The following is a 567,798-nucleotide window of genomic DNA, read 5'->3' as shown; positions in this document are numbered from 1 at the left end:
GGCATTTAACTAGATCCGCGGTCTATGAAAAAATAAAACAGCCATTTAAGTGGAGTGTCTGGAAAGGCAGCCGAGACGGGCTGAGAAAGGTCTTGGGCCTGTGGGCTCCAAGAAAAACAGGATGGGGGTTGCCATGGTGACTGTGTATTGCATTCCACCCCTAAGGACAACCAAAAGTCCCTGCAGGACCCCCAGCATCAGCATCAGCTGGGGTATGGGGTCAATGCTGGTCCCCTGGCCCCATAACAAACCAGCTGAACCCAGTCTCTGGAGGTTGTCCCCAGGAATCTGCATTTTAACAAATTGCTCAGGTGATTCTTAGAACATCACAGTGGGGCTCCTGACTCATTCTCTGCTGGAGGCCAAAGTCGAATGATGCCAGCAGCGACTCTACAGTCTGCAGCAGGTGCACCTGCACGTGCATGGCCCCCGTGTGCCAGCCCTCAGCCTCACCCACCTCGAGGGCTGAAGAAGCCAAGAGGGCAGCTGGAGATTGTCAAGCTGGTTTCTTCTTTAGAAAGAGGCTGTGAGGCCCCTGTATTCCTCCCCTCTAGGGAATGGGTGGAGGCCCTTACTCTCACCTCATGGAAGGGAGAGGAGCTTGAAGGAGCTCCCTGTGGGGGTGGGCAGAGGGACTGTTGTCTGTCCCCAGGAGTGCACAGGACACAGCCTGCAGGGACTCGCTCCCAAAGGCCAGTCTGCACCCAGGCTGTGGCTGGCCCTGGCTCCCAGCGGAAGAAGGAGGAGAGGGCTGAAGGGAGATGCCTCCCCATCAACCACAGGGGCCAATCTGTGGGTCTCCTGGTAAGGATAATGGCCTGGGGTCCCTTTAAAGAGGACCCTCCTGGGAGGAGTAGATGGATCAGAGCCCTCAGCACCTGTGGGAAGCGCATGGCCAGGTGCCCTGGGGCCAGCCAGGAAGCCCCAGCAGTGCAAGGAGAGGGCTGGCCTCCGTCGAGACAGCAGCATTCCAGGGACTGGATAGGAATCATTCTCCAAGAAGCCCCCCAAATTCTTGGTGCCAAATTCCCCTCCCTGTCCCCTTCCTCATACCCTCCCCCTCCAACCTGGAAAGGACCATGTGCCTTGGGACCCAGCAGGAAGTAGAGGTCCAGACCTGTGGGAATAAAGACAGCAGAAGGCCCTCACCCCACTCCCCACTGCAGGCTGCCAGCCTTGACTGGGCCGGGCTGGAGGGCCAGACACACAGGCATTGAACAAAGATCTGGGTTTTGATGATTTTGCTCAACCAGACACGTTAAAGAAAAGGAAGATGACGGTGTAACTAAAAACAATAATAGGACTTTTCCTTTCCTAAGAAGGACCAGAGCTATGACAGGGCCTGGGGGAGACTTTATCCCAGGGTGATCCAGTGACCGCACAGAAGACAGATTGTCCCGCGTGCCTTCTTCATTCACCCAAAGTGCTAAGCAGCCTTGAGGTGAAGAACCATGGACTGTTGGAGTGCGGGGGTCAGAAACTGCTCTCCTGACCCCTGGAAACCTCTTGAAAGCTGAGTTGACCATTTGGGGAACTCAAGTCCCTCACATAACTAAAATAAATCCTTTAAGACAGCCCACTCCAAGGACAGCAATGTGGAACATGGTGCTGTGGTTCCGTGCCTTTTCCTGCCTGTCCCCAACACTGTGCTCCCTGAATCCACTCGGCCTGCCACCTGGAGAGGTGGTCAGACAAGACTGTTGGCAAATGTGGAGACTCCCAATTGCCTGACCAACATCCATTCTTGCTATCTTCCTTAGAACCCAATTTCTAGCTGGACAACAATGTGCTCAATTATTACCACAATTACTTTTGCACCAACCTAATACGAAACTATGTATCCCAGCCTCCTTTACACTAGATGTGATCATGTGATTCCGTTCTAACCAATGAGATATCAGCAAAGTGTTGGATGGTACTTCCAGGAAGTCTCCCTAAGAGGGGACACCTGCTTGGGACATGGATGAGATGGCTGGAGTTCCAGCACCCATCTTGGACCATGAGGATGAGGACAGACTGGAGTATTGATCCCTAACAGCTTCCTACAGCCACCCACCTCCAAACTACTGTTACACAAAAAGAGACATGAAGGACCCATCCTGTTTTGACACTGTCACTGGGAAGAGTTCTGTTAAATGCTGCTGAACCTACACTTGGCTGGTGGATGTATGCAATGATCCTCTCACACTCTTCATCCCACTAAATGTGCTGCCAGCTCAGGGTATGGTGGGCACTGCAGCAAAGGTTAGCTCTCCTTGCTGTATGCTTCAGGTGGGAAAAGCATGCTTGGGAGTTTTGACCTTGACTGTCTATACCAAGCCAAGGTGATCCATTGGGTTGACTGGAACCTCCTCCTAATGGGTCTTGGAGGCAGGTGACAGCTGGCATTTGCTGGCTGAAGTGATCAGGTTCCAGGCCAGGCATGAAGCTGGAGCTGTGACTGGACCTGACTCTCCCGGTTGCAAGTTGCTCTTCAGCACAGGCCTGGGAATGGTCCAACGTGCTCTCTGGGGGAGATGAAACACACCTGGTATTACAGGTCGAAACATATCCCCCGAGCTCCACATGCTGCAGTCTAACCCCCAGGACCTCAGAATGTGATCTTACTTGGAAATGGTGGCATTGTAGATGTAATTAGTTAAGAAGAGTGAGCCCCTAATCCAAAATGACTAGCATCCTTATCAAAAGGGGAAATGTGAATCAGAGACACACACACAGAGGGGACACTGTGGCCATGTAATGATTGGAGTGATGCCACCACAAACCAAGAACTACCAGCAGCAGGAGAGGGGCCTGGCACAGACACTTCCCTATCACCTTTGGAGGGAGCACAGCCCTGCCTGCACCTCAATCTCAGACTCCTGGCCTCCAGAACTGTGAGGTGATCAATTTTGGTTGTGTGACTCACTCAGTTTGCAGTCCTTTGTCACGGCAGCCCGAGCAGGCTAATACAAGCTCCACCCACACCGCCCCACCCTCCAGGAGCGTACATTCTAAGCACCACAGGGAACCAGCTGCCTGGTACTCAGCAAATGGTCCTGAGGAAGAAGGACAGGTGGGTGGGTGGATGGATGGACCAATGTTAATATGAGTGCATAGACGGGTGTGTGGGTAGGCAGATGAATACATGAATGCGGGAATGAATGAATCTGGTGACACACACAGGAACCACCAGATGCCAGAAGGGTTCTGCAAAATGCATCACTCGCCACAAGGACACACATCAATCCAGCATCTGCAACCAGAAGAATGAATGTGTCACGCCCCATGGAGTCCACAGAGATCAATGCAACCTCAATACCAGGAAAAAAACAGGTCATAATTTTCTATAAAACTGGCACACACTGCCCCGATCGATGAATACAGCCATCTGTTTTACTTTTCACACTGTCTATTTTTAATCCTCATGAATAACAAAGGGGTTCCAAAGGAGCCAGAAGTAGCGGTTTGCCGCAGTGGGCAGGGGTGCCTATCTACCAGGGAGATGACGGATGGGCCCTTCCATCAAGGATGACCTCCCGCAGAATCTCTTTGCCAGCTGGGCCAGATGAACAAAGAGGTGGCAGTAACAAGAAGAGAGGCCTGCGCCTAGGTATCGGCCGCCTCCAGAGTTTCAATATGGACCTCGGAAGGAGGCACCTCCACCTCCATGCCAGTGCTGGTCTCCTGACAAGAGAGGGTTCGCCTACTAACTGGCATTAGGTGGAACTGTGGCACAGAGGACACGGCCTTCTGACAAGGTTCAAAGCTGGACGTGAGAGAGAGAGTGGCAGATACACCCTCACTGACGTGAGCCCCTGGCAGGCAAACGTTTTCCAAAGGCTCGGCTTGGGGAAGCTCCCTTCCTATTGGCCTTGGCCCTGAGTCTGAGAGAATGGATGCCCAGTGGCTCAAGAAGGGGCATGCAGAGGCAAGGCCTAGGAGGAGAGCAGCCTGCCCTCCCATTTCAGAGCGAGGCCCCTGCATCTCGCCAGCCCTCCTGAGCCCTGGGTGTGGTGGGATTGAGTGCGAGAGCTGCCAGATGAAACACGTCAGCCCGGCCGGTGTCAGGTACCTCCGAGGCACCAAAAACTTAACTGTACCCGTCCCTAGTGCAGAGACCACTGGGTTTCTCCCCTCCAAAAATAATAACTACTGGAGAGAACCCTATGGGCGATGAGAAATCTCTGGAAGCGGCTGCCAGAAGAAGCCGTCAGTTAATCTTCTCTCTGAAGCTCTGGACTCATCTGGCTGTGCTTCTGGGGCGCTGGTTGCCAGCGCAGCCTCGGCTAATAAGTAATTAGAAGATAATTAACATTCATAACATACATTGGGAAACATCTGGACCTACTGACTTATTAAAACCTAAAAACCTCATTCATCAATTGTGTAGTGAGAGAGAGAACAGGCTCAGGTTGGGGCAGGTGGGCTTGGTTCAAAGTCAGTCCCCACTCAAATGTGGATTCTGTCCACCCTGGGCAGCCACCCCACCACACCTCTCCGTGCTTCCTGCCTGCCCCACCATCTCCAAAGAGGAGAGGAAAGCAAAGGGCCCAGCCCTCTCGCACCAGCCAATTTCTCCTGGAAGAAATAGAACAGCCAAGGATATGGATGTGGTGGCAGCTGGGTCCTCGCCCCCACCCCCTTCTCTTGCTGCTTCTTGCCCTTCCCAGGTGAGAAACCTGGAGCTCAGAGAGGGAAGGGGCACTGGATATGTCCCCCAGCTGAGATTCACTGCAGCTCAACCTGGAAGGGCCCGTGACTCCCAGCACCTCACCCATCCCACACTCACAGAGAGGGAAGGACCATAAACAAGAGCAAGATCCCTGCAGCCGCTGTCAGCTCCAGAGCTGAAGTTGTGCCTGGATGTAGCAGTGCCCAGGCTGCGTGGTCAGCCCTGGGCTTCTGTCTCTCTGCTGTTTCCCCTCCCACCTCCCATCTTCCCTGTCATCAGTGGGCACAGGATGGGTGGGAGCATGTGTTCTGCAGGAGCTGGACGCGCTCCCCAAGTGCCTTGGTTTCCAGCCAAAACATTAGGATGTGGCTCTACCAGCTAATCATCCTCCCTCAGACAGGAGGACACTGAAATAGAAAACCCAGTGCTCCTGGGAGTGTGGGAAAGCCAGTTAAGGCTGCGGCCATTCTCTCCAGGGAAGCTGGGAAGAGTGAAAATTCTGAGGTGGCCACTTGTGCAGCCATTTCCTGGGGGATGCTTTTGGAGAAATCCAGGACCAAGGCCCCCTCTGTGTCCCCTTTTCAGCCAGAAGGAGAAATACTTCAGAAGATGCAAATAGAGAGGTTCCTGGCCTCTCTGGGTTCCCCCCACTCCTCCCACTTCCTTCCTCTTTCCTTTGGGGCACCTGCTCTGCACAGGGTCCAATTACACAAGGCAGTGGTGCTGTCAGTCATGGCATCTGAACCCTCGGGCCACAATGATTGGTTCTAAGGGTGGGAAAATGATGTGAGCAGAGCCAATGAGAGGCCTGCCCTGGGATTTTTCTTCCTCGAGCCAAGGGAGGAGGTCTTTCTCGTCTCTGGCTGAGAGACTGGAAAGAAGGAGGCCAGTGGCCATTTGCAGCCCTGGAAAGGCAGCCTGCATAAAGGACAAAGCCAATGGGCAGGGAGGTGGGACTGGGAGTGGTGGACGGGGCTGCAGGAGCTGGCAGACAGCAGTCAGGCCCCTGTTCCCTGGGCCAAGCTCCACGTGGATCCTTCTCCAGGTTCAATTTAGGAAGCCAATGGATTTTTTGGTTTTTATGTAAGGCATTTTGAGCTGTGTTCCTACTATTTTGAACCACAGTATTGACTAATGCAAATATACTTGGTTGTTTCTGGGGAAGGGCAGTCACTCAGCTGGAGAGATGGAAAGAAAAGAAAAGAAAAAAGAAAAGAAGAAGGCAGGCAGGCAGGAAGGAAGGAGAAGGAAGGGGAAGGTTGGAAGGAAAGGAAGGGAAGAAAAGGGAAGGAAGGGAAGGAAGGGAAGGAGGGAAGAGGGAAGGAAGGAGGGAAGGAGAAGGAAGTGGAAGGGAGGAAGGAAGGGAGGAAGGAAGAAGGGAGGGAGGGAGGGAAAAAGATAGAAAGAGAAAGGAAAGAAAGAAAAGGAAGCAGACCTGAAAAAGCCTGAAAGTTCATATGACCAACAAATTAGTAGGGAAAGTTTAGTCTATTTCTCAAAACAAGCCATTATAAGTACTTTTTAAACGCCTATGGCTGCCCTCCTTAGCATAGAGCCCATGAGTATTTTAAGCAGAAACCCTCTGGCTTGGTTGGAGTGTGTAAAGCAGAGGAAATAGACACGTCTCCAGAAGAGATGGAGACTTCAGTGGAGGAGAGAGAAGGTGCTCAGTGCAGAACCTCCAATAACACAAACGTCGGCCCCAGGACTTAGGGAGAAGGGAGAGCTCCTCCACTTTGAGGGCTGACACTGCCTCCACCCCAGGCCTAGAGTCCAGAGACCCTGGGCATGATGAGTCGTCAGACAAGGGACCCACGGTGTCCAAGCCCTGTGGCCCGCCCTTCCCCTTGTAGTTTCCACAACTGCCTGTAAGCGTGGGAATCACCAACCCTACCACAGATGGAGTCTGAAATCACTGCTGGGGAGTGGTGGACCTGGATTCGAACCCAAGCCCACCTGGCTCTCAAACCTGTGATCTTTCTGTGACCTGCTCTGGGTCACAACCCCCAGCCCTGACCTCCCTCATCAGAGTCCCATCCCCTTATTTTCAATCAAAACAGAGTAGGCTGTAGGTCCCTCTCCCAGGGCCCTCACACCATGGCAGTTCATTCAGACTGACAAGAACAATCTTGGAGGGTCTCAGCCAACCCTTTGAGGGAAACTGGCCAGGAGAGAAAACTCAGTCACTTAGGGCCACGAAACTACTAGGCAACCAATTTGCAAAGAACTTGTCCTTAACTTGTGCCACCGGCAAGGTCTGCGTGGGCAATTTGGGTCTATCAGCCTTTAAATTATAGATGGCCGCATCACTCGTCAGGCCTGCCGCAGAGCCGAGATGGAGAAGCCAGGGGTGACTGACAGCTTCAATAAATGCATTCCTGCCAGGAAAATAGCATTACCACACGGAGGTGCTTTAGAAAGTATTGAACTTCAGGAAGAAATAAAATAAAAGTAAAATGGCTCCGGCACTCCTGGGCGCTCCATCATTATTGCCGGACACAGTGGGGAGAAAAGGAACCCATCATCAGATAAATACCGCACTGTCCCCCACCGGGGAAGGCACCGTCACAGCTCCCGCACAGCCGGTCACTACACCGTCCCCCGCCGGGGAAGGCACCGTGTCACAGCTCCCGCACAGCCGGTCACCACACCGTCCCCCGCCGGGGAAGGGACTGTCACAGCTCCCGCACAGCCGGTCACCGCACTGTCCTCTGCCGGGGAAGGCACCGTCACAGCTCCCGCACAGCCGGTCACCGCACTGTCCTCCGCCAGGAAAGGCACCATCACAGCTCCCGCACAGCCGGTCACCGCACTGTCCTCCGCTGGGGAAGGCACCGTGTCACAGCTCCCGCACAGCCGGTCACCGCACTGTCCTCCACTGGGGAAGGCACCGTCACAGCTTCCGCACAGCCGGTCATAAAGCGGGTGTCTGGCACGAGTGGGGAATCATTGTCCAGCAAGGAGAGCCCTCGGGGGGCATGTAGGGCAGCCTTCTCCTTCACAGATGGGGAAACCAAGGCCAAAGTCATGCTGTAGATCAAGGTGATGGACCAGAAGGTGTTCAAATGGGCAAGCAGGCAGCAGCATCCCAGGCAAGTCAGGCACAAGACGGCCCCCTAGGTTCACTCTGAGTGGCGGCACTCAGCGGTGAGAACCCTCCAAGCTGCCAGGCAGCCTGTGTAGGACACTGTCTATGCCCTCAAGGAGTCATAAAGGGCAGGTTAAAACCAGAGCAGTCCCTCATATCCCCAGCCTGCTTCTTACTTCCTGCTGTGGCTGATGTCCAGAAGCCTCCAGTGATGGGCTTTGACTCTGAAGGCAGTGGTCTGTCCTTCTGGTCTACCTGCTGTCCTCCCCACAGTGTGCCCTTGCCCTTCCTGGCAACTGAGAACTGTCCAGGCCCTCACCCTGCTCCTTGTCTCTGAACCAGGCTGCTGGGAAGACCACAGGGTGAGCTCAGCAAGGGCAGGAGATGGTCTCACCCACAGCTCCTTCCCCAGCCCCTACAACAGCACCTGTGATGTAGCAGGTGCAGACTGGGCCAGGGATCCAAGAATAGACCAGACTCAGACACGAATAAAGGCTGCTTCCCAAATCCTTACCTTTGTGCGGGCTGTACCTTCCCCAGGGACATCCTTGTTGCCCCCTACAAGGAAGACCTAAGATCAGGCAACCGGCCCTCCATGTGATCACCAGGCCAGCACCTGGGGGTCTGGTTCTGTCCCAGATACTGCCATCCTTCACACTCTCATCCTACCGCACTCCCAGAGGACATGGGCCGCCTGGGAACCCCTCCTATCTGTGTATTTCCTTCTTTGAAAATCAGAATGGAACCAGAGAAGGGCTAAGGCTCAGGAGGGCTGGGGTGACTCCATGCATGTCCCCAGAGTCACATGGGGTGTGACTGGGCAAGTCGCTTTGCTCCTTGAGTCCTGGCTGCAGCTGCACAGTGGAGGTTACAGCCCGACCTTGAAGGAGTCAAGTGTGGGAGGAGGAAGGAAATGTGCTTCTGCGGGGACCCGGAAATCACACGCGGGGGGCTTAGTGCTCCGTTACCGCTGAGGGTTGGATTCTGCGGGGACCCGGAAATCGCCTGCATGGGGCTTAGCGCTCCATTATCACTGAGGGCTGGAGCTCCTCCCGGATGGTCTGACACCCCATCCAGACTCCCGGGGATGCCAATCCGAAGCTGCGAGCGTCTGTCTGGTTTAGATTTCCGAAAATGTGCTTTTTGCACTTGGCGTCTCATAACGCTCCCTCCCTTGATTTATCTCCCCACGCTTAACATGCAAGACTCCTCTCCGGCGATGTTTTACAGCTCCCTTTTAGAGTTAAACAACTGAAAGTGATACTTGAGGCCTCAAGAGTGTGGGCCCAGATCAATGCAACAAAGAATTTCTAAGATGAACTGTAGACTTCTTGGGTAGGGCATGTTTCTGAAAAAGCATTTTTAACTCACTTCCCTGACTCTGGGTAGGCCACGGTTCACACCAATCCAACTCATGGTAGCAATATCATGGCTCAATGTCACGGGAAAGCCATGTTAATTTGAGGAACAGACTTGCTCATCTGTCTTAGGTGGGAGGGTGCTGGCCAGCCAGGGGCAGGAGGTGACACAGCGGAGGTGAGAAGTAGGAGCTGGGCTCTAACAGACAAGCATCTCAGGCCTCCGAGAGCCATGTCACTAACCCCGCAGCTGCCTGAAGATGGCTGTCCCCCTTCAGTCACATGCACAGTAGCATCTAGAGGCAGCCTAGTGTCTCCAGACACCACCGCCCTGGGACTTGGCAGTGGAGCTGACTGACTTTAACCTGCTGGGCTATCCTGGAAGCTCCAGCTCTGGCCTTGGCTCCCCAACTGTCACCTGAGGACTATGGACTAGATCTGCCACCTCCCTCCATCCTCCAATAAGAATTTATCCACAACATTTTCATGGAGACCCTGTGTCCCGAGCAGGGAAAAGACCAGGCCTTTGGTTCTAGGTCTCTATCTAAATGTAGATAATAGTAATATTTATATACAGACACATTTCCAAAGAAGACACACATGCAGCCAATAATTATACGGGAAAAAAAGCTCAACATCACTAATCATTAGAGAAATGCAAATCAAAACACAATGAGATACCATCTCACTCAATGAGATACCAATCAGAATGGCCATTATTTAAAAAGTTAGAAAGCAACAGATGCTGGCAAGGTTGTGGAAAAAAAGGAACACTTTTACACTGTTAGTGGGAGTGTAAATTCGTTCAACAATTGTGAACGACAGTGTGGCGATTCCTCAAAGATCTAGAACCAGAAATACCATTTGACACAGCAATCCCATTACTGGATATATACCCAAAGGAATATAAATCATTCTGTTGTAAAGATATGTGCACACATATGTTCACTGCAGCACTATTGACAACAGCAAAGTCATGGAATCAACCTAAATGCTCATCAATGATAGACTGGATAAAGAAAATGTGGCACATATACACCATGAAATACTATGCAGCCATAAAAAGGAACAAGATCATGTCCTTTGCAGGGACATGAATGGAGTTGGAAGCCGTTATCCTCAGCAAACTAATGCAGGAACAGAAAACCAAACACCACATATTCTCACTTATAAGTGGGAGCTGATGGATGAGAACACACGGACACATGGAGGGGAACAACACACACTGTTGCCTGTTGGGTTGTGGGCAGGGAAGGCATCAGGAAGAATAGCTAATAGATGTTGGGCTTAATATCTGTGTGATGGGATGATTTGTGCAATAAACCACCATGGCACACATTTACCTATGTAACAAATCAGCACATCCTGCACATGTACCCCTGAACTTAAAAGCTGAAAGAAAAGCATTCTAAACTAAGACATTCAACAAGTTCTCCACACGTGTCAGACATAACATTAACAATGACATGAGCTGGGATGTATTCTCATCCCCACCTTACAGATGGGAAAACCAAGGCACGGATTGGTTAGGTAATATCCCCAAGGTCACACAGACCAAGACTCTCACCCAAGGCTATTGGTCCTCAGAATTAGAGCTTGTACCAGCTATTCTGCACTCAGAACAACAACCAATAGCCTGAATTAGTTTTCTGTTTCTGCTGCAACGAGTTATCATAAACCTAGTGGCTTGAGACAACACATATTTATTCTCTTACATTTCTAGAGATCAGAAGTCTGAAATCAGTGGTATGGAGCTAAAATCAAGACATCAGCAGAGTTAGAGATTCTGGGGGCTCTAGGAGTGGGGAGAATCTGTTCCTGTCTCTTCCAGCTTCTGGAGACCGCCTGCATTCCTTGGCTTGTGGCCACATCACTCCAATCTCTGCTTCCATGATCACTTAGGCAAAGGAGGTGTCTCCTCTATCTGTCCTTTCTTCATCTCTGTCACATAGATCATTGTGATGACATCAGTCCCACCTGGATAGTCCAGGATAATCCCCCATCATGGGATCACATCTGCAAATTCCCTTTTGCCTGATAACATAGCTCTCATAGGTACTAGGGATTAGGATATGGACAGTTTTGGGGGTCATCCCAATAGAAGCATGCCTTGTGCATTCATGGATTACTCCCCATGGGTCTATGGAGGAGAGTTTGTCCCCAGTTTTCCAGCTGGAAAACCAAGGGTCAGCAAGCTTCCTCGGCTGGCCCAACATCTCCCACCTGCTGAGTGCAGCCAGGATTAAAGTCCAGGTCTGGCTGAGTCCTGGGGATCCCAGGAGCCCCGTTCGTCCTCCTCTCACTTATCCCCACCCCACTCTTCTCCGGAAGCACACGGCCCCCTGCCTCCTGTGGGATACACTTCGGCCCAGAATTGACTCATCCTCAGAACGCCCTGGCAGAGCCTGCCTTGGGCTGGCCCTGAACTGGAGGGTGGATTTGCAGAAGGTAATATCTCGGGTGCTCTTCCCCACACAGCCTCTCTGGCCACATGTTTTAAAGGTCCCCAGGATGTGTTTTCCCCAGGTATGGTAAGACATATGTGTAAATGAGCTATTATGTTACCAGTTCCCTAGATACAGAAGGCAGGGCACCCTACACAGGGCCACACGGGGAAGCACCAGGGCTGGTCAGGAGGCAAGTGGGGAGGAAGGGTGGGCAAACCACATTGATTGTGGTTTCTGCAAGAAGGAACGGATTGGCTAGCTTGAATCATTACAGCACTCTGGCATGTCTGTCCCATGCCTGGCCCTGGGATGATTAAGGCAGATAGCCGGTAGCTCAGAGTGTCAGAGCCTAGTAAAGGAGATGCTTGGGGGCTCTGGATTGGTTGGTTTGCACTTGAAAGGCTCTCTCCAGAGCTGTTTGCGATCTCTAGAAGTTGGCTCACCCTGGGAAGGGCAGCTTTTCCAGGGTCAGCATAGTGTCTGAGATATGAAAGCATCAGAATACAGAAACAAAAGACACAGTTAATACACATTTCCTTTGAAATCAGCCCAGGCAGGTCCCAGGACCACCGCTGAACTATACAGACGCTTTTGTGCAAAGAAGAAAGTGCCCCTTCCTCAAGGCAGGCACAGGCCTGAGCCAGGCATGAGTCTGGGAGAGTAGATGCAGGCTGGATTTCAGTACCTGCTCAGCTGTTAGGCCAGGTGCCCTTGAGCAGTGCACAACCCACACAACCTTTCTGAGACCCTAGGGGGCCCTGCCTTCCCTCTATGCCAGGGGCCTGATCCAAGCCAGGGCCAGCCCAACCATGTCCCTTGGGGACAAATGGCTCCACAGCTCTGAGGGTGCCCACTGGACCAGAACATCCCGGACTGGCCGGTGTCTTATTGGCTCATACTCTGTACACAAATCTGAAGCCCCCAAGCGAGGCTAAGCTCTGCTCTAAAACCCCATGGGGGTAAACATCCTGCTCACAAAATAGCAGCAGGATGGAAACCTCCAGAGAGGAGCAAACCGTCTCTCAAGAGAAGTGCGTTCCTGGCTCTGCTCAAAGCCCGGGTCTGCCCCTCCCCAGCACTGCAGGGCCAGGGCTCCCATGGGGGACCCCGCTTTGAGCCTTCTTTCCCGAGTCAAGGGGGAGACTTCCTTGGAGAAACAGCAGCCCTCCTTGGACAGTAGAGAATAAACCTTCCTCCCTTCTGGAAAGAGGAGAATAAACCTTTTTCCCTTGGATTTTCCTCTGGAAAGATCAGGATGAATATTCTGTGAGCATGGCCGCTGGGTTGTGGCCGAGTCGTCAGGGTGCAGGCCCTGCTATTGAGGAAGTTTGGGTTTGGTTTATTTCCCCAGCAAAGAATGAAGTGAAGCAGTGTCCTAACCTCGGGGTGTGACGTGCTCTGTGGTCGGCAATTTCAAAGCAGAAAGGTCAGCTAAAAGGAGAATCACAGAAAAGCAACGCCAGGAGGCGGCTCGGGCAGCATTCCCTGAATTCCAAGGAGGCCAGGAGCAGGAGCAGGTCATCTTCGATGGGGATGTGGAAATGTGCCTCCAGCCGTATTTTAGTTCTGGAAGTCATATTCATCAGTGCCAACCTCTTAGGGTCCAGTCAAGGGGGCCTCTCTCTACCCACCCAACGCCAGCCTTCGGAAGACCCAGGCGCAATGGCCCTGACTCCGAACCTTCTCACTTCCTGCAGCCACGATGATTCCCAATGCTGGCCCCGGGTGCCACATCTGGAGACAGGATCACAGCTGACAAAGAGGACAGGCCCAGCCCCGGGAGGACCTGGGACCTCACCTTTCAATGTAGGAGACACTGCCGGCAGCTCTCCTTCCAGAAGGGGCGAGCACGCCCTGGCCAGAGTCCCAGCCCAGGTCCAGTGTGAATGTCTTAAAAACAGTCCCCACGCCTGTAGTCCCAGCACTTTGGGAGGCCGAGGCAGGTGGATCACAAGGTCAGGAGTTCGCGACCAGCCTGGCCAATATGGTGAAACCCTGTCTCTAATAAAAATACAAAAATTAGCTGGGTGTGGTGGCGCTCTCCTGTGCTCTCAGCTACTCGGGAGGCTGAAGCAGGAGAATCACTTGAACCCAGAAGGTGGAGGTTGCAGTGAGCCAAGATCCTGCCACTGAACTCCAGCCTGGGTGACAAAGTGAGACTCCGACTCAAAAAAAAAACAAAAAAAAAACCAGTCCCCACACCAAAGCCCAGCAGTGTCTGTAATAAACTATGGTTTCAAATGCACATTCAGAAGAAGTAAAGAGGTAGCGGCAGAAGCTGATTAGAAAACTCAGCTTTGAACAGAACCAGAGAAGTCCCCTAGTCCCACAACCCGTTTCTGTGATGGGGAGAGGCACAGACAAGAAACAGTTCTCTCCATGGTCACCATGGTGACAGGGGGACGCAGGGCTGGGACCGCCGCCCTGTCCTGCCCCTAGTCCTGACGTGTGACTCCCAGAAGGACCCGCCACCACTGCGCGAACACACATCCATCTCCTAAACTGCTGGGTTCCCAGAGCGGGCAGAGCGGCCGGCCTTTCAAACCTTGTGTTTTAAATTGCTCAATTAGCCAACCAGAATTGCCCTGGTGACACACTCTGTCCCCAGCCTCCTTGGCCAAGAAATAATTCTGCGATCGTTAATACTGACTCTGCATCTGCCGCCCGCCTCGCCCAGAGACTGACCAATCGCTCCCAGGAGCCTGACCGGCCCCTCAAGTGGAAGGAAAACTAAGGGCAGAGTCAGAGGTCGCCTCTGTGCCGCAGCGGTCCCTGAGGAGCCGGGTGCACGGGTGGGAGTGAGCGTGTGGAGAAGCCAGGCCATTGGGAAGACAAAGGGGCCATTGGAGCCCCCGCTGCTGCCACAAGACACCGCCTCCGCATCCATGGAATCTTTCACTGGGCGCCGCTGCCGCTCCTGCCACAGTGGCTACTGCCACCACCAGGGCACAAACCAAAGCCAATACAGGTTCAAAAAAGAACAACACATAAGCACATCAGCCTCGGAGCCCCAGCTCTAGAAGGAGACAGGCACAATCGGACCCCACCTGTGGCTTCATGGTCCCCAAAGCCTGGGCTATGCTCAGGGCTGGAGGAGGAGCAAGACCTAGACCCCAAAGACAGCTCAATGCTCCGGGGATGCTGTGAACTAAGAGAGGCAGAAACATGCCTGGAAAAGCAGCTGTTTCATTTGGGGCATTAAAAACGCCTTTGGTTGGTAGGTGGAAGGCCGACTTCTTGGTCAGGGGTTTCAGGAGACTGAGAGGTAAATAGGAGACACTGAAAGAGCTTCAGGGGAAGTGTCGGCTAGGCAGTGGGCAGGAGGAAGCCCCCCTAAAAATCCACCAGGTGCTGGTCCCCGGAAAGGCATCTTTCTTGGATTATCTCACAAGGATCCTAAGAAATAGGTGCAACTCTTCCCACTTTAAAGAGATCAAACGGAGGTCCACAAAGGCTAGCAGCAGTGCCCAGGGTTGGCCAAGATGCAATCCCAGATCTGTCTCCCTCAGAAACCCAAAAAGAGGCAGCAGTGGTGTTGCTTCTGGCAATGACCTCAAGTGGTCTCACAACCTTCTCTACACTTGGCCTGGGGTCAGAGCCCAGCCCCCCGACTTGTTTGTTCCCAGACTCCCCCAGCACATCCTCTCTCTCCGTTCCCTGAGGCAGGAGCCCTCCTTCCCCTGATGCCATGGAGGTGTAGGCCCCACATCTCTGTCAGTTCACGGGCCAAACCCCTGCTCCCCAGGGACCCTACGTGACCGAGTTCCCACTGCAGGGGGACCACAAAGTCAGTAGGAGGCATGGCTGCTCCGGGAGATGGGGCCACAGCTGGAGGGTGTCCCACGCTCCTGAACCCATGATGATTTCACACAACCCGGAGATGAAACAGGCTCAGTCTGCAGCCTAAAGAGCTCCAGCCCCCGATCCCAATGGGAACAGGGGAGAGGTGGCTTCTCATGGCAGAAGAGACATTCATCAGCACCTCCTCCAGGAAGCCTCCCCTGACTTCCCTCCACCAAGAGATTCGGCCCGTCTCAGTGCTCTCACAGCACCTGGGCTCATCACAGTCCAAGCCCTTGACACAGCGGAAGGTATGTCAAGATAAAATGGACCACCTTAATCCCATTTGAAGCAAGACAGCTGCAAAAGCTAACATCACCCTGAATCGTAATTGTCTATTCACTTGTCTCCCCACAGGCAGAGACAGTGTGTTTGTCTTTGCATGCACAGAACTTGGCAAGGTGCCTGCCCGTCGTTAGTACTGAAATAATAAATGTTGCAGATCTAATAATAACAATAATAATATCTAACATGGATGTGGGCACTGGGCCAGCTCTGTGCAGACAACACTTCTCCTGCCCTAGCCCAGTCCTCCCAAAGGGCCCCTGTGACTGCCAGTTCATACCCACACTGTATGTGATGATGCACCATTTAGAGGGGTGAAAACTCTTGTCCAAAGTCACCTAGCTACTCAGGGTCAGAGGCTGTTGGATCCCAACACCCAACACCACAACACTTCAGTGACAGCGCAGCCCAGGATAGGAGCATTGGAAGAAAAGGGGATTTCAGTGGTACAACATTGAAAGATGGTGGACAGAGCCTGGGGTCAGGAGGCCTGAAAACCGGCCTGACTAGAGAGAAGTCACATCCTCACTCCGCCCCAGGATCTGAGCTCACCATCCATCAAAGGGTAGAACATGAGCAGACATGATGAGAATCACAAGATTCTCTTTGGAAGCCCCGGAAACTCTCCCGAGCTTGGGAAGGAGGAGGTAGGGGCCAAGGGCTCAGCTCAGTGGCCAGAGGACATAGTGAAAATGTGGCAATGTTCCTTTCAAATCTAGGAACCCCAGAGGTGGGAGGAGGTAGAGGGTCATGAAAAATCACACACAGGGGTTCTCTGAAGGTGAGAACAAGCCCATCAGCCTTTCCCCACCCGTCCCCTCCCAATCTGCATCTGTGCCTTGCCCCGGCAGGCACCCAGAGTTGTCTGACTGCGGTGTCAACAAATTGCTCCTGGCCTGTGGCTTGTTTAGATGAACTAATTAAGTCTCATTAAGTGTTTTTAAACAATTAATACCTGCAAGACCACTGGAAATCATGATAATTAAGTCTAAATTAAATGCCGCTTTGAAATTTCACTTCCAGGACTAAATTAGCTATAGTCAATTCTACCAGATTGGACTGAACAGGTATTTAAATCTGAATTGTACCCAGGGATGGGGTCTGAAAACTCAGGTGGGTGGGGTGTGGAGAATGACCCACAGGTTCAGAAGCACAGTGGTGTGTGTCTGTCTGGGGGACTTGGGTCTTTCTTGGTTGGTGGTACTGCCTTGGGTGCTCACTGCATCTTCTGGCTGCTTTGTCCTCGCCCCTGCCTTTTGATAAGTGTTCTCTGATTTCTCCTGGGAATGCCCCTCGCCACCGCTAGACATTTAGTTTGGGTGGTGTCCTCTCCCACCGTGATCCCAGGAAGGGACATGTGATTCAAAACTGACCAATCAGAGCACTGCATTTCTCTGGCCATAGTGATTGGTCCAGCAATGGGCATGTGATCCAAGCTGAGCAAATAAATGCCATGGGACTTTTGCAGGGGCTGCTGGGAGAGAGGCTTGGAGGAAAGTGTTGCGGGAACTGAGGCAGCATATTGCCACCATGAAGGCACAGCCAATAAGAAAACCAGGCCAACACAAAGGAGCAGAGATGAAGCAGGAAAAAGAGAAAGTGGGCCTGGAGGACACTGTCTGAACCCCCGGATGAAGGGACTAGCGGCAAAGATGTGTCTCATGTATACATGTTTTTTAAATAGAGATGAGGTCTCACTATGTTGCCCAGGCTGGTCACACACTCCTGAGCTGAAGTGATCCTCCCGCCCCAGCCTCCCAGAGTGCTGTGATTTACTGATGTGAGCCACTGTGCCTAGCCTGTATATATTTCTTTTTTTTTTTTAAAGACAGAGTCTCGTTCTGTTGCCCAGGCTGGAGTGCAGTGGTCCGAGGCTAATTTTTGTAATTTTTCAATAGAGATGGAGTTTCGCCATGTTGGCCAGGCTGGTTTTGAACTCCTGTCCTTAGGTGATCCGCCCGCCTCAGCCTCCCAAAGTGCTGAGATTACAGGTGTGAGCCACCGCTCCTGGCCGTTCTCGCGTATTTTTAAAGGAGATTTACAGTGAGTTGCGTTGAGATTCATTTTGATGTATTTCATGATATGCGTAGACTCTAGGCAGTGCCAGCACCCCAGGCCAAGTCCTGTTTCACCAAGGGGGAATTTGGAGTGCCTGGAGGCTGACTGAGCAACCCCCAGCTTGCATCTTCCTTCACTTGCACGGACCAGAGTCGGGAATAGAGTGGGGCGAGGCAGGCCCTTGCAGGGCCCTGAGAGTAATTCCTCTTTAAATGTTACCCCCTCGGTGCCCCATCTACCTCACTGTGGTGCCAGCCCTGGTGTGGACTGTAGCCCGCCAGCTTAGAGCTGGGCAGCCAGCCATAAGCACACACTGGAAACTGTGACTCCTGAGTTGTCGTTGTTTTGACCAAAAAGATTGTATATATTTATCCTGTACAACATGTTGTTTTAAAATATGCAGACACTGTGAAATGGCTAAATCGAGCTAATTAACACATGTATCACCTCACATACTTATCATTATTTTCTGGTGAAAACACTTAACATCTGCTCTCAGCACATCTTCAAGACTGCAATACATTGTTGTTAACTATAATCACCATGTTATGTCATAGATCTCTTGAACTCATTCCTCTCTTCTAACTGAAATTCTATGTCCTTTGACCAAATTCTCCCCAAACATCTCTCCTCCTCCCAGGCCCTGGTAACCACCATTCTACTCTGCTTCTGTGAGTTCAACTGTTTTAGATTCCACATATAAGTAAGGTCATAAGGTATTTGTCTCTCTGTGGTATTTGTCTCCTGCTTCACTTCACATAATGTCCTCCAGGTCCATCCGTGTTGTTGAAAATGACAGGATTTCCCTCTTTCTTGTTGTTTGTTTGTTTGTTTTGAGACAGGGTCTCTCACTCCCATAGCCCAGGATGGAGTGCAGTGGCATAAACTTGGCTCAACTTCTGTGATGGTTAATACTGAGTGTCAACTTGATTGGATTGAAGGTTGCAAAGCATTGTTCCTGGTTTGGCTGTGTCCCCACCCAAATCTCACCTTGAATTGTAATAATCCCACGTCAAGGGCAGAGCCAGGTGGAGATAATTGAATCATGGGTGCAGTTCCCCCATACTGTTCTCGTGGTAGTGAATAAGTCTCATGAGATCTGATGTTTTATAAAGGGCAGTTCCCCCGCACACACTCTCTTGCCTGTTGCCATGTAAGATGTGCCTTTGCTTCTCCCTTGCCTTCTGCCATCGTTGCAAGGCCTCCTCAGCTCTGTGGAACTGTGAGTCCATTAAAACTCTTTCCTTTATAAATGACCCAGTCTCAGGTATGTCTTTATTAGCAGCATGAGAACCAACTAATACAACTTCCCAGGCTCAGGTAATCCTTCCCACCTCAGCCTCCCAAGTAGCTGGGACTACAGGAATGCACCACCACACCTGGCTAATTTTTGTATTTTTAGTAGAGAGGGGGTTTCACTGTGTTGCTTAGGCTGGTCTTGAACTTCTGGGCTCAAGTGATCCACCTGACTTGGCCTCCCTCTTTTTTATGGCTGAATAATACTCCATTGTGTATCTCTACCCCATTTTCTTTATCCACTCATCTGTTGATGACACTTAGGTTGCTTCCATATCTTGTCTATTGTGAACAGTGTGGCAACGAACATGAGAGTGCACCTGTCTCTTGGACATACTGGCTTCATTTCCCTTGGATTTACATCCAGAAGCGGGGTTGCTGGATCCTGTGAATCCTGATCTCTAATCTCAAGTTTCCCACCTACTGTTGGCCCTGGGCAGCCCTTCTGCCTTCTTGGGACCTTGCTTTTCTCATCTGTGCAATGGGAGAGTTGGATCACTTTCCTTGGGCCTGATCAGCCCTAAATTGTACGATTCTTCTAGCGCTTTTGCACAAAGAAGACCCAAAGGCCCTCGCACGCCTGTGCCTGGTCAGCCCACATTAGCCCAAACCTTCCTGGCTAAGTAAAGCTGTGAGCTGTAGAAGGAGAGTGGGCCAGAAGCTGATGCTGGCTCACCTGTGACCCCAGCAAGATGGAACATGCTGTTACTCTGTGGCTCCTCGTGTTGGCTGTGCTGGGAAGAACATCCCAAATAGAGGGGAAAATCATTTCTGGCACTGAACAAAAGGAAGATCCTGTACTGAGGCACCTGGGGACACAGCAGCCCCTTAGGTCTGTGGCTCCCAGTCTGAGAGAGAGCACTGTTCTTGTCCAGCCTGTTCAGATAGAGACATTTCTTCCCATCCCAACCTCTGGGTCACGTAGCTGTCCTCCTTTGTCCTCCTTTGCCCCTGGGGCTGGGCGCCACAGTTCCCAGGCCACATTAGCATGGAATCGAGCCCATCTCCCAGCCTAAGTGCTCACTGAGCAGCAGCCAATTAATCCCTGAGCAGTGCGTCCGACACACGCTGTACAACAGAGACGACTCAAAGCCCAGAATATGAGCCACGGTCAGTACATTTTGAGTTGCTCAGCCATGAGCAGCACAGATGGTGGCACAGTGGCTCAGCCCCCAGCAGGCAAGGGAGGCGTCCACCTCTGGGAGACAGAGAAACACGTGCACTCTCTGTCCCCTCCACCCTGCTGCCAACTTTGCAACGTAGAAAGTGTCCCAACATGAAGAGGAGAAAGAACAGAGACCCTTGAGAAATTCGAGCAACATTTTCCTGGACCTCGCACGATTGCCACCTGCCTGGGTCACGGGGTACCCCCTTAGCTCTGGTCATATCAGCATCATCTCACATGGCCAACTCTTCTTTGAGTGCCCACCGCATGCCCACAGCTGTTCCCGGGATGCACGCCAGACGAGGTACCCCTTTGTACTGCACGATCGGTAGCAGTGTCTTCTCCTCACCAAGCCTCTGCTTCTCATATGGAAATCAGTCAAGATGACAGCATCGTCACTCATGAGACTGTTGTGACCACACAGGCAGAGCACTTGGCAGGGGACCTGGCGTGCAGAGCGTCCTCAACACATTATACTCACTGCACGTGTGAGTCTCTGGGAGGGGCACGTGGCTCTGCCATCCTGCAGCTTGCAGCTGGTTAAGGAGGCGGTACTTCCAGAGAGAGGTCATCTGAAGACCGAACCTTGCAATGTGCCCCATTAGTGCCACAGGATGGCAAGGGAGATTGAGCATGGGCTGGGGGTGGGAGGGCTCTGGAGGGAGCTTGAAGCACAGATAGGACTTGGGGTGGCGTTATCTGGGAGAGGGGGGCAGAGAAGTCCAGCGGTGGAGACAGTATGTGTGGTGCATCCAGGCAGTGGCTGGAGCATCCAGCGGCAGGATGGGGGGTGTTCCACCCTCCCTCCCTTCCCTGGTTCCTGCTCCACAAGGCCGTGTGGTCCTCAGAGCTGAGGGAGAGCAAGGCCTGAGACTTGGGGAGACTTAGGGAATGCACAAACCCTGCCCTGAGTGTGGCCACCCTGGACTTGATCATCTGTGCTGGGCAACAACCAAAAGAGTGTAAGCAGAGTGGGACTTGAACGCTTTGCCCTGCAGATTACCCTGTCCTCCCCTACTCCTAGGGCCTCAGGCCAGGCTGCATCCTGGAAATGTGAGAGAAAAAGGAGCAGACTGCTTTCTGAGGCCAAGCGCTGAATTCTCAGCGCCCAGGATGGGGTCCCTAGCCAGCCAGGCATGGCGGGGCCTCCCTGCAGTCTGTCAGCATCTGGGGTGTCAGGGCTATCAGGAAAAAACCCAGCAGAGGCAGCTGCAGGAGCAAGGGGCAGGGGAACACGGAGACTGTCTGCGGGGGCTCCTGAGCCAGGCCGTGGCTGCGTGCCGGCCTCCTGGCCTGCAGCAAGGCTCCAGGTGAGCAGAAAATTGAGATTGACTGCCACTGGGCAGCTGCCCACCACAGGTCCAGCCCAAAGCCTTTGACACCCCAAGCAGCATTGGTGCAGCTTCCTCAGCCTCGTCGCTATTGATATCTTGGGCGGGACAAATCTCTTTCGTGTCAGGTGGCCGGGGTGGGCCACCTGTGCATGGTAGAATGTTTAACAACATCTCTCACCCCTAACCCCGAAGCCTACCCCTTGTAACAACCAAAATGTCTCCAAGTATTGCCAGATGTCCCCTGGGGTGATGGGGCAAAATATGGTGCTTAGGGTGTGAGAGGCTTTGGGCTGGACCTGCGGTGGGCAGCTACGCAGTGGCAGTCAATCTCACTTTTCTGCTCACCTGCAGCCTTGCTGCAGGCAAGGAGGCCGGCACGCAGCCATGGCCAGGCTCAGGAGCCCCCAGCAGACAGTCTCCGTGTTCCCCTGCCCCTTGCTCCTGCAGCTGCCTCTGCTGAGTTTTTTCCTGGTAGCTATGACACCCCAGATGCTGACACCGCATATTCTCACTCATAGGTGGAATTGAACAATGCGAACACATGGACACAGGAAGGGGAACATCACACTCTGGGGACTGTTGTGGGGTGGGGGGAGGGGGGAGGGATAGCTTTAGGAGATATACCTAATGCTAAATGACGAGTTAATGGGTGCAGCACACCAGCATGGCACATGTATACATATGTAACTAACCTGCACATTGTGCACATGTACCCTAAAACTTAAAGTATAATAATAATAAAAAAAAAGAACCACTGGATTCAGGAGAGGAGAGTTAAAGTCTTCTTTTCAAAGTAGAAAATAATTAATGGTCTTTCACTCATTCCACAAATATTTATTAGGCAATTGTGTTTTGCTAGGCACTGAGGACACAGTGTTCACAGTCTGGTGTTCATGTACAGCAGACAAGGTACTCACGTGTACCTAGATGTTTACTTCCTTTCATTCTTGCTCCAAATATATTCATTATCTTCCTAAATAGGAAGTATGGCCCTTAGGAAGCAGCATGCCATCTCCTCCTGGAAGTCTTCCCAAGCCCCAAGGTGGGGGGCCAAATGCCTCTCTGTGTACCCCAGAAGCTGTTTCTAGCTGCCCTCTCTCTGCAAGACCCTGAATCTTCATTCTAACTCCCCCTCCCAAACTGTCTCCTCCTGCAGGGCACTTAAACCTATGCTAACTCTCCCCGCTCTCTCCTTAACTTTGCTGCCTGGATAAGCCATTAGCCTTATATGGAAATGTAACTTCTAAGAACTCAACTGCATAGGATCGGGGCTGCAGGGTGGGGAAAATAATAGCAATCTCTGTATTAGCTTCCCTCACAGCCGTGACTCCTGTCCAAACTAGACGTTGTCCAGTGTGAAGGACCCTTCAGCAGGGAAGCCACAGCTGGAATACACAGAGGAATGAAAGAGGAGATCCTCAGGCCCTGCACTTCCAAGGGCCCACATCGAGATCTGGCAGCAAGTTCAGAGTGATTTTTAGTATGCAATTTTTTTTTAACCTATGTAGACCTTAGAAGCTAAACCCACCCACGTCTTGCCACGAGGCTCTTCAGATCCCAGGCACTCGGCAAGGTGCCCAGCACATCATAGGTGCTCTGCAAAGGTTCATGGAGCTGAAATGAACTGAAGCTGATACTATTGCTTTGTTACTTCTATGTTCATTCTAATTTCATAGAGAAAGCGCAGGCACCATGATCTGCACTGAATGGCTCCCTGCCTAAGGGAAGCTATTGTTTGCACAATGTCCTCAGCCAGGAAGCACAGCTCAGGTGGCAGCAGCTTCCCAGACTGCAAGTGTGGCACCAGAAGACTGACAAAATGCTCCTGGCATTGCCGGCCTGCAACCCCAGCCCCTAAGGACACGGACCCGATCACCAAGAACGCACAAACTCTGATGAGGACAAGTGTCTCTCCGAGTCCCTACCTGGCAGCAGCGCCTGCAAAGCAACCCCTGTCACCCTCCAGAGGAGGCTCGTGGGAGCCCATCAGCCGTGTCGGGACCTTGGGACCCTCCACTCAGACACCTGTTCTAAGAGCTTCCCCCGAGAGGGGCCGAGGGAGGGTACTACACGCAAGGCCAATATGCCAATGAAGTACCCTGTGCTGTTCATTAAAACCTGAAAACAAAGCTTGGGAATTTAATTAACAATCCAAGTGCAAAGAAGAGAGGTTTTTGGGGATATTTTTAACACATCTATAATCTTTCATTAACAGCTAGAAATTTAGATTGCTGTACATAAGTGATAGACGATGAAACAGAAAAGGCATTTCTGAGAGTCTCTCGGCTGTCAGCTCTGTGAGCAGCTGGGAGGGTCACTCCGTAGTCATCTGTCACACCTCCCTGGAGAAGGCCTTGTGAGCCAGGGGCACCTCAGGAGGCCAGGGTGCAGCACCAGAAGCAGGGGCCCTGGCTCACCAGGGCTAGAAGGAGCATCCAGCCCCAAACAAGCAGCAGGGTTTACAAAAGGACAATAAATTGACGGAATCGCCCAAGTCTGCAAAGCCCTGCTCCTCCCCCCGCCTCCCCATCCCCACCCCTGGATGGGCAAGGGGGTGGGGCAGGGACTAGAGGGGGTAATGGAGGAGGTAATGGAGTGGCCTTCTGGGGTGGACACCACTATTGTGTCCCCTCCTACAGACAAAGGAAGAAGCTCAGCAGGGCTGAGTCACTTGCTCCTGAGACACAGTCTTCTGGATCCCTGGTGGTTCTGCTCATCTTGGATATAGCCATCTATAGTGTTTGCTCCGGACTATCTTTCCAGGAATGTTTGAATAGTGAACAACCTTGGAAGATAGAGGCTCTCTCCCTCCAGGGCAGAGGCAGGCTTGTTTGGACTCCAGTGTAATAAAGATAATGTCCCCCTCAAGGGCAAAGGCCAGGCAGGTGTGCTTGTAGTCCACTCAGCAAGACAGGGTTCCCTCAGATGGGGTCCTTGGCTGGGACACAGACCCCCTACATATGCAGCATCCACCTGGGCCTCTCAGTATCACAGCCATGGGGTTTAGAGGCAGAGGGGACCCATGAGGACCATGAAACTTGGGCTGCCTGCTGGGTGGCAAGTAACAACAACAGCTGTCTCTGCCCCAGGAATTTCATGTCTTCTGCCAGCATCAAGGGAAGGGTGGCAGGCTCACCTGTTAGCTTGAAAATAGGGTGAAATCACAGACAGTCCACAATTATTGGTGCTTGCCCAAGCCCACACAGTCACAATGGCAGGCTAGGATTCAATCTCAATGGACTCCAGCACCACATGTTTCCCAGGCTGTGATCAGGGGACCATCTGCATCAGAAGGAACTGCTGGGCTCCTCCACTGACCTACAGAGTCACATCTTCAGAGAGAGACATGGGGTCTATGCTCCCATCAAGTCCCCATCTCAGCCCAGAAGCATCCCCAAGTCTGAAAGGCTCACCCTCCATGGCAATGCCCCATTCTCTAGTGTGCACAAGTCACAGACATCTGGGCTTGAAGAGCTCCTGGCCAGCCTGGGGGTTGGTGAAGCATGCAGGACAGACAAAGAGAGCCAAGAAAAGATGGCAGATCAAGGCAGGCCCACACTGCTTAAAGTGTGGAGTTCCCTGGGCCCAGACTCTAGGAACTGCTACGTGGGGCCCTGGGCCGCCCAATCCCGGACCCCTCCTGGTAGCAGGGACAGTGGGGACTTGACTGTTTTGTTTGCTGCTAAGCCACCCCTCGCCCCCGTGCCTAGAATAGCACCTGGCACATAGGAGGGATTCAAAAGTTACTGAAGAAAGGGACAGGAGAAGAAGGGAGATATGGGGGCAGGGAGAGAGGGAGCAAGGAGAAGAAAGGGGGTCGAGGCAAGGTGCCCTTGAGGGCTGAAACTGGGATGCTGCTTCCAAGTCCCAGAGTCCGGAAAGCTCAGCAACAAGTGTGCCGCCTGCAGCCTGCCGGCCAGAGACTCACTCAGAAGCCCCAATGCCAGATCGGGCCTGTACCACACACCTACCCAGCAAAAACATGTTGAAGGAATGAGTGAGTGAGTGAGTGAGTGAGTGAGTGAGTGAGTGAGTCAGTCAGTCAGTCAGTCAGTCAGTCAGTCAGTCAGTCAGTCAGTCAGTGAACACCTCACAGTGACATCCCGTACCTGGACTTGCAGGTGCGGGTGCCAGACAGTGCGGAGGCTGGAGACGGCTGCTGTCCCCAGGACTGTGGGTGTCACTGTGCAGAAAGGACACGCATATAAAAAGTGCGTAGCTCTTAACTACACCCGATGAGCGAGGAAACAGGCTCAGGACCCCAAGGAATCTCACCCCAGAGCAAACTGCTGGAAAGTAGGGGAGGCAGGAAGCTGCCAGGAGCTCTCCAGACTCCAAATCCAGTGTTCTTTTTCCCTGAGGCTGACGGCAAGGGCACAACCCACCCCACAGTGCCCCTCAAAGAGCCAGGGCCCCCAGATGCCTGCAATCTACGGCATCCCAGTGGCCCACCCCGACCAGAAGAGGCTCCAGACGGTTGGCCTGCCTGCTGCCAAACAAATGGGGTCTCCAGCAGCCACCTCGAGGTGCACAATTAAGCTACAGAGGCTGCAGCTCAGGCTGAACGTCACTTTATTAAGCTTTTCTGCTGGCATTAAAGGTTAGCCACATCCAATCTCACTGATGCCACCTGCATCCCACTCAGCACGCGTGCTGAATCATTAAAGGGAGAACAAGGTTTCTGAGAAGAACCGCTGTGGCCTTCTCCAGGAAAACAGCTTCTCAGAAGCCGGGGCTGGGGGCAAAGCCTCTGACAGAGAGGCCAATGGGACCCAAGGGTCCAGGTCCCCACCTCTCCTTGCCCAGTGGCCTTTTCTGAGCAGCCTGGGGCTGGCCGTGGGTGTGGAAGGCCACCAGCTCTGTGTCTCCCAGGCTGGCATCTGCTCTGCTGAAAACATAGCTGTTTGTCTAGGGATTGTGTTTTCCTTGGAAAGTTTTTTGACGGGTTTGCTTTGGGGTTTTGGAAAGAGAAAGACTGGGTTTTTGTTTGGATTCAGGGGGTACACATGCAGGTTTGTTACGTGAGTATATTGCATGATGCTGAGGTTTGGCCTTCTAATGATTCCACCCCCCTAGGTGGCGAACATAGAACCTGATAGGTAGTTTTTCAGCCCTTGCCCCCTTCCCTCCCCTGTCTAGAAACCCCCAGTGTCTGTACTTCCCATTTTTGTGTCTGTGCATACCCAGTGTTTAGCTCTCCCTTACGGTTGGGAACATGTGATGTTTGGTTTTCTGTTTCTGCATTAATTAGCTTAGGATAATGGATTCCAGCTGCATTCACATTGCTGCAAAGGCCACAATTTCATTTTTTATGGCAGTGTAGTATTCCATGGTGTATATGTACCCCATTTTCTTTATCCAATACACCCTGATGGGCACCTGGATTGATTCCATGTCTTTGCTATTATGAATAGTGCTTCAATAAACATTTCAGTGCAGGTGTCTTTTTGGTAGGACCATTTATTTTCTTTTGGGTATATACCCAGTGATGAGATTGCTGGGTCGAATGATAATTCTGTTTTTTGTTCTTTGAGAAATCTCCAAACTGCTTTCCACAGGGGCTGATCTCATTTGCATTCCCACTAACAATGGATAAGCATTCTCTTTTCTCCAAAGCCTCACCAACATGTGTTATTTTTTTACTTTTTAATAATTGCCATTCTGACTGGCGTGAGATGCTGTCTCATTGTGGTTTTGATTTGCACGTCTCTAATGATTAGTGATGTTGAGCATTTTCTCGTGTTTGTTGGCAAACTTTATGTCTCCTTTTGAGAAGTGTCTGTTCATGTCCTTTGCCCACTTTTCAATGGGATTATTTGGTGTTTTTGCTTGCTGATTTGTTTAAGTTCCTTATAGATTCTGGAAATCAGACCTTTGTCAGATGCACAGTTTGCAAATACTTTCTCCCCTTCTGTAGGCTGTCTGTTTACTCTGTTGATATTTTAATAGTTTCTTTTGCTGTGCGGAGGTCCCATTTGTCTATTTTTTATTTTGTTGCATTTGCTTTTGGGTTCTTCATCACGAATTCTGAAAGACATTCTTTTAAAAACAAACTCTCAGGCATGCCAGTGGCAACTGTGCCCCTGAAGGGGTGGTGGCCCACGCACAGCTTCCGTCCCCCATCAGTCCACGCACAGCTTCCGTCCCCCATCAGTCCACGCACAGCTTCCGTCCCCCGTCAGTCCACGCACAGCTTCCGTCCCCCGTCAGTCCACGCACAGCTTCCGTCCCCCGTCAGTCCACGCACAGCTTCCGTCCCCCGTCAGTCCACGCACAGCTTCCGTCCCCCGTCAGTCCACGCACAGCTTCTGTCTCCCGTCAGTCCGGTACTCCAGCAGCGGTGAAAATCTCCTCAGTTCTTGTCTGTTCCATCAGGCCAGCCCACCATCTGAGCCCCAAACTCGAGTGCTCACCCTGCAGCCCGGGTTGGGATGTCTGTGCTCCAGGCTGGAGACCACAGTGAACCTCCGCACAGATGTGCCTCCACCACCAGCTGTGTGCCTGCTGCTCTGTAGCCCCTGGGATTCACAGGTAAGCCAGGTGTAAGGTTTGGTAAAAATGAATTCCAGCACCCTCGCTTGTGCCTGTGGGGTGCCCTGTGGCTTCCCCACGATTTCTGCAAGCGTGGGGCCTCTGCCATCCTACTTCCATCTGCTCCCGGTTTGGCATCCGCTGAGCTCTCTTGACTCACTGTCTCTCACTCAGCTGTCTCTTCTCTTGTCTCTGCGATGAAGCTTCTAGCATTCTCAACCCCGACTCCCAACACCTCCCCACATACTCTGCCTGCATCAGACCTGACAAAGGTTTCTTCAGGGGGATTTTATAGTCAGAATGGCAGAGTAGAGGAAGGCAGGTGGGAATATTGGCAGCCCTTTGGCCATCCAGCCACTTCTCAAAGGCTGTGCTTTCTGGAAGGTTCTCCAATTAGAAGCACCCACCAATCGGAAAAATTAAATCAAGGAAGTTCCTGGAACAAAGAAGGACTCAGTGCTTTAGTTCTGGATGCCCGAGTAGCAGGCATTGTGGAAGGATCTTCACACCAGCTCCTGAGCCTGCATTCCTGTGTCAGCAAAACACCATCATAGTGTCAGCATCAAATCCTGTAACCGGCTGTGAGAGGCTCTGGGCCGGGCTCTGTACACACAGGACCCCTGAGACGTCACTCCACCTTTGGATGTGAAATGTCCAGGGTTCAGCCCTCTGCGAACTGGAGGGGGACCCCAGGCACCCACCCCACCTTCTCTAATGAGTCCATGGCCCCCTATCTCCTGCACCTTAAGGGACCTGGAACCTTAACGGTCCCCACGCACCCTCCCCTGTCTCTGTGAACCTGCCACTGAAGGCCTCTGCCGGAGCTGCTTCCTCTCACAGGCCAGAGCAATTTACCTGAATCATTTATGGTGGCATAAAGGTGGGGGAACATTTGGAATCCTGAGTGGCCCCTTGGGAACCACTGCCACTCTGCAGCATTCCCAGGGAGCCCCCAGCCCTTACCCAGGCTCAGGGGGCGGGGGGAACCATCTCCCTGCAGCCAAATCCCACTTCCCATGGCTCTCCAATGGATTTTATTCTAAAGCACATTTACTGCTGGAAACTAATTCAACGTGCCTCAGAATGGTTGAAATCATCACATAAGCAGCTGACCTTTAAAGACGGGGCCAGAGGTGGCAAGACACAGTTGCATCGGCTCAGGGTAAGGAGCTGCTGCAGGGGACAGGTCTGTGCCCGCTGCAGGGGCTTTGAGTAGAAACGTCAGGAGGCAGAGCCTCCAACTCACAGCACAGGCAAAGCCGGAGTGGGGCACACAGGGATCCCACCTGGCCCCCGCCACCCACCTGCAACATGGGAGACCAGCAATAGAGGTGTCAGTGAACTGAGATGCAGGATAGGACGCACACATTGATAAATCAGACTTGGCCCTATGCCTGCCAGCCCGGCAGAAGCTGCTGACCAGGCTCTGGGCATCCTGAGCTCCCTTTACTCTGAGCTGCCCTTCCCTGCCTTCACTGGCCCAATCCCCTCCACCATTTGTAAATCTGCTTTTCACCCAGCAGTGAACCTCCACCCCAGCACCTTTCCATCCCATATGGGAATTTCCTTCCCAGCACTTTGCACACCTGAAACTTGAGCAGAACGCTGATTTCTTCCGGGTAGGGCTAAACTGAAGAGACTGCATCTTACTCACTGTTCGGTGTTTCCAGCACATAGTAGGCACACAGCAAAATGATAAAAATGAAGAGCAAATGTCTATCACACATACGTTCAACCTCCCTACTAATCAAAGAAATGGAAATTAAAATGAGATTCCCTTTCACCTTCAAACTGATTTTTTTTTAAATTCATAAATGAAAAGATACAATTCCAGGCAGGTAAGGTTAGAGGAAGACAGACTTTCCCAAACACTGAGGACAGGGGATATAAATGGGCATAGGCATCTAGAAAACAACCTGTCACTTTATGTCTATCAGCTAGACTAGGCCAAGTTATGCTATAGAAATAACAATGGAAAATCTACCAGGGCACAGCAAAGCTCTGACCCTTCCTCACACCACATGTCGGGAGCAGTGGGTGTTAGGCTGCAGGGAGTGCTCTGGGCGTCATAGTGTTCCTCACTCTTGGACCCAAGCTGATGAAGCAGAAAACATCTAGAATGTTGTTGCAGAATATGGAGGAGGAAAAGAAATGTGCCATAACAAGAATTGGCTCTTAAACTTTTGCCCAGTGATGGCACACATCACTTCTGCTCATATTTCATTGGCCAAAACAGTCACATGGTCATGTGCTTTGACTTCAAGCACAACTATGTGATGAAGGAAGGAAGGAAGGAAAGAGGGAAGGAAGGAAGGAAAGAAGGAAGGAAGGAAGAAAAAGAAAGAAAAGAGAGAAAGAAAGAGAAAGAGAGAGAGAGATGGGTGGGTGGATGGATGGGATGGATGGATGGATGATGGATGGACAGATGATAGACAGATAGATAGATAGATAGATAGATAGATAGATAGATAGATAGATACATACATACATACATACATACATACATACATACATAGATGAATAGGTGGATAGATGAATGGATAGATAGATAGACAAAGGCATAGCTAGGTGCATAGATAGATGGACAGGTGGATGGATCAATGGATAGGTAAATAAACAGATGATAGGTAGATGCATAGAGAGATAAATAGATAGGTAGATGAATGGATGGATAGGCGGATGGATGGATGAATTAGATAGACAGAGTAGGGGGGAAAGAATGGATAAACAAATGTATGCTCCATGAGAGCATAAATTTTTTTTTTTTTTTTGAGACAGAGTCTCGCACTGTGGCCCGGGCTGGGGTGCTGAGGTGCAATGGCACAATTTCAGCTCACTGCAACCTCCCCAGCTGGGATTACAGGCTCACACTAACACACCCGGCTATTTCTATGTATTTTTAATAGAGACAGGGTTTCGCTATGTTAGTCAGATGGGTCTCAAACTCCTGACCTCATGATCCGCCTGCCTTGGCCTCCGAAAGTGCTGGGATTACAGGCGTGAGCCACTGCACCCGGCCGACTTTTGTTGTTTTTAATGGCAATGATTTTTATCTGTTTTGAACAGCACTTCACACATACTACCTTTTTGTTAGCTGGATGGAGGATGGATAGATGGATGGATGGATGGATGGATGGGTGATGGGTGGATGATGAATGGATGATGGATGGATGGTGGATAGAATGATGGGTGGATGATAGTTGGAAGGATAATGGATGGTTGGATGATGGATGAATGATGGATGGATGGTGGATGGATAATAGATAGATGGATGAGGGATGAATGATGGATGAATGGATGATAGAGGGATGAATGATGAATGGATGGTGGATGGATAATGAATGGATAATGGATAATGGATGATGGATGAAGGATGGATGAATGGTTGACAGATGGATGATGGATGGATGAATGATGGATGGATGAATGGATGATGGGTAGATAATGGATGAATGGATGGTGGATGATGAACAGATGGACAGATGGATGGATGATGAATGGATGATAGTTGGATGGATGGATGATGAATGGATGATGGGTGGATGGATGAATGAATTAAATAGATAGAGTCGGGGAAAAGAATGGATAAATAAACATGTGCTCGATGAGGGGATAGACTTTTGTTGTTTTTAATGGCAATGATTTTTATCTGTTTTGAACAGCACTTCACACATAGTACCTCTTTGTTAGCTGGATGGAGGATGGATGGATGGATGGATGGATGGATGGATGGATGGATGGATGATGGGTGGCTGATTGTTGGATGATATATGAATGGATGGTGGATGGGTGATGGATAGATGGATGGATAATGGATAATGGTTACATGGGTGATGGATGGATAATGGATGAATGGATGATGGATGAATGGATAATGGATGATGAATGGATGGACAGATAGATGGATGAGATTGGATGATAGTTGGATGGATGGATGATGGGTGGATTGATGAATGAATTAGATAGATAAGAGTCAGGGGGAAGAGTGGATAAACATATGCTCCATGAAGGCATACACTTTTGTTGTTTTTAATGGCAATGATTTTTATCTGTTTTGAACAGCACTTCACACGTAGCACCTTTTTGTTAGCTGGATGGATGATGGATGATGGATGGATGGATGGATGGATGGATGGATGGACAGACGGTGGATGGGTGGCTGATAGATGGATGATGGATGGATCATGAGTGGATGATGAATGGATGATGGATAGACAGATGGATAAAGGATGGATGGATGAGAAGTGAAAGAGCACTAGCAAGAGCAAGAGTGAAGGCGGAACTAAGAGCAAGCCCATACATGGAAAAAATCAACCTACATGGCCCATAAGGAAAGGATCTAATCTCTCCATGGCTGAATGGTGTTGGAAGAGAAGTCTTATTTTTAATATAAATTCAGTTGTGTCCCAAAAATATACATTTGGGGCATTTGGGGTGTTATGATCTTTGTTTTGTTACTGTAATTTCAGAGAAATGCTCAAAGACTCTAAGGAGTTTTCTCTCTTCTCTCTCTGTCTCTTTCTCCCTCTAGCTCTCTCTCCCTCCCTTCCTCCCTCCCCCACCCTTCTCCACAGCCTTCCTTCCTCCCCTCCCGCTTCACAAGAGCACATTGAACACCACCTCTGTCATGTCCCAAGCCAGGCACCAAGGTCACAAGCATATTCCACTCCTCCCACCCTTCAAGTGCTCACAGGTTACTGGAAGAGAAACAAGTAAACAGGTCTTCAGGACACAAGAGACACAGCACAATGACAGAGGTAAATCCAGGGAATGGGGAACCAAGATAACTGGCATCTGATGATTCAGGAGGATCAGGGAAAGTAACCCAGAAAATGTGGCACCTGAACTATCTCCTGAAAGATGAGGAAGAGTTGGTCAGGTCAACGCTGGGTAGCAGCTTACAGGACAGGAACAGTGCAGACACAAATGAGACTTAGAAAGTGTATTCATCAGCTCAGACCAACTGCCATAACAAACAATCCCAACACCTTAGTGACTTCATAAAATCCAAGTTACATCTCACCACCAGGCAGCCATCCAAAACTTGTGTTCCTGGACAGATGGTGCTCCTGGCTGGCTCCCTCCCAAGCAGACCAAGGTCCTTCCATCCTCTAGGTCCTTGGAGTCACTCTCCCTCCATCCAGAGTCACACTGTGAGGGCGTCATGGGCCAGAACCAGAAGGGGTGCACTTTGCCTGTTCCTCCCACTATCCGTGGCCAGAAAGTAGTCGCCTGGCTGCCCCTAACTGCAAGGAGGTCCAGGAAATGTCATCTGGCTGAGTACCAGGAGGATAAAGGAAATGTCTATCCAGTTTGGAAATAATCGTACTGACTCCCTCCCCATTACCCCCACCCAGGCCTGTGCATTCTGGGCGATTCCCGTGGCCATCCGCACAGATCTGCAGCCACCGGTGCCCACTGCACTGTCCTCACAGGGGTACCGTGGCTCCCTCCTGAGAGCCAAGGCACAGATTCTGGAAAGGACTTTACTCCCTGCTCCTGGCTTCTAAGCAACAATAATGCAAATGAACAATCCAGAAGACTTCATTCTGGGTGTTTTCATATCAACTCGCTAGCCCACATCACAGAAGTAAAAGACATGAGGCAGAGTGAAAGGGACAGAAGATGAAACAGGAAGATGAGATGTTCTGAGGTTCCATCCTCAGCTTTCCTGGAAGTTTATCCATTTGTCCGTTCAACACACAGACAGTGTGCGCGTCCTCTGTGCCCAGCTCTGCCAGCAGCTGGGGATGTTTCGTGAAGATGGGAGGATTCAGTCCTGTTGGGGAAACAGCAGTGAAAACCCAGTGTGATGGGCAACAGTGGTGGAGCTGAGGGTGGGGAGTCCAGGGAGGCTGCTGCCTCGAGTGGGATGGGGTCTGGGATGGGAAAGGCCAGGGCCATTCGCCAGCTAATAGGAGAGGGAGAGCATCCCTGCCAGAGCCTACAGCCTGAGCCAGACCCCAGGGCAGACAGAAGCCAGGCCTGAGAGTGGCCTCCATGCAGCAAAGCAGGGGGATAAGGACAGAGAGGAGGGAGAGAGATGGCTTGGGACCAGGAGCCCCTGAGGACTAGGAGGCCCCATAGGTAGGAGCAGCTTTGAGGGGCAGGAGGCTGAGCTTCCAGTGTCTCTGAAGGAGGGGGAGAAGCATCATGAGTCTTGCACAGTGGAATGACTAGCGTTTCTTGCCCTACCAGTTAAATAGGAGGGCAAGAGAATAATTCTGTCCAAGCATAGGAATGGATGTGGTATCCTGGTGAGGAAAAGACCTGAGACAAAAAACCAAAATGATTACAGAAGCCAAGCTAAAGCAGTTAAGTCTCCCTAAATCTTTGTGTCCAGAGACAAAAGGTGTGTGGCCAAAGAATGGAAATTTAACTAGACAGAAAGCAGTTACCCTTCAAAGGCACACCAGTGACCACAAGACTTCCTTGAGGCTCAGAGGAGATGGTTTTAAAACAAACCACAGAATACTTGATGTTCCGCCCATGAGAAAGGGAATACCAATGGGAACCCAAAAAGATTCCAGAGATGCTAAGATTTCTGGATGGGGGGAAGGGAAGTCCGTGATACAGACATTTGGGTAAATCCCTAATTTTCCAGGGTCAACATCTTGGAAGACAATTTCCACAGGCTTCTCAACCAGGTTTCTCATCTGGACTGCTGACACAAAAATGATGTAAGTGACTATTTTCTCAATTGTCCCAAATAGCTAGAACCATTCTGGATGCAAAGGAGAGAAGTTGATTCATCGCAACAACAGATGCTGTCGGCCCTTCGGGCTGAATTCCCGGGACCCACATCTCATCCTGCTTGTCAAACCTCTTGATTCAGTGAATCCCTGGTTCATTCAGAAAACAAAACTCATCACTTTCAAAGCCAAAGAATCATCATGAGGAAGCTTCATGTACATTTCCAAAATGTAAAAGAAAATATTCCAAGAGCACTGGTCTTCGAAACAGACCGCGGAGGGTTAAAAGCCAAGGCCTCCTCCCACAAATAAAAGAAACCCAAAATGTTCTACCTGTTTTATCTAAACAACGACGCAATAAACAGCTTGAAAACTTATCAGGTATTGAGAAATACGTGGTTTATCAAGGAAACCCAAGATAAGAGGAAGGCAGAGAAACAACCGCGGTCAACAAGCGGGGGCTGTGGCGCCCTGGGGGCTCCGCAGTGGGTTCCTCGGGCTGAGCACTGAACATCAGCACTGCCTGGGGGAAGCTCGTTGACTACAGCATCTTAGGCCCCACCGAAGAGAGGTTGGAGATGCAGCCAAGGATGGCATAATTGTAACCAGTTCCCCAGCTGATCCTTATAAAGAGGCAGATTTGGGAACCGCCACTGCCACCCAGCACAAATTCAGTCCTGACTCCCTTCCTGGGGCTTCAGAAGGCAGGAGCTCTTCCCAAGGACGCTGCCCAGCTCCACCTGGAGCCAGGTGAGGGTCCAGAGGCACAGCGCCCAGCCCTTGTCTCACAAATGTACTACATACACATGTGCACACACACAATTAATGTACATATGCATACATGTGTATTCATGTGTATGCACACATGTGCACACATACACGTATGTACACACGTGTGCGCACATGCATGTTCAAATGTACTTCCACACACGTGCATGTCAGCACACCTGTACACATACAAATGCACAAGCACACATGCCAGCACACACCATGCATGCCCAGGCACAATCCTCCATTCCTGAGGTGAGAAGGAAGTTGGAGTTCTGGCAAAACCATCCGCCTCCTCACCGGCTTCCTGCCAGGCCAGGGGAAGGGCTCTCTGGTTCTGCGCTCCTTTGGTGATGAGCAACCAGCCCCTTCCCCAGATGAGCCCATGCCTCACATAAGCCTGGGAGCTCAGGTGGGCTTGCACAGGTGCCCAGGATCAACTTCAACTGCTGCTCTGAGCTGTGCAGGGCCTGATGAGGTCATAGGAGGATTGACTGGGGACTGGGGGAAGTGGGCAGCAGGGGCAGTGGGGTCAATGCCCCTCAGAATATCTCTGGCTCTGTCCACAGCAGTGCAGGCCCCACTGATGTGCCCACCTCTTGCCTGGGCAGGGGGGTGCTTCCGGCTCATGGACACCTTGGAGAACCTCAAGAGTCACCCCGTCTCTGTCCCTTTGGTTTCCTGGATGAGGCAGACAGCACGCCCCTGCACATACCTGTCTGCCCTGAGCCCACTCCTCACCTTCCCACCTGGCCCTGATGGAGGAACAAGCTGAGCTGGAAGCTGCACCTCAGGCTTTGGAGTCCCTCAAGAGACCTCACCCCTGCTGCAGGTCCCTAGTCCAGGGAAGAGGGATGAGCCCATGGGGCCAGCCCAGGCCCCCGCCCCACCCCACCACCCACTTCCTGATGTGCCCGGTGCTGTTTGGGCCCCAGGGAGGAGGAGGAGCTCCTTGAAAACAGTGGTTACGGCTCCCGTCACCCGCGACGTGGGACTTTGGACAAGTTATGTATGCCTGGAGCCTCACCTGTCTGCTGGGCACCTCACACCTGCCCACGGGGCCTCCATGAGGATAATGTGAGGAGCTCCATGCGCTGCCTGGCACAGGGGGAGCCTCATAATGGGTGAGGTCATTGTAAGAATTAAAGAATGGAAACACACACACAACTCTCCCTCTCAAATAAGCACAGCAAAAAAACACAGAAGCAGTCCAAGCTTCTAATAAACTCTCCCACCCTAAATCCTTAAAAACTCTTAGTCCATAAAAGAGTGCGCTCTGACCTAACTCAGCCAGCCGCCCCTCTCAGGTTTGTTTAAAATAAACCTGTCCCTGTTGACTGTACAGCCACCCTTCGTGTTTCTCTCCTCTTTCTTTAATTATTACAGTCATAGTCTCTTGCCGGGCAAGACAGGCACGTGTCTTCAGGAAACAACATGTGTGCTGGGTAGTGTGACTTCCCCGAGTGCAGGAGCAGTGACCCAGTCCCCTTCTCCCCACAGCGCCACCTCAGTCCCTCAGTCACATCTAGGTGGCTTATCTTCAGCAAGGTGTAAACTGGCCACAACCACCAGCCGCTGAGGACCTCTCTCCCCTCTTGAGAGATGTCAGGGTCCCTTTCCCAGCGCCCCTGGCTGTGCAGCCCTGACGTCCCCACTCACAGCAGGATGCCCACCACAGCCCCATCAGCCAGGCTCCTGGCCTTCACCAACCACCCAGCCGGGCTGGCTCTGTGACGTCAGCAGCGAAGAAGACACAGTCCCTGAACGTGGAATCACAACTGAGAGGGAGGGACCGCTGGCCACGTGGGCTGCCTGTGGCCCCTCAGAGCCCTCAGCACCCACGGCATTTCCAAGCAAGTCTGGCTATAGCAGTTGGAAGCTATGCTCTGCCTAGCCCATCGCATGACCCCTGGAGGGGCTGCCCCCTCCTCGGCCAACTCAAGGCAGGCTGGCACCTCCCTCCAAGGCTCCTGCCCTCCAAATCCAAGGACGCTGCTTCCTGGGAAGGACAGGACCTGCTCATCCCCTCCCCATGGAGGGGGCTTGAGGAGCCAGGTGTCTAGAAGGGGCTGAGGCTTCTCAAAGCTGGCACTGACTCCTCCAGATGAGCTCCCCTCTCTTGCTGCCTCCCCTCAGTGCAGAGGTGCAGGGGTGGTGAGGAGATCACAGGCTCACAGAGAGCCCAGCCGACAACCCCTTCGTCAGCCCCTGCACACTGCGGATCACATCACGGGCGCAGAACATGAAGCTCTGTTCAGGGGGGCATTCCTCGCCTAGCAGCAAAGGCAAGCCCGTCCCCCAGGTGTGGATGCAGGGTCCTGGGGCAGCCTCCCCGTCTCCCTGCCCATGTGGTCCTAGGCACTGTACATCCATTTTTGCTACCCACCCTAGCCCTGGGGAAAGGAGACCTGGACCCAGCCAACGACCACCGTCCCCAAGCCCTGGGGTGGCCCAGGCCTGGGCGCTGGACCCCAGCAAGGCTGGTCCCACCCTTCCATGAGATCTGCTGTGTCCACACTACCAGCAAGAAGCTCTGCCCCTTTACAGAAGACATCCAGCTCCAGCCCAGCAACAGGGCTCCAAACGCTTTTCTGGAGAAAGTCGGGCCTGCCACGCTCACAGAGCCCAGATCCAGCTCTGCGTGAAGCTGGCTGGGCCTCGACCCTGGGTAACTGGGCCCCAGCGCAGAGTCTCCATGTGCACCTGGGGGGGTGTTCTTTTTTTCTTTCTTTTTCTTTCTTTATTCTTCCCTCCCTCCCTCCCTTCCTCCCTCCCTCCCTTCCTCCCTCCCTTCCTCCCTCCCTTCCTTCCTCCCTCCCTCCCTTCCTTCCTCCCTCCCTTCCTTCCTTTCTCTCTTTCTTTCTTCCATGTATTTATTTAATTTTACTCACGCTACTTTGACCCTTTCAACTGAAAAAAGTCCCAGCCAATCCCCACATCCAAGAGCCAGCCCTCCTTCCAGGAGCTCCCAGTGCTGACACGGGGTAGGCCTGATGCTGACTGCATCTGGAATTCAGAGAAGCCAGAGGTCAGAGTGAGCCCCCAGCTCTGCTTCCAGCTCAGCCCCTCCCTGGACCTCAATTAACCCCAGGCCTGAGCTGAGTTTAGAATCCTGTAGCCTGTCTGAGATTCAGCTTTGATGACCAACTCAAGCCCCCAACACACACACACACACTCACAGATGCAGAGTCACCGGCACAGAGACACACACGTACACACAAAGAGACACACAGACACACACAGGAAAAGACACACACACTGAGAAAGCGACACAGATACCACAAACACACAGACACACACAGAAATACACACAGACACACACAAGCACAGACACACACACATACAAAAAGACATACAGACACACAGACACACAGGAACACAGAGAGACACATACACGGATACACACAGAGACAACACACAGGCACACACACATCTGTGATGCTCTGAAGACTCAGGCAGGGCTGTCCGTCACCCAGCACAGCCTCATCCTGCCAACCAGGCTGGACAGGGCCCCTGAGGCCACTGCGGGGGCAGAGCAAGTTTGCACGGGGAAACCCACGTTCGTTCCCTCATAACGTTGGCTGCAGCATCCCAGGCAAAGGCTTCCCAGGCTGAAGGGGGCTCCGTGCAGGAGGAGGGGCCCCCACACGCCACCCCATGCCCCACTTTCCTCCCTCTCTCTTCCCACCTGCCACCTCCTGCTCCGCGGCAGGGAGTTCTGGTAACAGCTAGACACACGGGCAGAAACCCACAAAAAGACTCACACACGTGTGTGTGTATTCCAAGGAAGAAGTGAAATCCCTGCTCCCGTTACCATGGCAACCCCACCCGGAGCTACAGCAAGAGCTTTAATTGGCAGTACTTATTTGGCTGAAACCCCAAGAATAATCAACAGGAGATTAGAAACATTAAAAACCAGCAGGAGCATCCTGGAGAAGATGATGACAGACAGGATGATCCCCCTGAAAACTCTATTGATGACAGTAATGACAATTGTACGGTTTATTGCGTGACCGCGTCACGCCAGCCTGTGCTAAGTTCTTTGCATGTGTTATTTCGTTGGATCCTTCCAACAGCCCTTTGATCATTTCTCCCATTTTGCAGATGGAAAGTTCTCTGAGGCTCAGAGAGGTAAAGGAAGTGGCCCAAGGCCACACAGGATTTAAAGACTGCTTGGAATGACTCCGAACGCCACCTTGGTCATGACGGTCATGAGCACTGAGCTTCACCTGGGGTCCCCCAGAAGGCACCAGCGTCAGCAACCGGGACCCCTGTAGCTCTTCCAAGGCAGCTGACACCCCCTATGCCCCCAGTGGCTAAAGACCACAGCTCAGCCAGCCAGAGGGCCTGGCCAGGGTTGACCTCCAAGACACCAGCCAATGCCTGCGTCCAGGTTGCTGCCAGCTTTACCCCTCAGACCGCCCGTCCCTGCCGCTCCTCCGGCCACAGCGTCCACCCTGCAACCCGCCGTGGGCCTGCTGACCCCTGGTGGCAGCCGTGGGGCATGGCACCAAGACGTGGACTTAATTCCCAGACCCTAAGGAGGAGGGCACTGGTCCAGGAGCTCCCCATGCTTGGGAGAGCCCCTGCGAAGGGTTCTGGTGGGGGCCAGAGCCAGGCAGGCAGGGCAGCGTGGCCAGCACCCAGCACCTTTTGCAGGCGCTCAGAAGGGAAGAGGGGGCTCCGGGAAAGGCTGCCCTGTAGTTGCTCCCTTTTCTGCTCAGGCAGCAGCTGACAGGGGAGGCCAGTTAGCACCAGGGATCCTCTGGCCATGACAGTCCTGCCACCATCGACAAGCAAGTGAATGAGGACTGTCCTGCCCAGAGCCCAGCCAATCGGCACTGCAGACAAGGGACGCTGACCTGGACTGGGTCCCTGGCCAGGTCCTAGACCTGGAAGGGCTCTGCCATCCCATTCACAGCCCCCAGGCCACTGATGGCAGCACCTGGACCCTGGACCCTGGACCCTGAGCCCTGGTCTCAATCATGACGTCTGTGCTGGTGCTGTCTGAGCGTGGCTCCCCGGGGAGCCAACATCGCACCAAGTGCCAGGACCTCCGGCTTTGTCTGTTGCATGATTTCTAGGAGCAAACAGCCTGCAGCCGCTGATCAGCAGCCATCGGACAGGCACGGAGCAGAGCCCACCACGACGGCAGCAGCAAGTGGGCTTCCCAGGCTTCCCAGGCTTCCCAAACGTGTATCCACTAAACAATTTAAATTGCTTTTTTTTTAAGCAACTGGCATTTACTCTGTTGGCATCTTATTAAACTTCCCCCTCTTGAGCTCCTCAAATATGCAAGTCACTGTCATTCCAAATAAGGGGACTAACAGTTGAAATGGCAAGGCAGCGGTGTGCACTGTGACCTGCCTTCCCGGGAAAGTCAGAGCACAGAGGTGGGATGAGGGCCACACCTGCCAAGCTGCCGGTCAGGAGCACACCAGGTGCAGCAGCCGGCTTGCTCCTCTGCCTCCCTGAGCGGCAGCCCAGACCTGAGCCAGCAGAGGAGCTCGGGGTGGATCTGTGCAGGGCTCAGCAGGACCACGCTGCCCACCTGGTGCTGGGGCTGAGTAGTTCCAGTGTGGGGCCGAGGCCCCTGCTGGAGGAAGCCATGGGCCATGATCTTCCACAGGGTTCTAAGACCACGTGGGGTAACATCAGCAGGGAACTCTGAGGAGACCAGAGACATCTGAGGAGGCCGCTCCCTTACCCAGATGTGAGGAGCCAGGGCCACCTCTGCCATGGGCCTGCCTTTAGGAAGCAGCACTCAGTGACCCAGGGAATTGGATGGGGACCAAGGGCTCCCTCTGCCCCTTCTCACATCCCTAACAGAGAAGTCAGGTAACCTGACACAGCCTGTCCCCTCTCACTGGCCTGTGTGCAATCCAGGGGGCACAGAGAAAGAAGAACCAAAGGCTCTGGGGCTCAGAAAGCTTCAAGCCCCTATGCAGGCCTGGAAGTGCCAAGGCAGAGCCTCTTCTCAAAGCAAGTGCAGAGAAGGCTGTGCAATAAACTGACAGCAGGAAGGGAGGAAGGAGGGGGAGGAGGGAGGAGGGGAGAAAGGGAGGGAGGAAGAACGGTAGGAGGGAAAGAGGATGAAAGGGAGGGAGGGAGGAGGAAAGGGAGGGAGGAGGAGAGGAAGGGAGGAGCAGAGGGAGGGAGGAAGAGAGGGAGGGAGGAGAGGGAGGGAGGAGAGGGAGGGAGGAGCAGAGGGAGGGAGGAGGAGAGGGAGGGAGGAGCAGAGGGAGGGAGGAAGAGAGGGAGGGAGGAGAGGGAGGGAGGAGGAGAGGGAGAAAGGAGAGGGAGAGAGAGGGAGGAAGGGAGATGGAGAAAGAGAGGAGGAAGAAGGAGATGGAGGAGGGAGAAAGGAAGGGAGAAAGGGAGGAGGGAGGGAGGAGGGAGGGAGGGAAGGAAGGAGGGAGGGAGAGAGAAAGAAGAAAGAGGGAGGTAGGAATGGAGGGAGGGAGGAGGGAGGGAGGGAAGGAAGGAGGGAGGGAGAGAGAAAGGAGAAGAAAGAGGGAGGAAGGGAGGGAGGAATGGAGGGAGGGAAGAGGGAGGGAAGAGGGAGGGAGGAGGGAGGGGGGAGGGAGGAGGGAGGGAGGAGGGAGGGAGGAGGGAGAAGGGAAAGGGGAGGGAGGCAGGAGGGAGAAAGGAAGGGAGGAAGAAAGGGAGAGGGAGGAGGGAAGCAAATGGGCGTTGGAGTCAGAAGAGCCTGGAGTAAACCTAGCCCTGCTGTCTACAAGTCGTACCACTTTGGGCAGGTTCCTTACCTCTGGCCTCCCTTTCCCCACCTGTAAAATGGGCTCGGTAGCAGCTCTTCCCTGGCAGGGCTGTTGGGGAACGAAGCGGGGCTGTGTGACGTCAAGTGCTCAGCACAGCGCCTAGCACAGCGCTCAACAGTTACTCCCTTCCTGCTCAGTGTCCATTCAGGGCCCCCCTTTCCCCTCCAGGTGATGCGTGCTCAGCGGGTGAGGCCAGCGAACCCCTGGGGACCTAGAGAGGCCAGACAGTGTTCACAGGACCCCGGAATACTGAGCGAGAGGCTACAGTGTCCTGGAGAGCCAAGGGCCAGGGCCAGAATCACTCGCGCTGGGGAGAGCTCCCTGTGCACGCTGAAGATAAGGGAGCGTGCAGATGGCCCAGGGCTCACATGCTAGTCCCCAAGTGGCAAGCCTTCCAAATGCAGCAAAGTCCCCTATGTGGCCAGAAAGTCCCCAACAGCACAGCACTAAGGAGCTCAGAACCTGAACCCCAGGACCGTTCACCCTTCGAGGTGGATGAATGACTCCCATGGGCAGAAGACCAAGTGGGAGCCTCTGGGAGTCTGTCCATGGAGTGCTGGGCTGATCCGCAGGGCCGTCGATTCTGTCTGATGCCTGCAGAGAGGGGCCTGGGCAAGATCCACGTTCTTGAGCAATGGACATTGTCCTCTCTGGCTCCAGCAGTGCCCTCGCCCAGCCCCAGCAAGACTCACAACTGCAGTGCGGACAGAGATAATAGCTGCGGTTCATGGAGGGCTGCAGCCACCTCGCTTCATCCTCCATGAAGCCCACGTGAGCCGGCAGCACTGGGGTTCATATTGGCCCTTTCTTACAGATGAGAACATGAACGCCACTGGGAATTCAAACAACTGCCCAGCCCTGCACCCTCAGGAGCAACTGCCCCATGGTGCAAACTCAGACCCACCTCAGCCCAGCGTCTCTGGCCTTTGCCTGGGAGAAGGGCCTCGGGTACTCCCAGTCCTGCAGGCTGGGGCTGTCCTCCAGCAAAACCAATTACTGGGAGACATCTCTGGACCTGGGATGGGCACTGCCAGGAGGGAAGGCGGGGGCCGCCAGCAGGAACATGGAGCTGCCAATGCACCAGGATTGGGACAGGGTGCCAGGGGCCAGTCCCTCCCTCCCATGGTGTCCTGGGCCCCTGCCACAGCAACCAGTGTCCATCAAGCCGAGCACAAACACCACGTGGGTGGGGACGTCACAGGCCCAAAAGCTCCCGAATCCACGGGAGGAAGGAGTGGACCCCACAGGGCCCATCAATGTGCCGGCCCCTCAGGGCACAGCCTCATGGCTCAGTCACTCAGCCCAAGGTACGGCAGCTGGGCATCTAACAACACTCCATGGGCATTTATTGAGCACCTGTGGTATGCCAGGTGCATGCGTCAGAGGGAGCCATGAATAGCACAGACTAGATCCCTGCCTTCCAGGGGCTCCTGGCCCTGGAGGAGATGCACAGTGAAGAGAAGAGGAAGAGATGAGGAGAGCAACGACCCACAGAAAGGGTAGGGCAACAACCCCAGAGAGAGGGCAGTGCCACTCTCAGTATGTGGACAGACAAAGAGATGGGAGACAGAGAGACAGACAGACAGAGAGAGATGGAGAGACACAAAGAGACAGAGACAGACAGAGACACAAGGAGACACAGAGAGACAGACGCAGAAACAGAAAGACAGAGATGGGGAGACACAGAGAGACAGAGACAGAGAGACAAAAAGGCAGACAGACAGAGAGACAGACAGAGACAGAAACAGACAGAGACACAGGGAGACACAGAGACAGAGAGAGATACACAGAGAGACAGAGAGATACAGAGAGACACAGAGAAACACAGAGATGGAGAGACTGTATCTCTCCCGCTGTGTGTATGTCTCTGGAGAGATAGATACAGAGAAAAACAGACACAGAGAAACAGAGACAGAGAGATATGAGATAAACACAGAGGGAGAGACAGAGATGCAGAGACAGACAGAGGAAGAGACAGAGACAGGCAGAGATGAAGAGACACAGAGACAGAGACACAGAGAAAGAGAGAGAGATGGAAAAAGAGATAGAGACAAACAGACATAGAGACTGTAAGGTAGAGACAGAGACATAGACAGAGAGAAACAGATAGAGACAGACAGATACAGATACAGAAACACAGGGAGACAGAGCTAGAGATAGAAACAGCGAGAAAGAGAGAAAGAGACATAGAGAGAGACAGAGACACACAGGAGAGGGCCCAGTTTGGGATGGGCAGTAGGGGTCAGATGGGGCCAGCACTGGCGGCATCTCTGCACCCACCCGCAGCCTGCGGCTGACCGCTGCTCAGTCCTGGCCTCTGGAGACAGCCCTTCACTGTCTGGGGTGTGGCTACCCCCAGGTCCAGGTTAAAATTTTCCTCCAGCAGCGCATCCCAGCTATCGTGGCCTCTGCGTTCCAGGATCTCCCTCCAGTCCCCGCTCTGTGCCTACAGGACCCCAGCTCTTGTTCACCAGCTGGCCCCAGAGAGGCTCATGTGTTGAGACCTGGGCCTGGCCTGCCTGGAACTCCATCTTCTGTCTGTCTGTCTGTCTCTCTGCCTGTCTGTCTCTCTGCATTGCAGACTTCCTTGCCTCCCCCTCCCCAGAGTCTCCCCTCGTCCCCATGGAGCCCTGTCCTGTGGCTAAGGCGGCACTTCTTTCCTTCCTGTGGAGGGAGGGAGCTGTGGCGGAATCCCATGCCCCCACCTGCCCCTGGAGACTGGGACTCTTCTCCTTTATGTCTTGAAGCAAACAAGAGAAACCCCCCACCCCACCAGGGCCCAACAGTGGTTGTGGCAGTCCCTGCCCCTGGTTTCTGACGTGACCCTCGCGGCTCTGCCCCCACTCTGGGCTCTGTCTCCCAGTTGGGCCTGTGACAGCTGAGGCCCCCTCAGAAAAAGGGCAGCCCAGACTGAGATCCCAAACCCCTCACTAAAGGAGTCTTGCTCCCATGGGAGCCCAGGGTGCCATGGGGTGCAATTATCTGGGACAGCATGGGCCGCAGGGACACTGAGGATAACGCTGAACACAACAGCCCCAGGGACCCAGTGTCTGGAGCCTGGGGAGGGTCAGGCACATGCTGGGAATTGCCTGCATCTTCCCCTGTAACCTCAGAAAGCCCTTCTTTCACAGATTGAGGGAGGGAGGGGCTCAGAGAGGTTAAGTCACTTTTCCAGAGTTACACAGCAAGTAGGCGGCAGAGCTAGGGTTTGAACCCAGGCCCTCTGGCTTTGCAACCTGAGCTCACGGCAGTGTTCTGACACCTGCTTCTGCACTCTGCGTTCTGCCTCCCAACCCTCTTCCCTCTGAGAAGGGCCCCTCCTCTGTCTGTAGGAAAGCAACAGCAGTCCATGAGAAAGCGCAGCTGGCAGAACGCCCCGCACAAGCACCACTGGGAAACAGTTCAGCCCGGAAATGCTTGCCGTCATTTTCCTGCTGGGGACAAGCGCTCCTTCTAGAAAGATGTTATGGGTGAATTGTGTCCCCCAAAAGATGTTGAAGTCCTCACCCCCAGCACCCAAATGTGACCTTATTTGGAAATAGAGTCTTTGTAGATGAACAAGTTAAGATGAGTTCATTAGCACAGGCCTTAATCCAGTAAGACTGTGTCCTTATAAAAGGGGGAATTTGGACAGAGACATGCACAGGGAGAGGCCTCGGACAGTCTTCGCCACACCTTCATCTTGGATTTCTCCAGAATGATGAGAAAATCAATTTCTGCTGTTCAAGTCTCCCAGACTGGGGCACTCGGTGATAGCAGTCCTAGCAAACCAATAGCCGACCAGACCAGGGTTTCTAGAACCAACAGAGTCCAGTAGAATAACCAGCGGCCAACCCAGATGTTCTCTGAAAACCCTGCCAGCTCCTGGCAATGCAAACCCAGTCCAGAGATGCCAACTCTGACCCCTGATCTCAACTAAAAGAGTCGCTGTCCCCAGCCTGCATCCTGGGGGGGAGGAGCCCAGAAAGCATGAAAGGGCTGAAGGGGAGAATTCTGAAAATCAGCTCCGCCCTGGACCCGTAACCCTGAGACCTTCAGGCAGGAATGTCATCTCATCTCCTGCCCCCGGGGGACCGTCCCAGGGCAGCAGGGGCTGAGGGCAGGGACAGTGGGAGGCAGACATCCACCTCAACCCAAGCTGGGAAACAATTTTTCCAAAACAGAGTGAGGTTGAGATGTTTCAAGCACAGGCACTTACCGGGTCACAGAGCTGTTTATCTGGAATTATTCTAAATAAAGGCTCACGTCGGCCACGCGGATTCCGTTTGTGCCACTCCTAGAGTGAGAACAAATTTCCGTTATTAAGAGAGAAAGCTCTCAGAGCTGAAGGAGCATGAATATTTGCAAATTCCATGCAGATTCCACCTCTTTCTCCCCACAAGCCAGCTACTTAAAGAGCCACTTGGGTAGAAGGAACATTCCAATTAGAAATGCTTATTCACTTATCTCCATTCTAGGGACAAGAGCTCCCTCCTTTGTCAATGGCAGGCCACGTGCACAGAAGTGCCTGCTGTCACCTTGCAGGCCTGACCTGCAGGAGCACCCTGAGCCCAGACTCACCACTGGCCCTGGTAGGAGGCCATAAATGGGGTGGGGGCCCTTGGTTCCCCCTAGGCCCTCCAAGCACCCTCCCTGAGACAGTGTAGGTGGGACTGGGTACAGAGACAAGAAGGCACAACCCCTGCTCACAGCATGACAGGAGACTACATGGCTCAGGAGTGCCAAAGTACTGAAGACAGAGCAAACGTCCCCGGGACCCCAGAAATCAGGGTCAACACACCCAGGGGGCCCACGAACACAGGCAGAGATACCCAAAGCTGTGGGCTGAATTAAAGGGACCCGCTGAGCCCAAGAGGTTAAGTAAGGGAGGAAAATCCTGCACAGCAAAGCTCGCCCACCGGACAGTTAACTCAGAGGCAGTTGCTGATGGATCCCTGAGTCCCTCACCCAGCATCAAACATTAGCTAAATCCTGAGCCGTTCGTGTCTTGGAGCCTCTGGGTCTGAATAGGGCCCCTGCAAAATGACATCCGCCTTCTAACTTGAAAGCAGTCACTGGCTGATTACAAATTGCTGTGTCCTTTGTGCCTGGAGTTGACATTTCCCATCTGCTGCCAGGACACCCTAGGCTTGGGGCCCTGAAAGACAGGCAGACAGGATGAAGAGATGCCAGGGAGGGTTTGATTAAAACTAAACATCAGACACATGGAAAAGAAAAACTAACACTTCCTGAAAAGTTTCCATTTAGATTAAATATGCTGTGGGACCACACCACACCCTAGAGCTAGGAATGATCACTAGCCCTATTTTATAGTCAAGAAAACCAAAGGGAAAGGAATTGTGTCATTTCTCCCAAGTGTGTAGCGGTCTGGCCGGGAGACAAACCCAGCACCCCCGGCTCAGAGGCTGCCCACATTCTCCTGAGTCCTGAGCCTGCTCTGATCACACCCCCAGGTCCCCCGCTGGAGCCCCTGCCCCGCAACCCCAGCTATGGCTGGGAAGTGGTTTGGTGTAGCCAGAGAACCAAGGGCACTTAGAACTCTTGTAGACAGAGACAGCCTCTGGCTCAATCCCCATTTCACAGAGGAGGAAACTGAGGCCGGTGAGGAGAAAGCATCGCTCAAACCCGCAAATGTGGACTCCTGGAAGATTCTCCACCCTTGCGTGTCTACACAGGACCAAGCAGATAATCCAAAAGGAAATCCCGCTGCTGCCCCAAATTTTAGGGGATGGGTGAGCCAATAGAACTGGCAAGCCCAGATTGCCTGGGGTCCTGGGATCTGGGCGAAATGCTGGTGGGTCACAGGCCCTTAGGCACAACCCCGGTAAGGGGACTGAGCCCTGTCCCAGAACTCAACCACAGCCCCGAGCACCCTTGCCGCTGGAGGGTGAGCCAGGGCCCCGACAGCCTGATTTCTTGGTTTCTTGAACAGGCCACTGGAACTGGGGCTGGGTGGCCGTGCAGTGACCGTCTACCTGTGACCACACAGCCCACTCCTCAAAGAAAGATCTGGGGCTACTGGAGAGTTGATTTACGGAACATAACCGTCCTCCCGGCAGGGATTCTGTTCACTGAGTTTCAGACTCGAAAAGAATCTTCCTGTGCTCACGGAGGAAATCTCTCTTCTCTCCGACACTGAATCCCCATGTGGAAACCGCCCCCGAAAGACCATGGGGCCAGGCCTAACAGACACAGAGGAGCAGGCAGGCAGGGAGAAGGGACAGGAATACCGGGAAGGCCGCCTGCCCCCGCCGAGAACTCCACTTTCCCAGGGGCTTCTGTGCCAATTCAGGGTTTGGTGTGGCCTCCAGAGAAACTCCAATCAGAGGTAAATGGCAGGACCTTAGACACTCGAGGTGCCCTCTCCCAGGCGGTCTCCGAAAATTCAGCTTGTCTTTTTTTTTTTTTTTTTTTGAGATGGAGTATCGCTCTGCCACCCAGGCTGGAGTGCAGTGGCACAATCTTGGCTCACTGCAACCTCTGCCTCCTGGGTTCAAGTAATTCTCCTGCCTCAGCCTCCCGAGTAGCTGGGATTACAAGCGCGAGCCACCATGCCTGGCTAATTTTTGTATTTTTAATAGAGACAAGGTTTTGCCATGTTGGCCAGGCTGGTCTCAAATGCCTGACCTCAGGTGATCCACCCGCCTCAGCCTCCCAAAGTGCTGGGATTACAGGCATGAGCCACCGTGCCCGGCCCACCTTGTCTTTAATGCTCCTGTTTGACGTTTAAAAACGTCAGGCTGATTTTACATTTCGCTCCTTATATGTGTACACTTTTTAACATAAAAACAATTCCATGCCCCTAAATCCTGGAGAAACATGAAAGCTGCACGAAGATGCCTCTTATTCAGCCTGGTGTCACCATAGAGCAAAACTCACCCTTCCAGCCCCGGCACGTGGCCCTGGCCAGTGTGTACAGAGGCGGTGGGCGTACCGGTGCCAGAGTCCGTCTGCCGGAGCTCAAACCTTGGCTCTGCTGCCTTCTTGCCTGAGTGACTGTTAGAAATTAAGTTGACTCTCTGTGCCTCAGTTTGCTCATCTATAAAATGGGAACAATAGCAGTGCCTACTTCACTGAAAGCTGGGATCATTGCCTTGTTTAAAGCAGGAAAGGTACTCAGAATAGTGCTGGGCCTGCTAAGAACTCAATGGTCAGTATAGGAAGGGTCAGCTTGGGACACCCAGGGAAGTGGGGATGGCTGGGAAGGGGGCCTCAGGTGGCTTCTCCACAGAGCTCACAAAGCCATCAGGGTCCTGGCAGGCCACCACGAGGATGCCCCTTGGCCTGGCTGACCCACCACATGGAGCTGGAGCAGATGGGGTGGCAGGCAGGGGAGAGGCTATGATCCCCACACTGGCTCCTTCACTGTCCTGGCTCCCAGAGGGAGCTTTCTGTCCCTGCCACTTCCCGGCAGCACTTCTGAAGCTGGGATTTCACACCAAAACAGGAGCTTTTAATGACAATGGCTGCAAACATCTTCCCGTTCACGGCAAGAGAGCCCGCACTCATAGGAGATGTGCATCTGAGCAAGCCGTCCCTGCCGAAGGCTCTCCACCACCGGGGCTTAAGATTTCCCAGCATTCCGGAGACGGAGACTCAGCCTCCCATCAAGGGTGTAGCCTGCTCTGCACTTGGAGAAAGTGGGAGACGGGCTTCCACCCTTTACACATTCAGGAACCCCTGGGCACTGGTGGCAGCTGGGAGAAGGCAGGGGCAACAGGGTCGGGCCCCAGAAATCAGATCCATTAGGGAAACCAGGCGGGCCCTGCCCTGACAGCAGGAGCTCCAGGGACCCCTCCTCAAAGTGTCAGATCCCACCCCCAGAACCCCATCCCAGCTGGCAGGAGAGGAGCCTGCATCTCAGGTGGGTAAGGGAGACCCACAGCTCCAACAGATTCCAGACACAGCTGCCGGAGGGGCACCGGAAGCTGCCAGCCCCCCGACCCTCAGCCCTTCTTCCACGAGAGGAGCTGAGAGCACCCCTGGATTGGCTTCCCATCGCTGCCATACAAATTATCAAAAACCTGGTAAAAACGACACACATGTTATTATCCCACAGTCCTGTGGTTCAGAAGGCCGCAGCAGTCTCACTGGGCTAAAATCAGGAGGTGAGCAGAGCCACGCTTCTTCCAGAGGCTCCAGGGGAGAAGCCATCCCGGGGCCCATTCCAGCTTCTGGGGCCGCCTGCATCCCTTAGCTTAGGGGCCCTTCCTCCGCCTGCAGAACCCACAGCACAGCACCCAGATGGCTCCATGCCTTCCTCTGATTCTCTGCCTCCTTCTTCCACTCTTCAGGCCTCTGGTGATCACACTGGGGACACCCAGAGAGTCCGTGCTCACATCCCTATGTTAAGGCCGGCTGATCAGCAACCTGAATTCCTTCTGCGCCCTTAATCCCCCCTACTCATGCCTTCGTCCGCTTGTGCCTCTCTAACAGAATGCCGCAGACCAGGTAATGTGTAAAGCACAGACATGTATTCCTCACAGCCCTAGAGGCTGGAAGTCCAAGTTCAAGGCATTTGGTGTCTGGTGAGGGTTGCATCCTGGGGAGGGAAGGAACATGGTGTTTTCACATGGCAGGAGGCAGAAGGACACAAGGGTCACGCCCTTTATCCGGGCGCCTGACCCCACTCACAAGGGAGGAGCCCCCACAGCCTGATCACCTGCTAAGGCCCCACCTACTCATACATCACATTGGCAGCACCTGAATTTGAGAAGAGACACATTCAAACCACAGCACATGTAACCTGACACAGTCACAGGTCCTGGGGGTTAAGACATGGGTATCTTTGGAGACCGTCATCTTGCCTGCCGACATGCCTGTGCACAGATCATGACAATAGTAAACACTCATTTAGCGCCTGCTTCTCGCCGGGAACTATTCCACGTGCTTTAGATGTGTCTTGCCTCGCTCGATCTCTCACCAGCCCTGTGTGGTAGACAATATTATTATCCCCTTCATGTATATATGAGGGAGCTGAAGCTCTGAAAGGCTAAGGGATCTGTCCAAGGTCTCTGGCACTCACACACATGGCCCAGGAGCCCCGTGTCATAACTGCTCCTAACCCCAGGCCCTGAGAAACAAGGGATGCACCTGAGCGCCCAGAGGCTGCAGAGCCGGAGCCGGGACCCCAAGACCACATGAGCCCCGGGTGGAAACCAGCCCGAGTTCATGCTGTAGGGCCTTGGGGAGAGTAAATGGGTTCCGTGACGAGTGCTACCGTGAAGGGCCAGCAAAACCCACGCACCCCAAAAAGACAGACACTCCGATGCCACGGCAGTGCGAAGGTGGGAGCAAGAAGCCTTCAGGGAAGCTGCTTATTATCTCCGCTGAGCATCCCCCACCATCTCTGGGCACCCACAGAAGTGAGAACATAGCACGCCCGGGCGGCCGCTCAGAAGGCGGCTCATCTGAACGCTTGTCACAGCTCCAGGCCAACTGTTAAAATAACTTTTTGGTTGTTATTACAAAGTAATAGATGTTTATTGTAGAAATGTTAGAAAATGCAGACAAGCCAAAAGAAGGGAATAAAAATTACCCAAAATCCCATAACTGCAAATGCACCACTTGACATGTTTTTGTATATCCTTCCAGTAATTTTCCTAAGCATTCATTGCTATGTTTTTCTAAAATGAGCTCTCTAAAAATGGGCTCATACTTTTCTTCCTGTTTGGCAAAATGCCTTTTCTCCTGAATATATCTTGAATATGTGGGGAAGAAAGCGCTCTCCTCCTCATCCCTCCTCCACCTCAGTTCCTCCACAAGAAAGGGAAGCTGACGGGGGCCAGAATCCAGATCCCAATAGGGCCACATTTCCTAATGGGCAAGGTAGCTGTGTGTTAGAGGATCTCTCTCACACACACACACAAACACACATGCACACATATACACACATGCATGTACATGCACACATATAGACACATAAACACACACATGTGCACAGTCACATACACACAGAAGCACTCATGCACACACACACACATACACACACACAGCACAGTGTGGCTGTGTCCTCTCCTGCCCGGGGCTGCCCCTGGGACCGGTCTTGTTCTGCCTGCCCTCGTGCCCCTCACACGGGATGTGTCTCTCACACCTGGTGCTCTCATCCATGGCCTCTGCAGTCTGGCTGTGGGTGGACCTGACCCTGAGAGCGGGAACGAGCCCTGCTGCAGCCTGGAGTCCCAGCCCTGCCTTCTGGTTGCTCTTCAGAGCACCTGCCGTGGCTAGCTCAGCCCAGACCCAGCCAAGAAGACTCCGTGCACACTGCCTGGGCCTTCCTGTTCACTGGCACGCACCCTCCTGGGGCCCTGAGTGCCCGGCCCAAGCCACCTGAGAAACCTCAACCACCGTGTCTCACAGGGTTCCCCGCACACAATGTCCCTGTGGGAAACTGCACGGCACCCTGTGACGATGCAGCCACCCTCACTCATAGACAAGGGACGGCTCCCAGCTGTCCCCATTTAGTACAAACAATACTGTGAGCAACACGTGCATATCCATGGTTGTTTCCAGAAGACAAAGCCCATTCCAGCAGAAGAAGGGCCAGGCTGAGGCCTCAGAGCCAGTGTAGACTAGCAGGGCCAGGGCAGCCAGAGCCCGGGATGAGGAGAGTTGAGGAGACTGGTGCAGAGAGGCCGGGTGATGCAGTCCCCATGGCCTGGGGAAGACTAGCACGCTTCTGGAATCTTCTTCACGTGCAGGAAGAGCCTCTGAAAGTTTCTAAAATGATGAGTATGGCCATGTGGGGAGAGATTTTAGGAGGCCTTCCTGGCCTCACTCGTCCCTCCAGTTACTCCCAGTCTCCTCCTGAGACAGGCAGCTGTGCAATGCCAGCCTTGCTGGGTCAGAACCACAAACTACCCTTCCATTCTTCCCTGGGAGTTCCTGCCTCAGAGAAGCGTGCAGGCTCCCTGTGGGCAGGGCCAGATCTCCTGTGTCCACCCATGCCCAGCACAGGGCAGGGTGCAACCCTCGTAGCACCGAGCAGGTCAGGGGGTCCTTGGCTACATCTGTGTACCCAGGCCTAAGCCTCCCCCCTTCCTCCCGCCAGCCGCTCTTGGGGGGGCTTCCCAGGCTCTAAAAGGAGGAGGAGACACAGAACAGCCGGAAGCCCAACAGAGGAAATGCTGTGAGAAGAAGGGGGATGAGGCGCCAGTGCTGGAGTCTGGCAGCTGAGCGGCATCATCACCAAGAACACAGGGACAGGAAGGGGCGCCACAGCCGGGCCTCACCCCAGAACCTGAAGGGATGGTGCAGGGATGGCCCTCCCCTAGAGGACACAGAGCATGACACAACCTGCTGAGGGGCAGAAGGCAAAACGGGGAGACGAGATGGGTCCCCAGCAGGACCACTGTGCTGAGGGTCTGACTCCACTTGGTGATGTTTGCGGACAGCTTTGATTGCTCCCCGCACCTGGGCAAGCTGTAGCAGAAACCTGGCACTGGTGGGAGACTCGAACCACAGCAGCCCCTGCCCACGTGGGAACTCTCACCCCTCGTGGGGTCTGTGTCAGGCAGAGGGCGAGGCCATCACCAACCCTGACATCAGAATCACATCAGGTGAGGATCCCTCGTGCTTCTGCAGGTGACCATAGCAGCCACCCACTGACCTAGGCAAGCTGGACTCTGCCCTGCATGCCCACCTGGCAGGGAGCCCATGCTTCGGAGTCTCCTTCCTCGAAATTGTCAAAGTCCCCTATCAGTGCCCAGGACTAGGCAGGGTACCCCGAGAACAGACCAGGGTCCCAGTCCCCATTTCTCTCCTTTTGGGCATTCTCTCCCTTGATCTTCCACCTGGAGCTCAGGACCAACTTGATGCTCCAAGAAGCCCTGAGACTTGCTGTAGTGGGGTCATCCAGGGACCCCATGGCTGGGCCCTGCCCTGCTGACTCTTCCCTCTGGCCAGCATGGGACATCGGTCATGGGAGGTGCCTCCCAAGAGCTTTTTGAAGAGTCAACACATCCTTATTTAGCACTTACTATATATAAGCACTAATGCTGCACACGAAGTTATTATGTAATTACGTAAATTGCCTTCGAAACGTAACTTTCATTAAACTTTTTATTTTAAGATAATTATAGATTCAAGTGCAGTTGTAAGAAATAATATAGAGAGATCCATGGACCCTTTACTCAGTTTCCCCCAGTGGTAGCATCTTGCAGAACTGTAGTGCAATATAACAAACAGGATATTGACATGGGTACAGCCAGGATACAGAACATTCTGCCTCCACAGAGTCCCTCCCGCAACCCTTTCATAGCCACACCCACTTCTCGCCCCTGCCCACCCCTCTTTAACACCTGGCAGTCACTGATTTGTTCTCCATTTCTAGAATTTTGTTACTGATACAGTTTGGCTCTGTGTCCCCACCCAAATCTCATCTCAAATTGTAATCCTGATAATCCCCACGTGTCGAGGGAGGGACCTGGTAGGAGGTAATTGGATCATGGAGGTGGTTTCCCCCATGCTGCTCTAGTGATACTGAGTGAGTGCTCATGAGATCTGATGGTTTTGTAAGTGTTTGACAGTTCCTCCTTCACGTGTTCTCTTCTCTCTCCTGCCGACTTGTGAAGAAGGTGCTTGCTTCCCGTTCACTTTCCGCCATGATTGTAAGTTTCCTGAGGCTTCCCCAGCCAGATGGAACTGCAAGTCAATTAAACCTCTTTCCTTTACAAATTACCCAGTCTCCAGTATTTCTTTACAACAGTGTGAAAACAGACTAATACAATTACATAAATGGAATCATACAGCATGTTTCTTTTGTACAGATGTTTTGTACAGATGTTTCTTTTGTGTCCTTCAACCTTGCTGAACTCATTTACTAGTTCTAGGAGACTTTTTTTAGATTCCTTGGAATATTCTACATAGATGATATCATCTGGAAACAGGAATAGCTACATTTCTTTCTTTCCAATCTGTATGTCTTTTCATTCCTTTTCTTACCTTATAGCCCTGGCTAGAATTTCCAGCACTAAGCTGAATAAAAGGGGTGAGAGTGGCCATCCTTGCTTTGTTTCTTTCGGGGCTGGCTTTCTTCATTCCATGATATTCTCTGGAAATTCATGCGGGTTGCCACGCACATCAATAGTTTTATTGCTGAGTAGTATTCCATGGTTTGGGTGTGCTACAGTTTGCTAAACCATAGACTGTTCAAGGATGTCTAGGTGTTTTCAGTTTCTATTACAAATAAAGCTGCTATAAACTTTCGTATGCAGGTTTCTGTGTGAACACAAGTATTCATTTCTCTGGGATAAATGCTCAGGAGTGCAATTGCCAGGTCCTATGGTAATTGAAAGTTTCTTTTTTTTTTTTAAGAAACTACTAACATATTTTCTACAATGGCTATAATATTTTATATTCCCTCCAGCAGTGTATGAGGAATTCTGTTTGGACACCTTCTCACCAGCTTTTGTTATAGTCAATTTTTCCCTATTTTAGCCATCCTGACAGATATTTAAGAATATCTTATTATGATTTTAATTTGCATTCCCCTGATGGATAGCCAAATTGAACATCTTTTCATGTGTTTATTTGCCATCTGTATATCTTCCTTGGGGAAATGTCTGTTCATGCCTTTTCACTCATTCATGCCATGTTCTAGTTGAATGACTTGCTTTTTTACTATTGAATTTTGAGCATTCTTTATATATTCTAGATACTACTCCTTTGCCAAATATGTGGTTTGCAAATATTCTTTCCCACTCTGTAATTTGTATTTTCAGCTTCTTAACTGGGTCTTTTGCTGAGCAAAAGTTTTTATTTTGATGAAGCCCAACTAGTCCATTTTTCCTTTTATGGATTATGCTTCTTCTTGAAACAAAGTCTAAGAGCTCTTTGCCTGGCCCTATATCTCAAAGCTTTTGTCCTAGGTTTTTTCCTAAGTTTCATAGTTTACATCTAGGTTCATGATCCATTTTTAGCTAATTTTTGCATAAGGTGTGAGATTTTGTTCAAGGTTCAACTTGTTTGCCTTATAAATGGCTAATTGCCCTGGCACCATTTGCTGAAAGGCTATCTTTTCTCCACTGAATTGCTTTTGTACCTTTGCCAAATCCATTGGGCATATTTGTGCAAGTCTGTGTCTGGGTTATCGATCTGTATGTCTTTCCTTCACCACTGCAACACAATGTTGATCATGACAGCGATATAATAAGTCTTGAAATCATATAGATTGACTCCTTCCACTTTATTCTTCTTTTTCAAATTTGTTTTAGCTATTCAAGTTCTCTTGTCTTTCCAAATAAATTTTAGAATAGTCTTGTTCATATTTCCAAAAAAAAAATCTTGCTGAGATTTTGATAGGAATTGGGTTAAACTAGTGCATCAATTTAGGGGAAAATGACATCTTTACTATGTTGAGCCTTCCAGTAAATGAACAAAATATATTTCTCCATGTATTTAGATCTTCTTTTATTTCTTTGTTCAGAATTATGTACTAGTAAACATGCAATGCTGGCAGGGCTTGGTGGCTTATGCCTGTAATCCCAGCACTTTGGGAGGCTGAGGCAGAAGGATCACTTGGGGCCAAAAGTTCAAGACCAGCCTAGGCAACATAGCAAGACCCTGCCTCTATAAAAAAATTAAAAATTAGCCAGGTATAGTGTAATGGAGCTGTAGTCCCAGTTACTAGGGAAGATGAGGTACGAGGATCCCTTGAGCCCAAGTGGTCAAAGTTGCAGTGAGCCATGATCACAGCACTGCACTCCAGCCTAGGTGACAGAGAGAGACCCTGTCTCAAAAAAATAAATAAATAAAATAAATAAACATACAATCCTATACACATTTTGTTACACTTAAAATATTTCATTTTTAAGCAGTTGTAAATAGCATAGTGTTTTTAATTTTGGTGTCCATGTATTCATTGCTAGTATATTGAAGTACAATTGGTTTTTTGATGTTTCTTTTGTATCCTGCAAACTTGATGAACCCATTTACTAGTTCTAGGATATTTTTTGTAGATTCCTTGCAAGAGTCTACATAGATGATATCATTTGCAGTCATAGCTTCATTTCTTCCTTTGCAATCTCTGTGTCTTTTAATTGTGTCTGTATATCTTTTAATTATGTCTTTTAATTACTTTTCTTACCTTATAGCCCTGGCTAGAATTTCCAGTGCTCAGTTGAGTAAGTGGTGAGTGGACATCCTTGCCTTCTTCCTGATCTCACAGGGACAGCACTGTCTTTCACCATTAGGTGTAAGGTTAGCTACAGGTTTTTTGCAGATGACCTTTGTCAAATTGGGAAAATTCCACACCATTCTTATTTTTCAGAGTTTTTCTCATTAATGGGTGCAAAATTTCCTGCTCAATGTCACCGCATCAGAGGAGCTTCTCCCGCCTACCCTCTCTAAGTTAGCCCACACCGTCCCTCCCTGATACGGTTCAGCTGTGTCCCCACCCAAATCTCATCTTGAATTGTAGTTCCCATAATTCCCACGTGTTGTGGGAGGGATATGGTGGGAGGCAATTTAATCATGGGGGCAGTTATCTCCATGCTGTTCTTGTGATAGTGAGTGAGCTCTCATGAGATCCGATGGTTTTGCACGTGGCTTTTCCCCCTTTTGCCTGGCACTTCTCCTTCCTGCTGGCATGTAAAGAAGGACGTGTTTGCTTCCCCTTCCACCATGATTGTGAGTTTCCTGAGGCCTCCCCAACCATGCAGAACTGTAAGTCAATTAAACCTCTTTTCTTTGTAAATTATCCAGTCTCAGATATTTCTTCATAGCGTGAGAATGGACTAATATGCTCCCTGACTCTGCCTGATGTTTCTCACTCTGTCCAGGGACAACAGAAAGCAGCACAGGCATTCCACACTTGCAGCTGGGGCAGAAATGGACCTCACCCAGCCAAGGGGAAATGAGGCCAGCTGCATACGCACACCCTCCATCCCAGGCAAAGACTAACATACAAAACACAGGGAAGGCCAAGCCAGAAGACACGGCTCAGACTCAGACCAATCTACACTTCTTCCTCCTTCCCCCTGCTCTGAATCGTGGCCTCAGCCCCCTCACAGGAGGACTGGGCCAATGGGTAGCCAATGCCCAGCCCAAGGAGGGAAACTGGAGGCCCACTGAGCAGGAGGAGGGCCCAGATGGGGCAGCCACACTCCAGGTTATGGTGGCTGCTGGGCCACTTCTGTAGAAGAGGCTTGGAGGAGGGATAGAAAAGGTGCTTCCCCCAAGAAGAGGAGGGCAGGAGGGTCAATGTCCTTTGCTCTGTCCCCACCAGCCCCTGCAGCCCACCCTCCAGCTGCTTAAGCCCGGTGCTTGGGGAGTGGGGAGTCAAGTATTATTCTCCTGTGTTTTGCTGTGCTTTGTCTGTTTGCAGGGGAGAGAGGGTTGGGATTTACTTTTTATTAGATCCCCACTTTGCGTTATAAACGTGCATATTATAAAAATCAGAAAACGCAGAAAAAGGGAAAAAACCACTGATCATTCTAAAGCCCTCATAAAAATATAAAGTAAACTGAGTAATAGAAAGTGCAGAACACAGAAGAAGGGAGAAAACTCAGAAGCTGACCTGGGCTGAAACAGACGCTTCCTGCGTTCCAGCTTGACGCATTTCCTCGCCCGAGCAGCCACTGCAAGGCAGGGACTGGAGTTCAGCCCATTTCCTGATGCCTTTGCTGTTGACCCCTAACCCCCTCACGCCCTTACACCCACCCTCACCCCTGGGCGGCTACTAATCTCCTCCCTGTCTCTGCAGATTTGTCTCTGCTGGACATTTCCTATAGACGGACTCAGCCCATACGAGGTGCCCTGTGACTGCACGGCATCATTTCTGTGCCTCCGTGCAGGCAGATGGCACATTCTGCTCGCAACAAAAGCTGCCTCTTCAGGTCCCTCTTGCATATAAAATCTACCATCCTTCCACAGATAAACCCAATACTAGGCCGTACTCAGACTTCCGAAATTAATAAATCCAGAGACTCCTAGAGACCACAAGTGGGACTGTTGGCGCGCAGACAGGCCATCTGAGGTCAGGGCTGGTCCCACTAGGACAGGGTTCCTCCACTGTGCACCCTGGGGGTGAGAGCCCTTCGTGGTGGGGCCATCTCATGTGTTGTGGGATGGTTCCCAGCACCCTGGGCTCCACCCTCGGAGGTAGAAGCGAGAGTGCTCTGTATAGAGGAAGCAGAGCACCCTATGGGCTCAGACCGCCTGGGTGCGAATCTGGGCTCTGCCTCTGAGCTGCTGAGTCCCCTGTGCATGGTGCACAGACTCAGTTTTCCCATCTCTAAAATGGGGCTTCTGCTTCCCAGGAGTGTCGTGTGGGTCAGATGTGAAAATGAATAGGAAGCACTTGCCAATTTATATGTTTGGCGAAGGATCCAGCATGCGCTCGCTCCTCCCCAGAAGTCAGCTCTGTCATCATTCTCAGTCTTGCCTGAGGGGCTCACATTTCTAACCATGCTCCTGCCTAGGACCAGAGCAAAGTGGGCTCACTACTGGCTCAGATGCTCATTGAGACCTCTGCCAGCCCTGAGAACCCAAGACCCCTGACCATCCCCCACCCTGGAAACAGCCGTCTGCAGGCTAAACTCTGCCCCACCTCTGGCAACGGGACCTGACCCTTTCAGCACAAGTACATTCAATTAGAGGAAGAAGCTCCCACGGTGGCATGGTGGAGCAGCTGTGCCATTTAACAAGCCACACCACCCCCTGGCAGCAGCCCTCCAGGATGACTTCCAGCCAAATGTGTGCTTGTTTTTTCAAATGGCAAATAAATGGGTCAGAAGCCAATGAAGGGAGCCAGGAGCTGCCTCTGGAGGTAAGTTCCAAAGCATAAAGTTAGAGGCTCCATTAAAGAAGATTTAATGAGTTTGAAAGAGATCAGAAACAGGACAGACTCAGGGTGTAAATCAAATATTAATCATTGTAAAGGCGAGCCTCACTAAGACATAAATCAATAGCACAGGCAGACTGGCAAACATCTGCCTCTCAAAAGCACTTCCAGAAATCTGGGGCTGAAATGTCAGGGGAACAGGAAGCTGGAGGAAGCAGAGTCTACCTGGGCCAGGAGGTGACAGAGGCGTCCCTGTGGACTGCCAGGCTATCCCTGGGAGCTTATCTTCCCCAGCGTGCTGGGCTGGGAACTCAGGATGAGGCTCTGCCCTACTGCCAGCTCCCAGGAGGTTCTTCCACTTCATCTTTCATTCTGCGGATGAGCCCTCTCCCCCAGGCCGGGCCCAGTCCTAGGCAAAGACGGGCACCATCCCTGGCCCTCAGTCCCACAGCCTGTGTCACTGCAGTCGTGTGCTGCCAGGAAACTGAGGCTCAGAGATGCAAGTTACCAGGGGAGGCAGGAGTCCAGCCAGGGCCCTTGGGTTCAAACCTCCCCTCCTCCCGGGTCCCCGGCTGCCCCAACCCTCCCCAGGGCAGCCCTCCCACAAGCCAGGGAGGTGTGGGCAGCATGTATGCACAGGGCAGTGGGTGGGGCACCTCCTCCCAACCAGTCAGCCCTGTCCTGGCCCCAGCTGTCAGCACCCCCCTCCTTGCCCTGTCCACTGCCCTGACCAGGACACCAAGCCCATTACCCCCTAGGAGAGGGCCTGGCCCACCTTGAGCAGGATGGGAGCAGGGGTCACAGGGCCCACTCACCTCCCCTCAGTGCTGACTGCTTCTGGGCAACCACCCAAAGGTTCTCATCTGCCCATACCTGGCCCCTCTACCCACTTGTGCCCCCCTGCCAGCACCTGCCCCCCTGCCAACACCTGCCCCCTCTGCCCATACCTGCCGCCTCTTTCCGCACCTGCCGCCTCTTCCCGCACCTGCCACCTCTGCCCAAACTTGCTATCTCTGCCCGTACCTGCCCCCTGCCAGCACCTGCCTATCGGGGGAAATTCACCCCCAATATTTCACATAGTTCCTTTTCTATTTTCCCTAAGTGTCGGCCAGTCTGAGAAATAAAGGGACAGAGTACAAAAGAGAGAAATTTTAAAGCTGGGCATCCGGGGGAGACATCACATGTCGGCAGGTTCCGTGAGCCCCACAAGCCACAAAACCAGCAAGTTTTTATTAGTGATTTTCAAAAGGGGAGGGAGTGCACGGATAGGGTGTGGGTCACAGAGATCACATGCTTCAAGGGCGACAAAAGATCACAAGGCAGAAGGTCAGGGCGAAACTAGAATCCACTAATGAACTTCCATGTCCCGCTGTGCACGCATTGTCAGGGTTCAAGAGCAGAGAACAGGTCTGACTAGAATTTGCCAGACTGGAATTTCCTAATCCTAGCAATCCCGGGGGCACTGCAGGAGACTAGGGCATGTTTCATCCCTATCTACATCTGCATAAGGCAGACACCCCCAGAGCGGCCATTTCAGAGGCCCCGCCCTGGGAATACATTCTTTTCCCAGGGCTGTTAATTATTAATATTCCTTACTGGGGAAAGAATTCAGCGATATTTCTCTTACCCACTTTCAGTAATAAGAGAAATATGGCTCTGTCCCACCCAGCCCAAAGGCAGCCAGACTTTAAGGTTATCTCCCTTGTTCCCTGAACATCGCTCTTACCCTGTTCTTTCTTCAAGATGCCCAGATTTCATATTGTTTAAACAATTTGTGCAGTTAACGCAATCATCACAGGGTCCTAAGGTGACATACGTCCTCAGCTTATGAAAATGACGGGATTAAGAGATTAAAGCAAAGACAGGCATAGGAAATCACAAGAGCATTGACTGGGGAAGTGATAAGTGTCCATGAAATCTTCACAATTTATATTCAGAGATTGCAGTAAAGACAGGTGTAAGAAATTATAAAAGTATTAATTTAGGGAACTAATAAATGTCCATGAAATCTTCACAATTTATGTTCTTCTGCCACGGCTTCAGCCGATCCCTCCGTTCGGGGTCCCTGACTTCCCGCAACACCTGCCACCTCTGCCAGCACCTGCCACCTCTGCCCACACCTGCCACCTCTGCCCACACCTCTGCCCAGGGCTTTCTCTGGCCACTCCAGGGTCAAGCGGGATGTGCCAGCGCATTGACACCCCCAGGACCAGCACCCTCGTCCCTGGGCTGGTGTCCTGGTCTGTGGGGGCTACTGCAGCAAGTCACCACAACTGGATGGCTGAAAACAACAGAAACTGAGTATCTCGCAGCTCTGGAGGCCAGAAGTCAGAAATCAAGGTGTCGGCTGGCCAGGCTCCCTCTGCAGGCACTAGGGAAGGATGCTTCCCGGCTTCCTCTGGGCTCCTGCAGCTCCAGACATTCCTCAGCTTGTGGCAACAACACTCCAATCTCTGCCTTCTTCACACGGCCATCTTCCCTCCCTGACTGTATCTCCTCTCCTGTTCTTGAAAAGACACCAGTCATTGGACTAGGGCCCACCCTAACCCAGTATGCCCTTGTCTTAACTCGATCACATCTGCAAAGACTCTATTTCCAAATGAGGTCCCATTCCCAGGCACCGAGTGTGAGGACTTCAGCATATGTTTCGGGGGACACATTTCAACCCCAACAACGCAGTACCTCTGAGGTGCGTTCCAGTCGGAGTGGACCTCGGACCAACAGCACCTGCATTGCTCCAGGGGTTGTTAGAAATGCAGGACTCAGGCCACCCCAGACCTGCAGAGCCAGAATCTTCACTGGTCCCGGGGGCTTCAGGACACTGCTCTACACCATGCCGCTGTCGTCCCCAGAGGGACTGAGCCCTGATGGCCTCAACTCATCACACCCCTCATCATCTCCTTCCAGGCCCTGTCTCATGCCCCTGTTCCCATAGATGAATGCTGGAATCAGCTGCTGCATCAGTGTTCCTATTCACAGCATTGTCTCAATGTCAGCTCTTGGGAAACCCAACCTGACATGGGGTGTAGGCCCAGGGCTGCCTGTTCAGAGCACCTGGTCCTCTCCAGAAACAATGACCCATGGTTGCCGGCTCACCCGGGACAGCAAACACTAGGGTCGTTCATTGATTTACTGCATCCAAGCAGGCTCAATGGATGGAAGAGAAGGCCAAGAGACAGGGTTTCATCTTGGGGGGGAAGCTCCCTTCAAGCCCCAGCACTGAGACTGCCTTCAGGGACAGACACACGGGGCTTGGTGCAGAAGAGACCAGGCAAAGGAACAAGCGTTTGGCATCAGCTACAAGAGAGCCATTTACCCCCCAGCCCACCGCCCTGGGCCACTGTCCAAACCAGCTCCACCTCCCCGGCCCTCCCCACAGCCTGGTTAAGAGGAGGAGGGGACCCCAGGCTAGATGGAAGCAGAGGTGAGTGGGCCCCCCAACAAAGTGGTCACCAGCCCCTCATCTGCCTCCCGCTGCCTGACGCAGCTCCATCCTGATTCTGAAGGACATTTTTGGAGATGAGATCACTTTTGCCAACCTTGGCTTTGAGCCTTTCCAGGCCAAGGAACAAATGCAGCGGCCTCTGATCTTTTCCAAGTGGCTCAGAGTTCACCACACGGAGACGAGATTTGCAACTTGGTTGCTTTCTTCAGAACATGCCTCTGGCCTTTTGTAAAACTTCCCAAAGAACAGGCTGACCTGGATGTTCCAAGCCTCTCTCTGTTTCCCTCAAACAAGAAAATCACTTCTAAAGGGGAAGGAGAAGTCTGAGGCTCTCTACAAAATATTTTCTATCTGAACTAATTTTATGGTGGCCCAGCCCATTTCCAACTTTCAAAAGCTTCATAGAAATTGTTCTGGGAATGAGTTTAAATGCCCAGAGAGGCAACATCACGGAAGCATCAGGGCTTGGCTGTGAAATGTCCAGTCCCACTACGTCATGCCACACTGAGGTGCCCAGTGCCCGCAGCCACAGGAGAACCCCACACCTCCCAGGAACCAGAGGCAAAGGCTTCAGGCACAGCCAGTGAGAGACAAAAGCTCCAAAGGGAGAGGAGTGGAGTGAGCTCCCAACAGCCAGGAGAAGTTTAACTCAACAGACACTGATTTAATGCCTGGGACACGCAGCCAGGCTGGCTGGGCCTGGCAGGCAGGGTTCCGTGGTGTTCGCAGCTGTGGGCTCTGAGGGGTATTGCTAGGGCCACCTCCCAGCTCTGAGCCTTCCCAGCCACAGGAATCACCCTGAGCAGATTCTGTACCCTCTCAGTCTCCATCTTCTCATCTGAAAGCAGGAATAATAAGAATATTTCCCCCTTAAGGCTGTTATGAGAATCAGAATTCATGGAGCATAGGATGTGTTTGAACAAGAATCGAAACCTTGCCGAAAAGGGGAAGCTCTGGATCCCGGGACTGGGACACTCGACAGGTGGGACTGAGGGTGTCGGGATGTCTCCCTGGGCACCCAAAAGATCTCCAGGGTGGGCGCAGTGGCTTACACCGGTAATCCCAGCACTTTGGGAGGCTGAGGTGGGTGGATCACTTGAGGCTGAAAGTTCGAGAACAGCCTGGCCAACATGGTGAAACCCCATCTTTACTAAAAATACGAAAATTAGCCAGGCATGGTGGCATGCGCTTGTAGTCCCAGCACTTTGAGAGGCTGAGGCAGGTGGATCACTTGAACCCGGGAGGTGGAGGTTGCAGTGAGCCTAGATCGCCCCACTGCACACAGCACCTGGGTGACAGAATGAGACTCCATCTCAAAAAAAAAAAAAAAAAAAAAAGGAAGGATCTCCAGCGTATTCTGGGGACTCTTAGGCTGCAAAAGGCTCACACCCCCTGGACATTTAGTTAGAATTTCATGTCTCTGTTGAGTGTCCCTTTCTAACAGCCCCCATGGACCCCCACTCCTCCAAGTTAAGAGCCAGTCTTGTCTGGGATGATGAACTAGACACCTCTTCTACTCCCCCACTTTTCTACCTGCACACCCCGAGCCTTCATGCTTTTGCTGGGGGACACCTGACACTCCAGACCTCCTCACCTCCCCAGGAGATCGGCACAACTACCATCCCATTCAACAGATGAAGAAACCGAGGCCAGCAAGGCAAGGCCCTGGCCCAAAGCCACAGAGAAGGCTCTGGTCCAGCTCAGTTCAGCCCCTACTGCCTGTCTAACCACCGGGCCACACCTCCCCAGGCACTCAGGGACCTGGCCCAGACTCCGCTTCTTTCCAGCTGGCCTCAGGCGGAGTGACAAGAATGTGCAGGGCTATCTCTGTGCTGGCTTGGGAGGAAGGGGCCGCAGCTGAGAGGCGAGGGGCAACTTCTCCCTTTCATGTGCTGTCTCTTTGCTGCACTTCAGTGGGGAAAGCAGAAGTGCTTGCTCGCAGTGAGCAGGAATCCGGCCAGTGAAGTTGCACGCAAGCTCTGCCATCTGCCCGGCTCTCTCACCAGCCCCTCAGCCCTGGGGGGGCGGCGAGCCTCTGAAAGTAACGCGAGACTCGCACTCGACTTGCAGTACGTACCCTCAGGTTTCAAAAAGCGTGTCCGGCGTCAGATCTGTGAATTGTTTAACAGGATTAGCCCAGCTCACCAGCAGACGGCTGTCGCTTTGTTCCTGGCAAGAGGAGCTCTGATAGGAAATTGCAACAGCAGGTTGGAAATCCAAAGGATCATGCTCAGTGCATCCTGCTGGAAGTTCCCATAGACAAGACAAATCACCTAATTGTGTTATCACTGAGGATGCTGTCAGGGGCTGGGGGGCCTGGCTGGAACAGAGGCCAGATGGCCCTGCATGGGGGCCAGTGGGAACCAGAGGCAGGGCTTCTGCAGAAGATCACAGCTACTCAGGGTCTCAGCAGGCTTCTCCAAGCATCCCCAAGCTTCTGCTGCTTTACCAGCCCCCGCACTCCACCCAGTCCCAGCTCATTCAAGATGGTCCAGAAAGACCAACATCCAAGACTCACTAAAGCTGCAAGAAGACTGGGCTTGGCTTCTCCCTGGGGACAGCATCAAGCTTTAGATCTGCAGCAAAGGTTGGCCTGGTGGCGTATTGAAGGCACACAGCTGAGTGCCAGACAGCCTGCATTCCAATCCAGCTCTGCCACTTTCTAGTGGATGACGGTCAGGCATCTCAACCTCTCTGGGCCTCAGTTTCATCATCTGCAAAATGGGGAGATGATGCCAATAATAGGCTCTGCATCAAGGGTATGTTATAAGGATTCAATGCATTGCCATGTGCCAACACTTAGAACAGTACCTGCATAGGAAATACACTACCCATGCTGGCTGTTGTTGTTGTATTATAATTATTATATGATATGCTATATTGTTATTGTGTATATAACGTTGTTATCTTTCTAATATATAGCTATATTACTATTACCATGTGACAGGCAATAGACTAACCCTGCTTCTTCACATGAATTATTATCTTGCTAATGCTCCCCATAACTCTCTAGGGTTGAAAGCATTGTAGGCATTGCACACTTGAAGACCTAGTGGCCGGCCCACAGTGCCCTGGCTGGCTGTCAGTAGAACTAGAGTCTAGACTCAGGTCACTGGACTCCAGGGTGACCAACCTTAGCCACACTCCACCACACGGGATTGAAAACTCAAATGCCCAAGGAGCCAGACAAACAGCCCAGGGCTAGTGAAAAACAGCAACAGACGTGGGCTCACTGTTGGGGGTGCTATAGGGAGCACTGGTGATTGTGGCAAACCTGAGCGAATGTCCTGTTTAAAGGGATCAGCTAGGTTGGGTGGCTCATGCCTGTAACTTCAGCACTCTGGGAGGCTAAGGCAGGAGAATGGCTTGAGACCAGAAGTTCTTGACCAGCCAGGGCAACATAGTGAGACCCTGTCTCTACAAAAAAAACAAAAATTTAATTAAAACATTAGCCAGGCGTGGTGTGCATACCTATAGTCCTAGCTACTCAAGAGGCTGAGGTGGGAGGGTGGCTTAAGCCCAGGAGTTTGAAGCTACAGTGAGCTATGATCATGCCACTGCAGTCCAACCTGGGTGACAGAGCAAGATCCTGTCCTTTAAAAAAAAAAAAAAAGCAAGAGGTCAGCCACTTCTCAGATCCAGGTGACTGGAAACACGGAGGAATACAGGTCTAGTGTAGCCACACCAGCCTGTTTTTCAAAAGAAAGATAGACTTTGACTTAATTTTTTAAAGTTAGAAAGTTACTTTTAAATTTGAACACGGGCTGGGCGCGGTGGCTCACACCTTTAATCCCAGCACTTTGGGAGGCCAAGGCAGGTGGATCACCTGATGTCAGGAGTTCAAGACCAGCCCAGCCAATATGTGAAACCCCGTCTCTACTAAAAATACAAAAATTAGCTGGGCATGGTGGCAGGCACCTATAATCCCTACACAGGAGGCTGAGGCAGGAGAATCACTTGAACCTGGGAGGCAGAAGTTTCAGAGAGCCGAGATCGCACCACTGCAGTCTACCCTGGGCAACAGGGTGAGACTCGCATCTCAAATAAATAAATAAATAAATACATTTAAACACACAATGACTCAAAACATGTTTGTTTGAAAACCCTCTAGGAGCCAGACCCAGCACACAGCCCCAGGCCCAGGACCCTTGCAGTGGGAGAGGCACTCAGAGAACCCCAGTCCCTCCACGGGCCCATGCACCTCCCTAAAGGCCTCCTCCAGGACCAAGTCTCCAATAGGAAGCCCAGTTTTTCCTGCAGAAAGAAGCAGTCTTGGAATAAAGATCCAGACTGGAGAGCAGAGGTCACAGAGCCACCTGTACCTCACCAGACCTGGGAGCCTCACCAGGAAACAGAGAAGTCTAGAGTCTGCCGGATTCCAGCACTCATGAAACCCAGGCCTCCCATTTCACAGATGTGGACTGAGGCCTAGAAAGGAAGGGCATTTGCCCAAAGTCAGGCAGAGGCACAGCCACAGAGCAGGTCTGCAGCCCAGCCGCTCTCTGTCCTGGGCCACCCCCTCATCACAATTGGCTCTGACTTGTCAAAGCAGGCCTGCTTTTTCCCTACCCCATGGTCTGTACCCGTGGTGGCTCTCACCCTCCCCAGGGAAGCAGCCTGGACTGCACAGAGGCCCGTCTGCATGCCAGCCCCCATCACCCGATGCCAAGCCGCCCGTCGGATCGGATGAATGCACCGCCTCTCATCAAAGACCATGAAAACACTTTGAACTTGGTACACTTTGAAGCTCCATTTGACTTTCAATCCAGGCCTGCAAAATATCTTTGCAGAAAAATAACCTAGATTTGTCATGGCACATTTTGACACATTTGTATGGTCCCTTGATCTATCCCTCGGCTAACAATAGCTCCCCGGTTTCACTTTAAATAAGAACATTCACAACACAGACAAGAAGAATGGGGGTAAAACGGGCAATTACTTTAAAAAAAAAATAACTTGCACAAATGCGGAGACAAATGCAGTCTGCTGAAAATGAAGCCGCGTTTCCAGCCAAGTGACAGATTCATAACCAAGCAGCTCTAATGGCTGTTGACAGGGCCCAACCTTAAAGGGAGAGAAGACAGAGAGGTTGAGATGGCTATGGAGCGGATAATGGGATTTGGGGCCCTTCATTTGCAGGCCGCTGGTTTTAATTTAGCCCAAACGCCCTGTCACTAAGACTTGCCACTGTCTGGCCACCGATGAGAAACAGGCAGGCCCGGGACATTCATGGGAGACGGAGGGGGGTCCACAGGAGCTGATCCCGACAGCGCTGTGGGTAGCACAGAGCTGGAGAAGGACAGACACCAGGGGCTCTAGTTGGAGCTGGAAGTCCACCTGCAGCTGGAAATGCAACGGCGGGTCCCACTTCAGGGACCTTCCATTCTCTGCTGCCGCCACTTCCAATCAACAAAGTCCAAAATGGCCAATCCCAGCTTTCCCTCCTTTCGTGGCAAAAATAGCTCCCTTTAGTCTGCTATGCAGCCATTGTTGGATCTTCACAGTGGCCCCAGGAGGTGTACCAGCCTCTGCTCCCATTTCTCAGGTCTCAGAGAGCACCATGATTTGCCGAAAAAAAAGGAAGAGCAGAATTTGAACCTGGCAAGCTCGGTGCAAAGCCCCACCTGCTCAGAACACCCCTGAGCTCAGCGACGCCCCCACCTTCTCATCCCATTCAGACAGCTCAAACAGTGCATTTCAACCCATGACCGAATACTCCTCGGCCTCAGAGAGGAAGGGAATTCCAATACATGCTTTAGCGTGGATGAACCTTGAAGACATCCTGCTAAATGAAACAAGCCAGACACAAAAGGACAAAAGACTGTATGATTCCACTTCTACGAGGTCCCTAGCATCACCAAGTTCACAGAGACAGAAAGTAGATTCAAAGTTGCTGGGGTTGGGGGAGGGGGAAAATGGGGAGTGAGTATTTAAGGGGGACAGAGTTTCCATTTAGGAAGTTAAGAAAAGTTCTGGAGTTGGATGGTGGATTAGGCCATGCTTGCATTGCTGTCAAGAAATACCTGAGACTGGGTAATTTATAAGAGGCTTAACTGGGTCATGGTTCTGCAGGCTGAACAGGAAGTGTAGCGGCATCTGCTTCTGGGGAAGCCTCAGGAAGCTTTGACTCATGGCGGAAGGCGAAGCAGGAGCTTGCACATCACGTGGCCAGAGCAGGAGCGAGGCAGGGAATGAGGGGGTGCCCCACACGTAATTGGGATGCCCCAGATCTCCCGAGCGCTCACTCCCTATTGCAGGGACAGCACCAAGCCATGAGGGATTGGTGTGGTGCCCCATGACCAACACACCTCCCACCAGGCCCCACCTCCACCAGAGATTACATTTACACGTGAGATTTGGGCGGGGACACATATCCAAAATTTAGCAGGTGGTGGTGATGGCTGCACACCCATGCGAGTGTCCTGAACTGTACACTGTAATGTGGCTGAAATGGTCAATTTTGCTATGTATGCTGCACCCCACACACACGTGCATTTCAGGGCCTGAATGGACAACCCCCACTGTCCCTCCTGCAGTCACCTCCTTTGTCAAACAATCATTTATTAAGAACTTACTATGTGCCAGGGTCTCTGCTGGGCACTAGGGCTGGAGATGAAATAAGTTTACTGCCCTGGAGACTTGAAGCCCAGTGGGGCTAAATGGGCCAGAAAACAGGCAGCTACTCAGGGTGCACAGGGCCGGGGATGCTCTAGAGGGAAGAGGAGCAGCTGTCAGGAGGCACCACAGTGGGCGAAGACAGCTCCAATGCACCACTGCTATGAAATTAAAGTCCATCACACAGGCCCAGAACTTGTTCTTGCCATTTCTCCCAGAAACCTCTGGGGCCCCATAGAGGAGCTAAGGGTGTGGGCAGCTCCTCTGCCTCTCCCTCGCCAGGTAACCTGTCTTCATCTGGGTCTGTGTCAGAGCGAGCCAGAGCCCTGCGCTCTTGGGAAGTGAAGGATGTGATGTTTACTCATTCCCTCCCTGGCCATTTCTCATGCTCTGTCTTCAGGAACTGGGAAAGAGAGATGGATGGGCCCAAGGCCGCCTCGCGTGCTGCGCCGGGGACACGCACCCAAATTTCGCTGCGACATCATCCATCTCAGCTTTATTATATCCTGACAATGACTGTTTGAGGCCTTTGTCATTTCCCAGACCGAGGCTTATTTTTTATTTTCAGCAACTTGTCAAATGTGGTTTTCGTGGAGTTGTTTCCTTCAGGCCCTTGGTCTGGCTGTGATGGGGCAGTTCAGAGAGTTTGCTCATGTTGGGGGAAGATTTTGTGTCTGATCATGGATAGCTCTGATCTTAAAAGAATCCATTCTTGAGGCCGGTTGCACCTCGCTGGGCCGTTGCCATGTAATAGACTGGGCCACACCTCTGATCCTTTTCCAGGCAGACAAGGATTTACCCGCTAGGTGAGGTGAGTCCTCTCTCACCGACCAGCTGGGGAAAAGGGACCAGACTAGGGGATGACTAGCCCCTGGGCTAACAGCCAGGCTTCAGTGAGGAAAGTCTTAACTTTACCTTTAAAAACTGCACAATTATTATTTGTCAGGGCCAGGCGTGATGGCTCACACCTGTCATCCCAGCACTTTGGGAGGCCAAGGCAGGCAGATCACCTGAGCTCAGGAGTTCGAGACCAGCCTGGCTAACATGGCAAAACTTCATCTCTACTAAAAATACAAAAATTAGCCAGGCATGGTGGGACATGCCTGTGATCCCAGCACTAGGAAGACTGAGACAGGAGAATTGCTTGAACCCGGGAGGTGGAGGTTGCAGTGAGCCAAGATCACACCAACGCAGTCCATCCAGCCTGGGTGACAGAGCAAGCCTGTATCAGAAAAAAAAAAAAAAAAGCCTGCACAATTTCTCAATTTAAAATTTTTTTATATAAGAAGTGGTTAACTTTGCAGCCTTCTGAAAGTCAAACAGAACCTAAATCTGAATCTGCTGAAGAGCCTTCTGGAAGGGGCATGAGCGGAAGTCAATCGTGGGCTGCCCCAGAACCTGCCAAAGGTCTTTGAAGCCACAAGATCCGCACATGGGAAGAGGAGGCCCTGAGGAGCCCAGAGCGCCCAGAGCTAGGACTCAGGAACACAGGTTCAACCCTTTCCGAATAAGACTTTAAAGTTTAAAAAGCAGAGAGAAGAAATTATTTAAAACCTAAACTGACTATAGCTACATACATCTAACTTCTAAATGAGACAGCATAATTTATATCACTATATTCCTTTGCTCTTGCTGCATAACAAATTAATACAAATTTAGCGGCTTCAAACAACAGAGTTTCATCCTCTCAGAGCATCCACGGGTTGGGAGTCTGGGCACGGCAAAGTTGGGTCCTCTGCTTGGGATCCCACAGGCTGAAACCAAGACAGCAGCCACTGCCTTCTCATGCAAAACTCAGAGCCCTCTTCTGACCCCGTTAAGCTTGTTGGCAGGATGTACCTGTAGGACTGAGCTCTTTAGCTCCCACAGGCCCCCACTCAGCTCCTGGGCACCTGGCTTCCTCACAATATGGAAGTTGGCTTCTTCTCAGCAGGAGAATCTCTCTCGTGCTTTGAACCTCTGACTTCAAGGAGACCCTTGTCCCTTTTTTAGGGTTGACATGGTTTGACTGTGTCCCTACCCAAATCTCATCTTGAATTGTAGCTTCCATATGTGTCGAGAGAGGACCGAGTGGGAGGCAATTGAATCATGGGGGTGGTTACCCTCATGCTGTTCTTGTGATAGTGAGTTCTCATGAAATCTGATGGTTTTATAGGGAGCTTTTCCTCCTTTTGCTCAGCCCTTTTCCTTGCTGCCGCCATGTGAAGAAGGACATGTCTGCTTCCCCTTCTGCCATGATTGTAAGCTTCCTGAGGCTTCCTCAGCCATGCTGAACTGTGAGTCAATTAAACCTCTTTCCTTTATAAATTACCCAGTCTTGGGTATGTCTGTATTAGAAGCATGAGAATGGACTAATACAAGAGTTCAGCTGATTAGGTCAGCCCCACCCAGGATGATCTCCCTTGTGGTTGACTAGAGGTCAACTGATTTGGGACTTTCATTGCATCTTTAAGATCCCTTCACCTTTGTCCTATAAGTGACATAAAATCTATCACAGGAGTGAAATTTACTTTATTCCTAGTTCTGCACATGCTCAGGCTGAGGGATGATACACCAGGGACGGGAATACTGTGGGCTCTGGAAGGTAGAACAATGGCCCCCAAAGAAATCCACATTCTAATCTCATGTGACCTTACAGAGCAAAAGGGACTTTGCAGACATAATTAGAGTCAAGAAACTCCAGGTGGAAGATGATCTCAGATTATCCACGAGGGCCCAAAGTAATCCTATGAATTCTTAAAAGCAGAGACTCTTTCCTGGCCGCGGTCTGAGGCACATGTGTCTATGGAAACAGGGTCAAAGAGATGCTGCATGGCTGGCTTTGAAGATGGAGGAAGGGGCCAGGAGCCAAGGGATGAACGTGGCCTCTTGAAGCTGCAAAGAAAAGTCAGGGAACAGATTCTCTCCTGGAGCCTCCAGAAGGAACCAGCCTGCAACACCTTGATTTTAACCCAGTGAGGCCCCTCTGAGACTTCTGACCTCCAGAACTGTAAGATAACAAATCTGTGTGGTTTTAAGCCAGTAAGGTTGTGGTGATTTGTTACAGAAGCTGTAGCAAATTAATATGGGGCTATATCAATTGCTCAGAAAATTATAATACCACTAACTTGGAAACATGTTTGAAAGCTTAAAACAGCAGAAATTTATTGTCTCACAGTTCCAAAAGCCAGAAGACTGAGATGAAGGTATCAGCAGGGTCCCACTTGCTCCGGAGTTCCTGGCCTCTCCCAGCTTCTTGTGGCCCCAGGCACTCCTTGGCTTGTGACCGCATCACTCCAGTCTCTGCCCCCATCTTCACGTGGCCTCCCCCTCTTCTCCACCTGTCTCTCCTCTGTGTGCCTCTTATGAGGACACTTGGCACCGGGTTTACAGCCCACCTGGATAATCCAGGCTCATGCTAGCTCAAGACCCTTCACCTAATTACATCTGCAAAGACTCTTTTCCCGGTTAAGATCACACTCACAGCACGTGGATATATCTTTGGAGAGGCCACCATTCAGCCTCCTACAGGGACTTCTCATAATTCTTCCTGCCACAGTTAGTAAGAAAAAAAAAAATCCTACATGGATATTGGTAGGAAAGAGAGAAAGGAAGTGGCCAGTGTCCCGTGGCCTCTTCCACCTTCTGGATTGTTGAAGCTGGGGCCTGGAGGGGATGGTCCTGCCACTCAGCAGGGGGCATTAATGGGACCAAGCTAACCTGTCCAGTGAGAATCCTGCCGGGAGACCTGAGGGTACCAGGAAAGTGCAGGGAAAGGCCCGGGAAATGGAGAGAGCTGGTCTGAAGGGGAGGAGCAAGCCGCGTGGGGCAGGTCATGTGCCTTTTGCCTGGGGGAGTATTACTCATTTGGAGCTGTGCGTCTGGAACGCCTGCCTCACACACAAAGGACTGGGGCAGATATATGTTCTCTGCAGCAACGAAGTGCAGCAGCGGAGAGTAACTTAGCACCCAGCTAATGCTGGCATCCCAGATCGACCCCCTCCTCGCTGAATGTTAGCATCTCTGTGCCTCAGTTTCCTCATCTGTAAATGGGGGTGATAAGAAATGTGTACACACCTCCCGGGCAGTGGGGAGGATTCAACTGTGCTCTGACACGATCCGGGCATGTTCAGGGTGGTATCTGCAGTAAACCGCGCTCCGAAAACGGCGGCGCATCAGGGCCAGCGGTGGGAGCTCTCCGTGCTTGGGTTGATGCCAGCGTGGAGGTGAAGGAGGGGCTGCAAGACTCTGAGCAGAAAGACCCTACAAAGCAGGAAAGCAGAGCCAGAGCTGGGGGCCAGCCGCAGAAACGAGAGCCCCCGTGACTTTGAGGCACCCTTTGGAGGGGGCAGGAAGCAGGAGGGGTAAATTTTCTCCAAAACCCAAGAGGCAGAGTGACCCCACATGATAACTGAGTTTCTCAAGCAATTATACTGGCCTGTTTATCTAGCACTTACCACTCCCAGGAACTATGATAGCAAATTTACTTAGATATGCCTTTGCTCCCCAGAGCCCTATGGTATATTACTATCCCCATCATACAGAAAACGACACTGACGGTCATAGTGGAGCAGTAGCTTGCTCAACACCATAGTGGGGCAGTAGCTTGCTCAGCATGAGAATACCCTGGACTCCAAAGCCCAGGCTCTTAACCAGTGGCAACTCCCTCCTTGGGGCAACAGCAAGGACTGGAGCCTCAGGGGAGGCATGAAATTCCCATGACTTAGGGTGGAACTCTTCCCTCCACTCCTTCCAAGGAAAATGCAAATAGAAGTTCCTGTCCTTGGCCACCCAGGGATCTTAGAGGACTCAGGTGAGAGGGCCCAGTGGGCAAGTGAAGCCACATCCCCTCGTAAAAGGCACCCTCAGTTCTGCAGAGGGGGCTGCCCCCTTGGTGAGGGCAGGGTGGGGAGCAGCACAGCTCAGGAAGGGGCCCTGTTCCATCCCCACTGCAAGCAGAGCTCTGCCTTTGATGTCCTCTCTGGGCACCTGAGTCCTATGTGTCACCAGTCCAGACCTGTGTGTGTGACAACTGTAACCTGGGCCTTTTGCAGACATCGACACGTGAGCAGGAGCAACCCATAGGAGGCGTGGTTTGTAACATGGTCAATCCCATTCTGCGCAGGTTCCCTGCTGCAGGTCTCAATTCACAGTCATTCCTGTGAATGGAGGAAGTGAGAATGGCTTCCTGGAGGAGGAGGCATGAGCAGGGCCTGGGGTCAGGAGGGTCCAGGGCACTGCTCCCAGGCAGTGCAGACCTCAAGGCATGGACCGTGTGGCCTGGGCTCTCTGGGCCCCTGGCATCCCCAAGTGCGGAGAAACAGTGACCTCCACTCTCCATTAACAAGTTTCCTGCCCATGTCCCCTCCGTCCCACCCACGCTCAAGTCCTTGAATCTCAAGAGCAGAATTGGGTGAACTTTACAGAGACTTCTCATCAATCACAACTTCAGGCACCAGCAGAAATGAATTGAACTACTTGGAATTATCTGCTCCTTGCATCCTTGCCTTTGAGGTGGGGGGCTGTGATCGGGACCCGCTGCAGCTTAAGAGTGGACCCAGTGGCTTGGCCTCCAGCCAGGAGGAAGCAGCTGAGTGACCACTCTAGCAGCCATCCCCCATCTCACCCCCCAAGGCTCGCCTTGTTTTTTTAATACATGTTTTGGTTTCATGAAGATGAGATTGAGACCAAGCTTAAAAAACTTCAAATCCTGATCAGCACCTCTGGTTTGCAACTTCCAAAGCAATCAGCAGCATCTCTCAGGAAAGTTATTTATCTCGATCTCTGCTTTTATGTAGTTAAAATATGCCTAGGTGTATGGTCTTTTGTTGTTTGTTTGTTTGTTTTTGAGGCAGAGTTTCACTCTCCCACCCAGGCTGGAGGGCAGTGGCATGATCTTGGCTCACTGCAACCTCCACAAAGGAAATAATGTATACAGTAGTCCGTTTCCAAGACAAAGTGCCTTGAATTGGTTTAGGTCAGCAAACTACAGAATTAAAGTATACTAGGCCCCTGCTTGGATAGCCAATGCCTACTTGTTGGGCTCCCCCGTCCACACCCCCCTTAGTTGCCCCCATCCAAGCCAAAGAACTTTAGTCTAAGATTAAATTTACTAGCCTGCAAAATAGCTTGTTTTGTCTGTTCTTATCACCCTGCCCAGCTACTTAGGTCATAAGTCAAATACTTGAAGAGCCCCTGAGCTGACCAGGATTGCAATGCATTGTGGGCTGCAACAAAATGGAGCAGGACAACCCTAAAAACAAAATACCTAAAGCCCCAACCCAACAATCAATAGGTGACGTCCAGGAAGATTGTGACCCCACAGTATTCACCCTATGAGGAACTAAGGGAGGGGCCTGTGCACTAGGGGATAAATTGCTTATTGTGGCCATTGGGTGTGCCTGCCCATCAGACACCCGATCTTGCAAAACTGTCATCGAAAGTCTCACTTTCGCTGTTCGCCGGGTCTCTGAGTCCATTCTTTGGGTTTGGATGGGTGAGTTTGTTTCTCACACTCCGCCTCTCATGCCTCAGCCTCCCAAGTAACTGGGATTACAGGTGTGTACCACCACACTCGGCTACTTTTTGTATTGTTAGTGGCAATGGAGTTTTGCCATGTTGGCCAGGCTTGTCTCGAACTCCTGACCTCAGGTGATCCTCTGGCCTTGGCCTCCCAAAATGCTAGGATTACAGGCATGAGCCACCACATCAGACTGTTTGTTTGGTTTTTGTACCAGATGATGCTGGAAATCAGGAAGCTGGAGCAGCCCCTACAGCCAGAATCCACACCCCAGCTATAACCCACAGCTGAGGGCAGGGTCCGGGGGGAGGAAGGAGGGAACATCATCAGGGAAGGGGCATTTTGAGGGACCCAGCCTGATGCCAGACATTTCACAGTAGAAATTCATTCCTTGAAACAACCTAAGACTTATGAATGGATAGACAAAGTATGGCCCATCCATATAATGGAATATTACTCAGCCATGGCCCATCCATATAATGGAATATTACTCAGCCATCACGGAAGGAAATTCTGATGTGTGCTATGGCTTGGATGAGCCTTGAAGACATTATGCTGAATGAAAGAAGCCAGTCACGAAAGGTCGCATATTTTATGATTCCATTCATGTGAAACATCTAGAATAGGCAAATCCATAGAAACAGAAATCGGATTAGTGGTTGCTAGGGGCTGGGGGAGGGGAGAAATAGAGAAGGACTGCTTAATGGTTATAAGGTTTCTTTGTAAGGTCTCTGTTACCTCTTCATCCCAAAACTGGAAGACAAATGAGGAGAGTTTGCTTGGGATGGTGGAGCCTCATACTTGAGTGCCGTCTCCAGGCAATATGGTACCAGGCTCCGGTACTGTCCTTCCCCTGGTGTCTGTGGACTCAGGGAAGCTTACAGAAACCTTACCCCTCTGTCTCTTCATCTACAAAGTGGTGTAAATAATAGTACCTGCCTGCTGAAGAGGATGTGGAGAAATAGGAACACTTTTACACTGTTGGTGGGACTGTAAACTAGTTCAACCATTGTGGAAGTCAGTGTGGCGATTCCTCAAGGATCTAGAACTAGAAATACCATTTGACCCAGCCATCCCTTTACTGGGTATATACCCAAAGGATTATAAATCATGCTGCTATAAAGACACATGCACACATATGTTTATTGCGGCACTATTCACAATAGCAAAGACTTGGAACCAACCCAAATGTCCATCAATGATAGACTGGATTAAGAAAATATGGCACATATACACCATGGAATACTATGCAGCCATAAAAAATGATGAGTTCGTGTCCTTTGTAGGGACATGGATGAAGCTGGAAACCATCATTCTGAGCAAACTATCACAAGGACAGAAAACCAAACACCGCATGTTCTCACTCATAGGTGGGAATTGAACAATGAGAACACATGGACACAGGAAGGGGAACATCACACACCGGGGCCTGTTGTGGGGTGGGGGAGGGGGGAGGGATAGCATTAGGAGATATACCTAATGTAAATGATGAGTTAATGGGTGCAGCACACCAACATGGCACATGTATACATATAGAACAAAGCTGCACTTTGTGCACATGTACCCTAGAACTTAACGTATAATAATAATAATAATAAATAAATAAATATAAATAAAAAAATAAATAATAGTATGTGCCTGGTAGGTGGAATGGAGGATTAAGTGAACTAACATGTACCTAGGACGCTTGGGGCAGTGCCTGCCACATGACTAGTTGTTTTTATTTTTATTCATGACTTTTAATTGAGAGGACCTGGGAAGTACCACAAGGAGACAGGCCAGTAAACTGAGTCATGAGGCCTTAAAAACCCAAATCCCAGACAAGCCTACATGTCAGACAAGTTTGCTTGTTTGTTCCCCAAAAAGAATCCCAGCCTGGCCAATACGGTGAAACCCCCTCTCTACTAAAAATACAAAAATTAGCCAGGCATGGTGGTGCACGCCTGTAGTCCCAGCTACTCAGGAGGTTGAGGCAGAAAAATCACTTGAACCCGGGAGGCGGAGGTTGAAGTGAGCCGAGATCTCACCATTGCACTCCAGCCTGGGCAACAAGAACAAAACTCCCTCTCAAAACAAAACAAAACAAAAACTAGCTGGGTGTGGTATCAGGTGCCTATAATCCCAGCTACCCAGGAGGCTGAAGCAGGGGAATCACTTGAACCTGGGAGGCAGAGGTTGCAGAGAGCTAAGATTGTGCCACTGAACTCCAGCCTGGGTGACAGAGCAAGACTCCATCTCAAAAATAAATAAATAAACATAAAAATAAAATAAAATCCCAACCTCTGAGTTCTCTTGTACAAGCTAGAGATGTGGTGCCACCAGCCCACCCTCCCACAGGGCCATCAGCAAGAGAGACCCAACAGTTGCCCTGGTCCCCCTGGCCCCACAGTGCCACACGGGCACTCTCACCTGGCCACATCATCACCCACTTCACTGGCACAGGCACTGGCTTTGTGACCCCTGGCCGGCTTTCCAGTCCCGGGAACCCAGAAGTGTGTCTCTGTGTGTATGTGTGTGTGTGTGTGTGTGTGTGTGTGTGTGTGTGTGTTTGTGGGGGCAGCGTGGTCCTCAGGAGAGCCCCAGCCACTTTCAGGGGCAGAACATGCCTGGCCAGTGTTCACCACATCCCCCTGAAATGCCTGCAGGGCCAGGAGCTCACTGTATTATTAGACAACTGTCCTTACCAGGCCAATTGTCCCATCTAAAATAAACATATGTCTGTCTAGGTCAGACCAGGCCACTCCTTTGGCTTAACCCCCAGAGGCTTCCCTTTGCACCTGCAAAAAAAAAAAAAAAAATCCCATGGCACTTACTGTGATGTTCAAGGCCTGGCCCAGTCTGGCCTCACCTAATCCCACAGCCACACTGCATCCCACCCAAGTGCCTCATGCCCTCTCTCAGCTTCCTGAACACACTTCTCTGTCTCTTCCACCAATATGTCCTTCCCCAGATGCTCATGGGGGTGGATCCTTCTCACACTCCGGTCTCAGGCTGAAAGCCATCTGCTTGGATAAGATTCTCCAGCCATCCAGTCCAAAGTCAACCCACCACCCACCATTCTCTCTCCTTCGTAGCTCTTAGCACAAAGCGCAACTATGGCTCTCGGTGACTTGCCTGGCTGCCCTCCTCCCCAACCAGGATGTCAGGACCAAGAGGGCAGGAACTGGTGTGCTTTGTCCACTGTTACGTCCTCAGCCCTTAGAACGGTGCCTGGACCATAATAGATATAACAGGTGCTTAATAAATGCTTAAATAATAGATGCTTAAATAAATGACAGAGGAACAAATGGATAAATGAACAGATAGATGATGGATGGGTGGATGGATGGACGGAGGGACGAAACATTCATTATTTATTAATTCACACTCACATTAAGTACACATTATTCATTAATTCACATTTTCATCCTATGAATATTTCTAAGTGTCTTCTGGGGACAAAATTCTAACTACACACAGAATTGGTCAGCCCTTCCCAAGACAGCCTTTCAGACATTGGAAGATTTGAAGTCACCCCAGGTGTTAACGGACCAGCTGCTACAGCAGCTGCTCATGGCCTGTCCCCAAATCATCCCTTTCACCCCCATTCCCTTGGCATCCTGTTTTAGCCACCATCTAGGGCCACAAACATGCCCTAAATGTTGTCCAGTGTAAATGATATAGTTCTTGAAAGCACCACTTATCAAGTTATCTGTGATGAAGGACACTTTTTTTTATTTTCAATTTGTCACAAACCAGTACTTTTGTAAAATACGACAAAAATGAATGACTGGAAAAATAAAAAGAAAAGAGACACAAAACACAAGCCCAAATTTTTCTATTAGATTCAACAGACATAAAATTACCCAGAAAATTGCTACAAAGATTTCTAAATGCTTCTTCTCAATTTCTGTGCTTATCTTGTCTCAAACCCGTAACCATTCAGGAACCACCCTTGGCACAGCCGCACCAGAGAAGCACCGTGTGCCCGTGGGAATTTCGGAGGGGTGAGGTGGTGTTCGCACCTGTGAGCAGGTGAATCAGAGGTCCCCGGCTACAGGCAGGCTATGAGCAGCACCCCACTTCCCACGACCCCAGTAATGGCCCAGTTCCTTCCACCTGTCCAGGGTCAGAACCCAGGCGGCCCATGATGAAAGCAGTCAAAACACCTGCCTTCAGAAAGCTTATGATCTAGTTGGTAGGGGGCAGAAAATCATTAGTATTAAATATATGTGGATGTGAGCTGGTATATGTGAGCAGGGATGGGCTAGAGGGAAGACAGTTTTCCCTGTGGTGGTTAGGGAGGCAGGAGGGAGCCACACAAATCCCCAGGTGAAAAATGTCCCAGGCAGCAAGAGCAGCAGGTGCAAAGGCCCTGAGGTGGGAGGGCGAATGGAGCGTTCCAGGAACCCTCGTCCAGGAAGCCTCCTGGATGCTCTCACCTGGGGCTGAGCTCAGGGCTCCTGCTCTGTGCTTCTAGGACACCAAAGCACACATGCATGACAGTGTGGGTAGGATCTGTCTCCTGCCTTCCTCTGCACACCAGCAGCCCCTGGAGGACAGGGAAAAGTGGGGACAGGGGGGTTACTGCTAAATCCCCAACACATGGAGTGTTCGGCAAATGGAAGGAAGGAGGGTGAGAGGGAGCAGGCAGGTAGAGAAGGAAAGAGGGAAGGAGGGAGGGAGGGTTGAGTGCCGCCAGTTCACCCTGGCCAAAAGTCCTTGGCCTAGAAACTGAGGGCGAGAAGCAGCCACACCTCGCTCTACAGTCCCAGGCAGGGCTGGTGCGGAATTCAGGCGGGCAGTTTCTCCCTGGTGGGACAAATTCAGAAGAAATCACTGACCTCCCTGATCTTCGCCTGCCTGGCCTGTGAGAGTGATAGGGACACACACACATCCCCCAAGGAGGCTGTAAAAATTTAATCAGACAAGTCACAAAAGGAATCTGACATTGAGGCTGGCTCATGGAAGGACTCGGCAGACATTAAAAAGCAAGAAAAATGGAGCCTTGGAGGAGACACACAGCCTAATCATTCATTTCCACTTTAGTGAAAAGCAGTATCCTAGTCTTTCCCTGGGACCTCAGGTGGGGACTGGAGTGCTGAGGGGGCTGGGGGTGCCATGGCTAACTCTGCCAGGTACCCTCCTCCCAGGATTTTGACAGTATCTGAGGAAGCCATGCCTCCTCAGAGCAGGAAGGAATCTTAGAGGTCAGCCTGTCCGAACTACCTAGGGGGCTCCTCTGGACTGGAATGCCCCCAAGGATTGGGGACACACTCTCAGATGGAAGGAATGGCAGGTTCACATTACTGACAATCTGTTCTTTACTCCCAGAGACATTACATTAAAAATGTCTGTGCCTATTTTTGGCACACGCTACACAGAAAGAATTTGTTTCTTTTTTAACCCTAATAAATCACTGCTCTTGCAGATGGGTGAAAAGCACCCCAGCACTGAAGAGCTCTCCACAGCAGCCTGGATGCGACTCCTCTTGCCAATGATCAGCTAGTCCTTCACATAGCCTCTTACATGGACATTCATGTGTGCATGCATGCACACTCGTGCATACACACAGGCACACATGCCTATGCACTCATGTGCATATATGTACACACATGCGCCCATGCACATATGCATGTGTGTACATGCACATACATGTGCATATATAATATGCATGCAGCCACACATATATGCCATACACATATGTACACACACAGACACATAAATGCTGACTGAAAAGGAACCCAAAGGATTAACCAATGTCTGCTTAGCATCTGTGGGCAGGAGACTCTGCAGGGATATCCAGAGCCTACAGAAAACCTAACAAGAATCTCTGCCCTTGGAGCAAGAGAGAAGACAGGGAGGGAACCATTGTTCAGCCCCTGCCATGCTGGCTACACTTTGCAGGCATCGATTTGAAAAGCGCGGTGGCTTACGCGTGTAATCCCAGCAATTTGGTAGGCCAAGGCGGGTGGATCACCTGAGGTCAAGAGTTCAAGACCAGCCTGGACAAAATGGCGAAACCCTATCTCTACTAAAAGTACAAAAATTAGCCAGGCATGGTGGTGCATGCCTGTGATCCAAGCTACTTGGAAGGCTAAGGCAGGAGAATCTCTTGAATCTGGGAGGCGGAGGTTGTAGTGAGCCGAGATCGCACCACTGCACTTCAGCCTGGGCAACAAGAGTGAGACTCCATCTCAAAAAAAGAAAAAAAGAAAAGCTGCTTCTTCTGTGAAGAAGGATTAAGTCAAACATGGATGCACTGTGGCCAAGTGTTTACCCAACTTAACGGTTTCAAGGCAGCTTCATCAGAGTAGAGTTGGTGTTTAACCCCACCATGCTCCAAACCTGAAGACAGAAAATATAGATCCTATATATCCTACATACACACACAAACACACACCTCCAAAAGACAAAATTGCCAATCTCCACCAACATGGGCTATTAGAGAGACATCCATCTCAGCCCATGAAGATCCTGCAGTGAGGTCCCAGGTCCCTGAACTGTGATCAGTATCTGAGGACCCAGAAAAGTCTCATCAGCACTTCCAGGGGAAAGCAGGGTGTGGGACAAGGCTGGAAGAAGGCAGCACTCACAGGGGGTGCTAAGCTGTCAGAAGGGGTCAGGGCCAGCTGGAAGGGGCTCTCCAGAGCCACATCTATAACAATTGGAGCAGAAAAATAAATAACATGGATTATAGTCCATCAAAAAAAGAAAACTGTAAGTCCATACATATATAATATGAATGATAAATAAATTTAATAAATGAACATATTAGCAATGTTGTTGCAGGAAGTCAGGGACCCCAAACAGAAGGACCGGCTGAAGCCATGGCAGAAGAACGTGGATTGTGAAGATTTTATGGACATTTATTAGTTCCCCAAATTAATACTTTCATAATTTCTTATGCCTGTCTTTACTGCAATCTCTAAATATAAATTGTAAAGATTTCATGGACACTTATCACTTCCCCAATCAATACCCTTGTGATTTCCTATGCCTGTCTTTAATTTAATCTCTTAATCCTGTCAGTTGAGGAGGAGGTATATCGTCTCAGGACCCTGTAATAATTGCATTAACTGCACAAATTGTACAGCATGTATGTTTGTGCAATATGAAATGTGGGCACCCTGAAAAAAGAACAGGATAACAGCAATTGTTCAGGGAATAAGAGAGATAACCTTAAACTCTGACTGCCAGTGAGCCAGGCAGAACAGAGCCATATTTCTCTTCTTTCAAAAGCAAATGGGAGAAATACTGCTGAATTCTTTTTCTCAGCATGGAACGTCCCTGAGAAAGAGAATGTGCACCTATGGGAAGGTCTCTGAACTGCCCCCCACCCCACCCTGGGGCATACCTGTCTCTTATGGTCGAGATTGCAGAGGTGAAATAAACTCCAGTCTCCCACAGCACTCCCAGGCTTATTAGGAAGAGGAAATTCCTGCCTAATAAATTTTGGTCAGACCAGTTGATCTCAAAACCATGTCTCCCGATAAGATGTTATCAATGACAATGGTGCCCGAAACTTCATTAGCAATTTTAATTTCACCTTGGTCCTGTGGTCCTGTGATCTCGCCCTGCCTCCACTTGCCTTGTGATATTCTATTACCCTGTAAAGTACTTGATGTCTGTCACCCACACCTATTCGCACACTCCCTCCCCTTTTGAAAATCCCTAATAAAAACTTGCTGGTTTTTGTGGCTTGTGGGGTATCACGGATCCTACCAATGTGTGATGTCTCCCCCAGATGCCCAGCTTTAAAATTTCTCTCTTTTGTACTCTGTCCCTTTATTTCTCAAGCCAGCCAACGCTTAGGAAAATAGAAAAGAACCTACATGATTATCGGGGCAGGTCCCCCGATAAAATGTTAGTAATATTATTATTATTTATAAATAAATTTAATAAATATGATTTAATTGGTGGAATAAGCAAAAGTAATAAATACTAATATGATAAGTTTAATAAAGGAAAGTCCTTCCTTGGGATGGAATGCCTGCTAACTAATGCAGAAAGAATGCCAGAATCAGGAAACCAGATGTCCAGGCACAAGTTTGCTGCAGGGGTAGAGCCCTCATGGAAAACCTCTGCTAGGGCAGTGCAGAAGGGGAGCCCCTGCACAGAGTCCCCACTGGGGCACTGCCTAGTGGAGCTGTGAGAAGAGGGCCACCATCCTCCAGACCCCAGAATGGTAGATCCACTGACAGCTTGCACCATGTGCCTGGAAAAGCCACAGACACCCATCACCAGCCATGAAAACGGCTGGAAAGGGGGCTGTACCCAGCAAAGCCACAGGAGTGGAGCTGCCCAAGGCTGTGGGAGCCCACCTCTTGCATCAGCATGACCTGGATGTGAGACATGAAGTCAAAGGAGATCATTTTGGAACTTTAAGTTTTAATGATTGTCTTATTGGATTTCAGACTTACATGAGGCCTGTAGTCCCTTTGTTTTAGCCAATTTCTCCCGTTTGGAACAGGTGTATTTGCCCAAGGCCTGCATCCGCATTGTATCAAGGAAGTAACTAACTTGCTTTTGATTTTTACAGGCTCATAGGTGGAAAGGACTTGCCTTGTCTCAGTTGAGACTTTGAACTTGGACTTTTGGGTTAATGCTAGAATGAGTTAAGACTCTGGGGAACCATTGGAAGGGCATGATTGTGTTTTGAAATGTGAGGACATGAGATTTGGGAGGGGTCAGGAGTGGAATGATATGGTTTGGCTGTATCCCCTCACAAATCTCATCTTGAATTGTAGCTCCCATAATCTCCACATGTCATGGGAGGGACCTGGTGGGAAGTAATTTAATCACGGAGCAGTTACCCTCATGTTGTTCTCATGACAGTGAGTGAGTTCTCACGAGATCTAACGGTTTTATATGGGGCTTTTCCCCTACTTCGCTTGGCACTTCTCCTTCCTGCCACCATGTGAAGATAAATGGGCAAGACGTGTTCGCTTCCCCTTCCTCCATGATTATAAGTTTCCTGAGGCCTCCCCAGTCCTGCAGAACTGTGAGTCAGTTAAGTCTCTTTCCTTCATAAATTACCCAGTCTCAAGCACTTCTTTATAGCAGCATGAGAATGGACTAATACAGGCAGGGAGCTGGAAGGGGTATGCACAGGGCACTTTGGCCAGGCCTGGCAAGGGGCAATGGGATCACTGAGAATGCCCAGGAGTGGTGAGATCAGCAAACCTCAAAAGAGGGGGGTCTCTGACTTTTCCTCAAAATCTAAGCATGTCCTCCCATCCAACCTTCCAGTCAATAGTTACTGAGCCTTGGGATGCACCGAGTCTAGGCACAGTGGAGCTTATGGTCTAAGGGAGAGGCAGGCAATCCATGTGGAATCAAACCAGACAAAATAACTGCACCTGGCTGTATTCTGGCTTTTCCATGTGGAAGGAGCCACTCTCCACATCTTGCAGCCTCCCCCAACCAGTTCTCAGACAGAGGAAGATTCAGGAGGGCTCCATGCCCTCCCTGCCTCACACCATCACTGTGTCTTCCAGACAATACCACAAGAACTGAGTCCACTTGTCAATTCAAAACCAAGCTTTGATAGCCAGACATGAGCTAACTGCAGGGTTGGGAGGGGCTGGAGGAGGAGAGCTCTGTGCCCCCATTGGTCCACCTGACTTTGCCATCCTCTGGGGTTCACTAGTTCATCCCATCTGTGGTCTTTGTTTCCCCCGCAGGACCCTATGAACACCAGTAGAATTCCCTTCCTGTGGTGGGATTAGAAAGCACCAAGCTGGGGGTTCAGGGGACTGTCAAACTGTTCCAGAATGTTCCAACTGTAGGACGCCCACTACAGCCACTACCCCTCCTGAGCAGCTTTAATAAACAGATGCCACTGTAGGGTCTTCCTGCTCATCCTAACCTCCATGGGGTAGAAAGAAGATACCTATTTAGCCAGGGCATCTCTAATCTTTGTACCTAATACTTGGAAACCACATATTTGTGGTATCAGCTACTGCAAATACCATGGAATGGTTTCAAAGAATCACAGCAGTCTCTGTCACCTACTGAAAATCCCCATGGATTAATTACCCAATTATTAGGATCCCCATTTTAGTGGAAGCCAACTGAAGCCCAATGATGGTGACCAGGGTGGGGTCAATGACCATGTCACCCCTTCCCCTCACAGCCGCCTTCATGCAGCTCTTTTGGAGCAGGTGTGCAACTCCTGTGAGCGCTGTTTGCAGGCCTGTCCCCTCCCCTGGACTATGAGCTTCCTGGCGGCTTGGACACCCACCAAGTGCTGCACCTGCAAGGTGCTACAGGCACTGAGGGGTAAAAGAGAGGCACTGTCCTGTCCTGTCCTGTCCTTGTTTTCAGAGGGCATTATGGTCCAGTCAGGGAGATGGTTGTCCAACAAAACACGCGAATATGTTTATCATTTCAAGTTGCAATTGCAGTTCAAGTAGCCTTGGTGTTGAGAAGGAAATAACGCAGGGTCTAGAATTCAGACTGTGGCCAGGGAGGGTTGTGCCTGGAGAAGCATCTGAGCAGGGAAGCCACACACACTGAGGACTCTGTTGGGGCTCAAGAGGGGACCAAGACACGGTATTTCCTCTCCTTGGCCAAGTCTGGACCAACTGAAAACAAGATGAAGGAGCAGGCAGGAAGGCAGAACTCTCATTGGCGTTCCTAGAAAGCCCGGGCCAAAGGAAATGGCCAAAGCAGACACTGGTGACCTCCCCATCAAAGGCGAAGGTGGTCCCTGGGAGAACATGAGCAGGGTCTCCCCACAGGAGGCAGGGAGAAGGAAGGCTGCTCCCTCTCTGCTTCCAAACCCCAGGGTAAGTGTCGCCCCACTCTTGGGCAGGGGCCCTGTGTGAACTGCCTCCCTCCCCTGGAGAGGCCACATCCAAGCAAAAGCCGTATGCCCCAACTTCCATCTCCAACAGCCTGAGGCTGGCATCCAGGGCAGAAGGGTGAGCATGGCATCCAGGGCAGAAGGAAGGAACACCACCTCCCTCCAGGTAGCGCAGGGAAGGGGTGAGGGTAGGCTGGCAAGGAACAGAGGCCAGACCCGGCGGGACCAGGCAGCCCTGGGAAGGAGCTGGACTGTCATCCCCAGAGCAATGGGAGCCCCCTGCCCCCTTTAAGGCAGAGCTGTCAGGGTCCCAGGTACATCTCGCTGATGTGTAGGGAATGGGTTGGGGGGGGGTGCAAACAGAAGCAGAGAGAGCGTTTGGAGACCGTTCTGTGGCCCAGGACAGTGGTGGTGGTGGCCAGATGGCAGGAGGGAAGCAGGCTGGGCGTGGACCAGCCTGGCCACTTCATTCCAAGGAGGGAAGCTGTGCATCTTCCCACTGCTATCAGCAGCAGCCCAACACAGTATTTAGAGTGGGGATTAAAGGCAAGAAAGGAAATCTTCTTAATGATGTGGAGAGCATGAGCACCCCACACCCCAGGCTGGCAGGTGCACAGTGGAAGATTCCAGCAGCTCATCTCACAGGGCTTTATGCCGCTGGCCACCTTGGGAACAGACCACAAGATTTCTGTCTCACACACAGAGGCCAGAGCCCCATGCAAATCCGAACTGACACTGGAGAGAGAAATAAAAGGAAAACTGGTCTTTCTCAGTAAGTATGGCAACACCTCTCAGAGTTGCTTTGGGGAAGACTAAGGAATCTGGAGGGCATTTAGCCCTTACAGTGTAAAATATCTATTAAATTACTAAAAGGAAAGATTCAGGTTTCTTTGAACCTGAAAGATATAGTAATTACTGAACCAGAACTCACAGCAGGAGATGTTTTATGGAACCTAATTAGAGCTAAATGGAAGGAGCAAGTCATCACAACTGTGGAGAAGGATACATCACCAAGAACCAAGTGGGCAGAGCAGAAGGGGACAAGAGGTGGCCATCCAGATGCCCAACACATCCCACACAAGAGGGGCTCTGAGCAGGGCAAGACGAGGGGACAGTGCTGTTCTGGAGCCCCACGTGAGGCCAAGGCTCCCAAAACATGCAGGGCTTATGAGTACTCTCCCCTTTGCAGCGTGTCCTCTGAGGGCAGGTCATATGCACCTGCACACGTGCACACACACACACACACCTGCACATGTGGGTCACAAACACACATACATACATATATGCATATGCATGTGTGTGCATGCACACATGTACATACATGGGTGCAAATATGCATGCAAATACATATGCATATATGCACCTGCGCCCATACATGCATGCACGTGTATGCATGCATACACATGCACATGTACCTGTACATGTGTATACACAATATACATGCCATACACGCATGCATGCTCACCTACAAGGGCATGCACACACACAAATAGCTCCTCTCTTTTTCAAGTGGTTACAGGGAACACAGCTCTCTGTCTTTCTGAGGCAGCAACCAGAACTCTTGGGGTCCTGCTCACCACCAGCAGAAACACAGAAATGAACAGATGGTTGCCTCTGTTCCGTGGTGCCTTGAGCCCTCTGCTGTGAGCTAGACTAGGGTTTTGTATCAGCAGATCCCAGAAGAAACCAGAACAAAGCAAAACCCCCTTCACCCCAAGCCAGACAAAAATAATAGGCCTTCACCTGCATTTTCTAGCAAACCAAGCCTGAGGCAAGGATTCAAGGGCTGAGATTTTATTCATAAGGTACAAACCACAAACCCAGGCTAGCCAGGGTGAGGGAGGGAGAGGAGGGGCAAAGGTGTGTGCTGCCCCACAGGGTGCTGCACCACAACCTGCCACCAGCCCTGCAGGTGCCCAGCACATAGCACTGCTCTGACCAAGCTACAAGGAGAAACTCAGCTCCCAGGGATTCAGTGCTAAGGAGCGAGGAGGAGGAACTTGTCAGCCCTCAGGGCTCTGAACCCCAACATCTTGTAAAGAATGTCACATCCTGCGCCCTGAGGTGGTGGGTTTTGTCTCAGGTCAGAGTGGTAGAAGGATCCAGAACTCTCCCGCAAATATCTGGTCAGCCTGGTTGGTGACAGCAGCCAAAGGGGAGCCCCACTTCCAAGGCCAGTGACCAGCTGTCCCCAAAGATGGCAGCACCATCCAGAGCTGGTAAATATCACTGAGGGAATCCAAGATTTGTGTGCAATACAAATAGTCAACCCAAAACATGTATGAGCCCTCTATGCACAGCATATCACCAGGGCTCAGTCACTACCAGGGTTTAATCACCATCGGGGCTCAGTCACCACCAGGGCTCAGTCACTACCAGGGTTCAGCCAGCACCAGGGCTCAATCACTACCAGGGTTCAGCCAGCACCAGGGCTCAGTCACTACCAGGGCTCAGTCAGCACCAAGGCTCAGTCACTACCAGGGCTCAGTCACCATGAGGGCTCAGATGCCACCAGGGCTCAGTCACCATGAAAGCTCAGTTGCCACAAGGGCTCAGTCACCATGAGGCCTCAGTTACCACTAGGATTCAGTCAGCATCAGGTTTCAGTCAGCACCAGGGCTCAGTCACCACTAGGGTTCAGTCAGCACCAGGGCTCAGTCAACATGAAGGCTCAGTCACCACAATGGCTCAGTCACCACAAGTGCTCAGTCACCACCAGGGCTCAGTCACCACCAGTACTCAGTCACCGCTAGGGTTCAGTCAGCACCAGGGCTCAGTCACCATAAGGGCTCAGTCACCACTAGGGTTCAGTCAGCACCAGGGCCCAGTAACCACCAGGGCTCAGTTCCACAAAGGCTCAGTCACCACAAGAGCTCAGCTGCCACCAGGGCTTAGTCACAACCAGGACTCAGCCACCACCAGGGCTCAGTCATTATTAGGGCTCAGTCACCATCAGGGCTCAGTCACCACCAGGGCTTAATCACTACCAGGACCCAGTCATCACCAGGGCTGAATCACTATGACAGCTCAGTTACCACCAGAGTTCAGTCACCACCAGGCCTCAGTTGCTACCAGGGCTCAGTCACCACGAGGGCTCAGTCACCACCAGGGCTCAGTCACCACCAGGGGTTAATCACTACCAGGACCCAGTCATCACCAGGGCTGAATCACTATGACAGCTCAGTTACCACAAGAGTTCAGTCACCACCAGGCCTCAGTTGCTACCAGGGCTCAGTCACCACGAGGGCTCAGTCACCACCAGGGCTCAGTCACCACGAGGGCTCAGTCACCACCAGGGCTCAGTTATTACCAGGGCTTAGTCACTATCAGAACTCAGTCACAACGAGGACTTAGTCACCAACAGGGCTCAGTTACCACCAGAGCTCAGTCGCCACCAGGGCTCAGTTGCCACCAGGGCTCCCAATCCACACTCAGGCACTCAGGAAGGTGGTCCATGCTCTCAGGGAGCCACTGCCAGGCTGGAAGCTCCCGACTCCATGCAGAGACAACAAGGTACACTCAGCCACATGTCACCACTATGGGACCTTTTCTGATGCCCCTCCTCTGTGGCCCCTCTGCAAGTCTCACTTAGGCCACCTGGCCCCTATCCTGGCTGCCCCTCCCCGACAGAGACTGTCTTCAAGCATCTGCCTATTCCTGGAGACCAGCACTTTGTAGACGCTCAGGAAAATAAGTGAGAGGAAGTGAGCAGAGGAATGACAGGTGGAGGAAGGAAGATTATTGGAGTGTAAATGATCACAGGTTTTCTAGAAGACACAAGGCAGGGAGCGGGAGACATAGCACAATGACAGCCCTGTTCCTGGCTGAGCCTCGGAGGTTTGCCTTGTGCTGAGGTTTCAGCTAAACTGAAGCCTTTCCTCCACTAGGGCCCCGTGAACCAAAAAAATCACTTGCATTAGAAACTGCTGGGTCAATTTGCTAAATATGCAGATTCCCAGGCCCTGCAGATTCTAAATTTACTTGGAGTGGCCCAGGAAGCTGTCTCTCCCAGGGGATCTTGAACTCGAAATTCTGAAAGCTCAGCCCCAGCCCCTTGCTCCCTACTCAGAGACCACAGAAAAAGAATCTAGAGTCCCGTTTCTTCCTTCAAGAGAAAAGGTTCATTAAGAGTCACAAAAGTGAAATCCATAAAGACTGGGATTGTTTTCAATAGAGAAATTAAATTAAACAAGAAAAGTCATAAGCTTGAAGCTCAGCCAGGGGTGAGGAGGAAATTGCCAGAACTTGCCTGTGGTTCATGGGGTCAGCTCGTTTGGTGAACTTGCCCCTGCTGACCGAGGCGTGGACAGGGAGGACGCTTGCCTTGCACGCAGAACACTGTGCAGGTGTGCAGGGCCGACCCTCAGACTTCACACCTGGCACTAGTTAAGGTGGGCTCCATCCAGCGAAGTCTAGAAAGTGAGGTGCTGGGGACAGCGTCTATTATTTCCATAAAATAGAAACTGCCGCCTGGAAATGCAGGGAGGGGACCTGGGGACTAACCCAGGTGAGATCTGCAACACGGCGCCAGGACCAGGACAGCAAAGGAGAGCAGCCGTGAGAACCAGGAATATGGCCTGCTTGAACCACATTTCAAGCCCAGGAAGGTGCAACTACAGCTGGCTTCAAGAGTCGGCTTGATGTGCTTCCCTTTCCTAACAGCTGCCTCTAATGGGTATCTGACTTGGAGAGAGAGTTTCCTCCAGGCTTTCCTGCTGAACACACGTCCTCCTAGCCCACCTGAGCTGCCAGCATCAGGCAGGGGCTTCACTTTTATTGAAAAGCTCAGTTTCCACCAGCGGTGGATTTTCAAGCCACAATTAGCAGGAAATAATCCAGTGAAAGCAGAAAGGTTCCTCTCTCTGTCAGAAAATGGTAAAACTCAAACGAAAGGTTTAGGAGGTCCACTGGGAGCACAGCTGATGGGGAGAGAGGAGGTGGAGGGCTGGAGATCCTGCTGAGTCTTGGACAGGCCTCCCAGGGCTCACTTTCCCCTGCAGGGCCAGCAGTGGCCTAGGAGAGCCCGATGAGGTCAGAAGGGGCCTGATCCCTTTGCAGCTGCAGAACAAACAGTGCCTGTGTTGGGTGGCTGCCAGTGAACCAAGGGCACGGGCATCCCGAGGGGCTCCGCCGAGTCCAGCTCTACACTCCTTTCCCAGCTGCCCAGAGCCAGGACTGACCTTCACATATAGAGGCCACGCCAGGCTCCCTTCCCAGGGAACTATGCGTAAGCCCTTTGTTCTCTGGGGCTTGAGGAATGCAGCCCTCTGCAGACACTGAGTGTCAGGCAGGGCCCTGCCAGGCAACATGGTAGGGAGGCCTCTTCTCTCCCTGCAGCCAGCCGTGGCCCTGGGTGGCCGTGGCCAGTTGTCCACGGACCAGGCAGCAGTTGGAAGTCCATGGAAACAAGCACCTTCGGGCCGTGTCACCTCATAGAATATTCAAATCCTGTGTCTCCAGAGCCCAGGACCACAGATCCTCAACCTCCAGCAGGTCCCAACAATCCTCAGGCCGGCTCCCCCGGAGCCTCAGAATTCAGGGAGAAGAGCCAGGCAGCGGATGCGGGCGCCTGCCACAGGGTGAGCAGTCTCTCTGCACTTGCTACCACCGCTGATGGCAACATCCCAGGGTCTGGGTTTGCCCCACACAGCTTCTCAACAAAAAGACACAACTCGGCAAGCATGGGAAAATGGGAGTCCAGGGCTTAGGGAGGCCCCCTAAGGGTAGGGTGACCACACAATGTATCACCCAATCAGGGACCATTAAAAATCAAAGGGAAGGAAAACAGGTATTCAAATAAAACCTTGTACATGGATGCTTATAGTAGCATAAGTCACAGTAGCCAAAAGAAGGAAACGACCCGACTATCCGTCAGCGGATAAGTGGATAAGGACATGTGGCAGAGCTGTGCAAGGGAATATTACTCAGCCATGAAAAGGGAAGGGAGTTCTGACATGTGCTACCACATGGTCAACCTCGAAAACCTTATGTAAGTGAAAGCAGCCAGATGCAAAAGACCGCATATTTATATTATATATTCAGAAAAGGTAAATCCAGCTGGGCGCAGTGGCTGACACCTGTAATCCCAACACTTTGGGAGGCCAAGGTGGGTGGATTATGAGGTTAGGAGATCGAGACCATCTTGGCCAACACGGTGAAACCCCGTCTCTACTAAAAATACAAAAAATTAGCCAGGCGTGGTGGCGGGCGCCTGTAGTCCCAGCTACTCGGGAGGCTGAGGCAGGAGAAGGGCATGAACCCCAGAGGCAGAGCTGGCAGTGAGCTGAGATCGTGCCACTGCACTCCAGCCTGGGCGACAGAGCGAGGCTCTGTCTCAAAAAAATAAAAAATAAAAAAGAATAGGTAAATCCATAGGGTCAGAAAGCAGACGAGTGGTTCCCAGGAGCTGGGGGTGGGAGGGCATGACAAGGAGAGACTGCCTCATAGGTCCAGGGTTTCCTTTGGAGAGGATGAAAATGTTCTGGAACTAAAGAGAATCGATGGCTGCATGGCATAGTGAATGTACTCAATACCACTGAATTGTACACTAAAATGGTTCATTGTACATTAAAATGGTTAATTTTATGTTATGTGGATTCACTTCAATTAAAAAAAAAAAGGAATCGAAGTGGATATGCCAAAGTATGGCAGATGCTGACTAGGAGAGAACAGCAGGACAGCAGGTGTAACCCAGACCGTCCCAGCAGACACGGTGCGTGGTCACCTGACTATGAGGAGGGGTGGCCCAGGGACCCAAGTTTGTCTAGAAGCTGCATGCATCCTTGTCATGGCCCCAGGCCCCAGCCCAGCAGGTGAGGTGGGGAAGGCACCCGGGGCTGCCCAGAGGCTCCACCAGACAGAGAGCAACGGACCCAGACCCCCAAGATGCTGGGAGCAGCCATTTCCAGGTGGATCCACACAGCCCCCAGGAAGAAGGGGGTGGGCCCAGTGGGATCACTAGCAGGCCTGAGGCACAAGAGCCTTTGGGAGGAAGCACAGTTGGATGGAAACACGCCTATGAAATAACAAGTAGGAGAAGAATGGAAGGCTGCTGGCCAAGGTGCCTCTTCCTGGAGCTGGTGAGAACACCCAGCCACCAGCCCTCAGCCTTCCACGTTCAGCCAAAGCCAGCTCGGCTGACAGTGGTCAACTCTGACTTAGCAAATGAGGCTTTTTAAATGCACCTGTGTGAGAAGCCCCAATATCCCCAGCATCCACGGGTTAGGTGAAAGGAGGTCTTGCCTGTGAGAACAAAGCCCAACTCTCCTTCCTGCCCCTCTCCTACCAGGAATCCTATCTTTGGAAAGACCCTTCTCTCCACAAAAAAAAAAAAAAAAAAAAAAAGAAAGCAGCAATGTATCTGAGGGTACTTGGAATCTCCATTCACTCCCCCTCCCAGGGCTGCAACTCAAAAACATTTCCAAGAGACGCCAGGGCAGGAGGGACACTCTCTCCCTCTTAGGCCATCTGAGGCATGCTAATTGATGCTGAAATCAAGTTCCTAGAAGTAATTACAGCATGTGCTGGACAGAGACAACATGGGAACATTTTTAAATAGGAGACGTTCAATGCATCGGGGGAATTACAAGTCAGCACAGAGACGGGCCAGGGACAGACTTCAAAGGAATGATCCCGAGAGGCCACAGGAGTGGCATGGACTAGATGGGCAAGGTCCATGTGCCAGCAACACCCATTACTTAAAAAGCAAATGTCCCCCCCACCCCCCACCACAAGGGAAGAGGGAAAAAAATCCAACACTTCTCTCTTCTGTTCTGTATCTGCTTTCCTTGTACATTCAAGAAAACCCTAGGGGAAAAAAAATTGTATTCCTTGTATTCGCCCCATGCGAGTCAATGGGAGGCTGAACGATGACACAAAAAGATATGTTCATGTCGTAACCCCAGAACCTGTGAATGTTTAGGAAACATTCACACGTTGTTTGGGGAAACCTTATTTGGGAAAAGGTCTTTGCAGATGAAGTTCGAAATGAAGGATCTCGAGGTAAGATCATCCTGGACTCTCCGAATGAACCCTAAATCCAATGGCAAGTGTCTGTGTAAGAGACACACACATAGAGACATGGGGAGAAGAGGAAACACCACATGAAGATGGAGGCAGAGATCGGGTGATGTGGCCACAAGCCAAGAACACCTGGGGCCATCAGAAGCCAAAAGAGACAAGGAGGGGTCCTCCCCAGAGCCTCTGGAGGGAGCATAGCCCTGGTGGTTTCTCAATTTCCTACTTCTACTCTCCAGAAGCGTGAGAGAATAAGCTTCTGTTGTTTTAAGTCATGCAGATTGTGGTCATTTGTGATGACAGCCCTGGGGAACTAGTGCCCAGGGAGCCTGACTTTTCCAGATCCAACCCCGGCCCTCACCTGCTTGGGCACCTACAGACCAGATTTCTCAGGAGGTCTCCAGGGCTTCTGTGGCCTGGCCCCTGTGTGGCTGCAGTGAAGTTAGCTCTCCCCAGCCTCACTGCCCTCACCACCCTCCACAAGCCGGGGTGCCCGTAGAGGGGGCAGAGTCTGGGCCCCTTCAGGGAGGCTCCTGGATCTTGAGACTGTGAGGCAGGTCCCTCGTGCAAAAGGTGGATGCTGAGTTTGCAGGTGACTCCATACTGGATGAGCTGTGGTTTCGGCCCCCCACCCTCAAGGCGTGGTCTGGCCCCATGTCTGAATAATCTGGGGTTAGGGGAGGGAGGTGGTAGCTGACAACAGCTCTGTGGCCAGTCTCAGTGGATCACAGAGTCATCCCCCTGGAACAAAGCCACCAGGGCTATAGGGACACTACCTACCCTTGGCTGACCCCATGGGCTGCTCTACTGAGCCTGTGAGAGTTGGGTCTAGCCAGCAGCTTCCTGCCCACAGCAGCTTCCTGATGAGCCCAGCTCCCCACGAGCTCAGCCCATGCTGCTTTTCTGCAATGGCAGAGGCCCGGCCACAGTGCTGATGCATATGAGGGGCAGCCCCTCCTGAGACCCTCTCTGCCCACAGCTAGCCTCCAAGTACCAGTGGCCAGAAGATTTGGGCCTCAGCTAGGTGAGGCCATGGCCGTGGGCTGCCCCTTGTGTGCTGCCCTGGGGAACTCTCTTGTCTTGCCCAAGAAGTGGGCAGAGGGGAGAACATGGGAGGCAGCAGTCAGCAGTCGCTACTCATATGACTCTGAGCCCCACACAGCCCCAAAATGTAGCCTGCCCCCATCACTGCAGCAGAACAGCGTGACGTAGCTGTAAGCAGCTCACACACCAGGTCTGAATCCTGGCTCAGCCACTTACTAGCTGTGTGACCTTGGGTAAGTTACCTGCCCTCTTTGTGCCCCAGTTTCCTCATCTATAACTTGAGAATGAAAGTGATAATAATACCTATCTCACAGGGTTGTTGTGGCGATGAGTTAATATTTATAAAGTACATGAGTCAGTGCCAAGCACCTAGTAAGCCACATAAATGTTTGTGAAGTTAGAAATAAATAAATAAGCTCACTGTGAGCTCAGCTTCTCCATCTATAAAATCAGATAATTATCCTGGGGAGCACATGAAATGAGGTATGTCAGCTATTAAGCACAATCCCTAGAACACAACCCTCAGTAAAGAGTAGCTACAATCCATCATCATCACCATCATCATCACTGTCATCATCACCATCATCATCACTGTCATCATTACCATCATCATCACTATCACCATCATCATCACCATCATCACCATAATCACCACTGTCATCATCACCATCATCATCACCATCACCATCATCATCACCATCATCATCACTGTCATCATCATCATCATCACCATCACCATCATCATCACCATCATCACCGTCATCATCATCATCACTGTCATCATCATCATCATCACCATCACCATCATCATCACCATCATCACCGTCATCATCATCATCATCACCATCACCATCATCATCACCATCATCACCGTCATCATCATCATCATCACTGTCATCATCATCATCATCACCATCACCATCATCATCACCATCATCATCGTCATCATCACCATCATCATCATCAATGTCATTACCATCACCATCATCATCACCATCATTACCATCATCACATCATCACTATCACTATCGTCATCATCACCATCACCATCATCATGACTATTGCCATCATCGCCGCCACCATCATCATTAACACCATCACCATCATCATCATTATCATCACCATCATCACCATCATCATATCATCACTATCACCATCATCACCATCACCATCATCATCATCACCATCATCATCATCAATGTCATTACCATCACCATCATCACCATTATCATCATCAGCATCATCACCATCATAGTCATCTCATTATTTATATGCAATGGGGACAGGATGTCTTTCCTTCACCGGACTGGAGGAAGGCAACTGAAATTAAAGATGCCTCAAAAATGCATTATTATTATTGTTTCTGATCCCAAAGAAAACTGAGTTAGGCTTCTTTCAACCCAAACACATTCTATTAAAAACATATTCCAAGTTTCTGAATCATAGTTATTAGGGTATTTGCTCTTCAGATATCACTTTAAATCCAGAAATATCATACTTCCTCAATCCAATGGTTACTAATCTCTTAAGGCTTGGGGGCCTATCTTTTCCCCAGGAACCATGCAGACAGCCTCAGACCCCACCTGGCCAGAACCACGCTCCGCCAAAAGAAAACATTCATTATATGAAGTGAGCCCAACTTCTACCCTAGTCCTTAGACTTCCTTAGCCTCCAACCAACCACTGTGAATACACAAACACACAAACACACACACACACACCATTTCTTTGCCAAGGAACCCAGGAATGATCCCATGAATAATTAGGGAAATGACCTAAAACCTGCTCTTTCCCAAAACATCTTAATATCTTACCCTCTCTCTTGCCTGTCTCAACCAAATGCCACTCAGGCCTCTGGCCACTCCCTGGCAAACCTCTCATGGGTGACATGCATTTAGACATCAACTGACATCACATAATACTCCTAAAAATGCTAAACCCACTGGGTCAGACATGAACAATTTAAGAGAAGCCCAGTGAGTCTCATTCAGAAGTCTCCATTCTCTGCTGGAGCCTCCAATAAGCAGAGAGAAAAGACGTCCCTCCTGGGACAAAGGCCAGTGCTTGTCAAGGTACCAGCTGTACCTCCCCCACTCCAGCAAGCTCTTGCCATGAGCAAAAGAGAAACGAAGAATGGGGCAAAATGCAGGGGCCTAGAGTTCTTTGCTGGAGCCTGGGGATGTAATATTGTTACTATAGTCTACCAAAAAAGTCATTTCTTCTTTCCATCCACCAACCTACCAACATACCCCCCTACTCACCCATCCACCTATCCATCCATGCATCCTTTCTCTTTTATCTATCCTTCCTTCCATCCATTCATTAATCCATCCAACCATCCATCTACCCATGCATCCTTTCCCTTCTCTCCACCATCCTTCCATTCATCCACTCATCCATTCATCCATCCATCCACCCATCTATCCATGCATCCTTTCCCTTCTACCCACCCATCCTTTCATTCAACCAACCATTCATCCAACCATCTACCCATTTGTTCATCCTTCCATCCATCTATCCATGCATTCCTTCTCTTCTATCCACCTTTCCTTCCTTCCATTCATTTATCCATCCAACCATCCATCTATCATTATCATTCATTCATCCATCCACCCACCCAACCATTCACTCATCCATTCATGCATTCTTTCCATTCTATCCACCTATCCTTTCATTCATTCATCCGTCCATCAATCCACCCATTTACATCCATCTATCCAGTCATTCATCCACCTATTCATCCACGTATCCATCTACCCGTACATCATTTCCCTTCTATTCACCCATCCTTGCATCCATTCATTCATCCATTCATCCATCCAACCATCCATGCATCCATTCATCTATCGATGCATTCTTTCCCTTCTATCCACTCAATATTCCATCCACCTGCCCATCCATCCATCCGTCCATCCATCCACGCATTCATTCACCCTTCCATCCATCCATCCATCCATGTATTCTTTCCCTTCTATCCACCTATCCTTCCATCCATTCATTCATCTATTCACCTATCAATCCAACCATTCACTCATGCATCCCTTCCCTTCTATCCATCTATCCATCCAGTTCTTTGGTTCACTCAGAAGTGATTCCTTCCCAAATGGTTTTGACAGCAGACTGGAAGCTCCCACAGCACCCCAGTCCTTGTAAAATAATCACCCCAAATGTAGACATATCAACCTGTTCTATGTACTTGGGAGGTCAAGCTACAAATGATTCCAGAGGGCATTTTTAAACAATGATAAAAATGTAAGACTAGGCCCTGTGGCCTAGTCTTTTTTTTTTTCTTTATTTCAGAAAATCACGAAGTGTTTTTACATATCTCAGCAATAAAATGGTTGTTTGGAGTCTATGCATTTTGCTTCTATTCAGCCCAGCTCTTACAAGGTTATCACAGTATCTGGAAAAGCCAGGTCTTCCTGAGGGCAGATTATTAGGAAAATGCTAAGATCTGCTCACAAACCTCATCTTCTTTGACCTCATCTTCACTGGGATCCCACCAAGGCCTGAGCCTCAGAGGGTAACATTCCATTCCTTCAGATGGAGCCACCTCACCAGCATCCACGTGGCCTCCTCACCACTCCCAGCATAGCAGCAGACTGAATAATTCTAGGGAGTGAAGATGTTGGAGTCACAATTTTCCCCCAGGAACATAACAATAATTCAAGCAAATTAGGGAGGCAGACATCAGATGTTGCTGTGTATAGACTTTTTTTTTTATTATTCTGAGGTCAGGTAACCAAACTTTGCACATCTTTTAACAAAACATCAGCATAAGTATCTGTCAGGTTGCCACTTTAGTTTGGCCAGGCTAGACTTCGCAAGAGAATGTTAAAATAAGGTGGCCTCTGTGACACCCCGTTCCTGACATCACCCCAGAAAAAAGAGTAGTCCATTTTGAGAGATGATAATTAGTCAAACAAACCCACAACAAACCTCATTTTTCATGAGTACACTCTCTCCCAAATGTAGCAAAATCGACAGGCCCAAATATTTTGACTATCTTCATCTCTCTTTCTGCAACTTGGATTGACTTCAAGAGTCTTTCAGAATTGATTTGATATAATGCTGCTATTTCATTATCGATTTCAGTTCCAGTGTAAAACAAGAAGTTTATGTCCACATTTAGAACATAAATGCTACCAAGCTGTCTAAATATTGTGCCTCACTGTCATGGTGAGACAATGAAGCATAAACACACTTTGAATTGACCTCCAGTCACTTACAGTAAATGAAATTCACAGTTAGGTGAGGACTGGGCCCTCCTTTCATTACTAATACCATGTCCTCCAGCCAGGCAAACACCGGCAAACAACCTCTCTGCATTAAAAACCAAAGACGCCACACCAGGCATGGTGGTGCTAGCCTGTAATCCCAGCACTTTGGGAGGCTGAAGCAAGGGGATTGCTTGGGCCCAGTTCAAGGCTGCAGTGAACTATGATCACAACACTGAACTCCAGCCTGGGAGACAGAGTGAGACTCCATCTCTTAAATAAACAAACATATATATACACATATGTGTGTATACACTAAAAAAGTATATATATGTGTGTGTATTTATATGTGTATAATGCTATTATACACATGCATGTATATGTGTACCCATACACACACACACACACACACACACACACACATATATATACTTTTTTTAAGCAAAGACATATGGGATCCTCCTTCAACAGGAGCCACCTCTGCCACTTCACTCTGAGGACAGTGGAGGGACAGAGAACACAGTAGTGTCCCCTCCCACACAAAGGCCCTGCGGGTTGGTCTTCCTACACCTTGGAATCTGGGATATTTCTCTCTGGTAACAAACATGCTTTCAACGAGAGCCAGTCAAGGTTGTCTAGGCCCATGAAGAGCCCTGGCCTCACCATCCATCAAGTTTCCTACAGGGAGAAAAGTTTTAACTGTGTATCCATCCATTTTCTTCCAGAAAAAGAAAATTATAAGGAGTAAGTTAAGTCTGAATAAGACATTTTTCTCACATTCAATGTGAAACCATTCAGCTCCACCATGGTAACACAAAAGCAGCCACAGACAGTATGTAAGGAAGTGGGTGTGGCTGCGTCACGATAAAACTTAATTTTGAAAAGCAGGCCGATTTGGTCTATGGGCTGTAGTTTGCTAACCCCTGTGTTCAGGTAGTAGCAAAAGTGCTGAGAAATGGGCATTGTCAAAGAGACTCGAGTTCTAGAATATCCCTGATTTTAGAAAGACAGCGACTGGGCATCCAGGCCGTGACTGGACAGAGAACTTCTCTTCTGGCTTAAAAAGGGATAAGTTCATGTCCTTTTCAGGGACATGGATGAAGCTGGAAACCATCATCCTCAGCAAACTAACACCGGAACAGAAAACCAAACCCCGCTTGTTCTCACTCATCAGTGGGAGTTGAACGATGAGAATACATGGACACAGGGAGGGGAACATCACACACCGGGGCCTGTCAGGGGGTGGGGGAAAAGCGGAGGGAGAGCATTAGGACAAATACCTAATGCACGTGGCTCCTAAAACCTAGATGACAGGTTGACAGGTGCAGCAAACCGCCATGGCACATGTATACCTATATGACAAACCCGCATGTTCAGCACATGTATCCCAGAACTTAAAGTAAAATTAAAATTTTAAAAAGAGAGAGAGATCGGCCTTGCATATCCTGATACACAATCAGGACATATCAACAAACATGTTTTAGTTTCTCCTGCAATTTGACCTCCTAACATTTTGCCTCACAATCTCGACAGTTAGAATCAAGCACTGAAACAAGGAAGATTCCACGAAAGGTCATTCCAGGAGGCCTTCTTGGGGCCAGAGATATTTTATAAATAGTTATAAATATTAACTCATCGCCCTTTCCAAGGTGAGTGGGGCAGGTTGGTGCTGCACCATCACCAGGGACACTAGTAAAGGAATCAGGGGGCTGAATATCAACTCACCTTCTTCCCAGTGGGGAAGGAATCACTTCTGAGTGAAGCAAAGAAATAGATGGGTAGGAGGAAAAGGATGCATGGATGGATGGTTGGATGGGTAGATGAATGGACTAATGAATGGATGGAAGGATAGGTGGCCATTCTCTGAAATGGCACAGATCTAAACCCGGGCGTGAGGAAGGCAGGCTCTTTGGAGAAGACAACTGGGGTAACTAAGGGAAGAGCAGACACCTGGGCTGAGACACTTCCCCAGGAAGTCTCTCCTTGCTGGTAGATCTGAGTTTTTCCCCCATAATTAAACACCTCAGCAGCTAATTGACTTCAGCAATTTTTAAGAAAAGCCTGGATTCAATTTCCACTCCCTTAAAATGCAATCTAGACAATTTATGAAAAGAAACCGAATATACTGCAGCAGTAAATATATTTCCTCTTGCCATCACCTTCCTTAAAAGCACTTGGAGTAGTAAAAATATTCCTAAATCAAAGGGAATGCCATACTTAATAAAATGGAAGTTGGCATAATTAATTTAGCGGCTCCTTTAGTTATCATAAAGGACAGATAAAGAGACCTGTTCTAGCTGTCAGGGCTCTTGCTAGATGAATCCACAGACAATGCTCCCTTCAAAAACGAGGAGGGTCAAGTGTCCAGAGAGACCTTCAGCCCCTGTGCAGAGCCTCCTGCTAGGGAGAAAATGTACAGGGCCCGAGCAGGGAGCACAGATATGGAAAACAGGGAGGCTCAGAGCGACGACCCCTGCCAGGACTGAGAGACAGCAAGAATGACCAGCGTTTATGGAATTAAGTGTGAGGCTGGGGCGGAAGTTTCTAGAAGAGAAATAAAGAGTGTGAGAGAAGATCTGTAAACTGAAGAGGCTGAAGGCACTGGGGGGAGGCAGTTTGGGGTGAGGGTCCCTCCTTGGGAATCCCCACATATATGAAGCCTTTCTTATGAATGCAAATGAGCATGCACACACACAGCACACATGCAGATACACAGACACGCATACACAGAGACACAAATACGGACACACACCCCACACAAACATACAACTACATACATATGTACACACACAGAGGCACAAACACACAGGCAAGAATAGACAGGCACAACACATACAAACACACACACAGACGCACAGGCGGAGACACAGACACAAATAGATGCACCTCAAAAACCACATGTACACACAGAAGCACACACAGACATGGAACAGGCAGAAATACATGCATTCAAAATACACACGTGTACACACCCTTTCATGCCAACATAACACATACATGCCACTCACATGCCATCAAAACACACACCACTCACTTGCCACTCACACTCATACCACTCAACACACACATGCCACTCACATGCCACTCAACACACATGCCACTTACATGCCATCAACACACATGCCACTCGCTTGCCACTCAACACACATACGCCACTCACACACATGCCACTCAAACACACATGCCACTTACATACACATATGCCACTCACTTGCCACTCCACATGTGCCACTCAGAAATACATGCCACTCAAACACACACACGCCATGCAAACACACACACACCACTCACTTGCCACTCACACTCATACCACTCAACACACACATGCCACTCACATGCCACTCAACATACATGCCACTTACATGCCATCAACACACATGCCACTCACTTGCCACTCAACACACATACGCCACTCACACACACACCACTCAAACACACATACCACTTACATACACATATGCCACTCACTTGCCACTCCACATGTGCCACTCACACACACATGCCACTCAAACACACACACACCATGCAAACACACACGCCACTCACTTGCCACTCAACACACATGTGCCACTCACACACACATGCCACTCACATGCCATCAACACACACATGCCACTCACTTGCCACTCAACACACATACGCCACTCAACACACACATGCCATTCACATGCCACTCAACACACATATGCCACTCACATGGCAATCAACACACACGCCACTCAACACACACATGCCACTCAACATACACATGCCACTCAACACACACATGCCACTCACATGGCACTCAACACACACATGCCACTCACACACATGCCACTCAACACATACACACACTCAACATACACATGCCACTCAACACATATGTGCCACTCAACACACACTCAACATACACATGCCACTCAACACACATGCCACTTACATGGCAATCAACACACACGCCACTCAATACACACATTCCAGTCAACACACACACCATGTAACACACGTCATTCACATGCCACTCCACACATGCCACTCACGTCATTCAACACACACATGCCACTCACGTCATTCAACACACACATGCCACTCAACACACACATTCCAGTCAACACACACATGCCACTCAACACACATATGCCACTTAACACACACATGCCACTCACATGCCACTCAACACACACATGCCACTCACACACATGCCACTAACATGTCAACACACACATGCCATTCAACATACACATCACTCGGCTGAAGACAAATACATATTTGCTTCCAGGCCCACATCCCTTTCATGCACTGGCTCAAAGATCTCACAGAGTCTAGCATCACCATCCTATTTTTTATAACCACTTGCCACTAATATCCCAGACTCAGCTTTTTTCCCATAGTAATAACACCTTCTGATCTATTATGTAATTCACTAATGTATTGTAAAAATCTTTGTCTTTAATGTTCGCGAATGGATTCCAAGGCCTGAGAACAATGCCTGACAGATGGGAAGCAATGAGGAGCACTTGAACAGATGAATGAAGAGCAGGTGGATCGGATGCCCACTGTGTGCTGAGTGCTGTCCCACGCCTGGGAGATCAAAAGAGCCAGAACGGGTCAGGTGCCCACCACCTCCCTTCAACCCCTCTTTCTCTGTTTCCACAACAACCTTGTGTGGTAAGAGACTCAGATACTTGATTCACCCATTCTACTGGCTGGCCCAAGACTACTCAGCTCAGTAACTGGCCGAACGAGGAGTCATAGCCAGGACTCTGACTTCGGGGCGGGGGGCTTCACACTTTAAGCCACTTTAGAAATATCGAGGGGAGGCGATCCCGCCCTGGAAACGCCCGGGCGCCGCACACACATTGCTGCAGTACTGAACACTTGTGATTCTCCATCTCCACACGGTGGGCCTGACAAGCAGGAGCTGTTTCGGATGGAAGCAAAATCAAAGGCGAGGAGCCGAAATGAGTTTAAAAGCCTAAGTAGAAACATTTAGATGAATTATTCACCTGCTCATTCTCCTCTATTTTTCATATTCACCAGAGCAAGGTACATTGTTTAAAAATTTATTATGAGCGCAGAGAAGAATAAAATCCTAAATCTAGGAAACAGAAGACACTTGTGTTTTAGTCTAAGTATGGAGAGAGTCCTAGCCTCCAAGGGGCCACTGGGAGCCTGGGAGCGTGGGAACCCCCTCCCTGCAGCACAAGGTGGGCGCTAGGAGGTGGGCTGGTGGCTCCTCCCTCCACCAAGATGGGCTGAGCTTCCCCTCTTCTTAAAGCTCTGGAGGAAATCCGCTCTATGCCCAGGAGTCTTTTACTGGAGTCTCTCCTACCTTAATGTAACCTGATGTTACCTGCATTGCTTTTGACCCACAGAGAAGCTACCCATCCCCCATCATAACATCCCTTTCCACTGTCACCTCCATTTAAAAGCCCTGTGGCTCTGGGCAGGTCACCTAACTTCTCTGAGCCCCAGTGTATTTCCCCCGCTTTGTCCTGGGCTTCTGAAACAATCAAATGGGAACAGGTCCAGGGGGCCCTCCTCAGTCATCGCTCAACTTTCCCGGCAGGCGACCGACGCCTGTGCCCTTGGCCTCTCCGTGGAGAGCCCTGGTCCAGACCTTAGGCTGCTTTTCTGGGATGGCTACTTGCTGTGGTTTCCCCTGCTGTGCACACACACGCATGCACACACTCACACTCCCATGCACACCTATGCCCACATCCAAAACTATACACGCTCACACAGGCTCACACGTTTACACACACCCGTATGCACAATCTCTCTGACAGTATCTTGTGTGCTCTAAGGTTCAGGAGTTGCTGCAGACTACCCCTCCAGAATTTGTAACATCTGCCAGCACAGCCAGCTGTGAAGGTTTGCTGCATCACCCCCCGCCCCCATGCCCTCCCCCCAACCCCCCTGCCCATCAGCACCAGCATGCCTACCAGACGTTTCTGCCTAACAGGTCTTAAAACCACGACACCTGCTTTCTGATTGTACCACATTTGCAAAGGCTTTCCTCCCTCTGGAGGGTAGACTGACCCTAAGACTAATCAGCTGGATTCTTGCCCAGCAGGGACAGGGGCTGGCTAGCAATCCAGAGAATCGCAGCTGCTTCATGGCCAGGCACAGGAAGGAAGGAAGGAACCCAACTCCCTCTCGGCCGCTGACTCCAGAAGTACTCCTAACAGGTGTTGGGGAGCAGGTGGCCAACCCGCGTCACAGCATCCAGCAGGATCAGTGGACAGCGGCACAGCTGGCCCAGAGGCTCCAGACCTGTGCCATTGGCCACTTCAGAACTATTGCACTTCCCAAAATGCAAGCCCTCCTTCCGTGGGAGGCAAGTACACTCTGGAATCCTCCCTGAGTTGGAAATCTCTCATAAGCAGCAGACGGGAGGCATCTGCTACAGCGGTGATGCTCCTAGACATTTTCCACATGTATTTGCCTTCGCCCAGCCGTGCAGAACTACTCAACACCCACCTCAATAAAGAAGGATCCCCAGGGCTAGGCATGGTGGCTCACGCCTGTAATCCCAGCACTTTGGGAGGCTGAAGTAGGCAGATCATGAGGTCAGGAGATGGAGACCATCCTGGCTAACACAGTGAAACCCCATCTCTACTAAAAATACAAAAAAATTAGTGGGGTGTGGTGACACACACCTGTAGTCCCAGCTACTCGGGAGGCTGAGGTGGGAGAATCGCCTGAACCCAGGAGGCAGAGCTTGCAGTGAGCCGAGATTGCACCACTTTTCTCCAGCCTGGGCGACAGAGCGAGACTCCATCTCAAAAAAAAAAAAAAGGAAAAAGAAGGAGCCCCAGGAGTCCTGGCAGGATCACCATGACCAGAACCAGCCCCCCTGAGGGAATTCCAATTCCACTAGCCTCCACTGGGTCAAAGAGGGTGGGGACACCTTTTCGTAGGTTTGAGTTGGGGAAGTTATAGTCTTTAAGTCAAAGCAGCCCAAAAAGAGGTCAATCATTGCACAACTCTAAGCAGACACATCACACAACTGTGAGTCTAGCCTGCCTCCCCAATACACAACCCCCATGCCATAAAATGAGCTCATTCAGCTGGACATGCCCTCCGGAGCCATTTTCAGATTGAGGTGGTATGGTGCATCAATCAGATCCACTAAAGACCTGAAACTCTGCTTCATCAACTCTGAATGTGAAATAAGATGAAAAGGAAGCAAGGAAAGAAACCAGCTCTAAAAATGAGCTAAAATCTTCCCTGGGAAAAATTACATGTGAGATTGGCCGAGAGCAAACTCAGACTTCAGAATGGTTTTGCCCACAGGGGATTGTACGTTCTTCGTCAATTGTACTTCAGATCACCAGAGCAGATGCCAAATTGAGGAACTGTTTACCCTGAATTCTGCAGAGCCCTCTGCTCTGATGCTTTTCTCACGCCCTGGCGTAGGCACCTAGCAGATAGACCAATGGTACACATTTACTCTTTCCACCAAAATTCCTCCCTGACATGCCCATATTAAAAGGATCAATATATCTAGCGTGGTGAAGAGAAGATACGCCGTGGGGTCAGACGGAGCTGGGTTCAAAGTCCAGCCCAGCTCTCCCTACCTGTGTAAATCTTATTGAGCCCTAGTTTCCTCATCTGTAAAACAGATACTAATGCCCACACCTAGTCCGGTTGTGATGGAAATTGAACAAAGCAATGTGAGAAAGCATGTATCACAGTGCCTGACCACCTAAGTGCCAAGTAAATATTAATTACTTGAATGAAGACAGCACCCCCCACAGTTCCTCCATCTTCATTAACAATGATTATTGGAGAGGGGTGTTTTCTGGCTAATGGGACCCTCTGGCTAAGTGGACATACGTGGGTAATGAACACTGGCTGCCACAAGAAACAATGCCAGGATCTCAGTGGCTGAGCATGATCACAGTTTACACTCCTCTCATGCTATAGTCAATGTGGGCCAGGGGACCTTGTGGTTCTCCTCCAGTCAGTGACTCAGAACTCCAGGCTAGTACTATTCAGCCATAAGAAAGTATGAAATCCTGTCATTTGCAACAACATGGATGGAACTGGAGGTTATTGTGTTAAGTGAAATACACCAGGCACAGAAAGAGACGAGGAGGAGGAGGACGAGGAGGAGGAGGAGGAGGACGAGGAGGAGGAGGACGAGGAGGAGGACGAGGATGAGGAGGAGGAGGAGGAGGAGGAGGACGAGGATGAGGAGGAGGACGAGGAGGAGGACGAGGAGGAGGACGAGGATGAGGAGGACGAGGAGGAGGAGGAGGACGAGGAGGAGGAGGACGAGGAGGAGGAGGATGAGGAGGAGGACGAGGAGGAGGAGGACGAGGAGGAGGAGGATGAGGAGGAGGAGGACGAGGAGGAGGAGGAGGACGAGGAGGAGGACGAGGAGGAGGAGGACGAGGAGGAGGAGGGAGGAGGGAGGGAGGAGGACGAGGAGGAGGAGGACGAGGATGAGGAGGAGGACGAGGAGGAGGAGGAGGACGAGGAGGAGGACGAGGAGGAGGGGGAGGAGGGAGGGAGGAGGAAGGAGAACAGAGAAGGAAGGAGGAGGAAGAGAAAAGGAAAAACAAACCAAAATAAAGACTGCTGTCAGGTAAGAGCCAGCATTTGCTACAGTTAAAAAAAAGTCTGTTTTATCGTCATTAAGTTGTTTTGTTTTTTTTTTTACAAGTTACCTTCTATTTTTGGAAAAGAAATATTTCTGGTAGCTCATTTAGGACAATAATACATGTTCCTTTTGAAATAAATGTACTTAGCTAAAAAGCTGGGTCCCTTTAAATAATGATAAGAATCACATGATACAAGCAGTAAGAGGGTGAGGCTGAAACCTCGGGAGGATGAGGAAGGACTAGGGTTTGGGCACAGTTGCCCTGAGGCGGGGGCTCCCTTTCCCCTCTCCTTCACCCTCAGGTGGGGGGGCGGGACCCCGGGGAGCCTCGTTCATTCACATACTTTATGCCTCTGGCCATAAACATCCCTCCGAGGAAGCCCCCGCGCTCACTCCCACTCCCAGCGACACTGGCCGGCGTGGCTTTTGTCACACTCAAGTGCTAGGATCTGAGACTCAGGGTTGGGGTTTGGGGAGAAGAGGGAGCTGTCAGCCCTGCTGACCACAGGAGCGGCTTGCAATGAAGCCTGGTTCCACTTGTCTCTGCCTCCTCCAAGCCTCTCCCCGATGGCTTTGCAGGGGGCGGGTGGCAGGCTGGGCCAAGGCAGAAGGCAGGGCCTCTGGGCTCCCTGAGCAACACGGAGTCCTAAGAGCTCCCCATCCCCCGAACCTTCCCACTGTGTGACCCGCCCGGTGTTAGACGCCTTCATGCACATCTCCATTAAACATGGCCAGATTCTCCAGAATGCGTTCAGGCAGCCTAGGCGTGCTGGGAAAGGGGCCGGTTTGGTTGGCAAGTTGACCAGGAAAGAAGAAAGTTGAATCACATACCTCCTTCCTCTGCCAAGACCTTCACTCCCCCAAGAGGTAGCCAGCACCAGCCACTCTAACCTATCAGAACCAGGGGAGTTGTTAACTCTGCCCAGGGGTGACCGATGCAGGGTACCCACCTACACAGAAGCCACCCTTTATATTCAGTTGATGCAAAAGTCATTGCAGTTGTTGCCATTACTTCTAATGGGAAAAAAACACAATTACTTTTTTTTTTTTTTTTTTTTTTTTTTTGAGACGGAGTCTCGCTCTGTCGCCCAGGCTGGAGTGCAGCGGTGCGATCTCAACTCACTGCAAACTCCACCTCCTGGGTTCCCGCCATTCTCCTGCCTCAGCCTCCTAAGTAGATGGGACTACAGGCGCCTGCCACCACGCCCAGCTAATTTTTTGTATTTTTAGTAGAGACAGGGTTTCACTGTGTTAGCCAGGATGGTCTCGATCTCCTGACCTCGTGATCTGCCTGCCTTGGCCTCCCAAAGTGCAGGGATTATAGACGTGAGCCACTGCGCCCGGCCACACAATTACTTCTGCACTAACCTAATAGTACCTTCTCCCTTCTCTCCTGGGTAAGAGCAAATCCAGAAGCCCCAGGGCATGGGTTCCATGTGAAGGCAGCAAAATCAGCCGTCATCTCATAGGGTGTTTCCCCTATATCTTTAAGAGGAGTAGGAACTTCCTATATACACATCAGTAATAACAAATGTATCCCAAGCCTGGGAAAGGGGAACAAGCTGATCTCTTGCTTCCCTGATGCCCTTGCTGCTGGAGCATTTCCTAATAAGCCTGCCTCAGCAGCTGACCATCGTGGGGAGTGTAGTTTGTTTCCCTTGCCAGGGAAATGCCCAGTGGCTGAGAGCCTGGCTGTGCTGCTGCCTGGAAGGTTGAGGGTTTTAACCCACAGAAACTGGTAATGGCTAATGTTTTCATAGCCCAGTGGAAAAGATGTCCCCAAAGGTTACAGTCATATTGCCCTCTGGGCCATTAACCAGTTTTGAGTCTAACTTAGCAAGTTCGATTCCAGCATGCCTTTCCCAACTGACTTATAAACCCATGGACTTGCTCATCAAACCAGCTATTTTTAACTTCCTGCTGGTTCATTAATTCGCTGGTTAGTGAATTAAACTTTAACGTGCTCTCGCTATTTATTTGCAGGAGACTTTTGTTTTAAGCAACATATTGATGTAAACCATTACTCCCAGGACAGTTCCCTTAACATTAGCTATAGGTTGGTGCAAAAGTAATTGCGGTTTTTGCCATTGAAAGTAATGGCAAAAACCGCAATTACTTTTGCACCAATATAATACAAATGATAATTAATAATAAACAAAAATCAACATTTCTTAAATGCTTATTCTGCGCCAGATAATGTGCTAGAGGCTTTATAAGCATTACCTACTTTAATCCTCATAATAGTCCTGTAAAGTGTGTAATATAATTACAACCATTTTACAGAAGAAAAATTAGGCATAGAAATGAAGTATCTTCCCCAAGGCCATACCTTCAGGAGTGACAGACTAGGACTGAAAATCAGGCAACATGCTATCCTCTGCCCCCAAAAAGACTCAGATGTACTCAACCCAATGCAAGTAGCAGAATCTCATATCCCATTGTCAAACCACAGAAGGATGCAACAGATCAGAGAAACTCCAAGAGGCAGGGGACAAATCGAGCTCCAAGCAGTAGTCACAGAGGTTGATGCCAGCCACCACTTAACCAACTCTCTCAGGATCAGGTGCAAGTTATAGAGGCCAGCATTCCCCTTCTCCAACAAGGGGGAGACTAGGGGAACATGTGGGGAGTTCATGCTGCCCTTAGGACAGTGGCAGTGTCCAGAGAATTACTGGGTGTGTGGATATGGGGGATTACTGGTGTGTGGACACAGGGCATTACTGGTGCGTGGACAGAGGGGATTCCTGGTGTGTGGATACGGGGGATTACTGGCATGTGGAGATGGGATTACTGGTGTGTGGACACAGGGGATTACTGGTGTGTGGATATGGGGGATTACTCATGTGTGGATACAGGGGATTACTGGTGTGTGGATATGGGGGATTACTGGTGTGTGGACACAGGAGATTACTGGTGTGTGGACACGGGGGATTACTGGTGTGTGGATACGGGGGATTACTGGTGTGTGGATACGGGGGATTACTGGTGTGTGGATACAGGGGATTACTGGTGTGTGGATACGGGGGATTACTGGTGTGTGGATACAGGGGATTACTGGTGTGTAGACACAGGTTACTGGCGCGTGGATACAGGGGATTACTGGTGTGTGGACACGGGATTACTGGTGGGTGTGGAAACAGGGTGTTACTGGTGTGTGGATACAGGGGACTCCTGGTGTGTGGGCATGGGGGATTACTTGTGTGTGGACACAGGGGATTACTGGTGTGTGGACACGGGATTACTGGTGGGTGTGGACACAGGGTGTTACTGGTGTGTGGACATGGGGGATTACTGGTGTGTGGATGTGGGGGATTCCTGGTGTGTGGACATGGGGTATTACTGGTGTGGATACAGGAGATTACTGGTGTGTGGACACAGGAGATTACTGGTGTGTGGATAGAGGGGATTAGTGGGTATGTGAATACAGGGGATTCCTGATGTGTGGGCTAGGGGGATTACTGGTGTGTGGATACAGGAGATTACTGGTGTGTGGACACAGGGGATTACTGGTGTGTGGATACAGGAGATTACTGGTGTGTGGACACGGGGGATTACTGGTGTGTGGATACAGGAGATTACTGGTGTGTAGACACAGAGGATTAGTGGGTGTGTGGATACCAGGGATTACTGGGTATGTGGATACAGGGGATTACTGGTGTGTGGACACAGGATTACTGGTGTGTGGATACAGGGGATTACTGGCCCTCTCCATCTGCTCCACCATCTTCATTTGAGTGTCTTCCTGGACCAGGTAAGCTGGAAATCCTAAAAGCTACATTTCCCAGAACTCCTCGCACTGCAGTTCCGCATGGCATGGGGTGTCTGTCCTCCAGCCAAGTGAACCTATGTGGGAACTAGCCTGGGTGGCAGGTGGTGGCACTCCTGGCTCCGGGTAGCTTCCTGACCTTCACAGGTAGCAGCTCCCTCATCTGTCCAGCTCCACAGAGCTGCTTTGAAAATCTTTCCAGGAAACTCAACCTCAAGTTTGTTTCTTTGGGCCTCACAAAGACTCCTTAGGCCATGCAATACCCTATAATGAGTCCCTGTGGACTTCACTGAGAATAAATTCATTTCTAGTCCACTGAAATGTGCAGTTTCATAGAAACTGGCACCAGGACTGCTCGTGGGCAACACACTGAGGCGGTGGAGGCTGGGACCGGTTATCTGCTTGACCAGACCTGAAGGGACTACGGGCATCCAAGGATGGAACTGGGGGTTCGCTCATACACAGAGGTGAAGCAGTCACCTGGGCTTTTGTTATGGTAGGTAGCTAGCCAGACATAAGCAGGGCAGGAGATGGCTCCCCCCACCCCCCAACACCCCAGGAATATCAGGTGACCATCAGGTGATGGTCAGGCAGTTGTTAACTGTCCCTTCTAAAATAATCATTGGTCTCAGCCAACATCAGGGAAACGCAATCTCCCAGTAGACAGGAAAAACCTGAAACAGGTAGCTTCCTGATAAGATCTCAGGAGTTGGGCAAGTGGGCTCAAGCATACGCACTGATACGGTTTGGCTGTGTCCTCACTCAAATCTCATCTTGAATTGTAACTCCCACAATTCCCACGTGTGGTGGGAGGGACCCAGTGGGAGTTAATTGAATCATAGGGGCAGGTCTTTCTCATGCTGTTCTCTGAAGAGTGAATAAGTCTCATGATATCTGATGGTTTAAAAAAAAAGGAGTTCCCCTGCACAAACTCTCTCTCTGCCTGCTGCCAGCCATGTAAGAGGTGACTTGCTCCTCCTTGCCTTCCGCCATGATCGTGAGGCCTCCCCAGCCATGTGGAACTGTAAGTCCAAAACTCTTTCTTTTGTACATTGCCCAGTCTCAGGTATCTCTTTTTCAACAGCGTGAAAACAGACTAATACATGCACTAAGGGGCAAAATGGTGGAGTTTAACTGGTATATGACCTTCCTCTAGGAACACTCGAGTGTAAGGAAAGAACACCTCAAGCGAGCATGCGCACAACTCCAGTAAACACACTGTGCGTGCTCCCCTCCCGAGCACTGGCAGCCACTGCACATGTGCACAGCCCACTCCAAGGAAAGAGTCAGGGGAGAAGGGACACAAGACCCTGAACGCCTGCTGACATATAAAACCCCAAGTCAAAACGTCAAACCACGCACTTGATCTTTCAAGTCACCCACTTGGCCTTCTTCTAAGTGTACTTTCCTTCCTTTCATTCCTGCTCTAAAGCTTTTTAATGAACTCTCACTCCTGCTCTAAAACTTCCTCATTCTCTCCTTCTGCCTTATCCCCCTTCAGCTGAATTCTTTCTGCTGAGGAGGCCAGAACTGTGGTTGCTGCAGACCTATACGGATTCACCACCAGGAACAATTTCAGAGCAGCAGCACCTGCCGGAGGCCAGGGGGACGGTGGCCTGGTGAGCAGCCCAGTCCAAACGCTCATCAGAATGACCAAGCTCAGGGAAATTTAGCAGCCATCAATCAGTCATGGAGCCCCTGGGCCTGAAATAGGTGGGCAGCCCTCTATGGTCCTGCTCAATGTGTACAACTTAAAAAAAAAAATCCTCCAGGCCTGGAGAGCAGAGGCCTGGTGTGAGACACCACCGTGAAGTCCCAGCTCCTCAGGCAATTCCGAGATGCGACTCAGTGCATGAAGCCTGGGCCCTCAGAATAAACAGGCGCCGGGTTCCCTGGGTTCCCTTGGGATCCACCCTAGGATGCCACCTGTATCTGCTTGCTACTGCATGCACGCCCACATTTAGCAGCTGGAAACAACAGTCATTTATTACTGCTCACACATCTGTAGGTCAGCAGGTAGTTCTGCTCACCGGGCCAGCTCAGCCAATCCTGGCTGGCCTCTCTCACATGCTCTGGAGCCACCGCCAGGCTGTGTCTGCCCCACATGGTCCCGTCCTCCAGCAGGGATGGCCTGGCTTGTTCTTATGGAGCAAGTGGGGATCCAGGAGAAAGAACGGGTGCAGGCAAGGCTGTTGAGATGCAGGCTCAGAACTGGCATGATGTCACTTACACTGCATTCCTTGGATCAGATGAGTCCCCAGGCAGCCCCAGATTCAAGGGAAAACAGACTCCACCTCTTGAGGGCAGAAGCTACAAGGTCACCTTACACAAAGTGTGTGGAGACAGGGAGAAGCAGTCGCCTTTTTTGCAAACAGCCTCCTGCAGCACCGCAGGTGTGGCAGTCAGCCTTGCTCCTCGCTGTCCTCCGAGGGACCCATGGCCCCTGCTAGTGAGCTGCCCCCTGCTAGTGAGCTGCCCCCAGGGGAGGGAATGCCCAGACCTTTGGAGATTGTTAGACCCTGGCTGTGCGCTGACGCTGATCCCTGAGACTCCGGATCCACCATGGGCTTGTCAGATGGAGACTGTAGAGGCCAGATGATGTTGGAATGTGAGCCTGAGTTTTTCACAGCGAAGCCCGAACTCACGTGGGGTCATCGCTGCGGTTCCTAAGCCCATGGTTGTAAGACACAGGCTCCGAGACTGACAGAATCCTACACCAGCCCAACCCATGCAAGCATCATTATGATAGAAAGGAACAAGTAGAAGTCTCTGGAACTATCCATTCCTACCACATTGGTAAATAAAAGCAACCCAGCCTCCCCCGGGGAGATCAAGGTCTCAGTGTCACTTCAGATTTGGGAGACTAGAACTTTTCTGCCACACGAATGCAAGAGGAAGATGGGTCTTGGGGAGTGTCTGGGATCGTTACAAATGGACTCAGGTGGTGGCTCCAATGGAAGCCCCTGCTGCATGTGCGGGTCTCTTGCTGGAGCACCCGGCACTCGGCGATGGAGCTGGCAGGTGCTTTTCCCCTGTCACATTTAGAGACACTTTGCTTAACCCTGACAAAGGCAGCCAGGCAATCCCATACTCGCACTCTATAGCTGTGTCAGCTCTGTCTAGGAGTCCTAATTCCACCTATAGGGACCTTCATCACCCCAGCAAACCATGTGGCAGTGTGCTGCTCCACCACATGGAAGACCCCAAAGCGAGAGGATCTCAGAGCACGAAGTCTCAGGCAGACATATGGAAACCTTGGCAAGACCCAAGTGCGCCAGAGGGTGGGAGGCAAACTTGAAAATTCAGGGGCCTGCCAGGACACGCCTGTAATCCCAGCACTTTAGGAGGCCAAGGCGGGCGGATCACTTGAGGCCAGCCTGGCCAACATGGTGAAACCCCATCTCTACTAAAAATACAAAAATTAGCTGAGCATGGTGGCATGCGCCTGTAGTCCCAGCTCCTCCGGAGGCTGAGACAGGAGAATCGCTGGGACCTGGGAAGCAGAGGCTGCAGTGAGCCGAGATGGTGCCACTGCACTCTAGCCTGGGTGACAGAGTGAAACCGTGAGAAAGAAAGAAAGGAAAGAAAGAAAGAGAGAGAGAGGGAGGGAGGGAGGGAGGGAGGGAGGGAGGGAGGGAAGGAAGGAAGGAAGGAAGGAAGGAAGGAAGGAAGGAAGGAAGGAAGGAGGGAAGGGAGAGAAAGAAAGAAAAGAAAGAAAGGGAGAGGGAAGGAAGGAAGGAAAGCAGGAAAGAAAATTCAGCAGCCTGATCTGGGATATGGTAGGATGTAGGATATACTCTCCAGAAAACAAAAATAAAAGTTGCTACATCTTGCAACTCGTCACTAAAAGAGAGGCACAGGCTCCCACCCCTTCATCAAGGAACCCCTAAGCCTGCCTACTCTGTAGGCACCCGAGCAGGAGGCTCACTGGCCAACCTGGGCTGCAGCAGATGCCACTTGGCTTCTGGGCACTTATCCCTGACACCCCGCAGGGCTCACAGCATCTGGACAGATGGGGAAACTGCAGACAGCCTGTGATGAGTTGCAATGGAAGAATCACCGTGCAGTTCCCTTGGGTTTTGAAGCAAAGCCACAGCCTCTTCAGCAAACAACTATTTCCTTTAAAGACACAGTTCAGGAGTTGCTTCTGGACCTGATGGAGAATGTGCTACTAGTCATAGATCCCTAAGGGATACCAAGGGGCCAGGCATAAGTGGACAGGAAATGCTCTGCCAGGCCAAGCCCGGAGCTACGCCAAGCAGCAGCGCTTCCCTCCCCCAACTCCCATCTAAGATGCACGCAAGAAACCGGGTCCAAGCAGGCCCTGAAAACATAGGTAATCGCACCAGCAGGGGACTTGCACCCCAGGCACCTACTGCAGTGGCCCAGCCACCCCTCTGTCCACCCCCCGATCGTCCATCTCTTGGGGTTCCCTCTGACCCACTCACTGGGGAAGAAGGAAGTTGAGCCTGGTTTGTGGGCTGTGTACAATATGCTGGCCCCAGCCATAAGCAGCTGCTGCTGTATCACAGCCCCCACCCTGGGGAGGCCTTGATTTAGACTGGAAAAGGCAAATTCTCCCAGTAGGCAGAACTTCAAATGGCACAGCTGATTTTCCACTGGGGTCTGGAAGGAGAGATGGGGACACATATGCAAATGGGAGGCTTGTCTAAAGGTCTGGCCCAGCGGTACCGCTCGGGAAGAACAGGACTGGAGGCTGGGGATGGGCCTCCCAGGATGGGCCAAGCATGTGAGGACATCTGATACCCCCAACAGAGGAGGCTCTTGGTAGCTGGTGGACAAGCTGACCCACTCTGAGGATGCTGGGGAGCCTCTTTCCTTAGCCACTCCACTGAGTACTCAATGAGTTCATGGACACAGTGGCATGAGGCTGAGACGGAGATCATGGTGTGAGCTCAGCAACCACTCTCCCCTCCCCAGAGCAGGTCTGGCCACCACCCTGGCCACACACAGGAGAAACAGAAGCAGATCCCCCACAAGGGTGCCTGCCTGCCCTGAGAGCTGGCCTCTTTCGATCCAGGGGAGTGAGCCGACTGGCCTCATTGGAACGCACGTTGACTTTGAGTGGGGCTCTGCCCTCCGTCCTCACCACGCCTCTGCCCGTCTGCGGAACTGCTGACTGTTTTCTTCCATGGCACCTCAAACAACATTGCTCCCGGCAAAGAAATTCACTTTCCAGACAAAGAAGGGTGGCCACAGGGTGAGGCATGGAATTCACTGGTCTTGCCATGCACTCATCACCCAGAATGGGAGAAGGACCATGAAGACTCCACTGTGGTACTGGATGGGAGCCAGTCACACGTGGAGTGGACAACTGTGTTATTCACGTGGTAGACCCTCTGAGCCACACACGCCACGCCATGCTCTTTCTCCCACAGGCAGAAACGCGGGTCAGGGGAACAAGGGATGCTGTCCCTAAGGACTGATTGCAAAATTTCTAATTCTTGCTTCCCATCCCCACAACTTTAGAGAGAAGACACAACCATAGTACTGTAAATCAAAAATAAAATTCTAGGCTGGGCGTGGTGGCTCACACCTGTAATCCCAGCACTTTGGGAGGCCGAGGTGGGTGAGTCACCTGAGGTCAGGAGTTTGAGACCCTGTCTCTACTAAAAATACAAAAATTAGCCAGGTGTTGTAGCAGGCGCCTGTGGTCCCAGCTACTTGGGAGGCTGAGACAGCAGAATCACTTGAACCCAGGAGGCAGAGGTTGCAGTGAGCCAAGATTGTGTCATTACACTCCAATCTTGGCAACAAGAGCAAAACTCCATCTCAAAAATTAACATAAAATAAAATAATTCTAAGGTCCCCAACCATCTGAATGGACCCCTCCTCTCGGCCAAGGGCACTCCAAAGTCAACTGAAAAACCAGTTTCAGGCCATGAATGGGAAGGGGAGCTGGACATGCCTCATTATCACCTTCTCACTCTTGGAATTACTGAAAGAAAAGACTCTTTAAGTCTGATAAGAAACACTTACAATCTATTCTCTGTGAAGCCTGCTACCCGGAGCTTTCATCTGCATGATAAAACCTTGGCGTTGGCCGGACGCAGTGGCTCATATCTGTAATCCTAGCACTTTGGGAGGCCGAGGTGGGTGGATCACCTAAGATCAGGAGTTCAAGACCAGCCTGACCAACATGGTAAAACCCTGTCTCACTAAAATACAAAAATTAGCCAGGCATGATGGTGGGTGCCTATAATCCCAGCTACTCGGGAGGCTGAGATGTGAGAACCACTTGAACCCAGGAGACAGTGGCTGCAGTGAGCCAAGATCATGCCACTGCACTCCAGCCTGGGCAGCTGAGCAAGACTCTGTCTCAAAAAAAAAAAAAAAAAATCCTTGGTGTCCAAAACCCCTTATTGTAACCCAGGACATTCATTTCTATTGATAATATAATAACTCTGTCAACCAATTGCCAATCAGAAAATCTTTGAATCTGCCTACTTGGAAGCTCCTGCCCCATTCCAGTTGCCCCGTCTTTCTGGACTGAACCGATGTACATCTTACATGTATTGATTGATGTCTCATGTCTCCCGAAAACGTATAAAAGCAAGCAATGACTTTCTTCACAGAATTGGAAAAAAACTACTTTAAAGTTCATATGGAACCAAAAAAGAGCCCACATCACCAAGTCAATCCTAAGCCAAAAGAACAAAGCTGAAGGCATCATGCTACCTGACTTCAAACTATACTACAAAGCTACAGTAACCAAAACAGCATGGTACTGGTACCAAAACAGAGATATAGATCAATGGAACAGAACAGAGCCCTCAGAAATAACGTCGCATATCTACAACTATCTGATCTTTGACAAACCTGAGAAAAACAAGCAATGGGGAAAGGATTCCCTATTTAATAAATGGTGCTGGGAAAACTGGCTAGCCATATGTAGAAAGCTGAAACTGGATCCCTTCCTTACACCTTATAAAAAATTAATTCAAGATGGATTAAAGACTTAAATGTTAGACCTAAAACCATAAAAACCCTAGAAGAAAACCTAGGCATCACCATTCAGGACATAGGCATGAGCAAGGACTTCATGTCTAAAACACCAAAAGCAATGGCAACAAAAGCCAAAATTGACAAATGGGATCTAATTAAACTAAAGAGTTTCTGCACAGCAAAAGAAACTACCATCAGAGTGAACAGGCCACCTACAAAATGGGAGAAAATTTTCGCAACCTACGCATCTGACAAAGGGCTAATATCCAGAATCTACAATGAACTCAAACAAATTTACAAGAAAAAAACAAACAACCCCATCAAAAAGTGGGCGAAGGACATGAACAGACACTTCTCAAAAGAAGGCATTTATGCAGCCAAAAAACACACGAAAAAATGCTCACCATCACTGGCCATCAGAAAAATGCAAATCAAAACCACAATGAGATACCATCTCACACCAGTTAGAATGGCAATCATTAAAAAGTCAGGAAACAACAGGTGCTGGAGAGGATGTGGAGAAATAGGAACACTTTTACACTGTTGGTGGGACTGTAAACTAGTTCAACCATTGTGGAAGTCAGTGTGGCAATTCCTCAGGGATCTAGAACTAGAAATACCATTTGACCCAGCCATCCCATTACGGGGTATATACCCAAAGGACTATAAATCATGCTGCTATAAAGACACATGCACATGTATGTTTATTGCGGCACTATTCACAATAGCAAAGACTTGGAACCAACCCAAATGTCCAACAATGATAGACTGGATTAAGAAAATGTGGCATATATACACCATGGAATACTATGCAGCCATAAAAAATGATGAGTTCATGTCCTTTGCAGGGACATGGATGAAATTGGAAATCATCATTCTCAGTAAACTATCGCAAGAGCAAAAAAACACCGCATATTCTCACTCATAGGTGGGAATTGAACAATGAGAACACATGGACACAGGAAGGGGAACATCACATTCTGGGGACTGTTGTGGGGTGGGGGGAGGGGGGAGGGATAGCTTTAGGAGATATACCTAATGGTAAATGACGAGTTAATGGGTGCAGCACACCAGCATGGCACATGTATACATATGTAACTAACCTGCACATTGTGCACATGTACCCTAAAACTTAAAGTATAATAATAATAAAATAAAATAAAATAAAAATAAAAATAAATAAAAGCAAGCAATCCATGCCCCGAACACCTTGGGCACATGTCAGGCCTTCCTGAGGATGTGTCATGGGCGTGTCCTCAGCCTTGGCAAAATAAACTTTCTAAATTGATCGAGACCTGTCTCAGATACTTCTGGGTTCACAGTACCATGCTGGCTGGGTAATAGATGGTGAATATCAAGGGGAAATGGGGCTGCTGCCACTCAATGGACATGGAGGGGGTGTTCTGGGGCCCACGCAATTTTGGAGGCTGCTTCCTTTCATTGTAGTATTTTATGTCAGTTTTGATGAAAGTCTGCAGTAACCCCCCACAAGCAGGATCATGAAGAGCTCATACCCAGCAGGGGTAAAAGTGTGAGTCAATCATCTGCCAGGTTACAAACTCGGACCAGCTGAAGTGTTAACTTGAGGACAAAGACGACGGAATAATCAGTGGAAGAGAGAAAGTTCCAAACACCAGTGGATGGCCCGCTGCCAGGTAAATACATAAGGAATCTATATTGGATTTCCTTCCCGCCCCCACCTTTCCCTCCTACTTTAAATCGGGTGTGCAGTAGGTGGTTGGTTTTAGAATCTGGGTCATAGTGATTGATGATATTTCGGGCCCTTCCTTTCAGGGAAGGATGAGGACAATTGTGCCTCTCTGAGGGATGGTTGTACTATATTAGGCAGGAGAGCTTGTTGCTAATGTGATTGTTTACAAGTTGAAGTCTGGGGAGGAGGGGGTGTGGGGGAAATTGACCGGCAAAGGGTGGCCTGTGAAGGGCACCCTGCCTCGGTAGGCCTGGTAACGACTTCAGCCTCCTGGGACACCATCTTACTCTGTCGAGGTTGGTGGTAAAACCGCATCTCCCAGGCGCCCCTGCAGCTCAGGCTCCAGCTGTGCTTGAGGCTTCACCGTCAACAGAATGCACCCCTGCGAGGCCTGAGGAAAGCGGGAGGAGAAGAGGGAAATCCACTTTGCTCAGAGCAGAGGCATCTGTGGTTCCAGAGCCTGCGGCTGTAGCGGGGCCTTCCCCTGTTTAACAGAAACGACTTTCTGACCATTCCTAGAAGCTCAGACTGGAGTTTGTTTCACCCTCCCAATAGTTTACAAGCCATTTAATGTCCTATCATAAACTCCTTTCTGCAAAATGTCTAGAATGAAATCTGTTCTCTGCAAGCGACCCCGACCAATCTACCGAGAACTTTCTGCAGGAACTTACAGCTTGAAAATCGAAGGGTTGAGTTCCATTCAGTGATCATAGATTTAGGGATCGTGAAAGAGGAAGCAATAAAAACGGATTTAGATAATTTAACTCCCATTTCCCTACTTAGGATTCCTTTCTTTGGGTTCTCTACACATATTTCGATCGTAAATCATGGGTTTAAACGAAAAAAGTAATCTTCAGACTAAAAAAACTTAAAAACAAAATTAAGCTTGAGCTCTTGAGCTACAAGGTTCCTGGATATGGGATTCACAAGCCAAACCAACTTGAAATTGGGAACAACATGCTTTCCCTGCCCTCCTCCCAACCACCCAAACTCCCCAGCACCAACTGCAGGTGCCATGGAACCTACCTGCCCTGAACCAGGCCTCACTGACACCCTGATCTCTAGGCTCCCCCTCTAACCCTGCCTAGACGGTCACCAGGCTGGGCAGGAACGCCAGCCCCAGAGCAACAACAGAAGCTGTGGAGGCCGCTTTGGAACACGAAGGGTAATTCTCTCAACGTCCCAAGGCTCTTTCCTCCAAATGACAGTGATTTTATCCAGGCTGGCTTAAGGACTCTTCTTAGTTGGCTAGAAACACAACCCAAACTTGCTCAAGCGTGCCAGGGGACATTTTTGGCTCGTGTAACTGACAATTCCAGGACAGGCCTAAGACAGCTGGTCCCTGGCACTCAAACGATGTCACTGGGACTCAGTTTCTCCATTGTTCCACTCTGCCCTCCCCCCCACTGCTGGCTTTCTTCCCAGTCAGGCTCACTGCTCTAGACCGCCCCTGATGCTGGAGGTTGTGTTCTAACAGCTTTAGGGCCAGAACAAAGAGATTTTCTCTTCCACACAGTTCTAAGCAAAACTCCAAGGACAAGACACTCCTTGGATCAACCTGGGTCACACATTTACCTCTGATTGGCCAGGCCCAGGTGCTGGAGCGGTCATGAGGCAGGGAGGGGCTGTCCAGGCCATAAGACCCACGTGAACTGAGAGTGGAGGAGGGGTTCTCCCCACCTAAAGGAGATGAGAAAACAGAGTCGTTATTACCAGAAGGGGTATCAGACACCCGACAAGCAAAACAACAGAGGAGCCCTCACTGGCTGTGGCGAGCAAGCCCTGCTTCCGAAGGGGCTGCCAGAAACCAGAGCTCCGTGAAGTCCAGGCAGAGCGACAAGGGGACGGCAGGAACCCTAAAAAACAAACGGGGCTGGGAGGCTGCTGGGAGCGGGGCTGCGCCGTCCACAGCCAAGCACTCCTTGGTGCGTAGTCCCAGCTCTTTAAGCAGCTGTAGAGAAATCACTCCACCATTTACAAGAACAAAGAACTCTACAGCGTTCAGCTGCTCAAAATCAGCACCACAGAGCCCGCTCAGCTGTTAAAAATCTACAGATGGGCACCATGTTCCCCCAGCAGGGAGAAGAAGAAATTGCCTCGTCCTTCTCAGGCAGAGATGATCTTCCTGACCTGCGGGGAGGAGGGCCGCCTTTTCGGCTTCTTTTGCCAGGAGTGGGGATGGCTGAGTGCTCAGTCATCCACATACACCCATCTATTCCATCCTGGTCATGCAGCTTAAGTGTGAGAGCCCAGAAGAAGCACCCAGCACAGGGCAGCCCACACCTCTGGGGGTCTTCTCCATGCTTGGTGTTGGAAGGTGGTGTCACCCGCTTCTCAGGAGTCCCTTGAGGGGTATCTCAGAAGTTCCCACAAGTCAGTCCCTGGGGTAAGAGAAATTGCAATGGAAATGCCTAGGTCAGGCTGCTTGCAGAAATCCTTTAGCAAGTTATCTTGTCCTGTGAGAAATCATCTTTTTGTTTTTTTGTTTTGTTTTGTTTTGAGATGGAGTCTCACTCTGTCGCCCAGGCTAGAGTGCAGTGGCATGATCCTGGCTCACTGCAACCTCCACCTCCCAGGTTCAAGCAGTTCTCCTACTTCAGCCTCCTGAGGAGCTGGGATTACAGGCACTCGCAACCATGCCCAGCTAATTTTGTATTTTTGGTAGAGACGGGGTTTCACCATGTTGGCCAGGCTGGTCACGAACTCCTGACCTCAGGTGATCTGCCCACTTCGGCCCCCCCAAAGTATTGGGATTACAGGCATGAGCGACCGTGCCCAGCCACACCTTATTTGTCTTTGTGGTTAGCATTTATTTTCCCAAGTGGAACCTCAGTTTATTATAAAAAACGCCATTACCAAAAAACATTGCCTTTTGTCTACTACAAAAGACTTTTATGCCATTTGAAGCTCAGAAATCCTATCAGATAGAAGGTGGCAGTGGTAGTCGTGGTGACTGATGTGTAATACGTAGGGTTGGGAGACCAGGGAGTGACTGTGCCGAGGGTGTGGTGGTGGTAATGACTGGGGAGGTAGTGATGAGGAATGGGAATTATGGTGGTGGCAACATGGTGTCAGTGGTGGATAGTCATGGCAGTGGGAGGTGATGATGGTGCTGGTAGTGATGGGTGATGATGATGGTGGTGGCTGATGTCAGAAGTGTGGTGATGGTGGTAATTATGGTGATTGTGGTGACGGTGATAGTGGTGATGGTGGTGATAGTGATGACGGTGGTGGTGGTGATGGTAGTGGTGATGATGGTAGTGATGGTGGTGGTGATGATAGTGATGGTGGTGGTGATGGTGATAGTGATGATGGTGGTCATGATGGTGATGATTATGTTGGTGGTGGTGGTGGTGATGGTGATGTTGATGGTGGTAGTGATGATGGTGATGGTGATGGTGGTAATGGTGATGATAGTGATGATGGTGGTGATGGTGATAGTGATGGTAGTGGTGATGGTGATGATTATGTTGGTGATGGTGGTGGTGATAGTGATGATGATGGTGATGGTGATAGTGGTGATGATGGTGTTGGTGGTGATGGTGATGGTGCTGGTGATGGTGATAGTGATGGTGGTGGTGGTGATGGTGGTGATGATTATGTTAGTGATGGTGATGATGATGGTGGTGTTGACAGTGATGATGGTGGTAGTGATGGTGGTGGTGATGGTGGTGATGGTGATGGTGGTGATGGTGATGGTGGTGGTGATGCTGATGGTGATGGTGATGGTGGTGATGGTGGTGATGATGGTGATAGCGGTGATGATGGTGATGATGGTGACAGGGATGGGCTCTTAGGCCAGGAGGAATTAGGGGGATGTAAGCCATGTAGCCTGTGAGACAAAATCAGGGAATTCAACATGGAAAACATAAAGCCAAACCCAAGGCTGAAAGGAACATCTCCCAATACCAGGATGGAAAGGAATCAAAGCTTGCTCAACTATCCCATTTCCCAGATGACAAGACCAGGTCTGAAAAGAAAAGGCCACTGTTCCAAGGTCACCAGCCTGCAGCAGAGCACAGGCCCAAAGCCTCCCAGATCCTAGTGAGGAGTAAATCACCAGTCTCAGAATCCAGGGCTGGGAGAGAACTCTCCATGAGGAGCCTGGTACCAGTCCCATGCCAGACCAGAGGAGGGCTTCCATTCCTGTGTGCCAATGCCTGTCGACTCACAGAAAACCTTCTGTGGGCATCCTAGCAGAGATCAGAAGTCTGGGAGGACAGCAAGCGTGCAGCCAGCAGAGCACCTGGCTCAGCTCTTCCTCCAGGGAAGGCTGAAGGGTCCCCAAGGCCCCGGGAAAGTTACCCTGCAGGAGGCAAGGCAACTGGAGGATTGAGCCTTCCCAGCCAACTGCAGGTACCATTTCAGGGTAGAGCAACGGAGAGGGTCGGACTCAGACTACCCAGGCCTGGGCCAGGCCAACAGCTGGACCACAGCTATGAACCCCATGCGCTGGCCTGCCCACCCATCATGACTCCCACCCCAGCCACAGAAAGGTCCTGGGCTCTCCCCCAGTGTCCGCAAAAGCAGGGCTCCAAGTGAGAAGAGAAGCCGGAGGCTGGAAGAAAAGCCAAAGCTGCTGGGTCCCCAGCCAGGCCTGCCCACTCCCTCCCCGTCCCCCAGACCTCTCCCCTGAGGGTCTCCAGGCCTCTCTAGTCCTCTTGTCATTGAGGAAGGCCAAGGCCAGGGACCTCTAGGAGACTCTGCGGCAGACTTGCCTGGCCAGCGGAGCATCTGGACAAGAGAGGTCTGCTCCCCCTCCCCTCCCTCCACCCCTCCCTCGCTGGCCCAGGAGGCGGCAGAGCCTGTGCTTGCCTGGGCCCTGGCGTGAGCCAACAGCGCCACCATCAGCTGCCAGCCGGGAAGTCCTCCCACTGCACCAAGAGCCATGCGCTGAACAGAGACTGAGACGGGACAGGTGGCCCCTGCCTCTGGGAACCACGGGCCTAACAAAAGGTACCTTCTGGCGCATGCCACAGGGCTCGGCAGGAGCCTAGAAGCTTCCATCAGGCTTCTTCCTCCACAGGAGCGCTCAGGCTGAAAAGGGGGTCTGAGGCTGATGGTGCCCAGAGCAATAATTCATTCATCTAAAATCACCAGGAACCTTCAACGTGCCAGGACGCGTCCAAGCCCTGCGGATGCGCTGATGGTGAAAATAAGAAGCAGTGTCGCCAGGACTCGATGGGCTCAAAGCAGGCTCGTATGCAGTCCTCTCTGCCAGCGTCCGAGGTGGCCACTCTCTCTGTCCTTGGGTCACAGAGGAGGAAGCCAAGGCTCAGAGGTGTTCAGGATACCTGACTCCTGGAGCTGGTAAGGCCAGACCCGGGCAGAGGGGGAGCCTGTGGGCAGCCACCGAGGGCATCACTCCCCACCATCACTGCCACATCTGGGCGGTCACCGAGGGCGTCTGGGTTGACACCATCCCTCGGAGAGAGGGAAGATTTTGGCCTTTGGATTGCCCCCTTGCCATCCTCAAAGCTGATCAGGGCTCTGCACACCTGTCATGACTGAACTGATCTCCTGCCGGCCCTTTTGGGTGATAACAGCGAATGAGTCAGCTTCCAGATGGCACAGCTCTCAGCTCTACCCATGCTGGCAAGAGCCCCAGGCCCTTGCAGAGGTGCTGGTACCAGGAGAATGGCACCTGGTACGGGGCCTAACACATAGAGACACCCAATACAACACAGAGAACACGGGGCCTCTCCACCCCAAGGAGGGCTGCCTGGGAGACCCAGGGAGCCACATCCAGGTCTGCCCACTGGAAGCCCAGACAGGAATGTGAATGGAAGCTCACAAGGCCACGCAGGGATGACTGCCCCAAAGTAAGCACCACAAGGATTTCACAGCCCGGGTCCAGACCTTGGGCCTGGGGGACCTGGCCACTGAAGAGCAGAGGGGCCACCCTAACACGTGCTATAATGAAAACTGCACCTGGTCTTGTGTCTGGTTCCAGGCACAGAGCTCCTAAAACCGTGGGCACGTCCAAGTTCAGGAGTGGCTTTTGTTATTCACAGGAGCCCCTTTCCCCCTTACCTGAGCTTATGCGAATGAGGCAATTCAGTAGCTCCCTAGATAGCTGTGGGCTGGGGGCTGGGGGCTGGGGGCTGGAGGCTGGAGGCTGGGGGCTGGGAACTGAGGGCTGGGGGCTGGAGGCTGGAGGCTGGGGGCTGGGAACTGAGGGCTGGGGGCTGGGGGGCTAGGGGGCTGGGGGCTGGGGGATGGAGGCTGGGGGCTGGGAACTGAGGGCTGTGGGCTGTGGGCTGGGGGCTATAGGCTGGGGGCTGGGGGCTGGGAACTGAGGGCTGTGGGCTGGGGGCTATGGGCTGGGAGCTGGGGGCTGGGAACTGAGGGCTGGGGCTGGGGGCTGGAAACTGGGGGCTGGGAGCTGGGGGCTGGCTGCCAGAAGCCCAACCATGTGGTTACAGGGTGGGAACTTTCAGTCCTCTCCAAACCCCTCTGCCCCCAACCCCCTTCTCCAGGGAAGGGAGAAGGACTGGAGATTGAGTCAATCACAATAGTCAATGACATAATCAATCAGGCCAACGTGATGCGACCTCCATAAAAACCCCTAAATGGCAGGGCTCAAAGAGTTTCTCTCTGGTGAACTCATGGAGGTGTGGGAGGGGGCGCGTCTGGAGGAGGCATGGGCACTCCCAGACAGCCCCATGCCTCACCCTGTGCGTCTCTTCCAATCAGCCGAGTTGCTGCCTTTATAAGAGACTGCTTGCTGTGAGTAAAGCACTTGCCCGGTTCTGTGAGTTGTTCTAGCGAATTATCAAGCCCAGACAGGGCGTTATGGGAACCCCAGATTTATATCTGGTTGGACAGAAGAGGGAATGGCCCAGGACTTGCAACTGACATCCAAAGTGGGGACTCTCCTATGGGACTGAGCCCCAGGCCTCATCGGATCTGACACTACCCCCAGGTAGATCAGTTTAGAATTGAATTGCATTGCTGGACAACCAGCGGTGTCAGCAAATCCCACAGGTAATAACGAGTGCTTGATGCCAGGGTAGAGAAAGCTGTGCATGCCCCGACCTTCATTCCTGACCTGCAGATGGCTCCCTCTGGGTGGCCGGCCGAGAGCTCCTGAATTGGGGTGCATCTCCATGAAAGAAGAGGGGCTGGGGAGCAGCCAGCCGCCCACCTGCAGCCTCGTTTTGGGTGACACTCTCGCCACGGCCCGTGGGCTGCTCCAGGAGCCTGCCGAAGTGGAGCAAGGTCCACCCGGGTCCAATCCCCACCTTTCCACCCGGGTTCAATCCCTACCTCTCCACCCGGGTCCAATCCCCACCTCTCCACCCAGGAGCCCAAAACAGGCTTCAGGGCCCCCCAGGCTCAACTGCACACAGCAAATCAGCGAGGCACACAGGAGGCGCGACTCAAATTGGGGATGGGGGATGTCTGGGCTCCCTTCCCCTACACCCTCGCTTCTCACGTTGACCATCCCCGTGACTCTGAGTTCTCAGTTGGAACCCCAGGGGCACAGTCTGAACACGGACCCTGGACCGGCTGCTCCTGCAGGACGTCTGCTGAGTCCAGAAGGAATCACAGTGCACGAAGCCCGCAGAGCCCCAAATGCCCGGGGAGATCAGCAGGACTTCAAAGACAAGCAGGGGCCTTGGTGTCCACCTGACTTCTCCCTAGGCAGCCTCCACTGACCTTCATCCCAGCTCCCAGCACACGCTTTCCCATGACGAGGAGGAACCACGGTGCCTGCAGCCCAGCTGGGTAAAGGCCCCAACCTGGCTAGCCTGAACACCACACTCGGGAGGTGGCAGAGCCTACTGCCACCTGCGGAGAACATCGCTCAGTCCCCTAAATTTCAGGTAATGGCGTCCCGGGCAGGCACTCCTGTCACTGCAGATTCAGAGTCGGGGTGACAGCGCTCAAAATTTAGTTTCAAATGCCTTCTGCCAACGTCACTCAGGAGCGTTCCCATGGGAGTGGGACTCGAGGTTTGAGAATTTTCCTCCTGGGCCTTCCCAACATGTCCCTGCTCCGCCACTGACCACAGCAGAGGGGACGCTGGGCAGAAGGAGGACCACATTCCTGAGCAAGAGGAGGCTGGCATCACACTCTGGGTCCACTCCGTGCAGCTCAACACAGGGCCTCGTCCAGCCTTATGGCCCAGTGCCCCCACCTAGTGCCCCCAACATCCGGCCCGTCCATGCCGAGGGAGTGAAGGCAGAGCCTGTGGGCGCCGCCCTCCAGCTTTGTGGCTCTGGAATAGAGGCACTGGGGGAGAAGCGCCTCCCGCACAGGGCAGTCAGGAGAGGCAGGCCACACACCCCAGCCTGGGCCCCCTGCCCCTCCCCAGTTCTACCCTGGGTATCATAAGTTCTGGGGTCACGTCAGAGTGAGCCACAAACCTGCCCTTTGTCCCAAGTCTCACATTCTACCCAGAATCCCAGCAGACCCCTTAGAAACAACTGGGAGGGGTGGAGAAAGGAGGGGTGCCCCCAAGTCCACATCCAGTCAGCAACAGGGGAGCAGCTCCAGCCACCTCCGGGTACAAAGGACAGCAAGGTTTGAACACCCCTGGATGCAACCTGCAGGGAGGAGGACTCTCAGAAGGCCCACAGCCTCAACTCCTGCCTGCAAAGCCGGAGTGCAGAGCCCGGCCTGCTCCTGCCCCTGCCCCTGCCGAACAGCCGGGCCACCGTCTCAGCCCCCGAGCCCGCTGTGGGCACCATCAAAGCTGCACGGCCGGCCGTGATCCACCTCGAGGGATGGGTGCTGAGGAGGGGGTCGCAGGCGCCCACCTGGTGGGGTGGCATGGAACCCCCCAGTGACCACCCATTCTCAAACTCCCTGGGGACAGCAACCTGCCTGGTGTGTTCCTCATTAGCAGCGCCAAGGAAGCCTTCGGCCGTTCACTTGGTCAATGAACGCAAGGCACAGGCAGTCACTCTGGGGAATGCGGCTTCCAAAACATTGAGGAGTGAAGTGGTCCAAGAAAAAACAGGACCCGGGCCCAGATGATGAGTGCACGTGGGTGTGATGCTGCTGCGGGAGCAGTGAGGGTCTGGAGCCGCCCAGGGTGACTCACCGCTAGGACAGGGCAGCTCGGCTTCACATCTTCCCAGAGGCCAAAAAGCCGCTCCATGCAGGGCTGCGATGGGACGGGTGGCCATGTGAGGGAAGGAGAAGGTAGAGGGAGAGGCCCAGGGGAGTCTCATCCAGCCAGGAACCACCAGAACTTCTAGAAAATGCCACTCCAAGAGACAGATGCAGGAACCTTCCTAAAGAGAAACCCAGGGGTTTCTGCAGGTGACAGGATTCCCCAGAGAGGCAGGCAGGATCTTAGGCATTGGAGGGCGGCTGGCACTTGCTCTGCCCTAGGACTGCTCCCATGCCGTGCCCGACAGGCAGATCCCAGCCTGATGCCCTGACCCTGACTCCAGGCTGCCGGGGAGGGAGACGCTAAGGATGTCAGCCTCTCTTCCCTCGGCATCCTGAGCACGACGTCTGTCAGGCTCTCTGGATAGTCACCGTCAGACTTAGGCGCCAGAGCCTCAGGAACCTCTGGGACCTGACCCAGGCCTGTGCCCAGCCTGGGGTCAAATTCTACCCTAGGCATAGTCACTCACTCCTGTTTTTTTGTGGGGCTTTTTTGTTTTCATTTTTGTTTTAGAGTCTCACTCTGTCCCCAGGCTGGAGTGCAGTGGCGCAATCACAGCTCACTGCAGCCTTGACTTCCTAGGCTCAAGCCATCCTCCTGCCTCAACCACTGGAATAGCTGGGACCACAGGCGAGTGCCACCACGTCCAGTTAAATTGTTTTCTTGTCTTATGGAGAGACAGGATCTCATTATGTTGCCCACTCCCATTCTGTTTTTTCTTTCAGGGTCTCACTCTGGAGACACACAGTGAGCTATGATTGCAACATTGTAATACTAGAGTGCAGTATTGCCGTCATAGCTCACTGTAACTTCAAACTCCTGAGTCCAAGCTATCCTCCCACCTCAGCTGGGACCACAGGTGCACACCACCATGCCCAGATATTTTTTTTCATTTTTGGTAGAGACGGGGGTCTCACCATGTTGCCCAGGCTAGTCTTGAACTTCTGGGCTCAAGCAATCCTCCCACTTCGGCCTCCCAAAAGGCTGGGATTATAGACATGAGCCACCGCACCCAGCCCACTCCTGTTTTTTCACAACACAGTTCATCTCCTCTACTCCCAAGAGTTTGATCAAGGCTTTGGCTGAGACTGGAGAAATGAGACATGGAACGAGGGAATGGAGTCATGTGGCTGACACTGCACTGAGCTCGGGGTCCCTGTGTCTCAATCACTGTAAATACCGGCTCCAGTTGGCTTCAGTATCCCCAAGTGCCTGCTTGTTCCAGCTCCCACACCTCTGACTCTTCCCGAGTGTTTTTAAGCAAAGTCTCTGCAGACTTTTTGAGACCAAGGAATCTTCCCACATGTAGCCCCAAATCCCTTTTCTGGGTTTGTACAAAGCGTCTAAGGTGTCGAAGCCCCCATGGCAGCTGCAAGGCGTGTTTTGAAGTCTCCTCCCAGGAAGCCCCTGTCCTGAAGGACGGGTTCAATTCCCTGCCTCCACCTGCTTAAGAGAGAATCTCTAAGCACCCTCTTCTCCTTCCTCCTAGGCAGCGAGAGCCCAGGAGAGTTCCTGAGACGATGCAATATTGATAAAGCCCATTGTGCTGTGAAGTTCAGACTGAGACCCCCAGCCGGCACATTTGGGGTGCTGTTCTTAGTGAAAACAGAGCTTTCAGCGCCCCACACACCCTGGCTGAGAGCGTGGCCCAAGGGTGGCAAGACTCCTCTTTGAGCTGGGCTTGATCTGACTGGTTTTTTTCCAGGGGTTGCAGCCTGCCCGGGGCCCGGAAAGCTAAGTCTAGCCCCACACCTTCCCAGCTCCAGGGCAGAAAGCCAGCTCAAACCACACAGGAAATCAATTTGCTTTCTGAACTAGAGGTGGGCGGCTCTCTGATCTTACTCCCTCCTGCAGAAGTCCTGGAAGAAACAGGGCCTCGCAGCCCCTCCCCCTCCTCCTGCCCGCCAGCAGCAGAACCGGGGCTTATCCAGGTTTTGTCTACACAGGTGCCAACCGGGCAAGGGTGTGAAGGGCTGAGGGCAGTGCCAGGGCAGTGGCAGTCTCAGAGGCCAGTGCACCTGAGGCTTTGCCACACCAGGAGCAGGAAGAGGAACCCTGATCCAGCCTCACCTCGGCCTCCATGGCTCCTACTTCTTTCCAGAGCCTTCCAGGAACTGCGTGCCCAAACCACCAGGCTGAGGCTTAGCCCAGGGGTCCCCCTACCTGGGGGGAGCACGGGGGGCCATCATGAGCGAGGTCTCCACCAGACCCCTAGAAACGGGGTAGGAACGCTATAGAGAGCCGTTTTTCATTCAAGCAAATGTATTCCGTGAAAGCACTGTCTCGCATCCTTCCTAGGCTGGAGGGCTCAAATGTTCCTTCTATTATGAAATGATGATGCAGATGGAGTAGTTTGGGTTTGGAAGGAATTCTTTTAATGCCCTTACTTGGCCAATAAAAAGCTGGCAATTCAGGCCGGGAGCGGTGGCTCATGCCTGTAATCCCAACACTTTGGGAGGCCGAGGCGGGGGGATCACGAGGTCAGGAGATCAAGACCATCCTGGCTAACACAGTGAAACCCCGTCTCTACTAAAAAAATACAAAAAAATTAGCCGGGCATGGTGGTGGGCGCCTGTAGTCCCAGCTATTCGGGAGGCTGAGGCAGGAGAATGGCGTGAACCCAGGAGGTGGAGCTTGTAGTGAGCCGAGATCACGCCACTGCACTCCAGCCTGGGCGACAGAGCAAGACTCTGTCTCAAAAAAAAAAAAAAAACGCTGGCAATTCCACATTATCTGATTTTTTTTCTTTCTTTTTTTTTTTAAAATTGACCCATGAAATCCAAAAGTTACCAATGATGGTGAAATGCATCACCCCGAGAATCATCCACCAAGGAGCCCCTGAGTCGCTGAGCCCGGGTTTGCCTTGCTAACATGCTTAATCATTGGCTAACAAAATGCAAATTAGGCAAACAGCAACCAGGATCATGCAAGTCCCAAGTGGTGACACAAGAAGGTGGCTGGGAAGCCGAGGGGGACACTGATTTCCAGGAGCCGAGCCCCTCTCAGATCAATAAAACTAAACTTAGAAGAATGATCTTCAGATGCAAACAAGAGTCAAACACACGGTTATATTGTACTTTATTAGGTCTGGGCAGCTAAAGTGCCCCGTCCATGCTCCAGCTCTCCAAGAGAGGCCAGGTCCTGCCAGGGGACATTTATCAGGGGCTCCGAGCGCTACTCCCTGGCGAGGCACCGGAGGAAATTCAGCCCCCGGCCCAAGTGCTCAGCTCCATGCTTGTGTGAGCCCCGCAGACGCTCCCCTCCCACCTGTCCTGGGAGGAGGGGGCTGGATATCCCATCTGTGAATTCATTTGATCATTACCAAAACATCCTTTTCCTAGTGATATGGAGAAAATGTTAGGAGAATAAAGAGACAGGCAAGCGGGAGGCTGGGGGCAATATGAGGGTGGTGTCTTATTGGGGACAAGCTCACCAGCCCACCTGAGCAGAATAGAGATCTTGCAGCCTCCTTCCAGGGCTAGGGGGAGACTGGGTCTTTCCCAGGGAGCTGCTGACCCCCGGATTCCATAGCTGGTGCATCTTCATTATCCAGCATTAACACCAGGGAGGTGGGATGCTCCAAGACCCCAGAGCCACTGCCCTGGAGTCTCCCTTGCAGTTTACTCTGAGGCCACAGCCAGAGGGGGCCCAGTCAGGACCCTGTTTGGCATCTTAGACCCCGAAGCTCCGAGGGTAGATGTTACAGGGCATCTACCCACACAGCTGCCCCTCGACTGAGAGCCAGAGATGACCTCACTCCAAGCCTCCAGTAACAGATCAGAAGACACAGCCTGCAGAGTGGGGGTGAGGCAGGAGAACAGGGAATGAGGGTAACCCAGGGTTAAGGCAGAAGCAGAAGAACAGCAGGTGCAGCCAGTTCCAGGCAGGATTGGGCAGCACACAGGCCACATCCTCACCCCTGCAATCACAAGACACAAGTCTCCACTCCAGCCTCTGATTGACCTCAGGCCGAGTCTCCACACTCCAGCCTCTGACTGGCCACGGGTCAAGTCTCCACTCCAGCCTCTGATTGACCTCAGGCCGAGTCTCCACACTCCAGCCTCTGATTGGCCACGGGTCAAGTCTCCACTCCAGCCTCTGATTGACCTCAGGCCGAGTCTCCACACTCCAGCCTCTGACTGGCCACGGGTCAAGTCTCCACTCCAGCCTCTGATTGACCTCAGGCCGAGTCTCCACACTCCAGCCTCTGATTGGCCACGGGTCAAGTCTCCACTCCAGCCTCTGATTGACCTCAGGCCGAGTCTCCACACTCCAGCCTCTGATTGGCCACGGGTCAAGTCTCCACTCCAGCCTCTGACTGACCTCAGGCCGAGTCTCCACACTCCAGCCTCTGATTGGCCACGGGTCAAGTCTCCACTCCAGCCTCTGATTGACCTCGGGCCGAGTCTCCACACTCCAGCCTCTGATTGGCCACGGGTCAAGTCTCCACTCCAGCCTCTGATTGACCTCGGGCCGAGTCTCCACACTCCAGCCTCTGATTGGCCACGGGTCAAGTCTCCACTCCAGCCTCTGATTGACCTCGGGCCGAGTCTCCACACTCCAGCCTCTGATTGGCCACGGGTCAAGTCTCCACTCCAGCCTCTGATTGACCTCGGGCCGAGTCTCCACACTCCAGCCTCTGATTGGCCACGGGTCAAGTCTCCACTCCAGCCTCTGATTGACCTTGGGCCAATCCTTCATAGGGAGTAACCAACTGGAGGCCTCTAAAGGGCACCTAGAGTGCCACCAAATTCTTTTGGCTTAATAAAAACCCTAAAGAACAATGGGGCTCCTGAGCCACTTGCTTGAGCCTGCTCCCCCTCTGTGGAGTATACTTTTGCTTCAATAAATCTAAGCTTTCACTGCTCTGTTCTTTTGTTGCTTTTTTATTGCTTCATCCTTTTGTTGCTTTGTTTGTGCATTTTGTTCAATTCTTTGTTCAACGCACCAAGAACATGGACAACTTGCCATCAAGACCTTCCACGTGGTAACAGAGGGTCTCCCAGATATCCTAGGAGCCCCCTGAAGCGAAGGACTGACTTAGCACTGGATTCCCTCCTTCCTGATACATGCCCTCACTCCACACCCACCTGACTTGAATTCTGCCATTCAAGGTCACAGTGGAAATCCAGGAGAGGGCCCAGCTGAGCCTGAGCCGTCTCAGTGCATCCATCTTCCCAGCCCAGCACTCCTGCCCTGCCTGATGCGAAGCTTTAATGATTGTTACAATATTGCAAAACCAACTTCCTCAGCTTCCAGCATTCTAAGATTAAAGTATTTGATATAAAGCATGCATGCACACACACATTCACACAGGCACACACGCACACACATGCACATACATGCATACAGGCACATGCCGGCCAGACACCTCCCGGCTGCCTCACAGTCCATGCAATTATATACATAGAGAAAGAGAGAGAGAGAGACCCTGCTGGTTGGTTCTGTTTCTCTGGAGAACACTGACTAACACACTAGTTAACCACCACTCTATTTTCTGTCCCTGTGGATTTGCCTATTCTGGACATTTCATATGGCTGAAATCACACAATATGCAGTCTTTTGGTCTGGTCAGACACAGAGCTGTGCTGGGCCTGGCAGGGGGCAGAGCTGCCCAGGAGGGAGGGAGACTTGCTGGCTGGACAGTGTTCTCCTGGCCCCAGCATCAGTGAATTCCACCAGACCAGATTTTACAGCCCACCAGCTGGGGCAGGACTGTGAGGACCTCAGAGGCAAGGCTGCCCCCACTCCCCGGCTCCCCCCGGCTGCTGTGGCGTAGGCAGCCCCCGACGCCTACCTGGGAAGGGGACTGCACAGGGCAGATGAGGTGAAGCTGGTGCTTCCCAATACACACACGTTAATACACTTTGTATATTCAGTCAGGGCCTGTTGGGTCTCAGGCACGGGTCCCTGTCCTGGAGGAACCCAGGACTGACAGCAGACACTGATGGTGAGCATGCAGAATCAACCTTGGGGGAACTGACCCCAAGGCCAGGGCGCCATGCATCATTGACAGAATTTCCGCAGTGGTTCCAGCCCCTCCATCCCCTCCTGCGTGAGGGACAGCCGAGGGGAGAGCTGCCGCCTCTCTTGTACACAGGGACTCACGGCCTGCAGCGGCTGTGAATCCAGCCTCCATCCTTTCTGTTCATAGCTGCCATGTGTGTTGATGAGAACAGATCTCTCTAATTAAAGCTGTCACATCGTTGCCTTAGGATCTCGCCCAAGCTCTGCACAACAGCAAGGGCCTTAACTGCCTGTTATGCCGGCCTAGACTTTCCCGGAAAGCCAGAGCACCCAGCCCCACCCAGCCCCCTCGGGTAACAACCCCTGCACCACCGGGATTCAGGGGACCCAGTCCCCGGGGCAACTGCCCTCCCTGCTCAAGGACAGCCCCCCGCCCATGGGCCCTGGGTCTCCAACCCCTTCTCTGGGCCTGGACATGGCTGGCTTGGCTGTGCTGGGCAATGGGCACCCTGTGGGTGACAGGGCCTGCCGTTTCCTTCCCATGGGACCCCTGGAGCCCCACACGGTGTCCCCAGGAAGCTTGGCTGAATGAATTTGCTGGCCTGGGCTGGCTCCTTGCCTGGAATGCACTTTCCCACCCCCAACCCATTCTCACCCCGTAAAGCTCAGCACCAGCTTCTCCTCCAGGGAGACCCCAAGAGGCCAGGCCAGCAGCCCCTGCCCCCACATGTTCATCCTGGGCACCTTGGTCTGATGCCAAGGGTGCGTGTCTGTGTGTGCGTATCTCCCACCTGCTAGTCAAAAGCAAGTTGGAGGCTGGGCACGGTGGCTCACGACTGTGATCCCAGCACTTTGGGAGGCCAAGGTAGGCAGTTCACCTGAGGTCAGGAGGTCGAGACCAGCCTGGCCAACATGGTGAAACCCCATCTCTATTAAAAACACAAAAATTAACCAGGCATGGTGGCAGGTGCCTGTAATCCCAGCTACTCAGGAGGCTGAGGCAGGAGAATCGCTTGAGCCCGGGAGGTGGAGGTTGCAGTGAGCCGAGATCGCACCACTGCACTCCAGCCTGGGCAACAGAGCGAGAATCTGTCTGGAAAAAAAAAAAAAAAAAAAAAGCAAGTTGGAGCAGGGGCCTGTCTCAGTCTGTCCCCTATGCCCTAAGCACAGAGCATCCCTCAAGGACATCAGAAGATTTCCGGGAATGGCCCTGGCCAAAACCAATGTTGACCAAACCAAAGACCCTGTGGTGGAGTCCTCAGCAGCCGGCAGCGGCAGCACCACACAGCCCAGAGTGCGTTCACTCACTCCCTGACCTCAGGTGCCGAGACCTTTCTAAAACATTCCAGAAACCCAAGCTTGACTCTCGTGTCGGGCTTGAAGGGGTCCACACCAAAGACCCCCTGTGACAGCTGCCCTGTCACTCCCACTCCTTCCTCCGTCTTTGTGACAGGGCTCTGCCTGCATGCCCTGCGCCCTGCGGCCTTGTAGAGCCTACATGAGGGTCCGTCTACCCCAGCAACTTCCAACTTGGCCCGAGGAGTGTGAGTGGGTGTGGTGTGAGCTGAAGGGTTCCTGTGCCTGGCAGTTTGACTTGCCTCTTGGCGCTCCGGCCATCCTTAGGAAGAGGCCCTGGGAGGCTGTGGGTCCAGGGTGAGACTCTTGCAGAGCCAGATGGACCCTGACCTGCAGCTGGAAGCCGAGCCTCCATAGCCAGCCTCAGGATCGTGGGCAAAACCCAAATGCTTGTTGTAAGCCACTGAGTTTGGGGGAATGCGTATTTTGGAACATGATTGCAGCACGGAGCTGCCTAATCTGCCCCTCTTTTACCCAGCAAGCTCTGAACCAATTGAGACAAAGTGGTTCTAATCCCATCCCATCTCCACACACCCTTGGAGCCATCAGTCCCACCCCGACCTGGATTTAAGGTCTGTATTCTCACTGGAAACATCATTTGCTCTGCAGCCTAAACAAGAAAGCGGACCCACCTTTGGACATTTTTGGCTAACAGTAGCTAAGGAAAGACCAGGGCCCATCCATAATCCTTAAGAAACATTATTATTCTATGGAAATTATTCAGTTAATCTACTTTAATAACCCTGCACAGGACCCTTAATAGACTGTGGCCTTCACAGCATCAATTTCAGAAATATGAGCTGTGACTTCCATCGGTGGCAGCAGCACCTAGCATGTGCCCTGATGGATGCTCATTCGTCAGCTTAATGTGCCGTAAGGAGCAGTGGCACTGCCCCCCTTGGGGCGTAAATCTCTCCACTCCCAGCGCAGGCTTTGGGGGTGCGGGAGGAGCCGTGCGCAGCTTCTACCCGCTCCCAGGGTAGGAAGAGACACGTGCCACCCTGTCCATGATCATGGCCTCATCAGGCCCCTCCACCTGATTCGCAGGGAAGCTGGGGCTCTCCTCCATCAGCACACTCACCCCAGGGACCGCAACTGAGGGGTGGCACAGCTGTGCTCAAGGGCCACAGAGATGGTAGCGTGTATCTGGGACAGACAGACGTTGCCCCGCACATCAGAGATGCTGCTGATGAGTGGACGATTGAACAAAGAAATAAATGAACCAACTGACACAGCCTCCTAGTAGGGCCACAGATCCCCATGTGCTGGTCTGCAGGGCCAAATGCCAGGGGTGACTTGTTGAGTGCTGGGAGAGTTGCCCCCTCCCAAAAGCCCCTTTCACCATCCCCAGGGGCTCCCAACCTTGGGCGGCCCTCACTGTAGCACCTACCGCCATGGCCACCCAGCCGAGGACCTGGTCCTATGGAGCAGGAGGGGTCAGGGAGAGGTCCTGGGGAGGCAACTCCCCCTATGGCCTCAGGGCACCTCCCTTCAGTCTGGCCTGGCTCTTGCTCAGGGCCCCGGCTCCAGATCTTGTTCAGGCCACGCTGCTTTTACAAATAAATTGTTTCCAGCAGCCTGTTTCCAAATCTTCATTGATTTTTGTCTCTGTTTTCCCAGCTTCCTGTCACAAGGGATTATTGTGGGTGACGGATTGCACTCGCCCTGTACTAACCCGCTTCTTGAAAGCTGTCCACGGCAGAACTGTGGCTGGGTGGGCCACTGAGGGTGTTGGGAGGGCCAGGGGGTGCAGGGGGCCTCTCCCTTTGTTCCTCGAGGCAAAGCGAAGGTGCCGTGCGTGGAGCTCCACAGGTTGAGAAGTGGATCTGCCTGGCTCAGGTCCCACCACCTCCTCCCCCTTGCTCTGTGACTATGAGTAAGTCACCCAAACCTCTGGCCTCAGTCACCTCCCCTGCCCAGCTCCAGGGCACTGGAGGACTAATCAGGCTCGAGGTGTCATCTAGGGTGGCCGGGCAGCCCCTGGTGTCAGGACAGCTTCCCTGCGCCACCCTCCCCAGTGTGGCCCTCAACCTCGGGCTCCCAGATATCCTCTGCATTCATTCCAGGCTTCCAGAGGAGGAAATGGAGCATCTGGGAAATGGAGCTTATATTCTGGGTGACTAGTGACTGGCAGACCCCTCTCTCCTGCCCCCGTTCCCCCAGCAACCTGTAGCAGGGACATGCGCCCCTCACCTCCTGCCTGGCAGCCCAAGCACCTGCCATCTGCTGGCCTGAGCCCCACACCAGCACCTGCCAGGGTGCCTCAGCCCATCCCAACGGCCCCAGTGTGATGCTAACGAAATGCCAACCTCTCAGCTCTCAGCCTTTCTAGAGGTTCCCCTGTGTGCAGTGCGGTTCTCCGTAGGAGGCAGAGGGAGGGGGCCCTTCTCTTCCAAACGCCTCCAGCCTCCAACTCATCAAGGGCTGCCTCCCCTCCATCCCATGACACTGCAGTGCTGTGGTAGTCAGGGGTCTCTGGAGAAACAGAACCCGAGGATGAGGCGAGGGAGAGAGGGGAGGGGGGCAGAGAGAGAGAGAGGCGGAGCTGGTGTGTCTGAATTCTGCAGCACAGGCGAGCAGGCTGGGACCCACAGGACTGATGCTGCAGTCTCAAGCCTGGAGGCAGAATCCTCTCCTCCTCTGGGACCTCAGCCGTTCTGCTTCAGCCCATCAACTGATTGGGTGAGGCCCACCCACACCGCAGAGGCCACCTGCTTCATTCCAAGTCTCTGATTCACACGTTAACCATATAAAGAACACACCTTCACAGCAACATCCAGACATGCTTGACCAAATACCTGAGCATCACGACCCAGCTAAGGTGATACGTGAGATCAGCCGCCAAAGTGGTGGGGCTGGAGTTCCGCCTCCCCCTGGTCTCGCTTTGGGTTAAGCGTGGCCTCCTCTTGGGTCTCTTTAAAAGCCACTATCCCACGGGTCACAGAGTGAGGGCACCCTGCCCCTTGCCATGGGCACTGCTCAGAGGCTAGGTTTCCACAAGCAGAGAGCTGGCAAGATATGGAGTTGGGACCTGCGGCAAGGTCACCAAACTCGAGAAAGGGGACCTGGGTCAGATGTGGCTTTCTGTGCCTGGTTCCAACCCAGGGGCCCAGATCCCAGGGGCCACTAGAGGGATGCGTTAAGGGGAAGCTGAGCTCAGGACCCCAGGAAGGAGACCCCACGGTCTCAGGAACTGTGGAAAATTCCCATCTCCACCCCCCTGTTCCCAGCGGGCAGCCGGATCTCAAAATGAACCTGGTGGCCAGGCCGCCAATGGTTGAGCTATGTGCCTGCAGGAGCGGGGAGGTAACTGGTGGCCACCTTTCACCGGGCACTTCCCCGTGTCCACTCGGCAGCAAACACTTGACAGGCAACCTCATGAATCCTCCCAGCGCCCCATGATATGCAGTGCTCTTATACCCATCACACAGATGAAAAAGTCAAGGCTTCAAGAGGAGCAGAACATGCAGAGGTCACCCAGCGGCTGGGCAGCAGACCCTGAGGCAGTTGAGGCCACTTGGTGTGATGATGATGCTGTCTGGGGAGGCACCAGCATCATGTGAGCTTCCTCCCATGGCCTGTGATGTTGCTGAGCTCACCCGTGGTTACTGATGAGAAAACTAAGGCTTGGAGAAGTTGGTGAGTCACTTGGGTGGGACGTCAGTCCATTTGACAACAGCACCCAGGGCCTCCCTCCCTGCACCATGCTGGAGATGCCTGTCTCCACAGAACCTGCTGCATACAGCAGCTCTGTGGCCAGCAGGGGCAGTGGGGCCAGGTGCCCGCTGAGCTGTCACTTGCTGCCACCCAAACCATGAGCTTATGTCACCAGGCCAAAGAAGAACGGGAGATGTGCCTCTGGGAAGAGCCCAGGGGAGCCCCTCTCCTGAGATCTGATTCACAGATCCTTGTTGACTAGAGAGGTCAGAGCCCTCCCCTGGCCATCAAGGGGCTCCTGGGTCACAGGTCCCAGGAAGTAGCAGTTACATTGCTCAGAGCCATCGAGCAGGGCAGAAGGGGGCTTCAAGCTGCCCCCAGCTAGAGCCTGACCACCTGCATCCGGGCCCCCAGTGAGTGTCAAATAAGGTCCTGGACCGCACGGCACCTGCCTCATGCCTGGGAAGTGACCAAACGTGATGGTAGGAGATAAAGCCAGAGACATGGGGTGACAGGTTTGAACAGGCCTGAGCTGGCGGCTGGGGGGCTGTGCTCATCTGCTGGTGAAAGAGGGGGACAAACCTGCCCTCCTCATTCAGCGCCCCACTCTTCCCAGGTCCCTGGCACCACACTCTCCAGCACACCCCGCTGACAGGGAAGGGCCTAGGATACGCAGATGACCTGTCTAGGCTTCCAGCTGTGTGGCTAGGAGCCAGTCACTGAGGCTCTTTGGCCTCAGTTTCCCAACTCATCGAGCAGGGTATTAGCGGGGCTTGCCTAGTCCCAGGCTGGGTGGGAGTCCCAAAGAGAGGGTGCGGCCGGAAGCAGGGCACTGGAACCCCACCAGCTGTTCTGAGTAGAGGAGGCCTGGAGCTTGAAGAAGTGTGCTTTTGCCTACTCAGAAGGTGGCCACGAGTGGAAAGGGGATTTCTAGCCAAGCCAGATGCGGGTGGAATTCGCATGCAGGCCTTGCAGTGCCAACAGGAGGCCCACCTGCAGAACAGCCTATCATGACCATGTCATCATGGCTGGCCTAAAGGGGTCCAAGGCCAGGCAGACCTTGGCTTACCCCTTCAAATGCTGAATTCCTGAGACTTTCCCTTAACTTGGGCAAAGAAAAGACACTTCCTGCATCTGCATAGATTCCTGGGACTAGAGGCTAGGAAGTCAGGACTGCCAGGTACAGTTGTCCAGGTTGCGCACCTGCTGTAAACAGCACCCCTGGAGTAGTGTGGGTGGGGAAGGTGCTAAGACCAAACTAATCCCGAGGTGGCCTGACATCATGGAGAGCTCCTGGGCTCCCAGCTCAGCACCTCTTAGCTGTGCCACCCCAATGCTACTTAACCTTAACAAGCTTCTGTCCTTCGCCTGAAAAATGAGCACCGAGGCACCTCCCCTGCACAGCCGCTGAAGAAAGTAGATCCACTAATATCTGAAAAGTGCCTGGGACCACGCCTAGCACAGAGCAGGAGCTTAGCAAACAACAGATCTCATCGCTGTGGTCCCGGAATCTCCAGGCGTCATTTACACACAGAGCTGCCTCAGCCCCTGCCAGAGACCTGCAGCACGCTGGGCTTCTCTGCCAGCCTCACCCTCCACTGCTAAGCCCCAGAGTCTGGTCGAGCTGCTCCACGCCCAGCGCTGCCCACAGCACAGCCGCCACTGCCTGCATCGCCCCCTTTCCTCGTGACCCAGAATCAGCCTTGTTTAATCCAGAAACCATCTCTCCAACTCTCCGAGAACCCAGACTAGGGACAGACATGAGGACAAAGGCGACTCTCGCCTCTCACCCCCGAGCTGGTTTGCGGAGAAAGTCCTTGAGAAACAGTGCTGGGCAAGGAGCGGAGCTTCGGTGAACCGCAGAGCTCCTGATCAGCACCATGGAGAGCGTCGTCGCCTGCAGCCCAGCAGCCTCAGCGCGCCCAGGAAGTGGGTGTTTGTGTCGCCTGATGCTGCTCCTTGGGGGTCACTGGGAAATGAACTCCAAGGCCTCTCAGCCAGGTGGGGATTGCAGGGCAGAAGGGGCCTGAGGAGGCACTGGGGAGGAAACGGGTCCTCCTGTTTGGGTCCCCCCAAGATTCCTATGCTGAGACCTCATCTCCGGGGTGATGGTAGAAGGGGGAGCCTTCAGAGGTGAACAGGTCACAAGGGCTCTGCCCTCGCGAATGGGATGAGTGCCCTCATAAAAGAGGCCCCAGGCCAGGCGCGGTGGCTCAGGCCTATAATCCCAGCACCTGGGGAGGCCAAGGCGGACAGCTCGCTTGAGCTCAGGAGTTCGAGATCAGCCTGGGCAACATGGTGAAACCCCGTTTTGTAAATTTTTTTTTTTTTTTTTTTGAGATGGAGGCTCGCTCTGTCGCCCAGGCTGGAGTGCAGTGGCGTGATCTCCGCTCACTGAAAGCTCCACCTCCCAGGTTCACGCCATTCTCCTGCCTCAGCCTCCCGAGTAGCTGGGACTACAGACACCTGCCACCACGCCCGGCTAATTTTTTGTATTTTTAGTAGAGACAGGGTTTCACCGTGTTAGCCAGGATGATCTCAATCTCCTGACCTCATGATCCGCCTGCCTGGGCCTCCCAAAGTGCTGGGATTACAGGCGTGAGCCACCACGCCCGGCCTGTAAATCTTATATCTCTAAAAAATACAAAAATTAGCCAGGCATGGTGGTACATGCCTGTGGTCCCAGCTACTCAGGAGGCTGAGACAGAAGGATTGCTTGAGTCCAGGAGGCAGAAGCTGCAGTGACTTATGATTGCATCCATTGCACTCCAGCCTGGGCAACAGAGCAAGACTCTGTCTCTAAAGAAAAATAATAATTAAAAAATAAAGAGGCCCCAGAGAGTGCCTTGCCTATTCTGCCACATGAGAACATGGCGAGAAGCCACCAGCTGTGAGCCCTCTGCTGACACCAAGTCTGCTGGCACCTTGGTTTTTGACTTCCCAGCTTCCAAACTGTGAGCAATAAATGGATGTTGTTTATAAATTACCCAGTCTAAGATATTCTGTCACAGCAGCCCAACAGACTAAGACATTGAATGAAACAACAGCCATAGAAGATGGAAGGATTTGTTCCGGCAACAGTCCTTTGACAAATATCAATTGAGCATCTACCATGATCCAGGCCCTGGGTGCTCGGCCAGTAGCACTTTTGAGATTACTGAGAATTGCAGAGCTGCGTGGAGTTCTGATTCACCAACCTCGTCCAAAGGCTCAGTCTCTGCTTTAATTACTCAATGTGTTTGGGAAGGAATTGGCGTGTCTGGGAAACAGCCAAGCTCAATGACGGGGGCCCCAGACTTGCCCATCAAGCCTGCCTGGCACTGCTTCCAGTCGCACACTGCATGTCAGTGGCTTGGAGGAGCTTTTGTCACTGTCACTTGTGTGAGAGAGCCGTAGCTGAGGGTGGTCTGAGTGCCGCCTCTGCAGCCCCAGAGATGGAGCCCACTAGCACGGTGGCTTGCAGGCCATGAGACGCGCTGGAAGTTTCCTCCCTGGCATGGCTATCCAGGCCCCTGGCTCTCCTGCTGTAGTTGTAAGTTAAAAGGAAACAGAAAGATCACAGCACACTCCATCAGTCCCCTTTCCAAACCCCCGCGGCACCCACTGTTTCGGTCCAGGCCAGCATCCCGCCGGAGAAGCCTCCCCTCACCATCCAGGGTTCTCCAGCCTGCACGAAGGCCAGCAGCATCCAGGGAGCAGGAAGGCAGAGGACACCTCCAGGAGCAGCCAGTTATGGAGCGAGCTGGAGGATAAGACCCAGCCTCCCCGTACTCAGGGGCCCACTGCAGTGTCCACACTGCCCAGAGCTCCCATGGATGAGACAGACCCACTGCCCAGAGCAGCAGCAGCCTGAAGACGTGCCCTCCACGCACTCCCTTCCCTCCACCCCTGGTCTCTACTTGTGCTTCCAACCCATCTTCCAAATAATCTGCTTCTGGGAAACCCAACCTGAAACAGATGGTTTCCTAACAGGGCAATCTTGCTTACAGCAAACTTCTAGAAGAGGCTGAGCTGCAGACACACAGGAATGGATCCAAGGAGAACTAGGGGGACTGAAACCCACCGAGAAAAGTGTGATGTCAACACACACACTCACACACATAAATGCACACTCATGCATTCTCACACACACACTGACACACACACAATACTCACACACTCTGACACACTGACACACTAACATACACACACGTACACATTGACACACTAACACTGTCACAAGCTCACACACTGACACACATTCACACACACACAGGCATCACATGGCAAGGGCTGAATGACGCTGAGGACAATCGTGCATGCTCACTTTCTTCACTATTTAAAAAAAATCATTCTTTAAAAATAATCTCATTTCTTCCTTTTAAAAACAAAGTTGATCTAAAATAACTGATCCTCAGGCTAACTGGTGTGATGCTCACTGACAGATGACCAACTAACTGAATTAATCAGCCAGGGTAGAGGCAAGCCTAAATATTTGTTTAAATTGTTGACCTGAACTAATCCCTCCTTGGCGTGTCTGAATAAAGCAGCAACATGCTCAGAGAGGAGGGTGTGCAGTGGCGTCCCCAGTGGGTCACGCTGCCGTCACCAACAGCGGATAACGAGGCCGGGGTGGCGGCGCAGCGCTGTCGACTCCATGGCTCTCTGAGATCATCCACTGGTTAAAAGTAAAAGACAGCTGAACCCTCGTGGGGCCGTTCATACAAGTCCCTATTTAAGGAACAAGTGATTATGCTACCTTTGCACGGTCAGGGTACCGCGGACGTTAAACACATGTCACTGGGCAGGCAGGGCCTCTAATACTGACAGTGCTAGAGGTGATGTTTTCGGTAAACAGGCGGGGTAAAAATTTGCCAAGTTCCTTTTTCCGTGTCTGTGGATGGCCTCGCCTCAGGAGATGAGCACCCAGGAGAGAAGTGAGCTCTGTCCCCAGCCCTGCCACAGAAGCCTGGGCTGCACAGGTCCCACCCCTTCCCGTGCATTTACTTCTGGGCCTCCCTCTTCCCAAGGCCCCCAGGTCTCTGGGCCACCAGAGGCAGGAAGCCTAGGGCCTGGAGCCAGTCATGGGCTCTGGAATCCAGCTGTGGGTATCTGGCCCTGTGTTGACCTGCACCGATGCCACACGCCCCTCCAGAAGCCGCAAAAAAAGCACCAGCATTCCACTTCAGAGTCAGAGCCATGTACTGACTGGGGGATGATGAAAAGATCAAAACAAACGCTTAGTTTAGCAAGGAACGAACATGTAAGAATCCATATTTCTAAAATTACACGTGAGCACAACGTGGCCAGCAGGAGATGACGCTCTATGGCTGGCTTGAATGAATCTCCCTGAGGGACGCCCTTGTCGCAGGAGCAGAGCTGGCCCGGCCTGGAGCGAGGCCCTGCAGGGTTGGACTCTACCTGGCCTCAGCACCTCAGGATGACGGCAGCAGCTTCCCGGGGCTCAGCAACCCCAGGCCATCCCCACGGTCACTGCCATTCCAAAGAGGCACTCAGCTAATTACGTTTTTATCTCCATAAAAAAAAATCTGATGACCTCAGAACAGAAACATTCTAATTGTGAGAACACTTTGTATTCCACATCTAATTAGGAGAACTGCAGGAGTGCCCCCCAACCAAGGTTACTGGAAGATTCTGGGATAGAACTGAGAGTAATTTTGAATGACCCCTGCTCCTGGCCCCCTTCCGCCCTACAGGGAACTTCTGTGGGCTTCCTTGCTAGGGAGACAGTGAACATTTCTGCTCGGCTTAGAGGTTCAGGCCAGACGCCTCAGTGGGGGTCCCCGATTTCAGTTCTCCTGGCCAATGTCAAATGGCTCGAGCTGTTCGCTAGTTGAAGTTGCTGAAAGTCCAGTTTTGCTGTGGGAAGAGCACCCTAGAGAAAAGACCAAGTGTAAGCCTCAGGCCCTTCTGCTCCAGATGGCCTGAAGATGGGAGCCTGGGGACAGAGCCCCTGCCACTCCCAAAGGGCAGCGGAACCTTCAGGAACGCATCAGTCTGGCCAGGGAGAGGCACATTCATTCATTCATGCATGCATGCATCCATTCAACTTCACACCTAGTAAGTGCTGATATAGTTTGGATCTGTGTCCCCGCCTAACTCTCGTGTGAAATTGTAATCCCCAGTGTTGGAGGAGGGACCTGGTGGGAGGTGATGGCATCATGGGGCGGATTTTCCCCCTTGCTGTCCTTGTGATAGTGAGTTCTCAGGAGATCCGGCTGTTTCAAAGTGTGTAGCACCTCTCCCTTCACCCTCTTCCTCCTGCTGCAGCCATGTAAGACGTGCCAGCGGCTTCCCCCCATCTTCCAGCATGATTGTAAGTTTCCTGAGGCCTTCCAGCCATGCTTCCTGTACAGCCTGTGGAACCGTGAGGCAATTAAACCTTTTCTTTATAAGTTACCAGTCTCCGGTAGTTCTTAATAGCAATGTGAGAACAAATGAATACAAGTACCTACTTAATAAACAGGTTGACCCATTTATTGCCACTAGAGATTAAAATATTAAATCACAAACAGAGCAAAGCCTGGTGTATTGTAAATCTTTAATAAATGTGAACTCTTATTATTTGTTTAGACGCTAGTATTGTTGAGATGCAGTGGTGACAAAGATCAAGTCCTCTTGAATCTGATATTCTAACGGGGAAGACAGATAGTAAGCAGGTAAGTGAATCAATGTAAATTGAGTTTAGAGCAATGGAAGGTAGCGTGAGCCACCTGAGGCTGGGGCAGCAGTAGCTCTTGCTGTGTCATTAACTACCCCAAACCCCAGCGGCTCACAACACTGAGACATTCATTTAGCTCATGGCTCTGTGGGTTGGCATCTGGGCTGGGCTCAGCAGGGCAGTTCTTTTGGCCCAAGACAGGATGTGGCAATGGTGGCTGGACCCCTCACGCATGTGTAATCTGCAGGGGCGCTGATACAGGCTGAGGGGATGGCCAGGTCACCTGGGACTCCAACCACATGGTCTCTCATCCCCTGGTAGGTTCTTGTGGGCTTATCCCCATGGTGCCCTCAGGGTCCTGAGAGCTCAAGAGCAGAGCAGCAGGCAGAGTTGGCCGAGCCCAGGCAGGGCACCATGCCACCCCCGCCGCATCCTAGTCATCCTAGCCCCAGGGGTAACACAGACCCCACCATGATGGGAGACGCCATAGTACACCACGCCCACATTCAGGACTTATCCCAGGAAATGTCTCCCCTAGCCAGGTGCCCGGCAGCCCTCTCTAGGAGGCACCACCACAGAAGGAAGAGCCGGCCATGCGGGCGATTCCAGGCAGAGTGCAGAGAAGGCCCTCGCTCTGGCTAGGAGTGGCCTGCATGGGCTGGTGGGGGAGGCTGGTGGCAGCCAAGGCCGACAGGAGGGGATTCGTGGACTGTCAGGCAGCAGAGGACTCCAGGCAGGGGGGCAGCTGAATTGGCAACATTCAATTCTTCCAGGAATATTCTTGGAGAGCCTCTGGCAGGGAACAAAGACAAACTCCATGTGTGGCAGGCGGACAGACATGAAGGAGCTGAGAGGTGCTGTGGAGAACGGGAGTCCCAGGGAGGGTGATGTGGGGAGTGGGATGCAGGGGAGGCCTCTCAGATGAATGGGCAATCAAAGCTCCTTCCCCACTGAGGCCGGGGAGTGAGCCACGTGGCTACCTAGGAGAAGAGCATTCCAGGCAGAGGGAAAGGCATGTGAATGCCCCGAGGTGCAGCCTGCTGGACACATTTGACAAGCAAGGAAATGCGTGGCCAGAGCCACAGACCAGGGGAGGAGTCAGCAGAGGGGAGGTGGGAGCAGTGGCTGGGGCTTGGGGCCATCCCATGGACTCCAGCTGAACGATGTGGGAGCCACTGGAGGTCCTGCCTGGACTGGTGTGTTCACAGGGTGCTGTGTCTGCCATGGGGTGGGGGGATGGCAGGAGACAGTCAGGAGCCATGGCAAAACCTCCAAAGACAGCAGCAGGTGCAGACCACCAGGAGGCTGATCACCAAGGTGCATTTTTGCTGAGCATGGTGTGCAAATCTCCAGCAGGATCAAGAATGACCCAGATGAGCCCACATGGCCAGCTCTCCAGCCTGTCCAGCAACCGGGAGCATCTTCCTGAAACTGCACTTGCTTAGGCTGCACAAGGGCCCAGCTCTGAGCAGAGATGTCTCCTCTCGAAATCTCACCCTTTTGCAGGCCCTAAACCTTGAGAGTCTGGGGAAAGCTACGGATCCTCCCTCCATGAAAATTCCTCTGCACACAGAATTCTGCACATCATTTCACGGGTTTCAGAGACTCCTGACTGAAAGGGGAAAGGATGGGAGATACCCCTGTATTAGTCCATTTTCACACTACTGATAAAGACATACCCAAGACTGGGCAATTTACAAAAGGAAGAGATTTAATGGATTTACAGTTCCATGTGGCTGGGGAGGACTCACAAGTAGAATGGAAGGCAAGGAGGAGCAAGTCACGTCTTACATGGATGGCAGCAGGCAAAGAGAGAAAGCTTGTGCAGGGAAACTCCCATTTTTAAACCATAAGATCTCGTGAGACTCATTCCTTATCACGAGAACAGTGCAGGAAAGACCCACCCCCATAATTTAATCACCTCCCACCAGGTTCCTCCCACGACACGCAGGAATTGTGGGAGTTACAATTCAAGATGAGATTTGGGTGGGGACACAGCCAGACCATATCACCCCCTTTCCCCACAGAGGAGAGCACAGGGGAGTCTGGTGCTTCCTCAGGGCCCATGTGCACAGGGCCCCGCATCACCCAGCTCCTGACATGGCCAGCAGCATCCGGCCAGTGTGAAGGCGATGGCTGTGTGGCGAGGCTGGGATCTCCAAGCCTGTAAGTGTCCACAGGCTGTCTTTGTTCTGCCTGCATCTCACTCCATGACAGCAGTGGCCCCTCAGGGGCAGGGATAGTAAAGGAACCAATGACAGACATGGCATCTGCTCTTCTTCTGGGGGTGGAGGCAGAGAGGTGAGTCCATGAGGAGACCTCAGCCACCCTGTAGCACACACCACCCCTTCCAAGCTCACTTCAGACCTCGGTGGGTGTGGTCTGCCCAGCATTCCCCCATTCCCCCAACCCCCTTCTTCCCTAACAGCCCCCAGGGAGCAGCCTCCCCCAGGCTCTCTAACCACTCCAACCAACCCTCCTGCTCCGGGGCTGGAAAGCCAGAGCCACAGGTTCAGGGCTGGACATATAACTTAGCCAGAGAGAGGCACAGAGAGTAAAGCCTGGGCCCTTCACTCCAGAAAAACATAACTAGGAGTTTGAAGCTGGCACTGTCCTTGCACTGAGGGGAGAGCCTGTCTGAGAGCAGAGCTGACACCGAAAAGGCAGAGCAAAACCATGGAGGGGCATGGGCTCCTGGCAACAGAATCTGAGCAAGTGGATCCAGCCATGCCTGAAGACGGAGTTTCCCCAGAAGGTATGAGAAACCATCACAGCTGCCTTCTGGCTTATGCTGGTTTGAGCTGGGTGTCTGTCCCTTGCAAACAAAAGGCCCCTAATAGCATTGGTCCAGTGAAAGTCCAACAAATCCAGTGTGAAAACAGAGGACCAGTTCATGTGAGCTCCCAGCAAGCAGAATTAAGGTGGACATTTTAAATGATGAATCATTTAGGGGACCACTGTGGGGGGTCAGCAATGTGAACAGAAGCCTGACAGCTACCCTCGAAAATCCCAAACTTCATAGCACACTGCACAAGGCTGACCCCTCCCCTGTCCCGAACTCCCCACAGACACGGGCCAGGACTCGCTGCACGGGGAGCTGCCCACGCGGCACCCTGACCCTGGCACTTGCTCTTGTTCCAGAGGCAGAGGGAGAGCACTGAGAGAGGACGCCACCCACCCCGGAGCCCAGAGGATCGGGGCACCTCCATGCAGGGCCCAGCCACATGGAGCCTCCCGCAGGCTGATGGCCCAACAGAGGGAGGACAGGGTCCCCCCAGGAAGGAAGGCTGGCTTGGCTGGAGAAGAGAATGCTAATTAAAGATCCCCCATTCTCAGTTCCCTGCAGAGACAGGACCCTACGGGCAGAGGGAAAAGGCCTGCTGAGGCAAGACCGGGTCACTTCTGTCCACATCCCATCGGTCACACCCGCAAGCCGCAAGTGGACACCCCTCCCATAGCGACACTGCCATTTAGATGGCGTTGGGCAGGAGGGGCAGCAGATGACCAGGGACAGTCCTGCAGCGCACCACAGGGGACCTGCTGCACCCAGCTCTTACCTGGTCAGCTCAATGCACCTTCATGGAGGAGACCAAGGCACAGAGAGGCTTCAGAAGCAGGAAACAGCCCAGCCCTGCGCCCTGAGCAGGGCGTGAGTGGTTAGAGAGGGTGGGATGGAGCCAGGAGAGGATGGGCCTGCAGGCCCCAGAGAGGATCCTTGCCTGCGTCCTACCCTCTGAAAGGTTTACGCAAAAGAGGCGACAGGATCAGGTCTGTGTTTCCTGACAGTCGCAGCAGCTGCCATGAGCACTGGATGAGAGGGTGGCGTGAGGGCAAGTGAAGCCCGGGGTGGCCCAGGAGGGTAGTGTGGACAGCACTGACCCTGGTACCAGGGCCCCACATGCCTTGGAGACCACACTCCTTCTCTCAAGCCCCTACAAGCTGTCTCAGAACCTGGGTCCGTGTGAGTCACACACACAGGGGCTGTTGCTTCTTTCCCTTAAATGTGGGTACAGCCCCCACCTAGAGGTTCTGCCTCCAGGAGAAACTCACACTGGCGCGTGGCTATTTCAAGGTTGAATTCTTGTGATAAAGTTTACCTTGAGAACCTGGAGTCCCTACTCAACTCAGGACGGCTGACCAGCCAGGATGACGCGGCTCCTTCGTGGCCAAGGACGGCCACCCAAGGGGCTTCTCTACACGCACCAAGGGCCACCCTGTCGATGGGGTCACTCCTTAGACTTACACCAGACCTTCTCTCCCCAGCACTAGGGACCTTCATTAGCTAATTATGTGACTATTTAGGACCTCCAGGGAGCTGCAGGTCCCACGACTCCTATGTTCGCTTCCTGAGGCTGCCGTAAACAACTGCTGCAAAGTTGGTGACTCACAGCAGCAGGAAGTTATTCTCCCACAGCCCTGGGAGCCAGAAGGCTGAGATCAAGGTGAGGGCAGGGCAGGTTCCCTCTGGAGGGTCGGAGGGAGAATCTGTCCCAGGTGTCTCCAGCTTCGGTGGCTCTGGTAATCCCTGGTTTGTGGCTCTCTCTAGCCTCTGCCTCTGTCACCACGGAACCATCTCTACGTGTCCCTTTCTGTCCCATACGGACACTCTCCCTGGGCTTAGGGTCACCCCAATCAACATGACTTCATCTCAAGCCCTTGTTTCATCTGCAAAGACCCTCTTCCCAAACAGCCGGATTCTGAGGTTCTGAGTGTATGTGAGTTTTGCAGGGACAGTATTCAACCCCTGAAGTTGGGGTGACTGTTCCTCAGTCATCCATTCTCCCACCAGCAAGGGGTTTCCCAGGCCCCCCTCGGAGAGGTGAGGGGCAGTGTTGAAACCCAGAGGCCTGGCCCGAGGTGGATCTGCCCGACCTGCAGAGAAGCTCCCGGGCGCTGCACAGCCTCCTGTGGACCCGCTCAGGCGTGGTTTTGGCTTGGGGTCAGGAGAGCCAGTGGGGCCCACGTGGCATCACCAGCGGAGTGCGGCAGGTGGAGCGCCAGCGTCCTCCAGGCAGGAAGGGTCTACATTCTTCATTTCCCATCTGTAGGGTGGCATCCTGCACAGGGCCAGAGAGACCCACTGTGCTTGGGCCGTGCGAGACAGCGACCCACCTGAATACCTCCCATGGGCACGCCACTGGCTGCTCCTGAGCCCTCTGTCTCTTTCTCTGTCAAGGCCTCAGCGCACCTCCCGGTAAGTGCTACCCGAGGTTGCTGGGGTGAGAGCGGCAGCGCCTCCGTCCACAGGAGAAAAAGCGGTCATCAGGGAAGCAATAATGGCTGTTTCCCCACCCTCTTAGAACCTGAGGCAACAATTTTAAAAAGTGTCTTATTTCTAAATACAGACAAACATAGCATTAAATCATTATCAGACATGAGAAATGCAAAGCAGCTCATCTGGCTTGCATTTGATTCCATTTAGTGAAAAGTAGCTTTCAACAGGGGCAGGAGGAGGGAGGAGCAGGCGGGAGAAATGAAATCACAGCTGAGAAATGCCCGTGATGGGAATGATAACGGCCCCTTTGAAAGGCATGCGGCTTTGCACGGACAGAGCAGCAGCTCAGCATGGTGCCCTCATCGGGGGGGTCCCAGGTACCCCTGTCCCCATAGGCAAGAGCTGCAGGGCCCAGCTTCCACGTGGGCATCCCGGCTCTGCCCAGCCGGACCTGCGACTGGCAAGAGGGGAGTGGGGAGTGAGTGAACACGCCAGCCCACGCCTCAGGTTTCGGCACAGGACATTGTGGGCTCATAAAGGAAGAGACAAGGCCGGTGTTTTGCAACCCAGAGCATGCAGCAGGCTTGACCTGGGGTTTGTGGCCAGCAGAAGAGACCCCTCCCCGAGATGCCTCTTCTCGTGGAAGGCCAGGGTACACCCAGGAACACACCCAGCTGGAGGCCAGCAGCAGAAGGCATGGGGTCCTGACCGGCTGGCCGAAGCCCTCAGGCCACCCCACCCTGGGCGGAAGGAGCCCTTTGGGGTGGGCAGCTGTGGAGGGGTCCCAGGCCTCAACCCAGCCCCACAGAGCCAGCAAGAGGCACACGCGCCACAAGCACTGAGAGTGGGGTCTGCGGGATGGGGGTGAGGCAGCCACGGCATCGCCGCCCCCCGACGAGGACTGGGCTCCATGCTGACGGAGGGCCGGGATCAGGGCCGGAGAACTCACGGGACATGGCACCTGTCCACTCCAGCCCACCAGCTCCGCCCCTGGCCCACTCGACCCCCTGCCCTGGCACAGCCCTGCAGGCCCCTCGCCAGCCTCCCCTGCCCCGCTGCCCCTTTGCAGGGCCCCTGCCACTCCATTCTCTCTCAGCTGCCTCCTATGCAGAGAGGCCCGATCTCCAAACTAAAGTCCCTCTTCACACCGTCCCCCTGCTCCCCTCAGACCCTCAGCGCCGCCCGACAGACCGTGACGGGTCCCCATGTGATCATCTGGGCCCCCAAGAAAGCCAGGTACTGGGCGGGCAGCATCCATCTCCCCCGGCCAGGGGGGCCCTCTGTCTACACTCGGGTTGAATGAGGGCGTGAAGAGCACGTGGCAAATAGAGCTTCGCTGGCTGATGGCATCTCTCTTGCCAAAGGCCAGGCCGCTTTCTCCTCGTGGGCTTGAGGGATGCCCCTGTGTCCTCCAGCCCACAGGCTAGCCTGGTCCCGTCCAGGAGGGCACACGCTGCCTGCTCCTCGAGCCTGGGCGGCACCTCCTGCATCTGATGCTGTGGTTCCCTCCTGTGCCGTGGGGGTGACAACGCAGACGTGAGACCCCGGTAGGCTGGGGTGGTGGCCATGTTACCAAAGCACCTCGAACAGGTGGGAGCCCTGGAGGCTTGGCCAGCTCTCTGCTGTCGCCTTGTGGGGCATCGGAGCAGCTGAAGGGCCTTAGTCCTTGCTTTACAGACCAGACACAGGCAGGGAGCGCCGCGGGCCCCTCTGCTGTGCAAGGACCGAATGGACTCGGGGGATCCACCTCTCCAGGAAAAGCAGCTGCTTCCTGGTCTTCCAGGGGGAAAACCCACGTGACGAAGAGCAGGCCCCTCAGAGCAGGCAGCATCTCTCCGCAGGGGCCGGGGAGGCAGCCAGCTCTTGGGCGCATCTGGAAATGGAGGGGGCGGAGATGAAAGCGTCCCACACCCCTCCCCAAGGCATCTGATGAGGCCTCCAGAACCCCCGCACCATTAGGAGGCACCCAGGGCTGCATGAGTGCCTTCTCAGAGCTCTGCCCGTCCAGCAGGATGTTCCTGTCTAGGGTTCGCCAGCACCTCAGGTGCGGGAGCTGGGGCAAAGTCCAGGAGGCATCCTCAGCTTGGCCACAGTGGAGGAGATGAAGGCAGCCTGGGAAAGCAGAGGCGACGGCACCCTCCCTGACAGACTGAAAATCCCAAACTCCTCCTGCAGCTTCGCAGCAGACACGCAGGAGCTGAGGGATGTGGCCCGCGCCGAAAATGGCAGACAACAAGGTGTTGCTACCTTTAGGGAGGGGCCTCCTTTATCCCACGCATGCCCACATCTGTGGGGTGTGGAGACCTTTTAGGAACACAGAAGGACCCGTTTCCTTATCCACGATCTCGAGAAGTCACCATGGTCACCTACGGCATCGACTGTCCCCACAGAGGTCTCCCTTCACTCCCACCCTACTGTCTGCCCACAGATGTGGCCGTGGGACCAATGGCTCTAAGCATATCCCTGCCTGAGGCACGTGGGGTCCCGCAATCAGAGCGCTGGGGCGGCTTCTGTAGCATGATGGGGTGCCCGGCCCAGGCCCTCGCACTGACCTGCAGCCCAATAGCCCAGAGGCCTGGGAAAGGGACCCAGCCCCAGACCCTCCTGCCTCGCCCACCTAATTCTCCAGCACCGGAGTCCTCCCTGGCTCATCTCAGGCTTGGGCCTCATGTCTGAGCAATTGAGACCCTGCCTCCCCTGCAGTACAATGCATCTGACCGAGACTTTCTGCAAGGGAAGGATAAAATGGTCCCGGTCACCCTCCCCAGCAAGACTGTAGGAACAAATGGGACATAATAGCTTCATAATCACATCCATCAACATTACTTTAAAGGCACCTATTAGGAGAAAGTCTGAGCCTCCTGCCCGCACGACTCAGCACCCATCACAGTGGCTCATTCCCCAGACCCTTAATGAGAATGCAGTGGCGCTGCGGAAGCGGCAGGCTAACGGGGCAGGCCTTGCCCTCGCGTGGTACGACGGAGAACAGCAGGAGCAGGGCGAGAGCCAGACGGAGTGGACAGGGATGGGTGGGCTGCCCAGGTGGTGCCTGCAGTGACAAGACCCAGCAAATCACAGCTGCACCTTCTCCACACAGAGCTGCCAGGGAAGTGACCAGGCACCTGGGTTACTCGGAGGCTCTGGCCAGGTGACGCTGTGACCAGAGGCCTGGACATCCGACTCGAAGAGACGGCTCCGTATCATGACTGCACACGTTTGAGCCAGCATAGGGTGTGGACAAGCTGGGATTCCCGGCTGTTCAGCGTTTGCCCTGAGGCAGGCGTGCAAATTCAGAGGCCGCCTTCAAGAAAAAGCAACATGGAGAATCCCAACCCAGATGACAACAGGGACAAGCCAGAGAGATATCATTACTCCGCACAGGTACATGTTGAAAAGACACAGAAACACCTTAAGTGACTCCTTCCCCCCTGGAGTCCAGCCTCCACCTCACTCCTTCAGTCTTTCCAAGCCAGCTCTGGCGTGGACAGAGGCCAACCTAGGCAACCACAGGAAACGAACACAAGGATGCAAGCAGAGAAACGGGTCCAGCTTCCGGACAGTAACTTTTCAGAAGGAGCTATGTGCCTCACCCCAGCTTCCAGCTGACTGGAATGGAGCAGTGATGGCAGCGGCTGCAGCAGCCATCTCAGGATACAAGGTGGAAGCAACGTGGTAAGAACAGCACAATGGTAAGACAGAAAAAGATGGGAGCACAGTGATGGTGGAGCTCCACGCCAGCCCTACACCAGCTACCTGGATTTTTAAATGTGAGAGAAATTAATGGCCATCTTGTTTAAGACAGTGTTATTTTGGATTTTCAATCACTCACAGCTAAACAAAATATAGCCTCTTCTGTCCATTCTCCCATCTTCTCCCTCCCAACTACTGCAGCAGCCTCTCATTTGCCTACATCTGGGCCCACTCCAATTAATTCTCCACATTACTGCCCCCATCTTACCCAAATACACCCACCCTTGCATAAAACCTTTCAAAGGCTTCCTGACGCTTTTTGATACAGATAAAAGTCCTCCTCATGGCCTGAAAGGACCTTGTTTTGCATCAGGGATGGCTTCTCAGCCTGGTGGCCTTCCTTAGGGCTCTGGACACACCATGCCGCTGGCCCCGGGCCTCAGCTCCCATGGCCCTCTGCCCAGGTCTCCCCTCCCCTATTCACCCACTCAGATTGACTCGTGGGAAGCCCCCGCCAACCTCCATCCTCCTGTGGTAGGCTGCACCTCTTCCTTCCCACTCCGGGCTGGCAACAGCTGAGTGTCCCAGGTACCATGGGCCTTCCCTATGTTTCTGAGCCTCTGAGAGGGTGGAGACCACAGCAGGCATGTGGTACCAGATGAAGGAGTGAGGGAGTAAACCAACGACCGCCATGGCCTCCAATGGATGTCTCCAGCAGCCCCTAGAAGGCAGACACTCTAAAGCAGGGAGACTGCAGCTTTACAAACACTGAAGGGACACATCCACAGGAGGTTTTCTAGCCCATGGATGGATCTCCTTTGCTGCTCTGGTTTCCGCTTCTGCATGGACGTCCTGCAAGTACAGGCCAGGCACTGTCTTGCAGTCTGTAGGCCCACCCAGCCTGCAGGGCCCACGAGGACTCTCCACCCCACAGGGCAGGGCTGGATGGAACCTGCACGTGGCTTCCTGGACTCCCCGGAGCCTCTTCCATGAGGACTGAAGGACTGGACATCTTACAATTGTTCCCTTGCCTAGGACTCAGCCTTGGGGCCTGTGAGAAAATCCAGCTCCCTCAAAAGAAAACTGTGTCGGCCAGTCCTGTCCGGCTGGAGAGTCCGTGGGAAGGGAGGGCAGACTGTCTCGTGAGAAGCAGCACCAGGATACAAACACACTGCCCGAGGAGGCATCTCCACTCTCTCTCTGCCCCTGGCACAGACGCAGGAAAAAGCCACAGCTCTGACCTTCAGGGTCCAACTACAGTGCCAGTGAAATTTCTCTCTGAAGGATGGGGACTGCGTCAGGATCAGAGCATGCAGACGCAGCAGAGACCACCCACCGAGACTGATCTCCGCAAACGAGGACCGCACCTCACTGCAAGGACCAATGGGGCCACGTGCTCTCTGCAACCACCGCTGGGTGCAGCCCACCCTCCGCTCAGGGGCACAGGACCCTCCGCCCCTCGCACTTCTACCCGACTGCTGCCGTCTCAGAGCCGGGGTCTCAGCCCCCACCCAGGGCAGGCTTGAGCGGCCTCTCCACGAGGACACATGGCATGGGCTGCCTGACTGGCCCCCACCATGTCTCCTCAAGGAGAAACCGGGCTTGTGCTGTAGACAGGAAGCCTCTGACACTGCACCAGCAGACACTCAAGAAAACTGCCAAGGGAAGACGTGTAAAAGTTTAGTATTTTGTTCAACAATTTAAAAAACAGATATAATACCAGCATAAAATACTGCATAGCAAATAATAGATTATGTTTGTACAAAATCCAGTAAGAAAAACATAATTTTCTCATTTAGGATGATTCATAAAATACATTTTGAGCAACAGCGATAACAAGGGTCCCACATGCGTAGATGGCAGCACCAGAGCCAGACCCACCGCCACGGAGTTCGCGCTCACGGAACCCAGGCCTGCTGGGTGTCAGCAGCAGCTAAGCTGGACGCAGGTACTACAAAATGACCAGCGCTCGGTCTCTGCTTCCTCAGCCAAGTGCACAGGTCAGCCAGGTGGGCACTGAAGTGAGAGGCTGCAGAGAGGCGGGGAGGACGGCCTGCAGGGCAGGAGGGGCACAGACAGGCCCCAGCCGGGTGCCGCAGGAAGGACGTCACCCTCAAGCCCTCACTGGTAGATGACCTTCACGCAAAATGCCTCTTCGTTTTTGTCCTCATGGTCATTGATGTAGATCAGGATCTCCTCCTCACCCACTCTCTGACTAGGCGCAAACTGCAAGCCGATGGTGTAGGTCTCTCCACCCCCGACCTGGAAATAAGCATCCAAATCCCAGCATCCACCCCCGGGCTGTCCCACGCTCTCACCAGCAACCTCTCTGCATGGTCGTGTTTATTTCCAAGGGGAGCTGACAAGGCAAGGGAGCCCTGCGGGTGCATCCAAGGCCTGCCTTTGACTTCAGCGCCCGGTACAAGGATGGGAACCGGTGCTCAGCCAGTGTGACGCATTACTTGGACTCGGAGGCACACTTATTTCCGAGACTGAGCTGTCTAACATTACCATGAAAAGCCCTGGGCACATCACCCTTTCCCACACTCAGGAGAAACTTTGCTAAATCTCCAGCTACTAAAGAGACAACGGGCCCACCCAACTATGGGATGGTACCTGTCACCGCCCTGGGGCTTTTGGAAGACTGCTGGTGATTTGAGGAACTCGCTCCTAAATGCAGGCTAACTGCCCTCCATTCAGGGCCCCGGGTCTTCCCCTGGGAGTCCCAGGCACAGCCGCACCACACCTGGAAGGAGTCCTCCCTGAACCGCAGCAGCTCCGGGTGGTTGCTGTGCAGGTGGAACGTCCTCCGGGAGGGGTAGGGGTTGGTGTAGGTGATCCTCTTGTTGACACCCTTCCCTTCGCCCGCAGCCAACGTGATCTCAAAGGCCTGTGGAGGGAGGGGACAGGGAGACGCTGCGGCCACTCACGGGAACAGCCACTGGCCCTTCCTCCAAGTATTCCCTGAGTCTCCTGTGCACTGTGCACGGGGACCCCCACAGAGATAAGACAGACGCTCTCTGGAGCTTCCATCTGGGAGACACACAGCACAGGAGCAAACACTCGTGCACCCAGCCCTGCTGGGTCAGAACACTGTATCCAGTGGCCCGAGTCACAGGGCCGAGGTGGGGGTCCTGCAGTGCCCTGGTATTGAGCCCCCATCCCCTCAGCCTGTGCCTGCCACACATACAGACCTTGGAGATGAGCGGCTGGCGGCAGGAGAGGCACACGAGCCAGGAGGCCACCAGCTGGTGGCAATCCACGTCCACCAGGTTGAGATGGACAAAGCGGCTGCCGGCCCTAAGGGGCCTCACGCCAACATGCAGGTCCTGCACCCCACGAGGCGGCAGCACGAAGACACCTTTGGGGTCTGTCTTCAAGAGCAAGAGAGGCGGGTCAGAGCACAGCCTCTCAGGGTGTGCAAGCAAGGGGCTCCCGGGCGCCTGCAGCCCAATCAGCCAGGGGAGCCCAAGGTCATGGTTGGTTCCGGGGCGGCCAAATCTGAGGCCACAACCAACCCTGACATGACTGTGGCCGCGGCTCGGGTGCGCACCAGGCGAGTCCCTCCTCTCACACGGCGACTATTCCCTAAGCGCTGCCTCCGCAGACAGAACTGAAGCCATCTTGGGCTTAAAACCCCGGCCAGCTGGTGGCACCAGGGGCCGCCCTCCCACCCCGTCTAACTGTGGCTTCACTAACACCAGAGCTCCTGTCACTGTTTACCTTGCCAGGAATTCTGAACACCGGCCTTTGGGGTTGGTGTGTACGTCACTCACCCCACAATGGCACATCTAACGAAAGGCAACTGCCGAGAGGCCTCTGATAACAGCGTCTGCGCGCTGGAGGCGCTGGAAAAGCTGCTGTCAGGGCCACCCACTGTGCTCCAGCTGAATGCCCACTGCCCGTCTCCAGGCTGGGGTTGGGGAGAGGCTCAGAACAGCCCCCAGAGAGGCCGTACCTTCAGCTCCTGGGGATGAGAGGTGAAAGCTCTCACTTTCCTCACTGTCTGTGTCCCCCGAAGGACAAGGGACAGGCGGGTCAGCTGGCCTGCGACGCAGGAGACATCCACGCGCTGCAGGGAGTGGAGGTAGACCTGCCATGTCTGTGTGGGTGTCGCCAGCCAGCGATCCCTGCAGTGGGATGGGAGCCATCTGCACTTGTCCCGGAGGACTCAGCACCAGCCCGCGAGAGGCCAACAAGGGCTGCCAGGAGCGTGGGCAGACAGGAGGCTGCGCAGGGAAAGCCCCGGAGGACCAGGCCCCAGGAGGCAGAGCTGGGGCCGCGCAGGGAAAGCCCCGGAGGACCAGGCCCCAGGAGGCAGAGCTGGGGCCGCGCAGGGAAAGCCCCGGAGGACCAGGCCCCAGGAGGCAGAGCTGGGGCCGCGCAGGGAAAGCCCCGGAGGACCAGGCCGCAGGAGGCAGAGCTGGGGCCGCGCAGGGAAAGCCCCGAAGGACCAGGCCGCAGGAGGCAGAGCTGGGGCCGCGCAGGGAAAGCCCCGAAGGACCAGGCCCCAGGAGGCAGAGCTAGGGCCTGGTGGCTCCACCCCTGGCTGCCCATCTCCCACCCACAGCAGAGGCTCTCAGGGCGCAGCAGGGCTGCTTAGGAACCACATGTCAAACAAATGACAAGGCACGCTTTGGCCAAACACACATCCTGGACAAGTGTCCACCCCCAATAGGGGTTCTGAGGCAAAGCCAAGGGCAGCGCCACGCAGGAGACAGGGTGGGGCTGGAGGTCATGCCGGCCTGAGCACGGAAGCCCCTGTTAGCATTTTAGGGCCAAGAGCCTGCTGCTTCATAGTCAAATGGGGCTGGGTGAGGCATCTTCATGGGCTCACGAGGAAGCCACTCTGAGACGTGGTCACGTGGCCCCTCACTCTGTGGTGGGCACTGAGTGCAGGTTAGCCCCTGCCCCATCCTCAGAAGCACTGCAGGAAATCTCCGAGCTCACACCAGTTTGAAAGGATTCTCACAGGGCTTGGGCATCCGACTTAGGAGGGGAGGGGAAAGGGGCCGGGTCATTTAGCCTGGAGGAGAGAGGGACGGGCATTTCCACCACAGTCCTGCCTCTCCGCAGGAGGGACCACAGCTTCATTCATGCTGTTCAGCCTAGGGACTCAGCAAGAAAAAGGTAATGAGGGGCTTCTGGGTGGCCCTTGCCACTATCTGGGGACAGAGGCTGACTGGTGTCTCTCCTTGGTGGCACGAGCTGCATCCCAAGTCCCTCAGGCTGCACGTGCCCCTCCAGGGTGCCTTCCCTAGACCCCTGCGGGCCCTGAACTCGCAGCAGAATCCCGCCTCACAAAGTGAAGGCCCGACAGCTCCCCCAAGTTTAGGAAGGGGCCAAGCCCACTTTCAATCCACCAGCAGCCCCAGGCCTGCCTCCTCCTCTCCTCCGCCACCGCCTCCAGGTCCCCAAAGCCTGTGCACTTACGAGTAAATGATGACAAAGAAGTCTTTGATCTCCGGGCTTGGACCACTGGCCACCTTCAGAAATATGTCCCGTGGCTCCCCGGGGCCCTGCCAACCAGATGTGCAGCACATCAGGGCACACAGTGCTCTGCCGACCCCAGCCTGGCCCCTAAATCTGTGACTAATACACGCAGCGAGTGACGGCCAGTCCCTCCCAGAACACATCTGTTCATGTTCTATACCAATCGGAATTCACTATTCTGTTCACTGCCAAAGAGAAGATCATTAGCTTCCTGATTTTACATGGATCTCAATAATTAGATTCTACAGGAGATTTTATCCGGTTTCCTAACTGGTCATAACACAATTATTGCCTTATCCTTTACATAATGGTAATTAACAAGTGCCTTAATTACCATCCACTTTATTCACTTTGCTTCGTGCCTTTTTCAAATTTAAATTCAGATGATCAAGGAGCTGATCTGCTAGTAGAAAAAATAAAAACACACTCATAAAGCTCTCATAAGGATGTCAAAATAGCCCTTTAGTACCTTGGGAAAGAAACCACTTAGCAGAAAACCTAAAATGAAGAGGATCCCAGGATACCCGTGGGGAAGCCGACAGGGGCGCAGACTCACTGGGAAGGATCTGCCTGAGCTGGGGCCACAACACAACCTACCACATTCTGGGTCTCACAGATGACGTTCGGGTCGCTGCAGCGAACGTGGACTGGGGGGTCCTCACCAAGCATTCCCACCGGAGCACCTGGAGCAGGGGAAATGTCAAAAAGAGTCTTCTCCACAGCCCCGGCCTGTGTGGAGAAGGCCCCACACATTACACACTATAGGACAGGACAGGCTCGTCACAGGTGCTCAGCAAGACACCTGCTGGGGAAACGGACGCCGCCACCTTTCCCAGGACAGCATCCAAGCACTGTGTTCCCTGCATGGACACCGCCCATCCAGCCCACTGCGGCTCGGCTGCAGCCATCTCCACAGGGAATAATCGAGGGGGCCACAAAAAAGAAAGCACAGCTCCCTGGAGCAGGGAAGCCTGCACTCTGCTGTAAGGGGCACCTACCAGAAACACGCGGGCCATCAGGTGAGGAGGTAGGTGTTCCTCCAGGCACACCTGGACCTGGGCTGCGGGAGCTGGGATTTTTTAGAAGGGCAGACTCAGCCGGCAAATGCGCACCTAGTCATCTCAGAGGTGGCAAGAGGGACACCATTTCAAACCATAAAGGCAGGAGAGAGAATTCCCCAGGCCCCACGTGCTGCTCTGACAGCACCAGGGCATGAAGCCATGAGGCCATCTGTCACCCTCAAGAGGTATCTACTTCCAACAGGTGAACCTGCAACATGTGGGCTGCAGGGTCAGTGCAGGACCTGCCTGGAAATGTGTGCCAGGGCGGCAGGCGGATGGCCTTCTTCAGGAAGGAGAGCTCCGGGTGATAGAAGCGGAAGACCTGGTCCACCACGTGGGGCTGCAGCTCCACAGTCAGGCAGAGCACGGCGATGGGCTTGCCACCACTCGCTCGGAACAAGACCTGTGAGGAGGCCATGCTGAGTGTTGGGATGGGCACGAGGCTTTTGAGCAGCTTCTTGTCCCTCCTTAGACAGCACACGTATCTCCACTGTTGCCAAGACCCCCTCACCCTCCACTGCCATGAGTGGGGAAGGTCGGGCATCGTCAAAGGCAGGGACTGAGTCTGCAGCAGCAGGTCTCCACCCGGAGGGGACCGCTAAGCAAGGTCTGGGCCGGCACCCACACAGGGCACCCAAGCAGCCACACTGCCGTTATTCCTCGTGAGTACGGTACACTTCTTAAATGCCAGTGGAGAAGGTCTGCAGTCCCAAGTCAAAACTACTCCTGCCATGATCCCACCTCCCGATACCCTGTGTGCATGTGCGCAAGTCAGGCCAGGAGGTCCTGGAGTGGGTGGTGGCAGGGCCAAGTTCGCGGTCAAGCACGTCAGCACAAGCTCTTTGATTCCAGATGGCAAAAAGAGGCTGTGCCTAAACCAAAGGGGTTAGAAATAGAAACTTTCCTGGTTTCAAAAGAGCTACTCATTAAAAACCATATTGTCTGAAGAGGTATTAATTGGGACAACTGATAAAAAGGCTATATTTGTTTCAAGATACACACAACCACAGAGACATGCATACTCACACACACGCACCCACACACACGCATGCACTCACATGCACCCACACATGCACCCATGCACCCACACACATACACACACGCACACCCACATGCATGCACGCACACATGCACACACATGCAAACATGCACCCATGCATGCACACACGCATCCACCCACAAATGCATACATGCATGTACACATATACATGCACACATGCCCCACACACACACATGCACACCCACATGCATGCACTCACGCATGTACACACATGCATGCACCCACATGCACACACGCACACAATGCACACATACATGCACACACATCCACCCACACATGCACACACGCACCCACACACATGCACACACATACATGCACACATGCCCCCACACGCACACATGCACGCCCACATGCATGCACCCACACATGTACACACATGCATGCACCCACATGCACACACGCACACAATGCACACATATCCACCCACACATGCACACACACGCACCCACATGCACACACGCACACAATGCACACATACATGCACACATATCCACCCACATGCATACACATCCACCCACATGCACACACGCACCCACATGCACACACATGCATGCACACCCACATGCATGCATCCATACATGTACACACAGATGCACAAATACAAACACATGGATGCACATACACACACCACCCACACATGCGCGCACACACACACATGCATGCACACACACATGCACACACTTCACACCTGCGCACACTGAGAAGGAGAGAGTGGGGCAGGGCAAGAATGGAAACAAGATCCTTCCAAATATATCTTGCTTTATAGTTTGATTTTTGACTTACTTGTTTTTAATTTTGAAAACTAAAATAAATAGAAGTGTCAATGTATTAAAAATAAACAAATCTAAGCTTCTATCAAGTTGGTGCTGTAATTACCCAGAGAAGAATTCTTTAAGTAAATGTAAATCACAGGACACAAAGGACCTAAGGACAAATGCACCTTCAGAAATCTTGCACTGACAGATAGTGTCTAGCCCTGGTTGGTACTGATGTTTTGAAATATACACATACACAAAGATGGCCAGTGGTATTGTAGCCAAAGGGATTTGGCCAGTGTGGTCAGCAGATTGGTTATATACAGAGGAAATTAGGCAAATAAGTAAGCCAAATGCGAGCTAGGTTTCTCATGAGCAGAAATGAGAATTACAAACATGGAAAAAAACAGGAAGAAACCCGTGATGTTAAATTGGTGTTGGAAGAACTGCTGCAAATTCATGGTCTTCAGCACACTAGAAACAGTAGTCTGTGCACATACACGCACATATCTACACATCATATATGCATGATATGCACATATGTGTATGTACGTATCTGCACCCACAGGCATACACCTCTTAGGTCTCTGCTGAGAGGGACTTAGCAGGAGTGACATCCCAGTAGTACTGAGTACATCTAACGCTCAAATCTTGGTTTCTAAATATCATTCTCCAACCAAAGGAACCCGAGCTAAATAGTTGACACTCCTGAAATGCAAGCTGAGCCTGGGGCGTCTTGCTGTGCTGGGCAGTAAGGAAGGACTCAAAGGAGGACGGGGTGAATCAACAGGACGCAGGAGCTGGCCTGAAGAGGCTGCCCTGGTTAGTCAGGGCACGAATATGAGCAACAAAATAAATAATGATAGTAACAAAATGAATAAAATAGAAATTCATTGTTCATAAGGCTATAAAAAGTAAATAGGTGAATGGGGTGAAGGCACAGCTCTACCTTACTTAAAATACCAGTAATCAACAGAGAAGGAATGATGGAATTGGAAAATCCGCGGCAGGCAAGCATCCCACTACCAACCAACTCAGGCCAGGTCATCAGTGCACACTGACACCTAGTGCGTCAAAGTCTGATGAGGAATAGGGTATTTGAACGGCCTCAGTATCTCCCAACAAGATACTTACTCATGACTTTCTAATTACTAGACATTTCCTGATATTACAGGAAAAAAGCATGGCAGATGTCATCTTAACTGAATGAAAACAGTAACATCGCCAGTAACAGGACAAAGCAACACGGCGTCCCTCACAGTATGATGTTCGTAGAGGACACGGCAAATGTCTGTGGAGGTCCTGCCCCAACTGCATAACCTGGGTCTAACTGAAACGAACACCAGACCAGCCCCACTGGGCACGCCCTGCAGGATAACCGCCTGTGCACTTCACAACAGCCGCAGCCACACCGGAAGGACTCCATGGGCAGCGGGCTGGTGGGGGCCACTGGACTGCCCATCTATCAAGTGCTGGGACATTTGTGAATGGGGCCTGTGATGACAGAAGAGGAGCGTCAGTTCCCTAATTTTCATGGCTCTCCTTTGACCACAGAGGACAGTGGCCTTATTTTCAAGATAACCCAGCTCGAAGTGTCATGGAGTAAAGGGCATTACCTGATAATTTATTCTCAAATTGTTCAAGAAAAATGCACAAACAGAGAGTGGCGAGGCAAACATGGCAAAGGTTAGTGACTGGGAAGTCTGGGAAAACCCTATGTGGGGACTCTGCACTCTTCCTGTAACTCTTCCCTAAGTTCTAAATTATTTCAAAATAACTATTTGTTATTTTAAAAAGGCACAGGAGTTAACTTGAAAAGGATGGCGGTGGCCTGAGAGAGGGCAGTTCCAGCATCTAAGAGCGGTGCCTCCATGGGATGAGAAATACAAATATAACGCCTCGGTGTCCATCATGAGAGGCCGCAAACATGGACTGTCTCTGGAGGCTGCTAGGACGCAGCTCATTTATTTGAAAATTGATAAATAAAGGGAATGATTCTAACATTCATCCTCACTTTCAAGTACAAAGTATATTTTAGGGTAACCAAACTGCTGATCGGGAAAGTCCTTGTTTGTAGAAAGATCACAGGAAGAATGACAGGACTGCAATTTCACCATTTTCCACCCTGGATGGAACACGCAGTGGGCCAGGAGCCTCAGCTGGATGCGAGTGAGGGAGACACGGGTGATGGCATCAGGCCATCAGCACCTGAGCACGGTGACAGCCAGCATGGCCTCTGTGGGTGGCCTTCATGGACAACGTGGTCTGCCCACTGAGCAACTCCAGAGGCGGAGCACCCCAGGACAGCGGGTCCTGATCCAAACGCACCAGTGATAGAAAGGCCCGTGGTTACAGCCCCAGCAGACGATGCCGAGGTCTGCGTTGACTGGGGGCAGCGACGACAGCATGCAGTCATGATAAAAAGAAAAGTCCTTATCAGTCAGAGATACACACTGCAGTAATTATGGGTAAACTAACACAGTGTCTAGGATTTCCCTTCAAACTCCAAATTCATGTGAAGAGATCATATTTCTGACGTAAAGATTATTTTAAGGTGAAAACACCTGAAATCTTATCTGAACTTCCCTTATCTGACTAGTGCACAGCCTCCTGAAAATACAGCTGCCATTAACCCCCTATGTGAAAGTGTAAGTGAAAGCATCCTGCAAATTCCAGGAAGGTCACAGACTGGCCATGCTCACAGCATAAAGAGACAACAGAATGTCCCTGCCTTCCCACGGAGGCCCTGGCCCTCGCCCCCTTTGTGCTACATTGGCACAGAAACCTCGACCTCTGGGCATTTGGCAAGCTACTCACTTCCCAATGCTGCCACGGGCTCACAACGGTAAGGCCCGTCTTTGCTCCTGTCCCTCTGTCTATGGTCATCCACCTGCAGCCCTTGCCATTCAGACCTAAGCTAGCAGACGAAAACCTTCCTCCCAACGGTTTTGGCAACAGGACGTGATGGCTGGGACTTCCCACTCATGTAAGGAAAAAGCGTTAACCTAGAGCACTCAATAAAGATCAGATACATTCCTTAGATCAAGGCAAAGCTGTGGCTGCACACTTAAATAAAATAAAGCAAGTTTTCACTGGTGATGGGGCCCAGTGGACACAGAGGGCCAGGCTGCAACCACAGTGAGACCCGGGCCACAGGAACGCCACAGCCTCACAGGACTGCGCTGAACTCTGAATTCTGTCCTCCAGGCAATGTGTAAGAAAGACCAAAGCTTTTTAATTTTGTTTTTCACTTTCCAACTACTACAAAAGGCATGTTTCTACCGAATAAAAAACAACCTTCAGAAACTGCCATAAAGCAGCAGTGTCTCAAGCTCCTCCTGAGAATGTCTCAGCCAGCTGTTGCGAAGCAGGTGCCTTACCATACGGCCTTCGCTTAGCAAGGGATGTAACCAAGGACTACGTCTTATTTCCAGGAAGAACCACACCACACACTCACACACCAGGGAATGCTCTGCGTGAGGCTCAAGGAGTGGCCGCAGGCTGTGGCAGCCACCACGGGAACTGCGGCTTCACACCCGGAGAGCCCTGGGCTGTGAGAAGGCGGCCACCAAGGAGGCATTTCCGACCAGATACCATGCAGGCTGTGCCAGCACCCAGACGGAGCTGCCCTGCCCAGCGAGGACACGGAAAAGGCCATTCCCAGGCCCACGCCACCCCTGCCCTGACCTGGCCCCAGCCCTCCCCTCCAGGAGGGGAGAGAAGGACACAAGGGTCAGGCCCTGGGAATACCCAGGAAGCCCCGAGATCAGTTTGTCCTCCATTGCCCCTTTACCTTGGCGTGTTTAGTGGGCACTGCGCTGGACTTCCAAGGTGACACAGCGTCCATGCCCTTCTCGTTGCTCAACGCAGGAGAGGCCTGCAGGAACCGAACAGCACAAGCAGGTCAGGAAGCAACACCATTAGGCGACCAGCACCTGTGCTTAGAGACACCACTGCCACCCAGCTGGGAGCCACCAGCCTCCTCTCACACTGACTCTCCAGGCAGCAACCATCACCAACCGGCCTCACTGTGCCAGAGAAGGCTGAGGCTGCCAGGAACAAAGGGAACAGCAGATCCCAGGTGGAAACCCGGCTCTGCCTGAAGCCAAAGGCCTGAGGTCCCACCTGCAGTCCTCACAGCCCATCCCAAGAGCCAGCATGGCATCCTGTGAGTGAGCCTCTAGGGACATCTCAAGTCCACCTTAAGCGATGACCACCACCCTAGAGAGCTGACCCCAAAAGGTCAAAAGCTGAAACACACACTCCACACCCCATGCCAGCCTCACGCACCCGGGCATGACACACCCCCTGCAGGCACACCTCACACACCACCCCCTGCACACAAGTGCACACCTGCACACACACCTCACATACTCCCTGCACACACACAACTGCACGCCTGCACACACCTCACACACTCCCTGCACATCTCACAGACCCCTACACACACAACTCCTGCACGCGTGCCTCACACACACCCTGCATACATGCCTCCTGCACACACACCTCACATATCCCCCCTGCACACACACCTCACATACACCCTGCACACATACCTCTTGCACATATACCCGCTGCACGCACGCTCCCTGCACACATGCTCCCTGCACGCATGCTCCCCACACACATGCCTGCAAAGCTGCATCTTGCATAGAGCAGACAGTGCTGCAGTCGGAAGGGACCAAACAACATTAACTGGAAAGAAGATGCTAGAAAATGTCAATCCATTAGATTCACTGGGCTTTAAGAAGCCCTTCCAACCAACTTAGTAAAGAAAACTAGGAGGAGATGGTCCAGCTCGACACCCATCAGGCTGGAAAAGAGAAGGGGCTGGTTGCCACTTGCAGTGTACATGCCAGGGCTCTTGTTGAGCACCAAGGGGAGTGGGCGGCAGCCCCAAGGCTAGTCTGTCTGCACAGGTAAGGGAGGGACACTGGTGGAGACTGGAAGCATTCTCAATTTCCCACCGTCGTCGGCCAAATGCAACTTCCCTGTGTGCCTGACACCCGCACCTGCACCATGGCCAGCTGCCCTGCAGAGAAGCTCTGGAACTTGAAGGGGACGTGGGCGGTCTCGTGGGGGCGCAGGTAGAGCTGGGGGGCCAGGCTGCCACGCAGGTGGAACATGTCCTCCTCCACCGGTGTGTGCAGGCCAGCAGCACCCTTGAAGTCCCTCCACTCCTGACTGTCCACGATGACGCTGGGGGAGGCAGTGTCCAGGCGTCAGGGCAGTTCTTCCCAGGAAGACCCACAGGAGGCTGCGGTCCCACCCACCGAGAGCGGTGCTCAGAGGAGTGGGAGAGAAGTCAAATCGCCCTGGCTCTCGGGCAGAATTCGAGCCAGCTCAGCAGGGGTGCCGGCTGCACCCGACACAGATCTGGGCTGGGGCAGGACGGGCACCACTGAGACCTCACCTGAGCTCGGGGTTGTCGATCTCCACAGTCACCGTGTGCTGTGTGTTGTGGGGGTTCTTAAGCACAAACTCAAAGAACTCGGCGACCCCCAGCGTGGCGTGGAGCGTGTGCTCCGTGGTGATGGCCAGGCTCAGCAGGCTGGCGATGCTCTCGGCCTTCGTGCGTTCCCGGTAGGCGGCGATGACCTGTAGGTCCCGCAAGTGCTGTGTGCGGACGCTCTGCTGCGCCTGCAGACAAGAGGACATGGGTGGACAGGGTCCCAGGCACACTCTCCTCCACAAGGGGCTATTGCTGGCTGCCCACCACCCGCGATCTCAGAAGAGGACATTTCTCCACAAGCATCGCCACCACCACCCCCTTCCTTGACCATGTGGTCTGGGTGGAACTGGCCGGCCCCACCCAGGCATGGATCTCAGGCAGTGCTAGACAGAGATCTGCTGGCTGTGTCCCTGACACGGAGGTCCACATAGCACCCCTGCCTATTCCTGAGAGACTCTTCACAGACACGAGTCTGGCCCCCCGCACGGTGGAGAATTAGAAGTTTCAAACAAGAGAAAAGAATGGCCTCAAAACTATGGTGACAGGCCTCACCAGCCAGGTCCCCAACACAACTTTGGGAGCCCTGCCTGGGCCCAGCGTCCACAGGAGAGGACATGCCCCCGGCCTGCTGAGTCTCGGTCACACCGGGTCAGAGTCCAGGCAAGCAGCACGCTGCCTCAGCAAGGCTCAGCCACCCCCTTGCTCTGATGCCGCAGGGACTCAAGGGGCTTGGCCAGCACACATGGGTTCTACAGGTTGGAGACTGGCCTGTTTTTCTTGTGGGCCTTACAAGAAAAAGTGAGGCCCACTAGAGGCTGCCTTGCAAGATCTCAGGCCTGGAAGGGGCCACCCCCATGCCGGGGAGTCAGCCAGCCTGCAGCTACTCCAAGAAGCCGCTGCGGCCGGGCGCTGGGAACCTTCTGTCTAACACAGAGGAGGCTGAGGAGTCAGAGAGATGGGCTGACTTCAGTGCTTTCAGGATTTAACTCAAAAGGTGAGGACAAAATTTGATTTCTGGCTTAAATGACTTTGGACATTCACTTTCCAACATCCAAGGCTCTGGCTGTTCCTTTGCAGGGGGATTGGAGCTGGCCTTTCACACTTGGGGCCTCCATCAGAATTTCATCCTCAGAGCTTTTCAGGAGTGGAACCTCTGACAGGCTGTGCTGGACGATGGGACCAGACATGAGTTAGGATGAGAAACAGGGCTAGGGCTGAGAGTGGCTCCTCAATTCCAAGCTTATGCTGACAGAGCTAAGGTTATCCAGGCTAGGGGCCTCCAGAGGCCACAGCTTCAAGCCCTGCCAGCTGGGAGGGAGGGAGGAAGGGAGGGAGGAGGTGGGGTGGGTGTCCTGAGGCCTGGGAGGAGGCCCCAGTCATGCCCTGGCCCTGCCCTGGCCTCCCTCTAGTCCCTCCCTCCTCCCTGACCACTGAGCCCACCAGTCCTGTGGGGTCAGGCCAGGCCTCCTCACCCCGTGTCTTCTCACCATGCCTCTTCCTCGCCCCATCAGACTGAACTGAGCCTAGGCAGGGACCGAGGCGTCTGCATCCACCTTTGAGCACCAACGCCTTGCTGGCAGGGAGGCTGAGTGGCAGCCCTGCTGAGTTTACTGTCAGGAAAAGGGCCACCTCTGTTCAGACCCCGGCCTACCTACATGCAAGGGGGAATCTCAGGAGATCTTTCTCAAGGCCCCTGTGGTTCCCGACTTCTATGAACCCAGGAGGTACAACCATTCTCACCTCCCATTTCTCAGTAGCAAAATATTAAAAGTTCTATTTAGATTTTCAGCCAAAAAGGGGAATTTTTCTAGCCAGAATGATTACATTGACAACCCAGGATATGTCAGTTGTTCACAGCTCTGGTCCCCAGACCTGGGAGAGCCTCAGAATCACCTGCAAAGCTTTCTTCAAACCCAGGCTCCGGGGGTCCTGCCCACACCAATCAGTATCAGAATCTCCAAGGGTGACGCCCAAGAACTGGCTTTTATTAAAAGCTCTCCAGATAATTCTCACTTAAAGATTTCCCCCGGTGGCTGAAAAAGTCCGATTTTCTTACATTCTGTCCCCAGGATTTGGGAGGAAGGTAAGCGAGAATCATGTGGGAGGCAGGGAAAGACGTGCACAGTGACTCAGTCTGCATGGAGATCCCAGGACAGTGACAGCTGAACAAACCCTTACCAACACGCTCGTCCCGCGCCGGCCCAAGTCTCCCCCGGCCTCCTGCAGGCGCACAGACCTCATCCGCTCCAGCTTACGCCTGCGGGTGGCATCCGACTCACGGCTGACGTCCTGGGGCCCCTTGCCCTGCCGGGCATGGGTCAGTAGCATGGCAGCCAGCTCACTGTCCACGTCCGCCAGCTTCTGTGCTTGCACCACGTGTTTTCCTGCGAAAGGGTCAGAGCGCGAGTCAGGTAGATGTGCAGTGTCTGCCTTCCAGGAGCAGACACCAGGGCAGGCCTCCCAGGACCACCTATATATGGAGGGAGCTCAAGAGTGCGGCTCATGCTTTTTGCAGCTCCAATCTGCAGAGTTCTGAGATCCAGATAAAGATGATAACTTTATACCCTGGTTTCCACAGCATCCCCTCCTTTCCTCAGCCTTCAAATTAAAAGCAATTCTGACTCTGGCCCTTAGATCCAACGCTGTCAACACACCACCAGGGGGTTTTCTAGGGAAGAAGGCCACGTTCTAGAAGCCCACGCTCTCGGGATCTTAAAGGGCCCACTAATGCCTTCACCCAGGGCTGCCGGCCTCAGCCCCTCGGATCAGGAATGGGGGTAAGGGGTTGTCCCCTTGGCAGGAGGCCTTCAGCGAGTGGGGGGCAGGCGATGAAGCTCAGAGCAGGCCTGGCCCCCAAGCTCCTGCTCTCAACTCCATCCCAGCTGCCCCTGGACTGCCTGGCCCCCAGGACAGCCCGCCTCCTCTGGGGTGGCCCTACTCAAACCAGGGACACACAATGACTCATTTAGCAAACCAACAGAAGCTGAACAGGGTCAAGCACTGGCAGGCAAAGGCTCAGCCACTACTGGATGGGCCAGGCCCTTCCTTCCAACACAGAGCAGGGGCTTGGGGTGTCGGGTGGGGCTGTGCTGGGTGACCAGGCCACGCCAAAGGCTGACACATGAGGCTCCCAGAAAATCGCTCAGCCCGGCACAGGCAGGGCAGCTGAGAGGCGCCCCAGCTTAGGGCCTGGGTCCTTCCTCACTCTCTGGCACCAGCAGAAACTTCCCACAGGAAACCAACGCCAGCCCGAGCTCTCCCAGCCTGGTTCCACTTGTATGGGGCATGGGCACCCCCTGCAGAAGCCTCCACACAGTGGACAGCAAAGTGACCCCCGACTCCTTCTCACAAGGAAACAGTGCCACTGTCAGGTCCCTCACCACCATCCAATTTTAACACCGGCAAACTGCTCTGCAGATGCCCCGCGTGGCTCTTACAAGTCTGCGGCACAGGCCTGGTCTGAGCTACCTGCAGCCACAGCTGTGAGTGGAGGGACCTGGGGCCTGCGCAGGTGGGGGTTTATCATGAGCTCAAGTTTTCAGATTGCATCACCCCAACAAATACCTCTCGTGGTCCCAATGAAACCAGAAAGAAAGTTACTGAGTGACCGTGAAACTGCACTTGGGGTGAGGCACGAAGCACTGAGAACCTTCTTAAAATTTCATGCAACTTGCTAATTGCAGAGCCTTGCCTCATGGGTGAGACATGTGCTTTTAAGGGACACCTCCTGTCCTGAGCAAAACAGGGTCTGGAGGATCACTGACCTCAGGGCCTCTGATTGTCTCAGCAAGGCCTTCTGGGTTCCTGCTCCCTGACAGCTGAGCTCCTGACCTGCTGCGCCTGGAGGCAGGGTTTTATCAATAACCTCAGCCTGGCTCCTGGAGCTCAGGGACTTCTCTCTCGGAGCTGGCTCTCCACCGTACTCTAGGTGGTCTGTGGGACCAGCTGAGGATGAAGGGCACTGACCCCAGGGCAGGGAATCCAGATTCTAAGCCAAGTTCACCCCTTAGCCACGGCACTGGCCAAGTCACCTGACCTCTCTTCGTCTCAGTTTCTTCAAAATTACAATGAGGAAGCTGGCCCAGAACAACAGACTCTATCTGCCTGGATCATGAATCCCTTTGAGCCCCTCATGTCTGCTCCCAGGGAGAACATACAAGTTCACCCAGAGTTTCAGGGGCCTTGTGGGATCCTGGAAGCCTTGCAGGAGGGAACCCAATGGCCCCTCCCACCTCTAACGGCCCCTCCCACCTCTAACAAGCCACAGCTCCAAGGCCCAGCAACACACGAAAGCGCACGGCAGCTGTGAATTCACACAGATGATCTGCAACCTCTGGGGAAAATGCTCCTTAAAGAGCACTTCCCACTTGTAATTCAAATGACAAGTACTTTATACTCAGGTCTGTGAGGCCTTACATTTTAAGGGGATAGAAAAACTTCAGAGCCTCCCTGCTGTGAAACACATTTTCACCAAACCCAGGTCTTCCTCTCAAAACCAGGTCTTTCTTTCCCAAGCTCCATAATTGGCTTCTTTCTTCTGTTCACAACATAGGGGACTTCAACTTGTTTTGAAAATCAGTCTATGTTCCTCCTGACCTTCTCTCCATTTCTCCTTCCCTTGCAGATGAGCAGCCAACCAGACACAAATGCCACTGGCAGGGTTCCCACTTCTCCAAACAGCACAGTCGCCTGCAGAGCCCAGCCTAGAGCACCAGGGTGTGATCAATGTGGTGGCTCGGTGGGGCCTGTGGGTCCACAGGGGCACCTAGCCAGGGCACCGAGCTGCATATGGACAGCACAGTCCTGCCCTAGATGCAGATGGGCATTAACAGCACCATGAATGGTGCACACGCACACACACACACGCACACACAGACACGTACACACAGACACACACACACACATGCACACACAGACACGCACACACGCACACATGCAGCCTTCCACCTCTCACACGCCATTCATGACCCACCCGCACATGGACAGCACAGTCCCGTCCTAGACGCAGAGGGGCACTGACAGCACCATGAATGGTGCACACACACACACATGCACACACGCATGCACACACACACACGCAGTCTTCCACCTCTCACCCACCACTCACGACCCACCCACGCATGGGCCCAACAGTGTAAACTCACGCCTTGAGCTTCCAGTCGTGAGGAGGCTGCCTCCAGAGAAGCGGCTGGCTCCATCGTTTGAGATGACCCGAGATCTGGACGGTGGCAATGTGCTACAACCTCTCACTTTCTGTTCACACGGGTGACCTACATGAAAAACATCCCAACATAAGACATGAACCCCAAATGAGAATCTGATGAAACAGATCAACCCACCACATAAACGGTTGTGGCTTTCAAATGGCCCATCTACACCCTGACACGCTAAGGCCCCACCGCCTCTGTTTTGAATGTTTTGCAATTGAGAGACAGGTGGGAGCTCGTTCTGCTGCGAACTTTCAGCTAGGTCTTCATTCTCCTGCCGTGTCAGCGGCAGCCTCTGTTTCCTGGTGATGAATGAAAGCGTGTGGCACTCACAGTTAGCTGCACATGGATTCTTACTTCTGGATCTCTGGGTCGCAAGGTGGGCTGCCTCACAAACTCTAACCTCGGCCTCTCGATGGCCACATTGATCAAGGATAGGCCTGTGTGCATTTACACGTGCAAATGTCTGACTCCACACACACCCAGGGTGAAAGAGCCCCCATAAACTGGAGCCTTCACCAGAGTTGTGTTCATAACAGAAGGCTTTGGCAAGCAAGTGGTGTGGCCTCGGGACAAGCGTGTCTCACGGCCGGTGGGTGTGGCACCCTGCAAACTCCCAACTTGCAAACCTGAGTGTCCTGGGGGAAGCCGTGCTTGCCCACGGCACACTCTCCTGCAAGGATGGGACCCACAACCTCGGTGTGGCCTTTACTTCCCCAAGGGGCGAGGCAGAGCACCGCCAACGAAGCTGTGTCCCAAAATGAACCACCCAGGGTGCGCACAAAATGCTTGTGCCATCAATTTCCTTAATTCCGATGAAGCAGTGTTGAGTGCCCTCGGGCCTGGGATGTCCTCACCATTTTCCCGGGAGCTGTTAAAAACGGGAACCCCTTCCCCTGGGCTTCCTGCCTCTCTGCATCCCTTCGCTCCTGCCTACCCTCAGCCCCAGGGGAGGGAGGGACTTCCACACTGGCCAGGTCCCTCCTTGGCTGCAGCAGATCCACCTGCTGCGCCAGGTTCCTTCCCCTCTTGCCCGTCAGAAGCTGCTGTTTTCAAGGACGAGCCCAGTGCTGGGAGCACGCCCACGTGCAGGCACCTGTGGAGGTGAGCCATATCCTCCGTCCAACCCAGGTTCTCCTGGTGACAAAACCAGAGCTGGCTGACGGAGGTGTCTTTCTAGAATGGTTCTGAGCTGAGGCTGGAAAGGGAGTGCCCGTCCTACCAAGGGAGCCAGGCAGGTCTCCGAGCTGCTCTACCTGAGTTCAGCCCCTCTACATCCCAGGGAACAGCGCCTGGATTTTGGAAAGGACCTGAAAGCCAGATACTGAATCGCAGCTGGCGACACTAAAGACATTGGCGGGACAGCAGACCAGCCCCCAAAAAGGGCTGTTGAGGGCAAAGGCCCCGATGTGGTGGTAGAGAGAGGCTAGATTTAGAAATCACAGACTGCCTGGAATCAATCTCTAGAAAACTTCTAGAAGAGCTTCACTTCACAGACAGATGGAAAGCTGGTGACGCAGCAGCGAACAGTCCCTGCTGCCCTCAAAGAACTCACATTCTCCTAATTCTTAAGTTCCTTTGGTCATCTTGAGTGCTCTCTCCGGATCTCAGTCCAAGCCAGGCTGGCCTTCCTGCCACCTCCTGCAGACAAGCTGTTCTTGGTCATCTGTCCCTGCTTCAGTCTTTGTAAGCTCTTTCAAAACTGAAGCTCCAAAAGCATCTATGGCAAAGGCACTGGCACGTTGGCCGCCTCCTACTGTCTGCGCACGAGCACAAATGCAGAATTCCCTGGCTCAGCGCCATCCCTGGAGGCAGCTTGAAAGCTCACTCTGGGCAGCTGTGGGGTCAAGCCGCCTGCTCACCTGTGCTGAGAATTCGGCCCTCAAGGCCAGGTTCTGACGGCCACGCTCACAGCCGTCACTGCGAAGGATGGGAAGGCTGGCTGCCTCCTCCCACGCCCTAGGTGGCAACCAGAAAGGCCAGTGGCGCACTTACCCAGCCATCTCTCAGTGGCGCGCTTACCCAGCCATCTCTCAGTGGCGCGCTTACCCAGCCATCTCTCAGTGGCGCGCTTACCCAGCCATCTCTCAGTGACGCGCTTACCCAGCCATCTCTCAGTGACGCGCTTACCCAGCCATCTCTTTCCAGGGGAATTAATTTCGTTCTTGCCAATGTCCCAGTAGCTGACACCCCCCGCCTCTTGTTCTTTCTCCTTGACCTCGACGTCAGCACCATGCTGTGCAGCAGGACAGCCGTGCTGACTTCCCCCTCGGCCCAGGTCCCTGCTACATCCCCACAAAAACGCAGCCTCCATGTCGCCCACATGCCCTACACTGTGCTTCTGCCTTCGGGCTACCAACCGCCTCCTGGCACCTGCAGCGTCCACTCAGTCCTCACTCCAAGCCAGCTTCCTGGGAACGAGCACCTAGAACAAGGGCTATTTCGGTCCTCTCCCTGTTGCTCTCAGACCCTCCCTCCTGTCCTGCCCGCCATGGCCACCTCTGCTCCCACATGCTTCGCAGGGGTCTCCAGCTTCCCCTCAAGTTAAAGCCCGCACCCTCCCAGTGGAGGCTGCAGAGCCTCTGCCCAAACACCCTCCTCTCGCCTGCCAGGAATCCGTTTTTGGCCCTGACAACTCATGGTCACAGGATCAAGATCCTCATCCCTAAGAAAGGAACCCAGATCAGCGCTCCTTCACACGAACAGATGTTCATGCCCCATGATGGGCTGTATCTTCTGAAGCCCAAGAAGAACAGGGCTCCGGGTGAGAAGGGCACTCAGGCTTCTTATCAACGCTTTCATCACTCTCTCCACCACGGCGCCAGGTTCAAGGGCAAACACCACTACAAAGAAGCCACGGTCAGGGTCCTCAAAGACTTCCCAGATTCATGTGGGAAAATGGCAGACAAACAAGCAGGCTGGGGCGAGGAAGGGACGGCAGCCTGAACCAGCCCAGCCTGCCTGCGCCAGGGCCAGACCTGCGGGCACCAGCACTGATGTTCACACTCCGGGCCATGCTGCCCTCCACATGACGAGGAGAAAATGCCACCGATGTTCACGCTCCAGGCCACGCTGCCCTCCACATGACGAGGAGAAAGTGCCACCGATGTTCACGCTCCGGGCCACGCTGCCCTCCACATGATGGGGAGAAAGTGCCACCAGCCCCAAAGCCTCAGTTTCCCACTCACAAGCTCAGAGTTGTCCCAGCTTCTTGCTGTGTGTTTCTTCCCACGGGAATTCGCGGCAGGGGCAGCAGCTCACGGGCTGGCAGTCCTGGCAAGCTCTCTGTCACGTCCCGAGGACCTGCTCCAAGAAGGAGGGGCCTCCCAGGCACCCAGCACCTCCATTCACTGTGGGCTGCAGTGGGTTCATCCTCCACCCGGCACCTCCATTCACTGTGGGCTGCAATGGGTTCATCCTACACCCGGGGCAGCCCAGAATGCTCCATAGCTTTCTCGACCACCTTCATCTGATAGCGAATGGTTCCCTGAATCGCAGACGAGGCCTCTGGTCCACCCACATCTGACTGAAGTGGGCACTGGTCTATTTTAAGCCTGTACTATGCACCACCCTAAGAAGTACTAAGAGACCAAGGAGAGTGTGGCAAGGCCAACTGGGTCCAGATAGCTCCTGGGGCAGGCGACCAGCATTCTTGGAGCTCAGCCTCGAAGGACACCTAATGATGACAATGGCTGCAGCAGGTGCGACCAGCAGGACACGGAACCCTGCTGGGCTTCATGACCGTTTCCTCTTACTATATTTATACTTAGAGCACATGGGAAAATAAACCAGGTAAGCTGAATTTACACTTGCATGCTCACTCAAGAAGGGGACAAGCGGCAAAGGCACTGCATTTCATCAGGGCACAACTTGGATGTTAAATTAGTGCAGGCTTTCTTCCCCTTCCATGAAACAGGTTACACCCGCACCAACACGTTTGCTGCAGGGGCAGGAATTCCCTCCAAACACACAGGGCTCCCGATGCAGCCCTGCAGCTGGACCAAAGCCCGCCACCGCCAACCGTGTGACCCCACAGCCTGGCCATCTGTCAGAACCCATCACCACCCAGTTCTCCTAGGATGTCCCGTGAGAACACAGACGCTTGGCCTGTGGGGCCATCTGTCCTGACGCCTGCCTCCCCCAGGAAAGGTCACAGAACACAAGTAACACACAAGCTCCCAGCCGAACCCCCGTCCTACTCCACAACCAAGATCACTGCCCAAGCTCCCAGCCGAGCCCCCGTCCTACTCCACAACCAAGATCACTGCCCAAGCTCCCAGCCGAGCCCCCGTCCTACTCCACAACCAAGATCACTGCCCAAGCTCCCAGCCGAGCCCCCGTCCTACTCCACAACCAAGATCACTGCCCAAGCTCCCAGCCGAGCCCCCGTCCTACTCCACCACCAAGATCACTGCCCAAGCTCCCAGCCGTCCTACTCCACAACCAAGATCACTGCCCAAGCTCCCAGCCAAACCCCCATCCTACTCCACAACCAAGATCACTGCCCAAGCTCCCAGCCAAACCCCCATCCTACTCCACAACCAAGATCACTGCCCAAGCTCCCAGCTGAGCCCCCATCCTACTTGACAACCAAGATCACTGCCCAAGCTCCCAGCCGAGCCCCCGTCCTACTCGACAGCCAAGATCACTGCCCAAGCTCCCAGCCAAACCCCCATCCTACTCCACAACCAAAATCACTGCCCAAGCTCCCAGCCGAACCCGTCCTACTCCACAACCAAGATAACTGCCCAAGCTCCCAGCCAAGCCCCTGTCCTACTCCATGACCAAGATAACTGCCCAAGCTCCCAGCCAAACCCGTCCTACTCGACAACCAAGATCACTGCCCAAGCTCCCAGCCAAACCCGTCCTACTCCGCAACCAAGATAACTGCCCAAACTCCCAGAAAAACCCCCGTCCTACTCTACAACCAAGATCACTGCCCAAGCTCCCAGCCGAGCCCATCCTACGCCGCAACCAAGATCACTGCCCAAGCTCCCAGCCGAACCCGTCCTACTCCACAACCAAGATCACTGGGATCAAAGAAAGCAATCTGGTGCTTGCTGTCCCTGGACGACAAAAGCTGACCGAAAGACAGTGCAAAAGAGGCTGCCAAGGAAATCAGCTGTGTGAAGCAGCCACCAAGCATGAGGGCAGTCCTCTCCCCATCATCAGAGTCCCAGGGCCCTGGGCCCAGCTGGCAGACACCCATGTCCCCAGCCATGGCACAGGTTTCCTTGTGTGGCCTCAGACAGGAACATGCACTGTGAATGCAGCTGGCCCAGAGCAGAATCCAGGCCGAGGCCGAGGCTCAGGCTCTGTCCCGCTTGGTAACCCTGCAGGCTTCCATGGCCAGCACCCACGCTGCTAGCAGAGAGACGCCTACTGTACCACAGAATAGCCAGTTTTATGAAGAAAGAAAAGCCATAACACCTTTTTTTCCAAAAAACGCAGAATTGACGGAGGAGAGCCAGGCTCACTGCACTGATGCACAGAGTGCTGCGGGTGGCATTCGACCTTTGTGAAAACCTCTCCCTCTCCCGTCAGCGCCGGAGTCTCCCAGGCTGGCTATCTCAGCCTCCCCTTCCTATGAGCTTCTCTCTCTCTTGCAGGCAAAGTATGAAAATGACAATTGGAGATAACATATAATGGAGGCAATCTTTCTTCTGAAGATAAGATTTTAAAACCTGGAGTCACTGCACATTTGGTGGCTGGAGAATTAAATATAAAAACAACCAACCCGGTCTCAGAGCAGAACGCTTCTTGCAACTCCCTTAGTTGCATGAGCCTTTGAATAATGCCTGCTCCTCACATGTGGCTCATTTATTTCTCCAGAACCTAATTGAGTTTTGCTGTGTCCATATTGTCTATTTACCAGGCCGCCTCGGATGTACATTCGTAAACAGGCAGGCAGAGCCTCCAAGTCGACTTAACGAGCTGTGCACTTGAGCCCCTCCGCCAGGCCCCCCACCAACCTCTGCGCTGCCAGCGCCGGATGGATGTGGCCCATGGGGCTCTGGGGTTTACAATCAGGCTGGGTTCTAAGGAGTGGAAAATTCCCTAATAAAATAGCAGACAAGTCTGAATCTCACGCAGACAGACACAGCTTCAGAAACATCACACGGCTTAGTTTTATTGTGTTGTCAATTCTGCCCTGAAAAATTCCAAACGTTCCAGACGACCCTCGGGAGGTTCAGTGAGCTTGTCACTGGCCCTACAGGGTCCCATGTCGGTCCTCTGCCCTGAGGTGCGCACAGGCAGGCACCCAGCCTTGTGTCCCTTGACACCCCATCAGCAGCCCCTATCCCAGCAGAGGCCTCAGTCGAAGCCCCTGGAACGTCCCAGGTGGGACCCTCCTGAGCCACCCAACCCACCTGTCCCACCCACCACAGTGCTGGACGTGGAGTGAAGTCCAGGGCTTTGCTCAGGCCCTCTAACGAGCAATCCCGGGGCACCATTTTCTACAAAGTCACGGTGCTGGGCCGAGAAGAAATGCGCCTGTCCACTCTCCTCCTCCCGGGCTGCAGGGAAGTTACGAACACTTCCCTTGTCTGTCCTCCATCATGAGGCACAGGGAAGTCTCTCCTGGAACCCAGTCACTGTATTTGAAGACTGTCCCGGAGATCCTCCAGGGATAGCAACAAACAACAACATGCAGGAGAGCCCGAGATGACTGATGACCTCTAACCCCAATCAGAAATTCAGAATGCAAACAACTGGGTCCAGGACAGACTCAGCGGCCAAGGACACAGGCTCCATGGCCAAGCTGGTGAGAATTCTCCCGGTTTCCTCCTGGGCCCGTGAAGCCCATGATGTGGCCCCTGCCCGAGGGAGCCCACACTCTACCAGAGGGGTTGGGCGGCCGCTGGAGAAATGGCACAAGGCTGGGGACTCTTACCCACGTTGGCCAAAGTCAGGTGCAGCCGGCCCTTCACCACCGAGTGGACGCCGATGGGCTTGACGCGGCCAAACCCCAGCATGTCTCCACTCACCACCATGTTGTCCTGCTCGTATTCAGTTGCCATGACCTCAAGCTCGTGGGAGGCCTGCACAGCCGGCCGGCCTTGGCGGAGGAGATGCTGCAGAAGAGAAAAGCGAGTTCAGAGGCTGAAGCCGGCCCTGGGCTGCTTCCACCAGCCCTGCAGGTGGAGGCTGCTCCCCAGCCCACCAGGAAAGCCACTGTGGGCGAGAGGGGGTGTGCACAGGATAAGACCCTGCACCACGCTGGGGGGTGAGGGGGCGGCGAGCCAGGCGCCAACGTCTTAAAGCAGGACCCCTTATTACTGGGGTCTTTTTCACAAAGTCTTAAGTAAAGTATGACTGGATTTACCCACTGAATAAATACCACTGGGCCCTGGGAAGGCATAAGTGGGTCTGGCAGCTGCCCTGGAGGATCCTCCCCTCCACAGGAACCAAGAGCAGGAAAGAGGGCAGCCAAGCAACGCAAAGGACTCTTAGCCAAGCGTGTCTGGGACAGCGAGGAATCCAGGACGGAAACCCCAATGGGACTCCAGGAGGAAGACAGGCCATGCACAGAGAGGGCAGGGGAGGCAGAGAAGGCCAGGGAGGCAGGCCAGGCCAAGGGCACAGGGTACAGGGTACAATGCCTCCCCTGTTTCCCTGGGCCAGGAAGCATGGCTGGGGTAGGGGCCTGTGGGGCCCAGGGAGGGGCCATGGGGCACGAGGGGCCCGCCGGGAGCCCTGGGCTGGGGTTTGGCCCAGTTCTGCATGCCAGGCCGAGGCTGCTCGGGGCAGGGTGGGAGCAGGAAGCCTCAGACCCAGCAGGGCCTCAGCAGGACTTTCCTGACCACGGGCTCTTCTGCTGATCAGACTCCACGGCTCAGCACTCTGCCCGAACGCCAACGCTGTGAGGCATGTGGGGGATGACAACGGCCTCACGGCTGTGCCCCAGGCATGGCTGGGACACTCTTCCCCATGTGCCCTCTCTGCTCTGGTGCTTCCTCTCACATAAGAAGCAGTGTGGGAGCAGATGAGGTTCCGGATTTTGTAATTCTCCAGTTTCTACAGCAACAAAAGTGCCTGTCTCTGGGAGTGAGACGCCAGACCTGACCCTTCCCTTGTGGGTCTGGGGGCTTCCGGTCGCCGCAGACCCTGCTCGCTTTGCCACACTCGTCTACACTGCATACAATCACTGCATAGACATCGACGATTCCGGAACCTCAGTCCTGGGAGACTGAGAAGATATGAGAAGTCTCCTTTAGAGAACAGCCAACAAATACAAGAAACCATGTCAGCTTCTCCAAGAGGCAAGGAAATGCGAATGAAAACAAGGCACCATTTTCCTCCCAAATCATTATCAAAATGGCCAATGGCGACTGGTTTAAAGGCTGACGCACTGTGAAGCCAAGGGCATGGGACACAGTGCCCTCTGTCTTCAGGAAGTGCAGGCCTGGCTGAGCCTTCGGGCCAAACCCCCATCTGGCTCTGCACGCCTGCGGCCCTCACGGTGGCACCATCAGAATTCTACTTCCGGGAACATGTCATTAGGGAGAAGAGGATGGTAAATAGCACAAGCCCCGGAGACAGAATTAGGCTAAGACTCTGCCCTGATTATCATCAGTGTGACCCTGGGCCTCTGTTTTCTCCACCAGAAACGAGGATAAAAACAGAACTGCCCCAGGGCTGGGCTAGGGGTCACACTGAAGGCAGCACAGGAGCCGTCCGTCCCTAGAGGAAACTCTTCTCATCATCGTAGCAACGTGTTACGGCCAGCACCCCCAGGAAATCAACTAGAAGACGGGGGTAAAATTGAACTTCAAGAAGTCCACAGCAGTGATTAGCAGAAGGAAAAGCCACTGTAGTGACCCGCAACAGCAAGAGCTCAAACAAGATGAAAGCTGGCCCCGCCTGCAGAAAGTAAGTCCACCAAAGGCTAACCGGAGCAACCTAACTCTCCCAGGATCTGGAGTCCAGAGGATTCTCTCTGATCATCTCAGTTTTTCATGTTTTCTACCTAAGTTTTAAAGTTACAAGATTTTATTTTAGAAAAGTGAAGCTTTAAATTTAATTTATTCAAGTCTATGTCAACAAGCGTAACGGCACTTGTGTAAGGGGCTCTTCGTGTAGGGGGAGATCAAATGGCTTCCGTCTCCAGATGGGACAGCAAAGAGGGGGCACAAGGCTCGGCTGGGCACGACAGGGGAGCCACTGCCACCCCACACGTGCCCAGCGGGACCCAGCTCTGCCTCCCACACCGCCTGCCTCCTTTACGCCTCCCCACCATGCAGAGCCTGCTGGGGCTGAGGCCTGTGCTAGAGAGGCTGTGGGGTCGACACACAGTCCTGCCCTGGGGACATCAAAGCCAGCATGGGAGACGGACAAGCAAGGGCCACGATGACCCTGTGGGGCCCATGCCATGACCCCAACAGGAACAGAGGCCCAGGGTGAGGCATGAGAAGAGCAGCCAAGCCCTGCGGGGTCCCTGCCACCTGCAGACCCCACCCTGAACGTTCTGTGCACAGCCCACCACCCTGGGGGGCATCCCCCTCCTCTAGAAGTCACAGGGAGCGGGGATGGAGCCTGGATCAGTCGGTCACACAGGGAGCCAAGAGCAGACCATGCCTCAGAGGAAGAGCAGCTGGAAAAACTCCCACACCCCATCCCCCCACCCCGAGAGCACAGCGCAGCTGAAGGAGCAGAGGAGCCGTGCTTCTCAGGGGTCAGCAGCTGCTGGAGAGGACAGGAAGCCCCGGGGGTTCAGCCGTGTCAGGAATCCAGGAGGAAAGCAGCTATGCGGCACTCAAGAAAAGTGGGGAAATCTCAGAGACTCAGGGGCTGCAATAATGACGCCACATCCTCTCCCAGCTCCGTCCCGCGGCCTGAGAGAAGTCTCAGGACACCATGGTAGCGTGTGAAACTGGCCCCAGTCCTTGGCCCAAGAGTTGTCATGGGGTCCCCTTCATACAATGGAGAAGGCTTGGGAAGAATTCCAGGGAAGACGAGTGAAAGAATCCATGGATTTAGGTTTTAGTATACAAGGAGAATGGAAAAGGACAATTAGTAAAAGAGATTCTAATTTTCATCAGAATGAGAAAAGAACAACACGTCACTGACCTTAGGAATCAGGTCACACTGCACACCCCAGTCATTCGCGTATCCATTCATTCATCCTCAACCCATCTCGGATGCACCTGCCCTCACCACATTCACCACATGGGAGGAGATGAAGTGACACTGCCTGGTAGGTCAGTTTGCAGGAGAAATAGATAACTGAGTTTGATCTTCAGAGTTTCTTGAGCAAACAACTAGCATTATAGAATTCAGACAGTGAAAAATCTTTTCCTTTCAAGAAACAGAGAATGCAGCACTATTTTTAACGAGTGAACAAAGAAGGTCAAACAAGTCCTGTGCGGGACAGCGCCCGCTCCTTCCAAGCAGACAGACGCTGGAAGCATGACTCGTCCCATGAGGGACGCAGCACCCACTGTGCCTGTCCTTCCAGAGAGCCGCTACCTTCATCTGGACGGCAGCAGATCCGATGAGCAGCAGGGAGTCTCCGTCCCAGACGTCAATCTGCAGGGTCTGCACGGCCAGGTAGCGGGCGAAGCAGCGCCGCTCACCTGGCTTCAGGAACCCAGGGCCCACCATGTACCTCAGCTGGAAGCCAGGAGACCCTGTCAAAGAGGCACCAAAGGAGGCCAAAAGTAATTGGAGTCATTCATCATCTTTACACTTGGAAGAGATTTCAGCTCTGGTCATGATTACTAATTTCTGCTTCTGTCATAGCTACAGTTAATAAACACATTAATCAAAAACATCATAAAATATTCAAATTAACAGAATGAAGAGTCATGTTCAGAAGACTACATTTCTTTCACATAGAAACAATAAACTCCTCCCAAAATAAGATTTATGGTTTCACCAAGTCCTTGTAACAGCCTAAGATGGATGGGAACAAATGTCCTTATGAGGCTGGCTGGGGAGTTTATCATTCTGGGCGTGTAGAATTTAAGAAAAAATGTAGTCTACATCTGCTGTCAAAACTGGCATGTTCACACACACAGGCAGAGCTCAAACCGAGATCAGGCTTAGAAATGATGTGTGGGACACCCAGCAGCCTCTCTCCTGGCCCTAAAGCAGGACGGCACCTGCCCCGTGGGTATCCCGGGCTCCTCCCGTGCGGTCTGCCCTGGTCATCAGGCTAAGAGATGGGAACTGGACTGCGGCCCCTGCCTTCATCTTCTTGAAGTGACATTATCATTAATTCTAAATTGACAAAAATGCCAAACCATCCTTAGTTAAAATTCGAGGAACAGCAATGGTGAGAAGCATTTCAAAACAACATTATTTCTCTTTCTATCAATAATGGTGACAACATTCCCACAGCCCCCAACGAGCAGAGGAAGGAGCGAAGGTTTACTCAGCACCTCCAGCGCCAGGCCCCAAGCCAGGCTGAAATTTGGCCACAGGTCCTCTCCACCCAGGCTCCAGCCCCACAGGATGACCACAGACCACATTCCATCTGCGTTTCTCAAGACCAGAGGACAAGGAGTAAGCACAATGTGTCCGGACAGGGGACCTAGGGGGAGTGAAGAGTGCAGGGCCCAGGGTGGGCCCCAAGGGGGTGGAGCAAGGACCCACTGCTCAGGCCCAGCACTGGCCACAGCAGGAGCTCACGGGGGCATCTTGGGGCAGAAAGGCAAATAGGGAATCTGGAGGAAGACCAAGGAGGAGCTGGTGATTAACATCACGCAAGGGCAGGCATGTCCCCAGTGTGGCACCTCAGAGGTGACCAGCCACACAGCCCCCACCCCTGCCTGGACTGTGGCATCTAGTGAGAGCTCCCAGCATGAGCGACGCAGAAGATGGGTGATTTCTGCATTTCCAACTGAGGTACCGGGATCATCCCACTGGGGCTTGTCGGACAGTGGGTGAGAGTTGGGAGGCTGGTCAGAGGAGCCTAGACCAGGATGGCCCTGTGCCTAGCATGCTCTCGTCCCCACTCCAGGAGCTCTCAGCATGCTGTCAGCTCTGGGATCAGTGTCTCCCTGTTTTGAAACCCAGAGCTCCTTAAGGGTGGGGCCCTGCTTGTCCAGTTCTCCCAGCACTACCCTGTGCAGGGCCTCCCACATGGTGGGGGCGCGGTTATTTGTTTGCTGAGTAAGTGAATTAATGGTAGCATTGAAAGGCCCTGGCAGTGCTGGGGTATAGTGGTGACAGAATGGGGGCCGGTCCAGCAGGGCACTGGAAGGAGCTCCCCAGGAGACAAGAACAGAGGGTCCCACTGGGTCGAGCTGTGTTTGGGACGCGCGTACTCTCCCCACTGCAGCCTCAGACCTCTCCCTTCCCTGTCCAGCTGAGACAAGTGGCTCCTCCGTGGCCACACCTGAGGTCCAAGCTCCCCACAGTCCACCCTGTGTCATTTCCATCCCACTCAGAAGTCCAGGAAGCTGGCCTCCAACTGAACTAAGAAGACTCCCGGGGCAGTGGCCCTGTCCTCCCCAAGCCCACCTCCTGCACCCCCTTCACAAACACCGTGCCCCAGCCCGGATGGAATCCTCACTGCTTCTGGGGTTGAGGAAACAGAAAACACAGTAATGGTAGAAACTAACCACTCTCCATTCAAAGGCAGATCCAGGCAACGATGAATGAGTAACAATCTAGAAGAGCAGAGTGGCCGACTCCCACGGTGGCAGGGGTGCGGGGTGCAGGGATCGATCTTAAGGCAGCACCCCAGTGACAGGAAAAAACAACTTTTCAAGTGTATTTGGAACATTAATAAAAACGAACCATGTATTAGGCCACTGTGGGGACCAGCCCCACAGGGTCAGTGGGTCTCTCCCCGTGTGCGGCAATGAGAGAGTGTAGAAATAAAGACACAAGACAAAGAGATAAAAGAAAAGACAGCTGGGCCCGGGGGACCACTACCACCAATGCGCAGAGACCGGTAGTGGCCCCAAATGTCTGGCTGCGCTGTTATTTATTGGATACAAAGCAAAAGGGGCAGGGTAAAGAGTGTGAGTCATCTCCAATGATAGGTAAGGTCATGTGGGTCACGTGTCCACTGGACAGGGGGCCCTTCCCTGCCTGGCAGCCCAGGCAGAGAGAGAGAGGAGACAAAGAGAAAGACAGCTTACGCCATTATTTCTGCATATCAGAGACTATTAGTGCTTTCACTAATTTACTACTGCTATCTAGAAGGCAGAGCCAGGTGTACAGGATGGAACATGAAGGCGGACTAGGAGCGTGACCACTGAAGCACAGCATCACAGGGAGACGGTTAGGCCTCCAGATAACTGTGGGCAAGCCTGACTGATGTCAGGCCCTCCACAAGAGGTGGAGGAGCAGAGTCTTCTCTAAACTCCCCCGGGGAAAGGGAGACTCTCTTTCCTGGTTTGCTAAGTAGCGGGTGTTGTTCCTTGACACTTTTTGCTACCGCTAGACCATGGTCCGCCTGGCAATGGGCGCCTTCCCAGACGCTGGCATTACCTCTAGATCAAGGAGCCCTCTGGTGGCCCTGTCTGGGCATAACAGAAGCCTCGCACTCTTGTCTTCTGGTCACTTCTCACTGTGTCCCCTCAGCTCCTATCTCTGTATGGCCTGGTTTTTCCTAGGTTATGACTGTAGAGCGAGGATTATTATAATATTGGAATAAAGAGTAATTGCTACAAACTAATGATTAATGATATTCATATATAAACACATCTAAAATCTATATCTGGTATAACTATTCTTGTTTTATATTTTATTATACTGGAACAGCTCATGTCCTCGTTCTCTTGCCTCGGCACCTGGGTGGCTTGCCACGCACAGGCCACAAAAAACTGCACTCCATAAAGTAGAAATACTACAAATAATATTGTCTTAACATAATGCAATAAACTAGAAATTAATATGCCAGCCTGAGCAACATGGTGAAACCCTATCTCTACAAAAAACACAAAAACTGCCCAGGCATAGTGGTGCATGCCTGTAGCCCCAGCTACTCATGAGACTGAGGCCCATCACTTGAACCCAGGAGGTGGAGGTTGCAGTAAGCTGAGATCACGCCACCGCATTCCAGCCTGGGCTACAGAGCAAGACCAAGTCTCAAAAAAAAAAAAAAAAAGGTAAAATTTTTTAAGAAACAAATTTGCAACTTACTCATAAATAACTTTCTGTCAAAGGGAAAACACAATCAAAAAAGATTTTCTGGAAACAATAGTAATAATGAAAACACTACTTATCAGTATCAACAATCATAAGGCAGTAATCACAGGAAAATTCATAGCCTTGAATCCTGGTATATCCACACAAACAAAAGAATTAAGATAAATGAATTAAGCAGCTTAAAAAAAAAATAGGAAAATAGTAAAGAATACCAAAAATCAAGGAGAAATGAGGGGACAGTAAAGATAAACACAAAATTTAATCAATTAGAAAACAAAACAATAGCAAAACCCATATGACATAAACTTTAAAATTCTTCAGAAAGACACACAGTAGAAATGAATGGATGGAAAGGCAGCCCTGTCTTGGACCGTCATCTCCTCGCTCTTGTGGCACTATTCACAATAGAAAAGACTTGGAACCAACCCAAATGTCCATCAATGATAGACTGGATTAAGAAGATGCGGCACATACACCCCATGGATTACTATGCAGCCATAAAAAAGGATGAGTTCATGTCCTTTGTAGGGACATGGATGAAGCTGGAAACCATCATTCTCAGCAAACTCGCAAGGACAGAAACCAAACACCGCATGTTCTCACTCATAGGTGGGAATTGAACAAAGAGAACACATGGACACAGGAAGGGGAACATCACACACTGGGGCCTGTCGTGGGGTGGGGGAAGGGGGGAGGGATAGCATTAGGAGATATATCTAATGTAAATAAGGAGTTAATGGGTGCAGCACACCAACATGGCACATGTATACAAATGTAACAAACCTGCACATTGTGCACGTGTACCCTAGAATTTAAAGTATAATTTAAAAAAATACAAAAATTAGCTGGGCATGGTGGCAGGTGCCTGTAGTCCCAGCTACTCAGGAGGCTGAGGCAGGAGAATCACTTGAACCTGGGAGGTGGAGGCTGCAGTTTGCCAAGATCGCGCCACTGCACTCCAGCTTGGGCAACAGAGTAAGACTTCGTTTCAAACAGAAACAAAACAAAACACAACAAAAAAACTGCATTAAGATGGACTTCACATCTATGGGACTATAAAAATACCACCCGTTAACGCCCCATTTTGACGGTGAGCAGGAGGAAACCAGCAGCCCCACGGATTGCCAGTGGCCCCGGGCGGCAGCACCCGACAGAGGGTGTGGGGCAGTGTCTGTCAACACCACTGAAGCCTGTGATTCCATAATCCCCTTTCCAGAACCAGAAAGAACCAAGGTTACTAATTGCTGAGATAGCGAAATACTAGAAATGACGCAAACGTCTATTAGGAGACCGGCTGAATAAAGAGCAGCACAACCACCCCACAGAGCATGATGCGGCTACCGGAGAAACGGGCACAGGCGACATCTATGCAGCCCACAGAGCATGACGCAGCTACCGTAGAGACGGGCACAGGCGACGTCTGTGCAGCCCACAGAGCATGACGCAGCTACTGTAGAGACGGGCACAGGTGACGTCTGCGCAGCCCACAGAGCATGACGCAGCTACCGTAGAGACGGGCACAGGCGACGTCTGCGCAGCCCACAGAGCATGACGCAGCTACCGTAGAGACGGGCACAGGCGACGTCTGCGCAGCCAAACTTGGGCTATGACGTTAACTGAAAAAAGCAGGGAGCAGAAGAGTGTATTTGGTACGTTACCACTGAATTAGAAAACAGGGAAAATAAAATGTAAATGTTTGCTTATTTTTGAAAAAACAAATCAGTAAAAACACTGGAAGGGTCAGCCAGAAATGAAAAGTCTGGTTACTGTTAGGAGGCTGGGCAGGGGGAGGAGCCCGCAGGGATGAGGGGAGCAGGGAGGCCCGAGCACACACTGGGCTACGGTGTTCAACTTTCAACCATGTAAATAGTCCAAAAATATTAAAAAGGAAAGCAAACATAAAAGTGAAAACAAATTAAAATGAATCAATCATACTGAATATCAAACTGGAGCTAAGAGTTATTCTGAGGGCTTTTGGTCACACTAAACCAATTCTGAACCCTCGGTGGGACAGAGGCCAGAAGGAGCTGCGAAGAATCTGACTTCAGCAGGACACGCACTGTTGACGTTAAGTCAACAATTAACATCAGCAGTGTCATTGTGAAAATGCATTCTATACGTTGTTAGGCAAGATAAATAAGTAAATACATGATGAGAAACCATGATTTTCTGTGTAAGACACATACAAATAATAGAAGGAAATTTATGAGAAAAATTCTAAATCTGACTTAGGAAGATCAACATGAACTCACGTTTTACATTTTCCCAGCTCTTCCCGGTGAAAGGTTTTGAAGCAAGAAGACCCAGAATCAAAGCACCCCACATCCTGATCTCTGAAATGTCATCCCTATTCAGGCAGACCAGGCTCCTCAGAGAAACGGGCCCTGGCTGGCGGCAGGGAGAGCACAAGATGAGCCTGGAACCAGCACTGCTCCAGAAAGCAGGACGCACTCAAAGTCCAATCAGAGCCGGTGAAAGGCCGGAAGGGCTCCCGGAATAATAATGAGTGCAACCCCGTGCATCGATGAAGATGCAGGAGACCACAGCCACGCTCCAAAGACAAAGCAAAACAGCCGGACACCTAACACTGGGATCCCACTACTGGGCTAACTATTCCACTGACTTCTCACTCTGAAAACTGGCAATTAAAGGGAAAGAATTAAACCTTTGTCCTGTCTTTGTGGAGCACGTATATGTAGTTCATCGCTTGTCAGTAGGGAAAGTTCTTTTTTAACAAAGAATGTGAGCTAATAAAGGCAGAGCAGACCAAATGATAGAATTAGACAAATTACCATTTCAAAAACACCAATTAAATAACTGACGCAAGCAAAGCTCAGCCCAGGGTGTTAAAACAAGAGGTGGAAGGTTGCTGGGGACCAGATATTTGCATGAAGCCAAAAAATGTCGCCAAGAATTCTTCAGTCAGTTCAAAGGGAAAAACTCTCTTTCTACAGGAGAAACCTGGGGGTGGGCACCTTAACCAAGCAACCGAATCAGCGTCGTAACAATGAGATAGTCTGACATTCGCGCCTCCTGAGGTGGTGGGCTGTGAAGCACACAGCACTGACAATGAAGTGTTCATGCTGAGATCCAGAATCAAACAGCTTTCAGCCCTCACTCCCGGCGTTCAAGAACTACGGGGGATAAAGCAACAAGTTCAACAACATGAAGAAGCAACCAGGTAAGCCCGGAACACGGGACGTTCTGCAAGACAGCTCACTTGGTCTCTCCTGAAAGCCAGTGTCACTGGAAAAGAATGCAGGCGACTACGAGATTAAAGTGATAATTACAAATACAATACAGGAAACCGGGCTGGATCCCAGATCAAAAAAATACACATGGGGGACAAATGGGGAAATGGTACTATGAAATTTGTGTTATCTTAAATGTGATACTAGAATTGCACATATATAAAAGGGTACCTTATTTTTAAGAGATGCACATTGCTTATTTAGAGGTAGAGTGTTACCATGCATGTCTACAACTTACTTTCAAATAATTCAAGATAAACAGTTAAGCAACGTTCCAAAACATGGCACGGTTTCTGCAGGTGGGGACATATGGCATTAGGGCTCTCGCAGAAGGCCCGGGAAAGAGGAGATCCACTAAGGAAGAGACGGCGAGGCTGTGCTAGGTGGCCCGGAGCAGGACTGGAGGCTGGTCTGATGGAGATGCCTCTCGGCTGGGACAGCCCAGGGAGAGGAAATGGACCGCGTTCTTCGGAAGAACAGATGCTCTTGGCTGATCCAAAATTCAATTACTTCAGCTCTCACACTGAGGAGGGCCCCCACAAGACAAAAACACCAGGAGGAACATGTTAGGAAGCAAAAGGCCAGGACAGGAGCAAAGAAAACAAAAAGGGTTGAAGGCACCAAGCCCAGGGCCAAGGAGGGAACCAACACACGCAGGGGAGACCACGCCCTCGGCAGAGCCCCCCGAAAAGTGCAGGAAGAAGAGGTGATGAGAAGAAAGGCCACTCACAGCTCCAAACACCCAAACACAGAGAAAACCACTCTCGGGAGCCCTGGGCTCCTTGGCTCCTCCAGGCTCACGGGCGTGGCTGCGGGAAGCTTCAGTTCAGTAGGACCAGCGTGCAGGGCCTTGGCACGAGCCCCCCAGCGGCTCTGCCGGGCAGACAGCCACGCCTCAGATGCCACTCTCTGAGTGGATCTTCCTCCTGATCGGGACATGGCAAAGGCCTGGGAAGCTGGAACCAAGGCGTTCTCCCATCTACCTGCATTCACTCAGACACCTGAGTCTCTGGCAATGTCAAATTTTGGATTCTGAGAACATAATTTTCCTTAGGACAACTATTCAGGGCTGGGAATTGGCTTGTCTAAATTTGGTGGGTATGGGGCCAGTGCTTCAAAATCTTACATGTCCTATTAACTCTGGTGACGGGATACGGAAAGAATGCCTATCAATTCAAAACCCACACATGCATACACACACACAAACACACACACACACACACACACACACAGATAACACACTAGAAAATGGGCAGGGGACCTGAACACATGCCTCATGAACGACGACACCCCTAAGGCCAGCAGGCCTGTGAAAGGCACTCGGTATCATCAAGGAAGCTCCAACCACGAGATGCCTCTACATCAGGATGGTTCGAAGAAACAAAGAAAACCAGCGATCACCATGTGACTGGCGAGGACATGGCGCTGTCTGGGCTGCCGGTCTCCTGCTGATGGATGTGGAAGCTGGCGCAGCACGAGGGAAACCTGCTTGGCAGATCCACTAAACCTAACAACAGGTGCTGCTCCACAACCCAGCCGTTCACTCCCAGGCATATCTCTAACACAACGGCCATGCGCAGCAAAAGCACACTCGCAGCAGCATTATGCAGAAGAGCCAAAAACTAGAACCCATTCCAATGCCTGTTTGAATGGAGAAGCATCACAGAATCACCAGACACTGGGCTTCTCTACAGCCAGGGAAACGGAAACGCTACTGCTATAGACAGAACAGGGACCCCACAGATAAGAGGCCAGCAAAAGAAGTGGGATTCAAAACAGAACATAAAACATGATCCCACCGAAGTCCAAAAAGGGGCAAAACTGATCTACGGTGGCAGAATTCAGAAGGGTGGTTCCCTTGGGGGAGGTGAAGGACTGCGGTGAGGGAGGCCTCTGCATCCTGTTCCAGAGCCCCTTCCGGGCTGGGAGGTGGTTACGCAGGTGTGTTCACTTGGCAAAATTTATACCTTTTATAAAAATTAGCTCAAAATGGATCACAGACCTAAATGTAAACCACAAAATTATACAACTCCTAGGAGACGACACAGAACAAAATCTAGGTGACCTCAGAGATGGCTTTTCAGATACAACCCATGCACAATCCATGAGAGGAATAACTAATGACCTGGACTTCACTAAAATGAAAAACTTCACTCTGCCAAACATACTGGTAAGAGAATAAAAAGACAAGCCATACATAGGGAAAAAACATTTGCAAAATACGTATCTGATAAAGGACTTGCATCCAAAATATAAAAAGACATCTGTTCAGGTATCTGAGCAGAAATCTCATGGAAGAAGATACACAGACGGCAAATAAGCACATGAGAAGACGCTCCACATCATAGGTCACTAGAGAACTGCAAATTACAACAACAAGACACCACTGCACTGCCTGCTAGAGCGGCTAAAATCCAAACCACTGACAACACCAAATGCTGGTGAGGATATGGAGCAACCAGAATCCTCATTCACTGCTGGTGGGAATGCAAAATGCCCAGCCACTTTGGAAGACAGTATGGTGACTCCTAACAAAACTAAACATACTCTTACCACGTGATCCAGCAATCACACTCCTTGGTATTTACCTGTGAGTTGAAAGATTATGTACACACAACACCCTGTACACAAATGTTTCTGACAGCTTCATTCAAAATTGCCAAAAACTGTAAACAACCAAGATGCCCTTCAAGAGGTGAATGGAAAAACAGGCTGTGGCACATACGTGCAATGAAGTATCATTCAGCAATCCAATACGTGAGTGAGCGAGACACAAAAAGCCATGGAGGAACTAAATGCACAGTGCTGGGGGGAAGAAACCAGTTTTGAAAAGCTACATACTACATAATTCCAGCTGTATGACGTTCTGGAAGAGGCAACATGGAAACAGTCAAAAGAACAGTAGTGCCAGGGGAGGAGGGGAGGCTAAATAGGTGGAGCGCAGGGGAGGTGTAGGGCCATGAAGCTATTCTGTATGATCCATCATGGTGGATCCATGATGTCATGTATTTGTCAAAAATCACAGACTGTATAATGCAGAATGAACTTTAAACTATGAGTTTAGTTCATAATTTTTTAATACTGGTTCATCAATTGTAACAAATGTGTCACACCAGCAGGCATGGTGGCTCACGCCTGTCATCTCAGCACTTTGGGAGGCTGAGGCAGGAGGATCACTTGAGCCAAGGAGTTCAACACCAGCCTGGGCAACAAGGCAAAACCCCATCTCTACAAAAACTACAAAAAAAATATTAGTTGGGCATGGTGGTGCATGCCTGCGGTCCCAGCTATGTGGGGGCTAAGGTGGGAGGATTGTTTGGGCCCAGGAGGTCGAGGCTGCCATGAGCCGTAATTGTGCCACTGCACTCCAGCCTGGGTGACAGAGTAAGATCCTGTCTCAAATAAAACCCAAAAAAAAAACAAAAAAGAACATGTCACACCAACGCAAAATGTTAGTAACAGGGGAAACTGTTGGGGTGGGGGAGGGCCTACGGGAACTCTCTGTACCAGCTACTCAATTTTTCTGTAAACCTAAAACTGATCTAAAAAAATAAAATTATTAATTTTTAAAAATAATGGAACCATGCACTGGCAATCTGTCTTTACCGTACGCATGTTACAGTTCAACAACAACAACAAATATCTTTTAAGTGAGGCTTATGAGAGGCTCAGTCCTGAACTGATGCAACTACCAAGGCCCTAGGGAACCGTGCCCGTCCAGGGAGAACCCTCCCGCAAGCTGCGGCTGCTGAGGGAAGCCCAGACCTGCCCAGGCAGAGACTCAGATATGTAAGAAATTGAAATCAGTCGGGTGGGGTTTTTTTGGACTTCAACTTAAGAATTTTGGACTGTGAATTTTAATTCATAATGACAAGAAAAATTTGATTTTGGAGTTTCATTTCTTTGGACTTCAACTTGCAAGGAAATTTAATTTGGGGACTTTAATTCCTCTCTGGGAAATTCATCATGGAAAGGGGTTTATATTCAAGTCAGGAGCATCTCTAAGTGGTTGGCCTTTTTTATTGAATGGTCTCAACGCTATCATTTAACTTCGTTGCAGAGCCTCTGATGAGCTGTGCTGGATAAAATGACTGGATGGAATTTGGAATGGGAAACAGAGTGGGGAATGAGTCTTCAGCAGTGGGTACAGAGGAGCCTTGAGACAAATGCATTAATCTGATCCATTTTACAGCCTTCTGGGGACATCAGTTGGACTGTCTACCAAAGGCCTCAGGAGGACTGAAAAAGGAAAGGTGGTTGGCTTAGTTGAAGTGATTCAGGAAGGTTGGAACCGCCCTGGTGGTGACCAGCCCCCTCCCCCAAAGACAAAGGCCACACCCCTGGTTGGCCATAAATGTAATGATGAAGGCCAGTGAGTTGAGAAAACCAAACCCTGGAAATGCTGTAGGAGCACAGCCTTCCCTGGCTTCCCACCTCCATGCAAAGGAACCTCCTGTGGCCTCTCTCTGCCCAGCCCCCGTGCCTCTCAGGGCAAGAGCAGCTCAACTGACTGGGGATGGGAATAGCCTAACTGAGCTAACTAACTAACTAGGCTGCTCACTCCTCCTCCCCACTCTCTCCTTTTCAGATCTGCCCACAGGAGAGAATGCAACAGTCCGAGATGTGCTTCCAGGCATGCAGAGAGGCGAGGGCTCACCCCAGGTGCAAAGCCTGCTGCTGTCTGGCCAACCTCCACCTGCATCAAAGGCCATCCACATCAGGGGCTGGTGCCAGTGGGCACAGCTGGCTCTCAGACCAACCAAGTCCTACACCCTCTTTATCATGAATAAATGCATGATAAAGAAAGTGATATTTTCATCTCCGCCATCTGCCTCTCTTGACCGACTGTGCCCATGGACAAGAAACAAGAAGCATGCCCTGTTGTACCTGGTGACCCTGATGCCCAACTGTTTGGTTGACCCGTTCTATTGTTTTGTCTTCTAAGCATTTACACTTATCAAATTTTTTTCCTTCTACTTTTACTGGGTTTGTTCTGTCTTTCTCCCCAAAACTTCTTAAGTTGAACAATTAAAACAATATCTTAAAGGGTACCTTTCTTCTTCACCAACATAGGCATTTAAAACAGTAAATTCCCCTGTAATTACAATTTTACTTGTATCTCCTAAGTTTTGATATGCAATATTATTTTGTCATTCAGTTTTAAATAATTAGGCGTTTCTATTTTGAGGTCTTCATTGACTCATGGAATAATTAGAAGCACATTTTAAAATTAAAAAAATAAAAGCAGTTCAGAGTGGTTGTAGGGGAGGGAGTGACTGACTTCTGATCTTGTGGCATTATGGCCAGAGAAAGTTATAAAATTAGATTTGATACCGATTCTCTCAGTATAGGGTGATGCCTGCTTGGTGAGCTAAAAAATATATATGAATGATGATCAGTTTTTCTAAGTTTCAAAGTATGCTTTAAAATAATGCATATTCTCTAAATGGGATGTACAGGTTTTCTCAGATCACCTTTTTAAACTGTATTTTATAATATCCTTATTAACTTGTTTCTGTTTGATCAATCTACTGAGAAGTATGTCTAGAACTCCCATGATTGTGGAGGTTTGCCAATTTCTCCTTATAAGTCCATCAAGTTCTCCTCTCTATCTTGAGGCTACGTATGTTAGAAGATCGCGGATTCGGAACTGTTTCTTTTCCTAGTGAATTACTTTCTTGGTTATTGTTTAGCAGCCTCCTCGATCCCTAGCGCTGCATTTGCTTTGTGTCTCTGCTGTCAGGTGCCACTGTTAGGCTACTTCATTTGAGGTCAGCATTTTAACATCACTTTTCCCACCTGCCACTTTCTACCTCGAGAGGCGGCAGTGTTTCAGACCCCAGCTGGGTCCCTTATGAGCTGAGTCACTGACCAAGATGGGGAAACTGACCATCAATAAAAATATCAACATGTCAGGTGTGTTTCTATTCAATGTAGCTTCAATCTATTTGTTTACAATGATACCCGAAGAAAAAAAAAGTCATTAGTCCCCATCCTTGAAGGATGCCAGGGAATCATGTAATTACTTCAGAAATTGGCAAATAAAGGGAAGAATCAAGTATTATCCAGCCTTTCCTATACAAACTGCACCTCAAGGTAAGCAAAAAGTTGATGCCAGGAAGTTTCTGGTTTTGGAAGCATCCCAGCTAACAAACAAGGGAGGTGTTCTAGAAGCAGAACGTCACCTCTGCACAAATGACACAGCGGTGGGCACAATGGCTGCTGACGCAACATAAAGAGAAGCAAGCAGACGCCAAGGGCGCAGCGGAGGTGCAGGAGGTGGCGCAAACGTCACCTGCTACAAAGAATTCTTGCCAAAAACAAAAAAAACATCTAATCATGCATCTAGATCTAACTCCCAATTTACAGCTAAAGAGGAGACAGAACAACACCTTTATGTTACCACCAGGATACAAAAACAGAATCCAGACTGTGGGATGGACGCTCTACAGTACAATGTGGCTTCTTCAATAAATACATAAAAAAGAAACAACAGAGACAGGTACGGTGGCAGCAACTGCAGACAGAGACTGAAGAGTCACACTGCTCCATGACCAGTATGGACCTTATTTCTGGACAAACTTAAAAAAATGTTATGAGGTTACTAGCAAAATTTTAACATCGGCTAGATATTTGATGATATTAGGAGTTATTATTTTAGATGGGCTATACCCCTTAAGTTTATGTTTTTCAAATGAGAATTCCTAATTTTTTAGATATACATAAGGAAATATTCATACATGAAATTATATAATGTCTGGGATTTGCTTCAAAATAACCCTGGCTTGGGGGAGGACGCTGGGTTGGGAGGCAGCTGAGAGCTGCTGGGGCTAAGTGTTTGCTGCACTGGTCACCGTATGATTCTAATGTTGTGTATGTTTTAAACTTTTCATAGTACCACTTACTTAATAACACTGACAATTTACACACACAACTCAGTACAGAATGTCTTGCCTTTGCCACGCACATGAGTACTCACCAGCATCAAAGGTGCCATCTCTGCTCACAGGCACGAGGATGTGGGTCAGGGCGCCAGAGCTGGGCTGGCCGGCCTCATCCAGCTGGACCAGCTGCAGTCGTGGCGTCGTTGCGGGTGGGAAGCGGTAGAACTGGAAGGTGAAATATACAGTCTTTGGCCATGATGTTCCTCGGCAGTCCTGGGCCACTCTGAATCCAACAACAGCTCTGGGTTAACTGAGTATCCATGGCACAGAACCTGAGGGGTCTAATGTGTGTTTGCATAGGGGATGGTCCAGGCACCTTAGTCGCTGGGGAATAGTAAAGAGGCTGCCGCGGTCACCAATGCAACCGCTTTGCTGTGCTCTCAGCAAGCCGGCCAGACAGCAGCATTCTCGAGTGTAAGGACACTCCCGGCTAGAGAAGCTGCCTTTGGAGCTACACTAAGATCTAAGACCTGGACAACCCACCGTCCACATTTTAATGAAGGACCACAAAAGATGGGGTAAAGCAGCTTTCACAGCATTTAGCATGCTGTGGGTGGGTCCTAGCCAAGAGAAGATAAAAACAGATGGCACTCCCGAATCTACTAAGACCTGAGCACAGACAGTTCTGACAGTGAGTCAGAACCTCAGCGAAGTTTCTCTTCAACACAGGAAATGTGAAAGCCAGATGAGTAACAGAATATTCAAGGATTTACCTGCTAAAGGCAAGAAACTGTAGCACCATCTCGTTGCTTTGCAGACAATCTGATTCTTCCTTCTGAGGGTTAAACGTCACAGGGTCTATAGGGTTGACGGCCTCGGCTGGCTGTTTATTGGCATCCAGAATCTCGGGAAAGCCGGAGGACTGCAGGAGCACCATGGAGGCTCTCGAGGGCTGCCCTGCAGAGCTGAGACACAGAGACTCCTCAGGTAGCCTCCCGGGAAAGGGGGGACCCATTGATGCACCTCCCTGTGGAAACCCTGGTGTTCACAAGGTCCAACAGTCTGACGGCACAGCACGTGACAGGTTCCATCCCACCCAGACCCACACCTCACCTCCTGGTCTGGGTTCCCACAACAATAGGGGCATGCAAAGGCGTGAACGGCAGCTCCTGTAACTGTTCGGCAATGGATGTTTCCAGGACCAGGGAGGTCTGGCTCAGGTCGGCTTCCAGGTGGGAGATACCGCCCTCCAACAGGAACTCCTGCTGAACAAAACGAGGGCTTCCAAGTGAGGCCACCAAGGACCCCAACCCATAACAACCAACGGTGCTCAGATCTAAGGGGATTCATCGATTAATTGCCTCTGGAGGGTTGCCAGCTCTAGCAAATACAAAAGGTTCAATTACACTTGAATTTCAGGTAAACAACAAATGATTTTAGTGTAAGTATGGTCCCTACGATATTTGGGATATACTTACACTAAAAAATTATTTGTTGTGTACCTGAGGTTCAAATTTAACTGGGCATCCTATATTTCACGCGGCAATCCAATGTGTGAGTTGAGAAGCGGTGAGGAAGGAATCCCAATTTTATGAGCAGGTCAGGACTGTGGGAGATATCTGACACCTGAGATGGTAAATTCATATCAAAACATGTTTATAGAACAGAAAGATGAAGCTTCCTCAATACTCCAAGATAAACCGTGGCACCGAGCCCCTGGCTGGCGTGTTTGGACAGTCTCTTGTCCCCACAGCCCCTGAACCTTCTTGTCATTCACTCGTATTCCACCTCCACTCCCCTCCAAGGCCGAGGCAGGCCTCTCAGAGAGGAGCTGGCTTGGGAGTTGGGAATGTGCTCTCTCAAGCTTCATTCCCAAGCTTTCTGTTTCAGCCCAGAGGAAACCAGGTCACCCTCACACCATGTCTCAGGCGCCAATAATAAAAAGCTAGGCAAGCTCTTCACAAACACATGAGCCCCAGAGATGCTTTAGATAAAGCAGCAGAGACTCATGGTGCTAGGAGTGTTTTCAAACAAGGAATTAAAAGAAACTATTTTTCCTCAACATAATTCCAGTTAAGACCAGAGATGCAGTTTGCAGGTGAACCAGCCGACTTTGGAAACCAAACTCCATAGGAATTCCCCAAGGCCAGTGGCAATGCCAGTCTTAGCCAGGAGCGCACCCTGAAGCCAGGATGGCAGGCTCCACTCACCTCCTTTAGCTGCTGATAGCAAGGAGGGTCCTGGGGTGCTGGGTGCCTGTCTCAGCCTGTCTATAGATATAGCCACACCTTCCTTTTACTTTCACGTAGAGACCCAGGGGTAGCTTAACTTTGTTTTCATGGGTAGAGCACAATCTGAGTCAAGCGCTGTGGTATGAAGAACTCATGGGCCACATTCTTCTTTGGTCTCCAAGACAGAATGGTGGCAACTGTCTGAGGCCTCAGAGTAAGCAATGCCCCACTCCCACCCACATCCCAGGTAACCCGCCAAGGTCTCTGCCACCTAACTAAGGACAGGCACAGTGCAAAAACCCAAAGTGAGGAGCTGTGGAGCCATTCCTTGGTGGAAGGCAAGGCGGCAGGTGGGCGGCACTTACTGCCTGGGCCGGGGAGGCCTGAGAGCCATGGGGTAGCTGTGAAGTAGGCCTGGCCAAGCAGTGCTGAGTCGGGGACCGCGGGGAGGCCGCCAGCTGGGAAATTGACAACTGGAAGGAAAGAGAGCACAGGTGAGGGGCTCAGAAGCTTGCCAGTCCATCCACAAAGCTCCCAACATGCACTGGCCACACCGGGGAACGGGGTAGCCCTGGATCCAGCCACAGAAGGGAGTGATGCCTGCAGCCTCCTGGCCAGGGCAGCTCTGGAACCTGGGACCGCTTCTCAAGTTCCTTTATTTAATGACAGAGAGGTGATTCCATGATCTCCCCCAGATCATAATATCTGAATAAGAATATTATTAACAAGGAAAACAAGCAAGAAAGGAGAAAGCATCTCAAGCTACAGGGGCGGCCTGGCCTCTGCCTCTCTGTCCCTTGCCAGCACTGGACTGAGCACCTCCAAGGCCCTGCCAGTTCTAGCCGCCTGCGTTCCTATCGAACAAACCTCCCTGTTAAGGCAATGACCATCTTGATGGCCAGCGCGGGCTCTGGAGACAGCTGTGGATAGAGTGCCCGTGCCAACGTGGCATTACTGTGATGGAGTGCCCGCACCAATGTGGCATTACTGTGTAGCCTCAGGCAAGTCAGCTAACCTCTTTTTGCCTCAGTCTCCTCACCTGTAAAATGGGGGTAATAATAGTACCTAAACTGCAGGACTGTTAGGAGAATTAAATGACAATCCTGGCTAGGGTTTGGCATAGTACCTGGCACACGGTGAGCCTTCTATAAATACTGCAGATATTTGGAAATGAGTGCGGCTTAAAACACTGATGCGGAGGGCTGGGGGCCCATGCACTACTGAAGACACAGATCTCAAACCCGGACTCTAACTCCAGTACACACAGCCAGCACCTGAGACATTCACTGTCAGCAATGATGGCTGGCCCACACCAGGTGCTGGCAGAGAGGCCCCAATGTATGAAGAGGCATTGAGGAATGAATGGGGGGGGCGGGGTGCATGAAGCATCCCCAGGGGACCCTGGCAGCATCTTCAGGGAGCAGAGGAGATCTTTGGGGCCTACCCAGCTTCCCTCAACCCCATAAGGTATCGTGACCACTCGGGGTCACGTGGAAACTGCTCCAGGGAAAATGCCAGGTTGGGCCAGCAGGGAAGCCTGGGAGGCCGTCCACAGACTTGCGCCTTTAGGTGAATTCAGTATTCTTCACTCCTGATCCAGTTTCCCACTGCAGATGACACACTAAAGCTGCTTCCCTGGAGACAGCCATGGATACTGAATTAGTCAACTTTTCTAGAAAGTCAATTTCCAGGGTGATGCTGGCAGACAAAGTCATCAGCAGGAACAAGCCACATCTGACCTCACTGCATATCACACAGCTAAGGCCAGCCTGGAGCCACAGGTGAGCGCCACGGGTGTCTCAGGACTCCAGAACGGCAGCCAAGCAGGAGCTCAGCTCAGACCGCTGGCGGGCAACGGCCCAGCGGGAAGGAGCCTCTCCTCCCACCCAGGAAGTTCCAGTGCCACGGGGATCTGTGTGGTCGGACGTGCAACTGCCAGCAGCTTGTGGTTCTCAGCAGTGCCACTGTCTCCACCAGCATCGGCTGCTTGGCCGACAGGGCCAGGGGACACCAATAGCTCCCAGGCACTGCTACTGGTGGAGTTAGTCTGAGAGAGCAAAGAGGGTGAGGACCACACCTCGATGTCTCTCAGAAAAAGCAAAGGCCATCCAGTCCTGAGAGTTGCCACCATGAGATGCAGCTGCCAGGGAGATGTGGAGACGCCCCATACAGCAGCATAGGGGTTACAAGCAGCAGCCCCACTAAAAGCCCGCACTGGGAGTCAGAACATCAGGGACAGGCTGCACAGACAGGGCAGGAGGGGACAGCCCCGCCGCCGCCAGCAGGCCCTCCCCAGCCACACAGAAGCACGCAGGGAGCCACTGTGCTTAAGGTGGGACAGAGGGTTTTCTTGCAGGTAACTGACTCTGGAATTCTGAAGGAGGCCGTGGGGGGCCTGGACTTACCCCTGGTCCCACAGGTGAGTCCTGCGGGGCAGCGAGACCTCGAGGTACTGGCGCTGGCGGGCCTGGGAGGAAGCACAGTGGGGTAGGAGAGGGAATGTGTCAGCCTGTGTGGGGGGCAGTGGGTCCCTGAACCCCCACGCAGTCAGGTCTCCACAGGCCTCACCACCTTGTCTGTAACAGGGGCGGCCGCTGGTTACTGCTCAGGGGTAACAGCAGCAAGGGTGCCACCCAAAAGTGTCGCTGTCTATCTAGAGCCTTGGCATGCACCAGCAGCCAGGAGAGGGGGTACAGCTGGCCTTGTCCTCACTGTTCTTCCTGGGCCAGCAGGTCTCACAGCTTGGGATGCTTGGAGCTCCCTAACACGCTTCTCCTCACTAGTCATCTTTGCATCTTCCCTGCCCGGAAGAGCTGGGGTCTGAGGTTGCCCCAGTCTCGCAGCTCCCTGACTCCGGCTGTTTTGTTAACCGAGAAGCTCCTGAGCAGACACTGCCAACCTGGCTCGCGGCCTCACGAACACCCACTAAGCACAAGCTGTCCGCCAGGTCCTGCTGAGGATTCTCCATGCAGGCCCGGTAACATTGGGAGGCCCACCTGGGGGAGGCAAGGCCAGCCCTTCATGGGGTCCCCCTGGAGCCAGGGACTGAGAACAGCCTTGGCCCTTTATAAGGTCACAGCTGCCTCCCAAGCATCCAGGGGCTGCCTACAGAGCCAGCAGCCTCCTCCCAGGGCCACCTGTACCTGCCCAGCCCCGCCTCAGCCCAGCTGGCATTTGTGCTGCTTCTGCAACCCCTCCCCAGGCCACATGGACACCTCATGGCCCAGCAGCCCCAGGGCTCTCAGCCCCTGCACCTCAGCAGGAGGAAGCCCCAGCATCGCTGGAGTCTCTGAAACCTACCAGGCTCCTGCCACAGCGGCGCTGGAGCGTCCACAGCCACTCGTCTCTTACGGTCATTTCACATACACTGCCATCTGCCTTTGCCCGCCATGAAACCACCAAGCCAGACCCCAAGCCCATCCTGACAGGGCCACCTCTGCCCACTCAGAGGCCAGGGTGGGAGCCCCGCACACTGAGTCATCTGCCTGGCTTCCCTGAGGCCCACAGCCCGGTCTCCAGCCCATGTCCTGTCCCCACCTGGCTCATGACAGCCTCCTTCACGGTGACAGAACTCTCCACTGCAGCAGACACCACCACTCCCCATCAGACTTCCAGGATAACCCAGACCTCCGGAGAAATCAGGCTTCCCCCATGGCCCTGTCCCAACTCCCGTCACCCCCATGTGGCCCACATCTTGGGCCCAGCAGCTCACCTTCCCTCCCTCTCCTGTGGCCTCTGCTGCCATGAAGGTTGGGCAAACGAATCTCGTATATGTCCTGGAATCCTGATTTCCTACAGCACAGAGCACAGGCCGGCACTTACGGGACCTACGGACCAAGCACACAGCACAGAGGCCTGTGACGTCAAACGCTGGGCACTCTCGATAGAGACTGCTCAGCCACTTCGTGTTCCGCTCTGAATCCCAAAAAAACAAAAACAACAAGGAAAATGCTGTCCACCAAGGAGAAACCAAATCCAGAAAGCGCCGCCCTAACACCAGAGCCGCACGACCATCGGAGCCAATCCCCGCCGCGCCTCTCCCAGCAGCTTCCAGAACCCATCCAAGGAGGTGCTTCCCCAGCTGCAGGATCTGGTGGAAACCCTGCTAAGGGCCTGTGGATGGGTGGAAGGCATTGGGGCAAGGCCAGAGGGAGCCCCCAACCCTCAGAGGATCCAACTGCCCAGCCTGGCGGGCACAGCTCCCAGTCCAACTACCTCCTGGGCAGCGCCCATTTGGCCCACGCAGCTCCTCTGTAACCAGCCACAGTAACGTGGCTCCAAGGAGCACAAAGACTCTGGTCAGAGGAACCTGCCCTTCTATAAATGAGCTCACATGCTCGGAGGGAGTTAGCAAATGATCTAGCAAGCTCTGCTTCCCCAGGAAAATATCATCTCACTAAAAGCAAAATGCAGATGAGGATTCTGCAGGGGCCCAGCTGTCCTCAAAGCCGATGCCTCTCCCCAGATTCCCTGAGTGCCTCTTACAGTCCATTTCAGAGCTCCGTACAGCAACCCCCTGCCCACCTCCTCCCAGAAAAAGCCTGAAAGATGACACAGCAGAGTGGCAAGTGCAGCTCCACTCCATTCCATCGTAAATGGGAACTCGGAAAACTCCGCAGGCTGATTCTGATAATGAGGACAAATTGCCAGAAATGGCTCCATTATCTTCGGCAGAGACAGCGGGCACTCGGGGGCCAGCCCTCCGTGCCTGTGTGCGTCCTCTTGGGGAGGAAAAGCTGGATGAAAAGTTAAACCTTCCAAGCACATCTGAACTTCTCGCATGCATTTTATTTCCACATCGTCTCAAATTTGCATACAGTGTGGAAAGTTTTTTCAAGTAACTCTTTATATCATGACTTATGCAATTTTTTCTTCCAAGAGAGTAAACCTACCTACAAGGCCATTTAAAAAGGCCATTAAAGGTGGCCATTTAAAAAGATACCTGGTGGGAAGCCCAGACCCCCAGGGCCCAAAACTCAGATCCAACCGGTGAAGCAGAGCAGGAAGAGACACACCAAGGCCACGAAATAACTCAGTTTCGAATCTCTTTGTTTTAATGTTCGATGTGGTTATGGGTTAAGGTGCTTCCCAAACTATACTCATAGTCCTGCCCAGAGGACAGCGCGGCCGCCAGGGAGCACCCGCTGTACTCCAGGCCCCAGGAGTCTTCCAAAAACCACGGTGGAGTCTGGGAAGCCTGACTTCCGCCACATAACAGGACTTGGCTGACAAGCACCTGGGCCAGCAACTGAACCGGGAGCAGCATGCGTGTGCACAGGACACAGGTAGGAGCAGCTGCGGTGAGCAGACAGACGAGCACAAGGCTGTCTGGGGCAGCGCTGCGACAACAGCAAAACATTAGACACAATCCTGGTGCTCCTGCAAATGGAAGCTACCTCAGCAGAACCCGGCAGATCCTGCGTGGGGCAGGGGAGCAATGGGATGGGAGGAGACCAGCCGGTGTGTGCAGAACTGGGAAGGCAGCCGCAGCAAGTTAAAAAGTGATGATAGGCCAGGCGCGGTGGCTCACGCCTGTAATCCCAGCACTTTGGGAGGCTGAGGCGGGCGGATCACAAGGTCAGGAGATCGAGACCATCCTGGCTAACACGGTGAAACCCCATCTCTACTAAAAATACAAAAAATTAGCTGGGCATGGTGGTGGGCACCTGTAGTCCCAGCTACTCGGGAGGCTGAGGCAGAAGAATGGCGTGAACCCGGGAGGCGGAGCTTGCAGTGAGCCGAGATCGCGCCACTGCACTCCAGCCTGGGCGACAGAGCGAGACTCCGTCTCAAAAAAAAAAAAAAGAAAAAAGAAAAATGAAAGAAACCCACAGTGTATACGGGTGTGCTGGCAAATTCGTGGTAACCACACCCATTAGACATGCTAGGAAACGCGTATTCGTACATTGCCCATAAAACTTAAAGTAAATTAAATTTTAGTTTAACAGTCATTATAAGACACACCTGTAGGTCCCTGATGGAGCCTGAAGTAGTAACACAGTCAGCACAGAATGGAAAGCTGAGACCTCCACGGCAAGCAGCATGATCAGGTGCCTCTCCCAACACGGAGCCCCTCCGTTCTCACCCCTGCGGCAGAGGCCTGGGCTCCCTCACTGGGAGGGGGAATCAGCGTCTGGCTGAGCCACCACAGGACCCTGGTTTCAGGGAAATAACCTGGCGTTACGAAGAAGAGCACAGAGCCTGGCCAACATGGTGAAGCCCCGTCTCTACTAAAAATACAAAAATTAGCCAGACATGGTGGCACGCGCCTGTAATCCTAGCTACTCGGGAGGCTGAGGCAGAAGAATTGCTTGAACCCAGGAGGCGGAGGTTACAATGAGCAGAGATCGCGCCACTGCACTCCAACCTGGGCAAAAAGAGTGAGACTCCATCTCAAAAAAAAAAAAAAAAAAAAAGCACAGAGACTCAGCTCTTCCATGGCTGCTCCAAGAAGCTCGTGGCCAGCGGGGCCCTGAGATGGGGTTGCCAGCACACACCTCTGGCCCAGAGCCAGATCTGAGAAGAGCAGGAAGGGACTAAGTCACTGGTTTCCCAGGACACCAGAACCAACTGTGATCCAGAAATGGTCCACATGGATTGCTAGAGACAAAGAAAAACTTAGACTTCCCACCACGGCAGGTTTCTCTACCTCTCTGAAGATTCCTTTTCCCTGAGGCTCTATCACTCTCCAATCAGTCTCCACTTGCTGAAAACCACAGTCAACAAAATCTCAAATGTCTACTTTTCTGTCAATTTAGCTTCAAGAAACTCAAAAGCCCTGCACTCAACTACAGCACAGGACTCAGGAGGCAAGGCAGGGCCTGCACTCTGATCCCAACCCCGGGAGGCCACGCATCCCACCTGGTCACTGCCAATGTCTTCACACTGCCTCTGCACTCGCCTGGAGGGGGCCCTGCAAGAGGATGCAACCCACACACATTCCACACGCAAGAGAGACAGGCACGCCCTCAAGCCCATGGCTCTCAGCACTGTGGGTGAGTTGAACAGCAGAAGTTGTACAGTGAACAAATAATGCTCAAATATACTCACAGGGACAATATTCCCCAGAATTCCTCCTTCCTCCACCCCGAGGGAGATCATTCTATACATAACGCAGAGAACAGAAAAGAACATTGTTACCCAGAGTAATAATACCACTAACATCACAGCCCAGAACAGAGGAAGGAGCTCTCCAGCCAACCCCATGGCCGCCAGGCACGCAGCTCCCCGCAAAGTAAGTACACTGGGCTTTTCTTCATCACGCACGCGGGCCAGGACATGAACAGGGATAGGGCTGGGGCAGGAGGCGGCCTCCCCACCAACAACCCTCTCTCACTTCCAGTGTCACCTCACCAGACAGATTAAAAGTACTGACTACCAGCTGGACATGGTAGCTCATGCCTATAATCCCAGCACTTTGGGAGGCCAAGGCAGGAGTACTGTTTTGAGTCCAGAAGTTCGAGATTAGCCTGGGCAACATGGCAAAATCTTATCTATACAAAAAAAAGAAAAAAAAGCCTGGTGTGGCGGCATGCACCTGTGGTCCCAGCTACATGGGAGGCAGAAGTGGGAAGATCACTTGGGCCTGGAAGGTGGAAGCCACAGTGAGCCGTGACTATGCCATTGCACTCCAGCCTGGACAACAGAGTGAGATCTTCTCTCAAAAAAATAAAAAGTACTGACTACACAAGGGAGTCCCGGCACTGCCGGGCTGCGGTGTCCATGTCCTGACCTAGGGTTTCACTGAGCAGCTATCTGTCGCCTCGAGCCACATAACTTTTCAATATGCATGCGCATTGCCAATTAAAAAGTGAAAATAGAAGGGGAAAGGAAGGACATGTTTTCACCACCTTTACTTTCCCACGTCCATAGATTCATTTTCCAACAAACATTTTATCAGATGCCTGCGCTATGACAGGACCACAGAAAGAAATGAAGATAAGGAAACAGCTCAGTGGAGGACGGGGCTGTGGTCTTCATTGAGATGTCTTCCTAGGCTGAAGGGAGCAGGGGCCTCTCGACATCAGGACACATGCATGGAGGCCAACGTGTCCTTTCTGGAAATGTGAACGGGGTCGTGAATGGGGTCCCCACAGCACCAGTCCCCTGTGGCCCGACTGCCCCAGCAGGTGCCAGGTAGACCTCCCCCCCACACCCTGAAACGCACCTGTCTTCCTGGGCCTGGCTGTGCTGCCAGCCTGCCACTGAGCAAACAGGGGTCAGCAAAGGGCTGGATGAGGGGCCCTAACAGAGGAAAATGCTCATTTCGCTGAGCAACTGCCCAGCTGAGCAAAGCTGCCTGCATTTACCTATGGGGTCAGCAATTCCGTGGGAGAGAGAAGTCCTGAGGGAGGAGGGAGAGGGGGCAGCATGCAGAGGCTGTTGCTTAGCAACTCATGGCAGCTGGTGGAAGGCAGGGACGGGCCAGGCCTTGGGCCTTGGGCCTTGGGGGTAGACTGTGGCCCTGTTACGAACAGGGGTAAACAGATGGCCCCAAAAGGCAGGGGAAAGGAAGGACCATCGCTAGTAAAGATGCAGTCTCTGGGGTTTGAAGAAGGGTTGCAAAAAGTAGCTTCCTTTCATCAGGCCGTGAAAATAAAGGATGAGTCAGTATCTAGTGGTACTCTAGACACTAAGAATTCACACGGCAAACCCACTTGAAAGGCCTTTATTCCCAACTATTTGTAGGTAAAAAGTCATTCTTCCTAAGAGTTTGAAAACAGGAATGGGAAAATGAACAAAACCTAAGCAGAGATCAAGGGGCAACTGGATGATGAGTGGGCACAGGACTCTGCTGCAGGAGTCCAGATCCCAGGCAGCCCAGGACTGCGGGAGTCCAGATCGCAGGCAGCCCAGAACAGGAGCTGGTTCAGCAGGCCCAAGCCGAGTGGGGAGTTCCGTGACTTGCCAGAGCCCTGAGCTGGGGTCACCTCCAGGGTCAGTTTCAGAAGTGTCACCTCCCTTGTCAAAGCCTTGCTCTGACCCACTGTCCCACTAATTCTCCAGCAAAATGCACCCTTACCACCTGCACACGAACTTCCATTCCATGGCTGGAGGGTGGCCAAAAAGCTGCTCCATGGCCTTAGACTCTCCCCCACCAGCATGTGATTGACTGAACCACCCTCACCCAGGACAAGGGAGCTGCTGTCTGTCGGAGAGGATGTTCCAGACCAGCTGGCAGCACAGCAGGCACCATCGGGGCAGGAATCTAACTCCACGTGTCCTGGGAAACACCACAATTCCATGTTTGCAATGACCCCTTCTACATGGCTGTTTTCAAATCTATTAAGCAAACAAACCAAAATTCTGACACCACCAGAGGAACATTCAAAAGCAAAATATAGGTCAGGGAAATTCCAAGTTACAAAAAAATAAAGACTGAGTGCCCTCTAGCGGCTCAATGCACACTCTTCTGTGGTAAGTGATGAATGAACCTTTGCTCCCTTGCAATGTTACAGAGAAAATAAAAAGGATTATTCATAACCGAGAGCCAAAGTACCTCACTTAAAGTGACAGCCGCATATCGTTAAGATCTCCAAAGGAACCATATAAGTTGGTGAAATACTGAAGTATGAAAAGTTTCCATCATAAGTTAAACACTAGTGGATATTTAAAAGTCTCTTACATTGGGTTTTGAGAGACAATGTCTTCCGATGCTTGGAACCTGGGCTGAAGGTAATCATTTAATGTGACATGAATGCAGCCATAAATCCAAATTAAATAAACTCAGTGAAATCAGGGTCCATCCATGTAGATTTGCTGGTCCCCAAACAGTGACTGAGAAGTAGATTATGCTGCTACAGCTCATTTGCACCACCGTTCAACTCCTGGTCCTTCCAGTAACCAAGGCACACTCCTCTCCGCCAAGGATATGACAGTAAATCTTCTGGTGAGGAACTCAAAGCATGGTTCCCCACAGCTCTGCATCTTAAGAAGTCAAGCTAGGCTGGGTGCGGTGGCTCATGCCTGTAATCCCAGCATTCTGGGGCCAAGGTGGGCGGATCACCTGAGGTCAGGAGTTCAAGAGCAGCCTGGCCAACATGGCGAAACCCCATCTCTACTAAAAGCACAGCAGGCTTCTAGAAGGAGGACAGGCTGCTTCTTACCTGTCTTCGTCCTTCTCAAACAAAAGAAAGAGTCACAGGAACTACTCAAGTCTATGCATTCACTGACGGCAAAATGCAAGAATAGCTGGGCAAAGCTGGAATGCAAGAGTGCAGCCAAAGCGGCAGTGGCAGGGAAAGACCCTGGACTGGGATCGGGAGACCAGGAGCCCCAACCCAGAGGCAGCCACTATCTGTCAACTTCACCGACCCTGAATCCGTACTCTCTTCTGGTGGTTTTCCTTTAGGGAATCACCCTCCCAGCCCTTAACCATACAGTCAGGGGTGGCCCCAACCCCCACATCAAGAAGGGTGTGTGACCAAGGCCAACTGTCCCCACCCCCATCCCCATCAGGTGTTACACGGTAAAGACAGGAGGACTCCCACTGGAACAACTGAGTCAATCAGGGCCTTTCTGTTGGGATTCCTAAGCCCAGGATTACCTGGGAGCTCCTGGGCTCACCATGTGGAGAAACTCTACCCGGAAAGAAGCCAACACTGAAGAAAGGAGAGCTTAAAGGGGAGGGGAGGGGGTAGGGGCATGAGGGAGAGAGACGAACAGATGGAGTCTTAATGGCATCCTTTGAGTGCCGGGATCCAGCCATGCCTAACATCAGCTCTACCTCTAGGCTTTTCTGACACATGAGCCAATACATTCTCTTTTGTTGAAGCTATTTTGAGTCAGGTTTCTATCCCTTGTATACAAAAGGGTTTTGATTAATTCATTCACTCTACAAATATGTACTGAATGTTTTACTGTGGGCCAGGACTCATCAGGCAATGTACAGATGAATGAAACAGTCCCCACCGTGAGCTGCTTCAATGATAAGACTCTTCAGTGTGGAGCAAATAAATGCACCAAGTATCTGCACCTCTTTACCTTCCAGGCATAGGATGAGTCAGTCCCCAGTCCCCTTGTGACTTGGGAGGCCACGTGGCTACTTCTAACCCGGGAGGGAGAGAAGTGACGTGTGCCATTTCTGGGCCAGAGCCGTAACTGATGGTACAAGATCCTCCCCAAGGCCTCCCCTTCCTGCTGGCGTAACCCAGCAATATTCAAGATGGCGGACACCCTCTGGGACCAGGATGAGCAGAGCCACCACCAACTGCAATGCGCACGCAGCAAGAGTGAGAAATAAACCTTTTTATTTTAAGCTACCGAGATCTGGAGATTATTTGTTACCATAGCAAATTCGACTAATACCCTCTAAGAACAGTAGCAGGGAAGGAAGGAATCAGACAACACTCAAGGATATAAAATAAAAGGTGGTGTCTGCAAAGGGCTGTGGGATGCTGAAAACAAAGCTCTGCCATGGACAAGACCCTTAGGCAGGGCTTTACAGATAAGTACAGGTTTCCATAAGAGAGGGCAAGGAAAGTTTAATATATGCCTTTTTAAATGTGGGAATATTTAAAGACATTATCAAGTTGTAGGTAAAAAGGAAATAAAAATGGAACTCAACAATGTAGGAAATAACACTCCAAATCAAAACCTATGAAATGGGGTAAAAGATGTACTTGGAAGAAAATTGCAGAATCTTAAATGATTTTATTATTAAACACGATGAGCAAATAAGCTAAGAATTCTGCTTTTCAAAGAGGATGAATAAAGATAAAATATAGAATTAAATTAAGATTAAAGAAAAAATTAATAACTTAAAAACAAGAGAACCAGTAAGTAAAAGTAACAGCTGATTCTTTGAAGAGACTAATGAAATATACAAACCTCTCATAAGCCTGACCGAAAAAGGAAGAGTCCTCCCAAGATAGAAAGCGAAGGAAGGAATCTAATCACAGGCGCATATTGAATGTTTAAATTAGTTACAAACTTTATCACAGCATCCTTGTAAACTAGAGGAAATTGGCCATTTTTTTTAGAGGATGTGTATCCCAAAAGTTAACACAAGATGAAGTGGAAAACATAAATAGACCAATAACCATGAAAAGAAATGTAATTGGTTGTCAAAAATCCCTTCAGTGGTTTCACAGAGAAGTTTTATCAGACCTTCAAGAAACAGGTCTTGCCTTTTGTTTAAACTATTTTAAAGCCCAGAAAAAGATGGACAGCTTCCTCTGGATTATGACATAAGAGAAAGCTGCAGATCAGGGGTCTGCAAACTATGGTCCACAGGTCGATTCAGCTAACAATCTGTGTGTATCAACAAAGTTTCATTAGAACACAGCCACGTTCATTCATTAACATATCACCTATATATACCAGCAGAGATGAGTAGCTGTGACAGAGACCATCTTGCCCACAAATCCTAAAATACTTACTATTTGGCCTTTACAGAAAAAGTTTGCTGACCTCTTCTATAATTGGGCCTCGATTATAGAAACAGAAATCCCAAATACAAGTTAATCACATCAAGATGGACATAACTGTAAAACTCCCCACAAGTCATTCTCTCTTTTTTAATACTTTTTTTGAACAGTTTTTTAGGTTCTCAGCAGTACTGAGCAGAAGGTACAGGGTGTTCCCACAGTGCCCTGTCCCCACATGCAGCTACCCTCACTAACATCCCAGAGCAGATGGCACGTGATTCTTCTTGCTACCTCACATATTTGGTAGTTTGTTTATTGTCTGTTTTTACAGCTCCACTGGGACAGGAGCCTAACCAAGTACCTGGCACATCACAGACTCTCCGCAAGTCTTTGCTGAATGGAGGGTGGGTAGGAGAAAAGGAGGACCACCTGAACAAGCCCTATCTGAGTCAGCATGCCCTAAAGTGTTTGCAGAATGGCTAACATAAAATGGTAGAGGCATAGCCAACACTGAGCTTTCTGGGCCCACCCAGAACCTACTTTCGTGGATGCAGTCAGGGCCAACTGTGTTTGTTTGTTTGTGGGTTTTTTTGTTTTTTTTTTTAGAGGCAAAGTCTGGCTCTGATGCCCAGGCTAGAGTACAGTGACGTGATCATAGTTCACTGCAGCCTCGAATTCCTGGGTTCAAGCAATTCTCCTGCCTCAGCCTCCCAAGTAGCTGAGACTACAGGCACATGCTACCACACCCAGCTACTGCATGCATTTATTTACTTATCTATCTATCTACCTATCTATCTATCTAGAGACAGAGTCTCACTCTATCGTCCAGGCTGGAGTGCAGTGGTGCAATCTCGGCTCACTGCAACCTCTGCCTCCCAGGTTCAAGAGATCTCTTGCCCCAGCCTCCCGAGTAGCTGGGACTACAGGCGCGTGCCACCACGCCAGCTGATTTTTTGTATTTTTAGTAGAGATAGGGTTTCACCATGTTAGCCAGGATGGTCTCAATCTCCTGACCTCATGATATGCCCACCTGAACCTCCCAAAGTGCTGGGATTACAGGCATGAGCCACCGCGCCTGGCCTTAAGTTTTTTGTAGAGTCAGGGCCTTGCTATGTTACCCAGGCTGATCTCGAACTCTTGGCTTCAAGCCATCCTCCCACCTCAGCCTCCCAACATGCTGGGATTATAGGCATGAGCCACTGCGCCCGGCCGGGGTTAGCTGTTTTCACCCATCAAAGACTCTGGGGTCCAGAGGAGCTCCGTAGAGATGTGCTCCAGCTGCTCCTGCCCTGGCGGCCCCGTGTTAATTGAACCAGTAGTTGAAGGGGTACGTACATGTGGTCGCTTCCCTCAATGCTGCCAACCAGAAGAACCACAATGGCAGTGGCATGGGGACAACGCTAATGATCGCCCAACAATCGCTGGGCATCTGCTCCACGCCAGGCAGCCCCGAGCACCTGGACATATCTTTACTCATTTCATCCTCCCCCCAGTCCTTGGCTCTCCTTTGCCCATTTTTCTTTTCTGTGGTTTATCTGCTTCGTATTGATTTGGAGAAGGTCTTTCTGTAATCCTTCTTTCTAATCTTCTCATCTGACTTCCTTCATTCATTTCTAATGGTCATATGTATTGCAAATATCTTTCAGCCTGAGGTCTGTCTTCTAACTTTGTTTACAGAGTCTTTTCTCACACAGAAGTTTTATATTTTAATATAATCTTATTTCTCAATCGTCTCTTTGGTTTATGCTTTGTCTATCTTGCTTAAGAAGGCCTTCCTAACCCAAAGGCCATAAAAATATTCTCCAATGTCTTTTTCTAAGATTTCTCAAGTTTGTTTTTCATACTTTAAGTATTTAATCCATCCCATTTTACAGCTGAGGAAACAGGGACACAGACATTAAGTAACTGCTCTAATATTCAATAAGTATGCATTCATAAGCAATACATGCAATTGTTTTGAAAGTTACTTAAATGCTACCACATTGTTCATTTCCTTTCAGAACTTGTGTTCATTCAACATGCCTTTGTGAAGGTTTATCCACCTGATACGCATAGATCTATTTCATTCATTTAACCGACACACAGCATTTCACTGTCCAAGTAAGTCAGTTTATCCATTCCCTGACTGGGAAACCAGCAGCTGCTGTGATGCTGAGCCCGCCCATGTCTCCTTATACACATGAACCGGTTGTTCTCTCTAACAGGCGTCTGGAAATGGCACTTCTGAGTTGTAGGATATTAACTAAATATTACAAAATCACTCTTCAAAGCGGCTGCACACATCCCATTCTTCCCACGGTGGTAAGAGTTCTGCTTTATCCACATCCTCAGGAACTTTTGCACTATTAGACATCTGGATTTCTCCAATATGAGGGGAATAAAACGGTTTGTCATTTTATTTTCATTTCTCTGATTACCAGTAATACTGAGCACGTTTTCATTTGTTTATGGTTATTGGTTATTCTGGTTTCTTCTCTATAAATTCCTTCTTCATATGACGACAGCGTTAGCGATCGCCCAGCAACTGCTGAGCACTGTCCATTTTTCTTTCCTGCTGTCTATTTCTTATTGATTTGGAGGGCTTCTTTCTATAATCTTTCTTCTTTCTGATCTTCTAATTCTAACATTTCTGAAGTTTTGGTTTTTAGGCCATCTGGAATTTATTATTGTACATGACATGAAGCTAGGACTGAATTTTATATTTTCCATGTGGGCAAGGGATCACGCCACACCATTTACTGACTGCTACTCCTTGCGGTAAGCGGAGTAACTGCTGCCACCCCAGAGATACCCACGTCCTAACCCCAGAACCTATACATATGTTCAATGCCAAGGGACTAAGGTGTTCATCAGCTGACCCTGAGATGGGGGATGACCCTGGATTATCCAGGTGGGCCCAATGTACTCACAATAGTCTTTGTAAGTGAAAGGCAGGGAGGCAGGAGGGTCAGAGTTTAGTGACGACTGGAAAGTGCTACATGGCTGCCTTTGAAGATGGAAGAAGGAGCCAAGGGACGCAGGTGGCCTCTAGCAGCTGGAAAAGGAGAGGAAATGGATTTTCCCCTGGAGCCTCCAGAAGGAGCACAGCCCCGCTGAGCCCTCGATTTAAGACTGTAGGACCCACTTTGGACTTCTGACCTCCAGAATTTTAGGATAATAAGCTCCTGTTGCAACGTCACTAATTTGTTGTAACAGCAACCAGAAACTAATATATTCCTTCTCTTCAAGTTGTCACATATCACACTTTATATTTTGTCCCATTATCTATTTATCTCTCTCTGTATCAATGCTATACTTGTTCTAGAAATTAGAACATTACAGTAAGTCTGAAAACTAAGAAAGGTGAAGCCTCCCTCCTTCTTCAAAATTGCCTTGGCTATTCTTGACTATGTTTTTTTTTTTTAATTAAAAAATAACCCCAGCATTTTGGGAGGCCAAGGTGGGAGGACCACTTGAGGCCAGGAGTTCAAGAGCAGCCTGTACAACATAGCAAGACCATATCTCTACAAAACAAAAAACTTAGCCAGGCACGGTGACGCTGTCTGCAGTCCTGGCTTAGCCGGGCACGGTGGCACTGCCTGCAGTCCTGGCTTAGCCGGGCACGGTGGCACTGCCTGCAGTCCTGGCTTAGCCGGGCACGGTGGCACTGCCTGCAGTCCTGGCTTAGCCGGGCACGGTGGCACTGCCTGCAGTCCTGGCTTAGCCGGGCACGGTGGCACTCCCTGTAGTCCTGGCTACTCAGGAGGCTGAGGCAGGTGGATTGCTTGAGCTCAGGAGTTCAAGGCTACAGTGAGCTGTGATTATGGCATGCACTCCAGCCAGAGCAACGAAGTGAGAATTTATCTCTAAAAGCAAAACAAAACAAAAACCCTGGAATATATCCTAAAAGAAAATAAATGCAGCGTATGGGAGAAAGACACACCAGGCGGAGAGCATGAGCCAAGACTCAAAAGTCCGGAAAACACGCAGCATGGTGAGTGAATCACAAGTAGCACACACAGCTAGAAAACGCTTTCAAACCCCGGGATGATCGGCCCCGGTGGGGATGATTTCAGCAGCCAAGAGACCATTAACAGGACTTCTACTTCTGGCCAAGAAGAGTAACAGTGATCAGATTGACCCTCCCATCTAAAATACATTTTCTTTTAAACACAAAATACGTAGAACAGTGGTTTTCAAGACAGTGGACTTCAGGCAACAAAGGAGAGTGATCCCAAGGGCTGGGAAACAGAAGAGGGAAGGCCTACCCTGACCCCAGCTTACTGTGTTCAGTGAGTTTGCACCAGACAGGATGAGCAGCACAGAGAGAGAATGCCAGCCATTTACAAAGGGTCCCACCCTAGCATTCAGTAGAGTGCGGATCAGGAAACTTCCTAAGGCCAAAAGAGAAAGAACCACCAGAGAGGATTACAGGGAACAGGGCCTGGTCTTCACAGGGCAGGCAGACATAGCGCTGTTCCCTCCAGCCACCTGGTAATCCTCATTCTTCATGGGACACCGGGCAGAGCCCTCGGAGGGCACCTGTCATCTCAGTGAGGAATAATCAGCCCTAGATGAAATGCTGATCTGATCTCACCTAACCAATCTTAATAGCAAGACCCAAAAGGATCTAACAATTTTCAAAGCTTAAGAATATTTATCAGATACAAAAACATTCAGTATCCAATAAGAGAAAATTCTCAGTATCTGGAGCCCATCAAAAGTTATCAGACATCCAAAGAGGCAGGAAAACAGAACCCAATCAGGACAAAAATCTATCAATCAAAACTGATCCTGAACTGACAAAGATATTAGAATTAGCAAGCCAGGATATTAAAGTAGTTATAACTGTATTTCTTAAGTTCAAAAAGCCAGAGGAAACACTGAACATGTTAAGTCAAGACACGGAAGAATAAAACAAGCCCAGACGAACTTCTAGAGATGAAAACTATAATATCTGAGATGAAAAGTATACTGAAAAGGATAAATGGCAGATCAGACACTCCAGAAGAAAAGAACTTGAAGTGAACTTGAAGACAGAAACTATCTAAAATGAAACACACAGCAAAAGAAGGTTATGAATAAAAGTGAACAGAGTATCAGCGAGCTGTGAGGCAATTTCTGGCAGCCTGATAAACACGAGAGGATGAGAGAGAAAGACAGAAGAAATATGTGAAGAAATAATGACCCAATTTTTCCAAATGTGATGAAAACTATAAATCTAGAGATCTAAGAAGCTCAAGGAACCCTGGCAAAAAAATCAGTTAAAGAATCATTCTGGGCAAGCAGAGGCAGTGGCAGACTGGTTTTAAAATCTCCTCCAAACGCCTCATGAAAACAGGGCAACCAGGGAAGTAAAACCAAAGCCCACAGACGGCATCCACAAATTGATCCAGCCCAAAAGCCCGACAGCAGGATCAGCCCATCAGAGTTTATAGTTAATTTGATTAGAAGGTCTTCAAAACATAACTAGCTGCTCTTTTCCAGTGCCATAACTATATCTTTATTTACTTATTTATTTTTGAGACAAGGCCTCACTCTTTTGCCCAGGCTGGAGTGCACTGGCGTAATCACGGCTCACTGCAGCCTCAATCTCCCGGGCTCAACCAATCCTCTTGCCTTGGCCTCCTGAGTAGCAGGGACTAAAGGTGCACACCACCGCGCATAGCTAATTTGTTTTATTTTTAGTAGAAATGGGGTCTTGCTATGTTGCCCAGGCTGGTCTTGAACTCCTGAGCTCAAGTGATCCTCCTGCCTCAGCCTTCTAAAGTGCTAGGATTACATGCATGAGCCACCATGCCTGGCCTGTATCATAATTTAAACACATGAAAATTTCTTTCCAGAGAAGGTAGTCATATTTTTCCTGAAAGCTACCTATACAGGTTCATTCTCTGTTCAGGCATTTCTACAGACATGGGCAAACTATGTTTATTATGTATTACTACTGTACTTCTAAGTAACTTAATCAAAAATCACAGTACAGAGTGGATCCATGGGTTCTGCATCCATGAATTCAACCAGCCTTGGATTGAAAATATTTTTTAAAAAATGGATGGTTGTATCTGCACTGAACACGTACAGACTCTTTTTTTCTTGTCATTATTCCCTAAACAGTACAATGATTTACATAGCATTTGCACTGTATTAGGTATTGTAAGTAGCCTAAAGATGATTTAAAGTACAGAGGAGGATGTGTGTAGATTACAGGCAAATACCACACCATTTTATATAAGGGACTTGAGCATGTGGAACCAGTCCCCCACGGATACCGAGGGATAACTCTAATCATGTTTGTATTTAATTACAAAATATACCCAATTTATAATCTAAGGTCCTCCGTTTTTCATAATTATGTTTCTCAAAGGTTGATAGGTATTTTATTTTTAAAATATATGTCAAAGAGTGTATGTCAAAGAAGGAAAGATACCAGATGTAAGCAGGGAATGGGTTTTTTTTGTTTGTTTTGTTTTGTTTTTTGAGACAGAGTCTTGCTCTGTCGCCCAGGCTGGAGTGCAGTGGCACAATCTCGGCTCACTGCAAGCTCTGCCTCCCGGGTTCACGCCGTTCTCCTGCCTCAGCCTCCCAAGTAACTGGGACTACAGGAGCCCGCCACCACATCCAGCTAATTTTTTGTATTTTTAGTAGAGACGGGGTTTCACCGTGTTAGCCAGAACGGTCTCGATCTCCTGACCTTGTGATCCACCTGCCTCGGCCTCCCAGAGTGCTGGGATTACAGGCGTGAGCCACCGTGCCTGGCCAGGAATGGGTTGTTTTAAATGATCCTTTATTATGACCCTTTGTTTAGTTTTTTGAAATTATGTGTCCTATGCCTTGAATGCATTCAATTTTATCAAATGAAATTGGAAATTCATTCTAAACCGACTCTGACAGGAAATGCATGCATGCCTACCACCCACCACCACAAGGGATTCTAGTACAAGGGGGACTGTACATTTCAGTGCCGTTTATAAAGATGGGATTATTAATGTACACACTGGTGGTAAACAGAAATCTTGAGAACAAGCTGTTAGGCACAAAATTCAAACACTGAAAAAACAAAACAATTAAAACCATCAAATGCATCACCTCTATGAAAAGAAGGAAAATACTTAATGATGTAGTTTGTCCCAAAGAAATCAACTATTAAGTTTTGGTACCGGAATATTCTTAGATAGCTCAGAGAATCCTGAAAGACCATGTTTATTATGTATTACTATTGTACTTTTAAGTAACTTAATCAAAAATCAGAGTACAGAGTAGGCCCATGGTTTCTGCATCCATGAATTCAACCAGACTTGGGCTGAAAATATTTTTTTTTAAATATGTCTGCACTGAACACGTACAGACTCTTTTTTTCTTGTCATTATTCCCTAAACAGTACAATTTACATAGCATTTGCACTGTATTAGGTATCTCAGAAAATCGTCAACTTCATCAAATTCATCAACTTAGAAATGCATGTGCTGCTTCCACCAACTGTAAAATCAAATTCAACAAGACCAGTTCCCATAAATTAGAATCTCAATCCATGAAGAAAACCCCTCCTGAGTGATGGAAGCACCAGCAGCTTTGTAGCAGGACTTGGGGCCATAGCCGAGCACAGAAAGCAACTCCTCCCTCGACACCCGGGCATCACCAGCTGGAGCCCAGAGGAACACAAAGCTCCCTCCTGGGCTTGCACGTTTGCTCATTCCCTATCTTGCCATCTGGAACAGGCAGAAAGAAGGAAGTCATCACCTGCGACTAGGGATCCTAGAACCTTCAGTGGTGAGAGCTCCAGACGCCTAGAGCCAAGGCCCCATACTCATTCAGGTGGACTACTCCAACACTCCCTCGTACCTTCCGCCCCTCACTTCAGTATAGGTGGAATTCTCAACCAGGACATGGGTCTAAACCAAGAGGCTCTGAGCACAGGGTACTGCCTCAGCAGAAGCAGCTAGCCTGACAGCCAATAAGAACTCTTTAACCTCCTAACCATGTGGACTCGCTGCCACCCACAGGGCCAGGACTCTACCTCTGCTGGCAGCCCTTGCTGCTTGCAGCCAATTGTGACTCCTTTTCTTAAAGCCACAGACTCAGATCACACACTCCTAACTTTCGGGCAGGGCTTCAAGGTGAGTAGACAGACGGCTACTTTAACAGTGCAAACTCAAGGTGGCGGTCCTCGGCTCTCGACCACCCTCTAACTCTCGGGTGTGCTGCTTCCACCAACTGTAAAATGGTAAACTGTAAACTGTAAACTGTAAAATGTAAACTGTAAACTGTAAAATGTGGCACATGGGTGCCACATTTGCAGGGCACCCATGTGACGTGTCCTTTTAAATGCTTAGTTGGGGAGCTGTCAAGTAACTGAGCTGACTCTGGGCTGAAGCACAAGCTTCTGGGCCACACTTCATCACTGTCCAATTCTACACCTTGGTATTAAGCAAAAACCCAACTAACAGATACCATTAATGCAATCTACGACGATTATCTTACAAATGTGGTGATTACCGTACTAGACTAAGTACCTTTCCCCGGGAAGAGATGGAAGTGCTGCCTGCCATGTGCCTGGCCAGTCAGCTCTCTGGAAACACTTACTCGAAGGGGACGTGGGTGGTTTCCTGGAAGGCCGCCGCTCCACTTTGGGGCCACTGACAGCCTCCGTGGGTGCATCCAGGTGTTCTTCTGAGCCCAGCGAGAACTGGAACCGGAGTGTACCCGACTCCACCTGCTTCACCTGCAATGGACCAGAAGAGCAGTGATGGCCACTCCCTTCATCAGCACGCCTATCAGAATGATCCAACCAGGAACAGCAGGCTCTGCCCTAAAACAAAGTCTACGTGAAATCAGAGGCTTCTGATGCCACATGTTCTCAGATTATAATCAAGTAGTTTGAGCAAAAAGCAATTGGTGTGGCACTAAAAGCCCTGCAGATCATATGATCATGGAATGACCCTTACCCAAGCAGAAATCGCAATCTCTCTCGAGTTGTGAATGTTGTCATTGACCTATGTGAAACTGACATCTTTATTCTGGGTATGGCTCTGTGGGTTTTGGCACATGCACAGATTCACATAACCAGCACCACACTCAGGGTGCAGGCCAGCCCCATCCCCCCAGGGTGCTCCCTTGCCCTGCCCTGCCCCTCTGCAGCCACACCCAGCCCATGCCTAACCCGGGCAATCTATGACTGCTTCCCCAGCACTGTCATTTTGTCTTTTTGAGAATGTCAAAAAAAGGTCCAACACATGGAATCACATAATGTATAACTTTTGAGACCAGCTTCTTTCATTTAGCATAAGACTGAGGAGATTCATCCAAGTTGTTACATACACATCAAACTGTTTCTTTTTTTATTACTGAGTGATATTCTATTGTACGGATGTACCAGTTTATTTATCCATTCACTCACAAACATTTGGGTAGTTTCTGGTTTGGGTGATTATAAACAGACCTGCTACAAACACATATGTTTGTGTGAATACAGGTTTCATTTCTCCAAAAGTAGGACTGCTGGGTCATATGGCATATTTAATTTCATAAGGCACTTCCAAACTTTATTTCTGGACTCTCTAGTCTGTTCCATTCACCGAATTCCTTGATACTAATTATATTAATCAGTGTAGCTGTACAGTAAGTGTTTAAACTGTGTAGTATGATTCCTCCAACTTTACTGTTCTTTTTTCAAAACTATTTTGACTCTTCTAATTCCTTTAGCTTTCCATATAAATTTCAGAATCAGCTTGTCTATATCGCCAAAAAAATCCTGCTGAGATTTTGACTGAAACTGCATAAAATCTCTAGATCTATCTTGGGCAGAACTGACAGCTTTACTATGTTGAGTTTCCCAAGACATAAACATGTTACGTCTCTCCAATTATTTAGGTCTTCTTTGATTTCACCTAAGAATAACCACAATGACAACTAGCAAAAGGACAGTTTTATTGTTTTCAGCATACAGATCCCGTAACTATTTTGTTAGATTTAGTTCATGGAGGGCAGGCTTTGTAAACAATACTGTTTCTGTATTTTGCTTTCAATTTTTCCGTGCTAGTATACAGAAATAGGATTGATTTTTCATGTTGACTTCCTGTGTTATCCTGCAACCTCACTAAACCCACTTACTCATTCTAAAAGGACTTTTTTGTAGACTCCTCAGAATCTTTGGCATAGACAATCACGTTTTCTGCAAATAAGGACAGTTTTGTTTCTTCCTTCTAATGTGTAGGTCTTTTGTTTTCCTGACTTACAGCACTGACTACAACTTCCAGTGCAATACTGAACATGACGTTGACTGCTAACAGTGGACATCCTTTACTTGTTCCTAATCTTAGGGGGAAAGCAATCAGTCTTTCACCATTAAGTATGATGTTAACTAAAGAGTTTTTGTAGACGTCACTGATTATGCTAAGGAAGTTTTCTTTTATTGCTAGTTTGCTCAGTTTTTAATCATAAACTGATGCTGAATATCGTCAAATGTTTTTTCAGTATCAATTGCCAGGATCATATGGTTTTCCTTCTTTAGGCTGTTACTATAATGAATTACGTTTATTGATTTCCAAATAGAAAACAGACTTGCATTCTCTGGATAAAGCTCCACTTGGCTATAGTGTATTATTCTTTTTGCGTATTGCTGGACTCAATCTGCTAATATTTTGTTGAGTATTTTGCACCTATGTTTATGAAGGATACGGGTCCACAGTTCTGTTTTCTTGTTATTATTAATATTATTTTTCTGGTTTTGATATCAGGGTGATGCTGGCTTCATTTCATGAGTTGGGAATTGCTCCCATCTTTTCTGTTTTCTGAAATAGATTGTATAAAAGTGGCATTATTTCTTCTTTACATGTCTAATAGAATTCATAGTGAATAGGCCTGAATATTTCTTTTTCAAAAGTTTTTAAACTATGAATTCAACTTACATATTAGTTATAGGACTACTCAGGTCATCTACTTCATTTTGGCTGAGTTTTGGCAATGTGGAGTTTCATATTCATTCATCCATTTCACCTAAATTGTCAAATTTATGTGCAGAGAATTGTTTGTAGTATTCCCTTATTATCCTTTTAATACCCGTGAGGTCTGTACTGATATTCCTTCTTTCATTCCTAATATTAGTCATTTGTGTCCTCCCTTCTTTTTCAGTCTTGCTAGAAGTTCATCAGTTTTACTGATATTTTCAAACAGGTTTTTGTTTCACTGGGTTTTTGCTATTTTTTAATTTTTAATCTATTATTTTTGTTTTCAATTTCATTGGTTTCTGCTGCTATTGACTTCTGAATAGCTTTGGGTTTATTTTACTCTTCTTTTTCTAGTTTCTGAAGACAAAGATCAGATCACTGAATTAAGATCTTTTTTCTGTTCTAATATAAGCACCTAACGCTAAGCATATTTGAGCTGCATCCTACGAACTTTGACATGTTCTATTTCCATATCTGTTAAGTTCACAATATCTTCTATTTTCCCGTGAGGCTTACTCTTTAATTTATGGATTTTTACATATTGTTTAATTTCCAAGTGGTTGAAAATTTTTATTATCTTTGTTATTGATTTCTAGTTCAATTCCATTATAATCTGAGAATACATCCTGTATAATCTCAACTCTCTTAAAACTGAAGTTTGTTTTATGACCAAGGATATTGTCTATCTTGATGAATGTTCCATGTGCACTTGTAAACAACGTGTATCCTGCTGTTGTTGGGGAGAGTGCTCTATAAATATCATTCCGATCCAGTTGGTCGATGGCGATGTTCAGTCCTTCTGTATCATTGCTGATGGAATAGCTAGTTGTTCTTTGTTTACTTAGAGAGGATGCTGAGGTCTCCAACTCTAATTGTGGATTTGTCCATTTCTCCTTTCAGTTCAATCAGTTTTTGCTTCATGTATTTTGAAGCTCTATGTTAGATGCAAGCAATTTTAGGATTGTTATGTCTTGGCAACTGACCCTTTTATCATGTGTACTATCTCTCTTAATTCCTGGAAATTTCCTGTATTCTGAAGTCTAGTTTGTCTGATAGTGTCAATAGTAATATACCCACTCCAGTTTTCTTTTAGTGTTTGAAAATAATATTTTCCATTCTTTTAATTTACATTATATTTATTTAAAGTATACTTCTTATAGACAGTATATAGTTGGGCTTTGTCTTTCATTAAGCCTGACAATATCTTTTAAACTGGTGTGTTTACACTATTTACACATAATATAATTATAGGCATACCTCAAAGATACTACAGGTTCAGTTCCAAACCACTACAATAAAGCAAGTCACTGAATTTTTTGGTTTCCCAGTGCATTTAAAAGTTGTATTTATACTATACTGTAGTCAATAGGTGTGTAATAGCATATGTCTAAAAAAAAAAAAAAGTACTGTACCTACCTTAATATAAAAATACTTTATTGCTGGCCGGGTGCAGTGACTCACATCTGCAATCCCAGCACTTTGAGAGGCACACAGATCACCTAAGGTCAGGAGTTCAAGAGCAGCCTGGCCAACATGATGAAACCCCATCTCTACTAAAAATATAAAAATTAGCCAGGCATGGTGGTGGGCACCTATAATCCCAGCTACTTGGGAGGCTGAGCCAGAAGAATCGCTTGAACCTGGGAGATGGAGGTTGCAGTGAGCTGAGACTGCACCACTGCACTCCAGCCTGGGTTACAGAGCAGGACTTCATCTCAAAAAAAAAAAAAAACTTTCTTGCTAAAAAAATGCTAACCATTGTGCCATTATAGGTATGGTGACTCACGCCTATAATCCCAACACTCTGGGAGGCCAAGGTAGGAGGATCCCTTGAACCCAGGAGCTCAAGATGATCCCAGGAAACACAGCAAGACCTCAACTCTACAAAAATTAAAAAATTACCCAGGCATGGTGGCACATGCCTGTAGTCCTAGCTACTCAGGACACTGAGGTGTGAGGATTGCTGGAGCATAGGAGTTCAAGGCTGCAGTGAACTATGATCGTGCCACTGCACTCCAGCCAGGGCAACAGAGTAAGACCCTGTCTCAAAAAAAAAAAAATGCTAAGGATCATCTAAGCCTTCCAGAACATTGTAATCTTTTTGCTAGTGGAGGGTTGTGCCTTGATATTGATGGCTGCTGCCTAATCAGAGTAGTGGTTGCTGAAGGTTGGGATGCCTGCAGAGCTTTCATAAAACAAGACCACAATGCAAGTTTGCTCCATCAATTGACTTTTCATGTCATAAAAGAGTACCATGCAATGCTATTTGACAGTATTTTACCATAGGCAGAACTTTCAAAATCATAGTCAATCTTCTCAAACCTTGCCATTGCTTTATCAACTAAGTTTAGGTAATATTCTAAATATTACATCTATATACCTTTAAAATGTCACCAAACACTGTGTTTAGTTTAGTTTAGCTTTGTTTTGTTTTGTTTTGTTTTGTTTTGTTTTTGAGACAAGAGTCTTGCTCTGTTGCCCAGGCTGGAGTGCAATGACGCAATCTCAGCTCACTGCAACCTCTGCCTCCCAGGTTCAGGTGATTCTCCTGCCTCAGCCTCCTGAGTAGCTGGGATTACAGGCATGCGCCACCACACCCGGCTAATTTTAGTATTTTTAGTAATAACAGGGTTTCACTATGTTGGCCAGGCTGGTCTTGAACTCCTGACCTCAGGTGATTCGCCCACCTCAGCCTCCCAAAGTGCTGGGATTACAAGCGTGAGCCACCGCACCCAGCCACACTGTTATAATTTCTGCTTCAACCATCCATCATATTTTAAAGAAGAAGAGAAGAATATTATATTTACCATTTCTGTTGTTCCTTCTTCATTCTTGATGTCCCAAATTTCTATCTGGTATCATTTCCCCTCTGTCTGAAGAAATTCTTTTAGCAATTCTTTAAGCAAATTATCTGCTACCAATGAATGCTCTTACTTTCAGTTCATCTGAGAATGTCCTCATTTCACATCTTTGTTCTGTTTTTTTAAATTTTTTTTTAACTGGACATAGAATTCTGAGTTCCAAGGTCTTTCTGTTAGCACTTTTAAAATGTCCCACTTTTCTTCTGGTCGGCATGGTTTCTGATGAGGAATCCACAGTCACTCAAATTATTATTTCTTTGTAAGTAATGCGTCATTTTTCTATAGCTGTTTTTAAGAATCTTCTTCGTCTTTAGTTTTCAACAGTTTGCGTATGATTTATCTGGGTGTAGATTTCGTCACATTTATCCCTGGGGTTCACTGAACTTGGATCTGCAGATTTATGTCTTTTGCCAAATTGGGGAAGTTTTCAGCCAATATTTTTTCAAGTACTTTTTTCTACACCATAGTCTCCTCTACCAGGACTGGGTGCTAGCCTTTTTGGTAGGGACCTACAGGTCAATGCTGAGGCTTTGCCCCTTGTCTTCCAATCATCTTCTCTGTTGCTCAGGGTGAATAAATTTCTATTGGTTTATTGTCAAGTTCACTAACTCTTTTGTCATCTCCATTCTGCTGTTAGGCCATGTAGTATTTTTTTATTTTGGTTATTTTGTTTTTCAGATCTAAAATTTTCATTTGATTGTTCTTTATATCTTCCATCTCTTTACTGAGACAGCCTACCTTCCCATTTATTTCCAGAATGTTTGCTCTTATTTACTAGAGCATCTTTATTACGGCTGCTTTAAATTTTCTGTCTGATAATTCTAACATTTGTGCCATCTCAATGTTGGTGTCTGTTAAATGTCTTTTCTCTACAAGCTGTATTTTCCAGGTTCTTTGTATGACAATTAATTTTAGAGCATATCATAGACACTTTGAACATTAAATTATAGAGTCTCATTTAAATCCTGTGAAGAATGCTGGTATTTTTATTTAGGTAGGAATTGACCCAGTTGAGTTCAGGACACAGTTTCTGACCAGCACCCTGTGGGCTGTGGTTTCAATGTCAGTTTCATTTTCAAAACCCGTGCAGTGTTCTTTGGATCCCTCCTGCATGTGGCTCCACCCAGCGGGCAGCTCTGGGACTGGGAAGTAGTCAACCCCACAGTCTCAAAGTCTTTGGTATGCCATTCAGGGTCAGACCCACACATGTGCAGCTTCAGGGTGAACCCAGGGTTTTGTAAACGACCTTATAGGGCCGCTTCCCCAGCTCCTCTCTTAGTGATCTCTCTAGTATTTTCCAGTAGAGCCCCATTTCAATCCTCCAACCAGCTCTGCTGCCCCCTGCAACAGTGCCTGAATCCAAGGCCAAGCAGTAGCAAGACAGAGTGCTTTAAAGATGGGCAGGAATGTATAAAAGAGCTAAAATTTTCATCTGTCATTATGAGAATTCAATATATAATGTCTAAAATTGTAAATTAAGAAATAGCAGTAGAAGCCTATTATTTAGAAAACAAAGGTAAAGACTATAAGTCACAGCTAAGAGTTGAAAGTGGCTGCCTTTGGAGATATCAATTTAAAAAAAAAAAAGAGGGAGACAATTATTTGCTCAAGGGAAAACGGCAGGAGTTGTTTAAGAAAGTAAACACTCATGATCACACATGACTTCATTTCATAGTAAATAATGGTGAAATAATCAAAACAACATAAACTCTAAAATCTGACTACCCCAAAGTTATGGGCTTTGAATTCTATTTCTACTTTTCTTTGATTAACATCTGCCACTCCTACTCAACAGTCATGAGATCAGGGATGTTTTTTCTCAGAGTATATGTAGGTGCTCAATAAAAGTTCACTGAGTGATGAATGACTGAATGAGATAAAGAAGAGGCTGGTGCAGTGGCAGAGACAGGCACACCTAGGTTTCCAACTGACCTGACTTGAGAGGGGCTGGCACCACTATGCAGGAAATACAGGCAGAAGCACAAGAGTGCCTTCGCAGTGCAGGAAAGTGAGTCAAGTTTGTGACCAGGGTTAGTTCACTGCTTTGGTTAATTAAATCACTTTAGAGTAGTGGCCCTCAACTGGGGGCAATTTTACCCCCCCGGAAACATCTGGCACTGTCTGTGGACATTCAGGGCTCTCACAACTGGGGGGATCCTGCTGGCACCCAGTGAACAGAGGCCGGGAATGCTGCTCAACATCCTCTAGTGCACAGGATGGCCTCACACCAAGAATTCTCTGGTCCAAATGTCAACAGAGCTGAGGTCAAAAACTCCTGATTTGGAAGTGGTACTCCTTGTGGAAAATGGCAGAACTTGATACATTTGTGTCCTTAAGATAGTAAACCTTCAGAACATTTATGCCCCAATATAGTTTATGCACTTAAAAATTAAAGGCAATACAGTGGCACGATAGACCTAAAAGTAAACAGAAGAAATATTTATGTATATACCTATCCAAAGGGGAGGAGAGGGGAAGGAAGAGGAGAGAGAAGAGAAGAGACAAGGAGAGAGGGGAGGACGCAGGAGTGGCAGGCAGGGGAAGACGGTAATGGCTTCAGGATTTCTAACAGCAATTTTATAATAAGGGCTCAAACTAGACCATGTGGGAGTGCAGCAAAATACGGTCCCATCAGGAGAGACATTCCTTATAGGAAGAAAAGCTGCCCAATCAGCTGTTCTCTTATTCAGGTCCCCCAAGCATTATCCCAATCATCAATAACAACACTGAACACATTATCTGTCACTGGAGTCAGCACAGAGGTGACAAACTGAAATAACATGCACAGTCCTTTTACCTTAGAAAAATGAGGCACCTGAGTACTAAAAAGCTCCTGCTTGGACTGCTGAAACGGACGTGTTTTAGGAACGTGAGAGAAGACCAAACAGTGCAGCCGAGCAGAAACTCTGCCACACCTCAGAGAGCCCAACGGACTCTAGCCATCTGCCAGAGCAGGGTTTCGCACTGTCTGTGGTGCCCTGGGTCACCGCTAACCATCCTCCAACACCACCAATGGGGCCAAGGAGGCTGGGGATGAGACCCTCATACACACTTCAACCCACTTCGCTCTACTTGTTTTTGCTGTCTTAATTGGGGTGCAGAGAACATTTCATTTCAGAATTTAAAAAAAACCTGAGAATCTCTGCTGTGGTCCTACCCCTTGGTACACACCCAAGGTCCAACAAGCAATAGTGATAAGTCACAAAGATAAGCCAGGGCTAGAAACCAGAACCGGCTCCCACCTCAGCACTCATCCACCAAAAAACCTACTGGCAAAGGCCACATGAGGCCCAAGCTCCAATGCTCCAAACGTGCACACCACAGAGGTGAATCTTGCTGCAAAGTGTGTACACATCAGCTGGAGGTTCACCAAGTCATCCCAGGAAATCGGTATGTGAACAGCAATAAAACCCATGATAAAACTGGTCTTATCAGGTTTACATAAAAACATCATACTAATCTTTCTAAAGGCATACCCATGACATGAAAAAAATTCTGTAAATGAAACATCTGCAAACATATTTGTGAACTTTTGCTTTTGAAAATGAATGAACTTGGTAGAAGCTCACCAGAGATGCATAAGAAATACCTAATAATTTACCTCTTCAGAGCTCATGCTGGCTGAGGGTACCTTGTAGACCAGACAGTGCGAGGGGTTGGGCTGGATCCCACCCTGCAGAGGCAGGGTCACCCTTCCAGAATCAGCTTCCAGCAAGGGGTTCCAAACAGCCCAGCGGACCATGTGCATGCATGCCAGGTTGGACAGAGAGGTGACCGAAGCTGCCTAGAATTAAAACAAAGCACATCGGTGTATGAGTTATCACAGAAGTCACCTGGAGAGGGGAAATCAACAGTGCTTTCACGTGTAAAATTCAACGAGAGCTCAGTGTAGCAAGGGGCAGGGATCATCAGTTGCATTTTATAAAAGGAACTAGGGCAGGAGGAGGACATGGCATCCACAGTGCAGACAGTAGGGCACAGATAGTCTTCAGTTACATGACCCCACCGACCCAGTCAGGACCCCTGCCCACCCATGAGTCTCCTTTTCTGGCCCAAGGTAGTGATGGCTTCCCCCTTAGAGACCAGCACTGTTTTATGAAACCCTGTTCCCATAAGGATCTTTCCATAGGTTTGTAAACACTCTGCACCTTGCCAACACCAACTCAAATCCGTCAGGAAAATACTAGGAACAGCACTTTGAATTCCTAATCAGAAATTTGGTAAAATAACGAAGAATGCACATGTATATTCAATTCAGCATTATTAGCACACATTTTCTCCACAAAGCTCCAGCTTACAATAGCACATTTCGTATCTGTAGCTTTCATGAAATTGGGAAATCGATCGGGTCAAATTCCAGGCATTGTTCCTTCTTTCTCCTTCTCTCTGGCTGGCCAAATGGAAGGAATGAGGACACTGTGAAAACCAATCCCTTGGGTTACAACCACATTAAAGTCACTGTCACAAACACGGTTTCACGGCTTGACTGAGTAAAGAGTTTTAAAATTACCAACTTTCATCCATTTACTTAAAAAGAAGTAGGACTAAAGCTAAACCCCGGTCTTTTTTGGACCCCAAAGTCCAGCAGAGCCACCTTGTTGAGGAGGACTCCAGAGGTGATCAGCTCTGAACCAAGGCCCTGCCTGCAGATCCTGCAGGCTCCCCGGTGGGTGGAGCACACTTAAGTCACCAGGAAGCCGATTAGCCAGAGGCCCATGGGGTACAGGCAACAGCGGGTCCGACCAGGAGCTCCAGTTAGAGCTCTTTCCACTCCTAAGATCACAGCTGCACTGATCAGTAAGTGCTGCGGAGCGCTGCCTAGACCAGAGCCACCGGAACAGCCCAGAGGAAGGAGGAGCAGCTGTCCACTTCCACCTGGGACTTCCAGCCTCTGTGTCCCATGCGCAGGAGAAACAACCCCCAAGCAGGAGGTGGTGACTGGACCATGAGCACAGTGCTCCACTTCCTACAGTGCTCCACTTGCTACGGCTTCCCCCCAGCCCTGGCTAACAGAGACAGCTGCACCCTTCAGGGGTGACAAAAGTAAAATGGGGTGGCTCCCCACTGCTCCCAGTCCCGGGCTTGGCTAAGGCAGCCAAGGGCATCCCTCTTAACACTGCTGCCTGAGGGCATGAACCCAGGCAGCGTCAGAAACGCAGCCATGGTCACAGCGAGGAGGTGGCCCGGAAGGAGGACGCGTCCCACTCTTGGTGACGAATGGACGCCCATGCCCTGCCTAGGATGGGTGGAGCACAGCATCCACCAGGAACAGAGACGCCCACAGGATCCAGGAATTTGCGCTGCCTGGGAGCGAAGGAGGAGGCAAGACTCCAGTGGTGGTGGCCAGGGGTCCTAAGGGACTTTGCTTATTTGGCTGGACATGCCAGTGGGGAACAGCCACACCAGTGTCACTGCCCAGACTGCACTCAGGTCCCACACAGATCCCCGCATGTATGCGTGCACTCAAGGCCTCTAAAATCCGGACACAGATGGCCCCATGGTCTCTACTGGGCTAAACCACAGCCAACTTCATACACAAGCAGATGTGAATACAGAAAAGAAAACAGTTCTTGTTTCTTCCAAGTTAGCCTCTTCCAGACTGTTCCTGCCAGATGATATCCCATCCTGTTATATCCTAATAAAAATTTAGAATCGGCATCTTGTTTCACATTAATCTCTTTTCCCATCACAATCGGACTTCAAACCATCCACTTCTGCAGAGCCCTTTGCTGCAGCTAAATTCCAGATCATGGGCCAGGTTACTGCCACATTCACGCCCCCATCACAGGGTGAGCGGGGATTTGGGTGGTCCCTGGCAATTCAGTGAGAAAACACCCACACCATGGAAGGACATAGAATCAGAAAAGTAAGAAATGGAAGCATATGACTCTAAGCCACACTTTCAACATTTGCCAAATACAAAAACAATGTCTTCCTGTTCCCCGTCCAGTTAGCTGACAACAGATTATAAAACAGTGCTGAGCAACTATAGCATACCAACGACATGGTGATTATAACTCCACTGCTTTTTAAAAATCAAATTACAGCCAGGCACAGTGGCTCACGCCTGTAATCCCAGCACTTTGGGAGGTCGAGGCGGGTGGATCACCTGAGGTCAGGAGTTCAAGACCACCCTGGCTGACATGGTGAAACCCCATCTTTAGTAAAAATACAAAAATCAGCTGGGCATGGTTGCAGGCACCTGTAATCCCAGCTACTCGGGAGGCTGAGGCAGGAGAATCGCTTGAACCTAGAAGGTGGAGGTTGCAGGGAGCCAAGATCACACCACTGCACTCCAGCCTGGGCGACAGAGTGAGACTCCATCTCAACAACAAAAAAATCAAATTACTATAAATGTATTAGGAAAACTTGTCACTATAAGGATTCAACAATGTCTAGACTACTTTTGTAAACAGTTATCATCATAAAATACAGAAGTGTATTATTACAGGATCAAAAACAAAATAAAGTAAAATATGTATCTACGTTTTCATGCTATCTATACAACTTCTAATTTTCCACTTAGGGGATTCCAATATCTAATTTTCCAATTTCACAGTTCTTTTTGGTTCTCCATCAGTAGATGATCTCCTCTGTGCAAAGTATCTGTCAGTTACATAAACATGCATTTTTCCTCACTTTTCTGTTTAACAGCTTTAATAACAACAACAAAAAATCTGTGTAGCCAATTATTGATCATTCTTTCTGAGACCTCAACAGGCGAATGGGGGCCTGGTGGGAAGCCAGTCGCCATGTATTTGCCCACACTTGCTCACTGCCAGCCCACAGAGGGACCGGCAGACAGGAACTGCCCGAAAACCGCCTGGCTCTGCAGAGAAGGCCAAGCACAAGCAGAGTCACAGTGAGTCTAACACGCTCCTACAGCCAGTGGATCCTAGTGCTTGAGATGACATACACTACTTCATCATTCCTTTTCCTGCCCAACTTGGGTTTGAATTCACACAAACTGAAAAGAAAAAAAAAAGCCCCAAATACACCGAATTGCTCCCATTTAGACTTTTTAAGTATAACAGCACCAAATACACAAGTACAAATACACAAAAGACAAAATACACAATACACAAAAGACAAATGAGGAATACACTTGGATTATGAGTCAGGTTTTGTTGTGGAACAGAAGTGCCACACTTGCATTTACCACGCAAAGCCGCTCACAGAAAACAGGCCCTTGGCCTTTGGAAATGCTACAAACCAGAGTCCCTGTGGCGGGCTCAATGTGTCCTCCAAAAAGATGCTCTCAGCCTAATCCCCGGAACCTGTGGCTGTGGCTTTGTTGGAAACAAGGGTCTCTGTGGATGTGATTAGTTACAGTGTTGTGGGATGAGATAATCCTTCATTATCTAGACTGGCCCTAACTCCAATGGCAAGCATCCCTGTAGGAGCAGGGGAGAGAGAGACAGACACAGAGGGAGACACAGAGAAGAGGCCACATGACGAGGGGGCGGAGAACGGAGTGATATGGCCACAAGCCAAGGACAGCTAGGAGCCCCAAAACCCACAAGAGGCAGGGAGGCCCCATCCCACAGAACCTCCGGAGGAACTCAGTCCTGCCACACCTGGGGTTTCCTCGGAAGGAGCTCGGCCCGCCACACCTGAGCTTTGCCTGAGGAGGATCTCGGCTCTGTCACACCAGGGGTTTCCTGGGGAGGGGCTGGGCCCCACCACACCTGGGGTTTCCTGGGGAGAAACTTAGCCCTACCATACCTGGGGTTTGCCAGCAGAGCAGATTGTGGACCTGTGGCCTCAGAGCTGTGAGAGCACACATTTCCGCTGCTTTGAGCTGTGGAGGGTGTGACACTTTGTTACAGAAGCCACTGGAAAGTCATACAGGCCCTTGATGGCTTCTGTCCTCAGATCAACCTGAACTTACTTAGACGAAGGTGAAAACATCACATTACTTCACGAGCTTCATTTTCTTTAGATTTTCAGTAAGACCTTTTCACTCTTGCCTAGGCACCCAGCCTCTGGCCCTGGGCCCAGTTCTGCTGGGACCTCCAGCCCCAGGAACTGGGAATGCACAGTGAAGGGGATGGCGGCCGTTCTCTGGGTAATGACAGGGTGGGGTCCCCGCCAAGCAGCGCACTCACGCTCCACTGTCTCAAGGCCTTATCCAGATAGAGAGCTGGGCCCAGGGGAACTGCCACCTCGATGGAGGTGACATGTGGCACTTGGCTGAGGACAAATTTTAAAAAGACAAACTACTACGTCAAAACATCTCTGAATGTTCCTAGTATCACAGAAATCACAGAGGACATAAAGAAAAAAGAGAGAGAAATGTAGGTCTATAATTATGCAGACGAAGGAGACAGGGAGGCCTAAGATAAGTGTGAGGAAAGCAGCTCAGGCCCTGGGCTGGGAACACGCGCAGTCACACTCACGTGGTGTGAGAGCCACAGCAGGGACAGGGCTGACCCCTCGCAGGCACCATCCACCCTGTGCACCAGCTCCCACCCTGTGAAATGACCACCATACAGGCGCAGGAAACAGAGCAACCAGCCGCACACGGCGGGTGGCACAGACCCAGGAGCATCCTTGGAGGTGGAGCCTGGTGTCCCCCAGGTGTCCCCCAGCAGCATGACAGGTGGGGCACACAAGCGGCGGGTGGCTCCGGAACTCAGAGCTCAGGCCACGGGCTGAGGGCAAGTCCTTCCCGATGGCTCGCTCCCTGGCCGGCATTCTCCCTGAAGGACACGGAGCTCTTGGCCCTTGAGGCGAACTTCACAAGGCCAGAGAGACTGAGCCCCACCAGGTGAAGAGCTGGGGGTGGCAGGCAGCCAGGCTGGCGTTGGTGCCTCTACCTCCTGGCTGAGCAGCAGGAAGAACCAGGAGCCCAGAGGTCACAACAGCGGCACAGCCACTGCCAGCAACAGCGGAGGTTCACAAGCCAGATGCCATCAACCAGAAGTTACTCAGTCCTCAAATCGGATCCAGTACATGCAGAACTGAGTCCAAACGAGACGGACAGCAAACCCGGCAGTGGCTCCCAGACATTCCTGGGGGAAAGGAACCCTAACCACAGGCAGTTAAAGTCATCTCCTCCAACCCTCTATGACACAGGCTGTGCGCTGTCATTTAAAAGCAGAGTGAAATTTAACCCTTTTCCCATTTAGAAAAACAAAGCGCAGCTGGCTGCCAGCACTCATTTAATTTTACATAAACGTGCTCTTTGAGACTGAAGCAAATCTGACTGATTTTCAATGTGAAAATAAAATGTAAAAACTGTTCTTGGAATTATTTCTAAACAGAACATCAGAATCATCTGAATCATCAGAATCGGCTATTTTGGAAAAATCGGATTCATCAAACGAATCTTCGGCCAACAACTGTTAGAGAACGATGTTAACACCACGCATAGGAATGTTACATTTTCTAGAATTTGACATTTTCATTGACGGAAAATTACTGTATCTTGTATATGGAAATACCACTACTAAAAACATAATGCTATAAATAGAATGATGTCTTTTGTTTCCAAAGTCAATATACTCGAGCAATGCGAAAATAATAATAAAAGTGAGATACTTCATGGCAAAGCTGCCGCAGGATAAACACTGCAGCCACAAGTGCCCCCAGTATTCTCGGGGCAAACTGGAAAAGGGCTAACAGGCAACATTTTCATGTTATTCTACTGAGTGCAGTAATTATTTTTAAAAATATACATGAATAATGAAAAAACTGTGGTATGGTTTTAAAGAAATTTCCATAACCTGGTGAAACTCTTCACACAGGGTAATAGGTTCATAAAGCCTTGGTCCTCTGCAAAACAAGCATCAACTTGACAATGACTAAAAGAAGCAACAGCAAAACTGTCACGCATTTGGAGCCATGGCCTGGGTTGGGCCGGTGTGAAGCTCTCCGCCCTCTGGAGCAAGTCTGGGCCCCAGCGGCTGGCACGTGGGCACTGCAGGGCCTGGGTTGGGCAGGTGTGCAGCTCTCCGTCATCTGAGCCTAGTCTGAGGCCTGGTGGCTGGCACGTGGGCCCTGCAGGGCCTCTACTTCTCACCCCAGCTCCACTTCCCTCCCTGCCCTCACTGGGTCTCACAGAGCCAATGAACACTGGGGTCAGATTCAGGGCCCAGCATCCACTGCAGTGGGCACTGCCCTTCCACAAGGCCTGGCTCCAGGAAGCAACCCCCACCTCAGCCACACAGTAGGGCAACAGGAAATCCCATTCCCCCATGCCAGTGACTACACCAGGGAAGGGGCTCACGTGAGGCTGGCCCCAGGCCTGCTGTGAGACCGCGCTGTCTATGAGCTCGGATTTAGGGAACTTGGGAGCAAGAAGCTTTCTTTCATTACGGGCCACCAGCAGGGAAAAAAGTTAGCCCAACGCTGTCGACAGTCACACCCCCACCAGGACCCCAGGGCACAGAAGGAGGGAAGAGGACAACAGAGGATGAGGTGGGGCCAGCAGAGGGACAGAGAAGAGCTGCCTGCCCTGGAACAGGCAGAAAGCATCCCACATGCAAGAAAAAGTAGGCCAGCTAGACTTAAAATCAGAACTACCACTCATCAAAAGATAGTGTAACATTTGGGGTGCTATAATTTTAAAATGTCCCCCAAAAGGCACGTGTTGGAAATTTAATCCCCAACAAACCAGGGCTGGGAGGTGGGGCCTCATGAGAGGTGGTGAGGCCATGAGGGTGGAGTGAATGGATGAATGCCATTGTCTCGGGAATGGGCCTCTTCTACAAGGACGAGTTCAGCCCCCCTTTCTCTTGCTCACCCTCTCTTTGCCCTTTCGCTAGGGAGTGACGTAACAAGAAGGCCCTCACAAGATGCTGGCACCTTGATCTTGGACTCCCCATCCTCCAGAACCATGCATGAGCCAATAAATTCTATTCACTATAAATGACCCAGTCTGTGGTATTCAGTTACAGCAGCAGAAAACAGACTCAGACAGGAGCAACCAGGGAAAGGGGACACAAATCTCCCCGCTTTACTCTTCATAACTGCAATATGAATCTACAATTACCTCAAAATACAAAGCTTAATTTTAAAGACAGCATGCGGTATATAATAAGAGCTACATAAAATGCTAGTAAAATTGCTTAAATAATAATGACTGTCTACAAAAACAAAATAAAAACACAGTGCTAATTCAGACAATATAATGAAAGAAAACATCCCATTTACAACAGCAGCACAAAAAATTCAATACCCATGAAAAAATTTAATAAGAATTGTTAAAAATCTACATTTTAAAACCATTTTTAAAATCATTCCTGAAAGACACAAAAATAGACTTGAACAAATGGAAAGACATCCTGTTCTTGGTTAGGGCAACTAAACATCCTTGAGATGTAAAATTCTCTCTAAATTCAATCATAAATTTACTGCAATCCCAATTTTTAAAATGCCAATCAGCATTTTTTGGAGCTAGACCTCTTGATACAAAAGTTAATCCAGAAAATAAACATGCAAGAAAAGCTAGAAAAGCAAGGAAAAGAAGAACCATAAAGCTGAACTTGCCTTACCAAATGCTAAAACACACAACAGAGCCTCCAAAATTAAAACAGTATGGCCATGGTACATTAACAGACAGGGCAGCCCATGAGAGTAAAAGTCCAAAAACAGATGCACTATCCATAAAGACAGAGTATGTGATAAAGACAGCACATTAAGTCACCATGGCAAAGGGGGACTTCTGAGTAAGTGGTAGTGGGACCAGATGGCCACTGGGAAAAGATAAAATCAGATCCATCCCTCACACCACAAACAAGAGATCTAGACAAAAAAAAAAAAAAAAAAAAAGGCAGGAGAAACATTGCACGAGGAGAAAATACGGGTGAATTCCTCTATGACTGGGGAACGAAGAAAGGCTTTTTCCCTGACTCAAAATCCAGATACAATAAAAGAAAGAACTTATATATCTGACTACATTAAAAGATGTTTTAATGTTTACACAGCCAGAAAAAAAATAAAAAGATAAATGACAAAATGAGGAGAAAATATCTGCACTATTTATCACAGATAAAGAGCAAATATCCTTAACATACAAAGAACTTTTAATATTTGATGAAAAATGCAAAAACTCTACAGAAAAATGGGCAAAATAAGTAGAGATGAAGATGAGTCTGAAGCATCTTCTGAAGCCAGAAAGTACTCAAACACAAAACAGGACGAAGGATGCCATAGGACACAGGGGCCAGCCTCAAGGACTCCATCCGGCCAAATCTGGGACAATTTGTACCAAAATAATCAGAAGCAGTGACTTTGAAAACAGGGATCCCTGAGTCCAGACCCATGTGCGCTTGATGGACAAGTCAACCATCTACCCACCAGTGAGGAGACAGGGGGCCCTGGGGACAGGAGGTGCCATGCCAGCTGCAGGTCTGTGGGAAAGCTGGGCTGGGGCTCCTCCTCCTGCAGGAAGCATAAACGACGCCAACCCAAGGGGGACAATCGGATGAGGAGCAGATACCCACGTGGTCTCAGAGTTTCCCCACAGATCAATTATTAGCTGCATGGAGGAAAAAAGGTAACTCTACAGTGGAGATATCAGCAAAGATCACCACAACCAACCTCGCCCAGGATGAACACATGCACGTCTGGATGTGGGACCCAAGGACTGCCCCTTGGTCACACGGACCACTACCAGGAAGGCACAACCTGACTCCAACTATGAGGAAGCATCAGATGAACCCAAGCAACATACGCATTAAAAATTTTTTAAAGAAGGGAGACTAGGCCATGCACAGTGGCTCATGCCTGTAATCCCAGCACTTTGGAAGGCCAAGGCGGGTGGATCACAAGGTCAGGATATCGAGACCATCCTGGCTAACATGGTAAAACCCCATCTCTACTAAAAATACAAAAAATTAGCCGGGCGTGGTGGCAGGCACCTGTAGTCCCAGCTACTCAGGAGGCTGAGGCAGGAGAATCGCTTGAACTCAGGAGGCGGAGGTTGCAGTGAGCCGAGGTCGCGCCACTGCACTCCAGCCTGGGCGACAGAGCGAGACTCCATCTCAAAAAAAAAAAAAAAAGGGAGACTAAAATATTAAAAATAAAATCATAAATGACAAAAAAAAAAAAAAAAAGCTGAGGAACTGTTCCAGAATTAAGGAGGTCAAAGAGACACAGAAACCAGACACAAGACATGATCCTGAACTGGAGACGGTACTGGAGGAAAGGCCATCAGGGACACACACGGATCAGTTCAACAGACCCTGGAACATGGGCCATTGATTTTGTTCCAAGAATATGAGTTAATACATAAACAATAAATCAGGCAAATCTTCACCCCTTAGAGATTTGGGGAGAGGGTTATTTTGTCATGTGACCCACAGAAAAGGACTGTATTCACCCCCAGAGGCCCAGGAGGATGCCCGCTTATTCAGACATGAAACACAGCCAAGACACTGGATCTGGTGATTTTTGCAGGTTTGCCCCTGTTGCATTTCATGCTCATGTTACAGGGAATTTGCTCCATCACTCATTCAGTCAGCAAACATTTCTGGAGCCCACACTTGCATGCATAAGACATTTCAAAAGAGGCAGTGCTGTGGCAGTCAAATGAGGTTGCACTGTCCCCAGGATCCTGGGAAGAAAGTGGTCTGGACAGGAGGGACTACTTCTTTAGTAGTTTCTTTCGCTTCTTCACAGCTAACCCAAACATAAATTACAGGAAAAAGGTTTTAGATGCTTTGGTTAACTAAAAAATGCAAAAAAATTAACAGCAGATTAAAGTCAGTGAGTGTGTCTTCGCAAAACTTTTGTTCCTAGTTTGTTTCCAATGACTACAAAATACTCAGGACCCAAAGAATACGTGCAGACTCCAGTGCCTGGGTGTGCCCTGAACACAGTATTTGTTCCATGTTCTCATCAGCCCAGGTAGCCTCCTCATCTGTGCATACCATTTACAGATGAATCCTTCCACAAAGGGCCCCTAGACACCATAGCTTTTGCCTCCTGATCTGATGCATAAGGCCAAGTGAAGCAGCTGCCAAAAGCCTGGTGCATTTTGGCTCTCCCAGCATTAGGAATGTGTGATGAAGGCAGCAGGGCCACAGGGAGAGCAGATCCTCCAGTCAAAGGCAACATGAGGAAGCCACTGCCAGGGAACAACAGACAGGCCGCCCAGCTCATGCAGGAAGACGGCTGTCACAAGTCACTTTCCAGGGAAAAGCACATTGCTGGGGTTTGTCCGTTTCTGATGAAGTAAAATACTTAAAAAATGTACACCCAGGCTGACTGGATGTTTGATGATACTAAGAAATGCAGTCAAGGTTAGGTGTGATGATGGTGTACACAGTGACACTCCAGAGCCCTGTCTTTTGGAGAGATATGGTGAGCCATCTGTAGATGAAAGGATGCAATGTCTAGGATGCGGTCTCCAATAGCCCGGGTGGAACGGGACGGGAGAAAGAGATGAGACACGAGCGATAAATCGGGGGTTGGAGGTGGGTGCAGGGAGCGCACCACATGCTTCTCCACTGTTAGCTTTGAAATTTCCCAAAATAAAAAAGTTTTTTAAAAAAAAGAAATGTTCATGCCAAAAGGTTTACAGATGAAATAAAATGATGCCTGGAATTTGTTTCAGAATAATTCAAAACGGGTTGTGGGAGAGGATATAGAAGAAGCAGATTGTCCAGGAAGCTGGCAGCCGGGGAAGCTCCGTGGGGCCCATCGCACCAGCCAGCCTGTTTTCAGCTGTGCTTACAGCTTCCACCACGCAGGGTCCTCACCAAAGACAAGGAGGAGGACGCTGCAGCCGGAAGGCACGACCACACCCAGCTGAAAAAATCCCCACCCAGCTGAAGAAGGCTGCTCTGGGAGACGCTGCTGCAGACGGGGTGGCTGAGGTGGGAGGGCCCTGCCACGGCCCGCCCTGGGCCTTCCAAGGAGCGCGCTGGGCTCCTCTACCATAGCCACCGTCACAGACGGCCCCGCCATTGTGCCTTTCTCCTCTCATGTCCCACTCAATTCCAGTTTCACCCGGTGGATGCTTAACCCACTTCCAATGGTTCCGCACAGGAAGCAATTTTTGTGTGGAAGGTCATTTCACACACTGCAACATTTCCATTCCAGATTTCACCCAGGAAAGCGCACTTGATGACAGTAAAGTGGAATCCAGTATTCCCAGTTACAATCGACCAGCACATCAGAAAGTACCAATGACTGGCTGGGCGCGGTGGCTCACGTCTGGAACCTGAGCACTTTGGGAGGCCAAGGAGGGCAGATCACTTGAGGTCAGAAGTCTGAGACCTGCCTGGCCAACGTGGGAAAACCCCGTCTCTATTAAAAATACAAAAATTAGCTGGGCATGGTGGCCCGTGCCTGTAGTCCCAGCTACTCAGGAGACTTGAGGCAGGAGAGTCACTTGAACCCAGGAGGCGGAGGTTGCAGTGAGCTGAGATCGCGCCACTGAGGGGCGAGAGAGTGAGACTCTGTCTCGAAAAGAGAAGAGAAGAGAAATCAGTGACTCCATAGCCTCACCCGCACCCGCACCCCAGACGCTCGTGAAGCGGCCACCATCGAAACCACCTGTTGTCAGGAATTTCAGATGAGGGTTAAAAAAGAATAAAGTATTGCTAAGACATCTTGGTTTCAGCATACAGATGTCATAATCACAAGTAAATTACAATTAATATTCTCTAGAAGACACTGAGAGTGAGGCGCCAGCCCCCCTGCTCCTCCCCACCTCCCCCCACAGCCCCTGGGAACCACACATCAGCCATCAGGCGCTGCCAGGACACCCTGAGGCCATTTCTCCTCCGCTCACTCCCCAGCCTGGGCAGCCCCATCCCTCCCCATGAGCCACACCCACCCCAGAAGACCCCTCCCACCCAAGGGTATTCACAAACAGCTGTATTTTAGCTGAAATTTCTGGTCATAAGTAAAGAAAAGCAGAACTGGAACAGTTTCATTAAATGACTGTGACTGCGTCAGTCCACAGAACGCTTGGCACCTCTGGATTTTTGCACCTAATTAGGACTCGGAATCATAGGGACCGGAGGCATGGACACTGGCAAGGTCAACTCGCCACTACCAGAAGAGATTAGAAACACCAAATGGCAGCTACACCCCGACACCCTGCTCTCCAGCCTGAGGCACACCCTAAGACCGTCCTCAGCACCTCATGCTCCTTCACAGGCTGTTCCTGAGAGAGCGGCCCAGTCACGATGGCAGGCCAGATCGCCATGGAAGATGTCTTGTCAACCGTTTTTTGGTTTCTGATTTACTTGTTAAAATGATACAGAAGTACCCCGATCTGCAGTTTCAGTGACCCTCAGTCAACCTTGGTCTGAAAATATTAAACAGAAAACTCCAGAAGAAAACAATCCCTAAGTGCTAAATTGCGTGCCACTCTGAGCAGTGTGATTAGATCTGGCATTGTCCCCCCACAGGGCGTGAATCATCCCTCCGTCCCGCATATCCACACTGTAGACACCACCCACCCATTGCAGTTGAGAGGTAGAGAGAGAGAGACTACGTTCACTTTTATTACTGTATATTATAATTGTTCTATTTTATTGTTATTGTTGTTAAATATCTTACCGTACCTAATTTATAAACTGTGTCATAGGTATGTATATGCAGGACAAAACTTAGTATGTACCGTGTAGGGGTCAGTACTACAGAGGTTTCAGGCCCCCACTGGGGTCTTGGAACAAACGCCCCGTGGAAAAGGCGGAACTGCATTATTGACTTTTTCAAACAGAAAACTAAATCTTAAGAACAGCAGGATTTGGGTTTTTCAAAGAATCTACATTAATATAAATGATGTCCACATATTTTATTTCTTTCAACTGAACCTATAAATTCTTACTCTTAGTGTTCTATAGGTATATATAAAGTTCCCTATGAGAAACCATCTCTCATTTGTGCAAATTCAAGCTTTACCACACTACTGTCATATAAAAATACATTAAAATGGCCTCTTTTTTCAAAATAATTAGCGATTCAATAATCATGAATTAACGCTATTATGATACATGAAACTTACTGACCTATGCATTACTCCCAGCCAGCAGAATGCACCTGTGATTTATGAAATATGTATTTGACCTTCGTCCGGTTTCCTGGTATACAACTCCTGAAACCCCCGGAATCTCCGAAGTGTTATCTTTTGTGTGCTAATGAGATGACCGTGGCTGGTAGCCCCTAGGTGGCTTCAGGATGGGGCTGCTCACAGAAAGACCAAGGCAGGGGGAGGAGAGTGACTGAAGGTTACATTGATCATCAATGGCCAATGTTTAATCAATTATGTCTACGTAATGAAGTTTTCATCAAAACCCAAAAGGACTGACTTCAGAGAGCTCTGGACAGCTGAACCCATGGAAGTGCCCAGAGGGCGGTGCCCAGGAGGGCATGGGAGCTCCAAGTCCTTCCCACATTCTTTGCCCTCTCCATCTCATCTGTATCCTTTGTAACATTCCTTACAATCAGCTGGTAAATGTCAGTAAAGTGATTTTTACTTATTATTTATAATAATCATGCCTGTTTTTAATGGAAAAAGCATTCATGCCCACTACATTTATCCTCACACACAGAGTTCATCACCAGAGGAAACCGAGTACAAAAGGGCTGTTCTTACATTGCCGTCCACTCCTGCAGGGCTGCTGAACACGTACTCCAGCTGGAAGATGACCGCAAATGCAGGGTGGCCGACCATCTCTGGGAGGCGGAGGCGGCTTCTCAAAACCAGAGCTTGGCTCCCAGAGCTGGGTCAGAAACACAAACCAGGGACGCATTAGAGCTCGGGCTCCCATCCTTCCCGCATCCACGTCGACCGCTGTCAGAACAGTCAAGGGGACACCCTGGGGGACACAGGGGTGCTGCTGCAACAGCAAGTCCACCATGTAACACTGCACACTCTTCCAAATGATTCAGAAATTCCCCAAAACATTGCTTTTTAAGAGATGGGGGTCTCACTAGGCTGCCATGACTGCTCTCAAACTCCTGAGCTCAAGCAATGCTCCCGCCTCAGCCTCTCATTGCTCTTTCAACGCATTTCCAAATTACCAAAGCTTGCCTGCAGGCCTGATACGGCCAAGTTACCAGGAAATGCCACTGAGGATGGAGGCTCCTTCCTCAAGGCTGGCCTACAGCAGAGGACACCTGGCCTCTGCCTGGCACCATGAGAGAGGAAAGGCATGACGCCCTGCAGTGATGTCTGTGACACCTGATTTGGGAAGCAATGGATTAAACAGAGCAGCAGGTCTTGCTGCCCCCCGACTCTCCGTCCTATGAGAAACTAATCACAGGGCACGCCTAGAAGGCAGCATCCAAGGCCTCCGTAGACCCTCAGCAGCCGCAGCTGGAAGCATCCATAATGCTAACCCCCAAATTGTCAGAGCACAAAAGGAAAAAAAAAGGGGGGGGCTTTTTCCAAACTTCCAACTCCAAAGTTTGTTCCTAATGGGCACAACTTCCAAGAGGAAAGAAACACAAGGAAGAACTCCCACGTGGGTGAGTCAACACCTGACATGCACAAATGACCTCATTTCATCGTGATCCCTTGCACATCCCCACCCATCCCTGGGGACCCAAGAGACAATACCTGGTCTTGGAAGAGGAGACCACTTTCCTGCTGAAGCTAGCTGAGCGCGTCAAGGCCACATCCATCTCAGGCACCAGTACAACGACCTGCGGCCTCTGCACGAAGCCCAGACCGTTGTGCACGCCCACACGCAGGCGCCGCTCCAGGATCTCCAGGGCACCACCGTCCAGTGGGCCACATCCCTGGAAGAGGCACAGAAGGAATGAGCCCCGGCACAGACGGAAAGAGGGAGCTCGCCAGAAGTCCCTGGGGGAGGCGAGCAGAGAGAAGAAACTGGAGCAGAAGTTGCAGATAACTGCAGATCAGATGATGCTTAGTAAAGATGAGTGCAAGCAAATGACAGATACAGCACCCAATCCCAGCCACTGGCCTTGGGGCACTGCCCGGGCAGTTCTGGCATTTCCAACACAGCATGATCCTCTCAGCAACGCACACCCTCAGATGCCTCGATCCCCAAAACCCGACACTAGCTTTCCAAGGCTGGGCTGACCATTCTCAAGATGCAGCAAACTCGTACTTGGCTCCTTCAAGACTCCTCCAAGGTCCCATAGCCCACTCCCCCAGAGCCCCCCTTTCCCAGAGGCTGCTTCCCCAGAGTCCCCTTCCCTGGGGCCCAATTCCCTGGACAACGATGGAGAGGTGCTCAGAGGCAGAGCTCATCACATTTCAACTCTGTCTACCCAGAGACCTGAGACTGGGTGTACAAAGGGAAACATGTTTAGGCACTAAGTCATAAACCAATAAAAACAGAATCGGCCCCAAAGTGGTCACTCGATATTAAAGTGTTTCATCTTAACAAAAATGTACAGGCGCTATAACAAATGAACAAGGATATTCCCCTGGCTATTAGTGTTTATTAAATTATGTGATCTTTGCAAAATGATCCTCAAATTTTCAAGTTTTCTTTACTGTCCATTAAGCAAGCTGAACAGACCTAAATTCAGCCTATTAGTCTTTGGATAACGAAAATAAAACTATGCAGATAACTGAGTATCTGCCAGTTGGATTGGAACAAAAATACAAAGATAGTAAAAATACACAATAAAGTGATTTTTATGGGACTGTATAAAATTCAACAATGATATTCCTAAAACAACTCTACCCTCACACAATCCGCCCTGACAAACAAGAAAACAGCAGGAACTACACCAAGGAAACGGATGTTGCTGTTTCAATCCTATTCTCTGCTTTGTGTTTACATAAGACCATATTATGTAGAACTGCATTTTCAAGAACGGGTAGGGAGCAAACAAGTCCAGCTCATTCACACACACATACACACACACACACACACACACACACACAAATAACTTGCTAACTTCATAGACTACTAGGATGAGCACCTGAATCATTCATTCTCACAACTAAATAGTACAGCCCTCCTATGTGCCAAACACCGTTCATGCACATCACGTGTCATGGTAAACAAAACAAAGTCCCTGTCCTGGTGACACTCACCACAGGAGACCGACAATAACAGATAAGAAGGCCAGCTGCTCCCAGGAAGGGCTGAGCACCCGGGAGGAACGCGGGGTGACAGCTGGAGACACGGTGGCAAGGGCGGGGAACAGCACCCCCGCAGGACAGTCAGGGGACCCCGTCCAGACCTGAAGCCTGAGGGAAAACATGCAGAGATGTGCAGGAAGAACATTCAGGAAAGTCAGCTACATGCTGCAGGACCCATGCAGGGACAAGCATGAGTCCGAGGCCACCCAGGCAGAGGCATGCCTGAATCCGGGACCACAAAACAGGCCCAGGAAGCAGCACACAGCGAAGTAGGAAACCAGCAAAGACCAAACCATGCCCAGGAGGCAGTACACAGTGAGGCAGGGGAAACCGGCAAAGACCAAACCACGTGCATCTTGGAGGACCAGGAGCCTAGGTGTCAGTCCAAGGGCAATGAGAAGCCAGCAGCAGGTTTTAAACACAGAAGAAAAATGGCTGAATTTATGTGGCCTCTCCTGTGGCAGCCAGTCTGGGCTTGCTCTCATGGAGGCAGATGTTTAAGAGAGGAGTTTAAGAGAGGGTCCCTAAAAGTCCAATTACACTTCATCTTACCCAAAAGGCCAAGAAGCAATGAATTTATGTTTTTAAAAGACCTCTTTGACTACTGAGTGAAAAAAATGTTCTCTGGGACTTTCAAGTGAACATGAGGGACACTTCCTCAGAGAATTTCCTTCCCCCAATACCTAAGGAGCAAAATATGCCACCAATCAAGGACGGCAGCATAACAGACCACACCAGCCTTCAGGACCTGGCACCAAGGCAGGACCCAAGCCTTGAAGCTCAAAGGGAGGAGGGCAGGCACCATGCCCAACTCTGCCTCCACCCCCAGGAGCTATGGCCGAGTTGGCAAAATCCTGGGAATTCCACCAAACCCTCATGGTAAAGGATTCATCTGCAGCTCCAGGCAAGGGATCTTTAAAGCCATACCCTTTGTCCTGTAACCTGGAGTCCCCTACCTCTCTGACTCTGGACTTGGCCAGTGACCTGCTTTGGCCAGTGGGAGAGTAACAAATTTAATCCAAAAAGAGGTTTGAAAATGTCTGCACATTTCCAACTCCTCTCTTAAACATCTGCCTCCACGAGAGCAAGCCCAGACTGGCTGCCACAGGAGAGGCCACAGGAGCCACGCCACCCCAACCAAAGTCATCCTAGACCAGCAGCCCCCAGCGGACCAGCCAGCTCATTGCAGGCCCATGAAGATTTTCCAAAAAAGTCCCTTTTACTTCCTGCTCGAGATTCTACTAAAAGTCAGGATATATACATGGAAGAATGCTCAGCCCCAACCTGAAAATAGCCCAAAAGTCCATCAACAGTAGAATGGATTTATAAATCCTGGTGCCCCACACGGACGACCATCCAGCAAAAAAAGTGAGCAAATGGAGCCACAGCCACTGCAGACAGCCTCCCACGGGAGCATGGTCTTGAGCAAAAGCAGCAAAACAAAACAGAAGAAAAAAGTACGACTTCATTTAAAGATAGGTCAAAAGCAGGCAAGCCTATATTGTTTAGAGATGCATCGATAGGCGGTAGAACCAGAACAGAAAGCCAAGATGTGATTAGCACAAAGGCCCGAGGGAATGGGCGGGGAGGAAGGTGCAGCCGGAGGAGACCCGCGAGGCTCTGAGGGTGCCTCTGTGGGTGCCGGGCCCAAGGCCTCCCTCTGCCGTCCTTCCTCGTGTCGCGCAGTCACACAATTGCATTCTGTGCGCTTCTGCGGGACTCATCACGAAAAGGGTGTGACATGAAGAGGACTCGACGCAATAGCAAGATGTTACCCACACCAGTTTCTTGGCTCTCTGCAATTAAAGTTTCTTTCTCTTTGTTTCTGAAGTTGAAAGTGAAGACTCTCTCTCATTCTAGGAGGGGGAACAAGGAGTGGTTTGCCCACAACCCAGGTCTGAGGGCCCCTCCTTCCAGAGCTGAGAGCAGCCAGGGCTGACCCCTCTTCTCCCCACTCCATCTGGTGATCATCAGCGAAAGCGCAGGCAAGGGGGCTGAGCCCAGGGCTCCAGCAGAACCAGGCAATCTCCGTCCCACATGCCTGTTCCCCCTGCTGCTGGCGACAGAAGAGCCAGGGCGGACAGACCTCATTCCAACACTATTTGTGACAGTTCATCAGGCCCAATTTTTCCAGACCAAGGACAGATTATTGCCTAGAAAACATAAGCAGTCCCCAAACCTGCAAAGGCTTTTCCAAGTCTTGTCTGGCATACAAACAAGCTTCTACACAGAAAATCCAAGACAACTTTTGCTGTCAGAGGTGACAGGAGCTCTAGAAACAACCTCCCTGGCCCTGGTGTTTTACAGCTTGCAAGCCAGAGCATCGCTGGGACAGAGCCGGAGAGGAAACCCCAGCGCATGCTGCGTACTAGGCAGGCTGAGCTCCACGCACCTGCACGACGCAGACATCCCTCCCGGGGGCCACAGGCAAACAGGCTCAAAAGCCTCTGCCTAACAGACGGACAAGCCCTCCAGACGCCCTGCCTGGGCACCTGGACAAACCCATACACTGAAAAGCAACAGACAGGAACAGCAGGGAGTGTGAACAGGCTCTCAGTGACCAGAACACAATGACCTGTGACACGGGCAGGCCGAGGGGACGGTGAGTCTGGGGGCGCCTTCCCAGGGGCCCAAGGTGGGTGAGATGACCGAGGCTTCCAGCCACCTCCGGAAATGAGCCCCATGTCCCCGCCGACGTCCTCTGAACATGGGAAGGGTTCTATGGGTTTCCCTATGCTCATCTGGTGACTTAGTTTACTTTAAATGAGGACTATTTCATGATCTACCAGAATTAACTTTAATTAACATCTCAGGCCAACAGCACCTTCATCACTGTTGAAGTTAAAACAACTGGAGGCTCTGTGGGGGCCTTGGCTGTGGAGGAAAGGGGTCCCTAAAGATCCAATTCAGCTCCAGAAAGAGGGGAAAAGACAGAACTACATCCTTAGGGCCACAGGGCCCTCCTCAGCAGCATCAGATGCGGGGTCTCCCCTGCCCCACCCACCCCTACCCTGCCCCACCCACCCCTACCCTGCCCCACCCACCCCTACCCTGCCCCACCCACCCCTACCCTGCCCCACCTCCTCCCTGCCCTACCCAGGTCCCACCCCTGCCTGGCCCCACCCTGCCCCCCATCACGCTTCTGACTCCACACCTCCTGGAAGTGGTCCTGGACGTGGAGCTCCAGCAGCTCTTCCTCAAACTTCTCCAGGGAGGGGTACAGGGTGAAGAATAAGTCATCCAGGTGCCCCGTGATGGGCTTCTGGAGGCGAGGCTTTCGGAGAGCGTCGCCTGAAACAGTGAGGGTGCGAAAAGGGTCATCCTTGGGAATAAAACACCCACTGGCAGCCACCGAGGGTCCCTACCCACCCCAGCCTCAGCCGGGGCCTGCAGCAACGAGGGGTGCTCGGGACTCCCAGACAGAGCACAAGGCCCAAGCCAAGCCTCCACAACAATTAAGCAAATACAGATTTCATTGGCAGTCCAAAATCTACCCCAAACCTCCTCCAGGAACAGTTTTTCGTGTTGTTTTGTTTTTCATTTTTTTGTTTTTCTGCTTGTTTGTTTGTTTGTTTGCTTTGAGACGGAGTCTCGTTTTGTCGCCCAGGCTGGAGTGCAGTGGTGTGATCTCGGCTCACTGCAACCTCCGCCTCCAGGTTCAAGCCATTCTTCTGCCTCAGCCTCCCAAGTAGCTGCAATTACAGGTGACCACCACGACGCCCAGCTAATTTTTGTATTTTTAGTAGAGGCGGGGTTTCACCATATTGGCCGGGCTGGTCTCGAACTCCTAACCTTGTGATCCGCCTACCTCGGCCTCCCAAAGTGCTGAGATTACAGGCGTGAGCCACCACACCTGGCCCAGGAACAGTTTTTATAATTCGACAACTCAAAGAACACAGATTGGAGAAGGCAAAGTGACACGTGCAGCCCTGCAGCCTGCTGCCCGGCATGGCTTCCTTCCTCTCTCCAGCAGGAACACGGCCAGCCACGCCGCTCCTTACTTTACTGTGTTACCTTGAACCATCTGCAAACACACTGAGCAGGCATGAGCCTGTCAAGGCAACCAGCAAAATACAGCCTGAACGGCACCACGAGAAAAGGGTCCCATCCAGAGGACAGTGGCCCCAGGGACCCAGCTCACGGTCTCGTGCAAAGCAGGCCCATGAAAAACCTTGGCTGAGAGAGGGAAGGACCCTGGGCTGCCTGGGGAGCCTTCTCCACTTGCTCTAGAGCAAAGGCTCATCCAGGAGGAGGAAGGATGAGCCAACCGTTTCCCAACCTACACACACCCGTGGACTCTGCCCCTTCTTTCTCCACCATCGTCATCTTCTTCTGGTCCTAGCTCCATCTCTTCCTATATTTTAATGATCTTTTACTTATGTAGATATGTAGATTTTTAAAAGCTAATTTCAAAGTTGAAAAAAAAGAAAACACTGAGGTAACACTCCATGCTGATGAAACTGCCGTCAAAATAACACTCTACTATCCTGCTGAAGATTATGAGTCAGTATCGCCTTTGCCTTTGAGTATGTCAAAAGCTTTAAAATATCACTTTCTGCCCCAGTAATTCCACTTTTTGAACCTATTCAGTGAAAATAATCAAAGACAGAAGCAAAGATTTATGTGCAAGAATATTCATTGAAACTTTATTATAATAGAGAAAAATCGAAGCAACCAAATGTTCAATAGGGGAATGTTCACTAAACTATTATTCATCCCTGCTGAATAAGAACAAAAAAAATCATACTGTCAAAGATTTAATAAATTGAGAAATAATCGTAATATTGTAAGTGAAAAGAATAGTAACATATGAAACTATTATGATTCCTTCTGATAGCGACGGTATTTAAAAGCATGTGCACTTACATGTATACATGTGGATCTGCAGGCAGGAACTGTAGATTATTTTCTTCTTTATAGTTTTCTATATTGTCCCCATCACAAACTCACATTAGGTTTGCCCAATGGAACAGAATAGAGATTCCAGAAATAAATTCATGCCACCTACAGCTGACTGATTTTTAAAGAGGTGCCAAGAACACGCACTGGGGAAAAGACAGTCTCTTCAATAAATGGTGCTGGACAAACTGGACACCCACACGCAGAAGAATGAGATGAGACGCCCTACCTCTCTCCATATATAAAAGTCAACTCAAAATAGATTGAAGACTTAAATGTAAAACCTGAAACTATGAAACTACTAGAAGAAAACGGAAGAAGTGCTTCGTAACACTGGGCTGAGTAAGGATTTTTTAAAGTAACATTGGGCCGTGAAAGGATTTTTTTAAACAAAACCGTAAAAGCACAGGCAACAAAAGCAAAAAGAAACAAATGGATTATATCAAAATAAAAAGGTCTTACACAATAAAGGAAACAATTAACCAAGTGAAGAGATAACCTGCACAATGGGAGAAAATATTTGTAAACTATATATCTAACAAGCGGTTAATATCCAGAATACATAAGGAATTTAAGCAACTCAACAGAAAAAAAAAAAAAACTAGTAGCTTGATTTTAAAATGGGCAAAAGGCCTTAACAGACATTTCTCAAAAGAAGACGTTCGAATAGCTGTAGGCACAGGAAACGATGCTCAGCCTCACTAGTCATCAGGGAAGTGACAATTAAAACCACAATGAGATACCACCTCACTTCACTGAGAATGGCCACCATCAAAAAGATAAAAGAAAATAAGCATTGGTGAGGACGTGGAGAAAGGGGAACACCTATACAATACGGGTGGGACTGCAAATTAGAACAGCCACTATGGAAAACTAGACAGAGGTTCCTCAAAAAGTTGAAAACAGAATTCCCAGATAATTCAGCAATCCTACTACCGAGTATATAATATCCAAAGGAAATGAAATCAGTATGTCAAAGAGATATCGCCACTCCCATGTTTATTGCAGCACTATTCACAACAGTGGAGACACAGAATCAACCTAGGTGTTCATCAATGGATGAATGCATAAAGAAAAGTAGTGTATCTACACAATGGAGTACTTACGCAACCACGATCAAAGAATGAAGTCCTGTCGCTTGCGACAACACAACATGAATGGACCTAGCAGACATCAAGGTTAAGTGGAATAAGCCAAGCACAGAAAGACAAATACCACATGATCTCACTCATATGTGGGACCTCAAAAAGAAGAGTTGGTACCATAGAAGCGGAGCACAGAACAGTGGTTATCAGAGACTGAGGAGGGGAGGGAGAGGTTGTCAAGGGGTCATGGTACAAGTTACAGTCTAAATTCTGCTGTTCCTGCACAGCAGGGTAATGACGGTTACCAGTAAGTTCCCGTAAAATACAAAAGAGCTAGAAGAGCAGCTAGAAGAGCGGCTTCTGAATGTCCTGACCACACAGAAATGATGAGTGTGGGAGATTACAGTCACGCTAGTGCTCTCATTTGATCTACTCTACAACACATACGTGTACTGAAACATCACACTGTTCCCCATAAATATATACAATTACAGTAAGCCAAGAAACATTTTAACAGAATGTTTCAAAAAGCTGGGGGGGGCGGGGCGGGGAGGGATGACATAAACTAAAATAACGGAGGACAAAGGCCATTTCCCAGACCGACTTCCTTTAGGAAAGATCACTTGTGTGCCATGGGTGCCCCATCTCAAGAGGCAGCAACTCAGTGGAGGGATCAGGGTCACCAGGCATCTGGGAGGGGGCAGAAGTCAGTGCTCCTGGAAGTGGCCCAGGCTGGGAAGGAAGGAGGTTCTGTGTGGCCACCCCATGACCAGGGTGCACACGCACCCCCAGGAGCAAAAGCCATTCCAATAGTTGTGACCCTGGTCTGCACAGAGAGCTGAAGATGCAAGTCCCACGCACAGGAAGTCATCAAGGGAGGAAAGATGGGTTCCCACCAGGACAGCCAGACTGAGGAGCTACATCTGCAGTGAGTAGAAACTTCCAGATCCTGGAGGGCCCAGGGAAGCCAGAGAAGCCTGGGTATCCTCAATCAGCCGGCTTGGCAGGCCACATCTTGCAAGCATCATGGGCTCTGGAGTAAAGCACCTGAGCCCAAGCCTGGCTCAGCCACCAAGTTACTCTGTGAACTTCGAGAGGCCAGGCCTGGACAAAAACACAGCTGGGCCCAGTGCTGAGTGTTGCCTTCGCACATCTGAAGGGCTAGCTAGCAAAGGGCAAACTGATCAGACCTCCCAGGACGCTCTACTGTAGGAGGCTTGGATCTGGGCTGAATTTAAGACACAACTTTCATGATGAAGACGCTAGTGCTTTACCAATCCATCTCATTTTCTCCCCAAATACATCTTTATGAGCAGGCCCTATTATTGTCCCCATTTTATAAAGGAAAAACAAAAGCAAAGACTTGGAGAGGCTGGGAAACCTGCCCCCAGCTCACATCGTGGCTAGACGTGGAGCAGACAACCGCCACAGGTCTGTCAGCCTCCAGCATAACCCAACAAGCATCCTTTTACTACCTGAAATCATTCACTCTTTCACTCACTCATTCAACTAACCAACCAACAGCAGCAACCACGACAGACATGAACCCCACCGTGGCAGAAGTGACCCCCACTGCAGCGGAGGCGTTCTGCCCTTCATGCTCTGTAGCTTGGCCTACCTTTAATTTATCTGTTGCCAAGTCTCTGGCTAGGAAAGGAATTCCCAATAACAGCATTGCTCCTATGGAAAAACACACCCCACTCTACAACAATCCATTTTATTCTGGGACCCCCATAAGCACACTACAGAGAAAACAGGGATTGCCAGCAAACCCTTCACAAGCAAGAACCCCCTTCCCACTGACGTACAGTGGAGAGCCCCTGAGATTCCCCTAGGCCCTAACGGGCTCCCACAGCCCACAGCCTCCTGGGGACACAGCTCTTCTGCTAGGGATATTTAATTCAGCAGAATGCACCTCAGAAACAAGACCGCTGCAACAGTGGGATATTTAATTCAGCAGAATGCACCTCAGAAACAAGACCGCTGCAACAGTGGGATATTTAATTCAGCAGAATGCACCTCAGAAACAAGACCGCTGCAACAGTGGGATATTTAATTCAGCAGAATGCACCTCAGAAACAAGACCGCTGCAACAGTGGGATATTTAATTCAGCAGAATGCACCTCAGAAACAAGACCGCTGCAACAGTGGGATATTTAATTCAGCAGAATGCACCTCAGAAACAAGACCGCTGCAACAGTGGGATATTTAATTCACCAGAATGCACCTCAAAAACAAGAACGCTGCAACAGTGGCAGCAGAATGAAAACTACATTTAGGAATCATCTAAGCAGGAATGAAAATGACTTTGAGCTAGTCCAGGTTTATTCTAAAACACCTATTGCCTTTGGTGACTGTGGTTAGATTTGAGGTCTGCCCTTACCAAAATCCATTCAAGAGAGACCTATGACCTACCTCCTAAGACTGCAATGTGACATCCTCAGCACCCAGCCCAGGGCCTGCTTCACAGTGTCTACTCAATAAATATTTGTTGAATAAATCAATGAATAAATGAATGAATTAGTGAATACGTAAAAAGTATACACCAAACTATGATCAGTGGTTTTCTCCACAGAGTTAGACTAGAAGGGAAGACTTTCAGTTTTCACTAAATGTATTGAACACACATGAACTTCGTGGTTTTAAAACGCTCTTTAGCATATTGTATAAAAGGGGCAAACAACTGACAAGCTGCATTGGCACTGGCCAGGAACAGCCGTCAGAAAGCAGCCTCAAGGCCAGGCACAGTGGCGCATGTCTGTAATCCCAGCACTTTGGGAGGCCAAGGCAGGTGCATTCCTTGATGCTGGAGCTCAGGAGTTTGAGACCAGCCTGGGCAACATGGAGAAACCCTATCTCTACAAAACATACAAAAATTAGCTGGAGGCCAGGCGCCATGGCTCACACCTGTAATCCCAGCATTTTGGGAGGCCGAGGTAGGTGGATCACCTAAGGTCAGGAGTTCGAGACCTGCCTGGCCAACGTGGTGAAACCCCGTCTCTACTGAAAATACAAAAATTAGCTGGGCATGGTCGTGAACACTTGTAATCCCAGCTACTCGGGAGGCTGAGGGAGGAGGATCACTTGAACCCAGAAGGCGGAGGTTGTAGTGAGCCAAGATTGTGCCACTTCACTCTTGCCTGGGTGACAGAGCAAGACTGTCTCAAAAAAAAAAAAAAAAAATTAGCCAAGCATGGTGGCACATGCCTATAGTCCTTACTACTCAGGAGGCTGAGGTGGGAGATTGACTTGAGCATGGGAGGCAGAGTTTGCAGTGAGCCAAGATTGTGCCACTACACTCCAGCCTGAAGAAGAGCCAGACCCTGTCTCAAAAAAAAAAAAAAAAAAAAAAAGAATGAGAGAAGAATCTGGCTGTCATTACATACATAATTTAAAAAGTTAAAAAGTAAAATAAAAAGAAAGTAACCTCAGGGCCCACACGGCACTGGCACCCCAAACACAACAGAAAGGCTGGGCAAATTGTGTTTCTCTCCTAAAACAACTCTGAGAGTGGTGGCGGGGGGGCGGCAGGTGTTGCTGAGATACCTATCCTTTCTCTCCAAAAGGTGCATACGGCCCTTACCTGGTGGAGTCAGTCAGTCCCCCTCCCTCCCTCCAGACACCATGGCGTGTGCTCGCCCTGCCCTCAGATCCCCTGCTCACTCGATTTTCAACACCAGCAGCATAAAACGTCATTAATTTTGCAATGTTCTAGGCACTGCCAGCATTCGTTTGGCACCTTGGTGACGGGCCGGCTGCTCCACACCTGGAAGGCCGACTTGAGGCCAACGGGCCAGACCTCTTCCGAAGCATGGCTTTTAAGAATGAGGAGCAGGAATCATGCACCCCAGGCTCAAGCTCTTTAATCCAAAACTCTGTCTCCCATCTTGTGGTCCCCTTGGCCCCAGCTTGACACAAGACACTAGGAACAAAACCAGGCCTGTCCTCTTGGGGCACCACGGCTTCTCATTTGCAGTCCTAGTCATGAGGCTGAGCCAGTCCAGTGACCTGCAGGTAATTCTGTTGGTCTGCAGTTCTACTGACACCCACGGGCAAGTCACAAAGTGATGACTACCCCTCCGGCTCCAAGACTCCCAGGTAGTAAGACTGACACAGCTGACTTGAAAGCAGCACACAGCTAGTCCTGAAGATCAGTATCAACCAGGCAGCAGCACACAGCTAGTCCCAAGATCAGTATCCACCAGGCGACATCTCACAGCTAGTCCCAAGATCAGTATCTAATAGGCAACATCTCACAGCTAGTCCCAAGATTAGTATCAACCGGGTGACATCTGAAAGCTAGTCCTGAAGATCAGTATCAACTAGGCAGCAGCACACAGCTAGTTCCAAGATCAATATCAACCAGGTGGCAACTCACAGTTAGTCCTGATGATCAGTATCAAGCAGGCGACATCTCACAGCGGCGCCTACAGGGCCCTCCCTGGCCAGCAGAACAGGGGCCAGAAGGACAAGCCACGGACCAGGTCTCAGAGCCAGACACAGGTTTTCATGTTCTCTTTGCTCAACTCAACAGCAGTGACAATGAGGCCTTCCCTCTGTCTCCTTCTTCCTTTCAGAGGATTGCAGGCAGATTACAGGGTAAGACACCCTGAAGTGGGCGTGGAGAGCACTTATAGCTCAGTGAGCAGGACAGACCCAGACTGCGACCCCACGCTTGCTCTTGTTCAGAGTTCATTCCTCCCTTCTCATTTCTCACCCTCTCCTCCCTGGAATGCTGGAAAAACAGTGACTTCACAATGATGATGTCCACCATAGACCTATCCAAGAAATTAATTAACTCAGATAATAACATCTACACCCCAGCACCAACCAGAATGCCTGTGCGACGCACAGGGCTGTCATTGCCAACAACCAGGGACCTGTGCCGGAGCCGAGCTGCATCCTTTTCTTCAGGGCCCAGAATGAGCCAAACTCTCAGCACAGCACTGCTCTCGGTCCCCGCCCCTCACACACAAGGTCAAATCCTGCTCTTCCTGGAACCCAGCAGGGAGTCAGTCACCCAAGACACTCGAGGTTCTGGTGGTGCCAGGACATCTCCAGCACATGACAGGTAGAAGGAGGCTGGTGTGTCCCTTCTCCTGGAGTCCTCAAGAAAGCCACACAAAAGTCTCCAGAAGTGCCTGGAAGAAGCATGCAGCCCAGGCCATGAGGACCACCCAGAAGATTCCTACAGCAGAGCACACCCCCAACACTCCCATGGCTGCTGGGGTCGACCCAATTCCACCACCAGAGAATCAACTTCTGAAAACCACACCAAGACAGAGCCCTTGTCCTTTAACACGAATTTCAGTTTCCAAAAATCCTCAGGTCACTGCACACCCATGTTCACAGCAGTCAGAAGGTGGAAGGCTCAAGTGTTAACTGATGAAACAATCGGCAGAACATGGTCCATCCATAGACCGGAATATCATCCAGCCTTAAGATGAAAAGGAAGGAAACTGGGACACACACTATAACATGGATGAACCTCGAAAACACTCCACTCAGAACTTTGAAGACATTTCACTCTTAGGATGAACTAACAGAGCAATTCCCCTCTCTTCCTAAAGAATGCCGGCCACTGAAGGACAAGGACTGCATGATCCCAGTCCTATGAGGTCCCTAGAGTCACTGAAACCATGAAGACAGAAAGTGGAAGGGTGGCTGCCAGGGGCTGGGGGAGTAGGGAATAGGGAGTCAGTGTGGAAGGGGACGGAGCTTCAGCCGGGGAAGAGGAAAGAGCTCAGGGATGGATGGTGCTGGTGGCTGCACTACAATGTGAATGTACTTATTGCCACTGAACTGTACATTTTAAAAGAGCTAAGACGGTCAATTTTATGTTATCCTTATTTTACCTTAATTTAAAAATCATCATCATGATCATCAGGTCACTGATATGATGCCACATGGTTGAGATCCAACCAGTGGTCTTCCTAGCTATGGTCACAGAGACTTGAACTCTGTCTCTCACGAAAGCATTTTCCCAACCAAAGCAGCCAGAAATGACTCGATGGATGTGAGACACTATTTAGGACGGAAACGGAAACTAGACTGCCATTCCATCCTCCTCCACTGCCCCCCACAACCCCCGCCAGGCCGTGCTGCTGAGATGCAGAGGGGCGCTCGGCCCACGCTGCCCCCAGAAGAGCCCAGTGCCTTCAAGGTTTCACTGTGAACTAGGACAGACTCACCTCACCAAGTGGAGAGAATCAAAGACGCCCTTACCGGATTCTCCATGAGCTGGAAGCAGGCCAGGTATCTGCTGCAGACCAGACACCAGAAGGTTCTCAGGAAGAAGGTGGAACGCAGGCTCCAGGGCCGGGTGTGGCTTCAGCGTGTACTGCAGGCTGCAGTTCTCAATGAGGGTCATGTGTCTGTTTTCTGGTGAAGAAAACACCAATGTGATCAACTGATAGCTGAAAGCAAAGGTGCTTCCAGTCAAACCAGCCAATTAACAGAGAATGTTAGAAACACCACAAACAGGAAAGGGACTTTTCTAGGGAGAGTGAAGTGGTGCTGTGTTCTGCCTCAAGTGAAAGGCATTGATCTTTAATAACCTTCTCTGGTAAAGTTACAATTTAAAAATTTTTTTAATTTTTCTTTTTTGTTTGTTTGTTTTTAGAGACAGGGTGCCACTCTGTTTGCCCAGGCTGGAGAGCAGTGGTGTAATCATAGCTTCCTGAAGCCTCAAACTCCGGGGCTCAAGTGATCCTCCCACCTTGGCCTCCCAAAGTGCTGGGATTACAGGCATGAGACACCATGCCCGGCCTGGAGGTGCAGTTTTTAATCCAACATAAAATCTCTCCCACCCACTACTTCCCTCAGTCTCCTGAGAGCACAGACAGGCACAGACTGTGCAGTTTCCCCAGGTCTCGCTGGTCCCTGCCATCAGACGGGCCTGGAGGACACCCTGGCCCGAGGCCTGCCTGCCTGCCTTTGTGTGTCAGCACTTGTATCCACCAAGCCCCAAAAGGAGGACGGCAGCACTGGAGGGAGGCCAGCAGCATCAGAGACAGAGCCCTGTCCTCAGGGAGGAGCCACTTTCCTGGAGTGATGGCTAAGACCAAACACGTGGATACCCATAACGCACGGGAGAACTGGATCCGAACCACGGGACAGATGTGGGTAAAGCACGAGGGGAAACGTGAGGAGGAAAAAGGGCATGAAGGAAAGACTCTGAAGAAATGACACCCGGGAGGAGTGCGGCTACACCGCAGGGCGGGCAGGCCCTGAAGGTGGAAGGAACAGCATTCCCAGAAACAGGAGTGCGGGGAGAGGCACACCCCCGAAACACAGGGCCTGGGCTGCCCTCTTCACATTCCCACCGAACAGCCAATCTTGCTCGGGCCTGATTTTCTCCAGTGACAGGAAGTCCACCAAATCCCGAGGCACAGGGCATGCACGTGGTCTCAGGCGGCTCAAGTCCCAGCTGTGGCCGGGCCAGGGACAGCTGCTGAGAGTCACAAGTTCAGCTCATTCATGTTCTGATTTCATAAAGAAAGAGCTAAATATGAACTACTGTATTATCAGAAAAAGAAATTTGTGAAGAACTAGGTCCGCCATGGGGGCTCACGCCCATAATTCCAGCACAGGTGGATCACCTGAGGTCAGGAGTTTGAGACCAGCCTGATCAACATGGTGAGACCCCATCTCTACTAAAAATACAAAAATTACCCAGGCGTGGTGGTGCATGCCTGTAATCCCAGTGACTTGGGACACTGAGGCAGGAGAATCGCTTGAACCCGGGAGGCAGAGGTTGCAGTGAGCCGAGATTGCACCACTGCAATCCAGCCTGGGTGACGGAGATTCCATCTCAAAATAAAAAAAAAAGAAATTGGTGAAACACTGTATTTTTTTAGTACCTAACCACTTCAAACATGGAATCTGCTTACTTTAAAATTTAAAATACTGCTAAAGGCATTTGACCTGAGTGGCTAGTCAGGAGTCACAACCTCTCTGCGGTGGGGGGCACACAGGAGAAATAGGAAAAGACTCCAAATGCTCAGACCTCAGACCCAGCCACCAGCTTCAGGATTTTGCCCTACGAATTCACGCACACGCTCAGGGGAAGGGCGGACGCCCACTGCAACGGGGTTTCCAACCTTTTCTTTTCTTTTTTTTTTTTTTTTTTTTTTTTTTGAGACAGAATCTTGCTGTCACCCAGGCTGCAGTGCAGTGGCATGATCTCGGCTCACTGCAACCTCCGCCTCCCGAGTTCAAGCAATTCTCCTGCCTCAGCCTCCCCAGTTGCTAGGATTACAGGCACCTGCCCTCACACCTGGCTAATTTTTGTGTTTTTAGTAGAGACAGGGTTTCACCATGTTGACCAGGCTGGTCTCGAACTCCTGATCTCAGGTGATCTGCCTGCCTTGGCCTCCCAAAGTGCTGGGATTACAGGCGTGAGCCACCGCTCCTGGCCCAACCTCTTCTTACAGAAACCCCTAAGGGTCGGTATGCAGGTCTATTCAATCAATCATGAAACATCAATTCCACGAAACACCACAGAGCTGTAAAAAGAGTGAGTGCTTTCTGTGTACTGATAGGAAACATTCTTCTAGACAAATTGTAAGGGAAGAAAGCAAGGTGTGGAACAGTGAGTAAGAAGAGGTCAAGAATCAGATGCAATACTGGACAAGCGCATTAGCTTCTGTGTCCGTAAAACGACCCCGGAAGGGTCTGTTACCAGGGCAGCCCTGATGAAATAACAGCAAAAGTTCCTTTTTCTCACTGTTTTCCTTCAGTCCCTTTATCTATGGGTACAGCTGCTTTAAAGGAACCAGATGGCAGGGATGCCACCAGAGCTTCTTGACCCCTGACCAAATACCAGAGAGAGATAGAGCCCCACGAAACTGCTGCAAACTAGAACAGGTGAGCCCCAGTTGCCTTTAGCCCATTAGCATATCATTATAATGCTAAAGACCATTCTCCAAGAGAAGACCACCGGGTGTTCTGTACAAGCCATGCCTGGAGAAGCACGTTATGATCTGCGTCAATGTGCCTGGAGTCCCACCCTCCCGGCCCGTACCCAGTTCTTCATCTCCATGCCTCCCACTGTCCAGGGAGAAGGTGCCTTTAAAGTGAGGGCTCCCTTCTCCACTCCCCGGCCAGTGAGTAAAACCTGACTACCTTTTCCAATTGGATATTCTTTCTTTGCAGCCGACACAAAGTGGGAAAAGAACTCGGTTCTTCAGTGACAGATCCACAAGAACCCAAAGAGAGAGGTTACCTGGTAGCAGGTGAGGGGATGGGGAAAGGAGACCTCACTCTCAACTTTTTATATGTATATATTTTATATATATATAACACACATATAAATATACTATATATAAAATATAGAATACATATATATATTATATATATATATATATTTTTTTTTTTTGAGGCAGGGTCTCACCATCGCCCAGGCTGGAGTGCAGTGGTGCAATCATGGCTCACTGCAGCCTAAAACTCCTGGGCTCAAGCAATCCTCCCACCTCAGCCTCCCAAGTAGCTATGACCACAGGGGCGCACCGCCATACCCAGTTAATGTTTGTATTTTTTGTAGAGATGGGGTCTCACTATGTTGCCCACGATGGTCTCAAACTCCTGGCCTTAAGCAATCTGCCCACCTCAGCCTCTCTAAGTGTTGGGATTACAGGTGTGAGCCACTGCACCCGGCACTTTTTTATACTTTTGGATTCTGAATCATGTGAGTGTATTGCCATTACCAGCAAATTTTGGGAAATGCCCGCTGCAAGGATGAGTGAAGGGCCCTGCAGCAGGTTCCTCCTCACAGCCTCCACTCAGGGCCAACAGCTTCCACACAGACGCATGGACATGTGGACTGTGGACGTGGAGCGAATGTGGTGGCTGTCTACTTTGTTCTCAGGATACTTCTGGACAGAAAATCCCAGCATATGACTAATTAGATTCAGTTGAAAAATAACCTAAAAGCCAATCTTCAGCAACGAAATGAAGTTCCTGACTGGTTGTTCTCAGCAAACTAAAAATAAAATCCTGAGCCCCCAGTGGACTGAAGGGACCTCCTCTTGGCCTAGAGGACTCCAGAGCAGCCTTGAAAACTGAGTTCCGGGAGTGACAGGAGGGGACCAGACAGGCCCCCACATGCCCCGGCCCATGCTAACCACCGTTAGCCTTTCTTCCCTCAGGACTGGAACCAGCCCTTCTAGAGACTCCATCGCTGCTGCTGCCCAGCGATCACCCACCGCTCTCCCTCTTCTGGATAGTCTACGGAGGGCATGCAGGGAGGGCTTTCGTGTCCCCTGCTTCACCTTTTGACATCAGAGGCCGAGAACTTCCCCTCGGGTCCTGCTAGTGCCACCACGTTTTGAACACTGTGTCCCATAAAGCGGCATGGGACTCAGCTGCGCACGTGCACGCTTCTCTCATAAACACGCAGGACTCCTCCTGGGCTTATTAAAATAAGCAGGCTCAGCCCCCACTCGGCAGAAATTCCTCTTCCCTCTGCCCCTCTCTCAAAGGGTCTGTTTCTGGCTTCTGGCTGGAGGCTACACTTCCCAGCCTGTCAGAAAGGCCACCTGCAGGCTGCAGCCCTTTATGAGAAATGAAGCTCTCCTTTCCAGTCTCAGGAACCTCATCACTCTTCAGCTGACATCTCCTATCACGAGATTGTCACCAAGACCAGTGAGGGGCAAAGGGAGTGGGTTTGACGTTTTGTTTTGTTTTGTTTGAGACAGGGTCTCACTGTGTCACCCAGGCTGGAGTGCAGTGGTGCAATCTCACCACACTGTAATCTCTGCCTCCTGGGGTGAAGTGATTCTCCCACCTCAGCCTCCTGAGTAGCTGGAACTACAGGCACACACCACTACACCTTGCTAAATTTTTGTATTTTTTATAGAGACAGGTCTTACTATGTTGCCCAGGCTGGTTTCAAACTCCTGAGAGCTCAACTGATCCACCTGCCTCAGCCACCAAAGTGCTGAGATTACAAGCCTGAGCCACCGTGTCTGGCCAGGTTTGACTTTTAACACAAGCCACGAGGCACACATGACATCCCCTTCGAGGAATCTGGGCAGCATCTCACCTCAAAGAGACAGAAAAGTCACCCTCCCCAACAGATCCACCTCCAGCCACTCTTCCCCACCCACACTCCCCCAATTGCTAGGCAAGCACAGCCTCTGTGCTCTGAGCCTCCCTGATGTCCTTCTAGCCCACTCCCACCCCTCCCACCACACGCCCTTCCTGTCATCCTCCAGGCAGGCAGCAGCAGAGCAGACCGTCATCCCCATCCTTCCCAAATGGCTCCCTCTGGCTGCCTGGGAATGGCTGGTCACTGAGGAACAGCAGGAAGCTCCCCGCCGACCCCTGCTCTGCTCTAAGGCAGCCTCTCAGCCATGGGGCCTCGCCATGCTGGAGATAACCGACGGCTGTGCGGTCAGAGGTTTGAGATAGCCGGTGGCTGGTGACAGAGAGCTACTACTTCATCTGGTGAGCAGAGCTGTTCCCCTCCCTCAGGTGGCTCTCACAGGCGCTCCCGTGCTCATCCCCACAAACCAATGCCCTCCCTCAGGGCTGGTGTGTTTCAGTTCTTTACTTTCTGCCAAAAGTCCAAGGCCACGAAACATCTGCCAAAACCTCTTAGATAAATTAGCTAAGCGGATAGCAGTTTACACTGAGAAAGATCCCATTCAGAGCTAAAGGTGGGGAACACTCAGGGAAGGCACGAGAGCAGTGAGTGCTGCCAAGGCCAGGTCTGGCTCTTACGCTCTGCAGGGTCCTGGAGAAGCGGGTGCAGGAGGGCTCTGGGGGTGCCATGGTACAGCCGCAACCTGGAAGACAGGACCCAGAGAACAGTCGTCAGCCACGTGCGCACTTCTCAGAAGGAAAGCACATGGAGGCCTCAGCCACCACCATGCCCACTAGAGCTTTCTAAACTCCACCAGTCCCACCCTCTGCGGAAGGCAGAGGCAGCTGAGGCCAGCAGCAGCTCCCCAAGCCGTTGGTGCTTGTGGCCAAGCATGTCTGGCACACACGCAGCCCCAACCAAGGCAGCCTGAGAATTGAGGAGCTTTCCTGGAAAACACCATGGAAATTTACAAAACTCTGAAATGTCTCAAGAAAGACAACATCTGAGGAATGTCCACAGCTGTATATCTGGAGCAGTGGTTCTCAACCAGCGATGATTCTGCTCCTTAAGGCACATTTGGCAATGTCTGGAGACATTTTTTTTCGTTTGTCACAACAGGGCCAGGGTGCAGGGAGGCAGTGCCCTGGCATCTAGTGGGTTGCCAGGGATGCTGCTAAACATCCTACAGCGCAGACGACAGCCCCGCGACAGCAAACAATTATCCATTCGCAAGTCAGTGGTGTCAAGCTTGAGAAACCCTGATTTGGAGTAAACATGTAGGCTTTAACCCTGGCTGAAAGGATGATGCGCCAGCCTATCCACCCGTATGCCCGGCTCCTACACAGAGCCTGGCACGCGACAGACACTCAGCCAGCATGTGCTGAATGAACACCTACTGCCTGCCAGGCACCTGTGAAAAACACATCGCTCAATATTCAAGCAGAACTTACGAGATATGCATTATCATTACTCCTCATATACAGATGAATAAATTCAGGGTCCAAGAGCTCAAATCACTTACCTGAAGTCCCACAGAGAATCAGTGCTAGAGTACAACTTTGGCCCATATCCATACTACCTCAAATCCATCGCTGGTGGTCAAAGCCAGCCCTTACTCTGGCCTAAAGAACAATTCCTTAAGTCACTTAGAAATGGCAAACCCAGCCGGACACAGCGGCTCACGTCTGTAATCCCAACACTTTGGGTGGCTGAGGCGAGCAGATCTCTTGAGCCCAGGAGTTCAAGACCAGCCTGGGCAACACAGGGAGATCCCGTCTCTACTAAAAACACAAAAATTAGCCAGGCATGGTGGCACACACCTGTAATCCCAGCTACGTGGGAGGATGACACACAGGAATCACTTGAGGCTAGAGGCGGAGGTGGCAGTGAGCCAACGTTGCACCACTGCACTACAGCCTGGGTGACAGACCAAGACCCTGTCTCGAAGAAAAAAAAAAGGCAAACCCCCAAGCAAGACACATCCCACACTATGCTATTATGGACACACAACTTTAGATGACAAATGTACAGCCTTCTACTGCCACCATAAGACGAGCAGTTAAACCACCATAGAAAGATGCTGGAATCTGGCCAGGCGCAAAACCCCATCTCTACTAAAAATACAAAAATTAGCCAGACATGGTAGCAGGTGCATCACTTGAGGTCAGGAGTTCGAGACTAGCCTGGCCAACATGGCAAAACCCCGTCTCTACTAAAAATACAAAAATCAGCTGGGCGTGGCACCTGTAATCCCACCTACTTGGGAGGCTGAGGCACGAGAATCGCTCGAACCCAGGAAGCGGAGGTTGCAGTGAGCCGACATTACACCACTGCACTCTAGCCTGGTTGACAGAGTGAGAATCTGTCTCAAAAAAAAAAAAAAAGACAGACGCTGGAAAACCCCAGGGTTGCAGAAACAAGGCAGGTACCTTTTGTCCTGGGAAGCAGAGATAGGAGAGTCCGGCTGGTTGCTGAAGATCCGAAGAATTCCAAACCCACAGGACAATGTCTGGAGGCTCCCATCCCGTTTCTTGCCCTCAGCGACCACTTCCACCACAGCCACGATATGAGGGTGGTTTAGGGATGTGTGAAAATACAAGGGCTGCAGAACAGAAGCCAGAGGGTGGTCTGAGTGTTCAGGACACACACAAAGAGGACATGGGCGCTGTCCCCACCCCCGAGACCGCCTTCCTACACGTGCCACAGCATCCGGAACCCTCTACCATGCCCTCATGTGGTGTACCACATCTCTGCAGGATGCCAGGGAAGCAGGCACACTGAGGTAACTCCCTCAGACTGAAATGTTGGTGTCGGAGCTCTTTACTCCAGAGCACCCAACATCCAGGGCATCAGACGTCTGCTTCCGCTCCAGGAACTTTCCATTCCCTAGGAATTCCACCACAAGAAACACCAACAGATCCCAGGCCCACTAGAGCAGAATGGGGCTAGAGCAGCTATGCACCCAACCCTGCAGGGGGACACACCAGGTAGGACTACGGTTAGATCAGCCCAAGACATAACACATCCACCACTAAAAAGACACGCACGTGCTGATCAATTCATGCTCCTAGTATCGCCTGACACTCAACACGGACAACTTCGATCACACCTTCCCAGTGCTGCTTCGTGCGTAACCATTTTGAGTTCCATCTGAACTGTATTTAAACTATTAACAAGAAGAATCCTTGAATTTCTTTAGGTGCTAAGTAATTATCCCCAGCTCAGAGCCCAAAAGACGAAAGTCTTTTTATGCCGAAAATCACCTTGAGATCATTTTATTAAAAGATTTCTCAAGATCTAAGCCAAGTAGATGATATTCAAATTGATCTTAAAAGGTTTTCCACTCACACCTTCCCGTTCCCAACATGCAAATGGCCAGCCTCTGCCTCCGCCTTCCTGCCAGGCCCAGGGAGAGGAGGCCTGGGAAGACAGCACAGGAGACTCAAACCCCTCTCTGCATCTCATACGGGCGCTCCCACTTGGGAATGAAAGCACCTTCACTCTGCTGCTGCTTTTCTATTGCGTTAAATTCAATGCAGTTGTTTTTATTTAAAATTAAGGGGCCTGGGGTGGTGGCTCGCACCTGTAATCCCAGCACTTTTGGGAGGTCGAGGCAGGAGGATCACTTGAGCTCAGGAGTTCAAGATCACCTGGCAACATAGCAAAACACCATCCCTATGAAAAATACAAAAATTAGCCAGGCATGGTGGTGCACACCTGTGGTCCCAGCTACTTAGGAGGCTGAGACAGGAGGATCACTTGAGCCTGGGAAGCAGAGGTTGCAGTAAGCCGAGATCATGCCACCGCACTCCAGCCTGGGCAGTAGAGTGCAACTTTGTCTAAAAAAAAGAAAGAAAGAAGGAATGCCGTAGCACAGCAGACAGAGATGAAGACACTGACTGAGTTTGCTAATCAACAGGGAATGCGCATCCCCAGGCATCAGGAGTGGTGCTGAGCCCATACCCCAACACCCCAGCTGGGGGGCAAAGCACAGGTCACCAGCTGAGCACAGAGACCGCCCCCATAAGGCACAAAGAGGTAAGGAGAGCCGAGGCTGGTCTTCCGCTCTATGACTTAAACTTGGAATAATCCTCCTATTAACGAGTCATTACCATGGTGTCACCGAGAAAACGTTTACTGTAATCACAGACTGTCAGCCCAGGATAACAGAGAGATGCATTAAAACATCAGCCATGAGATATAAATCGTTATTCTATTATCTTTTATTGCAATATGATGAAATAATGACCACTTACAGCTGACAGGTGGTTGGACTAAGAGAGAATTATGTTTGTTTCCAAGACTCCAGAACCGCTTTTAAAAAGCCCCACTGCAAAGTCGAGTTGGTCATTATCTCACCTTTTCTATTTATACCTGTGCTTATCAGTCTTACAAACACTACCCACTTTTTCTATTGGCAATAAACATTTTCAACTCTGATACCCAGCAACAACAATCTGCCAGCCTAGAGGTCACCCTGAAATTACTCTACCTGAACCGGGTGGAACCTGCCGCTACGGGCATGTCCCAAATACAAGTTTATGGCTATGCCTCTCCCTTCTGTTTACCACTAAAAATAATCACTCTGAGGCCAAAAACAACAACAACAGCAACAGAGCCCCAGAGCTGCTTGTCTCAGCTGATCCAACCTTAGAATCTAAAGAATCCATCTTTAATCAGAAGAGTCAGCCGCTCCAAGTGCAGCATGTTTGAAAAGTTCAGATGGTTGTACCAGTACAATTACTGATTGATAAGGACATATGTTCTTTTCCAAAAATCATTTATTGACCCTCCAGTGTGGGAACAGCCCCAAGCTAAAGAATTTATAACGAACCTGGAAAACACAAGTCAGCTTTCAAGAAGCTCGAGCCTCAAAGGCTTCATAAACGACAGATGAGGCAGGCACAAAACTGCGAGCAACAGAGCCACATGGCTGCACCCCTCGGGTCACCCCGGCAAAGTCATATTCGACCAGGTCGCCAGTGCCTGACCACCCAATTCCCGCCTTACTCAGCCAGGCAGCACCCAGCTGAGGAATACCTGTACACACATCCTTCAGTCTAGGGAAACTTAACGAACGCCACTGCCATGCATTTGGAAAGGAACATTCTCTACACCAACTGAAATTGCACGATTAAAAGGTTAAGTCAAGCCCATCAAATCGCCTACAGGGCAAGGCCACTTGAGACAGAGGGAGACGGGCTCTCTGTCACCCCTGCATCGCAGCTCACTTATCTGCACTGGTCAAGTTTCCTCCTTGACAGCATAAACAGATTAATAAATCATTTAAATGCTCCTGTCTTAATGCCTTCATCTTCAAAAACAGGGACACCATTTTGCCTCGGGGCCCAGTTTCCATTTTTCACCCGCGGTGATGGAAGTGGAATTGGGCCTCTGCCGATGTGCCTGGATGAAGAGGCTGCAGCCGGGCACCCCCCATGGCACGGCCACGTGACCTGGCACCTGCATGACATGGGCTCCTCAGACAACGCTGGGCAGCAAGGCCAGAGAGGAGCTGAGCAGGAACAGAATGAGTCCCTTCCAAAGAACTGTTTTAATAAGCCTTTAACAGGATATCTTTAGCCAGGCAAACAATGCAGAGACTTCATGCAGTTCCTACCCTCTGGCTCAGATGCACACTGCGGGTTCGGAGGGCTTCCCAGACACTACCCCTCAAGGACAGCAGGGATCGGGGGAGCCCATTGATTTCCACAGCAAAGCATCATGACAGGGACAGGGACAGCCCCCTGCCCCACGAATTATCCAGCCCACAATGTCAGCAGTGCCAAGGTTGAGAAACTCTCATTTGGAGTAAAAATGTAAACTTTAATCCTGGCTGAAAGGATAATACACCATCTTATCCATCTCTGCACTTCCAGCTCCTAAACACAGCCTGGCACGCAGAAGACCCTTAACCAACGTTTCTTGAATAAAAACTACTGCCCACTGGGTCCCTGCTTATGGAAAAGCACATGACTAAATACTCCAGCAGCACTTGGGGATGCACACTCTTATCTCTCATGAGCAAATGAATGAAGTCAGGAGGAGTTAATTTTTTTCTTGCAAATTAATTTCTTTCTTTCTTTTTTTTTCATAGGTTTTTGGGGAACAGGTGGTATTTGGTTACATGAGGAAGCTCTTTAGTGGTGATCTGTGAGATTACGGTGCACCCATCACCCGAGCAGTATCCACTGAACCTAATTTGTAGGGGGTTTTTTTGTTTGGTTTTTCTTTTTTGAGACAGAGTCTTGCTCTATCACCCAGGCTGGAGTGCAGTGGCGTGAATCTCAGCTCACTGCAACCTCCACCCGCCGAGCTCAGGTGATTCTCTAGCCTCAGCCTCCCAAGTAGCTGGGATTACGCGTGTGTGCCACCATGCCCAGCTAATCTTTATATTTTTAGTAGAGACAGGGTTTCACCATGTTGGCCAGGCTGGTCTCAAATTCCTGATCTCAAGTGATCCATCCACCTCGGCCTCCCAAAGTGCTGGGATTACAGGCATGAGCCACTGCACCCGGCCTCAATTTGTAGTCTTTTATCCCCCACCCTCTAGGACCAAGGAGTTTAAATCACTTGTCTGAAGTCCCACTGGGATCAGTGATGGAGTAGGACGCTAGCCCATCCTACCTCAACTCCGATGTCCATGGCGAAAGCCAGTTCTCCCTCTGGCCTAAAGAGCAACTCCTTGGCTTACTTAGAAAAGTAAGCGAGCAGACATGATTACAACCCAAAGCAAGAAATATCTAACCCCAGCTCTACCAAAATAAAAACATTTAGCTGGGTCTGGTGATGCATGCCTGTAGTCCCAGCTACTTGGGAGGCTGAGGAGGGAGGATCACTTGAGCCCAGGAGTCCAAGGCTGCAATGAGCTATGATCGCACCATTGCACTCCAGCCTGGGCAACATAGTGAGACCCCATCTCTTAGAAAAGAAAGATCCCACACTATGCTGCTGTGAACACACAACAACAAAATGGACAAACTTACAGCTTTCCATTGTCCCCAGATGACTGACAGTTCAATCACTGTACAATTAAACACTGGAAACGTCACAGAGACCAATCATTTCTCCTTCTGAAAACCATTTTCTTTCATCCTCTCATTTCAGGTTCCAAGACCACGGCAGTGGTTTCCATTGTGCCAGAGAGGAAATCAGCCCTCCCCAGCTGCAAACAGACAGGCACACAGGGCCCGAGTTGGCCTCCTAGAGCCATAGAGCCTCCCTCTGTGGAAGCAGCTCGCTGGGACACGAAGCCAGCTTCTTGCTTTTGTTGTGACGACGTTCAGGACATGCCTGCCCTCTGCCGAGCAACAGCAAGAGCACAGGAGCAGCCGTCGGGCTCTGCAGCCAGGGCTTCCTGCAAGCTCCAGAGCCAGGCCCAAGAATCCAGGCCCTGGAAGGGCTCGCAGGAGTTTCACGTGGGTTATGCTGATACTCCTTGACAGCATCCACTTTTCAATGGGAAATTATAGCACGCTCATTGCTCTGACGAGTAAGAGCCGCTCAAGAGGGGCTTTCTCATGGCTGTGATGACGGGAAGAGGCACAACCCAATCACCTGCATCCCTCTACCAGGGCAGGTGACTGCCCCGCTGCTTTGGCGACACTGGGGCTGGTGCGCTCTGGGAGGAAAGATTCCCCTGATGGGGGTTTAAGCTGTTGCTGGAGAATCACGAGGATTCCTGCCCAGTAACTCCCCCCAAATAAATAAAGGAGGGAAAAGAAGCCAGTCACACTACACCGGCCACACACAGTCATTAAGGAAAGAATCCAAGGGAAAAGTATGTCCACCTCAAAAAGAAAACTGAGAAACTGCACAGGACCGTGGCCTCCAGCATTATTTTTTAAAAGACACTTTTTTAGAAGTTGAATGAATGATTCGCTGGCTCAGAGGAAGTGGAGGCAATTCCTCCCCACCAGGAAAGGTCTCAGAGAACACAGAATTCTGAGCTCAGAGCTGAGACGTGTCTGGGGACTGCTCTCCTGCATATGGGCCCAGTGCAAATAATTCATCATTTGCAGAAAAAAAAAAAAAAAACACCCAGCTCTGGATCAAGACAAGCCTTCTGTGTTCCAAGTCTCTTTCAGGACATCGTTGTTTGCAAAATCATGCCACAGCCCCCTCTCTCGGGGTCATGTGTGACATGGGCACTCCACAAAACCTGAGCATGCAGGGTCCATGCGCTACCACGTGGGGGCTGGACAGCCACGGGCGCTCCAAAGGCGGTCCCCTGATACCGGCAGCTCACCAACCCCAAAGCAGATCCCCCCAAACCAATGATGATAGGCAAAGACCAGAAAAACACAGGCAATTAGTAAAGCCAGAGAAAGATCTTTGCCAAGTCTCAGAATCACCCCTAAAAAGGGCAAAGGGTGTTTTATGAACCTCTATTTCCACAGGGGTGTAGACAGAGCAATTAGCAGACAGGGTGCGAACATGCTGCCACACCCTCACGCCTAAGAATGCCCACTCCTGGGAGCACTCTGCGCTTCATCCACACTTGGGAGCACATACATGTGTACATGGATGTGCACACGTTTGCACACACAGTTAAATAACTAGTTAACTAAGCTGGAACAAAACCTTTGCTCTGTATGAGAATGCCAAGGACATGGAGGAAACTGCCTGGTACAGAACACGCTGCTCAACAGCTTGGCAGGAGGGATTCATTCCTGGGGCACCACTGGCCTCTGCTGCCCACACGGGGCATAGCAGCTGCAGACAGCAGGCTCCATGAATAGCACGGGGGCTTCAGCATCACCCTCACAGCTGAAAGTGCCCTGGCCACACCACACTGTCCTTGCTGCATTCCCTTCTTCAGCGATTCCAAGTCCAAGGGTGCAGATTTTTCCAGAGGTTTTAAGGACTATGTTCCACTAGTCCCCCGGGCCCATCCCCAGCCTCAACAGGAGACGCACCCAGATGAGCCACCAGCACAGGTATTCCAGACTCCGAAAAGCCACCAGCTCCTAGTCTCCCTAACACATCTGAATCGTGAACTGCACAGGCAGCATGACACGCAGCTGCCAGGATGTGGTGAAATGCAAGTGCTGCCCAACTTCCGCCGCAACGGAAGCCCTCGGGGTGCATGAACATGATCCCGAGAAGGGCAGAGAGAGGCATCCATTCCGAAGATCGTCCTACCATGTGACTGGAATTCTACAGGGATCAGGATTCTACAGCCCAGAGAGTAGGGAGATGGAAGCCCCCGCTTCTGGCCTGCGCAGCACGGATCCTTAGGAAGGTCCGAAGCCTCTCTAAACGGAGAGCTGAAGTCAGAGGGGGTGAGGGAGGAGGAGGGAACTGGCCCCAGCACCTCGGTGACTGCAAGGCATCCCTGGTTTCAGAGCATACTCCATCCCTCAGCATTCTACAGAACACTTCAGAACAAAATGCAGGGCTCCTCAGAAGCAGGAGGTCACGGAGGCCACAGCAGGTGGAGCCGTCAGATGCACAGGGCCGTCGCTCCCGCCCCCACCCGCCACATGGGAATAAGCTGGTGGAGTTATTCCATCTCCATGCACCTCAGTGTCCTCCTCTTTAAAATGGGTACACAGGATACTGACCTCCACAGGAGGATGACAGGCATGAAATGACGGCATGCTTCTGAGCCGATGCCTGGCCACGGGAAGCGCCTCCTGGTGAAGGATGGCTACCTTCACCACCCGCCACACGGCTGTCACAACACCAGGTTTCGGGGGGCTCACTGTGCACATCTGAGGAAGCTTGCTAAACAGCTCTATCCCCAGCAGTTGGTCTGGCATTGCCAGCACCAGGAACTCATGGCGAGCCTCCTGCCACAGCGCAGGCCCGAGGGGACCCCCTGCCCGCGCTGAAACAGCACTCTAAGGGTTCATCCGCAGTCACACTCGTGATTTACAACATGAAACCTTTCCTGACACGGCTGGCCAGAGACACCTCTGAGAGGTATTTGCATTAGCTGTTTGACAACCTTAATGTCAGACACATCCTTAGCTGTCCAGACATACACTCTAGCAAGGCTTTTTATTGAAGCTTCATGACCTCTGGGGTCATTCTCTCCCTCTACTACCCATGCGAGGAAGGGCAAGAGTCAGGACCCATCCATGTCAAGACACACATAATCCAAGCGCTGGGTGATGGTGGGGTACGGAGAGCAACGAGCTCGTGGCCCCAGGTGGGGGTGCTGACTGGCCAGAGCAGGCCCCCACGGGAAAGGCACACCTGGGCAGTGGTTACCTAGAGTAACGTCTCAAAGGACGGCCACTGTCACCGCCACTGTTACTCATCATACAAACTGTCCCAATACCAGGCCTCTTGGGGCCTCCTTCTATATACCTAAGATCAAACCAAGACAGCTGAGACCCTCTCATCACCTCTGTTGCCTCCACACTGTCCCTGCTGCACACCCGTCGTGCTCAGACACCATCCCTCTCAAACTCCCCCCACTCGAGTTCAGCTGTGAAGCAGCAGCCAGGCATGGGAAAGGCCTCCATGACATCGCCGGCTGTTAAGAGTGAAACGTCAGCGTCCCTAAGAAGACCCTGTAGAACCCAGCCAGAAGGCACGACGGGGCCACCCTGCCAACCCCACCCGTCAGCGAACCTGGGCTCTCCTCTCGTCCTAACACCCCCGGGTCTCCCTGCTCTGCTTGAAGCAGCCTCGTCCCTGCTTGTCACGGAGCCAGTTTCTTTCTCATCCTGTAAGTCCCAGCTTAATCAGCAGCTTCGCAGAGAGGCCTCCCTCGTCACCCACCTAAAGCAGGTCTCCACGTTCTCCTATTGGTCTCCACGTTCTCCTATCCGTCTCCTCCTGAGAATTTAACACAACTTGCAATTACTCTGTTACCTGCTCAGTGCGTCTCCCAAACAGTCTGCAGTTCTGTTAGGTGAGCGCCATCATCACCCTGAGCCTAGCATGACGCCCTGCAGAGAGCAGGTGCTGAATGGAATGCATGCTGTGCAGTGAACCACAGAGACAGAGCACGCCGGCCCACAGGGTGGCCAGCCGCAAGACCACCTGAGCGAAAACACGCTGCTCAACCAGTGCCCATCCACCTGCTGGTCTCAAGACAGAAGGCACAGGTGTGAGTCTAGGCTCTGATACCTGCTACCTGGGCAAGTCACTTTACTAAATCTTAGTTTGTCTATACAGGAGGGAGGGAAGAAAGGAAGGAAGGGGACAGTGAAAGGGAAAGGGAGGGGGAGGGGAGGGGGAAGGAGAAGAGAGGGGAGGGGGGAGAAGGGAAGGGAGGGGAGGGGAGGGGAAGGGGAAGGGGAGGGGGAGGGGGGGAGGGGAGGAGGGGAAGGGGAGGGGGAGGAGGGGAGGGGGAGGAGGGGAGGGGGAGGGGAGGAGGGGAGGGGGAGGGGGGGAGGGGAGGGGAGGGGAGGAGGGGGAGGGGAGGAGGGGGGAAGGAAGAGGGGAGGAGGGGGAGGGAGGAGGGGAGGAAGGCGGAGGGAGGAGGGAAGGAGGGGGAGGGGAGGAGGGGGAGGGGGGGAGGGGGGGAGGGGAGGAGGGGAGGAGGGGAGGAGGGGAGGAGGGGAGGGGAGGGGGGGAGGGGAGGAGGGGAGGGGAGGGGGGAGGGGAGGAGGGGAGGGGGGAGGGGAGGAGGGGAGGCGGAGGGAAGGAGGGGGAGGGAGGAGGGGAGGAGGGGGAGGGGGGGAGGGGAGGAGGGGGAGGGGGGGAGGGGAGGAGGGGAGGAGGGGAGGAGGGGAGGAGGGGAGGGGAGGGGGGGAGGGGAGGAGGGGAGGAGGGGAGGAGGGGAGGGGGGGAGGGGAGGAGGGGAGGGGGGAGGGGAGGGGAGGAGGGGGGGAGGGGAGGAGGGGAGGAGGGGAGGAGGGGGAGGGGAGGAGGGTGAGGGGAGGAGGGGAGGAGGGGAGGAGGGGACGGGGAGGAGGGGGCGGGGAGGAGGGGAGAGGAGGAGGGGGTGGGGAGGAGTGGGAGGGGGAGGGGAGGAGGGGAGGGGAAGAGTGGGAGGGGGAGGGGAGGAGGGGGAGGGGAGGGGAGGAGAGAGGACTGGAGAGGAGAGGAAGGGAAGGGAGGGAAGGGGAGGGGAGGAGTGGAGGGGAGGATGAGGGGAGGGGAGGGGAGGAGTGGAGAGGAGGGTAAGGGAAGGAAGCAGAGGAGGGAGGAGTGGAGAGAAGGGGAAGGGAGGGGAGGGGAGGGGTGCGGGAGGGGAGGGTAAGGGAAGGGAGGGGAGGGTGGGGGAGGGGAGGGAAGAGGAGTGGAGAGGAGGAGAAGGGAGGGGAGGGGAGGGGAGAGGAGGGGAGGGAGCAGTAGTGGCAGCAGCCATAGATGAGGTCAATCATTTCCCAACTTATTCCCAAGAACTCCAAGATTCCTTGAAGGTGACAAGACCCCCATGCCCCTGACCCTTCAACCAGAGCAGCGCAGAGCTCTCTCATCTGTTTAAGACAACTGGCTTCCACATAAGATTTTGTTTGGTAACAAAGCGCTTGCCGCTAGACTGAGCTCTGTGCTGCCTGGACCCACAAGTCTGAGACGCGCTGTGAGGTCTCGGCAAGGCCCCACTCTCTGGGCTGCCACCCAGGACCACCCGCACACCCACCCTCCGCCTTGGAGCAGCCCCTGCCACCATCACCAGGGCCCACCTCATTAAAGACGATCCTGGACGGCGGTCTCTTCGTCGGCTTCACTGTGGTTTTCCACGTCCTCCCAAAGAAGTGCCGGTAGGTGACATCAAAGAAAGACACTCGCAGATGGCATTCAACCTCTGACAGTACCTCCAGCACGCCCTAGGAGACAACGGGGAATTGACCCTCAAGAGTCTGAGCACCATGAGCCAGGAGGTCACTGGCAGGCCATGTGGGTGCATATGGGGCCACCTCGCTCAGATATCAGCACCCTGGTTTCCTTATTGGGAGGCTACCTCTCTCCCACAGCTACTGGTCTTGGTGGGGTTATAAACCAAAGCATTTGGCCCTCCCCTGGCCAACGAAAGACTGCAGTCCCTTGGAACAGACACAGGCTTCTGCCTCAGCCAGAGCCCAGGACGCACAAGAGGACATGACCACAGGAGACACATGCGCCTGCCAGGATGAGGCCCAGGGCTCCCAGCAGCCAACAGGTGAGAGAGAACAAGTCCAGGGGACATCACCTGAGACCTGGCTCAAGCCACACCTGAAGCTTATGCTGGCTGTGGATTTGTTGTGAGTCAACAAATCGCCTCTCACTTAAATCATTTTGGATGGGTTTGTTAATCATTTCCAACCAAATGAGCCCTTCCTGATATAACCAGAAACTAAATCCTCAACTTCCCAGATTTTGGGGTGATATTGGCAAAGCAAAAAGCAGATCTTTGAGAATTGAGAAATCATGGCTACAAATACAGAACAAAGCAGCCAGAGTGTAGACAGGCAGGACCCTGCCCAGAGCGGCAGCCAGAGTGTAGACAGGCAGGACCCTGCCCCGGAGCTTTACCACTTACAGCAAGTATTGCTTTAGCCTTTTCTCTTCTGTGACAGGTTCTTACCTGAGACAAGAGTCCTCCACCTTTTTCACCTATTCACTTAGCAAACATTACTTACACATCTATTCTGCGCATTGACTCTCTGCCAGGCACATTTCCAGGCACTAGGGAAACAACAAGGAACAGACAAAATCTCTGCCCTTACAGGGCTTACATGGTGAAGAACGGGGAGAGAGGTGGGTGGGGCGGGGCAGCGCAGGGCAGGGCAGGCTCTCTGAGATGATCCTTGAGCTGAGAACAAGGGGGGCATGAGAAGAACCACAGGGAGTTTGGGGAGAGGGAGCCAGGCAGGAGGAGCAGCAAACTCAAAGGTCCTGAGAGGAAGAGAGCACACGTGCTCCAGGAGCCAGCGAGAAGTGCAGGAACTATATTTAGCTATAGTACCTGTGTTTTGTTTTTGTTTTTAAGAAAAGGGTCTCGTCTGTCACCCAGGCTGGAGGTCTGGCCACTGCAGCCTCCACCTCCCAGGCTCAAGCAATCCTCCTGCCTCATCCTGTCAAGTAGCTGGGACCACAGGTGCACTCCACCACACCCGGCTAATTTTTGTACTTTTTGTAGAGAGTGGGTTTTGCCAGGCTGGTCTTGATCTCCTGTCCTCAAGTGACCCGCCCGTCTCGGCCTCCCAAAGTGCTGGGGTTACAGGGGTAAGCCACCATGCCCGGCCTGTATTTTCTAATTTTCTGTATTACTGATGCTCTGGCATCTGGGGCCTCAGTGACGAGATAAGACTGTCCCCCAGAGCCGGTTAATTCCTAGGGTGGCAAATGGCAGGCCTATCAGAATGTGTCTGACATGAAAACCAACCCGTCCAGAGACCACATGCCCCACTCCCTCTGTCTGGCTCACACACCCCAGGAGTCCCACCCTCTGCCCTGATCTCTCAGGGTCAGTGACCAGATACCTCGGGCCATCCCTGCACCTCAGAGACCACGACATGACTCTCCTTGGCCAACGCAAGCCCGTCCAGCTGCCCACCCCTTCCTGGCCCAGTCCTCCCACAAAACCATAATCAAGTCTCTGCCCATGCCTCCCTTCCACCCTCCTGCCTCCTGACCAACCCTGTGCTTCCCCAGGTGGCCCGTGGGACATGGCCTACCCCTCGTCTTGGGAGCCCTGAGTAACAGACAGGGTCTCAGCTGAGTTGTCTCCTGATCCGCTGGCCTCACCACCCCTAAATGGAAACCAGTCCCAGGTACATTCTAAGCAGAAAGCCCACCGGACTGCAGCAGGCTGGGCCAGGGAGGAGAGAAGGAATGAGCGCCAGGCGCAAGAGCGTTCAGGCAGGCCTCACGGTGCGAGGAGAAGCGGGTTCTCACTCCAATCATGCAGGGAGGCCAGGGAGAGATTCTAAGCAGAAATGACACAATCTGGTTCGGGATTTAAGAAAATTCCCGCAGCTGCCATGTGGGGGCGGGAGTGGAAGCAGGGGCCAATTAGGAGGCGAGACAGGGAGGGGCAGGGAGGGTGACAGGAAGCAGGCACCGCTGGGCTCTGCTGCTTTGCAGGAGTGGCTGCGTGGTCATGAAGGGAGAAAAGTGGGAAGGGCCAGCTGCCTAGGCGGCCCAGCCCTCCCAGGCCCAGTACTGAGTCTCGCATCTCAAGTGAAGCAACCTGGAGGGAGGTGGTGTTACCCATGAGGACAGGGAAGGTGGGCAGAGCAGGTCTGAAGACTCCAAGCCCAGCTCCCATCACCACGCGCCGGGGCCTGGCCCCCAGCTCCCATTACCACGCTACCTCCCTGTCCTCCTCCCTCTTCCCCTCAGTCTCTCTTCCTCCTCAGCTCCTCCCGCATCCAGACCTGCCCTCTGAGCCTGCCTCATCTCTCCCCAGAGCAACCCCCTGGCTTTTCCATGTTGACTGTCTGCTGCCCCCATCTACAACGTGAGCTCTCTGAGGACACAAGCCTGGAATAGTCTGTTCCCTGCTCTGTCCCTGGGGCCTAGGCAAAGCTTCTGCACGTGCCCCTCCTCACCCGGGACTGCCTGGGTTCCCCCAGCACCGCCACCTCCTCCTCCTCCTCTCCTGCACTCTCAGGAGGCCATTCTCAGGCAGGATCCCGTGGCTCCCAGAACCGTCGCTGGCTTGGGCTTCTTTCCAGAATGCCAGATCCTAACCACCCTCCTACCACCTCTATGCTACTTCACATCCAGTCTATTCAAATAAGAATCCACTGAGAGCTTCCTGAAGACACAGTATAGGGCAGAGTCAACTCTGTGTCATCTGCACGGTTCCTAACATATCGTGGTGCCCAATACATATCAAGCTGAATTGAAATACTCATCCCAAAATAAAGAAATATAAGCAATGATCATGGTAAAATTAAACAAAAAAAGTAAATGGGACAGTAAAAGAAATATACTAAAATCATTAATAAAGTGCCCTGAATTCAAAACAAGCATGTAATATTCTTCAGCCAACACCTTTCACAGGGAAGCAAGCTTTGGCCATTATCTAAAGCTATCAACTCTCAAAACAACTAAAATTATACAAACTTATAAGACTATCTATACCAAACCATCATCTATTTCCAAACTCTATTTATAGAATTTATATGAATTCTATTTATCTTCTTTTAAATACTGTATTTTGATTGATCTTTGTAAATAAAACAACATTGCATTCCTGCAGTAAGCCCCACTTGATCCTAATACCCCATCTTTTATACATATTGCTGGCTTTGCTGTCCTAATATTTTCAGGGCTGCTGTGTTAATATTCATGAGGGATACAAGTCTGTACTTTTTTTTGTAGTGCCCTTGACTGGGTATCAGAATTATGGTGGCCTCAAAAAATGAGCCGGGAAGTGTTCCCTCCTCCTCTATTTTCTGAGTTTGTCTAGAATTCGTCTTATTTCTTCCTTTAGTATCTGATAAAATTCAACATTGTATTTTTAACCTCTGTAGCGTACGTTATCATGATGCTTCTTTCATTTTAATACTGGTAGTCTGTGTTTTCTTTTTTTTTTTTTTTTGTCTTGATCAATTTTATCAATCTTTTCAGAGAATCAACTTCTAGCTTTGCTGATTTTCTCTATTATTTGTCCTTTATTGATTTCTGCTCATATACAGTCATGTGTAACATAATGACATTTCGATCAGCAACAGACTGTATATATGACTGGCCCCTTAAGATTGTAATACTATATTTTTACTGTTTTTTCTATGTTTGATATACCGTTGTTACAATTGCCAATGGTATTCAGTACAGTAATGTGTCATACAGGTTTGTAGCCTAGAAGCAACAGGCTATACCATGGAGCCTAGGTGTGAGGCAGGCTCTACCCTCTAGGTTTATGTAAGTACATCCTATGATGTTTGCACAATGACAAAATCACCTAACACCATTTCTCAGAATGTGTCGGCACTGTCAAGGAACCATGCATAACTGTATTTACCATTTCCTTCCTTCTAGTTACTTTGTATCTAATTTGTTCCTTTATTTAGGTTTGTATCTAATTTGTTCCTTTATTTAGGTTGTTAAGCAGGAAACAGACATCACTGATTTTATACCTTCTTCTTTTCTAATATAGTCATGTAAAGCTATACATTTCCCTCAAAGAACTGTATTAGTTATATCCTATAAATCTGTATATTTTCTTCCATTACTCAGTTCAAATTATTTTCTAATTTCCCTATTAATTCTTCTTTGATCCAGTATGTTAATTTCCTATTTGAGGATTTTCTAGATCTCATATTATTTATTTCTAACTTAAAAGCACAGTAGTCGATAAACATACTCTATAATTTGGGTCCTTTGAAGCTTATTGGGACATTTTAATGGCCCAGCATACGGTCTATCTTGGTGACTGTTCCATATGAACTTGAGAAGAACGTGTTCTCTAGCTTTCTTGGGAGTGGTGTTTAAGAGATGACAGGGTGATTGATGGTACACTTGGGAAGAATGTGTACTCTAGCTTTCTTGGGAGTAGCGTTAAGAGATGACAAGGTGATTGACGGTATTCTTCAGAGCTTCCAAATCCCTATGAGTGTTCTGATCTATCTGTTTTTTCAATAATTGAGAGAAGAAGAGTTAAAAGTCTCCAACCATGATTATGAATCTGAATATAGTTCCCTTTAGTTCTGTCCAATTTTGCTCTTTTGTACAAAAGAGTTATCAGAACAGACCTTACTGTTATGCTTTGAAAGACCAGCTTAGAAGTCTGCCCTTTTGCTGGAGTCTGGGAACTTAGATTTCAAGAGAGTTCCTACCACCTAACTGGTAAGAGGAGCTCACTGTGCCTAAACTGTTTATGTACTGTGGCTTATGCTAAACACGTGTTTCCCTTCTGAGAGTCTGGAATTTTGGACATGCTACACAACATTTCACGTGTGTTGTTACAATTCATTGCTGGAGGAATCAAACGCATCCTGTGTGACTCAACTGAGAGAGGACTCTTGGAAGCTTGTACCCTCTTCCCTCAGACATCCCCCATATGCCTCCTCCCTTTGCTGATCTTGCTCTGTATCCTTCTGCCGCCATCAACCTTAGCTGAGAGTAGGACTACATGCTGAGTCATGTGAGTCCTCTTAGAGACTCTTCAAACCTGGGAGGTGGTCTTGGAGGCCCCTAACACAAGTGCATACACATTTAGGGATTGTTACGTTTCCTTGATGATCACTGTCTTTATGAGGTGCCCCTTTATTTCTGGGAATACTCTTCACCTTGAAATCTACTTTTTCTGATACTAGTATAGATGCAAAGCTTTCTTTGCTTAGTATGTACATGGTTTATATTTTTCCACCCTTCTACCTGCAACCTGTTTACGTCTTTATGCTTAGAGTGCACTTTTTTGTAAACAACATGTAATTGGGTTTTAAATAACTTTTAACATACGACTTTGGATCAGGAATTCCACTTCTAGGAATTATTCTACAGACATATCTGTACATGAAAAAAATGAGGTTATTCACTGTAGCAGTGTCTGTAATAGCAAATGACTGGGAAAAGTCTAAATGTTCATCAATCACGGCCTCACTCAATAAATGATGGCTCATTCATATAAAGAAACACCTTGCGGTCTTAAGAACAATAAAATTTTCTTCATGTAATAACATGAATGATCGATAAGACATACTGCCTGAATTTTTTTGAAAAGCAAGGTACAGTGCCGGGCATGGTGGCTACACCTGTAATCCCAGCACTTTGGGAGGTTGAGGCGGGCAGATCACCTGAGCTCAGGAGTTTGAAACCAGCCTGGCCAACATGGTGAAACCCCGACTCTACCAAAAATACAAAAACTTAGCCGGGCATGGTGGCGCACATCTGTGGTCCCAGCTACTTGGGAGGCTGAGGAAGGAGGATCACTTGAGCTCAGGGGGAGGAGGTTTACAGTGAGCTGAGATCACACCACTGCACTACAGCCTGGGTGACAGAGTGAGACTTCATCTCAAAAAAAAAGAAAGAAAGGTACAGAACGGAATACAGGAAGCACCATTTGCATTTTAAAAAGGAAAAATAAATGTAGGTATATTTACTTGTATTTGCTTAGAATTTAAGAAAGTTGTACGAAAACACACTGTATCTAGGGTGATACACCAGGTGCCTGGGGATGCCATGGGATGATTCACTTTTCCTCTGCATCCTTGTCAACTTTGAACTACGTGCATCACCTTTTCACAAATAAAAATAAAATGAAATGGGGAAATAAAATTTCCTTTGCAAAACTCCTAGGAAAGAGGGAAGGGCTATCAACTATCCTGTGAGCTTCTGGAAGGCGGCTGAGCCAGACCAGGAGGGTGGCATCCCAGCTAAAGCCGTCGCCCTGGGCAGCTGGCTTCACTCTTAATTAGCAGGTGCTGCTGCTCGTCTATAAAACGGGAGTAAGGTGGTGGCAGCCTCACAGAGCTGCTCTGAGGATTAAGTGAATGAACACAGTGAAGTGCTGGAAGTAAAGCTACAAAAGCAGCAGCCACCACAGTACCTACCACAGTGGCAAAGACACAGCAGGTGCTCAATCCAAGGGCTTGGAATTGAACGATATAGAACATCAGTGATTTAATAATAGTAAATTAGTCACAGACCCGGGGCTCCAACAACTGAATATATGTGAATATCACTCTCCCAGCTGCAGAGGAAAACGGCCTTGCCAAGCCAAATCCTGTAAAAAGGGTTGACAATGGCAAGACTGATCCTTCTCACGCATTCCCACCGGCCACTGGGCCTCACGAGGACAATCCAATCGTGTGGGTGTCCTGTGGGCAGCAGCACAGAAGCACCAGCTTGTCCAGCAGGTTCCCCGCCAGCTGAAGGGCACAGATGGACGTGCCGCCATCAGGGCCTGGGCCTGAGTGTGCCCAAGGCCGTGGTACATCCAGCCACGCACAGAGCTGCCAGAATGCCCGTAGCTCAGCCCCTGCAGTCCTCACTGCCAGGCTGAAAGCGGGCCATGCTGAGCCATGCACAAGGCCACCTGGCTCACAAATAACCCAGGAAATCAGAGTACTTGGGTTTTTAAATTGCTCCACTGTGGGCAGAAAGAAACCCTACCCAGAGTCAAAAGTGCTGACCACGTCACTGAATCATAGATTCTCTTTGCTGATGGGCCACTTTACCTCCGAATACTGCCAAGGCCCAAGGTAATGGGTATGGTGGTATAAGACTCAAACGAGTAAGTGAAAATCAATACAGATGCTCTTTGACCTATGATGGGACTCTATCCTGTTTAAGTTGAAAATGTCATAAGTTCAAATGCATTTAATACCCTTAACCTACTGTACATCAGAGCTTAGCGTGGCCCAGCCTCAACATGGTCAGAACACTTGCATGTTCCTACAACTGGGCAAAGTCATCTAACACAAATCCTATTTTTAAATAAAATGTTGGGTATCTCCTGTAATATACTGAAAACGGCACTGAAAGTGAAAAACAGAATGGCTGTATGGGTACCACCATAAAGTAGCAAAATCAAAAATCAAAGCATCGTAAGCCAGGGGCCATCCATCTGTTAACTGGAAGCCTCAGGTCAGCGAAGAGCAATAACACGCATTTGCTAACAGCGCATTTTGTTACCTGCCTAATTACCGGTCCGTCCAGCCACTTGAGGACACACTGGAATGCCGTGGATTCCTTCCAAGGCTGGCGCACTCTCTGTGGGTGGGGAGGGACAAGCACGTTTTGGGTGAAGATCCTGTGCCAGTCGTTCATCCTGCCCGCCTGAGGGTCCCGTGGGCTTCCCGGATGACCTGTGCCAGCCGTATTCAAATAAAGAGAAGAGCTGTGAGGGCTACAGGGTCACAGCAATCCTGAAGGCTTCTGCCTCCCGCTAAATCCCAGAGGAACCTCCATCCCCCAAACCCACACTCTGCAAACCCCAGAAGAGTGGACTTTGTTGCTGGCTGGCACCCATGCTGCCTCCTCTAGGAAGTACCATTTGCATTTCAAACAGGAAAAATAAACGTAGATATATTTATTTGTTGTATTTGCTTAGAATTTATGAAAGCTGTACAATAACACACTGTATCTAGGGTGATACACCAGGTACCTGGGGTCGACATGGGATGATTCACTTTTCCTGTGTATCCTTGTCAACTTTGAACTATGCGAATTACCTTTTCAGAAATAAAAATAAAATGGAGAAATAAAATCTACCTCCAGAGAACCCTCCGCCCCACCCCTACCCCCGTGGGCCAGACTCAGGGCACGACTCTCCTGACCTCTGTGGCTGGTTCCGGATGGGGACATGAAGGGATGTTTTATTCAGCTGTGTAAGTTGGATACCACACAAGGACACCAGGGGTGGGTGGCTGCTGAAATACAGTCCTAGCGTTAAGACCGTCTTGTAGGGGACCCAGGGAGCATGAGAGAGGGAATACAGCCCTTGGGCCAAGAGGTGGTCAGCCTGAAACTGCCTGGGGCCACCTTAGGACACACATAAAAACAAGCAGAGAGGAAAAGGTAGGAGTGAGGGCCACTGGGTCCCCATGTCATTATTAGAGACCTCGGTCGGTCACCCCACGACACTTCAGCTACATGGACAAAGTCTCTTGTTGCTAAAGCCATTTGGGGACAGGTTTCAGGTGTTACCAGCTTCTTGGTGGGTCTTGGCCCATTTTGAGTGTTATCTGATCCTGTCCAACCAGACCGGGATCTAAATCTTCTCTAGCCAACACAGAATCCAAAGATCTGAAGCTCAAGAAGAGGTTGAATTCCGTAAACTAAAATGGCGAGTACGGAGAAAAAGCAGTGGGTTTGGCCTTCTAAGACAGCAGCTCTCTAAGTACATTCCCCAAACCCAAGGTTCAACAGGATCCTGTCAGGGGCTCTACAAGGTCAAAACTATTTTCATGACACCCAGCTGTTATCTCTTTCACCATGGTGGCGTGGTGGGGCAGAGGCAGCAGCAGGGAAAGCCACTGGGGCCTCACTCAACCCAAGGCTGGTTGGGTTGAGTGAGGTCCTCCCAACCTCTCACAGAAAAGAACAAGGCAGCTTCAAGTAAGAACATCCTTGGTGAAGCCGGAAAAACTATTAATCTTATTACTTCTTGACCTTTGAGTACACACGTTCTTAATTTTGTGAGACGAAATGGAAAATACACAACAAGCATTTCTGCTGCAAACTGAAAGGCAACAGTCATCCCCGGGGAAGCCTGGCTGTGACTGGGCTGCATGCTGAACACACCGCTTTTTTTATTCAACACCATTTTCACTAAGAAGAATGACTGAGAGACATACATGGGTACTTGGCAGACATCTTCTCAAACGTGAACAAAGTTAGCATGTCACTTCCGGGAAAACAACTGCAACAAAAATGGAGTTTCCAAGCAAAAATGAGAATTAAGAACATTTGTATCCTCTACCATGAGCCTACTAGCTTCACACTTCTTCAAGACTTTCCTGATGAGAGGGGCAGTGATATAACGTGATCTTCTAAGGTTACACCATTAAATGTGTCAATAGTTGGAAGGTCTGCATGACTCCGTGAACCAATATTTTCTGAACAATGCGTAATGGTACAAAATCCTGCAAGAAGAAAACATCCACCCAAAGTGCAAGACAGACCAAAGGAGTTTAATGTCAGAGCACGAAGAGTTCATTCACATGGTGGAGACTCTGCTTTAGAACAAATCCTTAAGAAACTTCTGTTCGTGGGGTTTCAATGCAGCAGCAAAGAATATCCACAATGACCCAAGAGACTCCTCCCTAACTAGATCGGGATGGATTTCCTTCACATACTTCAACCAAGGCAACACAAGGCAACAGACTGAGTACAGAAGCAAACAGGAGCCTTCAGCTGTCCTCTCTTAAGGAGACTGTAAAGATATTTGCAAGAATGCAAAAGAATCCCACTCTTCTAAATTTTTTTTTGTTTTGGATAATATAGTTGGTTTTTGTAAAAAATGTTTTTATGTTAATATGTCACAGCCTTATTTTTAAATAAATTAATATTTTTAACATTTCTCAGTTTTAACTTCTATGGCAGTAAACATTGGTAGATATAACTCACATAAACAAAAGTTCTTTGGGGTCCTCAATAATCTTTTAAAGGGTAAAGGGATCTGAGACCAAAAAGTTTGAGAAGGGTTGTGCTAATGGTTCACCCCCTGCATGCTCCCGGCATGTGTGGGAACCGAGAGGACATGACCAGGCAGCCTGAGAGGGGCCTTGGCCCAGGGTCCCGCCTCCACCCACAGTGCACCCAGACGCTGCATCCTTGGCCCAGGGTCCCGCCTCCACCCACAGTGCACCCAGATGCTGCATGTGGGCCAGGTATTCCTGAGGACCAGACTCAGTCTGGTCCTGTGTGAATCCAGCAGGCACACATGCTGGTTTGTTCCTTTTTGTTCTCTGTGGGCTATTTTTGTCGCTCAACTTCCCTTGTTTTGTGGAGGACCCTGACCCAATTCCATGTATGGGGAGAGCTGCTCCCCAATTCCAGCCAGAGGCTGCAGTGATTGCTTCAAGGAGGAACACATGGCCCACACTGAGCCATCAGTCTTCCCCGGGAGACTTGAGCCCAGGATGTCTCTCCTCCAATGCCCACAACTGCCCACACCATGCCAGCCCAGAGCCCCAGGAGCCACCACAGGGAGAGCCGACTTTGGACTTCTGACCGGCCTAACTGGAAAAGAACAAATTTGTGCTACTTTTAAGCAACCAAGTCTGTGGGACTTTCTTACAGGAGCCACAGGAAATCATACAGCTGCCCACGACTTATAAGCAGAAGACACCTGACCAATACCAGCTCAAGGGCCATCTCCCCCAGGAGGGCTTCCCAGGTGCTCCCAGGGTCCAGGCCCCAGGCTCACATGGCCCCTGTGCTTCCCTTGGTCACAGCATTCGTCACCTGTCTTGTGTTGAATTGCTCGCTGGCCAAGTCATTGAAGAAAGAAGCCTCATTCCTCCTGTGTTCTTGGTACCATCACAACCCAGTAAATGGTCACAGAACCAAACAGAAGCTTTAGCAAAGCTACCCTCAAGCTTTTCTTTCCCACTGATGTTTTATAACATTCAGAAGTGTATTCACACACAATGCAGGCCGTGATGGCCCCAGGTGGGGATTTCAGAGAGGAAGTCTCTCCTGACGCGGATGCCCATGCTCCTCACCTGCCCCAGATTTCTGACCCGGTGCCTCCTGCCCTCTCCCTGGGTGTCTGCAGGACTCAGTGCCACACTTGGCCCAAGGACACTGCTGAAGGACGTGCACACGCCAGTCCACCCTCACAGGGAGCATGAAGCATGCCGGCCCCCTGCTGTACTAGGAGGGCAGACACTAGGCGGAAGGGCATCCATTCCGAAAGCACCTGCCACCCACACGGAAGTCCTGAGGCTCGGGATGTGGAGGCAGGGCAGTCCTAGTCTGAGGGGCCACGGAGGCCGAGGTGACACCTGAGACTCTGCAGGTGGGAGCCCAAGCGCCCGCAGCAGCTCTCACTGCCATCCCAGCACCTCACAAACCTCTCCAGGTGCCCTTCCACCTGCTCCTTGCTCCTTTCCACCTCTGCTCTGGCCTCTAGGAGTCAAACCAAATGCTCCCTCCTCAGAGCGAGAGCCCCATCCCCCACCTCCGGCTGCTCCCACACAGGGCAGGTGACAGAAGAGCCACCACGCTTCACCAGGGCTGTGCTGTAGTCCTGCGAGACTGTGAGCTCCGTGACACCAGGCTGGGTCCTCAGCAAACGTCTTTTAAGGATGAAATACAAATGCCCTGGAGGAAGTGCAGAGGGGCCTTTGGGGCCAAATCAACAATAAAAGAGAAAATCGAGAAGGCTCCAGGTCTTGAACCCAAGAAAAGGGTACAGTGGGCTCTCCAGGGGAAAAAAAAAAAGAAGAAAATACACCCGCTTTTAATGAGCCCCTGATGCAAGACAGGAACTCACATTCTATGGTTACTATTCCAACAACTCTGCAAAATAAGAATCATCATTATCGCCATCTTACAGATGAGAACACTGAGACTCAGGATAAACAGCCAATCCGAGGTCACACAGCTAGCTATTATAACTAGCTATTATAATAGTATTATAGATATAATACTGTAAGCTATTATAACTACCTCCCACTACCTCAATCAAGGAGGCCAGGAGAGGCCAAGGGAGAAGAGAGGCCCAGAGGGAAAAAGTAAGAGCACCAAAGGAACCCAGGGCTAATGCTCTCTCCTCTTTAACTTCAGGACAGATTCGCAGCCTCCCCACCTGTTTCCAACCTCCAAAATGAGAGCTGTGAAATCTCCTTGAGATCTCTGCTTCTGCTGATCTATTCAGCAACTATTTCCCGAGCACTTGTGTTCCAGTGCATAAGAAGGCTGTCAAATGTGCTGTCTTCAAGCATCTAGAAAGCCAGTGGGGGAGAAAGACAAGAAAGTGACTGTGTGCAGCAACAGGCCCCCGGGAGGGTGCAGAGGTGAGCAGGGCTGAAGGAAGATGCAGGGGGTGGGAGGCGCTGTCAGGGTCCGGGAAGCCTCCTTCCCGGAATGGAAAATGTGTAATGCCTGAGACCCAGATGCCTTGGGGAGCTTTTGGGGAAGCAGAGGTCTGATTAAGCACTGCCTAGAATTCCCTCATTCATGAGCATTCTTCCAGCACCTACCCTGCGCCCGGGAGAAACGGTCTTGAACACAGCAGACAAGCTCGCTATCCCCATAGAATGTAAAGAAACGGGGCACAAATTAGCATACAAAAAGACACAAGTGTGACCTATGGAAACTGCACAGAGGAGGTGCAACGAACAGAGCCCCGGGTTAGGACCGGGAGGCGCTGCCCACCATCAACAGAAATACTCCTCCTTTTGCCAACTACACACGCGAAAGGCTGGGTTTCCTTCACAGACGTCCACCAAAGCCACACATCGCGACACACGGAGGCAGAAAGCAGCGGTCTCCTAAGAAGTTAGACACGAGGAATCTCGGGCAGCGAGGTGCCTGCAAGCCCGGGGGCGGGCGGGAGCAGCCTGCACGCGTGGGGAAGGGCACGCGGGAGCGGGTGGCGCCTTCCGGGCCGGGTCGGCCGGGAGGTTCCAAGGCAGGAAAGGGGCGCAGAAGGCCGGGACGGCGCCGGGTACAAAGCCTCGCAGGGACGCCCGAAGGCCGCAGAGCCACCGCGGGGAACTGACAGCCGGAGCCGGAGCTGGAGCCGGGGGGCGGGGAGGAGGGGCGGAGGGGCGCGGCCAGGCGGGGTCCGCGGACTCCGGCCTGGGAAAGATGCGCGCGGACTAGGGCGCGGGGAGCCAAGGCCCAGGACATCGGTACCGCGCTCCCTTCAGCCGAGGGGCTGCAGAGAGGCCAGGGGGCAGGGGGCAAAGGGCAAGGGCAGAAAGAAACCCACGTATCCAAACGGCACCCAGCGGCCGCGACCCCACCAAGTGTTCCGACGAGGGGGGACGCCTGCGACTAACGCGGGGACAGCCCCCGCCGCGCGCCACCGCCGCACCCCAGGCACCGGGCCCCCACGCAGGGACGGCGTGGACCACCCTACCCCCGAACCCCGAGGCTCTGGCCAACACTGAGGCCCCCTGTGCCTCGAGGCCGCGTCCAACCTCCCCCGCGGCGCCGGCCCACATGGTTCCGCCCGCCGCGGGCCGCGTTACCTAGGAGACCGACCCGCCGCGGCCGCGCCGGAGGCCACGGAGCCCACGCTTTTCAGGGAGTCCCCACTCGACAGACCCAGAGGCCCGGCGGCCGGTGCTCAACGGAGCCACAAGCCTGAGGACCGAGGACTGGCCGAGGGGCGCGCCCCGTCCGCTGCCACCCGCGGGAAGAGCCTCGGAAGGCGGCGCACCGCGCCGCACTCTCAGTCCAAGAACCCGCCTCGCGTCACTGTCGCCGTCAGGGCCGCGGAGCCAATCAGAGCCCAAGTCGAGGGCTACGCTTTGCGAGCGCCAGCCAATCGGTGCGGCGGCGGGCCCATCCTGATTTGCATGTCCGACGACCCCTCAACCAATGGTAGTGTGACTGGCGTGAAGAATAGCCAATCAGAAGCTGGAAGAGGCGTGGCCCCGGGCGTCCCACGAGGTGAAGATGCTGCTGGCGGAACCTGCAGGAGCTAGCGGGATTCGGGGGCGCTAAAGTCGCAGGGACAGGGCGGGAAGGAAGATCCGGCGCGGGGCACAGGATCCGGAGCTGGAGCCCCCAGGTGAGTACCGGGGAGACCCCGGCGGGGCGCGCTTTCCACCAAGCTGCTCCGGGACGGCGGCGGCGGGTATCCGCGAGGCCCGCGCTGCGGCAGGTGCCGCGGTCCCGTCTCCATCTCTTCTTCCCCGGCCCTGCGTCCCTGCCTCCGCCGCTGTCTCACCTCCTCTCCAGCCTCCTCACCTCCTTCTCCATCGTCTCCCTTCCCCCATCCCTTTCTGTCTTTCCTTCCCTGTCCTCCTGCCCGCCCGACCCTTCAGCTCGCATCCCTGACCCCTGCCCCTGCCGCCGTCCCTCTTCCCGGTGCACCTCTTCCCCATCTCTGCCCGCTCCGGTCCTAGCAGCCTCGCCCTCCCCTTTCCTCCATCCTCCTCTCATCCCCTCTCCCGGCCTCTGCGCAGCCCCACCGGGGCGCTGCTGTTCCCGGTCCTCCCCATCTCTCCTCCTGATCGCTTCTCAAGGCTCATCCGTCGTTCTCGCTGCCTGTCCCTGTGTCGCTCCGGTCCCTTTCCCCACCCTCCCATTCTGCCCCCAGCCCCTCCGACCTCTCCCCGCGGGCACGCTCTCACCACCTTACCCTGCTCCCCAAGACTGTGACCCTGCTTCCTGCACCAGTTCCTCGGGCTGTTTACAGCACACACACCGCCACTTCTGACCCTGAGCCCGTACTCCTATCTTAAGCTTCTCCCTCCTGCCAGGCCTTGGCACAAAGCACTTCCGCACCTCCCTACCTGCTGCTGCTCCCAGGATGCAAAGACCCCACTGCTGCACCGCGTCCTGCGGCAGTAGCAGCAGCCGGGGTACCTGCCCACCTTCCCACCCCGCCAACCAGCCGCATCCTGGTGTCCCTCCTCCTGGCATTTGTCCTGGGGGCTCTTACAGGGGCTGTGCTTTGCCCGCAGCATCCCGGGGTGCTCCAGGTGGAAAGCCCCTTAGCACCTTTCCTCCCTGGCCACCGTCTCCTTCCCTCCCCACCCCCACTTTCCTGCTCAGCCTCACTTTGTGATTCAGCATTTTTGGGGTTGGTAACTTTCTTGCTTCCTGTCGTGATAGGGACCTGGCTACGGAGCTGAAGGCAGGGGTCTTGACCCTGCGGTTAGCAGGGCCACCTTAGGAACCAGACCTGAGCTGCCTGGTTGGGAGGGGGCTGAGGAGCTGGGGACCGCCGCTGGGGGTTGTCTTTTCCTCCCTTTCATTTGTCTGCCCTGTGTTGAACTGTGTCCAAGGGGAGATGACATAAGTAATAGCTCTTGGGGAAGTGGGCTATTAGCATTTATGGAAATTAATACATCCACATCCGAGGAGCAAGAACACCAAGTTCAGGCCACAGCTGTCCCACTGTCTGTCGTTTCAGGATTTTTTCTTTCTCTGCAACTTCTCCTCCCCCTCAAAAACGCCAGCCTCACCCCTCCCCTTTCCCCCAGTGCCAAGAGTAAGCTCCTGCTCTGCTAAGGAAGCCGCATTCAGGCCCCGCGTTGCAGGTTGCAGGGTTTGGGGACCTACGTGTGGAGAGTCACATCTGCCCACCTGATTCTCGCCTGGTGGCCGTGTCTGCTGCAGAGCCCTGTGCAGCTCCTGGCCCTGTGCTCTCGCAGTGTGGGGCCCTAAGAGTGCACTTGGTCCTCCAGGTCCTGTCATTCTCTCTGGGGACATCTCTCCACTGCCACACTCGGCCTCAGTGGCACTGACAGTGTTCGGGCTGCAGCACATCCCTCGAGAGCAGCATGGTAGGGGCTTCCCTGTTGACACCCAGGGCCATTTTTTTTTTTCCCTGCGCCAGTCAGCAAGTGCTTTGTAGGTGCTAATCAACACCTGGGGGCTGAGCCAGGCACTGGAGTTGGGGGGTGTCGTGAAAAAGTGTGAAACCCTTTTCGTGTGTTTCTTGGTTGAGAACCGTCTTGGGTCTGGATTTGGAGCCTGGATGGGAAGCAGTGTGCACAGAAGCCATTGCACCCGGGAGGTGGGACGTGGGCCATGGCGCCAGAGAGCTGGAAAGGCCGAGGGTGCCATGGGCTGGCCAGCTAGAGAAGGCTTGCTCGCTTTCATTTTTCAGTCATCTTCTGAGACCCAAATGGTTCAGGAGGAAGCGAGTGCCACACAGTTTTGATTTGGCAGTTTCCGGCCTGGGCTTGGAGGGAGGGGCCTCCCCTAGACCTTCCTGTGTGTTGGTGCTCTGCCGTGGTAACTGGGAACACATCGTCTGTGTGGAAGGAGAGCCTGCTCCCTCGCGAGAACCGGGGGACCGTGCTTCTGTTTCCAGGGACTCTGGCCAGGTGCGGCATGTGTGTGGTCCTCGGCTAAGTTCTCAGTGATATTCACGTCGCCGGAGGTCCCAGAGTGAATGTTTTCCTGGCGTCCCTGAATAAGGAGGCAGGACAGTGGGCAGCTGGGGGCGGCAATTCGAGAAGGATTGATGCCAGAGGTGTCTAGGGCCATAGACCCCATGTTCCCGCCAGTCCCCCTCCCACCACCAGGAGGACTTGGGTCTTGGCACCCAGCAGCCGGTCATCCTTGCTCTCAGAGGACTAAACGGAAGGACAGGCTTCTCCAGGGTCAACAGAGGCAGTGACGGAGCTGGGTTGGACCCCCTACTTCCTACTTATTTGAGCCCAGTTCATACCTTGGCTGTCCGAGCTGGGGGAAGCCAGCACCCCGAGGACATGACCGGCTGTCCCTTCAGAAGGCCACTTGGAGGCATTGCTGACATTCATGGGCGCAGCCAGTGCCCTTGGGTGTGTCCAAGTCACTGGAGGGGCTTTTGGGACTGGGAGGTGCCACTACCATGGAGATTTCTCTGCGACTCAGTCCTGCCTGGCGTGCAGGCCCTGGTGCAAGGGTACTGTTGTTCGTGGCCTTCAAAGAGATGGCCCCATAGTTAGAGAAGAGTGAGGGCATCAGGTCCGTGGTGGGATGAAGGAAAGGAGGGACCCTCCCCACACTGGAACTACACTCATGACCTCAGTTCGCCTCCGGCACTTGTAAACAACCCTGCGAGGGAGGCTGGATAGGGAAACTGAGGCACAGAGCAGCAGTGAAACTGATCCTGGCCTCCCAGCTAGTGAGGAAACCTTGATTCTCTTCCTGCCCTGCCAGAACTCTGTGAGAGGTGCCCCCTCCGCCATCACCTGAGCTCCATCGAATGCCTGAAATCCTCACCTCTGCAGGAGTGAGTCTCCCAAGAGGCCCTGGAGGCCCAGGCCCAGACCCAGACCCTGGGGGATATGGAAGCACTCCTTTGTCGTGGCGTGGGAAGCCCCACACTGCTCTTTCCTTGGTGACGGGTGACCCGCCATGTTCAGGCCCCTCCTGGCCTATCTTCGGGTGAGTCTATTAAGGGATACACCGTCTCCGCTCAGCCAGTCCCGAGGAGGCAAAGGGAACAGGACCCTTGTTCCCCAGGAGAGAGCACACTGGGGGAGATGGGGTGGCACACCTGGGCTTCGTCCTGTCACTGCCCACTGGCTCGAGGCTTTCCTGCCTGCCTGGGCTTGGCAGATGCGTGAGACTCCCTGTCTCATGGGCCTGAGCAGATGCTGGGCCCTCTTGTCCTTTGCCACATCCTGGGGAACTCAGATGAAGGCCAGCCTCCCTCTTCCTGCACACCCACCATGGGATGAGCCCTGGGCTCAGGCCCCTCCCTGCCTGAGGGTGCCCTGCCACTGCCACACCCAGGTTTCCACTCAGAGCCCTGCTGGCCAGCGTCTCAGGAGGCTACTCCCTGCTCTGCGCAGTGACCACATGGTTAGCCCCAGAGACCCAGGTTCTGCGTGTCTTCAGTGACAGAGCAGCCCCATGCCCACCCTGCCGGCTTCCCCGGCACCTGTCTCCTTGCAGGCAGCCTCCTCCACTTCTCCAGCACACAGGTACCCACAGAGCTAACTGCTTTGATGCCATGCTGGTTGTAGATAAAATAGGATTGGGAAAAGGGGAAAAGTGGAGAAATGGTGGGGACCACCTTCCTGGCCGTCCGCCTTTACCTGGACCCAGTGAGAAGGCTTTCCTGGCTGTGATCTTGAGCTCTGACTGCCGAGCAGCCGAGATCTATCATCCAACTCCATGGCTGGGAGCTGGGCACAGGTTTCTTCTCAGACCCCGCACCAGATTCAACCCGTTCCACGTGGGCCAGTTTTCTGGAGCAACTTCCTGGGTCCTGTGGACCCCTGAGGTCTGGTCCGCAGGGGTCCTGAGTCACCAGCCTGGGCTGTTTCCCTGCCAGAGACTTAGCTCTCTGAGTCTCTGGCTCTCTGGCCTGCTAAGCCACACGGATCATTCGTGTCTCCCTCTATCTGAATGGGTGAACTGGTGCCTCAATGGTAGGAGCCTGGGGCTTCCCTGGCACACAGTGGGTGCTGGATAACTGTCAGTTCCCCCTCTTCCAGTCGGACGAGGCGCCCCAGCCACCATCCTGCCTGGAGCTCAGGTGGTTCCTGGGCAGCCCAACAGAGCCCCCAGGAAAACCGGAGCAGAGGAACCTGGCTTTCCTTCTGCGTGGTTTCCTGGGACCTCTTGGCAGTCTCTCAGCTGGAGAGCCCTGCTGAGTGATTTCACAGTGGAGAAGGATGGAGGGAAGGAAGGGGAAGAGAGGGCAGGAGGGGAGAGCCCGTTGCCCTGGTCTGCAGGGAATAGCCTCCCTCTGAGGGAGGGACACTCCTTGCCCTGTTCTCCCTGACCTTGGGCCTCGTGGAGGGCCTGCAAGCCTGCCAGACCCCCACTGCACACCTGCCCACCTGTCTGTCTGATTCCAGCAGCCCCTGGGCACCGAGTGGGTTGCAGAGCCATGCTCTGAGCATGCTCGCCCTCCTTCACCATGAATGTGTTCTCATTTTCCACCCCCTGGCAGCTTCATGATCTTTCATTGCAATCTCAGGCCCTGGTATCCACAGGCTGTCAATGCAGCCTAGGACAGAAGACTCTAGAATTCTGCCTCGGAGCCCTGTGATCCCAAACACTCAGCCGTGGCAGGGGCTCTCTGAAAGTGATATTCTTGCCACCCCTCCTAGATGCAGGAGAGTAAGGAATAACTAGAATGCATGGGCAAGGAGATTCAACTCGATCTATTCATTAGAAAACAAATTTAAATTTAAAACATTGCTTAAAACCTATACATGCCAGTGAAGGGCGAAGGTCTTAGCAGCAGACATTTGAAGGACCAAGAATGAGCAAGACCCACCTCCCTCCTCTAGGGCCGAGACCCAGGAAAGGGATGCAGTGACCACATGCCTGGAATGGTCAGAGAAAACCCTGCTGATAGGGAAGGAGAGACGGGGGCAGTGGGGACATTTGACCTGGACCTTGAAAGACAGGCAGGTTGTGATAGGCAGAGCTAGGAAAGGATGGTCTGGAAAAGGGCTCTGCATGGGCAAGGTCACAGAGGGAGGACCAGGCAGGCTGGATGATGGCCAGAGGCCCAGTGCGGTCACAGGCTAGGGCATGAATATGGGTGAATAGGATAACTAGGGGAGGGCATCAGGGCCAAGGCCACCATGGGCTGGACAGTGATGGGGAGGGAGGGAAGAGGAGAGCCCTGGAGCCCCCCAAGCTTTTCTGGCTGGGTCCACCTGGGCTGCACAGACCGAAAGAGGCAGAGCCAGAATCGGGGCCTCTGGATGGGGAGGACTGGGCTCGGTTGACCTTGAGTTTCGAGGTCTGTGTCTTGGACAGCAGTGCCCACTGGCATTGAGAAGGTAGGGCTGGGGTTCACAGGAGAGGTGGGACCTGGAGGTGACTGCCACCTACCTACTGGTCACAGCCCTGACAGTGTCACCTGGGGTTAGTGCCAAGGGTGGCCAAGGGTACGGGTTTGAGAGGGAAGATGAAGGTCAAGACAGACAGTAGGGAACCCTGGATTCTTCCAGAGCCCGGGGAGGAGAGGAAAATAGAGGATGAGGCAGGTATCTGCTGCATCCGGTGGGCCGGCTGCTGCGAAGGAGGCAGCCTCTGTTGAGAGGGGAAGCAGAGCTGGGCTCCCAGGAGCAGCGAGGGGGCGCAGGACCCCAGATTCAGCACCACCAGCTTCCAAGCACTCGCCAACCAACTTATACCCATCTGACTGAGGCAGAAACACTGAAAGTCAAAGTGGCTTCCCTAAGGCCTCCAAGCTACTAGGCGCAGGAGCCAGGACCCCAAGCCAAAGTCCCACCCTGGTGACCTTTGGACTTTGCCGCCAATGGCTCTGGAGAGATTTGACCGTGAAAGGAGGAAAAGGAAGGTGAGGGCACAGGGTGGCTCCGGGGCTGGCGGGCATAGACGAAGCCGCTTTGCTGCTTAACCGCAACTGCCAGCAGCACCCTCTTGCATCCGCCCCTTTAGAGACGATTTCAACGGCGCATTCTTCCATTTCCTGCCTTAATGGGGGGCATTTCTGGGGATACCCGTGAACTGCGGGCTGAGGCTTAGCCTTGTTGGTGGCCCTGCATAGGTTGGCTGCGTAGTGCTTTACGTTCTGTGTAAGAATTGTGGAGTCTTGGGGCCTGGGTGGGCCGAGGGTCCTGAGATATCGGTGTGCCCAGCAGGCTTGTAGGGTGTGGCACCTGCCCAGCCCTCAGGGGTCCTGGTGCAGCTTAGCAAGCTCCTTGGCCACCAGTCCCTGGTGACTCAGATCAGGGGTTCTAAGAACATGCTTTGAGAAACACTCCCTAGCCGTTTCAGTCTGTCAGTGAACCTGCCCACCTCTACTTCTTAAGGAAGCACACGAGGAAGCTGTTTGTGATGGTTGAAAGCTCCGGCGAGAAGGGCTTTGCGGGGGTTTCTGTAATTCTTGGGAACATGTGAAGCCCACGTTCTACTGGAATGACCTGCTGCGCTTTTGTGAGCTTCAAATCTGAGATTGTGCTGTCATCCTCCCGTGTGTGGCAGGGCGCCTTGTTAGTGTCCAGGCCTCTTGGAATGTGGTTTGGTTCACGGGTACTGATGGCCCGAGCGCTTGCCCACGGCAGAGGAGGCCAGGGGTCAGTACAGGAGCCAGTCCTCGCCACCCTGTTCCTGACCATACAGAGTCTGTCACCTGCCTGTGCCCTGATTGTGCCCCATCTGCACCGTGTCTGCACCCTGCCTGCGCCCTGTCTGTACCCCGTGTGCGCCCCATCCGCACCCTGCCTGCGCCATCTGCGCCCTCTCCACACCCTGTCTGTGTCGTCTGTGCCCTGTCTGTGCCCCGTCCGCACCCTGCCTGCACCCCATCCGTATCCTGCTCTGCTGTCTGCACCCTCTCTGCACCCTGTCTGTGCCGTCCATGCCCCGTCTGCACCTTGTCTGTGCCCCATCTGTGCCCCGTCCGCACCCTGCCTGCACTCTGTCTGTGCCCCATCTGGGCCCTCTGCACGCCCTACCTGTGCCCTGTCTGTCTAGATAGATCCTGCAGCGCCTCCCGCCTCTGCTCAGCCAGCCCCCCGCACCCCGTAGAGGGTATTGCCTTTCCATGGAAATGAGTAGCAGGTATTTTTAGTCACCCAGACCAGGAGGTATTCAGGTGTCACAGACACAAGGCCCGGAGCCATGTTGTCCCTTTGCTCCTACAAAGGAAACAGGATGCCCAAAACAGGAATTGCAAATCCCAACTCAAAACCTCCCCGTTCCGCAGGGACACAGGGTGCTTTGCTCCTTGAAGGAGTAGTGGATGCCTCCTTATTTACATCCTTCGTGCTTACAAGGCAGTGGGGGTGTCCAGGGGACATCAGCCACCCTGTGCTGGGGCACTTCAGAGGCTCCGGGGAGCTGCCATGCTCTCTCTCCATCCCAAAAGATGGGTCTGGGGAGGCCACTGGGGCAGGCGAGCCCGCTCCTGTGAGGAGTGAACCCCACCCCCCACCGCTCTGCTGGTGTGAGTGACAGTTATCAACAGACCCTGAATGGGGGCTTCCCAGAAAAGAAAAAAAAAAAAAGAAAACAGTGATATCCCTGGGAGAAAGGGGCCTGTTTACATGAAGCCTGTAGGCCGTTGGAATCTGAAGTAGCACCTGGGGGTCCTGGTGACGCCAGCACAGACAGCCCTCTCCAGGGCAGTGCTACAGTGAGGCCAGGGCCTGGGGAATGTCACTTGCTCCTCATTAACTCATGAATCGGGAGCCAGGATAAGGTCGCTGCCCTCAGGGCCAACATCAGAGCGGGAGGAGGTGTATGGTCCAGGGCACCAAGGCGTCACTCAGGCCACCACCAAAGCATCACACCAAAGCATTGACAGCGTCCATCTCACATCGTCAGGAAAGGGGGAAGCACTGGATGGCTGTGGCCTCACAGGCAGGGAGAGTGGGGTCCAAAGGCGCAGAGACAGCATGGGGTGTCAGGGCACGGCAGGGAGAGGGACAAGGGCAGGTAAGGAGGGACCTTGGAGGCCGGAACATCTTTCACGGAGGCCTCCTGCTTCCTCTGTGCTGCTGAGCTGGGCCATTCATCTGGCCTGGGTGGAGGGAAGCTGAACAGGGTCCCTCTGCGACCTGGAGGCCCCAGGGCCTACCCTGAGCCCTTGGTGCTCTCGGAGCCCTGAGCTGCTCCAGCTGCATGTGATCACCACACACACACACACACACACACACACACACACACACACACTCTCCCAACACACACACAGACACACAGAGCCTGTGCCACCAGCCCTCATTCTCTGCCTCACCCAGGGCCGGAAGGTTCTGGCTAAGCCTCCGGGGGTGCCACTGGGAGGGATGCCTAGGAGAGGGTCTCCCCAACCCTCTGGCAACCTGATAATCATGATCACCGGTTGTTGGAGTGGCCTAGCCACCTGCTGGGCTGTATGGGTGCTGAGGGCCTGGCTGAGCCCCGTGATACACCCGTGGGGGTGGGTCTCTGAGGAGCAGTCTGTGTGAGCAGCAGGGGAGGTGGCACCTCAGGTCAGGGGACGCTTCCCCCCAGGCTCTGGAGGGGACAGGATAACACCTGTCCCCAGGCTTGGCGGAATCCCTGGTCTCTAACGCAGCCCGGAACACACAGAAATGAGCCAGTGTGGGGCAGTGTTGCTCACGTGGTGGTAGGACTGGGTCCTAGGCTCCTGGAGCCAGCGGCCTCAGAAAGCCCCTCTAGGTTCTCTGAGTCTTTGACACTGTGCAGCCCAGACTCCTCATTTTATAGACAGGGAAACTGAGGCCAGAGGACTCATCCTTGACAGAGCCGGGATCATGGTGCAGCTCTCTGACTGAGCCCCCTCGATGTCCTGTAGTCTCTCCAAGCATGCCCTGCAGTGGTCATGACTGCTGACATCTGTCCCTGCCTAGACTGTGGGCCTCGTGAGGACAGAACATGCCTGCTGTCCCCATCACCTCTGTCCCCCAGCTCAGCCTGACTGGTAATGCCCCGGCCATGTCATGAGGCCTTGGAACCAAGCCTAAGCTTCCTACAGGCCAGCAAACATCGTCCCCAGCACTGGCTCCCTGATTTCATCTCCCCTGGCTGTGGCAGGCAGAGAGAAGCCTTCAGAACCAGGGAGGACCAGAGGGCTCCTGGCCCAACGGAGGCCAACTGTGACACCAAGGGATCCTCCCCAAGGGGTCTTCCCCACCAGATACAATCCTGCTCTGAGCACCCTGAACAACAGGCAGTGCCCAGGGGAGGCCAGAGATAGCCGTGGCCTCTGGGGCCTGGCACTCAGCCAGAGCTGGCAGGAGGCGGGGATGCACCTCCTGCAGCTGAGGTTGAGACAAAGCCAGGTGCCTGCCACGGCAGCTGTGGCCTGAGCTGGCATCGGTGGCTGATGGCCACAGACTCCCTGATGCCTGTCATCTGTACTGAGGGCTCTGTCCCAGCCCCTGAACCGTACGTGATGCCCACACCGCCGATGAGGACACAGCTTGTGTTTTTACAAACGAGGCACTTAATTATGTGGAGGTAAATCCTTTGAACTGCAGAAACCATCCCAGCACGTCCCCATCAGGTGTTCCCAGGTGGCAGGCAGAGAAGGCCAAGGTCCCTTGAGTGGATTTCCAGGGGAGCTGAAGGGCTACAGCCCTGCCAGGACTGGGAGGTACTGGGAGGGGCTGGACAGCTGAGAGCGGCTGCCCCCCTGCAGGAAGAGGAGGCAGGCGCGTCACCCGACTCTGGACGACGCTGACAGCAGTGTCAAGGACTCTGCCGTCACTGTTGTCCTTTGAGTTGGCAGCTGCCCTGTGTTGCAGATTTGCTCTGGCTCTGGCCCCCTGCTTCGTCCCCTCCACACATTTGTTCTTAGTCCTCAGCTCCTCCCGTCTCTGTGTCCCGGGTGAGAACAGGTCCTAGACCTTATCTCAGGTCACACAGCTACCAGAGGACAGAGCTAGAACATGACCGCAGCAGAGGCCTGATCCTGCGCCCCAGGCGACCCGTTCACGGGGCGGGCGCTCGCCCTTGGCCTCGCTCCTGAGCCACAGTCACCAGGGTGCCAGGTAAAGGGAAACCACATGGGGGCGAGGCCAGCCCACAGCCCCAGCAGCCTGGCCCCCGCTGGCTGCAGGGGCTCCAGAGCCTGTGCTAGAAGCCCGGGTGGCCGGAGCCTCCTGCGGGATTCCCCATCCCACCCCGGGAACTTGCTTTCCCTGCTTCCCACACACAGATCCCCCCCACCAGAGCAGGGTCATGGGGTCAGAGGCAGGGTCCGTGTGGTGTGGAGCAGGGGTTCCTCCCCACTCGCTCGCTCGGCTGCCTTCAGCCCCTGCAGACACGTGGGCACCGTCCACCTTCTCCACTGTTAGCGTGAGCCCTTCCCCAGCCAGGAGCACTCACTGAGTGGCCACATTATACCCTCCCGTTTGTCTATAGTTCACTTAAACATTATTTCCTGGGAGATCCGGCAGCTCTTCACTCTTCCGAATCAGGCTGTGGGAAACATTTGTGTGCATCTCGCTTTATTTCCTCTCTTGAACTATTAGGATAAAGTCACAGAGGTAGGATTCCTGGACCCCAAGCTCTGGACCTCTACTACCCAATTTCAAAAAGGTCGTAGTATATAGCTCATGTCCCAGAACCAGCCACGTCTCCTCGTCGTCGTTTCACCGCAATCTCGCCAGCAATGAGTATTTTCATTTAAAAATGTTTTTGTCTGCTGGCTATGTGATTGCAGAGGCATGGCTGGCCCCAGCTTGCAGCGGTCGCTTCTGCATCTCTTTTTATTCAGCGGGGCCTTTAATGGATGTGGTGGAGTAAAGCTGCCTTTCAAATTGCTGCTGCAGCGCTGCCTGGCAAGATATTAATCTTTCATGCCCTGTCACGTGGTCATGGGACGGTAATCCTCTTTGAAGCCATTTGTTATTTATTCTTACAGTCCCCCAGAGAGCAGGGAGGAGCCCCCAGTGCCTGGATCACAAACGCAAATACAGAGAGGGCTGCAGACATTTCAGGCTCAAGGTTGGAGCAGAAGCAGGGCTGGGGCCCACCAGGGTCCAGACCCCTAGTAAAGAGGTCACTTCCCACAAAAGAAGGTGGTTTGTCTGCTTCTCATAGAACCTGCTCTGGTTAGAGGGTTTTTTTTTTTTTAAGAGACACGATGTTACTGTGTTACCAAGTCTGGTCTGAAACTCCTGGGCTCAAGTGATCCTCCCGCCTTGGCCTCCCAAGTAGCTGGGACTGCAGATGGGCATTGCTGCACCCAGCTTGGTTAGAGGATTTTAAGCCTAGGGGGTGTATTCGTTTCCTAGTACCACAAGCAGGGTGGCTTGAAACAGCATTATTTATTCTCTCATGGATCAGGAAGCCAGAAGGCAAGCTGTGGGCAGGGTTGGTTCCCTCTGGAGACTGAGGTAGCATGTGTTCCAGGCCTCGCTCCTGGTTCCTGGTGGCTGCCCGTAGTGTTCCTTGGCTTGTAGAAACACCCCCCGAGATTCTGCCCCCATCGCCACATGGCCTTTTCTGTGTCTGTCTCCTCTTTTTATATGGACACTTGTGGTCATTGGATTTAGGGCCCATCCTAATTCAGGATGGCCTCATTGCAGGATTTCCACCTTAATTACATCTGCAAAAACCCTTTTGCCAAATAATTCCACATCGACAGGTAACTGGGATTATGACTTGGGTGGATCTTTCAGGGAACACAGTTCACCCCACACAATAGGTTTCTACCCCCGAGTCCCACCTCCAGCCCCATCTCCCTCCAGAGTCTGGCTGCTTCTTCCTCATCAGACAGTTCCTTCCCTCTGTAGGGATTGCATACAAGTGTTGCTGGCTGAGGGGTGAGGGTGGAGTGGGGGCATGTGGGAGCTGAGCTGAGGGGTGAGGGTGGAGTGGGGGGATGTGGGAGCTGAGCTGAGGGATGAGGGTGCAGGCAGAGATGTGGGAGCTGAGCTAAGGGGTGAGGGTGGAGTAGGGGGATGCGGGAGCTGAGCTGAGGGGTGAGGGTAGAGTGGGGGGATGTGGGAGCTGAGCTGAGGGGAGAGGGTAGAGTGGGGGGACGTGGGAGCTAAGCTGAGGGGTGATGGTAGAGTGGGGGGACGTGGAAGCTGAGCTGAGGGGTGAGGGTGAAGTGGGGGATGTGGGAGCTGAGCTGAGGGGTGAGGGTAGAGTGGGGGGACGTGGAAGCTGAGCTGAGGGGTGAGGGTAGAGTGGGGGGACGTGGAAGCTGAGCTGAGGGGTGAGTGTGGAGTAGGGGATGTGGGAGCTGAGCTGAGGGGTGAGGGTAGAGTGGGGGGATGTGGGAGCTGAGCTGAGGGGTGAGGGTGGAGTAGGGGGACGTGTGAGCTGAGCTGAGGGGTGGGGGTGGAGTTGGGGGACGTGGGAGCTGAGCTGAGGGGTGAGGGTAGAGTTGGGGGATGTGGGAGCTGAGGTGAGGGTGGAGTAGGGGGACGTGGGAACTGAGCTGAGGGGTGAGGGTGGAGTGGGGGATGTGGAAGCTGAGCTGAGGGGTGAGGGTGGAGTGGGGGGATTTGGGAGCTGAGCTGAGGGGTGAGGGTGGAGTGGGGGGATGTGGGAGCTGAGCTGAGGGGTGAGGGTGGAGTGGGGGGATTTGGGAGCTGAGCTGAGGGGTGAGGGTGGAGTGGGGGGATGTGGGAGCTGAGCTGAGGGGTGAGGGTGGAGTGGGGGGATGTGGGAGCTGAGCTGAGGGGTGAGGGTGGAGTGGGGGGATGTGGGAGCTGAGCTGAGGAGTGAGGGTGGAGTGCGGGATGTGGGAGCTGAGCTGAGGGGTGAGGGTAGAGTGGGGGGATTTGAGAGCTGAGCTGAGGGGTGAGGGTGGAGTGGGGGGATGTGGAAGCTGAGCTGAGGGGTGAGGGTGAAGTGGGGGGTCGTGGGATCTGAGCTGAGGGGTGAGGGTAGAGTGGGCAATGTGGGAGCTGAGCTGAGGGGTGAGGGTGGAGTGGGGGATGTGGGAGCTGGGCTGAGGGGTGAGGGTAGAGTGGGGGATGTGGGAGCTGAGCTGAGTAGTGAGGGTGGAGTGGGGGTTTGTGGGAGCTGAGCTGAGGGGTGAGGGTGGCGTGGGGGGTTGTGGGAGCTGAGCTCAGGGGTGGGAGTGGAGTGGGGCGTTGTGGGAGCTGAGCTGAGGGGTGAGGGTGGAGTGGGGGGTTGTGGGAGCTGAGCTGAGGGGTGAGGGTGGAGTGGGGGGTTGTGGGAGCTGAGCTGAGGGGTGGGGGTGGAGTGGGGGGACGTGGAAGCTGAGCTGAGGGGTGAGGGTGGAGTGGGGTGATGTGGAAGCTGAGCTGAGGGGTGAGGGTAGACTTGGGGGATGTGGAAGCTGAGCTGAGGGGTGAGGGTGAAGTGGGGGATGTGGGAGCTGAGATGAGGGGTGAGCGTAGAGTGGGGGGATATGGGAGCTGAGCTGAAGGGTGGGGGTGGAGTGGGGGGTTGTGGGAGCTGAGCTGAGGGGTGAGGGTGGAGTGGGGGGACGTGGAAGCTGAGCTGAGGTGTGAGGGTGGAGTGGGGGGACGTTGAAGCTGAGCTGAGGGGTGAGGGTGGAGTGGGGGGACGTGGAAGCTGAGCTGAGGGGTGAGGGTGGAGTGAGGGGATGTGGAAGCTGAGCTGAGGAGTGAGGGTGAAGTGGGGGATGTGGGAGCCGAGATGAGGCGTGAGGGTAGAGTGGGGGGTTGTGGAAGCTGAGCTCAGGAGTAAGGGTAGAGTGGGGGGACGTGGAAGCTGAGCTGAGGGGTGAGGGTGGAGTGGGGGGACGTGGAAGCTGAGCTGAGGGGTGAGGGTGGAGTGAGGGGATGTGGAAGCTGAGCTGAGGAGTGAGGGTGAAGTGGGGGATGTGGGAGCCGAGATGAGGCGTGAGGGTAGAGTGGGGGGTTGTGGAAGCTGAGCTCAGGAGTAAGGGTAGAGTGGGGGGACGTGGAAGCTGAGCTGAGGGGTGAGGGTAGCGTGGGGGGATGTGGGAGCTGAGCTGAGGGGTGGGGGTGGAGTGGGGGGACGTGGGAGCTGAGCTGAGGGGTGGGGGTGAAGGCAGAGATGTGGGAGCTGACCTAAGGGGTGAGGGTGGAGTGGGGGATGTGGGAGCTGAGCTGAGGGATGATGGTGGAATGGGGGGATGTGGGAGCTGAGCTGAGGGGTGAGGGTAGAGTGCGGGGACGTGGGAGCTGAGCTGAGGGGTGAGGGTAGAGTAGGGGGATGTGGAAGCTGAGCTGAGGGGTGGGGGGAGGAATAGTGGGACATGAGAGCTGAGCTGAGGGGTGAGGGTGGAGGCGGGGACGTGGCAGCCCAGCTGAGGGCCTTGGAGCACACCTGGTAGGAAGCCAGCCTGTGGACCTGGAGCTGACTGAGGATCCTCCCTACCCCCCATGAGTAGGAGTGGGATCCAACCTGGGTCTCCTCTCTCCCCTCCTGCTGGTGTATTTATAGTTGGAAGGCAGCACACCCTCCTGGCTCAGAGAGATGGGTTTAGTGGCCCGGGGAGGCATGGAAGCCCAGGTCTGTCTTTTCCCAGCGGTCACTGTGAGGATGCAGGGCCCCCACGTGGGGAGACAGGGCACAGCCTCCCATTGGGGCAGGTGGGGGTCTCCCTGCCCAGGATGCCGGCCGAAGTTTCCCCTGGCAGGGACCACAGGTGCTGTGACTGGAGGGAGGTCCCAGGGCTGGCACCCTGGGGCTCTGTTGTGATGTTCTGATCCATTCCACCCTCATCCCTCAGCTCAGCTTCCACATTCCCCCACTCCACCCTCATCCCTCAGCTCAGCTCCTACATCTCCCACTCCACCCTCACCCCTCAGCTCAGCTCCCACATCCCCCCACTCCACCCTCATCCCTCAGCTCAGCTCCCACGTCCCCCCACTCCACCCCCACCCCTCAGCTCAGCTCCCACGTCCCCCCACTCCACCCCCACCCCTTGGCCCAGCTTCCACATTCCCCCACTCCACCCTCACCCCTCAGCTCAGCTCCCACATCACCCACTCCACCCTCACCCCTCAGCTCAGCTCCCACATCCCCCCACTCCACCCTCACCCCTCAGCTCAGGTCCCACATCCCCCACTTCACCCCCCACCCCTCAGCTCAGCTCCCACGTCCCCCCACTCCACCCTCACCCCTCAGCTCAGCTTCCATATTCCCCCACTTCACCCTCACCCCTCAGCTCAGCTCCCACGTCCCCCCACTCCACCCTCACCCCTCAGCTCAGCTTCCACATTCCCCCACTCCACCCTCACCCCTCAGCTCAGCTTCCATATTCCCCCACTTCACCCTCACCCCTCAGCTCAGCTCCCACGTCCCCCCACTCCACCCTCACCCCTCAGCTCAGCTTCCACATTCCCCCACTCCACCCTCACCCCTCAGCTCAGCTTCCACATTCCCCCACTCCACCCCCACCCCTCAGCTCAGCTCCCACATCCCCCAACTCCACCCTCACCCCTCAATTCAGCTCCTACATCTCCCACTCCACCCCCACCCCTCAGCTCAGCTCCCACATCACCCACTCCACCCTCACCCCTCAGCTCAGCTCCCACATCACCCACTCCACCCTCACCCCTCAGCTCAGCTCCCACATCACCCACTCCACCCTCACCCCTCAGCTCAGCTTCCACATTCCCCCACTCCACCCTCACCCCTCAGCTCAGGTCCCACATCCCCCACTTCACCCCCCACCCCTCAGCTCAGCTCCCACGTCCCCCCACTCCACCCTCACCCCTCAGCTCAGCTTCCACATTCCCCCACTTCACCCTCACCCCTCAGCTCAGCTCCCACGTCCCCCCACTCCACCCTCACCCCTCAGCTCAGCTTCCACATTCCCCCACTCCACCCTCACCCCTCAGCTCAGGTCCCACATCCCCCACTTCACCCCCCACCCCTCAGCTCAGCTCCCACATCCCCCACTTCACCCTCACTCCTCAGCTCAGCTCCCACATTCCCCTACTCCACCCTCACTCCTCAGTGCTCTGTCAGAAGCGCTACCTGGCCACATCCCTCCTCTGGGCTCTGAGTTCCCCTGTGCAAGTGGAACCAATCTTTCCCCTCAACTTCTTCCAAGGGCCGTGATTGAAACCCACCTGTTGTCGAGGGATCAGACAGCAGCCTGTGTAAGATGAGCACTGGGTTCTGGGGAAGGACAGTGAACAGTTCGCCTTATTCTGTGCTGGGCACTGTGCTTAAGCCCAGCAGCGGGCCCTGGCTGGACTCAGTGTCCAGAGTGTCTCTGCTCAGGGCTGGCCGAGAATCAGCGCTTTCTGTCCCTGTGGCGGACAGTCCGACCTCTCCGAGGCTGCCATAGAGACTCATATCAGCCAGGCGAGCTGGGAGCGCCACCACTCCCCAGATAGTTACTGCCCTGGCCTCCCTGCCCAGTCACTGCATGGGGGGGCTCAGCTCCTGGGTGTGAGTTTGTGCCAGGCTCCAGAGAGGTGGGGACCCCAGCCACACCCAGGGACAGGGCCAAGTGGCCAAGAGACCACTTAAATGCCAGCGTGGCCACCCCATGTAAAGCAATGATCTCTCTGAAATTGCCCATCTGTTATACACCAGGACACTGGCCTCTTCTTCCTTCTCCCATCCTGGGATTTAAGAAGTTAAAACCCACCCCCTCTGCCCAGGAAGCCGAGGCAGCAGCTTGGAGCCGGAGCCGGAGGCAGAGCCGCTCCATCCGTGGGGAGCCGCGCCGCCTCTGCGCCTTCTCTGCGCCTCCTCCGCGCCGCCTCCGCGCCGCCTCTGCGCCCCCCGCCGTGCTGAGTCAGGCTCTGAAACGCAGTCATCATCGGGAAGTGGTTCTTGCTGTGGCCCCATCCCCCTGTGTGATTTTCCTACCTTGGCTCACTTAAAATTTCAATCTGGCTCTGAGAGGAGACTCAGCATTTCCTTTATCTCCTTTTACTGTGGATGCTTGGAAAGGAGTGGGAGAAGCTGGGCGCCGCAGTGTGTGCGCGTCACTGTTGCCCTTACCCCCGAAGGAGGGGATGGCCAAGAGAACCTGGAACCTCCCCTCCCGTCCCTGCGCCCGCCGCTTCCCTTGGCCCTCACTGATGAGCCCACCAGATGCAGAGGCTCCTTCTCTCCCTGGCACTACAGCCAGGTAGAGGCAGCTGCAGCCGCAGCCCTGAGAGGGGCTGGAGACGCTGAGGCAGGGGCAGTGGTGGGGTCTGGCTCCCCTCAGTTCAAAGTGGCCTGCAGATGCTGCCTGGAGCTGTCTGGTTTGACATGGCTCCCTCTGAGGGAGCTGATGAGTGAGGGCCAGGAGCACTACTTCATCAGGCATCCCCTCACCTGCACCAATGGGGAGGCGAACCTGGAGCTGGGCCATTAAGACCCACAGATTGTTTTCTCCATGTTGCGAAGGGCAGGGCTTGGATTTCACGAGGCAGATGGTGAGCCAAGTCCGGTTCCACTGCGCTGGGTCCCCCATGGCAGAAAGGACCCGCCCCCCCATCACCCTGACAGTGGCTTGCATGCCCAAGAGCAGCCAGCACCCAGGACAGGCTTCCCTTGTTCCTCTGTTCATCCTCTTTAAGAATCACTCAGAGCCAGGCACGGTGGTTCACGCCTGTAATCCCAGCACTTTGGTAGGCCAAGGTGGGCGGATCACCTGAGGTCAGGAGTTCGAGACCAGCCTGGCCAACACGGTGAAACCCCGTCTCTACTAAAAATACAAAAATTACCCAGGCATGATGGCGTGCACCTGTAATCCCAGCTACTCGGGAGGCTGAAGCAAGAGAATTGCTTGAACCCGGGTGGCGTGGTGGAAGTTGCAATGAGCCAAGATCGCACCGCTGCACTCCAGCCTGGAGACGGAGCGAGACTGTCTCAAAAAAAAAAAAAAAAAGGATCACTCGGGACACCAACATGGGCTGAGAAATGCTCCTGGTATCAACAGAACTGCAGCAGATGATGAAAACAAAGCTGTGATCAGGGAAGTGGCCGAGGGAGTGAGGCCCCCGAACCACCACCCCAGAGCTCTGTCCCAGGCCCCTGGGGTCTCATGCTGTGACCTCCTGCGCCACATGGGGAGGGGTCACCTGGGGGACTTGTTTCCATGGGAACCTCAGGCCTTGGGCCTGAGTAAGGAGATGTCTGAAGCCTCTGGCCTGGGCCGAGAGTGAGACCCCAGAGCAGCCCTGCCCATTCCTCTGGGAGCAGCCTCAGTGAAAGCTGTAAAGCAGGGAAATTGGACACGTCCAGGCCAGAAAGAGCAAAGCAAAAGTGCCCCTGGGTGCACTGCACCCCACAGTCCAACCCCTCTCCCCCAGGAGCTGCAGGCCACGCTCTGAGCCTCTGTTTGAAGTGGTCCCTGACTGGACATTCTCATCTCGGGACATGAGCCAGGGTCACCCAGCACCACTATGCAGCTCTCCAAGTCCCCCTGGCCACCCCGCCCTCTGTAGGGGTGCTGGGCCTTGCTCTGCACCTATCCCTTGGAGTATCTGCTTTCCAGAGCGGCAGGAGGCCCGCCTGGTATGCCCATGGGGGCATCCACCTGTGCAGAGTGTGGCCTCTCCCCAGCAGATCGCTGGGTACATGAGCAGGCAGCAGACCATAAACAGGCTGGCTAACGGGTGAAGGGGGCCCGGTGGTGTCCGTGTGCGTGTATGTGTGCACACGTGTGCATATGTGTATGCACACACCTGCACACACACCTTCAGATGCATGTCCCCTGTCTAGACCCCATCAAAGCCTCTTGCCAGGACTGGCCTGGAACACACTGTCCAGCCTGATTCTGTTCTCTCCCTGGCTTCTCTTGATCAACTTCCTGTAATGGGAGGAACTCTGACACACTTCACAAAAGGGTGTCAAATTAGTTTTAAAGGGAAAAAGAACTGCAGCATGATCTGGAATTCGCTTTCTGCCCTGCGGTTCCACTGTGAAGGCAACACGCCCTCGAGGAGTTGGGGGATGAGGCAGTGGGGCCCTGTGAGGCCCTGCAGTTTCTATCGGAGTGCTCTCTGACCCCCGGTGTTCCCTCTCTGTCTCTCTATGTCTTTAGCAGGTGTTTCCCACACTTTAGTCATTGGCCTTTCATCTCATGATTTGGGTCATCTGTGCTATTTCTTTTCTTTTTTTTCTTTTTTTTTTTTTTTCCGACAGGGTCTCACTCTGCCGCCCAGGCTGGAATGCAGTGGCGCAATCTTATCTCACTGCAACCTCCAACTCCCAGGCTCAGGCGATTCTCCTGCCTCGGCCTCTGGTGTAGCTGGGATTACAGGCACACATCACCACACCCAGCTAATTTTTGTATTTTTAGTAGAGAAGGGGTTTCGGTTTCACCACGTTGGCCAGGCTGGTCTCAAACTCCTGGCCTCAAGTGATCCACCCGCCTCAGCCTCCCAAAGTGCTGGCATTACAGGTGTGAGCCACCGTGTCCAGTCATATGTGCCATTTCTTAGCTTGCATTTTCTTTTTAGTTAGTTAAACTTATTTCTTAAATAAGCTTATTTTAAACTGAAACTTGATGTCCCTGCAATAAAGAACCAGCATTACTTGTCATCAATAAAAGGTAACTGGAGGCAGGCATGGTGGCTCACACCTGTAGTCCCATCTGCTTTCGAGACTGAGGCAGGAGGATCTCTTGAACCCGAGAGTTCAAGTTCAACCTGGGCAACATAGCAAGACCTCCGGCCCTTAAAAAAATAAAAAGTAACTGGAAAAATAAGTGGATCAATATTAACGTCAAGGCCTGTCTCAAGTGTGGCCAGGGATGCACAGCACAGGCCTTGCTCTGAACAGCCCTGGATGAGCCGCAGCTGTGTCTGGGGATTGAAGAGCGTGCCCCTGGCCCCTCCCTGCTCCAGTCACCCCCAGTTCCTTTAGTTCACAGCCCTCCATGTTGTCAAGGGCTGAGGAGCCCCTCCTCGTCCCTGCTCAGGTGAACACAGGAAATGGGGAAGCCCAGGGTGGGGTGGGCCGCCCCATCTTCCCCTTAGCTGATGGGCAGGCTGGATGGGCAGGGAGGGTCTTTCCTAGGAAGGTAGTGGCCCGGGAGCTGGGCTGGCCCTCGAGTGTTGAAGATTTAACTTGAAAGCCATGAGGGCGCTCTTCCCCAGAAATCATCGTGGAAGTGGCGAATGAGTGGCAGGAGGTGCATGGAGAGTCCTGGCTCTGCAGGCGAGCGGCCTGCCCCAGCTCTTTCCTCCTTAGAATTGTGTGACTTTAGCCACATCATTTAGAAGACACAGATGATAGAGGTGGTAGAAATGGAAAGTGCAACTCTCTACCTGCTGTTGCCCACCACCAGGACGACCACTGCAAATAGTGTGGGTGACCCGTTCAGACCTGGGACTCAGCCACACATTGGCCCCTGAGGCAGGTGAAGTCCCCAGCAGATGGGGAGATGCAGCATTGCTCTGAGGGAGCAGCAGGAGTGAGGACAGGAGCTGCCACGTGCACAGGAGCAGGAGGGAAACAGGCAGGCAGCTGTGCCCAGGGCCAAGTGTGCAGGAGGCGAGGCAGGCAGCTGTGCCCAGGGCCAGGTGTGCGGGAGAGAGGCAGGCAGGTGTGCCCAGGGCCAGGTGTGCGGGAGGCGAGGCAGGCAGCTGTGCCCAGGGCCAGGTGTGCGGGAGGCGAGGCAGGCAGCTGTGCCCAGGGCCACGTGTGCGGGAGGCGAGGCAGGCAGCTGTGCCCAGGGCCAGGTGTGCGGGAGACAGGCAGGCGGCTGTGCCCAGGGCCAGGTGTGCGGGAGGCGAGGCAGGCAGCTGTGCCCAGGGCCAGGTGTGCGGGAGGCGAGGCAGGCAGGTGTGCCCAGGGCCAGGTGTGTGGGAGAGAGGCAGGCACGTGTGCCCAGGGCCAGGTGTGCAGGAGGAGAGGCAGGCAGATGTGCAGGGGCAGAGAGGGGGTTGAAGAATGGAAAGGTAGACAGGAGAGGCTGTGAATGGCTCTGGATGCCGAGCTGAGGCACTTGGACGTCATGCTGACAGCCCTGGACCTCCACGAAGGGCTTTTGAGAAAAGCATGGCATGAAAAGATCTGCTGCTGAGAAATAGAAACGGGGCTCTGGTGGCAGGTTGACAACCATGGTCCAGGCAGGAGCTTCCAAGGCAAGTGGTGGAGGTGGGCGAGAGGGAGAGTTCCAGGGATATCCGCGTGGATGGAGCCAACACCTGGAGCCCAGGGAAGGGGGGTGGGCTGAAGGGGCACCTGTGGGGCCCTTGCCTGTGGAGGTGAGAACTGCAGCTTGAAGAGCAGCAGAATTGCCCCCGGAAGGTTGCTAGGGGAAGATTCCCAGAGAAGCTGAAAGCAGTAGTGCTCAGAGGACAATGAGCTGGCCTAGGATGGTGGAGGTGGAGGTGATGAAGGCAGAGGGGGCAGAGGCCATGGTGGTGGTAGAGGTGGAGGTGATGGAGGTGAAGGTGGAGGTGGTGGGTGGAGGTGATGAAGGTGGAGGTGATGAAGGTGGAGGTGATGAAGGTAGAGATGATGGCTGGAGGTGATGAAGGTGGAGGTGACGGGTGGAGGTGATGAAGGTGGAGGTGGTGGGTGGAGGTGGAGATGGAGGTAATGGTGGAGGTGATGAAGGCGGAGGTGATGGGTGGAGGTGGAGGTGATGAAGGCGGAGGTGGTGGGTGGAGGTGGAGATGGAGGCAGTGGTGGAGGTGATGAAGGCGGAGGTGGTGGGTGGAGGTGGAGATGGAGGTAGTGGTGGAGGTGATGAAGGCGGAGGTGGAGGTGATGAAGGCGGAGGTGGTGGGTGGAGGTGGAGATGGAGGTAGTGGTGGAGGTGATGAAGGCGGAGGTGGAGGTGATGAAGGCGGAGGTGGTGGATGGGGGTGGAGATGGAGGTAGTGGTGGAGGTGATGAAGGCGGAGGTGGAGGTGATGAAGGCGGAGGTGGTGGGTGGAGGTGGAGATGGAGGTAGTGGTGGAGGTGATGAAGGCGGAGGTGGTGGGTGGAGGTGGAGATGGAGGTAGTGGTGGAGGTGATGAAGGCGGAGGGGGTAGAGGTTATGGTGGAGGTGATGGGGGAGGAGGAGGTGATGGTGACAGAGATAGAGATGATTGAGATGGAGGGGCAGAGATCATGGTAGAGGTGGAGGTGACAGCAGTGGTGGTCGTGAGCCGTGTGTGTGTTTCTGTGCAGGTGCTCACCCATGCACGCATGCCCATGAGATGCCTGGCTCTGCACACACGCCCTGTGAGCCAGGCATCCTCTCGGTCAGGGATATAAGCCTGGGCCTGTGCAGGCTGCCCTCTCCCACTGTGGATCCCCTTGGAGGAGACTGCTGCAGCTGCAGGGCACCCTCTGTCGCCCTAAGAGGAGCAGCAGAACATGACCTCCCATCGCTCCACTTCCCACTGCTCTGCTTGGCTTCAGCCTCATGCTGGCATCTGTGTTATCTATAAGCAGAAAGCTGCTTGTTCAGAGCGGGCTGGGACACCTTCGTGCGTTCATCAAAAGCGTGCTGGGCACCAATGAGGTGTCAGTTCCTGTTCCGGGCATGAGGGATTCAGCAGGAAACGAGACAGACCCACCCCCTGCCCTCAGTGTCCCGCTGGGGCCAGTCAGGTGAACAGTCACACAGGCTGGGGTAGGCGCTTGGCAGAAGACACACTTGTGACGCTCAGAGCTCTCTGGAGCAGCCTCTCCGAAGAGATAAAATTTGAGCAGGAACCCCAAGGAACAGCATCCCAGGTAGAGGGATCTGAGTCTGCAAAGGCCCTGGGCACGAAAGAAACAACCACCCAATCCACGGCTGGGGAGGAGCCCTGTCAGGGGACAGCACCAGCCTCCCCACGTGGATGCCCGACCAGCATCTGAGGCCAGACACAGCCGCCACTGGCTCCAGGGCTCCCCCACACCACTGCACCCGCAACTCCCCTGTTTCAGAAACTGACCACTCACCTCTGGAAACCCAGGAGCCACCTGCACCCCTGTCTTCCCCCTACACCCCGCATCTGCCCGAAGACCCTGCGGTCTCAGCCTCTTGGATTGCCAGCCACTGGTCACCTCTGTCTCCCCGCCCTTGCCCAGGTGGCCCCAGCTCACACCTGCATTGCCTCGGAGACTCCTGACGACACCCACCCCCTGCTGCTGCCCGGGCCCCCCCAGCAGTCGGTTCTCAGTGATCTTGAGAAGCACCACTCAGCTCACCCTACGAGGAGGCCTTTGGCTGTTCCCGTGTTTGTCTCTGGACTTCTCTGCTGGCCATAGAACAAGACTGTGCTTTAGAGGGTGGACTCCCAGAACTGCCACTCACCAGGTGACCAAGGCAGGCCAGCTTTATCTCTCCAAGCCTCAGTTTTCTCAGCTGTCATTTGTGCCTAAAACATAGTACTAACCTCATAGGATTATGGGGCAAAAATTACGCTGAATGAACGCATGGGAAATCCCTTATCCCGAGGCCTCATTCAGACTGCACTGGGTCGCCAGCAGCTCTGACATCGCTGCCCACACATTAATACAGCTCAGGGCTGCTGCTCAGATGGGTGTCCTTCTCCTGCACCCACTGTACTCGGAGGGCACTTCCTGGATGTCCCTGGACCCCCACCATCCAATGTCCAGCTTCAGCGTAGGGCTTGGTGTCCGGAAGAATGAGGCCCACATCCAGGAGCAGGCCAGTTTCACGTGAAGCCCAGGGCTGAAGCCAGAGGCCACGCAGCACCACGTCGGACAGTGCTTATCTGTGCTAATCATGAAGTAACACAAGTGAGGTTTAAAAATACTACGCTTATTTCATTTCAGTGCAGGAGGGAGAAAGAACACACAGTCTGTATGAGCAACTCAAATCAAAAATAAATGAGGCAAAAGAGTCACCAAAAATAGTGTGGCATTAGAGACAGCAGCCTGCGTGGCTCGGCCAGCTGTCCTCGGCTCTCTGCCGGCAAGCAGCACCACAGAGAGGGCTGCGAGGATGCCTTGATGGTGTTTACTCCAGAGAAGATGAACCTGATGCCTGCGATCTGATGAGAAGTCACAGTTACCAGCAGGGAAGGTAGCACTGAGGGGACACACAGGGCACCCAAAAGTCTCTGGCATCCTCTCCTCCTCCCGTCACCCTCACCAGGCAGTGAGGTCAGAGGCTAGGCTCGCAGGCAGCATGGGAACCACTTGGCCAGAAAGTTTCCTCTTTGACCTGAAGGAGTTCCCCCTTCCAGACTCAGAGTGTCCCCACAGAAGGGCAGGGCTGTGGCTTGGGCCCATGTGGGGCTCCAGCCCCCAGAGGAGCAGAACAGCATGTGCTGTACACAGCAAGAGGATTTGCACTTTTGCCTTAATTGTATTGCAGACGGGGTCACCTTCCTTTTTTTTTTTTTGTTTTTTGTTTTTTGTTTTTTGAGATGGAGTCTCACTCTGTCACCCAGGCTGGAGTGCAGTGGCGGGATCTCAGCTCACCACAACTTCCACCTCCCAGGTTCAAGTGATTCTCCTGCCTCAGCCTACCAAGTAGCCAGGACTACAGGTGCCCGCCACCATGCCCAGCTACTTTTTGTATTTTTAGTAGAGACGGTTTCATCATGTTGGCCAGGCTGATTTCGAACTCTTGACCTCCGGTGATCCACCCACCTCGGCCTCCCAAAGTGCTGAGATTACAGGCGTGAGCCCCTGTGCCTGGCTTCACCTTCCTTTTTTAATGTGTCAGAGGTCTGCAAATTATGGCCCAGGGGCCAGATCAGGCCCACCGTTTGTTTTTGTAAATAAGGTTTTATTGGAACACAGCCACGCCCTTCATTTACATATTTGCTGCTTTTGCACCCAGAGTTGAGTAATCGTAATCGAGATGGACTGGCCCGAAATGCCTAAAATATTTACTGTCTGTCCCATTGCTGCAAAAGTTTGCCCTTCCCTGCCATAGCTGCGTAAGCACCCTGGGGAAGCGTCCTGTCCGCTGAAGACAGCTCCAGTGTCTATGGGGCTTGGGTCAGTGTTGGGTTTGCTATGCTAATATTGATTTGGAGCTTTAGAGATTTTTGGTTGATTGGTTGGTTGGTTGGTTGGTTTTGGGGGGGTTTTTTGAGACAGGATCTCGATCTGTCACCCAGGCTGGAGTGCAGTGTCGCAGTCATGGCCCAGTGCAGCCTCCACCTCCACGGGCTCAAGTGATCCTCCCACTCAGCCTCCCAAGTAGCTGGGACCACAGGCATGCGCCACCACACCTGGCTAATTTTTGTATTTTTTTGTAGAGACGGGGTTTTACCATGTTGCCCAGACTGGTCTGGAACTCCTGGGCTCAATCTGCCCACCTCGGCCTCCCAAAGTGTTAGGATTACAGGTGTGAGCCATCACACCCAGCCCCTAGAGATGTTTTTATTTAAAAAAGAAAGGAGATTCTGCAATAATGAGGTTTCTCTGATGCAAGGAACATCTTTTGTCCAGAGACATTTAGTCACTCGATGGGCCTCAAACCCCACCGTAAAGGAAGCACTACATTCCAGCCACCAGCACCCACCTGCTGCCTGCTGCCTGCTGACAGCTTCAGCTTTCAGAGCGAAGGAGGCTTCCCACGGACTCCCAGGGGCCAAGCAGGGTCCCCCAGACCACCCTGCTGGGCCACCCTCCAACATCTCCGAGTGAGGGGTGGGTGGGACTCCACAGGCCAGGGCTCAGGGAGGACCTCGCTCCTGGTGGGTCCTTTCCTGGGATGCACTGACGTCCCTTGGCTCTTCCCCAGCTTCCATGAGTCACAGTGGAGCTATTTAAACCTGGGGCTGTGAGAACATGTCAATGTGTCCACCCCCTTGAGACCACAGGGCTTTCAAGACAGAGCATCCTTTCAATAGACTGTGGAGCCAAGTACTGAATTTGATGAGGCGTTTTCACGAGGCCTGTGTGAAACACTTAAAAATTGTGCATAACATGTGACTGGACAGGCGTCTACCAGAAAACAGTGCAAGGAGCTTTTAAGCCATGAGGTTTGCATCTATAGGAAGGCTTTGGGGTGCTGCTCACACGCGGTGTGACTCGGGCGGGGCAGACAGTAGACAGCAGCAGTGACACTGCAGTGACGCTATGGAGCATGGACACTAATACGTCCCACTGGACTTCTGCGTGAGCCCCAGACAGGAGCTTGACCAGCGTCAACTGGACCTGCTGCATCTGATCCTCTCCCAGAGTGAGGTTTTGAACAGAGATGGGCAGAACGCCACTAATCACACCGCTGCTGAAATATGTCTGCCTTCTGGGTACCGGTTATGAAAGCGGATTTGTGTGTCACATCCCCAGGAGAGGAGGTTATGGTCTCACAAGAGGAAAACCCAGCAGAATCCCAGAGTTGGCTGGAAAGTCAACAAACCGCCTAAAACTCACCCACAAAATACCGTGACCAGGAGTATGCATGGAGACAGTGCCGAGCTCCGTACAGGCCGTCTGACTTCAGTGAGACCCCCTCCCCACCAAGAGAGAGGAAAAGTCCTAGACTCAGGCCCACAAGGATGGGCAAATAGGGCTGGGGACGCGGGGTGCGTAGAGCAGAGGTGTGGATTCTGCAAGGGTGTGTGCAAACCAGATAGGGGAGCACAGGTGTCTGCAGGGGAAGCATGGCCTTCTTATTGAGCTTTTTTTGAGATGAGGTCTCACACTGTCACCCAGGATGGAGTGCAGTGGCACGATCTTAGCTCACTGCAACCTGAGGCTCAGGCCATCCTCCCATCTCAGCCTCCCAGGTTGCTGGGACCACAGGTGCACATCACCATACCTGGCTTTGTGTGTGTGTGTGTGTATTTTTAGTAGAGATGGGTTTTCAGTATGTTGCTGGGCTGGTCTAGAATTCCAGGGCTCAAGAGATTTACCCACCAGGCATGGGTGGCTCACACCTGTAATCCCAGCACTTTGGGAGGCCGAGGCAGGCAGATCACTTGAGGTCAGGAGTTCGAGACCATCTTGGCCAACATAGTGAAACCCCATTGTAAAAAATACAAAAATTAGCCGGGCATGGTGGCAGGTGCCTGCAATCCCAGCTACTCGAGAGGCTGAGGCAGGAGAATTGCTTGAACCTGGGAGGCGGAGGTTGCAGTGAGCCAAGATAGCGCCTCTGCACTGCAGCCTGGGCGTCAGAGCAAGACTGTCTCAAAAAAAAAAAAATCTTGGCCTCCCAAAGTGCTGGGATTACAGGCATGAGCCACCACACCCAGCCAGGCGTGGCCTAAAAGGCTGTGTTCCTGGAGGAGATGTTGTCCTGGAACAGGGTTCAGCAAAAAAAAATTTTTTTTTAGACAAGATCTCACTCAGTTGCCTAGGCGGGAATGCAATAGTGTGATCATAGGCGACTGCAGCCTTGACCTGCCAGGCTCAAGCAGTCTTCCCACCTGAGCCTTGCAAGTAGTTGGTACTACAGGCACCCACCTGTAATCCCATAGCTGTAAACCACACCCAACTAATTTTTTTTGTAATTTTGTAGAAAAGGTGTCTCACTGTGTTGCCCAGGCTGGTTTTGAACTCAGCTCAAGCAATCCTCCCACCACAGCCTCCCAATCCCAAAGTGCTGGGATTACAAGCATGAGCCACTGCGCCCAGCCAGGCAAATGTTTTCATAGAGGACCAGATAGTCGATGTTTTCAGCTTGCAGGAAATTCAGTCTCTATTGCAACTACTCAGGTCTGCCATAGTAGCGTGAAAGCAGCCCCGGGCAATATGTAAATAGGTGCTGTGTACTGAATGTTTCTGTCCCCCAAGATGGATAGCCCTAATCCTCAATGTGATGGTATTAAGAGGTGGGGCTCTGGGGGTGACAAGGTTTAGATAAGCTCAGGTCTCGCTCTGTTGCCCAGGCTGGAGTGCAGCGGAGTGATCGTGGCTCACTGCAGCCTGGGCCTCCTGGGATCGCTCAAGCGATCCTCCAACCTCAGCATCCCAAGTAGCTGGGACCACAGGTATGCACCACAACGCCCAGCTAATTTTTTTTATTTTGGGATAGAGGCCTCACGACAGGACTAGTGCCTTGGTAAGAAGAGGAAAAGGCCAGAGCTCCCTCCCTACCCCGTGTGGACCCAGCAGGAAGGAATTCTGTCTGCAAGAGAGAGCCCTCACCGGGAACCAAATCAGCCAGGACCCTGATGTTGGATTTACCAGCCTCCAGCACCGTGAGACAGAAATGTCTGTTGTTTAAGCCACCCAGGTTGTGGTATTTCATTATGGCAGCCCCAAGCTCACTAAGATAACAAGATAGCTTGGCTACCTGCCAATAAAACTTTATTTATGGATGCTGAGATTGGAACTTTATATAAATTTTGTGTGTTATGAAATGTTATTCTTCTTTTGGTTTTCTTTCGTTTAAAACTGTAAAAATTGGACTGGGCACAGTGGTTCACACCTGTAATCCCAGCACTATGGGAGGCTGAGGCAAGAGGACAGTGTAAGGCCAAGAGTCTGAGACCAGCCTGGGCAACATAACAAGATTCTGTCTCTACAAAAAATTATAAAATTAGCCGGGGGGGGGGGGGGTGGCACACACATGTAGTTCCAGCTACTTGGGAGGCTGAGGCAGACGGATCACTTGAGCCCAGGAGTTCAAGGCTGCAGTGAGCTGTGATCATGCCACTGTACTCCAGCCTGGGCAACAGAGTAAGTTCCCTTCTCCTAAAAAAAATTAAATGAAATAAATAAAACTGTAAAAACTATTCTTAGCTCGAGGGCTGCACAAACACAGGTGACAGGCTGGCGCAGCAGTTTTCCAACCCCTGTCCTACAGCAAGGAGGGAAGCCGTCACACTGCACTCTCTGCTGGCCAGCCGGTGTGCAGTGTTGCTCAGGTTCTGGGTGCCTCTGTCATTTTAGGAAGGTGTCAGAAACACCATTAAAAGAGAGTGGCAGGGTGCTGATGTCCCAGAGAGAAACTGTGCCGAATGGTGGCTAATTAAGGCTCTGGAGTCGGGCACTGGAGCACCGGACTCCCTGCTCTCCAAAGCCCAGCTTGCCAACCTCGACCTGAGCGTCTTCACTGATACAGCACCACCCCGAGGCTGGCCTGTAAGGTTTGGCGAGGGTCCGGTGTCACAGCCCACGTGCGGCACGTGCTGCACAGCGTCGGCCAAAATTATATTCATGGCTTAAGTCAGAAACCTTGTGTGGAAGGAGGGAAAGAAGCAAGGTTTGCTCTCAAGAACAAAGGGCCCGGTTGTAGATGGGGTGAGCTATGGCGGGTGTCCTCAGATGCTCCAGGGATTGTCCTAGACAGAGGGACTCACTTCGTTGTCAATCTCCGGAGGGCGGAGCAGGCCCAGCAGATGAAAGTTATGAGGAATCTGGTTTCCAATCAGCATGCAAAGGACCATGTTGTCATTTCAGTTGTCCCCAGTGGGATGATCTGCCTAGAGTTTCCCACAGGTGGAGGTCTTGCAGAGGGGGTCATGCATCCCCCGGAGCCCTGCACCTGGGGTCCCGTCTCTGCATGCTCGGAGGTTTCACGACATGTAAACCTAGTTATCTTGGTAACACTTGGGGGATGTGCCCCCTCCCCACAGTCCTGGCCCAGAGGAATGAAGTTACATCAAAGCAAATTGATTCAGTCGTTGATCCTTACGTTGTAGAAATAACTAGAAGCTATAAGGAGAACCACTGTGAGGTCCCCATTAAAGGAGAAGAATTTTGGTGGTCCCCAGACAGGGCTGGCTCGGGATCTCGTTCTGTGGTCAGGACCATCTGCTGCAGTACAGCCTCCCACCTCAGCCTCTCAGACTGCCACCTCCTGCCCCCAATCCAGCCTGAGAAGCCCCCAGCACCACCCCTGCTGAAAACAGAAGCAGAACCTGATACTCAGCCTCTTCCATGACAAGAACACACCAGGATCGCGTCCCTTTCCAAGCAGAATTTTCCCGAAGCCCCACCCTCCTGGACTCGGGTTATGGACCGCCACAGGCCACCCCAGCTGGAAGAAAATTCAGGAAATATAGGGGTCATGGGTGACAGGTGGGCCAGCCAGCAACCGTATCTACCACATTTTTAAAATTTCTATTTTTATTATTTATTTATTTTTGAGACGGAGTCTCGCTCTGTCACCCAGGCTGGAGTGCAATAGTGCGATCTCGGCTCGCTGCAACCTCTGCCTCCTGGATTCAAGTGATTCTCTTGCTTCAGCCTCCTGAGTAGCTGGGATTACAAGTGCCCACCACCATGCCTGGCTAATTTTTGTGTAGAGATGGGGTTTCACCATGTTGGCCAGGCTGGTCTCGAACTCCTGACCTCAGGTGATCTGCCCGCCTCGGCCTCCCAAAGTGTTGGGATTACAGGCATGTAATCCCACCTGTAAACCTGTAAGGCCACCACACCCAGCCTAAAATTTTTATTTTCATATATATTTTTTGAGACAAAGTTTTGTTCTGTCACCCAGCTGAAGTACAGTGGCACAATCACAGCTCACTGCAGCCTCGACCTTCCAGGCTCAAGCCATCCTCCTGCCTCAGCCTCCCAAGTAGCCTGGACTGCAGGTGCACATCACCATGCCCAGCTAATTATTTTATTTTATTTTTTGTAGAGACAGGGTTTCTCCATGTTGCCCAGGCTGGTCTTAAATTCCTGGGCTCAAGCGATCCACCCACCACGGGCTCCCAAAGTGCTGAGATTACAGAGATTACAGGCGCGAGCCGCCATGTGCCATGTTTATTGAGCCAGCTTAAATATTTGGCTTAAACACATACACCCAAATGTGGAGCTGCTGTTGACTCCATGATGCAGAAGTTTCTTTTTCTTTTTCTTTTTTCCCAGTTTTTTCTATTGTGGTAAAGGTACATATAAAATGTGCCATCTTAACCACTTTTAAGTGTACAGTTTAGTGGTATTAAGTATACAATTCAATAGTATTAAGTGTATAGTTCAGTGGTATTAAGTGTACAGTTCAGTGGTATTGAGTATACAGTTCAGTGGTATTGAGGGTAAAGTGCAGTGGTATTGAGGGTAAAGTGCAGTGGTATTGAGGGTATGGTTCAGTGGTACTGAGTGTGTAGTTCAGTGGTATGAGTGTGTAGTTCGGTGGTATTGAGTGTACAGTTCAATGGTATTGAGTGTACAGTTCAGTGGTATTGAGTGTACAGTTCAGTGGTATTGAGGGTAAAGTGCAGTGGTATTGAGGGTAAAGTGCAGTGGTATTGAGGGTATGGTTCAGTGGTATTGAGTGTACAGTTCAGTGGTATTGAGTATACAGTTCAGTGGTATTGAGGGTAAAGTGCAGTGGCATTGAGGGTATGGTTCAGTGGTACTGAGTGTGTAGTTCAGTGGTACGAGTGTATAGTTCGGTGGTATTGAGTGTACAGTTCAGTGGTATTGAGGGCACAGTTCAGTGGTATTGAGTGTGTCATTCAGTGGCATTGAGTGTACAGTTCAGTGGTATTAGGTGTATAGTTCAGTGGTATCGAGTGTGTAGTGTAGTGGTATTGAGTGTACAGTTCAGTGGTATTGAGTGTCTAGTTCAGTGGTATTGAGTGCGTAAATTCAGTGGTATTGAGTGTACAGTTCAGTGGTATCCAGTGGATAGTTCAGTGGAATTGAGTGTATAGTTCAGTGGTATTGAGTGTACAGTTCAGTGGTACTGAGTGTATGGCTCAGTGGTATTGAGTGTACAGTTCATTGGTATTGAGTGTACAGTTCGGTGGTATTAAGGATACAGCTAGTTGGTATAGAGGGTACAGCTCAGTGGTATTGAGTGTATAATTCAGTGGTATCGAGTGTGTAATTCAGTGGCATTGAGTGTACAGTTCAGTGGTATTGAGTGTGTAGTTCAGTGGTATTGAGTGTGTAGTTCAGTGGTATTGAGTGTACAGTTCAGTGGTATTGAGTGTACAGTTCAGTGGTATTAAGTACATTCGTAATATATGCACTACCATCACCACCATCCATCTCCAGAACCTTTTTATTCTCCCAAACTGAAATTCTGTCCCCATTAAACTGGAACTCCCCATTCCCCCTCCCCTGCCCCTGAGGGCCACCATTCTGCTTTCTGTCTCTATGCACGTGACTACTCTAGGGACCTCAGATCATTGGAATTGTACAGTATTTGTCATTTTGTGACTGGCTTATTTCACCTAGCAGAATGTTCTCGAGACTCATCCGTGTTGTACCATATGTCAGCATTTCCTTCCTTTGTATGACTGAGGGATGTTCCCTTGCATGTGTGTGCCACATTTTGCTTATCTTTTTTTTTTTTTTTTTTTTTTTTTTGAGACAGGGTCTCGCTGTCACCCAGGCTGGAGTGCAGTGGCGCGATCTTGGCTCACTGCAACCCCTGCCTCCTGGGTTCAAGTGATTCTCATGCCTCAGCCTCCTGAGCAGCTGGGATTACAGGTGCCTGCCATGACACCCAGCTAATTTTGTATTTTTAGTAGAGACAGGGTTTCGCCATGTTGGCCAGGCTGGTCTTGAACTCCTGACCTCAAGTGATCTGCCTGCCTTGGCCTCCCAAAGTGCTGGGATTACAGACATGAGCCACCATGTTCAGCCTTTGCGTATCTTTTTATCCATCAGTGAACCTGGGTTGTTTCCATGTTTTAGCTATTGCAAATCATGCTACTGTGAACACACGGGTACAAATATCCCTTTGAGACCCTGTTTGCAATTATTTAGGGTATATCCCCAGAAGTGGAATTGCTAGATCATATAGTAATTCGACTTTTAGTTTTCAAAGAACCACCATACTGTTTTCCATAGTGGCTGTACCATTTTACATTCCCACCAACAGTGCACAGGGTCCCCATTTCTCCACATCTTGCCAACCCTTATTATTCTGGGCTTTTTTATAGCGGCCATCCTAATGGCTGCGAGGTAGTGTCTCATTGTGGTTTTGATTTGCATTTCCCTAATGGTTACTGACGTTGAGCACCTTTTAATGTGTTTATTAGCCATTTGTGTCTTGTCTTTGGAGAAGTATCTATTCAAGTCCTTTGCCATTTTTGTAATTGGGCTGTTTGGTTTTCTGCTGAATTTTAGTTCTCTATGTATTCTGGATATTAATTTCTTATCAGATATGGGATTTGCAAGTATTTTCACTCACTCTGGGTTGCCTTATTACTGTTGATAGTGCCTTCTGTTTTTCTTTACCTATTTATTTATAGAGGTGGGTCTTCTTATGTTGCCCAGGCTGGAGTCCAGTGGCATGATCATAACTCACTGTAGCCTCAAACTCCTGGGCTCAAGGGATCCTCCCACCTCAGCCTCCTAAATAGCTGGGACCACTGGCATGCACCACCATGAATGACTAATTTTTTTTTTTTTTCGAGATGGAAAGTTTCACTCTTGTCTCCCAGGCTGGAGTGCAATGGCACAATCTAGGCTCACTGCGACCTCCGCCTCCTGGGTTCAAGCAATTCTCCTGCCTCAGCCTTCCGAGTAGCTGGGATTACAGGCGCCCACCACCATGTCCAGCTAATTTTTGTATTTTTAGTAGAGACGGGGTTTCACCATGTTGGTCAGGCTGGTCTCGAACTCCTGACCTCAGGTGATCCACCCATCTCGGCCTCCCAAAGTTCTGGGATTACAGGCGTGAGACACCATGCCCAGCCGCCAGGCTAATTTTTAAATTTTTTGTTAGAGATTGGGTCTCACTATGTTGCCCAGACTGGTCTCGAACTCCTGGCCTCAAGCAATCCTCCCACCCTGGCCTCCAAAGTGCTGGGTTACAGGTGTGAGCCACCGCACCCAGCCAGTAGTGTCTTTTAAATGAAGTATCTCTAATTTTGCCACTCAGCATTTACCAGTCACCTGCCTTCCTGGTCCAAAGAAACTTTTTAAAAAAAGAGTTGGCAAATATCTGAAAATACAATTTATTTTTAAGAGCCAGGAATGAAGCTGAGGTTTGAGGGCTGGTTCAGTGTGTCTGAAACTGCGAAGCAGCCAGTGAGGTTACTTTCGCATCCCCCAGCTTTTACCTCTGCTCATGAGATTCAGCATCTGCAGCTGTGGTCTGTGATCGCCGTGAATACAGTCTGTGTTTGGAGACCCACAGAGTCAGGGCAACATCTCCGTGCTGGGGGCCAAGAGGATAACGGCTGTTCTCTGGCTCTGGGAGGCAGCAGAGGTCACCTGTCCAGAGCCAGAGTTCCGTGGGGGGCTCCAGGGCAGGAGGTCAAGGTATGTGTGAGGAAAGAACCCCAATTTCGAGCTGGACACACCCAGGCTCTGGTTCCAGCTTTGCCACTAATTTCACCAAGCGACCTTGGATGTTATTTAATATTCTTGGGCCTCAATTTCCCCATCTGTAAAAAGCATGTCACAGTCAGGGTTGGGAGCAAGGCCCAGAGCTGGCTCAACATGGGTTGCTGTCCCCCAGCTCTCCGTCATGGCGCCTCGCTCTTTCTTTTTCATTTTCCCATTCGTTCGCCTCCCTCCTTCTCCCTTCTCCCTCCTGTTTGTCTCTCGACACCTCTACTTTCCTACTGAGCCCCCAAACTATTTTATTTTCCCTTCCTTTTCCTCTTTCTACCTCCCCTAACCACTGTCTTTATCTTTATCCTGCCGGGAACACACAGCAGCACCCCTGGTGTAGGCTTCAGAGCTGTGTACCTATGCCAGGAGAGGGGGTGCCAGCCTCCCTCCTGGAATCACACACACGGGGGTGGCCTGGGACCAGGGACTCAACACGGTGCAGGTGGCCAGCACCGCGGGAGATGGAATGTTCCACCCGAGTCCTCCCTTTGCCTGGTACCCCAAAGAGCTTGGGCTGTGCCCAGAGTGAGTCACCAGAGAGCCTGGCCCCAGGTTCAGCAGCTGGCGTAGGAGGGAGGAGGGGCCTCCCCAAGAAGGAATGAGGGGCCTCCCCAAGAAGGAATGGCAGAGCAGGGAGAGGCCGCGGGGAGGGAGAAAAACCCCGCAGAGGGTGCTCTTACCTCTGGCCCGTCCTCCCCAGGGCCACCTGTCCCCTCAAGGCGGCTGCCCCCTCTGTGTCCTGGCACAGAGTTGGGAGATGGAGTGGCAGAGCCTGCCCTGGGCTTCTCAGCAGTGCACAGCTCAGAGCACACTTTAGAGTCAGCCAGCCCTGAGTCCAGGGCTCTCTGACCCTTCGTGTTGTCACCTGTAGCATGGGGGGGCAGCAGTACCCCTTCCCAGGGCAGCAGGGAAGATCAGATGAGGGAGCGCAGGTAAAAGGTGGGCGGCACACCCCGGCACACAGCCGATCCCGGCACACAGCCGATCCCGGCCGGCAGCAGTGAGGGGAGCTCTTCAACATCACCAGAACCCTCTGCCCTGAGAAAGGGGCTCCTGGGCCAACAGGGAAGGTCTGCCTCCTACTCTGGAGGGGCCGCTTGGGGACAGGCCCGGGCTGTCTCCTCACAGCCACCTGCTTCCTGTCCTCTGCCTGTCTCCTGCCCCATCTGGCCGCTGCTCATCCAGGAAGGTCGGAGATGTCGGGCCCTCCCACCTGGGTCACGCGCTAGGCATGCCTGAGAGCAAAGGCCACGCCCCGACACCCCACGGGGCCCTGGCGCGCCAGGCTTCTCAGCCCTGCGGCGGCAGTGCATAGCTCTGGCACGCGCTGCACCAACTTCCTGTTGGGTGCTGTGGTCCCAAGGCGCGTGCTTTGCAGCAGATGTGTGACCTGGCGTTCCCCTGAGTGCTCGGAAAATGGCCTTGTCTCCGGTCGTTCCCGTTCAGGAGCAGGTACCTGGGGTGCTCCGGGGATCCCGTTGTCTAGGATGGGTTTTCTGTCTGACGGGTGGGCAGCCTCAGCTCCCTGAGCAGGGCTTAGGTCCCCCGTAATGTCCAGGGTTAATTGTGCCAGCCTGAACCCCTGAGCCCCGCATGCCCGCCTAGGGATTGGCCTCAGCCTGGGGTGAGCTGACCCCAAAGACACCCTGCCCAACGCAGCCCGGCCCTTCACTGCTTCCTGTTGCTGCTGCTGGACAGAGTGGGCCTGGCACCCAGCAGAGATGTCTGACGGCCGCACATTCTCCCCTGGCTTCTGCCTTCATCCCTGGGACGATGTTGAGGGAGACGCCGGGAGATGGAGAGCCATGTGGGGCCACCTCTGTCCCTCTGCAGGGGGCAGGGCTGGCAGCTCCTGGGGAGAGCCCTGCCCATCTTGTCTGCTGTCTCTCGGGAGGCCCTGGCCTGGGGATTCCCATCTCTGAGTGGAAGGCGCGAAGGCCCCTGCCTTGAACATGGATGACGTGGGTCCCCAGTCCCTCCTCTCTCCCCTCATCCTTGGGGCTGAGCACAGGGCAGTGGTGGGGGATAAAGACCCCTCAGAACCCTTCCCCACCCTGCAACCCCTTGCACAGCCCTGAGTCACTGTCCCAGAGGGGAGGGCAAGGGGCTCCCTGGTGATGGCTTCCTGCGTCCCCTCTCACTTGCCTCCTCCATTTCCCCTGGGCAGGATATGGGTGCAGGGTGTGGTCTTGGAGGGAGGAGGCTGTAAGCCTCCTGGGGGACACTGTGTGTGTGTGTGTGTGTGTGTGTGTGTGTGTGTGTGTGTGTGTGTATGGCTGAAGGGAGGAGGCCGGGGGCCTGGGTGTGCGGCTATGGGGACTGAACTGTCGAGGGCTCCTGCTGCCTCCTCAGGGGACAGGCCCTGCCAGCTACTGAGTGAGCAGCCTGCGGCAGCCCTGACTCACTGCGGGTCGTGCCGTCTGCGCAGCGCTGGGGTACCCACCACCCAGTGCCAGGTGAGCGGCCCTGCACGGCACCGTAGTTTCCACCTGTGGTCACTGAGAGGCAGGATGGAGCTAGGGCAGGCATGGGAATTTTTTGGCTGTGGTCTATTTTTTGTTCATTGCAGCATTGATTACATGTGAATGTGGACTGTTCTTGCAAAAGTCTAGACCTGTCGTATTTGGAATCAGGGAACAGGCATTGAACGTTGCTTTGAAGAGATTGAAATTTCTAGCTTGTGATCTTCTTGAAAATTGTTAATGAGGCGTTGATGTGATGTACCATCAAATGCTCCGTTTGGCAGTCATGACCTTGGGCACCGTGGTTAGGTCCCAATGCTTCTGCTGTTGCCTGAACCATGTGACATCTGTCGCCGTGCCACTGGTCCCCTCGGCTCAGGCCTCAGGAGATTGGAGGAGAGACCGAGGTTTCTCTGTGACAAACACAGGGAACCCTGACTGGGATCTCCAATCTCTAGTAAGGTTTGCACAGTTCTTCTCCTCGCATTTCTTTGGCTGCATCTGAGCCAAAGTCTGGATGGAGCTGTCGGGGAACTGGGTTATGTTGACCTCCCGACCCCTGCCCACCCTCTGGGGTGTCCTTCTGACAAATGGGCCTTTCTTCCAGATCCCCATCATGACCCCCCAGGCCAACGGCCCCCTAGGGTCTTGAACCCAGTGCACTCAGAGTCAGCACCTGCCTTCGTTGTAGCATTGACCCTCTGCCATCAGATCCCACCCAGGGAAGGAATGGGCTCCTGTGTGGGCGCCTGGCTTCTGGGTGAGAGGGGAAGTGTGTGTTGTGTAAGTGCCCTTCTGTGTCATGCGGTTTTGAGCAGTTATACCTCTTCCTGTCTCCGCTGGAAGCACAGTCACTGCCATGGCTCCTCTAGGCTCTGGCACGCAGAACAAGCAGACCATGGTTTTGTGTTATACAGTAGTCACGGCAGATACTTCGGGGGCTTGGCAGGGGGGACCTCCGGGGTTCCAGAAGCAACATGCAAAATAACATCAGTTCAACAAGCAGGTGCTGGAGTCCTCGCCCCGAGGCCTTCCGGAAGACACCCAGGACGTCACACCTAGCCCAGAACAGCCCCCCTCTCTCCATCCCTTCTGCGATGTTCACTAGGCATTACCACATGCTGGTGGCCACTCTGGGTGCGGAGGTACATCCGTGAAGGAAAGGGATGAAGCTCCCTGCCCAGAGGAGCTGACCTCCCAGCAGTCTTACAGGATATGGGTACAGAGGTGAATCTGGGGGAGAGTCCATCGTTGGTGTTGCTCCACTGACCTCCAGGATGGCCTCCAGGGACCCCGCCTCCTGGTGGCCACTGTCCCCATCGTATTAGAGTTGGCCTTTTGAAAGCTGTGAGTCCAAGTTGCCTGGCAAATAGATAAGGAATACAAGGTGATCATTCTTAAGACCTCGGGGATCTGCAAACCAGTCTTCTGGAACCTTTGAGCTTCCAGGATGATTCGGAATTTGGATGCAGCCACAGAAAGCCTAAGCGCCACAAGTCCCGCCATGACGCCCTGAGGCGTGGGTTCACACTTGGGTGTGGCTGGTCACGTCTATAAAAATGAGCCTTCACTTTGGGAGGCCCAGGCGAGTGGATCACAAGGTCAGGAGATCAAGACCATCCTGGCCAACATGGTGAAACCCTGTCTCTACTAAAAAATACAAAAAAATTAGCCAGGCATGGCAGCATGTGCCTGTAGTCCCAGCTACTCAGAAGGCTGAGGCAGGAGACTTGCTTGAACCCAGGAGGCAGAGGCTGCAGTGAGCCGAGATCGCGCCATTGCACTCCAGCCCAGGCGACTGAAGAGACTCCATCTCAAAAAAAAAAAAAAAAAGATGAGCCTTTTCTGGGAAAGTGGAAAAGACAGAGAAGCCTCCTGACAGCCAAGGAGACCAGCAGCCAGTAGAGCAGGTGTTGTAACAAGGCCGAGGACCCTCAAACACCAATTTTGCTGGTAAGACTGCTGCCCAGGATGCACCGTACAAGAGCAGCTTCACCTGCCTTCATGCAGATGGCACAGATGTCCAGGAAGCAGCTGTGGTCAGTGACTCCCCAGGAGTCACACCCAGACCTGGGGCCAGAGCCTTCCCTGCACCTCTGCCTGATGTGACACCAGGGCGGGGCACAGGCTAGTCCCAGCTCCTGCAGCCCCCACTGCACACCCCTACCTGTTAGCACACTGAGTCCTCCCTCATTATCATCCCATTTTACAGATGGAGAAACTGACACAGGGAAGGCTGAGAGAATTGCCCAAGGTCATAGACCAGCACATGGCAGAGCCAGCGCCAACTCCAAAGCCCAGATCCGAACCACTGACTGGGCCTAACCTCCTTCCCAGGAACCCAGACTGATCGCCTCAGGTCACCCAAAGGGGATGGAATAGTGTCATCAACCAGCTCCCAAAGAAGATCAGAGCATGTGCAGTCAGCACTGGCAAGATTTCAGCTTAGAGAGAGATCCTCTCCAGCCTCAAAGTACTGACTTTGGATCAAGACTTCTCACTAAAGGAAGGTTCCAGCCAGCTCAAATTTTTTGTACTCCAGAATCTGCAATAAAGAGACAGATAATGTCTTTTGCAGAAACTGGAAGTAGGTTTCCAGGTACCCACTGGACTTACAATTCAATGTTTATAAGTATGACCCTGGAGATTAAATCAAAGCAGAACTTGCTCCCTGGAGCCCTGGGGTTAAGCGCTAAGATGAATTCTGTATAATGATGCTGCTGGTGGCTACAGCGAGCATTTATTTATCATGCACTCATGGAGCAGCTGGTTCCATGTCACAGAGAAGCTGGGGTTGCCTGGTCCAGGTGGGGTGGCTCTTGCATATGTAGCAGGGTGGACTGGGGCGTGCATGTCCCATGATGATGGCAGAGGTTCAGGGGCAAGTCTCCTGTGACTGAGACATCTGATCACCTTCCGGTGGCCAAAGCAAGTCACATGGTTGCACAGGAGCGCAAGGCTAGGAATTCACCCCTCCAACGTGTGTGTGTGTGTGTGTATGTGCATATGTACGTGTGTCTGTGCATTGTGTATATGTGTTATGTATGTGTATGTGTGTACATATGTGTGTATGTGTGTATGTGTATGTGTGTAGGTATGTTTGTATGTGTATGTATCTGTGTATGTGTGTAGGTATGTGTGTATGTGTGTGTAGGTATGTGTATATGTATGTACGTGTATAGGGGTGTGTGTATGTGTGTGTGTATGTGTGTGTATGTGTGTAGGTATGTGTATGTTTATGTGTGTATATGTGTGTATGTGTACGTGTGTGTAGATATGTGTGTGTGTAGGTGTGTAGGTGTGTAGGTGTGTGTGTATATGTGTGTATGTGTAAGTATATGTGTGTAGGTATGTGTATGTATGTGTAGGTGTGTGTATGTATGTGTAGGTGTGTGTATGTATGTGTAGGTGTGTGTATGTGAATAGGTATGTTTGTATGTGTAGGGGTGTGTGTGTGTGTGTGTGTGTTGGGAGAGGCAGCAAAGTCACACAGCAAAGGACATGGATGCTGGGAGAAGTGAGGCATTGGGTGTCAGTAACTCCACCTCCCATACCCTTATGCCCTCCCTATGCAAATCAGGTGCCAGCTCCGTCAACCAGAACATGTGGGTAACCATAACAGTTTGTCCCCACACCAGGTCAAATCAGAAAGTGTCTTCTATTATTTTGTGTCTCTGTCCTTGACTCCTGGGCTCAGTCCTGACCTTTCCTTGTGGTTTCTTGGCTTAAGCCATTCATTTATTTCCTTCTCTCACCTGGGTGCATTGACTTCTTCCCATCTCATGCAAGCAGCTCAGGTGGCTCCGACAGGGTACAGATTCCCTTTGACGCTGAGGTTGAAGGAATCAGAGACAGTGCCCCCAAAGCTCCTACTCAGACCTCCCAGGGCACATTTGCACTCAATATAATAGTCATTTACCATTAACTCCAACAGAGAAATTGTGGTCCCAGGCCCCCCATTCTGCAGATGAGAAAACTGAGGCTCCAAGAGAGGCCCTCGCCTTGGTTGGCTGTGCCCCCGGGAGTTTTGCTCCATTTATCCATTTAGTCTGGGGCTGCTGTTCCTTGTGTGTCCTTGCCTAGAATTATGTATGGGTCCACCTTTTCCAAAAATCTGCCAGCCCTGGCCGGGTGCAGTGGCTCACGCCTGTAATCCCAACCCTTTGGGAGACTGAGGCAGGAGGATGGCTTGAGCCCAGGAGTTTGAGACCAGCCTGGGCTGCAGAGTAAGGCCTCATCTCTATTAAAAAAAAAAAAAAATAGCCAGGCTGGGTGGCACACATCTCTGATCCCAGCTAATTGGGAGGCTGAGGTGGAAGGATCCCTTGAGCCCCATAGGTCAGGGCTGCAGTGAGCCGTGATCATGCCACTGCACTCCAGCCTGGGGAACAAAGCAAGACCCTGTCTCAAAAAAAGAAAGAAAGAGAGAGGGGCATGGGGCAGCGTGGAGAGGAAACTGCCAGCCCTAAATCTCATGACTCAGGCTTGCCCCAGGAGCCAGAGTCCCATAAAGGGGCACTATGGGCCTTCCATCAGTCCCTGAAAGAGTCTCACCAGCAATGCCTTCCTGGGGCTATGGCTTTGATGACAGTTCAAGACCCCCAGGATCCCTTTCTGTGTTTAAACAAACTCGGCTTCCTGTCCTCTCACCAACTCTTGCATTCAGAGCTCAAACTGGCAACAAACTTGGCCTTTCTAGAAAAACTGCAGTTGAGAAAACACCTCCACTGAGGGGTCATAGGGGAACCGAATATTCACACAGCCTTCGAGAACCTTCCCTGTGATTCCTGGTTAATCATGAAAAAAAGAAAGAGCAGTGGCCGGTTGCGGTGGCTCACACCTGTAATCCCAGCACTTTGGGAGGCCAAGGCAGGCAGATCACAAGGTCAAGAGATTGAGACCATCCTGGCCAACATGGTGAAACCATGTCTACTAAAAATACAAGAATTAGCTGGGCATGGTGGCACGCGCCTGTAGTCCCAGCTACTTGGGAGGCTGAGGCAGGAGAATCACTTGAACCCAGGAGGCAGAGGTTGCAGTGAGCCAAGATCATGCCACTGCAGTCCAGCCTGGCAACAGACCGAGACTCTGTCAAAAAAAAAAGAGAGAGAGAGAGAAAGCAAGCAAGAAAGAAAGAGAAAGAAAGAAAAGGAAGGAAAGAAGGAAGGAAAAAGAAAAGAAAAGAAAGAGCTATGCCCTGGCAGACACCACCTTAACCAAATGGCCAGACCTGGTCTTGCCCTCGATGGGCAAACTTGCTTGTTCGCCCCTGCCTGGACGCATGAAAAGGAAAAGACCTCCCCAAAAAGGTTCAGCTAAATTGAATCCTGAAGCTACAATCAGACAAATCCAAAGCGAGGGACTGTCAGCAGGACAGATGACCTAAACGTTTCAAAAAAGGTCAATGTCATAAAAAACAAAAATGAAAAATATGGGGGGTTGCTTCTAGATTGAGAGAGATGAGAGAGAAATAACCAATGCCATTTGTGAGCCTTGAATGGATCCCAGATTTTTGTAAAGCTGTAGGAGTTATTTTTGGAATAATTGGGAACACCTAATAGAGGATCAGGTGATACTGAACTAAGTATCTTAGGTACAATGCTGGTGCTGTGGTTAAGACAGAATTCTCAGGTGAGTGCTGAGGTATTGAGGGGTGGAGCTCAGGGGATTGCTACGCACTTTCAAACAGTTCAGAGAAAAGTGTGTGTGTGCATGTGCGTGTGTGTGCATGTGGGTGTGTGCGCATGTGTGCATGTGGGTGTGCGTGTATGTGTGTGCGCGCCTGTGTGCATGTGCGTGTGTGGGCATGTGGGTGTGTGTGCGTGTGTGCATATGTGTGTGCATTGCATGTGTGCCTGTATTGTGCATGTGTGTGTGCATGTGGGTGTGTGTGCATATGTGTGTGTGTATGTGTGCATTGCATGTGTGCCTGTATGTGTGCATGTCTGTGCATGTGGGTGTGTGTGCGTGTGTGTGCCTGTGCATATGTAGGTGTGTGCCTGTGCATGTATGCATGTGTATGTGTGTACATATGTGTGTGGAGAGAGGAAAAGGGGAAGAGAGGAGCGGGAATGCATACAAGTGAGACAAGAGGTAAACAATTGGTGTATGATTGCGATGAAGAGTATATGGGTATTTATTGCTATTCTAATTATTTCCACTTTTATGAGGTTTGAAAGTTTTCAAAGTAGTGAGTTGGTAGGAAGAAAGAAAATGCCCAAAGAGGGAGCCTACCGACCTTCCTGGGTCCCCTGTCCTTGTCAGCCAACCACGTAAAGGGAAAGAGCTAGGATTTAATGACCGGATTCCTTCCTGGTCTCCAAGCATTTTCACATCTTGCTTCTCATTGCTCCGTGAGAAGTTGGGCAGGCCTTTCTAAATGCTCCATGCTTCAGTTTCTCCAAATCTAAATCCGGAAGATTTGCTCCAGGTCACACTCAGACCAAGTGGAAGTGGAGCTGATGGGAGGGACCTAGCCTGTGGGCTCCCTGCTTGGACCCTGGGCCCTGCACCCCGTCAGCTGCTAGGCTCCCCTCTTGGGTCTGGTGTGTTGGTTTCTGAAGCCTGTTCTCCCAAGTCCCGGAGGTGTCAGGGATCCCGGGGCCACGCAGCTTAGCTGTGCCTGCCTCCCTCTGCGCTAAAGGAGCCACTGTGCCAGCCTGGAACTCACGGCATCCCCTTTAGGATGTTGGCTCCACAGGGATTGGCTCCTTGGCAGATGCAGTCGCTCCTGATTGGACAGTGGTGTCTGCAGCTCGACAAGGTGGACTCTGGGCCAGTCGGCTCTGCCTGTGTGTCTTGCGTCCTGAAATGCAAAGCAGGGGCTGTGGGGAAATCTCACCAACCCCTCCTCCCCTGGGAGGTGGCAAAGGTGGTGGACTGGGCTGCTGGGACCCTGGGGAGGAATGAAACAGAGGCTGTGTTGATGGCCTGCAGTTCCTTGTAATGTGTACAGTTCCCGTCTGTGGCTGCAGGCTGGAGAGCTGACTGCTGGCACAGATACAGCCTGACCTCGGGTCAACACTTCTCGGAGTCCAGAGGGGTGGGGAGTGGGACAGGTGGCCTCCCAGGGACGCCTCCCTGAGTGGCCAGTGGTGCCGCTTGTCCCTGCACCTGTAGCTGCCCTGAGCACCCCCACTGGACACAGCGGGCATTGCACCCTCTGGAGAAAGCTGCCCTTGTTCCACGTGCGAGCCCTGTCCCCAGCGCCATGGGCTGTGCTACCTGCAGTAACGCAGACTGCGAGCCCCGGCTGCCTCTCCAGTGCTCTCTCTCCTCTGGCCTTCAGCAGGCTGGGTCACAGAGGCATCCATCCACTCATTCATTCACTCAACAAATATCTGTTCCATGTCTACTAGGTGCCAGGCACAGCTGGGAACCAGCAGACAAAACTCCCTGCTTTCCCGGAGCCGGCATCTTGGTGGGCAGACAGCATAAGCGAGACGAGTAGGTGGAGGAGAAGGCATGTGAGCAGGTGACAGGCGCTGGGGAGAAACAGCCCAGGGGAGGGACCAGGGAGTGTGGGGGAGACGGGGACTGCGATGTAAGGGAGGCGTCCAGGGAAGACCTCCATGAGAAGGTGACCTTGGCATAAAGAGGCAAACGTGGGAGCATGCTCAGGCAGACCATGGTGGTCAGAAGTTGAATTCGGGCCGGAGCAGGAGGAGTGCATGAAGCCCTGAGGTGGGAGCGAGTCTGTCTGCTGGGTTCACAGACCCCCAGGGAGCCAGTGTGGCAGGGGCCAGTGTGTGAGGGGCTCAGCGGGGGATGTGGCTAGAAAGGTTGTGGACCCACTGTTGAGATTGGACTTTGGCTCTGAATGGAATGGAAGCCATTGGAAGGTTTGGAGTGAAGCAATGACATAATCTGACTTATGTTCTGGGAGGATCACCCTGGCCACGTAGAGTCTGCCGGCGGGGGTGGAGGTGGGCGCAGGGAATGCTGTGAGGAGCAGCATGAGAGCCGGTGGCAGCTGGGCAGGCGAGGAGACAGGGAGAGGCACGGGGCCCCTGGCCCAGGGATGGATTGGATGTGGGAGGCGGGATGTGGGAGGAAGGGAGGAGTCGGGGTGACTCCCGGGAGTGGGACTGACACCTGGGAGGGTGGGGAGCTCGTTACTCATCTGGGGCCACCCTGGGAAGAACTGGGCTGGGGGTGAGGGCAGTCGGGAGCTCAGTGTCTGACCCAGGAATCCGAGGCACACGTTCCCCACCCTCATAGCTGAGCCACACAGGCAGGAAATAAACAGATCTGGGGTTCAGGGGAGTGGTAGAGGGGGTGGGGTCTGCAGCATGGGGACGGGGTTCAGAGCCACGAGATGGGTGGAAATCTGAGGGGCTTTGTGGGGATGGAAAAGAATATATTCAAGGGCTGAGCAAGGGCAGCCACTGGAGGACAGCGATGAGCAGGAAGAAGCCCAGGAGACTGAGAAGGAGTGGCTGGAGGGATGAGAGGGGAGCGTGGAGTCCTGGGAGCTGGGGAAGCCGCAGGCAGCACCTCTGTCACCCCGATACGATGGGCACCGCTGGACCTAGCAACGAAGAGGTCACCGCAACCTTGGCAAGTGCAGTTTCCACGGAGTGGTGAGGGCAGAGGCTGATTGGAGTTGGTTTATGAGCCGGAAGAAGAAGAGGAATCCCAGATAAGTGAAGGAAAACTTTTTGAGGAATTTTCTTGTGAATGGAAGGCGAGAAACAGTGGAGAAGAAAGTGGGTCTAAGAAACTGCTTTTTTAGGCCGAGTGAGGTGGCTCACATCTGTAATCCCAGCATTTAGGGAGGCCGAGGCGGGCGGATCACTTGAGGCTGGGAGTTGGAGACCAGCCTGGCCAACATGGTGAAACTCCGTCTCTACTAAAAATACAAAACTTAGCCAGGCATGGTGGTGCACATCTGTAATCCCAGCTATTTGGGAGGCTGAGGCATGAGAATCGCTTGAACCCAGGAGGCGGAGGTTGCAGTGAGCTGAGATTGTGCCACTGTACTCCAGCCTGGGTGACAGAGTGAGACTCTGTCTCAAAAAAAGAAAAAAGAAACTGTGTTTTTTGTTTTCTTTGGAGATGAGAGAAATAATAACTCATTGGGTGCAGCTGGCAGTGCGTCCTGAAGAAGGAGGAATGGGCTTGGGATGCCCTTGAGTGGGTGTGGGGCTGGGGACGGCCACGTGGCCGTGGACACTGTGGGGCCAGTTCACTGGGTAGCCACAGGAGGGAAGGCAGGTGGCTTTGAGCACAGATCGTGTCGCTGTGTGTGGAAGGTGGCTTCTGATTGCTTGTGTTTTCTCAGGGGTCTGGGAAGCAGTAGTGGCAGCTGAGGGTGGGGTGGGAAGGGAGGAGCAGCGAGGTATCCCCTGAACCTGGGAGAGAGGATGGCATAGAGCAGGTGCCCATAGACTCTTTCTGTAAAGGACCAGATAGTAAATAATTTAGGCTTTGCCAGCCAGCCAGTCTCTGTTGCAGCTCCTCAGCCCTGCCCTTGGAGCCCAGAAGCAGCCTGAGAGGATTCGTAAACAAACAGGCATGGAGGTGTTCTAATGAAACTTTATTTACAAAAATAGGCAGCAGGCTGGCTCTGGCCTGCTTAGACTCCTGGCCCTCAACCTCGCCTCTAGGCCAGGGGTCTTCAAAGCATGGTCCCTGGGCCTGCAGCATCAGCGTTACCTGGAACTTGTGGGAAATGCAGATTCTTGGACCCCCACCCTATGTTCATGGAACCAGTGACTCAGTCCCTGCACTGTTTTCCAACCCAAGTTGAGTTTGTGATTCCGGAATTCTGGAAGTTAGCTCAGCACCTAGACCCAAGAGAGAGTGAAGTGTGGGGTGGGCTACACGCCCTGTTAAAGGCACAGGCATCCCAGCCCCCATCCCCTTCTGCAAGGCTGTGTGAGGACATCCTGCCTCCCGTGGGCCATGTTTGCTTATGCAGCATCCATGGGAGGGCTCCCTGGGGACGGGCTGTGGTGACGACTCTGCTCTCAGCAGAACCCTCCACTCTGCAGCCCTGGTTTCCTGTCCACGTCCCTCAGCTACTCAGGGGAGCCTGGGGGCAGGAACTCCATTGCTTGTAGGGGAGCCTCCCACAGCAGCAGGGCTCAGCCAGTGTTCCATGCAAGAAGAAATGCACTGTCCTCCGATCGAAAGCACAGCATCTTTAGGAGTTTAACGACAGTTTTTTAACGACTTTAGTGAGATGATTTGATTTCCTGCCTCTGAGTCATCTAAGAGCAAAATGCGTGAGCTGCTAATGGGCTCAAAGAGAGGCTGCCTTTGAGGCCCCTCCAGCCCCCCAGTGCTGCAGGGATTCCATCACCCCAAAGCCAGGTAACCAGCCTTGGCCTCCCAAAGTTCTGGGATTACAGGCATGATCCATCGTGCCTGACCTGAATGAGGGTATTTTTTTTTTTTTTTTTTTTTTTGAGGCGAGGTCTCGCTCTGTCACCCAGGCTGGAGTGCAGTGGCGCGAACTCGGCTCACTGCAAGCTCTGTCTCCCGGGTTCACGCCATTCTCCTGCCTCACCCTCCCAAGTAGCTGGGACTACAGGCGCCCGCCATCACACCCAGCTAATTTTTTTTGTATTTTTTAGTAGAGACGGGGTTTCACTGTGTTAGCCAGGATGGTCTCGATCTCCTGACCTCGTGATCCACCCACCTCAGCCTCCCAAAGTTCTGGGATTACAGGTGTGATCCACCATGCCTGGCCCAAATGAGGGTCTTTAAGAATAAAACTCCAGGGGATCGTCACCAAGCCCCACCACTTCCTCTGAGGTTAGCATAGTGCTGGATCTTCTCTGCATCTTCTGTCCTTGTTTTTGGTTTTCATTTTGGTTTACTTGAAACAGGATCTTGCTCCATCACCCAGGCTGGAGTGCAGTGACACGATCATGGCACTCTGCAGCCTCAATCTCCCAGGCTCAAGCAATCCTCCCACCTCAGCCTCCCGAGTAGCTGGGATTACAGACATGCATCACCACGCCCAGCTAATTTTTTTATTTTTTAATTTTTTTGTAGAGACTGGGTCTCTACAAAACAAATGTCTCTGTGTTGCCCAGGCTGGTCTCAAACTCCTGTGCTCAAGCAATCCTCCTGCCTCGGCCTCCCGAAGTGCTGGTATTCCAGGCTGGTCCCATTTTACCAGCAGGTCTACACATGTGCTCACATCGCTCACTCAGAGGAGACCTCCGTTATTAGGGGGACCTAGACCTGCGCTGCCTCGACCCCAGGGACAGAGGTTGTTTGGGAATCCCCTCCCTTACTTTGATTTCTTCCGAGGAAGCCGGCTTCCTGGTGACAGGAGGTCACTGTTCTGAGGAAAAAGAGTGGGAAAAACAAAGCCAATCAGCCACTTGGCTAAGTGTCAGGTTTCCCAACAACTTCATGGGTTGCTGTGGATGGGCGGGGCTGTTTTGAGCCCAGACCATCCCTTTGCCCGTGGGTGTGGGACCACGTGATTTTGGATCAGGGGTCATTTGTCCTTCCAGAAGCCAAGCCCTGTTCCAGGCACGGGGGTGCAGCAGCGAGTGAGACCCACAGAACCACTGCCCTCCTGGAACACACCCCCCCCAGAGAGGGAACTGGGGCACCACAGACCCGTGTGCAGGCAGCAAGGGCGTGGTGTCAGCCGGGGAGCAGCAGGGACCCCTGAGCCCCACAGTCGGGGCTCGTGGCGCTGAGAAGCACTGCAGCAAGGGCGTGGTGTCGGCCGGGGAGCAGCAGGGACCCTTGAGCCCCACAATCATGGCGCTGAGAAGCACTGCAGCAAGGGCGTGGTGTCGGCCGGGGAGCAGCAGGGACCCCTGAGCCCCACAGTCGGGGCTCGTGGCGCTGAGAAGCACTGCAGCAAGGGCGTGGTGTCGGCCGGGGAGCAGCAGGGACCCCTGAGCCCCACAGTCGGGGCTCGTGGCGCTGAGAAGCACTGCAGCAAGGGCGCAGCCAGTAGGAGAGGAGCCGCAAGCGCAAGCGTCCGCAGACAGTGTGAGCTCAGCGTGCTGGGAAGGCGGGGGCCTGGGTCGAGGGCCAGGCGGCAGAGCATAGGGACCTGGGGGGGCAGTGCCTAGGAGTGGGAGGAAAGAGCATGGGACCAGATTCACTTTGGAAATAGAAGCCCCCAACCAGCAGCCAGCCACGTGGAGGAAGGCGTGCAGAGCTGAGAGGGTTCAGGAGGCGGTGGGGGGAGCCACTGGGAGGGGCAGGGGTTCAGGTGAAAGACAGCAGTGGCTCAGCCCAAGGGTGGCAGCCAGAGATGTGGGTGGACGGCTGGATATTGGCAGCCATACTCATTATCAATGCTGCTGTAACAGCTCATCACAAACCCTGCAGCTTCCAACTGCCCAGAGTGAGATCTCCTGGTTCTTGTGGGTCAGGCATTGGGGCAGAGCAGGGCTGGGTCTGCTGTTTTGGGACCCCTGAGCTGCAGTCGAGGTGCTTGCCGGGACTGGGCTCACCTTGGAAACCTCTGGTAGGAAAGGATCCACTTCCAGGCTCCCTCGTTCGTTTGAAGGACTCCTTTCTTTGGGCTGTTGGGCTGAGGGCTCAGCTTCTCGCCAGCTGTCGGCCCGAGGCTGCCCTCAGTTCCTGCCCCAGGGGCCTCTCCAACACCACAGCTTGCTTCATCAGAGCCAGGAAGGACAGTCTCTAGCAAGACAGAAGTGACAGTCTTGCCATTACCTTTGCCATGTTCTGCTGGTTAGAAGCAACTTGCTAGGTGCAGCCCACACTCCAGGACAGGGACTGCCCAAGGGCAGGAATCCCAGGAGCTGGGGACATCAGTGGCATCTGAGAAGCTGCCTGACTTAGGAGCTCAATGGCAGCACCAGGAAGCTGCACTGGGCTGGAGTCAGGGCAAGGGACAGTGTCAGCGATGACCCTGGGGGACAGCAGTGTAGTCAGGAGCTCAGAAAGTACACAGATGCCCCCTGGGCGGTCTCTTCTGCACCATGTGGGCAGCAGAAACTACACCTACGGTTTCAGAACAACAGTTGGGGTGGTGTGGAAGGACCTCCACGACATATAGGGTGGGAGTGTGGAGTGATGGAGTGTGGAAACCCTTCTCACAGTTGTCACCTGCTCTCCAGCCCCTCCTGAGCCCGTGGACCTGCCTGCCTGCCGTGTGTCTGTCTGTCGTCTGTCTGTCTGTCTCTCTGCTGAGGGGCTCCCCGATGCCCTGAACCCAGACAGCCTCCTCAGCCTTTGTGATCCCAGAGTCTCCCGGCCAAACCTGGTTGATCTTTTTTAACCACCACCCTCTTCCCCTCCCTTATTTTGCTTTTCTTCCAGAATTTTCCCACTGTAAAAAACCGAGCAAGTCTGGATAAGTGAGGCTGGCTCCATGTATCCAGAATCAACGACGGGCTCCCCGGCTCGGCTCTCGCTGCGGCAGACGGGCTCCCCCGGGATGATCTACAGGTGACCCCCTTCCCCCTCACCCAGGCCCCCTCCCAGGGTCAGTCCTGCTTCGAGGACGGGTTCCCAAGGCCACCGTCCTCCCCTCTGGAGGTCGAAGGGCCCAAGCAGGGCCCACAGGCTTCTGCCTTCCACGGGGTTTCGAGGTGCACGCTGGTGAGCGTTTTCTCCAAGAAAGGAGCAGGGGCTTTAAAAACCCAAGTGGGAAAGAAAAACCAAAACTTTTCCAGGGCGTTTGAGCCAGAGTAGACTCCTTTCTTGTCCCTGACCCTTCCGAAATATCTCGTTTGAGGTTAACAGAGCGGCCGGACAGTGAGTGCACGGCCAACCCCGGCATCCTGTTCCTCCCACTTTATACATCGCAGCCCCTGTGGCCCTGCCAGTTTCTCCTGAGCGAGGATGACGACCTTGCAGGCCCTTGGGGAACCACGTCTGCCGGTTTCCCAACACTGGAGGGAGTGGGGGCGGCCAAATGCTCCTGGGGCATCCTGACCCCCTCCTTGTGGAACTCACTTCCGCTTGCAGCCCTGGGTGTTTCTGTCTGCACCATAAACAGCGCTGAACATCAGCGACAGCTGCGGAGGGCGTTCAGTGAGAGCTGAGCCTCTGGGGACAGAGCATAGAACCCATGAAAGATGCAGGCACAGGCAGTACCCCAGCAGCCCATCAGTCTTGGGAAGCCAGACCTTTCCGGATAATCACTGGGGCCTAAGCCAGAGCCCGTGTCTGTGACAGCCACAGGGAAAGGCAGTGTCTGTCCTAAGAAGAGCCAGGCGGGCAGGTGCGGGTTTGCCAGCACGCGGGTGCTCTGCACGTCTGGGTTGGAGGGTTTTCAGCCATTGCCCACAAGCATATTGCAAAGCAAGTCCTGAAGCACGTTCAATCCAAACCAACCCTCACTTGGAGGTTCACCACGGAAAACAGGGCCTGGCATGGAAGGAGCCCTTGGTGTCCAGGAAACTGGCTCCGGGTCTCTGCCCCGTGGCCACCGGGTGGCGCTGCTGCAGAGCACTTGGCACCGGCTGCGCATCCTCAGAGACTGCCCTGAGCAGGCGACTGGTGGGGGCCCGGGGGCATGGGACATTGGTGGTTCTTTCTGACCTGCACCTGCTGGGGTTGATGCCAACTGTGGACTCTCTCTCTTCTCTCCCTTTCTCCTTTTTCTGTTTTCTCCATTGCTGTCCGAAGTACTCGGTATGGGAGTCCCAAAAGACAGCTCCAGTTTTACAGGTAATGAGTCTTCATTCTCCCTAAAACCCAGCGAGCCGAAGGCCAGGGAGCGGGTGGGAGGACTGCACCCTTGCCGAGCAGGGTGTGCTGGTGTATTCTCTGAAGCCAAAGCCCCCGAGACCCCCAGGCTCTGCTCATCACCCTCTGTGCCTACCCACAGGATGCTGTGCAATGTCCTGATGGAAAATGTGAAGTCAGGTTAATTGTATGTGTTGGTCTGCCAGAAGTTTGCTTTGATTTGAGCAAATGGGCTTTTGATGACTGCCAAGCGCTCAGCCAAATCTACTGTTAAAGCTTCACTCATCAGGCAGTGAGGGAGATGTCTTCCTGTGGTCGCCAGCTTGCCCTGCTTCCGTTATCAGAGTACAGGACGTGGCGAGCCCATCCGTTCCCCCTTTGCCTGTGGGTTTGAGCTGATCTGGAACTCACAGAGCTCCTCAGGCTCATTGAAGGTTAATGCCTGCTTGGGGGTGTGCAGTACTGATATGACGTGGATCAGTGACATCTTTCTGATATGTTTTTCTGTTGGTGAATTAACAAACCGGGCACCTGGCGAGAGACTATGCCCCAGCAGAATGTGGCATCAAGATGCCAGGCTTAGGGCCCTGCAGGGTGCTCTTGGGAAGACCCGTTCCTCCCTCTGGGCTGCCTCTCCCTCACCTGTAAGGCAGGGGATGCATGTTCTTGGTGCAGCCTCCAACCCTAGGAAGTAAAATGTCAGGGCTGCCTGGAGCCCATGGGCAGCAGCCTCCCCATGCCTTGGGACTGTTTGGGGAATTGGCACGGCTTCTGGCAGCAGGTCCCTGGTATGCATTGCTGCATCTTGGCGGTCAGGCTGGGAGGTCTCTCTATTCGGACCCGGACATCTGGTGACAGTGCTTTGGGGATCGTTGCCAATGTGCCAGGCAGTGGTCGTGGAGGTGGCAATGTATTTCCATGTAGCTTTTCTCTCCCCACGCCCCCACTCCCCGCCCCCCCCCCTTTGCCAGCCATAGCACCTCTGATGGGGACCATGGACCTAGATGCTCAGAGTGATCTGTGCCACACCTTCAGTGCCTCCTCGGAGGTCCTGCTCCTTACAGGGAGCTCTGAAGACATGGCCAACTCTTAGATCCTACTGAAATTTTGGTAGATAAGATTTTGCTTAAGATAGTTAAATCTGAACTCCGGCTTGCAAATGCTTTCCCTGGATGAAATGTTTGTATTGTGATGTATGTACACATGGTATAACATATCCTAACAAACATATGCCGCTCATCCCAGGGGATTTCATCAGTGAAACAAAACATGTACCTGAACTGCATCCTCAGAGAGCCGGGAGCAGCCTCAGTCCTCAGAAGGGAAGGGGTGAGGTCTGATGAGCAGGCAGGAAAATCCCAGGTGCAGACCTGCCAGCTCAAAAGGCCTGCCCACAGGTACAGACCATCCAGCTCCAAGGGCCTGCCCCTAGGAGGGGCCAATTATCCAGTGACCAAGTGAGAGCCTTCCAGCCCACTCAAGGCCCTCAAAACCCCACAGGCTCAACATGTTGTCCCCTCCCCCCGGGATCCCTGTGCTTAAGAACCTTCATTTCCAGGTGGCCTTCCTGGCCCCAAGGGAAGCTCTGAAGCTTACCCTCTAGGCTCTCAGCCCCAATTCTGGTGCCCACAGGCTCTGGCCATCCTACCCGTTGGATCTCCAGGGGGTCACTTGGGTGTCTCTTGTGGGGGCTCTGGAGATGACCTCTAAGGGCTAGGGTCTTTGTTTGTTAACAGGCTGGGGGCCACTCCTAGTAGGGCACCCTCATCACACCGAGCATACCACTAAACATGGCTGTTGGATGGTTCTTTCAGTTACTTAGGCCTGGCCCTCTCACAGGGCAGAGGCGTTCAAGACATGTGCCCTGCCCCCATGCAGCTCCCAGGCAAGGAATCGGCATAGGACACTGTGCCAATCAGCTGTCCACCAAATGCTGCATAACAAACAGCTCCAAAACTCAGTGCCACGCAGCAATCAGCATCTCTTCCTTGCTCCCGTGTCTGCGGGTTGACCAGGCAGCTCGTCTAAGCTGGCTTGGCTGGGTTTGTCTCCAAGCTGCAAGTTGGATCCCCGTGTCCTCCATCTTCCCATGCTTAACTGGGGCCTATCCCAGGCATGTCCTTCCCATGGCAAAAGTACCAGAGGAAAAGCAGAAACATGCAGGGTCTCTTACGGCCTATGGTTGGGGTCAGAGCGCTGTCACCTCTGCTCACGTGCTTTTGGCCAAAGTAAGTCTCAGGAACCAGCCCACAGTCAAGGGGCTGGAAATATATTGCCCCCACCAGTGGGAGGAGCTATAAAGTCACATGGCAAAGGGCATGGGTACAGAGAGGGGTGAAGGATTGGGAGCAATACTTCCATGTACCCCAGGTCTCAAATAGCCCTGATGATCTCCAGAAGGCAGAGCACGTCACAGGAGAAGCCCAAAGAGCATTTGGGGTCCAAGGAAGGAGGGGCCACAGCCAGCTGAGAGCCAAGAAGACTTCATGGAGAAGGCAGCAGGGGCTTGGATCTGGGCCTTGAAGGCTGGGCAGGATTCAACGCAGAGGCTGGGAAGCATATTCCAGTAGATACAACAGCCTGAGCCGCAGCTCAGAGGTGTGCACAGAGAACAGGAAGTGACAGTTACCCAGCCTGGGCCATCAGGGACATGATGGAGAATAAAGAGAGGCTGGCTGTAGAGGTGGATGTTTGTGGGGGGCCTCGAATGCCTAGCGACGGGGCGCAGATGCACTCAGAGGGCACTGGGGAGCCATCTATGGTGTTTGAGCAGGGCAGGGGTCACAGATCTGCTCTAGGAAGGAAGCCTGGTAGCAGGGAGTAAGACAGGGAAGAGGGAGGCTAATGCAAGGAGACCAGACAGTGCCCAGGAAAGGTGCAGGACGGCTGAGCTCCAGGGACTGCACAGAGAGAGAATGAAGGGGTGCAGGGCCTGAAAAAAGGACGTCAGAAGCCACGTCCACAGGGCTTGGCCACTGATGGGCAGGTGCTGAGACGGAAAGGGACAGAGAGGAGCAGTGGACCCAGGGAAGGAGAGGGCCTCATTCGGAGCATGTTAGGCTGCAGCTACCACCCAGTAGTGAGGCGCAGGCCCCCCCGACCAGGGCGACATGTGGGGAACTGACAGAGTGGGCTTGGGCCTTTGGGGACAAACCATTTCAATTGCCAAGGCCTTCGCAGCTAGTCACCCGCAGCCAGGCACCTCCAGACTCTACGTGCTCTCCCAGCCTCCCACTTCATTTACCTTCCACACTGCGACTGGGGCACTGATTTCCTGTCCCCCACCTTCCCCCATGGCAGCTACCACTGTTTGCTCATTCATCATGGGGGGACGGTTCCGCCTCCATTCAAAATCCCACATTCACTGGCGCGCGTTCTCAGCCAGAAGATGATGTCACGCTGGGACTTTGCTGGCATCCTGTGACACGCAGTGACCCTGGGGGTCATGATCCTGGGGTTGGGGCTCAGCACTTAGCCTCATCCCAGAGCTCAGCCTTGTTTGGCCTAGTCTCAAAGCATTTCCCAAACCCCAGGTCAGGACATGTGCCGTGGAGAAGGGCTCCTGTGTCCCTGCCTGGAGCGAGTGGCAGTGTGGAGTCCAAATAGCAGGTTCTGGGGCCTTCCTGCCATTTATAGCTACTAGTAGTATCAGATATACCCATCTCGGGTGTATCCCCAGAGGACAGGAGGAGCATGCGCGTGTGCTGAGCAGAGGCCTCTCCAGACCCCCTTGGCTGTGGGTGGTGGCCCCATACGACGGGGCCCCCAGCTCCCCTGCTGCAGACACAGTTCAGAGTTGAGTGGTATGCGGAAGCCACAGGCTCTGTGTCCCGCACTCAGATACCAAAGAGCAAGGCCTGCCCCTTTCGACCTGTGGGTCCAAAGGTTTGTGTTTCTGGCACGCGGGGATGGTGGAGGCAGCAAGGGTAGGCCTGAGGGACGGGCAGGACCTCCCCCTCACCTTGGGCTGCACCCCAACCCCACGCACCGGGAGTCGGCCTTGCCAGGTTGCAGCACGGAACTGCACTTCCCGAGCTTTTAGGGGAAGAGGCACTCGTGAATAATTCAGCCTCTTTCACTGAGATGAAAACGCCCTAATAGAACTAATGGACTCGCTGCCTCAAAACTCGACTCTGGTGGGACTCATCTCATTCACCAATTGCTTCTGACGTCCTGCAGTGACACTCCCTAATGAAAAAGCCGCTGTGCCAGATCCTTAGAGTGTCTGGTGATCCCTAATAAACCAGACTGTGGCTTTTTTAACGAGCAGACGCCCCCACGAAGGCAGGTGAGTCCTCCCTTCAGCCGCTACCTTCCTAGGGGAGATGCCGCTTGGGGGCACGCATCCGCGGGAATGAAAATAACAGAGGAGACCATATTTTGGGGTGGTTTTGTCTGATCCGGAATTAGACCCTCCGTGTTTTTGCAAAGCAGAAGACCTTAAAAAAGAGCCAGCCTGAGGTAAACTTGGAATGACCGTGATGGATGGGGTGGTGGGCGGCAGGTTTCAGCCGGGCAGCACCTCTCGCTTGAGTCTGCTCACAGCCCAGACCTGCCCAAGGCTGACTGTTTTCCCATCTGCCGGAGACACGGGCGTCTAGCTCGTACCTCGCTGTGTTCACCATTGATTAAGATTCAGCATTTTCCGGTTTTGCCCAGAGCGCTGTCAGGGAGGTTTGGTCTTGTCTGAAATGTCTGTGCAGGAAGCACGTGCTGAGGGAGCCAGGGGCTGCTTGTTTGGGCCTCAGTTTGCTGATTGTCCTTGAGCGAAAATCATTCTGTGTTTGCACTGAAGCAATGCCGTGCCTTGTAGAGCCGCACCCCGGAATGGTAGCAGCTCCCCTTCCATTTCCGCTTTGGAGAACTCTGGCTGGGCTCTCTGCTCTCTGGACAGGTGTCACCATTCAGAAGAGATGCTCAGGGTTCCTTCTCAATCGCAGGATGTATGCTTTGTTGGCTTTCAGTAAACAGAACAATTCAGAAATTCCAGGTAGAGGAGTCTGCGGGGAGGTAGTGATTCCTACTGACTTAATGAGGTTAACATCTTCCTTGCATTTTTCCATGTCACGGTGTTAATTCACGTGAATTCCCCTGGGCCCCTGATCTACAGGAATAGATTTGCACGAGGCAGGCCCAGCCCAGGAAAGAACCTGTGGGTTCCACGTAATTAGCAATGGCTATTGAGGAGGGGCTCGTTTTTCTTGGTACCAGGGTGGTGAGGGAGTGTCAGGGCTCAGAGACCCTCACTCTGGAAAGCGGCTGGGATTTGGGATATTTTGAATTGGAAGTCAGGGGTCACTGTGCTCTTGAGCACAGGAGAAGTGGGGACCCTGAGGCAGGAGCCCGGCAGTGGGGCCACTCTCTCCTCCCTGCAGTGTCTTACCGGGGGGCCCTTCGTCCAAGGACCTGACGCTGCTAGAGCCTCGGCAAAAGCCCAGAATAGAGCCCCAGTGTGAGGGAGTCCAGAGGTGTCCTCTGTCCCCAGGCACCGCTGGTAACGGGCAGAGCCTCTTTGCCTTCTGCCTGTACCTATCCTTCTTCCCCCGGGGCAGCCCTCCCAGAGTCATGACCCTTCAGGACCACAGGGAGCCCCCGCTGTACAGAGTCCTGGCATGGGAGTCCCCCCCACACAAGAGAGGGCGACCTGCAAAGAGCTGCTGGGTCTGAGGTAGGAAGCCAGCCCCGCCCCCACCAACAGCTGCCTGGCACTGCCAGGAAATGCCCAGGTATAGCCCTGGTTGGCCTTTTGGAGCCTGGGCCTTGGTTACTGTTCTACAAATATCTGAGCCCCTCCTCTGTGCACGGCACACTCCCGTGGGCACTGGTCAGGGGGCAGTGGCAGCAGGCAGAAGGGTCCTTGCCCTCCTGGACCCAACCTTCAGGGGAGTCCAGCGGCCGTGGGCTCCTCATGGCACCAGCCCTGCTCCTCACCCCCCCACCGCATGCCAAAGGCTGCCACTTCTGTGCCCGCAAGCTCCCTGGCCCAAGCCCTGCCCTGGCACCATGGGGACAAGCTCGTAGCAAGAGGCTCTGGGCTCCCTCCGTGCCGCAGGGCCCCCACCTGCAGGTCTGCTCCCAGGGCTGCGACATGAGCTCTAAGGAAAGATTGCAAGCGGGCCCCCACAGAGAGGGACGCCCTCTAAATCCTGGCCACAAAACCCATTCTGTCCTGCCCTCTCTCCCCTCTCCCACCCACATCCCCAGACTCGGCCCTCCACCATCTTGTTGTGAAGGGGGCGATTATTCACATCTGTGTTCTCTTCCCTTAAGCATTTTCTAGGGAGATTTGGTGTCTGTGTGGCTCACTCCTCTCACTCAAACCTGTGGTCACAAGTTCCTTCCCGCCCTGCCTGCTGGCCCCTGGTGGTGGATTTTTCTTTCCACAGCATTTATCATAATTGGTGTCTTATCCCACGCCCCCCAACAGACTGTCTTCCGGCTGCGTCACCAACTCCCACCCAGTTGTCCAAAGCCTCATCTCATGCAGCCCACAGCAGCCTGGTACAACAGGCCTCTGCCCAGCCTACCTCACAGATGTGGAGGCTGAGGCCGGGAGCGGTCAAGGTGCCTGCCTGGGTCACACCATGAGCAGGTGACAAGCAGAGCTGCCCCTGTCCAGAAGCTGGGCACTCAGCCACCCCGTCCTCCCGCCCCGGGGCCTTGGCTGTATTTCTAGAGCCAAACCAGACCCGGATTGCTTTTTGTGAGTAATGTCTTGAAAGCTAATGGCTATTGATCTCAGCCTGGTCGGGCCAGGCAGGGAACTTGCGTGTCTGAGGCTGGTCCTGCCTTTCAGAAAGAGCCCTGGGGCTGCAGCCTGCCCAGCTGGCCTTCTTTCTAAACACAGACCTCAGGGAAGTGAGGGTGGGCCCCCATTTGCCCCACACCGGACTGGCAGCTGGCCACATGGCCACCTCAGAAGCAGCTGCCTGCCACGCGCATGGAGGGAAGGGAGTGGCCGGCCAGTAGGCAGGGAAGGGAAGCTGGTGCTGCTGTCTGTGGGTGCCAAGGGCCTCATTTCCTAAGGTGAACCTCTCCTGGAGTCCGGGCCTCTCTGCCCTCCAGAGCGATTCTCCTGGAAGGCAGATGGCTTTCCATGCCAGGGTACCCGCCTGCTTTAGCGTCCAGAGGTCCAGCAGCCACTACCCCTCCCAGCATAGAAATGAGCAGTGGTGAATGCAACTCCTGGCATGGGAACCCCCCAGCAAGAGAGGGCGACCTGCAAAGAGCCACTGGGCCTGAGGCAGGAAGCCAGCCCCGCCCCCACCAACAGCTGCCTGGCACTGCCAGGAAATGCCCAGGTATAGCCCTGGTTGGCCTTTTGGAGCCTGGGCCTTGGTTGCTGTTCTACAAGTATCTGAGCCCCTCCTCTGTACACGAGGGGCACTCCCATGGGCACTGAGCAGGTGGCAGTGGCAGTGGCAGGAGGCAGAAGGGTCCCTGCCCTCCTGGACTCAACCTTCAGGGGAGTGAATTCAGCACACAGGACAGCTAGAAAGGAATCTGCAAGGTGGATGATGGCGAGCGCCATGGAGACAGATCACAGCAGGAAAGAGGCACATGGTGTGGTTTGTGTGGGACAGAGGGTAGGATGGGAAACGCAGCCCCCCCACCCCCAGCAGCCATGCCCATCAGACAGAGGTGCAGAGGTGCAGACAGCACAGCAGGCTCCCCAAGGACGACTGGTTGCTCGCCTTTAGGGAGGGGGCCATCCAGCCCTGACCAGGGTGGTGGGGCCAAGGCCTGTGTGGACACTGCTACCCAGCTCCCTGTAGGAGCTCCTCGGGGGCTCCTTGCCTGCTGGTCTCTCTTTAGCTCTTCTCTGAGCCCACCTTCCCTACCTCAATTGCATGTTCATGCAACAGGCATTTGTAGGCTCTGCTCTGAGCTAGGCCTCATGCTGGGCACAACAGGGCAGACATGAATGAAGGTCCCTGCAAATAAGATACAGACGAATACTTGCAGGGAAACCCCCATGAAAGAGGCAGCTGTGGGGCTCCTGGAGGTGGCCCCCCTCTCTGGGTGCACGTATAGGCAGAGCAGTGAAAGGTCAGCAGGCTGGTCACCCATTCTGGAAGGACCCCAGCACATGGGGCTCATCACAAACTCCTGCCCCTTGTGGGTCCTTCCTTTGGCCCCTGGAGCTCACCCCCAGGAAAGGCCCAGCCTGGGGCAACTCCAGGACATCTCAACCCCCTTCAAGGACCGTGCTAAAGCCTCTATAGCTGCCTCAGCTCCCAGGATAGCCCTCCCAGCTCCTTCCCAGGGATAATCGAACTTTTCCTCTCTTGGGGCAGAAGGTGGGGACAGTGCTGGTTCCTTTCCAGCTCCCAGGCCAGGTTCCAGGATCCCACTGTGCAGCTGACCCAGCTGAAATGGTGACTTCCCCTCTGCACCTTCTCTCTCTGGTGATGATGCAGAGCTGCAGTGCAGGCCACCTGGGCCATGGCCGAGGCTGCAGTCAGGTGGGGTGAGGGTCACTGGACTGGGGACCTCCTTTGTGTTGAGCCTGCCTCCATGTCCTCATTGCGCTGTCACAGACTCTGCAGGGTGAGGACTCAGCCCCGAGGCTGCCCTCACTGGTCCACTCACTGTTGTGCACATGAATTAACACCAGTGGTTGCGTTCTGGACACACGCTTTCTCCCTTGGCCTTTTAATTGTCCACTGTCTCTCAGGGCTCACTCACTCACTATGTTGAGACGCCTCATTCTTGACAGCAGCACAAATTCCCACTATGTGGATGGACTGTCACTTAGGTAACCAGTTTCCCTACTGATGGACATTTACATTGCTTTTAGTTTCCAAGAATGTGCATTCATCATTTCAGCTATTTTTCAATGGTTCTTCACATAGAAACTTTGAAACTCCCCTGTCCCAACTAAGCCTATTTCCCCAGGCCACTCTCCTCCACAACCTGCTTAAACGCATTCTGCTCGGTTTTTCTTTTGCAAAAATCATGAAGCCCAAAGATCTCTGCGGTGCAATGATGCGTTCAACAAGCAGGGAATGTGTTGTATAGATAGCATTTCCCTTTACAAGGCTAGGAGCAAATAGGACCTTCCCAGGTTGGGGCCACCTGGCATGCGGGGGTGAGGTGCCTCCCTGGCATAATTACAGGAGAGTTTACTTCAGCAACAGGTGTGCCCTGCGCTGCTTTCCCAGGGACAGCTTTTGACCCAGTTTTACCCTGGGAACCACCTCAAGAGACCACCATGACATGGTACCGCAGTCACGACGGAACAGCAACCCTGGTCTTCAGCATTTGGGGGGCTCAGGCTCTGCATGCTCTCTGTGCTCCCGTTTTCATTTGGACACTTGGGGTGCAGCTGTCCTGCCTGGAATGCAGCTTTGCCTGTGCTTGTCTCACAGATGCAGGGGACAGAAAAGGGCAGCTTAGCCAGAGTTCCTGGCAAGCACTGCTTTGCGGACTGAGAATCTCATGCCAAGAGGTGTTTACATCCAGGGGCCGGGTCCCACTCCTAGACACCAAGACCTGGTGGTGGCACTAGTTAAAGGATGTTTCGCTGCAGCTGCCCCCTGCCCCAGGGCCAGCCATCCAGCCTGGGGCACGTGGGGCATTGGCACACTGTCTAACTCATCACCGTCTGGACAGTGGCGGCTCCCAGGCCAGGCGGCACCATGCTGTCCATGACGTACAGCGAGAGTCTGCGGAGCGTGAGCAGCAGGTGCCACTCTGAATGGGCCCTGCACCCCGTCCGCCAGACGGACACGCTGGAACTGCAGCGGCTGCGGGAGGTGCGGGCGGCTGCCCAGGCCAGGAACATGGAGAGCTTCCTCCGCATGCACGGCCTTTCCCTGGACGGCTGCACCGCCCAGCGCACAGGCATGAAGTATCGGTAAGGGCCGGGCAGGGGGATGGTGGGGTGGGAAGTCTGATTTCAGCCATATAAATATGTATAAAAGGGCTGGGCATGGTGGTTCACACCTGTAATCCCAGCACTTGGGGAGGCAGAGGCGGGTGGATCACCTGAGATCAGGAGCTCGAGACCAGCCTGGCCAACCTGGTGAAACACCACCTACTAAAAATACAAAAAATAGCCAGGCATAGTGGGGCGCACCTGTAGTCCCAACTACTCAGGAGGCTGAGGCAGAAGAATTGCTTGAACTCAGGAGGCAGAGATTGCAGTGATCTGAGATCATACCACTGTACTCCAGCCTGGGCGACAAGAGTGAGACACTGTCTCAACAACAACAACAACAAAAATGTATAAAGGAAGAAAATGAGGCCAGGCACGGTGGCTCATGCCTGTAATACCAGCACTTTGGGAGGCCGAGGTGGGTGGATTGCTTGAGCCCAGAAGTCTGAGACCAGCCTAGGCAACATGGCAAAACCCCATCTCTACCCCAAAATACAAAGAAATTAGGTAGGCATGGTGCCATGCACCTGTAGTCCCAGCTACTTGGGAGGCTGAGGTGGGAGGATTACCTGAGCCCAAAGAGTCTGATGCTGCAGTGAGCCGTGATCGCACCACTGCACTCCAGGCTGGGTGACAGAGCGAGACTCCATTGCGCAAAAAAAAAAAAAAAAAAAAAAGTTTAGTAAATTCTCCATGGGGTAAAAATGTGTGGGTGTGTTTCTCCATGGGGAAAAATGTGTTTCTGGGTGTTGGAGACCCCTGCTCTTAATGATAGGCACGTAGGTCTGAATTTTCTTGGAACCTCCAAAGGACATTCTTTTTAGTGCTCTTGTCTTTGAATTCAGCACCTCGGACAGCGCTCTGCTAGCCACCGTTCTCTGGCTGGTGTAAATCCCTCTCAATTGCAAATTGACAGCTTTATCTTCTGTGCCTCTCAGGAACATGCCCTTGTGAGAGCCAGTCAGCCAAAGAGGACCCTCCCCACCCAGTCCTTGTAGAGTTGCCAGTTAAATTTGAAGTTCAGATAAACGCGTAACTTTTTAGCATAAATATGTTCCATGCAATATTTGGGACATACTTATACTAAAAAGTTCCTCATTGTTTATCTGAACTTCAAATTTAACTGGGCGTCCTGTGTTTTATCTGGCAACACTAAATATCTGGCTTCCGTCTGAGACAGACCCTAGGGATCATCTGCGTGCTCTGTGCAGAGTGGAGTGCAGGCCAGGACCGCTCCTTTAACGTTTTCTCCTGTGGACGGCGTGTTTGGTCCTTCAGCCCATTGTTTGAATATGTGGTTGTAATTTAGAAACAAAACACTTCTCCTGTGAGTCCATTAGATGGCAGTGTTTTTCAGGCTTTGTATCCTAAATCCAGCTGTAAAGGAAGGACAAAGGGTCTGCTAGTTTGGCCACAGCTGACCTCCTTGTTCTGCTGGAAATTTCTCAAGAAGGAGACACTGGGCATTCATGAGGGGCTGGTCATTGATTCCTTTTGTTTATTCAGTAAATGTTTATTGAGAGTCTGCTTGGCACCAGGCGCTGAGCTAGATCCTGGAGCTGCTGCATGAACAAGAGCAACCAGGTCCCCAACCTCACGGCAGCCACGGCCTGGGGGTGTGGGGGGCAGAGAAGCAGCGAGCTTGCACGGAGACAAGTTCCAACAGCGGCCACTGGCCGAGGCAGCAAAGCAGGACAATGCAATGAAGAAAGACCAGGGAGGCCGAGGGGGAACCCTCTGAGAGAGGGATCATCTGAAGATGTGGAGAACATTCCAGCCCAAGAGGAGAGGGGTCTGGAATGGATGCCTCTCTCAGCTGGAGGAGCGAAGAGAAGGCCCAGGCGGCTAGGCTGGAGGGAGGAAGGTGGAGGACACGAGGCGATGATGCAGGAGGGGCCAGACCCCATCCTCCAAACTCAGGGAAACCTCAGCTCTCTCCTATGTGGACAGGATTTGTGATGGAGGAGAGTTTAGTGGGTTAAATCAAGACCCCCCAAAATTCACATTCATCCTAAACCTCAGAATATGACATTAGGCTGGGTGTGGTGGCTCATGCCTGTAGTCTCAGCACTTTAGGAGGCAGCCTGGGTAACATGGCGAAACCCCATCTCTAAAAACAATCAAAAAATTAGCCAGGCATGGTGACACATGCCTGTGGTCCCAGCTACACAGGCGGCTGATGCAGGAGGATCACTTGAACCCAGGACTTCAACGCTGCAGTAAGCCCTGTTTGTGCCACTGCACTCCAGCCTGGGCGGCAGAGTGAGACCCTGTCTTAAAAAAATAAAAGAAGAAGAAGAAGAATGTGACATTATTTGGAAATAGGGTCATTGCAGATAACGTTAAGATGGGGCAATGGAGCCATACAAGACTAGAATGGACCCTAATTCCTATGACTGGTGTCCTTATAAGAAGGCCATGTGGTGATAGAGAGTGGAGTGACGGGCCCACAACCCAAGGAACTCCGAGGAGTCTCGGTGTTACCAGTGGAGGGTGTGCAGCCAGGTTCCTGGCATCTTGAACAAAGAATTGGACAAAACGCACATACAAAGCAAGGAAAGAATGAAGCAACAAAAGCAGCCGGGTGAGGTGGCTCACGCCCGTAATCCCAACAGTTTGGGAGGCCAAGACGGGTGGGTTACATGAGGCCAGGAGTTCGAGAGCAGCCTGGGCAACATGGCAAAAGCCTGTCTCTACTAAAAATACAAAAATTAACCAGTCGTGGTGGCGGGCACCTGTAGTCCCAGCTATTCAGGAGGCTGAGGCAGGAGAATCACTTGAACCTGGGAGGCGGAGGTTGCAGTGAGCCAAGATGGAACAAAAGTACACTCCACAGGATGGGAGTGGGCAAGCGGCTCAAGAACCTGGATACAGAATTTTCTGGGGTTTAAATACCTTCTAGAGGTTTCCCATTGGTTACCTGGTGTACATCTTATGTAAATGAAGTAGTGGCCTGTGATCATTCTGATTGGTTGCAGAAAGTGACCAATTAGAGGCTGAAATGAAGTTACAAAGTTACACTTCTATGCAAATGAAGACTTGGCCCACAGCCAGCCTGATTGGTTGCGGGAGGGGACAAATCAGAGGTATTTTCCATTTTTCGTCTGCCGCACAGAAAAGGGGGCGCCATGCAAAGAGAGTAGCCTCTGGTTCTTTTGTTACTTGGGCGTGGAAAGTTGGGGTTTTCCTTTTGACTTAGTTATAGGAAATCAGCGGGAATTGGCCTTCAGTTCCCTGCCTCCAGACCCTGGTCTCCTGCCCCAACAGGAGCCACGAGATGCTGGAAGGGGCAGGAAAGGACACCTCATGAGGGTGTTTGGAGGGAACACTGCCCACACCTGGACTTCAGACTCCAGAAGTGGGATAGAAGACATTCCTGTTGTTGTAAGCCCTCTAATTTGGGGATCTTTGTAATGGCAGCCACAGGGAACTAACACAGGTGGAGAGAACATATCTTTTATTTGCCTGAAGCCCCAAGGAAAATGCCTGAGCAGCCTCGGAGACACTGCAGGTCCCACTGTGGGGCTGAAACACCCTTGGGGATCTCGCTTCTCAGGGAGTGGAGACCAGAAGACAAACGCTCTTTTTTTTTTTTTTTTTTTTTTTGAGTTGGAGTTTCGCTGTGGCTCACTGCAACCTCTGCCTCCCAGGTTCAAGCGATTCTCCTGCCTCAGCCTCCCAAGTAGCTGGGACTACAGGGATGCACCACCATGCCTGACTAATTTTTGTATTTTTGGTAGAGACAGAGTTTTGTCATGTTGACCACGCTGGTCTCAAACTCCTGACCTCAGGTGATCTGCCCACCTTGGCATCCCAAAGTGCTGGGATTACAGGCATGAGCCATCTCACCCCACCAACAAAGTCCCTTTAGCAGTTGATGGGCCAAAGTTTGTTGTTACACCCAGGTCGGGGTGAAGGTGGGGCGGGGAGGGTGGTGGCCTCACTCTATCTGGTGAATTTCATTTTGCTGCACCAGGGCTGACAGGGGGTGGGTGGGATGCTCCGTGATTCAGACCACCAGTTATTAAAGATCCCAGATAAATTTATTCTGTGGTTACCTCTTCTCCGTCAGCGACTGGGCTGGGTCACCATTAAACTTGGTCTTAAATATGAATATAGAAAAGATGATGCCTGGGGATAGGCACTGCCCGGTGCTGCAAGAAACCAGCTGTGCCCTGGCCTGGGCATTTCATCAGCTGAACTGAGCTGCAGCTGATGGAGGTGGCCGGCAGCATTCCTGTTACACTTCCCCAGTTTTTTTTGAGACAGAGTCTCGCTCTGTCACCCAGGCTGGAGTGCAGTGGTGCAATCTCAGCTCACTGCAACCTCTGCCTCCCGGGTTCAAGCAATTCTCCTGCCTCAGCCTCCCGAGTAGCTGGGACTACAGGTGCGAGCCACCATGCCCGGCTATTTTTTGTATTTTTAGTAGAAACAGGGTTTCACCATGTTGGCCAGGCTGATCTCAAACTCCTGACCTCAAGTGACCCACTCACCTCGGCCTCCCAAAGTGCTGGGATTACAGGCGTGAGCCACTGCACCCGGCCTACACTTCCCCATTGTTTAAACTGTCCTCAATTCTTGCTGTTAAAAAGAATTTTAAGGTGAATTTTTAAATCCACACAGCCCTTCTGTAAGCGTGAGGGAGCAGGGTGAGGGCAGCTGGCCTAGCACACACTTCCCCTCCCCTGTGGACGGTAGGGTTCAGAGATGTGGCCTCAGAATGGCAGGCCAGAAGCTGTGGCCGGGCCCACACTGTGCTGACTGGACACCAGCCCTCAGTTCAGCTGTGTTTTCCTCTGCTCCCCATGGTGCTGGGAGTGAACCCAAACTCCCCGCAAGTCTCTATGTGGCCCTAGCCTGCCTCCTTGGTTTCAACTCGGACCCCTCTCCCTCCCGCTCAGGAGGCCCTGGACGCCACCCCTTCCTTCTGTATCCCCAAAGGGGAACTCATTCCATCCACAGGGTCATCGCACTTTCTGTTCCCTCTTCCTGGAGGCTGCCTCCCCAGACGTGGCCTGGTTCCTTCCCATTGTCACATCTAAGCTTGGTCCCCAAAGAGACTGTCCCAAGCACCCACTCTAAACAAGCACCTATGAAGTCATCAGAAGCCCCTCTCCTGAGTGAGTGTCTTCCTCACCCCTCCTCCATCTCGGTTGCCTTGCTCTTTGCCCATCTGCACTGCTTTGAGATCAGAGCTTTGTCTGTCCCTGGCACCCAGAACACCCCCAGCCTCTGTGAGTTTAGGTTGGAAGGCGCTGCGGGGTCTTGGTCTTAATCTACTTTCCAAAGCACATGTCTCGTTCGGGCTGCGTCCTAGATGGTGGGAAGACAGGACTGACTGGAAGCTGGTCTGAGGCTCTCTCTGCAGTCCAGATGTGGATGGCAGGGAGCCTCTGCAGTCCTTGGGCACTGACCCTTGGTCATGAACTCCTGGCAGGGCAGGAGTCCTGATTTCCTGTGCTTTCTGACTCTAGATCCCAGGCTCTTACCACAAGCTCAGGTTCACCAGGAAGTACTTGGTTGGTTGCCAGGTTCATTGAGCAGACTGTAGTTGCTCAGTTAACCATAGGCCATCACTTCCAGCTGGGAAGAGCTGGGAATCCAGGTGTGTCTTAAAGGACAGGCGGGAAGGAGGGCACTGAGGGCAGGAGGAGGGGAAGGAGAAAAACAGCAGAGACCAGGGGGGATGGCAAGTTAACCTGTCTACAAGGCCAAGTGCATCCTGGGAAAGAGGGGTCCCCAAGGAACAGGGTCCGTCTTGGGAAAGATCCTGTTTTACTTTCCTGAGGCTGCTGTAACAAGCTGGGTGGTTTACAACAGAAGCTTTTTCTTTCCCAGTTCTGGGAGGTGAAAGTCCAACGGCCAGGTGCAGCCGGGCCACACTTCCTCCGAAGGCCCCAGGGAGGGTCCTTTTTGCCTCCCCCAGTTTCTGGTGGTGCCAGCAGGCCTGGGCATTCCTCCGCTTGTGGCCACATTGCTCCAACCTCTGCCTCTGCCGTCCCATGGCCATTTTCTCTCTGTGGGCCTCTGTCTCCAAATCTCTCTCTCCTTATAAGAACACCAGTCATGGCCAGGCACAGTGGCTCATGCTTATAATCCCAGCATCTTGGGAGGCTGAGGCAAGTGGATCACTTGAGTCCAGGGGTTCAAGACCAGCCTGAGCAATGTGGCAAAACTCTGTCTCTACAAAAAATGCAAAAAATGGCCAGGCATGGTGGCAAGTGCCTATGATCCCAGCTATTCATGAGGCTGAAGTGAGGATCACTGAGCCCAGGAGGCAGAGTCTGCAGTGAGCCGAGATCGCACCACTGGCACTCCAGCCTGGGTGACAGAACAAGACCCTGCCTCAAAAACAAAAAGCAAAAAACAAAAACCCAGTCACTGGATTGAAGGCTGACCCTAATCCAGGACCATCGCATCTTAACTTGATTACATTTGCAAAGACCTTGTTTCCAAATAAAGTCACACTCGCAGGTATCAGGAATTAGGATCTCAACTGTCTTTTGGGGACACATTTCGACCTGCCACAGGCCCCAAGGATTGACTCAACACCTTGAGCCTGCGGGGACATCCCTGAGTGTCCTGGGAGGAACCCGGGCTCCCACCAGCTACCTGTGTGACCTCAGACAAGTCCCCTGGCCTCTCCATGACTCGATTTCCTTACCTGGAAAGTGGAGACCAGGGTCACTACATCAGAATTGTCCTGAGGACTAAATAAGCTCCAGGCGACATAACTCAAAGCTCCAGGCTTGGCTCGTTGTGGGAGAGAAATGCAGGCCCTTCCCGTCCCTGGAAAAGGGACCTTCCCACACAGCAGTCGCTGTCCAGGCACCTGGACTGTCCCCTGTCTATCCATCTTGGGGTCTCACTCGTGCACCTAGTCACACTTAGAGATGTAGTTCAGTGCCACGCAGACAAGGGGAGGAGGCATCAGGAAGGGGCAGGAGGAGGGAGGGAGGCGAGCAGCCAGTCATTCCGGAAGAGCTGCCGGGCCAGACGCAGGGGCTGGGAGAAAGCCAGCTGGCAGGCCCAGTGCTCTCCTTGAGGGCCTGCCCAGGACCACGGCTGGCAGCTGTGTGGGGCCTGGGTCGGGGCTGGGAGGGCTTCTGCTGGCAGCGGGCACCGCATTGGAGCCTTGGTGGTCATGGTCATCCCAGGCCTGGAAACGGCATCTGTCTGTAGCCCCAGCCTCTCCAGCCCCAGCTTCCCTAAAGGGACAGAACAGCCCTTCCCTCCCCCACAGGGCTGTTGCAGGAGAGGTGGGAGGAAAGGCAGAGACCCAGACTCCTGCATTGGGTGGTTGCCTTGTAACTGACTCATGATGTGCTAGGTGTTTCTGGAGCTGACCTGGCCACAGGAATCACGGGCCATACCTGTTTTTCCTGTTTTTTGTTGTTTTTTGTGTTGAGACAGCGCCTTGCTCTATCGCCCAGGCTGGAGTGCAGTGGTGCAATCATAGCTCACTGCAGCCTCAACCTCCTGGGCTCAAGTAATCCTCCGGCCTCAGCCTCCCTAGTAGCTGGGACCACAGGCGCGCACCACCACACCTGGCTAATTTTTGTACTTTTTGTAGAGATGAGTCTCACTAGGTTCCCCAGGCTAGCTGGGAACCCCTGGGCTCAAGTGATCCACCCACCTTGGCCTCCCAAAGTGCTGAGATTATAGGCGTGAGCCACTGTGCCCAGCCACACCTGTTACACTACAGATCCCCAGGCCCCTTCCTGGAGGTTTGGGGCATCTGCCCCTAGAGGCTCTTCGGACAAGCAAGGAGAGGGAGCACCACCCATGTGCTGGCGCCGTGATCATTGTTGTTGGTCTTGTTACGTCTCAAAGGGTGCTTCTGAGGACAGAAGGAGGAAGGGAAAGAGAGGTGCTCGCTTGGGGCTGGACAGTTGCATGGGAAACAGCAGCAACTCAGAGCAGAGCCGGCCATCTCACAGCCGCGGGCCTCTTTCCCCTTTCTGGGCTCCTAGAGTTGGAAGTGAGTGGGGCCATGAGGTCCTGATGAGCAAGAGGAAGGAGGAGGAACTGGCTTTGCAGACCGTGCAAAGCCGGTTCCCGGGAAGCACACACATGGCCTGCAGGAGGCCTTGTCCTAGCATCACCTGCAGCTTCAAGCACAGTCCACTCAGCCCAACCACAGAATGGGCCCGCCAGTGGGATGTGCGCTCTGGGCAAGGCTCACATGTCCTGTCATCGGTCCTGTGGCCTCCTCCTTCCCTCGGCCTCCCACTGTCCCTCCGTGTCAAGTCTCCCACCATCTGATGCGCCCTCTGGCAAGGCCAGCGAGTCACCCTACTCCAGACACAGAACCTGCTGCTGCCTCACAGGCTCCCGCCATCTGCCCTCCTGCCCCTGCTCTCAGGAGAAGGACACTCCTGGAATTCCACATGAAGCCCACCTTCTCCCTGGAGCCCTGCCATACTCCTGGGCACTGCTGACACGCTCTCCTGCTGGCCGACTTGGCCTTGAACACGGGTGGCTCAGGCCTTTCCCAGGGACCCTTGCTTCATGCCCCAGCTGGAGGAAGCCACACTCACAGCACTTAGCCCCTATGGGGTCTTCAGCTCTTACTCTCCTGGTGGACTCCTCCTCCAGGAAGGCCACCGGCCCTGCCTCCCTTTGTTCTTAGAAACTGCTCCTTTGGGGCAGCCCCTCAACTGTTCAACATCCTCTGCCCTTCCTTGGGCAAGAAGCCACCTTAGGGTGTAAACCACACTCCGTTCAGCACGGACAAGGCGGTCTCTGCAGGATGCAGACCCTCAGTCTCACTCTCGGAGGAGCTGCTGGAGGCTGTGCTTTTAAAAGCCATGTCAGGCCAAGCGCGGTGGCTCACGCCTGCAATCCCATTACTTTGGGAGGCCAAGGCAGGTGGCGGATCACAAGGTCAAGAGATCAAGACCATCCTAGCCAACATGCTGAAACCCCGTCTCTACTAAAAATACAAAAATTAGCTGGGCATGGTGGCACATGCCTGTAGTCTCAGCTACTCAGGTGGCTGAGGCAGGAGAATTGCTTGAACCCAGGAGGTGGAGGTTGCAGTGAGCCAAGGTCGCACCACTGCACTCCAGCCTGGCAACAGAGCAAGACTCCGTCTCAAAAAAAAAAAAAAAAAAAAAAAAAAGCCATATCTAAAACCTTCTCCAGGCCTTGAGCCCTTCACGGGCCTCGTTCTGTGCATGAGAGGGCATCCGCCCCCTTCCACTGCGAGCCTGTTGCCATTGTGGGGGAGGAGCTGGCCGGCCCCAGCTTTCCAGCCTCTCCAGGCCCAAGGGGGAGGAGTGGACCCCAGGCACTGAGCCAGAAGCCTCCGCTACAGCAGGGATGCTGTCTGTGGTGCACTCCAGGGACACAGAGCAGAGCTTTTAATGGGGGTGGCTGCCCTCCAGTGAATCACAGCAAGAGCTAGCTGCTTCATCTTATCAACAGCAGGTACCGGAGAGACAGAAAAAGAACCAGAAATGGGTTGTAGGTTGAAGTCAACCAGCCACGCTCCATGCCTCTGACCAAAGCCTACCAGCACCGGGCCGGGCGGGGGCTCACGCCTGTAACCCCAGCACCGGGCCGGGCGGGGGCTCACGCCTGTAACCCCAGCACCGGGCCGGGCGGGGGCTCACGCCTGTAACCCCAGCACCGGGCCGGGCGTGTCCCCACACATGAATGTTCCAGGCTTCCCTTGTCTGGACGATGTGATCAGGGAGACACCATCCCAGATTCTGGCTGGTAACAGAGCAGGCCTCCTCAACCCTGGCACCATTGACACTTGGGCTGGACAATTCTCTGTCATGGGGCAGCATCCGTGGCCTCTGCCTACTGCCAGTAGCACCTCCTGCCCAGTTGGGACAACCAAAAATGCCTCCCTATGCTGCCCAGTGTTCCCTGGGGAACAAAACCCCTCCCAGGTAACACCCACTGATACAGAGTAATCATCTCTGCCACCAATTTTCACAGATTATAACGGAATATAATGTGCATAATGCAAAAATTATATTGAATTCTTTTTAAAATTACTTTCCACCCCACCTTATTCCAAAAAGGATTGTAGGTGACATTGTTAAATTAATCTGCTACCATGAAATTTTTAAAATAAATAATAGCAAATATGGGGAAAATGGAAAATAAGGGTAGGTTAGTAAAATAAGTCAGTGGTAAAAATAAAATACCAAATTCACCCACTAGATGACCAGGCAGTGACTGGTGAGGGCTGTGTGTTTTATACAGACTTTCCAGCAAAGAATAAACCCACTGATTGCTTAGAAGTCCAGTGTCAGCCAAGCGCGGTGGCTCACGCCTGTAATCCCAGCATTTTAGAAGCCCAAGCGGATCACCTGAGGTCGGGAGTTCAAGACCAGCCTGACCAACATGGAGAAACTCTGTCTCTACTAAAAATACAAAAAATTAGCCGAGCGCGGTGGCACATGCCTGTAATCCCAGCTACTCGGGAGGCTGAGGTAGGAGAATCACTTGAACCCAGGAGGTGGAGGTTGCAGTGAGCCAATATTGCACCATTGCTCTCCAGCCTGGGCAACAAGAAAAAAAAAAAGAAGTCCAAAAAAAAAAAGTCCAGTGTCTCTAAAATTTCTACCTTGGGTTCTCAAAAAAGAACACAATGTGAGCTAGGAAACGCCATTCCCCCAGTAAGTGGGCATTTGTCTAGCAGCTGTTTGTGTCCCTTAGTATCATATCATAAGGAACATAAGTTAGTCTTTCCTGGGTCCATTGATCCAATATTTATTGAAGGCTTTTGGGCACGTGACATGGTGCTGGACGGTGGAGACACCAAGATGACCACATGCAAACTGCTCCCCACCCCCTGGTGTCCCTGGGAAGAACATGGTCAGTGGCGCTCGGAGAAGGGAGGGGTTACTTGTGCTGGGGGCCTAGCTTCATAGTGCACACACACTGTCTGAGCTGATGTCACAAGTGACTCCGAGTTCAAAGGCAGAGAAACAGGAAAGGCACTTCCACAGGGAACAGCAGGAATAGAAGCCCAGAGGGTTTTCAGGCAGGTGACTTTTTTGGGGAGATGGGAACAGCTTTATTGAAATATAATTCATGTGCCATACAATTCATTTAATGCAATTATATGGAATTAAGTGCAATTCAGCAGTTTTCATGTATTCAGAGCTGTGCAAACATTGCCACAATTTTAGGATATGTTCATCAACCCCAGAAAGAAGCCCCATACCCTTCAACTCTCACTCCCCATTCCCACCCCCTGCAACCACCAAGCTTTCTGTCTCTACGGATTCGCCTATTTGGATTTTTTTTTTTTTTTTGAGACGGAATCTCACTGTCGCCCAGGCTAGAGTGCAGTAGCGCAACCTCGGCTTACTGCAGCCTCCAGGTGCAAGCGATTCTCCTGCCTCAGCCTCCCGAGTAGCTGGGATTACAGGTGCCCACCACCACACCTGGCTAATTTTTTATTTTTATTTTTAATAGAGACGGGGTTTCGCCATGTTGGCCAGGCTGGTCTCAAACTCCTGACCTCACGATCCACCCGCCTCAGCCTCCCAAAGTTCTGGGATTACAAGTGTGAGCCACCGTGGATATTTCATATGAATGGAATCATACGTGTTCTTTCATGACCGTGTTTAACTTAGCATCATGTTTTCAAGGTTCATCCGTGCCTGTGCCAGTAAATTTTTTTTTTTTTTTTTTTTTGAGACAGAGTCTTGCCCTGTCACCCAGGCTGGAGTGCAGTGGCATAATCTCAGCTCACTGCAACCTCCACCTCCCGAGTTCAAGCAATTCTCCTGCCTCAGCCTCCCGAGTAGCTGGCATTACAGGTGTGTGCCACCACACCCAGCTAATTTTTTGTATTTTTAGTAGAAATGGGGTTTCACCATGTTAGCCAGGCTGGTCTCAAATTCCTGACCTCAGGTGATCCACCCACCTCAGCCTCCCACAGTGCTGGGATTACAGGCATGAGCCACCACACTGGACACTTCCTTCTTTTTATGGCTGAATAACACTTCATTGTCTGGAGAGGGCTACATCCTGTTTCTCCATTTGTCGGTTGATGGGTGTTTGGGTTGTTTCCAGTTTGGGGCTATTGTGAATAAGGCTGCTGTGGACATTTGTGTTGAAGTTTTTGTGTGGGCGTATGTTTTCAGTTCTTTGAGGACATAGCTAGCAGGGGGATTGCCTGGTCATGTGGTGAGGCCGATGACATTTTACACATGGTGACTGAAAGTCTCGTGAGTCTCCCTGAACTCTGTGCTGCTTAACATGCACCACTGGGGTAAGAACACCCCTGGGGAAGAGTAAGATGCCAGCCGTTGTGGGATCCGATGGTGCCAGCCTTTGTGGGATCCGACGGTTTGCCAGAGTGCAGAGAATGTGTAAGGAAGAGGTAGAGGATTTCTGCGTGTCACTAGGCCAGCATGCGTAGCACCACTTGAAGCTCTTGGTAGAAACGCCGCCTTCCGGGCTGAACACCGCCTTCTGGGCTGGGCCTCAGAGCCACTGATTCCGTAGGTCAGGGGGACGCCCAGGACCCTGCCTTTGTAATAAGTTCCCCTGACATGATCAGATGTTGAACAGCCCTGTCCTAGACGGTGAGCGCCATGAGAGCAGGTGCCTTGTGATACACAGTAGGCACCCAGAGGCTCTTTGAACAAATCAATGTGATCCTTCTTATAAATAGGGAAGGGGGCTGTTGAAAAATTCTGTGAGATAGTCTAAGCAAATTCCATCTTGGCCCTGGCTTTGCACATTTAGGGGAAGTAGGGATGCTAAGATTTGCTGCTATAAAGAGCCTCCAAGTAGGGAGAAGGGTAAGGGGCAAAAGACTTAACCTGAGCCCTAGGTAGGGGCCAAAGGTGGAATGGTTGCCATCTGTGCCTCTTCAGCAGCCCATGAGCTCCCGGGAGGCCAGGGCTGTGGCCTTTGAATCCTGGAGTCTAGCCTCAAGGAGGGTGGGCTGTGCATAGGGTTGCCTATCCCCCATCACCCCACCACCTTCCAGTGCCCTTAGTACCTCCTGGCAGGACAAGAGGGGGCCCAGAAGGCAGCTCTGACCAGGGTCCACCTGCAGGGTGTGAGGGGGACACTTGGGGTCAGAGGGCAGAGCCAGCCCCTCCGGATGCTGAAGAGGATGAAGTAAAGTAGGGCAGGGGCTTGCTTCATTCAGCCATTCACTCACTGATTGCAGAGTATGTATTGAGCGTCTGCTGTAACCTAAGTTTTACTGGGAGTGTTGGAACCTCTCTGTCCCTTTGACCCCCGCGTTTCCTTCCTTGGGCCATCTGTGTCATAACCATCAAGACGCAGTGGCTTCTTCACATTTCTGGTGATGTTGCTTCTCCGTGTGCCAATCCCCCAGCGGATACCCCACTCTCCGGAGGGAGAACCCCAAGCAGGTGCCGCTGGGCATGCACCAGGGAGGCTGTGACCGGAGCAGGCATTGCCTTGCTTAGAGCTGGCTGCCTACAAGCTCAGACATCCAGCCCGCAGAGTCCACCCTGGCTGCAGCGCCTGCCCAGGCCTCAGGCCAGTCCTGGCTCAGCAGCTGTCAGCCCGGAGCAGCCAGCGATGGCCTCGGGGGACCAGCCAAGGCAGGCGGCTTGTGGATCCTGCTTCATTAATAACGAATGGCCAGACGCTGCCCGCGCCTCTCCCTGGTCGCCTCATTGACATGGTGGGAGCCTCAGCCGCCCACAGCGCGCAGAGCCAGGAGCTGGATCCCAGGCCCCCCCGGAAAGACTCAAGAAGCCCCGAGAAGCAGCTGCTCCCCAAGACCCCCTGAGCTGCTGCCCCAGAAGAGCAGTCACAGCGGCCCTGCGCAGCCCCCCAGGCCATCACCTCCGGCTCTACAAGTGACACCAGAGAGAGCTCTCCCTTCTCCGGTCCAAGGAAGGAGGGTGTGCTCATCACCCGTCACTCATCATCAGGAGTAACTCACAGCCCAGCCCTGCCCAACACTTTTGGAGACTGTTGGGCTGAGGACTTGGGCAGCCAGGGCTGGTTGAGGGTGGGGACAGAGGAAGGACCTGCAGAGACGAGAGATGTGAGGGGAGGAGAAAATGCGCACCCCCCAACCTCCAGCCGCGCTTCCAGCAGGTCTTCTGTAGCTCGGTCCTGGAAATGTGACTCCCTCCCTCGGAGCTGTGCAGCCTTCTTCCCCACCGTTGCCTTCGGAAATCCTCGCTCCTCAAGGAATGCCTGCAGCTTCCTTGGCTTCTGGATAAAGTCTCGTCCTGGTCGGGGGAGAAGAGTTTCTTGGGGACAGATGGCTCCTGAGCCCAAGGGGACAGGAGACGCAGCCAGGATCTGAGCACCCGGCTTCAGCATGCAGGTGTCCTTCGTTTGCTCCGAGCACAGCCTCAAGGGCCGGGGCCCTGAGGATCGGCTGGGCCGACCGGCGGCCAGCAGCCCCAGCCTGGGCTCCCGAGGCCGCTTCCGCGCCGTGGCCATGGTGGCCCGGAGCCTGGGACAGCTGTCGGTGCAGAGCCTACCGTGTGCCGGTGACACCAGCGTGAAGCAGCACGGGATGAAATATAGGTACGGGGGCACACAGCTTTGCAGGGTGGGGGCTGACCTCCCGGCCTCCCCAACTCCCCACCTCCTCACTTTCGAGAGCGCATAAAATCTGCAAATCCCCATTTGTCAGACTTGGGCAGTTTGTGCTGAGGGCCGGGAGGGGCTGTGCTTAGTGCTTGGTAGATGGTGAGAAACAGCGTGGAGAATCTGATCAGTGCTAAGTTTCTTTCTTCCCAGTTTCAGGGGGAGATGGTGAGGGCGCCGTCTTCCTTCCTTCTGCCTCTGTTTTCTTTCTGAGGGTCGTTTACAATAGCCAAGCCACCAATGCTCCTTTTACCTGGGGAACCCTGAGGCATGGGCCACAGGGCCCCCCAACATCCTCCTGCCCTCCCCTGGGCACACAGGCTCCACAAGATGCCCTGGGGGTGGTCTGATATCTTTCCAGCCAGGCCACCATGACAAACATCCGTGTGATAGTGAGGGACTGTGGGGCGAACCCTGTGATGGAATGAATCTTCCCTCCTCCACCTGAGCCAGGCCCAGGGCCCAATTCCTCTAGCAGGCGGGACTCTTGCTCCAGCAGGCACAGGCAGCCAGGACGCATCTGGAGTTTCCCGATGGTCAGCCCAGGCACCTTGCTTCCCTCCACCTGGGCTCAGCCCCCATCTGGCTCCCGGTGCTGTGACTTGTATGTGGGGAGGATGCTGAGCACTCGTCAGGAGCAAGGCCTCCCTCCTCTTCCCTGCTGGGGCCTTTCTCAAAGGCTGGGTGAATGTGCCCAGGATGGAAAAGGGAGGGTCCCAGCTTTGTACAAAGGGTCCCGGGAGCAGGGTTCTGGGGCACCCTTCTGGGGGCCAGCCTTCCTCACTCCCCATGTAAGTCTCTGAGTCCAGAGCCTTGATTGCGTCCAGAACCATCCTCCAGGCATAAAGGAAGTCTCCACAACATGTGGTCTACAGAAGCTGGAAAAGCTAAATTACTAAATTAGGTCTCTGGTTCCCAGGTTTCCTGGGAAAGTTTTCCCAAAACAGGAACCGAACTGGGGACAACTCTGCTTTTCAGTGACCTGAAACTGGAGTGCAGGCCACCAGCCTCAGAAACAGCCACAAACTGTTCTCATTGCATTTGGGAATCTTCTGGGTTTATAGCTGGTATGGGTGCCAACCTGAAAAGCATTGTGAGTCCATCCTGATGCCTGAGCTGTGTGGCTTAAACCTCTGCAAAACCGATGCCTGAGAGTTGGGCCTCGTGTGAAAACCGCGTCATCTAAGCCAACCCTTGCTGGAGGTGAATTCTGGGATGACTCTGGGGCCCTGCATCCACATCCGTGTCTCTTCCTTCCCTGTGTCCTGGGAGGGTGAGACATGCTTTAATGAACCTCTGGGCTGAAAGTGTCCAATCCTCTAAGCTTAATGACAGTCCAGAATGGAATTCTCTGTTCTAGAAGCTCTGGAGTTTACATCTTTTGTTAAGTAGGGATCAAAAGCTAGAATTAGAGCCAGGCGAGGTGGCTCATGCCTGTGATCCCAGCACTTTGGGAGACTGAGGAGGGTGGATCACTTGAGGTCAGGAGATCGAGACCAGCCTGGCCAACATAGTGAAACCCTGTCTCTACCAAAAAATACAAAAATTAGCTGGGCATGGTGGTGCGCACCTGTAGTCCCAACTACTCGGGAGGCTGAGGTGGGAGAATTACTTGAACTCAGGAGGCAGAGGTTGCAGTGAACCAAGATCACGCCACGGCACTCCAGCCTGGGTGACAGAATGAGAGCCTGTTTCAAAAAAAAATAAAGCTAGGAGTAAACCGAACATGTATATGTATATTGTTTGGTTTAGATACCTATTCCCTTCTGTAACTTTTATGTCAGTCCTAGGATCTCAAAGGGGTTAAAAGCGGGACTATTTCTAAACATAAGGCACTACATAATTGGAAAGTGTGGCTGTTAACAATGTTTCCCTCCTAAAACTCATTGAGGAGTGGCTCTCAGAGGATGAATGCTCACCACGCCCATGTGTGTGCTTATGTGTGCATGCACACACGTGCGTGCTGGAGGCAGGGAGGGCAAGACAGGGCAGTGAAGGGGGGTGTTCATCAGACTGGCAGGTTTGCAGTTAGCGGACCAGAGTTCAAATCCCAGCCCTGGCACTCTCTGACCGAGGGCGGGTTAGCAGTCTGCGGACCAGAGTTCAAATCCCAGCCCTGGCACTCTCTGACCGAGGGTGCGTTTGCAGTCTGTGGACCAGAGTTCAAATCCCAGCCCTGGCACTCTCTGACCGAGGGTGCGTTTGCAGTCTGCGGACCAGAGTTCAAATCCCAGCCCTGGCACTCTCTGACCGAGGGCGGGTTTGCAGTCTGCGGACCAGAGTTCAAATCCCAGCCCTGGCACTCTCTGACCGAGGGCGGGTTTGCAGTCTGCGGACCAGAGTTCAAATCCCAGCCCTGGCACTCTCTGACCGAGGGCGGGTTTGCAGTCTGCGGACCAGAGTTCAAATCCCAACCCTAGCACTCTCTGACTGAGGGACCCCCATCTCTCCAATGGAGTTGCAAACACCACCTTATACCTGGCCAGGCCTGGGACCTTTCCTTGCTGCTGTCACGGCGGGAGGTAGGTTCATAGCCCTGTAGGATGAGGTGCAGTTTCACAGGGGCTGAGATGGGCCTTAGAATCCAAAGCCTGTGCCGTCGGGCACCACCGCCCCGGGCCTCTCCCATCCCACTCATGCAGTACCTGTGTCATGAGTTGCTGCACAGGGACTGTCCCAGGGCCACAGCCAGGGTGCAAGAGGGGGGCAGCAGGGACTGAGGGGGAGCCTGATCCCAGCCTCCCTGTGACTCTGACCTCCTCCCTGGGAAGCTGGCCCTTCCCAGTGGTGTGCTCCAGGCACAGCTGTCCAGTGATACGCACAGTCCACAGGTACTAGGAAACTAAAGGTGCATGGCCAGTACCAGGCGCCACATTCTTGCCCAAGGGCCTAAGGCGTGCTCAGTGTAGGATGGCGGGAGGTCAAGCCTGATAAGTAAGGGAGGGGCCAGCACTTGGTCCCGAGAGTCTGACCCCAGGGCCTGGGTTTCTCACCCCTGAATTACTTCCCAACATCGTCCCAAACAAGCACTCCCTGGGACACTGCCACTGCCAGCTCCGATTAGAAGACAAAGACTGGAAGCCCAGCCTGTCCTTAGGGAGCCTGGAATCTGGGAGCAGGGCAGGCGTGCAAACAGACCGTCGCTGCACGGAGCAGACAGGCGAGCAGGGCACTAACAGGAGCCACCCCATGTGCCTTCCTCCGCGACCAGCTAGCCAAGGCCACGGTGCTTGCCCTTCACCTGATCACAGTTTTGTCCTCTGCCCAGGTGGCTCCAATGAAAGACCCCAAACTCCTCTTTGTAAAATGACCTGTCATTTCCCGGAGCCTTCCAGCTCCGGCCCTTCCCAAGTCTGAAGTGCAGTTTTTAGGGGTGTGCAGCAGCCGGGGGCTCCACAATGGGCATCAGTGCTCCCCTCCGGCAGAGGTTATGTCTGTGAGTCCTCACTGGGTGTTTTCCAGACCCCAGGAGAGACATGAGGCAAATTAATGAAGACCGACAGTATTTGGGTTTCGAGATGTTGACCACCTGCTTCATTAGGATGTCAGGTTTCAACGATGGGGAAGAAATCGGTAGGAAATGATCGCTGTGTCTGGGAAGTTTCAAGTACAGCAGGGAGCAGCCCCGTCCAGACCCGGCTGAGACGTGTGCTCCCCACCCCACACGCAGCAGCCCCGTCCAGACCCGCACGCAGCAGCCCCGTCCAGACCCGGCTGAGACGTGTGCTCCCCACCCGCACACAGCAGCCCCGTCCAGACCCGCACGCAGCAGCCCTGTCCAGACCCGCACGCAGCAGCCCCGTCCAGACCCGGCTGAGACGTGTGCTCCCCACCCGCATGCAGCAGCCCCATCCAGACCCGGCTGAGACGTGTGCTCCCCACCCGCACGCAGCAGCCCCGTCCAGACCCGGCTGAGACGTGTGCTCCCCACCCCACACGCAGCAGCCATGCTTACAAAGCGTTCGGCCTGGAGGCGCCCTGTCCCTTCGCATCCCTTCTCCCGAGGCCTGGCAGCGGATGGCAGAACCAATACCATCATTTTCACAGGGAAACAAGTTGAGCAGGGTAATTGCGGCATCACGTGGTGCCCTAGTTTTGTTAAATTAGTCCTGTGGGTGGTGGGTGGAAGAGCGGCTGAACCCAGAGCCCACTCGGGGAAGTGGGCCCATTTCCCAACACTCAGACAAGGAACAGATATGGAATCAGGGGCAGGGGCACCTTTTGCCAGCCCTCCCCAAACTGGTGACCAAGGGGTGCCTCTTCTCTTCAGCCCTGACCTGGCCTTCAGCAGAGCCTTTTCAAGCAACTGTTCCCCACAGTCACTCGTGGAGGTGGTTTTGCAGAGGTGGGGGCTGGGCCTCCCTTCTCGATGCCCAGACATATCTAGACCAGTGGGGTCCAGGGCTCTGTGAACACCCAGACGTTGCAAGCAAGGTTCGTTCTGAGGGCATTCGTATCTGGGCATATTTCCAGGCTTTATCTGTTTTTGCAAAGGGGTTATGACCCCAAAGCAGCTGAAAGGGACTGATCAGAACCTCCAGCCCTTTGCTTCATTATTGGACTCCTACTAAGCATTTATAATTTCTTACCACAGTTACTTTCTAGCCAGCATGGGGGAAATTACCTAAACTTCTAAACTGACCAGGCTTATGCAGAATGTATTAGTGGTACAGTTGGGCTGTTCTCCCCAGCAGCCACAGACACGAGTTATTCTGGGTTGGAACATGCCAGCAATTCAGAGGGTACTATCAGAGTATTTCATTGATGTATAAGGAGGAAAAAGGAAACTTCAGTTCCTTTTTAACATGGTAATAGTTAAAGCTGATTTGATTTGTCCGTTGTTTTTGAATAAAGAAAAGGTTACCCTCCTGCTCTCTTTGGGAAATGAGACACATGTGAGTCAGTGTCCTGTGGCCTTCTATCCTCATGGATCTTCTTCTGTCCTCATGGCAGCCGCCGTGAGAAAGGCAGCCTCGTGAGCCCATTCTGCAGATGAGAACACTGAGGCATCGGGCCACTCCATAAAATGCCCGGTGTCCTCCAGCCAGGAAAGTTGTACCAGGATTTGGGCTCTGGCTTCAGAGCCTCAGCCCATAGCCGCCACCGGGTGCGCCCCTTTCCTGAAAGAAAACTCAGCTTTTCTTATCTTCTCCTTTAGGGAAAATCCCAGCTCTGCCTACAGGAGCAATAGGCTGGCAGCTGGAGTGGTTTTAATAGGAAATTGAAAAATAAACCCAGGCAATTTTAAAGTACCTTCAATTTGGTGACACGTTCAACTGTTTTCAAGCTGCTTACAAGTATTATATCCACTCATGAGTTAGGAGTCCAGGAGCCTTATAACCAGGGAAACCGAGGCTGAGAGGGACAGAGTGGGCTCGTGTCAGAAGTCGGGGGTTCAGAATGAGGCTTGAGCCCCACGCCGCCTTCCCAGGGGCCAGGCTTGGACAGGAAAGAGGATAAACTGAGGACATCGCATCCTCCAAAGTTAGAAGTGTCATGGCCCCAGGGAAATGCAGGGCCCTTGGGCCAGGAGGCTGGGCCTCACCCGCTGGTAACTCATGGCTCTCACTCCCCACCGCCTAGAACCAGCTGCCCCTTGACCAGATGCTGGCAGCTGGATTCCACAAGGGAAGTGGAATCTGACCCCAGATGGGTCAAGGCCTGGCTGCAGCTGTGAGATCCACCCGGCCACTTGTCAACCTCACCATCTGGGCAGATCACGCCCTGCTTAACAGGCTGGGGGGTGGGATGCATGCCACCATGGTGGGGAACGTGAGCTGGCAGCCAACTGCCTGGGTGGGATCCAGCTCCTCCGTGTGCTGGGCAGGTATCGTAACGTGGGAATCGATGTCACGACAAGCAAGGCGCCCGCTGCGTAGGGCACCTGCCGCTTAGGACTCCTGCCGCCGCGTAGGGCTCCGCCGCGTAGGACTCCTGCCGCAAGGGCTCCCTCCTGCCACGAGGGCTCCCTCCTGCCGCGTAGGCTCCTCCTGCCGCGTGGGCTCCCTCCTGCCACGAGGGCTCCCTCCTGCCGCGTGGGCTCCTCCTGCCGCGTGGGCTCCTCCTGCCGCGTAGGGCACCTCCTGCCGCGTGGGCTCCTCCTGCCGCGTTGGGCTCCTCCTGCCGCGTAGGGCTCCTCCTGCCGCGTGGGCTCCTCCTGCCGCGTAGGGCTCCTCCTGCCGCGTAGGGCTCCCGGGAGGATCCAGGGACAGGATGCCTGGGGACGCCTGGCCTGCTGCGACCCTGCAGGCTCCTAGGCAACCTGTGCCAGGACATACGGGCATGCCGGTCCTCAGCAGAGGGCTGCCACCCTCCTTCACCTCCTAAGGACAGTCATGATGGCCCAAGGCCTGTTCCTGTGGACCCTGGGATGCACCACAGTGGGCAGGTGCCTCAGTGGCCCCGGGAAGGAGCCCGGGCAGCTGTGCCTGGTTAGGAGGGCTGCGCTGCCAGGCTCTGCCGCTGCTGTTGGGCCTGGCTGTGGCTGTAACAAAGGAAGGGCGCTGGCCTTGCTTGAGAACTGGCAGCCCCACCATGGAGCTCCCCGCACCCCGAGGGACAGATGCACAGGCCATGTGGTCCAGTGAAGTGGGACGATCTCCTGCCCCAGTCGCTGGAGACAGGAAGAAGAGACACAAAATCACAAATGCGGCCTTAGAGAGGAGGGAAGAAGGGGCTTCTCTGCAAGGGGCGCCGCATGGATGGTGCCATGGGGGTGAGACCGTCCAGTTTCGCCATAAAACAGACAGCGTCCCTGTGCATTTCCATCTGTCCTTGAGACCACTCTGCAGACCCCCACTGGGCACCAGCAGGGCCCGTGCCAGCAGCATGGTGTGGGCCAGGGGCAGTTGGCACTTTACCCCCAGGGTGGGTGAGCAGAGGCACCTCTCTGAAGGTCCCCGGTGCCTTTCGGAGCCTCCAAACACACATTGACTGTTGGGGGAGTGGGTGGGGGGCTGGCCTGGCGGGACCTGAGCCTGGCTGGCAGGGTCCTGCCTGGGTGCTGAGAACTCACGTGGCGTTCGTTTTTCAGGAACCTGGGCAAGTCTGGCCTGCGGGTCTCCTGCCTGGGACTTGGTGAGTGTGGGGGTCCCCTCCGTCCCACCAGGGAAACAGGCTGTGGGGAGGCCGGGCATGGACTGAACTGGACACCCCTTGGGAGGCAGGGTGGCCCAACCCTTGGCACTCCCCAGGAAGTAGCTGCACCCAGAGCCCAGGATTCAGGGGGGCTCGGTTGCCATGGCAACAAACAGGCAGGTGGGAGGGGGGCTGGGATAGAGGGAGAGAGACACAGTCTCAGCAGAGGAGGTGAGGCGGATACTAGGGCCCCTCCACACATGGTCCCCACCCCACACCACAAAATCAGAGGTCCTTCGGGCCCCGGGAGTGCAACGAAGACACCTTACCTTCCAAGGCAGGCTCAGCTCGTGAGTCCCTCCTGGAGCGCCATTGGATTTGGCCCTTTTTCCTCTCCTGTCAGATGCAAGGCCTGTTTCCAGAATGTGCAGTCCCCACCTCCCCTGTGCATGCAGTACACACACCCCCACACACACCCCGCCCCCCACCAGCACCCACTGCCCTGACACTGCCCTCCCCGCCCCGTCCCAGCAGGAGCATGCAGACGCGGCTGTCAGACCTGGTGTGTTTTCAGAGAGGTGTCCCTTGTGCCATTTCTTGCGGCATGTCCTTGGAACTAGAGCTGCCTCAGTACAGCTCTGACCAGCATTTCAAAAGCCCCAGACCTCCTGGACCCATAGCCAGCAGCCCGCTCTAGAGACTTTTGTCCCCTCAGTTTATTGACCCCAGGAGAGCAGGACTTTCTCTGAAGGCCAGCTGTCCACACACACTAAGGACACCCTGGCCACAGAGCAGCACAGAGGGACACCTGTGGCTGCCCCCTGTGCCCTACAGCCTGAGGTCTGAGCACCGACGGGATAATCTGGCTTCCTGCCAGGTTCCTAACTTGAGCCCCTGTGTCTCCTTCCAGGAACATGGGTGACCTTCGGAGGCCAGATCACCGATGAGGTAAGATGGGGCTCTCCCAGCATCCCAGAACCCAGCACGGGCTCACCAGAGCACATGGTTAAGTCTGCCGCGTGGACCAGTGAGCACATGCTCCCAGGAGCCAGCGCAGCAGCCTCCCTCCCTCTTTCTGTTTTGTGAGGGCGCCCTGCCCCAGGGGAGAGTAGAAAGGTGAGCCAGGTGGCCATGGCCAGAGGGGATGCCGAGTCTGGTGCCATCACCCAGCAGTGGACGCCTCGGGCCTCAGCATGTCCCTTAAGCTCCCCAGGACTCAGATTTCCCACACGCGTGACCCCCATTCCACAGTTAACGAGGAGAATTCAGGGTGCACACGCTTCCCAAATTCTGAAGCCGGATGCAGGTCCTAGCTGCCCCCATGGAGGCTCCAGTAACTGTCTGTCCAGGTCATTGGGAGTGCAGCCCCTGCAGTGCCACAAGCTGAAGAACCTGAGATCTGCATTTCACCCAACATCCACTGTCCATTTCCCAGCTGCCGCGAACCGTGCGGATCGCAGTCAGATGTATTTGCTGGGGCTCATGTCCCCACAATTGGAACAAGAAAGTGAACACTAACAAAAAGCCAGCTTGTGTGCCGCCAGCGCCTCTGGGTCTTTCGGAAGGACAGGGATGGCACACGCCCAGACATGTGTGCTTCTGGACAGTGAGGCAGCATCTCAGAAATGAGAGCAGTGGCATTTGCTCAGACAGCTCTGGGCATCTGCACAAGAAGCAGTTTTCGCGTTTATCCTACTTAGCACTAGAAAGGTTGCGTTTAAAAATTGATCAGCGAATTGATGTGAGACCTTGTTAGCTGCGATTGCTCAGTTTCCAAGGGAAAGCTTTGCTTCTATCAAAATTTAAATGCGTACAGTTTGTGTTTGAAGTCACTTTTATCTTTAAGACACTAGCTGGCCGGGTGCGGTGACTCACACCTGTAATCCCAGCACTTTGGAAGGCTGGGGCGGGCGGATCACCTGAGGTCAGGAGTTCCAGCCTGGCCAACATGGTGAAACCCCATGTCTACTAAAAATACAAAAATTAGCTGGGCGTGGTGGGGGCGCCTGTAATCCCAGCTACTCAGGAGGCTGAGGCAGGAGAATTGCTTGAACCCAGAAGGGGGAGGTTGCAGTGAGCCGAGATCATATCACTGCACTCCAGCCTAGGCCATAGAGTAAGACTCTGTCTGAAAAAAAAAAAAAAAAGACAATAGCTGGTTATAGAATGATTTGCCCCTTGCTTTGAAGTTGCTGGATAGGCGCTATCTCAGGGTGAAGTCTGGAGTTATTAAGGCAAAAGGAATTGCCTTACCTCAGCCCACCAGATTGGTTCAGTTGGAGCCCTGGGGCCCATATGGTTCAATCTGAATCAGCCTTGCCTGACTCGGCCTCGTTTCCCTTTCGATGTGGTTTCTAAACCAAGATGGGAGACTTCTGTAGAACGGCATAACTTCATTTCCAAACAATATTAGCTGGGTGGCCTGTATGTCCTTGTGGGAAAGATAAAAACAAGCAGACAGACTAGACCCATCCAACGAGATGACGTTTTCACCAGCAAACCAGGCACACCCTTAGAGCATTAATCAATGGCCCAGTGGCAGCCCCGCTGGCCCAGGCCTCTGCAGTGTCTCCATCAGGAACACAATGATGGACATGTGTGAAGATATTGGAGGTCATTTCTAGATGACACCAAGCTGGAAGGACAGAGAATAAGATAGATGGCACTGTCAGGTTTCTGAATGGTTGTGGCAGGTGAAAATGGCTTAGCAAAGGAGCAAGACAAAGTTTTGTATTAATCCTACAGTTAGTGTCAAAAAAGAAATCAATACGTCTAGAAGGGGGGCCCGCCTGGTTGCGGTTCAGATGAAGAAGGTTTGTGCACTTCAGGTGCTGCGGCTCAGTCCGAGCCAGCAGGGAAGCAAGGACCGTCCTGGACTGCTTTTTTGTTTTTCAGTTTTTTATTACATATATGAAACATAAAATTTGCCATTTTAACCATGTTTAAGTCTACAGTTCAGTGGCATTAAGTACATTCACATACTGTGCCACCCTTACCAATATCTGTTTCCAAAATATTTCATCACCCCAAACAGGAGCTCTGCACCCTTAAACAACAACTCCCCATCCCCTGGTCACCTCTAGTCTACTTCCTGTCTCTATGAACTCTGCACACTATTTGTATAAATAAAGTTTTATTAGGACATAGCCACGCCCATCATTTACACACAGTGGCTGCTTTCACTCCACAAGGGCAGAGCTGAGTAATTGCAACAGAGACTCTCTGGCCCACAGTGCCTGAAGCATTTACTATGTGGCCCTTTACAGAAAAGACTTGACGTCCCCTGTTCTTTGGGCCGCAGCAGCTGTACCCTGCACTATCTGCAGGGCTGCTGTGTGAACTGCTCAGCCCAGTTCTATGCCATGCCAGGGACAAAATGAAAGCTTGCCCAGGGGTGGAACAAACCACCTGGTGAGGCAGGAATGACAGCCACCCTCACATGGCACAGGGCAGAGTCCACAGTTTGTAGAACACCATCACACTCTCAGCCAGTGCTCACAGGAGCCCATGAAGGGATCAAACCACACTAGGAACCCTAAAATGACGTAATGCCTGTCAGAGCCACCACGGTGGTTTCAGGTCTCCAGCCCTCCCATTGTTAGGTGCCCTTTCTGTGGCCTCACACTCCCCGTTAGAAGCATGTGTTCAAGACAAGCTGGACAATAAAAATTTAATAGATGTAATGGTTGAGAACCTTACACTTATTATCTCACCTAATCCTCTATCAACCCAGGGAGGCAGGTGCTATTCCCAGTTCAAGGAAGCTGAGCCTCTGGCTATAAACAGGTGCAGGGGTCTCACCTGGCCACTGGCCACAGGGGGTTCCACCTGGTGCTCTTTGCCTCAACGCTTGCGGCCAGTGCTCAGCTGTGGGGTAACCGTACTGGGGTAGGGACAGATTCCTTGTCCCCCCAGATGAGGGTGACAGGGAGGTGGCCTGTATGTCTCCTGAGCTTCCTTCTGACTTCAGTGTCTGGGACCCAGATACTGGAAGGAACCAAAAAGTCACAACATAAAGGCTGCGTAAACTGAACCAGGATGCAGCCACAGAGCGGAGGGCTTTAGAAGTCATGTTTTAGGTCTAGGGGCGGTGGCTCATGCCCGTAATCCCAGCACTTTGGGAGATTGAGGCAGGTGGATCACAAGGATAGGAGTTCGAGACCAGCCTGGCCAATATGGTGAAACCCCATCTCTACTAAAAATACAAAAAAATTAGCGGGGCATGGTGGCAGGCACCTGTAATCCCAGCTACTCAGGAGGCTGAGGCAGGAGAATTGCTTGAATCTGGGAGGCGGAGGTTGCAGTGAGCTATGATCACACCACTGCACTCCAGCCTGGATGACAGAGCGAGACTCCATCTCAAAAAAAAAAAAAAGAAAAGAAAAGCATGTTTTGAAGAACAGCATGGGAAAGGCCCGTGACAGCAAATGGAAAACGCAGCCAGCATAGACAGCAGTCTGTGGAGTAGAGCTGCAGTTTTCTAGGGAAAGGGCAGAAAAACCTGGAAGAGAAAGTACAGCAAAATCATAGCCGTCAAAACATAAATAAATAAAATAGTGAGAAAGCAGAGCCCCACAGTGCCGTGAGTCGCTCCCTCTCTTTCCTGCCTCTGGTCCTGCCAATCCCAGGCGCCACCCTGGATGTAGCTGGAATTGTATGGTGGCTTCGTTTTTGCTGAGGGACAGGTGAGGTTAGGGTTGGTGTCTGCAGTGCCGGACCCTGCTGATCTGGCTGTCTGCACGCCTTCGGGGGTCTGTGATGACCACAGGTTTCTGTGATTGGCCGGGCTTTCCTCCCAGGAGGGAGCCAGGTGTGTTCAGGGCCACCGTGCTCCGGAGTGGAGAGCGCCGAGCCCTTTGTTCTTAGTCTATGAGCAGGAGTGGGAGGCCTCCCGGTGGGCAGAGCAGAGCCAGGAGCATCCGGGGCCCCGCCTCAGGCTTGCGGAGCCCCTGCCTAGCGCCAGCTCCCTGCCTGCTTCCAGCCTCTTCCCAGTCACTGTCTTTCTAGAGAGGGCGACAGGGTAAAGAGGCAGGCAAGACACCGTCTCCAGTGGTCGAACAGCCTGCTGTGGAGAGGGTGCGAGCTGCCTGTGGCTGCTGTAACAAATAGCCACCAATGCGCGGCTGAAAACAGCAGCAACGTATTCTCTCACAGCTCTGGGGTCCAGAGATCCAAACTCGGTGCCCCTGAGCCTAAGTCCAGGAGTCAGCCGGGCCGGGCTTCCTTCTCCTGGCCAGGACCTTTCCCGGCCTAAGTCCAGGAGTCAGCTGGGCCGGGCTCCCTTCTCCAGGCCAGGACCCTTCCCGGCCTCTTCAGCGTCCGGCGCTGCTGGCCTTCCTTGGCTTGTGCCCGCATCCCCCAGTCTCTGCCCCTGTGGATACTCTCCGTCCTCCTCTTCTGTCAGTCCAGTCTCCGTCTGTCTCATCCTCATAAGGTCACCTGTGATGGCACTGAGGGCCCACTTAGCTAAGCCAGGACATTCTCCCCACTGCAGAGTACTCACGTTAATCCCATCTGCAAAGTCCCTCTTTCTACCTAAGGTCACATTCCCAGGTTCCAGGGACCTGATACCTTTGGAGAACCATTATTTAGTTGACTGCAGAGAAGAAAGTAGAAAAAGGAGGGCAGGGGGGCGGGGGTCCTGACGACAGGGTGGTCAGGAAGCAGAAGCGAGCAAGGAAGCCACGTGGTGGTCCAGAGAAAGAGCCTTCGGGGGCCAAGGGGACAGCCAAGGCACAGCCCTAAGGTCGAGTGTTGGGGAGAAGGGGATGCAGGGGATAGAGTCGGGGGTCAGGGTGCAGATCTGGTGGAGACTTTGGCTTTGACCCTCTGCGAGATGGAAGCCCCTGGAGGGCTTTTGCATGGAGGAAATTTGACCTGATTTAAAAGGTCTGCCAAGGCTCGCCCTGGCTGCTGCACTGGGAATGGCGAGTCATGAGGGTGTCTCAGAGTTCAGCGTGTGCACGATCCCATGTACTCGGAAGGCACATCCTGATGTGGCAGGGCTGTCGTGGAGTCTGGGAGGCCGCATTTCTGATCTCATGCTGATGCTGGCCCATGGACCACGCTTTGCCTGGGGAAGGTGCAGGGAGAGAGGATGGAAGCAGAGAGCTAGGAGGCTATTGTGAGAAACCACCCAAGAGCCGCTGGAGGCTCAGAGCAGGGTGGGCACAGTGGAGGTGGGGAGACGGGTCAGATTCTGGACTAATTTGCAGGGGAAGCCGCGGCAGGGGCTGAACTTCAGGCTCCAGTGATGGGAGGATTAGTCAAGGAGGGCTCCCCAGGGTTTGACCTGAGCACAGGTGAGCGAGACCTCCCAGGAGCTGATGCTGCCGCAGGCTGCCCTCCCTGGCCCACACCAGCCCCAGGGCCTAGAGTGCCCCTCCCCCACCCACTCTCTCCTTGCCTGCCTGACAAACTCCTAAACACCCTTCAAAACCCAGTCTTTGTCAGCCGCACTTTGGGAGGCTGAGGCGGGCAGATCACTTGAGGTCAGGAGTTCGAGACCAGCCTGGCCAACATGGTGAAACCTCATCTCTACTAAAAATAGAAAAATCAGCTGGGCTTGGTGGCATGCACCTGTAGTCCCAGCTACTCAGGAGACTGAGGCAGGAGAATCTCCTGAAGCCAGGAGGCAAAGGTTGCAGCAAGCCAAGATCGTGCCACTGCACTCCCGCCTGGGCAACAGAATGAGACTCCATCTCCAAAAAAAAAAAAAAAAATAACCCCAGTCTTGGATATTCTGGACATGTGATACCCCTTGGATGAACCTTGAACCCTGAGGACATTACACTCACTGAAACAAGCCACAAAAAGGACACACGGTGTGACTGCATTTGTCTAAGGTGCCTAGAGTAGTTAAATTCATAAATACCAGAGAATGGTGGGTGCTGGGACTGGAGGCAGGGAGCGGGGAAGGGGAGTTACTGTTCAATGGGTACAGTTTCAGTTTAGGAATATGACAGGGAGATGGATGGTGGTGATGGTTACACAACTTTGCGAATGTACTTACTGCCATTGAACTATGCTTGAAAAAGGTTAGAATAGTAAATTTCATCATATGTATTTTACCACAACTTAAAGTCTCTTTGATAAATGCAGTAATGTTTTAATTAAACAAAAAGAATGAAAGGGATCTTCATGAGCAGGTGTGGATTGGTTTCTAGGATGTATTGTGAGTGAAAAAATCAAAGTGCAGAAACATGGGTAGTGTGCCACCCCTCCTGGAAGAAAGATGGGGGATAAGAAAATACATGTGTCTGAAATACAAAAACAGAAAACGGAGCCCTGGGTCCCCTCCTCTGAGAAGCCCTGCCAGGAGCGTGAGTGCCCTAACCACAGACTTAGCCCCTTCGGGGCCCGGCGCACCGGGCCCTCCTGGGCTCTCTCCTCCTGGGCCTGGATGTGGGAGGCATCTGGGAAAAGTCAGGAGGAAGACGAGGAGGAAGCAGTGAGCAGGTGAACAAGCCACCCGTCTGTCCGTGCTGGAGCCCTGGTGCTGGGAAGGAAAGTGCTAGAGGTGGGGAGAGATTCCTGGGCTCTCCCTGGGTGGACACATCCGGGAGGAGGAGGCTGGGGGGGCAGCAGCAGGTCCCTCGGGCGGCGGATGCATTTGATGCATGGATGCATTTGATACCTCAGGGCAGTTGAGCTGCAGCAGGAAGACAGCAACGGAGCCCCAGCAGGTGGATCCTGAAAACCGATGGCCTCACCCCCGGGCTTCCTGACTCAAATCACAGCCGCTCACTAACCGGGGCTCAGCTTCAGCTGTGCTGTATTTCAGTGTCTGAGATGTTTGGGGATGAGTGCCAGCGTCGCCAGGCTGCCGGCCAGATTTCCATACACCCCCCACCCACAAACATGCTGCCTTTCTGGCTTCTCTTGAGAAGTTGGCAGATCTCTAGCACCAGGCCCGCCTTCCCACGTGCAGCATTTGGGCATGGGCCTTCTCCCATGGGTGCCCCCCAGTGGTGGCTACTACGTCCTCACTCTCCGTACCTCCTGACCACAAGGGCTTCTGAGTTCAGAAAGGAGAGACGCAGCCCTGTGAAGCCACCCCTGGCTGGTTTTCTGTCCTATGGTTTTTGAGGGTTATTAAGAATTATTCACCCCACGCTGGGCTTGTTGCTGGTGAGGCCCAGTGCTCTGAGCCGCACCTGGGGAAGCGTGACACTCAGAGGGAAGCAGCCGTGTCCGAGAGCCAGAAGCTCAGGGGCACCTTTCTCTCCGGCCTCTTGGAGGGAGCTGTCACTTGCAGAGGGGCTCCCCTCGCTCCATGAGTCCCACCCCACGACCAGTTCTTTGCTCATGGAGCACAATCGCGTCCTGACAGCAGCCATGGAGCAAAGTCTGATGCACAGCGCATTTAGCTCGGGCAGTCATTCATCGATCTTGCCCATGAGGCAGCCACCACCACAGCAGTGCCGCTCAGGGCCGGGAGTATGTGCCGTTGGAGAAACACTGGACAAGAGGCCAGAATGGATGTCACCCACCATGCACCAGCTGTGGGATGTCAGTTGCTCCATCTACAAAAATAACAATTCAGTCCTCATGTGCAGGTGCTGGGAAAGATTCAATGAGATACAACTGAATACACTGCCCTGGCTTTAAGGACATAGACTCATCCCAGCAACGTCCACAGAGCCCCTGCTGGGGACTGCCTTGGTTTCCTAGGACTGCTGTAACAAAGTAACATAACCTGGGGGCCTGAAACAACAGACACCGTTCTGTCACCTTCTGGAGGCCAGAGGTCTGATACCAAGGTGTTGGCAGGGCCAGGTTCCCTGTAAAGGCTCGGGAGAGGGTCCCCCCCATGCCTCTTTCAGCTCCTGGGGGTTGCCAACAGTCCTTGGCTTGTAGACGTGTCACTCTGGTCTCTGCCTTCATAGTCTCATGGACTTCTGTGTCTGCATTTTCTCTCCTTGTAAATCACCAGTCACATAGGGTGTAGGACCCATCCTAACACAGTACAACCTCATCTTCGCTAATTACATTCAAGAAGGCCCTATTCCCAAATGAGGTCACCTCTAAGCCTCTAAGTAGACATGAATTCTGTGGGGATACTGTTCGACCCAGTACAGGTGCTAAGCCCTGTGATGACCCCAACTGATGGGGTCCCTGCTCTCAAGAAATTCACAGTCCTTGGCAGTTTCTTCATTCCTTTTGCCTTCTTTATTCTTCTCAATGGGTTTGTTACTGAGAGCTGCCTCCATCCCTGTCCTGTGGCAGGAGAGGGCAAGGAGACAGCCCACAGGGGAGCCTGTCGGGCCCGGGAGGGCAGGGCCTGGACACGGGGAGGCCTCCCAGGCCGAGAGGGTGGTGCTCCAGAGCCTCTGGGCCCCACCCCCGGCTGGCAGGACAGTGTCAGTTTTCTCGTTTCAGATGGCAGAGCAGCTCATGACCTTGGCCTATGATAATGGCATCAACCTCTTCGATACAGCAGAAGTCTACGCAGCCGGCAAGTACGTGTCTTTTCACATGGGAAAAAGTGGTTCAGAATGCCTGGGCAGAGCTGGAGCTACAGGGATTCCTGCCACTCGCGTTCCCAAGAGTGCTCACAAATGCACCTTGCACCCTGCTTTCATTTTTAAACTCTGAATGGCTTTAGGAGGTGCTATTTTCATGGGGCTGGAATTGCAGAACACTTGGACACTGGTCACTTGCTAAACTCCCCGTGGAGTCACCAGGGGGACCACAGTCCCTCTGGTGCCAAAGATGCTGTGCTGGGTGAGAGGCGCGATGAAGCTGCTGTCCTGGGCTCTCCTGATGTGCCTGACATTTTGACATTTCATGTCTCACTTGTGCAACTAGGGCTGCAGGGCCTCAGAGCTGGGGAGGGCAGGCTCCGGCCGAGTGCTGTGGGGAGCACTTCCCATCTTGGCAGTGAACTTTCCTGCTCAATTATGTAAAAGCTCAGCCTTCCTCAGCCAGGCTGTTGGCTTCAATTTTAAAGACTGGCTGTAATCAAATCATCCACTCTCCTGCATCGGGTTTCCAGAAGTCAGCTTTTGTTTGTGAAATCATTTGTTGGCCCTTCTTCATCCTCCTTCTGCCCCCCTCCTGCCTGGGGCCAGCCAAGTTCCCATCAGCCGGGCAGGCTGCAGGCCTGGGCTGCTGTGCACCGTAGCTGCTTGGCCCGCAGCTGCTTCGTGGGCCCTGGGTGGTTACCCGCAACTGCAGCGGGGCCCAGAGCACCCGGCGGCAGGGAACCCAGCTGGGCCCTGCTCAAGTTCCCAGCCAGAGCCTGGGGAGCGCACAGCCCTGGGGGCTGCCTCTGGGACCCTCAAACCGCCTCCAGCCCCCATCTGCAGCCCTTTTGGCCCTCCGGATGGCACAGCCCCCTCCCACTCCCTCCATACTGGCAGCAGCTTCCCATCAAAGTGAACCGCTTTCCAGACAGATGAGCCCAGCGGAGGGGTCTGAGGTCAAAAAGCCCAGTGCAGATGCCAAGCCGAGAGGCACCTCCCGTCCCGAGCCCCCCACCTCTTCGCTGCCTGCTTTGGCCTGGGTTATGCTGCCCTGAAGAATGTGTGGGAGGCAGCTCCGTGCAGCCTCCGTGGATGAGGCCGGGCACACCCCATGTCACAGCAGCCACACTCCGTCCTCTGTCACTCGCAGTTTCCATGTTCCCCTGTTTAACTGGACACCCAGAGCTGGTGAGCTGGGCAAGTTCCCTGGGTCTCCGGCAGCCTCGGGCCTCTCGGAAGCCGCTTGCCAGAAGACCGGGGAGTCAGGGAGCAGCTTCCCCTCAGGTCGCCGTTTCTGTGGAATCCCCTGCCCTCTGCTCCTGGGCCGGCCACTGCGGTCCCTCTGTCCAGCTCAGAGCTGAGCCCCCGGTGGACGCCCATCAGTGCCCTCACAGGGGAGCTGGGAGCTGCGTGCCGGGGATAGGCAGGGAGAAACTGCTTTGGGGAGTTTGGGGGAGGCTGAGAGGCAGCTTGCAGGGGGCCAAACCCATATCTTCCCGAGGCCCCTTGCTTCTCCTGCTGACACTAATTTGCACGCTTCTCAGAGAGCTGCAGGATTTCTGTGTCCCGCGAACAGATGTGAGTCCTACCAAATCACAGCCAGAGCCACAAGCCACAGGCTTAGATAACTCACTGTCTGCTGCTCCTCTGCCCCAGAGATCACTGCTAGCTTTTCTCTCTTCCTCCTCCTTTCCTGATCCCCAAATCAGGGACCAAGGAATAAAAGGAAGAGGCCTAGGGCTGAGTGAATTTTCTGTGTGTCTTGACCATAAATGAGGAGCATTCAGAGCGCATGCTAAACAGCTTGCAAATCAGAGCCCATTATTTCTGAGTGGATGACTCAGGCGCTTTTATAATTGGAATGTAGCACAGAGTATGGATCATTCTCCGTCTGTTGTTTTGCTCAGAAACATTTTGCTACAAGCAGAAAGTTCTTCAAAGTTAATCCAGTGCTGCAGTGCCAGGCAAGGCTGGGACGGCCGCCCATGCCCCCAGCTGACCTGAGTTTGGTGCAGGACCCAGTGATGCCAAACAGGACAGACAGTGGTCCGCCTAGCATCTGACTCTGCCGTTCAGTGCAGGAAATGAGAGGGACACGTGCACCCACACACATGCACACATGTATACACACACATATACACAAGCATGCACATCTGCTGGAAATCCAGCCCTTGACCCTGAGTACATGTTGATTGTCTCTCAAAACAGAGCGTGACTTGATGAATAATTTACCTTTGAAAAAAGATACTTGTCCCAGCGCGGTGGCTCACGCCTGGAATCCCAGCACTTTGGGAGGCCACAGTGGGCGGATCACTCGAGATCAGGAGTTCAAGACCAGTCTGGCCAACATAGTGAAACCCTGTCTCTACTAAAAATACAAAAATTAGCCGGACGTGGTGGCATGTGCCTGTAGTCCCATCTACTTGGGAGGCTGAGGCAGGAGAACTGCTTGAACCCAGGAGGCAGAGGTTGCAGAGAGCCGAGATCTCGCCACTACATTCCAGCTTGGGTGATAGAGCGAGACTCCATTTCAAAAAAAAAAAAAAAAAAAAAAAACAAGATACTTCTCTGGAAATTTTGCCCACCTAATGTTGCCAGGCATTTTCCCTGGTGAACTTTCAGCTGACTAGGAAATGGGATGCTCGACAGCAGCTCCTTCCTTCTCTGTGAGAGCTGGGGCCGCCACTGCTTAGACACGTGTCTGCAGGGGAACTTGCCACAGCCATCCTAGTGGGGGGCAATAACACAGCTGCTCCCACTCCCTCGGGCCAACCCTGTCTGTGGAATGAGCTACTGAGCCAAGGCGGGTGTTAACAGCCTGGCTCTCTGGCCCCAGTGACATTTTCACAGAGGGAACCAAGTGGCCAGTGGCCACAGTGGGTCTGGGTTTGATTTTTCTGTTTGGCTGTGATGAGAGCTCGGTGTCTTGTTTTGCAGGGCTGAAGTGGTACTGGGAAACATCATTAAGAAGAAAGGATGGAGGTAACGGCCCTGCTCTCTGCGGTCTGTCCCTGGGGTGGGTGCGGGCGAACTATCCCAGGGTCAGCCTCGTCGGCCTGTCGTGCAGTGTCGTAAGGCCCGCAAGTCCCCACATCTTTCTTGCTGGGAAGTGGAGAGGAAAATTCAGTTCTCCAAGAGGAGGAGGTGACTCTGCTTGAGAAAGAAGTTGAAGGGAGGCCGAATACACTGTCCACCCCCACCCTAGCCTGCCCACTCCGCCTCTGTCCCAACTCATCCACAGAGACCCAGAGCACCAGGGTCCCTGCTTGCAAAGTGTCAGGCCAAAAAGAGCTTGGCGTGAGAACGGGCCTGGGTACAGCAAAGGCGTGCTGCTACAGAAGATGTGGGTGCAAAGCCCTTCCACTTCTTTGGCTGGAGCACTTAGGGTCAGGGGAGCCAGGGGGCCAGAGAGGGGAGTGGCTCAGAGAGCTTGGGGGCCTGGGGTTGGATCCCACCCTGCACCTTGTCCACAGGACCTTCGCGGCGTCTCAGCCTCTCTGGAGCTCACTGTTCCCATCTGTAAGAGGGTGTGTGTGGGACCGTTCCGGCAGGGCTATCCTGAGGGTCAGTGGCCCCAAGTCTGTAAATCACCCACCCAGCTCAGGGCGGGACGTGTCACACTCCTCTGGGAAGTGGTCCCCTCCAGCACAGACCGGGGAGCGGTCCCCGGGTGTGATGGAGCCCAAAGGTCGCAGATCGGGGGCCATCCACCCTTCTCTCCCAGGAGCCTATGGGCCCTTCCCAGGCCAAGGTCCTCACCCACCTTGGGACCAACTGGGCTGAGCACTTGCCTACATTTTGAGGCTCCCCAGACCCCTGGACACAGCTTTATCTGAAGGTGCTGACAAGCCCCAGGGCCCTGTTCCTTAATAAATGCATCTTTATTTTCAGAAACATCAGAAGCAGTTATAAAGTTGGGCCTCCCTCCTCCCTCCCCTCGAAATGCCACTCAGAATCCCAGTGCCAGGGGGAGCCCCCGCCCCCTCCCCCATGGATTCCTGACACCCCTTCCTCTTGTCCCATCAAGTTTGTTTTTTGGCAACTCTGATCCCAAAACAAATTCCTCCTCACCCCGTAATTAAAGGAAATTGCACGTATTAGCAAATCCCCTGATCACGTCTTTGGCGAATGTGCATGGAGGTGGTGTGGGGTGATCCCTCTTCCTGGAGGTGACGCTGCCCCTGCCAGAGCTCTGTGGCCGATGCTTCGGGGGCAGAGGAGGCCTCCTACTCCAGCCTCGTGAGCTGCTTCCCTGAGCAGCCCGGGACCCAGGTGGGAAAGAAGCTCAGCCATGGGGCACCAGGAGGCCATTGTCACCCCCTGGGTGGGAAGTACTCCCTCCTCTGGGAGGGGTCAAGGTCAAACGTGGCTGGGAGGGGCCATCATTATCCCCCATCCCACCAGGACAAAGCCACTGGTATGGGCATTTGTCCTGTGTGGACTTAGAGCAGAAGAACGAATTACTTCCCTTCGCGCTGCTCAAGCCCAAATCCTCAGAATTCTCTGCCTCAGCTACTCAAACCCAGAACCCCACTGGCCTGGCCACACTTGGGCTCCCTATGCCTCCCCTCCCTCCTTTGGTGCCCCCCAAGTTACCCCGACCAGGCCGTCCTTATGCCTCCCCTCCCTCCCTTGGTGCCCCTCAAGTTACCCCGACCAGGCCGTCCTTATGCCTCCCCTCCCTCCCTTGGTGCCCCTCAAGTTACCCCGACCAGGCCGTCCCACACAGATTTTCTGCAACACGTGTCACATTCTGTAGGGAACGTTGCAGAGAGCTTCCCTGCCTGCCTCCCACCTACATCTTTCCATCCTCAACTCCTGCCAGATCCCCCCAGAGCCCGCCCCTGCCCCCTGGCCCACACCCGGCCTCCTCCAGCCTTGGCTCTTGCCAATTCCTCTACCTGGATCAAATCCATGCGCCCCTCATATTCCCTGAGCCAGGCCCCCCTCCCACATCCTGGGCGGAAGGCATCTCCTCCGGGCTCCGGTCACACTAGGCCCCCCACTGTCCAACTCCCACTGCCTGACTCACAGTTACTGCCTCGGTGGCTGCCTCCTGGCTCCATGAGGAGCCCACGCACCCCGGCTGGGCACGTGGTACACATCCTATGATGGAGAAGTGCCCATTTCATGCCCCAGGCTCCTGGGTGGGAGGGCTTTCAGGACCTCTGTGTGAGAGATGAGGATGTCGGGGATGAAAGAGGACCCCCCAGGGGCCGGGCTTATCACACCCCTTCTTTCTCTTCTGTTCCGCAGGCGGTCCAGCCTCGTCATCACCACCAAGATCTTCTGGGGCGGAAAGTAGGTGCAACAGCTGGCGATGCTTCCAGCCCCGGCCCAGCAGCCACGGCCCCGTGCTCCCCAGAGACCCCTGACCTAGAAGGCTCCTGGGGTGGCGGGAGGACAGTCCTCCTTGAGAAGGGAGAGTGGTCGGGGTCTGTCCTGGACAGGCCCCGGCCCAGTGCCATTTCCTGTCCCCAGCAGGGGCAGAGCTGGTGTTTCTGCAGCCATCAGCTATGCCTGGTGCCTGTCCCTGTTAAGGGACGTCAAATCCAGAAAAGAAGCTGTGGCTGAGTTTGCCACAAAAACCTCGCTTAACTTTTCTTTTTACTCACATGGATTATTTTTTCCTGGTCACTATGGTAACATCATAAAAATTATAGAAAACACAGAAAATTTGTGAACTGCCCAAACCCCCAAAGCATTCCAAATTCCCTGGGCCGCCTGTCACCCCTGCAGGTCTCCAAGTGTCTAGCTCCGTAGTTTCTGGGCTGGACACACTTGGGCTCATAGGAATTATAACTACGATTCATTCATTCATTCTTTTTTTTTATTTTTATTTTGTTTTTATTGTTTATTTTTTTGAGACAGGGTCTTGCTTTGTAATCCAGGTTGGAGCGCAGTGCCACAATCACAGCTCACTGTAGCTTCAAACTCCTGGGCTCGAGCGAGCCTCCCACCTCAGCCTACAGGGATGTGCCACCATGCCTGACTAATTTGTCCTTTTTCTCTCTCTCTTTTTTTTTTTTTTTTTTTTGAGACACGGTCTCACTTTGTCACCCAGGCTGGAGTACAGTGGCATAGTAGCCCAGCTCACTGCAGCCTCAACCTCCTGGGTTCAAGTGACCTTCCTGCCTCAAGTAGCTGGTTCTACAGGCACATGCCACCATGCCCAGCTAATTTTTTTATTTTTATTTTTATTTTTATTTTTGTATTTTGTAGAGATGGGGTTTCATCATGTTGTCCAGCCTGGTCTCAAACTCCTGAGCTCAAGTAATCTGCCCACCTCAGCTTCCCAAAGCACTAGGATTGCAGGCGTGAGCCACCACGCCTGGCCTTAATTTGTCCTTTTTTAAGATATGGGGTCTCACTATGTTGCCCAGGCTGGTCTTGAACTCCTGGGCTCAAGTGATCCTCCTGCCTTAGCCTCCCAAAGTGCTGGGATTACAGGCGTGAGCCACTGTGCCCAGCCTGATGTGTTCTTAATTAAATAATAATAATAATAATAAGTCCAAATCAAACAGACGGGTTAGGTTGAAAATCAAAGCCCCCCACCCCCTGCTGCTGCCCCCCTCCCCTCTGAGCCCTGTGACCAGGCCTCTCCCTGGGCCTCTGGGAGTTCAGCCCTGTAGCCTCGGGTCCCTACCCCCAAAGTGGAATCCGACTCCACACGGCATTTGCTGACCCTGTTTTTGCGTCTAACATTGCATCATAAACGTTTTTTGGGAGGGGCCAGGGTGCCAAAACCGCTGGCGACATCACACGCGGTCGGCCTGTTTTCCAGGGCGGAGACGGAGCGAGGCCTGTCCAGGAAGCACATAATCGAAGGTGAGGACACGCTTGGGCACCTCAGGGCCCCCACACCTGTGGGATCATCCTCGGAGGCCAAAGTGATGGCAGCACAGGGCCCGACCCCCCCAGTTAACCCACTGAGGGCCCAATCCCAGGGCACCTGGTGCTCTGGCCTGACCTTCTCCTTCCACCCAGGTAGCACAGCGGGACCCTGCAGGGAACGAGGGCAGCCCGTTGGCTGAGCACAGACCACAGACCAGCCTGGGTTTCAATCCAGGTTTGGCCCCACACTGGCCGAGTGGGTCTTCAGCAGGGGGCACCCTGCCCCATGCCTCTGCCACAGTATCTGTGCAATAGGGACAGTAAGAGCGCACCCAGCGAGGGTGGCTGGGATGCCCGCAGCGCCCAGGAGAAGGTGCACGCCACACAGCCCGGGGCTCAGCACTCGCAGGCACCGGAGCAAGGCACCGGGGTGTCTGGCTCTTGCTGTATCTTTATTGTCTTCATGCCTTTCCTGTCCGTGTTCATTTTCTTCGAGGTAATAGATCATTCCATTGAAAATCACCTGGCGGGGCAAGCCACCCACTCCCATCCTCCCCACCCCAACCCAGCGTTTCACTCTGCCGGCTGTGTGTCCTGAGCTGCTCTAAGCACCAGCGGGTGGCTTGGGTGTTTTAGACACTATTGCCATTGTTTTTGTTTTTGAGATGGAGTTTTGCTCTTGTTGCCCAGGCTGGAGTGCAGCGGCACGATCTTGGCTCACTGCAACCTCCACCTCCTGGGTTCAAGCAATTCTCCTGCCTCAGCCTCCTGAGTAGCTGGGATTACAGGTGCCCACCACCACATCCGGTTAATTTTTTTTGTATTTTTAGTAGACACAGGGTTTCACTATGTTGGCCAGGCTGGTCTCAAACTCCTGCCCTCAAGTGATGCGCCTGCCTTGGCCCCCCAGAGTGCTGGGATTACAGGCATGGGCCACCACGCCCAACCATAGACACTATTGCCTTTGATGGGACGGGCAGCAGGTGTAGCCCTCCCTCCACATGTGATAGATAAAGTCATCTCCCTGTTGTAATACACAGTGGCCTCAGAGGAGGGTATATTGTCTGAGGGAGGAGGGGCTTCCCCTTCATTTAGTCAAGGACACGTGGCCTGTGGTCCCCCGATGTCCTCCTGAAGGGAAGATCCCCCCACTCCCTGTGGGATGTGCCCCCACCTCTGCCGTGGCATTTCACGACCTCCATCAGCTTCCGGAAGCTTCCAGATGCCAGAGGCCTCTTCTCCATCTCTTGTTCCCTGAGCCGGGCATGGATGGGCCCAGGTGCCTGTGGAGATGGAGCCACAGCAGTGACGCCCCCCCACCCGGTCCTCCCCCAGGTCTGAAAGCTTCCCTGGAGCGACTGCAGCTGGAGTACGTGGATGTGGTGTTTGCCAACCGCCCGGACCCCAACACCCCGATGGAAGGTAGGTGGTCTGCGGCGGCGCCACCGGTTAGGCCTGGGCGGGGTCTGAAGGGTCTGAACCTGGGGTGTAGAGGCCACCAGCATGGGCCCTGCTGGGCACCCGGGTGAGCCGTGAGAGGAGGCCGGGTCCAGGGTGGGGGGCGAGGGGGCAGGCCTCCCCTCAGTAGGGGGTGAGCTCAGCCTCTGGCTGCAGACCCCTCGCCAGGTGCACCCGGCACCTCCAGGCTGAGTCCCTGTCCTGGCTTTGGACCCAGCCGATCCGCCCTCCGAGTCAGAGCCGCAGTGGAACTGTCCCCTCCCCTCTGCGGCTGCTATTTTGCAGCTAAGTGAAGTCGCAGTGTGGGGACTCCGACTGCAGTGTTCTCTCCAATCACCATCCATTGGGAAGCTTGGGGGGACTTTTTTGCTCTGGGGGATAAATTACTACATAGAGGAGAAGAAGCGTTCAGCGCTTTGAAAATCGGTTTTGGTTACTTTGGCGTTATTTATTCTTTCTACTCCTGCGATCCCAGCCCCCTCCGCTCCCCCATCCTCCTGCTACAGGCGTCTTTCCATGTGTGCTTTGCTGCTGCAGGGACTTGAAAGTTAAGTTGTGTTCCAGTTATTGTTTTTTATTTGTTCATATACAGCACGCACGTGCGTGTGTTGATATATTTTTTTCCTTTTTAACTAAACGCGTGTTCTGCACGGTGATTTGTGCCTCCCCGCTGTGCCTTCGTCGTGCCACGCCTCTCAGTGCTCCCAGCTATCAACTCTGGTCTCTTTAAATCTTTCTTCTATCACCAGGGGACCCATTTAGTTCCTCCAAGTCAAGGACATTCATCATAGAAGGTACACAGTGCCCCCAGCCTGACTATTGACTTCTGTGTCCAAGCTGCATTTTATGAGACAGTATTTTTATTTACATGATTCTTTTACCCCATGAGAAACTTCTCCATAAAATGCATAAAGAGGGGAAAGAGCACCCTATGAGAACACCTTGCAAGTGAAGGAAAAGCAAAGTGGTGTTGGAGCCCCTCGCCCCCAGCCCCCCATCCCCTCGTTCCTCCTTCCTCCCGTGCATGGCCCCCACCCCTGGGCTTGCACTGCTGAGCTCCGCGGCGGCCGGGGGTCCTCTTGATCTGAGGATGCTGTGATCCCCACCTGGAGCCTTGACCCTGGATGGTGCCATGGGAAGGGTTGGGGAAGACCAGGTTTCCACAAGGAGCAAAGCCATCAGGGACCCCAGAACACACAGCCCCCCACCAAGTCTTAGCTCCTCCATGGTTTATGTTTGCTAAGCTCCTGTCTCTCCTGGAGGCAGAGATCACCTGGCTTGTCACGCTGCCTGGTCCACAGCACGCTGCTCCTCGGACGGCATGCTGGCTGCGTGTCCCCTCTCACCAGGTTGCCATAGCGCTCCATCAACGTGGAATCATTTTCCTCCTGAAAGAATAACCACAGGAGCCGGCAGCCTTCTGAAACCAGGAGGTGCCCTCTGGCCACGCACAGTCTCTCTGCCCTCCCCACAGCTAACGGCCCCAGGACCCCACCCCAAGGGCAGGTGTCGGTCTCCCTGGGCCTGGGCCCCTGTCTGCCAACTGGTGCTGCCACCTGAACCCCCATGTATTATTTGTGATGCGGCAGGAGATGCTGTGGGTTTTGGCAGCAGCTAGAAGGATTCAGTCCTCCTACTTCCGTTCAACCCCATTAAATATTGAGGTGAAGGACAGTTGTCCCTAATTGTCCCTGGGTCTGGGGCCACTGATATCACACTTGGGCACAAGTGCAGGGTGCTCCCTCATGTGGGCTCCCTGTCCAGTCTGCTTCTGCCCAGATCCTCCAGGGAGCCCAGGGGCCTTTGCCTAAGACTCCCCACCTCAGGACAGCCAGAGGCTCCTGCCCCGTCAGCCCCGTCTCTCCATCACTGCATGGAAGGGGCGCCGCAGGGCAGCGTGCGGTTTCACTGGCTGGGACCTTGGAGACCTGAGACAGCTGCCGGGGAGGGAGAGTGAGGGAACGGGGCTGGCCTTGGGGGCCTTGGCTTCCCTCTGTCTGGCATGTGGACCTAAGCCTTGGCTGAGAAGAATCGGGAACTGATGCTGCATGCTCACAGGTGCCCCGAGAGTGTTTCTAAAAAACCACAAGGCCGGCCAGGCCAGGAGCCCGGACCTGGGTAGGATGTAGTCAGAGATTCTCCTGGGACCCTCTAGGTTCTCCTCAAACTTTCCCAACCAGGCATTTCCCGAGGGTCTATCGGTGTTGGCAGTTAAAGCAGGTGGCCCAGGGAGGTGGCCCAGAGAGTTCAGACTCCCTCCCAGATCTCCACCCCCAGGAGGGGACAGAGAGGATTCCCAGGAGCTACAACCTCTGACCTTGGAAGTAAGCAGAGAGCAGGGCTGGGCCTGCAAGCGTGGAAGCCAAGGGTGGTTTGCCAGGGGTCCTGGGTGAGTCTGCCGAGACCACCACTCCAGAAACCCCAGTGGCCTCAGCTCTAGCCTTTAGGAGGCCCCAGGTTCTGCTCAGGGTGGACCTCAGTAAAGGGGCACTCAGGGAGCGACCCCCAAAACAGAAGTGGACGGGAAGCCAGCACTGCCACTTTGTGGCCTCGTTGCCATTCCAAGGGGGAGCCTGCAGAACAAACCCAGCATCTTCCATCCTTCCTTCCTTCCCATCAGCCCCACTCCCAGCATTTTCAGGACCTCAGCTTCCACGCAGCATGGGCAAAGGACAAGCAGGCACTGAGGGAGAGCCAGGGCTTTTCCAGGGTCAACGTTGTTGCTGTTTTTAGAAACACTTGCACTCCCACACTGCCTTTGGCGGTCGAACTTGCAAGCACTGTATCCGACCCGTGAGAAGCCTAGCGCCATAGTCCCTTGCCCTGCAAAGCTAAGAGGCTTCTGAAATTTGAAATTTCGACGCCAAGTTCTGTTTTTAAAATCACAATATCCCCATGAGGCTGAGAGGGAGCTATAACGAGCAGATTGCTATGTCTCAAAAACATTTTTGAATACTGGGAAGAATCCACTGTGTCGCTGGGGCGAGGGTCCCTCCTCTCTTCTTTAAAAGGCCAGCGTGGAGTCTCCGCGATTTCATCCTCAGGGCCTTAGGAGTCTCTGCCGTCCACGATTCAGGTTGTTCCCAGGGCTCATGGAGCCTCGAAACTGTCCTACTCCAGGCCCTGGCCCCTCAAAGGAGGAGCACCCAGAACCCTGTGGCCCTGGGACCACCCCTTGCCAGGGGACAGGCGGGTTGGGACTCTGGCCTGGTGCTGGGCTGGTTTGAGAACCTGGGCCATGGTCTTACAAGGCTTTCCACGCCCACTTCTCAGTCTCCTGGACATGACAGGAAACATGAGCTCAGCCCCGAAGCCCTATTCTCCGGGACCATATGGCGCCCCAGGTCCTGCCACATCTCCTTATCCAGCCCACTCTCTGTTCCAATTAGACTTTGGAATAGCCCGAAGTAGGAGACCAGAAACGCAAAAACACATGTCCCTCCTGCCGCCAATCTGACTGTAACGTTCATGCATTCACCTGGTCCTTCCTGAGTGATCGGGGCCCTCGAATCTTCCCCAGACCAGAGAACCTCCAGTTCTAGAGTCCAGAGCCACATTCTTTGATTGTCCCCTCTAATCTACCATAGAAACATCACGGTCCATCCATAACCCATTTTTCAACATTTCCATAGGCCTGTAACCAGTCGGGGAAATTGTTTTCACGACCAACTTCTAGGATTGTGGTTCACTTTTCTCTTTCATCCCAAAAAACCCCTCCCACACCCAACTTCAGAGCCAGGAAGTACACTGCTTGCAAGACATCTTCGCAGCCCCTGTCCCTCCTCCCAGCATCCTGCCTGTATTTGCAGAATGTCCCGAGGCTGGCCCTGAGCCCTGGCTGCCCCCCACCTGCGGTTTCCCTTTCTCTCACGACAGAGACCGTCCGCGCCATGACCCACGTCATCAACCAGGGGATGGCCATGTACTGGGGCACGTCACGCTGGAGCTCCATGGAGATCATGGTACGGTGGCCGCGCAGCATGTGTGTGTCCAGGCACAGACTCCCGGCACCGGCTGCGTATGGAGACCCCAAAGCTCTGGCGGGGTCTGTGCCTTTGGTCCCAACTGCACCGATGCCTGGGTGCTAAGGGAGGGACAGGATGGTGGAGTGTGGTGGTTATGTCTGTAGGCCTTGCAGACGGGGATTCTGCATGGATCCCAGCGCTGTGTGGCCCTGGACAAATGGCTTAACATCTCTGAGCTTGTTTACTCACCTGTAGAACACATCTGCTAGGCAAGCCCCCATGGGGCCATTCTAAGGAGTCCCTGAGAGAGCCAGTGTGAAGCTCTTAGCAGATGCCCTGGAGCTCAGCAAGCACTCTGGGGTGACAACACCGTCAGCTGTTTCCACTGGGCTCCTGAGACGTGCCCGGTGCTGTTAGGGTCAAGGGTTTCACAGGGACCCTCTCACATGCAATCCTCACCGGTGCCTTTACCAGGTGAGTGCCGCAGGCAGCCCATTTTTCAGATGTGGACACTGTGGCACAGAGCGGTTCAGTAACATGCCAAGGTCACACAGCTTGGGCCAAGATTAACATCCAGGCTGTGTGGTTCAGAGCCTGGGCTGCTCATAACTGGACCCTCCGGCCTGGGGGTCCCACCACCCACCTCCTTTTCCCAGCTCACCAGGGCCTCCCTGGCTCCCAGGGAAGCTATGAGTGTGAGCAGTGGGGAGCCCGGGCTGCAGCTGCTGGGCCAGCCTGCTCCGGGGACACCTTGGTGCCCTCTCCCTGGCTGCCCCGGCAGCCCCCCGCCTGCTCACAGGCAAGGGCCCTCGGGGTCCCTTTCTGCCTTCACAGGAGGCCTACTCCGTGGCCCGGCAGTTCAACCTGACCCCGCCCATCTGCGAGCAGGCTGAGTACCACATGTTCCAGCGTGAGAAAGTGGAGGTGCAGCTGCCGGAGCTGTTCCACAAGATAGGTGGGCACCCTCGGGCCCCTCGCCCCGCCCCACCCCACCCCTGCTCTCAGGCCCAGGGCTTGACTCCACCTGCTTTTCCTCTTCAGGAGTGGGCGCCATGACCTGGTCCCCTCTGGCCTGTGGCATTGTTTCTGGCAAGTACGACAGTGGCATCCCACCCTACTCAAGAGCCTCCTTGAAGGTGAAGGAACAGCCTGGTGGGGAGGGACGGGCAGGGGATAGGCATTTTGGACGGGTAGGACCTTTGGGCCGACTGCTTTGGTGCTGGGCAGGGATTCCGGGAGCTGCAGCTGCTCCCACCTCGGTCTGCTGGGGGCGGGCTCCTTGGCGTGAGAACATGGAGCCCCTTCTGGCCTGATCCCATGTGTAGAGGGGCTGCCCAGCCTGTGGCACAGGTCCAAGTGGAGAGGCCCTTTCACATCCCCCCACCTCTGCCCCCACCACATCCCCCCACCTCTGCCCCCACCACATCCCCCCATCTCTACCCCCTACCACATCCCCCCACCTCTGCCCCCCACCACAGCCCAGCATTCAGAACTCTGAGACCCCTGGGCCTGGGCTCCGAGATGGGGGCTGCAAAGCCACATGGAGGTGACCCTGGGAGAGGCGCCCCTCCCCACCACACAACCTCCGAATGGGGACTCAGGAGGGTCCCCAGACTGCAGGATCTGGAGAACAAGGAGCAGGCCAAGAAAGTCTGTCCAGCCAGCAGTCTCAGCACTGGGGCCCACAGCCCTGGGTTCCAGGGCAACATGGCCTGGCCCCCGACTCCTCCCATCCCATGGCAAGGTCAGGGCCCCCCTCCAGGAGGCCCTGCAATCCTCTGGGGGGGATGGCCAGGGGAGAGAGCACTCCCCTAGGGCCAGGAGGTTCTTCTGGGCCACCAGTGGCAGCCGAGACCCCAGGCTGCCAAATTTCCTAAGAGAAGGAAGGCCAGCACCTCGCCTCCTTGTCCTGACTTGGGGTTGGGCCAGCACCACAGTCTTTGCACTTCAGAGCCTGGACAGGCCCCGCTCATCCACCAGCCCATGCCCGGCCCACTGCCCACTCTCCCCTACTTGAGAGGCCTGGGGCAGGGGCACTGCCCTGGCTTCAAGATGAGAAGAGCCCCTATGAGGGAGAAGGGTCCAGAAGGAATGAGCCCATCGGCCCCCTGCACGTGGGGGTCCAGGTGACCTGCTCTCATCTGTAGCTGTGCTGCTCCCCTCCCCCGCAACCAGGGCTACCAGTGGCTGAAGGACAAGATCCTTAGTGAGGAGGGCCGGCGCCAGCAAGCCAAGCTGAAGGAGCTGCAGGCCATCGCCGAGCGCCTGGGCTGCACCCTGCCTCAGCTGGCCATAGGTAACGGTGGGGTCGCCATGGGGCCAGTGCCCCTGGGGAGAACCTGCCCCAGCTGGCCGTAGGTAACAGGGTGGGGTTGCCATGGGGCCAGTGTCTCTGGGGAGAGAGGGGAGGGATCCCTGGACATCATCCCCCAGCCAGCCTCGGGTAATCGGGCTCTAAGGGGCATGGTTGGGACCCCATGCCTCTAGGGGGATGTCAGGAGTCCCTGAGGACCTGGGCCACCCCCTCCATCTGCCAGCCATGGGTAATGGGGCTCCCGCTTTCATGGGAAGAGGATGGGGAGCGCTAAGCACTTGGGCCACCTCTCCATCAGGGAGCAGCGGGCTCCCCCATGCTGCCTCCAGCCACCTCTTAGACAAAGCCCGTGCCCAGCACTGCAGGGCTTCCTAGACCCCCTCAGCCCCCCAGACCAAGATGCTGGGTCTCTCGGCCCAGTCAGAGGCAAGGCAGACCCATCAGGGGCCCCTGTCGTGGGTGTTTCTCCCTCACCTTGGGTCTCACCGCCACAGCCTGGTGCCTGAGGAATGAGGGGGTCAGCTCCGTGCTCCTGGGGGCCTCCAATGCGGACCAGCTCATGGAGAACATTGGGGCAATACAGGTAAGAGTGAGAGGCCTTGCTGGGCAGAGGGCCCATCCCAGCCCGAGCCCCATCCAGTGCATCCTCCCAGGCTCGTCCTGCGTGCCAGGCTCTGTTCTAGGCACTCAGGATGCGCCCGTGAACCATCAGAGTTGTGCTCCTGGAGAGCTTGCTTTCCAGCAGGAACAGACATGAACACTAACTGCACGAAACAAGGAGGTTAGAATGTGTGTCAGGGTGGACGAGCGCTGTAGGAGAGAAGCCAGAGATAAAGGGAGGGAGCTGGGGCCAGGGACAGTGGCGCTGCAGACTCAGGTTCAAGGGGGCCTGTCAGGTGGGCTTGTTGAGAAGGTGGTGCTTGAGCAGTCTTGAGAGATGCGGAGTAAGTCACGCAAATGCCTGCGGGAAGAACCTTCCACCAGCATGAAGAGTTGATGCAAAGGCCCAAAAAGGCCTGGAGCAGAGGGGCAGATCCCGAGAGGCACGAAACACCTCCAGGGACTTCTGAGTGAGACGGGAGCCGTGGCAAAATTGTGGGCAGAGGAGGGCGAGCTGCAGCTCAGCCTGGAAAGGGAGGCTGCTCTCCGGCTGCTCCGTCGGGGAGGCTTTGGGAAGCAAAAGTCGAAGCAGAGAGCCCTGGTGGGAAGTGGCAGCTGCAGGTCCAAGACGGGAGTGGTGGTTGGATCCTGGATGTTTGGGAAGGTGGGGCCCCCGGGACTGGCTGACAAACTGGATGTGGGGGTGAGAAGGCGAGGTGGAAGTCGGTCCCCGGGTGTGTCACCCGGAAGGGTGGCGGTGCTGTTAGCTGAGGCAGGCGCAGCTGGAAAAAGCAGTCACAGACATGGAAGTACAGCATTTGGCCTGGAGTTTCCATTTTATGTCACTGCTGCCACCACCCTTCAGGAAGGTTCTAGGGCACCTTGACATTTGAGAGGGAGTGCACAGACCCAGGCATGCTTCCTCTCTGCCCCAAACCTTCTGAAACACAAAAGCAGCGTGGCCTCCATCTGCCTCAGATGGAGCCCAGATGTGATGGGGTAACCCGGGCCTGGCCAGCCGACCATCTGGAAGAGCCTGGCCCCACCTCCTCCCCAGGCCAGGCCCGTCTTGTTGGTGGGATTCTGATTTGTTGTTGTTCTTGCACGCAGGTCCTTCCGAAACTGTCGTCTTCCATTATCCACGAGATTGATAGTATTTTGGGCAATAAACCCTACAGCAAAAAGGACTACAGATCCTAAGCCGCCCCCGCCCGCCTGCTCGGACAGTTTCCGTTCCCTCCTAGTCTCTGTTCGCTCGCTTAAGCTGTTTTGAAGCCAAGTGAAGAGTGTGGTTTGCATCCAAGAGAAAACACCACACTGTGATGTCATTGGGAAATGATCTCCCAAGTCGCTGCCAGACACCACCCACTGCTTCGCCGGACAATGTCGAAGTCCAGTCTGTGCCGGGGAAGGCACTGGTTAGGAAGGATGTTCAAACGGTCCCACCCAAGCCTGTCACCTCTGCTCATCCTCCAAGACCACCCAGCTTTCTCCCAGCCACAGCCAAGATTCCCAAAGTCAAGGCCCAAAGATTTCCAAGGTTCCCAAAGTCAAGGCCAGGCCAAGGCCTGGTTGGGTCCTTGGGGTGGGCAGGGCCGGCCTCTCCTCTGCTGAGAATCCCTACTTGGTGTAGGGGGAGAGGGGAAAGGGGTCTGGCCCATCGAGGGGCCCCTTCTGCCAGGGCCTTGGTTGCTGGGGCAGGGCCTCCCCACTGGGGGTCTTCCTCCACCTCCCACTTTCCAAGGGCTCCAGGAATCTGGGGCCTGACCCCAGATTCCTCCCCCATCCTTTTCTGCTCCAACCTGCCCCACTGGGTCCCGGCAGGGGCCGTGCCTACCAAGCTCGAGCTGGCCCTTGACCCCCACCCACCCCCACCCTTGCTGGCAGGGGCAGGGACCCCAGGGGGATTGACTCTGCAGTCTGGGAGCCACAAAAAGCGTAGCGGTGTGATTTCTAGCTCAGCCTCCCACCGTCTTCCTCCTACACACCAATGATGAGCCTCATGCCAGTGAGGCCCGGAGCGCTTGGGAGGGGTCCCAGTGGGGCAGGCCCCTCTGTCTGGCCACCCCTCTGTCCTGGCCCCGGAAGGCCCTGTGGTCATGTGCTCCTAGCTGCACGGTGGCTGCTGGCCACACCGCGGCAAGTGGCAGCAGGGGCTGGCCCTGTGCACAAGGATGCACTCCTCTCGGCCCCTGGAGACTTTCTCTAAAGCCGCCCTCCAGCCCAGGCCGCTGCTCTGCACCGAGGTGGTGGGCTTGGGTTTTGTAGCGCGCATGCTTGGACCCTTTCAGTAAGGAAGGGTCCTTGGGGTTTTCTGTGCCCATGACTTGGGGGCTGCACCCCCACAGCACCCCCACAATGTAGGAAAAGACCTCAGGGAACCTCTCCCTGGAAAGATGGCCAGGGCTGGTTAGCCCCTCCCACTGCCTGACACCTGGGACAGGCTGGGCAGAGGGGAGAGAGGGCAGGACAGGCCAGAGTGACGCCCCCGTGCAGCTTGGGCCGGAGGGCAAGGGATGCCAGTAAGTCTGCAGGTGCGGGGTGCCACCTACAGGCCCAGGCCTGTGTCCCGAGCAGTACCCAGGCTTTGCAGACCACGCAGGGCAGGGCTCCACTGAAGCCACCCCCACCCCTCGCCAGCTAGCTCCATAGGGAAGCCTGTGTCTCCTGCCCCCAGGGCACACCCTTAGTGCAGGCACCTCTGTTCCCGCTTTGCCCCTGGAGGAGCCACTATTCCAGAAGGCTCCACCCTGCCGTCCTGCAGGAGCCTGCTGTCCAGTCCTGGCCGGGCCAAGGCCTGGGAAACTGTGAAAGTCAGAAAGGCCAGCAGGGAGAGGCTGGGGTGAGGGGAGGAGAGGGATCAGCTTCTGCTATTACCGACCCACCTTCATGCTGCCCCTGGCGCCTAGAACCCTTGCCCCTCCTCACAGACCAAGTCCCGGGGGTCTCCACTCAGTCCTGCTGCCTGCTTCACCAGAAGCAGCCCTGTGAGTGTGGGGTGGGGAAGTCCTTTCCCAACGGAGGTCCCAGCCTATGGCCCTGGGCCCAGGTGGGGGTCGCCCGCTTCCTTCCCGGACAGGGTCCTGCAGTGGCCAATGGTGCCAGAGGGCAGGTGGCCCACCCTCGCCGTCAGGGAGGGTGGCTGGCCCCATCCCCACTGCCACCCAGCCCCACCCACTGTTGGAAGAGGGACCAGCGCGAGGTGGTGCCCAGGGTGGGCACTGCTGCTTAACGCGAGGCACACCTGGGGCAGCTGAGCCCCCAAAGGCTGCGGGTTTGCCAAACACAGAGAGGCCAGGCCCCGTTGTCAGGATGCAGGCAGCCTCCGGCGCAGCTCTTTCCACGACCTGGTTCCTGGATGTCCTGTTTGTTCCACACCCATCTACAGGGAGGATGTGAGGGGCTCTGCCTCCCAGGGCCAGGTCCCCCCTCTCGGGAGGGGGTATTGGGTAGGACCATCCAAGAAAGGACAGAAGACCAAGGGCAGTCGGGTTCTAGAAAGGAGGGCGCTGGCCCTGCTGGGCGCTGCGGAGCCCCCACTGTTTCCCACTCAGCTTTGTGCTCAGATCCCAGGTCCCAAGGAGTGACAGGGGCTTCCTCCCACCTTCTGTCCTTGTCCAGTCATGTAAATAATGTGCTTTTTCTCTCCCCGAGTCTTTTTTTTTTTTAAACCTACCGTGGTTCCTCAGCTAACTGCATTCCCTGCCCAGGCAGAGACTGTCCTATGCCTCGAGCTTCCAAACGAGACTCAGACCGCGACACAGCCACCGTATTTATGGAATGACAAAATAAAGCCCAAACCCATCGGTCTCTGTGACTTTTTGCTCCTCTCATTTCCTCGGGGTCAGGGCTGGGCCAGGGTGACTCGGGAGGGGAGGAAAAGGCTGCCAGCAGCAGGGCCTGGGGCATCCCCCAAACCGGAGCCTGCAGCCAAGGGCAGGTGGGTTGGAAAGGGCCCGTGGAGAGAGAGCGGGGACAGAGAATGGGGACAGGGTGGTCGTAAGACCTGTCCCTCATCTCTCCCAAGCGATTCAGCCAAGGGAGGGTGCGTGCCTCCCCTGCCGCCCCCAACACACACATTCTCTTTCACCAACTCTGAGGGCCCAAAGCTGCTTGCTGGGAGGCTGCTGTCCCTCTGGGGACCTGGCTGGCTGCTGTTCTCATAAGGACAGAGGTCCAGGCCTGGGGAAGCTCTCATGGTATGTGTTTGGGGTACAGGTGAGAGGGGCCTCACCCCAGCACACCCGTTTCGGGCTCCCCTCCTTCCCAGTGAGCCCCTGCACCCGTGAAATGACCATCCCAGGCAAGAGAAGGCTTCTGGACACGCCCCCACCCCCCACCACTCCTCCCTGGCCCCAGCCCCCACCCCCATTCTAAATCTTGAATCTTAAAAAGAAAAAACCTCTGATTAAATCCTTTCCCAAAGGATTTATTAAAACACAGAAAACCAAAACATACACACAGAGTACAAAGTAAAGGTGATTGTGTTGGCTACAGCCTCTGTCCAGCCTCCCGTGGGCGAAGACCAGACAAGCCACGGCTCACAGGGGAGCCTGGCTTCCAAAGCTGGACCCGCCCCCGCCGGGGCCACCCTGGCTGGGACTCCTGGCGCGCCCTGCACCCAGCCCAGGGCCCTCCCTTTGCCAGCCTGGGGCTGTGCCTGGGGAAGGGGGTCGGCCCCCTCTTAGCTGGGCCTGGGCCGGTGGAGTCTGCTCCCTCCACACCCCTGAACTCAGACCCCACGGGCCAGTGGGACCCTCCCTTCCTCTCCAGGGGTGCTTGGGCTCCAATCTCTGCTTGAGGAGTTCAGGACACACACACACACCCAACGGGCCCTTTCTGGGTTATCGCACCTAAAAAAATACTTTGTTTAAAAAAAAAATCTGAAAATTAAAGAAAAAAAAACACAACGCCAGTGAGTTTGGGCTGATGCACCACAACCTGTAAACTTTCAGACACAGAAAACGGGACAGGAACCAGCTGCCGAGGCCGAGGCGGGCCTTGCACAGAAGAGACTTGGGGGAGGGGCCGAGGCCAGGTCACCAAGACGGTGAGGGCAGAGGGGCGTGCCAGCCTCGGCCCCCACCCACGCCCTGTCCCCTGCCCACAGACCCCGACGCACACTGGAGGCTCCAAGTGACCAACACTTGACCAAGTCCACCTGGCTTCTGGCTCCCATGCACCCGAGCCCACTCTCCACTCCACCTCCTTGGGCCTCAAGTGTCCTGGGATGACAGGAGTGAGGGCTGCAGGTGTCACCGGGCCAAGGCTTGGTCAGCTCCTGACCTCGGCAGGGGAGCACCCGGGGGACTCTGGGAAGGCAGCCCCCAAAAGCAGGAGGACTTCAATCATAGGGGGCAGGGAAAGTCCGGCCTGCCCCTGGGGGAAGCCAAGTTTGCAAAAAACGCAGGAGCTTCGGAAGGTGGCTTTCACGGGGGACGCTGCTTCTGCCTCAGGCGTGTATGAGAGGGCCCTGCAGACGTGCTCACTCCACCCCGAGTCACCTGAGCCCATGGGGCAATGCCTTCCAAGACCTTGGCTCAAACATGGCTCTGCAGAAGCCCTACTCAGCACTGGCTTAAAGTGGCTGGAAATTTCCAATCGCAGACTGGCACTTTGGGCTCACGTTCATGCCCAAGGACCCTGATTCTACCAGCAGCAAAAACCAAACCCAGCCCAAAGACGCCAAACATACGGACACCACCATCACCACTTTGGGCAGAGATGACTGACAAACCAAGAAGGACATTCTCAGATCTTTTCTCCTCTCCCAAACTGGTCAGCCCCAAACCCGCTCTGACTCTAGTAGCCCACCCCTCCCGGGCCCTGGGGTGCTGGCCACGGACAGCACCACCCCTTCTGGACCAGGCAGTGCAGGGGGCCCAGGCCCAAAGGAGCCCTGGCCAGGCTTTCCTGGGTGCCCGAGTCTAACCAGGCAGAGGAGAAGGGAGCCCTGGCGAGGCCTGGGAGTGAAGCAGAGAGGAAGGGACAGAGCAAGGCTGCCTGAGAGGAAGGGCCCACAGGGGAGGGACCATCAGCCCTTGGGGTGGAGACACAGACCCCTGTCCTGACCGCCACAGGCCTCCAGTCCTGCTGCTCGGGAACTATCTGCTGTGGGCCAAGGAAGGTGGGCACTGCTCCCAACGAGGGCCAACCCCAGTGCTTGCCACTGCTTGTTTGGGGACGAGGGCATGGGAGTGAGCTTCTGACCCGAGCCAGGACCCTTTGCCAGGAGGCACCGCAGAGCACACAACACGCATGTGGATAAACCATAACATGTGAGCCCGCTGACAATCATCTCCACTCCAGGGTGCTCCCCACTACGCCCACGTGCAGTGTCAGGGTCGGGCTGGCCTTGCAGACCTGGATCCAGACTGGAGTGTGGGAATGCGCCAAGAGGAAGGACTTGTAGGTCCCGCCCTCCGGGGTTCAGAGACAGCCTCATTATGAGTGAGGCATATAGGGCTTAGGGAGGGCCAGGCAATTGCTCCAGTGTCTGCAACACAAGCTGGTGAATCCTGACCCAGCCCTGGCCCCCTCAGTCCCAGGCAGGCCCTCTCCAAGGAGCTGAACCCCAGCCCGTGTGCACCTCCACCCCAGGCCCAGCTGGGTTTTTCACGCAGCCCTTTCCTAACATTCCCAGGATTCTGCACCCCAAGGCACCTTCCCTGGGAAGGTCCCAGTACAAGACTCAGAAATGCCTTCCAGGTCGACCTGGGGCCAGGAGAAGGATCACACACAAACAGGCCTAGGGAGGGCCTGACCTGCTCCCCATCTCCGTCCCCAACTTGGAGGGGCAGGGTCCAGGGGAGTGGGTGGGATTCCAACAACCCACATGTGGGAAGATGGTTTTGGGATTTCAGGGCGCTCCTGGCAGGAAACAAGGCAGCAAGCCCTTGGTGCTGCGGCTGGGAGGGGTCTGCAGAGGGCACTGGGTCCAGTCCCCCTCCAGGCAGAACTCTCCCCACGCCTTCCAAGAGTGCAGCCTCAGGCAAAAAGCCCCCGGGAAGGCCTTTCCAGGGACAGGGGAATGGGACAAGTCCAGGCCCCCAGGGGCAGCCCGGTTCCACCTCCGGAGGTGGGCAGGGTAGGCATCCCAGGGCACAGGGCAGGGCCAGGGTCTCCTGGGCCAGCTCAGGGCCCATGACCCTCCTTGCTGGGGCGCAGCTATCACTGCCCTTAACCACACCTCTGGCAGAAGGCAAACCCAACGCAGCAGTGGCTCCGAGGCAAGTGCTGGCCCCCCCAGTCCACCCTCCCTGGGATCATACGCTTCTGCCTGCTGTGAAGAGCCGGGGCCACAGGCCCCCAACCGGTAACAGAGTCCAGGGCCTTCAAGATGCGCTGGGCCAGGGACAGACACCTGCTGGCAGAGGATCCACCTCCCCACAAGGAGAGAGCAAACACCTGGCGGCCTCCAGCCTTGGCAGGAAGGAGGGGAAATGTCAGCCAGGGTCTCACCATAGGGCTGGACAGCGGCTCCCCAAACCTGCCCTGTCTGTTGCTGGGAGGCTCCAAGCGGGCAGGGGGCCAAATCAGAAGGGGCAGTCACACAGGTGCAGACAGGTCAGGTAGGGGACACTGAGGGCTCCTAGGGCACCAGGCGCCATGTCCTCCCCAGCTGGGCTCAGTCCACAGGGCAGTGCCAGGACTACCTTGGGTCTGGAACCCATCGGTAAAGAGACATCAGTGCTGTAGGTTCGAATCTTCCATACGTCATCCAACTTTTATCAAGACAAACGTGTTCAAGTCTTCAATAGGAAAGTGCAAAAGATGTACAAATAAATGAAATCTCTTCTAAGAAGTCGTCTGGAAAAGGTGGCGAGGGGGCACGTCCGGCGTGGTTGTGGGGGCAACGCTGTGTGGAAGAACACTTGAATTATGATGAGGTGGCACTTCTGGGCTCTGGCCCAGCTGAGCTGGGCCTCGTCCTCCATGTGATGGCATTACTAGGTTTCCCTTTTTGTCCCAAGGTGGCGCTGGCTCCTAAAAAGGTGGCAGCTTTTCTCTCCCATGTGGGTCGGGCAGGTGGCCCGGCAGGCGTGGCTGCAAAACGCAAATCAGTGGGTTAAGCAGGTGGGCAGTTATAGGGGCATCAGGGTGGCACCCAACAGCCTGTAGCTGCTTCTCCACCTATCACAACCAACTATGATCGGGGTGCCCCCCAGCCACGACCTCCCAGCCACAGGCTGCCGGGCCAGGCCATGAGCTACACCCAGAGTGCCGAAAGCACCCAGGAAGCAGCAGCGGGCAGGGGCAGCCAGCCAGGAAGCCCCTCTGGAGCCTCCTCCAGCAAGACACGGTTCCCACAGGGACAGACACAGCGTAGTGGAGGCTGGTGGCCCCAGAGAAGACCAGAATGAACTGGCAGTTTCTCTGAAATAAGCCCCCTCTCCTGGCCAATAGCCCCCACAAAACCCTCAGCCACCCTCCTGGTCCTGGGCAGGAAGTGAGGGTGTAAGACAAGATGTGATGTCCTGCCACCAGCAGGACAGCAGGGGCAGGACAGGGCTCCAGGCGGGGGCAGCAGTCTCTGACTTCCGCTGGGAACGTGTGCAAATGAGAACACATGTGCACACACAGGAGCTCACCCAAGTCCACCGACCCCTTCATGTCCTGCCACCCCAGCCTCCCAGTGGACAGACACGCTGGCCACAAGGTGGTCCCAGGGCCAAGGGGGCAAGGTAGAGGGGCTCCAGGCAGGTGGGTGGCTCTCAAAGCCGCCGGAGGCAGTAAAAGCTCCAGGACTTAGGGACGGGAGTCAAGTGCAGGGGCAGGGCTGACTGTGGCCAGGCCTGGTTTGCCAGCAATGGGGTGGTGGGGAGGAACACAGCACCCAGCAGCCCTCACCTCAGCTGGAAATGAGCGCTGCAACACAGGGAAGTCTCGAGGACGGCTAGATATCTGTCAAAAAAAGAGGAGAGCCGGGCTTGCCTGACGTTGGCAGCAGCAGGCAGGCCGGGCCCGGCGGGCACCCGTGTGCATGCTGCCCGGAGCGGACGGGCACCTACCGGTCACATAGGGCCCCAGGGGCATCTGGTTGTAGTTGACAATCCCTCCCGGTCCAGGGCCCCGGAAGTTGGGCCCAAAGTTGTTGCTGTACATCTGGGAGGAGCCGAAAGCGCCCTGGAGGCAAGGACTCAGCTTCACAGGTGGTCTCAGGCCCCCCACCCAGCCTCCACCCAGGGGCACGCCAGGGGGCTCGGGCCGGGGCACACAGGCCGAGCCTGACCTGCTGGATGGTGGGGTCCCCGGCGCGGTTGGTCAGGCGGCTCAGGATGCTGCGCTCCGACATCTGCAGCCGGGCGGCCACCGGGGGGATGCGGGACAGCATGGATGGCAGCCGGGTCACGTCGGCCTTCATGTCGCTCAGCAGCTCCTCCAGTTGGTTCAGGACTGTGGTGGGAGGCGGAGGGATGGTAGGATGGAGGGATGGAGGGGTGGAGGGATGGAGGAGTGGAAGGATGGAGGGATGGAGGGATGGAGGGGTGGAGGGGTGGAGGGGTGGAGCAGTGGAAGGGTGGAAGGATGGAGGGATGGAGGGATGGAGGGATGGAGGGGTGGAGGGGTGGAAGGATGGAGGGATGATGGAGGGATAATGGAGGGAAGATGGAGGAATGGAAAGAAGATGGAGGGATGGAGGAATGATGGAGAGATAGAAGGATGATGGAGGGATGGAGGGGTGGAAGGACGGATGAATGGAGGGGTGGAAGGACGGAGGGATGGAGGGATAATGTAGGGATAATGGAGCGAAGATGGAGGGATGGAGGGAAGATGGAGGGATGGGGGAAGATGGAGGGATGGAGGGATGATGGAGGGATGGAGGGATGGAAGGATGGAGGGGTGGAAGGATGAGGGATGGAGGGATCATGTAGGGATAATGGAGGGAAGATGGAGGAATGGAAAGAAGATGGAGGGATGGAGGAATGATGGAGAGATAGAAGGATGATGGAGGGATGGAGGAGTGGAAGGATGGACGAATGGAGGGGTGGAAGGATGGAGAGATGGAGGGATAATGTAGGGATAATGGAGTGAAGATGGAGGGATGGAGGGAAGATGGAGGGATGGGGGAAGATGGAGGGATGGACGGATGATGGAGGGATGGAGGGATGATGGAGGGATGGAGGGATGGAAGGATGGAGGGGTGGAAGGATGAGGGATGGAGGGATCATGTAGGGATAATGGAGGGAAGATGGAGGGATGGAGGGATGATGGAGGGATGGAGGGATAATGAAGGGATGATGGAGAGATGGAGGGATGATGGTGGGATGGAGGAGTGGAGAGATGGAGGGATGATGAAAGGATGATGGTTGGATGTTGGAGGGATGGAGGGATAATGAAGGGATGATGGAGAGATGGAGGGATGATGGAGGAATGGAGGGGTGGAGAGATGGAGGGATGGAGGGATGATGAGGGGATGATGGAGAGATAAAGGGATGTAGGGATGATGAAGGGATGATGGATAGATGGAGGGATGATGGAGGGATGGAGGGGTGGAGAGATGGAGGGATGGAGGGATGATGAGGGGATGATGGAGAGATAAAGGGATGTAGGGATGATGAAGGGATGATGGATAGATGGAGGGATGATGGAGGGATGGAGGGGTGGAGAGATGGAGGGATGGAGGGATGATGAGGGGATGATGGAGAGATAAAGGGATGTAGGGATGATGAAGGGATGATGGAGAGATAAAGGGATATAGGGATGAAGCGATGATGGAGGGATGAAGGGATGATGGAAAAATGAAGGGATGATGGAGGGATAATATAGGGATGGAGGGATGATGGAGAGATGGAGGAATAATAGAGGGATGGAGGGATGATGGATGATGGAGAGATGGAGGGATGATGGAAGAATGAAGGGATGATGGAGGAATAATGGAGGGATGGAGGGATAATGGAAGATGGAAGGATGGAAGGAAGGTGGAGGGATGGGATGATGGAGGGATGGAAGGATGGAGGGATGATGGAGAGATGGGGGATGGAGGGATGAAGGGATGGTGGAGGGATGGGTGATGGAGGGGTGAAGGGATGGAGGGATGGAGGGATGATGGAGAGATAGAGGGATGATGGAGGGATGGTGGAGACATGGAGGCATAGAGGGATGATGGAGGGATGGAGGGATGATGGAAGAATGAAGGGATGATGGAGGAATAATGGAGGGATGGAGGGATGATGAAGGATAATGGAGAGATGGAGGCATGGAGGAATAATAGAGGGATGGAGGGATGATGGATGATGGAGAGATGGAGGGATGATGGAGGGATGGAGGGATGATGGAAGAATGAAGGGATGATGGAGGAATAATGGAGGGATGGAGGGATGATGAAGAATAATGGAGGGATGGAGGGATGATGGAAGAATGAAGGAATGATGGAGTGATGGAGGGATGATGAAGGATAATGGAGAGATGGAGGCATGGAGGGATGATGGAGGGATGGAGGGGTGGAAGGATGGAGAGATGGAGGGATAATGGAAGATGGAAGGATGGCAGGAAGGTGGAGGGATGGGATGATGGAGGGATGGAAGGATGGAGGGATGATGGAGAGATGGGGGATGGAGGGATGAAGGGATGGTGGAGGGATGGGTGATGGAGGGGTGAAGGGATGGAGGGATGGAGGGATGATGGAGGGATGGTGGAGACATGGAGGCATAGAGGGATGATGGAGGGATGGAGGAATGATGGAGGGGTGGAAAGATGGAGGGATGATGGAGAGATGGAGGGGTGGAAGGATGGAGGGATGGAGAGATGACGGAAGGATGATAGAGGGATGGAGTGATGATGGAGAGATGATAGAGGGAAGATGGAGAGACGGAGGGATGAAGGGATGAAGGTATGATGAAGGGATAATGGAGGGATGGAGGAATGGAAGGACGAAGGGATGATGGAGGGATAGAGGGATGGAGGGGTAGAGAGATGGAGAGATGGAAGGATGGAGAGATGATGGAGAGATGGGGGATGGGGTGGAAGGATGGAGGGATAATGGAAGGATGATGGAGGGATGGAGCAATGATGGAGATGATGAAGGGATGATGGAGAGATGGAGGGATGAAGGGATGGAGGTATGATGAAGGGATAATGGAGGGATGGAGGGGTGGAAGGATGGAGGTGTGGAAGGATGGAGGGATAAGGGATGAGGGATTGAGGGGTGAAAGAATAGAGGGATGGAGGGGCGGAAGGACGGAGGCATGGAGGGATGATGGAGGGGTGGAAGGATGGAGGCATGGAGGGATGGAGGGATGAAGGGCTGTGCCGGGGAGGTAGCCCGAGAGCTGGGGCTTATTTGCAAGGGTGTATGACTGCACCTGCCCAGAACCGGGCACCAGGGGGTGCCCTACACCAGGCCCTCCCAAGCTGCAGGCAGCACTGCCAAGTGGGGACACAGCAGGAGCTTCCAAAGAACTCCTCCCAGGAGCCCCTCTGGGCTGGGCAGGGGCCCACGGGCTGCAGACGAGCCAGCCAGAAGCGCTGCCTGACGCTGGGCTTCCCTCCTAAGAGTTCTCAGGGAGACCTGCAGCCCCAGGCCCTGCTGGGCACAGGATCAGAGTACACCAGGGAGGGCTGCAGGGCACGGGGATGGGTCCAGCAACTCTCACCACAGGGCCACCCCCTCCCACAACCAGCCGGGAGCCCCGAGGGCAGAAGTGTGCCCTGTGACCACAGGCAGAGATGTGCAGCCAGCACCAAAGATCTGAATCCTGGGAGATCTTGGGCAAACTACTTCCCTTCCCGCACGGGGCCAAGGAGAAGGCTCCAGGCTGATGGGTATTGCCCGGGCTAAAGACACAGTGCATTTAAGTCACGCTATCAGGACTCAGAAGCCTTTACAGTTTCGTGGTTTTCTGTGTCACTAGCCCGGGCCGGGGCCTGCACAGAGCAGGCTTGAGAAACAGGCTGGAGAAGCAAGCAGCCTCAGTTTCCCTGCAGGGGAGATAAGGGGTCTGATGACAGGACTGTTCCATCTTGGCCCAGAAGTCCACCGCCCTCTGGGCTGACATCTGTCCCCAGCCCCTACCCCATCAGTGCCCTCATCTACAGCCAAGAGCGCTCGCTGGGCAGGAGGAAGGTGGGGGGAGCTGCACCGTGGGGGGCAGGGCTTGCTCACCCTTGTGCAGGACGGCATTGGCAGGCTTGTTCCCAGCAAGGGACTCCTTGGACAGGTGCTGGTGGCTCTCGGCGAGGCACTCCACTTCAGCCAGGCGGGCGTTGAGGGCCATGGCGGGGTGGTTGGGGTCCTGCGTCATGTTCAGGTACGCGGCCCTCCGGAGCTGCTCCTCAATGACCAACGCCTGCTCCAGCAGCTGGGGGCGGGGCGCAGCGTCGGCCCGGCCCCTCCCCCTGAATGGCTACCCTCCGTGCTCCACCAGCGCCCACCCCAGGCCAAGGCTCCCGGCAGAAAGGAGGGAAAGAGGATGTACTGCCATCTGCTGCCCACCCTGGCCTGGTGGTGGCCAACTCTTGGAGCTGTCACCAAGCTGGGTTCTCTGTACCCCAACACCCCAAGGCAGCAGATACTTCCCGGTGGGGCCAGGGCCAGAGCAAGGATCCACCACTGTTAGTTGATGGACATACTGATGCTTCGTGGCAGCGTGACCCAGGTACATGGGGAGGGGTTGCTGCTAATTCCTTTGCCTTTGCGAGGGTCCTCCTGACACCCGTCCCTCCCTGCCCCCTGCAGCCTTGGCCCTTCAGAAGACAGACCTTAAACCTGCGGGCCAGGAACTTGTTCTTCATCTCCAGGTAGTTGCCCTTGTGGACCTCAGACTTGAAGGGCTCGTTGAGGATCATGTACCGTGGGTCATTCTGGATGTCCTGCCAGCGGGCGTAGCCGTGCCTGGGTGGGGCACCATTAAGGGCAAACCTGGCCATTAGAAGTGGTGGGGCCGTAGGGGGAGGCAGCTCAGGGAGGGGGAGGGGCCGGCCCGGGGGTCGGCATTCTGGCTGTACGCTCTCAGGCAAGTCCTTAAGCCCAGCTGCACGAGGAACATATTGATGACACAACAGTGACAGTATCAGCAGACACTGACAGGTGCCCTGGGTGCACCAGACACAGCCCCGGGGCTTCAGAGGGTTAACTCTTCACCCCAACAACCTGGGGTGCATACGTTTAAGTCTTGCCCCCAGCGCCTGTGAATGGGAACCTTTTTCGGAAATAGGGTATTTGCAGATGTAATGAAGTTAAGAAAGGGTCATGCTGGACTAGGGTGGGCCCTAAACTCAATGACTGAGATGCTCATAAGAAGAGGAAAATTTGGGGCCAGGCATGGTGGCTCACGCCTGTAATCCCAGCATTTTGGGAGGCCAAGGCGGGCAGATCACTTGAGGCCAGGAGCTCGAGACCAGCCTGGCCAACAAGGTGAAACCCCGTCTCTACTAAAATTACAAAAACTAGCTGGGAGTGGTGGTGCATGCCTGTAGTCCCAGCTACTCAGGAGGCTGAGGCAGAAGAATCACTTGAACCCAGGAGGCAGAGGTTGCAGTGAGCTGAGATCGCACCACTGCACTTCAGCCTAGGCCACAGAGCGAGACTCCACCTCAAAAAAAAAAAAAAAGAAAAAGGCTGGGTGTGGTGGCTGACGCCTGTAATCTCAGCACTTTGGGAGGCCAAGGTGGGTGGATCACTTGAGGTCAGGAGTTCGAGACCAGCCTGGCCAACATGGTGAAACCCCATCTCTACTAAAAATACAAAAATTAGCCAGGTGTGGTGGGGCACACCTGTAATCCCAGCTACTCAGGAGGCTGAGGCAGGAGAATCGCTTGAACCCGGGAGGCAGCAGTTGCAGTGAGCCGAGATCAAGCTGCTACACTCCAGCCTGGGTGACAGAGTGAAACTCTATCTCAAAAAAAAAAAAAAAAAAGAGAGCAATGTGGACCCAGACAGAGACACACAAGGAAGAAGCCGTGATGACAGCAGCGGGGAGCGGGCGACACAGCAATGCCGAGGATTTCTAGCCACCGCCAGAAGTGAGGAAGATTGAGGAAGAACGAGGAAGGCTTCCCCCGGAGCTCTCAGAGGGCTCTCCCCGAGGTCCACGGAGGAACGGGCAAGTGCCTGCCCAGCCCGGCCTGGCCAAGGATACGTCACGATGCCCGCCAGCAGCCAGTAGTCATGGCGCCGGTGCCAGATGTCGTAGATTTTCCCAGAGGATACAGCAGCCCGCTCCTCGTTCTGCCACAGCGTGTGCAACTCTGGGAAACAAGCCAAGGTGAGCAGGGTGAGAAGTGCCCCAGCTCTCACGCACAGGCAGGCTTGGAGAGCCGCTCCCTCCCTACTTGCCACTGCCTCCACCCCCAGAGGTCCAGTGTTCCAGCGTGGCTAAGAAAGGTTATACGATGGACTTCCATCAACCAGTCACACTCTAGTATAAAGTTAACCACTGGTCTAGACTCCTGGGACCCACAGTCAGGAAGCCTCAGCTCTCTGCCCAACCCCCAACCCCAATACCCGTGAAGCCCCCGTCCGCGATGTTGAACATGAACTTGAATTTCCCCTTCTTGTCCTCCTTCTTCCCCTCGTCATCTTCCTCTTTGTCACCGTTTTGCTGTGTTTCAATGGGCTCCTTCTCCTCAGCCTTGGTGTCATCTGCCGGGGACAGATCACATTCATCCATCCATCCATCCAAAAAGCAGTGCCCAGCGGCCTCTCTCTGCCAAGCACGGGGGACCCAGGAGGCAAGTAGAAAACATCCCCTTGTCCTCAGGGGGCTCACTGCCCAGAAGGGTCTTAAACAAGCCAACGGCCTCTCTCTCTGTCCTTGGCAGGGAGGCTTAGCTCCAGGCCCTAGTGCTCCTCCCCCACCACATCAGGACCACCCAGGAGTAGGACAGGAGAGCACTGTGAAAAGTACAGTTCAAGTTCAAAGACAGAGCTGCCTGAGGGGGCTGATCTGAGGACAACTGTTCCAGAACATTCCAGGGCCTAGAGGTATGCAAAGCTTCCAGCTGAACCCCAAATCCCCCAGGCCAGGCTCTATGACCAGCTCTCCTTTCTCTTAGCGGCAAGGGCACAGCAGGGCTCAGGAGAGAGGAGGGGAGAGGCTGTCCCCGGAATTGGCTGTGAGGGGCTGGTGAATCCAGGCTCCCATCTGCCAGCTCCAATCAGGCCTGGGGCCAAGGGGACAGCGCCTGGGAGACTGTGGGAGGCTGAACAGGGTCCAGAGGGCACCCTCAAGGGACCATGGGGCACAGGTAGAGAACACAGAAGAGCCCCAGACCTGGCCTGAGTTCCGAACTGTCCCCTCTGCTGTGGATCAAGCTCAGCTCCAGCTTGTCCAGGATCTTCTCCTTCTCAGGAAGCACCTCCTCTGCAAGAAAAAGAGGGTTCGCGGCATGGGGTGGGGTCCCAGAAAACAGAGAGGACTCTGGGCTGGTGGCTTTCCACCCACGGAACCCTATCCATCAATATGTTCCGCAGAGTCCAATAGGTGCCACCAAAAAGAGCTCTCCTCGGCCAGGTGCAGTGGCCCATGCTGTAATCCCAGTATTTTGGGAGGCCGAGGCAGGAGGATCACTTCAGACCAGGAGTTCAAGACCAGCCTGGCAACATAGTGAAATCTCGTCTCTACAAAAAATACAACAAATTAGCTGGGCTTGGCGCCATGCGCCTGTGGTCCCAGCTGTTCAGGAAGCTGAGGTGGGAGGGTCGCTTGAGCCTAGGAGATCAAGGCTCCCATGAGCCGAGATGGCACCACTGCACTCCAGCCTGAGTGACAGAGCAAGACGCTGTTTCAAAAAAAAACAGCACACAGAAGATGAGTTCCCAAGAAGAGAAGGAAATCACCGGGTGCCAGGAAGGAAGGGGAAACTGAAAGTGAGGAAGCAGGAGCTGGTGTCCAGGGGCCCCAGGTTGGGGTGATGAGACACCAGGAAGAAGCCTGGAGAGCTTGGAACTTGGGGCTGTGTCTCAGGACCCAGGCAGGACAGGGGAGGCCTCAAGCCCAAAAGATGCAGAGAACTGGAATGATGCCAACACGCTCCAACACCGTGGTCTCTGAAGGAAAGTTCTCACCACTGGCCACGGGAGTGAGATGGCCTGTCTCCACCACGGGATCAAGGAAAAGAAGGTCTCCAGTGAGGAACCCACACCCAACGCCTTGTCCTCGTGGGTGTGGGATATGAACTGGACCACCCAAGGCAGAGACAGCATCATAAAGCTGCTCCCAGAGGGACACCGCCCATGAAACCTCCCGGCCTGAGCCTCCAGAAACAAAAGGGGAGGGACGCTCCCACTCCCCAGAGGACACGGAGCTCCTGCAGATAAAAACCACAATCCAGGCCGGGCGCGGTGGCTCACGCCTGTAATCCTAGCACTTTGGGAGGCCGAGGCCAGAGGATCACAAGGTCAGGAGTTCGAGACCAGCCTGACCAATATGGTGAAACCCTGTCTCTACCAAAAATATTTTTTAAAAATTAGCCAGGTGTGGTGGCACGTGCCTGTAATCCTAGCTACTCGGGAGGTTGAGGCAGGAGAATCGCTTGAACCCGGGAGGCAGAGGTTGCAGTGAGCCGAGATCACACCACTGCACTCCAGCCTGGGTGACAGAGTGAGACTCCATCTCAAAAAAAAAAAAAAAATCACAATTCCTGATGAGGATGCACCCAATCTAAACCCAGAAAACAATGATCCCCCACCAGCCAACGCACAGGAAGCAGACAAGCGCCTGGGGCTAATAGGACAATGTCGGAGACTCTCAAACAGAGGTGTCCAATCTTTCGGCTTCCCTGGGCCACACTGGAAGAAGAACCGTCTTGGGCCACACATAAAATACACTAAACACTGATGACAGCTGATGAGCTTATATATACATACACATAAACACACACACACACTTTTTTGTGTGATATATATATATCACAAAAAAAAATCTCATAATGTTTTAAGAAAGTTTATGAATTCGTGTTGGGCCACATTCAAAGCCATCCTGGGCCACATTTGTCCCACGGACCACACAGGTTGAAAAAGCTCGCTCTAAAATAAATATGTCTAGGGTGACCAAAGACAGAGAAAAAAGAAAAAGAAGGAAGAGAATCCACAGGGAAAGAATAAGACTCCCTCAAAACTAGAAAAAAAAACATAAAATTTCTAGAAATGTGGGCGGATCACTTGAGGTCAGGAGTTTGAGACCAGCCTGACCAACATGGTGAAATCCTGTCTCTACTAAAAATACAAAAATTAGGCAGGTGTGGTGGCAGGTGCCTGTAATCCCAGCTACTCAGGAGGCTGAGGCAGGAGAATCACTTGAACCCGGGAAGCAGAGGCTACAGTGAGCCGAGATTGCACCACTGCACTCCAGCCTGGGTGACAGAGCGAGACTCCATCTCAAAAAAAAAAAAAAAAAAGGGGGGGGCAGGCGCGGTGTCTCACGCCTGTAATCCCAGCACTTTGGGAGGCCGAGGCGGGCAGATCACGAGGTCAGGAGATCGAGACCATCCTGGCTAACACAGTGAAACCCTGTCTCTACTAAAAATACAAAAAATTAGCCGGACTTCGTTAGCCGGGCGTGGTGGCGGGCGCCTGTAGTCCCAGCTACTTGGGAGGCTGAGGCGGGAGAGAGACTCTGTCACAAAAAAAAAAAAAAACGAAAGGAAACACACAATCATTAACATTTTAATTGCAGAATTTAATTGCAGAATTCCAACATGGGCTCCAAGACTTCTGGCCCTTGGTGTCCACGCCCTGCAAGATCCCCTGGAAGGTGAAGAGGACAAACTCGACTCCCCAGAGCAGGTTCCGTTTTGCGGCACGGGTGACCTTAAAACAGGGAGATGACCTGAGTAGGCCTAACCTGACCACACGAGCCCTTTTCTCTGGCTGGTCACAGAAAAGGAAGTCAAGGATGCGAAGCACGGGAGGGTTTCTGTTCACCACTGCTGGCTTGAAGACAGACGAGGCTACATGGCAGGAATGTGGTGGCTTCCAGGTGCTGAAAACGGACCCAGCTGACAGCCAGCAAGGAAATGGGACCTCAGTCCTCCAGCCTCAAGGAACTGAATTCTGCCAACAACAAGGAGTGAGCATGGATGTGGACTTTTCCCCAGGGCCTCCAGATGAGAACTCAACCTACTCGATACTTTGATGTCCTGAACCTTGTGATATCCTGAGCAGAACACCCAGCTACACCACGCCAGGCATCAGACCCACACAACTGTGAGCTCATGGTGAATGCTGTTTTAAGCCACTAAGTTTGCAGTAATTTGTGACACAGCCATGCAAAATAACACAACTGGGAAGGTTTCAAAAAACAGCTGTGCAAAGAAAATATACATGGAAGCTGGATCTGAAGATTACTCAAAAAGCCTGGCAGAGAAATAGATAACAAAAAAGAAGCAAAAGATATGAAAACTTATCAGCCCCCATCTTTTGCTAACCTTGTACTCTGCTTTCTTCTTTAGAGCATTTGGAGTCTGTGGTTGAACAACACGTATTTCTGTTTATTGTGGATTGCCTGTGTTCCCCAGTGGAATACAAACTCCACGGAATGAAGCTTTCAGCTGTTTTGGTTCATTGCTTGTGTCCTCAGTGCCTGGGACAGCATCTGACACTCAGCAGGCTCAAAATATATATATGCATGTGTATATATATATGTTTGTTGGATGAATGAACCAATCAATGAGTAATAGGAATTCCAGAAGGACAAAATAAACATAATGAGGGCAAAGAAAATATTCAAAGAGAGAATGACTGAGAATTTTCCCACAATTGATGCAGGACATAAATATTCAGCTTTAAGAATCACAGTGAGTCACACACAAAATAAACAAAAACTCCACTCTAAAAACAAAACAAAAAATACCCTCCATTGTAGTGAAGCTACATATCACCAAAGACAAAGAGAATGTCTTCAAAGCAGTCTGTCAATGTGAGAAAAGATAGAAATGACAAACTTCCTAGACAGGAGCCGCAATTACACCAACAGCAGCCTTCTCAGCTTCTCAGCAGCCTTCTCAGCATAATGAATGCCAAATAAAAAAGGAAGAATATCTGCAAAGTGCTGAGGGAAGATCCCTATCCCATCTTCAATTGTACTAACTATTCAAGAGTAAAAGAAAAATAACAATGAGAGAATTTACCATTCCCAAAAAAATTGCTGAAAGCACCATTAAAGGTGTACTTTAGGAAGGACTTTGAATGAAGCAATGATGAACAAATAGGCAAACACAAACTGGTAAGAATGTGAGAAGATCTAAAAAAGGATTTAAAATTTAGAAATAAGCATAACAACAAATTTGGGAAAGTAAAAACAAACTGAAACTAAAATACTGGGCAACAGCATCGTGGCAGATGAAAGGGAAGTGAGTTAGAGCTAAAGCTATCTAAAGTCCTCATATTACTCAGGGGGATACATGTTAAAAATGTTAAGAGTACAGAATGAAATTGACTATAAACCTTCCAAATGAGTTGAGGGGGAAAAGAGGAGATATAAAGAAAATTTGAACAATCCAAGAGATGGCAGGAAAAGAGGAAAAAGGAGAAAAGAGAAGGGTAATATATAAAGTACAAAATAAGATAGCAGAATTCCATCCACATATCTAGTTATTACAATAAATGTAAAGAGATTAAACTTGCCAGCTAAAAGATAGGGACCCTATAATTAGATTTTAAATGATGAATCCCCTATACACCATCTACAAAAGATAGACCTAAAACATTACAAAGAGATTAAAAGTGAAGAAATGAAAGAAAATATTTGTAAATCATATATCTGATGAGGAACATGCATCTATATAAAGAACTCATACAAGCCAGGCACAGTGGTACACGCCTGTGATCCTAGCTACTCAAAAGTCTAATACTAGAGAATTACTTGGGCCCAGGACTTCAAAGCCCTCCTGGACAACATAGTAAGACCCTGTCTCTAAAAGTATTGATTAATTAATTTAAAAAGAACTCTTACAATTCAATAATTTTTAAAAATCCAATTTTAAAATAGACAAAGGATCTGAAAGGACATTTCTTCAACAAATTATACACAAATGAGCCATAATCACATGAAAAAATATTCAACATCTTTATGCACAAAGTAAACTCAAATCAAAATGACAATGAGATACCACTTCTCACCCACTAGGGTGACTATAATCAAAAAGACAGATAATAACAGGTATTGGCAAGTATGTGAAGAAACTGGAACCCTCACACATGCTGGTAGGAATGTGAACTGATGCAATACACATGGAAAACAATTCAGCAGTTTCTCAAAATGGTACAGAGAATTACCATATGATCCAGCAGTTCTACTCCTAGATATATACCCAAAAGAACTGAAAACCTACACCCACACCAAAAAATGTGTACACAAATGTGTACAGTAGCCAAAAAGTGGAAACAACTCAAATGTGTATCACTATGAATGGATAAACAAAACAAAACATAGTAGATCCATACAATGGAATATTATTTGGGCATAAAAAGAAGTACTGCCTGTAATCCTAGCACTCTGGGAGGTCAAGGTGGGAGGATTGCTTGAGTCCAGGGGTTCAAGACCAGCCTGGGCAACATGGCAAAACCCCGTCTCTACAAAAAAAAATACAAAAATTAGCCGGGCGTGTTAGCATGTGCACCTGTAGTCCCAGCTACTTGGGAGGCTGAGGTGGAAAGATCGCTTGCACCCAGGGGGTCAAGGCTGTAGTAAGCCAAGATCATGCCACTGCACTCCAGCCTGGGTGATAGAGCAAGACCCTGTCTCAAAAAAAAGGAATGAAGTACTAATATATTCCACAACATAGATGAACTTTAAAAACACTATGCTAAGTGAAAGGAGACACACAAAGGGCCAAAGTACTGCATTATTCCATTGGTATGAAATGTTCAGAATAGGCCAGTCCATAGGACAGAAGTGATTGCCAGGGACTGGGAGGAAGAGGAAGAAATGGGGAGTGATTACCAATGGGTAAGAAGAATTTATTTTTGAAGTGATAAAATGTTCTGGAATTAGATAATGGTGATGGTTGCACAACGCTGGATGTACTAAAAATAACAAACGGTATACTTCATTACTTTTTTTTTTTGAGACAGAATTTCGATCTTGTTGCCCAGGCTGGAGTGCAGTGGTGCCATCTCGGCTCACTGCGACCTCTGCCTCCTGGGTTCAAGTGATTCTCCTGCCTCAGCCTCCCGAGTAGCTGGGATTACTGGTGCCCACCACCACGCCCAGCTGATTTTTGTATTTTTAGTAGAGACGGGGTTTCACCATGTTGGCCAGGCTGGTCTCAAACTCCTGACCTCAGGTGATCCACCCACCTCAGCCTCCCAAAGTTCTGGGATTACAGGTGTGAGCTACCATGCCCGACCTGAATGGTATACTTTAAATGGCTCAACTGTATGATATGTTAACTATATCACCATAAAGCTGTTATCTTAAAAAAAAAAAAAAAGGAATAGAAAAAGGCGTAACAAATATATACTAAACAAAAGAAAGAGCAACCCAAATCAGCAAAAATAAACTTTTTTTTTCTTTTTTGAGACGGGATCTCGCTCTGTCACCCAGGCTGGAGTGCAGTGGTGCGACCTCAGCCTCTCAAGTAGCTGGGACTACTGGCGCTCGCCACCATGCCCGGCTAATTCTTTTGTATTTTTAGTAGAGACGGGTTTCACCATGTTCGACAGGATAGTCTTGAACTCCTGACCTTGTGCTCTGCCCACCTCGGCCTCCCAAAGTGCTGGGATTACTGGCATGAGCCACCGGGCCTGGCCCAAAAATAAACTTTTAAGCAAAAACTTTAAAGAGGGATAAGAGGGTTATTACACAATAATTAGAAGCACACTTCACAAGAAAAATATTAAAAGCCTGAACAAATATGCACCTGACAACCCAGTCTCAAATGATATGAAGCAAAATCTGGCATTATAAGAAGAAAGAGATTCATCCATAATCATAATGAGAGATTTTAACACAAGTCTCTCAGAAACTGACTGATCAAAGCAAACCAAATACTAGTAAAGATATTAAAAACTTGAACAATATAATTAGCATGCATTATCTACTGACCTAATGCGCATATATATATACATGTGTGTGTGTATATAGATACGTGTATCTATATATACGTATATATAGATACGTGTATCTATATATACGTGTGTGTGTGTGTGTGTGTATATATATATATATATATATATATTTTTTTTTTTTTTTTTTCTGAGATTGAGTCCCTCTCTGTCGCCCAGGCTGGAGTGCAGTGACACGATCTCCACTCACCGCAACCTCTGCCTCCCAGGTTCAAGCAATTCTCCTGCCTCAGTCTCCTGAGTAGCTGGGACTACAGGTGCATGCCACCACACCCAACTAATTTTTGTATTTTTAATAGAGACTGGGTTTCGCCATGTTGGCCAGGCTGGCCTCGAACTCCTGACCTCAGGTAATTCACCTGCCTCAGCCTCCCAAAGTGCTGGGATTACAGGTGTGAGCCACCATGCCCAGCCCTAATGCATATAGTTAGAACCTTAAACCCAGCAATTAGGGAACAGACATTTTCTTCAAGCACACATACATCATTTACAAAATCTGACCGTATCAGGCCAGAGAGCAGGTTTCAACAACCTCATATAGACTCATGTTTTCAGACCACAATGCAATTGAGTCAGAAATCACTAATGAAAAAGTAGCCCAATCACCCCCAATCTCTGTATGGTAAGAAAAGTTAAAGACCAACGGGCAAGGTGGCTCATGCCTGCAATCCCAACACTGTGGGAGGCCAAGGTGGGTGGATCACTTGAGGTCAGGAGGTCGAGACCAGCCCAGCCAACAGTCTCTACTAAAAATTTAAAAAAAAAAAAAAAAAATGGCCGGGCGCAGTGGCTCACACCTGTAATCCCAGCACTTTGGGAGGCCGAGGCAGGTGGATCACGAGGTCAAGAGATCGAGACCAGCCTGGCTAACATGGCAAAACCCAGTCTCTATTAAAAATACAAAAATTAGTTGGGTGTGGTGGTATACACCTGTAGTCCCAGCTACAAGAGATCGAGACCATCCTGACCAACATGATGAAATCTCGTCTCTACTAAAAATACAAAAATTAGCTGGGTGTGGTGGTACACGCCTGTAGTCCCAGCTACTAGGGAGACTGAGGCACAAGAATCACTTGAACCCGGGAGGCGGATGTTGCAGTGATCCGAGATGGTACCACTGCACTCCAGCCTGGGTGACAGAGCGAAACCCTTTCTCCAAAAAAAACAAAAAGTCCATTAAGTCCATGTATAGAGGCCTGAGCTCCTGGCCTCCCCTCACCAGGGGGCCTGCAGAGGGTTGGAGTCTACCTCTCTGCCAGGGAGAAATGAGCGCAAGTACAGCCACCTGCCCTTCTCTGAACCCAGGCCTGCTGAGGCCAGACATGGCACTGAGGTCGGTGGCCTGCAAGAAGCCCCAACCTCTCGGCAGCTGCTCCGGGGAGGGCGGGGCCTTCTCCGTCTCCTCTGGCCGCTCCTCTCGGGCTCTCTCCTTGCTGGCTGGGCTCTCGTGCTTGTCCTCACTCTCCACTCTATCCAAGGCGGCTGGAAGGGCCTGCAGAGGAAAAGCCAGGAGAACTGCAAGGCCTGGGGCCTCACCAGGAACGGAGGGCGGGGAACATGCGCTGGGCTGGGAACCCAGTCTCCTGGCTCCCGTCGCTTGCTCCCAGCCTGCTCCCCGCCGATTCAGAGCCCCGAAAAGGGAGCCAGGAGGCCTGGGTTCCACCTCGCTGTACAGGGCCTGAGAAGGTCCCCAGACCCAACCTCCACCCCACACACACCACAGGCCCAGACGCCAGCAAGTTCCACACCTGGACTTCCAGGGGCTGCCTTGGCTTCTGTGCCCCGGGGTCTTTCTCATCCATGTAGCCCAGCTGGGCTTCCATTTTGTCTGAAAGATCAAGGGAAAGGGCTGAGACAGGTGGGCTCAGACAGGAAGGAGTAGGGCAGGGAGTGGGGTGGCAGAAAGAAGAGGTGGGGGCTTGGCCTTCAGGAGGCTCCACTGCAGCCAAGCACCTCCAGGAGAGACAAGCAGGATCCCCGGCTAAGTCAGAGAGGCCAGGCCAGGCCTTTGACTCAGGAGTGCTTGGAGGACCTTGAACCCAGTAAGACCAAAGTGAGGGGCTGTCAGGACGGGGCCGCACACAGCCGTGGCTGCTCATCTGGAGGCAGGGAAGTGAGGCAGATGGAGGCCCAGATTGGGAGCCACGACACCCGCTCTGGTCCCAGCTTTCGGGCAGGCTGGCTGGTGTGTGCCTCTGGACAGGGGGTGAATTTCCTCCCTGCCAAGCCAGCCGCCAACACACTGCAAAGTGCTGGTCACTTACACGGCTCTGAGAAGCCCTGGGAGGTGGGCACAGCTGGGAAAGCGGAGGCCCACGGAGGTTAGGTGACTTGCCCAAGGTTAGACAGAGTTCAGGCCAAAGCCAAGAAGCAAACCAAGATGTGTCCACCTCCAAGGGCTCCCTTGTGCTTGGAGGTGCAGCTTCTCAGGGCCTGGCCTCACCCATCACCACGGGATAGCTATGTCCGCCCCAGGCCTGTGAGGCCCAACCGACGGACCAAGTACTTAACAGGTATTTGCTTCACCCAAATAAATACCTAGATCACCAAAGTGACACAGGCACAAATGACCCAATTAAGTGTGCAAAGAATCTGAAAAGACATTTCTACAAGTCTACAAACAGCCAATACACACACGGAACAACATTCAGCGTCCCTGGCATCAGGGAAATGCCAATCAGAACCACAGTGAGACACCACCTCACGCTCCCAGGACAGCTAGAACCATGAAGGCAGAGAACAATTACTCTGAAGACGTGGAGAACCTGGGACTCCCACACAACACTAGCAGGAATGTAAAATGGTACAGCTGCTTTGGAAAACAGTCTAGTAGTTTCTCAAAAGGGAAAACAGGGTTATCACACGGCCCAGCAATTCCATTCCTAGATATCTGCCCGAAAGAACTCAAAACGTATGTCCACGCAAAAACATAAAACACAGCAGCATTATTCACAGCAGCCAAAAAGTAGAAACAATCCAAAATCTATCGACAGCGCAATGGATAAGCAAAATGCAGTAAATTCATACGAGAAAACGTTATCGGCCAGGCGCGGTGGCTCACGCCTATAATCCCAGCACGTTGGGAGGCCGAGGAGGGTGGATCACCTGAGGTCAGGAATTCAAGACCAGCCTGGCCAACATGGCGAAACCCTGTCTCTACTAAAAATACAAAAATCAGCCGGGTGTGGTGGCAGGCACCTGTAATCCCAGCTACTCGGGAAGCTGAGGCAGGATCGCTTGAACCTGGGAGGCGGAGGTTGCAGTGAGCCGAGATCACGCCATCGCACTCCAGCCTGGGCAACAAGAGCGAAACTCCATCTCAAAAAAAAAAAAAAAAAAAGGAAGGAAGAAAGAAAAAGAAAACATTATCAGCCATAAGGCAGAATGACAGAATGACTGAAGCACTGATGCACGCTGCAATGTGGATGAACCTGGAACCCCCAGGCTGAGTGACAGAAGCCAGACACAAAGGCCCACGCACTGTGCGATGCCATATACACGAAACATCCAGCATTGCAAAATCCAGAGACAGGAAGCAGGTTAGTGGCTGCCCAGGCCTGGGGTGGGGGGATAAGGAGTGGCTGCTAATGGGTACAGGGTTTCTTTTTCAGGGAGAATGAAAATATTCCGGCCTTAGGCAGTGGCGATGGTTGTACATCCTACAAATATACTAGAAATCACTGAATAGTACTTTTTTTTTTTTTTTTGAGATGGAGTCTTGCTCTGTCCCCCCAGGCTGGAGTGCAGTGGTGTGATCTTGGCTCACTGCAACCTCCGCTTCCCGGGTTCAAGCGATTCTCCTGCCTCAGCCTCCCGAGCAGCTGGGATTACAGGCACGTGCCAGCATGCCCAGCTAATCTTTTGTATTTTTAGTAGAGACGGGGTTTCACCATGTTGGCCAGGTGGGTCTCAAACTCCTGAGCTCAGGTGATCCTCCCGCCTCAGCCTCCTAAAGTGCTGGGATTACAGGTGTGAGCCACCGCGCCCAGCCAGTTTTTTAAAAGAGTGAATTTTGCAGTATGTATATAAATTCTATCTCGTAACTGTCATTAAAATGGAAAACTCTCTGTAGAGTGACATTTCAGCAAACAGAGACTTTGGGGGAGGGAGAGGCCGTCTTCTGTGGGATTGTGGGTTAGACTAGGGGTTTCTGTGACCTTGCCACTTTCCATGACCCCAGTGCCCTCCCCGGCCCGCCCAGCCCACAGACCTGGCAGGCCCAGCGGGGCTGGCAGGAGGTGGGCAGGGCTGGCGGGCACTGGTGTGTTGGGGTCCGAGGAGATCACCTCGCCCGGCTTCTTCCCCTCGGGCCCCTCAGGGATCAAGTCTGGGGTGCTGTACTTCCCGTTGACATGCTCAAACTCCTGAACCTGGGGTGGTGGGAGGGAAGGTGGGAGGGAAAGAGGGAGGGCAGTGGTGGCAACTCAGCCCTAAGGGCCTCAGGGCAGCCAGGGGGGCTGAAAGTGTCACAGGCTTGGGGTAGCTGCTGCCTCCGCCCAAGGCTGGCCAAGCCAGGCCCCTCCTGACCACAAGCTCCCCTGCCCACCCTCCCACCCTCTGTGTGTCCTCCAACTATATGTAACCCACCATCCTGGCCTCCACCCCACAGGCCCCTCACCCAGAAAGGCTTTCCAGGTCAGCCCCTCTGGCCTGACTCGGACCCTGGGCAGCTGTGTGGCCTGAACCAGGCACTTGTTCTCTGACCACTGACCCACAAGGGACAGCACCAGGAGCCCAGGCAGCCACCAGGAAGGGCCCTACAGAGAGTTACTCACCCACCTTCTTCCTAACTAGTGACATGACCCCGATGCGGGTCAGCACGTGCTGCCTGGAGAGGCCCTCCCGGGGCACGCCGTCTGCGAAGGTCTCTGCACCATCCGCCCCCGGCTCACACAGGTGCCGCATGAAGAGGGACACATAGGCTCTGGGGTGGGGGGGGGGGGGACTGGGGCTCAGGGAGTCGGGGGCCGGCAAGAACCCTCTGAGAGGGCTGGCAGGACCCCAGGGGAACTCCTGGCTGATCTTCAACCATCGCCCACCTCCTAGTCAGGCCTGGGCCAGGCCCGGGAAAGGACAGAGAGGGCCTCCCTGGCGAGGGGACCTCCTAGGACAGCCCTGGGTGACGGGGATCTTCCTCGCTGCCATAACACCAGCTGGTTTGGGCAGGGGCGGATGGTCAGTGTTTGCAAATCAGCCCTGCCCGGCACCAGGACTCTAGCCACCCAAAGTCCAAGTGGCAGTGAACTTTCCAGACGGCCTCATCCTGGCGGAAGCAGACGCTGCCCTCTGTGGGGCTCACCCGCAGGACCCTGCCCTACTCAGGGGCAGGTGGTCACACCCTGGGCCACCACCTAGCCCCTTTACCTAAACTCCTTCTCGCTCTTCCCTCGAAGGTCCCGCACCAGCCAGTGGGAGTTGAAGGCGTCCTGCGGGGGCATGCCCCAGCGCATGATGGCGTTCAGAAAGGCCTTCCGCTGTCGGGCGTTGAAGCCCAGCACCTGGGAGAGTGGAGCGCGGGAGTATGAGCCCAGGGCAGAGAGAGGTGGGGGTGGAGGATTCTGGGATGGGGGAAGAAAAGCATGGGAGGAGGAGAAGGTAGGAAGAGGGCACGGAGAAGGCAGGGGCCTCCACCTGGGGCAGGACCCTGACGGCGAAGACCAGACCAAGTTCTTTCCCAGCTCCACCTCTACCTGGCATGAGACCCGGGGCAGTCCCCCAGCCCTCCTCCATACCCCAGGGGCAGCAGGAAGCAGGGGCAGAAAGAGATGCAGGAACAGACAGGCCCCACCTCGATGTTGCCACCAACTCGGGCGAGAAGTGGGGGCAGGGGCTTGTCCCTGTCACTCTTCAGCTGCCTCCGGGATTGTCGTCGTCCACCTGGGGAGCAGCCCGCCACAGTTCCTCAGGTGGGAGCCCAGAGATTCCTGACCCCCAAGGACAGCGGGACCCCAGACCAGCCCCGCTCCTGCTGCCATCAGCTCCCCTGACATGGCCTCAGCAGTAGCCCAGACCACTAACACTGAGACTCACTCTGCCCTTCCGGCCTCTCTTCAAAGTCCTCATCCTCATCCTCAGAGCCAATGGAATATTCTGACTGGTTATCAGAGAGCTCATCCTGCCACTCTGCAGGGGGCCAGACAGAGGGGCACGGAGTGAGCTGTACAAGCAAAGCCCACCCTCAAGTTCAAGCATGCCCAGGGCCACGCCGAGCCCCTGCACCCCAGCTCCATAAAAAAGCAGTGACAATGGCCCACATACTTCCTGTGGGCTCATTTAGTAATCCCAACACCACCACGTTATACACTAAGGGTACCACGTGTACCCACACATTACACATACTGTTCTGTGTGCAAGGGACGTGTCCAAGGCCACGTCACAAGCAGTGGTGAAGTCACTGAACTGAGCCACACCTTGTTCCCCCAAACACCCAGCACCTCTGCACCTGCCCCCAGTCCCCTTTCCTCCAAAAACCTGCCTCCCAGCTCCAACCAGCGCCGCCCAGCATTCCTGGCCCCTGCCTCCCAGGGGGGTCCTGCACAGGGATGCCCCAACAGAATCCTGCCCCACCCTCCACCTCTGGGTATGGGACACCCATCCCTCCTGGCACACTCGCCCAGCTCTCCCGGCCCGCACCTCCCGGGGGTTCTGCACAGGGATGCCCTGACAGAATCCTGCCCCACCCTCCGCCTCTGGGTGAGGGGCACCAGTCCCTCCCTCCCGGCACGCACCCTGGTCCTCCTGGGAGGCGTCGTTGTAGTTGACCTGCTTGCGGATGCGCTTGCCCTTGCCCAGGTTGCGGGCCAGGTCCTCCTGCTGCTGCTCATAGTGGTGCCGCAGCAGCTTCTCCCAGTAGTCGGGGTCCACGTTCTCCTCCTGCTTGATGATTTCCCGCTCCACCTCCTCCTGGGGACGCAGCACCACGGGTTCCATGGGTGGAGACATCTCTGCCCTCCCGGAAGCCTCAGGCTGCCTCCACCTGACCTGCCCTTTGCCCCCTCAGGGCTCGAGGATTAATGGGATGGCCTGCCTACTCCAGGAAGCCTTCTCTGATCACCCCGGCCCTAGCTAGCTTTTCTCTCCCTGCCCCTATCCAGTCAATCATTTACTTATTCATCCATCCATTCACAAAGCAAGTATTTCCTCGCCTCCTGCCAAGCACTGAGGTACTGAGTTGAATAAACTCCCCCTTGCCTGCCCTCAGGAGGCTCCTGGTTTCAAAGGAAAAGGTCATGGGCTCACCAGGTCTGCACGGAGGGTGGGGAGCAGAGGAGGAAACGGAAAGGCCTCCAGGAGAGACCCACAAGGAGCTCTTCGGGGACAGCTGGGGTTTGCCCGGTAGAGAAGGGAGAAAAGTGTGGGGTGGACCAGGCGTGGTGGCTCATTCCTTAACCCCAGAACTTTGGGAGGCCGAAGCAGGTAGATCACCTGAGGTCAGGAGTTCAAAACCAGCCTGGCCAACATGGCAAAGTCCCATCTCTACTAAAAATAACAAAGATTAGACAGGCGTGGTGGTGCACGCCAGTAATCCCAGCTACTTGGGAGCTGAGGCACGAGAATCACTTAAACCTGGGAGGCGTTGGTTGCAGTGAGCTGATACTGCGCCACTGCACTCCAGCCGGGGCGACAGAGCCAGACTCCATTTCAAGAAAAAAAAAAAAAGAAAATTGTGGGGCGTCCTGGAACGTTGGCAGTCCAGGTGCAGGGCCGAGATGCAGGCCCTGAGGAAGGGGCGGGAGGGTGCAGCTGGGTAGGGACTGAAACCAGACCCCGGGGACAGGGCTCTGTGCAACGGGGTGGCAGATCAGCTTGCACTTCAGAGAGTGGGGAAGCTGGACTGGAGCCGGGATGACGCCACGGAGCAGGCGGCTGATGTGTGCAAGGGCAGTGGCCGGCCCATGTGGCTGTACTGCCCTCAGTACTGCCTCCGTCCCTTCCCTCACTGTTGTGTCTCTAGTCCTGAGCCCGCGGGTGGAGCGACAGGGCCGCCCTGCAGAGGCCGGAGCACGTGGTTGGAGGGCGGAGCACACGCTGGAGTGCGGAGTCACAGCAGGGAGGGCGGGGCTGCGGCTGGAGGGCGGGGTCACAGCTTGGAGGGCTGGCTGCGGCGGGAGGGCGGGGTCACAGTGGAAGGCGTGGACACAGTGGGGGGCGGGGCTGCGGATGGAGGGCGGGGCTGCGGATGGAGGGCGGGGCTGCGGATGGAGGGCGGGCCGGGGACCTTACCACGCCGTCCTCCTCGCGCACCACGTACTGCGCCACCTTGAAGGAGCTCAGGTACTCGTTCATGTTCTGTAGCTCCGTGTCATCTGTAGCGTCCTGGTTCCGGTCCAGCAGCTTGGAGATGGCCGCATCGTCATAGTGGATCACACTGCTGTCCTCCACGTCCTTGTTGTCACCTGGGGAGCAGGCAAATGCAGTGTGAGGACAAAGACTGCCCTGGTCCAGCCCCGGGGTCCCAGGAACAGACTCCCAACAATGGCCCTTCCCATCCCCACCAGGGGCTGCAGCTGAGAGGCATGGTGACCAGACAGAGGAAACTGCGCTGTAACAGCCCCACTCGCCGCCCACCTGGCAGTCCCAGGACGCCCAAGTGAGGGCAGGTCAGGGAACCCCTCCTCTGCAGGAGCAGCCACCTGGTCGGAGGAGGAGCTGAGGCTGGGCTGGGTTGGCCCCTACCTGGCGGGGTGCTACCGTGCTTCTTCTTTGCACTGGCGGCCAAGTTCCCTCCTTTGGAGGACTGGACATCAGGGATGGGTGTGACCGGCCTCTGGCCCTGAGACATCATGCCTGTCAGACAGAGAAGGAGAGCACTGGTGCAGGACCACAGAGGGCTGCAGGGTTGGCGGGCAGTGCCCAGAGACACCACCCTGGGCTGTCCTAGCCAGGAGATACAGGTGGGGGGTGCAGAAGAGAGGCTGTGTGTTGGAGCGGGCAGGGACCCAAGCAAGCCCTGGATGGGTGTCTCAGCGGGGCCACCCCAGTCCCCTGCCACGCTCCCTCGGAACAGAGGCCCACCCTCCACGTCGTCCTTGAAGAGTTCCTCCGTGCCGAACTTGAGGATGTCGTCCAGCTCCTGCTTGGTCATGGACCCCGACTTGGAGCCGAGGCCGGGCCGCACCACCAGGTGGGTGAGCATCATCTTGCGCTTGGCCACCTGCGTGATGCGCTCCTCCACCGAGGCCCGAGTCACAAAGCGGTAGATCATCACCTTCTTGTTCTGGCCGATGCGGTGGGCGCGGCTGAAGGCCTGGGGAGACCTGCACCTCAGCACCCGTGGCTCACCCAGGGCTCCAGGCAATGGAGAAGATCACACCCATGAGCTCAAGAGCATGGAATGGGCTGCATGACTGTGTAGGGAAAGGCGTGTGGTGCGTCCAGGTGTGTGGAGCCCACCACTGCAGCTGGGCTCCCTCCCTGACTGCGGAGCCTCCCACAAGCCTGGGTGCCAGGCTGGGTTTGGAGTGGAAAAGCTTCTAGCCATTGGAAGCAGGCAGGACTGCAGGTGTGCAAGAGTGTGTGAGGGATGACACGGCCAGTGTGCTGGGTGTAACTGAAGCCACACAGAGCTTCATGGGGGCCATGGGGAGGTAGGAGGCTGCATTTCCCTGTGAGCGAACCACTAACGGGACCACAAGACCATGTGCTGGAGACGCGCAGCCACCTTCTGAGGGCAGCAAGGAGCTGAATCTGCCCAGTATAATACAAGGAAGTGCCTGAGACTCTGTGCAGCCCTACATGAGGTGACCTGGGTGTGGCCGTGTATATCTGTGTATGTGCATGGGCGCACACACATGTGAATGAGACATCAATTTGTATGTGTTCCCCTACATTTGTAAGCATTCAATGTGTGTGTCCCAGAGCCCGAGAGGGGTGGCCAGGTACACTAGGGTGGCTCTATTCCCATAGCCCCTCCCCCCACAGCCCTTCCATCCTTCCTTATCAGCCCCATCTGCCCCTTGCACTATCTTATCCTCCCCCCCACCTCCAACAGGCCCCACTCTCTGCTCCCCACCCCCTTCAAAATGGGTGCCCCTCTGGGTCCCAGGACTCCCTCTTCCTGCCTCCCTCCACGGCCTTGGTCCTGAGGATGATGGGAAAGACCAGATCAGTGGCCACTACGAACTGCTGTGCGCCCTGGGACACTTCCCCTGCCCTCTCCAAGCCTGTTTCCTCCTCTGGACAAGGACGAAGCTGGAGGGATGAGGGCCAAGCTTCCACTCACTCCCAGGGCCCCTCTTGGGGCCGAGACTCCACGGGGGAGGGAGGCCCACAGCACCAGGGTAGGTGAGGGGGTGATGGCAAGAAGGGCATGAAGGACAGAACCTGCCTGAGGCCCGGGATGAGAGGCCCCCTGGGAGGGTGGTGGGCAGCAGCAGCACAGACCTGGATGTCATTGTGCGGGTTCCAGTCCGAGTCGTAGATGATGACAGTGTCCGCCGTGGCCAGGTTGATGCCCAGACCGCCTGCCCGGGTTGAGAGGAGGAAGCAGAACTGCTGGGCCCCGGGGGCTGAAAAAGGCCAGCAGATGGGGGTGTTTGGGGGGGTACACCTTGGGTCGGGAGACGGGCGTGGCAGAAAGGATGGGGGAGAGAAGAGAGAGAAGGAACTGCAGTAACAGATCCCTGGCAGAGAAGGACAAAGCCAGAGACCCCATCAGAGACGGGTGGCCACAGCTGCACTCAGGGGAGCCAGAGGAGGCCTGCCCAAGCCCACTTAGCCCCCAGCGAGCTCTGAGCGCTGCTGCAGTGGGAGGGCACTGGAACGAGGAGGTCAATTTTCAAACCCCAGATGAGCAAAAAACAAAGTGCAAGCCGCCAGCAAGTACAAGCAGAGCCCTAGAGAGCTCAGAGTCCTTCATGTCCCCGCAGCTTCCCACCCCTGGCTTCCCTTAGCCCACCAATGCTGCCAGGGCAGCCCGGGAAAACTCAGGGGCGCAGCTCCGGGACCTGGGGTCCCACCCCACTGGGCAACCCTGTCACAGGATGGCTGGTTCTCAGCCTCTCAGGGCCCTTCAGTGACCTGGGACTGACCACAGCCCCCACTGGAGCTGCAAACAGGCCCCTGGCACACCCAGGGCTTCAGCCACTCCTGCTTCCGCATGTGGCTGGGCCACGTCTAGACCCTGAAACTCTGAACTTGCTATTCCTCCTGGCTGTCTGGCACAAGTGTTTGAGAGGAATCACTGCTTTGGGCGTTTGGAGAGCGTGGCCCCAGCCCCTAAGGGCTGACGCCCCAGGGAAACAAAGCTTGTTACTATTTGCTGCAAACTTGTACTGAAGCTTGCAGCCGACTGCTTCCCACTCCAGAAGTTTCTTTTGCTACAGGAGGAACTCCACCGGCAAGACCCTCCTGACCTCCACCCTCGCCTCTCCTTCCCAGGCAGGGAAGACCAAGCATGGGTGACTCTGGGGAAAGAACCTGATCATGTGTGGCCCAGCCCTTTCACTCTCTCCTGCCTCTGGAAGTGGCCCCAGGTAGCACGTGCATCTCTGTACCTTCTGCCACCATTCACCATATGGCAGGCTCTGTCCAACACCACTTGTAACTGGGGCTTACCTGGCGTCAATATTAGAGGCCCCCGTCTGCGTTTCTCATTGTCTAACTCCATTCCCAACAGGTGTTATCTACTGGGCCCCTCAGAACTCTGATTCCGTGGGAGGAATCCTTTTAACATTGGAAACTCGGGGGAAGCTGCCGCGACCTCGGACTGGCCTGCTGTCTTTAGCAGTTTGTGGGGCTGCTCATCACAACACCAGCTGGGTGACCTGGCTAAGAACCAGGCCTGGGAGAAGAGGCCAAAAAGGAGTCTCAATCAGAACCCTTGGGCAGGATGGGGGTACCATTGAATCTGTCGATCGCCTCCTGCCGGAGGCCCCCGGTGATGCCACCATCAATCCGCTCATACTTGTAGCCTTCGTACTCCAGGAAGTCCTCCAGGAGGTCCAGCATCTTGGTCATCTGCAGGGGAGACGGGCACGTGAGGAACTGCCAAGGAGCAAGGGGCCCCACGGGCCATGGGCGGGGACCCCGCCACAGGCAGGGGAGGAGAGAGCTGCCTGCTAGGTGGGGAGACAGCTGGGACCCAGGCAGGCCCAATGCAGGACTCTGGGGAAGAACAAAGCTTCCAACCTTACCCCTTGGAGCCAATCCATCCTCCTGCCTAGCCCCACAGCCACTTGCCTAAACCAGGGCTCTGACATGAGCCTTCCCTGCTCCCACCACACAGAATTAAGTTCCATCTCACTGCCCTGTATTCAAGGCGCTGCAGGACGAGTGCTCCTTCACAGCCCCCAGCCATTCCAAACTACCTGACTCTCTTCCTGGAATACCCACCCCCTTACTGCCTAGGGAACATAAACATCACCTCTGTGATGTCTTCCCTGATTTCACTCCTCCCCATAAGAAAACAAAGGCAGTCCCTTCTGAGCTCCCATGACCCTGTATAATTCCCTTTATTCTCGAGAGAGAGTTTAGCTGGATATAAAACTATCAGCACACATTTTCCCTCAGTGCACTGGAGATTTTGCCATGGTCTCTGCCACCTGTTGTTGTTAAGAAGTCTGAGAACGATCTGGCTGTTCTTATTTTGTAGGTACTAGGTCTAAAGTACCTAGAGGTTCTAACGTGTCTACGGGTTCATTTATTTATATTTATCTTGCTTGCTATTCCAGAATGCACTCCAGATCTGAGACCTCACATTTCTCTCCAGGTCTGCAAACTCTCAACAAATCCAACTTCTTCACCATTTTTTCTATTTCTTCTGCAACTCCAATTGGATGATTGTTGGAGCATCTCAAGATGTCTTCCATGTTCTCCCTGTTTTATCTTTGTCTCTGTACACTGCATTCTGGGAAAATGCCTCAGCACCAGGTTCCAATTTATCAATGTTCTCTTCAACAGTGTTCAGAGTCTGTCCAGTCTGTTGAAATGTTTTATCTCAATTTCATGCATGTTTCTATCCAATTGTTCCTATTTCAGTTCTTCCTGCTTTTGCTTAATTTCTTCTTTATTTTAGGGTGTCAATTACTCCATCATTTTTGAGGATCCTAAACACATCTATGTAAAGTCTTTTCAGGCTATCCTATTCTTTTCTCTCTCTCTCTCTCTCTCAAGAGACAGGGTCTTGCTCTGTCACTCAGACTGGAGTGAAGTGACAAGATCACAGCTCACTGCAACCCTGAACTCCTGGGCTCAAGCAATCCTCCTGCCTCAACCTCCCAAGTCGCTGAGATTACAGGGTGAGCCACTGCGCCCAGCCCCTATTTTCTTATTTGGATTCTATTTATTGTTTTGGGGGATGTCTCAGCATTCACTTTTGTATGGGTTTGGAATTGGGGTTCATAGGCTCATTTTGGGCAGGAGGGCCCCGTCTCTGTCGCTTGCCCTGTGTGCACATTTCTGGAAGCTGTGTGGTTCCCATTACTTGGTATCTCAAGGCCTCTGATCAGACTTGCGTCTCGTGTTGGTACCGAGGTACTGGGGGGATGTGGGTCCATCTCCACTCCAGCCCACTCCTTGGCTCAGCCCCTGGTCTCAAACTTGCCCTGCTTTCCAGTATTCTTCGGGCTGAAGCAGCCCAGCAGGGTGACCTGGGGCTGCAGGCGGCGGACACTGCTTTCAGTTGATGTTTGTGCACAAGGAGCCATAGCCCAGACTCTGGGTTTGAGCAAGGGGCCTGGCTCAGTGGGCCCACGAGAGGAGCATTTTTAGCCCCATGACCCTGTAGGATCATCACTGTGGCCTCCAACACAGAGCTGACCACAGGGTCGGGTACCTGTCCCTTGAGCTGTCTCCCACAGTAGACTGAGCAGCTTGAGGACAGGGACTAGATCACTGGTCCCTGCACCCATGTGCCAGCACAGAGCCTGACTATGACAGACGCAAACAAAGGGATGGAGAAAGAAATGAACACACCTGAGCCGGCGGCCCTGCCTCCAAGCCAAAAAGCCAGGTGCCAGTGCCCCCTCAGGGCCTATTGGAGAGAGGGGCTCCTCCCAACCACACCCCAGGGCCCTACCTTAATGAGAAGCCAGGCTGCGGGGGAGAGGGCCAGGGCAAGGGAGGAGGGGCTGTCCTACCAGCCTGGACATGCAGACCAGAAGGGCAGGTGTGGGGAGATGTTGCTCTTTATGGCAAATGTGTTCTGAGCTCCTCAGCTGCATTATGCCAGGGCACGGGGGAGTGACCCCTGACACACAGTCACATGACCCACATGGGAACGGCACTGGGCCCTGAGGGGTGCCAGCAAGTTTGCGCCCCCAAGCATCAGGGCAGGATGCTCTCTGTGGGGTGTGGAGCCGGGGCGGGGGTGGGCAGGGGCAGCGCACCTGGGAGAAGATGAGCACGCGGTGCCCCTCATCCCGCAGTTTCTTCAGCATCTTCTGTAGCAGCATGAGCTTCCCTGAAGACTTGACCAGGGAGCTTCCATCGTAGGAGCCATTGGGCAAGACAGGGGCCTCCTGCAGACACAGCAGGAGGTGGGGCATTAGTGGGCTCCCCTCTCCTCCCTGACTCTGCACCAGAGGGGCCGCAGGGAACAGACAAGTGCTGAGCAATGGGGTGATGGCCTGTCTGCCCACTGAACATGAGACCCACACCCGAGCCAGGCCAGGCCCCACAGTGCGGGGTAGACCGTGGGTCCCACGGCCCTGGCTCCAGGCCCCCCGTTCCCAGGCAGGGCTCACAGCCGCACCAGCCCTACCACAGCAGCGGGTTCCACGGTAAGTTCCCCAGCACCTACCAGAGTGGCCACAGGCAACCTTCCATGATGGCCAGGGAAACCTACCATGGCAGCCACAGAAATCGCCACAATGGCCAGGAGAACCTATCACAGCGGCCACAGGGACCTACCATGGCGGCCACAGGCACCTACCACGGCGGTCATGGAGAAGCTGCCATGATGGCCGGGGAAACCTACCACGGCAGCCACAGGGAAGAGGTAGGGGTGGTTGCAGCACTTTTTCAGGTCCATCATGATGTTGAGCAGCGATACTTGGTTCCCGCCCCCCTTGGAGTTCAGTGCCTCAAAGTTCCGTGTGAGGATGAACTTGTAGTACTTCCTGCAGCAGGGCACGAGGAAAGGCAGGCTGGGTCAGACCCGCCTCCGTGAGGGCTCTCTCTGCTCTGCAGCGGGGCTGGAAGCTGGTGGCCAAGCACCCATTTACAGAGAGACCCAAGGGACCCCCAAGAGGTGAAGCCACCGGCCTGGAGTCCCCCTGCAAGTGACTGGGGGACACTGCCAGCACTCAAGCGACCCAAACTCTGGTCACTAAAACCTGACAAGAGGCCCCACGAAGAAAGTGTATGCAAAGCATTAGCCGAGACCTCAGTGAGGCTGAAGAGCCCTCCACCCACCTGGGAATCGACCCAGGAGACCAGCCCAGGGGAAAGGGCGAGCACAGGCTGCTCCGGGGTCAGCCCACCACTCACTTCTGCATCTGGCTCAGCTCCACCCGGACAATGAGCTCGGTCTTGGCCGGCATGTTCTTGAACACGTCAGCCTTGAGCCGCCTGAGCATGTGCGGCCCCAGCAGGTCATGCAGCTTCTTGATCTGGTCTTCCTTGGAGATGTCAGCAAACTCCTCCAGGAAGCCCTCCAGGTTGCTGCAACAAAAAGCTGGGATAACAGCCAGGAGCAGAGGACCGGGGCAGGGGAGGCAGGGTGCAGAGCGCCTAGCCCATGTAGGCCGGCTAGCTGGTGAACCAGGGAGCCCTGGCACTGCCCTGGATATCGTCTCAATTTCTGTCTAAGCCTGTGTCACCTCCACACATCACAGCCCTCTTTTCCTCAGCCACACTGGACACCTTTCCATCCTCAAAACCGTCCTGGACAGGAGCTATTACCCAGATAACAGATGAGGAAACTGCGTCTGATGAGTGCCCGAGTTGATACAGTCCAGCTGTGCCAAAACCGGCCCTCAAATCTACATCTCCTGGTGGCTCATGCCTGTAATCCCAACACTTTGGGAGGCCGAGACGGGCAGATCACCCGTCGGGAGTTCAAGACCAGCCTGGCCAATATGATGAAACCCCAACTCTACTAAAGATATACAAAAATTAGCCGGGCGTGGTGACACATGCCTGTAATCCCAGCTACTCAGGAGGCTGAGGCAGGAGAATCACTTGAACCCAGGAGGCAGAGGTTGCAGTGAACTGAGATCAAGCCGCTGCACTCTGGCCTGGGTGACAGAGTGAGACTCTTTCTTTTAATAAAAACAAACAAACAAAAAAAAACTGCATCTCCTGATTCCAAAATCGACACTGTGCACCCTGAACCCCCCATTCTGAGCAGGCAAGTGGAGGTAGGTGAAGATGAGGGGGATGGGGCAGTGGGTTCCGGCCACCTGGGAGCTTGCCTCTGCCTCCACCACGGTTGCCCACGTGAGTCACTTGGGTCTCAGTGGAGGGAAAGGAACCTGCCAGGGGAGGCAGTCCAGGAGGAACCCCGGGTGGTCTAGGGCAGAGCTAAGGAAAAGTCGTGGTATTAGCAGCAGTTGATATTTACCAAACATTCCCATGTGCCCACGCCACCCACCCCAACACCCTGCTCCTGCAGGAGGTCAAAGCGGGGACATTGCTAATGCTCCCATTTTGCTGATGAGGAAGCAACGGCCGAGCAGGTCTCACAGCCAGGATGGGCTATTGATCCGTCTTCACTGGGGCCACCCAGCCCCACCACCACCTCCCTAGCCAGATCCAGGTGACTCACTTGAACCTCTCTGGAGTCAGGAAGTTGAGGAGATGGAACAGCTCCTCCAGGTTGTTCTGAAGGGGGGTCCCTGTCAGCAGCAGCTTGTAATCAATCTTGTAGCTGTTTAAGACCCTAAAAAACTGAGGGGAGGAGAGTGGGGCCCGTCAGGGGGCTCTGGGCGGCCCCTCGCCCCGGGCAGCTCTGGGGTCTGGCGGCCAGCGCCACCTACCTTGGACTGGTTGTTCTTGAGGCGGTGGGCCTCGTCTACCACCAGGCAGGCCCACTCGATGGAGCCCAGGATGGCCTGGTCGATGGTGATGAGCTCATAGGAGGTGAGCAGCACGTGGAACTTGATCTGCACTTCTTTCTGGAGAAAAGAGGGGCATTGGGGAGGAGACGGCTGGGAGCAGAGCGGATCACAGTCCCAGGAGACAAAGAGCCAAGAAGGAGGTGTGCACAGGAACCCACAAAGGCTCCACAGAGCCCTGGGCCGGCCAGCCTAGGACCAGAGGGGCAGATGCTGACCACCAAGCAGAGGGGCATCCACTGAGGCTCAGAACACAGCCCTGAGAGAGGGTGGTGTGGAGGAGAAGAAACGGCCTCCGCTTGTAACAGCTCCAGTGAGACAGTGTCTTACTCCCACCCCCCAGCGTGGAGTACAGTGGCACGATCACCGCTCACTTGCAGCCTCCACCTCCCAGGCTCAAGCAATCCTCCCATCTCAGCCTCCCGAGTAGCTGGGACTACAGGCATGCCTTACCACACCCAGCTAATTTTTGTATTTTTGTAGAGACAGGGTTTCACCATGTTGCTGAAGCTGGTCTCAAACTTCTGAACTCAAGTGAACCGCCCGCCTCGACCTCCCATAGTGTTGGGATTACAGGCGTGAGCCACCACGACCAGCCCTGGCTCTGGGCTTATTACTTTGTTTCCACTCTCACCTCATCCTAACAAAACATACAAGCTCAATTGTGTCCTTTATCCCCCACTCCCCCCCAGGGTTATGTTTGTCTTTTGGAGAGAGATCTCTCTATGTTAACTAGGCTGGCTTCAAACTCCCGGCCTCAAGCAATCCTCCTGCCTCAGTCTCCCAATGTACTGGGAATACAGGCGTGAGCTACCGCACCTGGCCTTTTATCCCCATTTAAAGCTCAGGGGGCCTCAGGCTGGAGCACTCTCCCAGGTACCCATAGCTAACAAATGGCATAGCCAGGATATGAACAGAGAAAGGGACCCTGCACTTGGGGTTTAATGCCCTGAGGTTGCTGATGTGAAATTATTAATCATTTTATTGTTTATTGTTGAATTTGTGTTTTGTAACAAATATCCCAGGGGACAGTGGAGTGTGTGCTGGGGGCGTGGAGCCTCCCTGGGACAGGTTCTCATTCCCTGCTCCCCTGCCCCTGCCTGGTGACCACTGTCCCCCTACTCCCCCTGGTGGGGGCCTGGACCTGGGTGCTGGTGGGGAGAGGGAGCCAGGCACCCGGTCTATGCACCAAGTTCCAGGACAGGGCCTGGTGCCTGTGAGGGTCTGCACTCTCCCGGTGAGGATCCCCACACCTGAAGGAACACGACTTTAAAAAGCAAATTTAGGCCAGGCACAGTGGCTCCCGCCTATAATCCCTGCACTTTGGGAGGCTAAGGTGGAAGGATCCCTTGAGGCTAGGAGTTAGAGACCAGCCTGGCCAACATAGCGAAACCCCATCTCTACTAAAAAATACAAAAATCAGCCAGGCGTGTTGGTGGACATCTGTAGTCCCAGCTACTCAGGAGGCTGAGGTGGGAGAATCACTTGAACCCAGAAGGCAGAGGTTGCAGTGAGCCGAGATCACATCATTGCACTCCAGCCTGGGTGACAGAGTGAGTCTCTGTCTCCAAAAAAAAAACAAGCAAATTTAAAACACCTTGGCATGTTGACAGAGACCACAGAAGAAAGGAAAAAGCTGTTTTCCTGCGAGCCCTGCATTTTCATTTTGCACCGGTCTCCCCCAGTGATGTAGGCCTGTCCTGTGCTGCACCAAGCCTGCCTCTCCCAGCAGCCCACATGCCCGTGAGAGAGCAGAGAGGGCCGAGGATGCTGTGCAGCACAGGCTTTGCCTGCACGTGACACCTGGGTTTGCACACAATCTTTTAGCCGAGCATCGGTCTCCTCGCCTATCTAGGTGAAGAATGCTATGAGAACTCAAAGAGCTAAGTCTGTTTCTCAAAAAATCAGAAATAGAATTACCATATGATCCAGCAGTTCCACTTCTGGGTGTATACCCAAAAGACATGAAAGCAGGGACACAAAGGGATATTTGCACACCCATACTCCTTCCCATCCGTTAGTTACTGACGACCACTAAAAGCCAGAAGCAGCCCAAGTGCTCAACAACAGATGAACAGATAAACAAAATGTGGTCTATCCCTGTGATGGGGGTTCTCCAGCCTTGGAAGGAAATTCTGACCCGTGCCACAACATGCATGAACCTCAAGGACATTCTGCTCAATGAAATGAGCCAGTGACAAAAAGACAGATGTTTCCCGATTCTACTCATATGAAGTACCCAGAGTAGTCAACCTCGTGGAGACAGACAGTAGACGGGTGGCTGCCAGGGGCTCGAGGTGGTGGGGATGTTCATGTTTAATGGGGACAGTTTCCACTTTGCAAGATGAAAAGAGTTCTGCAGACTGGTTGCATACCAATGTGAATGTACTTAACACTACTAAACTGTTTTGTTGTTGTTTTGTTGTTGTTGTTGTTGTTTTGGTTTTTCTGAGACAGAGTTTAGCTCTTGTTGCCCAGGCTGGAGTGCAATGGTGCTCACTGTAGCCTCTGCCTCCCAGGTTCAAGCGATTCTCCTGCCTCAGCCTCCTGAATAGCTGGGATTACAGGCACCCACCACCACGCCTGGCTAATTTTTGTATTTTTAGCAGAGATAGGGTTTCACCGTGTTGGCCAGGCTGGTCTCAAACTCCTGACCTCAGGTGACCTACCCGCCTCGGCCTCCCAAAGTGCTGGGATCACAGGGGTGAGCCACCGTGCCCGGCTGTTTTTTTTTTTTTTTTAAAGAGACAGAGTCTCACTATGTTGCCCAGGCAAGAGTACAACAGCTATTCACAGACACAATCATGGCGCACTACAGCCTCGAACTCCTGGGCTCAGGCAATCCTCCTGCCTCAGCCTCCCTAAGTAGCTAGGACTATAGGTGCACACCACTGTGCCCAGCTGAACTGTACTCTTAAAAACGGTTAAGATGGTAAGTTTTACATTATGTGTATTTTACCACAACTTTTAACAATAAAATAGAAGAGCCAAATCAGCAAAGTGCTTGGCACACGGCAGGGTCCCAGTGTGGCTCAGGGGAGTTTCTTTTGCGTCTGATGATCCAGGGGCTCATCCATCTACAAAGTCACCTGTGGGATCATCGATTCATTCACTCATTCAACAGTTTCCGAGCATCTCTAAGAGCCACAGCTGCTAGGAGGCAGTGGAGGAGGCCGCCCTGAGGGACTCGGAGGGCCTGTGGGAGGATCCACCAGCCCCCAAGGCTGTAGCACTGACATCTTCTAGGGGCCAATGGCTACAAGTCCTCATTCCTCAATGTGGAGAGGGTTTAGAAATGCAGAGGCTCAGGCCAGGTGCGGTGGCTCAAGCCTGTAATCCCAGCACTTTAAGAGGCCGAGGTGGGCGGATCATGAGGTCAAGAGATCGAGACCATCCTGGCCAACATGTGAAACCCAGTCTCTGCTAAACATACAAAAAGCGGCTGAGTGTGGTGGCACGCGCCTGTAGTCCCAGCTACTTGGGAGGCTGAGGCAGGAGAATCGCTTGAACCTGGGAGGCAGAGGTTGCAGTGAGCCCAGATCGCACCACTGCACTCCAGCCTGGCGACAGAGTGAGACTCCATCTCAAAAAAAAAAAAAAAGAAAAGAAAAAGAAAAAGAAATGCAGAGGCTCGGGCCCCACCCCAGCACTGCTGGGTCAGAGACTGTGCTTTAACAAGACCTTGCAGGGTTCACAGCACCATGAGACCTCATGCTTATTAACTCACTTGACTCTGTGGGGTGTGTCTGTTAACCCCATTTTGCTGAGAAAACACTGAGACCCAGAGAGGCCACGTGACTTGCCAGAAGTCACACAGCTGGTGCACTGCATTGAATAGTGTCCCCCCAACATTCATGTCCACCCAGAGGCTCTTTTGGAAATAGGGTCTTTGCAGACATAATTAGTTGTCTGGGCATGGTGGCTCAATGCCTATAATCCCCATGCTTTGGGAGGCTGAGGCAGGAGGATCACTTGAGCCCAGAAGTACAAGACCAGCCTGAGCAACATATGGAGACTCCATCTCTACAAAAAATTTAGAACTTAGCTGAGTGTCGTGGTGTGTACCTGTAGTCCCAGCTCCCGGGAGGTCAAGGCTGCAGTGAGCTATGATCAATCACTGCACTCTAGCCTGGGTGACAGAGCGAGACCCTGTCTCAAAATAATAATAATAATAATAATAATAATAATAATAATAATAGGCTGAGCGTGGTGGCTCACACCTGGAATCCCAACACTTTGGGAGGCCAAGGCAGGCAGATCGCCTGAACTTAGGAGTTCGAGACCAGCCTGGGCAACATGGTAAAACCCTGTCTCTACCAAAATACAAAAAATTCGCTGGGCATTGCGGCATGTGCCTGTAATCCCGGCGACTCTGGAGGCTGAGGCATGGGAATTGCTTGAACCGGGAGGCAGAGGTTGCAGTGAGCTGAGATCGTGCCATACTGCACTCCAGCCTGGGCGACAGAGTGAGACTCCGTCTCAAAAAAAGAATAATAATAATTAATAATAATAATAATAATTAGTTGGGGCCAGGCACAGTGGCTCACTCCTGCAATCCCAGCACTTTGGGAGGCTGAGAAGGGCAGATCACTTGAGGTCACGAGCTCAAGACCAGCCTGGCCGACATGGTGAAACCCGTCTCTACCAAAAAATACAAAATTAGCCGGCCATGATGGCGCACTCCTGGAGTCCCAGCTACTCACGAGGCTGAGGTGGGAGAACCACTTGAGCCCAGGACAGGGAGGTTGCAGTGAGTCGAGATCGCCCCACTGCACTCCAGCCTGGGCGATACAGTGTCTCAAAAAAATAAATAAATAAATAAATAAAATAAGTAGCTAAGATGAGATCATATTGGATCAGGGTAGGCCCTACATCCAGCATGAATGATGTGTTTATAGGATGAGAAACAGACACAAACGGGAAAACCCCATGTGCTAACAGAGGCAGAAACTGACGCGACAGCTGTAGGCCAGTGAACCCCTGCCGCCACCAGGAGGCTGGAAGGAGGAAGGAAGGGTTCTCCCCTGGGGCTTTCAGAGGCACGTGGCCCTGCCCTCACCTTGATTTCCAACCTCCAGCCTCCAGAACTGTGACCGAATACATTTCTGCTGTTTGAAGCCACTCCATTTGTGACACTTTGTTATAGGAGCCCCAGAAAACTGACATGGCTGTAACTCAGCCTCTAGGACAAGCCCCTCAGAGCCTGCCGGCCTCGGTAGCCCTCCCAGGCTGAGGGACCCCAAAGGAGTGCACGGCACCCGTGGTCCCTGAACTAGACCGGGGGCCTTCCTACCGTCCTTCCAAGGATAGCGAGCCCTCACCTTCATACGGAATACCTTCTTCCCACTCCGAATGGCGTTGTCCTCAAAGGAAAACTCGTTCTCCCGAATCACCGAGCGGCTCTCCTTGTCCCCCGTGTAGGTGACCACGTAGAAGTCGGGCGCCCACATCTCAAACTCGCGTTCCCAGTTGATGATGGTGGAGAGGGGCGCGCTAACCAGGTAGGGCCCTTTGGAGTGGCCCTGGAGAGAGAGGCCAATGCCGTGAGACCACCTGCCCTTGGCCAGGACCAGCCACCCCTCCTGGCCGCCTGCCCCGCCTGCCCACCTCCTTGTAGAGGGAGTAAAGGAACACGATGGTCTGCACCGTCTTGCCCAGACCCATCTCATCGGCCAGGATGGTGTCAGTGCCCTGGGCCCAAGAGAAGCGCAGCCAGTTGAGGCCCTCCAGCTGGTACGGGTGCAGTGTGCCGCCTGTGGAGTCGATGTACCATGGCTGCTTGTCGAACTTGACCGTGGGCTGCAGGGGAGGCAGCGGTTCAGACACGCCCCTGATCCTGGGCCACCAGAGTCCACACTACAGGCCTTTGCACATGCAATTCCTTCTGCCTGGAACACTCTTCCCACTCCTGTCTGTCTTCCTAACTCTTCTCCAGTTCTTGGATGGAACACCTCTTCCTCTAGGAAGCCCTCCCTGACTCCCAGCCTGGCTGAAGTGCTCCCACAGTGTCCTCCCATGGCAGCCCTGTACTTCTCCTATCAGGGAAATTTCCCGACTGTTGAATTCTCTGACTCTGAGCCCAGGTTGTCATCACCACCTTGGTCCTGTTCACTGCCTCCTCTTGAGTACCACACAGTGCCTGGGACATGTGGTCACTTACTCACCACTTTTTGGATGAACAACAAAACGAACATCCATCTGGGGCATTCACAACGCCCCCAGTAACAGGCTCCTCCACTGCATCCAGACATTTACTTTTTTTTTTTTTTGAGACAGAGTCTTTGTTGCCCAGGCTGGAGTGCAGTGGCACAATCATGGCTCACTGCAGCCTCAATTTCCTGGGCTCAAGGGATTCTCCTACCTCAGCCTCCCTAGTAGCTGGGACCACAGGCACACCACCGTGCCTGGCTAATTTTTTGTAGAGGTGGGATCTCACTACGTTGCCTCAAACTTCTGGGTTCAAGCGGTCCTCCCACCCCGGCCTCCCACAGTGCTGGGATTACAGGCATGAGCCACCATGCCCGGCCCATTTGCCTCTTGATCCTGCTCCAGGTCACTGGCCCCATGCAGTCCTCCCAATGGACCAGGCCCATCTGCCTTTCCCCAGCATCTGACAGGCGCCTGATAGTCCCAGGCCAGGCCCTCCGTGTTCTGTGGATACTCACCAAGGGCCCCTAGAAGACAGTGTGTCTTCTGAAACAGCTACCCAGGGCTCACTGGCCCTCGTCTCCTCAGGGCCAACCCAGGGCCAGGCGCTAGTGGACACCCAGGGAGCTCTGCTGAATGAGTCATCCTGGGTCTCCTCCCAGGTGAGTGGTGTGTAAGTAGCATGTCAGCTGCAGTGTTATGAGGGGCCTTCCAGCTGTCCTAGCCTACATGGGCATGACACTGTCTGCATAAGCCATGAGGGCCCAAGGAAACATCCTTTTGAGAACACACACCCCCTGCACATTCAAGTCTGAGGTGGGCAGGCCCTGGCAACCCCACCCACTGCTGCCCCACCCTCCCCACTCACGTCCACAATGGGCGTGTCCGGCGGCTTCTCCTGCTTGTCATCCCTCAGCTTCTTGCCCTTCTTGAGCAGCCTCTTGGGCAGCCTGGTGTCTTCTCCCAGCATCAGCTCCCTGGGAAACGGCATTGGAGGCAGGTGAGCAAGGCTCAGCCCAGGAGCAGGTCCCGGCAGCCTGTGCCTAGCAGCCGGATCCCTGCGACCCACCTGTGGCCCCAGTAGGCCTGCTTGAGGTTGTCGTAGTAGGGGATGTCGATGTCATCGATCTCCCAGGTGCACTGGTCGTAGGGCAGGTCTTTCCACTTGATCAGGTAGTGCACATCCCCCTTCTTGTCAAAGCTGCAACACAGTGAACAGATGTGGGTCGCTCAGAGCAGTGGCCACAGCACGGGTTTGATGAAGGGCACCTCCCAGGATGCAGAGCCATTCACACCCAGGGTCCCCTCGGATGCTGGGCCCAGCCAGGAGGAGGAGACGAGGGCAGAAGCTCCAGGGAGGTGCAGCGGCTTGCCTGGGGCCACACAGCGAATGAGAGGGGGATGTGGCAGAGCTGGAGAGGGACACGGAGGCCAGCTAACAGAGGAGCAATGAGCCAGCCTCCCGCATCCTTTGCAGCCTCTGTGGCAGGGATGAATCCCATTTGTCACAGGGTCTGGATTTTCACAGGAGTTCTGGATTTCTAAGTTGGAAAGTTCTCCTTCCTGCCAATGGACTCAGTTTTCTAACTTAAAATACGCAAAGGACTTGTGCAGTGCCCACGTAGGGTGAGGAGTCATCTCTGCAAAGTAGATAAGGATGCAATTCCTGCGTGTGAGGTGGTCTCTTCTGGGGACACAAAGACCCAGTGACCAAGCCCAGCAGCACACAGCTTGATTCTGGCCACCGGGAGGCTCCTTAGGGCCTCCCACCCACCCAGGCTAAGGCAACCAGGCCAGAGGAGTGCTGGAGGGCCGGGCCGGGGCTTGGCTACCCCACACAGCAGTGCCGAGGCGGCGGCACACAGACCCGGTGAGCAGCGGCTACTGCGGGCCTGAGGCCGTTAAGAGAAAGACCGATCCCCAATTACCACGGCAACCGATGTTTGTTTGTTTTCCCATACATAATTAATTGTTTTGCAGATTGGGGGAACAAATCTGGGGGAGATTCACCTGCCCCACTCTGGGGCAGAGAGAAAAACTACCATGTATATTTTTAGCATGTAATTTAGTAAAGGTAGAAAACCATGGGCCAATTCATTGCCGGGCTCAGGTTCCCACAGGAACTGACCCTTGAAGGTCATTCTCAGGGAGGCCTGGGGAGGAAAAGGGGGGTGTCCCATAGTTGAAGGGGGCAGTTTTTCAAATTCCGCGACCCTCCTACTGAAGACCACCCACAGCCAGCCTCTGGCAAGCTCCTGTCACCCGTGCAGCAGCCTGTTCCCTAAAAGGGCCTCAAAGCTCAGCAGATGGCAACCGGGATTGAAATCTGAACATCTGGCTCAGGCTTTTAACCTCTGCTCTACCCAACAGCTGCCTGAAGCCAGAAGCACTGAGTGTCAGAGGCCACCGATCCTAAGCCCCTCAAAAACAGAGGCCACGGGGTAGCTGGGATGGGGAGCACAAGCTCCAAGCTGCCACCAGGCAGCAGGTACTCTGGGCCCCACCCCAAGGCCCATCTGTCAGCCACCACCAGTTCTCAAGCACCTCAACTCAAGAATCAGCAGGCATTCCCACCACCCACCAAATCAAAACCAAAGCCCACGGGCCTCCTGCCTCTGGCTCTTTGTGCCAGCCTCCTGCAGCCTCTGATTGCTAAGGCATCCCAGGGAACTGCCAGACTGCTCCAGGAAGAGCTGTTGCTGGGGCACTGGGGGGTACAACAGTAGCTAAGAAAGCAGGTCCTGCAGTCAGAAAGCATGGGGTTCAAATCCCAGCTCCACCCCATGGCTGTGTGATTCTGGCGACTTAACCTTGCTGTGCCTATTCTCACATCAGTAAAACAGAGGTGAAAGTAAGACGCCTCCCTCCCGGGGTAGGCAGTGCTCAGTACAGCCAGCTGCTGTTACAAACGCAGGGAAATGTGGACATACTCCCACACCTCGGGCGTCCCTCATCCTCAGAACCCTCTTGCTGGTATCAAGCACTAACCCAGCATGAGGGTCCCGACGCCCCAGGGGTGTGAACACGTATGCATGAGTGTGCCGGCATGCATGGGACGGCCCCTCTAGCAGGTCAGGCAGATCTCCAGCACTGGGAACCCTGGGCCCTTCCTTGTGCCCCTGCTGTGCCCACATGTGGTTCTGCACGGCAGCCCCAAAGCAAGGGCCCTGGCACCCTGCGCTGCACCCATTTTACAGGGCAAAGAAGCTGACGTGGCCCGGCCCCAGCGATGGGCAGGGTGGCCGCCTGCAGGCACACACCTATGGTTCAGGATTCGGTGAATCATCATCCACTCTGGCTTGATGCCATAGCGGTAGAAGCGCTCCTCCATCTTGGCATAGAGGGGGTCCTTGTTCTTCCTCTTCTCGCTCTTGCCGTCTTCATCCCCAGAGCCGTAGTCAAAGGGGGGCGGCTCATCCATGTCGTTCTTTCTTTGGTAGTTGCGATACATCACCGTGTGGTACAGCTCCAGCTGCTCATGGAGCGGCACAAAGTCACAGAAGGGAGATGGGCCATGGTCCCCTGCCTCTCCCTACCCAGCTCCTCTAGCCCCAGCCCAGGTCCCAGGCAGGACAATCCTCCCGCTCAGCACCACCCCAACTCCCAACAGCACCCCTCAGTCAGAGGCGCTTCAGCCCCTTCCCGCCAGCCCAGGAGGGTCCAGGGCTCACCAGGTCCCGGGCCTTAGCACAGCCACCCTCCCGGGCACTCACCTGTAGCTCCTTCACCCAGGAGCAGTGCCAGTAGGACAGCCCTGCCCACTTGACAAAGAACTCTCTCTCAGGGATGCCCTCCAGGGGCTTGGGTGGAGGGAGGCTGGGCTCCACGTCAGGCCCCGGCAGCCCCACCATGAAGGGGGCAGGGGGCTCCGTCCACCTCCAGTGTAGAATCCGCTGGACTTTGCCCTTCAGTGGGGGGCACTGTGGACAGAGAAGGGTCCCCAAGGTGGGGCTCAGCTGCAGGGCCCCACCCTGAGGCTCCCATGACAGCAGGCTGCCATGCAGGCTCCTCCCATCAGTGCCACTGCCCCCAAGTCAGAACAGTACCACGGTGACGCCATGACATCCACCCCGTCCCCAGGAGCCGCATGGGTCAGGCACACAGGAGATGGGCAGTGGGGGTCTGTGAGACCACGTGGCCCTTTCACTCAATGGTGAACTTATCGGCACCCAGAATATCTGAGCCAGCGTAGGTGAGACTGCCACGTGCATAGGACAGAGGGGGAAACTGAGGCCCACTCGGCAAGGGACAGCAGAGCAGGGAGCAGAACATGAGATTCTGGACTTCCCCTACCTTAGGTCTTCCCATTGCCCCCTGAAAAGAGGTCACATCACTGTGTGATCCCCAATACTCAGGGAGCATGAGCCCCGTGCTGGAGCCCAGGGACACGGCAGCCCCATCCACCATCCCTCACCCGGGGCAGGGCTGCACCCAGGCACCGTGCATCTAGGCTGGGACAATGAGGCCCCATCTCTGGCAGCCCACAGACACACTGCAGGGGCCCTGACAGATGCTAGGGTGACAGGGAGCTGCTGGCTGGCAAAGGCAAGAAATACAACAGCCACAAACCACACCACTCGGGCCCTGAGATGGGTGGGAGCAGCCTTGGCCCTCCAAGGAGGCGGTGCTGTCTGACTGGACAGGGTCGGGGGTGACTGATTCAGGGAGACAGCTCTGGTGGGGATAGCAGGTCCCAGCTTTGCTACTACCTGTCCTCAGAAACTCGTCCAAGCCTCCAGAGCCTGCTTTCCCATCTGTAAAATGGCCCACCCCTTCCTCCACCTACCAGATTTGTGGTGCCACATCACACCTGAAGGCATTCTGGAGGTGCAAGGTACACCACACAGCCAGCCTTCCTTTGGCCTTGGTGACAGCAAAGGCCGAGAGGCAGAGGAGGAGGAGGAGGACATGGGAGGCAGGAGAGGCTCCTCCACTGGCTCTTGGGGGAGTGGAAGAGGGGACCCTTCCTACCCAGGCCATGGACCCTCCTACCCCCATCCCAACCCCTCAGGGAAGAAGCTGAGAGGAACCCCACTCCTGCCCCCCTCGCATCCCCAGGGCCTTCCATCAATCCTAGGAAAGTAAAGAAGGCTGCACCCCTCAAAAGGGTCCTCCCCTGGCCCCTACACAGACACAGACAAGTATGCGCACGGATGCACGCACACACATACACACACACAATGCACACAGGACGGCCCAGGGCTAAAGGCGGCACAGCCCAGGACCTGAGGGGTGGGGGATCTGGCACCACGGGGGGCAGGACAGACGCTCAGAGCAAGGGGCCTTCCGATGTCTACTGTGATTGGGGGGTGACGGATGGGGGATGCCCCTCTTCCTGTAGAAACTGAGGCTCCCGCCCTAGGAGCCTCCTGCCCTAGAAACCTCCTGCCCTCTCCCTATCCCCAGCCTTGGAACAGGAGCCAGGTCTGGGGTGGCTCCAGGAACCTGAATTTGAGTGGATAGTTCTGCCCTTGTGTGGCCTTAGGCAGGTCACTCTGCTTCCCTGAGCATCAGTTTTCTCATCTAAAAAGGGAGTAACATGCCTGGTGCCAGAATACTCAGTAATGTTAAAGGACACTATGATGGATGTGGAGCCCTTGCAGAGCACGTGGTCACTGAACAGTGGTCGCGGTGTTGGCATGATCACCACACCTGTCTGCCTTTCCCTAACACTCATGCCTCCCGTCTCTAGGGGAGTCAGACGCGGAGAAGGGCGCGAGGAAGTTATTGTGGACGCGGCCTCGAGCAGCGCGGGCGAAGCTTTGCGGGATCGGCTACCGAGGCGGGGCAGGAGCCGGCAGGGGCGGGGCCTTTTGAGGAGGGCAGGCCTTCCCCTGGGGGCGGGGCCTGTTCCTGGGGTGGGGCGGGGCGTCCGGCGCGGGGCGGGCGGAACACTCACAGTACAGCGCGGGCAGAGCCATTCACCGTTTGGGATCTCGGGCAGCGGCGGGTTGAGGCAATGCAGGTGGTAGGAGGAGGGGCAGGCGTCGCAGCAGAGCAGCTCGCCCCCGTCCTTGCACACGCGGCAGAACTCCATGTGGTCGTCCTCCTCCTCCTCCTCGCAGCCGCCCTCCTCCTCTTCATCGTCGTCGTCCTTCGGCTCCCACTGGATCCCCTCCTTCTCCTGGGGGAGGAGGCCACGTGGAGGCACCCTGGGCGGGGTCCCCGCTCCACCAGGCCCGACTCCCTCCCTCCCCTACAGCATCTCCCCGCATTCTGCCCCCAAATGAGGGCACAGGGGTGGGGGAGCCAGGCGTGGCCCCGCCCCCAGCCCGGGGCTCTGCCAAGGCTTACACAGTGGGGGCAGCTCCACTTGCCCTCGGGAGCCTTCTCCAGCTCTGGGTCCAGGCACACGAGATGGTAGGCCCTCGGGCAGGTGTCGCACAGGATGATCTCCCCACCCTGCTGGCACACCTCACAGTAATCCTGGTGGTCTGTCTCATAGCCGTCACCATCATCAACTAGGGTAGGGGAGAGGCAGTCATGGAAGGCCTCATCCACACTCCCAGCACACAACCAACTGCATCACCCCAGGCCAGACAGGCACAGAGTAGATGTCTAATAGAGGGCGGATGGAAAGGTGGGTGGGTGAATAGACTGATGGTTGAGGTGGTAAAAGGGTGAGGAGATAGAAGATGGATAAAAGGAAAGAAGGAAGGAAGGGTAGGAGAGTGGGTGGATGGGTAGAAAGATGAATGGATAAATGGATGATGGATGGATAGACAAATGGATGAATAGATGAATGGATGGACAAATGGATGGATGGATGGATGGATGATGAATGGACAAATGGATGGACAAATGGAAATGGGTGGACTGATGGATGGATGGATGGACAAATGGATGGATGGATAGGTGGATGGAAGGATGGATGGATGATGAATGGACAAATGGATGGATGGATGATGAATGGACAAATGGATGGATGATGGATGGATGGATGGATAGACAAGTGGATGGATAGACAAGTGGATGGATAGATGGATGTATAGATGGATGAATGGACAAAAGAATGGATGGATATATGGATAAACCAAATGGATGGATGAATGGATGGACAAATGAATGGATGATGGATGGATGGACAAATGGATGGATGGATGGATGGATGGATGGGCAAATGGATGAGTAATGGATGGACAAATGGAAGGATGGATGCATAGATGGACAAATGGATGGATAGATGGACAAAAGGATGGATAGATGAATGAACAAATGGATGGATGGGTGGACAAATGGATGATGGATGGACAAATGGATGATGGATGGACAGAGTGGTAGATGGATGGATGGATGAACCAATGAATGGATAATGGATGGACAAATGAATGGATAACGGATGGACAATGGATGGATGGATGATGGATGGATGGACAAATGGATGATGGATGAATGGACAAGTGGATGGATGGATGGGATGGATGGATGGATGGATGAATGGATGGACAGATGGATGGATGGACAAAAGGATGGATGGATGAATGGATGGATGGATGGATGGATGGACAAGTGGATGGATGGATGATGGGATGGATGGATGGATGGACGGACGGATGGATGGATGGATGGATGGACAAAAGGACGGATGAATGGATGGATGGATGGATGGTGGATGGACAGCTGACAGATGGATGGACAAATGGATGGATGATGGATGGATGAAGGATGGATGGATAAAAAGAAGGGACTGAGGGAAGAAGGGAGAAGGAGGGATGGGAAGGAAGGTGAGGGGACAGATGGGTGTTAAGTGGGTGGGGGGTGACTGAAGGGAGGATGGCGATGGGATGAAGCACTTCCCTCTCCAGTCACCACACTGCTAATGCAAATGCCCTGGGGTAGCTCCCACCATAGGTTCCTTGTTCTTTCCTTACTGGGACAGGATGCCCCTCCCCAGACAGTAGAAACCAGGGCCGTGTGGGAAACACAGGGGCCCCACCTGGCTGAGACATGAGGATGCCCTCCCCCTGCTTCCCACGGGGAGGTTCCATGCCCCGCACATCCACCCGGCAGGCCGAGAACCGTCCAGATGGGGAGTCCTACTCGTGCCCCACTACATCCACCCAGCAGGCCAAGAACTCTCTGGAAGGGGAGTCATACTCCTCTTCTTCTTGCGCCTCCTCTTGCTCTTCTTGCCCAGGGCTGCAGAGCATTCGGAGCGCACGGAGGCACTGTGGATGCTGGCGCTGTCGAAGTCCGACTCCTCCCTCTCATCTTCTTCACTCTGCAGGGAAAGACAGGGTCCTGTGATCCCAGGGCTTCACCCAGAAGGCTTCGCTGGCCCAGGCAGTGTGGGGTGGGACAAAGCACAGAAGAGGCTCTGGAGACACAGTGCTCTCTGTGATTCACCTCAGCTCTCCACACAGCTGAAAACCTCACATTACAGCCTATCTGTCCAGCCTGATGTCCCACCGCCTACCCAGAGCCCTGCTCTCCAGCCTCAGACACTTCCCACAATTTCCACCTCTGAACAGCTTCCCAGGCCTTGCCCTCCATCCTGCCAAACTCCTAAACATCCTTCAAGGGGCAGCCCTAGGGACACCTCCTCCAAGAAGTCTTCCCAGATCTCTCCTTTACTGGACCTACTGTGGCTGCCTGTGTGCCAGGTCTGGCCTGTCCTGTCTGACTGGTACATCATGGGCTCTCCACCAGCAAACATGCCTGCCAGGTGACGAGTGCTACAGGACCACGGCCCACTGTGGCTGAGCAGCGGGCCTGGTACACAGTATGTGCTCAACAAATATCTGCTAAGCTGAACTGGACTGTCAGCTCCAGGGCGGGCCACACCTTCTCTCCATGCTCCCATCCAGACCTAACACTGGCTCCTGCCATGGTGCAGGGAAAGAGCTTCCAACTCCACCCCACTGCAGGGCTGGGGTGAGGTAAGGGAGGCAGCTACCTGTGGGGGTGAGGAGGGCGAATGTTCCTCACACTCACAGAGAAAGGGGGGCCCCAAGGCTGAGTAAGACCTGGGCTTAGCGTCTGAGCCTGGGCCCAGAGCTGGCCCTGAGGACAGGAGGAGGTAACTGGGGCTCCAGCCAGCCTGATCCTGCCCACATACCACTTCTCTAGGGTCCAGCCCCCACCCAACTACTCCCCCCGAGAGCAGACCTGGGTGCTGGGCAGCCAGGCCCCACCAGGACAGATCCCTCCACCTCCTGCCCAAATGGAGTTGCAGCTGTGGACAGCAGGAGCCAGGACTGAGCTCCCACTCAGGAGGGTGAGCCAGGGGAGCACTCCCTGCCCAGAGTCCAGGCTAGAAGGGCCCTTGGAAGGATTCAATCTAAACTCCTCATCACACAAATAGAGAAACTGAGGCCCAGCACACCTGCATGTAGGATGGAAGGAGAATAGTGGAGGGGTGCGACCTGCCCCAGCTAGTTTGTAATGAACTGAAGGCCCTCGCCTGGCCCCTGCGTGCTCATGTGCAGACACACACGCATGCAAACGCACACGCACACGCACACACGCACACACTCACCGAGGAGCCTTTCTTCCTCTTGTTGCTGATCCCTCCGAAGCGGAACTTGAGCCCGGCCGTCTTTTTCCCTTTGCCCTTTTTCTTCCCATCTTTGGAGCCTTTGATCTTCTTCCTCACTCCAGGCCCTGAAAAACAGCAGTGATGATAGCCAACCACTGCCACCACTGACGGCCTGCTTCCTGCCATCATCTCACTGAGCTCTCGGTTACCCAATAAGGAAAGGGTCATTTCTACCATCACCCCGTTTCAGATGAGATGCCTGAGGCTTGGAGAGGTAAACCCCTTGCTTAAAATCACACAGCAAGTGAGGCAAAAACCAGATGACGGCTCTGACTGGAGGCTGCCCTGACCGCCTTGCTGCCCCTTGTCCACGACCCACAGAAATGTGGCCCTTTTGGGAGGATCCCCTATACCATCTCCAACCACTGAAAGGAGGCACTAGCCATCCCCCACAGCCAGCAGGGCCACTGAAGGCACAGCCGCCCACCTGTGGTCCATGCCTGAGCCCCCAAAGGATGTCCTGGAGCCAAAAGGCCTTTTCCCACCTGCCAGCCAGGCAATGCTGGTCCCACCCAAGACTGCCCCACCTCTGCCAGTCAACCCCAGCAAGGGCCAGCAGGGCTGAGGCTGTTTTTATGGAGCTGGCCACAGGGCAATTAGCTACCTGGGGAGTAATGACCCAGGAAGGAAGGGGGGCCTGGAGGCAGGGATGCACACCCCACAGAGGCAGCCTCTCCCCAGGCCGTCCTCTGGCCACACCACACACACGGACATGGAGCTAGGAGCCCAGCTGCACCCTCCACGGCGCCGCGGAAAATCTATTTCAATTTTCCAAGCTCTGAATAAGCAGCTCATGGAATCGATAGCTCAGCAGCTGCAGCGCGAGAGGAAACGAGAAAACAAGGCAGGCTGGGCAGACAGGGGCGGGCCAGGAGCCCCTCCCGAGATCCTGATGGCCCAGACAGATGGAGCAGGACAGGGAACAGACTCTGACCCTTGTCACTTCACCCACCAGGCTCCCTTCAGAGACTTGGCATGGTGATGCCAGACACAGAACCCCAGAAACTAAAGCTCCTTGGGGCTGAAAGAAGGGATCCCCGGAGCCCCCTCAGCCCCTTCCATCAAAACCCAAATCAGCCAGACACGGTGGCTCACACCTGCAATCCCAGCACTTTGGGAGGCCGAGGTGGGCAGATCACCTGAGGTCAGGAGTTCTGAGACCAGCCTGCCCAACACGGCGAAACCCTGTCTCTACTAAAAATACAAAAAATTAGCCAGGTGGGGTGGTGCACTCCTGTAATCCCAGCTACTCAGGAGGCTGAGGCAGGAGAATTGCTTGAACCCAGGAGGCGGAGGTTGCAGTGAGCAGAGATTGTGTCATGGCACTCCAGCCTGGGAGACAGAGTGAGAGTCTGTCAAAACAAAACAAAACAAAACAAAACAAAACAAAACAAAACAAAACAAATCAGGGCACCCAGGAAAGCTGAGCTGCAGGTGACTGACAGCCCTGGGGAGATCAACGTCCCCAGCCTCCAAAAGGCCAGAAACCTGCACCCAGAAAGCTCCCTCCCCAGGGCCTTCAAGTCACAGGGGGCCTCTGCTGCCTGCATCCTCCCCACCCAGACGCCCTGCCACCGAGGCAGAATTTGGATCTCGATCTCCTTCCAGGCCTGTCCCAGAACAGCCTCCCTGGGAAGCGAGACCTGGCCGTGCCCAGTCCCTCCAACTCCTGCCTGCTTCCCGGATCCTAAAGCTGGAGGGGCAGGGCCTCCATGCTCCACATTGGCCGAGGGCCTGGAGAACAACCCTGCACACAGTGGGTATGCAGACAAGAAGAAGAGACGGGCTCGACTGGGGCCTCCTCTTCCTCCCCAGAAACGGCACAGGCTCAAACCCAAGAGCCTGCCAACTCCCAGAAACCCAGGCTGGAGCCAGGCTGGAGCCTGGAGTCTGCGTACCTCTGGTCCCGCCCTCCCTCCAGGCCCACGTCGGGGGCACCTCCTGGCTGGCCAGGCTCAAACCTCCCAGACCTCTGCCCACATCATCGCCTCTGCTTCTCCACCAACCCCAAAAGGGAGTCAGGCACAAAAGAGGCGACGATGCTGCCTCACTGCTGAGAAAGGACCGGGCAATCCAAGGTCACACAGGCACAGAGCCCTCGATTAGGAGCGCCCCAGCTGCCCCTCCCTGCCCACGTCTGCCCCGTGGCTTCTCCTGTAGGGTCTGAAAGGGACCTCTTCCCAGCGGGACCAGGTGCCCACCCAACCCCAGCCTTACCTTTGCCCTCCTTGGTCTTGGCCTTGCGGATAGGCACAGGCTGGGGCACCTGCGGGGGGCTGACGGCCAGCGGAGGGGAGATGGTGACCGTCTCTACAGCCGCAGCCACCGCCGCCGCCGCTGCTGCCGCGGAGCTGCCCTTGAAGGGGTTGTTGGCGCTGAACTCCCGCCACTTGGCACCCAGGACGGTCATCATTTTGGACATGGGGATCTTCGGGTTCTTCTTGGCAATGAGTGGCCTGTAGGGGGGGAGGCGGGAGGGTCAGGGCAAGGCCAGGTGAGATGAGAGGCCCACCCGACCCCCGGCAGGGCCCACCCCTCTGCCACACGTGCGATCTATGGCAGCAGCCCCAGGTTCTTGATTAGAGAGATTAGGCGGGAAACCCACTGACCACAGCCCACCCCCAAAACGCCCCAGCTTCCTGTCCACACCCACAGCCCACCCCCAAAACACCCCAGCTTCCTGTCCACACCCACAGCCCACCCCCAAAACACCCCAGCTTCCTGTCCACACCCACAGGCCACCCCCAAAACACCCCAGCTTCCTGTCCACACAGTTGGTGATTTTCTCATTGGGTTTTCAGGCCCTGCAAGACTTGTGGGGCCACAGGTGGGCTAGAGTGGGCCTCGGGGTCTCCGTCCCACCTCTACCAGAGCTGAGAGGCCATGGTGGTGAAAGACCCCCCAGGAAAGACTGGAACCACCTTCCCCAAGGGGAAGAGACTCAAGGGCTGAGAGGCAGGGCCCACAAGGGAAGGCCTGGCGGTCTGTTAACATGAAGGGGTCCTGCCCCCTCCCTCCAGCTCCCCCAGGTTGCTCAGTCGGTCTGACAGAGCCCACCCCTACCCCAGGTGCCGGGGCTTCACTCCTCGGCCTCCCTCCCGACTTGGTACCACCAGAGGATGTGCGGGCCTGGAGGACAGCCCTAGTGCCCCGCCCACCTGAGGAACTGGCTGAAGGCCTTGTAGTTGGTCAGCGTGTGGTAATCCTCCTCCGAGAACAGGTAGTCCACGTCATCCAGGCCCCACTCGGCCATGAGCTGCCCCGAGGACTTGGGCTCCTACAGAGACCCAGGCCAGAGGTAGAGTTGTGGAGGGGCCTTCCGACCTGCACCCCCATCCCCAGGGTCTCTGCCTAGGAGGCTTTGGCACAGGGGGAAGAGGAGGGGTTGTGTCTGCAATGTAATCAGACCATTCTCACCCACCCTAGGAAACATTCAAGCCCCGCAGCCCCCAATCTATGCCACGTCTCAGATGCCAGCCCACGAAGTGCAGGCCAAGTGTTCGACGTCAGGGTTTGGGGAGAGGCCATGTGTGTGCCCTGAACTTCCAGAAAGGGAAATCAGCCAGGTGTGGGCAAGGAGACTGGATGCCTGAGACCAGGCCCCCATCCTGAGATAGGGCTGCCCGACCAGCCTCGGGACACCAGGGCAGGACAACAGAACTTGCCCTCTGGGGGGCCTGCATTCTGGGGATTTGGACAGCAGGACAGCACAGTGGCCTGAAGATGGGAAGATGTCCCTGATGAGGGTGCAGGGCTCCAGGGCTGCCTAAGCCACTTTAGAAAGACATGAGGCCTCCAGGCCAGGGGTGGTGGCTCACGCCCGTAATCCCAACACTTTGGGAGGCCAAGGCAGACAGATCATTTGAGGTCAGGAGTTAGAGACCAGCCTGGCCAACATGCTGAAACCCTGTCTCTACTAAAATACAAAAATTAGTTAGGTGTGTTGGTGTGTGCCTGTAATCTCAGCTATTTGTGAGCCTGAGGCAGGAGAATCACTTGAACTCGGGAGACGGAGGTTGCAGTGAGCCGAGATGGCGCCACTGCACTCCAGCCTGGGTGACAGAGCAAGATTCTGTCTCAAAAAAAAAAAAAAAAAGACATGAGGCCTCCCCAGGGTGCCAGGTATAGCTACGTTAGCCCTTGTGAAGGACAGGCCACTACCAGTTTCCAGTGAAAGGAAAGTGCACTCTGCTGGGGCAGGGGCATGGGACAATGGGCCAGCTGGGGGCACAGCCCAGAGAGGATCCAACTACTGCTGAGGCCTGGGGTGGAGGGATATCCCGGGGGCACAGCCCTGAGAGGATCCAACTACTGCTGAGGCCTGGGGTGGGGGGACATCCCAGGGGCACAGTGAGTTCTCAAGAGAGCTAGCCCAGGGGTCAGGTGACCAGATGACCAGGCCCGGGCTGGCGGGGCTCAGAAAGGGAGGGGCCGGATGTGGCATGGGCTGGTTCTGATCCTGGCTCTGCCACATACCGGTGGTAAGAGGTGGATAAGTTACTTAACTTTCCTGCCTCAGTTTCCACATCTGTAAAATGGAGATAATGGCACACTGCCTTGCAGAACAGAATGACTTAGTGCAGGTGCTTGGAACAGGGTGTGTCAAAATGTGTTAGCAATTGTTAGCACCCAACCCACCCTTTTTCCTCCTTCCCTGACACCCCACTTCTTCCAAGCAGCCCTGAGCTGCCCCCACCCAACCTGATACATTAAGCCAATCAGTACACACCACTCCTAGGCCAAAGTCTGGTCAGGCCAGTCATGTCTTAAGCCAGTCCAGTCAGGGGGAATGCTGGTCTCCTGCCTGCATACCTGGACATGGGAGGCCTGCTCTCCCTCCTGCTGAAGGGGCCAAGAAGCCCCGAGCTGCTGCTGCCCTCATTCTCAGCCACAAGAATGCTCAGCCAGGAGGGTGCCTGGCCTGAGCCCAACACTGCCACAGCAGAGGCAGAGTGAATGATGCAAAGAGACAGCCTCTGATAATACCACTGGGTCCCACAACCCCGAAGCCCCTTGCCTCTTAGTTCTCAGGGCCCTGATCCCACACGTCCCTCTACTGCCTAGGCCCCGGAGCTGGGCTTCTGCTCCTGCAACAGGAGGCTGCCCTGAGCGTCTCCCAGCACTGAGAACCAGTCTGCCCATCCAGGCTGCGGGAGGCCTCCAGAGCCCATTCTTGCCTCCTGTTCTGTGACAGTTCAGAGAATTCCTCACACGGGGCCCCCTCTGTGGCTGACCTGCCCCCGTGGACACACATGGCCATTCCTGATGGCACACGGACCCCTTGGTCCCCACCCAGGACAGCAGAGCAGCAGGTGAGCGAGGGGATGATACTGTTACGGGGTGATCCTGAATCACTCTCTTAAGTGAAGCTTTCAGAACTGTCAGCCCCGCAGCGACGATCCGTCTCCGGTGACTCACAACACTCCACTGACTCACGAAATCACCCCAGGTGTCAGGACACCGTCAGGAAGAATCGCTCCTCCTCCCGCACCTCCCAACTTCAGTTATTCACATTCATGATTTCTGCCTCACCCAACAGCAACTGTACTAATATTTACAGAGCGTTTATCTTTAAATCCGTGACCAGCCCAAACCGAGCCTTGGTGTCTCATAAAAGAACAAAGGGAGCACAGTGTTCCTGAGTGGCACTGTCACTCACCCACTGCCTGTCCACCAGCCTCACCCCTGGCCTCTCCACCTTCCCAAGGAGCCCCAGGGTGCAGCCTCTGAGACTCCGGAGCACCTCAGCATGACCATAAAGGCCTGGCTTCCTTCACATCATTTCCCATGTTCCTGGGGATGCTGGGCCCAGGGGAGAGCTGGCCCATCTCTGTAGCTGCTCTGCCCCAAGTGCAGTAGGAGACTCCGGGAATGCCTGCTTGGGCAGGATTTCAGGACACAAGTTCCCTTTCTACCATAAACAAAGCTGTCCAGCACTTCTTGTGGCAAAGACTCCATTTGTTGTTTTATTTTCCCGAATTGCTCCAAGCAAGAGGTTCCTGACACTAAACTTGAGCTCACACTATCTATCACTCTCCCCTAGAAATAGCTGCTCACTCGTGCGGGCAAGCTGTTGGCAGAGCAGCCAGGACATTAGCAAGATGCTGCACGATCTCTGCCACTGAGCCCTAAATTTCATCCATCCTTACTGTGCATGCACACACGCACACACGAGAGCACATGCACTCACGGCCCCATCTGCAGGTCAGGTGGGAAAGGACACTCTGGCCCTTCGGACTCAGGCTCTCGGGTCAGAAGGCTGAGAACAGGCCGGGCGCAGTGGCTCACGCCTGTAATCCCAATACTTTGGGAGGCCGAAGCGGACAGATCACCTGAGGCCAGGAGTTCAAGACCAGCCTGGCCAACATGGCTAAACCCCATCTCTACTAAAAATACAAAAATTAGCTGTGTGTGGTGATGCGTGCCTGTAGTACCAGCTACTCAGAAGGCTAAGGCAGGAGCCACTGCACTCTAGCCTGGACAACAGAGCAAAACTCCTTCTAAAAAAAAAAAAAAGAACAGGCTGGGCGCGGTGGCTCACGCCTGTAATCCCAGCACTTTGGGAGGCCAAGGCAGGCAGATCCCGAGGTCAAGAGATGGAGGCCGGGCGCAGTGGCTCACACCTGTAATCCCAGCACTTTGGGAGGCCGAGGTGGGTGGATCACAAGGTCAAGAAATCGAGACCATCCTGGCCAACATGGTGAAACCCCGTCTCTATTAAAAGTATAAAAATTAGCCAGGTGTGGTGGCGGGCGCCTGTAGTCCCAGCTACTCGGGAGGCTGAGGCAGGAGAATCGCTTGAACCCGGGAGGTGGACGTTGCAGTGAGCCGAGATCATGCCATTACACTCCAGCCTGGGCGACAGAGCGAGATGCCGTCTCAAAAAAAAAAAAAAAAAGAGATGGGGACCATCCTGGCCAACGTGGTAAAATCCTGTCTCTACTAAAAATACAAAAATTAGCCACGTGTGGTGGCGCGCACCTGTAGTCCCAGCTACTCGGGAGGCTGAGGCAGGAGAATTGCTTGAACCTGGGAGGCGGTTGCAGTGAGCCGAGGTCAGGCCACTGCACTCCAGCCTGGCAACAGAGTGAGACTCCATCACTCACACACACACACACACACACACACACACACACACACACACACACAGAGAACATACAGGCAAGAGGCTCAGCCCCCTTAAAGGGGGATGTCGCTCTGTCCCCCCAGCCAGGCCTCCACAGTTACCTTTAAGCATCCGTCATCATTATCATCCTCATCCTCATCCTTCTTTTTTCGCTTGGCTTTTTTCTCCTTCTTATCCTTGAGTTTCTTCTTCTTCTTTTTATTCGGGGAGTAGTCACTGCCTTCACTCTCCGACTTCTCTTCCAGATCCTCTTCATTCTCTGATAGCTCATCATTGCTCCCCTAGAAAAGAAGGGGGACAGTGAGGGCAACAGAGGCCCCAGGAACATCCAGAGTCCTGGGCAGCAGGACGGCCCTGAGAGCTACCTCCTGGCCCACGCTGGGGATCGACCGATCCCCATCACTCCACTCATCATCAGAAGCCACTGCTCACAGCTCAGCCCCAAAGTCCAGCCAAAGGGGCAACCCCAAGCCAGCCTGAGCCAAGTCTTGTCCCCAGTGTCTACACCACAGGAAGCAGTAGAACCTGCAGGTGAGGCGAGGTGAGGCTCTCGTGAGAGCAGGCTTCTCCATCTGCAAGCTCGGCTCAGCCCACTCCAGCAGCCCTGCGGGTGAACTCAGGCTCTGCTTCAGTCATCATCGGGCTTCTATGGACTTTGGGGGCTGAATTAGTTTTACATGACGAGGCATGGACCCAGGAGCTGGCGGTGGAGGATGTGGTCCCAGAGTCAAAAAACAAAGTGCACAGGGAGAGCCCCAGCCAGGGAAGGGCCCCAGCCAGAGAAGAAGAGCCACAGCCAGGGAAGGGCCTCAGCCAGAGAAGAAGAACCCCAGCCAGGGAAGGGCCCCAGCCAGAGAAGGAGAGCCCCAGCCAGGGAAGGGCCCCAGCCAGGGAAGAGCCCCAGTCAGGGAAGGGCCCCAGCCAGAGAAGAAGAGCCCTAGCCAGGGAAGGGCCCCAGCCAGAGAAGAAGAGCCCTAGCCAGGGAAGGGCCCCAGCCAGAGAAGGAGAGCCCCAGCCAGGGAAGGGCCCCAGCCAGGGAAGAGCCCCAGTCAGGGAAGGGCCCCAGCCAGAGAAGAAGAGCCCTAGCCAGGGAAGGGCCCCAGCCAGAGAAGAAGAGCCCTAGCCAGGGAAGGGCCCCAGCCAGGGAAGGGCCCCAGCCAGAGAAGGAGAGCCCCAGCCAGGGAAGGGCCCCAGCCAGGGAAGAGCCCCAGCCAGGGAAGGGCCCCAGCCAGAGAAGAAGAGCCCTAGCCAGGGAAGGGCCCCAGCCAGGGAAGGGCCCCAGCCAGGGAAGGGCCGCTGCATCTCAGGCCCCAGCGCCACAGCTCTCTGCTTAAGTTCACATCCCATGGAACTGCGTTCGTCAGGTGAAACCTGTAATTAATGCAGCAGGCACATCACAGTTTTCTCCATGTGCGGACTCTGCAGACACTGCTATGGACGGCACAAGCCCACCTTCCCCCTCTCCCACCCCATCCTGGCCGCTTCCTCTCCATATGAGACAAGGTAATTTAGGCAGCTCTTAAGCTTGGCTTCCTTGATTTAGTTTCCTGTCTGTACAGGCAGAAAATGGCCCATTTATATGGAGATAAGGGCGTTTACAACCAGAGCACCCCACCAGAGAGGTGCTGCCCCTCGGAGAAAGCGGTTTACTTGTGGCCTTTAGAGACGCAAGTCAACTGGCGAAGCCCTCCACAGCCCCTTCCCAGGGAGGGGCCGGGCAGCACTGCCATGATCCCCGGTGCATGCGGGGCTTGCCATGTGCAGGACTGCTGTTAACTGTTTTCGGGGTGAGCAAGAAGAGGCATGGGATGAGATTAAGACAGAACCGGAGAGATAAAAAATGAGCTCAGGAAACAGCAGTGGCCAGGAGGGAGGATGGAAGGAAAGAGGGAGGGAGGGAGAAGGAAAGGAAAGGGTGGCAGAAGGAAAGAGAATGAGGAGGCAGCAAAGGCAGGGGGCCTCCCTGGATAGTCTTGGGAGGCCCCCAGCCCAACTCTGCCCTTTCAGGCCACACTGTCAAGAGGGGATGACCTGCCTTTTCCCAGGAGAGTGGCTCCAAACAGGCACATCCAACAGTTAGTGGAGGGGGAGACGGTCACTGACAGGGGAGGTGGGGGCCCCCTCTGACATCCAGCTGGGAAGCACCCCTTCCAACAGGCTGCCTGCACTTCCCTCCTCTCCTGGAAGCCCCGCTCCCTCTCCCCTGCCCACCAGCCTCCCTGCTCCCAAACCTCTTAGCCCATTAAGCCTCCAGAGTCAGCGGCGCTGCCAGCTGCCAGGCAGCAGGGCCTCTGTGCTCTTTGCTTTAACGGAACCCGGGTGTTTCCGGGAATACTGATGCAGCCACTGGCTGGGAGCCTGCTCTCAAGGCTGGAGGAGATGCTGGGCCCTGGAGCCACGGCTCCCAGGCTCGGCCTCGGTCCTTTGGGGAGGTGGAGATGAGACAGTGATGTCCATGTCCCGTTGAGGGTGTCAGAGTTTGGCCAGCTTCAAGAGACCGCCCTTCAGGAGATCTGAGAGACACGCTCTCCCCGAGCCCTCACCCCAGCAAAGGTAAGGACAAGAGAGGCCGCCATGAACTTCAGCACCACGGACAGAGGCTGGGGCTGGCCGGAGGAAGGGGCCCTGGGTGGCCTTCAGCTGCTAGACAGCAAACCCCACAAACCTACCGAGGATGAAGTCGAGGGACCCACGGTTAATCCTACGTGGCCTGCCAGTGAGTCCCGGGCTCCCCAGGGAGGCTCTGCCCCTTGCAAGCCTGAGACTTGGCCAAGTCACTGTGGCGAGCTAAACCTCAGCTTCATCGTCTGTGAACTGGGAATGCCAGAAAGGATAGAACCAGGGAGACTGTAAGAAAATGCCTTGAGGCTGGGCGCGGTGACTCACGCTTGAAATCCCAGCACTTTGGGAGGCCGAGGCGGGCAGATCACCTAAGGTTGGGAGCTCAAGACTAGCCTGACCAACTTGGAGAAACACTTTCTCTACTGAAAAAAAATACAAAATTAGCTGGGCATGGTGGTACATGCCTGCAATCCCAGCTACTCAGGAGGCTGAGGCAGGAGAATCGCTTGAACCTGGGAGGCGGAGGTTGCAGTGAGCCGAGATCGCACCATTGTACTCCAGCCTGGGTAATAAGAGCCAAACTCCATCTCAAAAAAAAAAAGAAAAGAAAAGAAAGAAAAGAAAATGCCTTGAACATCTGTGACACGGGAGAAACCTAAGCACAGAGAAGCAGGGCTCTGAGCCAGGGTGGAGGGGAGGGATGGGACATGCACCCAGGTCTCCAGGGCTGGGCCGCCTTGCTGTGTCCTGGGCAGGGGACTCGGCCAAGCCAGAGCAGGCTGCAGTCAGAATGACCCTTCCCCCCTGACACCACCATGACCACATGTAGACACCAGAGGCCGCTGGGATTCTGATAATGCCCAGAAAATGCCCAAACAACCCACGATGACCCCAGTTCTGCATGGAAGCCAAAGATACAGCCAGGACGACAAGCTGGAGGGGACACACCAAGCTCACCCCCACATTTCTGCTGTCGGGATTGGGCTCCAGCCAACTGCACAGAGGCTGCCAGCAGCTGGGGGGAGACGCGGTACAGAGGGAGCAGGACCTGGACAAGAAGGGGCTGCTGTGGCAACATCTACGGGGAGCCAACCCAGCATCTGATGGCAAGCAGTCCCCTCGGCGACCTGCAGGGGAGACCAGGAGTGGCGGCCCAGGGAGAGCCGGAGGGAGGGAGGGATAGGGAGGGGAAGGCACCTCCAGCAGCCTCCACTGTCTGGCAGGAGCAGCAGCGCATGCCAACTTGGAAGAGTAGGGCTGGCAGAAGGCCATGAGCCCAGCACTGACAGGGCTCGCCCAGCGTCCGCTCAGGGTTAAGTGGCAGAGCAGGAGGGCACAGACCCTCAGCACAGAACGGGCTCAGACAACGTCAGGCATGTCTGTTGCCCATCTGTGGCCCCTTCCCTGCTGTCACCCACTGGGGCTCAGGCAAGCCAGCAAAGCCCTCATTTCTTGGAAGCAGGTGCACTTCTCTCCCTCCTCCATCCACCTGCACTGGGGAAAGCCCAGTCGATGAGAAGGGTCTGACGCCCAAGTCCCCACCTGCCTCCCCTGCCCTGAGCCTCTGCCCTGCCTCCACCACATGGAGCCCGCACAGCTGGGCCTCCCACCTGCACCAGATATCACCTGAACCCTCCTCCCCTACCAGGGGCTGGCCGAGGGTGGGGGTGCAGGGCAGAACCCTGCATCCAGCTGTTTTGACATTCTAGAACTAGGCCTCCTTTTTGTGGTGTTTTTCCAAAATCTCTTCTTGCAGAGAAAGCTGCAAATAGTTCTGAAAACACCTAGCAGAGCAGTGGCCCATGAGCAGGACCTGGAGGGACGGAGCATCATCCAGCGGCAAGAAGGAAAGAAATGATCAAGAACCAGAGGCAGATTCACAGTTCAGTATCTCAAAACATACTGAGAGGCTCGTAGACCAAGCCACGTGCAGGGGAGGAGACAGAGACACAGACCAATAAGTCCCTAACTAAGCCCCCGAACCAACCCAACCCTAAGGTTTGAGGGCCATCAAACCACACTGCAGGCATGAAGATACAGATGACAGTTGGCCTTCGACCTTGGCACTGACCTTTCGGCTGCAGCAGCCTTAGGCGTGACTACAGGGGACGCCCTACCAGCTAGCAGAAGAATCTTAGTGGATGTGGAGTCCCCACATGAACTCTACCTGCAAAGCTGCCTTGAATGTTATGCCCAGCCTATGTGTGCCAGGAGGCAGGGGCAGGCAGGAGGGGTCTCTGCTCTGAGCCCCCACCCTGCTGAGGGCACAGCATGCGGTCGCAGCCCTGGGGATCCCAATGGACAGTCCCGCCACCCTTCCTCCTTCCCAGCTCCGCAGATGTTTCCTGGCAGAGGCCTCCCACCTCCATCTCCCTTCCCTCTAGGCCCGATGCTCCGCACACGCACCGCATCTCCTAAAAACGGAGACATTTAAACTCATAAGGAAGGGTGCGGAGAGTGGGTCATTCTCCATTTGGGGTCCTTCAAGATTGAGAGGGAAAAGGGAAGAATGAAATAGGAGCCTTCCCATTCACGAGTGTTATAAACAGTTATAATTTAGCACTGAATAATTGGTTGCTATGGTAACCGCTGCAGTACAGGTTGAAATCATTTCTCCCTCCTGCGCTCGCTAGGGTCTGACAGGGAGCTTCATCTACATATGCTCAGGTTCCGGCTGCAGCCCGGTTATTTTATGTAAATCAGAATCCACGACTTGCTGCCGGCCTCCCCCCACCAACAAACTGCTGCTTGCGGCCCACCTGCCCTGGCCCCTTCACCCCGTCATCTTGGAGCCACCTGGTTGGAGGCAGAGAGGGGCAGAGGGGTGAAATTCCCTTGTCTTTATCCTGGGGCTCCTAGTCTGCCAGGCAGGTGGGCAAAGGGGCACCCGGCAGCTGGGCCACAGTGTGCTCCAGACCCCCTAAGATCTGACAGCTGGCCCGAGCCAGGCTCTCAAATGCAGGGGAGGGGGCACCTCTGGAGGCCTCTTGTCCATCCCAGCCCCCTTCCCCTTCCAAGAACCAGAGCTGCATCTCAGTAGAGAGAAGGAGAGAGGGTGAGGAAGGGGTGGAGCAAATCAAAGAGAGGGAGAGAAATGAGGGTACAGGGGGAAGAGAGAAAAGACGGCAAAGGAGAGAGAGGAGATGCTGAGAGGTTACCAAGGTGGACACCAAGCACAGGCCAGAGGGAATGACCAAGTCTGAGACCCAGAGAGAGACAGACAGACAAGAGCCAGAGACAGATAAAGACCTGGACAAAAACAAAAACATATTGTCAGAGAAAGAAGCGGGAGGGAAGGCCTGGGCCAGTTGGAAAAGGGAAGGCTCAGCGTGATCATGGCCCCGGGAATGAGAGAGTCAGAGAACCAGCCCTCCCAGGTCTCAAAGACCCCCTGGCCCCCAGCCCCCAGGCCTCGCCACTGTCCAGGCGCTGCCCACCTCCCAAGCCTCCTTCCTAGCCAGGGCTGGTGCTGTACCCTGAGCCCAGGAGACGGGAGGGGAGCCAGCCCTATCTGGGGAGGATGGGGGCTCCCACAGGGCTCCCACAGGTCTCTGCTGCACCCCACTGGGTCCTTCTTCTGCATTTGGAAGTCAGGCCCACCCAGCCCAGTGGCCTGAGACCCAGGCCCAGGTGACACTGCCCCTCTTGGCCTAGACTCCCACCCAGCTTCTAAGTCAGAGGAGGTGGGCAGTGGGTGCACAGGTAGGAGTCCCTGCCATGGACCACGAGGCCTCGGGGTCCTAAAATCCACATCACCCCGAGCCCATGGAGCCCAGGTCTGAGGAGTGAGGGCGGGGATGGCAGCAGAGCAAGATTTTACAGCCTCCACCAGACAGTCTCGGTGTCTTCATCCCAGGGCCTTGCAGCTCCAGAGCCATCTACCCCCTGCCCAGCACAAAGACCGACCTCTGGGGCCAGGGGACAGCGGCCACGGCAGCAGAAGAGGAGGGCGGGGCTGCAGCAGGGAATTCAGGGAGCCCCTCCCAAAGGAGCTGGCTCACAGCCTCTCCTTCCCTGTGGGAGCCTCCAGGCACGCACTCCCCGCTTCCCCTGTCCTATCTCCACTTCCCCATCAAATAACAGGGACAGGGAGCTTCACCCTCTTTGAGACCCCGGGGAAGATGCAAGAGCCGCAGAGTGCAGGCCTGGGAGTCTCTGGGGCATGATGGGCCAGGCAGGAGCCTTCACACCCAGCTCCACAGACCCGGGTTCCCCCTTCACCTCACAAATCCTCCCCATGCAGCCCCCATGCTGGCCCAGTGGTAAGGGGGGGTTGCCGGGAAGGGACAGACACACATCCATCCCCGACACTGTGCCAGACAGGGCACAGAGCTGAGGGGCAACAGAGAAGGCAAGCAGAATTGGGCAGAGGGGCCAGGGTCTCTCTAGGGGAAGACAGGGTGGTACACACACAGTCACATGCACACACGTGTGTGCACGGAGGACCAGAAGGGCCTGGATTGGCTGCAAAGCAGGTGGGGGTGGGGGCAGGGGCTTGGAGTGGCAGCAGTGGGGGTGCTGCACAGGCTCTGGACCAGGGGGCCGTGGGGCACAGTCAGAGCACACTCAGGAAGCTCTCCCAGGAGAGCCCAGGGCTGCAGAAGCCCCGCAAGGCAGGGGCCAGGAGAGAAGGGCCGGTGAGAGGTGCTGACTGCCACCCCCAGCAAAGAGCACAGGGGCGGTACACACCTGGGGCAACTCTGGCCAGAGGGTTGGGGCTAACACCTCCCAGCCCCATCCTTTCCCCAGCAGTCCCTGAACTCCGTCGGGACCAAGGACACAGTCCAGGGCGGGCTCTGCCCTCCCAACATCCCCAGGCTGACACCCAGACCAGAAAAGGAACCACAGGCTGCAGGTAGAGTTCAGAGCCCCCCAAAATGCCTCCAAGTACCCGAACAAGCCGGGGAAGTGGAAATGGGGCACAGACCCGAGGCCCAGAGGCGAAGGCAGGGACCCTCGCCCCCCGCCACCACCATCTCTCCCTCCCCAGGGCTGCCAGGGGAGCCTGCCAGGACGTCATGTCATAGCAGTCCCTCCTCTGCTCGAAGCCTTCCAGTGATCTCACCTTGTTCACGGGACAAGAGGCCCATGGTGCACCCCCCGCAACAGGCCCTCCCGAAACCCTCACAGCACGGAGCGTCTCCAGCCTGGGACAAGCTCCCCAAACCCACCCCTAAGCTCTTCTGGCAGCCACCTCCCCACCTCACTCTGCAGGGAGGCCTAGATCCGGGCCCAGCGCTGCCAAGGGCACCCCCTTAGCATTAGCACCTCACCCCACCACCACTCCGCCTCACCAGCTACCTCCCTGGGCCTCTCACTTGCAAGGTGGGGCCAGGCCAGTCCCCTCTAGGCGGGGGAAAGAAAGGTGGAGAGCTGGCCTCAGGTCCCCCCGGGGCAGGTGGGAGGGGAGAAACACTCCTGGCAGGGGCGGCTGGTGGAGCTGACAGCCCTGGATTCAGATCTCAGCACCACCACTGTGTCACTGTGTGACCTTGGGCCAGGGCACCTCTGAGCCCCCGCTCTCATCTGTGAAGTGAGGTGCTTGCCATTGCTCTCAACATAGGGTGGCTTGGAGGATCAGAGGAGACGCCCAGAAGGAAGCAGACAGCATATGGTGAGGAAATGGCAGACCTCAGTGTCCTAGACCAAGTAGGAAGGACTTTAAGCTGCAAACCCGCCTCAGTTTCCCCATCTGCCAACCAGCGATCATCCCTCCCATGCCACCAATTTCCAGGGTTGATCATGAGGATCAAGTGAGCCCGCGTGAAGCACAGAGAAGCACACTCGGAATGTGTCAGCAGCGTGGGAAGACAAGGGACGTGTTCGCACCGTCACACCCTGCCAACCCGAGGCAGCGGAGCATGCGGCAGCCTCGCCCATCCAGAACCAGCCGAGAACCAGGGACAAAGTGACGGGAATCCAGAGGTCACCTGCAGGTGACTGTCCCTAAATGGGGCCTTGCTTCTCTTCTCCAACTCACTTCATCAGGTTTCAGTTTAGAGGGACGGAGTCAGCTACGGAGCAGGGAGTGGGGCAGGGAGGTAGGGAGGCACCGTGGCAATGGAATCCAGCCCTGTCCCTCGCACAGGACAGGACAACGGGAGGAAGGAAAAATGACGCTCCGACATCCTGCTCCGGAAACAGGACAGCTCAGCAACGTCTTAAAAAGGCTTCCGTGCACAACGCTTCATACGAGAAACTGGTTATGGTGTTTTTCATCAAACTCAGCTCTCAGAAACCCTCAAACTCCAAGGTCCAGGGACCCCAGCCCTCCTCTGCGGCCGGGCAGACGCAGCCACAACCCCACCCGCCCCCAGCTCGCTGGCGCAGGTGCTGCCCCTCACCTCTTTCTTCTTCCGCTTCCCTTTACACTTGTTTTCCTTGAGCTTCTTGGGTTTCTTCTTCTTAGGAAGGCTCACGGGCTCCACAGGGAAAAAGTCATCGAAGGCTTCAAGACCACCATCTTCTTCTTCTGGAAAAATCAGAAGGTGGCAGCAGTTACTCCTGAGCTTCCTCCAGGAGAGCCCTGGAGACACAGAGCCAGCCCTGGGGAAGCTGGGACCCCCAGACACCCAACTGTGCCAGGTCACAGCTGCCCTGCCCTCCCCAAACCCAGTGAAGTGAGAGAACACAGGACAGGAGCCCCAGCTCTAGGGACTGTGTGACATCACCTCACCTCCAGGCCTTTCCTTCCCTCCTCTGTAAATGGGACAATAACCACCTGCCCCTGATAAGACAGTGTTCAGAAAACTGAACCTCCATGAACAACAAACAGAATTGCCTTGTTGCCATCACTGCCGGAGAAACGGAGCATCTCTACCAGGAAGGAGTCGGGGCTGATAGAGCAGAGTACAGACCTCAGTGAGGCCCATCTCTCCCTCCAGAGAGAGGACCACAGTGTGGCCAGGAGGTGGCTCGAGAATGCTGGACCTGCCAGGCACAGTGGCTCACGCCTGTAATCCCAACACTTTGGGAGGCTGAGGCGAGCAGATAACCAGAGGCCAGGAGTCTGAGACCAGCCTGGCCAACACGATGAAACCCCGTCTCTACTAAAAATACAAAAATTAGCTGGGCGTGGTGGTGGGCGCCTGTAATTCCAACTATTCGGGAGGCTGAGGCTGGAGAATCGCTCAAACCCAGGAGGTGGAGGTTGCAGTGAGCTGGGATCGCACAACTGCCCTCCAGCCTGGGCAACAGAGTGAGACTCCGTCAAAAAAAAAAAAAAAAAAGAGAGAGAGAGAATTGTGGAACACAGGGACACTCAAGCCCCAAACCTGAGGACCCCAGGGGTTTGCAGGACAAACTCAGCAAGGAAGATGCCAGGATACCCCATGGGTTTGACAGGATGCCACCTTAATGGAGAATCCAAGACCATATCGTATCTCCTCCTGGATCCCGCACCTGTGCACACACATGCACACAGGTCCGCACTCCCCCACCTCCAACACACTCACAACGGGAAGCCAAGCGCATTCCAGCTGGGCACTAGAAAGCTGTGACAGTCCACAGAGAGACGCCGTGCCCAGCACACGTGGGTGTTCAGGACTCACCTCACCTGCACTGACTCGAAAGGCCGAGGGGGCCCTGGCCGGGCAGGCTCTGGTAGGGAGTATGTTTGACGACACTGGCCACAGTCCCAGGTCTGCCTCCCTCAACCTCCAACCCAGAGGAAGGGCTGCCACATGTCCTGGGGGGTGTGACGTGAGACCCCTGCTGTGGCGGCAGTAGCCTGGGGTCTGACGCTCATCTGGGAAATCAGGATAGAGAAAAGGAGTTCCCACGCACCAGATATGAGCTGTGGAGGGGCTGTGGGGAGGATCCTCTTGGCAGGCACAGCAGCAAGAATCAAACCATCCAAAGTAGAGACACTTCTGCCCGTGGGGGCAAAGAAGGCTTCCAGAAGGGAAGAACCTCCAAGAGTCCTCTAGAAGGGCCCACGAGAGAGCCGGCCCTTCATGCCAGCCTGCGGCCCCAGCGCCCCAGCCAGCTTGTCCTACTCGCTCTCCACCATCCCCTGTGCACTCAGGAGCACTCAGGGGAAGCTGAGGGGCAAAGAGAGGCCCCTCAGCCTCAGACCCTCTGCCATGGACACCCCAGGCCTGACCCTCTGTGACAGCGGAGACACAACAGGGAGTGTCACTCAGAGCCTGAGGGTTGCCTCCAGTGGGACCCCGAGGAGGACGAGAGGTCCTGGGGCCACCAGGAGGCTTTCACCCAGGAAGGGGGCAGAGTGTCCCTGCTGGATCAAGTTTAGAGACAGAGAGCCCCTTCCCCCGAGGAAGTTTTTGATCATAACCACCTACAGCTGGCAGTGTTGGAGCCAGGTTCGAACCCAGGCAGTCTGGTGAAACTGGTGACCCCTGGGTCACCAAAAGGGCTTCGAGGCGACCCCCAGTGTGGCCCACACGCTCAGACACACTCGCCACATGCAGACGCACAGACATGCATGTGCACCCAACACTCACCTGCCACCCTCCACACAGGCCCCCACCGCCCGGCCTGGGACCCCCAGAGAGTCCTAAGCGGGGAAAGGGGGACAGGAGGGCTCCTACCCTGGGTCTCTGGGGCTCCCATGGCCCACACTATGGGTGCAGCTTTAGTCCCACTGTCCCCACTCCTCGGGTGCACCGGTGGCTCTGGTGGCTGAGCGGACGCCCCTCCCACCCCTGCATCCCACGGGGCCAATGTGCACCAGTGGAAGGTGTTTGCACCAGTGGAAGGTGGGGGCTGCACCACTGTCTTGGTGCCTCTCTGCACCAGGGCCTCCCTCAAGGGTGGCCAGGTGCTTGGGGCTCCCACACAGGGAGGGCACCCTGTGGAGGGCTAGGGCACACAGGGGAGCCAGCAGCAAGGGCCGCCCCAGGTGGGTTTATGTGGGTGAGGCCCCAAGCAGCCAGGGGCAGGGGCTGGGCTGCTCCGGCTGACCCCGCCCCATTCCTCTGATCACTAGTGTGGAAAGGCGGGGATTTTTCAAACCAGCTGAAAACGTGCACAGGGACCCCCTCAGAGTCGTCCTGCAGAGCAGGTGTCGGTGGGGCAGTGGCAGGGCTGGCGGGGAGCTGTCTGTGGTGGGGCAGCTGATGGGATGCCAGTCCACAACTGCCCGCTCCGCCACCGGGCCTCCGCCTCCCCCGCCACCGCAGGAGACCGCCTGGGCAGAGCCACCCCCACACCCTGGCGGTGCCCAGCACTGCTTATGTAACGGGCTCTGGCTGATGCAATCTCAAGGGGGGGCCTCTCCCTCCTGCTTCCTCCCAGCTGTCCCCTTCCGGCAGGGTGGTCCCAGACTTAGGAAACCCAGCCCAGCACATGGTCACTGACTGGTGGCCTGACCAACAGAACGGATGAGGGTATGCACAGGTGGCTGCCAGAAGTTCTGGAAGGAAGTCTGGGATCTGCCCGTGGGTAAGGGGAGGACAAAGGGGGACCCCTGCTCTGGCCCTAACCCACGCCCAGAACAGGCCTTCAAGGACAAGGCCCTAGACCCTCTGCCCATGGACAGACCCCAGCTCCGTTCCCAGAAGACCTCACAGCCCAGGGCCTCTGCCTGGTGAAATTCACCTCTGAGAAGGCTCTGGAACTGGCACACGGAGACGGGGACTCAGCCCTGCCTAACCCTGTCTCTGATGGGCCCTTCCTCTCCCCAAATGGCTTCTGGTGGGTGGCCCTGAGGTCACCACATGCCTGATTCTCTGTGACACTGCCCCCCCCAACACCCCACACGCTCCCATCTTCAGCCAAGCCCCAGCCCCTTTCTGCCCTTGGACACTCTCTGCTCCCGCAGCAGGTCCTGAGCTTTCTAAAACCAGATCTGGGGGTCACCATACAAGCAACTGCACGGTCAGCCTTTCCCCAAGCCCAGTCTGTGCCCTTGAGCCCACCAGTCCCTCCTCCCTATGGCTCCATCTGGTGGGGACAGAGCAGAGGCCCAGAGGGTTCCAAGACGCAGAGCATGCAGCCAGTGTTAAGGTGGCATCCTGCCCGTCCCGGGTGAGGGGCACCAGGGAGGAGCAACCTCACCTCAGAACTCCTTGTCCTGCCAGCTCCTGGACCCTCGTGGCTGCCCCACCACCCTCCTGGCCCACCTGGCAGTGCCCTCATGCACCAGCCCTAACCCTCCAGGGCCTGAGGCTCCACGGATCCAAGCCTGCTCTAATTAAGACCCATTACCCTGTGATCACCCACCTCCTGGGGGTGGAGGCGGGGTGGGGCTCAAGTCGACCAGAGGAAGGAGAGGCACCTTCTGCTGCTTTCTCCAGAGCTCCCTCAGCCCCTCTCTAGCTCCCAGTATGCGCCAGCTCAGCCCTGTGGGACCCCCAGGCTGGCCTAGGCTGAGCCACTGCAGGCTGCGGCCAGGCCGATGAGGTGGGCCCTTCTCAGGGTAGCGCATTGCAATAGCAGCAGTCGTGATAACTGCATACCACCTGCCAGGCTCGTGCCAGGCCCAAAGTACCTAGGACTGATTAATTTGTATCAGTTCAACACAGCAACTCAGAGAGGGGTACTATTCTTTCTGGTTTTGGGCTTTATTTATTTATTTATTTATTTTAGAGACAGAGTCGCTGGCTGGAGTGCAGTGTTATGATCATGGCTCACTGCAGGCCTCAACCTCCTGGGCTTGAGCGACCCTCCCACCTCAGCCTCCTGAGCAGCTGGGACAACACGCACAACCACCACACCTGGCTCAGGGTTCTATTCTTATCCCCATCTGCAGATTGGGAAACTGAGGCTCAAAGGACCTCATTATTTACCTACATCTCAGTCCTACAGCTGGCAGTGGTGAAGCCAGGTTTGAACACAGGCAGTGGGCGCCCACCCCCTTGCGAAGTCTCTCCCCCAGCACCCTCCCATTGAAACAGCCCACGCTGTGTAAACCGGCTCGGTGGATGCCCTGGGGACACTGAGGTGACTCAGGCTGGTCTGTGGTCTGGCAGGTCACAGGTCCCTCAAGGGGGTCAAGGCTGGTTCACCACACTAGTCCCCCTGCACACAGCCCCACAGCTCTGCCAGACCCAGGCTCCAGCCCCTCACTCCTCTGGGGAGGGGCAGCAGCAGAGCAAGGACACAGCTGCCAGGGCACTTGGCAAACACAAGGTGATCAAAACAAGGGGAAGGCGCGTGACTGTGGAGCGAAAGTTAGGTCATCTGATTCTGGGTGGTTGAAGGATTTGCAGGGGGCCAAGCCAGGAGCCGGGACGAGAACACCATCACCAGGTTGCAAAGGCCGGCAAACCTGCCAAGGACAGGGACCCCACTCAATGTCCACCACTCTCTCCAGGACCTGGGGAGAGGTGTTATTTCTTTCTTTTTTTTTTTTTTTTAAGACGGACTCTCGCTCTGTCGCCCAGGCTGGAGTGCCGTGGCGCGATCTCGGCTCACTGCAAGCTCCGCCTCCCGGGTTCACGCCATTCTCCTGCCTCAGCCTCCCAAGTAGCTGGGACTACAGGTGTCCGCCACCACACCCGGCTAATTTTTTGTATTTTTAGTAGAGCCAGGGTTTCACCGTGTTAGCCAGGATGGTCTCGATCTCCTGACCTCGTGATCCACCCACCTCGGCCTCCCAAAGTGCTGGGATTACAGGCATGAGCCACCGCGCCCGGCCAAGAGGGGCTATTTCTGTTCCCCACCTGGACTCCCCAACCAGCAACAAGCACAGAACAAGGCCACCAGGAGGTCAGGAGGAGGGAGCAACAGGGGCAGCAGACGCTTCACGCTACCCTTCCTGGAGGTGATACCAGCAAGTCCCCTCCCCACTGAGCCTCTCTCTTCATCTGTGAAATGGGCCTAATGTGGCAGCCTTTCCCCCAGGGCTATGGGGAGAAGTAAAAACTGTGAATGCGGCCGGGCGCGGTGGCTCACGCCTGTAATCCCAGCACTTTGGGAGGCCGAGGCGGGCGGATCACGAGGTCAGGAGATCGAGACCATCCTGGCTAACACGGTGAAACCCCGTCTCTACTAAAAATACAAAAAATTAGCCGGGCGTGGTAGCGGGCGCCTGTAGTCCCAGCTACTCGGGAGGCTGAGGCAGGAGAATGGCGTGAACCCAGGAGGCGGAGCTTGCAGTGAGCCGAGATCGCGCCACTGCACTCCAGCCTGGGCGACAGAGCGAGACTCCGTCTCAAAAAAAAAAAAAAAAAAAAAACTGTGAATGCAAAGGACCCACACGATGCCTGCAGGGGCTCAGCAATGGCAGGCAGAGCCCAGCGAGACCCAGGAGGGTCAGGACGGCAGTGGTGAAGGGCAGAGGGCAGCGGTCTCTAGTTTGGCCACTGCTGGGCCAGAGGTTCTCAGGGCCACCCTAGACGCTGGCCAAGGAGCGCTCAGGCTGCCGTTAGTCCTCGAACCTCCCCCCATGAGACAGGGCTTATGCTGGCAAAGGGGGGCAGTACACCGCCCAAGAGAGGATTCATAATTTATTTATGACATTTAACAAAACCCAGACATCACCTCATTGGTGTCACATCAAAAGAAAGCATCAGTCCTGAGTGGGGAGTGGAGGGAAGAGACGGGGATAGATGAGGCATTTACCCCAAGTGACTGGGGCCTGGGGGGAGTCACCCTGGGGGTGCAGGGAAAGCAGGGAGAGGCCCCAGGGCATGGGTGGGGAGGAGGAGGACAGAGTGGTGAGAGGGGAAGTCAACCTGGGGGGACAGGGAGGGACAAAAGAGAGAAAAACGGCCAGACAGAAAGGGAGAGGCAGGGGCATGACCTCAGGGGAGACGAAAACTGACAGATATGGGGACAGAGGGAGAGAGAGAGACAGGGAAGGAGAGTGAAATAAGGACAGAGCCACAGAGATAAGCAAAAGCCCAGAAAGTTAGACAACACACATTGTGTTCAGTACCCAGCTCAGAGAAGATATTCCAGAAGTCTCTGATGGGTGGACAGATAATTGTATAGTGAATGGATGGATGGTGGATGGATGAATGCATGGTGGATGGATGGTGAATAGATTGATGGATGATGAATTGATGGATAGATGGTGGGTAGATGGATGGATAGATGGATGGATGGTGGGTGGGTGGATGGATGGATGGCAGATGGATGGACAGTGGACGGATGGTGGATGGGTGGATAGTGGATGGATGGTGGATGGGTGGATGGACGAATGGATGGTGGATAGATGGTGAATAGATGGATGGATGATGAATTGATGGATAGATGGTGGGTGGAAGGATGGATGGTGGATGGGTGGATGGATGAATGGATGGTGGATGGATGGTGGATGGATGGTGAATAAGTGGATGGATGGTGAATTGATGGATGGATGATGAATTGATGGATAGATGGTGGGTGGATGGATGAATGGTGGATGGAAGATGGAGGATGGACGGATGGATAAATGGATGAATGGATGAATGACGGATGGATGGATGAAAGATGAATGGATAGATGGATGGATAGATGGTGGGTGGGTGGACAGATGGATGGTGGATGAAGGATGGATGGTGGGTGGGTGGATGGATGGTGGATGAAGGATGGATGGATGGATGGATGGTGGATGGATGGATGGCAGATGGATGGATGAATGGATAATGGATGGATGATGGATGGATGGTGGGTGGATGAATGGTGGATGAATGGATGAGTGGATGGTGGATGATGCATGGATGGATGGTGGATTGATGAATAGATGGACAATAGGTGGATGGATGGATGGCGGATGGATGGATGGTGGGTGGATGGTGGGTGGATGAATGAGTGGTGGATGAATGGATGAGTGGATGGTGGTTGGATGCGTGGTTGGATTGTGGATTGATGGATGGTGGGTGGATGGATGGATGGATGGATGCATGGATGGATGGTGGATGGATGAATGAATGGATGGTGGGTGGATGAATGGATGGTGGATGAATGGATGAGTGGATGGTGGATGGATGCATGGATGGATGGTGGATAGATGAATGGATGGATGACGGGTGGATAGATGGATGAATGGTGGGTACAGAAATGGATGGATGGTGGGTGGTGGATGAATGGATGGAAGCATGAATGGTGGATGGGCAGATGGATGGATGGTGGATGGGTGGATTGGAGGATGGATGAATGAATGGTGGGAAGCATGGATAGTGCATGGATGAATAGTGGATAAGAAGAACAAGAACAAATGGATGGATGGATGGATGGACGGATGGATATACATATGGATAGATAGGTGGACGGTGAATGGTTACTTGGTTGGTTTTGTGGGTCAACGGGTAGATGTGGGAGAGCAGGTAGATACATGGATACATGGATGCATGGATGGATGGATGGATGGTGGGAAGCATGGACGAATAGTGCATGGATGAATAGTGGATAGGAAGAACAGATGGATGGATGGATATGGTATGGATATGGATTGATAGGCGGATGGTGAACGGTTACTTGGTTGGTTTTGTAGGTGGATGGGTAGATGTGGGTGGGTAGGTGGATGGATGGATGGATGGATGATGGGTGAGCGACTGAATGAACTGATAAAATGATAGATGGATCCTATTACCTGATCAACTTGGAATGACAATGAATAACCCACTGGCCAAGCCACTGGGCAAAGTGTGCTGGTCATTTTGTCTCCCTCCTCCCAGAAAAGAATGTTAAATACAATCAGGCTCCCTGGGACCCCCCCTACCAAACCATGCTTCCACAGGGGTAGGGGTGCAGGCTAAAATGTCATGGCCTTTTGAGAATCATGACTGTCACTCTCTCCTGGCCCCTGGACCTGAGGAAGCAAGCCTAAGATACTTACACATCTAGGGCCAATTGTCACTGGGGCCAGAGTGGTAATGGTGCCTAGTCCAGACATTGCCCATTCTGGGCTCACTAGCTTTGTCTGTGATTGAGGAAAAGCTGGGCCAATGAGGCAGGGAATTTGCCAGCCCAGCAGTGGCCCTAAGAGGGCTGAGAGCCACATTTTCTGAAGCCCTCTCCTGCTTCCTGCCACCCCTACCTTGGGCTTCACAGCCCTCCTCCCACCCAGGCTCCCACTCCCCTGAGCTTACTGGCTAAGGATGCAAGTATCAGAAGCATTTCCTTGGAGAAGGCAGGACAGCTGCCCTCCTTGGCTGGTGCTAACTACACCAGCCACAGTTTATTGAGCACCTATCCTGTGCTGGGCACTGTGGCCTAATGTTCCACATGCACTGTCTCACTGTTCCTCATAATAACCCTCTATGAGGTAGCCAGTGCTATGTCCCCATACTACAAGTGGGCACACCGAGGAGAGGGCTGCCTGGCTTGTCCAAGACCACTCAGCTAATGCTCAGAGCTAGAATCCAAGGCCTCATCCCACCAGCTCTTGACCCCTGGCTTCAACCAGCCACCCCAACTCCCAGGAGAATCTGGCAACTGCTGGTCCCCCAACCAGAAGAGGCACCCACCCTGCCTTCCTCCTAGAAGCTGGCTCAGACACCTGCCTCAATGCCAGAGCTGGCCAGGGCAAACCTCCCCCTCCCCAGCATCACTGCATGGGAAACAATAATTCACTGCTGAGAGTGAGCAACTCCCAGGGGGAGGTGGGAGATGAGCAGAGTCAAAGAAAAAAGATCGGACAAGTCATGAGTTTAATAGCCATGGATTGAAAAATCATCATGACAGCTTCCAAAACACTAGCTCCTCCAGCCACAAACTTCCATCTTTTGGAACCAGCTGGCTCTGGTCTTTGGGGGTCACCGCCACTGAGCTTGGACTCAGGGCTGCATAGGGGCTATGAGGAAGAGCTCAGGGTGAGTGGGGGGCCAGCAGTGCGACTTGACAGGAGGCCTGGCTAGGGCTGTCTTCACAGCCAGAAGCTGGGGTGACCTAGAGAGTCCCAGCCCTCAGACACTGAAACCACAACCATCTCTCAGGAACGCATGGTTTCAGGTGCTGGGCATGGCAGGTTATCGAGAGTTACATTCAAAGGGGAACCCACAGATCCAGGAGGAAACTGATGACAACGTTTCGAGTATGTGGGGTGTGGTGACACAAGCATGTAGTCCCAGCTACTAGGGAGGTTGAGGCAGGAGGATCGCTTGAGCACAGGAGTTCAAATCCAGCTTGGGCAACACAGCAAGACCCCATCTCTTCCAAAGAAAGCATGACAATGTGTCTCAGAGTGACTGGAAGGCCCTTGGCAAGGGTGTCCCTCCCCATCATAACATTCGAGCTGGGACCTAAATGACCAGGAGGCAGCGGTGAGCAGAGGAAAGAGCAGGTCAGGCAGAGGTCACAGCCAGGGCCCCATGGCAGGATGGAGCGTGGAGCGTGGAGTGTTCCAGAAGCAGCAAGGAGGCCAGCGTGGCTGCTGTGAACAAAGGGGTACAGGAGTGGACCCGGGACAAGGGTTTCAGAGGCGACTGGAGCCATGCGGGTCGGGGTCTGACTTGGGTTCACGAGGTGACCCCAGCTGCTGTGCAGTGGGTGGTCATAAGGACTGGGTAGAAGGCCCTGGAGGGGACCGGCAGGAGGGGACAGAGGCTTGGACCCAGAACATGGAGAGAAGCCAGGAGCCTGGGAAGGCTCTGGAGGTGGAGCAGCTGGCCTTGCTGATGGATGGGGACAGAATCCCCAGGTCAGAGGTGCCAGAGCAGGGCGTCTCTTCTGCAGGGCTCTGGGGGCACTCCTGGAGGCTCTGGGGCCAACCCACCGAGGGGGAGCACGGGTGGTGGGCAGGATGACCAGAGCCCCGCCTCTCTGGCCCAAGCAGTGAGTCGGGTGCCTACTAGACTGGGGGCACCTTCCCTGGCCTCTTCCCCTCCCCAACCTCTAAGCCCCCACATAGTCAGAGACAGCCGGAGTGTAAGATGGGAAAGACAGCCAGGGGACTCCACCAGCGGGTCGGTGCAACCCCAGAAATGCCACTGATCCCACAAAAGGGCCACACCCCAAACACCACAACAAACAACTTACTGAGAAAACCAGTAAACTGGCTTACTGGGGAGCCAGCCTCCTAGGTGGAAAATGGCCACTGATTTTTTTTTGTGCCTGTGCGGGGCCTCAGAGTTCCCCTCCGGAGAATGGGTCTAATTCCAAGGACCCAGGATATGACAGTCAACTATTGTCCAGGCAACTCCACCCCAAGAGAGGACTCCCCTATTCCCCGTCCCCAGCACGCTCGCTGCCAACTTGGCCTGTCTAACAGGCGAGGTGAGTGCCGGGCTCCTGTAGGAGCTCAGTGACAGCATTAAAGCCACCAACTAACCAAGCAAGCAAACAGAAGGGGGCAGGGGGTGTGGCCACCTGGTGGGAATACCCTCCCCAGAAGACGCTGGCTGCTTCCTCCAACAGGAGCTGGAGGTGTCCATTTGTGGAGTCTTCTCACCCCTGGAAGTCAGAAGGGGCCAGATGCACGTTCCTGGGCCCGGGAGGGCCTCCAGCCTCCCACAAGTCTCTCCGAAGTCCAGAGAGGCCACAGACTTGGTGCAGGGAAGCCGAGAAGTAAGAGTCTCCCAGAAAGGAGGGAGGGTGGCTGACAGGGTGGGGCCCTACCCAGCTGTGCCAGGAGGGAAAACGTCCCAAACAAATGGTGAGCAGTTAACTAAAGAACTGTCCCGCAAGGCAACCCCTGGCGCACAGCCCTGTGTATACTAAATTCTGAGAGAGATAAAAGGAGAGAGATGGTAGGGGCAGGGGCGGTGGCCCTGGGGCGTCAGGCCCGTAGCCAAGGCAGGGTGGGCTGGGAACGGCCACCACCCTGGGCGATGGTGGGGCTGGAGACAGCGGCGGGCGCTAGGTCGCGCCAGAAGGACGCCGGCGGCCCGGGTAAAGTGCTTGGGAGCGGCGGTCACAGCGCACAGAGGCCAGGAAAGAGGAGCAGGGGTCCGAGCCCGTGCGCCCCAGAGCGGAGCCCTCCTGGGCCGGGAGGGAAGCCGCCCCATCCTGGGCGCTCAACGCGTCCCCAAGCACCGCCGGTCCTCGCCCCTCTCTGGGCCCCACCCAGCCCGCCCCGCGGCCGACATGGGCCAGGGGCCGGGTCCCGCCTGCCCGCAGCGAGGCCAGAGGCGCACGGCGGCGGGACGCGAGCGCGGGGTGCGCCGCTCCGGGAGCTAGCGCGATTCCCGCCCCCTTCAAGGGCACGCGGGCTGACCCTGACAGCGCCGCGCCCCCCAGCGCAGGCCCCGGCCCGCGGTCCTCTGGCCCGCCTGGCCCGCGTCGCCGCCCGGGGGGCCCGGATCGCACCCCGCCCTTAGCCGCCCTCACGCCGCGCCCGGGCGCTCACCCAGCCTTCGCCCTTGGCCGCGCGGCGCCAGCAGGGCGGGAGCGCAGCCCCGCAACCCGGGCGCCCCTCCTGCGCGGCGCCAGCCCGGCCGCGCCGCCCCCGCCGCCCGCGCTCCGGCCCTGGGCCCGGCCCGTCTCGGCGCCCCGGCCGCTCTGGCCCCAGGGGCACCCGCGCCCCGCTCACCTGACATCTCGTCCTCATTCTCCATCTCCTCGGCGAACAGCCGCGGCAGCTCCTCCTCGGTGCCCACTGGGCCCCGCATGCCCGGCGCGGGGAGGAGGGGAGGTGGGCGCCCCCCCTCCCGCCGGGCGCGGTGCCAGCCTTAACCCGTGCGCTGCCGGACCGGCGCGCGCGGCGGGCGAGGCGGCCTCGGCGAGAAGATGGCGGCCGCCTGCCCCCCCACCCCCCCAAACCTCCACCCCCCCGTCTCGACCCCCGTTTCTCTCGGCCGCCTTAGCCTGCTCCCCGCAAAGCCCGGGCGCTCCTCCCACCGCGCCCCGCAGCCCGAGTCCCGCAGCCGGCCGAGGGTGGCGGCGGCAGCGCCGGAGGCACGGCGGCACGGCGGGGGGGCGGCACACATGCCCGGATTGTGACGTCCAGTCTGGTTGCTGTGGCAACCCCATCCCATCGTTCCGGCAGCGCGACTAGTTAACAGCAGAGAACAAGTTGGGGGACTAGTCCTGAGCCGCCGGGTGAGGGTGGGGACCGGGGGGCGCCCCGGCAGGGGGAGCCGTCGAGGCGTCCGCGCGCCCGCGGACCCGACGGCCGAGCGGGCAGCCGGGGCTTGGCGAGCCCGGGCGCAGGGGGAGGCGAGGAAACACGCCCCCGCGCACCCCAGGCAGAGCCAGCCGCCGCCGCTCGCCTGCGAAGGCGCTGGGCCCCGAGCCCCTCAAGGGCGCGGAGGCAGGGTCTTCAGGGCAGCGCGCGGCCCGCTCCCCCACTCGGTTCACAGGCGCCGGGACCCACCCCGCTCCCGGCTCCGGCCTCGGCACGTTCCTAACCCCCTCTCCAAAGAGGATTAGAAGAAAAATGTGTTCCACCCTTGGGGAAAAGACGCTCTGGAGACTGTGGGTCTGATTTACTGCAGAAAAATCCGCGCAGGCGGGCTCCCCTCACCTGCTTCCCCGCTCCCACCGCCCACGTGCCCCCTTCCAAAAAGCCCCTCCAGGCTGGGTGCAGCTGAAACCCATGCAGACCCCTAGGGGTGGTGCGGATCTGCGATGTCTGTGCCCAAAACTCCCGCTCAGAAGCAACACCTGTCGCAGAGCAGGAAGGAGCCGCCGCCACCAGCCCTCGGTCGTTAAAGGTGAAGATGGAGGCCAAAGCCCTCGGGAGCAAGACTGGAATTTTAAATGAGCGCCTCCAGTCTCCGCGGCGGCAAGTCTTAAAGCTACCTTAAGAACGCAAAAGTTCCAGGGGCTGGCCGACCGCCAGCTCTCTAACCCCAGAAGGCCAGTGAAGGGAGGGCCCCCTCTCACTGCCTCGCAGGGGCACTGGGGGAACCCACCTGAGACACGCAGGGTCGGCAGCAGTTTCCCTTCTTCCCGTTCAATTTTATTGCCAGCAAACCCCAAACAAAAGACCCTCTGCATTCATCCCTGGGCAAGGAGAGGTCGGTCCAGCCTTCTGGAACCAAAGACTGGGGTGTTGGGAACCCCTCCATCTCCCAGATCCGCTTTAACTACGCTGTAGATAGAGAAGCCGGGTCAGCCCAGTGCTGGCTGCCTGCAAGGGGAAAGGAACCCTCTTCAGGGAAGCAGGCCAGGAAACCAAAGGGCCTCCCCTCCCAAGGCCGTGTTTCCCCACAGAGCAGCTAGCCAGGGGGAGCCCCAGATCACCGAGGCTTGAACCAAACCTGCCTCTTCCTCGTTCTTTCCAGACCAACTGCCTCCATGAATGGTGACCAACAAGGGAAGAAAGCCCTAAGCTGACACGCCCACCCCTCAGTTACCAGCCCCCCAACACCTCTCTAATCCCTTTCAAAGGTCCCCTGCCCTTTGGTAGAAAAACTCTGATTTACAATACTTCTTATCACCAGAAAGCCGCCCCCATCATTAACCCTGGCTCCAATTCCCAAGGCGAGGCTGAAAGTCAAGATATCGTTCAAGAAAGAACAGTTCTAACTGCTTAATCTGGCAACAAATTAGAGCCGAGATGCTCATCAGTCATAATCCTCTCCCCATCCTGTTCTTCCCGATGACTGCAACTAGGTGATATTATTTAATGTCCAAAGGCAAAATGAAACAAAAACTGGAATGCTAGAAACAAATGGATTTTTTACTACAAATCTCCAGGTTTTTGGGGTTTTTTTTTCAAGGTGGGGAGTTGAGATGGTGTCTGTCGTCAGGCTGGAGTGCAGCGGCGCAATCTCAGCTCACTGCAAATCTCCGCCTCCCGGGTTCAAGCGATTCCCCTGCCTCAGCCTCCCCAGTAGCAGCTGGGACTACAGGCGCGCACCACCACACCTGGCTAATTTTTTGTATTTTGGTAGAGACAGAGTTTCACCCTGTTGGCCATGATGATCTCGATCTCCTGACCTCGTGATCCGCCTGCCTCGGCCTCCCAAAGTGCTGGGATTACAGGCGTGAGCCACCATGCCCGGCTCTCCAGTCATTTTTAAAGGTGAGCCCTTATTATTGTTAAACTATTAAATGGGTATTTTAATGACAACGGACCAAAAATGCATGACGTTAAAAGCAATCCCTGAAACAGTGACCATTCGGTCAACTCTGCATTGCAAGAACAAGCCTATCATTAAGGTTACTGTTTTAGGAGACAAGATTCTCATGTTTGCTGATCATAGAGCTCATAATTACACCTCAGTGACAATTCCAAAATCAAAATATTTTTTAATATACCGGTTACAAAAGCATCAAGGAAAAAACTTTTTTCGGCTGGGTGCAGTGGCTCACACTTGTAATCCCAGAACTTTGGGATGCCGAGGCGGGCAGATCACGGATCACCTGAGGTCAGGAGTTCGAGACCAGCCTGGCCAACATGGAGAAACCCCATCTCTACTAAAAATACAAAAATTAGCCGGGCGTGGTGGTGGGCGCCTGTAATCCCAGCTACTCGGGCGAGTGAGGCAGGAGATTTGCTTCAACCCAGGAGGCAGAGGTTGCAGTGAGCCAAGATTGCGCCACTGCACTCCAGCCTGGGTGACAGAGCGAGACTGTCTCAAAAATAGAAAAAAAAAAAAACTTTTTCCAAGAACAGAGTGGAAAAAGCTCATCGTCTTCTGCACATACCATACTCAATTTCCATTCCAGGACTACATGAACTCCTCATCCAGGAACCCGCAAGGCCTGCCTGAGGCCATTTTGTTCAACAATGCATATCCACGCTGTGGCCACCTGGCACCACCAGCTTCTCAAGGGCAATGAAGTGCTTGTACATACACCACCTCACAGCCAGTCACGTAGATCAAAACTCCTCCTCGGCAGGGGTGAAACGGCGTCACTCAGGACTGCAGTGTCCTCTGCAATGAAGGCTCAGTGCCCACCTGCTGCACCAAGACTTTCGTTGCACTTGAAGGCTTTTTCCGAAAGTGTGGACCCTGCACCACCTGAATTCAAATCAGTTGGGGTTGCAGGGGAGGAAGGAGCTTCTCAAAAAGGCAGCCCTGGGCCATGGCCCTGAACCTGAGAAAATCCTTGTGTAAGCCTGAGAACGTTTTATGGGTGTTCTCTGGGTTCTAGCTATGGTGGCAGCTAACTCACTCTGCTGGTCAGCACAGCCTTTACAGACTGTTTTAGCTGGGCCCAAAATAGCCTGGGGGAAAAAAAAGAATGTGTATTCTCAAATCCATCCCAAAGACAAGAAAATGGCTGGATTAGAAATTCAGCTTCCTGTTCCTAGAGATAAGCACTATGACTGCTCCGTTTAACAGGCAGTCCCCACCTCCTTCCTGTAGGTGGAGGGCTACCTCCTTGCAGGGATGGCAAATCCCCACACCAAGCCTCTCTTCTACCCTCTTCTCCCTCAAAGAGAATCAACCCCACAGTTTATTCCACTAAATATAGGCCCATCACCACGACTCAGCGAACAACCTGGGCAGGTGCCAACCCAGGCTCTCCTTCAGGGACCTGGCCCATCTCTCACCGCCGTGGTGCCCCTATCCTGCAGCTTCTGACTCATCACCCCAGTATTCTGTCCAAGGGTTACTGGGGAGATGGTCTGTCCCCTGGAATTGCCAGATCTGTAACTGTCCCACATCCTAGGTCCCCCTCCCCTGTGGGAGGTCTTGGTTTACAATACTTGACAAGTTTAAGGGTCTGAGTCCCATGTACAAATGGAAAGTGAAATCAGCTGTCAACACCAAATTCCAGGCTCCCCTGACATCAATGACTTCAACAGCCAGACCATTATTCCCCATCACCAGGGTCCTTATCACCCTCCAGGAAATCAAGTGTCCCCTAAAAAGGCTGAGCTCTGGATAGCCCCAGATATCAACTGTCTTAAGACACTTGGTATTATCCAACTTCCTCACTTTCCCCGTGTTTCTGACCACCTCTGTGCTACACACCATTCATGAGCAAAGTTAGGACCCACGTATTTCAACACCTGGCTGCTCCTGAAAATGTATGAGGACAACAGCACTCAAAACCCAAACACTTCACCACTGAAAGTGCCATGGGAAAAGGGGGATCAGAGGCTTTTTGGAGGGAAAACATGAAGCCTTTAGAAGTGACTAGTTCGTAGCACTTAGTGACATCAACAAACCTCATTTCCTCAGCTGTCCCAGCACACTCGAGGGAAGGGCGTGAAGGTGTTGTGTAACTGGCATTGGCTGAGACGAGACCGACCTCCTGTTTCCGGACTCTTATGAACTTAAATCACGGCTTGAAACTCTCCACGACCCCAGTCAGCCCCTGTGCCTCAACTATTTTCGATCAGGCAAGTGAGGTGTGAGTCAAAACAAAGGAAACTGGTCTACAGTGTGCTTTGGGCGCAGCTGGTGCCATGGTTGTGATGGAATTCAAGTTCACACTACCTATTCCCCATCAGAAAACGGCATTTGCTGGCAAAGTTGTTCCCCAGGCTCTGGATCTGGAGAAATTCTACAGAGTTCAGTGACAGCCAACCCCTGAATCTCACTGCGGCAAAACAGCACAACTAAGGGAAGAAAAGTGGAAATAAAGGACATCTTTTCTTCTAAGCCTAATAAAGACCAACGTAACTGTTGGTACAGCAGCTAATTCGTGAGGACAAAGCTTTTCTTCACATGCCAGTCCTTAAAAAAAACAAAGCCTCGTACAGTAAGAGTAGCCAGGTGTTAGCCACTTTAATAGAAAATATGATCAAAACTCGATTACAAGAGTTCAAAAAGACATAGAAAACCAGTGAGTTTCAATTTTATTACAAGTTTTCAAATCTGGGACTAGTTTCTTTTTTTCTTTTAACTGAAATGCCAACTTCAGCCCAGGGTTTTTTCACAACCAAACTAAAAATGACTTACTACATGGGAACATCAATGCAACAAGTAAAATTTGTAAACTCAAGCCACAAACTTAGTTAATAATCATGGTTAAGGGACATTGCCAAAGAGCAACTGATGCCTCAGTGAAGTTTGAAAGAAACTCTGCTTTCTGTGACGGCAGAGAAGAAATATGCAAGCAATTCTGCTTCAAAGAAATTTGCATAGAAATGGAAAAATGCCAGAGCCTTTAACACAAGTGAAATTGCAAAGCCTCAACACGTTCAACTCAATCCACAGAGCACCAAATGTTTAATGGGAGCCAAGGTAGGACTGAGCATTGAACTTCCAGCTATGCAACTCGCAGGGCACAATTTCAAGTGTGGAAACCATCTGTAGGCAAGCTCTTTTAAAAACATGAATTTTAGACACCGTAAATTCTAAAGCAGACACTTTTGCATTACTGTTTGAATTTCGCAAGGGCACCACCAGGCACCAGAGTCTTTCAAAGTCACTCACAGCAACAATTGCATTTTTTCCCCAGCCTTGGTAGCCCCTTTCAGTTGTCTAGCCTCTGCACTGTGGCACACCACTGACATTAAATCCAGTCATGGCCTAAGTGGCATGAGGCAGCTATTTCCAGGGCACCTCCCACCTCCTTGGCATGGGAGGCTTCCCAGTCACTCCTCCTTCGTGTCCCCTCTTTCCAGAGCCTCCAGAGCTCTTGGCATCAGGGGCCCCCATTGCTGGGCCCCACACGGGAGAACACATCTGGAAGCACTATTCCTACAGCTCCCTCTGCTGGAGACGAAAGTGACAGTTTGTTGCAAAGACCTGTAGAAACATTACTTACACGTTCATTTCTGTACACATTTAGTTAATTTAGAACCTGGGACTTTTACAATCGATTCCCCAAACCCCTTTATGGCAGCAACACTGAAGGAGCACAGTTTCTCTCTCTAGGAAGAAGAGGATTAGCAGACATAATTGTGTGCGTCAAGAGAAATTTGTAATCAAAAAATGAAAGTAAGACGAATGGCCCAGAAACCCGCATTTTATTGACAGTCATTTTCCCACAGAGAATCTTAGAAAGATGTCGCGTTTTCTTTTAACGAATGAGAGAAGCCCACTTGTATCCCTGAATCATTGAGAAAAGCAACAGATACAACTGACAGTCACACTTTTTAAAATCAAACAGTCACTCCCTTCAGCCCACACCTCCACACCCGCATCTGCCTCCCCAATGGCTGTCAGTTCGGTAAAGTCACCCTCTCCTTCTACTCTGGTATTACCACGAGAATTGAAATTTTTAAGCAGAAAAAAAAAAGAAGTCAAGTTACAAATAAATGAGTGGCGAACCAAGGGAAGCCCTTTGACTATGATTTCCAATTTTCTGTTCAATCCACACTGCAGAGATACAAGGATAAACCACCATTTTGGTTCCCAAGTTTTATTCAAGAACTCATACAAAATTTTCCAGATAAATGAAATTTAATCCTCGTCTTCCTCCTCTTCTTCGTCCTGGTTAATCTGGAAGTAACGTAATTCGTAACTCTCTTTGCTGTTAGCAACTACGCGCAACCAGTCACGTAGATTATTCTTCTTCAAATATTTTTTGGTGAGATATTTCAAATACCTGCAGAGAAAGGACACAAGAACTCCACTAGACAGTTGGTGCTTGCATTCTAAAACATTTTAACATTTATAAAACCCAGCACTCAAAATCATTACAATTCAAGGTGTTTTCCCAAGCCTCAAAAATGGCAAAGGTAAGGCAAATACACCCAGCCAAGGCTCTGAGTTATCAGCCACGTACCATTGACATTGGCAGTAACAATTAGAATAGCCTCGGCATGGTGGCTCAGGCCTGTAATCCCAGCGCTTTGGGAGGCCAAGGCAGGCAGATCACTTGAGGTCAGGAGTTCGAGACCAGCCTGAACAACATGGTGAAACCCCATCTCTACTAAAAATAAAAAAATTAGCTGGGCGTGGTGGTGCACGCCTGTAATCCCAGCTACTCGGGAGGCTGAGGCATGAGGATCCCTTGAATCCAGGAGGCGGAGGGTGCAGTGAGCTGAGATTGTACCACTGCATTCCAGCCTGGGTGACAGAGCAAGACTGCCTCCAAAAAAAGAAAAAAGAAAAAAAACCAGGCCAGGGGCACTGGCTCACGCCTGTAATCCCAGCATTTTGGAGGGCTGAGGCAGGCGGATCATGAGGTCAGGAAATGGAGACCATCCTGGCTAACACAATGCAACCCTATCTCTACTAAAAATACAAAAAATTAGCCAGACATGGTGGTGGGCGCCTGTAGTCCCAGCTAGTCAGGAGGCTGAGGTAAGAGAATCGCTTGAACCCGGGAGGCAGAGGCTGCAGTGAGCCGAGATGGCGCCATTGCACTCCAGCCTGGGCAACAGAGCAAGACTCCATCTCAAAAAAAAAAAAAAAAAAAAAACAAGAGCAGATAAGTAGATAAGTAGATGTACCAGTTGTCCATGAAAATGCAGCAAACACCTATAACATGGTTTTTAGTGACCACTGGAGAAAGATAACAGGATAGAAATTTACAGTTAAGTACGCAACCTCAATACCTTTTATGCAGAAAATAGTGCGTTTCCAAAGAGCTGTAAGCGCTGCGCACACATCACCTCACGGAGTCAAACCCCCTTTTGAGGTTGTCTGGATGATGAGGACTGCTTCTTAGGGGTGTGCACACACTCGCTCCTGCTCACCACCCAACACACAGGGACAGAATGCCACCCTGCCACTGCGCTCACGCCCAGAGAGCACAAAGCCTTTCAATCAGCCTGCCCAATTGCTGCTTTAGCCAGGTGAGAGCTAAACACTCACCACAACAGGGTGATCATTTAAAAACTCTTTTATTTATTTTTTTAGACAGAATCTCCTTCTGTGGCCCAGGCTCACTGCAACCTCTGCCTCCAGGATTCAAGCAATTCTCATGCCTCAGTCTCGCACGTAGCTGGGATTACAGGTGTATAACACCATGTCCAGCTAATTTTTGTAATTTCAGTGGAGATGGGGGTTTTGCCATATTGGCCAGTCTGGTCTCGAACTCCTGGCCTCAAGTGTCTGCCCGCCTCAGCCTCCCGAAGTGCTGGGATTATAGGTGTGAGCCACTGCGACCAGCCAAAACACTCATTCTTTATGGAAAGGCAAAAACTGGCTTTTGTGCCCAACACCCTAACTACATAAAGATGACCTAAGGGCTGGGCACGGTGGCTCACGCCTGTATTCCCAACACTTCGTGAGGCCAAGGTGAGAGGATCCCTTGAATCTAGGAGTTCGAGACCAGCCTGGGCAACATAGCAAGACCCTGTCTCTACACAACATTTTTTTTTTTAATTTAAAAAAAAAAAGATGAAGTGCACCACAGTCTTGGCAGCTCTCTCACCGGCTTGCTTCCGTGGCCCTGAGGCTATTCCAAATCTTCCCAAGCCATAAAGAGGGAATTTCACAACACACAAACCCACAGCAGAGCCAATTCATCTACCCAAGCTGTTTCTCCCACAGTGAAAGGGGACCCCTGCTACTAACCATCTCTTCAGACTATAGCAAGGATTACATGAGATGCTCAGAGAGATCCCTGGCATTTTTTTTTTTTTTTTTTGAGACGGAGTTTCACTCTTGTTGCCCAGGCTGGAGTGCAATGGCACGATCTCCGGCTCACCTCAACCTCCGTCTCCCGGGTTCAAGCAATTCTCCTGCCTCAGCCTCCCGAGTAGCTGGGATTACAGGCATGTGCCACCACGCCCAGCTAATTTTGTATTTTTAGTAGAGACGGGGTTTCTCCATGTTGGTCAGGCTGGCCTGGAACTCCCGACCTCAGGTCATCCACCCGTCTGGGCCTCCCAAAGTGCTGGGATCACAGGCGTGAGCCACCGCGCTCAGCCTGGATCCCTGGCATATTCACAGGACCCAAATGTCATGAACCAACAGACTCACCATCTCCAAAAAAGGAGCACTGTGACAGTGCTCCACACCAACAAAGCAATCTCCACACCAACAAAGCAATCTCCACACCAACAAAGCAATCGCCACAAAGTGTGAAGATCTCAATTCAACTGTCCACTTTTTGCTAAGCAAAGATAAATCAATTTGGTCATTCCATCTAAAAAGTATACTTTTGTCAATTATTTCCACCAGATTGTATTCAGATGAGGTTAATTCAAAATTTCAGGTGGTTGAAATGTTCCCTGACATAGCCGGGCATGGTGGGGCACTCGTGTAGTCCCAGCTACTTGGGAGGCTGAGGTAGGACTGTTTGAGCCAGGAGATGGAGGCTAGAGTGAGCTATGATCACCCCACTGCTCTCCAGCCTTGGTGACAGAGTACGACCCTATCTAAAAAAAAGGAAAAAAAAAAATCCCTAATAGTACACTGGGGAAAAAAATCAGGTTAAAAAAAAAACACACAAAAAAAAACCCTGTACAGGCCAGGCAGGGTGCCTCATGCCTGTAATCCCAGCACTTTGGGAGGCCGAGGCGGGTGGATCACCTGAGGTCAGGAGTTCCAGACCAGCCTGGCCAACATGACGAAACCCCCTCTCTACTAAAAATACAAAAAATTAACCGGGCATGGTGGCAGGCGCCTGTAATCCCAGCTACTCAGGAGGCTGAGGCAGGAGAATTGCTTGAACCTGGGAGGCGGAGGTTTCAGTGAGCTGAAATCACGCCATTGCACTCCAGCCTAGACAACAAGATCAAAACTCGTTTTCAAAAAAATAAATAAATAAAAATCCTGTACAAATTCAGAGACAGAAAAAGTTCTAAATTCAGGACACCTTGAACCTTTCAGGAAAATTAACTATTATCATCAAGAAAGGAAAGCTGTAATAGATGATTAAGGCACCTTCCCTACTCCACTGGATAAAGAACAGAAAGTTTGTGAAAACGCAAGTGACGCATGTCAGGAGATACCCTCACCCTGGTAAACAGGTCACAGAAAGGTAGCAGAATCTTCCCCAAGGGCTCTGCTACAGCCCAGCAGGCCGGACGCTTTGTACCCCCACCAGAAGCCCCATTCTCACTGCTTCCCAGGCAGACTGTGAGGACTTCACTTAAGCTTCAAAGTCTCTTCTTCACGGACATAGCTAAACATAAAAGCATTAACTACAACCAATTTGTACTAACATACCTTAAAATTTCCCACCACTTGATTTAGTATGTTGGTTTTCTTTTGTTTGTTTTTTTTGAGACAGAGTTTCGCTCTTGTTGCCCAGGCTGGAGTGCAATGGTGCTATCTTGGCTCACCGCAACCTCCGCCTCCCTGGTTCAAGCAATTCTCCTGCCTCAGCCTCCCCAGTAGCTGGGATTACAGGCATGCACCACCACACCCAGCTAATTTTGTATTTTTAGTAGAGACGGAGTTTCTCCATGTTGGTCAGCTGGTCTCGAACTCCTGACCTCAGGTGATCCTCTGACCTCGGCCTCCCAAAGTGCTGGGATTTAGTATGATTAAAAGCTCCTAACAGGCCACAGCCCCAGGCTAGGAGCTGAGTATATGCAGATCCAATTCTTCAGCAACTGGTAAAGTATTTTAACCTCATCCTCAAAAACCAACACATAACATAGGAGGGAACTAGCAAATTAATGTCTCCATTTTTAAATGAAAGAAAATGGGCCCCCAGGAATTAACTAGAGTGGACTCTGTCTAAAGTGAGGTCTTCAGATTCCTTGTTCAGTGCCAAAGTAGCACTTACAAGGGAAACAACTGGAATTCAAAAGGAAAGCTCTTGGTCAGACACAGTGGTTCATGCCTGTAATCCCAGCACTTCTGGGAGGCCAAGGCAGGTGGATCACCTGAGGTCAGGAGTTCAAGACCAGTCTGGCCAACACGGCGAAACCCCGTATCTACTAAAAATACAATAATTAGGCCGGGCGCGGTGGCTCACGCCTGTAATCCCAGCACTTTGGGAGGCCAAAGCGGGTGGATTACAAGGTCAGGAGATCGAGACCAGCCTGGCCAACATGGTGAAACCCTGTCTCTACTAAAAAACAAAAAAAATTAGCCAGGAGTGGTGGCAGGCACCTGTAATCCCAGCTACTCAGGAGGCTGAGGCAGGAGAATAGCTTGAACCCAGAAGCCGGAGGTTGCAGTGAGCCAAGATCACGCCACTGCACTCCAGCCTGGGTGACAGAGTGAGACTCCGTCTCAGAAAAAAAAAAAAAAAAGAGGCCGGGCGCAGTGGCTCACGCCTGTAATCCCAGCACTTTGGGAGGCCAAGGCGGGCGGATCACAAGGTCAGGAGATCGAGACCATCCTGGCTAACACGGTGAAACCCCGTCTCTACTAAAAATACAAAAAAAAAAAATTAGCCGGGCGCAGTGGCAGGCGCCTGTAGTCCCAGCTACTCGGGAGGCTGAGGCAGGAGAATGGCGTGAACCCGGGAGGCAGAGCTTGCAGTGAGCCGAGATCTCGCCACTGCACTCCAGCCTGGGCAACAAAGCGAGACTCTGTCTCCAAAAAAAAAAAAAAGAAATACAAGAATTAGCTGGGTGAGGGCCAGGCGCGGTGGCTCATGCCTATAATCCTTGTACTTTGGGAGGCTGAGGCAGACGAATCACCTGAAGTTAAGAGTTCGAGACCAGCCTGGCCAACATGGCAAAACTCTGTCTCTACTAAAAATACGAAAAATTAGCCAGGCGTGGTGGCACACGCCTGCAATTCCAAAAACTCGGGAAGCTGAGGCAGAAGAATCGCTTGAACCTGGGAGGCAGAGGTTGCAGTGAGCCAAGATGGCGCCATTGCACTCCAGCCTGGGCAACAGAGCAAGACTCGGTTTCAAAAAAAAAAAAAGTAAGCTCTTACTGTGATCTAGAGACAGGAGGCAATTTTTTTTTTAATTGAGATAGGGTCTCACTGTGTCACCCAGGCTGGCCTGCAGTGGCACAATCACAGCTCATTACAACCCTAACCTGCTGGGCTCAAGCCATCCTCCCACTTCAGCTCCCCAAGTGGCTGGACTACAGGCACATGTCACCATGCCCAGCTAATTTTAACTCTTGTAGAGATGGGGGTCTCACTATGTTGCCCAGGCTGGTCTCAAACTCCTGGGCTCAAGCAATACTCCTGTATCACCCTCCCAAAGTGCTGGGATTACAAGCATAAGCCACTGTGCCCAGCCAAGAATATTTTTGAGAAAACAGTCTTGAAAGCAAGTCTGAGTACCTTACTGTTTAAAATACTTTAGCCTGGCTGGGCATGGTGGCTCAGGCCTATAATCCCAGCACTTTGGGAAGCCAAGGCGGGTGGATCACTTGAGGGGAGGAATTTGAGAGCAGCCTGGCCAACATGGTGAAACCCCCGTTTCTACTAAAAATACAAAAATTATCCAGGCATGGTGGCAGGTGCCTGTAGTCTCAGCTACTCAGGAGGCTGAGGCAGGACAACTGCTTGAACCCAGGAGGCGGAGGCTGCAGTGAGCCGAGATCGCGCCATTGCACAACAGCCTGGGCGATGGAGTGAGACTCCAGCTCAAAAAAAAATAAAACACTTTAGCCTGTGAAAGACAAAATTTTAAAACCACCAAAAGTTGACTATTGTTAACAACCATAATAGCATTCATCCACTGCCTCCTGCACTGAGCATAGTTCCAGAAATTAACAGATGCAAACCAATCACTCTGCGGGTGCCCCCACTCCCATGCAGGGAAAAGGCGGGCTGAGCACTGGGTGCACGCAGGCCACACACACTTCCCTCCTGTACCTTTTGGAGAAAGGCACCTCGGATGTCACGGTGATCTTGCTCTTGCTCCTTTCGATGGTCACCACCCCTCCACCAAGGTTCCCAGCTTTTCCGTTCACTTTGATCCTTTCTTGCAAAAACTGCTCCTGTAGAAATCATTAAATTGACCAATGAAGTGACAGGTTCATCTGTCTCAACAGAATATTTTATCTGTCTCCCAACACTGAACTAATATCATTTTTTGTTTTGGTTTTGGAGACAGAGTCTCACCAGCGCAATCACAGCTCACTGCAGTCTCAACCTCCCAAGCTCAAGTCTCGACCTCCCAGACTCAAGTGATCCTCCCACCTCAGCCTCTCAAAGTGCTAGGATTACGGGCATGAGCCATCCCACCTGGCCCCAGCTGACTTTACAATTTTTTTTTTTTTTTTTTTTGCGATGGAGTTTAGCTCTTGTTGCCCAGGCTGGAGTGCAATGGCGCGATCTCGGCTCACTGCAACCTCCGCCTCCCAGGTTCAAGTGATTCTCCTGCTCCACCTCCCAAGTAGCTGGGATTACAGGCATTCGCCACCAGGCCCAGCTAATTTTGTATTTTTAGTAGAGACGGGGTTTCTCCACGTTGGTCATGCTGGTCTCCAACTACCGACTTCAGGTGATTCGTCCACCTCTGCCTCCCAAAGTGCTGGGATTACAGGCGTGAGCCACTGCGCCTGGCTTAACATTTTTAAGAGAAGGGGTCTCTCTATGTTGTCCAGATTGGTCTCAAATTCCTGGGCTCAAGTGATCCTCCCACCTCAGCCTCCCAAAGCGTGGGGATTACAGGTGTGAGCCACCATACCTGGCCCTAATATCGGTTTCTTAAATGTTCAGTCTTTTTTAAAAATGGTAACAAATCCCATTTACATACATACTATGAGACAACATCCCAGTGTAAACGTACTTGACTACTTCCACACAAGGCCGACTGGGCCTCGCCACGAAAAGCTTAGTGGACAACACTAGACAGGAAACCCAAGGCCAGACTTTTACAAGATACGCCTGTAATCCCAGCACTTTGAGAGGCTGAGGTGGGTGGATCTCCTGAGCTCAGGAATTTGAGACCAGGCTAGGCAACATGGTGAAACCCTCTCTCTACAAAAAATACAAATATTAGCCGGGTGTGGTGGCATGTGCCTGTAGTCCCAGCTACTCAGGAGGCTGAGACAGGTGAATCGCTTGAGCCCAGGAGGCGGAGGTTGCAGTGAGCCGAGATCACGCCACTGCACTCCAGCCTGGGGGACAGTGAGACCCTGTCTCAAAAAATAAATAAATAAAACAAACTTTTACAAGGTACATGCAACCAAAGCTAAAAGCAACTTCTGAATCTAAGGAGTATAAAACACTGTTCACAGCACTATCAGAAAATAAGCCTTCAACCTAGTAGAAAGAGCAAAGACATAGGGACTGAAACAATTCTAGACCTGGTCCAGGGCCATGTGTGGTACAGCAGAAGCAGCAGCCACTCAGGAGGCTGAGATATTCTCTGCAAACTACTGTGTGGGCCTCAGCAAGACATTCACCTCCTTGTGCTTCAGAAAGCTTTGCCCAAAAAGGACCTTTTTAGTTGTTTTCTTGCTATGGCAATGACATGAAGTCCCTTTCAGCTCAAAATTCCTGTAATTTTCTGTTTAAAAACTCCAATACAAAATATGTTAACTGGCTGGGTGCAGTAGCTCACACCTGTAATCCCGGCACTTTGGGAAGCCAAGGCAGGAAGATTGCTCAAGCCCAGGAGTTCAAGACAAGCCTGGGCAACTTAGGAAGACCCTTCCTCTACAAAAAAATTTAAAAATTAGCTAGGTATGGTGGTGCATGCCTGTGGTGCCAGCTATTCCAGAGGCTGAGGTGGGAGGATCACTTGGGCCTATGAGGTTGAGGCTGCAGTGAGCCAGGATCATGCTACTGCCCTCCAGCCTGGACAACAGACCCTTTCTCAAAAAATAAAAATTTGGGAGACTGAGGTGGGCAGATCACGAGGTCAGGAGATCGAGACCATCCTGGCTAACATGGTGAAACTCTGTTTCTACTAAAAATACAGAAAATTAGCCAGGCGTGGTGGCGGGCGCCTGTAATCCCAGCTACTTGGGAGGCTGAGGCAGGAGAATGGCATGAACATGGTAGGCGGAGCTTACAGTGAGCCAAGATCGTGCCACTGCATTCCAGCCTGGGCAACAGAGCAAGACTCCGTCTCAAAATAAATAAATAAATAAAAATTTGGGGCCAGGCACGGTGGCTCACGCCTGTAATCCCAACACTTTGGGAGCCCGAGGCAGGCGGATCACAAAGGCAGGAGATTGAGACCATCCTGGCTAACACGGTGAAACTCTGTCTCTACTAAAAATACAAAAAATTAGCCGGGCATAGTGACAGACACCTGTAGTCCCAGCTATTCGGGAGGCTGAGGCAGGAGAATGGCATGAACATGGGAGGCAGAGCTTGCAGTGAGCCGAGATCACACCACTGCACTCCAGCCTGGGTGACAAAGAGCAAGACTCCATCTCAAAAAAAAAAAAAAAAAAAAAAAATTTGGCTGGGCACGGCGGTTCATGCTTGTAATCCCGATACTTTGGGAGGCCGAGGCTGGCAAATCACCTGAGGTCAGGAGTTCAAGACCAACCTGGCCAACATGGCGAAGCGCCGTCTCTACCACAAAAATACACAAATTAGGTGGGCATGGTGGCACACGCCTGTAATCCCAGCTACTCGGGAGGCTGAGAAAGAGAATCACTTAAACCTGGAAGGTGGAGGTTGCAGTGAGCCAAGATCACACCATTGCACTCCAGTCTGGGTGACAGAGTGAGATTCCACCTCAAAAATAAATAAATAAAAATAAAATGGCCAGGCGCAGTGGCTCATGCCTGTAATCCCAGCACTTTGGGAGGCCAAGGTGGGTGGATCACCTAAAGTCAGGGGTTCGAGACCAGCCTGACCAACATGGAGGAACCCCACCCCATCTCTACTAATAATACAAAAATTAGCCAGGCGTGGTGGCAGGCGCCTATAATCCCAGCTACTCGGGAGGCTGAGACACCAGAATGGCTTGAACCAGGGAAACGGAGATTGTGGTGAGCCGAGATTGCACCATTGCACTCCAGCCTGGGCAACAAGAGCAAAACTTGGTCTCAAAAAACAAAGTAAATAAAATAAAATAAACAAAAAGTATACATTAACCATAGATGGGGCACAGAGTGATTAAGTCAGAAATCTTGAATTCTGCATCTCAAGATTCATAAATGACTTAAGTTTTCTATCCTAAGGAGGCTTCCAGAAGGAAAGACAATCACACAAACAGATGAGTGGGCTGAGGGAATGGCTCAGAGGGAGGGAGGCAGGAATAACGCCAGAACAGGGCCACCATGTGAATACCAAACTGGAAGACACCAAAGTTGAAAAAGAGGAGGCCACAGAAAAGCCAGAAGTCACTGGATAGAGAAAGAACTAAGGAAATAGGGGATTTCTTGAAGGACACAGATGCAAACAGCATCTACATAAAGGCAATAAACTATAAGAGGTTACCTAAATTCCATTCTGGATAATTCGTGACCATAATTATTTTGTGTTTAAAAATTATTTTTGTTGTAATGATACTGATCCTGGCAATAGTTCAATCTTCTGGAGAATTTAGAGCAAATGCAAATTTAGGAGACTTCTGCACACAAATACGAAGTCTGAATCCCCCAAACATGGCTATTAGAGGAAAAAGAATAAAATGTCAAAACCAAACTGCTGAGTCAAAATGTGGCGGAAGGATTATTTAATATTTCTAGATTGCAATAGGATAGAGGAATATTGGGGAATGGGCCAAATACAGGGGCAAAAAATCAGCACAGAGCAAGATCTGAAGAAAAAAAAAAAAAAGCTCCAATTACAATTCAGCAAGCAGGGTACTTTAAACACTGAAGCTCAGATGCTTCATAATATAGAAAAGCTTCGGGAACTGCTGCCACCTGTCCAAAGCTCCACATCAAAGCAGTGAGACCCAGGACAGAGGCAGCCCATAGTCAGCATCAGGGTCCCTCACTTATGCTTAAACACACCAAACAGCAAGGGGGATGCCATGGACCCAGTGAAATTTGTCTGTTTCTCAGTAACTTTTTTTGTTTTGTTTTTGAGACGGAGTCTCACACTATCTCCCAGGATGGGGTGCAATGGTGCGATCTCTGCTCACTGCCACCTCCGCCTCCCGTGTTCACGCGATTCTTCTACTGCAGCCTCCCGAATAGCTGGGATTACAGGTGCACACCACCACACCCAGCTAATTTTTTGTATTTTTAGTGGAGACGGGGTTTCACTATGTTGGCCAGACTGGTCTCGAACTCCTGACCTCATGATCTGCCCACCTCAGCCTCCCAAAGTGTTGGGATTACGGGCATGAGCCACCGCGCCTGGCTTGTTTCTGGGTAACTTTTAAGTAAAATCATTTGTGGAAACTAAAGGAGAAAAACAAGATAGTCCTCTAACACCTCTGTGCTAGAGCCCTTCTTGCTTATTCTAAGCCCATCTCCTTTTACTCCTCACAACTGTTGCACACACAAGAAGAAACAAGACTTGGAAACAAACAAGTAATCTGCCCACATTCCCAGGCTAAAATGATACAGCCAGACCTGTGAAGCTGCCTATAAGCCTGAAAACAGAAATGTACCCCAGTAGGTTTTCTCAACAGTATCTCAAAATGTTCGTGACCACCCGAGTGGCAATAAGGATGTAACTTACAAAATTGGCAGCATCCATGATTCCATCTTCTACAGGGTGGGTGCAATCAAGAGTGAACTTCAGAACTTGCTTCTTTTTTTTGCCCCCCTTCACCACAAGCTTTTTCTAAGAAAATACACAAATGATAACAGAGATGAAGATTCAATCAGTCGGAAAAACAAGATTAACAGAACCAGAAACGTCATAGGTATAAAAGTCCATACAAATACAAAACTAATGGAAGTGTGCTCCCTTTGCCAGAGGGCCAAGAGGCATCATTGCCTGAGTGCCAGAGGTATAATGGGGCAGATGCTGCTGTACAAGCTTGGGGCCTGGGGTCATGCCCTTTTGATGGGGAAATCATTCTAGCACTCTTGACTCACTCAAACTTTCCAGTCTCCCCAATCTCTACAGGCATGAAGGTCTCTTAGTTTATGAACCACAATAAAATGAACATTTCCTTTTATTTGCCCTAACATTCCCAATTTCAAAAAAATACTATTTTTCCAAAATTAGAGTGCAGGCATACAAAATGCCTTGCATACCCACAATTTTCATATGAAATCAATCCTTGTCCTACATGTTCAGAGTAGGGTCCTGATCCGTCTTAGCTCATCTCCCTTAATCCTGTCTCATCCACCTTCTCATGAAGGGAGTTGCAAAGTATTCTAGGTGCCTGTCCACTCCAGCTTGGGCAAGGTTAAGGCTAAAACCTAGAATCTTATTACAACACTACCGTCAAGAACTTCTGACATTTTGATTCGCTTCATCTATGCATTAGTACTTCCAAACCACCCGGCAAAGCACATCCTACAAGGTTCCAGTTTCTTCACTCTTACGAAGAAGCTTCTGTTAATCTTATCTCTCTACAAACTTGACACCATTAATGCACTTGTGCATCGTACCAACCTGTACTTTCACGTTTAAAAGCTCTGCAGAACTAAATAGACTTTTCCAAAAACACATCTTACCTCCCTTCATGTTTAAAAGAACTTCATCTAAAACTTGTGTTAACTGGATCAACTTTTCAAACATTTGGCCACTACAAAAATCACTGATTTATTTTTTACAACGTCTCTTCGCAGTAATAATCTAAGAGGGATGCTTTAAGATCTATTCCGAACACACACAATCAATCAAGAGACCTACCCACAATGGGCTTGATACTTCTCCATCAAGGTTTTAAACCAAAAGGCATTCAAAAGCTCAACCAGACAGAAAGAGCAGAAGAACCGGAAATGTTAACCAGGGAGTCCCAACAAAAGAGGAAAAGTAGGATCTTGGGACGAAGAACACGGAAAAACAACTTTCTCAAATAACCTAGGAGGAGGGCGCCGCACAGCCCAGTCCCAGCATAGCTAAAGGAGAATGCAACGAGAGCCTTCTCCCTACACCACTGTAACACCCGTTTGGGTCTGTACAGTGCGCCCTGATAAACTAATTTCCTCTGGGGACGCTAAAAAGCTCCTCAAACCCAGGCCTCCTCTCCGAAAGCACGCCGACCAAGCCGCCCTTCCGCGGATTCGTCCCCGAGTCTTGGCCGTGGACTTCCGAATGCGCGGCTCCCCAGGGTAGCAGGTCTCGTTCTTCTTCCCCGCCCTCCACCCAGGTAATCAGGCCCCCGGCCGGGGTCCGAGGACCAGTGGCCGGCCCAGACCGCAGTCTCCAGGCTCCAGCTCCCCGCTAGCCCCTAGCTGGGGCCCCGGGCCTCCGAGACCTCCCGGATCTCCCTCACGAGCCTCGGGCCGCGGCCTCCTCCGCCTACAACGTGCTGGGATCGGCAGGGGCTCTGGCCCGCTCCGGCCGACCTGCCAGCCCACCCCAGCAGGACGCTGCAGGGCGCCGTCCCCAGCGAGCCTGGGTAGATGCCGGGCTCGGCGAGGCCCACGTGCCTCCCCTGGAGCCGAGGCCTCACGCGGAGCCATACTAACCACAGGAGCCATGGCGGCAGCGGAGTTAGAAAGGGAGGTGAGCGAACTACGCAGACGCAAAGAGCCCGCAGCGCGCAAGGCACGCAGGGTCCAGGCCGCACTAATCACTTTGCCACGCCCCTCGTCCGCCACCTTTTCTCTTGGTTATGTACGATAGGGGAGCGATTGGTTTTTCCTGAATGCAAAACGCGTCCTCTCTCAGGCCTGGAGGGTTTCTGGGGAAGGAAGGAGGCCCGGCGGGCTGTCCCACTGCGAACGATCGGAGGGGGGAAGCCAGACTGGACGAGCCCAAAGATAAATAAAGGGGTTGGCTTTACTTTTTGAAAGTCTTGGGAAGAAAAAAGAAATAAGGAAATTCACTATACTGTAAATTACCAGCTAGTGGGATGGAAATCGAATCTACTAATTTGGGGAAGTGGGGAAATTCCTTGTAGCCACCGGGAAATTTCGTTCAGAGGTCCCAATGCCAGACCACTATGGCTTCCTCAAAAAGCCCCAGCTTGGAAGCTCATGCCCAGGGGCTGTCTCCCAGTGCCTGTCCTTTTTGCTGTAGCCAGGCCGCCCCCTCGCTGATCACCACTCCCTAGTTTCCCAGCCCAAGCCTTCTAGTTTCCCATCCCAAACCAGTAAGTAGTTGAGGACCACCAGGAGATCTGGAAAATGCAGATTCCAATTCCGGCGGTCTCAGTGGCCTGAAATTCTGCATTTCTCACAAGCTCTCAGACGATGCTGATGCTGCGAGTCCATGGACCGCATGTGGAGAAGCAAAGGTCCTCATCCCCAGGCCCACAGGTCCCTTGAACTGGGCTACTTTGCACCCACTCACCCGCTGCGTCCTCACGGAATTATATTCCAGGATCCTGAATTGTAAATCACTCAGTGGCACACACACTCTCCACTCCCTTTACCTGGCTTGGGTGTACTCACCTAGCAAAAGTCCAATCACTGGAAGAGACTGTGCTGATGGGTCTAGCTTTCAACTCAGGCCTCAAGCCGGTTGACCAAGCTCCAAAGCCAGCTGCTGTTCTTGGCTCTATAATGCTCAGGCTGGGCCTCTGCAAACACTTCTGCTTTCCAGCTGATCCCGGTTTGGCTCTATCAATAGGGGGCTTTGCTTCCTGCTTGCTCCTGTCCTGTCTGGTGTCATCCACTCTTGCTTCTTTATCCTGGAGGTGGCAGTTGGAACATTCTGGAAGCAGCGGTGGAATCCAGTCTGCACTTATTCCAACATTTGCAGAACCAGCCTCGTTTTCTCCTCAGAGACACCAGCCCTAGCAGAGCAGCACCCTCTCCTCAGATGTCTGAGTTTCACCTCCCTGTGCCCCTCCTCAAGCATCTACATTTTAATAATACCACCCTACCAGTGGTAGCTACTTCCTGCAGTTGCTACTGTTAGTATTATACCCCGACAGTTACCTAAACACATCTTTATACCTAGTTAACAATCCTTTATATTAAATTCTCTCAGTTAAAAACTATAATGTGTTGTCTTTTGACTGGACCCTGGCTGATAACGGACCCTAAGCGAGCCCTCAGGGCTACTGACAATCCTAAATCTCTCCCCCAAGGGACTATTTCCCTTTCTTGTTGTTTTTAATAGAGACAGGGTCTTGCTCTGTCACCAAGGCTGGAGTGCAGTGGCGTGATCATAGCTTACTGCAGCCTCAAACTCCTGGGCTCAAGTGATCCTCCCACCTTGGCCTCCCAAATTGCTGGGATTACAGGCATAAGGCACTGCACCTGGCCCAAAAGACTATTTCACACCTCAGTCATAATGCCAGCCCCTTCTTCCTAAACCTCCCTCTCAGCAGTTGACTTTTATTGTTCTTTCCTTTTTCTTTCTTTTTTTTTTTTTTTCTGAGACAGGCTCTCGCTCTGTTGCCCAGGCTGGAGTGCAGTGGTGCGAATACGGCTCACTGAAGCCTTGACATCCTAGGCTCCAGCAATCCTCCCACCTCAGCCTCCTGAGTAGCTAGGACCACAGGTGTGCACCACCATGCCCAGCTGCATGTTTTTTTGTTTTGTTTTGTTTTGCTGTTGTAGAGAGTTGGTGTCTCACTATGGCTATGTTGCCCAGGCTGATCTAGAACTCCTGGGCTAAAGCAATCTTCCTGCCTCAGCCTCCCAAAGTGCTAGGATTACAGGCAGGAGCCATCACACCCAGCCTCCTCCCGTCCTTATCTACACTTGATCTTTAGACAAGACCCACATGCTCTTCCCTTTAAATATGACTCCCCAGGCCAATGTGTGCAGCCTCTACCCCTCCCTGGACTCCCCACAGGTACAGCCAGTGGCATCCTTGGCATCTCTAGACTAGTGTCCCGTAGATCACCCTGACCCTCATGAGCCCGTTCTCACCTCTTCACCCTCACCCCCACCTCCCCACACTCAAACCCTCATCCCTCACCCCACACCCCCTGCCCCGCCCCCACCTCTCCAGCCTCACCCCCATCCTCCATCCTCACTCCCATGCCATGTTCAGCCCTACTCCCCACCCTGAGCTCCTTCATCTCCAGCCACATTGATCTGCTAGTCTCTAAATGTCTTCCCATTTCTGGGGCTTTGCACTTGCTCTTGCCTCTGCTTGGAACTTTTCCCAGCTTTTCTTTTTTTGTTTTTCTTTCGAGACAGGGTCTTACTCTATCACCCAGGTGGGACTGCAGAGTTGCAGTCACAGCTCACTGCAGCCTCAACCTCCTGGCTCAAGCAATCCTTCCACCTCAGCCTCTCAAGTAGCTGGGACTACAAGCACGAGCCACCATGCCCAGCTAAGTTTTAGTATTTTTTATAGAGGGGGGAGTCTTGCTATGTTGCCCAAGCTGGTCTTGAACTCCTGGGCTCAAGAGATTCACGCACGCTGGCCTCCCAAAGTGCTGGGATTACGGGTGTGGGCCACTGCGCCCAGCCTTCCTGGCTTTTCTTAATTTCTTATCCTCTGGGGGTCTCAAGCTCAGTTCCCCCTCTCTGCTCATGGTTACCTAGTGTGGTCCTCAGCTCGAGCCCCTCCCAACTGCCCTCCATCTCATCATCCTTATTTATTTATTTAATTTTTTAGGCGGAATCTCACTCTGTCACCCAAGCAGGAGTGCAGTGGCGCCATCTCGATTCTCCTGCCTCAGCCTCGCAAGAGTAGCTGGGATTACAGGCATGCACCACTACACCCAGCTAATTTTTCCTTTTTTTCCTTTTTTTTTTTTTTTTTGAGACAGAGGTCTCACTCTGTCACTCAGGCTGGAGTGCAATGGCGCAATCTCGGCTCACTGCAACCTCCACCTGCCAGGTTCAAGCAATTTTCCTGCCTCAGCCTCCCAAGTAGCTGGGACTCCAGGTGTGTGCCACCATGCCTGGCTAATTTTTTGTACTTTTAGTAGAGACAGGGTTTCACCATGCTGGCCAGGCTGGTCTCGAACTCCTGACCTCGTGATCCACCCGCCTCGGCCTCCCAAAGTGCTGGGATAACAGGCATGATCCATCGTGCCCAGCTAATTTTTGTATTTTTAGTAGAGACGGGTTTTCACTATGTTGGCCAGGTTGGTCTCGAACTCCTGACTTCAGGTGATCCGCCCACCTCAGCCTCCCAAAGTGCTGAGATTACAGGTGTGAGCCACGGCACCCGGCCTATCATCCTTATGATTTTCTTCCAGGCAGTTAATGCAGCCTGTCATTATTTGTTAATCTGTGTACTTGACTAACCTCGGCTGGTGTGTTCCCTTCTATGTGCCCATGGTAGATGCTCCGTAAATACTAGTTGAACAGATGCAGACATGAATGAATGGATGAACGAAGCACTCACCTCCTACCGGGAAACTAAAGCATCATTCCTTAACAAAGCACCTACGCGGTTTTGTATATCAGCTCCACCACTTTCTGGGGTAATATTTTCTACTTTTTAAGAGTGTTCTCCAGATTAAATGAGTTAATATAAGTTAAACAGCTTAGAATAAAATATTGGCCCATATCTCCCCACCCTCCCTCCCCTTGTACAAAAAAAAAAAAAAAAAAAAAGGCCCAGTGTGGTGGCTCACGCCTGTAATCCCAGCACTTTGGGAGGCAGAGGCAGGCAGGTCACCTGAGGTCGGGAGTTCGAGACCAGCCTGACCAACATGGAGAAACCCCGTCTCTACTAAAAATACAAAATCAGCCAGGCGCGGTGGCACATGCCTGTAATCCCAGCTACTCGGGAGGCTGAGGCAGGAGAATCGCTTGAACCCGGGAGGCGGAGGTTGTGGTGAGCTGAGATGGCGCCATTGCACTCCAGCCTGGGCAACAAGAGCAAAACTCCATCTCAAAAAAAAAAAAAAAAAAAAAAAAAAAAGAATCTTGGCCCATAAAAGAATCTTGGCCTATAAACACATAAACATTAGCCATTGCTACTACTGTCATTATGATTTGGTCCACAAATAGAACCAGGGCTAGGGACCGGGCATGGTGGCTCACGCCTGTAATCCCAGCACTTTGGGAGGCCAAGGTGGGGCGGATCACGAGGTCAGGAGATCGAGACCATCCTGTGAATGGTGAAACCCTGTCTCTACTAAAAATACAAAAAATTAGCCGGGTGTGGTGGCGGGCACCTGTAGTCCCAGCTACTCGGGAGGCTGAGGCAGGAGAATGGCGTGAACCCAGGAGGCGGAGCTTGCAGTGAGCCGAGATTGCGCCACTGCACTCCAGCCTGGGTGACAGAATGAGACTCGGTCTCAAAAAAAAAAAAAAGAACCAGGGCTAGGGACAGTCCTCAAAAGAACAGCTAGTTTCTCTCTAGAATTCACTTCCTTCTCCTAGCAAACTCCTACTCCTACGCATCCTTCAAAACCCAGCTCAAGGCCAGGCAAGGCGGCTCACGTCTGTAATCCCAGCAACTTTGGAAGGCCAAGGCAGGCAGAATGCTTGAGCCCAGGAGTTGGAGACCAGCCTGGGCAACACGGCAAAACCCCCAATGTGTGCAGCACATTGTGCTTTTTATTTTTCTACTAAAAATACAAAAAAAAAAAAAAGGCTGGGTTCAGTGGCTCACACCTGTAATCCCAGCACTTTGGGAGGCCAAGGTGGGTGGATCACCTGAGGTCAGGAGTTCGAGACCAGCCTGGTCAACATGGCGAAACCCCGTCTCTACTAAAAATACAAAAAATTAGCCGGGCATGGTGGTGCGCGGCTGTAGTCCCAGCTACTTGGGAGGCTGAGGTGGAAGGAAGCCAAGGCTGCAGTTAGATATGATCACGCGGCGACAGAGTGAGATCCTGTCTTAAACAAAACAAAACGAAAACAGCTCAAATATCTCCGAGCTTTTTCTAAGCCTTTATTGAGCACTACTGTGGGTCAGGCTCTGGGCTTGACTTTGTAATCGCAAGAGGGGCAGAAACGGGCTGCTCTCAGGACACTCAGGATAACACGGGCGGAGAAAGCTCACTGATCACGTCGACCTAGCAAGCGAGCGCACGCTGGAGAAAACGCTGGGATCAACACGCATCTGCCAGGCCCAGACGGCAGAGGGGGCACTGCTGGAAAGGCCGGGAACCTCCCCTCTCAACCTCCCACCCAAACCCATCCCTCTTTTGGGAACTTGGCAGGCAATGAGGATAGGGCCTTAATTAAGTGGACGCCCAGTATGTGTATTTCACGTGCGTTATTCCACTGGGGCCTCACCCATTATCAGGACACCAGTTCTATTTTAACTCAGCGCTGAGGCTCTGAGAGGTCAGTAACATGGCCAAGAGCTCACAACCAGCGAAAGGCAGGGCTGGGATTCCAGGGCGTCTCACTCCGCCTCCCAAGCGCTGGAAAGTCGGTGGAGGGGCGTCCGCTGCTCTCTGGCGCCCCCAATTGGCCGCCGAGGAAATGAGGCGCCGATGACCTGTTCAGACCCAAATGGGATGGAAGAGTGGGGATTAGCGGGGGTAGGGGGTGGGGTTTGGACTCTTTTTTTTTTAAGACAGTCTGGCTCTGTAGCCCAGGCTGGAGTGCAGTGGCGCGATCTCGGCTCACTGCAACCTCCGCCTCCCGGGTTCAAGCAGTTCTGCCTCAGCCTCCCGAAGGGCGCCACCATGCCTGGCTAATTTTTGCATTTTTAGTAGAGACAGGGTTTCGCCATGTTGGCCAGGCTGGTCTCGAACTCCTGACCTCAAGCTATCTGCCCGCCTCGGCCTCCCAGAGTGCCGAGATTACAGGCGTGAGCCACCGCGCCCGGCCTACCCTTGAAGACCTCGCAGCCAAGGTCCTCCGGCCCCGCTCTGCGCGGCGCTCTGGTCTTGGGGCTCTGGACTCTGTCATGCCGGGCAGGGGCCAGTCCGATCCTTGCACCCTTGCCTGGCACCGTCCCTGGAGCCTTGGCGTCCTGGCCTCTCCTCCCCGCGGGCTGGAGGTGGAGTGCCCGGGCCGGAACCAGCGCGCAAAGCAGATGGCGAGCGCCGAGGTCGGTTCGGCCCCGCCGCGCCTCAAGGCAGCAGCCACCCTGGGGAAGGTGGATGCCGGAAGGGGCGTCGCCTGCGGGTCACCCAGAGGACACCCGGCGGGGAATTCCGAGGGTGGGAGTGAGGAGAGGTAGGAGAGGCCACGGCAGAGAGAGGCCCCGCGCAGAGTGGGAACCATCGCCCGGTGCGGGCCTGACCTTCCAGGGCCGGCGACTCCTCGGCAGAGCGACCGCGCGGTGTCTCAGAGCGCGGCCCGGAGCCGCACTAAGAGCGCTGGACGGCGGGAGAGAGGCTCGGAGGACCGGTAGCTCCCAGCAAAGCGGCCTAGCGGGTAGGTACAAGGCCCCGCCCCTCGCCAGTCCTCACTGCCTGTTCTCCCTGCGCCGGGGCGCTCCAGGCCCCAGCCCTAACCTGGGCCCTAGCGGCTCCCCACTCCATGACCTCTGGACGCCCAGTCGGGTCCAGGCGCGATAGGGAGGGCGCGGGCGCCCGGGCAGAGGGGCCGCGGGAGCTCAAGCGGGGCTCCGTGCGTGCCCCAGCCGCCCGCTTGCGCTGTCGCTGCAGATGTCGGGAGCTATCTTCGGGCCCCTGGAGGGCCCGAGCTCCCTGGATGCCCCGAGCATCCACCCGCTGGTGTGCCCGCTGTGCCACGTGCAGTACGAGCGCCCGTGTCTTCTGGACTGTTTCCACGACTTCTGTGCCGGCTGCCTGCGTGGCCGCGCGACCGACGGCCGCCTCACCTGCCCGCTGTGCCAGTAAGTGTCCCAAAGTTCCCAAAAACCCCCCAGACCCCATCCCCCGGGCCCAAGGTTGGCTCTGCCCGAGCTGGGACCCAGGTGCCAGGAGAGTAAGGCTCCAACTTCAGGCAGAACGACTGGGAGATACTGCACCCGGTCCTTAGCTCTCCCCGCCAGAAGTTGCAGGCTTCGGTCCATTTTATAGATCAGCTTAACTGAAGCCTGGAGATTGCAGTTACTGGCCCAAGACCTCCCATCAAAAGTCAGAGGGTAAGGGCGGGGCTCCAGCACTGGTCAGGACGCTCCCGGTTACTTGCTTGGGGGTCCTAGAAGTCTTAGGTCCACAAAACCACAGTTACAGTTATGTGGGCTCAAGGAACCCAGGAGTGGCTCTGATTTGCCCAATGCCGTGAGAAGATGTCGAGGAGCAGCTTCTGCTTTTGATACTAGGGGACCAACCCCACTGTCTGCAGAGGTGCCCAGGACTGGGCAAGGGTAGGGACCAGGGCAGGGTGAGTGTTGGCTGTGATATTTATAGCAGACCCCAGAGCTGTGGCGCACCCCACCTCCCAACACAGCTATTTTTAGCTCCAGCCTGGAATGTGAGGGGTGGGGGTGGGGAGCCCTGGGGAAGGGGTATCAGAATCTCGGGGCCTGGGCTTCTCTGTAGACACCAGACGGTGCTGAAGGGTCCCAGCGGGCTCCCGCCGGTGGACCGGCTACTGCAGTTCCTGGTGGACAGCTCAGGGGATGGCGTGGAGGCGGTGCGCTGTGCCAACTGTGACCTGGAGTGCAGCGAGCAGGCAGGGGCGGCAGGGCGGGTGGGTGAGGAGCAGAGGGTACCCGGTTGCACAGTCCCCAATGCTTGCACATGCACTCAGCATGTCTTCAGAGGACGACCTGGCAGTGGATTCTCCAGCACCTCCCTAGGGCACCTTGGCCCCGAATGTGAACCCCATTATACCGGTGGGGAGACTGAGGTCCAGAACAAGGGACTTGAGCCAGTGTCCAGACAGTGGCAGAGGCTAAGGCCATTCGATATGGGGAGAGCTCACTGGTCCCCAATTCAGGGTGGAGTTGTGGACCTGCACAGGAGGGGCAGTCCAGTTTGCAGGCCTGGGCCGACCCTGAAGGGCCTCTGCTACCCAAGTGGCATAGAAGCAGCTACAGCCCAGGGGAGGTGGGGACAGCATGCTATTCCCTCTGGGCTGTAAAAGGCACAGGGGACTCTGGCCTGCGGAGGCCAGAAAATGTATCGGGAATCCCAGGAGGACGGCCCGACTGGGGCAAAAGCTCCAGCGTTCTGGACAAGTGCTGAGCAATGTGTGACCCAGACGTACAGAGAGGATTAGCAGGAGGTAGGGACTGCAGGTAGGGCCTGTTATGTCCATCATTGCATGCGTCCATACCAGGGCTGCAGGCCAAGCCCTGGAATCCCAGCCCTGGGTCTGGCTTGGGAAGGAGAACCTTAAAGCCCTCACTGCTCTTCCCCTCCCCCCGCCCCCAAGTGTGACTCCAGATGGCCAGGGTGTACACCACCTTTTGGCCACTATTGAGTGTGCCAAGGGGGCCGTGAGAGGCCCTCACACCCTTTTGTTGCAGGTAAAAAAAAAAAAAAAAATTTTTTTTTTTTGAGACGGATTCTTGCTTTATCGCCCAGGCTGGAGTGCAGTGGCGCCAACTTGACTCACAGCAACCTCTGCCTCCCGGGTTCAAGTGATTCTTCTGCCTCAGCCTCCCGAGGAGCTGGGACTCCAGGCGCCCGCCACCATGCCCAGCTAATTTTTGTATTTTTATTAGAGACAGCGTTTCGCCATGTTGGCCAGCTCCTGACCTCAGGTGATCCGCCCGCCTCGGCCTCCCAAATTGTTGGGATTACAGGCGTGAGCCACCGCGCCCGGCCTCGGTAAAATGTTTTATAAAGGCAGTTTCTGCCCTCTCCCCCCGTCCCCCACCCCCCTCCACGGACCTACTTACCCAGCCTCTGAGCCGCAGTGCCCTCCTCTGTAAAGTGGGTATATCAGAGCGCCAAGTGCCTGGATTACAGGAAAGGGCTGCGTTTAGCTGCGCACCCGGCCACGGCTGGGACAAACACGCGCAGTGACACGCGGCGGCTGCGGTTCCCGCGCTGGCCGCGGTCGGGCTCTGGCGCTCCTGAGCCCGCGCTCGGCCCGCAGGACGTGGAGACCACGTACTTCTGCAACACGTGCGGACAGCCCCTGTGCGCGCGCTGCCGCGACGAGACGCACCGAGCACGCATGTTCGCGCGCCACGACATCGTGGCCCTGGGTCAGCGAAGCCGCGACGTGCCCCAGAAGTGCAGTGAGTGAGGCTTGCGGGGCCGGGGACTTGGGGGTGGGGGCGGGGCGGGCACTGCCCGGAGCCCTCACCACCGCCCGCCGCCCCCGCAGCGCTGCACGCAGAGCCCTACCTCTTGTTCTCCACCGACAAGAAGTTGCTGTTGTGCATCCGCTGCTTCCGCGACATGCAGAGGTGCGTAGAGGGGACGCGAGGGGAGGGGGCTGGGGGCCGCTGGAGCGGGCCTCACCCGCCGCCTTCTGCAGGGAGAGCCGGGCGCACTGCGTGGACCTGGAATCGGCTTACGTACAGGGCTGCGAGCGGCTGGAGCAGGCGGTGCTGGTGAGCGCAGGGGCCTGGCGCGCGGGGCCGCGCGGTGGCGATCACGAGCCTGACCACGCCCTGTCCCCAGGCCGTGAAGGCCCTGCAGACGGCCACGCGGGAGGCCATCGCGCTGCTGCAGGCCATGGTGGAGGAGGTGCGGCACAGCGCCGCCGAGGAGGAGGACGCTATCCACGCCCTCTTCGGCAGCATGCAGGTGAGGGGTGGGGGTTGGGGGATAAACGACCCAGCTGGGAACTGGTGACACAGGGCTGGTCCCTTGCCCTTGTGGATTTCCAGTGTAGTAGGGCAGCAGGCCTTGCACCAAGCACTTTCCTGGAGTTGCTAGGAGAGCTGGGAGGGGAAACCAGGGCCTGCCCCAGACTGGTGGTGGGGATGTGAGGTGGTCAGGAAAGACTTCCCTGGGGAGGTGACATTTAAGGTGAGGGGACCCAAGCCCTCACCAGGCAGCAGATGCAGGGCTGGTAGGTTGGAGAGATACCTAGTGTAACCAGCAGGTGGCTGGGGTCCGGGGGGTAGGCATGGTGGGAGGTGGCAGGGCTGGGGAGCAAATCAAGAGCATGCTCGCCATCTCTCCCAGGACAGGCTGGCAGAGAGGAAAGCGCTGCTGCTGCAGGCTGTGCAGAGGTGAGTTGGGGGGAGCGGGGCTTGCTTCCCTTACCCCTTGGCCTCCATGGCCTCAGCTGAGAGCCTGGGCAGGCCCTGCCCCACCCTGAGGAGCAAGACATCCGAATGTCCTCCCAGCTAAGGAGGGCAGCATGGCTCAGGGTGCAGAGAAGGGGTTCAGGGACGGACATGCGAAGCTGGCGGCGGGTGGGGGATGGAACTGCCCGGCCCTGCTCCTGGCCCCCTGGAAACCAGGCAGCCCCCCTCCCCCAGCCAATACGAAGAGAAGGACAAGGCCTTCAAGGAGCAGCTCTCTCACTTGGCCACCTTGCTGCCCACCCTGCAGGTACAGGGAGCTCGGGGTGCGGGTGGGTCCCTCCTCCCCGGCCAGGCACTGAGCAGCATCCCCTCCCCCAGGTCCACCTGGTCATCTGCTCCTCCTTCCTCAGCTTGGCCAACAAGGCTGAGTTCCTGGACCTGGGCTATGTGAGTCTCCTCTGCTCCTGCAGATGCCCCCTCCCCACCAGGAGCCCACCCTGCAGACCAAAGCCACCAACTCAGGGGTGGGCAGCCTGTCACCTGGAGCCTGGACCAGGGGTCTCGGGGCTGACCCCCTCCCAACTCCATCATCTGCAAACCTGTTAGGGCCACTGTTACGAGGACAGTGAAGCCAGGAAGGGGGCGTGAGCCTACAGTCCCCCCTGGGGCGGAGTGACCACTGGAGTCCAGCCGCCCCCTCTCCTGTGGATTTGGGGATGGGATGGGGTTTGTCCGGGTGAGTCCCAGAAGAGGGCTGGCGCTGCTAAGGGACACCAAGTCAAGTGCCAAAGACAGACGTGCTCCGCCTCCATCTCCCCTCTTCCTGCCCCCTGGCTGCCACACCTCCACCGGCCTGAGGCCCTCCTCGCTGCCACAGGAGCTGATGGAGAGGCTGCAGGGCATCGTCACGCGGCCGCACCACCTAAGGCCTGTTCAGAGCAGCAAGGTGTGCAGTGGCCTGGGTGGGCCAGGGTCGGGGGCCCTGCAGGGCAGTGGAGGCCACCTCGTGACCCCATCCCGCTGCCCAGATTGCCAGTGACCACCGAGCTGAATTCGCGCGCTGTCTGGAGCCGCTGCTGCTGCTGGGGCCACGTCGGGTGGCAGCTGCTGCAAGTGGTGCTAACACGTGAGCAGCAACCGGGGAGGTCAGGCACAAGGTCCCCAACACTGGGGTGTGGGGGAGGGTGGGCACTGAGGGGCCAGATCGCCAGCAAGAAGCCAGGTGCCACCATTCCTTCCTCTGTCCTTAGCTCGCCACCCTCCCAGCACAGTGTCTGGGCACAGGGGATGGCCAGGGCGAGTCCACTAAGTAGGGAAGCAGGAAGCCCTGGACCTGAAGTCCATGGCAGACCTGGCTCGGAGCTTGGCTAAAGGAGGAGGGGAGGACTCAGGCCCCCAACTACCACTGCAGCCTCCCCTGGGGTGGGGCGCCTGGGGCTGGGCTGACCGCCACCTAGGTGGCCTGAAGTCATAGGGGGCCTGATTCCTGGACTCATCTCGGGAGGAGTTAGAAGAGATGCTGAAATGGCATGTGTGTGTCCAGGGGCCCCAAGACCAAGAGAGACTGGGCCCACACTTCCTCTGTCCAGCATAGAAGTGAACACACCACTCACTCGGTCCTAGCCCCGGCAGCGTTCCGAAGGACTTGCTCTTGGCTCCACACCCTGGAACCCACTCCAGGGACTTTAAAAAATAGATGTGGATGTCCGGGTGAGGCCTTGCCTCAGCCTTTTCAAAGCTGCTGGTGGCTCTGCTGTGCTGCAGGTCGTGGAGAGGGCTGTGAGATCCCAGAGCAGTCCAGGGGGCTGCCCTGGGAGGCTGGGGGAGGGGCAGACTTCCCCACCCCCCTGCATCCACACTGGCTCTCTCCCCAGGCTGGCAGGGGGCTTAGGCCCCAAGGCGCTGACGGGGCCCCACTGCCCCTCCCCAGTAGGAAAGATGTCGGGGTCACCCGTCCAAAAGCCCACGCTGCACCGGTCCATCAGCACCAAGGTGCTGCTGGCGGAGGGCGAGAACACGCCCTTCACAGAGCACTGCCGCCACTATGAGGACTCCTACCGGGTGAGGGGGCAGGGATCTGCCGGGGGGAGATGTCCTAACCCACTCCTCACCAAGGTACGCTCGGGGAAATCGAGTTCTTCCAGCTGCTGAAGCTGGGAGCCATTCCTCCACCAAGTCCCTGGCAGTAAAAACAGCCTAGGGTGACCCACGCTCTCACACAGCCTCTCTGTGCAGCACCTGCAGGCAGAGATGCAGAGCCTAAAGGACCAGGTACAGGAGCTGCACCGAGACCTCACCAAGCACCACTCGCTCATCAAGGCGGAGATCATGGGAGACGTCCTGCGCAAGTCCCTGCAACTGGACGTGCAGATCGCCTCAGAGCACGCCTCCTTAGAGGGCATGAGGGTCGCCTTCCAGGAGGTAGCCCTCCCAAGGACTCTAACTCCAGCCCCACCTGTCAGGGGATACCTGGGCTACCCTAAGACAGTAAGGGGGGAAAGAGGACCTGGCCTGTGCCCCACGGGACCCTCATGTGGCAGGGTCTGGAAACTGGGAGTCTTTGCTGCTCGGAACCACGTGGACCTGGCTGGGGGGTGCTTTGTAGATCTGAGTAGCTAGAGATAGCAATGCCGCCACTGTAAATTCAGCTCACTGCCACATCCAATGTCCAGCTTTTCTCTTTCAGATTTGGGAGGAAGCCTATCAGCGAGTGGCTAATGAGCAGGAGATTTATGAAGGTTCCAGACAGTTGGCTGCTGAGTGAACCCTCTGTCCCTGAGCTAACTAACCCACATACTAGCAGAGGAGGAAGTCAGAGTCGGCCACTAACCAGATGCAAATCCCCACGCTCTTCCCCTTAGCGCTTGACCGTGCCTCCCAGCTGCTAACTGGCCTCCAATGATGCATGTGAGGTCAGGATTCATTGAGTAGAATGCCCTCACCAAGTGCCTCCCTCTTTCATTAGAGGTCATCATGGAAATGGTCGGGATATTTACGTGGTGCCTGGCTTGAGTAAAAATCTGAAGCCAGGTGCTTCAGGATTAAGACCCCATGCTCTGGCCTTGGCCCCACAGCCCAGCTCCATGACCTTCTCCAGCTGAGGCAGGAGAATGCCTACCTGACCACCATCACCAAGCAGATCACGCCCTACGTCCGCTCCATTGCCAAGGTGAAGGAGCGGCTGGAGCCCAGGTGAGGCCAAGGGGGTGTTCCCAGGGCCACTGAGACTCTTCAGAATGTGCATGGGGGCTGGGTGCGGTGGCTCACGCCTGTAATCCTAACACTTCGGGAGGCTGAGGTGGGCGGATCACCTGAGGTCAGCAGTTCGAGACCAGCCTGGCCAACATGGTGGAACCCCATCTCTACTAAAAATACAAAAATCAGCCATGCATGGTGGCTCATGCCTGTAATCCCAGCTACTGGGGAGGCTGAGGCACGACAATCTACAGCCTGGGCGACACAGTGAGACCTTGTCTTAAAAAAAAAACTGCATGGGAAAGGTGCCACACCCACAGGACCCTGTTCAGGGAAGTCAGCTGGCCAGGTCATTAGGGTTCCTTTGGGGTATCTGGGCGGACAAGGTGCCGGACATTTGCAAAAGCATGGTCACAGTGAGTGGGCTGCTCTGAGTTTCTGCTTTTAGGCTCAGAGTTGGTCCCTCCAACCCTCAGGAGTAGGTCAAAGCAGAAGGCACTTTCTAAGGGTGTCACGAGGGTCCTGCTGGGCTGATCCAGGCAGCAGGACGTGGAGGAGAGGGCAGGAACTTCATCAATGTAAGACAAGCCAAGTCTGTGCAGAGTCCTGACCAGGCTGTCTCAGCACTGTGCTCAGGTTCCAGTGGCAGAGGGATCTTGGTGGCAAGTCTTCGCTGTTCCTGTCTCTGAGTCACTGGGCCCCAGGATAGACTGGTTGCCCTGTAGGTCTAGGGAATGGCTGGAGCCTGGGCTCTCCCTTCACCACCCTTGTGGTGAAGTGCCTGTCAGGTTTTAGGGGGGCCCACCTCCTGGCAACTTCTTGAGAAAGAGTGTGAAGGAGGTGCATGTTTGGGATGGCAGGGTCTGACAATGTCTCCATTCTAGCTTCATACTTGACAGTTTCACTGGGTATCAAATTCTAGATGGGAAATTCTAGATTGGGAAGGATTCTCCTTCAAAGGCATCACTCTCTCGCTTTCTTATTTCCTAGCTTCCGTGGTTGTTGTTCATGAAGTCTGAAGGCACTCAGACTCCTAACCCTTGTAATGCGACCTACTAATTCTCTGTGGAAGCTTGTAGAATCTTCTCTTTGCTCCCAGTGTTCTGAGATTTCACTTTGGTGAGAGTCTATTTCCATCCATTAGGTTGGATACTGGCAGGCTCTTTCAATCTGAAAATTCATGGTCTTCAGTTTTGGCATATTTCTTTTTTTTTTTTTCTTTTTGAGATGGAGTCTTGCTCTGTCGCCGAGGCTGGAGTGCAGTGGCGTGATCTTGGCTCACTGCAGCCTCCGCCTCCTGGGTTCAACTGATTCTCCTGCCTCAGCCTCCCAAGTAGCTGGGATTACAGGTGCGTGCCAACACGCCTGGCTAATTTTTGTATTTTTAGTAGAGATGGAGTTTTGCCAAGTTGGCCAGGCTGGAATATTTCTTTCTTTCTTTTTTTTTTTTTTTTTTTTTTGAGACAGAGTTTCACTCTGTTACCAGGCTGGAGTGCAGTGGCATGATCTCAGCTCACTGCAACTTCCGCCCCCTGGGTTCAAGCCATTCTCCTGCCTCAGCCTCCCAAGTAGCTGGGACTACAGATGTGCACCACCACGCCTGGCTAATTTTTTGTATTTTTAGTAGAGATGGGGGTTTCACCATGTTGGCCAGGATCGTCTTGATCACCTGACCTCGTGATCTACCTGCCTCGCCGTCCCAAAGTGCTGGGATTATAGGCATGAGCCACCACGCCCAGCCTCTTTTTCAATTTGTTGATTTCTTCACTTTTTCTTTTTGGAATTCCTATTGTTGGATATTGGCTCCCCTGGGCTGGCCCTCTAATGTACCTTTTCTGTCCTATTTCCCTTTTTTTTTTTTTTGGATGGAGTTTCACTCTTGTTGCCCAGGCTGGAGTGCAATGATGTGATCTTGGCTAACCACAACCTCCGCCTACTTGGTTCAAGCCATTCTCCAGCCTCAGCCTCCCGAGTAGCTGGGATTACAGGCATGCGCCACCACGCCCAGCTAATTTTGTATTTTTAGTAGAGACGGGGTTTCTCCATGTTGGTCAGGCTGGTCTTGAACTCCCGACCTCAGGTGATCTGCCTGCCTCAGCTTCCCAAAGTGCTGGGATTACAGGCGTGAGCCACTGTACCTGGTCCCCTTTTTTTTTTTTTTTTGAGATGGGGTCTTGCCATGTTGCCCAAGCTGGTTTTGAAATTCCCGGGCTCAAGTGATCCTCCCGCCTCATCCTCCCAAAATGCTGGGATTACAGGTGTTAGCCACCGTGCCAAGCCTCTTTATCTTCCATTAAGTAGTTCATTTCTGCTATCTTGTTTTGCATGTCCAACAGCTCTTTCTGTACCCCGTTTCTTTTGATGGCATCCTGTTGTTTCATGGACACAATATCTTACACCTCTGAGGCCAATACTTTATTTTTTCCTTTTGGAATTTTCTCCCTGAAGTGTTTCCTCCCAATTGCTTTTTGCTTGTGAAGGTCTTTGTTTGTTTGAGACAGTCTCGCTCTGCCGCCCAGGCTGGAGTGCAATGGCGCCATCTCAGCTCTCACTGCAGCCTCCACCTCCCAGGTTCAATCGATTCTCCTGCCTCAGCCTCCAGAGTAGCTGGGATTACAGGTGTGTGCCACCACGCCCTCTAAGCTTGTGTAGGTTTCTATCTTCCAGGCTGAAGGTTTTTCTCAGATGTCAGGTCACCCTTGAGTATCTGCTCATATTAGGAGTGGGGCAGGGCTGGAGCCATGAGGCAGATCGGAAGCTCTGAGCACAAGGGTGGTACTTCCTTGGAGGAGATCAGGGTGGGTGGGCTCTTGCTTTTATGGAATGCCCCAAGGTCAGTTTTAGATCCCTTTCCAGTCCTTCCTGGGAAGTCTGTCTGTGGAGCATCTGTATGCACACTGGGTTTTCTGGTTTCAGTACAGTTCTTGTCTGTGTGTGGTGACCTCTCAGAACTAACCCCTCAGACTTCAGCTGCAGTGGGAGAGGACCAGTTGCTGAATGGCAGGGATCTTGGCAGTCACCTGGAAGACTGGAAGGGGACATGAAGGGGGCTTCTGGGTGGGGACAATGTCCTGGGTGCTACCCACACGGGCTTGTTCACACCATGAATGTATCAAGCCATACTCTGCCTCTGCAGAAATAAATTGAGGCTGGAGCCCAGCTCCTGGAGGTTTGCTCCCATGCTCCTGCCAGCCTCTCCAGCCGTTCCTTCCTGGTCTCTGGCTGGCTCTGCCTCCTCAGCTCAGTGCCCAGATATGTTTTTCCCCAGGGCTCAGCCTTAGGCATTCTCCACAGCCTACGCTCACTCCTTGGGCGACCTCATTCAGTCCCTGGCTTTAAGACCCCATCATGACGCAGACCCCCAGCTCCCGCTCCAGCACAGTGCTTGCCAGAGCTCCAGACTCATCTCCCACTGCCCCCTTCCTGGGCAGCCCTACCTGGATGTCTACAGGCACCGCGAGTTCAGCAGTGGCCAGAATGCTTGACGTCCTCCCGCAGACACGCTATTCCCATCTCCCCATCTCAGTGAATAGCACCACATTCACTCAGGTGAAAAGCCTGGGAGAAAGCCTGGATTCCTTTCACCCACTTCATTTCCAACGCACCCCCAAGTCCTGCTGGCTCTACTGTTCCTGCCTCAATCCACCCGCTTTGGTCTCTATTGCTCCCCTGAATCCAGATCATCATGGCCAACCCTCCTACCCCTCCAGCCGCCATGAAGCCAGGAGTCCTTTAGAAGCCTACGATTCCCATCACCGCGGGGCTGGACAGCTCTCTTGGGGACCTTCCCTGTGCACCTGTGACCGTGTCTGCCCCTCATAACACCCTAGTCACAATGCCCTTTCAGTTCCCCAAAAAAGCTAGACTGGTCCCACTTCTGGGCCTCTGCCTGGAGTATTCACAGACCCTCAGTCGGGCCCCAGCTTGGATGAGTGTCAGCAGAGGCCTTCCCCACTCCACCTGGATTAAAGCAGGTCTGCCTGGCGCCCTGCACCACACACCCTTCCCTCCCTCAGCGTGTCTGGCCCGACCAGCACGCAGCTTCCATGATGGCAGGGCCTGGCCTCTCCTGCACGCCATGCAGGCCTGGCCCTTGCCAACCACTGGACCTTAGTAAATATTTGAGGAGCAAAAGAATGAAACGCTAGGTGGGTGCATGAGTGGTGGCAGAGTTTGGTTCTGAGGTTTCTGAGCTTAAGGCCGTGCAGCAGCTGGCTCTGCTCCCTTGAGATTCTGGTGCCCACTCTCTTGCCAGGTTTCAGGCACCCGTGGATGAGCAGTCAGAGAGTCTACAGAACACGCACGACAACAGCAGGAACAGCGCGGCCTCAGCCAGGTAAAGCAAGTCTCTCCACTGGAGAGTGTGCACACGATGTGGCTTCTGAGGCCAACAGGACGACAAAGGAAACTCCAGGCTTTTCCCCTTTGGCGCCAGCTCTGGGGCCCTGGCTGGGCCTCTTTGTAAAACAAGTGGTCAGAGAGGCTCTCAGCCCAGATGAGTAACTTATAAGTGACCTCATAGATAAAACAGGTGTTACTTTGATAGACGGAACCCCATTTTACCATTATAAACAGCCATGGCTGCTGCCTGCATCCACTTTCACCACTGGGAGCTGCACGTGCTTATGCTAGGGGACTCGGGTCACTGAAATGAGAAAGTGACCAAGGACTGTTCCCCAGAGCCAGCGCGTGCGCCCCAGTACCTGCCAGAGGAAGACGGCTGTGCATTAACACCTACGACACAGTTACAGGCTGATCTTTGTGTATTTTGCTTTCAGGAAAACATAGTCACAGGGCAGAGGACAGCACTGTAGAATGAGAACCAGAAGAGCCTAGGGGTGTGCAGAGGGTTGCTGAAGTGGCCAGAGTCACAGCGCGGCTGGTGACAGAGCAGAGTCTGGCCCCAGCCTCCCCTGCACAGCCGCCATTTATTAGCTCAGATGCTTCCAAATTCAAAATGCAGTGTCACCAGAAACCGCTGACACAGGCTGATGGTTCAGCAACTCACAGCCATCCCCTGGGGACGGGCTCCTACTCAGAAGTAGACAAGGTCCTTTCGGAGACAGAGCCTTCCTGGTTCTCACTCACTGAGGCCTTCCAGGAAGACGTTCCATTCTGAGTGCTTTGGCCCGAGTGGATTTTAGTGCAGGGATATGGTGAAATGGGGGAGCGGGCTGGGCTTACATGAGGCTGTCCCTTTAGGAATAATCCAGGAAGTGTCCCGGAAAAGAGAGAGAAGACATCAGAGCCTAAAGGAAACAGCTGGGCTCCGAACGGCCTCTCAGAAGAGCCTCTACTGAAAAATATGGATCATCACAGATCCAAACAGAAAAATGGGGGTGATGTCCCCACATGGAGGGAACACCCGACTTAGCAAATGGGACCGGTCCCCAGGGTCAGGCTCTTAGAGCAGGCACAAGACTGGGACACTGGACAGAAGGTTGTTCCCATGATGGTTTTTTTTATTTTTTACTTTTGAGATGGAGTTTCGCTCTGTTGCCCAGGCTGGAGTGTAATGGTGCGATCTCGGCTCACTGCAACCTCTGCCTCCTGGGTTCAAGCGATTCTCCTGCCTCAGCCTCCCGAGTAGCTGGGATTACAGGCGCCTGACACCACGCCCCACTAATTTTTTGTATTTTTAGTAGAGATGGGGTTTCACCATGTTGGCCAGGCTGGTCTCAAACTCCAGACCTCAGGTGATCCACCTGCCTCAGCCTCCCAAAGTGCTGAGATTACAGGGGTGAGTCACCGTGCCTGGCCAATGTTGTTGTTGTTTTTAAGACAATTTCACTCTTTGTTGCTCAGGCTGGAGTGCAATGGCGCAATCTCTGGCTCACCGCAACCTCCGCCTCCCAGGTTCAAGCGATTCTCCTACCTCAGCCCCCAGAGTAGCTGGGATTACAGGCATGTACCATCACACCCGGCTGATTTTTTGTATTTTTAGTAGAGAGGGGGTTTCTCCATGTTGGTCAGGCTGGTCTCGAACTCCCAACCTCAGGTGATCCGCCCACCTCGGCCTCCCAAAATGCTGGGATTACAGGGGTAAGCCACTGTGCCCGGCCAGTTATTTCTTTAAAAGGTAATCATTTGTCAAGAGTAAAACCCAGAAGCTCTGACAGGCCGTAATTTCAGATCCTTTGGCTTGGGCAGTTTTGATTTTCCCCGTGTTTGCATGGCACGAAGTCTTCGTCCTTGTCACAGTAGCTTGGGATGACTCCCACTCCACATGGAAAACATCAGGGAGTGACAATCCAGCAAGAAATCCCTCGCTAGTTCCACACCTACACACCGAGCGTCTGTGTGCCAGGCCCTGTGCTGGGCAGAGTGTGGTATGTCAGGGTGTGCCGGTTTTAGGTAACAAGACTCCACCACTGAGTGGCACCTGCCCTATCGCAAAGGAATCCAGTTCCTCCAGAATAACAGTCCCACTGTTAACCTGGTGCTACTGGGAAGTTCCACCCAGTAATCTGAGCAGTGACTCATGGAAGGATGAGGAACGTTTGCTCCAGCTTCTCTCCCTTTCCAGCAAGGGCAGAGCTCCTAAAGCCAGGGGTTAGCACCTGGCCAGCTTATGTGGCAGATGGTCTCAGTTACAACTTCGCTGCTTTCCCAAACTCCTGCAGCCCTCCTGAGTCCGCCTTCCATTGACAGCAAGGCACTGGGCGGCAGCGACCTTTTTTCTAGTAGTTTTTTCCCAGCAGTTTTCCATTTCTCCACAGTACCCTTTTCATTTAGAGGAGCTTAATAAATGCTTTTTAAAAAGTAACCCACGTGACCTAAAATTTTACAAGTTTTTGTGGCAAAATGATGCCCAGATAGTCACATTTAAGCAAATATTCAGCTTGATTCAGTGATTAACAGCAAATGGGTCTACGTGCTAACATGGCAGCACATTCAACACGTAACACATCACTCACATCGACGTCCACTGTCCCTGCACCTGCCACTTCAGGGGCACTGAGGCTCCTGTTCCAAGGCCTTACAAACCTATGTGGTGGCCTGCAGGGCAAAAGGAATTATCATTACAACTGGTTAGAGGTAGGAATTCAGAAAGAAATTGAGGAGGCAAAACACGTGGTTTGAGGCTAAAGGCTTAAGACGCTTCTTACCCAGGAGTGACCTCAGAGTTTCACATCCCAGACAATCACACTGTGGTTGAGTGAAATCAAGTGCAGTTTTATTTAAGAACTGGAAAGAATAATCAGTATCTGTGAAAGAAAATCCAAGTTAGAATATTTAAATAAACATTTATGTAAAAAGAAGAGTAGAATAATTACTCCGTTAAGTTCCTCTCCTTGCAATGGGATAGGCCGCCTCTACTGCAGATGGCTGGGTCTTCCAGACCCATGACAAGTGCCACGGCTTCTGCAGCAGTGGCCCAGAGAGTAGGCACTTCCCAGCACGACAGAGAGGCCGAGGTCTTCTAACCTTGCCAAACCACTACAAAAGCAAACTATGGTGGGCAAGCCCGACTACCTAAGGCAGGAAGAAAGTGCAGTGAAGGGACAGTGGTGTGCTGTGCCTATCGTGGGGGTACTCCTAGCAGCCAGCTGTGGGCGAGATCTTACCAAGCCTGATCAGCTAATGCAGCTTCCTGGTTTAGGAACGTTTTCCCCGGTCGTATCAATCCCCCACGTTGGTAAATGAACAGAAGGGATGAATAAAGCCTACTTTTTAGGCTCAAGGAGCAGCTCGTGAAGGGGTGGCAAGTGCGCTGCTGCCTTGTTTTCTGTCCTGCTAAGAGGCTCACCCTGCAACCTCTTCTGTAAACTGCCACTCAGCAGCGGCCTGCAAGCCCTCACGAAAGGCTTCACTCTATGCTGTTTCCAGGTAGCTTTGTTCTGACAGTACCTATTTTCCACTTCAGAATCTCCACTTTAAAACCTGCAATGGAAAAATAAATCTCTTGACAGTTTTTTAAATCGAGAAAATTGGTGATGTGGCCTTGGCAGCAAATACCCAGAAAGCCTTTACCTCATTAACCTGATTCTCCACGGGCCCTGCCACTGCTAAATTTATAAAGCTAAAAATAATCTCAAGATCACGGAACTAAAAAGAAGTCAATCACTTACCAAATCCTGCCCTTAAGGAGTTCATCTTGGCTGGGCGTGGTGGCTCACGCCTGTAATCCCAGCACTTTGGGAGGCTGAGGCGCGTGGATCACTTGAGGTCAGGAGTTCGAGACCAGCCTGGCCATCATGATGAAACCCCGTGTCTACTAAAAATACAAAAAAATTAGCTGGGCATGGTGGCCCAAGCCTGTAATCCCAGCTACTCAGGAGGCTGAGGCAGGAGAATCGCTTGAACCCGGGAGGCAGAGGTTGCGGTGAGCCGAAATGGTGCCACTGCACTCCAGCCTCCAGCCTGGGCCACAGAGCAAGACTGTCTTAAGAAAATAAAAAAAATGGAGTTCATCTTTTATCCCTAAGTAATTGCTGACTTCTGCTCTGGGATTATAAACAGGGTGGGAATGTTCTCCCACCATCCTTACCCCTGGAATTCCCCTCCAAAGCAGAGTACGTCAAGTTTTCCCTGGTGTCAGACAGCATTTCACCATGAAACCCTAAGACCTGCCTCCTGGGCTCCTTCCAGCTGGTGGGCCTGGTGTGAAGGTGGGCTTCCTGGGCCTCTGGCAGATGGAGGATGGCATTAAATGCCAACACCGTCAGCTTACCATCCACAAGGCCAGCAGCTGCCAACAGCTGCCCTAGACCTATCAACAAGACAACTTCATGGCTCCCAATGGGAATGGAGGCTGGGCCCGCCCTACTTAGAGCAGGGGAAAGAACTCTTCCCTCAAAGAGCCGGGGCAGGATGCCAGAATCTAACTACATCCTCTCCCGGTTTGCAGTTCTAGGAAGTGGAATTTGCTGCCCTAGGCGTGGTCTAAAGGACAAGTTTAGAAATGATTCAACTCAAGTTCCTAAACAGAGTAAGTGCCAGTTGATGTCCCACCGTGGATCATTTACTCCAGAAAAATTGTAATGATGGCTCGGCCACCGCCTTGGCTAGAGTCCCACTGCACGCATGTCGTGAGGGCCGATGGGCAAGTCCGTCTGGTTTTTTTTGTTGTTGTTGTTTTTTGAGATGGAGTCTCGCCCTGTTGCCCAGACTGAAGTGCAAAGGCCCGATCTCAACTCACTGCAACCTCCGCCTCCTGGGTTCAAAGGATTCTCCTGTCTCAGCCTCCTGAGTAGCTGGGATTACAGGCACCCGCCAGCATGCCCAGCTATTTTTTTGTATTTTTAGTAGAGACGGGGTTTTATCATGTTGGCCAGGCTGGTCTCGAACGCCTGACCTCATGATCCACCCGCCCTGGCCTCCCAAATTGCTGGGATTACAGGCGTGAGCCACCGCGCCCGGCCGTCTGTCTGGTTTTCAAACCAGCAGCTGTCATGCTATTAATCAATGAACCCGTAAGCCTCTTTGGTATATATAACAATGAAAAAATTCATTAAGCCATGAAATCTAGAAATAAGTCATATTTCTGAGTTGATAAAATGCTTTTCTGAACATACATTTTAGGTATCTGGCACAATCAACCAAATGTCTGCCTGTTTTTGTGTAGCTTTCATACAGTACAGATTTCATTGATGTCGCTCCCACATCTGAGTATTAAAAACATTTGACATTGTTCTTCTCAGTCCTCACAACACCCCTGTGAGGTAGGTGGTATTGACCCCATTCCACAGATGGGGAGGTCTAGGCACGGAAAGGTTTAGTGGCTCCTCACAGGCCGCGTGGTGGGGCAGCAGAGTGGTGCTCTGGCCCCGCGCCGACGCCGCCTTCACATTCACACTTCATCAGTGCCACCGCAACACTGCATGGCAGGATCTCACGCTGAGGCCAAGTTCCTGTCTAGTCCAGAATGAAGCCAGCGTCTCACCTCTTAAAGCTTCGATGTGTGACTCAAAGCCAACTTACTCTCCCAAACTTGCAAAACATACATACTGACTGAATCTTAGTTGGGACTATTTGCAGTATTTAAGATTATTTTTGAGAGTCAATCTGCTTGGATTTGTAGTTGTATATGCTCAAATCCCTTTGGAAAACAGTTTGAAATGACATGAGGGACAATGTAATTTTGAGAATAGAACACAGAAAACAAGAGTTCTGAGACTGGCATTGAAATTGAGAATATAAGCTATGGTAAAATGAGAATCAAATCCCAAATAAACGGAGAGCAGCACTTCTCAATGTTTAAGGCCACGCACAGGGCAGGCATTCAGTAAGCACTTCTTGGATCAAAAGAAACTGACACCCCTTTGAGCCGCCTATCACTGACAACAGGAGCTGAGACCCCCGGGAAAGCCAGCCAGGGCCATGATCCCCTTGGCCTGGGGCCACGGTCACACAAAGCCACTCAGCCAAATCGTGTGGAGTTATCTAGGCTTACTTGCTGCAGGATAAAAGTTGAGCTAGAACACCAAGCATTGAGCTAGGAATACCCCTTTGAATGTGTACTGCTACTTATAAAAAATAGGTATGTAGCTATGATTAAATAGATGAAGGGCCAAAGCATCCTATGAGGAAGTATTTTTAAAATTGTATAGATGTTCATGCAGTGGGGGACAGAAATAAAGAGGTTAAAGCGGTTTGTGTTTTTCGGTTAAATGAAAGGTTGTAAATGCATTTTTACCGCTGATAAGAAGGGGTACCTGCTACCCCTTTCTGCTGTGGAGTGTTGCTGAGGACAGAGTCCATCTCTCCCAGCGAGTCCTGGTTATCCTTTACTTACACTCTGGCCTCGGGGGCAGTGGCGTGTGGCCTCGGTCCTCCCCAGGTAACTCTGGAGGGCGCTGTGGAATATTGCTGTGATTTGCCCCTTACTCGTCTTTCACCCATGTTCCGCCTTGATTCGGCATAAGGACAGACTGCTCCAGTGGGGCCTTGGGTCCTCAGGCCTTCTGACCGCTTGGTCTTGAGTGACATTCCAGAAGAGTGACTAATGACATAAAACGATTAAGAAAATCCATGTTGCAGCGGCCAACCGGAAACAGTTTTGTCCCAGGCTGCACAGGGTCGGAGGCCCCAAGGTCACCGGGGCCACTGCCCGTCACAGGTCCACCTTGACCCCCTTTATGAAAGGCAGGCCTGTGGGCACCCTCTTCTTATACTCCAGGTACTCCTCTCCAAAAAAGTGAATTAGTGAGATTTCTTCTTCTTCTGTTCGATCGCGGAAGAATCGCCACACTGTCAGGGCATAGCTGACGCCGCAGATGGGGTTACACAGCATCACCTAACAGAGGGAGACACCAGGCTCATCAGGGTGACCGTGGGATGACGCCCTGTGCTTTGGTAGGCGTTTGTCTCTAATACCCAGAGGATTTCTGTGCCCATGCCCTGCTGAGACCGTCAGGGTCTCTGGGAGCAGTACTGTCACCTTAGCCCTGAGCACTCAGTGCTGCAGGCCTTTCTCACATGCTTTCCTGTTGCTCCTCTTACATGAGAGAGATCTGTAAATCACAAGATCAACCTCTTGGATTTCAACCCTCAGCTTGGGGTGATAGCAATGCCCCCCACCTCCGGGTGTGAGCTCCCCAACATGAGGTCCCATGCACGCTGCCTTCCTGCCCAGGACCCTCCCACCACAAATGCATTCGCTTACACCACAGCTGCCTGGGCCTCTGCCTCCTAAACCCACAGCCTCTGCTTCAGCACGAGATACAGGGCCACAAAACTGATCTTCCGAAATGCCCCTTCCAGCAGATTACCTCCACACTCAGAGAGCTCCAGAGCCTGAACCCCACCCCCTGAGTCTGGGTTTCCAACCCCAGAAGAGCAGCACTTCGCCCACTTCCCCAGTCTCCTGCCCTCCCCACGCTGTGCCCACCTTGCCTCTTTTCTTTTTTTTCCCCCGAGACAGATTGTCACTCTGTCACGTGGAGTGCAGTGGCGTGATCATGGCTCACTGCAGCCTTAACCGCTTTGGCTCAAGTGATTCTCCCACCTCAGCCTCCCAAGTAGCTGGGACTAAGGGCACATGCCACCACGCCCAGCTAATTTTTGTATTTTTTGTAGAGATGGAGTTTCACAATGTTGCCCAAGCTGGTCTCGAACTCCTGGCCCTTTCTTCCACCTTTAAGAACATCCTGGCCAGGTACGGTGGCTCATGTCTGTTAATTGCAGTACTCTGGGAGGCCGAGTAGGGCAGATCACCTGAGGTCAGGAGCTTGAGACAAGCTTGGCCAACATGGCGAATCCCCGTCTCTACCAAAAATAGAAAAATTAGCTGGGCGTAGTGGTGGGAGCCTGTAATCCCAGCTACTTGGGAGGCTGAGGCAGGACAATTGCTTGAACCCAGGAGGCAGAGGTTGCAGTGAGCTGAGATCGCCACTGCATTCCAGCCTGGGCGACAGAGCGAAACTCCCTCTCAAAAAAAACAAAGAACATCCTTCCCACTGATCTCCAGCCAAACAGTCCTTCAAGGCCAAAAGCATTCCCCAGCTCCTCAGGGAACCACTCACCTACACCTGCCCACTGGTCCCCTGTGGATGTGCATCTTCCCCAGCATACATTTTCTGTATGTTTTCTGAATATACATTTTAGGCTCCAATACAGCCACCCGGAGAGCCAGGCTCATGTCCTGACCTCTCACACCTTCTCTTATTGAGCACTTACTATGTTCCCAGCGCCATGCTAAGCCCTTTACAATCATTACCCTGTTCAACTCTCATGGCAAACCTTTGAGAGCACGCTACTATCCCCACTTTGTTTTTTTTTAAATTTTATTATTTTTTAAAGACAGGGTCTCACTATATTGCCCAGGCTGGACTTGAACTCTTGGCCTCAAGCCATCCTCCTGCCTCAGCTTCCCGAGTAGGGGGGACTACAGGCATGTGCCACTATGTCTAGCTGCCCCCACTTTAACGTGAGAGGAGAAGGAGGCCAAGCAGTGAATGTCAGAATCAGGACTGGCCCAGTCAGTGACTCCGGGGCCCATACCCTCACATCTGGCATAGCTTGCTGGGGATACCCTACAGTGGGAGTTCTCTATAGCAGGCTGCAGCCTGTTACTAAGCCATGAAATCATTTAGTACATTATGAACAGTATTGAAATAGTAAGATAGAAAACAGGATTTTGTAAACAGTAAGTGTAAGTATTATATCAGGAAAGACATGTTCCTTTCATACACACACAAGTGCTGGAGCACAATGTAAAAAAAATCTATGGGCAAAAAGGTATGGAAAACCCTTTGGTTCTAGTGCACACACATATACAGGAAGCAAGCATTTATGGCAAATTACATTATTCAGTCATAACCAATTTGTTCCCAGGGAAGGTGATTGTTAATGTGGGGGTTTTACATGTTTCAGAAACAAAAATTGTAAAGTAAATGCTATGTGATCATTTGCCCCACCTATACGGTTAGGGGTCACCAGAGTCACCAAGGACCATGCATTGCTGATGGGATGCCTGAGAGATCTCTGGATTTGCCCAAAGACTTGGAGACTTTTCCCAAACACTTGGTGAATTTTCCAAGATCTATTCACATTCTTTGGCCAAGTTTTTCTAGGACCAAGAGTAAAGAATCAAGAAACAGTTTCAAGAAATAAGGCGGCCAGGTGCGATGGCTCACGCCTGTAATCCCAGCACTTTGGGAGACTGAGGCAAGTGGATCATGAGGTCAGGAGATTGAGATCATCCTGGCTAACACAGTGAAACCCCGTCTCTACTAAAAATACAAAAAATTTAGCCAGGCATGGTGGCGGGCGCCTGTAGTCCCAGCTACTCAGGAGGCTGAGGCAGGAGAATGGCATGAACCCAGGAGGCGGAGCTTGCAGTGAGCCGAGATTGCGCCACTGCACTCCAGCCTGGGCGACAGAGCGAGACTCTGTCTCAAAAAGAAAAAAAAAAGAAATAAGGCTTTGGGTTGGGCATGGTGGATCATGCCTGTAATCCCAGCATTTTGAGAGGCTGCAGTGAGAGGACTGCTTGAGCCCAGGAGTTCAAAATCTGCCTGGGCAACACTAAGACCCCATCTCTACAAAAAACAAAAAGTTAGCTGGGCATGGTGGTGCACACTTATAGTCCCAGCTACTCAGGAGACAAAAGCAGAAGGTCTGCTGGAACCCAGGAGTTTGAGACTAGCTTGGGCAACACAGCGAGATCTCATCTTTAATACACAAATAAATAATTTTGTTTTCTGTTTTTAAGACAGGGTCTCACTCTGTTGCCCAGACTGGAGTACAGCAGCAATCAAAGCAATCCTCCTGCCTCAGCCTCCTGCCTCAGCCTCCTGAGTAGCTGGGACTACAGGTGCACACTACAACTTCCAGATATATTTTTAGTTTTTTCCTCTGGAGAGAAGGGTTCTCACTATGTTGGCCAAGCTGGTTTCTTTCTTTTTTTTTTTTTTTTTTGAGACGGAGTCTCGCTCTGTCGCCCAGGCTGGAGTACGGTGGCGCGATCTCGGCTCACTGCAAGCTCCGCCTCCCAGGTTCACGCCATTCTCCTGCCTCAGCCTCCCAAGTAGCTGGGACTACAGATGCGTGCCACCACACCAGGCTAATTGCATTTTTAGTAGAGATGAGGTTTCACTGTGTTAGCCAGGATGGTCTTGATCTCCTGACCTCATGATCTGCCTGCCTCAGCCTCCCAAAGTGCTGGGATTACAGGCATGAGCCACCATGCCCGGCCAGCCAAGCTGGTTTCTAATTCCTGGCCTCAAGCAATCCTCCTGCTCTGGTCTCCCAAAGCCACTGTGCCTAGCCAAATAGTAATTTTAAAAAAGAAATATACGGGTTGGATGCAGTGGCTCACGCCTGTAATCCCAGCACTTTGGGAGGCTGAAGCGGGTGGATCATCTGAGGTCAGGAGTTTGAGAACAGCCTGGCCAACATAGTGAAACCCCTACTAAACCTACTAAAAATACAAAAAATTAGCTGGGCGAGGTAGTGCACACCTGTAATCCCAGCTACTCGCGGGGGCTGAGGCAGGAGACTCACTTGAACCCGGGAGGTGGAGGTTGCAGTGAGCCAAGATCGCACCACTGCACTCCAGCCTGGGCGACAAAGTGAGACTCTGTCTCAAAAAAAAAAAGAAAGAAAAAGAAATACATGTGGTGGCTCACGCCTGTAATCCCAGCACTTTGAGAGGCCGAGGCGGGTAGATCACTCAACCGCAGGAGTTCGAGGCCAGCCTAGGCAACATGGAAAAACCCCGTCTCTACAAAAATACAAAAATTAGCCAGGGGCTGGGCATGGTGGCTCATGTCTGTAATCCCAACGCTTTGGGAGGCCAAGGCAGGCAGATCACCTGAGGTTGGGAGTTTGAGAACAGCCTGACCAACATGGAGAAACCCCGTCTCTACTAAAAATACAAAATTAGCCGGGTATGGTGGCGCATGCCTGTAATCCCAGCTACTCAGGAGGCTGAGGCAGGAGAATCGCTTGAACCCGGGAGGCAGAGGTTGCAGTGAGCTGAGATCACATGATTGCACTCCAGCCTGGGCAACAAGAGTGAAACTCCATCTCAAAAAAATAAATTAATTAAAAAATACAAAAATTAGCCAGGTGTGATGACACACATCTGTAGTTTCAGCTACTTAGAAGGCTGAGGCAGGAGAATCACTCAAACCCGGGAGGCGGAGGTTGCAATGAGCCGAGATTGTGACACCGCACTCCAGCCTGGGCAGATACTTAGGAGACTAAGGTGGGAGGATCACTTGAGCCCAAGAGGTAGAGGCTGCAGTAAACCATGATCATGCCAATGCACTATAGCCTGGGTGAGAGACCCTGCCTCAAAACAAAACAAAAAACCATACATAAATAAAAAATATATATATACACACACACACACATATATAGAGCAGGTGCAGTGGCTCACACCTATAATCCTTACACTTCTTTTTCTTTTTTTCTTTTTTTTTTTTTGAGACAGAGTCTTGCTGTGTCACCCTGGCTGGAGTGCAGTGGCGTGATCTTGGCTCACTGCAACCTCTGCCTCCCAGGTTCAAGCAAATATTGTGCCTCAGTCTCTCGACTAGCTGGAATTGTAAGCAAGAACCACCATGCCTGGCCTAATCCCAGCACTTTAGAAGGCCAAGGTGGGAGGATGGCTTGAGCCCAGGAGTTCAAGACCAGCATGGGCAACAAAGGAGGAACCATCTCTTTTTTTTTTGAGACAGAGTCTCACTCCATCACCCAGGCTGGAGTGCAGTGGCACGATCTCAGCTCACTGCAACCTCCACCTCCCAGGTTCAAGCGGTTCTCAGGTCTCAGCCTCCCGAGTAGCTGAGACTATAGGCATGTGCCACCAGGCCCAACTAATTTTTGTATTTTTAGTAGAGATGGGGTTTTGCCATGTTGGCCAGGCTTGTCTCAAACTCCTGACGTCAAGTGATCCACCCACTTCAGCCTCTCAAAGTGCTGGGATTACAGGCAACCGGCCGGGAGAACCACCTCTACAAAAAATTTAAAAATTAGCCGGACGTGGTGGCACACACCTGTAATGTGTTCCAGCTACTTGGGAGGCTGAGGTAGGAGGATCACTTGAGCTCAGGAGGTCAAGGCTGCAGTGAGCCATGATCAGAACACTGCACTCCAGCCTGGGCAACACAGCAAGATCCTGTCTTTAAAAAAAAAAAAAAAAAAAAAAAAAGCTGGGCACGGTGGCTCATGCCTATAATCCCGGCACTTTGGGAGGCCGAGGTGGGCAGATCATGAGGTCAGGAGATCAAGACCATCCTGGCTAACACAGTCAAACCCCATCTCTACTAAAAATACAAAAAATTAGCCGGGTGTGGTGGCGGGCGCCTGTAGTCCCAGCTACTCAGGAGGCTGAAGCAAGAGAATCGCTTGAACCTGGGAGGCAGAGGTTGCAGTGACCTGAGATCATGCCACTGCACTCCAGCCTGGGCAACAGGGCAACAGAGTGAGACTCCATCTCAAAAAGGAAAAAAAAAAAAAAAAGGCCAGGCACCGTAGCTCAAGCCTGTAATCCCAGCACTTTGAGAGGCCCAGGAAGGCAGACTGCTTGAGCTCAGTAGTTCAAGATGGCTCTGGGCAACTCGAGAAACCCTGTCTCTACAAAAAAAATACGAAAAGTAGTCAGGCATGGTGGTTCGTGCCTACAGTTCCAGCTACTTGGGAGGCAGAGGTTGCAGTGAACCAAGATCGCACCACTGCACTCTGGCCTGGTCAACAGAGCAAGACTAGGTCTCAAAAAAAAAAAAAAAAAGAAAAGAAAAGAAAAGAAACAAGGCCTTTTCTTCAGCCTGAGACAGAACAAACCTCCATGGCTCACACAGCTCAGTAACACATGGCCTCGGCCCCATTAATACCTATTTCTGATGAAAACCAGCCAAGCTGCCACATGAGTGACAGAGGGCACTCCCTTCCCTAAGCCCCATCTCTGTCCTCACCCCCTCTGGGGTGCTTCAGATCTATTAATAGGTTGAAGGGGCAGAGAAAGGGAGAGGCACAATGGCTCATGCCTATAATGCTAGCACTTTGCGAGGCTGAGGTGGGAGGATCACTTAAGGCCAAGAGTTTGAGACCTGCCCGGGCAACACAGTAAGACCGTCTCTACCAAAAAAAAAAAAAAAAGAAAAAAGAAAGCAAACAAACAGAGGCAGAAACAGGATGAAGGGATACAGCAGGTAGCTAACAGCACCAAGAATCACCAAGGACTTACGCACCCAGGTTCTGGGCACATAGTGAAAAGCATTACGGACTACATTAGTTCTCTTGACTTTTATTAAATTATCACTTGAAACGCGCCAAGAAGAACATGTACCTATTATTTAAAGGAGACCAACAACCTCATGAATACACTGAAAACCACTAATTGTATACTTTGAAATGGTGACTTTTATGCTACGTGAATTATATCACGTTTAAAATGTTACTAAAAAAAAAAAAAAGGGAAAGCAGTGTCATATTTAATATTATACCTGAGTTCCAATACTCCAGTAAAACCACCCGACGTAAGAAGGATGCCGAAACCAAGCGTACACTCCACTGGTCACCAGAGTATGTGTATCTGATTTTTCATTCTGTACCACGTGGTTGAAATTGGAGCCAGCTGTAAACATGGCCGCCTTCCTCAGACATTCTCCGAAGACCACCATCAGCAGCCCTGTGACACTGAGCCAGGTGATCTGCTTCAGTTCTGTGGGAGAGAGACATCAACGACACACGGGGAGTGAAAACACTGGCCTGCTGAGCTACCCTTCGCACTGCTTAAAATTAACCTATTTTCCCGAAGACAGAAACAGAAAATGTGCTCCTGGGCAATCAGCATTTGTCATCACATTAAAATTTCATAAGAAAACACATTCCCCTAAGTTATGCTGTTCATCAATTTACTTTAAAACACCAATAAGCACAATGAAAGCATCATGGTAAAGAGATGCTCTCCTGCTACAGCTGATGGGCTCTCTGGTTCACGACCCCCGGCCACATGCTCAGTCCTTCATTTGGGGACAAGTATAGCTAAGAGAAGCAAAAAAGGGTCCAAGGTTTCCACCCTGAATCCCAGGAGCCACATGTATTTCATTTCATTGGCTGTGAGACATTCAATTTCAGAGTGCATTCCACATACGGAGGCTTTTGTTAGTAAATTTTTTTTTTTTTTTTTTTTGAGACGGAGTTTCACTCTCATTGCCCAGGCTGGAGTGCAATGGCACAATCTCAGCTCACTGCAACCTCCATCTCCTGGGTTCAAGCAATTCTCCTGCCTCAGCCTCCCAAGTAGCTAGAATTACAGGCATGCGCTACCAGGCCCGGCTAATTTTGTATTTTTCGTACAGATGGGGTTTTACCATGCTGGTCAGGCTGGTTTCAAACTCCTGACCTCATGTGATCCACCCACCTCGGCCTCCCAAAGTGCTGGGATTAAAGGCGTGAGCCACTGCACCCGACCTTGTTAGTAAACTCTTTTTTTTTTTTTGAGATGCGAGTCTCGCTCTGTCACCCAGGCTGGAGTGCAGTGGCGCGATCACGGCTCACTGCAACCTCCACCTCCCGGATTCAAGCAATTCTCCTGCCTCAGCCTCCCGAGTAGCTGGGATTACAGGCATGTGCCACTACGCCTGGCTTTTTTGTATTTTTAGTAGAGACGGGGTTTCACCATATTGGCCAGGCCGGTCTCGAACTCCTGACCTTGTGATCCACCCGCCTCGACCTCCCAAAGTGCTGGGATTACAGGCGTGCGCCACCGTGCCCGGCCAGTAAACTCTTACATGAAACGTCTAAATATCATCTGATTATAAAATTAGAATCACAACTACTCAAGTTGGGGCTTCAAATTAGATGGTGCACTATGTGATGCAAACTTTAAAGCAAAAGGTCAGCACGTCCTCGAGTCAACATCCAGAGGCAGAATTCATGAGCGGAGCTCATCCTTTATAAATAGCTTAGTGAGGATAGAGGTCTGCGGAAAATCGCTTGGGGTAGATTAGACCTGAAAGGTGAATCAATGTCACTGTCCTCAGCCTGAATGGGAGCCACCCTTTTCCCCTCCAGAGGGGGACATAAGGCACACTAACCTGGCCAAAAGATATTTTCAAGTGTGAACTCTAACCAAGAAGAAAGAGCAGCTACTGTATACTCCAGGCTGTGATTCAGGAGAAAGGAATCCAAGGACAGACTTTTGGGATTATTGACTGCTGTCACCAAGTATTCAGAATAGTGGAACAATGACAGGGAGCACATGTACCTATTTAAAGACAAAAAGAGAGTTAAGTTGGGACAAGAGAACCAAGTTAACCATAAGTGCACATCTGGGTCTCCTGAGCTGTCCCTAGGTCTATGAGGCCCTGTTCTCACCTGTCTGAGAGTGGACACAGGTACCCATCTGCAGCATCTACTACCTCAGGTTTGCAAAAAGTGGAGTTTTTAAGGGGCTGTTTTTGTTTCTGGTGTTTTGTTTTGTTTTGTTTTGTTTGAGACAGAGTCTCGCTGTGTCGCCCAGGCTGGAATGCAACAGCGCGATCTCAGCTCACTGCAACCTCCGCCTCCCAGGTTCAAGCGATTCTCCTGCCTCAGCCTCTCAAGTAGCTCAGACTACAGGTGCCCACCACCACGCCCAGCTAATTTTTGTATTTTTAGTAGAGACGGGGTTTCGCTATGTTGGCAAGGCTGGTCTCGAACTCCTGGCTTGGCCAGGCTGGTCTTGAACTCCTGACCTCGTGATCTGCCCACCTCGGCCTCCTAAAGTGCTGGGATTACAGGCGTGAGCCACCGCGCCCGGCAAGGGACTGTTTTTGAATGTCACAGGCAAAACAAACCCATAGGTCACAGAGGCATTATGGGCCCTTCTGTCCGTTAAAAATGACACTACACACAATAAAACATGAAAGAGGGAGATAACAACATAAAGGAGTGATGTATGTCGGATACAAAATTTAACAAAACTGAAATAATTCCGGCAAAGAAGGATTAGATGGCTCAAAATATTGATAAGAGGAGATAAAACTTTTTACCTTGAAGCCACTGGTTCATATCCAGGTCAGACTAGAAGGCTCAAGGGACTGAAATCATAGTGTAGGGAAAAATCCTACAGTGGCTGTGGGGATGCACTAGATGTGACCTAATAGAAATTAGAGATGAAAAAGGCCCATGAAGACAAGCCAGAGCCCTGCCCCTGCCCGCCACCGAGGACCTGCACCCCTTCCGGGAAGGGCTGCTCAAGTTACCGAATGCTGTCACCACAGCTGCAGATGACAGCACCTTTGGGGGTGCCAGGGAGATCTGTTTCTGCCTGATTCACAATCAACCCACAGGCACGAAATCACAAGGGCTGAAATGTGAGCAACTAGGGGGAAGCCAGGAGACTTCGTTTCCAGAGAACCCTGAACAGCCTTCTGCCGGTCACAGATGAGACAGGGATGAGGAAATGCCGCTACTGACCCTCTGAGCTGTCCACCCTCGCCTGAAAACCAGTATTTCCGAAGGAATTCTTACCAGCCAAAGTGACTCCAAGAAGACTGGCTAAAACTCAGCAGCATGCCGCAGCCGAACACAAACCCCAGGAAACAAGCTCGGATGGCTATCTGAAAGGAACCCAAGAGAAGCTCAGTCATTCACAGTCCTCAGAGTACAGATCTGGGCTGCTGACCTTCCCGGAATAGGCAACCCACAGGCAAGCAGATAGAGCCGATTTGCTGAGGCTGAAAGGGAGAAGTGGGCGACCTGGGTTCAAATTCTGCACCCACCCCTCTCTGGCTGTGTGGCCTCCCAAATTATTTAACCTCTCTGAGCTTGCTTCCCCATCTACACCCAGGGGATAACAGTACCTACCTTTTAGGACTTCAGTAAGGATTACCCACGTAAAACACTTAAGACTAACTGCTACCTAAATTTTAGCTGTCATTATTATTATTATTATTATTCATGATTACTATTCAGGGCTGTAGGAAAACTGCTTAAGCCTAGTTTATGAGGTCAGGGCACCCGGGCCTGTGCGCCCAGCCCCACCCACGTCACTGCGGGGCCTTTGACCTGAGACAGGACAGCAGGTAGGTCTCTGCACCTTAAGTTACATAAAAGCACTCGCGGGCTCGCTCACTCCACCCCACGCGCACCTGCTGAGCTGCACAAGCTGCAATTTAACAACCCACTCCTCGGGTGCAGGGCGCTCGAGCCCGGAGAGAGAGGGTCCCCTCCTGCGACCTGAACTCGCGGATGAAGAGCGCGCGCGTGGGAGGCCACTGCGGGCCCGGGGAGAAAGGTGCCCACGCGCCGCGCCAAGCGGACCCCCGCCCGCCCCGCCGGCCCCCGCCGGCCCCCGCCGGCCTGCACCTGGTAGCGAGGCGGCCGATAGAGCAGCAGCAGCAGCGCGTTGAGCCCGGCCACGTAGAGCGCCAGCCCGGTGCGGCCCTGCAGGCCGGCGCGCGTGAGCAGCGGCAGCGCGAGCACCGAGGCGCCCAGCAGGAAGGTGGCGAGGCTGAGACGCGCCTCAGAGCCCGGCGGAGCCCGCGCCGCGCAGCCCGCCATGGCGCCGGGCGGCGGACTAGCGGGCGGCGGCGCCGGCTGTAGCCCGGGGAAACGCGCCGGCTGCGCCTGCGCACTGTGCCGCCGACGCCGGCTCGGGAAGGGCAGCTGCCCGCAGCTGCGCGCCGCCTGCCAGTTCTCGCGAGAACTCCGGCCCGCCCTGTTGCTGTCCGGAATTTGGCGGGAGCGCCCCGCCCGCCCCTCGGGGACATCCGGGCTCTGAGCCCGACTCTGTGCCGGGCGGGGGCCGGGAAGGGGTGGGAGAAGTCGCCGCCCGCGTCTGTCCAAACTTAGTCCCAAACTCAGGAGGTTCCTGTCCCAAGAAGCAATGTAAAGTTTGAAACGAGCCGAGTGCGGTGGTTCACGCCTGTAATCCCAGCACTTTGGGAGGCCGAGGCTGGCGAATCATTTGAGGTCAGGAGTTCGAGACCAACCTGGGCAACATGGGGAAACGCCGTCTATACTAAAAATACAAAAATTAGCTGGGCGTGGTGGCGCATGCCTTTAACCCCAGCTACTTGGTGAGGCTGAGGCAGGAGAATCGCTTGATGCGGGGAGACGGAGGTTGCAGTGAGCCGAGATTGTGTCACTGCACTCCAGCCTGGGTGACAGAGTGACACTCCATCTCAAAAAAAAAAAAGTTTGAAACGGCCGCACCCTCGCCGGCCCTGCGTGGTCCCCGAAAACCAGACGCCCTGGGGCGCGGGTTCGGCCGAGTGCGGCGACGTCCTGCCCTCCCTCTGCGGCTCCCTGGAAACCGGCCTGGACAACGGCACCTGGGCACCCATGCAACGGGACCACCGCCCGCTTAAATTCCTGTTGTGGAACAAGGCTGGACGGTGATGGGAATGCTCAGGATATGTTAGGTTTTCTTTTTTTTTTTGAGACGGAGTCTCGCTCTGTCGCCCAGGCTGGAGTGCAGTGGTGCGATCTCGGCTCACTGCAAGCTCCGCCTCCCGGGTTCATGCCATTCTCCTGTCTCAGCCTCCCGAGTAGCTGGGACTACAGGCGCCCGCCACTGCGCCCGGCTTATTTTTTTGTATTTTTAGTAGAGACGAGGTTTCACCGTGTTAGCCGGGATGGTCTCCATCTCCTGACTTCGTGATCCGCCCGCTTCGGCCTCCCAAAGTGCTGAGATTACAGACGTGAGCCACCGCGCCCTGCCTATATTAGGTTTTTAAATAGCAGGAGGCAAAGCTTTTCGGTGTGATCCTGACTTCACTTGGGGAAAAAGGGCAGGTATCTGAGTCTGGGAAAATGATCAAGCTGTCAGCCAAAATGGTATAACGCCGACTATATATGTACCTTTTTTTTTCTTTTTTTCTTTTTTAGACACAGGGTCTCACTGTGTTGGCCAGGCTGGAGTGCGGCAGTCTGGAACTCCTGGGCCCAAGTGATCCTCCAATCAGCCTCCCAAAGCACTGGAATTACAGGTATGAGCCACCACCCCTGGCCTATCTTTAGGTAGTGGCACTCTTGGTGATTTTTATTGTCTTCATCTGTTTTTGCAGTTTCCATACTGCCTACAATGAACATAGATTACTTTTTTTTTTTCAGACGGAGTTTTGCTCTTGTTGCCCAGGCTGGAGTACAATGGCGCAATCTCGGCTCACTGCAACCTCTGCCTCCGGGGTTCAAGTGATTCTCCTGCCTCAGCCTCCTGAGTAGCTGGGATTACAGGAGCCTACTACCACGGCCAGCTAATTTTTTTGTATTTTTAGTAGAGACGGGGTTTTACCATGTTGGCCAGGCTGGTTTCAAACTCCTGACCTCAGGTGATCCACCCACCTCGGCCTCCCAAACTGCTGGGATTATAGGCATGAGCCACTGTGCCCGGCCCATAGATTACTTTTATAATCAGAAGTTTTTACTTTTTAAAGAGTAAATTCTCTCACCTCAGGTAGCTCAGAGAGCTGCGCTGGAGGAGAAAAGCCAGTAAGTGAACAACTGGAATAAACTCTGCAGGGGTGGGAGTGGGGGCAGAAGGAGAGCAAGGATGGGGAGCAAAGAGGGACCCCAGGGGAGGCCCTCAGCTTGGAGGGCGGCAGGGCGAGGAGGCTGCGAGGAACAGACGCCAGAGCTAGGCCTTGGGGCCCTCGGGGATGGACAGCCTGCCCTCCATTGGAAATGAGATCAAGGAGGGAGTGAGGGCTTGGCGTTTGAAAGGCACAGAGGTGGGAGGGAGAAAGGCTGAGAAGGGATGGGGACAGGCCCTCGGGGAGGCTGGCACCAAGTGGTGGGTCAGCGAGAGAGGCAGGCGGTCTGTGAGCCCTGCATCTGAGCCCCTCACCTCTCCACTCTTGTCCCTGCAGGTCCTGGCAGGAGCTCTGGTACCTGGGAAGCTGGATGGAGAGCCTGGGCCAGAATCCCGGACCCCTCACCTCTGCGGCCTAGCTTTGTGACCTTGGCAAATCCATTCTATGCGCCTCCATTTCCTGTACAGTGGGGATCCTTATTTCTCTGTCACAGATTGGTATTTGTTCTGTAAAGCCCAGTACCACTTTATTTTATTTTAGTTATTGATTTTTTTGAGACAGGGCCTCACTCTGTTGCCAAGGCTGGAATGCAGTGGCGAGGTCATAGCTCACTGCAGCCTCAAACTCCTGGGCTCAGGCCATCCTCCTGCCTCGGCCTCCTGAGTAGCTGGGACGACAGGCATGCACCAGTGCGCCTAGCTCCAGTACCATGTTTAAACGGTGCTCAGAAAACTTGCTAAACTTGGTGGATGGGAATTGAAAAGAGATTTAATGTTTTAAAAATCAAAGTCACTGAGCTGCAGTGCCACATGGGAAGGAGGCCTGGATGTGAATGTTCCTGGGAGCTGAGAGCTCCTGTGACTGTCGCCAGTTTCCTGTGGTCTCCCACAGACTCAGGACATCTCCCTCTGCTCCAGGACACCTCAGGACCACCAGGGGGCACTCATCGCACCTTCACCCCTGGAAGGGAGCTGGTCCTGGGGCCAAAACCCACTGTGCCTGGGAAGCCCTTCCTGGCTTCTGCTCTCCTCAATGTATGACAGCCCTGATTTACCCCCAGGGACTGTTGCCACTCGGGGTTGTAGAGTAATATGTAACCAGACTGGAGAACCACAGCAATGCTCTCTCCTCTGCCCATCACCTCCCCTTGGCCCCTCCCTCTTCATCAGCCCCATTTTGGAGAAGGGAGAAAGAAAGGAGAGGCAGCAGTCTCCTCCCAGGTGGGGCCGGACTCCAGGGAAGGAGAATTTTCAGAAGTTGCTGGAGTTGCCGAATCTGTCAGGGCCCAGGGTTCACAGAGCAGTGATGGAGGAGAAAGGAGAGGAAGCAGATCTAAGCACACATGGGCATCAAACCAGAGGAACAAAGTCACATGCAGAGGGCTGCACATAGACACAGGGAAACACACACACGGAGATGCACAGAAACACGCAGACCCCACGCAGGGACCTGCTTTCCCGCCACAGAGGAAAGCAATCTGATCAAACAGACCCACTGTGCACCCAGCCCTCCATGCTTGGGGACAACACACCTACAAAAATATAAGAAAAAAAAGGAAAACTGCTCTGCCTGGGATGCCTTGCTTGACTTTTCTTGTAAATAAGCATTTGAATGTGTTTTGTTCTAGGAGCTTTCGAGGCAGGCACAAAGGGAGCCCTTTCTCATGCAGGAAGGTCCCTCTGCAGCCTCCCCCTTCCCTCCCCCTCCTGCCATCCGCCCACAGGCTGAGGTGGCTTTATTTCCGGGACCCGAGTGTGGATACCTCCTGTTTTAGAGAACCCTGAGAACCACTGTGCTATTTCCAAGTTAAACTCCAGGCCGAGATGAAATTAGGCTTCTTTTTCTTTCTTTCTTTTTTTTTTTTTTTTGAGATGGAGTCTCACTCTGTTGCCCAGGCTGGAGTGCAGTGGCACGATCCCAGCTCACTGCAACCTCTGCCTCCTGGGTTCAAGCGATTCTCCTGCCTCACCCTCCCGAGTAGTTGGGATTACAGGCACCTGCCACCACACCCAGCTAATTTTTGTATTTTTAGTAGAGACGGGGTTTCACCATGTTGGCCAGGTTGGTCTCGAACACCTGACCGCGTGATCCGCTGGCCTCGGCCTCCCAAAGTGCTGAGATTACAGGAGTGAGCCACCATGCCTGGCCAGGTTGGTGATTTTTTTAATCACCTGCAGCTCCCTGCAGCTCCCAGTCATTCACAGGCCTCTGCCCCATCCCCTGTCCATATGGAGGCTGGGAAGGCCGCAGGGAGGGGCCTGTCCAGTGTGGCCGCAGCTCTTCCCAGGAGGGAATCCCTGTCATCCAAAAGTTTTCTTTCCCCTCCTCTGGCCATTCCAGGCTAAAGGAATGAAAGCTCCCTCTCTCTAGGCTGGAAAACAGGTAAACGATATGTAATTTATGAGCACCATCAGCCCAAAGTGCACAAGTCATATATGCACAAAGGGGCCGGGTAAATATTTAAAGATTAGAGCCAGCTGGGGAGAAACACAAAAGGCCAGGGCGATGGGCGTCTTTCTGAATTCACTCTCCCCGAGCTGGGCCAGGTCGGCGTCGATGCACTCACTGGAGTCCCGGCCTTTGTCCTCTGAAGGGCCCTTGTCTGCTGGGCTATTGGGAGCCCCAGCACAGCTAAAGACAGTTAAACAATCGCAGCCTCTCCAACCGCATCTGGAGACAATTGGCTGAGTCATTTCAGAGCTTTTGCTGTGTGTCCCAATAGTTAATTACATGGAGCAATCACTTCATTTCACTTTGAAATGCATCTGCAGAGGGGGACAACAGATTTCTCCCTCGTCACCTGCCTCCACAGTAGCCTGTGCGGCACTCACCAGTTAGCACTGGTTGAAACCTCTGGAAGTACAGAAGGGAAGGGGCTGCCACACGGAGCCACACGGCTGTCCTCTGGGATGGGCCGCAGGTAGGGCTCTTGTCCTGGGGCCCGAAAACCTCTCCCTACTTGGTTCCAGACCTGACATAATGTTCTTTTTTTTTTTTTTTTTGTCAAACTCAAGAAAACCAAATGAGGGGGGGAAGGGGTGGCACAGACACTTGTCACTTTCTGCATTAAATTCCCCAACATGAGACAGGAGGGGGCCCTGAGCAGCCTTGGAGGCTCTAAGAGCCCTCAGAAGTTAGAGAAGGAAGTTTTTTTCCTTGAATGAGCAGAGGGGGGCCTGGGTCTCCCCACTTCTCCTCCTGGACCTGTGCTCCTTTCCAGGCTGCCTTGGGGACCCCAGATGCTAAAGATGGAAAGGGAATTGGTGGCCTACATCCCAGCTTGCGTAAGCCCCGCTTCTAAGTTGGTCCATGCCCTTCCTGGCAGCCCGAGAGCGCTTTGTCCTGCTTGCCCTCAGAGGATAGGGTGAACCCACTGCCACTCCCCCTCCAGCTCTGAAAATACCTCCTGGTCTCTGTGAGCCCCTTTGGAGCCAGGCCTGCCTGAGGCTGTGCGAGGATGCCCAGACTCAGGGCTTGTAATCGGCGTGACAGGCGGGGGTGGAGGGTGGACCCCGAGTCTTCAGCCTGGGTTTCCGGGAAGGGTCCCTGTAGAGACTAGTCTGCTGTCTTTCCCAATGACCTTGTCAGATGCAAAGCACAATGACTTTAACTTAGTAGGGGAAGTGGCTGCCCAGAGATAGGAGCAAGAAGTGAGGGTAAAGTGGCGATGGTGGGGAGAAACTCGGCTCAGAGCTCGGGAAAGGGGAGGGTGGATATCGCACCAAGATCTCTCCCCACCTTGATCCTGCGCGACCCTCGGCCAGTGTAAGGCGAGTAGCGGGCCAAGGAGGCTGTTTGTGATGGAGGAGCCACGTGTGGGGGCGTCAGAAAGTAGGTGGATCATTCCAGGTGGGGAGACCACTGACCGAAAACGGGTCACAGGACAGGGGGCGCGGCGGGCAGTGTCGGGGTTGGGGTCGGGGGGCAACGGAGGCGGAAGTCCATTCAGTGGACCAGGGCGGAGCGACGCCTGAGAATTCCGCCCAGGCCTTAAGGCGGGCCTCGCCTCCCGCAGCCAAAGCAGAACATTGAGAATTAGCGCATTTTGCGGTCAATTTTCCACTGCTTAAGAAACACTAAGCTATCCACGTGAGCGCCCCCCTCCCGCGCCCGGTGCGACTGGAATCCCAGGGGACGGGCTTGGGAGGGGTGGTGGCCCTGGGAACGGCGGGTGTCGGGGTTCGGGCGGGGGCAGCCTCGGGGCCCCTTTATGGCGGCCCGGACTCAGGGGAGGGGGCGGGCCCGGCACCCAGCGGCGGGCCGCGAGAGCTACGCGGAGGGCCATTGGTTTGCTAATGCCCTCGAGTTGAAAGGCGCGGGCGGCGGTTTATAGGGAAGGATTGGAATTAGAGGACAAATTGCCCCGCTGCCCCGCTGCCCCGCAGCTCGAGAACGCGGGGAGGGGGAGGCCCGCCGGGGCGCGGCGCGCGCCAGGCCTCTGTGCAGATGTGCAGCAGCTGGAAGTCCGCGCCTGGCGGGGCGCCCGGAGTTTGGCCCCGAGGGGGCGGGGGCGGGCGCGGGCGCCGCTTTGTGGGGCCCGCACAATGCCCTTAACACTCGGCTGCCCCCTTTGTGCCCGGCCGCGCCGCCCGCCCGCCCCGCGGTGCCTTTATACCGCGCCGCCACCGCCCCAAGCTCGGAGCGAGTCGCATGGAGGACGCCCCGGCCCGGCCGGTCCTGGCGCTTCAAAGCTGCCCGGCGCGTGCCAGCGCCCGCCGCCTGGTCTCGGCCCCCGCCGCCCTCCCAGGCCCGGGTCGGCCCGGATCTGGCCCGCGGGCCCTGCGGCCCGGGCTGGAGAGAGCCCCAGAGCTGCTGTTGCCGCTGCCTCGGCCTGAAAGGGGGAGGGCGTGGCGCGATTCTCCACGCTGCTTGGCGCCTGGGAACGCCGCTATCCTGGGAAGGGTAGGCGGGGGCGGGCTGGGGGGAGATGCCCCGGCTTGATAGAGCTGGGGGGCGCACCCCACCCTGAGTCCCTACACAGAAGCCGGTTTGTTCATTCCTCTGCCACAGGGCTCAGCTGCAGAATTTTTGCGACTTCCCTGTCACCCTCAGAAGCAATGGGGGCTGCATTGTTCAGAATATAATTTTACAAGCCCCAAAAACTAAAGCCATGAGGGCCCATGGGAGGTGTCTAGGTTTGAACCCAGGGAATTCCTGGAGGTCAGCCTTCCTGTCCATCACAGCAGCTACAGTTCAGCCTCCTGGAGTCCAACCAGGGGGATGGCCCCAGAGCCTTGCTGTAGGCCTAGCCCATCCTGGGGCAAGTGCTCCAGGCGCCTCCTCCACTGGGTCCGCCATAGTCTGAATCATAGATTGGGGTGCGGGCCCTGGATCTCTCGAAGTGTGGCCTGGAGCTCTTACCAGAATGTCAGTGGTCTCCTGCCACCACCACCTGTGCGTGGAGCTGACAGCAGGCTCATGGGAGTAGACTTCTAGTGCTTCTCCATGGGGACAGGGTCTGCCACCAAAGCCACCCAGCCTGGAAGCCCAGGGCTGTAAGGAAGGGAGAGGCAGCCATGTTCACCCCACCTGCCTCCTGTGGGAAGTCCGCGTTGGATCCTAGCAGTGTCAGAGAACATAGGACCCAGGCTGCACCCTCACCAGGACCCCTCCCAATCCCAAGGCTCCAGCAAGGATGAGGCTGGCTGTGGCCCCGCGGGTGGGCTGCATGCTTTAATGGGACACATGCTGCTGCATGGCCCCCGCGGGCTCAGCTTGTGCCCGGCTTTGAGCAGCCACAGGCAGAAAATTGCTGCATTGTCCCGACATTAGGGCAACTAATGCGGCGTTGCGGGTATAACCAGAGCATGAAGTGCATAAAGAGGCGTCGCCTTGGCATCTTCATCAGTCCCGAGGGAGCCCAGAGCCCTGTCATAGTCAGTGAGGCAGCCTGTGGCCAGCTGGCCCATGTACCTCCCCAGTAGGTGACCCCTGGAATGCTTGCACTCCAGGGTATCAAGGACTTGGCAAGTGGGACTGGAGAACTTATGGGGATTGGGACAGGATGGGCATGGAGGGGGTGGGCATGGCAGGGGTCCTCAGACTTGGGAAGTGGTGGAGGCCAGAGAGATAAGGAAAAGACAGATAAAGGGGGGGGTCCCTCGGGAGACGGGGGGGGGCTCCTGAAGGTGAGAGGAAGCCTAGGCTATGGGAGGGGGCTGAGGGAAGGAGGTGGGGAGCTTCCCAGTGCGTCCTCCCTCGGTCCCCTCCTCCTCAAGGTTTCTAGAGTCCAGAGGGCCTCATTGACATGTAAACGAGGGTCCCTATAAAGGCGGCGCTGCCTCGCACTGGTGCATGGACTGCAACATGGGCACGGAGCCTGCTACCCGGGGCAGCCTCCCCGGCAACTTCCGAAAGGTCTGGGGTCTTGAGGGACTAGGGGCAGGCACCCTTCCCCGGGAGGTGTGGGGGGGTGCCGAGGGCAGGAGGGTGGCAGTCCTGCACTCTAAAGGCTGTTCATCTGCAGATTTCCAAGCCGCTGATGGAGAAAAAGCGCCGGGCACGCATCAATGTGTCACTGGAGCAGCTCAAGTCGCTGCTGGAGAAACACTACTCGCACCAGGTGAGACTCAGGTGGGGTGGGGGGGGGGGTGGGTGATACGATCCCAACCTCCCTCTCTCCACCTCGGGAGGCCGGCCTAATAGACCTTTCCATGGTCGGGTAGATCCGGAAGCGCAAGTTGGAGAAGGCCGACATCCTGGAGTTGAGCGTGAAGTACATGAGAAGCCTTCAGAACTCCTTGCAAGGTATAGGGGAGGGCTGGAGGGAGGAGGGGGAGGCTTGTGGGATCAGAGCCAGGGATGCACAAGGCCAAATAAAGAGGGATGCCTCAAGGACCGCTTGACCCCGGGCTTTTGAGACCAGCCTGGGCAACATAGCAAGACAGCAAATATAAAGAGGACAACTCGGAGGCAGGTGGGCAGTTGGTGAGGAGGGGGCCCCAGCTCGCTAGGGGGCGAGGGAGGAGCAGTAAAGCCCGGGCTGGCTGTGCGATTGCAATCTGGGTGGTAGGTCTGGACCCCGGGGGAGACGTTCGGGTCGTCTGACCTCCGCCCTCCTCTTCCCTTCCTCAACACGCTTCCTCCCTCCTTTCCCCTCCACCCCCACTCCCCTCTCCTCCCTCCCTTCCTCCCCTCCCTCCCCCTTCCTCTCCCCTCCCTCCCCCTCCCCTCCCTCCCCCTTCCCCTCCTCTCCCTCCCCCTCCCCCTTCCCCTTCCCTCTTCTCCCCTCCCTGTTTCTCGCGTCCGCTCTTCCCCACAGGGCTCTGGCCTGTGCCCAGGGGAGCCGAGCACCCGTCGGGCTTCCGCAGCTGCCTGCCCGGCGTGAGCCAGCTCCTTCGGCGCGGAGATGAGGTCGGCAGCGGCCTGCGCTGCCCCCTGGTGCCCGAGAGCGCCGCCGGCAGCACCATGGACAGCGCCGGGTTGGGCCAGGAGGCGCCCGCGCTGTTCCGCCCTTGCACCCCCGCCGTCTGGGCTCCTGCTCCGGCCGCCGGCGGCCCGCGGTCCCCACCACCCCTGCTCCTCCTCCCCGAAAGTCTCCCTGGCTCGTCCGCCAGCGTCCCCCCGCCGCAGCCAGCGTCGAGTCGCTGCGCCGAGAGTCCCGGGCTGGGCCTGCGCGTGTGGCGGCCCTGGTGAAGCCCCGGGGATGGCCTGAACTGAAGGCGCTCCCTATTTGGTCTCGCGACACAGGGACTATTTTCAGCACGCCCACAGTGACTGCCAGGACCCCCGAGTCGTCCGTTCTGGTCGTGGGGCGGGGGTGGCTTGGAGAGGGCCGCGCACCCCGCAAGCGCAGGGAAATACCCCCAGCCCTGCCGGACTGGGTCTGCGCGTCTGGGCATAATCCACCCCCACTCTAGCTCCACCTACACACGCCGGACCGCTTGCTCTCCGCCCATCCTCCGGAGGGGCTGGGAGGGGGTGTCCTGGGCTGCGCCCCTTTCCCAGGGACCCCTGGCGGGCAACCCGCCCGCCCCCACCCCCGCCCGGTTGCCGCGCAGCGGTGGGAATGTCGCAGTTGGCAACAGCGCAGAGCTGACCCCTCGCAGCGAGGAGAATCGCTGCCCCGCCCCGGACCATTCAGCGGACCGCGGGCGCCCGGTTCCCACCGGCACAAAGCGCGCCTGGCCCCGCCCCGCCGGCAAGGGGCCCCCAGCCTCCCCCAGCCCGGGATCCTCTTGGCTTCCAACGACCTCCTTCGCAAGCGGTGCTGCCCACGGGGCTGGCGCATTCCCCGAGGCCCACCCTTCTCAGAAGCCCCGCCCCTAAGATGCACCGCCCCACCCGGACGCCCCGCCCACGCGGTTCCTGGAAGGGACCCATTGCTTGGTGGCACCAGCTTGAAGCCTGCAAAAGTGAACCCGGTGCCTCTCGTGGGAGAAGGGAACGCCTTCCGCTCGACAAAGACCCTGGCCCACATTCCAAGCCCGGAACCCGTAGACCCCGCAGCTCCAGATCCCTAGGGCTGCCGGAGAATTCAATCCCAGGACGGCTCTCGGGAGCGCGCTGCGCCATTTTATTGGTCCATAATGAGGTCACTGCTGCGCACGGACTTCGGTGGTGGGAGGCTCTCAAGTCAGATTTTCTTCCCCTGGGCTTCTGGCCCAGGAGTCCGGGCCAGCGAGGGGCAGCTTGGGTTGTGGGGTCAGAGATCCTGGCACCTTCTCCCGACACCTTGTAATTCAGAATAAAGCCAGCGCGAATCTGTGAAGTCGGTATCAAGAGGACACCAGAGGTCTAATGTCTCCCACCCCTGCGATGCCTAGTTAGGTGCATCTTTTGTAACCACAAATATCAACTTTCTACAGAAGCTCTTCTCTTTTTGGGCGGCCCTGACCTGCAGGGCACTAAACCCGTCCTGGTCCAAATGCGTGGAGAAGGACCCACAGTCCTTCAAAAACCCAGCTCCACTGTCGCACCTAATGGGCTCGCTGGAGCTGGGGCGAGGGTGGGAGTCCCGGCTGTCGCCGTCCAGGTTGGCCTCTCCGGTCTGTGCTTCCCGCGGTGTGGGGTAGGGTAGAGGCCAGGACAAATCCCTCTGCAGTCCACCAGGTGGCGGTGTTGCACTGCAGACCCAAAGGTCCTTCCTCCAAATTCCAGGGCGGGCGCGCGGGAGGACAGGGGCTCGACAAGTCCCAAGCAGCTTAGGCCCAGCTCCTATTGCCCTGCCCTGTTCTCTCTCTTCAGTTAAGCTCACAGTGACTAGCAGCCCCAGGTGCCAACCTTGGGGCAGGGGTTGCCACCTGGGCTAATAGGGCCTTTCCTCCACTGGTGGGCTGTGGAGCCCACCCCACTGTTTCATCCTGTTGCTACTCCAGGACCATCTCACTCCTCACTCGCTGGTGGGACCCGAGCATTTGTCTGAAGACAGAGAGCAAGTCCAACCCCCCAAAAATGGCACACTACCAGAAGAACTCAGGTTCCAGAGGAAGACATTAAGGGCAGCTGGCCAGCCCTGCTGTGGAGTTGTAGAAGGGTTTTCCATGAAACCAGTCTTGGAATGCCAGGTGCAAATCATAAGGAAGTTTTTATTGGGTCCTGTACAGAAGAGAAATGCTCAGTTGTCAAAAAACTACAAAGGGATCCCTGGCTCTGGGTGTGCTATGAAGACAACTCCCTCCCCAGTGAGCCCAGGGAACAGGCCTGGATGCTGGACAAAGTTTGGGAGGGAGCTCCAGGCCCAGGGTCCTCCACTTGGGGTCTCCCCCTTTATGTTTGTAAAAACCGCAGGACTGGAGTATTGAGGACTCTGTCCCCCTGCAAGTATTGCCGTTGGATATGAAACACACAGAGCAAAACCCCAAGGTGACAAATGAGTGAAAACCTAAGGTGACAAGTGGACAGACGCCCCCCAGATGGAGGAGACGCTGGCTAGCTGGCGACCTCTGCCCCTACGTAACTTGTCAGTCCTTGAAGGCACAGCAGCATTGGCCAGAGATGGCCCCTCCCGTGGCCAGGGCTGGATTGCAGTTCCTTGCCTTGCTCACCTGTGGCCACAGCTCATAACCCCAGTTACCCCACAGCCAGGGACTGGAGGGGCCTCTGAAGCACAGACAGGCTTAGGCAGCCTCCCACCCCCACCCCAGCAGCTTCTTCTGGGAGTGGGACCCTATCTGAAGGATGAAGAGATGGGCTTGGCCACCTGAGGGCCAGAAGGAACTGGGCACAGGCAGGCTCTATGCTCACCTTGGAATTACCCCAGGTCTTCATATTGTGGGGCCACTGTGTAGGGGTAGGGGTCTGAAGGAGACAGCCTTCTCATCTGCCCTATTTCACCAGCTCAAGGTTATAGCTGTTCCTGGTTCTCCTTAGCCTGGGAAGACCCAGGGCCCATGGCAATGCCCAGGCCTGTAAGGGGTCTGCCCAGGAAGGCAGGCAAAGAAATGCATTGCTCCCAGGGGTTGGACGCCTGCCCGGGACCAGGCCTTGAGCTGAGAACCTGGAAGCCCCTGCCAGGATCCCTTCCTGGCCAGGCCTGCACGGGCGGGGAGTGAGGCTGGGGATGACGCAGGGACACGGAAGCCCAGGCCCTGCTGCCCTCGTGCTCTCCGCTTGCACCTGCCAGCGTCATGGTGGGAGCCATGGAGGGAGATGATGTGGTGGGGACAGGCAACGACGGCAGAGTAATGAGGGTGGGGACACTAATGGTGGTCAAGGTGGCTCAGGTGCCATTGGTGGTGGTGCAGAGTGTTGTGCTTAGTTGGGGTGGAGTGTGGGTTCCCAAGGGGGCAGGGGGCACTGAGAGTGGGAGGCCTCAGGCCTAGGGAGCCACACCAGGCCACATGCTGAAAACGGACCTCCACAAAGGCCGCAGAGGGCTCTAGACTACTTCTCACACCTGGGCCACTCAGTGGCCAGGGCCTACAACCAAGAGACTTCAAACAGCCCTGAGAGTTAACGTGGTCACCTGCTCATCACAGATGGGGAAACTGAGGCAGGACAGGTCGGAAGCAGGGAGACCTGATCAGAGCTTGTTCGGGCTCTGAACACCCCTGTGCTTAGAGACCCTCTGTACCCTCCCCCCCTCCCACGGGTGTGGCGGTTATGGTGCAGTGTGGGTGGAAAGCCCCTGGGGAGGCCAGTGGCTCCAGCTCAGCCTCTCCAAAGCGGGGCTTTGTCCGATCCCGCAGTGGCCCTGTCTCAGGTTCCCTGCTCCCGACGTCCTGTTGCGCAGGGCTGGTGATGGCGCAGCTGGACGTGTGCACATGTCACTCACTACCCAAGCCCAAGCTTGGGATGTCACTCAGCTCCCCAGGCCCGACCTCACTCGGCCCGGGACATGTGGTGCCCAGCGCAGTCGTCCGGGGCAGCCGTCGCCCTTGGGACAAGGCCAGCTGGGAGGAGCCGGAAGACAAACGCTGAGGCCAACGCCCCCTCACCCCTGGGAGGGGTGGCGCATGTCTGCGCGCGGGGCGGAGGCGGGCGTCTTTGGTGCTGTGGCCCCGGAGAGCGGCCTGGCCTGCCTGGCGTCCGTGGGGAGGCGCCGGCGGTCCTAGGACGCGGAGCCCAGCGAGTCCGAGTGCAGCGTGGCGTAGCCCGAGGACTCGGAGGGGGAACTCAGGAAGCTGCTGGTGCTGCCGCCGCCGCCCGCCGCGCGCAGCCCCCCGGGCTCGCCCCACGGCGCGCTCAGGCCGGGGCGCAGAGAGCCGGCGTGCGAGTGCGCAGCGGGGCGTAGCCCTGGGCTCCGCTGGGCGCTGCTTGGGGGCGTCGGGGCCTCTCCGGGATCTGCGCCGTCGGGGGCGGCCGGCGCAGCGGGGAAGGGCCCGGGCGGGCGGCGCAGGGCCTGTGGCTCGCACTCGAAGGCGGTCAGGGCGAAGGCGTCGGGCAGCAGCGAGGCCGAGGCGGAGCGGGGGCCGGGCCCGGGGCGGCGGCGCGGGCTGCCGGGGGGCGAGTCGCGGGCTCGCCGCGGGCCGCTATCCAGGGCCGAGGGCCGCAGCGACAGCAGGCTCTCGGCCGAGCGGCGGCGCGCGCGGAACGGGGGTGCGTCCTCCGCGAAGGCCAGGAGGCTGGCGCGGCGCCGCTCTGGCCCGGCAGGCAGCACCAGGTGCGCCAGGGCGGCCAGGTCCTCGCCGGAGCCCCAGCGCGGCAGGAAGGCGGGCAGCGGGACGGCGGCCCACACGTCCGCATCGTCGTGGGAGAAGCGCCGCGTGGGCGGGACCTGTCAGGACGCGGCTGGCTTTTACCCCGAGCTGCCCTCCTGGAAAACGGGGACAAACCCTTCTCCACCCCAGGGAAAGGCCTTCCGTGGGTCAGGGACCAGGCTGCGCGCTGGGGCAGCCTGGCTGGGAGCTGTGAGGTTTGGTGCAGTCTCTTCGAGCCGCAGGGCTGTGGCAGACAGCTGGGGTCGGTTGGGGAGGGCGCTCCTTGAGGATACTGAGCCGGCAGGAGATAACTCATGTGACAGGGACCATGGGGGTGGCGGTTGGGGCCCACCCACACAAGCGGTGTGACCTTTGGACAGCCCGTCCTCGGATGGTGACAGCCACCCCTGCGACTGCAGAAGGCGTGAGATGGGCTCCGAGTGGAGAGGCCTCGGGGAGCTCAGGACACCCTGTCACCCGCAAGTGCGGCCTCTCCCCCAGCCCTGTGCTCACCTGCAGGTATTGCATCTTGTCCTCCTGCAAGGGCCGCAGTGGGTAGAGCTGGGGCAGGCCCCCCTCCAGGGCGGAGATCTCATACTTGGCCATCCTATCTAGGGCCACAAAATCACCTCCATAGCCATAGTCCAGGGAGCGCTCCAACACCAGGTCCGGGGAGATGCCACCTTCCAGGCTGGTCTCTGTAGGGTGGGGGGGGGGGGGGGCAGAGCCTTAGGGTCATGGAAACTTGGGGGCATCTGGGAGGGAATCTCAGGGATCCCCCTGAGATCCCCCAACAGACATATACAAGGTAGGGGGCTGGTTAGCTGAAAAGGGAATGGGAGGGGTTCTGGGTTCAAATCCCAAATATGCCACCCTTTAGCTGTGAGACTGGGCAGGGAGGTCACTCACTCAGACAATTTCCTTATCTAGGACATGGGGTGGGACCAGAGGTGACCTCGGGAGGACTAAGTAACACACGCAAGGGGCTGGCAGTGCCTGGACAGAGCACGGGCTGGACTGAGGGTAATGGGATTGCTGGTAACGGTATCCAGACAGGACCTCGGTCTGCAGGAGCCCCCAGGGCAGCTTGCTGGGGATCCCTGAGGTTGGGGGGTGAGCCCAGGAGCTCCGCTGGAGCACTTGCAGACATGTCTACCCTGCTCTCTGTTAACCAGAACATCCCATTACTTGGAACCTGGGGCAGCCAAGCCAGACAGGAGAGTGCCCTGTGGGAACCTGGCTTAGGTCCCTTGGACATTCAGGTACGTTTGGGGGTGACACGGGGTGTCTGGTGGTTGAGAATGAAGTCACCTTAGTGGGGTTGCCTGACAGCCGTTTTCCTGCCAACCCCAATGACCTCACCCAGACGCCACTCTCCCTGGGGCCACTCTCAGGCCATCCTCACCGCCGTCTGACTCCTCGTCGTTGGCCATGAGGGCCATGCACTTCTCCCGGACAGCTTTGAGGTCGGCCCGGTAGCGGTCGCAGGCCCAGAGGAACACAGGCAGCAGCAGGGCCTGGGCCACGGAGCACCACAGCACGCAGAGTGCCATCCAGGGCGCTGAGGCGTCGGCCCGCAGGCTGCTGAAGCTCACCACCTGTGGGCACAGGGCTTGGCCTGGCACCTGCAGGACCCCCCACCATCACACAAGCTCCCCCTGAGTCTCGGTCTCCCCATGTGTACGGCAGGTCTGACAGGTGGGTATCTGCCAAGGAGAAGGGGCCCTTGGGGAGGAAAGAGCTGGAGCGTGGCAGTGGAAGGCCCCGCCTTCCGGGAGCTACCTGGCTACTGGGCAGCACTGGGTGGCCTTGCTCTGTCTCCCTCCTGGCTGCCCATGGAGAGAAGTGGGGCATGGATTACCACCTCCTCCCCGCTTTGTTTTGAGACAGTCTCACTCTGTCACCCAGGCTGGAGTGCAGTGGCTCAATCATGGCTCACTGCAGCCTCCATCTCCTGGGCTTAAGAAATCCTCCTGCATCGGCCTCCCAAAGTGCTGGGATTACGGGTATGAATCACTGTGCCCAGCTGCCATCCCCTTTTTGAGATGAGGAAACTGAGGCTTAGAGAACCAGGTCTCAAGCCTGTTCAAGATTCTACCACCCCCTTCCCGGCCAGTGGCCTCCTCGGCCCCACCCCTGCCTTTGGGTCCTTGTATTCTTCCTCTCCCAGAATAGCCCTCGTTGCTCTGTCCCAAAGAGTGATGCTTAAGTGACTGCCACAAAAGAGTGAAAGTGTGCAGGATGTGGGTGTGTTGATTCTGCCGTTTGTGGGCCACGTGACCCTCAGAAAGCTGCTAACCCCTTTGGGGCTCAGTTTCTTCATCTGGAAAATGGGCTAAGAACAGGCCATGCTCTAGAGGGTGAAGACTCTGGACACTTTATAACAGCAGCGTGGAGTGGCCCCACAAGCTGTACCCTCTTCCCCGTCCGTAAGAGAAGCAGGGGTGGCTCTGACTTCCTCCCAGCCCCGCCTCTCCCCCCCACTGCCCCCACTCTGCTCCCGAGGTGCCTTGTGGGTCTCTGCTGTTTCATGAAGCCCCTGCCCTCCATCTGCACAGGGACCGGGCTGCCAGCCCCCACTGTACACATGAGGACCCTTAGCTGGGGAGAACCAGGCCTGCTGGGGGTGGGGCAGTGGGGGCTGCCTCCTGAGCAAGGCCCCGACTCTGAAGCTCCCACCCCCCGAGTCACCATTCTGGAGCTCACGTCCTCATGTCCTGCAGTGACTCAGGGAAGGCAGTCTTGCCTGCTGCTTGGATGAGACCCCTCAGGCTGGTCTTTGCCCCAGTCCTCTCCCTGTCTCACTGCAGACCTTTCGGGGATGGGCGTAGAGTCCTGCAGGGGGCAGGGGTTGGCTACTGAGTCCAGACGTCATTCTTGGGCCAAGCTGGTCCCAGCTTCACCAAGAGGACCCCAGGCAGCCCCTCTGGACCTTAGACCTTTGTTGGCAAGGCCTTTCTCACAGCAGCCCTCACCTTGGCCTTCCCCAGCCGTTAGTATCAAGTGCAACTCCCCAACAGACATTTGAGGCCCGCCCTGGCCTTGCTCTGTCTCCTGATCCTGCGCCCCTACCTACCTACCTACGGCACCAAAGCTCCCTCTGTCCATCCTGGGACCTGGACCCACCAGGAAACCCATGGGCATGCTATCCTACCTCTGCATCAAACGGCCCTTGAGGCCAGATGCAGTGGTTCATGCTTGTAATCCTAGCAGTTTGGGAGGCTGAGATGGGCAGATCACCTGAGGTCAGGAGTTCGAGACCAGCCTGACTAACATGGTGAAAACCTGTCTGTACTAAAAATACAAAAAAAAAAAAAAAAAAAATTAGCCAGGCGTGGCGGCGGGCACCTGTAATCCCAGCGACTTGGGAGGCTGAGGCAGGAGACTCGCCTGAACCCAGGAGGCAGAGGTTGCAGTGAGCTGAGATTGTGCCATTGCACATCCAGCCTGGGCAACAAGAGCAAAACTCTGTCTCAAAAATAAATAAATAAATAAATAAATAAATAAATAAATAAAATAAAACAAAAACAAAAAAAATGGGCCTTGGGCAAGGGGAGCAAACTCTTCTGCACTGTAGCAGGAAGGCCCTGGGCCCTGCAGTTGCCGGATGTGGGTTCAAGTCCCACCAGGCTGCCCTGACTCTAGGCAGGTCTTTGCACCTCTCTGAACCTCGGTTTCCAAATCTGGAAAATGGGGACGATGATCAAGCCCATCTCAAAGGATTGGGTCTGAGGACTCAACCACCTGATGCCTGGAGTATGAGCAGCCCCAGGGCTGTCCCAGAGACAGGCCCCTCTACCCGACGCTGTCACCCACCAGCACAGGGAAGCCCATGAGGCAGTCGTAGATGAAGACTATGGTGGTCACGAGGCCCGTGGTCTGCAGAGAGGTTTTGGCGGGCTCCGAGCCATCGATGGAGGAGCGCCGCTTGCCCTGCGCATCCTCCACCACGATGGTGGGCACGGTGAAGGCGCGACGGTTGGCCTGGCGCCCCACCTGCACGGCCAGTGTCTGGAAGAGGGCGATGGCTGTGCAGATCACGCCCATGGCCACGCTGCCGCCCACCAGCAGCAGGAAGCAGACGCCGAAGCCCAGGCCGATCTCAGCCACGATGAAGCGGCAGCCATGGGTGTAGAAGCGCTCGCTGGTGTCGTGCCAGCCAACGGCAGGCAGGGCCGACAGGATGAAGGACACCATCCAGATACCCATGACTGTGTGCACCGCCTGCTTCTTGGCATTGCTCAGCCTGGCATGAGGCAGGGTGGAACAGAGGGATCTGGCGTCACCCACAGGGCCTCCCCAGGCCTCTGGGGACCTGTAGGGGATCCTCACCACCCAGGCACCCCACACCCCCAGTATATCATAGTCATGGCACACCCAGTGTGGCGGGGCCTTGTTCCTTGCATAGGAGATACTGTGAACATTGTCACACGTCCCTCTTCCAAGCATTCTGTATTGGCTGCTTGTGTCTACCCATGCAAAGCTACGTGTGTGCCCCCAGCAGCTTACAGCAGCCCCTCCTGAGCCTGCCTGCCCTCCCAGCATACCACAGGTGTGGCCACTCCTGTGTGCGCATGGGCACACCAGATATGTCTTTGTTTTCACGCCTGCTTAGAACCCCAAGAACCCCAGAACTTCACGTGCTCACCGGTAGTTGACAGGCCAGCAGACCATCCACATGCGGTGGTAGGAGAGGGAGGTGACAGAGAAACAGGTGGCCAGGGTGAGGGTGTAGAAGGTGGACACGAAGACCTTGCAGAGACCCTCATTCCACTCGAAGTCGGGGCGCTGCTGCCGCAGCTGCACCACGGAGTAGGTGGCGATGGGCACGGCCACATTTAGCATGTGGGTGGCCGCGAGTGTACACAGCAGGAACTCCAAGGGCTTCCACTTCTTCTGCTTGGCGCCAACGCTGAGGATGCCCCAGGCATTGGCCAGCAGGGAGAGGCCCCCACATGCCAGCCAGCCCACTGCACTGCCAGGCAGCCGCCACTCATCACTCATGGTGCAGACCAGAGCTGGCAGGCGGCTGTGGCATCCTCCTTGGAGCCAGGTCTCAGGGAGCAGCAGCCCTCACTCCTGGTGGCTCAGGGATGCTGGGGACCACGAGCATCTGTGGGGGGGTGGCAGTGGGCACTCAGTGACTTCCTCTCTGGCGACAGCGTTGTAGCCCTTGGGTACTTGGGATGGGAGATGGCGAGCGCTACACTTTGAATGTCCCCTGCAAAACTCATGTTGAAACTTAATTAAAACGTGTTGAGATTTAATTGCCATTCTAATGCTATTAAGAGGTAAGACTATTTTTTTTTTTGGAGACGGAGTCTCGCTCTGTAGCCCAGGCTGGAGTGCAGTGGCGCAATCTCGGCTCACTGCAAGCTCCGCTTCCCGGGTTCATGCCATTCTCCCACCTCAGCCTCCTGAGTAGCTGGGACTACAGGCGCCTGCCACCACGCCCGGCTAATTTTTGTATTTTTAGTAGAGACGGGGTTTCACCATGTTGGCCAGGCTGGTCTCGATCTCCTGACCTCGTAATCTGCCCGCCTCGGCCTCCCAAAGTGCTGGGATTACAAGGTAACACTATTTTTTAAGAAATGGGGTCTTGATCTATCACCCAGGCTGGAGTGCAGTGGTGAGATCATAGCTCACTGTGGCATGGAACTCCAGGCCTCAAGGGATCCTCCCCACTCAGCCTTCCAAGTAGCTGGGACTACAGGCCTGCACCACTATGCCTGGCTACGTTTTTTTTTTTTGAGATAGAATCTTGCTCTGTCACCCAGGCTGGAGTGCAATGGCATGATCTTGGCTCACTACAACCTTCACCTCCTGGGTTCAAGCAATTCTCCGGCCTCAGCCTCCTGAGTAGCTAGGATTACAGGCACGCACCACCACGCCTGGCTAATTTTTGTATTTTTAGTAGAGATGGGGTTTCACCATGTTGGTCAGGCTGGTCTTGAACTCCTGACCTCGTGATCCACCCGCCTCGGCCTCCCAAAGTGCTGGGATTATAGGTGTGAGCCCCATGCCCTGCCCTGCCTGGCTAATTTTAATTTTATTATAGAGAAGGGGTCTCGCAGTGTTGCCCAGGTTGGTCTCAAACTCCTGGCCTCAAGCAGTCTTCCCGCCTTGGTCTCCCAAAGTGTTGGGATTACAGGCGTGAGCCATAGTGCCTGGCCATGAAACATTTAAGAGGTGATTAGGCCATGGGTGGGTTTAATGTCTTTACAAAAGGGCTTCCGGGAGTGAGTTCTCTCTCAAGGAGCTTTCCCTCTTCTGCCATGTGAGCAACAGTGCTGTTCCCCTCCAGAGGACGCAGCATTCAAGGCACCATCTTTGAAGCACAGACCAGGCCTTGCCAGACACCAAACCTGCCAGCACCTTGATTTTGGATTTCTCAGTTTTTCTTTTTTGAAAAAAAATTTATATATATGTGTATTTTTAAAATCTTTCTTTCTTTTCTTTTTTTTTTTTTAGACAGAGTCTTGCTCTGTCGCCCAGGCTGGAGTGCAGTGGCACCACCTCAGCTCCTGCAACATCCACCTCCTGGGTTCAAGCCATTCTTGTGCCTCAGCCCCCTGAGTGGCTGGGACTACATGCATACACCACCATGCTCGGCTAATTTTTTTGTATTTTTAGTAGTAACAGGGTTTAACCATGTTGGCCAGGCTGGTCCTAAACTCCTGACCTCAAGTGACCTGCCCACTTCAGCCTCCCAAAGTGCTGGGATTACAGGCATGAGCCACCGTGCCCGGCCTTATTTTTATATTTTAGAGACAGAGTCTCACTATGTTGCCTGGGCTGGTCTCGAACTCCTGAGCTCAAGTGATCCTCCCATCTAAACCTCCTGAGTAGCTGGGATTACAGGGCAAGTGCTCCCATACCCAGCGAGACATAAATCTGTTCTTCATGAGTTACTGCGTCTTAAGTACTGTGTTACAACAGCACAAATGCCCTAAGGCAGGGAAGGCCCTGGCGCACCATGACCTATCTGGCCCTGGCTTACATCAGGCTGCACTCTCCTCTCCACTCCCCGGGAGGACCCTCCTGCCCATGTCCCTGACACCCAGGGGCTGTATACGGGGTGCCCAATAAGTGCGTATTCCCTCATTTCCGTCCACTCCTGGTCAAAGCTCAATATCTGGGCTTCCTTCCAGGTTACCTGCATCCTCAGGGAACCATCCAAGGTGGGCCCAGATGGGCATTCTTGCCCCGTGCATGACCTGGCACCATCCCAGAACAAGTCCTCTTGCCATCAAATGTTCCAGAATCCTCACACAGCCCATGCCAGAGCCCCCCACAGTGGACATCTCTGACGTACTTGCCTTAATTTATTCTACTTCATCAGGCCACGTAAGGACATGTCCCGGAAGACCACACCCCCTGAACCTCCATTTCCCTCTCCTGTTCCCCAAGTGACCTGTTGGGGAACGGAGATGGTCACCACTTTCCTGACCACCCTGAGAGGGGGCAGGCAGTCTGCTATGTCAGCCCCCAGCTGGTCTTCCAGAGCCAGGACCCCGCGCTGAGGTTAAAGCCCCCACACAGAAGCGGTGTGGCTGGGGCAAGGTCCCTGCACCTTCTCCTCTAAGAGACTGCCATGCTTCTTCCGCGGGGAGGCTGAGGTGGACAGGAGCCACATCTCTATAGCCCTGGGCCCAGGTCTGGCACACACTGGGTGCTCTGGGGTAGTGGCCAGTCTCATGCTCTGGTTGGCTTGGGCAGCAAGGGCCTGGAGACGGCCAGTAGACCAGACCAGAGCTTGACTCTGATGTCAGAGGAAGTGCCGATGGCCTTTCCATGTGAGTCAGGGACATAGGATGCTGGGCAGCAGGCATGTGGCGGGGAGCGGGGAAGCACCCATCCTGCCAGAGGGCTGGGCAGCGAGTCCTTCCCTCACCCTTCCCAGCCTGGCAGCCCTCTGGCTGCAGCCCAGGCAGGCAGTGTGGGAGAAGCCCAGTACCAAGTGAAGGCCTACTTGTGCTCTGCTCACACTTAACTGGCCCTTCTCACCCAGGGGCCATTTAGCCTCATTTGCTCTCTTTCTCATGCCCTGGTCCTTATGGGCATCTATAGTACCAGACATGCCCCATGTCCCCCAGAGAGGAAGTATCTCCAGCTCAAGGTGGGGGGCCACTGCCGCCTTAGCCAAGGCCCCTGGCTCTCGGGCAGGGAAGGCAGCGATGCCCCAGCCACCAGCTGGCAGGCCTCCTGCTTGTCTTGTCCAGAGTTCTTTCTTTTTTTTTGAGATGGAGTTTTACTCTTATTACCCAGGGTGGATCTCGGCTCACTGCAACCTCCGCCTCCTGGGTTCAAACAATTCTCCTGCCTCAGCCTCCCAAGTAGCTGGGATTACAGGTGCCCGCCACCACGCCCTGCTATTTTTTTGTATTTTTAGTAGAGACGAGGTTTCATCATGTTGGCCAGGCTGGTCTCGAACTCCTGACCTCAGGTGATCCACCCGCTTCGGCCTCCCGAAGTGCTGGGATTACAGGCATAAGCCACCGCGCCCAGCCTTGTGCTGTCTCTTATGGGCCAAGACACTGAGCTTAGAGGTGCCGGGAGCCTCAGACCTGTGGGCAGATACATATTCACTGGGACCAGGACCTGGGGCAGACTAGCCTCAGGAGTGAGGGGAGCACTGGGCCACCTCCAGCCTTTGGGGTGCCTGGCAGACAGAGTGTGAGTAAGCGCTGTGAGCAAGAGGGCTGCAGACACCAGTGGTCTTTACGCTCTCAAATAGGAAAGTGGACTCAGCATGCACCTAGCAGGTCAGCATCTATTTCTACCTGCCCAAGGCAGCCTCGGCTGTGAGACTGGGAGGCCTTCCCTCAGATGCCCAACAAGCTCTGTCTAGCCCCGTGACCTTGGCCCCGCCCACCCTGTCCACGTGTTGATTACTGGTGCAGGGTGGTAAGGAAGGAGCCACAGGCTGCAACCAGCCCAGCCCTTCTCGTCTAGCCTAATGCTGCATTACTGCTGGGAAAGGCTTTAGGTCTGAAGGCAGGGTGCAGTGGCTCATGCCTGTAATCCTAGCACTCTGGGAGGCCAAGGTGAGTGGATGGCTTGAGCCTGGGAGTTCGAGACCAGCCTGAGCAACATGGTGAAAACCCATCTGTACAACAAATAAAAAAATTGGCCAGGCGTAGCGGTGTGAGCCTATAGTCCCAGCTACTTGGAAGGCTGAGGTTTGAGGATCACCTGAGCCTGGGGAGGTCAAGGATACAGTGAGCCATGATTGTGCCACTGCACTCTAGCCTGAGCAACAGAGTGAGACCCTGTCTTAAAAAGAAAAAGGCTCTAGGTCTGTGGGCAGGGGCACGTGCATCCTCTTGCACACGGGCATGCTCCTCCAGTGAGTGCCCCCACAATTCATCCCCATTGTGAAGCTTGTCCAGCAGAAGCAGGGAGGGGTAAAGCTGTTTGCCCGGCCAGCACTTGCCTGAGCCAGGATCCAAACTCCACTTGCCTGACACCAAAGTCCTGGCCTCTCAAACCCTAAAATGTTGGGGAAAAGGGCATTTTTTTTTTTGTCCCTAGAGCTGAGGTCTTTCTGAGCCTCAGGTCTGTAGGGCAGGTCTCACTGTCCCCACACTGCAGATGGGAACACTTCAGGAAGAAGCTCAGGGCAACACGGAGAGAATAGTGTCAGGGCTGGGTTTGGGGCCAGGCACTCCTGGGCACTGTAGTCTTGGCATGGGAGAGGAACGTCCTGGGGGGCAGGGCGTGGACACCGGGTTCCAAGTGCAGAGTGACAGAGGACTGGTTGTGTGGGAACAAAGTGTCCCTCTGGCTCTGGGTCAGTGACCACAGACCCACGGATTGCACCCTTTCTGTCCATTCTTCGTAGAATGGAGCGGCCACTAGGGCCAGACCCCAGGCTGGGCTCCCCACAGTGCCGACGGGACCCAGTCTCCTGCTGGGAAGTGTCTCCTGCAGGGCACTTAAAGCCCTGTCTTCTGCTGGGAAGTTTCTCCTGCAGGGCACTTAAAGCATTCCGCAGCATCTCAGGACCGGGCTTCCCACTTCCCCGCCCACTGCAGGGCCAACTGCAGGTGCAACTAGCCTGGGACCCACCCGGGCCATGAGGCCTCCCTCCGCAAGACACGCGGGCGGGGCCGGGGCGTGACGTCACAGCTCCGGGCCAATGAGGCCGCGCGGCCCCGAGGCCCCATTGCGCAACAAAGAGAACCCAGAACTTGAAAGGATTCCCCGGGCTCTGGCTGCGCCCCGGCTTCCGCCCCCACGCCGGTCTTCGCCCGCGCTGCAGCCGATCTGTTCCACGGGGCCCGGCCTGGCCGTCGCCCAGGGAGGGACGCGCAGCGCGAGGCCTGGACATCTCCGGCACGCACCCCCCCAGCCCCCGCCCCTACAGTCCCAACCCCCTGGGGCTCCGATCCCCCGCCCCGCCCCGCAATCCCCGCTCCGACTCGCGTGCTCTCGCCTGCTGGTCCCCAGTGGGTGCCCCGAGTCCTGCCCCACCCCGAGGGCGCGTCCGAGCGACAGGCTGGGAAACCTGGCGGGACTGCGGCCCCCGGACCCCTCCGGGTTGCGCTGAGCAGGGGCGGGCTCGGGATCCCCAGGCCGCCCCGCCCCCGTCCCCTGAGAACCCTAGGGGGCGGCGTTGCTAGGCCCCGATGCAGGGGGACGGAGGGAGGGGCTGACCCCGGGGAAGTTACCCCGAAGGTCCCCAAGTTGGGGGGGTGCCAGCGCTAAGCGCCGCTCCTGGGCCCTCGGACGGACCCCGCGACCGATAGGGCGCGGAAAGCCCCCTCCCTTCCCGCCGAGTCCTCCCGCCGGGGTCCTCCCGTCCGTCCGCCCCCGGGCCAGGGCGGCGACGCTCACCCTGCATTCGAGCGCCCGGGGCTCCGGCTCGCTGCTCCCGCCTCCGGCTCCGGTTCCCGCGCCCCCGGGCCGAGCGCAGGCCGCCGAGGGCCGCGGGGGTGGCTGGCGGCGGAGCGGCCCGCGGGCCGGGGCATGCTGGCGGCGGCCACCGGCGGCCGGCGCGCTCCGCTAGGTGGGCTCGGCCCCGCCGCCCCTCCCTCCCCTAGGCGCCGCCGCCGCCGCCGCCGCGCTTCGCTCAGCTCCCGCCGCTCCGCTGCTGCGCCGGGCGGCCGGGGGCGGGGGGCGGAGCAGGGCGCATGTCTCCGCCGGGGCCTCGGCCCGCCCCGCCCCCGCCCGCTCAGAGGCGCGGCCGTCTGTCGGTCTGTCAGCCCGTCCGCCCGTCCGTCAGTCCGTCCGTACGCAGCCCACCCGTGCCCCCGCGTCCGCCCGCGGCCGGCCCGAGCCTCCCTGGGCTGGTGGCGCCTCCTGACAGCGCCGCGCCCCTGGCTCCCAGCTCGGCTCGGTGCACACTCCGGACGCCGCCTTCGGACGCCGGGGCAAGACCCAGGCCCGGAGCTCTGGGGGCCCGCGGGCCAGAGGAGCTGGGGCAGGAATGGACACTGAGAACCTGGGGCCAGGGCTGGGGCTCAGGGAGGCCTTCCTGGAGGAAGCCGCATCTAAGATGAACAATCGGGGCGGGGCGTGGAGAGGACAAGGGACGCATGGCCAGCGGCTTCTAGGAACCGGGAATCCAATCTGAAGCAGGGGCAGCGAAGGGCAAGGTTGGGCCAGTTACGGATTCACGCTGCTCCCTGGGCCTGGGGGGGTCCACTGAGGGAATAAAGTGCACGGGCCGCCGGGCTGCCGAGTGGTTCCCGCCACCCCCACAGGCTCAGAAATTGTTCTCTCTGAAACTCTGAGCACCACCGCCCAGCCGGGAGAGGCCAGGGTCTGCAGCCCAGCGCCTGAAGCCTTCTCCTCCTCCCCTCCTCCCATTCTTCCCGCCCCTCCGCCCCTCCCTCCCAAGCCCTCATGCCATCACCACTCCTCATAGAGCACAGGCTGTCACCCACAGACTGACAGCCTCAGCTGGCCCCATGCAGGCGGAAAGCCTCCTGCTTCTTGATGGGGGCCCTGGAGAGGACGCCTCCTGAGGATCGTGCCTGTCTTCTAGAAAGCACCTGACCACACACACAATGGGCACAAGGCCTCCGGGGCTGCCTGGCATAGTGTCCTTCCGTGCCTCTGGGACACATCCATGACTAGGCACCCCTGTGTCTGGAGGAAAGTAGGTACCAGGAGGAGACCCAAACCAATTGCAGCCAAAACGGATGCTTGGAGCTTGCCCAGTCCGGGCAGGGCTGCTCCACAGCCTGCACCTGCCTAAACTGTCCCCACACCCCAGGTCCCTGAACAGCTTTTAGGGGGCCCAGGATGGGTCTTAGGGTCCGTCCCATGAGACAAAAAGAGGAGTGTCTGTAGAGAAAGGCCCCGCAATAACGTGTGGGGCTGAGCAAGGGGGAACCTGGGGCCATGCACACCTATACTCCCTGTGGTTTCTCGGGCAGCCAGGGCCCTCAGTGTCCCCAGTGAGCCCTCTGTGGACAGGTTGGCTCCCCCTCCAGGTGGTCCTGGTTATAAATAGGCTACCAGCAGTGGGAGGCTGGCACAGGGCAGCTGTAATCAAGGGTGGTGTTTCTAAGTGTCTCGCCTGTGACTTGGTGAAACGGTAGAAATGCAACACTTAATTACATGGCCACCGAGAGCCATGCCGCTTAGAAACACCACAGTTAAGATTGCACACACGGCCATGGAGAGCCATGCCTCTGTCTGGGCCTGGCTCCCCTCTGCCAGCCCAGCTGACCCACTGCCTGGACCAGTGCCTCTGCCCGGCCTCAGCTGGCTCTAGGGCAGGTGGGAGATGGCCTCTGATGGCCGCCCCGGGGCCCTGGCTTATTTTGTGCTGTGCTGGGTTCTGCTGCAAAGTGCCCGGTGCCCCTGGGAGGCGGTTTTCAGGTGCCTGGTTTGCCCAAAGCCACACGGATGAGTGGCTGAGCCAGGACTGAACTAGGGAGTCTGATGCGGGGCCCACCTTCAAGTGAAGGGTGTGGGTGCTTTGGGGAACTGGTCCCCTCAGTGAGCCCCTGGGCTCAGGCACTGCTGTGGCCAGCCCTGGGCCTTCTGCTAGCTGGGAAGGGTGGCCTCCTCATTGCTCTGAACCCAGGGCACCATTCTGGCATGGGTCATGGGTGGAGCTGGGGGCCGAGGCTGGCTGAGGCCAGCCCCGGGGGGCCAAGGGGCATGGTGGCGTGGCAGAAGCTTCATGTGGCTGAGCTTGTCCCTCCCACCTCCAGCCCCTTCCCAGACAGGAAATAACCCCGTCAGCCGTGACTGGGGCCCGGGACAGATTCCCAAGCTCTTGGCTGGTGTTTCTGCACATCTGGAGCTGAGCCCTCGCTCTCCAGGGGCCAGAGGGAGCCTTGTGCGAGGCCGCAGCTGTTGACGGGCCAGTCTTCTCCAGGCGGCAGGACAGATGTTGGGGCTTCAGGGACAGACTGAGTTGGGAACATTCTCCCAGATGCCACTTCTGGGTGTGCTTGATTGGAAGGCCTCCTTTTCAGCCATGGATGCAGGTGGGGTCCTGGCCCCTGTAGTGGTCTTGGCTGGGCCAGATGCACAGATCAACCCTGCTACACCGATACCCTCACCACACACGTGCTCACAGATATGCAGACAGACGCACACGCACATGCACAGATATGTCAGTGACACATATGCCCACAGCTTCACGCCAACCGCACTGACACATATTCGTGCTGTCCCTCAGACCCCTGCCCTATAAGCCATCCCAGCAGCCTCCTGCCTGAGTGGCTGGGGGAGTTTCCACGTCAGGCACAGAGTCCTGGCGCCAGCTGGGGGGCTCCTTCAGACAGGATTTTGGGGTGTCTAGGCAGTTTCTAGCAAGAGGCTGGGTCAGGGTGGGGCTCCCACACGCTGAGCCAGGCCACATTTGGCTCTTCCCACACCATCACCTCGCTGAGTCTTTCCCAGCAGCCCCACCCTGTTCATAGGAAAGCCACACAGGCTCAGAGCCGGCATCCTCTGCAAGCCAGACAGGGGGGTTGTGGGGTGCTGGCACTCCCACCAGGCAGTGTGGCCCTGAGCCCACATCCTCCCAGCATCTGGGCTGCCTATGAGGTCCAGGG

At 53.4% G+C, this 567,798-nt stretch overlaps 9 protein-coding genes and 4 long non-coding RNA genes across 70 annotated transcripts; 6 read left to right on the top strand and 7 right to left on the bottom strand.

The window, feature by feature from the left end:
* The first annotated feature begins 27,735 nt into the window (after window positions 1–27,735).
* LOC107974618 (uncharacterized) lies at window positions 27,736–35,600 on the top strand. The gene is made up of 3 exons (XR_001717477.4): window positions 27,736–28,056; window positions 32,588–32,813; window positions 34,770–35,600. It is a non-coding gene; the product is annotated as an uncharacterized LOC107974618 (long non-coding RNA).
* A 98,100-nt stretch (window positions 35,601–133,700) lies between these two features.
* On the bottom strand, window positions 133,701–136,126 carry LOC129136404 (uncharacterized). The gene is given in 3 exon segments (XM_054662049.1): window positions 133,701–135,342; window positions 135,345–135,413; window positions 135,416–136,126. Coding segments are annotated over 3 exon segments (1,077 nt in total). The 5' UTR covers window positions 135,560–136,126; the 3' UTR covers window positions 133,701–134,478.
* Window positions 136,127–159,071: 22,945 nt separating this feature from the next.
* NPHP4 (nephrocystin 4) lies at window positions 159,072–293,939 on the bottom strand. 24 transcript variants are annotated; one of them, XM_063787081.1, is made up of 32 exons: window positions 292,647–292,856; window positions 287,277–287,366; window positions 287,105–287,171; window positions 286,633–286,710; window positions 278,748–278,891; window positions 268,587–268,759; window positions 266,796–266,860; window positions 261,297–261,452; window positions 252,242–252,378; window positions 247,582–247,763; window positions 246,616–246,742; window positions 232,657–232,839; window positions 223,832–223,970; window positions 205,310–205,371; window positions 203,270–203,377; window positions 201,787–201,935; window positions 201,447–201,638; window positions 200,769–200,956; window positions 186,903–187,063; window positions 183,328–183,508; window positions 176,370–176,495; window positions 173,404–173,609; window positions 171,187–171,413; window positions 170,786–170,972; window positions 169,567–169,650; window positions 164,205–164,361; window positions 163,495–163,580; window positions 162,838–162,923; window positions 161,363–161,534; window positions 160,599–160,778; window positions 160,151–160,294; window positions 159,072–159,666 (listed from the first exon to the last, which is right to left on the bottom strand). In XM_063787081.1, exons 8-32 carry the CDS (start codon window positions 261,439–261,441, stop codon window positions 159,526–159,528), a joined length of 3,750 nt encoding a protein of 1,249 aa, XP_063643151.1. In that variant the 5' UTR covers window positions 261,442–261,452; window positions 266,796–266,860; window positions 268,587–268,759; window positions 278,748–278,891; window positions 286,633–286,710; window positions 287,105–287,171; window positions 287,277–287,366; window positions 292,647–292,856; the 3' UTR covers window positions 159,072–159,525. The 24 variants fall into 24 exon arrangements, 17 of the variants coding, with proteins under 17 accessions (XP_063643151.1, XP_063643158.1, XP_063643160.1 ...); XR_010148443.1 differs by lacking the exons at window positions 287,105–287,171; window positions 287,277–287,366; window positions 292,647–292,856 and adding exons at window positions 163,232–163,300; window positions 290,169–290,381 and having other exon boundaries at window positions 201,787–201,938; window positions 286,633–286,805; XR_010148446.1 differs by lacking the exons at window positions 287,105–287,171; window positions 287,277–287,366; window positions 292,647–292,856 and adding exons at window positions 163,232–163,300; window positions 290,169–290,381 and having other exon boundaries at window positions 161,363–161,476; window positions 201,787–201,938; window positions 286,633–286,805.
* KCNAB2 (potassium voltage-gated channel subfamily A regulatory beta subunit 2) lies at window positions 292,860–404,637 on the top strand. Of its 15 annotated transcripts, none has more exons than XM_054662144.2 (17): window positions 292,860–293,191; window positions 343,284–343,412; window positions 344,598–344,639; window positions 376,139–376,182; window positions 377,093–377,130; window positions 385,564–385,643; window positions 388,587–388,631; window positions 390,906–390,950; window positions 392,434–392,477; window positions 393,819–393,905; window positions 394,691–394,735; window positions 397,818–397,903; window positions 398,741–398,861; window positions 398,948–399,042; window positions 400,082–400,202; window positions 400,715–400,803; window positions 401,931–404,637. In XM_054662144.2, the coding sequence occupies exons 2-17, from the start codon at window positions 343,336–343,338 to the stop codon at window positions 402,018–402,020; spliced, it is 1,149 nt and encodes a 382-aa protein (XP_054518119.1). In that variant the 5' UTR covers window positions 292,860–293,191; window positions 343,284–343,335; the 3' UTR covers window positions 402,021–404,637. The 15 variants fall into 15 exon arrangements, with proteins under 15 accessions (XP_054518119.1, XP_054518121.1, XP_054518123.1 ...); XM_063787104.1 differs by lacking the exon at window positions 394,691–394,735 and adding an exon at window positions 296,281–296,508 and having other exon boundaries at window positions 293,102–293,191; XM_063787099.1 differs by lacking the exon at window positions 292,860–293,191 and adding an exon at window positions 328,790–329,004.
* Window positions 389,121–389,746, top strand: LOC134807597 (uncharacterized). Its single transcript, XR_010148467.1, has 2 exons — window positions 389,121–389,213; window positions 389,541–389,746. It is a non-coding gene; the product is annotated as an uncharacterized LOC134807597 (long non-coding RNA).
* Window positions 404,638–405,233: 596 nt separating the features above from the next.
* On the bottom strand, window positions 405,234–484,936 carry CHD5 (chromodomain helicase DNA binding protein 5). 7 transcript variants are annotated; one of them, XM_063787016.1, is made up of 42 exons: window positions 484,560–484,936; window positions 472,543–472,670; window positions 463,738–463,917; window positions 459,669–459,787; window positions 458,728–458,966; window positions 456,451–456,575; window positions 455,070–455,193; window positions 453,267–453,433; window positions 452,872–453,096; window positions 450,686–450,892; window positions 450,233–450,444; window positions 448,042–448,173; window positions 447,841–447,949; window positions 446,433–446,624; window positions 446,147–446,347; window positions 440,748–440,885; window positions 440,537–440,658; window positions 439,258–439,431; window positions 438,746–438,887; window positions 438,156–438,287; window positions 435,669–435,786; window positions 434,212–434,336; window positions 432,844–433,075; window positions 432,505–432,615; window positions 432,052–432,224; window positions 430,557–430,731; window positions 429,859–429,951; window positions 429,617–429,705; window positions 429,193–429,326; window positions 428,608–428,752; window positions 428,039–428,198; window positions 425,577–425,656; window positions 425,188–425,320; window positions 417,035–417,124; window positions 416,266–416,403; window positions 415,901–416,009; window positions 414,522–414,654; window positions 413,926–414,121; window positions 410,053–410,216; window positions 409,832–409,946; window positions 409,671–409,724; window positions 405,234–408,866 (listed from the first exon to the last, which is right to left on the bottom strand). In XM_063787016.1, the coding sequence occupies exons 1-41, from the start codon at window positions 484,636–484,638 to the stop codon at window positions 409,717–409,719; spliced, it is 5,868 nt and encodes a 1,955-aa protein (XP_063643086.1). In that variant the 5' UTR covers window positions 484,639–484,936; the 3' UTR covers window positions 405,234–408,866; window positions 409,671–409,716. The 7 variants fall into 7 exon arrangements, 5 of the variants coding, with proteins under 5 accessions (XP_063643086.1, XP_016808520.1, XP_054518044.1 ...); XM_054662067.2 differs by lacking the exon at window positions 484,560–484,936 and adding an exon at window positions 481,180–481,272 and having other exon boundaries at window positions 408,520–408,866; XM_016953031.4 differs by lacking the exon at window positions 409,832–409,946 and having other exon boundaries at window positions 484,560–484,720.
* A 5,892-nt stretch (window positions 484,937–490,828) lies between these two features.
* RPL22 (ribosomal protein L22) lies at window positions 490,829–505,324 on the bottom strand. 3 transcript variants are annotated; one of them, XM_063787129.1, is made up of 4 exons: window positions 505,086–505,324; window positions 502,249–502,353; window positions 497,518–497,642; window positions 490,829–491,428 (listed from the first exon to the last, which is right to left on the bottom strand). In XM_063787129.1, the coding sequence occupies exons 2-4, from the start codon at window positions 502,264–502,266 to the stop codon at window positions 491,284–491,286; spliced, it is 288 nt and encodes a 95-aa protein (XP_063643199.1). In that variant the 5' UTR covers window positions 502,267–502,353; window positions 505,086–505,324; the 3' UTR covers window positions 490,829–491,283. The 3 variants fall into 3 exon arrangements, with proteins under 3 accessions (XP_063643199.1, XP_003949328.1, XP_063643197.1); XM_003949279.6 differs by lacking the exon at window positions 505,086–505,324 and adding an exon at window positions 504,159–504,417; XM_063787127.1 differs by lacking the exon at window positions 505,086–505,324 and adding an exon at window positions 503,377–504,191.
* Window positions 505,325–509,917: 4,593 nt separating this feature from the next.
* LOC112208940 (uncharacterized) lies at window positions 509,918–513,919 on the bottom strand. The gene is made up of 3 exons (XR_010148462.1): window positions 513,731–513,919; window positions 513,277–513,335; window positions 509,918–510,006 (listed from the first exon to the last, which is right to left on the bottom strand). It is a non-coding gene; the product is annotated as an uncharacterized LOC112208940 (long non-coding RNA).
* RNF207 (ring finger protein 207) lies at window positions 510,523–524,545 on the top strand. 10 transcript variants are annotated; one of them, XR_010148452.1, is made up of 18 exons: window positions 510,523–510,893; window positions 511,127–511,317; window positions 513,477–513,621; window positions 513,711–513,792; window positions 513,864–513,939; window positions 514,010–514,135; window positions 514,520–514,566; window positions 514,819–514,891; window positions 514,963–515,031; window positions 515,462–515,530; window positions 515,613–515,710; window positions 516,459–516,645; window positions 516,820–517,005; window positions 517,271–517,322; window positions 517,659–517,776; window positions 520,299–520,398; window positions 522,035–522,115; window positions 522,982–524,545. XR_010148452.1 is itself a non-coding variant. In XM_063787097.1 (18 exons), exons 2-18 carry the CDS (start codon window positions 511,127–511,129, stop codon window positions 523,151–523,153), a joined length of 1,905 nt encoding a protein of 634 aa, XP_063643167.1. In that variant the 5' UTR covers window positions 510,645–510,893; the 3' UTR covers window positions 523,154–524,545. The 10 variants fall into 10 exon arrangements, 4 of the variants coding, with proteins under 4 accessions (XP_016808529.1, XP_063643166.1, XP_009445551.2 ...); XR_010148455.1 differs by having other exon boundaries at window positions 510,524–510,893; window positions 517,271–517,496; window positions 520,260–520,398; XM_063787097.1 differs by lacking the exon at window positions 520,299–520,398 and adding an exon at window positions 511,970–512,102 and having other exon boundaries at window positions 510,645–510,893.
* A 2,701-nt stretch (window positions 524,546–527,246) lies between these two features.
* Window positions 527,247–539,865, bottom strand: ICMT (isoprenylcysteine carboxyl methyltransferase). Its single transcript, XM_525166.7, has 5 exons — window positions 539,527–539,865; window positions 538,690–538,778; window positions 537,273–537,442; window positions 535,677–535,894; window positions 527,247–529,018 (listed from the first exon to the last, which is right to left on the bottom strand). The coding sequence occupies exons 1-5, from the start codon at window positions 539,719–539,721 to the stop codon at window positions 528,836–528,838; spliced, it is 855 nt and encodes a 284-aa protein (XP_525166.2). The 5' UTR covers window positions 539,722–539,865; the 3' UTR covers window positions 527,247–528,835.
* An 80-nt stretch (window positions 539,866–539,945) lies between these two features.
* Window positions 539,946–543,229, top strand: LOC112208939 (uncharacterized). Of its 2 annotated transcripts, none has more exons than XR_008538015.2 (4): window positions 539,946–540,132; window positions 541,051–541,151; window positions 541,276–541,653; window positions 542,031–543,229. It is a non-coding gene; the product is annotated as an uncharacterized LOC112208939 (long non-coding RNA). The 2 variants fall into 2 exon arrangements; XR_010148464.1 differs by lacking the exon at window positions 539,946–540,132 and adding an exon at window positions 540,771–540,957.
* A 4,628-nt stretch (window positions 543,230–547,857) lies between these two features.
* On the top strand, window positions 547,858–550,411 carry HES3 (hes family bHLH transcription factor 3). Its single transcript, XM_016953095.4, has 4 exons — window positions 547,858–548,051; window positions 548,161–548,256; window positions 548,360–548,441; window positions 548,956–550,411. Exons 1-4 carry the CDS (start codon window positions 547,989–547,991, stop codon window positions 549,327–549,329), a joined length of 615 nt encoding a protein of 204 aa, XP_016808584.1. The 5' UTR covers window positions 547,858–547,988; the 3' UTR covers window positions 549,330–550,411.
* Window positions 550,412–551,194: 783 nt separating this feature from the next.
* Window positions 551,195–564,885, bottom strand: GPR153 (G protein-coupled receptor 153). 3 transcript variants are annotated; one of them, XM_525167.9, is made up of 6 exons: window positions 564,614–564,885; window positions 558,423–558,887; window positions 557,591–558,020; window positions 555,180–555,372; window positions 554,288–554,472; window positions 551,195–553,851 (listed from the first exon to the last, which is right to left on the bottom strand). In XM_525167.9, the coding sequence occupies exons 2-6, from the start codon at window positions 558,776–558,778 to the stop codon at window positions 553,186–553,188; spliced, it is 1,830 nt and encodes a 609-aa protein (XP_525167.2). In that variant the 5' UTR covers window positions 558,779–558,887; window positions 564,614–564,885; the 3' UTR covers window positions 551,195–553,185. The 3 variants fall into 3 exon arrangements, with proteins under 3 accessions (XP_525167.2, XP_063643070.1, XP_016808574.2); XM_063787000.1 differs by having other exon boundaries at window positions 558,423–558,995; window positions 564,614–564,852; XM_016953085.3 differs by lacking the exon at window positions 564,614–564,885 and having other exon boundaries at window positions 558,423–564,105.
* Between the last annotated feature and the right edge of the window lie 2,913 nt (window positions 564,886–567,798).

This window comes from Pan troglodytes, chromosome 1 (genome assembly GCF_028858775.2).
Source record: "Pan troglodytes isolate AG18354 chromosome 1, NHGRI_mPanTro3-v2.0_pri, whole genome shotgun sequence".
Taxonomy (NCBI): Eukaryota; Metazoa; Chordata; class Mammalia; order Primates; family Hominidae; genus Pan; species Pan troglodytes.
Note: the sequence above shows the minus strand (reverse complement) of the source record. Positions and strands in the feature narration are given on the sequence as shown.

What these genes read in the sequence shown, in the direction of transcription:
- NPHP4 (XM_024355975.3), bottom strand. Translation starts at nt 290,295, where the DNA reads ATGCTCCCTGTGAGGGTGGACTGGCGTGTGCACGTCCTTCAGCAGTGT. An exon ending in ACGGACCGGTAATTAGGCAG is followed by an intron (nt 278,892 to 286,632) that starts GTAACAAAATGC and finishes GTTGTCTCCTAG; the next exon opens with GGCGTGCTGGAGGTACTGTC. An exon ending in TCCAGCTCATGGAGAATCCG is followed by an intron (nt 252,379 to 261,296) that starts GTAAGGGCGTCT and finishes TCACTGTTTCAG; the next exon opens with GCGACGCTCTCCGAAAGCCT.
- KCNAB2 (XM_063787098.1), top strand. Translation starts at nt 343,336, where the DNA reads ATGTATCCAGAATCAACGACGGGCTCCCCGGCTCGGCTCTCGCTGCGG. An exon ending in ACTCAAGAGCCTCCTTGAAG is followed by an intron (nt 399,043 to 400,081) that starts GTGAAGGAACAG and finishes CCCCGCAACCAG; the next exon opens with GGCTACCAGTGGCTGAAGGA. An exon ending in CCTGCCTCAGCTGGCCATAG is followed by an intron (nt 400,203 to 400,714) that starts GTAACGGTGGGG and finishes TCACCGCCACAG; the next exon opens with CCTGGTGCCTGAGGAATGAG.
- CHD5 (XM_063787016.1), bottom strand. Translation starts at nt 484,638, where the DNA reads ATGCGGGGCCCAGTGGGCACCGAGGAGGAGCTGCCGCGGCTGTTCGCC. An exon ending in GAATGAGGACGAGATGTCAG is followed by an intron (nt 472,671 to 484,559) that starts GTGAGCGGGGCG and finishes TGATTTTTCCAG; the next exon opens with AAGAAGAAGATGGTGGTCTT. An exon ending in TCCTGGCCCGCAGGTTTAAG is followed by an intron (nt 414,122 to 414,521) that starts GTCTGTCTTCTG and finishes CCCCGCCCCCAG; the next exon opens with CTGCTGGAGCAGGCGTTGGT.
- RPL22 (XM_003949279.6), bottom strand. An exon ending in TCATGGATGCTGCCAATTTT is followed by an intron (nt 497,643 to 502,248) that starts GTAAGTTACATC and finishes TGATTTCTACAG; the next exon opens with GAGCAGTTTTTGCAAGAAAG. An exon ending in GAGGTGCCTTTCTCCAAAAG is followed by an intron (nt 491,429 to 497,517) that starts GTACAGGAGGGA and finishes CTTTCTCTGCAG; the next exon opens with GTATTTGAAATATCTCACCA.
- RNF207 (XM_009447276.5), top strand. Translation starts at nt 510,617, where the DNA reads ATGCCGGAAGGGGCGTCGCCTGCGGGTCACCCAGAGGACACCCGGCGG. An exon ending in CCTTGCTGCCCACCCTGCAG is followed by an intron (nt 514,892 to 514,962) that starts GTACAGGGAGCT and finishes CCCCTCCCCCAG; the next exon opens with GTCCACCTGGTCATCTGCTC. An exon ending in GGCCTGTTCAGAGCAGCAAG is followed by an intron (nt 515,531 to 515,612) that starts GTGTGCAGTGGC and finishes CCCGCTGCCCAG; the next exon opens with ATTGCCAGTGACCACCGAGC.
- ICMT (XM_525166.7), bottom strand. Translation starts at nt 539,721, where the DNA reads ATGGCGGGCTGCGCGGCGCGGGCTCCGCCGGGCTCTGAGGCGCGTCTC. An exon ending in ATCGGCCGCCTCGCTACCAG is followed by an intron (nt 538,779 to 539,526) that starts GTGCAGGCCGGC and finishes GGTTCCTTTCAG; the next exon opens with ATAGCCATCCGAGCTTGTTT. An exon ending in TCTTGGAGTCACTTTGGCTG is followed by an intron (nt 537,443 to 538,689) that starts GTAAGAATTCCT and finishes GTCTTTAAATAG; the next exon opens with GTACATGTGCTCCCTGTCAT.
- HES3 (XM_016953095.4), top strand. Translation starts at nt 547,989, where the DNA reads ATGGACTGCAACATGGGCACGGAGCCTGCTACCCGGGGCAGCCTCCCC. An exon ending in TCCCCGGCAACTTCCGAAAG is followed by an intron (nt 548,052 to 548,160) that starts GTCTGGGGTCTT and finishes GTTCATCTGCAG; the next exon opens with ATTTCCAAGCCGCTGATGGA. An exon ending in CCTTCAGAACTCCTTGCAAG is followed by an intron (nt 548,442 to 548,955) that starts GTATAGGGGAGG and finishes TCTTCCCCACAG; the next exon opens with GGCTCTGGCCTGTGCCCAGG.
- GPR153 (XM_525167.9), bottom strand. Translation starts at nt 558,778, where the DNA reads ATGAGTGATGAGTGGCGGCTGCCTGGCAGTGCAGTGGGCTGGCTGGCA. An exon ending in TGCTGGCCTGTCAACTACCG is followed by an intron (nt 558,021 to 558,422) that starts GTGAGCACGTGA and finishes GCCTCATGCCAG; the next exon opens with GCTGAGCAATGCCAAGAAGC. An exon ending in TCATGGGCTTCCCTGTGCTG is followed by an intron (nt 555,373 to 557,590) that starts GTGGGTGACAGC and finishes CTGTGCCCACAG; the next exon opens with GTGGTGAGCTTCAGCAGCCT.